The sequence below is a fragment of the Notamacropus eugenii genome, chromosome 3, assembly GCF_028372415.1.
Source record: "Notamacropus eugenii isolate mMacEug1 chromosome 3, mMacEug1.pri_v2, whole genome shotgun sequence".
NCBI classification, from domain to species: domain Eukaryota; kingdom Metazoa; phylum Chordata; class Mammalia; order Diprotodontia; family Macropodidae; genus Notamacropus; species Notamacropus eugenii.
Window position 1 is genome coordinate 175,386,218 of NC_092874.1, and position 521,742 is coordinate 175,907,959.

General features: G+C 37.9%; 4 protein-coding genes and 2 long non-coding RNA genes across 17 annotated transcripts; 3 read left to right on the top strand and 3 right to left on the bottom strand.

Moving 5' to 3' along the window:
* Window positions 1–51,462: 51,462 nt before the first annotated feature.
* On the top strand, window positions 51,463–58,459 carry LOC140531309 (uncharacterized). 2 transcript variants are annotated; one of them, XR_011976319.1, is made up of 3 exons: window positions 51,463–51,528; window positions 56,650–56,844; window positions 58,296–58,459. It is a non-coding gene; the product is annotated as an uncharacterized lncRNA (long non-coding RNA). The 2 variants fall into 2 exon arrangements; XR_011976318.1 differs by lacking the exon at window positions 58,296–58,459 and having other exon boundaries at window positions 56,650–57,321.
* Window positions 58,460–123,241: 64,782 nt separating this feature from the next.
* GATA3 (GATA binding protein 3) lies at window positions 123,242–157,315 on the bottom strand. 4 transcript variants are annotated; one of them, XM_072653399.1, is made up of 6 exons: window positions 157,146–157,315; window positions 145,730–146,336; window positions 142,448–142,984; window positions 136,720–136,865; window positions 131,596–131,721; window positions 123,242–125,948 (listed from the first exon to the last, which is right to left on the bottom strand). In XM_072653399.1, the coding sequence occupies exons 2-6, from the start codon at window positions 145,965–145,967 to the stop codon at window positions 125,664–125,666; spliced, it is 1,332 nt and encodes a 443-aa protein (XP_072509500.1). In that variant the 5' UTR covers window positions 145,968–146,336; window positions 157,146–157,315; the 3' UTR covers window positions 123,242–125,663. The 4 variants fall into 4 exon arrangements, with proteins under 4 accessions (XP_072509500.1, XP_072509502.1, XP_072509499.1 ...); XM_072653401.1 differs by lacking the exon at window positions 157,146–157,315 and adding an exon at window positions 146,878–148,186 and having other exon boundaries at window positions 136,720–136,862; XM_072653398.1 differs by lacking the exon at window positions 157,146–157,315 and adding an exon at window positions 146,878–148,186.
* LOC140533541 (uncharacterized) lies at window positions 149,492–155,246 on the top strand. Of its 5 annotated transcripts, none has more exons than XR_011976965.1 (4): window positions 149,492–149,700; window positions 150,279–150,550; window positions 151,965–152,052; window positions 153,746–155,246. It is a non-coding gene; the product is annotated as an uncharacterized lncRNA (long non-coding RNA). The 5 variants fall into 5 exon arrangements; XR_011976964.1 differs by lacking the exon at window positions 149,492–149,700 and adding an exon at window positions 149,776–150,003; XR_011976963.1 differs by lacking the exon at window positions 149,492–149,700 and having other exon boundaries at window positions 150,060–150,550; window positions 153,103–155,246.
* Window positions 157,316–182,637: 25,322 nt separating the features above from the next.
* On the bottom strand, window positions 182,638–434,709 carry TAF3 (TATA-box binding protein associated factor 3). Its single transcript, XM_072653403.1, has 7 exons — window positions 434,544–434,709; window positions 418,677–418,919; window positions 271,221–273,052; window positions 251,860–251,942; window positions 203,202–203,457; window positions 186,606–186,712; window positions 182,638–184,654 (listed from the first exon to the last, which is right to left on the bottom strand). The coding sequence occupies exons 1-7, from the start codon at window positions 434,707–434,709 to the stop codon at window positions 184,540–184,542; spliced, it is 2,802 nt and encodes a 933-aa protein (XP_072509504.1). The 3' UTR covers window positions 182,638–184,539.
* Window positions 434,710–449,229: 14,520 nt separating this feature from the next.
* Window positions 449,230–469,563, bottom strand: ATP5F1C (ATP synthase F1 subunit gamma). Of its 4 annotated transcripts, none has more exons than XM_072653409.1 (10): window positions 469,435–469,563; window positions 463,606–463,640; window positions 462,947–463,078; window positions 456,541–456,745; window positions 455,498–455,641; window positions 455,285–455,349; window positions 453,050–453,205; window positions 452,327–452,423; window positions 450,355–450,390; window positions 449,230–449,375 (listed from the first exon to the last, which is right to left on the bottom strand). In XM_072653409.1, the coding sequence occupies exons 2-9, from the start codon at window positions 463,622–463,624 to the stop codon at window positions 450,384–450,386; spliced, it is 825 nt and encodes a 274-aa protein (XP_072509510.1). In that variant the 5' UTR covers window positions 463,625–463,640; window positions 469,435–469,563; the 3' UTR covers window positions 449,230–449,375; window positions 450,355–450,383. The 4 variants fall into 4 exon arrangements, with proteins under 4 accessions (XP_072509510.1, XP_072509506.1, XP_072509507.1 ...); XM_072653405.1 differs by lacking the exon at window positions 469,435–469,563 and adding an exon at window positions 469,066–469,265; XM_072653406.1 differs by lacking the exons at window positions 450,355–450,390; window positions 469,435–469,563 and adding an exon at window positions 469,066–469,266.
* Window positions 469,298–511,289, top strand: KIN (Kin17 DNA and RNA binding protein). Its single transcript, XM_072653404.1, has 13 exons — window positions 469,298–469,525; window positions 472,808–472,902; window positions 478,901–478,944; window positions 479,033–479,155; window positions 481,145–481,326; window positions 483,511–483,559; window positions 483,777–483,831; window positions 487,744–487,873; window positions 490,669–490,719; window positions 496,900–496,968; window positions 500,217–500,316; window positions 507,347–507,447; window positions 509,898–511,289. Exons 1-13 carry the CDS (start codon window positions 469,412–469,414, stop codon window positions 509,958–509,960), a joined length of 1,176 nt encoding a protein of 391 aa, XP_072509505.1. The 5' UTR covers window positions 469,298–469,411; the 3' UTR covers window positions 509,961–511,289.
* The last annotated feature ends 10,453 nt before the right edge of the window (window positions 511,290–521,742 follow it).

A 521,742-nucleotide genomic window follows, 5' to 3' on the forward strand; every position in this document is an offset into this window, starting at 1 on the left:
AGTATAAAGGTGAAAAGATTTCCACTGTCATTAATGACTATAGTAGAATTATGGGAACGTGTGGCAACACTGGTTTCATCACTAATGGCCCAATTCCATAATCTCTTTCTTCTATCTAGCCCTACTGAATTCCAGGTGACTTCTCTTTCTGTGTAGGAAGGAATGAGAATTGAGTTGAAGGCATGGAAATGGAAAAAAAATTTCCTATGGTGGATCCTTGCAATCTCAGTTGATATATTCTCATATGTAATGGCAGTTAATTGCAAATGATTACCAGAATCTTGAATAAAAAGAAGTCCCAGAGTCAACCAACCAATCAACTACTAAGTATTTATTAAGCTTCTACTACATACCAGGCATTGTGTTAGAAGATGGAGATACAAAGATAACAATGAAACTGTCCCAACCAAAAGACCGAAAGAACTTACATTCTATTAAGAGAGAGACAACATGCACGCACACAAGTATTTGTAGGAAAAAAAAATTGTGTGCAGAATAAATACTAACATAATAATATGAGGCTGTTAGGAGACAAGCAGTTGAGGAAAACAGAAAATGGTGCATGTAGAAGGTAAGGATGAACTGTGAATGGGAGGAAATAAAAGATGGAGATAAGATTTGACCTTGGCAAATCAAGTTTTCACTTTTTAACCTTGAAGGTCTTCCCCATGCCCCTTTATTATCTACTGTTCAGTCATTCCTGAAAGAAATAACTCATAGGTTTTTTCTTGAAAATTTGGACTTATGACTATCCCAGTGTACAACTTGAGAGCTCTCTAGACATTATTCATTTTCTTCGATCTCCTGAATTCTGGGGATATATTAGCCCCAATAGAGCTAAGGTCACATTTCAACAGATATTATGCTCTCCTACTCCTCCTGGTCCCTGACCTCCAGAAAATAAGGGAACATGCTTCATTGAGACAGCCATTATGTATCTCCACTCATCAGAATCCCTGCACCAGGTGGCAAGGGTAGAGGATGACATGGAAACAATCCCATCTTTCATTTCACCAGCTTCTGTCACACACACCCCTTCAACCTGAAAACTGACCACAAAAAATGCAGTGAAGAAATGTTTGAAAGCTCTGAACCTAAGTGAGGAGCAACGAGAAAGTCCAACCATTGTTTTTCTGAAGGGAAAAGTATCCATGATGAATTGTAAAGGATTTGCCTGTTTCCTTTGCAGGACAAATGAAATAAATGAAATTGTGTTTTACTGTGCAAATGATTCCTCTTGACTCCTTAGGGCACTTTACCTATGATATTTATGTTTCCTTAAGCCTGGCCTACCTTTCTTTTCCTTCCTTCCTTCTTTCTTTCCTTTTTCTTTCTTTTTTTTTTTTAAGACATATCATTTCTATTCAATTAACAGTTTTACCCTCTGACTTTAAATCAAGGGCAGTGTCTATTCAATGTAATTACTTTCCACGTAGCTGATGAGCTAAACTAAGCAGCTGCTAAACTAATGGAGCATCTAACCAGAGCCATATGGCCCTATATAGAGTAAGAATTCAGTTTAAGGAGATCCGTTAAATATAAATTAAATCAAGATTGACAGTCCTTTGACCCACTCAAGATTTAGCAACCCGATTGAAAATAAAATGTTCAAGAGCATAAACAGGTATTTTTAAACAGGTAAAATGGGTATGTGGGGTCGTTGGAGGAAGAACCTAGCACAGTGCCCTGTACATAGTAGGTGCTTAATAAATATATATTGATTGATTCATTGATTGGAAGAAAAGTTTAAGAACTGTTGCCATGTTCATGCTCAAAAATTATAAATAGTGTCCTGATCTGATATTTAAAGTGCTGTTAGTTTTATGAGCAGAACTCTTTCATCTAAGGTCTTCCATTTTTTTTGCTAATGTTACAAACAACTGCCATTAGCATTGGTAAGCTAGAATTTCAGTTGTAAGGTTCTAGAAAATAGTTGCTTCCATCTTCTCTTTTCCTGGTTGCTCAGTTGTCAATCCTTTGCAACCTGGCTTCTTTCAAACTTAGCATTCAATTGAAATTGCTCTCTCCAAAGTTACCATCCATCTCTTCACTGCAGTCTGCTGTTGGCCCCCTCTTCCCCCTCAACTCCTCCTGGACACTTTCTCCTCTCTGAGTTTTTGTGAAACTGTTTTTTGGGGGTTTTTTTGGCTTTTCTCTTATCTTTTCTCCTATCTCTGTTCATTTCTGGGACCACATTTCAGGCAAGACATTGACAAGCTAGATCACAACCAATAGAAGTTATGATAAATGTTGAGAGAAAACCATGCCACAAAAGTGTTAGCCAATGAAACTCAAGATATTTAACCTGGGAAAGACTTTAAGGGGGATGAGAAAGAAAGGGGGTAGAAAGAGATGAGCAACAAGACTGCTATCTTCATATATCTATTGCTTTTAAATCATTTTTTCAGGTGCATGTGACTCTCCATGACAACATTTGGGGTTTTCTTGGCAGAGATACTGGAGTGCTTTGCCATTTCCTTCTCCAGCTCCTTTTTACAGATGAGTAAACTGAGGCAAATAAGATTCAGTGACTTGCCCAGGGTCACATAGCTAGTAAGTATCTGAAGTCAGACATGAACTCCAGAAGATGAGTCTTACTGACTCCAGGTCCAGCACTCTATCCACTGAACCACCTAGCTACCCCAATAGGAGAGGGATTAGATTTCTTTTACTAGCCTCCCAGGCTACGCTAGAAGCAAGATGTAGAAACAAAAAAAACAAACAGATTTAGACTTGATATAAGGAAAAGCTTCCTGAAGAGTTGAACCTTCTTGAATTGGAATAGGTGCCTTGTAAAGTTGTGAATTCCCCATCTCTGGAGGTCTTCAGGAGGAATATAGATGATTACCTGTCAAGAAAGGTTAACTTTTAAAGCTATATCCAGCTGGGTCCCAACCTATCTCCCCAGCGTTATAGACGTTACTCCCCTTCCCACACACTGCAATCCAGTCAAGTTGGTCTTCCCTCTGCTCCTCACAACACTCTTGTCCCCTTGTCTTCACACTTAGCATCCTCCAGGCCTGGGAGGCACCCCTACGTTCGCTCTGCCTCCTAGAATCCCTTTCGTGTCATTGATCCTTTCTGAAAAACAAAGGCCAAATAATTAGGACTATTTTCTACATAAAGACTTTCCTGCTCCTTCCAACTTGGAGTATCCTCTCTCCCAAATGACCATATGTTTAACAACCTTCTATATATTTGTATTTAGTTATTAAAAAAATTTTTATTCTATATGTATTTGTTGTCTGCCCCCATTAGAAGGTAAACTTCTTGAGAGTAGGGATTGCTTCATACTTTACTTCTCAGCACCCAGCACAGAGCCAAATATATTGTAGGCAATTAATAAATTGATTGATTGCTCGATATTATGGCAAGAATACCTACTGAGACGCAGGTTGGATCACATGGCATTGAAGGACCTTTCCAAGTGTAAGATTCTATAATCCTGTGATTCAGGGCTTATAATTTTTATAGGATGTGGAAAACTCATGCTTGCTACGGCTCAACCATAAAATGTCAGTTTAGTAAATGTGTCTTTTTAGTCTTAAAAGAGCATAAAGAAAAAGCTGTAGAAGTCCTATTCCGATGACTCATTGTGGTGCAGAGGTGACCCTCCCTAGTTAAGATGATTGCAGATCCTACTGAAAAGGCTTCAAGCAGAACTTCCTTATCAGCCAGAAAGGTCTGTTGTCTTGAGAGTCAGCCTAGCTAAATTCAAAGAGGTTATCACCAGATTGGTCACAAGGTGATAAATTTTTTTGGCCACAGCAACTCTCCAAAGACCATCTACTAATTGTGTGAAGGGTTGAAATCTGCCTTGGTGGAGGAAGTAACAGCATCGATGAAATCACACATCTCTGAAGCCTCAAGATATAGAAAAAGCATCCTATGTGTTATCTGGTCTTTCTTCACAATCCCCTCAGTAAAGTCGGAAGAGACACAGCCCTGATGTTTTCATCAAACCTATCTGGAAACAGCTGTAAGGAGAACTGAAGTTCTTAAGGTCACACTAACTATTATGCCACATAAGATTAATCAGAATAAATAACAGGTAAAGCGCTTTATAAATCCTGAAGTGCTGAGTTAATATCTACTAATTTTTGTTACCTCATGAAATTATTTCAGTTATAAGGACATAAATCAATTTTATTTTAGAACTCATTAAGGCATATGTTTTAAAATGAATTGTGTAAAATGTTAGTCCTTTAAAAAAAAAATTCTGACATAAGGTAAGATGTTTATGACTTAAAGCTCTGTTTTTAAAAAGACAGTTTTTACAAGTCATTGCTTATAAATAAAGTATTGATCAGAAGAGAGAGAGGGGAAAGCCTCAGGAAAGAAGTAATCTGTCAGAGAAACTGGATTGGAAAGAAATTGAGCCAATGAGTTTTAGAACATATTACAGGGAGAAGTTTCACTGGAAGTCCAAATATGTCTTACACGGCTATAATATCCATTTACTGCTTTGACTTAGAGAAAGAGAAAACTGTGGAGTTAATGTGAAGGCAAACAGACCTTCCTGACTGATAAAGAAACCAAGAAGGCAAGTGAAGGCCATCCCTCTTATTAACTAGAGCAGCCTAAACAGGAGAATAATCTGAATAACTGTGCCTTAAAAAGAGAAAAGCCACAAGTGGCCACAAATTTGAGAATAAACTGCCCGAGAAACTTTGTATGCCAAGTTAGCTTGAAATCTCATTGCCTCAGACAAGCCCTGGAGAAATATTATTTCAAGGTTAGAATTTCAAGTAGTTAAGAAAAGAAGGGGGGAAAGAGTCTAATAAAATCTTTGGATAACACATGAAGATGGACTAAGCTATGATTAATAATAGTTAAGGACTGGAGGGAAAGGTATCAAATTTTGACTTTTTTCCTTTTAATATAATCTTCAAACTGGGTGTCTTGAAATATTAAATTAACTTAAAATATTAAATATTAAATTCAATGGTTTTACAGAAGAGCTATAGCTCATTGCTAGGCATAGATCCCAAGAAGGTTAAAGATAGAAAGAAAAGTTCTGTATACGACAACATATTGATAACAGCACTTTTTGTATTAATTAGCAAAGAACCGGAAACAAAACCGATGTTTACTGCCTGGAGAATGGTTAAAGAAATTGTAATATATGAATGTAATGGATTTTTTCTGCACCAAAAGAAAATGTGCTTTTATGTTTGTCCTTTGCTCTCGAAGAGGATCATGACATCAAGACATGACTTGCAGTTGACTTTGATTTGAGTGAGGGAGGGCTGTGCAAAGTCATCAATGACAAATATGAAGAATGCAGATAAATATGTAGGTTTGTTTATAATATACACAATAAGTACACCAATATAAATGCAAAGAACAAGTCCCTCTCAAAAAATGAAATTGAACAGTGTCATAATTAATCTTGCCCCATAAAAGAGATGGAAAAAAATGCACCACCCTCCCTTCTTTGTAGAGGTGAGGGACTGTAGATATGAAATACTTGTCAGACTTGGTTGATGTCAGTTATTTTTACTAAACATTTTTTTCTCCTTTTTTATTCTTTGTTACAAGAAATGACTTTCTGGGTAGGGCAGAAGGGAGAAATATTTAGAAATGAAGGTGATAGAAAAATAATATATCAATAAATAAATTTTTTTACCAAATTAAATATATACAAAATGAAACGGACACAATGATTACAATCATGTAAAAGTATGTATTGACATTTTTGGCAGAAAAATTAGAGTAATGCAATGAATTCGATTTCAATGTTTAATTTTTAGGGGTACTGTTTAAGTCAATATTTTTTAAATTAATGTACTTTTAGAAGGCCTAGCAATTCACGACTTTAAATCCTGAGCATGAAACTAAAAGGAACTTTCCCCAAAGCATAAACCTGATTTTTGGAACAGTAAGACCAAAACACTCTCCTGTCTTCTTATAGCAACATGTCTTCAGTTCAAGTAATATGGTATAGTAGCAAATTTGGAGTGAAAAATTCCCAGGTCAATCATTTACTAGTTGTAAGATCATGAGCAAGTTATTTCTTAGTTTCTACATGTATGAAATGGAAATAATAATACCTGCTCTATCTACTTCACACCATACTACCTTTCTCATCCTTATAACCCAATATTTGTTTGCCTCCCTTGCAGACTTGATAAGAAAAGACTCTATAAAGGACCATATACAGGTCTTTATGAAAAAAAATAGCTTCCTGAATATGGAACTTTAATGTCTGTACTTGACGTAACCTGCTTTGCTATACCAACAAACATTGCCATGACCGATCAAGATGAAAGAAGGAACTTTAGGCTGCTAAAGCAATCTTCCCAGAAATCCACAGTCACTGTGATCTGGGGGATTCCAGGAAGTCTCCCACATCAGCAGGCAATCACTTCCTAAGTCCTGAGTTTTCATGGCAGCACCTACAGGATCAGCATATCAAGGTGACACTTACGAAAAGATAATGACAAATACCCTAACTGTTATTGGCACAATCATCAAGTAATTATTAAATATCATTAGTGGATCAATGTAGACACAGTAATTTTTTTTTCCAAGAGCAAGTTCAACCAGGATCAGACTCTATCCAAAAAGCAGGTCAAACAAAATTCTTGCAAAGTTAGACCGCCAGGCCTGGATCGCTTGCTACCAGTCTCCACTCCCCGACCCTTGTCTTTCAGCAAACAATACTTAGGACCTCGATTGATCGGTATAAGGGCCTGATGATAACATAATGCTACTCAGCCTAATGGGAAACAATCCTAGGCTAGAAGCATTCACAAGTTCAATACTGATTTCCACAGGAGATGCTTCATTTCTCACTCATTTTTCATGGTACTTCAAATCTCTATGACAGAATAATTACCACTGATGTGGGACTTTTACTCCTGACCTCCTCCCACGTCTTTTCTTTTTTCTTGGCTCCTAAATGTTGCTTCAGATGATGTGCCTAGTATATGAAATCAGTCCAATCCCTCCCAGGCTGTCTTCCTGGTTGCTCTTCAATAGATGGCATGATTATCAGTTTTAATCCTATCCCCAGGGCCATGACTTTGCGTTTACTAGCAATAACCTCACAAGTGACTCAATTTGCTTGTGCTCCCTATCAGAAGTTGTTCCTCCCCTCACCGCTGATTAGAACCTTCCTCTGACATCTGTAGCTACTCTTCAACTTAGAAACTTAGAGTCAGTTGTCTGAAGGACCCTAAGAAGTGAATGACTTGCCCAGAGTCACATGCACTCTGTGTTAGAGCCAGGTCTTCCTGACACCTAGATCAGCCTTCTATTATGCAATGTTTCCTCTCATACTGCGTACATAGAGGGTCTATAATATATGCAATATTAAAATGGAACTACAAATATTTCAATGGGTGACTTTGGGACTCTAGAAATAAAACTATTTTTTCTCTCTTTTTTCTTGAGGAAGTACAAGCTAGAGCACAAAAGGAGTTATTGTTATATTTTAAATTTCATCCGGTATAATTGGGAATACTTAAAGGAGTTGTTGGTTCAATACGTAGTTATGGTCTTCAAGATGAAATAACCATGAACAGATTTAGTCTCAGCAGAAAATGGAAAGGTCCAGGGTATGGTTATATTTCTCATCTACCATGATCTACCTATATTTCTCATCTACCATGAGGAAACCGCCAGTTTCCTCACCTTGAAGTTGTATGTGTGTCTTCACCACAGTCAACCCCACCTTCTTGCTTCCAGTCCAGATCAAGTAGGTTCATTTCAAAGGACTCAGGAAGTTCAAGGAAATCCTCAACTTTCCTCTGCTCTGAATGGCTATCTTTCATGGATACCTCCTGTTGGGTTGAGCTAGGAGAGACTGACTTTAAGCATTCCCTTGGGTGTCTTGGGTACCCAGGTGTTACAGATCCAGCATCACGTTGCTACTTTTGAAAACCGAAAACGAAGCCAAACACCAGTTTTCTCATGCTGTCCCTGTCCCAATTTTAGAAGCTTTTTGATGGATAGAATGTCAGTTTTTGATGGTTGCACATGACCTTTTCCAAGTTCACCCGTTTCCCATTTAAGCTTAATCATTTGTTCCACTACTCCTATATCAAATGTGGGTGATGATTTCTCCCCTGACTTCTTCTGTGGGTTATTTTTAGGATTCACTTGCTTTAAAAAATAAATTAAAAAAAAAAACCCTACAATGGGCTATGGATTCCATGAGAGGTAGCCATTATTATTTCTTTTTGGGAGGGGGGGGAATGGTAGAAGAAGCAAAGGAACAGAGCTGGATAATGCTACTCTTTGGCTCAAAGCAATAGAAACTGAAATCTAAAGGGAGATTTGGAACAGGAGCACTTGGGTTTGAATCAGCTCTGCCCCTCAGTAACCTTGGAAAAGTCAATTCCCTTATCTCCCTGGAGTTCACCTTCTTCATCTGTCAAATGAAAAGGTTAGATCCTATGACTTCTGAGGTCCCTTCAAGCTCCAAAAATTTGAACCTCCTCTTTGGAACTGATCAGTATCAATGTAAGCATCTTTACACCACCCTATCAACATACACACAGCTTCTGTCTCAGTTTCAGTGGGGTGAAAGAAAGAATAGTCGTCACTTGCATTCATCTTCTCTGGGCCACCTTTAGAAAAAGCAGCAAAATTGACCTATGGTGGGCTAAGTAAAAAGATAGCATCTCCAGAATTGCCTTGGCCACCCACAGTGACAGCCCACTCAGTCAAATTTCTTGCACGTGTCATTTCAAGGGACTAAGCTGCTTTTTCAAAGATCCATGGTATTTGAGATCATGGTAGATGAGAAATATAACCATACCCTGGACCTTTCCATTTTCTGCTGAGACTAAATCTGTTCATGGTTATTTCATCTTGAAGACCATAACTACGTATTGAACCAACAACTCTTTTAAGTATTCCCAATTATACCGGATGAAATTTAAAATATAACAATAACTCCTTTTGTGCTCTAGCTTGTACTTCCTCAAGAAAAAAAGAGAGAAAAAATAGTTTTATTTCTAGAGTCCCAAAGTCACCCATTGAAATATTTGTAGTTCCATTTTAATATTGCATATATTATAGACCCTCTATGTACGCAGTATGAGAGGAAACATTGCATAATAGAAGGCTGATCTAGGTGTCAGGAAGACCTGGCTCTAACACAGAGTGCATGTGACTCTGGGCAAGTCATTCACTTCTTAGGGTCCTTCAGACAACTGACTCTAAGTTTCTAAGTTGCAGAGTAGCTACAGATGTCAGAGGAAGGTTCTAAGAGGGTAGGCTGGATCCAGCTTCAATAGGTTTTGAAAGCTGACTGCCAAATTTTCAATGTGACCAACTATAACTCCAAAATCTTTAAATGGCTACAGATCAAGGTTTGATTTATCATTTTGTTAAATTACTAGACTTAAGAAAGTGTTAATAATTCAGGTCAAGCTTCAAAATATGTCTTTGTACATTTTTTTTTCTGGAGTGACTGGATTTTTCTGGAGTTTTTCAACATTTACCGGTATAGCTCTGAAAGTTCCTCGCTGGAAATTCCCAACACCAATGAAATTACAGGTAGAGAGGCCCTGCCTGAAATTCACAAAGAGCTGTTCTAGCCAGTTGTGAAAAGCCTTTAAATCTCCAAGTATGTAACCCCTGTGTGATTTGTACCAGAAAATTGTATTCTCTTTCACGCCCCGCCCTGGATAATGCTGAAGTATACAGTCAGTCACCCCTGTGCTAGGAGAAATCGAGGTGGGACAAAAGGCTGAGTTTTGTTTCAGTCTTCAAGGGCAATTTGATGGCTCCTGCCTTTCAAGCTATGCTCATGATTCTATTCCATGGACGATGAAGATCTGGGGTTGCTGCTGCATCGCAGCTTCCAGCAAGGCAGAGCCTGAGACAGCCCATAATTAGAGCTGGGAAGAAATTCTCACAGCAAGCCCTGAAACTGGCCCTGCTTTTTTCCCCTTCTTTCTTCTCTCTCTCTCTCTGTGTCTCCCTTTCTGTCTCTGTCTCTCTCTCTGTCTCTATCTCTTTCTCTGTCTCTCTGTCTCTCTCTCTCTGTATCTCTCTCTGTCTCTCTGTCTCTGTCTCTATCTCTGTCTCTTTCTGTGTCTCTCTCTGTCTCTCTGTCTCTCTCTGTCTCTCTCTGTGTCTCTGTGTCTCTCTCTCTCTCTCTCTCTCTCTCTCTCTCTCTCTCTCTCTCTCTCTCTCTCTCTCTCTCTCTCTCTCGTGTGTGTGTGTGTGTGTGTGTGTGTGTGTGGTGGAACAGAGAGGGAAAGGGACTGTTTCTTTAAAAATACCCCCATCCCAAAACATGGGACAAAACCTGGAGGTTTGGGAAAGGCACAGCAAGTTTAAGGATTTGAATCCAAATCTTCTTGGCTTTAGGTCTAGTTTTTTATCCATTAGGCTATACTATTTTTCTGTACTACTATACCATATTTCTGTAACTACTCACTCTCTACTGACGGATATTGCAACCCTCCAAGCATTAATAGGTGGTTTAGAGAGTTGTTTTGGCCAAAAATATTCATCCATTGCTTATCAATATTTTGGAAATGAGCTACCTGAGCTTAGCTAGGCTATTCAAGCATGCTGTCCATTAATAGACCCATTTTATTGTTGGCAAGTCATGTCTGACTCTCCATGACTCTATTTAGGGTTTTCTTGGCAGAGATACTGGAGTGGTTCACCATTTTCTTCTCCAGCTCATTTTACAGATGAGGAAACTGAGGCAAACAGGGTTAAGTGATTTGCCCAGGGTCATACAACTAGTGTCTAAAACCATATTGGGACTCAGGTTTTCCTGAGCCCAACACTCTAACCACTGAGCCACCTAGCTGCCCCAGGATATCTATACTCAAAGTCTTTCCTGCTTTGCTGATCCATGAGAGCTTGTGCCCTGCTTCTAAAACCCAGGGTCATTTCCATGCCTCAGTGAGACCACGGACCAGGATTTTTTTGAAGAAATAAGAATAATTTACATTAATACGGTAATTACTAAGGGCTTTGTATATGTTATCACAGAACCTTGCTATTATAGGGCTTCAGATATGCCACATATCAAAGCACTTCCCCTAGAAAGTAACTGGATATGATCCAAATCTACCCCATGCTATCCCCAAACATCAGTCTTGGAGTCATGCTCAACTCCCTCTTCTCTAGCTCTCAGCCCCACATCCAATCCCTTGCCAACTGTTCTACCCCTTCCCCTGCTTCCCACTTGCATGGCCACCACGTTACCTTCCAACCACCCTTCTCACCACTGCCAAAGGCAGATTCCTGAAGCACAAGGCTGACAACGTCACTTTCCTGCTCAAGGGCTGTCAGTGGTTCTTGTCTACCATTAGGATATCAAACAAACCACCCTGTCTGCCGTTTAAAAGCCCTTCACAGCTTGGCTCCAGTCTGCCTTTCCAGGTTTACTGTGCATTATTCTCTGTCATCCATGCTATGTTCCAGCCAAATTGTCCCACTTGCTGCTCATCATACTAGACATTCCATCTCCTGTCTCTGGATCTTTGCACAGGCCTGTCTTCCATGCCTGGAATGCATATCCCCCTCACTTCTACCTCATAGAATTCCTAGATTTCTCCAAGGCTCAGATCAAGTGCCACTTTCTTTTTTTCTTTTAGTTTTTAAAAATTTACTTAATTTTGTTTAAATTCTTTTATAATAATGCAATAATTAATATAATAAGTTCTTTTAAATTTATTTTTTTAGTTACATGAAAAGACAACTTTTAGTCTTTATTTTTTAAATAAAATGTTGAGTTCCTAATTTTCTCCCTCTCTTCCCTCCTCCCTAAGATGGTAAGCAATTTGATGTAGGTTATATATGTGCAGTCATGCAAAACATATTTCCATATCAGTTGTGTTGAAAAAAAAGAAACAGAAAAAAAAGGAAAAGACTACAGAAACAAAAAAACAAAGTGAAAATAACATGCTTCACTCTGTATTCAGACTCCATAGATCTTTCTCTTGATGTAGTTAGCATTTTCCATCACAAGTCATTCAGAATTTTCTTGAATTATAGTATTGCTGAGAAGAGCTAAGTCATTCATAGTTGATCATCTGACAATGTTGCTGTTACTGACTCGTACAATTTTCTCTTGGTTCTGCATCAATTCATGTAAGTCTTTCTAGGTTTTTCTAAAATTCACTTGCTTGTCATTTCTAAAAGCATGATCATATTCATGTACCATAACTTGTTCAGCCCTTCCCCAATTGATGGACATCCCCTCATTTTCCAATTCTTTGCTATCACAAAAAGGGCTGCTATGAATATTTTTGTACATGTATATCCTTTTCCCTCTTATATGACTTCTTTGGGATACAGACCTAATAATAGTGGTATTGCTGGATCAAAGGGTATTCACAGTTTCATTGCCCTTTGACCATCGTTCCAAACTGCTCTCCAGAATGGTTGGATCAGTTCACAACTCCACCAACAGTTCAAATGCCACTTTCTACACAAGGTCTACCCTGATTCCTCCAACTGCTAGTGCCCTACTCCACCCCCAGAAATCATTTTGTATATATTGTATATACTTATATGTATTCATTTTCTTTCCCCTGCCCCCAACCCCATTCCCCCCATAGAATGTAGACTCCTTGAGAACAAGGGCTGTTTTACTTTTGTATTTATATCTCTAGTGCTTAACACAGGGCATGCTATGGGTATTTAATAAATGATTGCTGATTCGTTGATTGATCATCCAACCCTAAAATACTATCATTAAAAATACCCACTACTTGAAGTAAAATTAGGGGGGGTGTCATTCAATTAATTCATCTAATAAACACTTATTAATTGCCTATTGTGTGCCAGCCACTGCGCTAAATGCTGAGGATTCTAAGCTAGGGAAAGAATGAAAATTAGACATGGGGTAATGATATGGACTTGGAATCAGAGGATCAGGAAACTAGAAAGGACATTGAAGCTCGTGGTGTTCAGCACCCTTATTTTTCAGCTGAGGAACTGAAGCCCAATTCAGTTCAATCCAACAAGTGTTATCAAAAATTAAACATATAAACAAGTTAAACAACTTGAAGGCTACAGTGTAGACACGCAAATAAGTAGACAAATTGAGAAAATAGAAACATTCATAATTGTAGAAATTCAGGAAGTCCCTGAAGAGTAGGTGGCAACCACATGGAGTCTTCAAGGAAGATAATGATTCTGAGAGTTGAAAATGAAGATGTGTATTCCCAGTATGGGGAGTACCTATGAAAATACACGAGGCAACTTGAAAAATCATCTTGCCTTAGCAACATATTAAGAGAGAGACAGAGACAGACAGAGAGACAGAGGGAAGGAGGAAGGGAGAGGAACAGGGAGAAGAGTAAGAAGGTGACAGAGAGTGAGGAGCCAAAGATCACACCTAGTTTGTGCCCCTGGGTGACTTGGGAATAGGTTCCAGGGAAGTTAGGAGGCAATGGATAAATCACTGGGCCTGGAGTCAGGAGGACTGGAGTTCAAATCTGGACTCAGAAGCTGAGCAGCTGTATGACCCTGGGCAAATCACTTAATCTCTGTTTGCCTCAATTTCCTCAGCTGTAAAATGAGAAAAATAGCAGCACTTACCTTGCAAGGTTGTTGGGAGAATAAAATGAGAAGTTTGTAAAATACTTGGCACAGTACCTGGCACATAGTAAGCATATGAAGAATATAAATGCTTATTTAAAAAAAAAAAAGAAAAAAGGGGAGGATTTGGTGGATGGAGAAATAATGAGTTCAGTTTTGACATGTTGAGTTTAAGACGTCTATAGGGCATACCTTTTGAAACATCCAATGGATAATTAGGTCAAACAAACCAACACATGGGCCAGATCTTACTAGGCAATCTCCAGAGATAGCTGGGTTAAAGGATGTGAACTGTTAAGTAATTTTTTGTGTGTAATTACAAATTGCTTACTAGGATATTAGAACCCATTCACAGTTCTGCCAAACAGTGAACCAGATGCCTATTTTTCCACAACCCCTCCACTATTTATCACTTTCCTTTTTTTTATTTTAATCTTTTCCATTCTGATAAGTGTGAGGCAAACTCTCAGAATTGCTTTGATTTGCATTTCTTTAATTAGTAGTGGTTTGGAGCTTTTTAAAAATATGTCTATAGAAAACCTGGGTTTCTTTTCTTAAGAACTGTCAATATCTTTAAGACATTTATCAATTAGAGGATGGCTCTTATTCTTATAAATTGTAATCAGTCTCTTGCATATTTTGGAAATGGCACCTTTATCAGAAAAACTTGCTGCAAACACTTTCTCAAGTTGTTTCCTTTTCACTTGCTCTTATTAGATTTATTTGTGGAAAACTTTTTAATTTTATGTAATCAAAATCATTCATTTTGTCTTCTATGATGCTCTCAATTCCTTATTTGGTCCTATCCAGAGACAGATTTTTTTTTCTCCTATCCATAGATAGATAATTTTTTTCCATGTTTCTTGAGTTTTTTCATGATGTGACTTTTTATAGCAGGGTCATCTAGCCATTTGGAACATACCTGGTGTGAGGTATTGGTATAAATTTAACTTCTTCCATGCAGCTGTCCAATTTTCCCATTATTTGTCAAATAATGAATTCCTATCCCGAAGATGGGGTCTTTGTGTTAATTGAATAATAGACTACCAGATAGATTTATTTCTGTATATTGTGTGCTTAATTTGTTTCACTGGTCTATTTTTTAAGAATTTATTTTATTTATTTATTCTAGTCCATTTTCAGAATTTCTGCTATTTAGTACATATAGCTTAAGATCTGGTACTGCTAGGCTCCCTTTGTCTCCGTTTCTTTTCATTATTTCTCTTGAGAATCTTAACCTTTTTTTTCTTCTATATAAATCTTATTATTTTTAGTTCTATAAAGTAATTCTTTGATGTTTTGATTGGTATGACATTAAGTATATAAATTAATTTAGATAATTTTTGTCATTTTTTATTATATCAACTTATCCTACCCACGAACAACTCATGTTTTTCCAGCTATTTAGCCTTTTTTTTTCTAAACAGTTGTTCACAGTTATAGCTCTTGCATGGACCTTGGAAGGTAAACTCTGAAATATCTATTATTTCCTGTAGTTATTTTAAAACGGAATTTTTCTTTCTTCCTGCTGAATTTTATTGGTAATACATAGAAATGCTGGTGATTTGTCTGGATTTGTTTTATTATCCTGTAGATTTATTAGAGTTACTAATGATTTCAATCAAATTTTAGTTGACTCTCTGTGGTTCTTTAAATCTTACATTGTGTTTGTCCTTTGTTGCCAAAGAAGACCATGCCATCAGAAAAATGATGGCATGACTTGTACATGACTTTGTTTTGAGTGAGGGATGGCTGTGCAAGGTCACCAGCCTCACTTTCTCCTCTTGAGCCAGCTGGATCCAGTGACCATATATATTCATCAGGATGACTGGAGATGACCCAGGATGCACTGAGAGACCTTGGGCCCTTTAGGCCAAGGTCTATGCAGGTACTCACTTAGGGTGAGGTAACATCCATTCATTGAATAGGCCTGTTTAAGAAGTAGGCAGGGCATGGCCTTTAACGAGGTCAAGAAAAAGAAAGATATCAGGCTGGGAGAGAAACAGCAACAGTTACTATTGATAATCACTCTAAAGCCAGGAGGGTCCAGAAGAGCCCTTAGGCAGGGGCCCATTGGTGTCCCATTTTCAGAGTGCAGTAGGTTTAAGGTTTTGGGAAAGGAAAAGATGGGAGAGGAAGGGAAGGGAAGGGAAGGGAAGGGAAGGGAAGGGAAGGGAAGGGAAGGGAAGGGAAGGGAAGGGAAGGGAAGGGAAGGGAAGGGAAGGGAAGGGAAGGGAAGGGAAGGGAAGGGAAAGAAGACTAGCCAGTAAAACCCAAGTCAACTGGGCATCTTTTGGCCGTCCAAATTTACCTTCCTTTGAAGAAGAGAAGGAAGGGGAGGGGGAGGCAGATAGGAGAGGAGTTGCTGAGTTACCCAGCTAGCTGGGTCCTCATTCAGTCAGCTGCATCTACTCACAGGATTGTGTTCATCCTTCATCGCCAAAGAAGACCATGCCATCAGAGGAAATCTGACATTATGTCATCTACAAAAGTGCTAATTTTATTTCTTCTTTACCTATAGTTATTCCTTCAGGATTTTTTTTCTTGTCATTGCTACAGCCAGCATTTCTAGAACTATGTCCAATAGTAGTGACAAAGGATATCTTGTTTCACCCCTGCATTTATTGAAAAGAATTCTATTTATCTCCATAATGATGATGTTGAGAAGCTAGCAGAAAATTAATTTAGTAGGTTTCCTGGGTTGTAAAGGCATTGGGATGTATCATATGTCACTATATTTATAGTGGGACACAGTTTGCCTTAAATTATAAATAAATCTATGGCATAGGGTGATAACATTTTTCACAAAAAGTTCTAAACTTTTAAAAATCAATTTCCAGTGTAACAAGAATTCCCCTATATGGAACATACACAGAGCTGTACTACCTGCTTCCAACTAACTAGGGATGCTGGCTCAGCACTAGAGGAGCTTTGGGATGATGGGGCAATCCTCTTATGTTCCCCTTAGCCCTGTAACACTCATGAGGGAGAGAATAGCTCAGTTTTAAAAGGAGAGACGGCTCCTGGCTCACTCTCTTGGCTTTCTGACTCTGGGACATGTGGCAAATAGTTTTCTCTCCCTGGGTTTTTGGGGAAGGGTCCTTTGGTACTGAGCCAGCACACATGGCCAGCTTGAAACAGGCAGAGGAGCTCCTTGGAGCAACATGGGTTATAAACCCCATTCTACAGGGATGAAGGAAGGTTTAACATATTTACAGGTAATGCAAAGGGAAGGGGTATAGTTAACAAATAGGATGACAGAATAGATTTCCAAAAAATCTCAATGGATTAAAAGAGGACAACTCTAAAACATTTAAATAGGGCCAAATAGAAAGTCTAACACTTAGATCAAAAATTAATTTCACACATAATAGGTTGGGAAATAATGATAAACAATAATTTGTATGAAAAAATTCTGGAGATTTTAGTGGAATGTAAGGTCAATATGAATCACCAATGTGACATAAAAAGCCCCCCCCCCCAAAAAAAGATAACACGATCTTGGGCTATAATAACATAAGCACACTGTCCAAACTGAAGGAAATGGAAATTCTCCTGCTCTGTGTACTAGTCAGAAAACATTTGGAAAAGATAAATAGGTGATAGATGAGGAGACTCAGAGAGACAGAGAGAGGCATTTATTTAGCATTTACTATGACCCTGCTAAACAGTAAGGATACGAGTACACCAAGCAAGATAGTCCACTCTGGGCTCAAGGAGCCCCTCCCTCATGGTGTGGAGACTTGGGACCCAATGATATGAGACAAAAGCTCCTTTATCACTGTTTCAGAGCTCAGGGATGCAATCTAGGTTGCCACTGAGGAGGAAATGGAGGTAATGGTCCAAGTAAGAGAAGAATATGCAGGAGATGATATGATCACTTCTAGCTGCCAAATTTTAGAAAGGGCATTGGTCAACCAAAGCAGGTTAACAAGAGTGATAAGACTGGAAGTCATCCCGTTTGAAAGCTGGTTGAAAGAAGTGGGAATGTTTAGTCCATAGAGAAGAACACTTAGGAGAAATGTGATCACTGTCTTAAAGGGACCTTAGGTGGAATGTTGATTCTTCCACTTACTGTGTGTGATTTATGGTCCCTTCCGGTTCTAGGAGCTTCAGTTACTTCAAGGGAAGTCATAGCAATGAGTAAGGGATTAGACTTTATCTGCTTAGCCCCAGAGAGTCTAGAACCAGTTGTAAAGAAGCTGATTTTGGCTCCGTGAAATGTAAGGAAAAACTTCCTAACCATCAGTGCTGACCCAAAGTGGAAGGAACGGGTTTTCTTTGAAGGCACTGAGTGCTTCTTCCCTTCCCCTCATTTTAAAATATTTTTATTCAAAGTTTTGTGTTCCAAATTCTGTCCTTCTCCCCTCCCTTCCCTGAGACAGTGAGCAATCAGATATAGGTCATACATACACGATTATGTAAAACATTTCCATATTAGTCATTTTGTACAAGAAAACTGAAAGAAAAGAAAAAGTTAAAGAAGGAAAGTGAAAATAGCATGCTTCAGTCCATATTCAGTCAATATCAGTTCTTTCTCTGTAGGCAGACAGTATGCGTCATCATTAGTCCTGCGGGATTATATTCTTGGACCATTGTATTACTTAGAATAGTTGTCATTTACAATTCTTCATCAACCAGTCTTCTTGTTACTGTGTATAATGTTCTCCTGGTTCTGTTCACTTCACTATGCATCAGTTCATGTAAGTCTTCCAGGTTTTTTTTTTTTTTGTTAAATCATCATACTTGCTGTTTCTTATAGAGCAATAATATTGCATTGTAATCATATGCCACAGCTTGTTTAGCCATTCCCCAATTGATGGGCATCCCTTTGATTTCCAATTCTTAGGCACCACAAAAAGAGCTACTATAAATATTTTTGTACAAATAGGTCCTTTCCCCTTTTTTTGAATGTCTTTGGGATATAGACCTCTCAGTGGTATTACTGGATCAAAAGGTATGTACAGTTTTATAACCCTTTGGGCATAGTTCCAAATTGCTCTCCAGAATGGTTGGATCAGTTCACAACTCCACCAACAGTGCATCAATGTCCCAGTTTTCTCACATCCCTGACTGAGTGCTTCTTAACTAGAGGTCTTCAATCTGAGACAAGTAACCACTTTTCAGGAATGCTAGGGGGAGGGGTGTCCACCCACATACATACCCATTGGATTAGATGGCCTCTGAGGTCCTTCCAACTCAGATTCCATGATTCTGGAGAATGGTGGTAAATTAATTTCATTTTGCCAAAGTTAACAGACATTCTTTTAAGATAGTTCATATTATCCCTTTAGGACATTGAAAATATATAACATTAGGATATAGGAAGGTGTCCAACTCAGGAAACAAGTACCCACATTGTCTCCTAAAGGCAACTCAGGTGTACAGTCTTTAAAGTTATGACCACATATTGTCTTCTGCCGTTTCATAAAAATGTGTCTGTTTATATTCATGTTGTGTTTAATACTGGGTTCTCAAATTGTATGATTAATGCTTAATTCCAGACAACAGCAGTGGTGTTGCTTTCCATGTGACTTTTAAGGATATTTTCAGAACAAATTCACCCTTCTAGAGTTTGGAACCTGATTTATCCATTTTATTTTTATTTAAAACTCCAATATTCCCATTCCAAATGACATAGACATTTTAAAATAAAGCTCATTGGCCCTTGGGAAAAGAGAAGGGAACAAGTATTTAATAAGCACCTACCATGTCCCAGGCATCATGCTAAGTACTTTATAGATTTTATCTCATTCGATCCTCACAATAATCTTATGAAGTAAGTGCTCTCCTGATCCCCATTTTACAGCTGATGAAACTGAAGCCAACAGAGGTTAAGTAACTTACCTAAGGTGACACAGATAGTGTCTGAGGTTGTTTTTGAACTCAAATCTTCCTGACTCCAGTCCCAGTAATTTATTTACTTTGTCATACAGCTGCCTTAAGTGCTTGTGGACTTGAAATTTAATCAGGTTCAGTATGCCAATCAATCAACAAATATTTATTAAGCACTTACTCTGTGCCAGTCCCTGAGCTAGAAACAGAATACAAAACACCTAGACTAGTGAAAGAATGCTACATGCAAGACTCCTGGCCAGAGGGCAGATATGAATACCCCCCCCCCCCAAAGTCTGGAGAAAGAAACAAAAATAGAAATCTTTTTGCAATTTAATGAATAAATGCTACAGTGATTGGCAAGGTGAGTTTTTCTGTTTCTGCTTGATGGTGATACATTGTCCTTCATGGAGGTTTTTGCCACTACAGCTCAGCAGGATTCCTCTAGAATCAGGATCATTGGTTTAGATCATGGGTATCAGACTCAAATGGAAACAAGGGCCATTAACTGTATGTAAGGATCCCTGTGAGCTGCATATTGACTTAGGTTTAAAATGTAATATTATCCATGTTTTATTGCATTTTTATTTATTTTGCCAACTATTTTCCAATTATAATTTAATCTGGTTCAGGGTGTATTTAGGAATGTTACAGATCACAAGGAACTTTAAATACCATCAAATACAACCCTCTGACTTTACAGATGAAGAAACTGAGGCACAGAGAAGCCTAGTCTAATGACTTGACCAGGGACACATAGCTAATGAGAATCTGAGATGGGATTTGAACTCACTTTTTTGTGACACCAAGTCCAGCGTCCTATCTACTGTATCATACTGCCTCTCTGGAAAGCAGCTTCAATGGCTTGTGCCATTTGGAAAGATCTTGTGAAAAATGCTCTGGTGCTTTCCAAATGTTCACTCTCCCCTACAAGTCCTCCTCACTCCCCTTCTCCCCATCCGCCAAATCCAATAAGCGATATAAACTAAGCCAATGCTTAATTTGAGCAAGCAGGAAAGAAAAACACCATTACCTTTAAGTGACCTTTTCTCTCAAAGCTGGATGCAAAATCTTTCAGTTGACATCAGGCACCAAATGACTTTCCTAAAGTTATTGGAAGACAGGGCTGATAAATAGCATTTAAGCCACTTTCCCTTCTCCTTCACGCAGAATTGGAGGATTTCAGGTGGGGGACTACTGAATGATTCATGGCACCTACTTCAGCACAAAGGTACATCATATAAATAAGAATTAACAATTCATATATATTAGCCTCTAGATGATATTCACTTAAAAAATCCATCCTATACACTACAAAGGGCTACAAAGGGCGTATATAGCTCTCCATTTAAAGCTAGTAAAAGAACACCAGCCCTGGCAAACTTGGTCACCAGATTTACCATTTAAATGCTCAGCTCTCCCTATCTGTACCACTTAGCACCCATTTTCCCTACACAAAAGACAACAAGATCTGTAACGGCTACATAGAAAAGGTCTTCTGGCTCATGCACAGGTTTCTCAGGATTTGATTCAATAAGCATTTATTAAATGCCTACTTTGTGCCCACCTACCTTGTGTTAGGTACTGAAGATACAAAAAAACTAGGACAAAACAAAAACAATTCTTGCCCTCAGGGAGTTTCCATTCTCTCAGGGTAAAAAACATGTATATAGATAAGATATATATGGATAAGATACATAAGTAATTGGAAAGTGAGGAGAATCAGAAAAGACCATATAAAGAACATTACACTTGGGCTGAGGCAGAGTTAAGAAGCAGAACAACCAAGGGATGAAGGACAGAGATGGAAGAAGCCATATGTGGGGAACAGCAAGGACTCTGGGAAAAAAGAAAAAGAGCTGGATCTTATAGATTCTTGAGAATAATAGAGAGCTCTTTAAAGACAAGAAAATCTTAAATAGAAAGTGCAAGAATCTTTTAATTCCAGAAACATTTTTTGCAAGATAAAAAAACTGAGAATCACAGACCTGAAGTAAGCCCATCTCTCTATTTCTTTTTCCAGTCACTGTCAACCCCAACCCCACTGCTTTCAAAGGAAAAGGTCAAAGTCAAAAATACATTTTTATTCAGGGAAAAATTAAGTCACTCAGGTAATAGTATCCTGCCCACACCCAGCAAGAAATCAAAGATAGAGCTTTCTAGCTTGGATGAAGCCAGATTTTTAAAGGGGTAGAACCACTGTCAGTGGCGGGGGGAAGGAGGGGAAGAAAAGAATCATTTATTAAGTGTCTGCTTAATAATCAAGTACTGAGCTTTACAAATATTATCTCATTTGATCCTCACAGAAACCCTGAGAGTTAGGTGCTATTATGATCTCTATTTTACAGGTGAAAACTGAGGCGGACAGAGGTTAAGTGACTTGCCCAGAGACACACGGTCAGGAAGTGACTGAGGCTGGATCTATATTCAGGTCATTTTGACTCCAGGTCCTTCTAGCTGGGCCTCAAGCTTGAGACATTTCCAATGTGCTCTGACCCTTTGCTAGAGGCAAAGGCAACCAGAGACTCACAATTTGTTCTCTGCTTAACAGAATTAAAAAGAAAAACTCTCTCTCTCTCTCTCTCTCTCTCTCCCTGTCTTTCTCTCTCTGTCTCTCTCTCCATCTTTCTCTCCCTGTCTCTCTCTCTGTCTATCTCTATCTCTCTCTCCCCCCCACCTCTTTTTTTTTTTTTTTTGCTTAAGACTCTGCCAGCTCCCTCTCAGACTTCTAACTGAAGCAAAAAGGGATCATTCTTCTTTTCTCCCTCTCAACTACAGATATGATTGCCGCACCCACATGCCAACAAGTATATGTATTAACTGGAGCCTGGATCTCAAGTCCCTGGCTGATAATTCTTTGTGTTTCTTTCCCTAAGCACAAGTGACAATAGCGATTCTGAGAAGAATATTTTAAACCTTGCCAGCTACCTCATGAGCATGAGAGGTCTGGAGTCATTGAGAGGTCAATGTGCTGGCTGTAAGAGATGCTTCCTGCATCTTGAAGGGGATAACCACTACAAGATGACCAAGTATGCTAACCACCAGACAGTGCAGATCTGAGGCAAAAGTGAAATACCTGCTCAGAAACTTTTCAAGGCTCCACAGAGTCTTTGCTATTTCCACAAAGAGTAAAATAGTCATTTTAAGTAACATTTTAAGTATTTGTCAATGCTCTCTCCTGAGGCTTTTGTGTTTTAACATTTCTGTAATGGTGGAAAATAAATAGCTGTCCTATTCCTGTTATCTACTACTTTGTGCGCTGAATATCTTTTCTAGAGGGGACTCTTGTCAATTTCTTTGGGGAAGACCCTATACATGAATGAAATCTAATCTTTGCTTAAAAGATTTTACCCAGAGTTTCATTCTAGGACGGGTAAGTGTAATGAACCAGAGTATGTGGGAAAATAATTGCTAGCATTAATATAGCACTTCATGATTTGCAAAGTGCTTTATAAATATTATCTCATCTTACCTTCACAAATACTCTGTGAGGAATGTGCTATTAATATCTTTATTTTACAGATGACATACCTGAGGCATGGAGAAGGGGGAAGCCCAACCCTATCACTTTAGAGGTCAGGAATTCCCAGAACTGAATCTGGAGCTGTATCTTTCATCACCCCAGAGTCACAGATTTTATAAGTATTTAACTGAAAGATCTTCTCTTGGGTTTTCCCTGACCTATTCAATTCTTCTCCTTTTGAATTCAGGATTTGTAACCATACATCCCTCAGACTCTTGGAGAAAAGTTAAACCCCTCTCTGCAACTTTTCCAAATTCTCTCTCAAATTGGACTGCCTCTTTTGGGTTAGGTTCAGCACTGCTGCCAGGTGGAGTGAGGTAGAAGGTCCAGTAACATCTAGGGAGACAAATCCTTAACCCAACAAGGGATAGAAGTAATCATGAAAATATAAAATAGGAAAAAATTATATTGTCTATTGGGGAGAAAATATTTGCTTTAAATATCTTCGAAAAAGGCCTATTATCCAAGATATATAGAGATAGGAATTGGATTGCGATTACATTGGTAGAGGGAATTTCTTTGCTCAGAAGTTCCCTATGGAGGTCAACATCTTCTATACAAGTCTGACAGAGTTGCCTAGGGTACCGGGAACTTAAGTGATTTGCTTAGGGGTCACATGGCCAGTATTTAACAGCAGAGAGGCTTGAAATCTGGTCTATCTAGCCAGCTTTCTATCCCCTATTCCATACTGCTCTTCATATATAAAGAATTTACCAAATATGTAAGGTCAGGTGTCATTCCCTGATAAACAGGTAGTCAACTGATATAAACAAATACTTTTGAACTAATAATAATCATAAGAAATATTGCTTTAAATCATTAGTAAAAATACAAAATCAAAATAACTCTCGGGTCTCACCTCACATCCAGAAAATTGGCATGGTTAACAAAAACATAAATTGTCACAATGGAAGGGCTGCAGGAAAACAGACACATATATTATTGATGGAACTGTAAATTAATCCAACTGTCATTGGGGAAAAAGTGAAATTATGAGAAAAAAGATGAATAAACTATTCTATACCCTTCTACCAGTAATCTTATTGCTGGATATATACCTCAAGGAGGTCAAAGACAGAAAGAAATTCCCACTGTTAGTGATCTTTTGGGATATATACCACAGGACTAGAGAAGACCCAATGTGCTGATTTTCACAAAGGGAAATATAATAGAGTCTGCAAAAATTATAGGCCAGTGATCTTGACTCAGTTCCTGGAAAACTACCATGCCATATTGTTAAAGGGATGATTTGTGAATATATATTTAAAAAAAAAAAAAGGGAAACAGGGATCACAAAGAGCTATCACCATGGCCTCATCAAGAACAAGTCATACTGGAAACAAAAGGGTGCCCATTAATTAGGGAATGCCTAAACTAATTTTGGCATATGACTAAGTGAATTTTAATACATTGTAAAAATAATGACCACAAAGAATGCAGAGATACATAGGAAGATTTTGAGGTAAATTTAAGCAGAAGCAGGAATTTATGCACAAAAGCAAAGTAATAAAAATGAAAATAGTTGTAGGAGACAGCAAAAATCAAATTGTAATGGCAAGTGTTGATCCACCTAACTCTTCTCAAAAGAGAGATGGGGTTGGGGGACTACAGGCGCAGAATGTGGCATAAACTTTCAGATTTAGTCACTGCTTAATCGTATCATAAGATTTTAGATTTCAAACTGGATAGGACCCTAAAGGTCACATAATCTAACCACCTACATTTCATAGATGAGGAAAGTAAAATCAAAAAAGATTGAGTGATTTCCCTAAGGTTACACAAATCATGGGATCACAGATAAATTTAGAGCCAGGGGGGAGGGTGAGAAGAGGGGGGAACCTTAGAGGCTATGTTACCCTACTCCCTCCTTGTTACAGATAAAGAAACCGAGGTCCAAAGAGATCAAATAACTCCCCCTGCATCAAATAAGCAAAAGCAGTTTTAACTGTTTCTCTTTGTTACAAAGGAGAGCGTGACAAGAAGTGGGAACATTGTGAGATGACCTTGCCATAAATATTTTTTTAAGTCACTGAAAGTTTCTTTTTAAGAAATGGTGGTGCTAGATTAATCTTTTTTGACAGAATAAGTAGACCAGTAGATTAAGGGAATGTTCATCTGAGATATGCTGGAGGCAGCTCCTACCTGCTGATAAGAGCTAATAACAATTAAAATTTCCGGTATATGCATTTACAACCTGAAAATCAGCTAACTGCAAATCAGGGCTTGATTTGCTTTATTGATAATCTAGACTGAACAAAATGATAGAGAAAACAACGCATGTTCAAAATACAGACTAAACGTAAAAGTGTGTCCTCGTTGTTAAACATTTACTAGCCCACCTCTGGATGTAGTTTACCAAGACTTAACAAAGTCTATGGCAAAGTCTCCCATGACATTCTTGTGGACAAGAAGAAAAGATAGGAACTAGACAATAGTGTAGTTTTGTGGATTTGCCGTTGGTTCAATGGATGGACTAAAAAGTAGTTATTGCTCAAGTCACCACCCAATCATGATGTCACTAGTATTCTTCAAAAATGAAGGACAAACAAGTAATTTATTAACATTAACTTGGAAGTCTCCAGTGGAGTACCCAAGGGATCTGTTTTTGAAGTTACATCTTTATCAATGACTAGGATAAAGGTTTAGATCAGTCAAACTAACAAAAAATATGTTGAGTACTTACTATGAACCAAGGGTAGTGCTAGGCATTGGGGATACAAAGACAAAATAGTTCCTGGCCTCAAGAAGATTACATTCTAACCGCAGAGACAACAAGTGCATATATAAGCACAAATAATACTTATTTATAAATAATTATATATTTATAATATATATTATATATAATTATTATATATGATATATAAATAATAAATATAATAACATTTAAAATATATAAAATATATATAAAGCAGATTCAAGGTAACATTAGATTTTCAGAATATACAAAGTTAGGAGGGATAACTAACACATTTAACAATAAAATTCAAAATATCTCCTCAATTTCTAATTATTAGCCAACAGAAAAAGAGCTGCTATAAATATTTTTGACCAAATAAGTTATTTTCCCCCTTTTGAAAAAAAATCTCTTTGGGATACAAACCTAGCAATGGTATTACTGGGATCAAAGGTTTGCACAATTTTTTATAACCCTTTAGACATGGTTCCAAATTGCTCTCCAGAGTTGTTGAATTAGTTCACAACTCCACCAACCACTGTGCATTAATGTCCCAGTTTTCCCACATCCCCTCCAACATTTATCATTTTCCCTTTTTTGTCATATTTGCCAATCTCTTAGGTGTGAGGTGGTACCTCAGAGTTGTTTTAATATGCATTTCTCTAATCAATAGTGATTTAGAGCATTTTTATATGACTCTTGATAGATTTGATTTCTTTGTCTGAAAGCTGCCTGTTCATATCCTTTGACCACTGATCAATTGGGGAATGATTTGTATTCTTACAAATTTGACTCATTTCTCTACATATTTGAGAAATGAGGCCTTTATCAGAGATATTTGCTGTAAAACCCTCACCCCCTAGTTTTCTGCTTTCCTTCTAATTTGAATTGCATTGGTTTTGTTTGTGCAAAAACTTTTTAATTTTATATAATCAAAATTATCCATAGTTACATGACTATATGTCTTGTTTCATCATAAATTCTTCCCTTATCCATGGATCTGATAGGTAAAATGTTCCATGTTCTCCTAATTTGCTTAGGGTGTGTCCCTTTACGTGTAAATTATATATCCATTTTGACCTTATCTTGGTGTATGGTATGAGATGTTGGTTTAGGGGTGGGCAACCTGTGGCCTCAGGGCCACATGTGGCCTTCTAGGTCCTAACCACAGCCCTTTGACTGAATCCAAATTTCATAGAACACATCCCCTGAATAAAAAGATTTGTTCTATAAAATTTGGACTCAGTCAAAAGGTTGCACCCAAGGAACTAGAAGGTCACATGTGGCCTCAAGGCCTCAGGTTTCCCACCCTTCTATACCTAGTTCTTGCCATACTGTTTTCCAGTTTTCCCAGTAGTTTTTGTCAAATAATGAGTTTTTGTCCCAAAAGCTTGAATCTTTGCATTTATCAAAAACTAGATTACTATGCCATTTATTACACAATACACAATGGCATGTTGTATACCTTACACAATACTATGATAACTGTGTCCTAAATCTGTTCCATTGACCCACCACTCTATTTCTTAGCCAGTACCAGATTGTTTGGGGTTACTTAAACTCTTAATTATCATGGTACTGATTTCTATGGTATCTAGTCTTCATAGTCAAGTACATACAATTGATGACAGAAAGAACTGGGCTTGAATTCTGCCTCTGACACTTACAAACTGTATGACTTTGGGCAAATCTTTGGGTTTCAGTTTCCTCATTCATAAAATAAGGGGATCAGTCTAGATGGCCTCTAAAATCTCTGCCAACTTGGAATCGAGGAAGTTACGCCCATGAATAAGTCTGTGATCCTCTCTGAGTATGCTTCCCTTTCTGCACAACAGGAATCTTAATACCTATTCTATTTCCTTCAGAGGGTTGTTGTGAGGATACCATATATAAAGTACTTTCCAAACATAAAGAGCTGCATAATGCTATTATTGTCATTATTGTATCAATAGAGATGTATTCCAATATCTGAGGTATATGGGTGTGTTCCAGAAGGACTGACATTTTCGGTGTGACAGTTTGCCGAGCCCTTTTCAGGGTTGTTCATTGGTGTCTACCTGATTCATCCCATTCTCACCTATGGTTCCAAGAAGCTGTAGCATGTGCAGTGGTCATACCCCAGTCAAACCATCTTGGTGGAAGAAAATAAACCAGGTTGAGGGGCACCCAGGAGTCTCAAACCCGTCAGTGAGTAAGGAGTGTGTTTACTGAAAATATATGAAGATTTCCCTCCTCCTTGTCCTCCCCACAGATGAGAACAATTTGTTCCAATGACCATGAAGGTGGCTGAAGCAGGTGCTGTGGAGAGAGTAGAGCTTGGTTAGACATTGAAGACATCAAGGTCATCTACCGCACCCAGGGCTATCACTTGCGTCTTTACTTTTGTCTTGCCTTCGGACTTTGATGACTTAAGAAGAGATGAGTCTTTGTACCTCTCTGACTCACTTAAATCCAATTTATATTCAAATCAAAAGACATGATTAAAGTATGTATATATGTCGGTGTGTAATGTATCCTCCTTGAGGACAGGGATTGTATTGCCATGGCTTAGCACGGTGCCTGAAACAAAGTAAGTGCTTAATAGATATTTGTTGACTTATTTGACTCATAATTGGGGTTGAATTTTAAATATCTGAAGCTGCTACAAGCCTTTGTGAGGGGAAAAAAAGAGCCTCAGTGTATGTATTAAGTAAAAATGCAAAACAAATGTAATATGCAAATAACATGCAGCACAATATCTAATCATAACATAAATAAATGAAAAAATGCAAATAAAATTGTTTTCGTAAATTACAAATCACACTATAAATTCAATGATTTCTGTATTTTGTCAGCTGGACGTTGTGGACTACCTTGACACAGTACTGTGATTGGTCAGTTTTTTGTCATCTGAATTTTTATGTATAAAAATTCAAGTTTCAACCTTTGCTCACTCTGTAGTATAGGCTCACTTATCCTGCCGGGCTGTGGTTCACCAGGGTTCCCTTCTATATATTCTGAACAGAGGCAACAAGTGGGATAGGAGCTAAGCACTGTTGTGCCATCACCACTGATCAAGATATAGCTGAGTATCAGTCAGTTTACCAATTTAAAACTTGGAGTAGGCAAATGGCCCATTGTGGAATATCCAACAAATGAGGAAATGAAGATACTGAAAGCTGAAGGACAAGTAATGGCATTCTTCATCATAATCTCTATTATCATTATCAGCAGTGTTCACTGAGTTATGATATCACAATAAGAATTTAATGTTGCAAAACCTAAAGGCTATAATACCTCAACCCAAGGAGTTTGTGATCTACTGGAGGCCAGGGAGATTCAATAGGTTAACTGAACTATTGACAATTTTTCTACAGAAAAAATTTCAGAATCTAAGCAGGTAAGATGTCTAAATTATAGTTATTTTTATTATTAATAGAATTTGTACAATGCTTTAAGGTTTGCTTTACTATTAGTAAATTACTACTATTAGTTTACTAATATCCTCTCATTTTATCCCAAAACAGTCCTGGTAGATAGGTGCTGTTTTTATAGTTGTTCAGACATGTCAGTGGTGTCCGACTCTCCATGATCCCATTTGGCGTTTTCTTGGCAAAGATGCTGAAGTGATTTGCCATTTCCTTCTCTAGTCCATTTTACAGATGAGAAACTGAGGCAAACAGGGTTAAGTGACTTGCCTATGGTCACAGAGTTAATCAGTATCTCAGGTCAGATTTGAACTCAAGAAGAAAAGCCTTCCTAATTCCAAGCCCAGAGCTCTATCTACTATGCCACCTAGCCGCCCCTTTAGACCACCTTTAAAGTCCCTTCCAATTAAAGAAGATTGATTTCCCCCACTCTTACATATTCAAGAGTTGAAGATCCATGCTTTTGTAGCCATAAATGCAAGTTGTTATTGTTACAACAAATAATCAGACCTTCACTGAACTCTAGAGTTCTCAGACCTGCCTTTTTTTTTTTTAAACAATTACTTCCAAGAGTCTGGCTGATGGGAAAGATGGAGGCAGTTAGAATTAAGGGAAGCCATGAGTTGGCTGCAACCTAAAACTTGCTCTGTAGCAAGGAAAGAGGAAAGACAAAAGCATCCAGCTTCCTACTGCCGGGTGAACAGCCCACATGGCTCCTGTCCCACTGTGCACTGGAGGAACTGTACACTTCTCACCGGTCTGTGGTTTGGCCACCCTTCAGTGTGAGACAAGGAGGCCAAAGCCAGATGACCTGCTTAAAGGGGCAGCCGGTTTCCTGAGCCAAGCTAGGACTTCATCCTGGTGCAAAGCAGCACCCACCCCTCAAGGACAGACCCTTTCTGCCACAGAATACATGATAAGTGGGAAGACTTTGAGAAGAGCAAAGGACTCAGGCATAACAAATGAACCTAAAGAAGCCAGCACAATATGGAAAGAATGTTATTGCACATTTGACAGAAACTGAAAGAGATTTCCAACATAAACAAGGAAATTTAATCTCTAATTTGCAAAAGCCTCCCCAGTGCTAATTTGTTAACTGCTCATATAGAAACACAGGAGCAAGTGTGTTTTTACTTGCACTTCTTTTCAGGCATTTTGCAAACCAAAGGGTATCAGTGATCTGTGCTGACCTACTCAGCCAGAGTGACCAGAATGGCCAAGCAGAATGTGCGCTTCTCTTGGGCTCGAAGCTGGAGCCCTTGTCTTGACTGGACTGATCGGTTCAGTTGGTCAGGAAATACGCATTATAAGAAAGAGACTTTGATTTACAGTCAAAGGACCTGAGTTCAAGTTCTAACACCAACTCTTTGTAGGACTTGGGACAAGTTTGGTCCCGTCCTCTGGACCTCAGTTTCCATATCAGTAAAATGAGGGGTTTGGATTAAATGATGACAGAGCACCCTTTCAGATCTGAACCCTGTGATGGTTGTTGATTAATCCATTAGTCAATCTAAAGGCATTTATTAAGCCTTACTATGTGTTGGGCACTGAGCTAGTTGCTAGGGATTGAAAGACAAAATGAAACAGTCCTTACTCTCAAGTTTACCAGGAAATCTACAAAGCCACAAGGGAATACACAAAATGAATACAAGACAATAGGGAGGTGTGGCATTAGAAGGTAACTAAACTGTGATAAGCTACAATCAAAAACTATGAAGGACCTTATAACCTAAGGTGAATTTAAATCTAATAGCGATCTGTTTTCTTGCCTGTTTATTTATTTATTCATTTTTCAGTCCTTCAGCTTGATTCTCCCTTATCTAGGTGAAAGGGACAATTGTCATAAACCCACAGGGGAAAACTGTCACCCAGCTTCTGCGGGGGCGGGACGGAAGGGGTAGGGGTGTTCCCCTTCCCTCCTGCTGAAGGAGAATGAAAAGGAGACTCTTGTCCTCTGCAGCCCCAGGGGGCCTGTCATCACATCCAGCTGAGTCAGAAGGAGAGGCTGGAGCTGAGTGTTCATATGAAAATAATAATTTTGATACCAAAGCTGGCCTAACACCAAATATGGCCTGCCTGCTGCACCACACAGGGTAGTAAGCTGAACCTCACAAGCAGTCTAAATACTTATTACCCAAACAAACAGGCCAGTGACGAAGAAAGACAAGTGGTCAAGTCACAGGTAGGAGGGGGACACCAGAAAGTTAACAGTCCCTTAGAATGTCTTTTTTTTCTTTAAGATTCCCCATATGGTGGCTTCCATTTTCAAGATCATCCCTTAAAGGCCTTAGGGCCCTTCAACTTCCCCAGCTTTGATTGGCCTGTAGCTCTTAGTAAACTCTCAGGGGAAAACTGATTAACAATGATAAACTAGGAGGCTGAGGGCCCCACACCAGTTGCTAGCTGAGGTCTTTAAGGAATTAAAATAGGCTCCTAGAGAGAAGTCAGTCTGTCTGGATGAAGGAGTTAAATTTGGTTGGGTCCACAGGCAAAAGGGGCCTCCATGGAGACTGGCTGAGCCTCAAAGAAATCAGGCAGCTAGCAAGTCAGGGTTTTCATTTAAAATATAACATACAGTCTACAGTCTTATGGCCTCTGTAGGCCCTCACAGTGCTAAAACAGATCCTGTAAACCTGCTCACTGAAGTGCTTTAAAGGAGGGTTACACAATTGATCTGAAAGACAATTTGGGGTGACTATAAAATAATGAAGCTGAAGGTTTTTCTCTTCTCATTTTTAAATCAAATGTGCTAGTAATTATATGTCAAAATCAGTGTTGTTTTTCAAGGCAGTCACTTGGCTTGTGGCTGGCTTATTGGATAAAAATATATTTCCAAATATGTCATATTTATCATTTTTATTTATTTACAAATCTAAAACTTTATGGATACAAACAATATTATACTCATTCCGTATTGTAGGTATAAACTAGAAATATATCATACTTATAACATTTGTAGATATAATTTATAAATATATCTTATTTACAAGATTTCTAGATATACATTATAAACCTATCCTATTTATAAGATTTATAGACATACATTATAAATGTATCCTATATATACAAGATTTATAGAAATTATAAATTTATCCTATTTATAAGACTTATAGATGTCATATTATATTATATATATTATAGATACAAATTATACATATATTTTACATATGCATTTTTATACATTTATACATCCCAATAAACTAGTCATAGTTCAAAACATTGTCAGTTTTAGGAGAAATACAAGAAAATCTCCCCCAAATAACATTATTTATCATATCCACTATATTCCATGCAATGGAATATTATTGTTCCATAGAGAATTCAGGGAAAGTTGAGAGGATTCATGAGAACTGATGCAGAACAAAATGGACAGAAACAAGCAAGAACTCCAGTAATGTGAAGTAAGACAACACTGAAACATCTGAGCTCTGATCCACACCATGACTGACTATAACTTCGGTAACAGACTCTCCCAAGAGGAAGGCTGAAGACAGAATGAGGCATACATTGCCAGACATTAGAACCATGATGACATTTCCTGATTGGATGTACTTCTCTGTCGTGAGAAAGGGTTCAATTTGGGGGAATGAGATTTGCTTTGGGAAGTGAAAGTGAGACAAAGAAAAAGCATCAATAAAGCATTAACGTTATTTTTTTTTTAAGTCCATCTATAAACATTTATTAAGCAGCTACTATGAAAGGCCTTTCTCTAAGTAGAAAAGTGGAGGACTACTGGTATAGAGTGTTGTATCCAATGTCAGATGAAGTTGCTAACTCAGTTGGTTTTACTTGAGTGTATCTTTGTGTTCTAAGGGAAGGGTCTGGAAGCCAGGTATATGATGTTAGCATGAGTCTTCATTCTTTGGCCATACTCTGGACTCTACAGACTTTCTCTAAGCTGAAGTCTCTTCACTCTGGAAGCTTACTTCAGTCCTGAACTACTTTTCACATTGGAAGTGCCCGCCCCATTTTGGCTTCTTTCTCTGATCAGCTGGTTCCTCCCAGAATCTCCATCTAAGGAGGGCACCCTGGCCTGCTGTGTCCCAATTCTCTCCAGGTTGCACTCTGGACTTTCCTGTGTACAACCCCTGCCCCATCACTCCCCATGAGTACCTTCATCACTTCCCAGCTTTTCAACTTCCTTTTATGTGTTATCTTCTGCCCCTAAAATGTAAGCTACTTAGGATCAGGGACTATCTAATTCTGATTCCTGGCACTGTCACATAGTAAACATTAATAAATGTTGATTTGATTCACTTGATAATGGTGGTTTTTTTATATATAAGGAATTAATAGAATTTTCCATATTAAACCAGAAGGTTCTTTGGTGACTCAATGGATAAAGCCTGGTCCTGAAGTGAGGAAGACCTTCATTCAAATCTCAGCCTCAGATACTTGCTAAGTGACCTTGGGCAAGTCATTTCACCTCTATTTGCCTCAATTTCCCCATCTGTAAAATGGGGATAATAAAAGCACCCACATGCTAGGGTGATTGCGGGGATCAAATAAGATAATATTTGTAAACACTGCCTGGCACACATAGTAGGAGCTATATGAATATTAGCTATTATTATTACCCTTTAAAATAAAGATTGAATAGCATGAAGATACTGAAAAGAATTTTCCACAGGCTCCAAGAGCAAATCCAAAAGAGGCTCTCCATACATGTTTTGAGCAAGGGTAGCCTCACTTGAGTAAGGATATTATAATACTACTAATGATAATGGCTAGCATTCATTTAGCATTTTAAGATTTACAAAGCACTTACATTTTATCTCATTAGCTTCCCTGGGTGAATATTTTGAAGATTCAAAATGTTATTGGGATACATAAGTACATTTGTGTTTTTTTTTTAAATCACATTTTATTAGGTAAGTCATTTAACATCATCATCACCATCCCTTCCCCTCACCTCAACTCCTGTCAATTCTTCACTTAGTTAAGGATGAGGTGACATTCACAATCCCTTCTAGCTCCCAAATGCTATGACTCTATTATATGCCACTTTATAATCACAGCACATGGTTTAAAGAATGTTATGGGCAGAGGGGAGAGAAGTTAAAAGAACATTTTTGTGGGACTAAGTAAGAATGCTACCAATGAGGTAACAGAAACTCTTAGAAATAAAAGCTGGAATACTGAGGTCCACAACGTAATGGAATAAGATCTTAGGAAATCAATCAACACAAATTCGTGAAGAACCAACTACATGGCAGGTGCTTTGGATACAAAGACAAAAGCGGAACAAGTCCCTGACTTCAAGAAGCTTATGTTCTGTTTGCAAAATTAATCTCCAAATAATGCTTAATAATTATCAGTCTTGTTACTATTTAACTTCAAAGGCATTAAAGCCAATCAGATGGACTCACATTTGAAGATCTTAGAGAACATAGGTTCTAGAAGTAGAAGGGACCTAAGAGGTCTTCTAGTTCAATCTTCATTTTACAGATAAGGAAACTGAGGACCAGAAAGGTTAAGTGATTTACCCTATGTCCGATTGTGTGGTTTGTCCTTCATTCTCAAAGAGGACCATGACATCAGGAAGACAATGACATGATTTGCAGTTGAATTGGATTTCAGTGAGGAAGGGCTGTGGAAGGTCATCAGCCTCACCTCCTCTGGAGCCATGTGGTTCCAGTGGCAAGATATAGATCAAGTTGACTGGAGATGACCCAGGATGCAGTGGGAGACCTTGGCCTTTTTATGCTAAGGTCTTTCTGAGTTCTCACTGTGAGTGAGGCAACACATTCAGGCCTGTTTAAGAAATGAGTCAAAGGATGGCCCCTTTAATAATAATAATAAAATCAAACTGGGAGGGGAAGACCCTCAGGGTTTTGGTTAAAAAAGAAACAATTACTATTTACATTCACTCTGAACCAGGAGGGACCAAAAAAATAACCATTAAGTGTCACCCAGGTGGTAAATGACAAGATTCAACCTCAATAGAGCAGATTCCAAATCTAGTACCTTCTCCAGCTATGAGACTCCCAGAATTCTCCTTAAGTCTACTAATATACAAGCAATGATGGCACTGAAAACTTGAGAACACATTATGATCAGGGCACTGTAAATAAAGAAATATACCCCTAGCTAGAGTGGGGGGCTATTTTTTATTAAGTGATTGGTGTTCTTTATTAAAATCCTTAGTAATCTGTAGTTATCAGAGGCAAGAGAAGAAATTCTTTGCTCCAGGAATTCAGATTGTATTCCTGCTTTAATCTGTCAAATGATTTTTGTATTGAGAGTCTGAGTCATCAAAGTTTCCCTCCCTCCCTCCCTCCTTCTCCATCTCTGTCAGTCTGTCTCTCCCTTTGTGTGTGTGTGTGTCTGTCTATCTGTCTCTCTATCTGTCTCCCTCTCTCTATGTCTTTCTCTGAGTCTCCTCATCTCCCTCCCTCCCTCTCCCTTTGTCTACTGTAGTGTTCAGATGGGAACTGTCCCTCAGCAATATGTTATGGTAGAAAGACTCTGGAAACTATGCCCCAGAAGCTACAAAACTGAACATGCCTTTTGATGCAGCAATATCACTACTAGGTCGATAACTCTAAAGAGATCAAAGAAAGAGGAAGGGGACCTATATGTACAAAAATACTTACAACAGCTTTTGTCATAGTGGCAAAAAAAAAAAAACAGGAAACTAAGGGGGTGTCCATCCATTGGGGAAAGGCTTAACAAATTGTGGCATATGAATGTGATAAAATATTGTGTTATGAGGGGAATAGAAGACTTGTACAAACTCTTGCAGAGTAAAGTGAGCAGAACCAGGAGAACAGTTTATGTAATAGCACAAATATTGTGAAGACAACAACTCTGATCAACGCAATGATCAGCCATGACCCCAGAGGGCCAGTGGTGAAGAATGCTACCTGTCAAGGAGGAAACGAACTCAACATGCAGAATCAGACACACATTTCTGGACTTAGTCAAGCTGGAAATTTGTTTTGTTTTACTAGGCATTTTCGGTTTGCTTCTCATCTTCCTCCCCACCCCCACCCCCACCCAGTGAAGAAGAGGAAAAATACTTATTAATTGAAAAAAGTTTAATTTTTTTTAAAAGACATTCCTTCCCCAACTCCTAGACTTGGCACTTAAAGGCCTTGGGTTTGAGTCTCAGTTATGCCACTTACCTAGTAGTGTGACCTTGGACTTAACCCCTCTGGGTTTCAGTTTCCTCAGCTGTACAACAGGTTGATGTTACATGCACTAAGAGGGTATCTATCTATTCATTACATAATTCCAGATGACATAGTGATATCATGCTCCACTCCCATATTATATTTTTAAACCATTCCCCAACTGATGAGTATCCACTTGGCTTCCAATTTTTTGCTATCACAAAAAGTGCAAGAGTTGTTTACAAAGAAAGCATGTTGTAAACTGCAGTGTACAAAAAAATCCATCTTAGTTATGGCTATTTTTTGTTCTTCCCTTTCTGCAGAGTTACATAAGGCTGGAAATTCAAAGTGGAAGAAACCAGAAACAGGTGCAGGATCTTCATGGCCCTATAAAATGTAAAGTTTTAAAGTCTCCTTGAGATCTGCTGCCCCCCTAACTTCTATGGTCATGTATGATAATTATAATAATAGTAACTTTTATATAGCATTTATTATGTGTCTGTACTAAGCATTTTACACTTATTATCTCTTTTGATTTTTACAACCACCCTAGGAGATAAGTGCTGTTATTACCTTATTTTAGGGATGAGGAAACTGAGTCAAACAGCTGTTAAGTGACTTACCCAAGGTCAAAGAGCCAGGATCAAAGTGAATAGACAGAATTGGAACTCAGGGCTTCCTGACTCACTGAACCACCTAGCTGCCTCAAGTATATGCTCTTTTCTCATATACAGGAAATATTTCTGGATCTGATTAACTTTGATTCTTTTATGCTTTTGAAACACCAAATATCAATATTATCAATAAATACCAAACATTACTTGGAAGTGAAAAGATAAATTAAAAGCAGAACATATGACCTTGCCTCCAAGGGTAAGGGCATACATCCAACGGTCTTCAAGAATCTAGGAAAACATCTGAATTTCAATCCCTAACTATAATCATTTAGTACAGAGGCAGTTAAGTGGTACAATGGATAGAATACCTGGCAGAGTTAAGGAAGACCTAACTTCAAGTCCAGCCTCAAACACTTGTTAAATATCTGACCCTGAGTAAGTCACTTAACCTCCATCTGCCTCAGTTTTCTCAACTGTGAAATAGGAATAATAATAACACTTTCCTCCCTGGGTTTTTGTAAGCTCAAATGAGATCATATTTGTAAAGTGCTTAGCAGAGTGCATGAGTGCAGTACGTTGTGAGTGTTATATAAAAGTTAACTTTATTACTGTTACTAGCTGAACAGTGAACCTTAGAACATGGTACACATGAGGACAAGTTTCCATGTTCAGTCTCCATATGAACTGGTGAGTTCTGCAAAAGAAGGGAAGAACTCAGTTTCACATTATAAACTATATCCCTAGATGTAGCCAGCAACAGGGCAAGTCCGTGTCCCACCATTCCCTGCCACTTGCCCTGATTATGGGCCTCCCCCCCCCCTTGAATTCCCAGAGTCCTTCTCATCTCTCATTTTGCAGTGAATGAAATGTGATCCCTTCTCTCACTTCTCCCACTGTGTGTCATCCCCTGATACCATCCAACTCCTGCATTGTCTTCTCATTCCGTCCGTAGGTTCTGATTCCCCAGCTGGACTGTAAGCTCCTTTCTGTCTACTTCTTCGGATCCTAGGCAATGCTTGATACCATACTATGCACATAATGGAAGTTCAATGAGTACTTGTAGAAGCAACAAACATGTTACTAGGTGGACAAAGGGAGAGAGAGAAAACAGTTCAATGAAAAGCTATCATCAGAACTGAAAAAAAATTCAAAAGGTTTGTTCTACAGATGGTAGTAGGCCAGTTTTATCAATGAATGTAGAGCAAAGAGATCATATTAAAAAAGGGTCTGTCATTCTCTGACTAGCCAGTCTTCAAAGACTTATCCCAAGTTCTGTCAAAGACCTTCCATGATGAGAGAAGCCATTCAGTACATCAATGTCTTCCATGTTACAAAGAGAGCAATAATCTTTCTATCTATCTATCTCACCCAGGTTCTGTAGGGAGTAATGAATCTTGTACTTACAAGTGCTTTGAGATCCTTGGATGAAAGGCATCTATAAAACCCTTATCTACTATAGACACAGCAGGACATAAATAGTAATCATAATAATAACCCAGGGTTTATTTATGATCCAAACTGGGGCTTTGGTTTTCTGCTTGTTTTCAGATAAGAAAATGGGAATAGCTAATGAATGAAAAGTGCCACCTCAGTACACAAAACGGAAACTTAATGTAGGAAAAATTCATTACAGAAAAAGATTTTGAGTCCACTCTGACTACTGCTGCCCAAGAAGCAACTATAATACCTCCCTATCATAGTGTGTTTGTTTTTATGTACTCTGCATTGACTTATGTGTAAATGTTTTTGCATCTTCCTAATACAATATAAATTGTTTGAGGATAGAGACTGTCTCACCTTTATATTGTATTCTCAGTGTCTAACATAATGCCTGGCACGTAGTAAGTGTTTGATAGATGCTTATTGATTGATTGGAGAAACTTTTGGAAAGGATTCAGATTCAACCCAAATGGACACAAGGTGAATTTTTTTTGAACAATTCCTTTCTGTATAGTGGAGTAAAAGATGGACTTCATGATTTCTCAAGATCCTTCCTGATCTAGGAGTTTAGAGTTTGCAGTATTTTCTCTACCCTAACTGGCCTCAAATATAAGAAGCAGTATTCCAAAAGTCTTAGAGCAGTTTTAACTCTTTCAAACTTTGGAGAAAGGTGGAGAAGTCTCTCTTCCCTTTTTGATCCCTTCAACTCTCTCCTTTCATTCCAGTGAAGTTCTATTAGTGACTAGAAAACTTCAAAAACATATATACACTAGTTAGCAGCACCTGAACTGTTGTCTAACTAAGTCTTTGCCTGTCCTATACATAGGTACCTGGGTTCAAAAACCAACTACACAAGTTCAAAATCATGATCAAAAGGTTAGAGAGCAATTTGTGCATGCGTGCACACACACACACGGAGGCTTATAGACTGTAGTGGATTTTCCGTTCAATGCGGGGAGGGGAAGCAGAAGGGGGAAGGGGATAGGGTGAGAGAGAAAGAGAGACACCTGCCATATGTATAACCTATATCTGATTGCTTGCCATCTCAGAGAGGGAGGAATAGAATTTGGAACTCAAAACTTCAAAATAAAAAGACAAATGTTTAAAAATTGTTTTAATATGTAACTGGGGAAAAAATGACATATATATATTAAAAACCCTAAAGTTGCATTAATCGATAGATGCATATAGTTATTACTGTTATTTATCTTTAGTTCTAGAAGAGGACCATGACATGGGGAAGATGATGCCGTGACTTACAAGTGAATAGGACTGAAGTGAGGCAGGGCTGTGCAAAGTCACCAGCCTCACTTTCTCCTCCAGAGCCATCTGGGTGCAGTGACAAGATATAGATCAGGAGGACTGGAGGTGGCCCCTAGATACATATATACCATAAAGAAGATAGTCCTATACTCTCTGCTAATCAGACTACATCTAGAGTATTGGGCACAGTTCTGGATACCATATTTTAGAAAGAAAGTTAACTAATTGAAGTGCAATAAAAACACAGAATGGTGAGCACCCTGGAAATCATGTCAAATAGAGTTGGGGATATTACTTAGGAAGGGAAATTACGAGTCTTCAAGTATCTGCAGATTGACTCTGTAGAAGACAAATACACCTATTCTCTCTGACCGTGGAAGAGCTAAGACTAACGAGTTCAAGTTAGGAATGACTTGCCAACAGGTAGCGCTATCCCAAGGTGAAAGGGACTCCTTCAGGAGAAATTAGATAATTGCTGAAGTTCAGTACAATTTTCAATGGTCAACTGCTGGGGCTATGATAGAGGAGAATGCATTCTTCAACTAAGAGTTTTGGTTATAGAAATGCTTGTTTTATTCCAAAGAGTTATTGTACATCATCCCTAAAGTCTTCTAATCCTAAGGTTATTTGATTCCATGACTTATAGACTGGGATAGTAATTCACAATAAGATAGTACTTTAATACTTATAAAGTTCTTTTTTTACAACAAACCTGTGCAGTAGATAGTTCAAAGTATTATTATTGTTATCTTTCAAATGAGGAAACTGAGAATCATCTGGGACACAGATCTCTCTCTTCGACTTGATATACGCCCAAACTTTGATATCTGGCTATCTCACTTAGAACCCTTATACATAGGGGTGATTGTAAGGGGTGGGGGGGAGAAACATGTTACTGATCAATTTAATCCTTGAAGTGGCTTCCAGGAGATGGTTCCACCATTAGGAATCTCTGATGGATACAACTGTTTTACTCTCACTGACCAACAGAAATCTCCGATTTTTGAAAGAATTTTTTTAAAAGTCTCTGGTTGATTTCACAGCTACTAAAATTAGTTGAAATGAGCTGAAGACTGAGATGTTCACCTGAGATTGCACTCCCTGAAAATTAGCCTTTCTTCAAATCATCCTAACTCAAGGAGAATAGTAGGTTCCAGAAAAAGTCCTGCTTTGCCTTTAGGAATTCTTTCGTAATCCCTTATCTTTTTTGCCAAGAAATTTCATGAAGGCTGAAGTCTTATCCCCCTGCAATGTCTCCATCTACTCCCCCACTTCCCACAAATAAAATTATTACAGATGCAAACTACTTCCTAATGGCAGGGTGACACTAGACTACATATTACTAAAGTTAGTTAGGGAATCCCTTGGAAATTTTTCTGCAGACTTAGTAAGAAATAGTTGCTCTGAGAAGTCAGTGGTGCTAAACCCAAACCTTTTGGACACTCATTAAATATATACATATATGTATATATATGTATGTATGTATACATATATACCCACATATATGTGTGTATGTATACATATGTATATATAATATATGTGTGTATATGTATGTGTGTATATATATATATAAAAGAGAAGGTAGGTTTTTGTTAAACTCACATCATATAAATACATATATATGAGAAGGTAGTTTTTATTAATTTCTTCAAAAAGAAAAAACTTTCAATGTGATTTATTTCAGACTCTGATATGAAAGCAGGTGAAAGTTCAAGGTTGGGGGGGTGGGAGTGGGGGAGAGCATTTTTTCTAAACTAGTTTGCCCATCCCTAGTTGCAACACCCATCTGCTTCTCCCTTAAAAACATTGCAACACTCCACCTCTGAAACTGACCTAGTTTGCCCCTGTTGCCAAAAGATAGCCTTGGTCTGGTCCAGGTACAACGAGAAAAGGGGGGAGGGGGAAGGTGGAGCAGGAGATCAGTGCCTACTCCCTGACCTCATAGCCCACAGACAGCAGCCAGACTGCTAACAGAACAAAGTGAAAACCTGGCACTTCTTTGCAAAGTCCCACAGGCAAATGAAAAGAATCTGCCTCCTTCCCAACTTCGTGTTGGCAGATGGTTTCCTGGGTCAGAGCTTTATCCTTTGGGGATGCTTCCATTCTTTTCTTCTCATCTGCACTAGAAGCAGCCTGTCCTCCCCTGTCCTCTGCTTTTTGGCTGGTTCCATCATCTGATACCAGCACAGTGGCATTTTATCTAATCAGTTTGGGCATAGTTACACTGTGTATGAGTGGGAAGGGTATAGTCACATCGTGCCATGGGTAGGAATAGACCGTTGTGTTTGGAGAGGTTTGTTTTTTTTTAAAGTCTCAAGTCTTCATTGAATTAGGCTTTTTATTTTTTATTTTGGCCTCTCCTTCTCCCTTTACCCCTCCTCAAATGCCCCTATGCTGCATCAGGAAGCTGTCAGAAGGCTTCATGGCACTAAGACCTAATACCTCATTAGCTCCAGTTTTCAATCTCACCTACCCTCACCCCTACCCCCACCCCTGGGGGCTTTTTTCCCATACTGTGCAGACTGAGGAACAACTAAGGCCCCACCCTTTTGTGGATTTTCTTTGCCAGCATCCCCTCCTCCCAGTACACACCTACAGCCTCCCACATCTCCTTTCTTGAAATGACCTGGTTACTCATACACCCCCTGTTTCTAAAGTGGGGACTCAGCTTTGACCACCCCTCCAAGAGCAAAGATCTCACTGCAACCACTTCCTCAAATCATAGCCTCTCCAAAAAAGCTACCCAGAGTCCCAGCAATAAATTCCACCACCCACCCACCCATCCCACCACTGCCTTTCCTCTCTTTGCCAGGCTGACACATGATTCCACTCAGTGTGCTTATCTAGGTTACATGATTGCCTGAGGCCCCAGCGTCTCTCTGAGTACAGCAAAAGGCATAATCCAGGGCCTTCCCAGCTCCCATAGGAGAAACTTTATGTTCCTTACATTACACACTAGAGCCCAGATTCCTGGGCAGTTTCCTACTGAAACAATTTTCCCCCTGGGGACACCATCACCGCCCTTCAGACCCCTTCCTCAAAGTCACTGCCAAGCAGTTGGCAGAATTTTCACTGGGGAGTGAATCTTGTTTGCCAAATCTCCCTAGGCACCTAAGGAACTACCAATAATCACATATTTATTTCAATACCTAAGCATTATCCAGCTCAAATGGGCCTAGTTGGCTATAAAACATTACATTCCAAACGGCCCAGAGATCAAAGAACCATGGGTGCTTCCTCTACCTGCTCCCAGTTCAACCCATTCCTTGTATTTGGCCAACCTGGAGTATTCTGAAAAAGTGTCAAGCAAGGTTTCTTAACCTAGGTGGATTTCAGGGAGCCATGAACTTGGATAGGGGAAAAAATTACAACTTTATTTCAATAAAATTGGTTTCCTATGTAGCTTATGTGTTTAAAAACATGATTCTGAGTAGGCTTCATCTGACTGAGAAAAGGATCCATGAAAAAAAACATTTTTAAAAAACTCTGCTTTAAAAGTAGAAGGGAGGAAGGTATCCGCTTCTCATAGGCAGATACTTTACCTTTCATTTTTTCTGTGACTCTAGCAGTAAGCACCCTGCCTTACACTTAGTAGGTCCTTCGTAATGATTTGTTGCTTCCCTGAAAGAAGGATTTGGGGAAATGTAGCATGGTGTCTGGCACTTGTAGAACTTCTTGGTCAATGCTTTTTCAATTCATTCATTCCAGTGGATATTGTAAGTGTTTGCTGTATGATCTTAAACAAATCCCCTAAAACCATCAGCATTCAGGCCCAGTGGGTGTGTCCTGGAAGGCTGGTACACCAGCTCACACTCTGACGTATGCCTGTTCTGGAGATCTTTCCAGTCATCCATTTCCAAATCATCAGAGTGGGGCTCACCTTACTATCACTAGAAGGAATTGATACTAGAAATGACTGTAAAGTCCTTTGCAAACACACACTCTGCTTTCCCCTGGTGACATTAAAGTCATTCTGCTAATTGGTAGATGTTCTGTCATTCCAGAACCACCTGCAGGCCAAGGCTTGGGATGTATCTTTGGAGCCGCTCAGGTTACTGATCCTTTCTAGTGAAGAAGGGAATCCTTCTCCAACCTGATTAAATCAGCTGTCAAGAGCTAAGTAAGAAAAAGAAAAAAAGCAACACTTTCCTCTCTAGTATCTCCAAATGCTTATTTTTCTTGGGTCTATGCCAAGGAATACTGGTGTCAGAGGAGGAATGGGCCTTGGTATGACTAAAGCACAAAAATTTATAACAAATGGAGAACAGTGAGTTATAAGGTCTTTTAAGCACAGAGTACTTCTGAGCAAAGAGAGTTGGGGCGGGGCATGGGGGAGAGGAGAAAGAATTCATTTTGGTGATGGCATAAAGCTAATGTAGGACAAACATTGTTCCGACCTGGGCAAGTCAACCCATTTCAGTTTAAATAACCTGGTTAAGTTAAGGTGGGGAGGAGATGTAGGTCACTTGTTTTTTTCCTGAATTAACCCACTGCTGAATGGACTGGTCAATCCAACATGATCCTACTGTTTGTCTATGTTTCAGAAAGGTTGTACTAAGACACTATAACTATGTAACAAGATGTTGATCCTATAGCAGATAGACAAGGAGTAGGGGACTGTGCTACTTTGAAACCTTAAGACACAATCTTATTCCCAGGCGTTAAATGGTGGTACCTCTCTTCCCTTCCTTTCGCCTGATTCCTAACCAAACCTGGATTACCTATCTGTGACAGGTGGGGAGGAGAAGACACACCACCCTCAGTGATGCCCTCTGCTTTCTCCTTCCCCCTTCAACTGGGCCACTTAGGTGCTCATATAACTTGCTTGAGATGAAAGTGCACCAATCCATTCCTTCCAATGAGATGAAGAGCCATCAGGCATCTATGCCGATGTCACCCCAGAACACCGTGATTTGACCTATTATTTATGCAACCTCAGGACCCCCGGGTTTTGTTACCACCTCACACCGCATCCAGCACCCTTAAGATTTTTGGACTTTTCCATCCACCCAGGGATGCTGAAATTTCCCTTATATGTTTTCTTCCCCCTAACCCTTTGAGAAAAGATTGCTTTTTCTGTTTGTATCCCTGGGGCTTTGCAGTGTTTGGCACATCATAAGTACTTAAAGAACTTTTTTTCTTTTGTGTAAAAGGTATAGAGATCATGAGATCAATAAATAAATCAACAAATGTGTTATTAAGCAACTACCATATACCACAGGCACTGTGCTAGGCACTGGAGATAAAAAGCCAAAGGGAATACCATCTCTATCCTTAAGAAGCTTGGATTTTACTGAGAGATACAGCATGTTCTCAAATAAATAAATATATCATGTATGCAAAATAAATACAATGTGACCAGGAGACGATCTCTTGAAGAAGGTAACTTCTGAAGGGCAGGGATTGTCTTTTACCTCTTTTAGTATCCCCTTCATTTAGCACAGTGCCAGGCACATAGCACAAGCTTAATAAATGCTGATTGATTGATTGACACGGCACCAAGAGATAAAGAAGCAGATTCCAGAGACTGAGGGGGAAGGGATTGGGAACAACTGGGTGGGAGATGTAGTATTGTGTACAAGGAACAAATAGTAAGTCGGCCAGTTTGGCAGGAACATAGGGGCATGGGAAGGGAAGGAATGTGTAATCAACCTGGAAGATGCAAGGAACTAGAATAAGGTCACAGCAGCTATTCCAGAAGAGAGAACAGGTTTAAAATTACACAGCCGATGTAGTTTACTTTGTCCTGATGAGGTACACAATCTCCAACAGTGGGTGAAATGTGTCCAATGAACCTTGAGCCGTAATCAATTATATTTTGCAGTTATCCAGAGCTCCACAATCTTACACGAGGAACAGACTTTTCATTCTCCCTGAAACCAGATCTTGTGAAGCCTATATTGACGATTCACTAGGTCTGGATCCATGAGGGAGAAGACACATTTACTGTCCCCCAGTTATCCTTTCACTTCTGTGAATTATTGGAAAGGGGATGGTATTTTGGCAAAGGAAAGCAAAGGGTGAGAAGAGTGTGTGTACGCGTGTGTGGGGGATTGAAAGGTGCATTGCTGTTTCAAACTAATATGACAAAGAAGGCCCAAAGCTCAGGTACCACTGCATGCCAACCTGCCAACACGCCATTCAATTAACTTATTGTTTACCCCTGAAACACCAGCACAGTGTGTCTGGAGGGGAAGGAAGTCCCCAGTGCCAAAGTGAGGGCCAGGAAACTCTGGGCAAAGATGAAGAGCCTAGTTGTTCGGTTTGAGGAATGTGGACTTTCTCTTCCTTTCTCACTTCTCTACTTGCTCATGCCTACTTCTTTCCTTGTCATCTCTTGGTCTTGCCAGGATGCAGACAAAGAGGCCAGGAAATGCGCCTGCTGAATTATGCTCCCCTGTCTCCAGTCATCCTTACAGGATGGACACTGGAGACAGAAATGGACTCTCTGCAGAAAACTAGTTGCTTCATTCAAAGCCAAGAAAGGAGGACAGCCATCTTCCCTGTCTGTGAATGCTTCCAAATTATTTCCCATCCTTCCCCACCATGACAGTGATTTTGCTTCACTTCTTCCCTCCCTACTACAAATCTTTCTCAGTTTCCTTCTCAGATAGTAAAATAGCCCCAAGGGTGGGGAGAATAAATTGAAGGGGTGGGGGGAATACATCTTTTCTGTCTTTTAAAATTTATTTTTAGTTTTCAACATTCACTTTTATAAGATTTTTGAGTTCAAATTTTCCCCCTCCCTCCCTTCCTCAAGAATGCATGCAATCTGATATAAGCTAAACATGTATAATCATATCAAACATATTTCCCTATTGTTGTGTTCATCCTTCGTTTTCGAAGAAGACCATGTCATCAGAGAAATGATGACAGGACTTGCACTTGACTTTGTTTTGAGTGAGGGAGGGCTGTGCAGGTCACCAGCCTCACTTCTCTTACAGAACCATCTGAATCCAGTGACCAGATATTCATCAGGATGACTCAAGATGACCCAAGATGCAATGGGAGACCTTGGCCCCTTTAGACCAAGGCCTATTCAGATACTCAGGGTAAGGTAACGCCCATTCAGTGAATAGGCCTTTTTAAGAAGTAGTCAGGGCATGGCCCCTTTAACGAGGCATAGAAAAAATAACTAAATCAAGCAGGGAGGCAAACAACAACAGTTACTATTGATCATCACTCTTAAAGCCAGGAGGGTCCAGAAAATAGCCCTTAAGTGGAGCTTAGGCAGGGGCCTGGTGTTGTCTAATCTATGGGCTTCAGAGTGCAGTAGGTTTAACATTAGTCATTTTGTGAAAGAAGAATCAGAACAAAAGGGAAAAACCAGGAGAAAGAGGGGGAAAAAAAGAAAGATGCTCCAATCTGCATTCAGACTCCATAGTTCTTTCTCTGGATGTGGATGGCATTTTCCATCATGAATCTTTTGGAATTGTCTTAGATCAATGGATTGCTGAGAAGAGCTAATTCTGTCAAAGGGGATCCTCCCACAATATTTGTTATTGTGTTCAATGTTCTCCTGGTTCTACTCACTTCACTCAGTATCAGTTCATGTAAGTTTTTCCAAGTTTTTCTGAAATCTGCCTGCTCATCGTTTCTAATAGAACAATAGTATTCCATTACATTCATTTACCATAACTTGTTTAGCCATTACCCAATTAATGGGTGTTCCCTCAATTTCCAGGTCTTTGCCACCACATAAAGAGCTGCTATAAATATTTTTGTACATGAGTCCTTTTCCCTTGGAAAAAAATACATCTTGCTCCAACCATAAAAGTTAAACATATTCAAAGACTAGCAAGTATTTCAAGTGTGGGGAAAACACATTCAGCCTGAACACTCTGGGATAACTAGGATGACAAATTATTGGAAATTTGAGACCTTATTTAAGTTATTAGCATTTGTGATGGTATATTTGTGGCCTGCATATTCTGGCAAACAAAGGGAGAGAAGGAAGAAGAGGAGAATGACAGTCCTTCAAGGGAAAACAGCTGTATAATAGACATAGATATAGTCCAAGTATTATGTCTAATTATGGCAAATGAATCACAACTGTAAGCATCTTAAACGTAGGCATAAAAAGAAATAATTAACTCTCAAACAGGAAGCTGCGTTGACTGATTGCATAGTCTGACAGCAAGGGAAAAGACAGCTTAGTGCTTTGCAAGCATGAGGAAGGCTCCTTCAGAAAGAGGTTGCAATGTTCTGTTCCTTTAGTAAAAACTTTGTGGGGACAGAGCACATGGTTAGGGTTATCACACTGTTTTACTCTACTGGGATGGTTTGAACTGATATTTTTTGAAAGAAGGTATGATTCAATACTTGATCTTACACTACAGTGAAGTGGGCTCGGTGGTCTTGGATCTATCAGCTAAGCAACTCATCTAACCTCCCTAAACCTCAGTATTTCCCTCTTTAAAATGGGGCTGATAACAAATAATATTTGCACTGCCTGCCTTACAGAATTGTTGATGAAGAAAGAGTTTCGCCAGCTCTAAAGTAGTGTTTAAATGTGAGTTATTTTTAATCAATCTTGGAATCCATTCAAAAATGATCAGTGAAGCGTTAAACAGCAATGGTAGGCACTTAATATAATTAATTGACTTGGATTGATATTAAATAATATTTTTAGTTTATAATGAGGCCTAAAACATAGATCCCATAGCAAGGGTCTACTATTTTAATTGATTATCAATCACCCCAAAAGTCGACCTGAAAACTTGCTATCTATAACTCCTCATCTTACTTTTCTACTTGTATCCCTAGGACTTAGGACAGTGCTTTGCACATAATAAGTGCTTAATAATTGCTTTTTTCATCCTATTTATTCATCCATTTCTTCCCCCTCCCCCCAAATAGCCATGTCATTTCAATCTGACCTAGAATGGAGGCTTCTAGAGCACTGGACCCAGAATCAGGAAGACCCCAGTTAAAATCTGTCCTCAGACACTAGCTAGCAGCAAGTCATTCAACCTCTCTTTGCCTCAGTTTCCTCAACTGTAAAAATGGGGATAATAATAGTATCTAATTCCAGGGGCTGTCATGAGGATAAAATAAAATAATACTTATAAAGTGCTTAGCACAGTGCCTGATACAAAGTAGACTCCATGTAAATGTTAGGTATTATCATCATTATCATCATCATCATCATCATCATCATCATTATATAACCACAAGGTACGTAACCGTAAGGTATATAACCCTAATAAGGTATTTATTGATGATGATGCATTACCGCTTAGTGGAAAATCAGTAACCTGAAAGTAAGACAGCCTAAGTTACAGGCCTGGCTCTGTCAATTACTAGTGATACAACCTTAGAAAAATAATTTAATCTCACTGAACTTCACTTTCCCTCTATTTATGAAGTGGGGAATACAAGACAATCCATATCTACTGTTTTAAGCGTCAAGTGAAATAACATAAGTGAAAGTGATTTGAAAACTGAAATATTCTTCAAATGTGGCTTTTATTATGATAACTAGCATTTTTAGAACACTTTAGAGCTGAAATATATGGAGAGTCAGCTGGTTTCAGAGCCAGAAAGTCTGGGGTTCAAGTTTCACTGTTGATATATATTGACTGTGTGACCCTGGGAGAATCACAGCCTCTCTGTGCCTCCCGTTCCCTCATCTGTAAAATGAGGGGAGCCCAGACATGATGGCTTCTAAGGTCCTTTCTAACACTGTCTATGATCCTATGAAGTTATTTAACTTTTTAGTGCTCCAGGCAACTGACTCTCTAAAATTGAAAGTTGTGGAGAAGGTGCCAACATTGGTAAAGGAAGACTCTTCATTCAGGAGTTCCTTTGGCTACCTTGGTGGCTGAACCAAACCAGGCTGAGGATCAGTGACGGGCATCAAATCCATCGATGAGTTACGAGGTGTCTGTCTACCAAAAGCATGTGAAGGTGTCCCCCAGCAGAATGGATAGATGAAAACAATTTGTTCCAACAACCATGAAGGTGGCTGAAGCAGTCACTGTGGAGCACTTAGAGCTTGGTCAGGCATCAAAGACTGCATCCTGGGCCATCACCAATTCTTTTGACTTTTGTCCTGACACTGGACTTCCAATGATTCTGGAAGAGAGAGTGAGGCTGACAACTTTGTGCAACTCTGCCTCACTTAAATCCAATTCATGCACAATTCAAGACATCTCCCCTTGAGGTCACTGGTCCTCTCCAAAAATGAAGGACAAACATCTCCAGAAGTTATCTCAGGTCTCTGAAGATCCATTTCATTTTCTGTAACCATCATACAGTGTCAATAGTCAACATCTGAGGATCACTGTATATCTAGCCATGCAAAAGAAGTCAAATCCATTTTCTTTGAGAAGATCCATTTCATTTTCTGTAACCATCATACACTGTCAGTAGTCAACATCTGAGGATCACTGTATATCTAGCCATGCAAAAGAAGTCAAATCCATTTTCTTTGATATTCCACTTTTGGGTTCTGCTGATTTTTTTGTATCATTGCCCATAGTTTGTGAATACATGTTCTCTCTTTTACCCCAGTAAGAGCATCTGGGACTTGAGTGTTTCATTCTATTTTCATGTAATTTTCCCTCTAGAGTTCCTTGGTCACTTCCCCTCTTTAAATGTTTCTTGGCACTTTGACAAACCCCAGTAGCCTAGTAACCTGTTGATTTCCTTCACATTTCAAACCCCATGTTCCCATTTAATTTTCTTTAGTAAATATGTACTTCTTAATTTTTTTTCTATGGCCTTTCTTCACAGAAAGACATTTTTATTTTTAATCAGAGCTGTGACTTCATTGGTACAGAGAAATTCCAGTGAGGAAATTCCCTCCACCAATACATATCTGTCCCCTACAACTCATTGTTTTTTAAAGTTGCCTCAGGCACTGAAATGACAAGCAATTTACCTACTGATCTCAAAACTAGTAATGTCAGAGATGGGACTTGAACCCAGGTTTTTCTCATTCTGAGACTGGCTCTCTATTCTTTATGCCACTTACCAGTCAGTAAATGCACTGTACTAAGCACCAAAAAAGTCAAAAGAGTGGTCTGTGCTGTCAAGAAGCCCCCATTCACATGGAGCAGACAATATGTGAACTATGTACAAACAAGTTGATACACAGCATTAATGGAAGGCAAGCCCTAGCAAGGGGACAGAGTGGAACAGAGGCCTCAAGTAAAGGTAGGATCTGACTGAAGCTTGAAGGAAGCCAGGGAAAGTGGAAGACCAAGGAGACGCAAGAAATCATTCCAGGCCTAGGGGGCAACCAGTGAAAAGATGCAGAAGAGGGATATGGAGTGTTGTTTGTGAGGAACAGAGAGTAGGGCTGTGCAGCTTATTGAAGGACATATGAAAAAATAAATCCAAGTTAAATTCATAGAATTCACTGTATAGAATCACAGAAATTTAGAATAGGTAGGGATTATATTAGAATTTTAGACCAGGAAGAGATGACTTTAATCATTTACAGGTGAGATATGTAACCTAATTTATATGGTTTTCAGGTGGAATAAGCCTGAAGTACAATAAAAAGGCAACCTTATACATGAAATGTTTCTAGTTTTTAAACAATCCTTTTGTCCCAATGTTAGTTTTACAAATTTTTACTCCCCAAATCAAAAAGTTATTCAACAACAAACCCTAAAGGAACCATTTCTTAGTGTTCACAGTTGTGACTTTTTTTCAGGGAAGTCTAATTTATAATTTTTGGATCATAAACAAATGATAGCCATGGGTGTCATTCTACCTGGACTGAAAATGTGTCTAAATTAACTTGTGTGAGATTACATGGGGTATGTGTACAAAAGTAGTCACAGCCTCTCTTTTTTTTTTTCTGTGGTGGCAAAGAAAGGAAAATGAAGAAGGCTTCTATTAATTAATTAAATAAATAATTAGCTGCACGGAATGTTGTACATGAATAGAATGAATACCATTATACTGTAAGAGGTGACAAAAGGGATGGTGTCAAAAGAATCTGGGAAGATTCATACAAAACAATTAGGAATAAAGTGAACAGAACAAGAGAAGCGATTTCTATGGCAACAATGTAGCAACAACTCTGAAAGACCTAAGAACTCTGATCAGTCATGATTTCAGAGGAGGATCCATGATGAAGTATGTTTTCCACCTCCTGACAGATGGACTCAAGGTACAGAATGAAGCAGACGGTTTTTGGATATGACCAGTGTGGGAATGTGTTTTGCTTTTTTCCCCAGTAGGACAAGGGAGGTGGAAGGGAAGAAAAAATATTTTGTTAATTGAAAAATACAGTAAATGTAAAAAAACATCTAATCAATTACATGAGGTAAATGGATTCACTATGCTTGTCCTGTCACAGTACATACATGTTCCTACATAATAACTCTGTACAGTTATCCCTTCCACATCATAGGGGTTAGAGGCATGGTGCCCCTGAGATCTGGAAAATCCAAGCAAAAATTTTTGGCTCTCCCTTTGTACCAGAAAAATCTAATTTTTTTTCTTTTTCCTTTATGGAGTATTTATAATGCCTTATTGTAAAATTTGGGTTAAGTATTTGGTCATAAGCTCTGTCTCATCTGCTAGACTTTCAGTGTAACCTGTGGCTTCTGCAAAACTCCCAAAAAATTCCCACTTAATTTCTTATGATGACCCAGAAGCTGAGATGGGAAAAGTCAAGATGTGAAAGGAATAACTGTATTTCTAATCTCATTTGTCCTTTGACAAATAAAAGAATTGGATCTGATGATGATAATGACACCAATAATAGTAAATTTGTAAACTGGGCAATCTAAGATGCTTTACAAGGCACAATAACTATCTAATGGACAGATAATCTTCTCTGGACATTGATGTCAAAACATAATTGTGCTCCAATGGGAAAATTGAGAAAAAAATTTTATAGTGGTGAGGCATCAATACTCTAAGATTCTGTACTTCAGGAACTCAATTGATCTAACTCATAACTAAGGTTAAATCTACATATTCAGTAGCACCAGGGACCCAAAGACCACTCCAACCCATAACAGTTTCAAACCAGGTGATATGGCCAACGGAGACCAATAAATTCTTTTCACACTGATTGAACTACTGGGTAGATGAATTCGTAATGGATTTAGCTGAAAGTCATGGTCAGTGTTTCTTGGAACTCTTAAGCCACTGTGAAAGTGTATTTGGCCTTAATACTCCCAGAGTGTTTCTAGATTGAGGTTACTGGAGTTTCCATTCGTGGTTTGCATGAGGACGGTCTGGTTATGTTTCACGTCTGCTTAGAGTTTGAAGTAAAAAGAAAAAAAGGAACTGGAATGTTTCTCACCTCATCAACCCTAACCACATCCCCTTTGCCAATCACCCTGTGGGAAAGAGAAAGAAAAAGAATAAATGATTGAGTAGAGAAGAGAAAGTTGGGGAAGAAACAGGAAAGAGAAAGGAAAGAGAAGGAGGTTAGGAAAATTAAGGAAGTCAGATCCAAAGAGGTTGATACCCAAGGTATCAAACCCTGGTAAATATTTAATAACCAGCTCTCTGAGGGAAGGAAAAAGTGTATACACAAAAACCTTTAAATTTAGTTGGTATCATTAACATTTCCCCCGTCTCTTTCTTAAGCTTAGACAATCAACAAAATAATAAATCAAGCCTTGATTTATCGTGGTTGCCAGTTCCCAAGATATAAGCCATCACACTGAAACTTTAACCATAGGCTCTTAAGAGCCAGTAAAAGCTGCTTCCAGTATGCCCCGTAACACCCCAAGTGGAAGGACATCCTTAAAACCTTGAAAAGTTTGGGAATAACATCCTCCCTAGCTTAAACAATGCTCTTGCTATAAAATTCAATTGTACATCATGTTACAGAGGGGAAGATGGATGCTTGGAGAGGCAAAGAGGCTGGCTCGCCCATGGATGCACAAGTAGTATGTAGAAAGAAGGTGGGAAGGCAGCCAGTTTGCTGAGTCCTAGTCCTCCACTCCTTCTGCCAGTCATTCTGCCTTCAAATGATGATTGACGTTTTGCTTCCTAATCGCACAATAAAACTCTATTAGATAGGTCACTTTTTACATAAAATGCATATTTTAATACTTCGCAATTTTAATGATAATTTCCATGACCCAGATGCAGGTGATTATTACGCTGGGGAGTGGCACGGGTAGGAAGAGAGAGTGAAAGAAGAGGAATGAATCATAAAGCAAAGAAAAAAAGGCAAAAAAGACTAGGACATTCACCTTCATGGCACTTAAAATTTCAGAGTATTTTGCCATATTCCCACATGACCAGCATGTATTATACTCATTCCATGCCATAAGTTCTCAGAATGATCTCTCTTATCCCAATCATTTATTTTCCTTTTTATTTCGGGAAACAACGGACACAGGAAAAAGTTGCAAAATTTGCCTAAGGCCACTCTAGTGGTTGAGTTAGATTTATAGTCCAAACTTCCTCATCTTTTATTCAGACCATTCGCCAATATCATCTTTTTTGGTGCCACATGAAGGTATTCAGCTTGAATCTCTATGGTATTGAAAGAACTAGTTCTAAAGGGAACAGTTCAGTTGATCAAACAATTATTTTATCTATATGAAACCACTGGTTCAACTGATTTTTAGCCTTGAATTGACTGATTTTTTTCAACTGAAGGAACTGAATAAAGCATTTATTTGTCATCATTTAGACAATAGCTATGGTGAGGTACTAGAGCACTGATCACAGAACAGCAATTCAAAATGGCAGGTGGCTAGCGCTGGACTCTTCTAAGTATTCATTGGTCATGAGTCTGGTTTCCTGTGGGGGTCATGACAAGAAGACAAGAAATGTAGCTCATGTATTATTTCAGCAACATGCCTCAGAAAGCGAGCAACAATATATGGCCAGATTTTCTGACACCAGAGACTGGAAATTCAGGAACATGGAGAACTCTGAGGTCAAGGATAATAAGAATAACCCAACAGAAATTACTCAGAACAGTGAATTCTCCTTCAGATCAAGAAGAAAGTACAACAAAAAAAGTATTTATTAAGTACCTGCCATGCTATGTGCAAAGTACTATGAGAGTGCTTTATAAATACTATCTCAGTTGATCTTCACAACAGCTCCAGGAGGTAGATGCTAGTATGAGCCCCAGATTACATTTAAGGAAACTAAAGCAGATAGTGGTTAAGGGTCTTGCCTAGAATTGCACAACTAGTAAGTATCTGGGGTCAAATTTGAACTCAGATCTTCTTGACTCCGGGCAGCTAGGTGGTACAGTGGATAGAGTGCTGGGCCTGAAGTCAGGAAGACTCCATCTGCCTGAATTCAAATCTGACATCAGACACTTACTAAGCTGTGTAACTAGACAAGTTATTTAACCCTGTTTGCCTCAGTTTCCTCATCTGCAAAACAAGCTAGAGAAGGAAATGGCAAACCACTCTATCCTTGCCAAGAAAATCCCAATTGGGGTCACAGAGAGTTAAACACTGATGAACAACATCAACAACTTCCTGATTCCAGGTTCAGTACTCTATTGACCACCTGACTCTGTGTGTGTGTGTGTGTGTGTGTATGTGTGTATGTGTGTGTTCGTCCTTCGTTGCCAAAGAAGACCATGCCATCAGAGAAATAATGACATGACTTGCACTTGACTTTGTTTTGAGTAAGGGAGGGTTGTGCAGATCACCAGTCTTACTACTCCTCCACAGCCATCTGAATCCAGTAACCAGATATTCATCAGGATGACTGGAGATGACCCAGGATGAGGCAATTGGGGTTAAATGACTTGCCCAAGGTCACACAGCTAGTGAGTGTCAAGTGTCTGAGGTGAGATTTGAACTCAGGTCCTCCTGACTCCTGTACTAGTGCTCTATCCACTGCACCGCCTAGATTCCCCATACCATCTGACTACAAGAATTGGGGAGGAAGAAGAGTTAAAGAGTTAAAATCATATGAAAGTTGCTTTCATAAGCCAGGCTTTCATTCAGAAATGGAGCCCATTTCTGAGTTTCACACATGCTATTCCTTTCCTGGGCACTGCTCTCTATTATTTCATCCTTTTCCTTTACTCCATTATAGTCCCAGACCTAGAGAATGAGATATAAGGGAAAGAAAATTGCAACTTACCTATGATTTGAGATAATAAGCTGACTTAAACCCACAAAAAAGAAGGCCTACATCCATAGGCTCATTTGAAGACAAGGAAATTCACCTCCTTTCCACTAAAGCAGTGAAAAATGCTGGGCTCTCTCTTGTAAATGGTTTTTGAGAATGCATTATCATATGCTCTAGACATAAAAGGAGAGAAATAGCCCTGAATATGCCTAGCCAGATCCATACAGCCCAATGAAACAGAGACTGCAAAATTATTTAGAGAGCAGTCCTGGAAACAATCCAAATCACGATTGCCCAAGTCCCAAAAGAACCAAAAAAACTCAAGTCTCACTTGGCACCCATGTGTGGACCACACCTTATACTGCACGTACCTAGGCCTCACCATACTTGCACAAGGGAGTTCCAAAATGTTTAATAAACCATTTCAAAATAAAATTCCTTAAGCTTTAAACATCATTTTAAAAGTCTCTTTAGCAAAACAGGTACTAAATTTCTCAAAAATAGTATAACTTTGCAGAAAATCAATAATCCAATGAGTGGAAATTCCTCCCCAAAGGAAATATTAAGCAGGTAGGTTTCCACAACATATTTTAGGTATAAGGTCTCTATCTCAAAAATTTTTGCCAGAAGAATGACTACTAATCAAAGAACTATAAAGCTACAAGGGATGCCAAGAGACGGAGCTTGTCCATCCTCCTGTCTCCAAAGTGAATCTCATGTTGTTCAAAGATCATTCTTTTCTGACATCATCTGAATCAAAATGGGTCACCAGCCCTCCCTCTATCATAACACATGCAAAGTCTTTGACCAATGTCATGAACATATTTTCTATTTTTCAGTGCAACCTATTCAAGTCTTAGAGATATTTATGTCCAAGTCCATGCTATAAGCAACTTAACTGGAAAACAAACGCTCACCTGAGGCAATGAGTCAAATCTTTTACTTTTTTAAAAAAAAGTGAGTACTGTCTAGTGGAAAAAGACAAGTGAAAAAAATGTTTTTTAGAAAAAAATCTCATTTGTGATTGCATCCTTAGCAAGATACTCCAAATGCCTCAATGGTTAAAACACTGAACTGAGTGAAATGTTTTTACTTCTCGATATATCACTTAGCTGCTGTGTGAAACTGAGCCAATCACTTAATAGCTTTGTGTATCCATTTCCTCATCTGTAAAAATAAGGATAATAATAGCTGTTCTCTATTTACCCCACAGAAAAGTCTGAAGAAATAGCAAGATAGTGTCTGTAAGATGCTTTGATCTCTTCTGAGATAAACGCCGTGTAAATTCACAGTGGAGTGTTATTACCAGCCTACAACACAAAACCTGAATGGGCATAGATCACAAAAATAACCGGCCAACACAAAGTGAATGCAAAAACCAGGGAGAGAGCCAAGAGATGGGATTAAGGTAATGGGAGAGACACAAAAACAAGATATTTTTCTTCCCACACTTTGCACTTCTGATAGTCTGATAATTCTGATAGTCTGATCAGAACAAGGTAATGAAGAAAAATCTGTATTATTTCAAGGGGAAAAGGGCAGAGCACAAACCAACAAACAAACAAAAACAGCAGCAAGTTTGCTCAATCCAGGCAATCTGAAGTCAAGATGCTAGTCATAGACTATCAGAGCTGATAGAGATCTTGGATAGAATCTTCTGGGATAGAAACCTTCTGGGAAAACTAAGGTCCTGAGAGGGGAAGTGTAATCCCTACACAACTAGGAAATGACAAAGTAATGACAAGAGCTCATCATATCTGCCATCTTCCAGTCCTATGCCCATTCTACTGCACCATGCATAAATCCACCCAGGTGAAGCTCTCAACATGTTTTTAAATAATAAAAATAAATGATATGTAGATAGGACATTAAGGCTTGAAAAACATTTTGCATATGGCATCTCTTTTGCTCTTTGCAACAAAAGTGAATTCAATTTCCCTGACCACAGCAGAGGGAAATGATGACTCCACCCCTCTATGTGGCTTTCTAAGCTACACTGTTACATCCCAGAGGCCTTAGTCTATGTCACACTTGACCCACTGCTCAGAACTAATCACCACTTTAAAACAAATAATAATGAGAAATGGATTTATGTGAAAGTAGGCACTAAAATCCCACCTTATCCAGGAAGCCTTCCTTGACTCATTAGCAGAGAAGTAATGCATTTCCCTTGGCCACACCTTATTTAATCACACAACTTCTATATTTCTTTCCCTTGTTCACCATTACACAACATGCACTTACTTATTTGCTTCTACATAATATAAATTATTTCCTAATGTATTTGTGTTAGATGCACTTGCCTACATTTGCCCTACTATATACATGCTTTCATGTCTAAGTCAACATTGACTATCTTTGATGATAAACTCTGTTGGGTGGAAATATTTAAATTCAATCTGTACAGTATCTGTTCCAGATAAGCTGATAACTACTTAGCAGGCATATCATTTTGGATGAGGATACAATTCTCTACACCTTTATAAAGTCAAAATATTACTTGTTCACTTGCCAATAAGAGAAAGTTCATCGTCTATGCAATATAACTAATGTGAAAATGTGTTTAATAAGAGTGTATGTGTAGAACCCATATATGATGGTATGCCATCTCGGGGAGGGTGAAGAGAGGGAGGAGGAGAAGATTTTAAGATTTATGAAAGTGATTGTTATAAAGGGAAAACAAATAAATTAAATTTAAAGAAAAAAGAGAAAGTCAGTCATACTAATTCCATGCCCATAAGACCACATCAAAATTGGATATCCTTAAAGTTTCAACAGTTACAATTCACCAGTGTTCCCTAAGATGACCCCATGACTAGCAGGATAGATGATCTAAAACTTCACCAACTATATTCCTAGGTTCATCATCAAAAGTTTATATTGATTTGGCCACCATAATTCCTGAAACCATCTACTAAGGTATGGAAGGGTCCTGATTTGCACAGGTAGAAGGATTATCCACATCCATGAAATGAAGAATCTTTTGAAATTTTGATGTAATAAGAAATAAATTTTAAAACACATTTATTTACCTTCTCAAAGAATTATACATAGCATATTTATCATGTTTGCAAATGACAGACATAAAGCTAAGAACAATGGCCGATACTTAAGATTCAAAAATTTCCTGACAAGTTAGAAGCTGGGGCAAATCTCATGTGATTAAATTTAATGGGGACAAATGTAAAGTCTTATACTGCTAAAAAGAAATAAATAAATCAGTCTCACAAGTACAAGATGGTGTTGGAGGGTGGGGGTGGCAGTGTAGCTAGTCAGCAATTAGTCTGAAAAATCTGGGGACTTTCAATATGAGTCAACAGTATAATATGGCAGCCAGAAAAGTGAATATAATTTTAGGCTACAATAAGAAACCTATAGCATACAAAGACTAAGGAAGTCTTTCTGTGTGCTGCACTGGCCAGACCGCAACTAGAGAGCTGTGTGGGTTTTCTGTCTTTGTATTGAATTATAGGATCTCTCAATCTCAGAGTTCGAAAGAACTCCAGTTGCAACCTAGTCGCTAGTCATATAGCTCCCAGTTCAGTTCTGGGTGCCACAATTTAGAAAGGACATGAATAAACTGGAGATGGGACAGTAGAAGCCAACCAGGATGGGGAAGAGTCTTGAAATCATGACATAAGAGGATCAGATGAAGAAATTGGGCACATCTAGCTTATATAAGAACAGACTCCAAGGAGACAAAACAACTGAATTCAAACATGTGAATCAAAAAGAAGACTTGTTCTTCTTGGCCCTGGAGATTCGAATTAAAACTAAAAGTTAGAATTAGGATCAGGGAGACAGATTTCAGCTTGATATAAGGGAAAACCTCTATGTCATCAGTGCTGATCATGAATGGAATGAGCTGCTTGGGAAATAGGGGTTCTAACTCACTGAAGGTCTTCAAATAGAAACTGGATGAGCACTGGCCAGGCTTGGAGTAGAGAGATTCTTGTTCCTGCTGAGATCACTTCTAGATGTGAAATTCTGTAGGTCATAGCAAAACAAAAGCAGAGCCCACTGGCCTGAAATATTCAGATAATGGAAACTGATGAGGTGCTTGTCTTAATTTTCTGTATGGTTGCTGCCTACTTCATGTTGTAAAAGGAAAAATATAACATCATACAGAAAGTAATGGAAACTAATGGCAAGTCCAGCTGCAAAAATTAGACAAAAGCCATAAGCCAAAAGAAAAAAAATTCCTCCCATCAGAGAATTAATACTGGGGAATATGATTGCAATGAATATGGAACAGCAGTCCACTAAAAGTCAAAGCTTGCTCCTGATCATGGAATTAATACTGGAGAGAAGACCCATAAGTCCAAAGGACAGCCTTGGACTAGAGCAGAAATTTCTTAGACAATTCTTTCTGAAACAAAACCTCATAAATGAATATGCTAAAACTGCCAGGAGTCATGTCTTTCTTTCTTTGAGGGAAAAAAAAGGGATTGTCAGAAACAAACAAAAAAAAATTATTGTGAATACATAAATCTTTTAAAATAGCCATGAGCTTTCAGAATATTTTCGGCTACACATACACAAACCTACTTATTCACACAATTCAAGTATATTTTTTTAATTTAAATGTTTATTGATGTTTTTAATTTTTTTACATCAACATTACTTCCCAATAACTATCCCAGAGAAAAGCTCCCCTCTTGTTCCAAAGAAATTCAGTAAAACAAATGGGCATATCTGACAGGGCAGGCCTCACTCCACACCTGTAGTGCACCACCTCTCTACCAATAGGAGAGGTCAGTTTTCTGGAGCCAAGACTCCTCATTACCTTGATCAGAATTCCTGGTATCTTTTAGTATTATTTTCTTTTACTTTATTGCAATCATTATGTGTGTTGCTCTCTTGGCTCTGTCTACTTCGTTTCACATCACTTCACATAAATCCACCTAGTTTTCCTGTGTTCCTTATATCCCTCATTGTTCAGAGCATAACAATACCCCATCATGTTAATAGATCACAATATACTTAGCCATTCCCCAAATCAATGGCACCCATTGACTACGAGGATGATGGTGATGATGAAAATAACTAGCATTTATATGGTGACTTCAGGTTTGCAAAGCACTTTATCAGCATTGTGTCATTTCCTCCTCACATCAATTCTGGAAGGTAAGTGCTATTGTAATCCCATTTATTGATGAAGGAATTGAAGCACACAGGGTTTTGTCCAGGGGATTTGTCTAGGTCATATAACTAGTAAATGTCTGAGACCAGATTTGAATGCAGGAATTCCTATCTCCCAACCTAGCACTCCAGTCACTAGCTGTCTCCAATTTTGTTTTTAGATCATTGTGGTTGAGATTGCAATCTGAAAGTAATATTTGAAAACTGCTACATGGCATTCCTTGACAAATGTGTCATAAAAATCAATTTTAATACTCTGATTTGTGTATGGGAACTCAAAAGGCAGCATCCTTTCTGTGTACCCACTCTTATGACCCTAGTACACTCTTAACACTGTGCTAAGTGGTCCACGTCCATATGTATTCAGCACAAGCAAATCAACAATTTTCAGATCAGTAACCAAGTAGGCAATTGTATCACATATGGTTGATTTCATCTGGCTATCAACACAAATGAAACTACAATTTACTGAACCAGATCAAGCACTGGCTGTTCAAACCCTGAAGGAATTCCAGATTGGCCCCCATGGTGTATGAATTAACCAGGTCAGATTTCAAGGATATAAATGGTCCATATACATATCACACTTCAGGGAAAGTACTTGTATCAGCTTAATCAACTTATAGCCTGGTTTTTAAGCAATTCACACAAATACCAAGTATGTGAAAGTTTTTCCTTTATTTTTGGTGAGACACAAAAGTTTAGATGATGCAAGTAGATAGAGAGTTGGGCCTAGAGTCAAAAAGACCTGAATTCAAATCCAGCCTCAAACACTTACTAGCTATGTGATCATGAACAAATCACTCATGCTGTTTTCCTCAGTTTCCTCAACTATAAAATGAAGGTCATAATAATATCACCTGCTTCCCAAGGTTGTTGTAAGGAACAAATAAGATAGTAGCGATAAAGCCCCTGGAACCTAGTAGGCATTGAATAAATTTTGTTGTTATTATTCAGTCCTATCTAACTCTTTGTAACTCCAAGGAGCCTACTGTCCATGGGGTTGGCAAAGATACTCCGGAGGATTAAGGCAAATATAGGCTAAGTGACTTGTCCAGGGTCACACAGCCAGTAAGTGTCTAAGGCCAGAATTGAACTCAGAATTGACTCTAGGCCCACTATTCTATCCATGAGCCACCTAGCTCCCTGTTTTCAAGCATAAAGGAAACGCTTTGTTTGAAATAATATTTGGATAAAAATGGTAGACGTAGTATTATCCCTATTTTCCAGATGAGGAAACTGACACTAAGAGTTTTAAGTGATTTGCCATTGTCCCACATAAGATAACAAGTGTCAGAGGGAATTCGAACTCAGGCCCTGTAACTCCAAAGTCAGCTTTCCTTCTACTACACCAAACTGCCTTTCAATCTTCTTTCTTCCCGGCTGAATATTTGGATATAAGTACAGCAACCATCATACCCCTTTGTGTTAAAATGCATTAGCTGAAGAAGGTGCCACTAAAAAATTCTCCTAAGCTACATCTGAGTATTAAGTGTACTCATATCTGTGGACATTTGAGAAAGTGCTGCATGATCTCCTAGTGAGTACCATTGATTTAAAAGCATTAGAGTGAAAGGATAGCCAATTTGAGTGTGCTAAGGATAGAAGCGGGAGCTGTGAGGGGGTTGGGAGACAGAGGAGGAGCATCAGTATTGGGGACACAACTTTAGCCAGAGTGGAAATACCATCAAAACAGTTGCTAATTTTGATTTAAAAAATTTTCGCACATATTGAAGAAGTTATTGGGGTTTTTTTTCCTTTACACAATTTAGGAATCTCAGTGACCACAAAAATATTACACGAACTAGAACAAGTTTTGGGTATGGGGAGGAAGAAATCTATTTTAGGACTGGAGTATACTCTCAATACAAGCATGAAACTACTATGGCTTAACCAAATAAGGAAATAATGCCTAGAAAGTTCCAAAGAGTAAAACATGGAGGATCTATGTTTTTGGCGTTATTATCATTTTTACATGAGATCACAGATTCCCTTGACTTAAGTCTTATCAGCAGGAATTTCTGAAGCTAAGCTCCACCAGTATGGAGCACTTAGAACAGACCTGAAACATATTAAACACATAATAGATGCTTGTTGGTAGATTGATTGATGGACTGATTAATACTATGACTGGAAAAAATGCTTTCACAGAAAAATCTTTGTCAACTTTGAAGGTGTGGAATGTTTCGGTTCCATGTTCACCAAGGCATAACATATGGAAATCAAGCTGAACAAATCCCTTTATGTTAGGTACACAGAAGAAATATCAACTATTAAGAGAGCACAAACCATGACATAAACTCTCTCAACCAAAAATTACATATGTCTGATTCAGCTGTACATGCCATACCCTAAAGAGTGATACTACGTGTCTCCGGGCTGCTTGTCTGACTCACAGTTCTGAACCCTTCTGAGAGGTTCCTCACCACTGCTTGCAATACCAAGGAATCCATCTGGTTCCACTATGCTCAATGTGCTGAATCTCCTTCCTTTTAATTGTCTCCAAGATGAGGTGGAAATCTTCAGACAAATGAGAGATTTGAGAAGAGAAGCTCATGGTACCTCCATTGCCTTCTGTGTGGGAATTTGAGGAGAGTGAATAAATGGACAAATAAATAAATAAAGCAAGCTGGAGATAAAAGATTTCATACAATCCCAGGATATAATTTCTGTTTGTTATTCTGAATGCCCCCACTGGAATATACTAAATAACCATTTATTGAGTTTGGGGAAGAATATAAGCAAGGTTTTAGTGATGGGATATTGAGACTTCTAGGGCGTGGAGGGTGGTCTGCTAATAAGGTTGCTGTTGCTGTTTCATTTTTCTTTTTATTATTTTGAACTTGACAATCACTAGCAAACCAACATTTCCTTACACAAAGAAAAACCAAAGAAGAGGACTGCACTTTGGACAGCTTGAGTTATTCTGTGGATTTCAAATTTAACATGGTAATTCCAATAATACCCTTCTTGTTTGTGTCCTCTTATGAACTTCCTGTCTGCTCTCTTCTATTTATTTTTTTAAATGATCCATTGATGATCTTTTTAAAATTTTTCTTTCTTTTTTTATGTATCACCATCACTTCTCCCCTATTCTTTTCTAACTCTACAATTATTTTTGAGTTTATTTCTTTGGACTGAAGCCAAAACAATCATTTAATTCAGTCACTCCACTTTTTAAAAAATTGCTCAAATCCACTCAGCGATATCTTGTAAACAAAAACAATCCAGCTTATTTTTTTTTTTTACTTGCGCTGTTTTAACATGCAATCAATCAGCAATCATTCTATAAGCATTTATGGAGTTCCTTCTGTGTACTGAGCTCTGTTGGCATAAAGACAAAAACAAAATGAACACTATCCTGTTACATTCTGTCTGGAGAGCCACATGAGATGTACAGGAAAATACAAAATAGATTCAAGGTACCTAGTCTGGAAAGACACTAGAATCTGGGGCAAGCCCCAAAAGCCTCATCTAGAATGACGTTTGACCTGAATCTTGAAGGAAACCAGGGATTCTAAGGGGCAGAACTGAGGAGAGAGCATATTTCAGACAATGGAGCATGAAAGAGAGTCAACACAGATACAGAGATGGGAGATGGGAGTCCTAAATACCCACCATCCTTCCTAACTTTGTGTCCCTCATTTCCAATAAACATATATTAAGCACCTACTATGTGCAGTGCTAGGTGCGATAAAGATAAAGATTGTAACAATCCCTAGAGCAAGGAGTATTTATTCAGCATGTGTGACAAACAGCAAAAAGGGGTGTTTGACTGGACTATACAGTACAAGGAGGAGAGGAATGAGGATAAGAGTGAAAAGGCAGGATAACGACAGCTTGTAAGAAGCTTTAAATGACTAACACTATGTACACAATTTCTCTTTTGTTTCCTTTATTCTGCCTTAGTGATGAGATTAAATACCTGAATGATGGAATTATTTTTGTTTTCATTTTTTACTGAGTTTTAACATCCTAGAGGCACTACCTCATAGAAAATCAGAAGTCTGTGCTTTCGAGGGCCAGAATAAGCATTAATATAGTTGTCAGAAGGATAATAGCTTGTCTTAGATGCTTCCTCAAATGTCTTCCCCACACAAAAGTCTCACAAAGGTAAGGAGCCAAAAAATCTGAATATCACACCTGGTATTACAAAAGGGAAAGGTACTGAACTCAATAGAAACTGACTTTTCAAATGTTAAGGAGTTATGTGGTAGAGTATAGAGTATATTGGTTCTAAAAGCAGAAGACCTGAGTTCAAATCCCATCCCTGATGTCTACTACTTATGGGACCTTTGACAAATAATTTAAACTTCCCTGGGCCTCAGTTTCCTCTTTTATAAAATGATGATTTTAGAGAGCACTTAGCACAGTACCTGGTTTATAGTAGAGCTTATTGACTGATTGACTAGACATTCCTTTAGGGGTCTTTCAGCCCTTTATCTATTTATTTTTCCTTTTAGGACCAGCTAGTGTAACATTTCCTTTCCGTATTTCTTCTCCTTCCATCTCTTAATTTTATGAAAATCCCTACTCTTTGAGACCAGTAGATCTGCATGAATGCTCCAAGCAGCAGGATGACAGAATGATATTGTTGATTCCTAAAAGAGCTAAGGTTTTTGTTTTCCCCCTTTTATGGAAATAAATGTATTTTAAAAGACATTGATTATCACAGAAGAGTACTTTAAAAATACCAGGTCTCCCCAACAATGCCGATAATTAAAGAATGATGGGATGCTACAAAAAGAATAGAATAATCTCCCTCCTATGAGCCTCATCCAATTCTGCCCATCAAGTCTCCAAAAGACTGAAGAGCCCTATGTCTAAGAAAAACTGTTGTGTAGGAAATGCATCCAAATAACCTAAAGTCTCTGATTCTGGAGATTCTGTCCAAGGTTAGGGTTTGGTCCCAGTTTGAGTGCTGCCCAGGTTATGGAAAGCCAACTTGTTGAGTAGAGAGCTGGGCAATGGCCCAGGAAGTCAAGAGGTAGAGGGAAAAAATGTTGGGGAGAAGAGATCATCCATCTATGTTTTAGCACTTTAAAAGACCCATGATTTCTTCCCTACTAATACTCCCTCTTTTCATCTGTTAGCTCACATTTATTCAAGGTTTGACATAATTATCTCATTTTATCTTTACAACTCTTTGAAGGACACATTGTCATCCCCATATTACAGATAAGGAAGAGATAGAGAGGTTACTGTCTTGCCAAGGTCTCACACCCAGTAAGTGAAAGAGATAGAATACAGCTCTTTTGACTCTTAAGTCTTGTCCTCATTCCACTATTCTACAACTATCTACATACTCAACAGCCTCAACCTTTTACCACGGTGGATTCATGAATTTCTATGGTCAAAAACGTAAGCCTTTCTGATCTTAACTAAGCTGATCCTCAGAAAACTTGGTTTGCCATTGGAATTGTCTGACTCAAAGCCTCTCTAGCTTTCCAAGACTTGTCAGAACTTGAAATCTGCTGACATAGCCACTGAAAACTCAAGGTCTTCAACTGCTCCAGAATTATGGGAAAAAAGGGATTAAATTCTCCATATTCTTTGAACCAGCAGCTCCAATATTGGGTAGTCTTAGGACATCAAAGATAGAAACGAAGGTCCAATACGTGTCCATTCATATTATTCATAGTATATTGTATATATATGTTAGAATATTACAATATTATTGCATTATTCTTTATATATACTGTATGTAATACACAGTCTCTCCATATTCATAGTAGTGTTCTTTGTGATAACAAAGAGCTGGAAACAAAGTGAGTACTCACTGATTGGGAAAAGACTAAAAAAAGTATAGTATATGAATACAAGGAAATATTTTTGCTTGGTAAGAAATTATGGATCCCATACCAATAAAACCGTGGAGGAAGGAAGGAAAGAAATAAGGAGAGAGGGAAAGAGGGAGGGAGAGAAGGAAAGAAGAAGGGAGAGAGGAAAAGAAGAAGGAAGGAAGAAATTATGCCTGTGAGAAAATATGAGAAACAAGAGACAATTTGTATAAACTGATATATACTGAAATTAGCAACACCTAAAAAATAATCTATATCATGATTACAAAAATGTAAGTGAAAAAATCACTTAAAGGAAATCAAACTCTGAGAAAATGAAAAAAAAAACAGTGATAGTCCTGGAAAATAGATGATGAAATAAACATCCCTTCTCATGACACAGAAGAAGTGGGGGCCATACGAGCAGAATATAATATACCTTGTTGGATGTGGTGATCAAATTGGGTAACTTTCCTCAACTATTTTTCCTTGTTATAAGGGAATCTGAAGTTTTTCTTCTATCCCAGAAATAATTGTGATGCAAAGACAAAAAGCATCAATAAAATATATTTCTAAAAAAAATTTTTTTTCCAAAACACTAAGTCACCTCCCTACCACAATGAGGTATCAGAACAAAACTTTAGTGGAGGACTTCTTTTAGCTAGCATAAAGAACTATTTTCATCTCTTACACATATAGTCAGCCCATTAATCTCAACCTTTCTCCATCTCCTGGCAAAGGGGTAGAGTTACCTTTTCCTTCCCCTTTCACACACTCCCCTCAAGCTACCCTTCTTTGATTTCTTTTCCTGTTCAAGCTTTCCTTGATATTTATTTTAACATTATTTCACCTCTCTATGCCCTGCTCCCCCATAGGGAGGGCTCTGACTTGCATTCAAGTGAAGGGGGATTTTAGTCTGGTTTGGAGAACATCTGATCCATAGCTTACAGTATAATGCAGACGGACCTTGAGTTGCTTAAAGAACCCAGGCAGTAAATACAAACTTTATCCTGACATAGTATTTTTTAAAATTAAAAATAAAGTAATGAACATATGTAGTAAAATATGCTCATGACAGTGAATACTTTGTTATTTGGCTTGCCTGGTAAGTTTGGTTGCTGGGCAGACCCAAATTCTGGTTAATTGTATGTTTATTTATATTACTTTCCATGTTCTCCCTCTTATTTCTTCTCTTATCCTTCTTCCTCTGACCTGTATGTGAAAAAAAAAAATCAACTGATTGACAAAACACAATCCCAGGGGGAAAACAGAATATTTCCCCCGGCCCCGAAACCAGCTTTTTCACTTAAACATTTAAAAACTCCATAATTATATCTGTCAATAAGCATTTATTAAGGGTCTATTAGTATAACATATATAACTTAGTAAATGGTTTCATGTAAAAGTTTGGAGGGGTTGAAAGTTTTGTGGATGGCCACCTATAGGTGAGGACTTCTAGAGTAGGAATTTCTTACATTGGTGATCAGTAATTTACAATTCTAAAGAGTTGCCTGGGGCACTGGGAGATTAAGTGACCAGCCCATAATAACAAAGTCATACGACTTGAACCCTGGTCTTCCTGGCTCTGTCTTCCACTATGCTCAAGGTCTTCATTCAACTCTTCTCTGCCCTCTGGTCCCCATCATCTCCCAACCAGACTTGCTTCTAACTCATCCCTTGCAGTCATTATCAAGAGAAATCAGGAAAGGCATATGCTCCCTCTTTTTGTTTCTCCTTCCTCCTCAGTTCACCACTTTAGGATCATTAGGCTCACCCATTTTCTGTCAAAATCAAACTCAAACTCTTAGATACAGTAAAAAGGTCTCAGATTTACTACTACTGCCACTGGGAAACTCTGGAGTCTGCCATTTTGGATGTCTCACAACACAAACATTCACTTTGGTAACTTGCAAAAGCTAAATGATCTGGAGTTGCTAGATTGTGATCAGAAAGTCAATGCCTTTATTATATAGGTACTTGTTGTCCACCTCACTAAAATGTAAGCTCCCTTAGAGTCAGCACTGCTCTGTTCTTTATATCCCCAGCATTTAGTATGGTGTCTGGCAAAGAGTAAGAAGGTAATAGATACTTGTTGATTAATTGACCTTGTTCTCCAGCTGATATGACTGATGCTGATATGACCTCCAGACTAGCACTATCCTGGCAAAACAGACTCAGGAAAGAGCTTTTCAAGGGTCATTTCAGCATCCATGAAATGCATATTTCAAGGGCTCACCCAACTGAGCAAGGAATGGTGATAGAAAGTCAACACATCACTCTCAGGCACAGAACAAGTGTCTTAGAAAATTCTTGCCATTCAAAGCTGCCCAAGCATCAACAAGTATTTATTAAGAATTTCCTATGATCTAGTCAGGTCAATTAAGCATTTATCAATCACCTACTATGTTTGAAGCACTGTACAAAAAGCTGGGTATACAAAGAAGAAGGGGAAAAAGGGTCCTTGGTCCAATGGCGCACAGTCCTTGGTGTGCAGAGTTGGTGATAAAAAGAAAGGCCTGCCATCAAAGATCTCACCTTGTGCCCATCAAATCATGAGAATAATGCTGCCAGATTGCTAGCCAGAGTGTTGTTCATAGTCAGAACTATAATGGTATCCAATTGTCTTCAAACCTTCAACTTTAATTCTTGATAACTAAAAACATTCTCAATACATGTTTTTGTTCTGGTCCAAATGGACTGCCATATTCTCATATTTTCTTCTTTAATGGATAAGGAGGACTGACCCTGGTCAATTTGTTTGGACTTGGCTACTTTTCATAAAACTGAGATGCTATATATTGGAATCAGAGAATTCTGGAACTGGAATACCATAAAACTGGAATACTGGTCCAGATGAGAGTACTGTTTTTGCCCTTTGACTTTGGTAGGTGGAGGTAGAGAGAGAGTAGAAGGGCTGTGAAGGTGAGCATTCCCAACACATCAAAGAGAAAAAAAGCATCCCTGTATATAAAATAAGGAGGCTGGGCCAAATGGTTTCTTTCAGTTCTAACATTCTAGAATTCAGTCCTACTCTTTCACGTATAGCAAGTAGCAATGGAAGGACTTGAGGTATTCCAGAGTGGACTGTGTGAGCACTAGAAAATATTGGCAGGCAATGATCAATCTTGCAGTGGCCAAGGGAGAATGGTCCAAATTACCTCAGAGGTCTTTTCTTTATGAGTCCAGGAAGGGATTACTACTCCTTAAGGACCTTAAAGGAGTAGAATGGAGCACAGTTCTGTTTATGTGGGGCCTGAAACTGAGCCACACCTGGCAAAAGGGAAGGAAAGGGAAAGACTGTAAAGCAGGCAAACCAAATAATGAAGAAAATTAATGCAGGAAGTGATATGGCCTGCCTTCCAAGCTGCTCATATCAATGACAGGGTAGAGGAGGGCTGTGTGGAGTAGAATGGAAAAAGAAAAAATAAAGGGGAAGGGAAGGGAAGAAAGGGAGGAGAAAAGGAAAAAAGAGAAGAGAGAAAAGAGAGGAGAGAAGAAGAAAGAGGAGGAGAGGAGAGGGGAGGAAAATGGAGGGAAGGGGAAAGGAAAGCATATGGTACCAAGAAGGCTTCTATTTTAGAGAAGCAGGGACACAATGTCTAATTTTTCTGTTGAGAAAGAAGAAAGAGATCAAGTAAAAAGAAATACAATTGTTTGCTGACTAGGACTAACTGAATGAATGGGAGAAAAAAAGTGAAAGTGTCCATTGCTAGTCAACACTAGATCTTCTATATCAGTCAATAAACATTTATTAAGCATCTACTATACACCCGGCACTGTGCTAAGTGCTAGTGATCTTATCTAAGTAATTTCATCTGAGCTTCAATTTCCCCATATGGGAAATGATTATATCAAATGATCTCTAAGGTCTCTTCCATTGTTAATATTTTATATATAATTCAGTTTTACTTTCCCAGAACTTGGCCTGCTACATCTTCTCCTCCTCACCCCACCAGGGATCCAGATGATAACTCTGAGGTGTTAGACTGTGTTTGTTTCTACTAAGTAGCTCAAGTCCCCACTAACTATCCTTCACCATTTGTTAGGGATCAGTTACTGGCACTCCTATTTCATTTAACCACTTAATAAGTTAGCTTTTACAAAGGGGTATTTCTTTTGAAGATATAACAAGAGCAAAGTACAAATACTTCCCCCAATTTCTTGGATCCTACTCTCCCCTACTCCACCTTCATCTCTGAGGGAGTAAGCTCAAAACTTAGTTCTTGCTGGTCCATCAAGTTCACATCCAAAGGTATCATCTCTTCCATTATGAATTCTTGTTATATGACTACCACTGGGCTGGGATCTCAAAGATCACTCTTCAAGGCTTCTCCTTTCTCCTTGGGGCCCGAATGCTGAAATGGCTGCAAACCCATCCCAGATTCGTAGCAGTCAATCTCCTGAGCTTTTGAAATTCTCAAGGTTGAAGACTCCATTTTTTTTTTCACCTAGAACAGAAAACAGCAAAGGACTGACACTTGTTTCTTGGAGCCACATAGCTTCAGAGAGATAAAAGGACTGAATCCCTCAAGAGCACATGAGGCTTTTTTGAATGTGTGGACAATTCCAGCTATGCAGTCAACTGAAAAAAGCCCCTCTCAACCACATGGAACTAGTTTCACAACCTCTACACAGTCTCTCCAAGGCATTTCTCTTATTCTTGAAGAATTCTCCTAGAAACCAACCCTCTAGTGTTCTCCTTGTAGAGAGGTCTCCTTAGTCTAGCAAGTTGATGCATCCACCATGAACCCATTAAAAATAGTTTTATACTAGACCAGAACCAGAGATTTGATATTTTTAAGGGTCTTTGTGTCCTCTGGGATACTTTTCACAAAAGACCTCTGGCTTGTCTGACCTGAGTGGAAGCATTTATATGCATTGAGTTTAAGTCATAAGGGCAGTCTTTGACTTCCACAAAGAAAATCAGAAAATTTTCAGGAATAGCTCCATGATACATTCATGTCTTCATTATCTGGCTTCAAGTCCATATTTACTTTAAATAGTGCTCTGAACTCCCATTCATCTGAATTCCTTCCACATGACCATCTACTATATGACATCACATTATCAGGGTGGAAAAGGACAGTTTAGTTAAATAGAAGCTTCAGAAACATCCTTGTTCAACCTATTCTTGCAGAGGCTGCCTGACTATGCTCCCTCTCCTGGAGCAATCTTATGGGGAATGAGACAGATCTTGTGAGAAGTTCTCCTTACATCTTTATGATACGAGGCCACTAGACAAGTGTCAAAGGTGGCTCCTGCCCCATTTCTAAAAGGACCAAAGGTATATCAGGTTCCTCCACAAACCACTGAGCAAGTACCTGCCACTTTTCTCAGCAGTATTGTCCTTCCTGGTAGTGTAAAGAGGACAACAGCATTGGTTACTGACAGATGAAACATGCTTTACATTTAATATGTATAATATGTGGTTGTTCCAACCAGGGTTTAATTCAGGAAAGAAATGGAGCAGATTCTCAAGGAGTTCAGAACTATCACTTTTTCTCCAAAACCCGTTTGCTTGCATGCCACCCAGAATGGTAGTCCAGTTTCCTACATCATTAGAGTCCTGAAAATAGACACTCACATTTTTCATGGTGAGCACAAGAGGAATCAAAGAGGACACATCTTAGCTTGACTTGGAATTAAGATCTTGCTGTTGCTCTGTTATTTTTCTGATTTTCTTATGTAATACCTGTTTCAAAAGCCTCTCCTGTAGAAGTCATCATTTCTATTACTGTTGCTTTAAGAGTCTACTGAAATTTGTAAATACTTGTTTTTAACTGTTAGTTTGGATAACCTGGTAAAGGTAGCATTTTGAGAGAAGCTAAAGATGTTTTGCTGTCATGGCAAGAGAAAAGCTAGTGAAGAGAGAGAAAACAAAGTCAGAGAACACATTTGTTTATAGAATCATTTTATCCCTTTTTTCTGTATACAGGATGAATTCTTTTTTTAAAAAAATTTCATTTTTTTCCAATTATATGTAAGAACAAATTTTAACATGTCTTAAAATTTTGGGTTCCAAATTCTCTCCCTCTCCCTACCCCTCTTCCTGAAAGAGTAAGCAATTTGATATGTTATACATGTGTAATCACGTAAAACATATTTCCATATTAGTCATATTGTGAAAGAAAACAGAAACAAAAAAACCACAAAACCACAAAAAAAAAGGAAAATTATGTTTTGATCTGCATTCAGATTCCAGCAGTTCTTTCTCTGGAGATGGATAGCATTTTTCATCATGAATCCTTTGGAATTGTCTTTCATCATTGTATTGCAGAGAATAGCTAAGTCATTCAGAGTTGATCATCATACTATATTGCTATTATAGTGTATAATGTTCTCCTGGTTCTGGTCACTTCCCCTTGCGTCAGTTCATATAAGTCTTTCCAGGTTTTTCTGAAATCACCCTACTCATTACTTCTTATAGCATAAGAGTATTCCATTATAACCATATGCTACAATTTGAAGATGAATTCTTATGATAAGACTTTATTGTCTTGAATGAAATAAATGGTTATGGAACTGTGTTCTCAGTAATGAAGTCATCTGCCATTACAGTGAGTCTTTGAGGTAACTCTACTTGTGATCATTCTCGCAAGTATATTATAAATATTATGTCACATATTACAAATGATTATTTTATGTATTATATCATAAATTATTATAAATAATTATGTCTATTTTATTCTCGATTGTTCAAATGTTGTATATTCAATAGCATTAATATTTATTTAATCCTAGGAAATTAATAGATTTATTATATAGAAAGATATGAGTAAGTACTATTTAGAAAGGAAATTTTTCCAGTTTTTCAAATAAATAATATTTGATGGACTAGTAGTAACTCTAAGCTTAGTTTATTCCTTCATGGCTAATATTTATATAGTGTTTGCAAAGCACTTCACATATATTATCATACTTTACCCCATAATAACCCTAGGTGGTGGATGCTATTATTATCCTTATTTTACAGAAGAGGAAACTGAGACAGATTGCAGGTAAGTGATTTGCCCAGCAACACACCCAGTAAACATGTGAGGATTAAGTGATAGGTTGAAATTTCATTAATGAAACATATAAAAATACCCCTAGATTATTTCAAGGTGATAAGATAATTGGGAACAAGTCAGGCAAGGGGTTGAATGGTAATCTACAGGTGAGGTCGGTGAATCCAAACCCTTTAAACTTTACTAAACTGCTCATCTAGCCCTTTTGTCCGTGGTTTCTTATTCACAATTTTGCCCAGTTTGTATAAGTAATAATTATATTATATGAGTAATAAATACAATATCATATAAGTAACAAATATACATAATCAGCACAAAGTGACCAGCATGTGCACAAACAACAAGCTAGCAAAACCATATCCCAAGTAGGGGAGAGAAAGTGATGATTGATTAGCAATGGACTTGTTCAGACCTTATGCCTTGTTGACATAGCCATTGGTAATCTTTCCCCTCCAGCTTTGAGGGACTTCTCCTTTTTTCTAAATAGGAAAGAAAACTCTTAAGAGCAAGCATTTTTTAAACTTCAATAGTCTATGTCATTATATATCATTAGAGGTAATTAATTAAAGGATCATATAATTAAGCTGGACAGAGCAGTCATCAGTTGGGACACATCGCATATTTTAAAAGGCTTACTTAGAACAAAAAGAACTCAGAGAAAGTAGCTTGGCAACCTTTGTTGCCTCGGTTTTACTGTAAATGCATGAATGCATTTCCCAACTCACGTTATGCTAGCTATTTCCCTCTCTTGATTATTTAAAATTTATCCTGTATGTAGCTTGTTTGTAAGTAGTTCTTTACATCCTATGCTATCTCTCCCATTAGATTGTGAGCGCCTTGAGGGCAGGCCCTATCTTTTGCCTTTCTTTGTATCCCCAGTGCTTAGCCCAGTGCTTGGCACATAGTAGGTACTTAAATGTTTATTGACCGTCTTTTTCTTCCATACATATATGGACCTGAATTTGCAAACTTTGGCCCTTACCCAAATATCTATGATCATATGTTTATGATATCATATGAACTCCTCCCCTAGTTCAAATCAGGCCTCAGATACTTACTAGCTGTGTGACCCTGGGCAAGTCACTTAATTCTGTTTGCCACAGTTTTGTCATCTGTAAAATGAGCTGGAGACGGAAATGGCAAATCACTCCAGTATCTTTGCCAAGAAAAACCCAAATGGGATCACAAATGATCAGGTACAACTGAACAACAGCACTGCTGCATACTGACTTAGAAAGCCAAACATTATCTATATTCTATTGCATCTGTTTATTTTGTTAAATATTCCCAATTACATTTTGATCTGGTTCAGGTGGCACCCAAGGGAAGAGTAGCTTTGACACCTCTGAGTAGTGGATGGCAGTGCTAGAGCAACATTAAGAAAATCTAGTTCCCCAGTTGATAAATGGTCAAAGGATATGAACAGGCAATTTTCAGAGGAAGAAATTAAAGATATCTATAATCATATGAAAAAATGCTCTAAATCACTATTGATTAGAGAGATGCAAATCAAAACAACTCTGAGGTACCACATCACACCTATAAGATTGGCAAACATGACAGAACAAGAAAATGATAAATGCTGGAGAGGATGTGGGAGAGTTGGAACACTAATTCATTGTTGGTGGAGCTGCGAGCGCATCCAACCATTCTGGAGAGCAATTTGGAACTGTGCCCAAAGGGCTACAAAAAATGTGCATACCCTTTGACCCAGCAATATCGCTACTAGGACTATATCCCCAAGAGATCATAAAAATGGGAAAGGGTCCCACATGTACAAAAATATTTATAGCAGCACTCTTTGTAGTTGCCAAAAACTGGAAGTCAAGGGGATGTCCATCAATTGGGGAATGGCTGAATAAATTATGGTATATGAATGTAATGGAGTACTATTGTGCCATAAGAAATGATGAACAAGAAGACTTCAGAGAGGCCTGGAAGGACTTATATGACCTGATGCTGAGTGAAAGGAGCAGAACCAGGAGAACTTTGTGCACAGCAACGACCACAGTGTGCGAGAGTTTTTTCTGGTAGACTTAGAATTTTGTAATAACGCAAAAACTTCTTTTAAAAAAAACAAAATCCCAAAGGTGGTTCTCAAGGCAAAATGCCTTCCACACTCAGAGAAAGAAATATGGAAGTCATTCGCAAAATGTAGCAGATCATGTTTGTGTATGTGTATGTGTTTGTGTATCATGTTCTGATTTGTTATATGATTTCTTTCATTTATTTTAGTCCGACTACATAGCATGACTATAGTGAAAATATACTCAATAGGAAAGTATATGTAGAACCTATACAGAATTGTATGCAGTCGTGGGGAGGGAGGGGGGTAGTGGGGGGTAGGTGGGGGGGATAAAATCACAATTGTATGGCAGTGATTGTTAAACATTAAAAAAGAATTTAAAAAAAAAAAAGAAAATCTAGGTTCCAATATTAGCCTACTTACTTACTAGCAGTATGAGCAAGTCATACAGCATCTCTGAATCTCGTTTTCTTTATCAGTAAAATGAGAATGATCATAACCCACCTCTCACCTGGCTTGAAGTACTATGCAAATGTGAACTGCTATTAAATTATCAGGAATTGTTTCCTTCCGTGTTCCTGAGTAGTGAACACTCATCCTCTTCTGAAGTTAATTCCCAAGGTTGGCTTTGTTCAAAACCTGAAGGCAGGACTTGGTACTGGGGTTCGAATCAATGCAAGCCCAGGAAGCTAAGAAACCACGGATATTTGTTCTTTTTTTAAATGCAACACCTTTGAGCCTTCTGAAATGGGTCTCCTGGAGCCTGGGAAGGAAATGAGCTCTGGGAAATGATGGTTTTAGAAAACAAAAGGGGATGAGGTTAGCTCTCTGGGGGATGGGGATGGGAAACTGAGGCTCTGGTAGAAGGGTAGTCTAGCAGAGCAGTGATCTGTTTCATAGAGAGATGGTGAAGGGGAGGAAAGTATTTAGAAGCACCGCAGCCCAGGTGGGATGCTAGGCCATCAGTTTCTTTATATGATGGGTTACCTCCTTTTCCCTGTTTCAAAAAACAGACGCCCAATGAAAGGAGCAAAGTTTAGTGGAAAGAGACTGTGCCTGAGATGACTACCCTACAACTGAGGATTCCCAATGTGTTCCTACAATATCAAGTGCGGTGTTTGGGCAAATATTCATTTCATTTGATCTTCGCAGTCATGCTGAAAAATTCCTAAGTGCAAGGTCTTAAAATATATTTGCTGTATTGAATGGTATTGAAATGAATTGGGAAAGGGACTCCCAGCTTGCTGCTGACTCAATATGTGTGACCCTTAGTGTTCTTGGGATAGCAGAATGACAATTTGAGTAGATGGTCTCTGAGCATCCTTCTTGTTCTAACACTATAATCTTATAATTTGGCTGCCATTTCAAGCAAATGAGCCGTAGAATTGCTCTACTTCACATTGTTCTGCACATACTCAACATGACTCCTGGAGGGAAAATGGCTTCTGATTTTCCTTGAACACTGGTCCAGCTGCTTCTGTTGCCCATACCTTAATTTCCTCATTTGTAAAAGAGGGGTAATGCCCCCAGGAAAGTTATATCTAAGATCACCAGGGGCCAATATCACCTTAAGATGCAAAAAGCAGAAGGAAATAAACCAAACTAATCATAACAAAACTTCTGTGGAAGTAAAAACTGGAAACAAAGGGAGTGTCTGTTGATTGGGGAATGGTAGAATAAATTGTGTTATATGAACATCAAGTAATATTATTTAGCTGTAAGGAATGATGAGTGAGGCAAGGGGAGGCAGATGGACAAGAATTTAATACTCCTCTATGTGCCAGGCACTGTGCTAAGCACTTTACAAATATTTGCTCTCAGAGAAACGTGAGACTTAATAACAATAACAGCTAACATTTACATAGCTTTTACCATGTGCTAGGCACTAGGCTAAGAGCTTTAGGGTTGTTATCTCATGCTTTCCTCACAACAACTCTGGGAGGGAGGTACTATGGTGATCCCCACTTTACAGATGAGGAAACTGAGGCAAACAGAAGTTAAGTGATTTGCCCAGGAACACATCACTAATAAGCGTCTGAGGCCATATTTGAACTCTGATGTTCCTAACTCCAAGTCCTGCATTCTATCCACTGCAGCACTTAATTGGGTGGGTGGGTGGGGGTTGGAAAGCAGAACTAAGAGAATAATACACACGATGAACACAACAATACAAAGGAAAATCATACAAATGGCATCAGAATTCACGCTGGTGAAATACGAACCTTGCTCCCAGACAATTGATAAAGGAATATCATTCCCTCCTCTAGATAGAGAGGTGGAGGACTATTGGTACAGAATGCTACACCTAACTTTTCTTCTTTGTTATAAGAAAACACTCCTGGGGCAACAGTAAGGGAGGAATAAGCAGTGGAGGGAGGGATAGAAGGGTAGTGATACTGGAAAGTGACAATAATGTTGAAAAAATCAATAAATATTTTTAATTAAAAAGTAAACAAAAGATGGACAAAAAAGCATAAGTTTTGATGGGTTTCATTAGATAGAACATACAAAGAGAGAAATCACCCTTCTTTTTGGGCCCCAAAGTCAGTCTGCACGGATGATTATAAAGTTAACACTAATGGACAAATATAAAGTGCTCTAGAAAAACTGGAAAGAACTCAGAGTGCCTTGGGGGGGGGGGGTAATCTATTTAGAAAAACTTGGTTTGAAAGAGATGGAGTATTATGCATATATTCTCTAATCTTCATAGTAGGAGATTCTGCTGAGGGCTGTGTAGTCATCCAAGACGAAGGGTGCATTTACTTTAGAAAATACATATGAAGCTTTTACTCATTTTTTTAATACACCTACTATAAATGATCACACATTATAGAGGTGTGCTGGTGAATATTTAATCAGATCTCTGAGGGAGAAATGTGCCTAGGACATATTTTTAAATTTAATCTGCAGTATTAATATTTTCTCCATCATTTTTTAAGTTTGGATAATCAATAAAACAATAAATCTAGTCTTGAGTTGGAGCATTTGCTGATCTTCTGAAGGGTAAATGCTCACACTGAAATTTTAACAATCAGTTCATGAGCCGATTTGAGCTGGCTCCAGAATACCTCTGTCCTGTCCAAGTAGTTAAGTGGTTTAATTTTTCTCCAAATCAGTAAGTATATGACAAGCACCTACTATGGGCCAAACACTGTGTCAAGCACAGGGGAAACAAAGACAAAAATGAAACACTTTGGGCTCAGAATGGTGCTAGGAGTTAGATACAAAGAAAGAAGGCACAGGACCCATGCTTAAGGAGTTTAAGTTCTGAAAGGGTAGAAAGAGTAAGTACGCCTAACAGAAACAAACAAATGAACAGAGCAATGATCTTATATAGATTCTGGAAAAGTCTTTTAAAACATCTTGCTACCCACACAGCTGTTTGGAGATATTAATATAAATGTTAAGCATTTTAAAATGGCGAAGTAAGAAGTAAAAGCATTCTCTAAAAAGAAAAATTTGAAAGAGGAAAGAGAAATGGAAGAGAAGGGTGGAGGGGTATTCCAAACAATAGAAATGTTACATGGGAGATGTCAGGAGGCAAGGGATATGTAAAGGACATGGAGTCTATAACGTGCCTTGTGTTCGTCCTTCATTACTGAAGAAGACCAGGCCATCAGAGAAATGATGACATGACTTGCACTTGACTTTGTTCTGAGTGAGGGAGGGCTGTGCAGGTCACCAGCCTCACTTCTCCTCCAGAGCCATCTGAATCCAGTGACCAGATATTCATCAGGAGATGGCCCAGGATGCACTGGGAGACCTTGGCCCCTTTAGGTCAAGGTCTATTCAGGTACTCACTTGGGGTAAGCCAACGACCATTCATTGAATAGGCCTGTTTAAGTATCCAGGGGATGGCCCCTTTAAGGAAGCCAAGAAAAAGAAAGACATCTGGCTGGGTGGGAAACAGCAACAGATACTATTGATAATCACTCTAAAGCCAAGAGGGTCCAGAAGAGCCCTTAGGCAGGGGCCCAGTGGCCTCCCAGCTTCAGAGTGCAGTAGGTTTAAGGTTTGGGGAAAGGAGAAGACAGAAAAGCAAAGGAAAGAAAAGGAAGGAAAGGGATGGGGAGGGAAGGGGGAGAGGAGCCAAGGTCTCCGAGTGCATCCTGGGTCATCTCCAGTCATCCTGAGGAATATTAGGTCACTGGATTCAGATGACTCTGGAGGAGAAGTGAGCCTGGTAACCTTGCACAGCCCTCCCTCACTCAAAATAACATGCCTAGGATAGAATGGAAAGCATGATCCCTACATCTTTATCTCATCTCCTCCCAGCATTTGAAAATGAATACATGATAATTATGGTGACCTGCCCCCAAAATAATTCAGGAAAATGCCCAGAATGGCATGACTTCCAAAGGATAGCCAGCAATAACTACTCCCTACTCTACCTGCTTTCTCTAAGTTTACTAGGTCCAGGTTGTCTCCACCTTCCATTTGGGAGTTTGTGGTCATCTAGGATAGTTAAACCTTCTCAGAAAAGACTATAGAGTCATAGATTTAGAGTCAAAGGGGACCTTGGAGATCATCATTACCAAATCCAGCCTCAGACATTTACTAGCTGTGTGACTCTGGCAAGTCATTAACTCCTATTTAACTCAGTTTTCTTGTCTGCAAAATGGGAATTAAAGCAGCACCTACATCCCAGGGGTGCTGTGAGAATAAATCAGATAATATTTGTAAAGTACTTTGCAAAGTTTAAAGTACTATTTGGAATAGTAATGTAGTAGCAGTAGTAGTGTTGTAGTAGCAGCTGTAGTAGTAGTAGCAGTAGTAGTAGTAGTAGTAGTAGTGGTGGTGGTGGTGATATTAACAGTATCTAGTCTAAATCCTGTCATTTTGCAGATGAGGAAACTGAGGGATGAATTGACTCAGACAGGTAGTGATCAGCAGTCAGATTCAAACCTTTGTGCTCTAACTCCAAATCCATGTTCTTTTTTCTACTATATGGGGAGTGGTTCAGAGCAAGGGAAGGCTAGAGATCGGTTAGCAAAGAAGTTTTCACCATGTGAATCATGGGTTAGGGAAGATCTACCACTTTAGAATTAGAAAGGAAGTAACCCCAGGATTTAACATCTATAGCTTTCCAAGCTCACATTCTTTCTTTCCCAGATTCCCCAACTGTTTAATCAGAACCAAGTATTCATATTATATATATAAATATTATTTATTTATTTTTTAGTTCTTAACATTCACTTCCACAAGAATTTGAATTCAAAATTTTCTCCCCATCTTTCCCCATCCCCCACTAACATGAGAACAGTATGAGAACCAATTATTCTTTAAGTAGTAAATGAAATCCTCGAATCAGTGTCACCTATTAGAAAAGAGGACAAAGAAGAGGAAAGCTTCTCCTTATATTCCAACCTCATCCACCTTTGTGTCATTACTGGCCTCTCTGCCAGGTCCTGAAGCCTCAGGGCCCTCCAGCATTCCTGGAGAATCAAAGTGGGTAGGAAAGGCAAGGCAGATTGAGATTCCCTGCTTCCCCATCAAAGATGAGAGGTCTCCAGGAAACCTGTGAAAACCTATTTTCCTTGGGGAGGTTCACACCAACAACCCTTGATGTTTGTTTTCATCCCTAATGCCCTTGAACTTGACTTAACTTAGGTGCTATTTTTCATCATTCTTGGAAAAAAAATGAGCTACATCTTGTCAGTTTTTAACATTCATGGCTATCATGTGTCACTCTTTCCCAGGGCCTTCAGCCCTTCGAAAAAGTTTTTTGGAGCCCTACCTCTGTAAATTAAAAAATAAAATAAAAATCCATTGTCATCCTCTTCTGGGGTGACAGCCTGGTGTTGTGGTCAATTTCACAATAATAATTAACACTTTAACAGCTGCTTTTACGAGGCTCATCAAAGGCCTTTATGATCATTAACTAATTAAATCACATCCCCACCTTGGTGACTGCTGTTATTATTTCCCACTTTATAGATGGGGAAACTGAGGCATGAGTTAAGTGATTCTCCCCAGGGCACAGACAGAGTCACTCTTTAAGCCAGGATGAGGAGTTGCAGGTGCCAGATTCTGGGTGCTGGGTCCCTAAGCCCCACATTCATCTTCTTTCTAAATAAATGGTTTCTAGGTAGGTGGGTGTATTTCACAACTGTTAGAGGTACCTGCTCTTTTGAGGGGTGAGTGACTCCAGTTCTCTCATCAGATCCAGCCTGTACTTCCTGGATAGGCTGCTGACCACAGCTGAGGTGAGCTTGGAGTCCAAAAGGAATGATTAGCACCAAAGAATAGGACAGAAAATGGATATTTTCCATGAATTTTGCTTCCTAAAGAACAGTTCTTCCCAGATGTGATAGTTCTTTCCTCATGTGATAGGACCAGCATTTCCATGTGATAGAACTTCTTATCCATCACCTTGAGAGGCTTTACCTACAAGAAGACCATGCTACCTTCAGGACCAGGTTAGCCTGTTCAGTGAAGGGAATCTTCCACTTCCAGGCCACGTGTAGGCCTCTAGATAAATCAAAGGACAAAAACTGAGGACTTAGAGGGCCACATGTAGCCTCTATGCCACAAGTTTCTGACCCCTGATTGGTCCTGTTTTCCCTAATCTAGCTTCCTTTCTCCCCACAACCTGCCAGCTACCCTGGAGCCTTGATTGTTTTCATCTCCTTCTCTGCCACATCTCTTGCTCATCTAAGGGGATAAAAAGTTCCAGAAACCCGGGGTCTGGGCCCTTGGACGTGGTGAATTTCTGAAGCCCATACACATAACTTTCCCTGCCCTGCTGACCAGGCACATTTGCATATGAAGACAAGAGAGGCCACAGAGAAGCTGATGAACTATTGAATCCTTGTATATTTTTGCTGTATTAGGGCAAAGTAAACCTCCTTGTGTTAAATGTTCAATGGCTTTGAAAGTGTCTCATTTTTGTCTCAATATAGAACCTTATCTGAGAAGGGGCTGATTTTAGAGGCACACCTGTGACACCTTAGAACCCAACATTTTTGTAGCCAAGAAAATGCCGTTTCCACTTCTGTACCTTTCTCATCCCTGCTTCTGAATACATACTCTCCCCATTCTAAGGCACAGCAACTGAATGACACACAAAGATACCTGCAACTGGTCATGCCCGTGGTGTAGTAAAATTATAAAGGAGTGAAACTGCTAAATAACATTTTGGGCATAACTTTTAATCAGAACAACCAGTGCTGCTCCTCACGGTAATGTCCTCATGAGAACAGACACTTTGGGATCTCTGTTGACCATGTAGCAATATAGCAAATCATTGCAAATTGGTTCGGCAGGAGGTACCAGAATGTGTTATGAGAGGTCAAATGACTTGTCCAGTCAAGAACGGAAACCAGCCCAGTAATCACTTCACACAGAGCCCATGTAATAATGCATAGTAAGACTATCCTTGGCAGTCAACATGGCATGTTTCTGTTTACTCAAGCAGAAGTGGTGAACATCTGGAAAGTATTTGATTTATATATCTATGGCTCTTTTGTAGTATTTTATTCATCCAATTGGCTTTGTAGACTAGATGGCCTCTAAGGTCTAAACTCACTTCCAGATCTATTACCTAAAAGTAAACATTAAGTGCCTACTGTGTGCATGGATTGGATGATGAGTAGGACTGGATGTGTGATTTTTTTTACAGGGAGGGCAGCTAAGTGTCAGAGTAGATAGAGCACTGGGTTTGGAATCAAGAAAACTCATCTTTCTGAGTTCAAATCTGGTCTCAGATACTTACTAGCTATGCGACACTGGGCAAGTCATTTAACCCTGTTTGCCTCAGTTTCTTCATTGCAGAATGAGCTGGAGAAGGAAATGGCAAATTACTCTAGGATCTTCTCCAAGAAGACCCCAAATAAGGCTATGAAGAGTCAGACACAACTGAAAAGACTGAACAACAATGTTATAGAGAACTCTCAATGTAGAAAGTCCCTCTACCAATACAGGTGGCATCTTCTAGACTGGGGACATTAAGAGATTAAGTGACTAGTTTAGGGTCATACAGCCAGTATGTATCATTGACATGACTTGAATCCCAGTCTTTTCCACTGTGAGATAAGAATGTTTATCCATTACTTTATTCATATTCGGTGGATTTCAATCTAATGGAAGATGATCAACTCCAAATTAAAATTACTATGGCTATCAAGGAGTGAGAACTCTCAGGGAATTCTTATGATTTTTTATGTGACTGAAAGCAAGTGTAGGAATTCAACCAATAGGACAAGAGAGGACAATTCAAACCTGGGAAACAGCATGAGCAAAGATGAAGGCAAAAAGAAACAGGACATGGGGATGAGTAAGGAGCCATGACTGAAACAAAAGCAACAATGTGAACCTCTTGATTCAACATTTAGCTCTCATTTTGTGGGGAGAGCTCTCATTTAAGAGGCAACTGTAATATAAGAGATATGGAATAATGTAAGTGATACGGAATGAGGAAAACATGTTTTCATGTCTTGTCTCTGGTGCTTGTGAGTTGTGTGACCCTAGGCAAGTCACTACACCACTTGGATAACCCCCTAAGACTGTTATCATTGGATCATAGGAATAAGGCTAGCAGGGACTTTAGAGGTCATCGAATTCAACACTTTCATTTTATAGATGAGGAATTGGATCATTCAGTTGGCTAACCATTTCATCATGTTGCTTCTTACACATTAATGTTCTTCTCCTCTAAAGTCTTACTTAGATGTCTCATTGTGGTAGCAAGGTAGCCCTAGGCTCTCAAAGGCTTTGCCAATGGAGCCCAGTGCCTGGCACATTATTGTTCATTCATTCAGTGTGTCCAACAGTTTGTGACTCTATGGCCCGTACCATACATGGGATTTTCTTGGCAAAAATACTGAAGTTGTTTTCCATTTCCTTCTCCAGTGGATAAAGGCAAACAGAAATTAAGTGACTTGCCCTGGGTCACGCAGTTTGTAAGTGTCTGAGGCCAGATTTGAACTCAGGTCTTCCTGACTCCAAGTCCAGCACTGAGCTACCTAACTATTTCTCCTGGCAAATAACAGGCATTTAGTAAATGTGGTTTGAACTGAATTCATAGATTTTACCAAGCTGGAAAAGCTCTGAGTACAGCAGACCTGGTCACAGTGTTAGGAAAGGTTCATTACCTGATGTTGGTCAACAAAAGATGCTTTTTTTTTCCTGCCATGACAACTAATGAAGCATCTACTAAGGTATGGAGGGGATGTAATCTGTTTCAGAGGATATTTGAAATTATAGCTATTTGAAGTTTAGCAACCTACTCACAGTCAAAAGATGAATACTTCTATTTACATCTCCCCCAGAGGATAAAGTAAAAAAATTAAATTAGATGTTCAGCAACAGGGTTACTGCCATCTCAGAGAAGAGGAAAAGCTCTGCAGCAAAGTTAGTGTTATTCTGTTGGGTTAGAGTTTAACTTTTTTCCTGAGATGAATCCCAAGAGGAAATAAAGCAATATTATTATACTGCCAATCCAATTCTCTTGTTGAGTGGAGGTGAAAGAGGACCATACTTGAGCAAGGAGTTAAGCTTAGCCTTCTCATAAAGTCAGACACAAGGAATGAAATAATAAATGTCTTTAGATTAAGAAGTCTAGTCATTTTGAAGAACTCTTTTCAATGCATTCTCTAACCATGATTCCAGAGGACTGATGATGAAGAATGTCAGCTACCTCCTACTAGAGAAGTGATACACTCAGAGTGCAAAATGAGACAAGCATCTTTAGACACAGCCAATGTGGACATTTTATTTTTGCTTGGCTATACATATTTGTCAAAAGGAAGAAAAAAGAAGAGAGAAGGGAAGGCAAAGGAAGGAAAGGGAAGGGGAGGGAAGCCAGGGAAAAGTTAGACCACCAGACTTGGACCTATTCCCAGTCCTCTCACTTCACACTCAACAATCTCAGCCATTTTCTGATCTATATCTTGTTAGGGTACCTCTGGTTCAATACAGCCCTCCCACCTGCTAGGGTAGTCTAGAGTGGCTCTAAGGGGCATGACTGATGCCAAAAAGAAGCAGAAATCAGGCATGATGCTGAGTAGGCATCCAAGGTCCAACCCAAACTACAACTCATAGATCCATAATCACTCTTGGGCATCAGATTTAGGCTATAAGAGAGAGTCAGTGAGTATTCGCCTCAAAACTTATGGTACATAAGTTTTGCCACCTGTATTGGTAGAGGGACTTTCTACATTGAGTACCATAAGTATTGGTACATTGCATGCTTTATGCTTTTAAGACGTATATGTAGTTGGTCTTGTAAAGAAAAATGTTAACTGTTATTCTTCTACCCCAAAAACACATACACATATACACACCCCTCTCCTATGACTATTTCAGTGACGATCAAACTTAGATCTGTTAGTGTCTCTCATCTCTGAAAACACCACAAGCGGCCCATTCCAACCTTCCCCCACCCAACAATGACAAAATTTCAATTCACCTTCAGGAAGAATGTAGGAGAAAAAGGTTATATCATATTAGAGCAATTCCCTCACCTTGAGATCTGAGCATCCTACTCCAAAAGGAAGCCTATAACTTTGGATAATTTATGGGTTTGAATGTCTCTAGTCCCCCACCAAGACTGTAGCTTGGCCAGTACAAATTCATTGTGCCTAAAAAGAAATTGAGCACTGTAACAAAGACAGATTCTATCTAGTCACATCAACTTGGTATGTTCTGAGATCTATGGGAAGAGTCCACACAAAAATACCTTAAACAGCTTGATTTAGCTTAATGACCTAGAGTCACAACAGCTTGTCTGATACATTTTCAGACAGCTAATGTGGAAATTTATTTTGCTTGACTGTGCATATTTGTTGCAGGATTTGGGTTTTTTTTTCTTCCAGTGCTATGAGGGGTGAAAGGGAGAAAAAAATGATTTGTTCATTTAGAAGACAATTTAATTTTAAAAAAGCAAGTCAGTCTATTTTCCAAGGTCCTACACCTAGATAGGAAGACAGGAGTCTTCCAGTCTCCAAGTATATCACTCTATCTACTACATCATACCCTCTCAAAGGAGAGCTATCCTTCCAAAAGGTCTATCATTGTGAACATTGGTAGAAAGATGGTTAATGGGGCCTAATGACCCGTGAGAGAATCTTAAACCATAAAGCCCCACCACAGAGCCTCAATGAGACCCAGAGCTTAGATGCCCCACACAAAAAGTCTACACATACCATCCCTAGGTGACATTGTTGCACCTCTATGGTTTTCTACCCAACAAAGAGTATGTCATCCTGGTCATCTCCATTGCCTCAGAACTCCCATTACCCTTCAATGCCAGAAGGAGAGAAAAGGGTAGGAAGTGTAGGAATACGTTGGCTGTATTTTTTTTCATGTCTGTAGTACTCCAGAAAACAAGCCTAGGGCATCCAAAAATATTGATATTGAGATGCTCACACTCCAATGCTGCCACTCAAACCAACACCTCTTGTCTTAACTTTGATTCCTTTCAAGCCCCACCTCAATATGAAGGACTCATTATCTCACCCAGATCAGAGTTTTAGGGAATTATCAACATTTTGCTTCCTTCCCCTTTGTGGGCTCAGATGGCAGGGTACACGAGAGAGAACCTTATTATTATTGCTGCTGTTATACTGAAATCATGAAGATTACTATTTGTAGAGAGCCCAACTGCATGATCAGCATGAGCTTCAAACACACAGGAAGACATAGTGTCTACCCCAAGGTCATTCTCAGGGAGTTCCAACTTGGCCTCCTCTTCTGGAACATCAGATATGGTAGTTAAGATAAATGCTGGCTGCCCCTGGCTGCTACCTCTTCCCATATTTGATCCACGTTTAAAAGATCTGATTCCCTTCTAATATGGGTTCTCTTTGATGTCTCAGATCCCATTGGGATAAGGATGAGTCCTTGAACATTAGTAGTTTCTATTTTGCTCTGAGCATCTAGCAAATAGAGCCTCAAACATCTTTTAGCTTTCCTAGGTTCCTCAGACTACCTTTGACCAGATTCTTTGGGTGACCTGAGGCTCTCCTTCCCTCTATCTCATCCAGGCTTTAAGTTCCAGAACTTCCCAGAACAAGTTCAGTGATTACTATCTTTTAATAAAACTCAATAACTCATTTCTCCTACCTTCTGTGTGTGTGTGTGTGTGTGTGTGTGTGTGTGTGTGTGGAGAGATAGAGAGAGAGAGAGAGAGAGAGAGAGAGAGAGAGAGAGAGAGAGAGAGAGAGAGAGAGAGAGAGAAGAGAGAGAGAGAGAGAGAGAGAGAATTAATTAAATCTTCCTTCAGTTGTTGGCTCATTTTGCTAAGCTGTTTTTTTCTTTTTCACTTTTAATTACAAGAAATGGATAACTCACTAGATAAGGAATGGAGGAGGGTTATATTTGGAAATGGAGGTGATATAAAAATAAGGTGTCGATAAAAAATTGAAAACTAAAAGGAGGACCAAATCTGATACTGCAAAATCTCAGCACTGGTAGATCTGTGAGATCTCTCGTTCCTTCCTCTCTTGTCCACCTTCCCTTCCCTGCTCCACATGCCTCTTTTTCAAAGTGGTCTCTAAATCATTTTGCATCTCCTTTCACTCTCACATTAGGTTTGAATAAGAACAACAGACTTTAGGCAGGATCAGAGGGTTCTTTGTGTTTGATTTTAAGGAGCAAAGATTGGAAGCAGGTTTATAGGAGCAAGGGTTGGATGTTCTGTTTCGGGGCTTGGTGTGTAATAGTTAATATTCGGTATTTGATATTTGTAAGGTAACTAGCTTGGATGTCTGGATTTTCCCCTTTCAAAGTAACTAACTTTAGCTAAAGGTTCTCCAGCAGTTGATCTCACAGCGTAAGCCTATGCTGTAACTAGAACCACAAGTCAGACTCCTGACCATCAGTTTACTCACTAAGCTCCTAACAGGGACTGAGTACGGTGGAAAGAGAACTGATCTGGACACAGGAAGCCTGGGCACAACTTCCCACCCCAACTCCATGTCTGTCACTTACTAGCTTCATGACCTTGGACAGGTCACTTTGCCTCTGGACCTCCCCTGGACTAGAGGGCCTTTAAGGTCCAGTTATATGCTAGAAGGAGGGAACAGCATTCTGGAAAAGAATCTCTGCCCTGCCCTTCAAGGTCTCTGACCCTCCAAATTAAAGGCAGCCTTAAAGTCCTGGGAAATCCTGGCGAACAGCCTCGAAGGAACCTTCTTTTTCTCCCCTACCTTCCCCCGCCCCATCCGCCCCAATAAAGACCTGCTCCTTAAAACCTTCAAAAGCAACTCCCAGCAAGCAGCCCATGGCAGCTTCCCCTCCACCTCCACATCTCCTTGTTCCCCTAGGGCAGGTAGCAAGCTGGAGATGTCAACTCCGGTCCCTCTTCCCAGGGAAGGGAGGGCGGCTACCGCGGCAACAGGTGTCTCTACCTCACCCTTTCTCCCGGGGGCAGGAGGCAGAAGGCAGGTGCCTCCTGCCCCTCCCTCCTTCCTCCGAGTGGGAGGCTAGGGAGGTGTCTCAGCCCCTCCCTTTAGCCCCAGGGCTAGTGGCAATGGGAAGTACCTCAGATTCCAACTCTTTTTTCTCGGAGCGAGAATATGAAGCAGATATCCCTAACCACACCCTTCTCTTTCCCTCCTCTCCCTTCCAAATGGGGTCATCGTTCACCTTCTCCAAAGATCCTTTAAAGATGTCCCTGGAGTGGGCAAATTATCCTCAACAACAAATACTTAGGCAGCATCTATTAAGAATAAAGCATATAAATAGCCATTCTAGACAATGACCAGCTAGGGGAAATCCTGAAAATACTTAGAAGCCAATAAATAAACCTTAAAAAAGATTTAGGTCCAGAGTTGGAGATACAGGAATAGCGAAGTCTGATTTCAGGCTTCTTTTTTCTGCACCCATTTTATTCTTAAATGCATTTCTTCATTCAAAACCTGCTTGACCAGCGATTAACTTAGTACATGGCACATAGTAGGTGCATAATAAATGCTACCCGGCTGACAGACTGTTCACCTCCTGGCATTGTGCTAGACTAGACATATTCTCTGCCCTGGAGGAGTTTGCAAATATAACTGAAAACCTTATGCTCCGCTTGAAAACTGTATGGTGGAATGCATGCTGGACCTGAGTCCAAGGACCTGATTTCTAAGCTCCAGTTCTGTACTTGCTGTGGAATCTTGGACAAATCATTTCACTAAAACTGTTCCCTTATTTGTAATTCAGGGATAATAATACCAACCTCAGAGCTATTTTGAGGAAAACACTTTGTAAAGCATGTGAGCTGTTATTGTTACTGGTAGATTTCCAACCTACCTTAGTGTTGATAACATCTAGAAATCCAGTGACACAACAAGACCTTGCAAAGACGCACCGCTCTCCTGTCAGTTGCTCCAGTGGGAGAAATAAAAGAAAGGGACAAGGGAATGCAATTTTCCTAGGATATGAGGGTTGCTATATTGAGGACAGAAATCAGCTATTCTCCATTAATGCTAAAGACAAGGCAGGTGGTTAGCTTTAAGACTATGACAGATATAATTAGAAAGGGGTAGTCCAAATAACAACAAAGCGCATAAAATATTGGGGGATCACATCTACCGAAGCACACCAAATATTTGTGTAAAATTTTTTAAAAAGACTAAAGAAGCTGGAAGGATATTCAGTGTTCATGGCTAGGCTGGGCCCATATAACAAATATGATAATATTATCAAAGTTGATTTACTCATTTAAAGCTATAACAATAAAATTATCAAAGAGATACTTTATAGAATTCGATGAAACAATAACAAAATGTATTTGGAAATATGACAGATCTAGAATATCGAGGGAAATTATAAAAAGAGATAGGGGAAAGAGTGCTTCTAGACCTCAAACTATATTATAAAGTAACAGTCATCAAAACTATCTGATATTGGTTAAAAAATAAAGAAGTAGATCAATGAAACAGACTGGGTAGTAGCGAATATGAAACAATGGGATTCAAACTGGAAAACATAAATTACCCAGGAAAGAACTCCCTATTTTATGAAAACAGCTAGAAAAACTGGAAAGCCATCTGGAATTAAATTTAAATTTTAAAATTAAATTTTAAATTAAATTAAATTTAGATGAATACCCTATAGTATATTTCACAATGCATTTTAAATGAACATATGACTTTAGTATTAAAGATCATACTATTAAAAAATTAGAAGAGAAACAGATCATATACTTCTTACAGCTTGGGTAAGAAATGTATTCTTAACCAAATAAGAGATATAGGGAATTACAGAAGGAAAGACAGATAATTTTGATTATATGAAACTGAAAAGTTTTTGTACAAACAAAATTAATGTACGTAGAATAAGAATGGAAGTAAAGTGCGGAGGAGGAAATCTTTGTATTAAATTTCTCTGATAAAAGTTTTGTATCTAAGATATATAAACAATTAATACTTGTGTGTGTATATATATATGTATATATGTAAATTTATGTGACCAAAAGCTACTCCTCAATAGATAACGATATGAACAGTTTTTGCATGAATAAAAAATGTGAACAAATATTTATTAAAGAGAAATACCAACCAAAACAACCCCAAAGTTTCACCTCACACCTAGAAAATTGTATAAGACAACAAAAAAGGAAATAGTCAATGTTGAAAGGGTTGTGGGAAGATAGGCACATGGATGCATTGTTGACAGAGCTGTAAATCAGTACCACCATTGTGGAAAGCTATTTCTAATGATACAAATAAAGTGACTAAAGTGTCCGTATCCATGGACCCAAAGATTCTATTTCTAAACTTGTATCCCAAGGAGGATACTGATTAGAAGAAAGTCCCCATATACACAAAAAATATTTAGAACATCACTTTTTGTGATAGCAGGGAGTTGGAAACAAAGTAGATGCTCATCATTTGGGGAATAACTAAAAAAATTATGATACATGAATGAAATTGTTGTACTATAAGAAATGACATATGTGATGAATGCAGGAAATTATGGAAAGCTCTACTTGAATTGATGCAAGGTAACATACACAAAACCAAGAAAACTATATACAGCATAACTACAGTAATATAAATTAAAAAAGCAAAAGTCAATTTTCAAAGTTATAAAGGAGAAGTATGACTCAGAGGAAGAAATATGAAGAGAAAATTCCACCCTGATGCTTTGAAGAGGTGGTAGGTCTACAATTATTGCACAGTGCTCATATTTTGTATTGATCAGTTATGCTGATATATTGATTGTATGTGTTGTACGTATGATGTATTGTATTGATGTATTGACCAGTTATGCTGATTTTTTCTGACATTTTTATTTTGTCTTTAAAACTTCTTGCCTTAAAAACTCCTATTTGTTATATGGGATGGCTCTCTAGGAGGGTAAGAAAGATACTGGGGGAAATTATGGTGATTTAAAAATAGACATGAATCAAAACTTTTTTTAAGAATGGAATAGATACTTATGTCTCCAGAATGGCTTCATTTTTTCAGATATCTTGTATAGTCTTTTCTTAGAAAGAAGACTGGAGTAAATGATCTGTGGATGCTTCTCAGATCTCCATGATTCTAAAAGACACATTAAGGATTGTCCTTGTTCCCTAGAAGTGGCTGCAGTTTACAACTGGCTTCATGTCTCAGTTAATTCCACCTAGAAGAATGCAAAATGGATTGAGACAATGATTGGTCCATGAAAACATTCATTTATAATTCCACCTGTGAAAGGACCAGTCCCTCATATCATAATGACTCCTTGTTTTCAAGACTGGAAAACAAAAAACAATAAAGATGGCAAGTCAGGTAATTAATGTTCTAGAACAGTTTTTAGCTTGGGGTCTGAGAAATTTTTTAAAATTTTTGATAAATGTATCTTAATATAATTTTTCCCTTTGTAATGCTATATATCTTTTGTATTTAAAAGTATCATTCTGAAAAATTATCCATAGGCTTCACTAGGTTACCAAAGAGATTTGGCACAAAAAAAAGTTTCAAAGTTTCAAAAAAGGACTCCAGGAAGTCAATTCTGTGGGAAAGAAATATATTCATTGCACCTTCAGGAGAAACCCTAGAAGGGAAAGAGTATGAGAGGTGTCCCAGTCCAACAAAGCAGTAATTCCCCTTAACATCTCTGCTAGTCAGCTGGGTGGTACAGTGGATACAGTGTTTGGGTTGGGATCTGGAAGATCTGAGTCCGAATGCACCTCAGACCCCAATTTGTGTGTGATCCCAGGCAAGTTACTTAATGTCTTTCTTCAACTGTAAAATGGGGGTAATAATAGTACCTACCTCCTGGGCTGTTGTAAGAATCAAATATTTGTAAACTGCTTGGTAAGCAAGAGCTATATAAATGCTATCCATGCTACCTATTACAAGCGTAATCACTGGAACAATATGGATGGGAAAACAAGCAAACAAAAAAACCATTGAACACTGTTTAATTATAATGACCAAGCCCCAAAGAATCAATGAAACACTACATTTTCCTCCCTTCTTTGCAGAGGTGGGAGTCTGGAAGTGTGGAGCATCACATATACTCGCAGGTCAGATATGGTTTATTTATTAAACTTTGCTAAATCTTTTTCCCTTTTTATTTTTAAGTTAAGGATTATGTTCAAGTGAGATAGATGCGTCCACATGAGTTGCCTTCATGTAAAGACTTGGCTTGTGGGTGGCATGAATAGATGTGATCTGAGGTCTGACCCTCCTTTGTGAAGAGGAGGAAAGCCAAGGACACAGTCCATACCATCAGTACTCTAGCTGAAAGAGAAGAGGAAGGTAAGCCTCAGGAGCAGTCTGCTTTTCTCTAGTCTCCAAAAAGGTTGTTGGGCTAGAATGGTACGTACCTGCCACATCACAAATATTTGTCTGGTCTGGGAGTACAAGTCTGGTTCAGAAGTACAGTCACATCTCTGGGTGATTTTTAAAAATTTATTTATTTTTCATTTTATGAAATAAAGTAGGCATTTCCATAACAATGCATAATAAAAAAGATAATTGCTCATGAAACTGCAACTCTATTATGTACAACTTGCCATTCTTGTTAAATATATAATAAAGTTATGTACATTTATTTTCTAGTTTTTTCTTCCCTCCCCTCCCCCACCCTAGAGATAGCTACCGTTAGATACAAGTATGTATGTATATAGAGAGAGACATATATATGTGTATGTATGTATGTAAAATCATTCTCTATGTATTTCTACTTATCAATTCTTTCTCTGGATGCAGACGGTATTTTCCCTCACATATCCTTTGTAGTTAATTTGGGATTGATCTTAAGGGGAAGGGTAGCCCTTAGCTCATATTCAACAGCTTAGCTACTTCACACCAAACTGGTTACACAAAAGACCATTACAAATAGTGAACAGGGAGGAAACCTATTTGTCTAAGCAAACAACAGTCAGAAAACAGAAGAGAGCAGAATATACCGGAAAATAAATGAGAGAATCAGCTCTGCAACTAGGAGCAAGAAAATATCTCTGCTTAAACCAAGGCAGAAAGAACACTCTCTCAGCAAAGACGTCCATCCTAGCAGTCTCTAGGATTTCAAGCAGACTCAGAGACATGATAATGCTGGCTTGCCCTGCTGGTGTGCTACTTCCAAGTCTTTCTCTCCACCTCCCTGAAGGGTGCTCTATCTCTGTGTCTCTTCATTCAGGTCGCTGGAAGCTCCTTCCTGCAGGTAGGCATACTGCCTCATAGAGAGAATTGCATTGCCTTCTACAAATACCCCAGGCTTCAATAGAAGCCCAGTTACATTTGTTACAGGGCATCACTTTCTAGGGAGGTGAGGCAGGGAGGGTCTACATAAAAATGAAGGTAATATTAAAAACAAAAGGTATCAATAGCAATCTAAAAAATGAAGTGACCAGGCAGAAGTTTGAGTCTCCTCATCCTTTATTTTAGTCTGTGTAACTCAGGAGCCTCAGGAGCCCAGGAAATGCTAATATCTCATCCTTCCTCACAAATCCCTTGAGAGGTCAGTTGGAGATAAACTAAGTCCCATTTACTAGAAATAAAAGTTGAGGGAAGAATTTAAAAAGTATCAAACAGTATATTGGGGGTCTACTTACAGGTCTATTTATAGAATCACTGGGCTGGAAATTAAAGATCATCTAGTCTAGAACAAATGTCCTTAACTTGGGGTAATTGTGGATAGATTCCTGAGGTCTATGAACTTAAAAAAAAAAAAAAAAGACCATCAAGAACAAGTGTCAGAGTCATCCTATCCTCACCAACTAGCCTGGACATAAAACCCTTAAATTGAATTATATTCGTCAATGGCAGCTCCATATTCTCTTTAAGTGAAAAGGATGCTAGAAGGATGGAAATGCCTTTAATTTTACAGCTCCCACGTTGGATCATTCAAGGATAAAACCTTCAAAACTGAATTCCATAGCTGACTCTCCTTAAAGAATCACAATAAAATTGTTCTGTCTTTTTTTTCCCCAAGTATTATGCTTTTGCTTCTCTACTTTCCCCATAGAGGTCCTTAGACTAGATCTCACTGACTAGGATGATATCAGTGTCCCAATTTTCTCTCTAAGACTCCCCTGAGCTCTCTCGTTTTCTCTCTGCACATCTGGACATGATCAGTTGCCAGTCACTGAACACTGTGTTAGTCACAGTACCGAAGACAGCTAGGAGCCTTGTCTCCTTCACTCACACCCCACTAGTCTGCACCATTGGACCCTGTCAGCAATATCATCTTTAGGTGGAAAAAACATCAACCCTGAAAGGTCCTCAGCAAATGGGCCTGATCTTGGAGAACAACACCCTGTCCAAACTCCACCTGACCCTCCCTTCTTCATCCTGGGTGAGACATCCTGGGTGAGGATGGGCTACTCCACCTACTGACAAGTAGGAAAGCCTCACCCTGGGTCATTAGCTACATCTAAACAGTTCTTTCCATTAGGAGGTAAAAAGGACTGGAGGTGAGTCCAAGAGAGGAATTTTCCAGTGCCCTAGGAGTCATCATCTGACTCTTGGTCAGGAAGAACCAACATAGGGAAGACAGAGCTGAAGTATCACAGGCCTACCTCAGCTCTACCCCCACTCCTGACACTCACTAACTGTGTGACCTTGGGCAAGTCACTTAACCCCAACTGCCTCATCTTGGGTCATCTCCAGTCATCCTGATGAATATCTGGTCACTAGATTCAGGTGACTCTGGAGGAGAAGTGAGGCTGGTGACCTGCACAGCCCTCCCTCATGCAAAGCAAAGTCAAGTGCAAGTCATGTCATTGTGTCTCTGATGTCATGGTCTTCTTTGGCAAAGAAGGATGAACACACACCTCAGCTCCAGACTCACCTGCAGCAGTTTTTTTGAATCATGAGGATAAAATCCTCCCTTCCTCATTGTATGAATTCAAATGTGTGACCATTCTGTGCATAGTTTTGTGAAAAGAAAAATGATCCTAACAATCATTCACACTTATATGGTGCTTCAAAGATTTGCAGAGAACTTTCCTTACAACTTTGTGACGTAGGTAGCAATACCTAGTATCTAATATATAATGAAGACAGCAGGCAGTAAGGAACAGGGAAGGCACCCTATCAAAGAAATATCACTACCTTTTCAGTATCAGAAATTCATCCATTCAGGATTCATTCCTTTAGATTGAACACTAACTTCTCCTTGTATCTCTTTTTAAAAATATTCCCAGAGGAGTAATAAAATCAATAGCTAGCATTTAAAAAAAAGCTTTCCAAGTATTCTATAACCATTATCTTGTTTAATCGTCACTACAGGCCAGTGAATTAGGCAGGGCAGGTATAATGGGCCCCATTTTACAGATGGGGAGATTGAGGCAGAAAGAAGCCATGTGACTTCCACAGGAATATACAATTTAGAGGATTTGAACCCAGATCTTCTGACATGACAGTCTGTATCATGTCCACCATAGACGAGGAATTTTCCAACTGTTTTCCTTAGTGATAAAAGGAACTGACAATATGAGGATACCAGACACCTGTCCGTGAATATGGGGGTGGGGGGATGATGGAGAGTAGAAACAGGGGTTAGGGAAACTTTGCTTACTTCATAATTTTCCTTAGGGCCAGCCCTAATAGTTGGCAGTGTGTATAATTGGGATTTGCATAAGCAGGAGATGTCCTTATCTTTTTGAAGACATAAATTTAATCTGATGACTCCTCTACAGAGAAAATAAAGGATGAAGGGCTGAACGTATGGCTGACTCTCTCCTCCTCCCTCTCCCCCCAAATGAAAAGAGAACAAAAAGAAAACCACAAGGAAATCACAAGGAGGACAGCTTTGAAAGTTACACCTGGAATTTATTGCATATTTTAAAAGAAAAGAAACTCTATATAAAAGAGAGTCACAGGTTAATATTCACATCTGTTCTACTTACACAGAAGGATGTGCTCATTTTATTTGGGATTTGTTCAGAATTTTTATAAAAGAAGAAACAACTGAATTGGAAGGGATCGTTAGTTCAGATGTGATATAGATACTAAGAGGAGGGGAAGGAAAAAAGCATTTGCTGAGCACCTACTATGTGCCAACCCATGTGCCATTCACTCTATAAATATTACCTCATTTTATCCTCACGACAACCTTGGGAAGTAGGTACTATTATTATCTCCATTTTACAGCTGAAGAAACTGAGGCAAATAGGGATTTGCCCATTGGTCACATAGTGTCTGAGGTCACATTTAAACTCGGGTCTTCCTGACACCAGGCCCAGTGACTTATCCAGTGTACCACCTAACTTCCCCTAAAAGGCTAGTTTAAGTGACCAAGGAAGAAAGTTAGTCTTAAAGTCAATGGAAAGGGAAAATATAGATTGGGCATGGAGTTAGATAAATGGATTCTGGACCAAAAATAGACTCAACCTGGAAGTTTGGGAAGAGGTATACAGATTAGCAAAAATCTTGATGATGGTTTCCAAAATTGGACAAGATTGTGCTTATCTTATATTCATGAGACGATTATATTTCTAAGCAGACAGTACCCATCTCAATCCTGGTGCCTTAGGAAAGTATTACACTGAAGACAGGTTTAGTGTGTTACTTGTGCCAAGAACCTGGGAAACCTTGGAAAAATCCTTTAATCTCTCTGCTTCTCAGTCTAAATACTCATCTGTAAAATGAGGGGGTTGAATTGAATGGCCTCTGAGCGGGGTGCTCTGAGATCATAGGCCCAAAATAGAGATGGAATCCTCATCGAGGCCAATCTGCTACTAAACTTTGACCCCTAGTTGAATCCTGACACCCACCCTAGCAATAGACTTAGCTTGTGATAAAGTCCATTACTTACTGCCCCTTCGGCACTGTCCAGGAAAAAACCCAGGTGGGGGAGAGAAGGGGGGAGCCGTGGAATTATCTTCTCTGTTAGCATGAAATTGCAGAAGGAACACTGTATTTGGAATGAGAGAAACTGGGTTTGAATCCCAGCTCTGTCACTTAACTTTTCTGGGATTGATTTTCCTCCTTCTGTAACATGAAAGAATTGGAACAGATCATCTCTCAGGTGCCTTCCATCTTACATCGTACAATCACAAAGGCCTCTTGGAAAAGATGGGAGGGAGGGGGGAAATGTGGGAGATAGTGTAAGTGAGTTCTTCACACTCAGGAATAAAAGGGCTCTGCAGCGGAGCTCTCCGGGGCTCCTTTTTAAATACCCAAGGACAGAGCTGACATCCAAGAAGGTTGTTCTCTCGGGACTCAGCCTGCCCCAGAGTCCACCTGATTAGCATGGGGCCTTTCTGAGAAATGTGAGTCGAGAGAGGAAGTGGAAAAGGAGGCCAGCGTTCTACAGTTGGGGCTGAACACACCTAGACGGAGCTCAACCTGAGGGAGGGCTGGGTACTGGCAGCGTGGGAGGACTTCCACTGAGCACCCTGGGCAAATTCCCCTAATACCAAGCCATTAGTCAGAGTTTCCAGGGCAAAAGACCACTTCTGCTCCCTCCCCCATCTCCAAAAGGCCCAAGAGGGCAGCTTTTATCCCAGGACATTAGGTAAATGCACAGTTATCTTCTGAGATTGGTGGGACCCAGGGCACTGAATAGAAAGCCCAGGATTAGGTCATCTTTGTGCATTTACCCATTAAGTCATTTGCCAAGCTGATACAGAGGAATATCCACTCATTGTTTTTCTTTCCTTCTTTCTTCTTTTCTTTCTTTTTTCCTTTCTTTTAAGTAGCGAGTACAGGTGATTTTTCACAATAGGACTGTAGGCATGGACCTAGTGGGGGGAAAAATACTATACTTGAAGTCAGAGACACAAGTTCCAATCCTGACTCAAACACTGCATCACCCTGAACGATTTGCTTAAGTTTTCTTGGCCTCAGTTTCCTAATTTGTAAAACAGGCATAATAATATTTATATTAGCCAGCTCACAGACTTCTGAAGAAAGCATTTTGCAAACTGTAAAGTGCTACATGAATCAGAGCTATTATTAAATCCTATATTGAGTATTTTATTATATTGTACATCACAGCAAAGCCATAAAATACATTTGGCCTCTCCTCTTGCAGAAAGCAGTCCTTCATTCCTAGGCTGATTAAACATCACCTATTAAAGGAACCATAAAGAACTCAGACAGCCTGCTCTGAAATACAGGAAAGAGAAAAACAAACAATGGGTCAGATTTTCCTCGGTCTCTTGGGAGCCCCACTCTCTCATCTTTCAGAGAAAAAAATTTCATGGAATAAGAACTTGGCACAGCCCTTCAAGTGAGGGGCTATAGGCAGTCAGGAAAAGTGGTTGGAGGAAAAAGATATGTCTAGATTATAACTCAGGCCTGTAATTTGTCTACTCCAACCCCCACAATAAGCAAGGAAGAAATGCAAATCAATTCCTTTACTTCTAAACTCCTGTAATAATTATTACCTATGCCATTCATTTGGCATGGCACCATTCCTTTCCTGCCATACTTCATCAGAATGCTTCTCCCTTTTGACCTGCTGCAATGCAAGTACGAGTCGGGTTTTTACAACCAAGGTATAGAGTATTGCTGGAGAAAGTTACAAAAATGGGTCCACCTTAAGAACTCTGAGCAATGCAGTGACTAACCATGATTCCATAGGACCAATGAGGAAGCATGCTGCCCACCTCCTGTCAGAGAGATGCAGTATGGACATTGTCAATGTGTGAATTTGTTTTGCTTGACTCTTCTTATTTGATCTAATGGTTTGGTTTGGTTTTTCCTTTGCCAATGGGGAGGGATAGGAAGGAAAGAAAATAAATGCTTGTTAATTGAAAATAAAATAAATTTTAAGTAGATTCATCATCAAGTCATGCTAACGGTCAGCTGTGCCCGTTATGCTGCTACTAGTCTTTTTACTTATCTCTAATTGACTTTCTTCTATTTATCCCTAGTTGACACAATTTCAAAACTTTTCTACGTTCCCCAAACCCCTAACCCTCTCTCTGTTTGAATCTTCTTAGAGTTCTTTCAACTTCGCTTCTCTCCATTTCAAAGTATTTTGATCAGCACACCCTCCTCCTACCTTAAAATTGATCTGATTTCACGCATTCTCTCCTCCTGTCTTCCTGTTTCAGAGGGAGAGGGGGGTCATCATCCTGGCCAAGATTTATACCTCTCCCTGTGTCCTTAATCTCATCCCCTTCCACCTCCTCCAGGAGCTTGTTCCAGCAATCATCCCTGCTTTCTCTTGTACTTTCAATCTCTCTCCCTGGGTTTCTACACCTTTGTCTACAAACACACTCAGCTTTCCTTCTTCCTCAAAAACATTCTTTTGATGCAATCTAGCTATCATCCTATCTCTCTCTCCTTCCTTTCACCAATAAATTCAAAAAAAAATTAGTCTCTATGTCTTCACTAGCCATTCATTTGCACATTATAGTCTCATAATCTAGCTTCCATTAGCACCACTGATGGAATCCTACTAAAGCTGCCCACACCCCCAATGTTCTAACTTCTTTAAAGACCACTGCCCCTACCTAGCCCCCCCTACACACACACACACACACACACACACACACACACACACACACACACACACACATTTAATATCCTAACTTCTCACTGCTCACTAGAACAATAGATGTATCCATAAACTCAAAAATAGCAGTTATGGCCATGTGATGGGATCCCAGTTACTGCCTCTAGCTAGCCACTGCCCCTAGACTCATTCCTCATATTTCCCACAGAAATAGCAGGTGTGTCCATGCATTTAAACCACAACCACTTCCATCTAGTCTCAGATAGGACCACAATATCCAGCCAATAAGAAAGCAGCATCACCAGGATCCCCCAGCAGGATGTGGACCCCAAAACAATAAAAGGGACTTTCCCCAAGTAGGCACCTGTACAGTAATAGTAAAGAACTGACCTAGAGTGAATTTACGGTATAGAGAGGCTTATTATAATATCATTATCATCCATACATACATATCCTTCCAAAAGAGTTTTTCTGCAGTCATTATGGGTAATCACATGGGGGTTCCACTGAGTCTGGGACTCCTTCCCTACTTAATCCCTTAAACAATCCCCTCCTGCCTTTTTAATTTTTATAATCTCTGTTATGTAATTTCATCTTTACCCTATAAAAATCCTTCTTGCTTTCTCTGAAGTTGCTGGTTCTTCTTGGAACTTAGCCCACTTCACAAGAGACATCAATCTCAATAAATGCCCAAACTTGTATCAGAGGTGGTCTGACTGAATTTGTTGAAAGAATTCTATAACAGCACATCATGAAATTGCCACAGTTTTTGGTGTTCCTGGGTGGACAATACCACTAGCTGAAACTGTTCTTTCATGGTTACCAATGGCCTCCTACTGACCAGATCCAAAGGCCATTTTTCTTTTTAGCCCTTATCACCAATAACTTTCTGTAACATTTAATACTGTTGACCACTCCCTCCCTCTTTCTCAGAACAACTTTCCTTCCCTGTTTTTCATGACAGAGCATTATTCTGACGCTACCCCAACCTCTTGGCTCTACTTCTTTACCTCCTTTAGTGACTCCTTCTCATTCTGTACCGGTTATTGTCCTTTGTTCTCGAAGAGGACCAAAATGACATCACTACGCTAGAGTCAAGTTTCAATGTGTCCAACTGTGGCTCATCAGACCAATAGGAGCTCAGAATGTTCTACTACAGGTCAAGCACAAATGGTCCATATGAACCTCTGGGGTGGATACTCTAAATTTGTGCATCTTGTGTTTCCTTTGTGTGTTTCAATTCTGCTTTGCTCATAGAGCACAGCACCTTCTCGATGTGGGCACTCCATGCTGGGCAGTCTTGTGCCAGTGTCTCTTATGCCACACAATCAATTCCAAAGTTCTTGAGAGAAATCTTGAGAGTGTCCTTGTATCACTTCTCCTGCCCACCATTTGAGTGCTTGCCCTGTGTGAGTTCTCTATAAAAGAGCCTTTTTGGCAAGCATACATTTTGCATTCAAACAACATGGCCAGCCCTTCAGAGTTGTGCTCTCTGAAGCAGAATTTGAATGCTTGGCAGTTTAGTTCAAGCAAGGACCTCAGTGTCTGGTACCTTATCCTGCCAGGTGATCTTCAGAATCTTCCTAAGACAATTCAAATGGAAGCGATTCAGGTTCTTGGCATGGCGCTGGTATACTATCTAGGTTTCATAGGCATACAACAATGAGGTCAGCACAACAGCTCTGTTGACCTTCAGTTTGGTAGTCAGTCTAATACCTCTTTTCTCCCATATGTTCCTTTGGAGCCTCCCAAACACTGAGCTAGCTCTGGCAATGTGTGCATCAAACTCATTACCAATGGGTACATCCTGGAAATTACACTGTCAAGGTAAGTAAACTTATCCATAGCATTCAAAACTTCTCCATTTGCTGTAACCAGTGGTTCCACATAGGAATGATGTGGTGGAGGCTGGTGGAGCACCTATGTTTTCTTGGTGTTACTTGTTAGGCCAAAATGAGCGTAAGCAGCAGAGAATTGAGCCATACTTTGTTGCATCTCAGTTTCAGAGAGCTTGCACTGAGTGCACAGTCATCCACAGACAGAAAATCATGTACCAACACTCTCTTCACTTTGGTGTTGGCTTGTAGCCTTTTCAAGTTAAAAAATTCTATACTACAGATCTGACCTATAACCAAAGCACTGTTCTCAGTCTTCTCTTTTTTCTCATCACACTTACTTTTGGCAGACATTCACTTCTATAACTATAATGATCACCTCTTTGTGTGTCATTCCCATGTCTCTATCTCCTGCAACAAGCTTTCTCCAAAACCCTAAATTCCATCTTTCCAAATACCTAATGAACATTTCCAACTGGACAAATCTCTCAGACTCAACAATCTAAAATTAAACTCATTATCTTCACCTCTGCTCTTTCTGTTAATGGTACCTCCATTTTCCAATCATTCAGATTCAAAACCGATTCCATCGTTATCTTCTTTCTACTTCTTGCCCTATCCATACCTAGTTTTCATCGGGCATGATCTCCAGTCCTCTCCCTATCCAAGTTGCCCTCATCTGGAAACTCCAGATTTTTTATATCCTCAAAGTGTAATACCCAGAACTGAACATAATATTACAGAGGTGGTCTGAACATAGCACAGTACAGAAAGACTATCATCTGCATAGTTCTTGGCACCATACCTCTTCTAATGCAGTATAGAATTTAATGGCACAATGTTACACATGTAAACTGGACATGAAATTCAATTAAAAAACAGATCTCTTTTCAAGAAAATATCTCTTTTCTTCTGTCATGAAGTTATTTTCTTTAACCCAAATATACAACTTCACACTTATCCTCATTGGATTTCATCTAATTATATTTAGACCATAATTATACAGCCATAATTTTGGATCCTGACTTTGTCACCCACCATATTAGGTATTCCTCTGAGCTTCCTTCCATTTGCATATTTTATAAGTGTATCATCTATGACTTAATCAGAGTCATTGATTAAAAAGCACAGGGTCAAAGACATACTATGGGCACTCTTTGCTACTTGATCTTAGTCTCAAAAAGCCATGAAATGATAACAGCACTCATCTTCAAGTTAGCATCAATCCATTCATTAATGACTATATTTTTAATCCAGTCATTCATCCATTTCCAAATCTACCCATGTGTAGCATTCCCTTACCTACATCTCTCTATTTTACCCACAAGGACATCATGGGATACTTTTTTCAAAAGGTTTGCAGGAACCCAGGGATGCTTGTGTCCACAGCATTCCCCAGACTTACCAGCCTAAACTAACCCTGTCCATAAAGAAAATGAAGCTATTCTGACATGACCTGTTCTTCAGGAAGCCATGGTTGTTCTTAGTGATCACTGCTTCCCTTTCTAAAGGTTCACACATTATCCTGTTAATAAAATATTCTAGAACTTTTGCCAGAAATGGAAGTCAAGCTCATTAACCTAATTTGTAGAATCTACCCCCTTCCCTTTTTTTTTGGAAAATTGAGAAGACATTTGCTCTTCTCCGTTGATGTAGAATCTTGTGGGTATCACTGACAAGAACTCATACCTGCCATATCTACAGTCATATGTGCCAATTCTTTCACTAACCCTGGGAGTAATTCATCTGGGCCTGCCAACTTGAATGCAGGACAATGAATTGCCCTCTCACCATCTCCTCTGTGATCTTGGGTTTCAATTCCCTTTTAACCATTTTTCTTTTAGCCTTCTAAGTCCAAGGAATGAGGAAATAAAAACAAAATGAGTCGATTCTGTTTTTCCTCTGTTATCCTTTTTTGTTGGCTCATTCACTCTATACTTTTTTTTTAATTTCTTCTTTCACCCAAATTATGGAGGGGGAGGATAGGACCCTTTTTTGTTATTTTTAGCATTCATTGAGAGTCTCAGCTTTAGCATTCCCGGTACTGTTCTTATACTACTCTTTTCTATTTATCCTCAATTAATTCACTTTCATTTTCTTTACGTCTTTTTAAAATCTAAGCTGATTGATGAGTTCCCTCTGTATCCACACTGGTCTCATTAGACAGCTTCCCCTTCTATTCCTCATAAGAATCTTTTCTATTTGTGTCTCCTGAATTCCATTCTGGAGAGCTTAAGAATAAACAGGAAATTTTTCTGTGGGATTTTAGGGCATGGTATGCTATCTACCCTTTCTCTGAACCCATTGAAATCTGTTCTTTCAAAATCTAGGTGGGGAGGGGTGTTGAACCACAGCCAGCTTTCCTCTCTTTCTTTGCCATTTGTTTCTAAGATAAATGCATCACTTCCTTCCAAGGTTCTTATCATTCCTACTTCAGCAACAAGGCCCTTTAGGAACTACAGAAGTAGCAAGGTGCCCTGAAGGAGAGGTGAAAAGTAGCATGTGCCAACTGGGCACCACCTTAAACACCATCTTTCCTCAGACCCAGATGGAGATACCCCAGTACCTTAAGCCCAAGAGCCTTGGGAACAGCAGCAACCAGTCAGTCTCTCAGACATCATCTGAGGAAGCAACTCCTGTGTAGGAGAGGTTAGGCATCCGCACCAAGTGCCATGCACAGTGTAAGAAGGGCAGTCTAGATGAGATGCCAGAACACCTTGAGAGAGAGACAGGAGGCAACATAAAGCCAAGCGAGTTGAACCACCACCTCCTTCTTGACTACTATCTCCCCTGAGTCCCAAGGAAGAAAGCCTAGGACTCTGAACCTAAGAATCTTTGGAATAGTAATGGGATAGATAGCTAAGTGGTACAGTGGCTAGCATCCTAGGGCTGGAATTAGGAAGACCTGAGTTCAAATTCAATCTTGAACATTTACTAGCTATGTGACCCTGGACAAGTCACTCAACTTCTGCTTATAGTTTACTTACTACAAAATGGGGGTGGCACCTACCTCCCAGGATTGTTGTGAAGATCAAATGAGATAAAAATTGTATAGTGCCTAGCATATAGTAGGTATTTAATAAATGCCTGCTTCTTTCCTCCCAGTTCATTGTCCATAGCTATCATCCTAGGGAGACATATCCTGTCAACTGCTCCTGTAGGTGCTATAGCCATATCCATTGAAGGCTCAAGAAAGTCCTTAACACCAAAGACCTTGGTATTGTCGAATGATCCAACATTAGAAACTCATAAGATTTTTAGCAATGGAAGTGACGGTAAATAAGAGGCATGAATATCTGTTTTGTTGCTGCCCTTTAACCACCATGGGACCTTTTCATCAGACTTGCAACTAAAACCTTCCAAAGAATGTGTTGTCTCCTCTGATTCAACCTCCTTGAGAGAGCATGGACTCTCTTTTCTATTTGAATCACCAACACTTAGCACAGTGTTTGCACATAGTAAATGATCACTGCTTTATTCATTCATCTGTTCCTCATCTGTTAGAATCAAATCCAAAATAATGTCTCCCTTTTGTTGTTTCTTCTGCCTTTTGAAGAATGAAATTATCATAAAGATAAGAAGGTATCTAAGAATCAGCAGGAAGAGGAGAAGAGTTATATCATGTAATAAAGCCTTGCTGGTAATCAGACCCTCACACAAAGACCAAGCAGGAACGGTTTCTGTTTGCATTAAAACTTGTCAGGAATCTGCTAAATGCCAATTAAATTGGACAGCCCATCATAAATCAATTAAACCTGGCTCAGAAACCTTTAGCAGCTGAGCCTTTTAGAGTAAGGATAGACATAGTAATTCGCTCTAGTTGTTAGCCTTTAGTGTTGGCCAAAGGAGCTACCAATAAGAATGTCCAAAGTCTGAGAATCTTTCTTCCATCAAGTCAATAAGCATTTTTTAAGTACCTACTGTGTGCCAGGCACTGTGCTAAACAGTGGAGAAACAAAGAAATTTAAAAATATTCCCTGCCTCCAAGGAGCCAACGTACAAATTAATATGTACAAGATATATACAAGATAAATTGGAGAAAATCAACAAGAATAAGGGCAAGGCAAATTTTTTGGTGACCTGCAATACTCTGTATGTTCCTTCCTGCACTGACTCAGAAAATTAAATTTGTTGAACGTTTAAGATGCTTCACATAAGCAAAGTTAACCTTCTTCATAAAGACCAGGTAGACATCTCTGATAGAGATGGTCTTCTTTTTACCCAATCAATTCTAGTATCTTTACCAATGGAGGAGATGAGACACAGGTAATATAAAAAAAAAGTACAAAAATCTCTTACATTTGTCTTTGTAATACAATAAAAAATAATCCTGAAGTGTAAAAAGCACATTCCCTCAGCCACACACATTCCTACAAATACCATGCAAACAACTAACCCCATTTCTGTCTCTAGCTTCAATCTATTTTTGATTTGGTGCTACTTTTGGAGGACCAAGGAGGGGCTGAACCCAGATATTCATCAGAGTGGGACAGTACTATACCTCCATACCATGACCTTCCTAAGCACCATGATCCATCTGGGCAGTGGAGAAAAGAAGGTCCAGTCATCATAGACAGTTCACATTGCCAATACACAGTTATCCCTTCACATCTCATGAGAAAGAAGCGTGGTGCCCCCCAAGATCTGGAAACTCTGTGTAAAAATTTTTGGCCCTCCCTTCATACCAGAAAAGAAGTCTGATTTTTTTCGTTTCCTTTTATGGGGTGTTTACAGTACCTTAATGTAAAATTTGGATTAAGTATTCAGTCATAGACTTTGTGTCATCTGCTGGCTTTTGAGTGTCCTCTGTGGATTCTGAAAAACTCCCAGAAAATTCCCACTTAATTTCTTATGCCAACCCATGATATATTGAAACCTCGATGAGGAAAGTCGAAAAAGGTAGAAAGGAAAACTGTACACATTATGCTGCATAATGTTTCCTCAACTAATATTGCCAGTGCATTATAACCAATCCTTAAATTGATGCTTTGACATTCTACTGTCAATTGAAATCTAATGAGATAATATTTGCAAAGCACTTAACACAATGCCTGGCACAGAACAGCTACCTAATAAATGCTTATTCCCTTCCCTTAAGCTGCTCATCTGACTGCCCAAGACTCAATTTGGATTCTAATACTTGTACTCCAGACACTTTAACTCCCCTATTCTGTTTCCTATAGACATATGAGGTACTATGTGTGCATTCTTTTTATGGAACTAAAAATCATTAATATCAATATGACATATTGATATCAATATAATATAATAATTTTAGTTGGTAAAGTGTTTTAGTACTTTGTCCCATTTGAGCCTTCCAACTTTATGAGGTAGGTGTTATTATAATTCTTGTTTTACAAATGAAGAAACTGAGACCTTTACTTCTCTTACGAGTAAAGTAACTTCCCCAGGGTCCAACACCAATGTGTGTCACAGGCAGGGTTTAAACTCAGATCTTCAGGGTCCACAGCCTCCTCTCTATCCACTGTGCCGCAGCCACCTCTCACCATATGAGTTATTTATTTTTCCCTTCTCACTGAAGGTCTTGGGCCCTTCCTTTCTAACCCTGTCAGTCAAAAAGTTCTGGGCATCCCTCCCAGGATCCTGTGCTGCTCCCTGGGAAAAGGAGGTTGAGGTTAACGAAGTTTAGGTGGTTTAATTTTGCAGCCAGTTATTAGTGGGTAGGTGGTTCCACATTCCTACTTTGTGACAACGGTGGATATTACAATACAGTTAGCAACTACACTGCTCCATTTGCAGTCACTATTTAGAGACCAGCAACCTTCTTCTCCCAGAAGCAGTTGTTTTGATTTCCATTTAGTTTTGGTTTCTTGTGAATTAAGTTCCACCCTCCTCTGATGAGTATCATGTGTAGGACTGTTAGGGATCTACCCATTTGATGCAACTTGTCATTGTTAAAGGGGCTCAAGAGTATCTATGGTAATTCCCAGGAATGAATCAAAATACCCGCCTTCGCCTTGAGCTTCACTGCCAGTAAGTAATTAGTTTACCAGTTCTGGGAAGGGTAGAATTTAGGATGAAAGACACCTAGTTTGGTCTATACCTTCCTAGATCTAGATATACTTTATTGCCCTTTCCCTCCTGACACTATAAACTTATCCCAGGCATTCCCTAAGAGGTGGTATGGTGCAGGCAGAAACAATGTTGAATTTGGCATCAGAAGGCTAGCTTCAAATCCCAGTCTACTGTGGGAACTCGACCAGTGTTAGGATACAAAAAATTGTTTGTGTTGATAATAGTTCAAAAGTAAGGCATTCAAAACAGATGATTTTAATTTCTATTCCTGAGTATGGTTTCGGGATAGGTGGAAGAATGAAATGGACATGAAGCTGGAGTGGTTGGGAAATATGTGAGAAGAAAGTGGATTCAGATGAAAATGTTGGGAAAGAAAGGAAGGGGGGATGGAGAGGTGTGCTGGCAGCTTTCTTTCGTCTCTGCTTCTTTTATGATTTTGAGTGGGAAAGGAGCTGAAAAAGTCATCTAGGGGACCTCCTCATTGTACAAATGAGGATACCGGGGTTGCCCAAGGTCATGCAGGCAATAAGTGTCACAGTTCAAATAATCACAGATGATTTTGAGTGCAATGACTAGACCTCAACAAAATTGAAAGTGCTTTGGAAACTTGAAGATGTCATATAAATGGGCTATTGTTATCATCATCATTATTATAAAAGGTAAAAAGTTTGCATTTGATGCCTTCCTCTATCAAAATATCCCTTTCTTTTCTCCTAGAATTCCTCTGGGTACCTGTCCATTCTTGCCCTCAACTGGCTGTCAATTAATGCCTAGCTAATGCCTTAACTAATAATTAGAATATCAGTTAATAAAGTCCTAAATATATACAACTTCCAGAAGTATGTACATGATAAAGGAGGAAAGAAGTTGGGGAAATCTTCAATATTCAGACAAACAAAATCATATTGATGGGGATGACAACACATTTAACATGATTAAATTATCTGTTCCTTTAGTGGGGCATGAACGCCCAAGAGAAAACTTTGTTATTGTTTAGTCATTTTTCAGGAGCACCAGACTTATTTGGGGTTTTCTTGGAAAGATGCTGGAGTAGTTTACCATTTCCTTCTCCAGCTCATTTTACAGATGAGGAAACTGAGGTAAACAGAGCTAAGTGACTTGACCAGGGTCACTCAGCTAGTAAGTGTCTAAAGCCAGATTTGAACACAGGAAGAGGAGTTTTCCTGACTCCAGGCCTGGCACTCAATCCATTGTACCACCTTAGCCAAGGTCAAAGAGGAAATGCCAACTCCACCTTTGATTGTAACTCTGACTCTAACCCTAACCCTAACCCAAAAGAACACACCCATAGAGGAGGTCTCCTGAGTCCAGAGTAGTCTACTGTCCTTTCCTCTCTTAGGTTTCTGCTAGTTCTCTCAAACCTGACATTTTCTCCACTGTCAAGGATTCATATCTCAGGAAGTTATCCCATGATTTCTTGGAGAAAACTGCCTCCAAGCCACAGTAGCTTTTGAGGGAAGCATAGTTACCTATAAGGAGTAAACAACCCTCTCCTCTAACCCTCACATAAAATAACACACACATACACACACGTACCCTACTAACAGAAAATGACTAAATGTGGTCTTGGCATTCTCTGAATGATTGCCTCCACTATTCTATGTCATACTTAGTTTGATTCCATTTTCCAGTCTACGCTACTGGCAGTATTATCAGTGATGGTGAGTAATTGATCAACTGTCCATTTCAACCACTAGAGCCGTCTCACTTCACAGGTGAACTCCCAACTCTAGTGTGATTACCTCCCAACGCATGGGTGGGTCAAAAATATCTACTTAAGTTGGGTTTTCTATCTATATTAAGCACATAGTAGGTGCTTAATAAATGCTTGTTGATTCATTAGAATATAGGAAATTTCTGTAGTGTAATGGAAAGAGTCCTGAATTTTTGTACAATTTTATTTATTGCTAGTATTGAGAAATGTGTTTTTATTTTAATATTTGTATTTTGAGAGGACCTGGTTCAAAGTCCATATCTACCACTTAATAACCTGTGAGAAAGTCACTTAAACTTTCAATGCCTCCGTTTCCTCACCTATAAAATGGAATCAATGGTAAAATTGTGAGGACAGAATGATTAGGGAGCTGTATACATAACAGCTCTTGCTATTTCTGGTCTTCCTTCCCCAAAGAAATAATTTTCTCATTTATTCTACCAACCCCTCAAAAGGGAAGGAATTAGTTATTTTCATGCATCTGTGAAGGCAGAGGTGACAGGACTGAGTCCTGGTATCAGAGGAAGTCAGTCATGGAGAAGACTAGAATTCCTGAGAGTCAGGAATTCCAGGGTTAGGCACTTACTCCTTGGAAAGACTGCTTGAAAATTCACCCTTTGGGCTGAAATCCTGCAGACCTTGAATTCCCATCTTCATTAGGAACAAGCCCCTGAGCACCTCTGCAAAAAAGGACGAACTTCCATTTTGAAGGTTTCTACTCCCAGGCGTTCTGATTTTCTCCATGCCGAGACCGAGGAAGAGCCATGTTAATTAGCATTTGCCCATCACCCACAGATCTATGATGAAAGGCAGAAGGCTGAATATAAAGTGCCACTATTAATATTATGATTATTACAATAATTACGTTTTATGGCAGTTCCTCTCACCTCTACTACTCAGCACTGGTTAATTTCTCCATTGTAAAAGTGGGTTCCTTTATTAGACAGAGTGTTCTGCGATTAGTCCAGTGGAGTTTTACCAGCCTAGACGTAATTAAGGGAAGCAGGTCTCCAAGTGGTGCCTGTGCAACAGATACCTTATTCGGGGGATTGACAAGCAAGTGATTTGGAAGAGAATGACCATCCACCTAAGGGTGCCACAGGTAGATTTCTAATCCTATCATTCCCAGCTTCAAGGTGAGATTCTAAAATGAAAGCTTTCTTGCTAAGGCTCACCATGAGCATCTGAAGTTAACCAAGGACCATCAAGCAGGGAATCTCAAACACAATCTACCTCTCTCCAGGAATATTTTCCCAAGAAACATTCAGTTCTAAGTATGAGTTCTCAACTCTCTTGTAGGAGAGTGGGCAAGTAACAATTTTCTAGGCCTTATCAGGAGGGTAAAAGAATTCATAATGGTAAAGGAACCATATTTAAAGAGCTTTTCAGTACTATTGCCAGCACAAAAGTTTTGTTTTGTTTAAATCAGAAGGTAATATCCTTTCTTTCACTCTTCCTTTTGTGATCAAAGATAATCTTACAAAGCAAACGATGTATTAACTGATGCAGAGTGAAACAAACAAAACCAAGAGAATACTTGATACAAGCGATATCATAGAGACAAACAACTTTGAAAGACAAGAATTCTGATCAGTACAATGATCAGGCAAGATTCCAAGGAACCAGTGATGAAACATGCTATCCATATCCTAATTTAGAAGTGATGGAGAATGAGACAGAATAACACACATTTTTGAATATGGCCAATATGGAAATTTTTTTGCTTATCTATGCAAAATTGTTACCAAAACCTTTTTTTCTTTTGTTGTTGTTGCTTCAACTAGGAAGCAGGAGAACAAAAATAAAGTCTTGTTCGTTAAAAAAATAAAGAAAATTTTAAATTAAAAAAAAGGAATGGTCATGAAGAGTCCCATTTACTAGGAAATTATTTTCAATTTGGTCTTGCCCCATTGCCTAAAACTGCCCCATTGCTCACTCCTCTGAGTCAAGGAATTCTTCAATGCCTCTGTTAAAATGCAAATATTATCTAACAAGGCTAATATTAAACTATTATCGACAACTAACACTGCTGCTCAAATTCATTTATCGCATCAGCCCTGGCCAATATCAGGACCTGATTGTATGATACAGGATAAATGTAAGATGGTAGACTTAAAGCTAGAAGAGATCTTAGAAGGTCATCTGTTCCAACCCACTGATCTGACAAATAAGAAAACCAAAGCTGAAAGTCATACATGCAGTAAATGAAAGGTAGGAGTTGAACCCAAGTTTTCTCATGCCTATCCACTGGAAGGTCAAATACTGAAGTTGAAGCTTAAATTCTTTGGCCACATAAGGGGAAGACGGGACTCGTTGGAAAATACCCTGATGTTGGGAAAGACTGAAGGCAGAAGGAGAAGGGGATGGCAGAGGATGAGATAGTGGTGAGAACGATGAACATGAACTTGGATGGACATTGAAAGAGAGTGGTGGATAGAAGGGCCTGGTGTCTGTGGTCCAAGGGGTCATGAAGAATCTGACATGACTAAACTTCTGAACAACAACCTCTGTTGCCAAATCCAGACTCATTATTTTTCATCTAGCTGATTTTAATTTTAAAAAAAAATCTAGTGCTCAAGATCCACTAAAGGATTAAGAACCAATCAGACCCAGTAGAACACTATAATGAAAGATGGGGATGTGAAGGGAAATAGAGAGGAGGCATTATCTCTTAATGAGCATCCAGAGGAAGAAGACCTGGTTTGAGTCTCCCATCTGCCACTTTAGTAGCTGTGTGACCTTGGCAAGTCATTTAAATATTTTATTATTTATAAAATAGGTTTTAGGGTCAGAAGAAACCTTAAGGGTCATCTAATCCACCTCCTTCATTTGACAGATGTGGAAACTGAGATACAACAAAGTTAAGTGACTTGCCCATAGTCACACAAGTTGTAAGCACCAGATATATTCAAAATCAAGTCTTCAAATCCCAAATTCAGTGCTTTCCCCACTACACTATGTAATTAACAATAATTCCACTGGTTATCTCTTAAAGCTACTGTTGGCAGAATTTTTACTAAGAATTCTGATGCCTGAGGTGAGTTCCAGTGGTGGTGGGAGGAGGGAGTGGCAAGTCTGGAGGGAGACTTAAGCATAAAGATGAAGGATCCAAAGGAAGAAAGGTCCCAGGGCACTGCCCTGGGCCAAGGGGAAAAATTCCAGATCTGCCCCTATGAACAGAAGTCCTGAACACCACTCCTGGGGAGAGAGAGGGAGCAGGGTGAGCCCAAGAAAGGTCATCTAGGATGTGCAAAGACCTCAGAATTCAGCTGTCACTACAGGACAACGTCCCAGAATGTTTGCTGATCCTGGGTGTCTCCTCACCCATCAAAAAGTTCGGACTGAGTCACGAGCCAGTGCAGAGAGAACCGTCCTCTTGGTTGTTCAATTGCATTAGGAAAAGGGATAATAGCATGTCCCCTAGAAAGTTCTGACAGTGACCCTGACCTCAAGTCTCCCTTCTCCCAACCTCAGAAAGAGCTAAGGGTAATAGGTAGGGGAAGACGAACTTTAGGAAAGGGATAACCTAAACATTCACGTGGAAAAGGACTCTGAAGTGAAGGGCTAGTGGGCCCTGGGACAAATCCACAGTTGCCCCATATTAGCTATGGTTTTGGTTGTGATAATCAAAAGGGATGACGTATATAAAACACTTTGTAAACTGGAATGCATTACATAAGTACAAACTGTTATTGTCACCTCAAAGGCCAAAGAGAAGGATTACATCAAGAGAATATAGGAGAATTAAGGGTTTAGTTTAGCTTCCCTAACTCACAGTTTACCACAGAGACTTCCAAAAAATTATTTAATGACCTACAACTCTTGTCCTCAAAACCCCCTGATGACTCCTTTGCAAATTCCAAGGCGAGTCCTGATTTCTGAAAAACAAGCCTCGGTGTAGATTGCAGATGTATTGGGCAGGGGTCAGGCCCTTTCTGGTGTTGGATAGAAGCATCCAACAAGTTTCTAAAACTTAAGCAATGTTAATGATAGGGCAAGAAGGTTGAGCTGGAGGGTGGATATGGCCTGTGTCTTAGGCATTCCATATTTCATGTGGACTAGCTTGATCCATTAAGCCTTGAAAACACCCAGAGGGTAAATTGTCAGCACAGCGCACAAGAATTTTGCCCTGAACAGAATGACCTCTGAGTTCTTAACTGGTTTCATATTTTTCAGGGCTGCACATACATCTTTTTCAACAGTCACTGCCTAGCACCTTAAATGTATTTGATGGAGTTTGACCTCTCTGGCTCTCTGTTGCCGATTAACATCTAGCCCGAAAAACGTGTAGAAATGAAATCCTGGAAAAATGGGAGAAACTCAGAGCAATCCAGCAAATAGTAACTGTTTGTGAATTTTAGTCCCTCCTTCTCCCTCACCAAATTATAATTATTATCAGAGGGTAAAAATACTTCTTAAGTATTCAAGCAGAACAAGCTCATGCAGGAATGTCTTCTCTTATCATCACATAGTAAAGTGAATGCCCACTGGACACATGGCAATGTCCTAGGAAATTTGTGCCATCTTTCCCTCTCCCTCACCTTTCATATTCAATTAGTTACTAAATCCCATTCCTCTATTACCATTAGCATTACTCCAGTCCAGGCTCTTGTTAGCTTCCCTGTTGTTGTTGTTCAGTCATTTTCAGTTGTGTCCAACTCTTCATCAACCCATCTGGGGTTTTCTTGGCAGAAATACTGGAGTGATTTGCTACATCCTTCTCTAGCTCATTTGAAAGATGAGGAAACTAAGGTAAACAGGGTTACGTGACTTGCCCTGGGTCACATCGTGTCTAAGGGTAGATTTAAACTCAGGTCTTTCCACCTCCAGGCCCAGTGCTCCATCCATTGTACCACTTAGCTGCCCCTACAACCTCTGTAGATTGTCCCAATGATCCAACATGTCTTACTTTCTCCATTTTCTCCCGCCTTCAAATTATCCATCATTCCATCACCAAGACAAATCGTCCTTAAGTGTAGATCTGGTCATGTCACTCCTCTACTCAAAAACCTCCAGTGGTTGTTTTCTTCTTAGTGAGTAAAATTCAGACTACTGTCTAACATTCACATCCCACCATGACCTGGTGTCACTCTACCTTTTCAAGTTCTTCTCATATAACTCTCCCCTGTGAACTCCACATAAACTGGACTACTCTGACATCTCATTCCATCCCACTCCACCCCAAAATGAAAAGTGGCACAGTGCTCAGAGCGCTGGGCCTCAAGGCAGGAAGACCTGAGCTCAAATCTAGCCTCAGACATGTACTAGCTGTGTGACTCTGGGTAAGTCACTTAACTTTTGTCTGTTTCCTAAACCATAAAATGGGAATAATAACAGCACCTGCCTTGCTGGGTTTGTAAAGTGCTTAGCACAGTGCCTGATTATAGTAGATGCTATATAAATGCTGATTCCCTTCCCTTTTCTTTCTACTCCTCCCTATGCCTAGAATACTCCCTATCCTTGCTTTGTTGACTACCTGACTCCTTTTAAGCCTAACTCACATGCTACCTCATAGCCTTCCTGATTCCTCCAATCCCCCTAAGACTTCATAGAGCATTTTGTTTTGTGATGTTCTAATGTATGTCTTTTTGGGGCCCAAACCTGAAAGTTCATTAGTATAGAGAACTCCCTGTAAGGAAATTCCTTCTCTCAATGCAGATCACCAACTGCTCTGCACTGTGGAACTGAGCCCTGCCCAAGCATCATGCAATCTCTATGGTCAGCTCTCACCCACTACCTCACACTGCCTCTCCAAATGCAATTCCTAGTTACTAAACTGTGCATTCCTGCTGGCCCAGCAATACCACTGCTAGGCTCATAGCCCAAAAAGATCAAAGAAAGAGGTACAAGGTCTATATGTGCTAAAATTTTATAGAACCCTTTTTATCATGGCAAAGAATTGAAACTAAGAGGATGCCCATCAATTGGGGGAAAATTTTAAGAGATGGAATGCAATGGAATGTTATTGTGCTATAAGAAGTGATAGTTCCAGAAGAGACAGTTCCAGAAATACATGGGAAGACATACGCAGAGTGAAGTGAGTAAAATCAGGAGAACACTTTGGACAATAACAGTATTGCATAGACATTTTGAAAGACTTAAGATCTGATAAATGTAATGGCTAAGCATGATTCAAGAAGGCCAGTGAAAGAACCTACTACCTTCTCTTGACACAGAGTGGTGATGTAGGAGACATACAGTTTTTGGATGTGGTCAATGTTGCTAATTTGTTTTGTTTGACTAAACATACTTGTTACAAAGATTTTGTTTTTCTTTTTTCCTGATGGGAGGGAGGTGGAAATGAGAAAAAAAATAAAAATTCAAACTACAATTACCATGAAATAGTATGTCCTTATAACTTTCTGTGTTGACTTCACATTCATCTCCTATACTGTAAGCTCCTTAAAGGCAGGCGCTATATTGAACCTAAATTTTGTATCTTCCCAGCATCTAGTATATAGTCTTCTGCATGCAATAGGCTCTTAATAATCATTTGTTGTATTGTATTGCATGGCACTGCATTGTATTGTATTGTATCGCATTGTGTTGTGTTGTGTTGCATTAGAAATGGTCAATTTGAAATAACTTCACACAGACAACATCTCTATATAAGCCTTATTTCCTATGTTTAAGCAGGGCAGCAAAAGAGTCCTGGAGTATGTTCTCAGTTCTTTGGGGGATACGTGTTCTGTGAGTCCTGGGGCAACTCAGCTTCTCTGTGTTTCAGTTTCCTAAGGTGTAACAGAGAGAAAACCCAAGTAATCAGCCTAAACACTAGTACATGGTGATAGGAGAAGCTGATTGATGTATCTGCCTTTCCTTCCTCCTCTCCTTTCACCTTTAGCCAGCCAGCTGGCTACAAGGAGAGACATTCAGTTCACTATCTCCTATCTGCGGTAATGGAGACCAAAGATACCTAATCTGCAAACTTCATTTTAGCCATGGGTATAGTTTAAAAAGCTCACCAGAAGACTGACTTGAAAGTAACTTCCTTTGTTATTGTGGTTTTTGTCTTTGAGAGGTAAATGGACTTTGAGGTGTGAGCCATGAGTTGGAATCCTAGCTCTTTTATTTGCTCCATGACCTTCCTCTTTGTAGGAGCACAGATCCAGACGGAGATGGGGCCTAGAAGTCATCTAGGACAACCCCTTATTTTATCATTTATCATTGAGCCCACAGAGCTTACGAGACTTGCTCATGGTCACATGGTTAGGAAATGGAGGTGCTGACATTTTAATTCATATTCTTTGATTCCAAATCTGGCATTCTTTTCGCTATATTCCTTCTCCTTTATTGAAAACAAAACTCAGGGTGTGACTAAATGACAATGAATCAGTAGTAGAAGCTGGGCAGCTAGGTTGTACAGTGGATAGAGCACTGAGCCTGGAATCAAGAAGACTTTGAGTTCAAATCCACCCTCCCACACTACTAGCTGTGTGAACCAAGGCAAGTCACCGAACCCTGTTTGCCTCAGTTTCTTCATCTATAAAATGAGCTGGAGAAAGAAATGGCAAACCACTCCAGTATCTTTGCCAAGAAAACCCCAAATGGTGTCATGAAGAGTCAGACACAGGTGAAATTGGTTTACTGAAGGCAGAGAACTTGCCTTACTTATTACTGTTGCAATAGTACCTAGTACAGGAAATTGCATATAATAGACTTTTAATAATTGCTTGATGAATGAATGGACATCTTAGGTAATGGACAGGTAGTATTATTGGTAATGTCAAGGAAAGTTTCATCTCTATATGTGAGCCCACAGCTAATGTGCAAATCTGGTCTATAGTCCTACACTATCTCCCACTCTTTTTGTGAGCATAGATTTGTCCTTTCTGTATCTTACATTCCCCTCCTGTAAAATAGAGATAATAACTCCTGCTCCCAACTTACCCCCACAGAGATGCTGTCAGATTGAAGGCAATCATTACTAATTGATGTTTTCTGTCTCCTCTGAGGAAGGGACCTATACATCTTCAAGTTGCAAAGATTATCTTATTAGGTATACACGTAAAGATTACATGTGATATAGGGTTTTTCTTATTATTTCCTGTGGACAGCATAAAGAAAACCCTCCAGACCAGTGGTTTAACCCAATTTATTCCATAATCCTGTAGTTGGACCCTTAGGAATAGATAGAATAAACACAGGTTTCTCTGTCCTTCTTTGATATATCTATTGTCCCAAACAGCTTCTTAGTGTTAGGGTACCATTTGTTGTGAACACTTCCATCTTCAGGGGGTGATCCCACTTATCCACTGGGACCTTTGGAAACCCTCAGAGAGAGACTCTTCTTGGTTCGGTCACTTCTGGTATATCTGCTACAATGTGGGGGTGCTGCAAATTTTCACACATAACCCCAACTTTATAACAAATCTTTGATGAGCACTTGCCTAGGAGGGAAAGGTGCCTTTAGATGCTGGAGTTATGACGGGTTTGCTGACACATTGGTGAGCAAAAAGAGGACTTCAGGTTCAAGACTGGAAGGCAGTCATGTCAGAGAAGTACAAGGAACTACCCCGGGGTCAGTGAGTGGGTCTCATGCCTAAGGCTGTCCACATATTGCACATCAAATTCAGTTTATTGCTAGTGTTGTTGCTCTAAATCCTGTTGTGATACTTCATTGTAGTGTAGAGGTGATCTTGGATTCTCAAAAGTTATTCCAGGGAAATGGAAGTTCTCACAGATGCTACCAATCTGAAAAGGCTTCAAGAACAGATTCTATGTCTATCATCTAAGCGCCACGTTCAAGCTACCATGTTCTTGTACTCCAGCCTCCACCTATGATCCAGAGCTCCACCCTCCCACCCTGAGAACCTAGGCTTCTGATTAGTGAGAATTCAAAATTTCCAGGCCAATCTCATATCCCCTATGTTACCTCCTGGCCATTTTCATGCCAATTTACCCTTCTCTACACTGTCCACCTACCCCATTGATTTCCAACTCCAACTCTGAGATCAGTAATCAGCCAAACATTACCATTCCTGGAAAGGGGATATCAGTCAATCACCTTATGACTATAATTACTATCCCTGTGACTTACCTACACAAAACACTTCTGCCTGGCTACTACTCCCCTATAAATGTTGCCTTTTCCTGTTCAAATATAAGCTTCTTGAGGACAGGGACTGTTTTTCTTGATTATATTTATATCAGCATGGCTTCACACAATGTCTGGCATATAACAAGTACTTAATAAAGGTTTTTTTCATCCATTCATTCATCACCAGGAAGGTTAACACCAAGTGATGCATGACCACACCGCCCAGAAACTATATATAAAGGTATGGCAGAATTTCCAACATCAAAGGATGATTGGATCATATATTTAGAGCTACAAGGGAATTTAGAGGTCAGCCAGCCATAAGATCATGGGATCATAGAACTAGAGTTGGAAGTGACCATCCCCTTCATTCTGTAAATGAAGAAATTGATGCCCAGAGAATTTTGGTAACTTGTTCAAGACTGCACAAATAATAATGTAAAGACATAGGATTTGAACTCAGATTCTCTGGCTCCACATATTACTGGGACCTTCATCAGTGTAAAGCATATTCACAGATAAAATCATAGATTCTTAAAGTATTACTACTCCCATTAGAAGGTAAGCTCCTTGAGAATAGGGATCATTTCACTGAAAGTTATATCCCCAGCACCTGGGACAGTACCTGGCACATAGTAGATGTTTAATAAATATTTGCTAATTGATTAATGGTAAGAGTCATTGGCCTAACCCTGACAATTAGTCAGGAGCCAATTAGCTTCTTATTTCATTTCTTCTTTGCTCTAAATCACATCTTAGTAGCTATACTAAGAGACAGCAAGAGACCCTCTGACCAACAAGATTGTGGCAACTAGCCAAAAATAGTCAAATTCCTCCACTATAACTTTCAAAATAAATTGGCCCACAACTGTTGGAGTAGGTTAATCAAAAATTAGCCAAGTATCCTCTGGATATTGAATGTGTACATAAACTCACATCTAGTTTGTCTGACTTTTTGATCCAACTATCCAAGTATTTTGCCCTAAGCCTTTCTACAAAGCGCCCCCTCTCAGAGAGTCCCAGTGTACAGTCACATTACAATGAATGGAGCTTGATTTTGAAAATTACTCCCCAACTATCCTTTATATTCCCACCCACTATGTTTCTAAGGTGCCTAATTCTAGGCCCCAAACTACTCCCAGAGGAACACATTCCCTCTATCTCCCAGTGTCCTCACAGAAAACCAGGTACCTAGAATGAGAGCAGTATAGTGGGATATATTACAATGCATGCCTTTTGTTTAGTTTAAGACCAGTAGGAGAGGCCTGGGCTCAGTCTCCAAATCCTCACTCCAGTGTGTAGTCTGCCAAACTGTGCACACAGACATGACAGGGGATTTTGAAAATGCACCAGAGACAATGTGGCTAATGTACCAGGGGTTCCCTGGTGAGGAAATCTGGGTAGAGATAGGAAGAGACTACAGATCTCTGAATCTGAACAGAACACTGTGGGAGGGAGCACTTCACTGAGTGGGAATCTACTTCCTTTCTTTTTTTCCCTTCTTCCCAGAAAAAGGAGTAGGAGGAGAAAAAGGAAGAAGAGGAAGAAGGAAGAGGAAGGAGGAAGAGAAAAAGGAGGATAAGAAGAGGAAGCAAGGAATGAAAGAAAGAAAGAAAGAAAGAGAAAGAAACAAAGAAAGAAATAGAAAGAAAAGAAAGAAATAGAAAGAAAGAAAGAAACAAAGAAATAGAAAGAAAGAAAGAAAGAAAAAAAGGAAGAAAGAAAGGAAGAAAGAAAGAAAGAAAGAAAGAAAGAAAGAAAGAAAGAAAGAAAGAAAGAAAGAAAAAGACAGGAAGGAAGGAAGAAAGGAAGGAAGGAAGGATGGAAGGAAGGGAGGGAGGAAGGGCGGGAGGGAGGGAGGAAGGGAAAGAAAGAATTTGTGGACTCTGGCTCTATCCCTAGAAAAGCCAGTAAGCAATTCAGGCAGTATTTCTCTACACGATGGATAAGTGAAATACAGACCATGGTGCCCAAATTAGCAAGACGAGCAAGTGATGTGCATTCATCTCAGAAGAAGCCTGGATATCTTTCAGAAAGAAAAGGGGCTCTAAAAACAGAGACACCAGCTCCCATTCTGGGATGACAGTCATAAAATACAAGTTAATTTGTGTTTCACAAGGTGTTAAGGACAGATGTTCATGGAATTTACCCTTGACCCAATTATGAGCCTGTGAACTACCATCACTCTAGGCATTTAACAGTGTCCTGGTCAACATCCTGACAGAGAAGTCCTTCTCTAACAAGGGTTGGACTCTCCTCCCAACCCCCAGCAAAAAATATCCAATAGAATCATGCATTTCTTAGACTTCGAAAGCCCCTTAAAAGGTTATCTAGGCTACCCTTTTATTAACAGATCTCCAAGGTACTGAGTGAATTACCTAAGACCCTAGAATCAGAACTAGAATCTGCGACCCCTGGCTCCCAGGTCAGTGTTCTTTGTTCTGTTTCACATGAAAGTGCCCCAGAAATTGAAGTTTGAAAACCTAAGTTCCTGTATCTGCCAGGATGTATGATCCTGGGTAAGTCAAAGGCTGAATCCTAGCTTCCTCATCTCTAACATGAGGATCATGACATACATGCTGATTAGTGACTAGAGTTGTTCTGAGGATCAGTGAAATAATGTAAATCACAAAATGGTAAATAGATTTTAGTCATTAAGTCAATTAAGATTTTCTGTATTCTTCATTTCTCTTTGTCAAGAAGAGAGTTAAATCGAATTCCATGATCTATCCAGGCTCTTTTCTACCACTACCCAAAAGGAAACTCTTATTTGATCATACCAATTCAGAAATGTAAGAAAGACGTGGTCTTGGAAACAAGATACTGGTCTCATCATATACTTCCATTTTAAGGTCATTTTTACTCTTACAAAATATGCTTCAAGAGAAAATTATAAATAAACGGGTTGCTTTAGAATACACCATAGTTCAAATGTCTTCCCTCTTTTTTTTTTTTTTTAAAGATGAGGTATCCTATCTCCCGCAGTCAATCATTGACTGAGTCACTGCTGACCAGCAGAGAAGCTTTAACCTTCTTCATTTTCAGCCTGGACCAGCTTGCTCCTCCTCAGGCAGCCTGGTGGACCATCCCATCCCCCGACATAATCGCCCTCCTGGTACCAATATGGTACCAGACAGTGCAGACACCTGATCATATTATATATGAGAAATCCCGAGCTCAAGCAATTCACCAGCCACAGCCTCCCCAGTACAAAAGACTCCAGGCAGGCCCTACTACACCCAGGGCCTCCTAATATTTAACCTTTTTATTATTCTTTCTTAGCAATGAAATTGTGAGAGAAATATTTAGGAAAAATAATTAAATAAGAAACTCTAAGATCCATCTAAAACAAAACCCAGTATTTAAATTTGGTTTGTTGTTTATTTTTGTTGGCTTTTATGGAAGACAGGGAGGATGGAGTAAGATTTAGGGTGACATTTTCATGTCTTAGGGGAAGCAGCACAGTGTAGTGGTGAAAACAGACTTGGAGTAAGGATGATCTGGGTTCGAATCCCTCCTCAGACAATTACTAGTTCCATGACCCTGGGCAAGTCACTTATCCTCTCTAACCTTAGTTTACTCATCTGTAAAATAGGGATAATATTAGCATCTACCTCAAAGGGCTGTTTTAAGGCTCAAATGGGATAATATATGTAAACACTGAAGTGATATAAATGTAAAATATTGTTGTCTTGAAAGTTATCCTTTTCAAAGAAATTTCAATAGTGTAGGGAAAACACAGTTTTGTTCATGGCATGTCAGAATTCAGGTGTTTCACCGCAAACCTCCTGGTCTGTCAAGCCTCAACATATTAAAGAGCAGTCCTTGTTCTCAGTTTCAGGCTCATGAAAGACCAGCTGATGATGAGAAGCAAGTTAAACTGAAACCAATCCAAAACTTTGGGATCTTTTCCAAGAGGCTGATTGATTTGGGGATGTAGGTTCTGGGAGTTCCTACTTCCTCTCATCAAGTTTATCCAACTGCTAGCTACTTTTCTGAAGGTGGAATCTTATCTTTATCAAAATTCTTAAAACCATTTTTAAAAATGCAAAATGCCAATAAGACTCAAGGTCCATTGATTTCTCCATTTCTTATTCAGCTAGAAAAATGTGTTAGAAGGGTCATCCGAGAAATACACGCTAAAGTAAAAATCCTGAGTATATGAATTCATTATTAGAAGAGTTCAGAAATCTCAATTACTCTACAGTAATTCACCCATGTGTTTTTCCTATGGTTTGGGCTTTTAAAGCAAAAAATAAATAAGAAACAATCCATCCCCAGTTACACTTTTTGCTTCTCAGGTTATTTCCCCTGAATGTGAACTAATTTAACCGATATTTCAAAAATGAGACAAGACAGACAGAAAATTAATTAGGGATACAGTTTACTCAGAAACATTGTAGCAATACATTGGTCGACAGCACTTAGTCTGGCTTTTTTCTAGATTAAACCCTCTGTAGTATTGCTCTCTGAGGTGCTTTAGCGAAAACAGAAAAACTGAAAATGTAAGATAATACTCTAATGAATAAGCTGACTCATCGTCACCATGAACTTTATATATTAAAAAAAAAAACCCCTTTGCATCATCTAGAAACACCTTAGTATGTTAACACAATATACAGAATGACGAAATGACATTTCTCTGAGGAAGGAATATGGTCAAATGTGTCAATACAGCTACACTATTTAAGACTCAAAGTTGTTGGGGTGTTGCTGTGTTGGGTTATTTTTTTTTTCAAAGAATGTAAAGAATTTGAACTCCCTGTTCTCAAGGTGAAAGGGCATTTACTCAAATCTACTCATGAAGAAAGAGGTGGCAAGTCCTGAGACATCATGACTGTGACAAAATTTACCAAGTTTAATATGGCAAAAGGTGAGATTATTCCTTTGGTGCTTTAAAAGTAATTGAAAACAACATTGTAGATGGTTAATTAGGAGCCAGTAAGATCTCCTTTTGCATCTCAGCAGATCTCTACTCCTTTATTTCAACATTGAGTTTTAGGTTTAAAATATTTAAGAAAGCAGAGAGGTGATTAACATAGATTTTTCAATGTGCACCATAGTTACACATTCTGTCAACAGAGTAAAAGGGAAATATACAGCGTTACAAAATGCTTATTTCATGTCTTGCAAACATTCCAATAAATCCTTCACTGCGGTGTTATTCCATTCAACAGTAGAAAAGCAAAACAGAAATGAAACCCAAGAGCCAGCCCAGTTCATTTACATCTTGAACATTACCACAAGGAATCCATCTGCAGCAGAGTCCCATCCTGTGGGTTACAGGAAGGGAAAGGTCCCATTTTCTCCTGTGGGAACTTTGCCTACCCAGGTCCCACAGGGATTTTAAAAAAAAAAAAAAAAAAAGGCAAGTCAAGGGAACTCAAGTTTGGTGGGTACAATCGCCACGAGAGTTGCCTCAACCACAAAATAAACTCTTCTGGGACAAAGTCAGACCCCCAAGTATACCCAAACAATTCCCCTTAGGAATAGATCATGAATGTGGAGGGTTAAAATTACCTCCTTGTGGATACGACTTACATGACTTTTTTCAAAAAGCTTCATATATTTAAATAAGCTACAACTACCACATTCTATGAGAGCTTGGTCATCACTTTGATGACATGTTATCTTGCAGTTTTTTTCAAACGTTGCAGCTTTTTTCCCCCTAACAGACTGTATTAAGGCAGTGACAACTAGCACAGAACACAAAGGGACCTAATAAATCAGCCAGGCTGCTGCTCTCAGAAGGACTTGGGCCAGTGAAGGCTTCGGTTGCTAACATGCATGTTGGTAGCTCATACACTGCTACCCACATTAGCACAGGCCGCAAGAGGAGTGAGTAAAAAGACAGATGCCGATGTACCCGTGGAAGCTATTTAATAAATACCAACAAAAAAACAAAATGGAAAATAAACCCTCTATAGCACAACCACCTTAGGTCAACTGAATGTAATCTAGTTTATTCAACCAAAAAATATATAGAGAAAAAAATATTAAAACAAAAAAAGCAGTTCTTAACACTAGCAGTAAATAAATTTATACAATTCAGTCTGTATAATATGATGAAATAAATCTACATCTTTTCTTATTTTGGTACTTTGAATTATACATACAAACAACAATTACAGGGACTTGTTCACAACGCATATAGGTCTGGAGAATGGCTATCTGAAAACCCTCAGTGGCAACATCGGAATGTTAACACTGATTGCCTGGAATTGATTGTTTCTTCCCATGCGGAGGCCCACAGCATCGAATGAATGATCTACCTACGACTTTTTTCCTTCTTTTTTTTTCAAATGTACCAAACAGCTGTGGCCAGGGGAAGAAAACACAAGTGGCAGCTTGTCCATGTGGGTATTAGACCTAGTTTCTTCTTACTTCCGTATTTTTTTCTCCCCATATTCTTTAATTTCTCGGTGTCCTTCATGCCCTTCTTAGAGCTACCCAGATGCAATAAAGTCTTCCTCAAATGTACAGTATTTCTTACAATATAAGTTATATGCAAAGTTCAGCATTTTTTTCACAGCACTAGAGACCCTGTTAAATAGGGAATATGAGTCTGAATGGCTTATTCACAAATGGGATCCAGATTCAGTGGTTGAGAACATAGACACCACAGTGAGCTCCTTTTAAAAAGTGGCAAACATCACTTTTCTTTCTGCCTTCAAATAACATATTTCCATCATTTTTAGGCTTCATGATACTGCTCCTGCAAAAATGCAAGTATAAAGGGGAGGGGGGGGAAATCTCACTTTGAGACCTTTAAACATCGAACAGGGAAGTCTAACCCATGGCAGTGACCATGCTGGAAGGATGGTGAGGTCCGAAAGAGAGGCTGGATGGTGGATGCATCGGTGTTGGAGTAGTCAGAATGTGACTGGAATGGCTAAAAGGTGAAATATGACTGAGAGAAGACATATGTCTGGAGAGGGCGGCCGGATTAAAGGAACTGCTCTTGGGGAAGTCCTCCAGGCTGTCGTGAACCTTTTTGCATTTTTTGGATTTGCTAGACATTTTTCGGTTTCTCGTCTGGATGCCTTCCTTCTTCATAGTCAGGGGTCTGTTAATCTAAACAAAGATTAATTATATATTTTTTTTTGCTTTCATGCTGGCTTCAAAATGGCCAAAGGCTCTCATATATCATCATGCTACTGCCATCAGAGTGTGCATCATGCTGTAGCTCGCTCTGTGTTTTGGTCTTTCCCTCCTTCCTTCCCACCTCTCACCCTCCCCCTGGGAGCCAAGACTCTTTCCAATGGAAACTTTTGGGGTATAGGATTTGCTTCTCATTTTCAGAGACCAAGAATTACAAGTTACTCTACATGAACTAGAATTTATCAATCAGTTTTGTCAGTATTAGTTTAAAGAAATTTCTTCGGGGAACTCTGTCATTCCAAAAGACCTCACTTTAGAGACCTAGTCAGGATGGATTCATTTCTACAGAAGTCGTTTTTCTTTCATTCTTCTTTCAGACATTTCACCTAATGCCATTTTGCTTGTATGCTGATGAAAACAGAAACATAATTTATAATTTCAAAAGATAAATCCAATCTCACTCACTCTGAGCTGGCCTGGGCAAGTACTGATCAAGAAAGAGTATCTGCCTTAGAAACTGTGCTACCAAACCACTCAAGTAATTTTTGGTTCCTGACCTTTTCAGGATGAGTCTTACAGTAAAATGTTCCTTTGGAATGCTTATCTTCCTCATTACAGGTTGTTTTCAGTTCTACAGCCCTTTCAGAAAGGAACTGCCTCCCTCATACTCTCTACCAAATCTAAAACCCTCATGATCTGTTAACTTGGCCCTGTTGTAATCACTTGTTTTAGAGTAAGGATCAGCCTATCCCACTAATCAGTCAACAATCAATCAGTCTATCAGCAAATAATAAATGCTTCAAATGAAACTTTGCCAGATACTGAAATAATCTCAACCTAGGAAGGAAAGGTCAAGCATGGGCAGGTGCTGAAAGTCCAGAGCAAAACAAGGTAAATCTCAGTTACTGCTCCCACACTATCCTGCCCTGAGAATCAAGCTACATTTTAGCCTCAGAGACTTTCATCTCTTCTGAATTCATCTCACTTCTTCTTTAAAAGAGATTTACCTGGGGTGGGGAGGGGTATAGTGCCAGGAGGGAAATATTATTGTGTGACTATTATTCCGAAATCTGGTAAGATGAACACAAATGACGGTCAAGCATATATCAGTTACCTTGTAGGGCCTGACCTTGGACAAGTCACTTAAAATCTGTGGCTCTATTCATTTTGTATTGGATAGCAAAGAGGAGTAAGCTAATGCTAGGGTCTGAACTTGAAGTGGTGGGAAACTCTGGTATCCCAAGAACCTGCTCAATCTGCCTAATGTACCTTGGGGCAGAAACAACCCTTTCCAGCCCTGCTTCCTGTGTGAGAAGAGATGATATCTTCCAGAGCTTAAGGATATACCCAACTGCTTATAAAACTAAAAACTGGACACTGGGGAAAATAACAACCAAATACAAACAGGTTCCTAGAGACAGTATTATGTCAGCTAGTAGCAGCAAGGACAAAAATTCCAAAAAGGAGTCCTGAGCTAAGATGTGAGAGATGGACAGGAATCTGGATGTACCCGCTAAAGCCCAGGAGATGGCATGATCTCCATGGTCAAGGACATAAGGCTTATTTCCTCATTGCATTGGGATGACTAGGAGAGTTGTAGCAGCATAAATAAAAAGGCCACTCCCCAAATTAAATATCAGCACTTTCTTTCATCAGTTTTCATATCATGGTCTACCCTGAGGCCTACAGAGATGACAGCTCCCTCTTATCACTTCTACCATCTCTAGCCAGGTTAGAATCTAGATGTACAGCTATACCCATAGAGTAAGATCTAAAAAGGCATGGCTCCATATGCTGATATCTTGATATACAGGTAACAGTACATAGCCAGAATCTAAGTACAATATCAAGATCCCTAGATAACACAAACCCAGATAACACACTACAATGTCATCTGGATCCAGTGATGTAGATATGCAGATAGCTGAACACCTAGATAACTAGTAAGAAACTCACGGCATCTCTGCAGATATCTAGATGGACCAGAGAAATATCAAGACCATGAAAAAGAGAACTGATTCTTTTTTCTAATTGCTAAGTAAACAAAACGCATATACCAACAGTTATCTCAGTATGGATTCTTACTGTCACTACACAAAGTGAGAAGGTTATTCTTGGTCATAAACTCCACAGTGGCTAACCTTTCACCTGTAAGAGGATTCCTTTGTTAGGAATGCAGTAGAATGAGGAGAGGAGTTCCTTGAGAACTGTCAAAAGTGGCCAGACTTTTTTCAAACCTAAAAGCACTATTTTAACATCTACTACTACTACTACTACTACTACTACTACTACTACTACTACTACTACTACTACTACTACTACTACTACCACCACCACTACTACTACTACTACTGCCACTACTACTACTACTACAAACTACTACTACTACTACATGTTACCTTTGTGACCCTGGGCAAGTCACAACCTATTTGGTTCTATTTCTTCATCTATAAAATGAGGGGATTAGGCTAGAGAGTCTCAGATCCCTTTTAGTTCTAAATCTATGACCATATGATTCTTACATTCACTCTACAAGAAAGTTACTTTAATCAGCTGAAAATTGTGTAGTTAAAATAATTCTTAACCCCTAGATCCCTATAGGAAAGAAACAGATCTACATATATGAAATACCAGACTTGGGAGAAAAGACCTAATCCAAGCTTTCCATTAAGTCTGAAGAATTTAGTGACTTGACCAAGGTTATATTACCTAGTGAGAGAGCCAGAGCTGGAACCCAAGTCTAACCTTCTAACTTTCCCACTTTTCTGAGCTACCTTTGAAAAAATTAAATAACTTTTTTTTTAAAAAAGGAAGCATATGATTTCCCCCTATGTCTCCTACTTGTCTTGATCCCACTAACTACAGACAAGAGCCTTCTAGAGCTCTGAGTCCAAATCAGTAGGAAGCCAGATCATATAGCAACTGACAAGTGACATCATTGAGTCAAACGGGGAACAAGAGCAAAACCTACTTCCCGTGTGTGTCTGAGACAGATGTGCCCCTCTTACCAATACTCCGGCCACCTGATTTGGGGAGGAGTGTCAATTCATATTTGACAATTGTTTTTGTCAGATTGTTCTCTTAACTCATATATGGCAGAATGAAAATGTGCACACACATACCCAGAGACAAATATTTTTGTCCTCTGAATAACTCTTGGGAGGGGGGAATGTCTGAAAACTCACTCTTATTGAACCCAAGGTTGCCAAGAGGCCCCAAGATGACATCATCAACCCATCAAATGGGGCTCCCAGGCCTAAAGCCCTGTCCCCAAGGCAACATTTTCCCCAACTGAATTCCATAGAAACCAGTGTTTTATATAATGTGAACAGAAGTTTCAAGAGAAAAATTTTGATTTTATTGATTCTTTCCCACCTGCAATATTACGTATAAAATCATATATGTAAACAAAACACTATGCTTAGAATTTTCAAAATGAAAGGAATTAATTTCCTCTCTTTTGCTTAAAAATTTCCCAGGTTCTTTTTACTCCTGGGAGCATTCTATAACCCCAGATTCCACTGAACAGCATTTAAAGGTTCCATCAATTTATTTCAAGCCCAAAAGTGTCTCATAGCCAATCAGTTTAGGAAACGCTGCCCTGGGCAAAATACCAAAGCGATGGGTTTAGCATTCCTCACAGAATATTCTGTATGTCTTAGTCGTCATCTTTTTGCTTACATTAGGCAGGGATTAGTCCAGTGGCAAATTCTGAAATAACTTCTCATAGAACCTGGAGAACTGGGAGAACAGAGACCATCTCCAAAGCTCTATCCGAGGACACTTAAAGCCACCACTAGTCTTGCCTTTGCCTGTCATCCTTTTCCCCTTTTCTATCTTTATTCCAAGTAAATCCCCAACATAAATGCATACCCCAGCTCTGCCAACCCCTGAAGGAGGGAGCTCTTATCAGTGGTGTCAAAGATAAAGAAAGTAATAAATCTACAGAAGGTGAAACTCCCACCTTTAGCTCCCCCTCCACCCAGCAGGCAACAGAATTCCCCTGAAGTACGAAATGGAGCTTCCTCTAGATGACTTCAAAACAAGCAGCCATCCACATTGGAGTGCAACAGCAAATGGGAATCATATGAAGAGGACCAAAATGGTAGATTTTACAAAGGGAGCCTGAAAATTCATGAGATTCCTTCCCAAAGGGAAAGTATTTCTAGTGTACCCGGTCAGCAGAGGGAAGGCCCATAGAGGCTGAGGTGCTTTAATCATCCCTGGGCAATGCCAGCAGGACCCAAGAAATTCTGCTGAAAAAGCTAACAAGAAGGAGCTTCCTCTCCAAATCCCAGGTATTCTTGTTGAGGTGGAGATGTTGCCAGAAGAGCCCGTGGGCAATTAAAAAAAAAACTTAGGCTTTTTTCCCTTCCCACCAGACTTAGCCAAGGTCAAAATGGTCAAGAATCTTGAGGGGGGAGAAATGAAAGAGGGATAAATGGCAGCTCTTTAGACCAAAGCCTCTTTTTACTGGTCCATATATATATATATATATATGGTACTAATGTGAGTATCATGGGCCTGAGAAAAAGTGACAGAGGTATAAAAAAAAAGAAGGGGAGAGGGGGACAATGGCAAATAGAGAGGGAGTCCATGGCAAAAGACTGAAATTTAAAACGGCCAACCCCAGACAGAAAAATAAAGGTTGTAATTACGAGTGTTAGGAATATTATTATTAGTGATTATTATTCTGTCAATAAGATATAAGAGAAAGCACGTGAGCCTTTGTGTTGCTGGGCACAGGTATTTTCTTATGGCTGCTTTCCTCAGGGTTGCTATGCATGCACAAGCTAGTCAGGACAAAGACATCAGATGAAATTTCTGAAACATTTCATTTCACCTCTCATAGAAGGAGTCCATTTAAAAATCCAAGCCCAGGGTTAGCCACATCTTTTAGCAACACCTCCCCACCACTACCTCTGACCCCTTTACTCCTCAGTCACAGAATTTGTCCTCTTGGTTTTAGTAATCGAAACCTGTACATTATAATTTTATTTTTCTTTTTCCCCTTCAGCTTCCCCCAAAAAAAGAAAAACAAGGAAAAACAAGGAAACATCAAAAATATAATTGCTGGCTTCTTTTTTGTTTTCCAAGGAGAAATATTTTTTTCTTGAAAAACCAGACCAGGCACACTAAGTATATCACATTGCGATATTGTGTGTTGGGTTTTCCAAAGCAGGTTAAGTGGATAATGTTGCTCTGTGTGTCTAAACTCCTCCCAACTTATCACTTATATGGCTAAACTATATTGTTACTGACACAATGTCCTTTTTTTAATACTAAAAAAGTATTGCTCCAAAGTGGGTCCTGATACATTCATTATATCTTTTAATATTTGAAACATCTATGTCACTCACACGGGAACCCCCACTGCTACAGCTCATGGCCCTTCTGCCCCCTCGTAGATGGTATTCATGAGTTACTGTGGCCTCCTCAAAAATCATTTCCCAGTGACCACCCTTCTCTGAACATTAATTTTAACTGAACAGAAGTGATCTGGGGCCAATACCCTTACTCAACAGTTCCATTAAAAGGGAAGTCAGAAAGGAAATGGGAAAGCTTAAAATATAGAGTTACTGCTGCTCACTAGGCTCTTTGAGGCTACATTTCCACTTACATTGTGCAGCTTATAGTAGAGCCCACAGGCATTACACACGGGATCTCCATTGGCATTTCTCCTCCACAGGGTAGTAGTGGTGGTCTGACAGTTTGCACAGGACGTACCTGCTCTTCTGGCTGCAGACTGGGGGTGGAGAGTGGGTAGAGGAACGAGAGGGAAGAGGGTAAAATACGTTAAGACATTAAAAAAAAAGAAGAAGAAATCGTCATTGAAATCAAAACTAGCAAGTGGCCCACATGAAAGTGATGAAGATACCCAAAATCGGCATAGACAAACCTAAGCAGAGCCAGTTTATACACATTAGAGGACATGGGTCTGACTATTTTGACTTTAACCTCATATTTGGTCTGAGGTAAGTGGGTGGTAGTTGGGGGGGAGGGGTAACCTTACAACCTGTCCTTGGCGCTTGCGGGATAACCATTGTGCTCCGGACACCCCAAGAATGCACTAGGAAATTACTTTTCAGGGGCCTACAGGCCACAGCATGAAGTTTCATATTCCCCCAGGCTAGAAGTCCCACTTCTTAGGTCCTGGCCTATAGAGCGGCTTCCACAGCAAAGTTTCCAGTTAAAATCAATATAAACAAGGGCTTCTAAGCAAATGGGCACGATGACAATGGGGGAAACCTAAGGTCACAATTCTATCCAGCTTGAGACATGTAACGGGAACGTAAAAAAGCCCACGTAACCAAAAGGAGAGTTAAAAAAAAAACAAAAACCAGACAAACAAAAAGAAGCGGCAAGGAGAATAGGGGAGGGTATTGCTATATCTGGATGAAAGTAGCATATCTCCTATAACTCAGGAAACTCTGAGTCAGGCATCCTTCAGCTACTTGTCAATAAGACTGCATAATATTTTGAGTTCACTCTTGCAATCACATGTGGCCTGTGCTTTCAAACTAGACTCCTAATGACAACCAACCTTCTTACCCTTCAATTCATTTCAAGTCAATGACACTAACCAAAAACAAGGAAATTTGTTACTCAATAAAAATATGAAGTCTTCTTCAGCCAAATAACCTAAATCTCTTTCCTCTTCCTCCCCCTCTTTCCACATTTCTTCCCTTTTCCCCTTCCTCCCCAGCCCTACCACCCTGCCCAAATACCCTGACTTATGCCCAGGTGTGCCAATACATTTAGTAAATCAATTGAGCCATGCTACACAGAGCAGAAAGTACAGTATCAGAGGCAATGCCCATGCTATCTATTTGTCTGTATCAAATGAGATTTTTGTAATACAAGTAGCACAGTTCCGAACTTAACAAATATCTATTCCCTTCCCTGAATTCCCTGGTTATGTCATTACATTTATTTCCCTCAGGAAGACTCCTCTTCCTGAGTTCAAATCTGGTCTTAGACACTTCCTAGCTGTGTGCCCTGGGGGTCAATTCACTTAACTCTGTTGGCCTCAGTTTCCTCATCAGTAAAAGGAGCTGGAGAAGGAAACAGCAAAGCACCCTAGTATCTTTGCCAAGAAAACCCCAAATGGGATCATGAAGCGTCGAAAACAACTGAAAAAGTAACTGAACAACAACAAAAGAATTCTTTTTTCAACTATTTTTTTAAGTTCCTAAAACTATTTAACTATTTTATTTTTCATTTCTAACTCCTTAGTTTGTTAGTACCAGAAAACGGCCATTTTCTATCTGTAGTGAAGAAATTTTATTTTTTTAAAGTTTTCATCACTTTCTTCACCTTTAAAAGAAGTTGTGGGGGAGGGGAGGGATTAAGTTATACACTTGAAAAAATCTACTATATTCAATATTTGTCTCTCCCCTAAGATCCTCCCCCCCACCCCCCAAAAAAGGCATGGACCCTATTGGTTAATCAAGTGAACTGTGTTCCAGGAAAATCAAGCAACAGAAAGTGAAGCTAGATCAGTCCTGCTCAACATTACATCAAGGGAAAAGTTAGATCAAAAATATGAAATTGTCAAAAAAAATAGCTATTTTGACTTAACATTCATGCTGCTCTTTCTTTCAAAGTCATTAAATTGTTCTGTATGTGAACACTTTATTCCTTAATTCTTAAATACCAGTCACATAATTTTTAGAAATGAGTTTGCTCCCTAGACAATCCTAATCTAGAAATTAAGCCTCAAAAAATATCATCTCTGAGAAACTTTAGTGATACGTTGCTAGTCAAGTTGTGTGGACTGTTCTCCCCATCCCAAGAGCACCAACCCTTAGTTCTACAGTATACCTTGGAGTCTTTTAAAATTGTCCCCTTACGAGGGACCAAGTGTTACTAGTGAAATCTCAAGAAGTCGTTTCATATATACACTCTTAAAAAGAAAGTTACAAACAAATTAAAAGGATTATTTTTCATAATTATTATGAACTTCCCTTGATTACTTTAAAATAATTCTCAGAAGTTATTAGTGCATTTATGGTCCCTGACTTTTCTAGACCAAAAGTTTGATTATTACATATTATTATATGGATGTAAATATTATATTTTGCAAATATATAATGCGAGCTCAAAAAACCCAAGAATTCGGTTATTATATTGTTATTATAAGGATGTTAATATTATATTTTACAAACACGTAATGCTAGCTCAAAAAACCCAAATAGTTTGATTACTATATATTATTATATAAATGCAGATATTGTATTTTACAAATGTATAATTTCAGCTCAAAAAACAAACAGAAAATGAACTTCAAGCCCAAACCAAGGGTAATACGGATAATAGTGTGACTATAAACAGACAGCAAAAATGCTTTCTGTCTTGAAGGTTTTACACTAACTTATGTAGAATTTCTTATAAAAGTTAAACTCTTCAGCCTATTAACAGGAGGCAAGCTGCATTAATATTGCAAGTAGTTCAACTGCTTTCTGGTTGTGAGAAATTCTGAAAACCCTAGTAGCACTGAGAAAAAGGGGAAAAAAAAACCTATCGTTCTCCCTTAAGGGATTTACTTATGGGTCTTGTATCAGTTTATTTAATAGTAGATATGTATCTTTCAGAAGTACTCCATTATAAACTTGGGCATATTTTGCCAAATTTTAATGGTCCAGGGGAGAGGGTGGAGAATAACAAGATAGGAACGCTAGCTTGATAGGAGAAAGGGCTATGGAAGGGAAGAGAACAAAACAGAGGTTCGGTAGGTCTAGCAGTTAAAATGTCATTCGAGGATAAGCAAAGTCTGAACAGGTTTCAAGTATATTTCATTTCTAAGGAACTAAAGACATAAATTTCTCCAGAAAGGATGATTAAGAAAGCAATGACAGATAAAAACTTCATAGCAACTGAACTTTAAAATGAAAATCAGTTATTACTCAGAGTTCCAGTGCTTTCTTGGGGAAGCTGAGTCAAGACAGAATGATAAAAAAAAAAATGTCTTCCCAACCTGCAGTCTACACACATAAGTCAGAGAAAAACAGCAAAGTTGCAGGTAGCCCTGGCATGTGTGTATGTGAACACACATATGTTATACACACGCACATACACACACATCTTGCTTTCTTCTTTTTTTCTCACTTTCTGCACTTGAAGGTTATTAACACATTTTAGGACAAGAGGGTTTTTTTTTCAACCAGGACCAGGTTTTGAGTGATTCAGAACATTCTTTTGTGGTGCGATCACCCTCATTTTACACTAACACCTCCAGCTGTTTTTTTCAAATCCTAGTTCTGATCCTTTCAAACATCTTAATGTTTGGGTTGGGGAAACAGAGCTGTTGTTTATGAGTTATCTCCAGTGCTCAGATATCCGGCAGCTTTTTCCTAGGAAGTTAGCTTTGCACATAAGAGAAAGGAGAAAAAAAAACCCCTGCATGTAGGGGGTTGAGAGAGAGAGTTGAAGGGAGGACTGACAGAGAAAAAAAGTATGAAGATCTATGACTTGCCAAAAAATCAAAGTCTTATGAGCACTTCCATCCCTAGAAAGTTTTTCCTTCTTCTAGGGAGGATGTGAAAGGTGTTGGTTGATGGGAAGAACAACTACTTCTTTAAAAAAAAAACACTACAGAGACCATTTTTTTCCCTTAGATTTTGGTGGATGCTAATTCTTCCATTGATCTGCAAGGGGAAATTCCTCCTCCTCCCTTTCTGAGTCTTCAGCACTCATTGAATGTCATCATCACCACACACACACCAAAATGATCCCTTGTCTAGCTACGTTTCTGTGGCTGAAGTTTATCATTTGCTAAGCATACTTGTCTTTCCACACTGATCTATTCAATCTTGTCGATAGATCCAAAGTCAAGAGTACAAATAAACTTTCCTTAGTCACTGCCTGAGTCATGTGTCCCATTTCCAATCCTTACAAATGGTGATTACGGACAAATTACTTAACCTATATGATCCTCTGTCTCCTTAGAGGAAAGTGTGTTTTAAACCTGAAAAGGTTATAGAGATGAAAACTGATATTATTAATTAGAGGTGGGAAGGATATTGGCATAGATTTACTTTTTCTGGAGTACTCCTAAGGAGCAAGTCAAAAAAAAAAACATGAGTTAATGGTATGTCGAACAAAAAAAGAACCAAAATATTAATGATCTAAATTTCTTTATTTTTTCTGGTTATGAAAATTAGGGAAAAAGCAATAAAACTTCTCCCAGAGGAATTTCCGTAGCTAAGAATCCTCAATTCTTAATCCTAAAGAGGAAGGAAAAGATCATTTGGGCTAGATGGCTGGTTGATTATTTATAATCCAACAAGTAGAAATATAGATTTTGAATTCATATTACATTATGGCTATGATTAAGTACTTACTGTCTTTAGGATTCTTGTCTTGGAACTACATGCTATTCCTTCAGTAACTAAAGCCCTTTGGAAGAGGCTCACTTTATAATGAATTCTTCCCTATCGGGTAAAGTGTTATACTGAGCTTCTAGTTGATTTTTAAATCACCCATTATGGTCCTGTGAAAAGCAATCGTCCTAATAAGGCACAGACCCAAGGCAGACACATTCTTAATACATCTGATATGGGCACTGAGAAAGAGGAGAGACCCCTCTCCTGAGCAATCTGACATGATTTTAGGATGTCCTGCCAATTTCCTGCAAAAAAACAAAACGAAACAAAACAAAACAAAAACACCTCCCTCTTCCTGAAGGGAGGAAATTAAAAACATAATAAGGTTAGTGAGTGGATCAGTGCTCTCAAGAACTTACCAGCCTTCGCTTGGGCTTAATGAGGGGTCGGTTCTGTCCATTCATTTTGTGGTAGAGTCCACAAGCATTACACAGGTAGTGACCAGTACCGTCTCTCCTCCACAAAGGGGTTGAGGTCGCCCCACAGTTTACACACTCCCTGCCTTCTGGAAACAAGATCACACATAAGTCACTTATGGAAAACACACATGAAGGCTGAGTAAACTAGGGTGTAGGCTGCGAAGAGAAAATTGGAAAAAAGAAAGGAGCTTTTTCCCCCTTTTTGGAAGGGAATTTCCCCAAAATATTGATTATCTGTTCCTTCCTTGTATAACTCCTGTTTCACTCACACAGCTAAATAGCAATAGAACTTTGCCTTTTTTGGGGTGGGAGGGTTTGAAGGTATTAGGGAACCTGATGGGAAAGACTGAATCTCAACAAAGAGGAAAGCAGATTTCAACTTAAACAATATCTTTGAGAAAATTCTAAATCCAAGGAAAATTTAAAAGTTCAGCTGCAATGTCTCAAAATAAAAGGAAGAGAAAATAAGGTGACCTATTTTCATTTCTCATTTTCAGATCAGTGTATATGTTTATTCATATTAATTAGACAGCACATATTACATAGGAAAATATAAAAATGGATGCATAGATAAATGGATAATAGATTGACCAACTGAAGGAGTAATTGAGAGAAGCTAAATAGACCTTTGGATTCACATTCCAATTAAACTGCAAACCCCACTGGATAGATGGCAGTAAATTAAGAGACTATCCCAGCACTAGTGGGCTAGACATACTAGTGTTAAGGTTTCCACTGGTCACTTAGTTGAACTCAGAAATAACTAAACTTTAATTTAAAGTCTGATAGGAAAAGGTTACACTTTGATTAAGGGGGGACAGAGAAATTTCAAAACAGGGTTGATGAAAAAGAAAAAAGTCAAGGGGGAAAAGGGGTGCTGAGAGGGAAATCCAGAAAGGAAGAAGATGAGAACCAAAGGAGAACTGTTAGAGCAAATTACTGAAGGGGAAGGACCACAGATGGGGGTAACCAGTTAATTTTAGGCTGAACGGGCAAAGGCTTCTTTGTTGTTGTTTGTGGAAAGTCGTATATTCATTGTTGACTCAGAGAGGCCAAGAGGGACACAAGAACATGGAGGTATGTGTGAAAGAAGAGTTTATGGCCAGATTTCTTTCCAGCTAAGATGCAACATGACATTTTAAATTATTTTACTAGGGTGACTGTAGCACTTTGCTCTCTTGGTGACTTTGGTAGATTTTGCCGCCAGTTTTTCTTACTCCTTCTTGTTGATCTCTCTGACCCTATTCTTACCCTTGCCTTGGGTTCTTTTTCCCTTTGGGTACCTGACCCTGGTAGCCAGTCCCTTATAGGATTGAGGACTAATATCAGTGATCCCAAGTGTCCTCAAAAGGTCAAGATGATTAAATTTGAATTATATGAGAGAAAGGGAACTAGGGAGAACCTCTGAGGGTCAAAAGCAGGGGTGGGGAACCTTTGACCTCAAGGCTACATACAGCCCTTTGACTAAATCCAAACTTCACAGAACAAATCCCCTTAATAAAAGGATTTGATCTGTAAAACTTGGACTCAGTCAAAAGACCGAACCCAAGGATCTAGAAGGCCACATGTTCCCCACCTCTGATCAAAAGATTTTGCTTCAATAAAGAAAAAACAAATACAAGGGGGAAAAAATCACTAGGAAAATATGAAGTAAAGAGTCAAAGGGAAATTTAAGAAAACCGGAGCCCTGAAAGGGGAAAAAGGATGATTTGGCATCTGCTTTTTGGAATCAGCAGACTTGGGGGAAAGAGAGAATGTACCTGTGGATATTTCTATTTCATTCACTTTCAATTCCAATTCCAAATTGATGGGAGAAGGGATAAACATCTAGAAAACTAGAAACCACTAGTCCATTTTTAATCAGCCTGAAAGGATTTTATTGCTGTTTTATTGTTTGCTTGTCTTTGTGCTTTTTTGTTTTGTCCTATTTAAGAGGGATTGGATCGTAGGAGGTTGTTGAGTTTGTTAAGGACTTTATCTCTAAGTTTTTTCTAGATCTAAAATTCTACACTCATAAATGGGGAGGGGGTTGTTCCCTTAGGGTATTAGATCTTAAGATTTATAAAGCATGCATTAAATTAAATTCATAGGCATTTTATTTTGGGTCTTAAATCTAAAGGGACTGGGTGTGTATGAAAAAAGAAGGGATGGAAAGAGGTGGGGTAAAGTGACTGTCTCAACAGCCCTTGGGGAGGTAAGGGACCTTTTGGAGCCCACAACACAGCCTTGGGCTTTTTCTTGGGTCCCTCTCTGTACCATAAAGTCTCTAGCCACAGAAGTGACATGATACAAGTATCTGTGTCTGCAGACTATCTCTCCACAACTCAGCTTACTCAGGTGGTCGTCAAGAACATGACTGTTGAAAAGGCACACTTAATTTCTGGTCCTGTGATAGAAATCAAAAGGCTATGCCTGACCTATCACCTCCTCACAACTCCAAGTTTGAGCCCTCTCCCATCTCAGTCCCAATAGGAGTGGGTGATCTCTGAATATTCAAGAGTTTACTAGCAGAATGGGTACTTTAAAGGAATCTCTGACATTTTTTGTCTGATTTACTTTATTTCAGGGGAGAGGAAGGATGACAGTTTCCTTTACAGGGGGAAGTGCTGAGTTCAAGCAGTACCACATTAAGCCTGGGTCTTGGCAGTAGTGGGCAATTCATTCTCAATTCATTAGGGGTATGGGGTTTGTTGGGGTTTTTCTGGTTGCAGTTGCTTATTTCAAGTCTGTGGCTTCTTGCAAGTTACCATTTTTTTTTAATAGATGATGATACTCTCTTGGGCCTTCTCTTTCTTTTTTTTTTTCCTCTTTCTCTATTTCTTTTTTTTTTCCTGTGCTTTGGGTGAACAGCTTACAACAACACCTCCCTTTAGGTGTCAGAACCACAGAGCTGTGAGGCCTCTTGACATTCAACAGCCAGTTTTAAACACCAGTTGATTTCTGGTTTGGTTGCTTGGAAGACTCAGAGGCCATGGAACCAAAATCAGAGAGGGCTGGGAATGGGGGTGGGGGTGGGGCTGGAGATTGAGGGAACAGCAGGCTGGTTAGCCCAGGGAGGGGAGAATAGAAATGACCCACACAAAATAGTTTAGTCTTTTTCCCCCAAAGGTGTATTTGAGTACAAACAACCAGGCGTTTAAAAAAAAGTCATAGCCACCCTAACCACAACTTCAACTGTTCTTCCAAAATGCTGCAGCCCCTCTTTCTTTTCTCCTCCTTTAGTAACTGCATTGTCTTTGTGGAGATGTTTTATTTTTTTAACAACACTAAAACTAAGTCAATCCCCTCCCCTCAAATTCCCCACCTGCTTTAGAGGGTCTTCTCACCAAGTGATCTTTTGAAACAACTTTTCTCTCCAACATTGTCCCCTAACACCCAGATGCCTAGGGGTCCTACTTTGGGTTTTTGTGACTGGAAATGGGAGAAGAGGGGAGGGAGTAAAAGTAAGGAGTAAAAAAAAAATCAGGTTGAAATTGAACCAGGATACCAAAAAAAAGTAGGTGTTCCTAGTTTTGGTTTATGTTAACCACAGCCTTCTTTTCTAGATAATCAGATAGTCCTTAGAGAGGCCTGCACAAAAATGGGGTGGGGGTGGGGAATAAAACAAGGGAGAGGAGACCAGGAAGGAAAAGAGTGCTTTTGGGAAATATGGGTCTCTCCCCAACCCCTTCCTGCAACTAGAAGCACCAGCAAGGTAGGCTGGAGCATTGACTATCTACAATTATCTATCCTTCTTTCCCCACCCAGAGTGGGGACTTCCATACTATCCCCCAAAATACAGGAAACTGTCGGTGTTAAAAATCAGCCCCCAAACTCCACTCCTCTCCCTCAGGATTTCTAGTATCCCAAGATAAGATTCCTCCAACAACCTGACCTCAAAAAGGGCCCTTTTTCAAAGCACAACAGGTCACTCTAGGACCGGCTGAGTTCATGCTCTCTCTCTCTCTCTCTCTCTCTCTCTCTCTCTCTCTCTCTCTCTCTCTCTCTCTGTCTCTCTGTCTGTCTGTCTGTCTCTCTCTCTCCCCTTCTCCCTCTCCTTCTCCCTCTGTCTCTCTCTCCTCCTTTCTCTTGCTTTTTTGTCTGTCTCCTCCATCTAGCCTCCCTCCCTTTTTCTCCCTCTCATCTACTTTCATGTACAGAACATGCAGGTCTGAGTTTTTTTGTCAGCCTAACCGCATCCGGACTCTATTAAAGTTCCTGGCGCGGGATAAACAATGCAACTGTCGCGTGCAGCAGTCTGAAAATAATTGGATTAGCTAAAACATATCAACTAAATAGAGACAGTCCTGCTCAGACAGTCGGAGTAAATGTCACCCTGGAAAAAGCCCTGAAAACTGATCTCATGGTTCCTGGGCTCCCAAGCCCCTAGTAGGGGGGGAAACCACCAGAGGCCTTGGAAACTCTGGTTTGAGGGTGCTCTTCTCACCCACACTAAGCAGTGGGATTTCACTTTTTCTTTTTTACAACCCACTCAGGTTGCAGAGTCAAGACATTTGGGCTGTTCTGAAAAAGAACCCAGCCTTAAACAGCAGAATCCACACGATTCACAAAGTCCACCAATAAATAAAGAAAATTTGAAAACTCTTTTCTCCAGATTTCCTTTCTCTGACTCCAATTGCTCTGATGGCAGACAAAAATTGGTGAGGCTTTTATTTTATTACTTTGAGGCAAGAATCCCAGCTCAATTGTTTATTTTTACTTTTTCTAATTTTGGCTTTTGTTCAATTAGGTGGCTGCACCAATAAAATAAATATGCTTTATTTCCGGATTAGACTTGATATGTGTAAGAGAATGAGAAAATGTGTGAGACAGGGTCACACCTGAAAAACCTTTCCATATTCTTTTCTGTTCTCTATGGCTTACATGTCAAATCCACAGCATTTCCCCCTTACTAGGTTGAGGGGACAAGGAGAGAAAAGGCACAGGAAGAGAGTAAGAGATTAATAATAAGATACGGCTTTTGATTTCAAATTCAGCACTGTCTTCCCCTTGCTACCCTGATCACCCCTCTTTTTTCTCTCACTTGGAGCCCTGCCAGGTAAAGTTCTTTCTCCTACTTTAAGATTTTATTGAGTATTTTCATTAGAGTGTTCCACCGCACCCCCCCCAAAAGTTAAGGTTCTCCTGACATTGTCTCAGCTTATTTTTTTTTTAACTGGGATGGAGGCAGGAAAACAAACACTGAACAGATAATACCAGAGGTTACAGGATAATTCGTGTTTTACGTTGGAGAGGTTTAATTTTCATATTAGACACTAAGGATTTTTCTCTTGGACTTTCGTTTTGTCTTGGAAAGTGATTAAAGGTCATTTTCAGCACATAAAAATTCTGGTTTTTGAAGGACAGAAGCATTATTTCTGCTTTGGCTTTCTCTTTTCCCCATTCACTAGTTCATTGCAAGAGCCTTACACTGAATCTGCTTTTCCTTAGATTCTGAAGACCAGAGGGATAAGATCCGACATGTCTCAAAACTAGTCCCTGATTTGGAAGAACGGGGAGAATCAAAGCAGCAATACTTGGGGGCAGGAAAAAAAATCTTCTTCTGTCTTTCCCATGCAAGGTAGTGAGCCCTCTAATCACCTCCCCGAACTAAGGGAAAAGACGGGAAGGTTAGGTCTCAGGGTGGAGGAGAGAAGACAGTCGGACAGAGAGGGAAGACAGATCCTACCTGTGCTGGATCTTGCTTTTGGCCTCGACTTACATCCGAACCCTGTGGGCGATCCCCCCAGCAGGCTACTAGGAGGGAAGAGTCCAGAGCTATATTCGGGGACGTAGGGAGGGTAGGTGGTGATGGGATGGTGGGCAGATGACGAGGCTCCCCCAAGTGTAGCCATACTGCCTCGGGAGTGAGATGACTCCAGCTTCATGGTGTCGGGAAGGGACACCTGGTATTTAATGCACTCCTTCTCATCCTGCCGAGCTGAACCGGCTGAGCCTGATGTGGAAAGGGACGGATCCGGGGAAACATCCTTAGGAGGGGTAGGTGGGAAGGTGAAGAGGTGCGGGCTAGAGTGACCGCCCGATAGTGAAGAGGATGAGGCCGGCGGGTAGACCGAGAGGGGTCCCGGGGAACCGTGGTGAATGGAGGTCTTGGAAAAGGGACTGAGGTTCCAGGGCGAAGCACTGTGGTGACTCCCCAAGGCCTTGCCACCATCCAGCCAGGGCAGGGATCCGTGAAGAAGAGGAGGACGGCAAACTTGACTCCCTGCAGTGAAGGGGTTGGGGGTGGGGGGGACAGATGAAGAAAGAAAGGGGCAAAAAAAGAAGGGGATTTGAAATCACACTGCTGCAATACAGGGGTTCCCAGAAGCTTCCTCCACCTCTCTACAAAGAGCGGCACAATCTAGGCTAACAAGTGTCAAAGCAAGGTGGGATTTCTTCCCACTCTTTGTATGGAACCTGAGGAATGGATCCTAACCCCAAGAGTCTTTTTTTTAGAGAAAGTGAAAGAAATCCTTCCCTTTGCTCCCCAATCTTGATTAGTCAATATTTGGGCCTATAGTTTGCTGGGTAGGCAGGATCCTATACCTTACTTAACCTCTCCCAGCATACTTTCTAAATCACATCCCTATCTTTTCCCTAAAATCTGGTTTGTTTCTCCTCAATAGACTTCTCCACCAGCCCCAGATTCCTCAATACCCCTCCTCTACCACTCTGATCCCCATGGTTGATGAGGGGGTGAATGCTGGAAACCAACCAAGTCATATTGTGATCTGAGTTTCCCTTCAACTCTTTCCCTCTCTTCTCTTTCCTTCCTTCCTTCTTTCCTTCTGTCCTTCCTTTTTTCCTTCCTTCCTTTCCATCCTTTCTTTCATTTTAAAATGGAAGTATTTCCAGCATATTTAACACCACCCTCACACCCCTCTGCCCCATATAGAAGCCCCTGGCTGAGAACTGCAGAAACAGGAAAGGAAAAAATTGGTTTTGGAAAATGGATAGGGGAAATTTGAGGGTTATTTCCGGGCTAACTGAATGAAACACTTGCTGATGGCAGCCTGGTTACTTCCAAAAGGACTTGGATGGCTTTTGCCAAAAGCTTTCAAATGCTCTGTCAGAGAAAATGTCCAAGGCTATAAGCTGGGGACAGGAGCCTCTCTCTGCTTTGCTCCCCCTTTCCAAGACAGATCATGGATGAAAATAAAATGAGTCCCAGATGGGTTCTCAAAACAAAGATTGAATTGTAACTAGGAATATATATTACCTATTTATCACCTAAGATGACTTTGTGGAAAGACACATATCTCACTTTTAATACACATAAACCTGAGCTAGATATAGCTGAACTCACACTAAAAGTGCACATTAGAATTGTACCTACAGATCCACACACCTATTAATCCTTTAATCCAACATTCACATTAATGTTTACTATTCTATTAACTATTAAAAACAATACTGAAACTAAAATCTGAGAGAGGAAGGGGAGGGGATGTGGAAAGGGAGTTCTTTGAACATAAAGGGTCAAGATTCACTATTATCCAGGAAGTAGTATAGTAAATAACATTAAGTCTGCATCGATTGTATTTCCACTTAACTGCTGATATGCACTGAGTAAGGGCAAAGAGCGCCCCATCGGCAGAAACAATTGTTTTAAAATCTAGTAACAGCAGACCCCTGAAGTCTGGTACTCAGGAATTCTGTCAACAACGCATAGAGGGAATCTAGGGGGGAAAGTCATTCTTGGAATAGGAACCCCACGTTTTGTCCTGCCTCACTTTTTTGCTTCTCTTTCTTTTACAGGAATCATTTTATGTTTTAAAATCTTAGAGTTTTTGTTTGGAAAGTATGTCCAGGTTGGGGGGTTGGTTTTTTGTTTGTTTGTTTTTTTAATTTCATCCCTTTCCCAAACTTCTTAAAAGAAGAAAAAATAATATAGTAACTTGAATCTTCCCCTTAATTAAAAAAATGGAAATTAAGTCCTTAATCTTTAAAAGGATTTCAGGAAATAATAATAGTGGGCCTTAAAGAGAAAACTAGTAAGGTATATCTTCAGAGAAAGATTGAGAGTGAAAGCGATCCCCTGGAATTCAGCAAAGCTGGACAGGAAAATTCTGTGGAGCCGGGAATCTAAAAGGCTTGAATCCTTAAAATTAATACCCAGTCTTTCTATAAAATGTCTTGCTTGTTTTCCAGTCTACAGGTCTGAATTACTTTTTCCTAACACCAAGGAAGCAAGAAACTAGGGATTTGAACATACTGTCTTTTAGGCAAAGGCCAGAGGAGTCATACATATAAATCAATCTTAGATTGCTGAAAGTTTGCCTGAAGTTACAAATGCAGAGAGACTTGGATGAACCAGTCGCCCCAATGCAGAAAGAGTTTCCAAAATATAAAAGCGCCAGAAAAAGTTTTCTTAGGTAGTTCCCTCTCTTTCAATTCTCACCCACATGCTTGAAATACAAGCTGTCTGGGATACTCTCCACAGAGGCATTCACAGTTGGGGGTGTCATATCTTAGCTAAAGCACACTAGGTGGTCCCCCTAAATCCCTGCTCCCTTCTCTACTCTGAGCCTCCAAGCTCCCAAACCTGGAACACAACCTGAAGAAAGGCAATTCTGGCCAGGGAGAGGGCTGGCTAGCCTCGGAGTGTGGGTTCCTTGCAGAGCCTGCACCTTTGGATCAGAGGACCACTCATTGCAAAGCCTAAGCCTTTGGATCAGAGGGCAAATCATTAGCCCTTTTTATCTGTTAATTCACATCACTCAGATGAACAGTTAAAAAAAATTGATGGTCTTTGTTATTTCTGTTCAAAACAGAAACCCCAAACCAGAATGAGGAAAAGAAATCAAGTTTACTTATACTCCCCAACTCCTCCAATATCCCCATGTCTCCTTCATGTGAAATTGTCTCTTCATTGAGTCTTAGAAGAGGTAGGCAGAATAGGCAGGGGTGTCTAGAAATTTGGGCCCAAGTAAAGAAAAGAGATAAGAAGGAAATCAAATCTACTCACCATGATGGGTCGGAGGATATCTCTGTACCGCCCTAACAGAGTTTCCGTAGTAAGGTGGGACGTGGTTGCCTTGTCCATCGATGTTAAAAAGTACATCCACTTCCTCTGGCAGAGGGTACTGTGAGGGGTCCATGTAAGAGTGGCTGAGCCCCGGGTGGTGAGTGTCTGGATGCTGGCCATTCAGAACTGCCGGGTGATGGTGACTGACCCAGCGGGATTGGTCCGTAGTCACCTCCATCTCCTCGATCACGCTCTTGCGCGCGGTCTTCCCCGGAAAGACAGCTCAGAATTCTGGAGGTGTTCGGTTTTTGCTTCGGGGCTGGATCTTTTTTTTTTCCAGTTACTGTGGTTGATGGTGGGGTTTTTTGTCTTGTGTTTCAGCGAGGAAATAGTTTGGAATAGGGAGAATGGGAAAGATGAAGAAGGAAATTGGTTTTTATCTTTTAGAAGTGTTTCAAAGGAGGGAGAAAGGGAGAAATAATAAATTCCAAATAAATGGGGGGGAAAGGGAGGAAGGTTTTTTTATGATGATGATTTAAATTTTTAGAAATGAGATTCCCCACGGATTTTCCTCAGCTCTTCCAAGATGAGTCTCTTCTCGGGTCACCTGTAATGGAAAGAGGGGGGTAAACTGGATGAGCACTTAAGTACTTTAGCACCTGAGTTTTATGAACTGGCACCACCTCCCATACAGACAGAACACAAGCATGCATACACACGAGCATATACATACAACAGAGGCTTCTATAGCCTACAGAACTCGGCACAGATACACACGCACAACATCCAAGACATTAGCTGCAAGCTATACCAACAATGGTTTTTCTTTCCTTTTAACGCACACACACCCCCCTGCCCCCCTCCGCCAAGTGCTGTAGATTCTTGCTTCAGAAAAAAAAAAAAAACTTTTTTTTTTTTTTTTAAAGGCTCAAAGGGACTAAAATCTACCTCAGGCTGTATCCCAAGAGCCCTTGGTCTGTGCAACTCTAACCCAGCACTGTAAATTTTCGAGCCTGTAAAAATCCAGAAACCTTCAACAGAGGACGAACGGAGAAAGGAGAAAAGGAGACGAGAAATGAGATCCTTCAACATGTAGAAAAATAGAGATTAAAAAAAAAAGAAAAAAGAAATGCAGATACAGTACCAACCTCGGTAGTGGGGAGCAGAAAGTGTGTGACCCGAGAGAGAAGCAGAAACTGCTTGATCAGATTCTCTCTCTCTCTCTCTCTCTCTCTCTCTCTCTCTCTCTCTCTCTCTCTCTCTCTCTCTCTCTCTCTCTCTCCCTCTCTCTCCCCTTTCTTTCTTTCTTTCTTTTTTTTTTTTTTTACAGGGAATGCATTCTTTCTGAAAGTATCTGGACGGCGCCAGGCAGCTCAGTGTTCTCAGACAGCTGTGGCGCGACGCAACTTAAGGAGGTTCTAGTGTCATCAGCGCTGGAGGGGAGGAGCCTGTCATTGGATAAGGAGGGGACAGGATACCGAATACAAGGAAACTGCAACCCAAACCTACTCCTTTACTTTGCCACCATCCCCTCCCCCCACCACCCCCGCACTACCCTTCTCCAAAATTCCCCCTCCCCCCTCCGGTGACCGGAAAGTATAGCCTGAATAGAGTCCACAAACTGAAAGTACTCGGGAAAGAGTTTTTAAACTACGTTAACGTTTTAGGGGCGAGAGTCGAGTAAAAGAATTAGTGCTCTGGTCCTTTAAATGAGTGGCATCGGATCCTGCAAATTCAAAATAGGGTTGTTAGTTTTATTAGTACCGGTGAAACCTACCTATCCCATTCATAAAGCTAACTTATTCGGGAAAGGGCGAGATACACAAGAAATTTGGAGTGATTCGCTTCTGTGAACGTATGTGCACGTAAAACTGTTGAGAAAACGAAAAATATCAAAGTCTGTTTGCAATGTCCTAAAATATCCAGATATTATCAAATTAAGAAATTTACGTTTCTACTTCTATTTTCTTAATTTCCGTGTTATAAAAGATATCTTTTCATTTTCAGTAAGAAACCCCTGAAATTAGCCCCGGTTCAGCTGTTACAGATGTACTCGCCGAATCTAGTATTGATAATAAATGTTTTAGTTTGCCTTGCTTAACAGTATGCCTGGATGAAAACGGTGCAGTAGGAGAAACATCTCATTTATTCAACAGGATTGTGCGTGTGTGTTTGTGTGTGTGTGGGCGCGCGCGCGCAAAACAGCAGAGGGAATGTGGTTCCTTACACTAGTTACAGAACTTTTCCCACTTTTCATAGGGCTGTTTGTCTGTCCCTAACCTGCTCCTCATGCTTGCATATCTAACCAAAACTAGGAAGAGAGAAGAGAGAGACCTCCCCCAAACAAATAATACTCCGCAACTTAATCCTCCAGCTGTAAGGCTGTCAGTGAAGTGAAGACCGGTCAGCAACACAGCGCAGCAAACTTTGAAGGCTTTACCTACTGGTCTAAGAGCTCGAGCGAGAGAGACTCGGGTGGGACTGGATTAGGAGCTGGGGGGTGGGGCGAGGAGAAGAGCAGAGGGCAGGGGCGGGGTGTAAGGGAGAGAGTCGCCCGGGCCAATAGAGAATGTGCAGGCTGAGGGGACTAGCGATAGATTCCAGTGATTGGCTGGAAGGGAGAGTTCGAACCACCTTTGCCTCTACTCAGTCCATTGAGCCACTGCATCCCCTAGCGGTGCTAAAACACCAGCCCAGAGCTCAAATTGAATAAAATGATGCTTAAATTTAAAAGCGGGAGGGGGGGCGGGAGAAGAAGGGGGAAGTAGTATAAAAAAAAAGTAAAAGAAAAATAGTTTCCTAGTCTTCTTACCTCCGACAAAGATGTTGGTGAAAAATATAAACTCTAAATACACAATACACAAAAAAATTATGTTTGAGAATTAAGGGGGAGGGGGGAAATGATGCCACACTGCATATAAATGGAAATAGATGAGGGTGAAAGTAAATTCAGAAAGAACTGCTTTCTGCTAGACTACAGACAGGTCTACCTGGGACAGGGAAACACCAATATTCAGTTTTGAGAGGTTCTATATTATGTTTTAAACCCTCCGGTAGTTTTCTGGGGAGGGAAGTTGAAGAGCGGGTCGGACAGACACAGAGATTTGGTGTTTCTTTGCCTTAAATCTATGATTCTGCAATCAAATTCCTGTTTAAAACTGGGATTCTATTTAAACCGAACACAGAAGAATGTCTTTTAAATTAAATTAGCAAACGTAAAAATCCACCAGGTTTCTCCTGAGTCCAGTTGCCCCCTCTGTTTTATAACATTGGCCCAGTGAAAGAACATCGATTTTCCTGCCACTCTGACTATCTTTCTCTCTAGGGCCAGTCAAGTTGCCAGTATCTTCTACTCAGTGCGTTCTCCAAAGCGTTTAATTATTTAGTATATGTCTAACATACACAGGAAATTATTCCATAAACAAGAGGAGGAATATAGCTCCACATCCATTCCGTTAGTATTTAAAATTAGAAATGTAGAGGGGAGAAAAAAAGTTTCAAAAAACAGTTCCTGGACATAAATTCACTGGAGGTGGGGTGGAGAATGCGGGGGATACTAGTGTCTCATTCTAGCATAAAACCACTCAAAAAAACAAAACAAAACCCAAAAGCCAGGCATAAAAATTCTGTCCCCTTTAGAGAGAATTCGCATCTCAAAGAGAGTCCAGGAGATTGCTTATGGGAAGAAAAGCACTGACTCACGGATTTTAAAAATGTTTAATCGTAATATGGGACATAACAGAAATTTTCATTCAGGTGACGGTGAGGGAGAACCTGGCTAACAAGACAAACCAGAGTATCCGGAAGTTTCTCCGCGTCCCCCCACCCCCAACCTTGACAAGGGGAAAAGGGAGAAAATGCATGTTTCAGTCCATTCGGTGTGCTTTAATGGTATGCTGGGTATCTGGTCGTATTCAGATAGGATACCCAACCCACGACATGTGGCCCTAAGTCTCCCGCTTTACATCCAGGTAGATGGGCTACAAATTGGTTGGGGCGACTGGAGTAGTGGGGGAGGTGGGAGGTAGATGCTCTCCGTAATGGAGCCAGCCTGTAGGGGGTATTTTACATAGAATTCCCAGCCTGTCCGCCCCCCGTTCCCGGACTGACAGTGGGTAATTGGGGAAAAGGACGTTGCTCTTTTGATGGCCCGCGCCGGCCAGTCTAGCCGACGCCACACTGGGTTTGACGTCACAGGCCCAGCCCCAGAGCCAGGAGCAAGGGGCAGGGTGGGAAGTGGAGAAGCTGGGTGGATAAAGAGAAGGAAGGCCGAGGTCTGGGACGGGTCGAGGAGGTGGGGGTTGGAAAAGGGGAGGGGGGAAGGGAGGTAATGAGCAGGGGCCAAAGAGGATTGCAGAGCGTGGCCTGAGGCTGGGAGCTGGCTTGGGGGGGTCTGGGCCACGCCAGGCGCCGGCCCGGCACGCTTCAGCTGCTGCAGCAGGCCCTGGCTTCCTTAAGGGAGGGAGTGAAAGACAGAGGAGAAGGAGGGAGGAGGAATCCAGAGGACGAAGGGTGGTCTCAGCTTTTTTTATAATTTTTTTTCTACCAGGTTCAATTTCTAGAACTTGCAGATATACGCGCGCCCCCACCCACCTCAAAAGGTTGATACTTCGCTGCGTTGTGTGCTCTGCCCCCTCTCACTCAGGCCAGGCGCCCCCACCTCCTACCCGCCCCCCTCCTCCCTGCCACCCAGGCTGTCTCAGGCTAGTCTCGCCTGTCTTCCCCAGCAGCAGCCTGCATGTCTCTCAGCACCGGGGAAGGAGGATGCTACTGCTGCTGCCGCTTTGCCTCGGCTGTTGGGAACCAGGCCTCTCAGCTAGGGTAAGGGGGCTTTGCAGTGGGAGCGAGATTCATTGGACGCTTTGCCTAAGCACACATCGGAAACGCAGTGTTCCAGAGGGAGGGAGCTTCACGTTGTCTTTGCTAGAAGTACAGTGTGAGGATCTGGACATCTGACAACCAGGAGAAATTGGGTGTACACCTCTTAAAGTATATTTGAAAGGGCCGAGCCTGTCCTTACGGGGAAAGGAGTTGAATAATTGTAACGAAGACCAACTTACTTTTCTGGGTGGAGTGAAGAGAAATGCCGCCGCCCCCCCCCCCCCCCCCCCCGCCACTACTCTCCCTCCCCAACTCCGGACCCAAAATCAGGGGACGGAGAAAGGGCGGGAGGGATGTGGGGGCTTTGCAAAGAAACCCGACCTGAGGAGGAGGAGGAGGGGGAGAAAAACATCTCTATTCAGGAAGCTGGACCGGGAAAGAGGAGATAAACACTGCCGGAGTTGCATGGTCCGAATGGTCCGAATAGTCCGAATAGATTGATCAAACTTCGACTAGGTGCAGAACACAGGGGGAAAGGGTTAAGGGAAGGGCCGGGTGAGGGGAATCGGAAAACTAGTCTCCCAGCTGAAAATCAAAAAGTTACTCATCAGAAAAAGGGGAGTTATAGTGGCCTCAGACTGCGTAGGGCGATCACTGAAAGGTGTTTACCCAAGAACTCTGGAAGGGAAGAAAGCACGACAAATAGTTCGATTTTTTTCAAAACAACAAAAATGCAAGTGAGGGAAAGAAACTAAACCAAGCAAATTGGTTTTTGTGTCACTCCTATCTCTCCACTCGTACCCTCACCATCAGCGCCTGGCGGGCATTCTTTTAAAAGGAAAATAAAACAAGGTTGGAAGCAATCCCCAAAGAGAGCTTGAATGGAGGAAAATCAATAACTAGAAATCGGGGGAGGGGGCTAAAGGAGGAGGCAAAAATGAGTCTGAGGAGAGAAGCCGAGAAAATAGGGGAAGTCCCTTTCTGGGTTTAAATCAATCATCATTTGCTATTGCCCATCAATAAAAATGGTGTGAACTGTCCGCTGTGGTTGTTTGTCTTGGAAAGAAACAGAATTAGCCAGTGTCTAGCGCCCTGGCCTGACCCGATTTGGCCACGTTCGGTTCTTATTCTCTCCCTTCTACTCCTTTGGCCCCTTCTTCTGCTCCTTATGCGGGCCTGAGTCTAGCCTCTTCGGCTTCTAATTGAGCATCTAGGGTTTTAATAGAGGCCATTGTTGGAGCAATTAGCTAGAGACAATAGCCAGAGAAGAGCGTTTAATTCGATTTTAAGGCCGGCTGTGGCCTCTGCTTCTACCAGGGTTGTAGGGGAGTTAGTTGAGCAAACCGCAGTAAATAAATGGAAAGAGGGATAGGGGCGTTAGAAAAACGTACTTTTTTTTTTTTTACTTCCTTAGACTCTCAACAATTCCTGGGTTAGCCGAAGGCCTTTTCCACTGATTTCAGACCTCTTTCCCTCATCTTTTTTCATTGGGAGTCCAGGAGGTAAGGGAGTAGAACAACTTTGGGGGATTTGGAGGAAGGGGGGGAAAGGAAAACTGGAAAGACAAACTTTGGGAGAAGGGGAAAATCGGTCCCAGTAGGGAATGCGATGGGATACTGTAGTTCAGGGAACCATTCTGTCCTGCTTGGAAACGGGCTTGAGACCTTGTAGCAGAAGTGATTTACAATTACTCCAGTTGGAGGGGGAGGAGATGGATACTGCTGTCCCGGAGAGCTCCATGTTACTAGGATGGTCACCCGCACCTGGTCTGAATTTCGTTCGGTCTCGAGGGGTTGAGAAGAGAAACCCCTTTCTGGCACACACCCCTACTCTCCGTTCCAAGCCTTAACTCCCTACCCCCATCCTCAACGAGCAGATTAGGTTACGGTTGCCCGGCTGGGATTTTTTACAGGGTACGAGAATAGTACAGGTAAAGCTGTATAAACAGCCTCCAGGCTGTCGAGCGGGAGGGTTATACAGGGGACACGGCCCAGGGCACGGGCGGCCGGGGATTCTGCAGCGTCGGGCGCGAGCCCACCAAACCAATACGCGCCTGGAGGAAGAGCGACCGCCCAGTCAAACTCGAAGGGGACAAGGGAGGGAGTCCAAATTTTTGAGGCGTCTTTTCCCCCTTTCCCTTTCCTGGTTAACCAGCAAGCCCCTGACTGGCGAAGTTAAATCAAGGGGACACGCTCTCTGCGTACGGGTGGGTAACGCTGGTTTGGATATTTGAAATAGAGGTGGTCGGCTTTGTTAGTTTTACCCGAGGGTGTCGCGGAGATGACTAAAAATTCTCTGGAAAATGGAAGATGATCTCGTGTGTCTGCGTGTGTGTGTGTGTGTGTGCGTGCGCGCACGTGAGGCAAGTGGAATCTTCAAGAACTGAGGCTAAGAGGAGAAAGAATTTATCAAGTACATTGGTTTCTGCTTCCCCACTCGTACCCTTCCTTGCACTGAAATTAGCTATTGGTTTGGGGTGGTATGTGGTTTTATTTGCTTTTTTTTTTTTTTTTTTTTTGCTTATTCATCTATTGCTGTTTGAAACTCGGAAGGAAACCCACCAGTGTAAGGAGGGGCGGCAAGAGGCGGGGAGACTCAAAGAGAAGATGCGCCTCGTGATTACTTTCCTCACCACCCACCAGCACCTACCTCCTCCCTCCCCTCACCCCAGCTAGCTCCTAGGGATATCATTCTAGGGAGAAGGCTGGAGAGCCTTCCCTCCTCGACCAAGAAAGCCCATCGTGTTAAGGAGATAAATATGAAGTCGGGGTGAAGCAGAAAGGGAGGGTGTTCTGTTTTAGGTTTAATGATGCACATTGGAAGGGGGAGAAAAGAAACGAATCAGAACAGGGAATTGGGGCTGGACGGAAAGAGAATTTCCCCTTGTGAAGGTTAGCAGGAGACAGCCGAACATTCCCGCATAACTATCTAGAAAAAAATTAACCCCCTAACCTTGTGCCTTAGTGGAGGTAGCCAGGGAGAAGTAGGAGGAGGTGAGAAAGAGAGACTGTAGGGAGTGGCAGAGTTGGATTTCGCCCAGAGCAAGCCCTAGGTCTGTGGGTAGGGGGTCATTCTCCTTTGGTTAACTGCTGCAGCAACGCTTGGAATTACCAGATTGGTGTAGAGAAAGGGAAAGTCCGGGAAGGTGTATCTCCCCAGCTTCTTCATCCTCTTTCTTCTTCGTCCTCTTTCTAGTGGGAGCTTCAGTACCAAAAGGGACCTCCAGAACAATCGATTGACAGAGAAGGGACTCATCTGAGTGCTTTATTATTAATTACACTCAAAAAATAACAGCTATATCACTGCTTCACTCATTCTCCAACGCTCCCTTCCTCTCCGCACTACCAAGCCTGGGTATTTGGAGATAATCAGGGAAAGACAAGGACTCGAAAGCTCAACTCTTTTGTGACCCCTGCCTTTCTCCCTATATCCCACCTCCACCCCCCCAAAAAATTTTACAAACCCAGCGGTCTCCTGACTGTGAAGTCAGAGAACTCTTCTACCCTGCTCCCTAACACAACAACCTGTCTTGTTTCTCCTCCATTCCACCCCCATCTCCAGTCCTGCTCTAGGGAAAGGCTAGCCGAATTAAGCGGCCATATGACAGCACATCTCTGGGATCACTGGTGGGTTGGGGTTAAGTGGGGAGGGGGGGACGAAAAAGGTGAGGCCTTATTTCTTTGGGGTAATTAAGGAGAAAAATGTTCTTATCAGGACGGTGAAAAGTCAAATAGCTTTCAAACACAAAGATTTCAGTTTGGATTTTTTTTTTTAAGTTTAACTTTCAGCATGCATAGATATTCCCTTCCTGGAATCCTCTGCGTGGGTTTGTGTGTATATGCACGTGTAGCCAAATATAAACCCATCTGTCTAAATGACACGGGTGACCAAGCTAAGAGCATACGACCACCAAGTGCCTCTTCTTCTTCCCCCCCCTCCCCCCCGCCCCCCATTGCTGCCTGACACCATTCGGCTGTGTGGGCAGCTCTCACAGCCAGGGGCTGAAGGTTCTGAGACAGTGGCTAATCTGTGAGCCTTCCGCTACCACCTCAGAATAATGGATATCCCCCACCCCAGCAATTTGTTTTTAAAAACCTTCGGCTCTTCTCGGGAACGCCAGCCAGGACTTCAGCCCACCAACCAAACGAAGCCCAATTTTCTTCTTTTCGCATAGCTCTCCAAAAATCCCACCAAACTCAGACCACCTCTAATCCATAGTCTCCATCACAGAAGCTCCTGGCAGGAGACCAGACGGAGAGAGCAAACCACACTATGTGGTCAAGACAGAAATCATCCGCAGGGAAGAAAAAGGAGAACTGAAATTACCTTCGTTTTAAGTCGCCTTTGCTTGCTCTCAGCACAATGGTTGACCTTGAGACTATTCAAACTATTTTGTTAAAGAAAACCATTTCGACAATGCGTACTTCGTGAAATAAGCATTTCTAGAACAATATTGGACTAATCGGTATGTATGCGAATTTGACCGGGGGAAAGAATACTCTGGAGCAGAGTTTAGGTCTGTGCCATTTTGCAGTCACCTGAGTATTGGCTCTACCCTTCCCACTTATATCTAACCAACTGGCCTATGGGTCTCTACATCTCAGAGGTCAATGTCCTGACCTGGGCTGGATTCTTGTTTTGTATTATTTTCTCTTGAGATTTTCCATTAAAGAGCACCTGAGGAGTTTAATAGTTCTCACATAATCTCCCCTACTTCTTTGCTTCCCCTAACTGTTCCCTATATCCTCAATATCCCATACTTCAGGAGGATACATAGCTTGGATGGCCTTAATACAGATCCATCCTGGTTGTCAGAGTTAATAACTGGCTGTGCTAAGATTAGAAAAAGAGGAAAAGGCTTGTGTATGGAAGGGAGAGCTAGGAAGGATGTGCTTCTGTCACAGGCTTTCCAGACTCCTTCAATGAATATGAGACCTCTCTCACTGCCCTTTAGTTTTGAAGTTTAAATCTCAACAAGATCCAGTTCTATACACAGACGTTAACGAAGAAAACGCAATGCCTAAGTCCTCATTCAATTCACCTCCATTTGTCTTTGCTCATGCCTGATTCGGCATGAGTAACACTAACCGGCCCTATCCTTCATAGACATACTCACGTCCACAATCCTATTCACAACTTCTGATACTAAGAACCACACCCAATATGAGTCCTCAACCATTCATTCCCTCCCTAGTCCAGCAGAGATACATACATAATATAAGGTGCCAATGAATACACCTTGAAATTGAACCCAGGGAGCAGAGTGCTAGGTCACACCCCTTTTTGGTTATGCCCCTCTTCACTCCCCATCCCCCAAAGTGCTTCATCTATAAAGTGGCCCAAACTCCTACCCTCAAGCTGACCAGCTGCTGTCCATCAGTAAGTTGACAGAGCTAGAGGGTGGGGATAGGTAATTGTCCCGTTAAATGTTTATAACCTGGAGCCAACAAACCAGGCTCCCTGGAGGTGGTGTGTGTGTGTGTGTGTGTGTGTGTGTGTGTGTGTGTGTGTGTGTGTGTTGGAAAGGGGTGGATTAGGAGGGATCCTATTTCTGTGCCAAGTTGAGGGGAAACTAGTCATGTATTTTACTGGCAGAGTTTTGTCTTTTGAGCTGTCATCCAGTTCTCAAAGGTAATCAGTTTTGGGGGTAGGAGTTTTGTGTGAGAGTATGTAGAAAATAATGCCATCCTCATATAAACTGGAATTAGATTAAATTTCTTAAAATCACCTACACTCCTCTAGAAAAATTGCCCTGGTGTCACTTCACGTTCCTCCGGATCAGCTCAAGCCACCTTCCATCTCAGGAGAAAGAAACTAGAACCTTTGAGCCCTTCTTTCCTCAATGCTCTAACCTTTCTACACATTCTCCCAAAAGCTGGTTTTTGCTTATTTGTGGTTGTTTAACCTTCGGTTTGTATTTGGCAACTTGTGCCTCAAAGCCTTCTTAATGCCCTTTTACCAGATATATTAGAATACAGATGCTGACACATCTGTGGGTCAAACATTTTCTATTTCTTGACTCATATACCAAGAAAATGTACCTAAACTTACCCCATACACGAGTAACATAGAGCACCAAAGCAAAAACACGCACAGAAAAATACATGTGCTGACAGTTGTTCCATGGTTTTACAACAAGCAAAATTTTAGAAGCTCTTTCAGCTCTAGACTTAGAATAAGAAAGCTGCAATACTGCATACTTACGATTTCCTTTCTCTTCTCCCCCCACACCCGTCTTCCCCATTCTCCCCAGCTAATTCCTTCTACTCGGAAGGTACATACGTAGAGGAAAAATTCCAGTCCCAAAGCAACAATGCATCCCTGGATCTAGCTCAGGAGTTTAACCCTGTCTTCTTTCCACCGAGAGAGAGAGAGAGAGAGAGGAGAGAGAGAGAGAGAGAGAGAGAGAGAGAGTCACTGTAGAAAGTCGGAGATCCAGAGTGTTTGAAAAGAACAATAAGAATTAGGAGTGGGGTAGAGTTTCCATCAGCGACAGCTGCCCCTTTGAATCCAGAATCCCCTTCTAATACTCTCCACGTGGAGAAGGGAAAGAGAACGCGATAGTAGAGAGAGGGAGATTGCGTTATTCACTGACCTGGACAGCTTGCTCAGACTGGCCAGCTGCTTTTTATTTTTTTTTTCTTGATTTACTGGAGACTTGAAGGTAGAAATGACAGATTTCTCTGCTGCTGCTGCCGTTGCCGCCGCCGCCACCACCTCCTCTATTGACACTGCAGCTCACGGCATCTCACCAGGGCTCCCAGTGAAAAGTAAAACCTCGGTGATCTGCATCCTTCCTAGCAACCTACTCTCCTCCTCTTTCTCCTCCTCCTCCTCCTCCTCCTCCTCCTCCTCCTCCTCCTCCTCCTCCTCCTCCTCCTCCTCCTCCTCCTCCTCCTCCTCACTGTAGAGATCAGAGTTCTTCCGGGTTGAAAAATGGGAGAGATAGAGAGAGAGAGAGAGAGAGAGAGAGAGAGAGAGAGAGAGAGAGAGAGAGAGAGAGAGAGAGAGAGAGAGAGAGAGAGTCATTTAATTACACCCCTCCTCATGCAAACCACAGGACGTGAGAGGAGTGTGAAACTGACAGCGACCGGGGAACGAAAGACAGTACTGTAATGTGACCTAATCCACACCACATGCTTAAAGAGTTTGTAATTTTTATAGTAGGACTGGAATTAGAACTAGACGTATTGTCATTTTTGTTAACGAGGTTATTACGAATGCATTTCCCTCGTGTCAGAGAGAAGTGAGCACCAAGTTGAAGCCTTCCAGCTGTGCCCCACAATGTCAATTCCAGTTCTGCCAAGCTATTTCTTACTTTTCTTCTGTTTATCCTCTCTCACCTCTGTCTGTCTGTCTCTCTCTCCTACACATGCACGCACATATATCCTTCCATGGGGCTTTCCCTCTTTTTTCCTGCTATACTTTTGTTTGTGATTTATGTTGAGTATTAAAAAGTACCAGTATATTTGATTCATTTTTATTCAGCTAAAGCAGGAGGACGAAAAAGTTGTGAGAAGCTGATGATATTCAATTCGATGTGTTGGCTGTCAAGCTCCTGGCACATTTCATAGTTGGAATCAAATCTTTGGAGGTACATACATTAGAAGCTCCTTTGAATATGGAAAACATTGGACTCAGCAACCGTGGACAAGGGCTACTGGGAGAGGATAACTAAGGAAAAAGTTGCTTTCAAAGGATGCGTTCTGAAGATATAAATGTCTACAAAGGAAAAAAGAAAAGAAAAAAAGAGAAAAGGTTTCCTTCTCCCTTTCCCACTTCTTTAATTTTTCCCCTTCCTTCTTTCCCCAGATGTAGAAAAGCTCAAAAATAATTCTAGTGAGAGGATCTCGAATAAATTTCTGCAAAAGTAAATCTAAACTTTGTAAATACTCGGATGGAAAGGCCAGAGTCCCCTTATTTTGACAAGGAGGGGTCCCCTCCCCACAATATTTTTACAACAAAAATATGGTAACAGGCTACTTTAAAAATAGTCTGGGGGCGGAGATAAGAAAATGCATTTCATGTCAGGAAGTGAAATACCTCTAAGAGTATTTCTAACAACTTGTGGAGTAAAATAAGGATAAAGCGCTCCACCATCCAGTCCATTCAAACTGGAAAGATCATGGTTGTCTATGCCAAGGTCATTGTGATTTGAAGAAAAAAGAGTATTGATGAGTGGCGGGGAGGGGGGACCCTGAGAGAGCAAGTGCTTGGTTTATTTATGAACAAGCCCAAAGGCTTTCATGGACCGAATAGACTGTGTTTTCAGTTATCAACTTAAAAGACGTAAGCCTATAACTCCGAGTTCTATTACTATATGATACATAAACTATCTAAAATTGCCTAAGGAAAAGCCTTCTACATAGATTTGATTTTCCTCCTCAAGTCCTATCTACCTTTCCAATATTTTAAGCCATTCTTTTTTCGTCCCCAAATATTTAACCCTGAACTCAACCCTGTCTCAAACATTTGCCTATCATCCCTTTCCACGTTTGGAGTTTGGACATTGGTTCAGATCGATTGTTCTCATCTTTGAAAGGGACCTACCTAGAGGTCGCACTTCGCTCTCTCGCCCACTTCCAGAAACTCACACTGTCTTCCTATGTGTCTCTTTCTCCAGTCCATTTTAGACCTCACTGAAGCTGAGAAGTTCCTTTGGAGTTAGAGGCTAGTTTCTGAAGAAGTTAAGTTGAGAGAGATTTTTTGGAAGGACGGGGGTTTAAAGATCAGTCAGTTCATAGGGTTCACCCTGTTGACCTAATACTGCTCTAATTACTTCTCTGATGCCCTGGACTCTGGACATTACATTTTAGCTACCTTCCTCTCTCAAGGGCCAAGAAAACAACAGTGGTCTCCAATCCTCCCCTGAGGGGAGAGCAGGTTAGCCTTCCTTGTGGCCAGGGCTCAGGAGCTGTGCCAGTGCAACCTAGTTCTTGGTAGTTCGACAGCCACCTTGGTGCTGGCGACTTAGGCCAGTGGATTATCTAGAGAAACTCATAGATCCCACTTCTAATCTTTTATCCTGATGCATAAATGTGAGGTTAGTTGCTCCTTCTGTCTTCTCTATTTCTCCCTACCATCTTACTTCTCAACCTTTTCTCTCTCTCCTATATCGATATTAGACATTAAATTCATTCTCCTTCAGGAGTCAATGTTATTTCACCTGTGTCACATCGAAAGAAGGAATATTTCCATTTGTTTAGTCACTTTTCTCTTGCCCTTCGTACCCTCTATTCCTACTGCTTTAGCAGAGTTCTTGCAGGCTACCCTCTGGTTCTGGCGAGTCTTTCTTCCTTCCTTCCTTTTCTCCTGACTGGGAAGTTCAGATATCTCCAGGTTTAGTATGACTTCCTGGTGAAGTGATGGAGAAATCTAATCTTTCATTCTTCCTTCTTCCTTCCATCACCTCAAATTTTTTCTTTAGCAAACAAAGCCAGTTGAGATAGGAAGGAAACTCACCTACCATAGAGATTCTGAACTTTTTTTTTTTTAAAGAAAACTCTCACATAAATAAATGAAAACCTAGTTACTTTCATGGCAAGCCAGATCAAAGACTTTACTCAAACGGAATGTAGGTTCTATTTCTTGCAACCTCTCTGGCCTTTAGGGCTTAGAAAGCTGCTACTCTGAGACAAATAAAAGAGTAGAAATAGTCCCAGGTTATTCGGCTCTCTAGATTTATTTGGCAGTCCAGAGAAGCCAATATGGGATGGAGTGAAAGGAGAAAGTTTATAAGGGATAAGCAAAAGGAGATGGGTGATAAGAAGTAGAAACAACGAAGTTAGCCACACTTTCCTAGGGAAACTGTAGAAATACAGAAGGGTTATTCCTGATCGGTGCACATGCGGGCAAACGCACCCAGCGTCTTAAATATGAACTTAATGAAGCCACAAGTCATTCTGTGAATGTTAAAAAGCCTTCTATCTCACTCTGACTCGAAGTTCTGGTCAAGTTGCTTACCTGCGTATGGCAGGCATTTGAGACAAAAGAGACAGAAACAAAAGTAGAGAGGGAAAGTGATGGGCATGGGAGGAAAGAATATGCAACACTCCGTTATTTGGGGCCGACCTTCATATATATTTCCTGAAACAACCTTATACCCAGATGGCTAAAGCCCACTTTGCCCTATCTGTGGGAAGACCTTCACTTGTAAGGTTTGCGGAACAACTTTCAAGGATGCTGACCACACACATACATACTACACACAACCTCAAACGAATTATTCTCTTACGCCTTCTCACAATTACTGCTCGTGGTGGACCCTGACTTGTCCATATCACTGAATGGATGTGGTTTCCTCTATTAACCTCGGGGATAGCTGATATTAGGATTGGGGATCCCGCTGTTTAATAAGTGGTAACTAATGTGGTCTTAAATGGGATGAGGTGTTGGAGGGCCCTTCCAATTGGGATTGTACTGGGAGAGGAGTATATTGTCTGAACCTCACCGTGGTTGCTTGCTTATATTCTTTAACACATTTAGCAAATTTTCAGCACCTACCACCCTCTGAAATAAGACAGATTGAGTTAAAAAAAAACAACCCACCTTTGTGTTTGTGTTTGTGTGCGTGTGTGTGTTTTTAAGAAAGGGGATAGATTGATGGAAGAATGATAGTTAAATCGTATCTGGATGTCTTTTATTTCTGCATGGATATGAAATTCATGTGCTGCAGAGAGCCAAAAAGAGAACATATAGCTAGAAATGATCACTTTCAGAATTTTAATCTAATCTACCTATGACTATAACAGGGTTGGGAGAGCATATACTTATTCACGGTTGTTTACAACTTCTGTGTTTCTCTTTCACCTAGACGCAAACTGAAATTTCCCAAGTTTTTTGTTGTTGTTGTTGTTGTTGTTGTGTTTTGGTTTTTGCTTTTTTTTTTTTTTTTAGGAAAAAAAGGGCTCCACTGGGCAGACGAGCACATTTAATTGGACTCTTATAATGTAAGAGTTCTAATCTTCAGGTCAGATTCAGTGAGCGTTATTTTATTGAGCGAGGAGAAGAAGGTATGTGTATTTGGGGAAACCTATTCCACCACTAATCTCCCCTCCCCCATTTAAAAAAAAGCAGAACATTTCTATTAAATTCAACTTTTAGGTCAGTGATTTCAACTACGTATCACTGACAAAGCTACAAGGATGAAGGGGGGTAGTGATGAGCGGGTGAGCATCTCAGATGAAGGTTTCGAAAATCAACAACTCGAAATGAAAAATACAGACGGACCTATTCCACCCGGGCGCCCTAAACAAATAGCCCCGTTTGCAAATTCCTATCAATTATTACGTGATGGGAAAAAACCTTATATGAAAATAAAGCACGTGAACGGGGAGAATTTTAATTAAATCTTACTGTGGATATAATAACATGGAAGCGATTTTTCATTCGGCGCTTGCCTGCTCACCAGTGTTTTATGGCGTTTTCTTGCCTCTGACTTTATTTTAAAATATTAGACGAGGTGGAGAATTATAAACGACTCCCTCCTTATCTGTGCTGCTCACATATCCAGGATCAGAGGAGCTGATTAAGAAAGAAGTCAGAGGCAACGTTGGATTCATAATGATTTGGAATAATGAATCCTTATCTCTGCTTTCCAGATTATCTGCCTTTCAGCTCCCAATGTTTTGTTACATGGGATAATTTATTGCATCTAATACATCACAATGAATCTGATGGTAGAAAGTGATGGCCGACGTTGTGAAAAGGGGGCCCTTATTTTTTATCCCGGGGCAATGAAACTGCTTTTTGCAGTTTTTAATTGGGAAAATATAAGGTAGATCTGATAATAAAAAAAAAAAAAAAGAGGGGGGGTATAATCTTGCCTGCTCGTGCTTTACCACGCTGCTCTTTAATTAGTGTGTCAATTTCAGGCTGAAATTAACAAGATCGACCTGAAACCGGTGCTTATTTTCTCCAAAGCTCCGAGATCCTAATTTTTAACATGATTTATTTTTATGAAAAAGGAGATAATTAATCATAAACACTGACTAAAGCACAGAGCGAAGTTAAGATAAAATGCCATTTGCATCTTTATATAAAAAGATTAAAATAATGTTAATTTTCTCTGCAGCCTCCTCCCTCTCTCCTCATTTTTTCCCCTCCTGTGGATCCTCCTCTCCAATCCCACTCACTCTCTTTCCAAACAAACTGGAAAGAAATCAGTTCGATGTTATTAGTACCATATTCTCTCTCTCTCTCTCTCTCTCTCTCTCTCTCTCTCTCTCTCTCTCTCTCTCTCTCTCTCTCTCTCTCTCTCTCTCTGTCTCTCTCTCTTTCTCTCTCTCTCATCGCTCTCTCTCTGTTTCTGTCTGTGTCTCAAGAGACGTTTATCATTTACTGTATTGGAGAAATTGTATTGATGCCTTTGTTTGAACATGCATGACTTTAATATGCTTTCTTCTCTCCAAGGATAGCTTCCCTAGTCTAGAACCCCAGCTCCATCTCCCTCTCGAACTTCACCTTGTCCCCTGCGCAGTGATTTCAGTATTTGACTGAGAAGTAGCTATGAGAGTTGGGGAAAGTGGGAGAATCTGGTTTAGGTGCTTAATGAGCTACAAATAATCGTTTTCAGTAGTGAGAGGCCATGATAGCAAACTCTCATTGGAGGGAGGAAGAGTTGGGTTCAAATTCTGTCTCTTACCCTAACCCATTATTTAACCTCTCAGTGCCTGTAGACAATTGTCTAAAACTATTCATATCAGAACAGCATTGGTAAAGGGAGTTTCCTCGCCTGGAGTTACCTACACCAATAAAGTTACAGGTTTAGAACTACCACACAGAAAATCTCCTGGAACTGTTTATTTCTAAGAAAATTTTCCATTCTAAAGGCAGTAGATGTCACTTAGAGCTGCTTTCAATCTTGATTTTTCTGGATTCTGGAAGCAGAAATCTGCAAATCTTTGGTCTCTGTTGATCGGTTGCATTCTGCTTTCTAAGTGATCAATGCAACTCTCTCTCTCTCTCTCTCTCTCTCTCTCTCTCTCTCTCTCTCCCCTCTGTCCCCCTCCTTCCTTTTCTCCTCCCTTCCTCCCTTTCTCTTCCCCCATCTTCCTTCCCTTCCTCTCTCTCTCCCTCCCTCCCCCTTGTTCATCCTGACGTCAGTTCATAATTTCCTGTTAATTGGCTGGGTCTCATCAAAATCATCAGAAATTCTCTCCTCCCCCTCCCCCCACACCTTTTTTTTAGGTTGCAATTGAATTTGGACTTTGAAAAGGATGTTTTGTTTTCTTCTCCCTTTTCTGTTCTAGGTGCCTGTCCAATGCCTCTACTTCTGTACACATTTGAACATTTCTTCAGGGGTAGGAGGGTATGAGACTTATTTTAGAGGAAAATTCCCACCTTTTGATAATCTCTTGGAGGATACTGGAGTGGTGATGTGGTTATAGTTATGATATGAACAAAGAAGGACCCAACTGGGAGGGGGTTGGGAAAGTAGCCTACTGGACCATTTCTACCTCACTCTCACTCCCAGGAAACAAAATTGTAGGCTGTATTCCTCTCTCCAGATCTACATCTCCTTCCTCATCATGTAATCTTTGGAGAGTGGGTCAGGAGTCATCCCTCTACATCTTGAGATCCCAATTTCAGGCCAATCCAGGAAGTGCAAACAATAAAGCAAATAATTACAAAGGAAAATTAAAGACTCTTGCCTCAGTTATGAACGCATGCCATATTAGGTTTATCTCCCAGTAGGTGCTCAATAAATTTCAGGTGACTGGAGAAAGGGTTGGGGGTGGTGATGGAACAAATAATCTGGATAAATTTCCTGACCATTTCACCTTACTTTTGGCATTCAATTCATGGTCTCAAGGGTCCTGGTTCCATTCATGTGATTTCATTCTTTTCCCAATCTTTCTTTTCCTCTCTCTCTCTCTCTCTCTCTCTCTCTCTCTCTCTCTCTCTCTCTCTCTCCCTCTCCCTTCCTCCCTCCCTCCTTCTCTCTCTTCCTCCTTCCTTGCACCAGCTTCCCTCTCTTTATGACACACTGCTCTAAGAATTTCAAGTATCAATTATAACTAATATTAATTTCCCAGCCCCCAAAGAGTGAAGTACAGATGATCTGATAGGAATATAAAAACGGTGCTTCCCTAGATGAAACAGACCAGTGGAGCTTATTGGGCCGTTTCCCATGCCCAGATGAACATTCAATTTTCCGGCATTATCTCCATACTTAAACTCGCTTTCTCCATTCCGGTGCCAAGATAAATTTGCATAATATTTGCAGCTGTAATTAGCTGATGAGCATCTCCCAGACTCCCCCTTTTGTTTCTTCATGCATTTGGTCTTTCATTGATGCCATTTTTGATCTTTAATATTACAGGATTCCCGATAGAGAATTTTACATCTTATCTGTCCTTCTCCAAAAATCTGTTAGAAATAGAGAGGGAGGGAGGAGGGAGGGAAAAGAAAGGGGAGAAAAGGAAGGGTGGGGGAGAGAGGGGGACGGGATGGAGAGGCAGAGGCAAGGAGGGATAGGGAAGAATGAAGCTTCACTAAGCAGAGTTTGAAAAGGTTACATTGGAAGCAGGAATCTGTAGTGACAGAGCAAATAAGATAAATGAGAAATTTTGAGAAAGATGGTTATTATTATGGACCACAATGAAGGACAATATTTCCATTTATTATAGGAATGGGAGTTGGGGAGGGGAGATCATGAAAAAGTTAGTGGGGGGAACAGATGTAGACACCAACATTACACCTTCTCCTTTTTCTCCCCCTCTTCTCCTCCTCCTTCTCCTTCTCCCCCTCTTCTCCTCCTCCTCCTCCTCCTCCTTCTCCTCCTCCTCTTCCTTCTCCTCTTCCTCTTCCTTCGGTTGTGGGGGAGAATGGTTGGTAATTACAGCTATTCTGAGTGACGCATATTTGTCCATCAGGGTCCCCTAAGCGGAAGCTGTAACTTTTTAAACCAGGTGACTCCTCTGTGAATCTATTTGTTTCTGGTTAATAGGGGGCATCGCTTCCCTGCATCTTGAAAACGCCGCATTTCTCATTCCTTTCAGTCGTCATTGAGAGACAGAGACAGAGAGAAAGAGTTAGAGAGACAGAGAGATAAGGACAAGGACGGAGACAGACAGACGGAGACAGAGAGACTTAGAAGATCACTTTCGGCGAGAGACTGAGCAAAACAAGGAAAAGTTTTCGTCCCTGGGTTCGTCGACTCCGTTATTATTGTAATTTCTTTCGAAATCAGGTGTTTGATGATTTCAGATAGAAAAGAAAGTGTTAGAAAATGTTCCACCTGAAGGAATATTTGTGGGAATCTGGAGAACTAAGAAAGAGGGAGAGGGGAAGGCGGGGGTTGGGAGAATGAGGGGAGAGAGACGAGAAAGACTCGATTTTCATGCCAATCACTGGAACAAATAGCTAACATTGAACGTTTACACCCTAACTGGCGGCGCCCTGGCGCTCCAAGGACTCGTGAGCCGGGCTAAAATGTCCAGAAAGCCTTTGGAGAAAGCGAGTTTCCAGCTATCAGGTTCTCCTGATCTCCCCCCCTTTCATAGGGCTTCGGTTTCAGGCTGGACTTGGCCAATGTCTGCTTTACTGCTGTGAGCTCCTAAATGAGTGTCAAGGAGGCAAATATCAAATAGCACTGAGGTCAAGGCGATTTGGTTAAACCATTCGGGACGCTTAGGATTTTAAACCTGTGTGGGACTGGGGCACTGGAAAGGGGGGTGACGAAGTGGAGGAGGAAGCAGAGGATGAATGAAGTCCGGCTGGGGAACGATGAAAACCACTCCAAAGCCCGACACCGAGCCTGGGAGAGACTCAAACCCGCCCCACCCCCACATATAACCAGAAGCAGGGGGTGGGGTTGATTTTAAGGTTCCTAGATCCAGAATAAAAGTTCCTGAAAAACTTAAAATGGAGCCAGTTTCCTAGACCCATGTGCAGATGAATCTTGGGGAACCTCCTGGAGACTTGAGGGGATGGGAAACGGGGTTTGAGGATGATTCATTAATGAACCTTTCCATTACACACTCCATATTCCCCAAGTCCAGGTGCTGAGGCCCAGCAGACTCTTGGAACAGATGCGAAAAGATTCCTTCACCACCAAACCCTACGAAACGAGAAATCATTTATGTCACATTTGATGAACCAATAGTCCTGCGACCCACTTGGTGGAGAGGGTGCGTAGGTAATCTGAGGTAAATGCCCTGATTTCTTATTTAAGTGAGATTATCTCCTGCTAGATAGTCAGAGGACAACTCCCAAACTTCTCCTAGACTCCTTAGCTTTCCCTCTTCTGGGTCACTATCCTTCATCCACCCAAACATTCAGTCATTCATCTATCTAGCTATCCATTCATTAACTCATTTATTAAAGCAAAGTGACTTTCTTCCAGGCCTTATCTTTTAAAGACTCCCAAGGAATACAACAGCAAAGAGAGGTAGCCTTTTTAGAACTAGGGTATTAGTTAAAGATAGGGAAGAGATTGAAATCAGTTAATAAAACTTAATGCATTAGGACATTAAAAAAAAATTTTTTTTTTTAAGTTCAAGAGTAGGCACATGTATAACAACTCATCCCAAGTTGGCTTGCTTCTTCCTGTATGAGTCTATGTGAGTGACTTGTGTATGTGACCAGGTATCCCTTCGTGTATATACAAAGGGTGTGTACATATACATGGATTACTAGGTTTACTTTCTCCAAATTGGTTTAAGAACAGGATCAAGCCAGGAAACCACGTGGTTCTGAACAGAAAAAAAAATTCTGGGTTTTTTTTCCAGTCCATCTCTTGTCTTCCTTTTAAGTGTTTGGACCCATTTTCTCATTTGTCCCATCCCAAGAGCAGCCAGTTCTCAGGGTGAACTGACTTCAAGTTAAAATGAAACCTCACCTTTTCCTGCTCTAGAATCTGGTACCTGAGGAGCTTAGGGGTCAGCATAGACTCTAGTGGCAGAAAGAGGGGAGAAGGAAGGGGTCCCCCAAAGACCAAGGGACTAAGTGACTGGAAAGGAGAGACTGTGCAGGCTGTGTGTGTTCTTAAATAAATGCCTCTAATGTGATTCCTTCCACCCCATGGTGCTCTTCTCAATCATAGTGGAAAAGAATAATCATGATGTGACTTTATTTTTTCTTTCCCTCTCAAATTAAAAAAATAGAGGGGAGGGAACCACCCAAACCCCAGCACCGTTTGGTTTCCGGAGAAATTCTCAAATAGAGCAGTGTAATTTCTCAGTTGATTTTGATTGACATACTGTCCCTGGGATCATGTGTTAATCCCTTCTTCACTCAAGCCTTTTCATAACTCATTTCTCTCTTGCTAGATGGGGACTCTGATGGTTACCGAGGCAACGATGATAGCACTAAGCTATTTCCCTCTCTGCAAGGAGACCATTATTCCGCATGCATAGGCCATTTGCAACAAAGGTCGTCACAAAGTCATCCACAACACAGCACACGTTTATTAAACTTTTATTCTTCTTCTTTCTTTCTCTTTTCTTTTCTTTTCTCCCTTTCTTTTCTTTCTTTCTTTTTTCTTTTTTTTTTATTTTTTCCCCACTTAACACAAAATCTGGTTCATACTTGTAGCAGAGGTACCATTGTCCTGTACTGATTTATAACTCTGCTGCAGAGCATTGTCCACATATACCCACCACCTGAGAGCTTCTCGTCAAGTGAGACTGTTTCCCCATTTTATTCCATCTTTGGGATAAATGGTTTATTCATCCCCATCTTCCATTGGTCTTTTGGGCTCTTCAATGACTTGGTCAGAGGTGTAACTGATTGCTTTGGAAAAGAGGAGGCCATGGTAGCAAAGAGAGAGAATTCTACTGAGGTGGATTGTGGAGGACTCACTACTAGTCATATCTCTGCCAATGGGGGCTTTTTAACAGACCCATCTTCTTCAAGTGCCCTTAGAAATAAAATATTCCCCCACCTTTGTCCCAACACTCCTGGACTTCTCCCTTCTTCAGTAACCTATTTCTTCTCTCAGTCTTCTGTCCCACCCCTCTACCTCCATCCTGTGCTTCTACCTCCCTCTCCAAGATTTGCCCCCACCAGGTTACCTCCTTATACAGGTCCAAGATATACCCCATCCTTCTCTTCCTCCTCTCTTGTCAATTGCAGTAGAACCATAGTGCCTTCAGACTTGGGGACCCAGAATAAATTATCAAACACACAAAGTTTTTGCAAGTTAATATAATTCCTTCCTCCAACCTCCACCTGCACCTACCCACCCAAGTTGTCCAGGACCACTCTAGAAAGAGTCTATTTTTAAACAGTCTGTGTGATTGTCTGTATTTGCCATCAATCATCAATTATCATCATAGCTTCAAAGTGAACTGGATCCTGTGTCCAACCTTGCATGGAAACTATTCCCCATATTTAAAAATCCCTTGAAGAAACTGATTTTCCCAGTCTCTAACTCCATCAAAAGAAATGATCAAGCTGATGGAATCCGATAATCCATCCTCTAGACTTGGCCCTACTTGACTTGCTTTTTTATGATGAAGGAGAAAATTTTCCATCTACTTTGGCTGCTGGGTGACCAGGCCTTTCATGGGAACTTCTGGATTGCTCCTGGTTGGGTATATCATGAAAGGAACTAAACCTTGGGCAATAAGAGACTAGGGAAGAGTCAAGGGAAAAGACTAGGGAAGAGCAACCCAAGAAGTGTTGGGTTGCCTCTGCACAACTCCCATCCTTTGCTTTGCCTGAACAAAGTATACAGTTAATTCTCCTTTCTCTGCCTCTTACTACTTGTATGACCTTGAGCAAGTCACAACCTCCCCAGGCCTCAGTTTCTTTTTCTGTAAGATGAGAGGGGCTGGACTAGGTTGCCTCTAGGATAAAATATTAACTCCACTGCTTAGCTTTCCCTAACCTATCTTTCCAGACTAATTGGCCATTATTTCTCCCTCCTGAATTCTGCACTGCTAACAAACTGGTCTCCTTTTCTCCACACAAGACACTCTAGCTCCTGTCTCTATATTTTTTGTAATGGTCAACTCCCATGCCTGGACAGTACCTCTTCTTTACCTCCCCTCATAGAGTTCTTCTATTCCTATAGTATTCAGCACAGGCACCATCTTCTACTTCTATCAAGCCTTTTCTGATCCCCCAAACCATTAATTATCTCCCTCTCAATCTCCCTGGTATATATTTGTATTATATTTTACATAGAATGTGATATATCATCTTATATTTATGTTGGATATATATTTTATATATATTTGTCTCCTCCATTAGAATTTCATTCTTCATACTTGTCTTCCTTGCCCCTAGCATAAAACTAGGCAGCACAGCAGATACAATGCCAGGCCTTGAGTCAGAAAGTTCAAATCTGGCCTCAAACACTTACTAGCTGTGTGACCCTGGGCAAGTCACTTAACCCTGTTTGCCTTAATTTCCTCATCTGTAAAATGAGCTGGAGAAGGAAATGGTAGATCACTACAAGATCTTTGCCAAGAAAACTCCAAAAGGGGTCACTGAAATGATTGAACAACAAAAGTAAAAAGCCTAGTGTGGAGTACGTACTTAAAAAAATGCTTTTTGATTGATTGATCAAGTGGCCTCTCAGGTCACTGTCAGTTCTAAATCTATTATGCGATAACATTCCCCTCCCAGGTATTCTGATATTCAAATTTCAGACTGATGAAATGGTGAGAAGGGGAAGTAAGTAAAATGGCTCCCATTTATCTTTCAGGTTTTTAAAGCACTTTCCCTATACTTAATCTAAGAATTATTGCAAGGATTTTTACCCCAGTTTTGCTCAAAGAGGTGATATGAATTGCTTGTTTCACCACTGAAACACATCAAAACTAGACTTGACTCCTACTTTCCTGTCTACAAGTCCAGTGATACCAAGTTCAGTTAGGCATGGGCACAAAGTGACTCACAGTTCCTTGTCATTCACTGGTTACTGGAGCACCCTGCTTTAAAACCATCCTTCCTGGAGCTAGGCTAGTCAGAGTGTGTAATGACAAATTCCCAAGTTTTTCAAGAAGGACACTTTTAAAGATAATCTTGTTCAAAGGCACCTACTAAGCTAATCCACTCTAGGAAGCTGCCACTTTTTTTCCTAATAAGGGAAGAGTCTTTTCAGATGGGGTTGGGGGTTGGGGGTGGATGGAGAAGAGAAAATGAGAAGCTGGAAAGGGATAGAGGAGGGGGTGGTGGTATTAAAAGAATAAGTTTTCAGGTCAGCAGGTGTACTATGGCCTAGAGAGAGCTCTCAGGCTAAAACATTCCCTCCCTGATAATGGGCACCCGGCTCCAGGAGAAGAGCAATCTAAACCCTGGGATCATCTGTCAGCACTGGGTAGTAATGGCGCCCTTAGGGAGCACTGGAGGCCACTAAGGACTGGTTTGTCACTTGCAGATTCCAATTTCCCCCATCTCTGGTCCCAGTGAGACAGTCGGAGGGCTCTTTGTTCAACTGCTGAGTCAGCAGCTTCTGTCTAAATTGGAGCACCACATACGCTGGGCAACCAGCAGCAGCAGCACTGGCCTTCATGATTTAAGAGATTCCAATGGGTGATCCCAGTGTGGGGCATAGCCAGAGAGGAATATAGACCCCCACAACTCAGGAGCATAATATAATGTCCTTAGGATGAGAAAAGAGAAATCCTTCTTGAAGAAATCAGCCAGTGCTTTGCTCACAACTTTTTTACTACCCAGTTTTTTCCTAGACTTGATGCAACCTGGGATAAGACTGGAATAATAGGAAAAGGAGGGACAGAGAAGGAAGGAGAATGATTAATTTTTTTTTCCATCTTTTTAGTACCTAGTAAACTACAGGCAGTTTTTCCCTTGATAAAAGGAAGAGGCTGAGGCAGAGGGGAGGGATGGGGGGGGTAAAGGGGGAGAGGCAAGAGTAACAAGAATAGTAGCAATTAATATTTACATAGAACACAGCCATTTTGTTGTAGAAAATATTATTTTTCCCACAATGATGCTGAGGTAGATGGTGCTGGTGTTACTGTCTTTATTTCACAGATAAGAAAAACTGAGTCTCAGAAGGGGTCACACTAGTGATGTCAAGAATGGGGGTTTGAGTGCGAATCTTGTAACGCTAATTCCTAGGCTTTTCTCAGTTTGTGGTAGTGCTAGGGTGAACCTGTCAGAAGCCTGGTTCTAGACATTCATGTGCAGTGGCCCCAGAAGTGGTACCCCTCCTGGTTTTCAAAGCTCAAGAAATGGAGAGAAAGTAAAATAGAAAAATAAATGGAGGGAGGCGATGGGAGTGGGCAGGTGTCAAAGTATAGAGGAAGGAATGGATAAATGTGGATTTATAAACATTTTTAGCTTTTATTAACATCTTTAGGGTTTTATTTTTTGGTCTCATCTAAATTTCTCCCAGTATCTCCCCCCCACCCCAGACCACCTCATATAGCAAAGAATATTTTTTAAACAAAAAAAAGGAAGAGAAAAATCAGCAAAATCAATCAATACATTGGAAAAATATTAAATATGTGCAATGTTCCACATTCATAGACCTCCTACCTTGCAAAGGAGTGAGTGGGAGGGGTGAGCCAGGAGAACATCTCAAATCTCTTTTTTGGGGCCCCGTGGTTCTTTGTAATTCTGCAGCATTCATTTTCAATTGTTTTGTGGTTATACTTTCAAATGCGTTTTGTTTTTCTTCAAGAAGAGAGACTGACCCTACCTAAATTAATGGGGCACACTGGCATTGCCCAAGGAAAAGGAAGGAATAAGTAGCAGTGTTCTCATTTCTTCAGAGTAGTTATTGTAGGTGGTCAGATTCTCAGGAACAGGGAGCAGGTCTAGACTATGTTACTTCTCTGCACTCAGTGGCTAACTCCTAAGCCTCTTTCCTGACTGATCCTTTTTCCCAAACACTCAAGGAGATTCTCCTTCAGCAGAGGCAAGGATATGTAATGGAAAGTTCTAGAAAAATCAAGAAGAGAAGGAAGAGAGTTTCTATTGAGGTCCTGATCCTCTCAAGATCCTTAATGCTTAAGGGAATCTAAGAAAAGGGAAAGTCTCTGGCTATAAATGTTGGTCATTTTATAAGGCAGGATAGGGAAGCCTTAGAGCCTTCAGAAGCTGGGGAATTTCAAAAGCATATTCAGCTTGGGAGGGTATTAGAGTCTCATTTGGGATAAGGGGGACTGACAGGTGAATGTGTCTGAATGGTTTGTAGTGAAATGGAGAAAGGATCCAGTAAAGGAAGAGTTGGGGAAAGGTTCTGACATAGGATCAAAAATTTAGACCTGGAAGGAACCATAGAGATCATCTAATCCAAGTCTTTACAAAAGACTAAATTGAGGCCCAGAGAGATAAAGTGACTCTCCTAAATCCACATAGATAGAAGCAGAGTTCTTGAGATATCAATCCATGTCCTGCTTCATTACATATCCAGTGTTCTTTTCTCTCCCCTCTTTAGAGGCTTATTGTGCTAGATGGGGCATCTAGGTGTCTTAGTGGATAGAATGCTGGAGTTAGAGTTCAGATGACCTGAGTTCAAAATAAGCCTCATATGTTTGTTAGCTTTGAGACCCCTGGGCAAGTCACTTAACCTCAGTTTCCTTCATCTGTAAAATGGGCATAATATAAGCATCTACCTCCCAGGGTTGTTGGGAGGATCAAATGAAATTTTATTTGTAAAACATACTTAGCACAGTACCTGGCACATAGTAGGTACTAAATCATATCTATTATCATTATTAAATGGCTTGTCTATCTCTGGAAGTATTTGGATGGCCCTGTGGCACTTTGTAGGCTTGGACACTTTCTAGTCTGGGTCACTTTTAGTTCTGAAGTATTAGACATTCAGAGACCATAGGATGTATACCGTAGGTTCCTTTCAGTTAGGGTTGTATTGGTAAATATTTAACAACCAGATCTCTTAGGGAAAAAAATGTACACAGGACACACTTTTAAGTTTAATCTACATTATTAACATTTTCTGTATCTCATATCTAAAGATAATCAATAAAAGAATAAATTGAGCCCTGATTTGTAGTTTTTGCTGACTTCAGAGGTATAAAGGCTCACTTTGAAAATTTAGCAATCAACTTGGTACAAGTCAGCTTCAGGACATCTTCAATCACCTTGTGGAGTTCCGAAATAGGTTGGGGGGGGGGGTGGCAGGGTGAGACAAATCACATAGACCCTAATAACTTGTATTACAGTATCTACTACTAAGATGTCCTAGAAAGAAGAAAAGAAATGAAGGGATCAATGGGGGAAACTCTGGATTCTAAATCTTATTTGGCTTTATGACTCCAACCAATGTGTTTGCCTTAGTTTCTACCCACAAAATGGGCAAATAATACTGTTGACTTATAGGTGCTTAATTGAAAAGCACTATTGTACCAATGTTCTGTTTAGGCATTTGATTAGGCATACAAGCATTTACTTTGACAATTCCTTCAAACCACAAAAGCCCTGAATTTTAGTGTTTCTGTATGAGATCTTAATTTGATATATTTTGGTAGGGAATGCTAAACCTCCCCTTCCCCAAAGAAAACAACCCAAGAAAACAAAGAACAGCTTGACTCAAAGTCAGAGCTTTGCTTGTCTAGAATTTACTTTACTGTATTCTGGTGTAGAAATGAACGAAATCCAGACATGCAGTGATGCTTCTTAAAAAAAAGTAAAATCGAAATGGTTTTGTAACTTGAAAGAGAAAGAACATTCCTCTATAAATGACTATATGGCAGGTATTACACTAATTGATGGACTCTCTATATATCACCCTAGATAAAGAGCCCAGAGTAGTAGATGCTGATATTTAGAACATCCTGATAATGCTTTGTTAACAAGAAGATAACAAAAGAGCAAGATACGCTTGTTTAGCTGCCTATAGATAAACCCAATAGGTCTTTGTTAACTTTTCTTGACTGATGGCAACCACTAACCATGATAAATAATACTGGAGCCCAGAACTTTACTTTCAGTTTGAGGAGTGGAAATGAATTACAATTTTCACTTTATGAAAAGGAATGGAATATCTTTGGAGTGTGATCATATTTTTAAAATCTTAAAAACCAAGGCATATTATGCCAGCAATGCCTGGTCTATAAACATTTTAAATCATCAGCCAAATCTCTGAAACAACCTAACTTTTTCTGCATTTTTGAGAGGGTATTGTGTCCTCTAATCATGACACCTGAGTAAGTCTAAATTCTGGAGCCTTCACAAAAATCTGACAAATATCTTGATAGATCAATACAAATTGACTAGTAGCTGGAAACCAGGAAAAACTGTATCCTCTAATATCCAATAAAGTGTATGTGGCTGCCAAGGGAATCAGTTAACATTCAGGCACATTTTTCACTCTTTTTCTCCCATCTCCTTAGCCTCTTCCTGATCTGCCCTCTTCCACTGCATGGTAGTAGTTGTAAAGCCAATTTCAGGATGATTAGAATTGTTGTTAAATGTGAATTTGCTTTTAAAAGACAAATAGGTGATGACTATACTGTTTTAAAATGTATTTGCTGATTGTGTATGTGAATGTGTGCAGATCAATTCTGCGCACTTCATTATTCTAAATATATGGGGAAAAGAACACATGAAACTATAAAAGCAATAAGTGGGGCTATGTCCTAAACCTATGCAAATTAAAGAGTACAGAGTAACTCACTGAAGGCACTCAATTCAGTTAGAGACTAACCCCTTATGTTGTTAAAAGAAAATTTCATTACAGTGTTATCTTTAATGCAATCTTTTAAAATAAAGCAGTCATTTTTACTGAAAACATCATTTGAATTTTTATCATGCTGGAGGGTAAGACTAGAGAAGAGTTTGACCTGATCATGCAGCCTTTACTAACCTCCAGACTAATCAATTTCGATAGAAAAAATGGTATTGGGTCTGTGAAGCTAACCAGATTTTCCAACAGTAATGGAGGTCCTGGGTAAAGTGATATTTGAGTTAATTTTTTAAAATATAAAATATTAATGCAGAAAAATTATTTTTTTCATAAGTCTCAGTTTAAATATGTCTTAATAGGGAAGTGTTAGTTTTTTTTAAAGATAAGACAAAAATAAGGAGCTACTGTATGTATTTCAGTTCTTTTTGGTTCTAAGAAAAAACACTTTAGTTCTTATAGATGATAAGCTTAGTACCGAATTCATCCAATTTGGTTACATGGATTCCTTGGAACCAAAAGTTCTCATTCCCAAGAGGCTTTCCCTAGACTTAAGAGAGCACAAATATTTCCAATGAGCACAAATATTTCCAATGACAGGAGGAGTTTATTCTAGCAATGGGTTCATCTCCTGATGTCTATTAGCATTTAAGTGTCTTAAGAGATACTTGAACACTAATTGCTGAATAGTTCATTTATGGGTTTCTGATAGATTGCTTAAAGAGATTTCACTTACATAAAATCATTATGTGGTTTCTATTAGATTAGATAGGAAAGATTTGGGGAATTTGATATGTTTACCTTCATGTTAGTATTACTCATCACCTGTCACTTGGACTGTTGCAATAGACTTCTAGTAAGGCTTCCTGACTCTCCCCACTCCTTACAACTGCCAAATGGCTTATTTTCTTTCTTTTTTTCCTCTCCAGTTAGTTTTTCTTTGAAGCACAGGTCTAACCACATCACTCCCTACTCAACAGATTTCAGCACTGCTCTGTTGCCAATTTAAAGTCCTGTTGGGCATTTAAGGCCCTTCACAGCCCAGTCTCAACCAACCATTTCAAACTTATTGCACATTACTTTTCTTCATACACCAAATGAAACATACTGTCTCTTCTTCCCTTCTCCTTCATTTCCCCATTCCCTGTCTCTTAGAATTCCTATTTTCTTTCAAAACTTAGCTCACATTGTCAGTCTACATGTAACTGCTCCTGATCACCACCCCTAGCTGCTAGTGCCTGCCCCCTTTCCTCCCTCCCAACTGTCTCCTATCTATGTGTATATGTACATGTTGTTTCTCCCAACCAGATTAATAATCCACAGGCAAAACCTTTCACCTGTTTTAGCATCCCCAGCGTCTAGCACAGACTAGCACCTAGTAGCCACCGCATCAATGGCTTGGTGATTGATTTAGTCCCCACACCAAGACAAAACAGGTTGGATTTGCTACACTGTTGATGAATCGGGCTTTTCTTCTTCTTTGGTATCTCAGACTTCATTTGTTTGAGGAAACTCCTGGTGAAGAAATTCTCTTTTCCCTAGGCAGATCGGCTATTGTTATGCAACTTGAGTTTTAGAGAATTGCTTAGGGAAGCGAGAATTAAATGACTTGCCCAGGGGCACACAAGCAGGCAAAGGCTGATTTTAAAACCAAATCTTCTGGATCCTTGGGTGAGTTCTCAATCTTCCATTCATGCTGTCTCTCAATATCAGCTGAAATATATATAGTCACACGCACATATACACACATATGAATGATATAAACACACACATATATCTTAGATAGCAGATGTCAGAAAACTAGATAAAAAAAGTCGTCATTGAAATACTAGATATACTTTTAAAATCTTCCCCACTCTATATATGGTGAACTGTTTCTTGAGGCTTTACGCACACACACACACGCACACACACGCACACACATACACACATACAATATCTGATATTTCTCCATTTAATATGAAGGACCGGCTTCTCTTGTAATGAAAAAAGATTAGACAATGGCAGCTGAGACAAGGAAACCTTTGTGTTGGGGTTTGTTTACTTTAATGACATGGGCTGTCATCATACCTAAACAGAATCTGAAAGGGGAGGGAAGACAGGGAAGGTAGGGAAAGGAAGGATGTCTTCCCATTGTTCCAAAGCTTTTTATTTCTCTCCTGGTCTATGAGACTTACTGGATAACATTTAACAACTTAAGGCAAATAAAAAAAAAATTGTAGTCTTTGAGTCCTGATATTTTCTTGTATATAGCATATAGGAAAATCAGTCATTTCATGTTGTTTTGGTCTTCTGCAAATTACAGAAATGCAGATTGTATATAAGTATACGATCATATACGAACAAACATGAAGGTGTGGGGAAGAGTTTGTATAAACTACATGATGTGTTTAATGTCTATTTGAATCAAAGATCACTTCTGAAAAAAAGTGGCAACTGTTAAAACGGTTATACTATATGATTTATTGGGAAGGAAAGGTAAATAACTTCCTAGAGCATAAATGCTCTTCCCCCATAAAAGATGATTGCATTAAATTAGAACACTGTGATTACTAATGGAAAGAAATATTAGTGGGGGACAAACATTTTGGATTACTAAACTGGTTGTTTGAAGCACTCAAGTAGATTTCTGCAATGTGTAATCTATAAGCATACCTTTCATAATTTTTCTTTTTGCCAAACTGTTTAAAGAGCTAAGTAGTGATGATTTGTGTGCAGTCCTTCCCGCCCTCCCTGCTCCGCCCCGCCCCCCCCCCCCCCCCCTCCAGCATCAGTTGCATTCCAGTTACTAGTGTTTCCACCAAAGGGTATTTCTTTCTCTGTGAGTGTAATAGAGTCCCTTTGTGGCAGCTAGGTGGTGCAGTGGATAGAGCAGCAGTGCAGGAGTCAGGAGGACCTGAGTTCAAATCTCACCTCAGACACTTGACACTCACTAGCTGTGTGAACTTGGGTAAGTCACTTAACCCCAACTGCCTCATCCTGGATCATCTCCAGTCATCCCGATAAATATTTGGTTATTGGGTTCAGAAGGCTCTGGAGGAGAAGTGAGGCTGATGACCTGCACAGCCTTCCCTCACTCAAAACAAAGTCAAGTGCAAGTCATGTTATCATTTCTCTGATGGCATGGTCTTCTTCGGCAACGGACAAACACACACACAACAGATTCCCTTTAGCAGAATGTAAGTTCCTTGAGGTTAAGAACTGTATCACTTTGATATTTGTATCTTGAGTGCTTAGCACAGTGATAGAAGGTGCTTACTAAAAGTTTATTGATCAACTGATAGTAACATATAGAATGATAAATGAGGAATCTAATTTAGAAAAGATATTTTAAAAAGTAACTATCTTGTTTTGGTTTATTTATATATATAATTTATATATACACACTCTATATGCATGTATATAGACTGCTGCCATTTTATTACAAGAAACTAAATAACATCTTTCCGATTACTACTAAGTATGATTTGTGATCAAAGAGTTTCCCTCTTCCTTCCGCTAACTTGGTAACAAGTGAGAATTGGAAGGAACCTTTGTGATCCACTAGTTTGACCCTCTCATTTTACATATGAGTTAACTTAGGCTACAAGGTGAAGTGACTTGTAGCTAGTCAATGGCAGCACCACAGCTAGAACTGTTACAAAATCTCTTACACTTTACTTCCACAGAAATGTGGAAGTTGCTTTCACATTCCAATGGGAAAGTATATGTAAATATGTCACTAGCTATAGAGATGAGGTCTGGAAAGACAAACTATAATGGTAAAAAGACAAACACCAAAACCAAAAACAAATGTTTGACTCCGAAGACCTGAGTTTGAGCTCTAGCACTGATGCTATATAACCATGAACAAGACCCTTCACCTTGAAGAACCTTGTTTTCTCACTTCTTGTTTAGTCATTTTTCAGTCATTTCCAACTCTTTGTGACCCCTTTGGGGTTTTCTTGACTAAGTTACTGGAGTGGTTTGCCATTTCCTCCTCTAGCTCATTTTACAGATGAGGAAATTGAGAAAAATAGGGTCAAATGTCTGAGGCCAGATTTGAACTCAAGTAGAGTTTTCCTGACTCCAGGTCCAGCTCTCTACCCACTGTACCACTTAGCTGACCCTTCTTCACCTGCAAGGTCCCTTTTAGTTTTTAACATTTTCTGATTCTCTGTGGTTACTGTCAACTCTAGGATTCTTGAATTTCCACTAGGGGATGCTCTATAGCAGTAAGTCAACTCATCCCTACAGCAAAGAGCTCTCCTAGGAAAGGCATGAGCTCTGATACCATTATATCAGTGTGCATATTTTTTTCATTTATGCAAATAATAACTCTTCCATGTTACATGTGAGCTGCTATGGCTAAAAAAATCAATACCTAGTAACCAACCCTATGGAATGCGCTTTGGGTAGGTTGCTTCTTATTCACATTTATATCATCGTTATCATCATAATCACCACCACCATTTCATATTTACGTAGCACTTTAAGTTTTCCAAAACATTTTCCCCATAACAACCCTGTGAGCTGGAAAGTGCAAGGGCGTCCTAATTTTGCAGATAAGAAAACTGAAACCCAGAGACGTTTGGTGACTTATTTAGGATTGCACAACTAGGAAGTCTGGGACCTTGCCTTCTAAGAACTGTCCTAGCTCTGTTATACCAAAGCTGTGCCAGTCATATAAGACATAACAGGACTTGTGCCCCCACTGGCATGACCTTTTAGAAGTCATAATTACTTTCAAGACATATTGAAGCATCAGGGTATATCTGGTCAATATAAACTGTCAATATCTTTAGTAAGTGGCAGATTTTTTAGCGATATCCTGACTAAAAAACAAAAAGTTCTTAACTCAAGTATATTACTCATTCATTATTATTATCAACAATATCTGTTATGCATACAACTTACATGGTAATTTCTATAACCTCTTACCAGGGAAATGCCATCAAAGTATATCTCATATAATTAGCTGAACCTTAGCTGAAAGTTATTTCCCTTAAACCATCTGTCTTGACAATAGTTAACTTACTAAGGGCAATAATCTTAGCAGTGCCATTTCATTAGCTCTCAAGATGTTCCCAGTAGAACCTTTTTTTCTTTTGCTAATAAAACATTTTTAAAAGACTAATGTCGACTGGGATTCCAGGTTATAGCAGTAAATTATTGCCTAAAGCTGAGGCAGTTTCTAAGATTATGCTTTTGTTGAAACCCAACTATTTTAACTATTGAGTAAGCCGTAGCAACTATCCTTAATAATTTACATGCTCATAAGGTGACTATCATGGGTTAGTGGAAACACTTTAATCTAGTGCATGATTCAATGTTGTTATAAACAAGCATTTCAAGTCACAAAGTCACTGTAAAACCACTGCAATGAGGTCATCAGAGACTGTTTTAAAGTCAAAGAAGGAAGAACTATGTGTGTGAAACAGACACTGACTGAGGCTAAATGTTCTTCATATATTCATTTTAAGAAAAGATTCATAACGCTAGGATTTATAAGGCAAATTATATGAGAAAGATTAATGTCCAGGAACTCTCAGAGATCAGAAGGTCATCATGAAAATTTGCCTAAAAACCATGTTCCAAAGACTGGATTACAATATCTGGGTTGTTCATAGTGAAGAGAGTCTAAAAGTTGCTCATAATACTTCATATTTAAACTCCTATGCTTAGATCAAATTGGGAACAAGCAGGTCAGCTGTTCCTCTAACTCTCATGTTATGCTTTCTCTTGGACTACACACACGGATTAATAGTTGCTTTATGCTTTTTAGGTTACAACTGGTCCGAGATTCCCAATGAAATAGATAGTTTCCTAACAGAATGCCTGATACAATTGTGGAGAGACTTTATTCAGAACACTATCTAATTCATTCTACAGGCAAGGAAACTCATCTACTTTTAGACTTAAACTTCTAAAGAAAATTGCTATGATCTAAAGAGATTGGCCATAAAACTATTTGTATTGAAAACTTAGCCAGCATGCCTTTAGTGAACTTCATTCATTAGCATTCTTGCTGGCAAGGTTTCCATATCTCAGTGTTCATTTTATACTTTAATTTGGTTAGTAGGTCTTTGTTTAATCGTCCTATTGAAAGGAGAACAAAGGCGGTTTAGGTGATACAGTGGAGTAAAGCACTATATTTTATCTCTGAAAAAGCCAGACAAAGTCAGAATACTCGCATACCCTCTGATTTTTTTTTTTTTTAGGACATCTGGAATCACAAATCATTTGGAGGATAAAGATCCTCGCTGTGCTCAACTGCAGACACCTTCAGATGAGAAACACCTTGTCAACCATAGAAATTATTCTTTGTGAATTACACATGGTTCTGAAGGCAGATTATCTCACTAAAAGAGCTTCTCAGTTACCTGTGTGGGCATCTCTCTGAATTCCTTAAATCCCCTCCAATAAGATCACCAGCCAGGACATTTCCCCCCATCCCCCTTCCTTCTCATACTGGCTTCTCCTTAAGGTCTTGCTGCTAAGGTCATTTCCTGAGTGTAGAAACCACTGAAACAGTTTATAGTTCATGATTTTTTTTGCTTTACCTGGAAAACTATTAACCACCTGTGGATGGTGGGGGGAAGGGAGGAACGGGTTGGGACAGGGGTGGGGAGAGTTATTTTCATTTCAAACCCTGCAGAAACATCTATCATTACATAATAAGCAATTGACCAGACCCAACATTTTCACTGGGACTTCAATTGCTGTGGTTCCCCCAAATACTCTCTATTCCCACTTCCCTTCAAAAGCCAACAATGTTCCTTTGCTTTACAGACATTTCTGGTCTGAACCCAGTAAAGTTTCCCCAAATTAGTGCATCTGTGTTTTTTTTTTTAATGTAACATAAGCTTTCCTTTTCTTGTTTTGTTCACAAAATAAGGTAAATTAACACATACTCTGTAGCATCTTTTATAGTTTCTACATTACTATTTTTTTTTAGCAGTCTTAAGAAAGCTAGAGATGTCCAATTTTTCCAACTTAGCCTTATAGAGGAGAGGTAGTGCTTCATCTTCTTATGCCCATTTTTCCTTGCATTTTCCAGAACTTTCCCTGGTTAGTGACATAGACAGTTGTCCACTGGAGACTGAGACTGAACTCGTTTCACACAGGCCACTGCCCTGCATAGGATGGTAACGGCTTCTGGTCTCTAGTGACCTGGGCTGGATTCAACTCAGTGACCTAGAGGTGAAAGGCTCCGTATTCCATTACTAATCCCTTGAGCTATCCAGCCCCCTGAAAATGATTCTTTGGTTTTATTAGTGCAAAGACCATTTATAAAATCATGAACTGGATTTAGGAAAGCAACCATGAAATAGCAAGGGACAACAAACTGATTGAAATTCCTTAAATGTAGTAATGTAGTATGGACTGAAGTCTCCCAGTGTGATTGGTGAAAAAAAAAGTTATATAGATATTTCTTTTCTTACTTCACTAGCATGATCTGCTCCCTTAAATATGGCAATTTTGGGTCCACTATCCATGTCTCAGGGAACAAACTTCTAAAGGAAATAGAAAAGCAAACTATGAAACAGCCAACAATCTTTATTTGACCTCCCTCCCCCAAACATACTGGAAAAAAAGACCTAATAAGTAGACTTGCATGTGTGTGAAAATGTTACAAAAAGAAGTAACAAAACATAGAATGATCCCAAATTAATACAAAACAAAACACATTCTCAGTGAATAAGATTAATTGGGTGTTTGCAGGGATGGAACAATCTTTAGGGGTAGCATTAAACAAAGAGAGAAATGCAATATTGTATTCTCAATAAACTCTACCTCCACTGATTTGCAATTTAACAGGCATGAGAGAAAAACTTTATTTCCCTATGCAGACTATATGTTTTCGAAATAAATTCATACATTAACTTGTCCTTTAAAAGATTTGTTAGATTTGTGTAACAGGTTGAAATCCCATATGCTAGAATTCAAGATATTTATCACTTCACAGCCCAAGAATTATTTCAAAATTAAGTAACAAAGCCTGACTTTATTCCAAAGTCCTTGAAATAGAAATGTTCAAATGAAGTTCAACGTTCTACATCAGAATAAATTATTTGCTTTACTGCCAAGACACTCAAATACCACCCCATGATCAATGCTAAAATAAAATTTTTTGACATCCTGCAATTTGATTTTCTTCTTTAAAAATATTCACAGCATACTTTATTTTAGTCTCAAATTATAAAAGCAGTTAACAGGTTTGGAGAAATAAACATTATAAACACAAACTGCTAAAGCATTGCTTTTCTGATGTTTAATGAGAATCTACATGTCCTTTTTAATAAAATTAAGCAAAAAACAATGGACAGAAACAAAAGTTCACAAATGAAACAATTTTAAAGCATATGCTAGAGACTCACATCTCCTTGTTATCTGACTGCTAGGGCCCTTCTTCCTTCACAATGCTATACGGTGGCTGCTCAGTTACTTCTTAACCTAAATTCTTTCGAAAAATAGTTCTTTCCCCTTCTGGTTCATGGAAAACAGTAATTAGAGACATGGCTGAAATCACAGTGGATTTCAAAGACAGCTAAAATTAAACACGATAAAAAAATTTAAAAATAAGTACTTCATAAATATTCAATATTTACATTAAGGGAAATCTTTTAATTTGAAGTATTTTTATACAAATTGGTGAAATGTACAAGCAATGAGAAGAGACACCAGCAGCTTAAAGATCAACAAAATTATGAAACAACCAAAATACAAAATATATTACAATTAACATAAAACAATCTGCACAAAAGAAAACTGGTCACAATAGAAACCTTTCTTTAAAAAAATAAGATATTTCACAAAAAGCATGAACATGTTTACATGTAAGTACTAAAAATTGTGGTGTTTGTGTGTGAGGGGGAAATCATATATTCTTATCACAAAAATATTTACCAGCATCCCAACTGGAATTTTCTTTCATGTTATTACGATTATTTGACTAAGCAGAGAAAAAAGCAGAAAACTATATTCAGACTAATGAAATCACTCCTTAAATTACAGTCAAAGCCATTTACACATTATCCTCTCATCTAACCCCTTAATTAAAAGGCTCTAGAGAGAAAGAAAATCAAACAGGAAGAAAGATGATTTTTTATTTACAATGCTTGTCACTGCTACTGTAGACATGGAAGAGTGGAAGATGGGTCATCAGCTCAATCAGCCCTCAGGCCGCTCCGTCTGAGTTTACCTCCAGGAGATGAAAACTTTCCATCGCACGAAAAATGTATCCCACGGGGGCCAAACGTGTTCAGAAGATGACCGTCCAAGGTGGACTGTTTCTTCTTGTCACTGAATCACTCAAGATTCATAATCTTTCTACGGTAAAGGCGGCTCATTTGGAAGAACTGCTGCACACTGTCCTGCTGGAGACGTCAGAGAAGCCCGAAGACGCCGCTGAGCAGCACAGACACGCCCCCATGGGACCTCAGTGTGCCCGGTGCTTCCTCTTCTTATGTTTTTTGTCCTTCTTTTTGTTGGCGCACATGGGACAGAACCACTGCATTTCTTCTGGGGGTGCAGCCATTATTCCCACGCAGGGCCTACACAGTTTTACAGACAACCCACAAAATCTTAGTTAGACAATTCACTGCTAAGTTAAATTCCCTTTTCTACATTCTTCAGATTGATTTCTTTCTAGATTGTAACACATCGTATAAAAATTTTAAAAAGTCAAATAGTTGTTTATATATAACTTTATAACCAAGAACATTTATTTCTCACCAATTGCTAATAATCAAATTGCAGCTGTTTAGAAAGAACTTCTTAGTATACACAGGAAATAACCGACAGCAAATGTTTTTCCTTAACAAATAATCTTTATTTTAAACTTAAGGATTTTTTTTGAGATGATACACTAACATATATTTGGAATATAAATGCTTCAAAGTCTCATCTTATATTTGTTTTAAGACCTTTAAATACATCCCCTTCAAGGATAATGAGATATATTTTAGCAGGATTTGAAATTATATTTGCAGCACAATATTAATAATTTATAGCATTTGCTAAATTGGTTATAAGACATTTAATTATCATTTAGTAAAAGGCCACAATTGTCAGGAGACAGTTTTCCTATGAAACACAATAGTAATAAGTTTTTATTCCAGTAATTCTCTCTACCCTTTTTTGTGAAGACATGTAAAAGAAAATGTGAGGATTCTTTTGGTAAATTGTACCAAGCTGAACTCTGGATGGTGGGACTCAGAAGTTCTTCTTCAGTAGTCTTGATAACATCAAAAAAACATGTGAACAGCGGAACAGTGGTTAGTCTTTTTTTTTTTTTTAAAGCAAACAAAGTCACTCAAACACCTTCAACTGCTTTAAAAATTAAATTTTCTTTCTTCAGCTGCTCTCATTAAAATTTTATCTCATATTGTGCAAAGTTGCTGAGAAAAAAATTTATTCTTTGTATGGATGAGGGGGGTTTAGGATGGGGAGGAGTGTTTGGGGAAGAAATAATAGAAAAAACTATATATTTCCTCCTTTAAAAACCATTTTGATAAAAAGAATATGTCATAAGCTATTCAAGAAATATCTGTTAACAATCCAAAGTCCCATTTCTGACACTTCCAGCGTGACTTTTAGTAAGTCATGCCATCCCCTCTCCATTCGTCCCTCCCCCCGGGGTCTCAACTTTTTCATCTGTAAAATGAGGTGACTGGACAAGAAGGCTTCTGAATTTCCTTCCAGCTCTACCTCTGAGATTTCTGTAATTCAGGAGAGGGATAACAGTAATACTGTACTTATACATCACCTTCATTTACTAAGCTCCAGGAGGTACTTTGAAATAATATTAGCAACTGTAATTTCTAAGGAGCTTTAAGTTTTATGAAGGGCTCTCCATACATGATACTATCTGAAAGTAAGTCTCACCTCGATGTTATAGCTGGGGATTCTGACGTTCAGGTTTATATATGACTCGGTAGGAGAGATGGGAACAAATGCATGCCTGCTAATTCCTGTGTCTGTGAGGGGATCTATAGACAACACTTTTGGTTTTAGTATGGTATTATGGTAATCATTTTAGGCAGTTCTTTTCTGTGACAGGATGATAATATTTGTTACTGTGGGGTTTCAATGGTGATAGGCATATCTGATGAAAAAATTCTCTGTTCAGTGTAGATCAGCATCTACTATATAACTTGTATTCTTTTTAAAAAAATTCTTTTAAGCTTTTAACATTCATTTTTTAAAACTCTGAGTTCCAAATGCTCTACCTCCTGCTCCTCCTCCACCCCTTGAGAACATAGTTTATATTCTTCAAGAGTTTTCTGAGTACTGAAAGATTAAATCCCATGCCATGTACTCTGTGCCAAAGGTGGGACTGGAACCCATGCCCTCTAGACTGAGAGGCCGACTCTAAAGTCACTATATCATAATGCCTCTTAAGTAAGCACTGATAGTCAATATTTTTTCAATGTGAAGGGGATGTTATAATGAGTTTTCTTTTTCTCTTAAAAAATGTGAAGGGGAAAATTCTGACCAACTTACCAATGGTACCAGTCATCACAGTCATCACAGCCAATCATTGGACTGCCGTCATCTGGTTTGTTACACCCAGGACAGATCCATATCTGATTGCCCCATTCATCTCTGATCTGTTGTTTTTTCCAATAAGGCGGAGTGAGGGAAGGGGACAAAAGTACAAAAAGGAACAAAGAAAATAATATTATTTTATATCTTAAATCCAAAGAAGACAAAAACAAAACCAAAAACTGAAAATAAGACATTTCTAATTAAAGACATGACCACTGTCACTATTCTTGAGCTACGGAGAAAATAAGTAATAACTACTTAAACGCTATTACCATTCAAAATGAATCCTAACTTTCTAAATTGCTTGACTTAAGGCATAAAACAACGTTTAGCACGGTATTTGGCACTTAATAAATGTTTGTTGCTTCTCTCTCTCTGTAGTGTGTGTGAGTGTGTGTGTGTGTGTGTGTGTGTGTGTATGTATACCTGTGAGCAATAACATCTGTAACTGCCTTCTAATCCTAGACAGCATTCTAACATATATATTAGGCCTTTGGATAGTAACCTGTACAGCAGTTACAGCTAACAAAGCTATGTAGCTCCACTATATATAGTTTTCTGCATGAGATACATGGATTTAATATACACAGAGAAACACGCACGTATTACTTTATTACTTATTAGCCAAACCCTTCTCCTGAACTAGCTGATAAGATCAAGGATATAAAAGAGTTGTTACTAAGTAACTTTCCATTCCCATTATGACATTTACAGTACAGTACAATCTACTAAAGGGCAAATGAAAAAATGCTAAGGGAACCAAACATTTACCCATTCAAACACTGGTTTGCTGTATCTACCATATCCTCTCTATTTTAATCGACTTAGCAGTTCTAAACAGTATACTTATATAGGAATTTCTTCAGAACTCTGTAGAACAAGACCAATTTTAGTAAATAGCTCTATAGTTGATTTTAAAAAGACACATAGTAGCAAGAGAAAAGATTAAGAATTCTTATAATGGGATAACTTATCATTTTATTTAGTTAATTTTGCATGAATTTATCTATTTCTCCAACAACATTTTACTTTTATGGGAGCTTCACATATCAAAGGGGAAAGTCCTTTTCATTTTTTCATCCTGCTGACGTGCTTTTCACATAAGGCTTGTTTAAAACTCACCAGTTTTGAAGGACTGAAAGCTGTTTTCATTGTACAGTATACAAAGGCACACTGTGCTGGCATTAAAGATCTTTGTAGGCTATTCTATGATTTTCCCTCACTTAGTAATTTCAAGGGAAGTCTTGTAAAGTGGAGTTAGAATTGCCAATCTCTGAAGCAGTAGTATGTTTAGTCCTTGCTGCCTAGCTATCATGAAGTTCCTGAGCACATCTCACTGTAAGTTAACTTTTCTATTGATCTGTTCCCAAATGCATCTATAATAAAATATTCTGAATTTTAGTTTTGTGTTTGTATTTTATTTTTTTACTATAGTAAGCCCTGTAAGGGCAGGGATTGACACTGAACTATTTCTAGTTCTTTGTGATCTGCAAAAAGTGCTGTTATAAATATTTTGGTATACTTGGAGCTTTTCTTTTTGTCACTGACCTTCTTACAGTATAAACCTAGCACTGGAATCTCTTGGTCCAGAGTTATCAAAACATTAGTCACTTTACTGGCATAATATCAAATTGCTTTCCAGCATGGTTGTGTCATTCCATAGCTCTACCAACAATGGATTACCATCCCTATTTTTCATGACCCCTGCCAAATGAACTATTTTCATCTTTGTCAATTTGCTTCAAAGTTTAAAAAAAAAAAATCACTTCTTTTATTATTAGTGATTTAAACATTTCATCATATGGCTGCTAGTTTGCAGGTCTGAAAGCTGCTTATTCAAACCTTTTGCTCATTTACTCAGAGGCAGCTGGTGGTGCAGGGGAAAGAGCACTAGGCCTGGAGCCCGGAAGACCTGGGTTCAAATCCACCAACTATGGAACCTGGGGAAGTCAGTCTGTTTATCGCAGTTTCCTCAAATGGGGATCATAACAGCACTTACCTCACAGGACCGTTGTGAGGACCAAATGAGACAATATTCATAAAAGTGCTTAGTACAGTGACTGGTACATACTATGTACTACGTCATGCATATTCCCTTCATTTCCCTTTGTTTACTGGGGAGTGGCTTTCTCCCCTATATTTGTGCATATTAGATCCTCATCAGAGATATCTGATACCAGGATTCTTTTTCCCTGTTGAATGCTTTTCTTATTGTCCTAGATGCATTAATTTTGTCTGTGTAAAAGTTTTTCAAATTCATTATATACTTTATTTTTTGTAATGTCTTCTGTTTCTTGTTTGGTTAAGAAATCATCCCCTATCCATAGTTGTGAAAGGCATATAACCTACTTCACTTCTAATTTTTTAATGGTATGATTTTTAACATTCAGATCATTTCTACTTTAAATGTAAGGAATATATTAGATGTTGCAGTAAACATATTTTCTCAAAACATGCTTGGATAGCTAAGTAACAGTTTTTAGAGGGCACATTTCCATTTAGGATGCAGGTACTCTTACTCTGAAACTTGGCCATTGGAGTCAAATCAAATCAAGTAGCACTGTTAAGTGCTTACTGTGTGGCAGGCACTATGCTAAGCTCTGCGGATGCAAAGATTGGCAAAAACCGTTCTTGAACTCAAGGAACTCACATTCGAATGGGGGAAAATATGCAAGCAGTTATGCAATGCAATAGATATGTTCATAAAAAACATATGATGTGTGCATATACACTATGTGTGCACACAGAGAGAATTTATTTATTCATTCATTTATGGGTCCCGTGAAGCTTGCATTCAATGATCATTCCTGCACTCTAGGATGAAGCACTGATGAACAAATGCTTGCTTAGTGACTTCACTAATAAGCTGGTGGCCAAAAATCTACTGGTGAAAGAAAATCATCAACCATAGTAACAAAACCAGAAACAAACCCTGCCTTGAAACCATAAAGAAAGGTATCAGTGTGAACACAAAGAATCATTTAGACTTGTAAAAGTCAGTATCAGGGCATGTGGAAAGCACCTAAACCAAGTCTTTAAAGACCTGATATCCCACGTCTTGTTCCAACTGGACCAGATTGCTTTTTGACTTTTTGTTTGTTTTTTCTCTGCAGAAAAATCACCATTTAGAGGCTTTTACAATAATGGCATAGACCCCCCAACATCCCACAAATCCCAATTATGGCCATTAAATACCAGAAATGTAGTTAGCTTTTAATAATTTTTTCAGGGATACAGTGATAGGTGTTTGTTTCTATCTCCTCAGGTTTTATTCTTACTCTTTGCTGTGTCCTTGGCAAAGGACACTTGGCAAAGGTTTGGCATAACAGGCATTTGTCAATCAATAGCTTTCTACCAATAATTTCCAGCTTATCTAATACCTTCAGTAATTTCTTCTTCCGTTCTTCCAATGTCTTCCTCTAAATACAGTGAAATCACTTAGGTAAACCAACAGTTCTAAGTAATTCATGCCACTAACTATGAGCAGGTAAAAACTAGGAGGGTGTTCAACAAAACCCTTTTGTGATGTTTAATTTGGTAGATTCATACTAGACAGAAAACTTTATATTATTTAAGCTTTATTAGCTTAGAACTGCATTAAGACTTTTGAGACACCCTGCATAGGATATGACTAAGCTGTCCATACCTTTTTCTCTAGTGATCCCAATATTGTATAAATACTTCAAAAGTCAAAAAAAGTTAAAGAGAAATAAAGATCAAAAGTAGCAAAATATTCAAAGCAACACTACAGTAGCAAAATACCTATAACAAAACTGTCTTCTGTAAAGAAATCAAATGTCATCAACTGATGAATGGCAGAAAAAAACCTATGTCATGCAGAATAATGGGATATTGTTGTGCACTAAGATATGACAAACATGAACAATTCAGATACATAGGGGAAAATTAGAATGAACCGAGACAGAGCAAAATAAACACACCAAGCAAACAATATGGGACCTGGAGAATAGATTATGACATGTTCTTCTCCTATAAGACATGGAGATAAGGAACGAGTAGGACAGAAGTATTGCATGTGCTGTCACAAGAGGTCCCTGCATCGGATGTTTTTATTTCATTGTCCTTCTTTGTCACAAAGCAGGGTTCAGAGATGGGAGGGGAAATGACTGTAACATAACAATATAAAGTTTTGATGAAACGTTTAGAATTTGATATCTATACTTCCTCTTTGTCTTTCTCAGAACTGCTTCTTCTTTCTTCAGAATTTCATTCTTGAAAGTCACCTGTTGTAAAATATGACCAATGCACTTCTTTTGTTTTTAAACTATAAATCTTTCTTATAATGGAGGACTCTGTGGGAGAGGAGTTGAAGGATCACTGGGGAGTTATCATGGTATTTTTTAAAAACCAGCACATACATACATACACACAGACACACACAGGCTGTCCCAAAAGTCTTGAGTGTGGTTTTAAGGTATAAAAGCTTAAATATTTACCAAAGCATCTGTTCAAATTTTAACAAAGCATTTGGCCTTCATCCTATTCTTGTACAATGGAGGTGCAGGCTAGATGATGATAAAATTAGGTAAATTGAGAACCTGCCTTGTCAGAACCAAACAATCATTAATGTTCATTTCTGACTTGGATAAAGGAACAAAGAGCATGCTTAGCAAATTTTCAGGGGACACAAATTTGTGGGGAAGAGAGCTATTGTTATTTTTTTCTAGCTCTACGAAGAAGCTCTTTGTTAGTCTAATTGGCATGGCACTGATTAACTAATTTAATCCCTTCATTTTTATCATGTTGGTATCGGTCAAACAAGAACATTTATTAACACTCCAATTATTCTGACAACTGATAGAGAGCATTCAGAGTTCATCAGTTCTCTCTCTGAAGGTGGAGAACATTTTTCACATGGGAGTTTTAGAGTAGTCTTGGGTCACTGCCTTGATCAAAATAGCTAAATCTACATCAAGCTACAGCCCATCATCCTTACAATATTGCTGTTACTATGTTCAACATTCTCCTGCTTTTACTTACTTCATTTTGCATCAGTTCATATAAGTCTTCCCAAATTTTTCTGAAATCATCCTTCTTGTTCTTCCCTATACCACAACAGTATTCCACCAATATCATATACCATAACCTGTTCAGCTATTGCTCAGCTGATAGGTATCCTTTCAATTTTCAATTTTTTGCCACCACAAAAAGCTGCTATGAATATCTGTATAAAAACTTTCTTTGATCCCTTTGGGATACAGACCTAGTAGTGGTATTGCTGGGTCAAAAGATACACACAGTTTGATAGTTCCTTGGGTATAGTTGCTAATAGTTCTCCAGATTGATTGTAGTGGTTCACAACTCTATGGACTATGCAGTAGATGTCCTCATTCTCCACATTCCCTCCAGTATTTATCTTTACCTCTTCTGTCATGTTAACCAATCTGATAGGTATAAATATGGTGGTGGCTCAGAGTTGTTTTAATTTGCATTTCTCTAACGAGTGGTGATTTTGAGCATTTTTTCATGTGACTATTCATAGCTTTGATTTCTTTTAAAAACTGCACATTCATATCCTTTGACCATATATTAACTGGGGAATAACTCCCTGTAAATTTGAGAAATGAGGTTTTTGTGAGAGAAACTTGTTCTAAAATTCTCTCCCCCCAGATATTTTCCTGTTTTCCTTCTCATTTTTGCCAATTACATTAGTTTCATTTGTATAGAATCTTTTAATTTCATGTAATCAAAATTATCTATTTTACTTCTCATGATCCTCTCTATCTCCTACTTGGTCATAAACTCTTCCCTTATCCATAAGCCTCATAGTTACATTTTTCCACACTTCCCTAATTTACTTATTGATAACATCACCTTTTATGTCAAAACCATTCATTCTTTTCATTTAATTTATTATTTATTTGTTTATTTTGACCTTATCTTGGTATATCGGTGTGAGATACTGGACTATGCCTAGTTTCTACCAAATTGCTTTCAGGTTTCCCAGTAATTTTTGTCTAATGTTGAGTTCTTACCCCAAAAGCTTGAATCTTGGGGTTTACTAAACACTAGACTATTATGGAAATGTACTACTGTGTATTGTATACTTAACCTATTCCATTTACACACCACTCTATCTCTTAGCAGGCAAAATTACCATTTTGTAATATAGTTTGAAATCTGGAACTGCTAGGCTGCCTTCCTTAACAATTTTTTTCATTGATTCCCTTGATATTCTCGACCTTTTTGTTCTAACTAGATAAATTTTGATACTATTTTTTCTAGCTCTATAAAATAATTTTTGATAGTTTGATTAGTATGGTATTGGATAAATTAACTTAGGTAAAACTGTCATTTTTATTATATTGGCTCAGCCTACCTACAAACAGTTATTTTTCCAGTTGTTTAGATCAGTCTTTATTTGTGCAAAAAGTATTGGATAATTGTGTTCACATAACCTCTGGGGTTTTTTTGGTGGGCAGATTGCCAAGTATTTTATATAGTCTGCAATTATTTTAAAGAGAAATCTATCTCTTGTTGCTGGGTTTTGCTAGTAGTACATAGAAATGCCGATGATATATATGGGGTTATTCTATATATCCCGCAATTTTGCTGAAGTGAATTGTTTCAACTAGTTTTTTAGTTGATTCTCTAGGGCTCTCTAAGTATGTCATCATCTGAAAAAGTGATAGTCTTGTTTCCTCATTGCCTATTTTCATTCCTTCAGGTTTTTTTTTCATGTCTTACTGCTATAGTTAGCATTCCTAGTACAATATTAAATAATGGTGGTGATAATGGACATCCTTACTTCACTCCTGATCTTACTGGGAACGCTTCAAGTTTATTCTTGTTATAGATAATGCCTGCTTTCAGATAGATACTACTTATTTTAAGAAAGGCTCCCATTATTCCTATGCTTTCTAGTATTTTTAATAGGAATGGTTGTTATATTTTGCCAAAGGCCTTTTCTGCATCTATTGATATGATCACATGCTTTTTTTTTTTTAATTGATATGGGCAATCAGGTGATAGTTTTCCTAATACTGAACCAGCCCGGTATTTCTGTTATAAAACCCACCTGATCCTGGTACATGATCTTTGTGACATATTGCTGTAACTTCCTTGCTAGTATTTTATTTAAAATTTTTGCACGGATATTAAGGAAATTGATCCTAAGTTTTCTTTCTGTTTTTGCTCTCCCTGATTTAGGTATCAAACCTATTTGGTAGGATTCCTTCTTTATGTATTTTTTCAAATAGTTTATATTGTATTGGGATTAATTGTTCCTTAAATATTTGGTAGAATTCACTTGTAAATTCTCATCTGGTTCTGATGATTTTTTCTTAAGAGAGCTCATTGATGGTTTGTTCAATTTCTTTTTCTAAAATAGGGTTATTTTAAGTATTCTGTTTCCTCTTCTGTTAATCTGAACAGTTTATATTTTTGTAAGCATTCATTACTTTCACTAAGATTGTAAGGCATTGTAAGGCCAGTAAGGCATGTAACTGGGTAAAATAACTTAATAATTGCTTTAATTTTTTCTTTCCTGGTGGTGCATTCACTCTTTTAATTTTTGTTATCAGTAATTTGGTTTTCTTTTTATTAAATCAAAGTAACCAATGATTTGTCCTTTTTTTCATAAAACCAGACCAAGTTTTACTTATTAGTTCATTTTTTTATTTTCAATTTTATTAATCTCTTTTGATTTTCAGAATTCCATGCTGGTGTTTAATTGGGGATTTTTAATTTGTTCTTTTTTTTTCAGTTGCATACCCAACTCACCGATCTGTTCTTTCTCCCTTTCACTGATGTATGAATTTAGAGATATAAAATTTCCCCTACATACTACTTTGGCTGCATCTCACAAATGTTGGAACATTGTCATTTTCTTTAATTAAATTACTGATCGTTTCTATAATTTGCTCTTTGACCCACTCATTCTTTAGGATTAGATTAGTTTCCAATGAACTTTTAATGTATGCTTCCATGGCTTTTTATTAAATGCATTTTTTATTGTATTATGGTCTGAAAAGGCTACATTTAATATTCCTGCTTTTCTGACTTTGGTTGTGAGGTGAAATTGTGACCTTATGCATGGTCAATTTTTGTAAAAGTGCCATGTATAGCTGAGAAAAAGGTGGGCTCCTTCCTGTTGCCATTCACTTTTTTCCAAAGAGCCAGCATATCTAACTTTTCTAAGATTCCATTCATCTCCTTAACTTCTTATTTAGCTTTATGGTTAGATTTATCTAGCTCTGCGAGGGGAAAGTTGAGCCTCTCTCCATCAATTAGTATAATTTTATAACATTTTCTTCCATAATTCATTTAACTTTTCCTTTGAGAATCTGGATGCTATGCTATTTGTTGCATATATGTTTAATGCTGATATTACTTTATTGTCTATGGTCCCTTTTAGCAAGCTGTAGTTTCCCTCATTATCTCTTAATTAGGTCTATTTTAGCTTTTGCTTTGTTTGAAATCATGATTGCTACCCCTGTCTTTGTTATTTCAGCTGATGCATAACAGATTCCATGCCAATCCCTCTGTGTGTCTCTCTCTTTCAAGTGTGTTTTGTGTTAACAATATAATGTTGGATTCTGGTTTCTAACCTATTTTACTTTCCACTTCCATTTTATAAGTGAGTTCATCCCACTGACATTCATCATTATGATTAATAACCGTGCACTTCCCTCTATCCTATTTTTTCCTGCTGATCCTTTTCTCTCTCTTTATCCCATCCCTACTCTAAACATAAAACCCTACTGTTTAACTTCTGAGCACTTCCTTCTTTTATTTGCCCTTCCTTTTCTCTTATCCCTTTCCTCTCCTACTTATCTGTTGGATTAGATTTCCATTACCAATTGAGCATACATACACATATATGTATTTCTTTCTGAACCAATTTAGATGTGAGGTTCAAGTGTTGTCCACCTCCCCACCCTCATCTTCCCCTCCACTATAAAAGCTCTTCCTTGCCTCTTTTATGTGAGATAATTTCCCCCATTCTTCCTCTTTCTTTCCTCTTCTCCCAGGCCATCCCTTTTTTTCACCTATCCATTTTAGTTTTATATCATCTCAACATAATTGACTTCACTCCTGAACCCTTTATGTAGAATCCTTCTAACTGCCTTATTACTGATAAAGTTCTTAGAAGGTACATGTATCATCTTCCCATATAGAAAGGTAAACAATTTAATATTAGAGTCTTTTATGATTTCTCTTTCATGTTTACCATTTTATGCTTCTCAAGTCTTGTATTTGAAAGCAAAATTTTCTATTTTGTTCTTTATCTTTTCATCAGAAATACTCTATTTCATTAAATGTCTATTTTTTCCCTTGAAGGATTATACTTAGTTTTGCTGGGTAGGTTATTCTTGGTTGTAATCCCAGTTCTTTCACCTTCATATTCCAAGTCCTCTTCTCCTTTAACATGGTTGCCACTAAATTTTGTGTGATCCTTACTGGTTTCATGGTATTTGAATGACTGATTTCTGGCTGCTTGAAGCATTTTCTCTTTGACCTGGGAGCTCTGGAATTTGGCTATTACATTCCTGGCAGTTTTCACTTTGGATTTCCTTCAGGGGTGATTGGTACATTCTTTTAATGTCTATTTTACCCTCTGCTTCAAGGATATTGAGACAGTTTTCCTTTTTTTGCCATAATTTTTTTTAATTTTAAAAAAAATTTTAAAAGAAAGAAAAAAAACATTGCCATGCACACAGCAGACCATAGGAGAGGATTCAATATAAAACAAGCATTTCCATTTAAAGAAAACCTACATAATAAATACTACACATTGTTTTCAAAGCTTTCCAGCTTTTTTTTTTCCTTCCTGGTTGGTTTTCTTTTGTTCTCTGCTGTGCTCTTTTTATTTACTTTTCTCCCTTACCTTACCACCTCTACCCTAAAGAAGGTACAATTAAGCATGGATATATATACATATACACAGGTATCTATAAACATATACATTCATACACATACATGTAAGAGCATACAATGCTTATTTCCAATCATCTGTTTTTCTGAATAGCATCTTCCTTCATAAGTCCAAGTCTTCTCATATTTTTTTAAATCAATCAGCTTATCATGTCCTACACCACAGGGATATTCCAACCCAATCACATTGTATCTGAGAGATTATCTATGAAAGTTTTTTCTTCCCAGTTTTTTGCATTCCTTCTGTTCTTGGCTACATAGGCTTTATTTATACAAGAAAATTTTAATTTAAAATAATAAAAATTATCCTTTTTACACTTCAACAATGCTCTTGCCTTATAATGTAGTTAAATTATGATACTGATGAATCTACTTCCTTCACATCTTTTTCCTCTGGTTTCTTTGAAGTTCCTTACCTTTTGCTCTTCCAAATGAATTGGTTTTTTTTTCTAACTCAGTAAAATAATTTTTAAGTAATTTAACTGAGATAATATTGGATAGATTAGTTAAGTAAAACTGTCATTTAAAAAATTATATTGGCTTTCACTGCCTATGAACAATAAATACTACTTCAATTATTTAGATCTGAATTTATTTGTATAAAAAGTATTTTATATTTATGTTCATATAATTCCTACGTCTGTTCTGGCAGATATATGCTCAGATATTTTATGTTATCTAGGTATTTTAATGGTCTAAAACAATATTGAATAATATTGCTGACATATAGTATCGTTTTCTATTTTTCATTTTTGATGAAATCTATTTTAACTTTAACTTTGTCTGAGATCATGATTACAATCTCTGCTTTTTTATATAATAAATTCTACTTCTGCCCTTTATTTTATCTTTGTGTGTATCTCTCATTTTTATATTTCCTGAAAGTAACATATTGTTGAATTCAAATTTTTAATCTGTTATTCATTTCTGTTTTAGGGGTAAATTTCTTCCATTCACATTCTAAGCTTCAATTACTTGTGTATTTTCCTTCTTCCTATTTTTCCTCACTATCCTTCTCACCCTATTTACCCTATTCCCCCTCACTCCTCAGTTTTACTTCTTCCTGCTACCTTGCCCTCCTTACTCCTTAACCTACAATCTCCTCAGAGTCCCTCCCTTATCCTCTCCCCCATTCTATCCCCTGAATTTAGAAGACTGTTATACCCTTTTAGATATATATGTTGTTCCCTCTTTAACCCATTTCCAATGAGAGTAAGGTTCCTGTAATACTCACCCTTTCCCCAACTTGCTTCTTTTCCAACAAGTGTTGCTTTGATGCCTCATTTGTGTGAGAAAGTTCCTTCTTTTTAATCTATCACTACAGTTCTATTCTTTTAGAATCATTCCATCATACTCAGCTCAGCCCATGCTTTTCTTTCAAACTACCCAAATAATGGTGACAGTCATGAGTACTGCTAACATTGTAACATATATAAAACAAAACAATTTGACCTTACCAAGTCCTTTATAATTGGTCTTTAATGTTTAGCATATATTTCTTCTGAATGTTATATTTCAAATTTTCCCTTAAATTCTGGAGTTTTTTTCATAGAAACCTGAAAGTCTTTGAGTTCATTAAATGTATTTTTTTTTCATTCAGGATTATACTTAACTTTGTTGGGTAAGTTATCCTTAGGCATAACCCCAGCTCTTTTGCTCTACAGAATATAGTATTCCAAGACCTACAGTCCTTCAAAGTAGTAACTGCTAGGTTTTGTGTAATCCTTATTGTAGCTCCACATTTTTTTCTTGTTGTTTCCAATATTTCCTCCTTAACCTGGGAGCTTTGAAACATGGGTATGATATTCCTGTAAGTTTTCCTCCTGGGATCTTTCTCAGGTGGTGATTGGTGGATTTTTTCTATTTCTACTTTGCCTTCTTGTTCTAAAACTTCAGGGCAATTTTCCTTGATAATTTCTTGTAGTATTGTATTAAGAATCTTTTTTAATTGTAATTTTCAGGTAGTCTTACTATTCTTATATTATTTCTTCTTGATCCGTTCTCCAAATCAGTTGTTTTTCTAATGAGATGTTTCACTTTCTCTTCTATTTTTTTCATTCTTTTAAGTTTGTTTTATTTCTTGGTGTCTTAGATCATCATTAGCTTCCCTTTGCCCAATTCTAGTTTTCAAAGAATTACTTTCTTCCTTAAGTTTTTGATTCTCTCTTTATAGTTAGTTGACTTTCATGATTTTCTTCAATTGCTTTTATTTCTTTTCTAATTTTTCCTTGATCTTTTGTATTTGGTTTTTAAAAAAGTCCTTTTTAAGTTCTTTCACAAACTCTTTTTGTGACTGAGACCACTGGACATTTTTCATTGAAAAAGGAATGACTTTTTTAGCTCATTATCTTTCTCTGAATGTGAACCCAGATCTTCTCTATCCCCATAGTAACTATCTGGTTGGGTTCTTTCTCCTTTGCTTACTCATTTTTACTTTGTTTGTTTGTTTGTTTGTTTTTTTTATCAGCTATTAGTGTAATCAAGTTGTAGTCCTGAGGTATGGGGAATGATGCCCCAAGCCTCAGGTCCTTCTTACAGTTATTTTCTGATGTCTATCTCAAGGTCCAACTTTGGGCTCTGCTCCCACTCCCAAGCCACAGTTAGGACCCTCAGCTACACTGTCCCACACATGATCTTGCTCCCTGTGGTCCCTCTGGTGGCTGCAAACTTCAGCTGTCCTCTCTGTCCTGGAACTAAGACGAGGGACTCTGCTCTCCTGCAAGTGTCCACAGTCAACAGGGTCCCTGCCCTTCACTACTGTACTCACCAGGTGTGCTACCTTCTTCTCCCTGCAGCCACAGTCTGGAATGCATCTGGTCTACACAGCTGTGCTTAGCATCCCTCCACAGTGGAAGGTCCTTTAATCTTCTACTAAGCCCTCAGATCCCAACAAAATCTTAGAAATGAAAATTTCTAAGGCTGAGACTATCTCTCAACCCACCTGCCCCCACGGTTTTTTGTTTGTTGATTCTGCAGAGTAGGCCTGGAGGTGTTTGCCTTTCCCTTAGGCCAGGGAGGTTGTGGAGGCTGACTATTTCCTGGGGTCTTCTCAAATTGTCTTAGGAGGTCAAATGTTTTTATCCTGTGTTTATTTCTGTGGCTCTGAGGTGATATTCTTTTGTTGTGGAGGAAATGGGGAGAGCTGAAACTTTTATGACCTACTCAGTCCTCTTCCCAGAATCCTCTCCTGATAATTTCGTGAAATATGATATCTAGACTTTCTTTGATCGTGGTTTTTAGGTAATCCAGTAATTCTTAAATAGCTCTCCTTGATCTATTTTCCAGGGTCAGTTGTTTTTCTGAGGAAATATTTCATATTTTCTTCTATTTTTTTCCCATTCTTTTGGTTTTGCTTTATTGTTCCCTGATGTCTCATGGGGTCATTAACTTTCACTTGCCCAATTCTAATTTTTAAGGAATTATTTTCTTTAGTGAGCTTTTGTGCCTTTTTTTTTTCATTTGGCCAATTCTGCTTTTTAAGGAGTTATTTTCATCACTAAATTTATGTACCTCTTTTTCCATTTGGCCAATTTTATTTTTTAAGGTGTTATTTTCTTCAGTATTGTTGTGACTTGCTGTTAACTGCCTTTTCATAATTTTCTTCCTTTGCTTTTATTTCTTTACCCATTTTTCCCTTTATTACTCTTATTTAATTTTGAAAATCAAGTTTTTAGCTGTTGCAGGAATTTCTGTTGGATTTGTATCCAATTCACCTTTTTTTCTTTTGAGGCTTTGCTTATAACTGGTTTTAATTTCATTTCTTCTTCTGAATTTGTGTCTTGATCCTCCCCTGTCATCAAAATGGCTTTTAATGGTCATGTTCTTTTTGTGTTACTTGTTCTTTTTTCTCATCCTATTTCTTTATTTGGAACTTTGTGTTAATGTTGGATTCTGTTCCCACTGTGAGGGATGAAGGGGCACTGTCTCAAGTTTCAGACTTCTCCACACTGCTGTTTTCAGAAATAGTTCTAAAGGATTAGAAGTTTTTGAAGGTGGTGTGATCTGAGAAGAGTTGTGGTCATTGTTTTCCTGTTTTGCATTCTAGTTCTTAAGCAGGAAAGGCCCCTGATTCTTTGGGACTGGTAGTGACTGCCCCAAGGGCTTCTATTCCCTCTAGACTGAAAGTGTTCCACTCTGCTCTTGAATTATTACTAAGAAGTGGGCATATGCCCACTTCCAGAAGTTGCCACACAGTGGTAAATACTAATGCTAGCACAAGGGTCTCTTATAATCTTTTTCTGACCATTTGCCAGATCTCATTACTACCTCTGGTTTGAGCACTCCCAAAGCTACTGCTGCTTCTGTCACTACCACCTAGACCCCATTACTGGTGTTTCAAGTAGGCTCCAGATCAGCCTCCTAACCCATGTCACTTTCTGACCTACACTGTCTTAGGCTGGAAGAACGTCTCACTCTTCGCTTTTGTCAGCTCTGCTACTCCAAAATTTGATTTGAAGTGTTATTTTAAAGTTGTTTAAAGGAGAATGAATGTTAGGAGAATTCAGTCCAGAGCTTTCTCTACATTGCCATTTTGGCTCTGCCCCTAGAAGTCCTTCAGCAAATTCTTTTCATCCATGTATGGACAATCAATCCTCCTTCACTGACTCAGATGAAGGTGCTGCTCTCACCCTTTCCTCCAGTTTTCTTTACTCTTCTTCTTGTGCATACCAATTGTGAGAAACACTAAGTCCCACCCCCTTCTTCCCTAGCACATTTCTTTGTTCTTCTTTTGTAAGCTGTTTTAGGATAATCAAAATAGAACTAAACCTGATGATGATGATGATAACTACAACAACATTTATACAAAACCTACTACGTGCCAAGGTGCTGTTCAAGTGCTTTACAATTATCATCATGTTTGATTCTCACAACAACCCTGGGAGGTAGGTGCTATTATCCCCATTTTACAGTTGAGGAAACTGAGGCAAAGAGAAGTTAAGTGACTTGTCCAGGGTCACATAGCTAGCATCTGAGGCCAGATTTGAACTCATGTCTTCTTGACTCCAGGCCCAGTGCTTTATTGCACCACCTAGCTGCCCCAAATTCATAGACTGAATTTCCTCAGCAGGGAGTTTCCTTACATGGATGAAATCATATGTCTGAGGAAAAAGAAAAACTGTAAAGCATTTGCTGGGGACACAAAGACAAAAATGGAAGTGGCTTCATCCTCAATAAGCTTACATTCTACTGAGAGGAAGCATGTATAGGTAACAAAGACAGGTAAGCATAAAATACAATAGAAGTAAACATATTTTGGTATAGGACTAACAGTAAAATTTGAGATATAGGAAAAGCCTCATGAAAGGGCTGACATGAGCTAGTCCAGGAATGGACCTCAAGAGCTTAGATAGGTTGTGATTTATACCACTGGAATAACTACCTAAATCAATGAGATCACAAATCTATTTAAGCACTCAAGTATAACTGAAAACCATGTTTGGAATTTTAGATTTTGGTTTTGTTATACCATCAAGGAGTGAAGACCTCCACATTCATATGCCCACTAATCTGAAATGGCAACAAAAAGCCTATATATCTTCTACCCTTCACACATGTCACAAGTTGCATCTATTTGTACAACACAGTTCTACCCAAGGATTCTTATGTTCCTAAAAACAGAGGCTAGAAATAAAAGTATAGTGTGACACACAAGAAAGAACATCAGACTTAAGAGTCCCAGAACCTGATCTGAATTCTAGCTCTGCCACTGACTTCTTCTGTGATCCAAGTCAGGTCACCTTTCTAGAACTGCTTTTTGATTTATCAAATGAGGGAGATGGACTATATTCCCCCTCCCAACATCACTTCTAGCTCTAAATGTATGATCTTATGATCAGTCACTATACAAATTACATTTGAAATATAATAACTCTTATTCAAAATTGTCACTGTAATAAGGTAAGCTAAAGCTTAATAATTTATAACAATTTATCTTAAAATAAAATAACATTCAAATAAATGTTAGAGGTCAAGCCAATCTGCAAAGAAATTTGGAACTATGTCCAAAAAGCTATTAAACTATGTATATCCTTTGACTCAGTAATATCTCTACTACGTCTACCTCCAAAGATATCAGAGAGGAAAAAGATTCATCTATACAAAAATATTTATAGAAGCTCTTTTCATGGTGGTAAAGAATTGGGAACTGAGGGAGTGTTCATTAATTGAGGAATGGCTGAACAAATTATTATTTGAAGGTGATGGAACACTACTGCATTATTAGAAATGATGAAGGGGATTGGCTTCAGAAAAACCTAGGAAGACTTTTAGGAACTAATAGAAAGTGAAATCAGCAGCACCAGGAGAACAATTTATATACTAATATAATTAGTATGAAGAATTCTAGAAGACTAAGAAACTTTGACCAACACAATGAGCAGCCATAATTCTAAAGGACTCATAATTAAATGTTTTCTATTGACCTTCAGAAAGAAAGGATTCAGAGTGCAGACTGAAATATATACGTACATATATGTATATGCATATGTATGTATTTTAGACATGACTAATTTGGGAATTTGTTTTGCTTGACCATGCAAATATGTAACAAGTTTTATTTTTCTTGTCTTCTCAATGGGTAGGGATGAAGGAAGAAGAGAATATGGAACTGTAAATAAAATTAAAAAAGAATTAAAAAAGGCAAATGTTACATACCACATAGTTACTGACTGTTTCTGTCACAACACTACGAACAGGTGCTTTGGAGCCTCCTGGTGCCACAACTGCAGGAGAAGGTGGAGGAATCATAGCAGGTGATACAGAGGCTTGTGGAGGAGGTGGGACAGGCACTGGAGGAGGAGTCATGTGAACAGGTGCAGGTGCTGGGGATGGTGCAGGTGGTGGTGATTTGGGTCTAGTAACAGAGGGAGATGGTTTAGCCTCTGGCGCTGGAACCACCTTGCTGATGACACTGTTAACACAAAGGAAGAAAATTAACTTACATGTAAGAATAAAACTGAATATTTAATTCAACAAAATTTATTAAGTACCTACAATGTTCAAAGGACTGTATACTAGATGTTAATTATACAAAGATCAAAAGAAAACAGTTTTTGCCATCAAAAAGTTTATGTTCCACTGGAAGGATACAATATATAAAAAAAAAAAATAAGCCAATACAAAGAATTTCAAGAGGCAGAGAGCAATGACACCTGAAAGAATCAATGAAGGAGGGGGTACCTAAACTGGGCCTTAAAAGGTGATAAGGACTGTAAGAGGTGGAAGCAAGGAAAACACATTTTCTGGCATGTAATATAGCGAATTCATTTTACTCATCTTTTAACAAGTGTTTTTTATTTTTGATTTACAGAAGGGAAGAAAAGCCTTAAATTCAAAGGCCTACATTAGTTGCTATTACCATCTAACCAAGATTATTTTTTATTGTTCTCCAAAAGAGCACATTATAACAGAATCAATATCTACTAGGGTTCTTCCCCCAAAACCCTCAGTCCCATATATGTTAAGCTGCTTCTTTTTCTAAAAGGCTAGGAAGTTGTCCACAAGATTAACTGGCCCAGAGGACTATGGTTCAAGCCAAGTTTCTATGACTTGGCTTCCTGGGCACTTAAGAGACATGGAATTTGATGGAATCTCAGAACTTTAGACTTGTAAAATGTTCTAAGAACATGTAAGTTAACACAACCTGCCCCTGAGTCACCACTCCTTGACCTGCTGACCAAAAATGTTTTCCTTGTAGAATTAAAAGCAAGAGTTCAGTCCTCATTAAGAATCCTTTCTAGCTATAGGTAAATAAACTTTCTTTAAAAAAAATACTGAACTTAAGAAATAAAACAAGTATTTCTATAACAAAGCAAAATAGAAAAAAAAGATTGCACACGAAACTGCAAATCTATTATATACAACTTGTTTTTTCTTTTAAATATATAAAAGTTATCATGTAACTTTCTTTTATCTCTCTCCCTTTCCCCATCCTCCACTGTAGAGATGGCTATCAATAAACACAAATATGCATGTGTGTTTGTGTGTATTTGTGTCTGTGTAAAACCATACTACACATATTTCTTTTTACCAATTTGTTCTCTGGATGCAAATTGCATCTTCCTTCATAGGTCCTTGTAGTTAATCTGGGTATTTATAATAGTCAAAATGACTTATTCACTCAAAGTTGTTCTTCAAACAACATGTTTGAACTGTCTTAGGAAGACTCTGAGGATCACCTGGAAGGATAAGGTACCAGACACTTAAGTCCTTGCTTGAACTGAACTGCCAAGTATTCAAACTATGCTTCAGAGAGTACAACTCTGATGGGTTGGACACGCTGTTTGAATGCAAAATGTACACTTGTCAAAAAGACTATTTTATGGACAACTTGCATGGGGCAGGTGATCACATGGTGGCCAGAAGAAGTGATACAAGGACACTCTCAAGGTCTTTCTCAAGAATTTTGGATCTGACTGTGCAACATGGGGGAGACTGGCACAGGACCACTCAGCACGGTGTGCCCACATAAGAAAAGGTGCTGTGCTCTTTGAGCAAAGCAGAATTGAGACAGCACAAAGTAAACACAGGATGTGCAAATTTGGGATATCCACCCCAAATATTCACACAGACTGCGTCCAACCTGTGGCAGAGCATTCCGAGTTTATGTTGGTTTGATCAGCCACAGTACGACACACTGAAATTTCACTTTATCACGGTGATGTCACTTTGGTCCTCTTCAAAGAGGAAGGACAACAACCATACAACGTTCTCTTGGTTCTGCTTATTTCACTCTTCATTATTTCATGCAAGTCTTCCCATGATTTTGTAAAATCATTGAGCTCATCATTTGTCATAGCATAGCAGTATTCTATCATGATCATATACCACAACTTGTTTAGCCATTCCCCAACTGATGCACATCACTCCCATTTCCATCTTTGATGTAGCAAAGAGTACTGCTATAAAATTTTTAGAACATATAGGTTCTTTTCCTCTTTCCCTAATCATCTTGGAAACCAGACCTAATAGTAGTATAGTTATGTAAAAAGGTATAGTCAGTTTTACAACTCTTTGGGCATAATTCAAAATTGTTCTCCAAAATGAATGGATTAGTACACTGTTCCACCAATAGTGAATTAATGTCCCAATTTTTCCACATCTTCCCCAACATGTGTTGCTTTCTCCTATCATTTTAGCCAATCTGAAAGGTATAAAATGTTATCTCATGGTTTTTTTAATTTGCATTTCTCTAATCAACAATGATTTAGAGTATTTTTCGTATGACTACAAATTTTTATTTCTTCATTGGAAAACTATCTGTTCAGACTCTTTGACCATTTATTAACTGGTAAATGACTCATATTCTTATAGATTTGACAACACTTTTGATATATTTCCTCTTCTGTTAATGTAAGCAGTCTATATTTTTGTAAATATTCTTCTATTCCACTTAAATTCTTAAATTTATTGGCATATAACTGGGCAAAACAGCTCCTTATAATTACTTTGATTTCATCTTTGCTAGTGGTATATTTACTCTTTTCATTTTTAATCAGTGATTTTTTCTCTTTTTTAAAAAAATCATTAACCAATAGTTTGTCTGTTTTTTTCATAAACCAACTCCTAGTTTTGCTTATTAATTCAATGGTTTTTTAATACTAAATTTGAATTAATCTCACCTTTAATTTTTAGGATTTTCAATTTAGTGTTTGGGGATTTTGTTTTTCTTTTCTAGCTTTTAAAAATTGCATACCCAATTCAATTCAGGTTTGCTCTTTCACTATTTTATTGATGTAAACATTTAGAGATATGAATTTTTCTCTGAACACTGCTTTTGCTGTATCCCATTGGTTTTGATATGTTGTCTGTTATTCTCTTCAATGAAACTGATTTGTTTCTATGTTTTGTTCTTTAACCCATTCATTCGTTAATATTAAGTTGGTTAGCCTCCAATTAGTTTTCATTCTATGCTTCCATGGTACCTTATTAAATATAATTGTCATTGCATTGTGATCTGAAAAGATACATTTAATATTTCTGCTATTAATTGTAAAATTTTTATGCTCTAATATATGGACAATTTTTTAAAGGTACCATGTACTGCTGAGAAAAAGATGTATTCCTTTCTATTCCCATTCAATTGTCTCTAGATATCTATCATATCTAGCTTTTTTAAAATTCTATTCACTTCCTTGACTTCTGCCTTATTTTAGGGTTAGATTTATTCTAGTTCTGAGAGGGGAAGACTAAAGTTCCCCAATATTACAGTACTACTGTCAATTTCCATCTATAATTCATATAACTTTTTTAAAAATTTAGATCTACAGCATTTGTTGTATATAGGTTTAGTACTGAAATTGCTTTTTTGTCTATGGTACCTTTTTATCATAATGTAGTTTCCCTGTTTATCTCTTTTAATTAAATCTATTTTAGCTTTATTTTTGTCTGAGATCATGATTGCTACCCTTGTTTTTTTTTTTTAACATCAGCTGAAGCATAATAAATTCTACTCTAGTTCTGTGTAACTCTGTTTTAAGTATGTTTCTTATAAACAAGTCAGATTCTGATTTTTAAGTCATTCTGCTATTCATTTCTGTTTTACAGATGAATTCATCCCATTCACGAAGTTATCATTACTATTTGTATATTTCGCTCCATCTTATTTTCCTTCACTATTAACTTTAACCTCTCTTTTCACCTGATCCTTCTTTACAGGTCTAGTTTACTATTATTATTTACCATTACCTCCCTAATCCACACTCTTTTAAACACTTCTTTATCTTTTCCCCTTATCCTTCGGTTCCTTATTCTACCCACCCCTGTAAGAGTCCCTCCCTTATCCTCCCTACACTCCTAAATCTTAATCTATACACACTTCTAAAAGTCTAACCCTTATCCTTATTTCTTTATACATTTTGAAGACTTTTATGTCCTTCTAGATGTATGTTATTCCCCTTTTAACCCAGATCCAAATGAGAGTAAGGTATCAGCACTACCAGTCTTCTACCCCCTACCTGCTTCCTCTGTATCAGTTCTTCCTTTTATGCTTTATTTGTATGAGACAACTACTCATTTTACCCTTTTCCTACCCAAATTTGTTTTTTAGAAGTATCCCATCATACTACCCAAGTAATAGTGACAGTGTGAATACAGATAACATTTTCACATACAAGAAGTAAATAGTTTGACCTCATTGAGTCCCTTTAAAGTTTACCTTATATTTCTCCTGGAACTTATGTTGAATTTTCCATTGAGTTCTGGTCTTTTTGTCACAAATATTCCAAAGTCTTTCAGTTTGTTAAATGTCCATGGGAGTGGGGGGAAGGGGGGTGTTTCAGGATTATACTCAACTTTGTTGGGCAAGTTATTTTTGGTTGCAACTCCTGCTCTTTTGCTCTTCAATCTTCTAAGATGTATGGTGCTTTAGTGTGGAAGCTACCAGGTCTTATATAATCCTGATTGTGACTCCACAGTATTTAAGTTGTTTTTTTTCTTGTTGCTTATAATATTTTTTCCTTAACTTGGGAGATTTGAAACTTGGCTATGATAGTCCTATAAGTTTTCACCCTAAGATCTGTTTCAGGTAGTGATTGGTGGATTTTTTTTTCTATTTCTACTTTAGCCTCTTGTTCTAGAACTTCAGGGCAATTTTCCTTAATAATTTCTTATAATATTGTATCAAGGTTCTTTTTTTGATTGTAATTTTCAGGTAGTCCAAAAAATCTTTTGTTGCTTCTCTTCGATTTGCTCTCCAGATCAGTAGTTTTTCTGAGATATTTCACATTGTCTTCTATTTTTTCATTCTACTGATTTTGCTTTATTATTTCTTGGTGTCTTATGTTCACTTCCCCTTGTCCATCTCTAGTTTTCAAGGAGTTATTTCTTCTTTAATTTCTTGGAACTATTTTTCCAATTAGATGACTCCCTTTTTTCTAATTTTCTTGATTTTTCTTGGACTGCTATTATTGTCCCTAATTTTTCCTGACTCTCTCTTACTTGATGTTTGAACTTTGAAGTTCTTCTGAACTTCTGAAGTTCTTCCAAATACACTTTTTGGGGTTTGTGACCATTTGATGCTTCTCTTTGAAATAGGAGTGTTTTTCTTTTCTTTTCTTTTCTTTTTTTTTAAACTTCATTATCTTCCTCTGAATACGAACCTAGACCTTTTCTATCCCCATAGTAGCCGCCTATGGTTGGGTGCTTTCTCCTTTGCTTATTCATTTTTATTTTATTTTTAGCAGCTTACTTATTGTAATCAGGTTCTAATACTTAAGTGGGGTAATGGTGTCCAAGGCCTCAAATCATTCTTGTTATTATTTTCTGAACTCTGTCTAGGGGCCCAAATTTGGGCACTCCTCTCCACCCCTAAGTCACGCTATCCTGCAAATGCTTTTATTCCCTTCTGAGGCTATAAACTTCAGCTCTCCCCTCTGTCCTGGAACTGAAATGAAGGACTCCACTCTCCTGCAAGTGCCCACAGCCAGCAGAGCTCCTGCCTCTTTGCTATGCATTCACTGGATGTGTTCTCACTCCTCACCCCACAGCCACAGCCTAGGACAATATATAGTCAACACTCCCGTTCTGGAGTTGAGACAACAAAGGTTCTTTCAATCTTTCCCTAATCAGCCATCAGACCCCGACACTGTCCTGAGGTGCAAGCTCCTGAGGTTGCAGTTCCCACCAGCTGCTCTCAGGGCCTGCTGTTTGTTGATTCAGGGGAGTCAGCCTGGAGGTGTTGCACTTCAATTAGGCCAAACCATCACCCCTGGAAGAGTCTTTCCTGAGGTTCTCTGAAATTGTCTTAGAAATATAATTACTTTACCCCTACTTTTGTTTATTTTTGCCACTTTGAGGTGATGTTCTATTTGGCTGGTGGAGGAAATTTGGAGAGTCTAGAATTTTCTGACCTAATACACCATCTTCCCCTCGTCTTTTTTTTAATAACTTTCTCTTGTTAACTTTTGAGTGACCAACAGTGTCTCAATCCCTTCTAATATCTGACCTAAACAACCAGAAGAATTAGCTTGAGTCAGGTTGAGTCCACCACAACCATCTATCTACATTATCACCTAACATAGTAATATTAGCCATTCTTTAATTAACCGTTACATTAGCACTATCTGATTAAATTAAAATAAATTTTAGTATTTCCTTCTACCTTTAAACACCATTGTTTCACATTTCCAAAATCACGCATGATTCTTGAAAAAAAAAAATGTCCTAGACCAGGCTGGTTTTTTTGCTAAGCCTAAGCAAGGCAATGTCATTAGAGATATTGGGCCCAGAAAACAAAGATGGAAGTGTGAGAAGCAATGGGGAATTATGTATGATATTGAGGTCACACTGGTGTACCCTCAGATCCTTCCATGAAGATATAACTAATACTTAAGGGCAGCTGGGTGGTATAGTGGATAGAGTACCAGTGCAGGAGTCAGGAGGGCCTGAGTTCAAATCTCACCTCAGACACTTGACATTCACTAGCTATGTGACTTTGGGCAAGTCACAACCTCAACTGCCTCAACCTGGGTCATCTCTAGTCATCCTGATGAATATCTGGTCACTGGATTTAGATGGTTCTGGAGAAGAAGTGAGGCTGGTGACCTGCACAGCCCTCCCTCACTCAAAACAAGGTCAAGTGCAAGTTGTGTCATTATTTCTCTGATGGCATGGTCTCCTTTGGCAACGAAGGACAAACACACAACTAATACTTAAAAAATGCTGCCTCTATTTCAAACTCTTGCTATAGAAATAGCAAAAGAAACTTACAAAGTGCTTTATCAACTGGCCCCACAACTCTGTAATCTAATTTTTCCTTATAATTCTTCAAAATGACCCCTTGGGGAGACTGAATCACATCTGTGGCAGTTTCTAGACCCCAAAACACTGAGGACAAATTGGAACATCAGTGGAAAAAGCCTGTGGGACCAGTGAGGGAGAGTGGAGTGGTCTGACCCCAGGCCCAGGGCGGTAGAGGGGGAAGGGGGTGGAGGAACCTGCAGCAGGGACAGAGATAGCTACTGTTTCTGCAGATCTAGGCCCACAGATAGTGGGGGAATCCAGTGGTTAACAGTATACCCCCCACCCCTGCTGGAAGCAGAAATTTACCTTGACAAAGAGCTCAAAAGTCAAGTAAATGGCTGGGGAAATGGGCAAAAACCGAAAAAAGAATCAGACTATAGAACCTTACTTTGGTGACAAGGAAGATCAAAACATGCAAAAAGAAGACAACAAAGTCAAAGCTCCTCCATCCAAAATCTCCAAGAAAAATATGAATTGGTCTCAGGCCACAGAAGAGCTCAAAAAGGATTCTGAAACTCAAGTAAGAGAAGTGGAACAAAACTTGGGAAGAGAAATGAGAGTAATGTAAGAAAATTATGAAAAACAAGTCAACTGTTTGCTAAAGGAGACCCAAAAAAATGCTGAAGGAAATCACACTGTAAAAAAAAGACTAACTCAAATGACAAAAGAGATCCAAAAAAGTCAATGAAGAGAAGAATGCCCTAAAAAGCAGAATTGGCCAGATGGAAAAGGAAGTCTAAAAGCTCTCTGAAGAAAATAATTCCTTAAAGACTGGAATGGAGCACATGGAAGCTAATGACTTTATGAACAATCAAGGAATTATAAAACAAAACCAAAGGAATGAAAAAATAGCAGATAATGTGAAGTATCTCATTGAAAAAAACAACTGACCTGGAAAATAGATCCAGGGGAGATAATTTAAAAATTATGGGACTACCTGAAAGCCATGATCAAAAAAAAGAGGCTAAGCATCATCTTTCAAGAAATTATCAAGAAAAACTGCCCTGATATTCTAGAACCAGAGGGTAAAATATTGAAAGAATCCACTGATCTCCTCCTTAAAGAGATCCCAAAAGAAAAACTCCTAGGAATATTGTAGCTAAATTCCAGAGCTCCTAGGTCAAGGAGAAAATATTGCAAGCAGCTAGAAAGAAACAATTCAAGTATTTTGGAAATACAATCAGGATAGCACAAGATTTAGCAGCTTCTACTTTAAGGGATCACAGGGCTTGGAATATGATATTCCAGAAGTCAAACGAACTAGGATTAAAACTAAGAATCACCTACTCAGCAAAAATGAGTACAATACTTCACGGGAAGAAATGGTCATTCAATGAAATACAAGCATTCTTGTTGAAAAGACCAGAGCTGAATAGAAAATCTGATTTTCAAACACAAGATTCAAGAGAAGCATGAAAAGGTAAACAGGAAAGAGAAATCATAAGGGACTTACTAAAGTTGAACTGTTTACACTCCTACATGGAAAGATAAGATTTATAATTTATAATTCTTGAGACTTTTCTCAGTACTAGGATAGTTGGAGGGATTATATACATATAAACAGAAGGCACAGAGTGAGCTGAATAGGAAGGGATGATATCTAAAAGAATAAAATTAAGGGATGAGAGAGGAATATATTGGAAGGAGAAAGGGAAAAATAGAATGAAACTCTTTCAATGGAAGGGAACAGAGGGGATGTGAGAGGGAAAAAAGTGAACCTTACTCTCATCACATTTGGTTTAATGAGGGAATAATATGCATACTCCATCTGCTGTGAAACTCTATCTTACATTACAGGATAGTAGGGGAGAAAGGGATAAGTGTCGGGGGGGGGATAATAGAAGGGAGGGCAAATGGGAGGAGGGTTTAGTTAGAAATAAATACTTTTGAGGAGGGATAGGGTCAGAAAGAAAATAAAAGGGGGGCAGGATAGGATGGAGGGAAATATAGTTAGTCTTCCACAACATAACTTTTATGAAAGTCTTCTACATAACTACACATGTATAACCTATATTGAATTGCTTGTCTTCTCAGTGGGGATGAGTGGGGAGGGAGGAAGAGAGAGAAGTTGGAACCCAAAGTTTTAAAAACAAATGTTAAAAATTTTTACATGCAACTGGGAAATAAGATATACAGGCAATGGGGTATAGAAATCTATCTTGTCCTCCATGAAAATAGAGGGGATAGGGATAAAAGAAGGGAGGCCAAATTGGGGGAAGGGACAATCAGAATGCATGCTGTCTTGGGGTATGGGAGGGGAGAGATGAGAAGAAAATTTGGAACTCAAACTCCTGCAGAAATGAATGTTGAAAACTAAAAAAAACAAAACAAAACAAAACATCTTTAACATCCCTGGGATAACTTAAGACATTCTAGGCTATCCAGGACTGAGAATTATTAAGTAGAAGGTATAGATTTTGTTTGTTAAAGTACATAATTCTCTTGATAACACTTAGAGGTAGTCTGTTGCAGTAGAAAAAACTATGGTCTTGGAGCAGAAGAAAAGGATTTCAAGTATGGCTCTATTAGTTATGTGATTTAGGGCAAATTAACTAGCCAAGGGTGGGTAACCTGTGGCCTCGAGGGCACATCTGGCCCTCTAGGTCCTCAAGTATGTCCCTTTGACTGAATCCAAACTTCACAGAACAAATCCCCTTAATAAAAGGATTTGTTCTGTAAAACTTATCCTCACTCAAAAGGCCATACCCAAGAATCTAGAAGGCCTTGAAGCCATAGGTTCCCCACTACTGATCTACTCTGTATTAATCAAGCAAGTAAACATTTATTAAATGTCTATGTGCCAAACCCTAGACTAGGTACTGGGGATACAAAGAAAAACAAGATAATTCTGCTTTCAAGAAGCTTATATTCTTCTCTAGGGAAATGTGTACACATGTAAATAAAAACAAAATATATACAATATATAATAAAGACATTGGCTCTGTGACCCTGGCTGAGTTACTTCTCAGTGCTCTCAGCAACAATTTAGTGCCATAAGTGGTATGGGAAGCAGACCAGGAAGTCAATTCTTTGCATTAAAGCACATTATCAGAAAAACATTCTGAGTTCTTAAGAATGCACGTGTATGTGTGTATATGTATTTAGATATACACGTGTGTATCTAAATACATATTCATACATATGTGTGTACACAAACATAAATATGGCATTGCTATATGGTTATAAAATAAGTAATATAATTAAGATTTAAAATACACTGATTACCATTAAATATTTTAATTAAATATACTGATTAAATATATTGATATTGCTATTAAAAGGCATATAAAATTCTAATTTTTAATAAATCACTTATAACAGATAACTAATTCACATACAGAGTCTAAGAGATTCTGCAGTTTTGCAATTTCAAATCATTCTGATATTTCACAAATTTAAAGGTGGGTAAGGATTTTGGAGTTAATTCTTTGGCAATACTACTGTCTGCTGTGTAGCCCTGCCTTTCCCTTCTTATATTTTTATTTGTGAATTTCTTTTTTTGAACTAAGGCTTTACACTTTTTCAGTCATTTCAGTCCTGTCTGACTCTTTGTGACCCCTTCTGGGTTTTCTTGGCAAAGTTATTGGAGTGGTTTTCCATTTCCTTCTCCAACTCATTTTGTAGATGAGAAAAGTGAGGCAAACAGGTTAAAATGACTTGCTTCAGGTCAGACAATTAGTAAGTATCTGAGATAAAATCTGAACTCAGGGAGATGCTGTCCAAGATGGCAGAGTGAGAGCAACTACTCACCTAAGTTCTAAGACAAACTCCTTCAGATACCTCTAAAAAGAGAATCTGAACAAATTTTAGAGTGGCAGAATTCAATAGAAGACAGACTGGGGCAGATTTCCAACCAAGGACACACTAGAAAGTCAATAGGAAGGATCTACTGCACAGAGCTGGAGGAGTGCACAGTGCGCAGCCCACAGGCTGTATCAGCGCAGACCCTGCCATAGTAAAGCCGAGAGGGAAGCCTTCGGCATTGTGAAGCAGCAGCTACACTGCAGAATCTCAAACATATCAGCTTAGGATGGGAGTCCACTGGAACTAAGTGAGAAAGGACCACAGGCAACTGCAGCAGTCACTCCTAAAACTATCAGCCTACAGATTAAATATCGGTAAGTCATCTACTTGAACTTCTAGGAACCAAGATGGAGGAGTGATCGGTAAATACTCTATCCCTTCCTTTGCTGACCTTGAAAAACCCACAGAATATTTTCCCAGGAAAAATCCTGTAACAGTGGGTTCAAATGAAGGGGCAAACAGTCTCTTAGCCATGAGGCTAGAAAAATCGCAAAAGGCGGGGGGGGGGGAAGCCCTCTTGCTGTGGTTGAAAGGGACCAATGCAGGATTGGAGCTGTCCCAGATAGCCCCATCTCAGTGAACCAGGAGGAGATCCTGAACCCCAGAGGAGTGGATCCAGCAATTGTCAATACCAGGACCCCAGGTGTACCTCAGCACAGCTGGGGAATAGGGAAGACACTAGTGCAAACACTAGTTCACCAACCACTGAGCCTGCTTGTGTTCAAGAGAGACCTCCTGTGACAAGACCACCCCTCCCCCACACTTAATGCAGCTAGCTCCAGGGTAACTCCAGGGAAACCCAGAAAGACTTCGCCTGCTCTCTGCTTTGGCACATCAGCCAGCTCAGCACCAGGTAAGGTACAGCATTCTAGCTTTTAGCTGAAAGAACCAGAGGTCACAATACACGAAGTCTTAAGTTCTAAGCACAAGAACGGTGGGACAAATCCCCCTGCACCCCAGAAGCAGAGATACACTTTAAAAGCCAGGAAAACGGTGATCATCATGAGCAAGAAGCAAACCAGAAAAGATAAGACCATAGAATCTTTCTATGGAGACAAGCACTAAAACATGAATATCAAAGAGGGCAGCATTGAGACTGTACTCCCACCTGAAACTTCAGAAGGGAATATGAACTGTTCTCAAGCCTAAAGAGCATTCTTGGAAGAGCTCAAGAAGGATTTTAAAAGTGAAATGAGGGAAGTAGAGGAAAAACTGACCAACGATTTTAAAAATATGAAAAACGAAATCATGGAAGAATTTAAAAGGAAAATTGGACTAATAGAAAAGGAAGCACATAACCTAACTAGGAAAACTGGACAAATGGAAAAGGAAGTACAAAAACTAACTAGAGACAATAACTCCTTAAAAGGAATAATTGGACACATGGAAGAAAAGGAGATGCAAAAGTTATCTGAAGAAAACAATTTGACAAAAATTAGAATTGGGGAAGCAGAAGCTAATAACTCTATGAGACATCAAAAATCAGTCAAACAGAATATAAATAATGAAGATTAAAGAAAATCTAAAATATCTAAAATTAGAAAAACAACTGACCTAGAAAATAGATCCAGGAGAAATAATCTAAGAATTATTGGTCTACTGGAAAGTCATGATGAAAAAAAGAGCCTGGCCAATATCTTCCAAGAAATCATCAAGAAAAACTGCTTAGATGTCCTAGACCCAAAGTGCAAAATAGTTATCGTAAGTATTCACTGTTCACCTCCTGAAAGGGATCCCAAACTAAAAACATCAAGGAACATCATTGCCAAATTCCAGAACTATCAAGGGAAGGATAAAATATGACAGGCATCCAGAAAGAAACAATTCAAGCATCGAGGAGCTACAGTCAAGATCACACAGGACCTGGCAGCTTCTACATTAAAAGGGATTGGAACAGGATATTCTGTAAGGCAAAGGAGCTGGGACTACAAACAAGGATCAATTACCCAGCAAAATTGAGCATAATATTTCAGGCAAGGAGATGGACACTCAATGAAATAAGGGATTTCCAGACCTTCCTGATGAAAAGGCCAGAGCTCAATAGAAAATTCGATCTTCAAATGCAGGTCTCAAGAGAGGCATAAAAAGGTAAATAGGGGGGGAAAAACTTGTTATTCAATATGGGCAAACTGTTTACATCCCTATAAAGGAAGATGATACTTGTTAATCTTGAGAACTGTATATTTATTATGATATATAAAAGGGATATACATAGATAGAGGGAGAGGTATAAAGTAAATGATGTCATGATAAAAATGTGATTTAAGAATGCAAAGGCATTGTAATGGAAGATGTGAAAAGGAGGAGTCAGAAAAAGGTAAATTACATCACAGTAAAAGGCAAAAAATTTATTACAGTGGAGGGAAAAAGGGAAGGGAGATGAGCATTGTTTGAGAGTTACTCTCATCTGATTGGGTTCAAGGAGGGAACAACAAACTCAGCTAAGTATAGAAATACAACTAGCTCTATAGGCAGTAGGAGGGGAAGGGAGAAACAAAAGGGAGGGAAGAAGTAGCAAGGGAAAAGGGGATTAAAAGGGAGGGGAGCTGAAAGAATGGAGGGAAGACTGAGGGAAGCAGTGGTCAAAAATTAAAACTCTATTGTGGAGGGGAAGGGAGAATTAAAAGCATAAATGGGGGGAAAGAGGATGGAGGGAAAGACACAGATAGTAATCATAACTGTGAATGTGAATGGGATGAACTCTCCCACAAAACAGAGACGGATAGCAGAATGGATTAAAAACCATAATCCAACAATACATTGTTTACAAGAAACACATTTCAAACGGGGGGATACACACCGGGTAAAGGTAAAAGGTTGGAGCAGAACATACTGTGCTTCAGCTGATGTAAAAAAAAAACAAGGGGTAGCACTCCTAATCTCAAACAAAGCAAAAGCAGAAATAGATCTAATCAAAAGAGATAAGGAAGGAAACTATGTCCTGCTAAAAGGCATCATAGACAATTAAGCAATTTCATTACTAAACATATATGCTCTAAGTGGTACAAGCATTCAAATTCTTAGAAAATTCAATCTTCAAACACAAATTTCAAGAGAGCCATAAAATGGTAAATGCGGGAAAAAAACTTCTTATTCAATATGGGCAAATTGTTTACATCGTTATAAGGGAAGGTGATACTTGTTAATCTTGAGAACTGTATATTTATTATGATATATAAAAGGGATATACATAGACAGAGGGAGTGGCATAAAGTAAATAATGTCAAGATAAAAATGTGACCTAAGGGTCTGAAGGGACTGTAATGGGAGATGTGAAAAGGAGTCTGAAAAAGGTAAACTACATTACAGGAAGAGGCACAAAAATATATTACAGAAGAGGGAAAGAGGGGAGGGAGATGAGCACTGTTTGAGATTTACTCTCATCTGCTTTGGTTCAAGGACAGAACAACAAACTCAGGTATCGAAATCTAACTAGCTCTATAGGCAGTAAGAGGGCAAACGGGAAAGAAAAGGGAGGGGAGGCTAAAAGGGATGGAAGAAGCTGTAAGGGAAAAAGGAAGTAAAAGGGGTGGGCTGAAAGAAGGAAGAGAAGACTAAGGGAGGCAGTGGTGAAAAACTAAAATTATTGTGGAGGGGAAAGGAGAAGGGAGAACTAAAAGCATAAATGGGGGGAAAGAGGAAGGAAGGAAAGACATAGATAGTAATCATAACTATGAATATGAATGGGATGAACTCTCCCACAAAACAGAGATGGATAGCAGAAGGGATTACAAGCCATAATCCATTAATATGTTGTTTACAAGAAACACGTTTGAAATGGGGGCATAAACACATTTACACACAAGGTAAAAGACTGGAGCAGAATATATTGTACTTCAACTGATGCAAAAAATAGCAGGGGTAGCAATCCTAATCTCAGACAAAGCAAAAGTAGAAATAGATCTCATCAAAAGAGATAAGGAAGGAAACTATATCCTGCTAAAAGGCATCACAGTCAACAAAGCAATATCATCATTAAACATATATGCTCCAAGTGGTATAAAATTTGAACTCAGGTCTTCTTGACTACAGGTCTAGAACTCTATTCATTGTGCCACCTAGCTGTTCATGGGCTTTACATTAATATCTTGATTAAATTTATCTTTCTACATTCAGGCCAAAATATCTAATCTATGAAGATATGTTTGAATCCTGATTGTTACTAAATTCTTCCCAGTTTTATATCATCTACAAATCTGATAATCATACCATTTATGCTGTTCTATATGTCACTGATAAAAAGGTTAAATAGCACAGTATCTCAATTTTTAGGACATTCCATCAGGAATTTTCCAAGCTGACTAGGAATCAAATTCAGCCAGTTTTGAAATGATTTACCTGAACTATTAAAATCTAAACAAAATTATCTAAAGCATTTCTCTGACCTAACAGTCCTATCAAAAAGGAAATGAGGTTAAAAACATGCTAATTTTTTGATTACTGTTTTTTTTTTAAAGTAACTATCTTGTCATTCCCCAAATGATAAATGGTCAAAAGATATGAACAGGCAATTTTCAAAGGAAGAAATTAAAGATATCTATAGTCATATGAAAGAATGCTCTAAATCACTACTGATTAGAGAGATGCAAATCAAAACAACTCTGAGGTACCACATCACACCTATCAGACTGGCAAACATGACAGAACAGGAAGATGATAACTGCTGGAGAGGATATGGGAGAGTTGGAACACTAATTCATTGTTGGTGGAGCTGTGAGCTGATCCAACCATTCTGGAGAGCAATTTGGAACTATGCTCAAAGGGCTACAAAAATGTGCATACCCTTTGACCCAGCAATATCGCTTCTAGGACTGTATCCCCAAGACATCATAAAAATGGGAAAGGGTCCCATATGTACAAAAATATTTATAGCAGCACTCTTTGTGGTGGCCAAAAACTGGAAATCAAGGGGATGCTCATCAATTGGGGAATGGCTGAATAAATTATGGTATATGAATGTAATGGAATACTACTGTGCTATAAGAAATGATGAACAAGAAGACTTCAGAGAGGCTTGGAAAGATTTATATGATCTGATGTTGAGTGAAAGGAGCAGAACCAGAAGAACTTTGTACACAGCAACAACCACAGTGTGACAGAAATTTCTTCTGGTAGACTTAGAACTTCACTGCAATTCAAGGACTTAAAAAAATCCCCAATGGTCTTTTAAGGCAAAATGCCTTCCACATCCAGAGAAAGAACTATGGAATTCAACTGCAGAATGTAACAGATCATTTTCTTTTGTATTATGTTTTGGTTTGTTACATGATTTCTCCCATTCATTTTAATTCTTCTACACAGCATAACTATAGTGAAAATGTATTTAATAGGAATGTATGGAAGAACCTATATAAAATTGTATGCCGTCTCAGGAAGGGAGAGGGAAGGGAGGGGGGAAGGAGGGGGAAAAAATCTAAGTATTATGGCAGTGACTGTAGAACACTGAAAATAAAATTAATAAAAAATAACAAAAAGTAACCATCTTGGTTAAAATATGTTTTATGATTTTGTTAGGAATCAAAGTCAGGCTCAGTAGCCTAGAGTTTGAATATTCTACTCTCCTTTAAAAAAAAACCAAAAGGAAATTTGTTTTTCTCAGAATTCAAAGATCAATGACAGTAGCTCAGAATCATGCCTTCCAATTCTTTCAGTATCCTAGGATGAAGTTTTCCTGGGCCTGGTGACATGAACAGATAGACAGATGGCTAGACAGATAGAAAAAACATTAAGTGCTTACTATGTGTCAGGCACTTCAATTAATACTGGGGTATAAATATAAGCAAAGACAATCTCTGTCCTAAAGGAATTTACATTCTAATGGGAGAAAACAAAGCATAAAAAGGAAATTGAAAGGGTGGATGGGGTGGTGTACATGGAATAGCACAGTGGAGAGGACAGTAAAGTGGCTTCCTTGCATACAGGTCTGGGTCCCTGCAAGATTATAAGGCAAAAACAGACTTATCAGTGTACAGGGAAGAGGTGGAGGTGATGGTCTGAAGAGAGGCAGCAGGAAGGATGGAAGTCATTGAGAATACCTGCTAGGTTCTCTCTTACAAGCTCCCTACTTACTTTGGGTTTCACCTCTCTATTAGCTATTTTTGGTCTGTCTTTTCCAATTCAAATTCTCCTTGTCAGAGGGAACAGAAGCAAAATAAAAACAGCTTTGCCTTACCTCCATTCTATCCATTGTCTCTTAACATTGTCCTTTCAATTGGGAATTGTGGCCCTAGCCCTCCTTAGATATTTTTGTTTTCTACACTATGACTAAAACCTTCCTATTTTGTTGTCCTTAGATTTCCTTACCAGCCTCAAATCAATGTGGTTTAGAAATCCTCATATTCTTCTTACAGGATCCCACATCTCTATATGCTACTTACACTTGCTTTTACCTTGTATACTTAAAAAAAAATCTAAGTTGGTTGATGAATTCCATACATATTCACATAAATCTTCTTAAGACAACTCCCTATTCTTTCTTATCACAATTGTTTTCTTTTTGTCCTGTATTGTTCTTGAGAATTTCCAATAGATTCTTTTAGTTCATGAGATCTTATATTTTCTCTGAGCTCAGTGAAAAATCTTCTTCAAAAATCTAGGGGACATGTTGAACCATGACCAGCTTTTCCCTCTTCTCTACCACTCCCCTGCCTCCATTAGCCTCCAATTCACTCTATTCTCCACTCTGTCTGTCAATATCCTTTTCTTCCCACAAGGTCCAACTCAAGAGCCATCTGCTCCATGAATCTATTACTGCTTTAGACAGCTGAAAGTGATCATTCAGAACAACCAAATTCAGTTTGAAGGGACCCAGTCAAATCTAAGACACATCCAAATGAAATTTCCATATATTCCCTGACAGGTTGTCAATGCAGTTTAAAAGTCATCAACTCCAAGGCGGCACATTCCATTTCTGTAAAGCTCTAATTGTTGAGTTCTTCCTTGCATCAATTTTCGTAAATTTTCTTCCTTACAACTGCTACCCATTGCTCTTTTTTTTAAAATGTGTGTTGACTGTCTGTTAAGCAACTCATATGTGATAGAATGAAAACAATGAAAATGAACAGGTTCGTTAAATCTAGGTTCTTCATGCTAAGCATAGGCACATCTGTTTCATGGAAAGGAACATAATCAGAATCTTTAGTTCAACTCCAGTTGGCCCATTAGAGAGCCTCTATCACAAGAAGCAGTTTAGTGACAGGGAGAAGTGTCAAAGATGCAATTATTCCTCTCTATCTCAGGACACTAGACCCCAGATCTTTAGGCAATGTGCTGCTCCCTATGGGAGCAATCAAGGACATCTAGAGAATGCATCAGCCTACAGGGTTTGCCCCCTATCAGTTAAGATAGAATTCGCTCCCCCAGCCAGTGCTGGAGACAATGATTCTCAGTTCTCTATTTGAGTTCTGAATAACTGTAATGGCAATTTAAATGGGAAGAACTTTCCCATTCATTAATAGGCCCATGTAACATGCTTAAATCATATGGAAGCCTAAATAACATGTAGTGGGAGGGGCTTGCTGAACAGGTAGAACAGGAAGGGTGGAGGAGAATTGGGAGGAAGTTGGTTAGAGCAGTTAGGGAGGAGGGAAGAGAGGACACAGGCAGGCAGACAGCTAGGATTGTTAAGTGTTTGTTTGTGGGAAGGTTCCAGCAGCGGGGAAGGCTTGGGAATGGCTTTGTCCCCTGCAGTGCTAATGTGTATTGACTTCTTGGTTACTATGATGGATTTGGCTTTCTGGTGTTAGGATTTGGTTTTCTGGTGTCTGAATAAATGTTTTTCTTCTGCCCTCTATAAGGAGAGTCTGTTATACTTTGCTATTCAGCATTATGCTGGCATATTCATAGTCACCCTCAGTACTGTGAATATTGCCTTGATGATACAATAACTCAAATTTTTTTTTTTAAATCATGAGTCATTCTCTGTTTTAGGGAGAAAGTCTCTATTAGGTAGGCAAAATTTTTTATCTTTTCAGCTCTGTGCTTTTTGGTGATCTCCTGTAGAGAAGTTATGTATCAATCTACCATAATTTCCAAGGAATTAATTCTGCCCTCCGCAGCCAAGCAGAATAAGACTATTCTCTGTTCCACATGACAATTTTTAAAATACTTGAAGACAGTCAACCTATTCTCCCTGAGTCTTGTCTTGTGCAGGTTAAACATTCCCAGTTCAATCAATCTACAAGCATTTATTATGAATCAGGCATTGGATTAGGGATATAAATATGTAAATGAGATAGCCCCTACCAGAAACTTACATTTTCTTGGTTCTCATTTGTAAATGATCACACCCTATAATCCAAATCAACTAGCCTTTTCTCTGTTCCTCATACATGCACACCATAGCCTGTCTCTATATCTTCACTTCCAATTCATAAAATCTCTCTTCATTCAAGATGAAGTTTAAGTATCTTCTTTTTTATGCAAAGGGATTCCTGATTCCCGCCAACTGCTAGTGCTCTCCCTTGTAGTTAGCTACTTTGTATTTATATTCTAGTTTATCAATGTCCTTCTTAAACTGTGATATCCAGAAGGAAACGCAACACTCGAAATGTGGTCTGATCAGGGTAGAGTACAGAGAGGCTATTACCTCTGATAACCCAGAGAGATTGTGGGCACTATGTCTCTCAAAGCCATCTAAGACTGAAACAGTTGTTTCAGGCTGCCATATCATACTAATGACTCATATGTGGCTTATAACTGACAAACTTATTTAACCAAGAGGATGATATCCCCTCATCTATTCCTGTGGAATAGATGCTTTTTTGAACCCATGTATAAAGATTTCCATTTATCCTTCTTGGATTTCATTCTATTAAATTCATCTCAATATTAAGATCTTTTCTGAATCCTGATTTTGTCATCTAGCATGTTAACCCTCCCAGCTTTATTGATATCTTCAAATATGATTTTCAAAAAAGTGAAACAGCATAAGACCAAGCACAGATCACTAGGCCATTCCACTAGAGATCTCCTGACAAGCCTACTCTTTGAGTCTAGTTATTCAACTGTTTCTAAATCCATTCAACTGTATTATCAAATAATCCATACCTATCTTAGCTTTTCCAGAAGAACAACATGAGATTCTTTATCAAATGTCTTGCTGAACAACCCAGGTGAACTATATGTATACACACACACACACAGTATTCTCAATCTCCTGATGTAGTAATCCTGTCCAAAAAGAAGGAAATGAGGTTAGTCTGGCATGACCTTTTCTTGACAAAGCTGTGCTGCCTCCAGTAATCACTATTTCCTTTTCTTGATGCAATAACTATCTCTTTAATGATTCATTCCAGAATTTTCCAAGGAATTGAAGTCAAGTTAACTGGCTTATACACTTGCAGACTCTATTCTGTTCTTTTTGAAAATCAGGGCAGTTACCTTTGTTCAGTCATGCACTAGTTCTCCTTTTTAAATAATTTTCCAAATAATTGCTGACAGTGTTCCAGCAATCATATTCATCAGATCTTTTAGCACCCATAAATGTAGTTTATATAAGCCAGGTGACTTGAGTTCATTAAGGGAAATTACATCTCTTAATTTATCTTGGGTACCAACTCAGTCATTTTTGTGTGGTTCTTTCTTGTACAGATAAAACAAAACAAAAATAAAAATTGAACAATTCTTTCTTCTCTCTGTTGTCAGGTATCCTATTCCTTCTTTGATCTTCCTCTCTTCTTGATTATAGTTTACAAGACCATTTTTGATGTCTTGATCTTCTCTCACCAATCTCGGCCAATTCTGATCCCTAACACTACAGAATTTATCTTTATAGGGTTGTATTTATACACACATACACACACACACACACACACACACACACACACACACGTGTGTATGCATATTTTACGTTCACCTTTCTTGCCAGCCCTTGTGTCTAATGTCTGTGGACAGAATCACAGATTTGCATCTGGAAGAGACCCAAGAGACAATCTAGTCCAAACCCCTTTACACAAAAGAAAAACTAAAGGCTGGAGAGATTAAGTGATTGCCCAAGTTCACGCAGGTAAGTAAGCCCCAGAGGTAGGCTTTTGAGCCAGGTCCTTTGACCCCAAAGCTAGAGCTGTTTTCGCTGTATCATTCTGCTTTTTAAAAGTCTAAGTTTCTTGGTGAGTTTCATGTCCACCAACAGCAATGCGTTAAGAAAATTCCCATTTTTTCTCTTTAATATTAATTAATTAAATTAATATTTAACATACCTTTAAAGTTTGCAAGGCCCTTTAAATATGCTAACTCATTTGATCCTCACAACAACCCTGGGAGGTAGATGCCATTATTATTTTCATTTTATAGATAAGGAAGCTGAGGCATAGAGAGGTTAAGGGATACAGCTAGTAAGGCTCTGGGATGGGATTTGAATGCTTCAAGTCTGACACTATCTACTGTGCTGCTGAATTCTAAGACTATTTCCATGTGTGTTTTGAGAATTTAATTCTTAAATTTCTCACTGCTCCTGAGTTGACTTCTACAGAAAAAGAGTTCATACAATCTTAATCTCCTTCCTCTGAACCCCTTGAAACCATGTACTTCCCAAATCTAGGGTGTGTATCAGATCATTCCTGGCTTTCCTCTCCTTCATCAAAACCTTTAGGACTGTAATATCCCCAGTGTTCCTACCATTTTCATCCCAAGTAGCCCCCTTGTTACTGAGAGTCACATCTAATATAAAATCTGATTTACCATTCCCTTTGCCTTGATGACATTCTGCATTGTATTGTACTTATTTACATACAGGTAACACCTTTCATTGTATGCTCCTTGAATATTTGATTGTGCACTCCTTGAGATGAGGGGCTGTCATTTTTCGTCTTTGTAACACAATTCCTCACTGTGCCTGGCACATAACAGAAGCCTCAATAAATGACTACTGAATTAACACACTGATTTTTTTGACCTCTTTGGGACTTGTAGTGGTATCACTAGGTCAAACAGTATGCAAAGTTTAGTAACTTTTTGGGCATGGTTCCAAATTGCTTCCCAGAATGTGTGGGCCAATTCTCAGCTTTACCAACAATGCATCAATATGCCTGTTTCCCTGCAGTTCTTCCAACATTTGTCACTTTCCATTTTTATCAGTTTTGCTAATCTGATAGGTATAAGATAGAAACCATGACTTTTGTAGTGAAAGACAGTTAGGTTTTTTGTTTTCTGGCTCTCACATCACATTATTGACTCATTTTGAGTTTGGACACTATCCTCCTCTTCTCTCTTTTGAGTTTGGAAACTACCTTCTCAATTTCTGCCAAGCATCCTTCACATGAACTGTTGTTTAGCTACAGCTTCATCATTCTGCTTTTCTGAAATTGATTATTTAAACCCAAGAACAGAATTTTATATTACATGCCCACTGAACTATTTCCCCAATTTAAAGCCATACTTACAAGTTGGTAATATAGCTCATGAACCCCTGTAGAAAGCTTCTTACTAACAATCAGCCAATAATAGACTAAATACACCCTATTTTTATTAAAAGTTCTAGTTGTTCCTGTAAATCATATTTTATGAATTTGCATTGACACCTAAGGCCTTGCATCTTTTTTCTTGGATAGAATCTCCTGTGAATTTCTGGTCCTCTCTTCTGCTGTTATTTCTGTTTTGTACTCTTTATGACATCCAGTTGGCAGATTCTTTCTTTCCCTTTTCCTCTCCCTCTCAGTCTCTCTCCCCTTCCCCTAACTGTATTAGGATATGTTAGGTATACTGTCCTCCTGACTGACAGCCCACCATCCCCATATCATAAACAATATCCCCCAAATCCAACTGTTCATTTCCCAAATCTATCCCACTATTTTGTTCTTTGTTCTATTGGCAACTCTGAAGGTTAACTGCTACACCTGGCTGGATAAAAATTTGTGAGGCTGGTGACTCCTGGTTAAGGAGGTTTACAGTATCTATGATGACTTTCCTACTTACCTCTTCTCATATGACTGTTGCTTGGACCAGCAATTAGTATTTTTATTATTAATGAGTCCTAATGGAAATAGGAACTGTTACATTTTTAAATGGAAATTTAATTATTAGTCTATCAATTATGTCACCTGGGGCTGAGGCAAGTCCCAAAAAGAGACCTTAGGCTCATACGGACTCATACGTGGGGAGCTATATCCCACGGTCAGTTTTCTCTTTCTGGCTCTGTGTACGCCCTGTAGTAACTCCAAGGAAATCACTAAAATAAAGCTGATGTCTCATATCTGGGTTCACTGCAAAAGTGTAAAGCAGGGTTCTCTTCTACAAAGGTACAAAATGATTACCAGGTGAAGAATAACATTTTTATTCCACCATAGAAATTGCACAAGACATAAAGGAGTCAAAAGAACATATGAACAAATAGAGAAAACATCTAACACTTGAAAATCCATCATACTCATATACCTTCTCCTGAAAGGTAATGACTACATGGGACTGTTGACCAAATATTTCACATTTACCTCAGACCTGCTTTGTCTATGCAGCTTGCAAGGTCCACCTCTCCTCCTCTGCCACAGCATGGCTTTATTTCTTCAACTACCAGACCCTCCTCTTGGTGGTCCTTTTCTCTAAAAAGTTCTTTGTTAGAAAAACCTTTCTCAGGGAGGCCAATGTCCAACTCTGAAATTAGGAGTTATGGAATTCTGAGTTACATGTTAGGTAACCCACAAGGATGTAAATGTCTCTCTTAGGATAACTAGTTGCTGACCTGTGTCCCGAACAGAAAATCAAAAGGTAGCTAGGGACTTGAAGTATAGTCTCTAGCTTGTTTTGGCAGACATATGTCGCCATGTCAACTGTCGTGTGCTTCTGCTACAAGTCAATATTGCTGGTGGGGGTTCGGGAAGAAATTCTTTCCCCTCCATCCTTTGCTGGAAGTTCAAGGAGAAGAAAGATTGTGATAAGGGATAAAGGTTCAAGACAGAAGAAAGAAATGATTTCCACAGCTATAGAGGGGGAGAAGTTCTTTTGACTCGCAGTTACCAGTTTTCTTTGGGGTTGCCTGTCAGTCACTGGGAACGTATTAAGAGTTCCCTATGTAATCCCAGAAAATTATGTGTCTCTTAAGGGCTAGTGCTCTAATATATATCTCCATGGGACCCTACTTTCTGACAAAGATCCTCATCCAGCAATGCTATCAAAATGCACTGAGGAATGTGGAATTAAGGAGAGGTTTTCTTGATCATTCTTACTACAATTTAATCTAATTATGCTCTTCACTGGCCCTTGCTGCCTCAGCTCAGGTACTTCTTATACTTTTCTGGCCACTACAGTCTGTATCAAAGAAAAAAATTCCTAATAGACCATAAGGAAACTGCTGACTCTGTTTACAAGAAAACAAAACACATGGATGATCAGATCAATTTGGTGAAAACAAAACGCTTCCTAATACATTTCCCATTTCCAAAATAAGGCTAGCTACTTGGTTGTATGTATTTAAATGGTGACTTAAAAACTTGAAATTTTCAAACAACTGAACTAGTGCTATGTGATTTGAACTGGGACAGTCTCTTAAAGGTTCATCTCTCCCTTGCTTCTGATTTTATTTCAGCATTTGTTGAAGCCTGCCTCCATCATATACTAGTTGTATAACTGTAGACAAATTATTTCATTTTTCAGAGCTCTAGGACACTCTTTAAAAACTATAAATAACAGAGATTGTGCCAACTTACACTAGCAGAAGGAGTTTCCATCACCTGGGACTTCGCTATGCCAATAAAATCTAGTCTAGTTTCTATTTTTATTGACTAAAGAATATGCCATGTGCAAGGCAACCTGCTGGGGGTAGTTAGGTTATAGTGCACAAAATGCCTAGCCTGGAGTCAGGGATGCCTGAGTTCAAATTGGGCCTCAGATACTTCCTAGCCATGTGATTCTGGGCAAGTCACTTAACCTCTGTTTGCCTCAGTTTCCTCTTTTGTAAAATGGAGCTAATAATAGCACCTACCTCCCAAGATTGTGAGGATCAACAGAGGTAATTGTAAAGCACTCAGTATAGTGTCTAGCACATAGAAAGTGCTATATAATGTTAGTTATGATTATTATTAGAGTCAAAAAGGTGAAAACAACATGGTCCCTCCCTAGTTTATAATCTAGGAAGTTTATAATCTGGTAGATTTCCAAGATTATTCCAATCCTGAATTTCTACATTATTTTTGTTTATGACGACTAAGTATGGTATTACAAATGCTGTTAAAACTGTTCTCTACTAATTTCCTCTAATTTGCAACATTTTACAGAGTAACATTTTACATATAGTATACAAAGTAATCATTGTAATTATTAAGTTCATCTCCTGAAGTCTTACAAAGTAATTTAGATTCTTATTAGTGCTCAAGTGAACAACCAATGTATCCTTTGTTTATATTTTCCCAAATAGACATTGGGCTTCTACATTTTTCTCCTCAAAGTATCAATTTTTCCCTCCTACTTCAGTTCATAGTAAGTTTTTCTCCACAGCTTTCTGGTGAATAAGCAGCATCTCACAAAGTAAGAAAACTACCAAAAGCTGTGCCCCACAATTGCTCCACACTGCTTGGATGACATTTTTTTGCAGATTTTGTCATGGTGTCCTAGGCTGCTACAAACACTTATGTTCTTCATTAAAAATGTGCAGAAGGAGGATTTTTCAGCAGGATTCCTTTACCTGTTTCCACACCACAAAACAGTGAAATAAACAGAATAGGTCCTGAACTGTTTGGCCTATAATGCAAATTCATGGCTTCACAAGTCAATAAAAGGTCAATTCTCCCTTCCCTAGCAACACATAAGAGAGCCAAGGTTAGAAGCAAACAAAAGTTGGGAATACCCATAGGGGAGTTTAATAATCCTTATTATTTGATCATTGTGTGCAGATAATATGAAGTCAGTAATCTAAATTATCAAAGTCTGAATAAATGGCTACTAAACTGCACACAGAGTTCAAAGCTCCTTCAACCACTAAAGGCAAAAAGTCATTAAAAAATGATAACACAACCAAGACAAATGTAAAAATTACCAAAAGCTTATATAAATGAATGTTGTTGTTCAGTCTGATTCTTCATGACATCTGAAGTCTTCTTGGTAAGGCTATTAGAATAGTTTGCCATTTCCTTCTCCAACTCATTTTACAGATGAGGAAACTGGAGCAAACGGGGTTAAGTGACTTGCCACCAGCATCACATAGCTAATTAGTGTCTGGAGACAGATTTGAACTCAGGAAGATGAGTCTTCCTGGCTCCACGCACTCTACATTGAGTCATTTAGATGCCCTTATAAATGAACACACACACGTGAATGTATATATACATATATGCACACATGTATAATTAACTTCAGAAAAATGAAGTTTTAAAATATTACGCTAATTTGGTTAAGAATATATTGCTCAATTCAGACTTAAGTGGATCACTACTCCCCCTTCCCCAAGGAAAACAAATATAAGAAATGAAATTTTCCTATAATAATGAAATATTCAACCTATGTATGACAGAATAACAGAATTTAAGAATAGAGAGAAACCTCAGAAGTCACATAGTCTGATTCATACTCAAAATGAATCTTCATTATAATATACATACAATGCTCATCCACTCTTTGCTAAAAAAAAGTCCTCTGAGAAGGAGAAACCCGCCACACCTGAAGGCAATTGATTACACTTTTAGGCAGTTCTCACTTTTGGCAAGTTTTTTTCTGGCATCAAGTTTAAATTCCTCTTTACAACTTTTACCCACTGCTTTTGGTTCTATCTTGAGACCAAACAAGACATATTTAATAACTTTTCCACAACTAAGTCTTTTCTTCTCTATGCTAAAAATATTCAGTTCCTTTAACAGAATCCTCATAACATGAGCTCAATACTCTTCACCATCCTTGTTTGGTTTGATTTTAGGTGGAACTTGAAGGAAGACAAGAGAAGTTAGGAGACAGAGATGAGTAGGGAAAAAAATGCCAGGCATAGGCAATAGCTAGTGAAAAACATTAAGCTGGGAAATGGAGTGTACTGCTCAAGGAAGGGCAAGGAGGCCAGTATCACTGGACTGCAGAGAATGTTGTGGGGAATAACGTATAAAAGGGCTGGAAAGGTAGGAGTGAGCCAGATTATGAAGGATTTGAAGACCAAAGGATATTATACTTGATCCTAGAAGTTAGGGAGTCACTTAAATTTATTGAATTGGGGTTGGTAGGGGCTCATATAGTCAGACTTGAACTTTAGGAAGATCAGTTTGAAGGCTGAGTGGAGGAGAGGCTTGTGGAAGAAAGACTAACCAAAAGGTTATTACAATAGTTAGAACATGAGGTGATGAGGGTCTGCATCATGGTGGTAGCAGTTTTAGAGGAAAGACGAGGACTACTGCAGGAGATGTTGTCAAGGTAGATTCAATAGGCCTTGGCAACAGAATGAATGAGTGGAGGGGCGAGATGATGACCCCTACGTTATAAACCGAGGGGAGTGGGAAGATGGTGGTGCTCTCTTGACAGTAACAGGAAAGTGTGGAAGGGAACAGGGGTAGGTATTGGGGGAAAGATAATGAGCAAGTGTTCTGATGCCTTGTTATGGGATACTATGACTAGTGGATCTGACCAGTAGACACTGCCTTATAAAGCAGTGTGATTTTGTATCAAAAAAACTGGTGAATGAGCCAGAAAAGAGGTGACCCCTTAGTAGGCTAGGTAAGGAAGTGAAGAGAAAAAACTTTTCCCTATTACTTTGAGCATGCTGCTTGGGACTCTATCACTTCTTCCTTAGACTTCAAATTGAGGGTAGGGTTGGGGATTTCTCTAACTCCTTCTCCCCAGAAGTAGCTATGGTGACAAAAACTCCATGGCTGAAAGAAAATGTTCATGCCTACTTAGGTGAACCTAAGACTGGATCTTAAGTCCCTGGATGCCTCTCCTATTTTGTGTCTTTCTTTGACGACAAATCATTGAAGAGCAAATCTCAGAGATAAATGTTTCCAGCTTCAGAAGCTACTTAATGAATTCAAGAGTTCCACAGTCTTTGAAATTTTTAGTGGTTGTCCTGTGTGAGATGTTTCCATCAAGTACACCCTTCTCTGAGGAGAAGGGCAATACTAAAAGGATGAAACCATGAGTTGACTCACCATTAGACCTGTACCTTGGGCTGTTCTATACTTAAACCATAAAGACTAATGTGAAAGAGAAATCTATTCAACAATCTCACAATTCTCTCAGGAGCCCTTACACTTTCTCAAAACAGCATAATAGGAGTTGTGGGTTACTGTTTCATGCTTTAAGTATTTCTTTGATGAAACAGGAAAGAAATAGCAGTCCTATCTCTAATATGACTACTACGTACCATTGGAGATGAGACCCTCAAGCTCCACTACAGAAAGCACAACTCTGATGAGCTGGCCTCACTATTCAAATGCAAAATGTACACTTGCCAAAAAGACTATTTTATGAAGAACTCACACAGGGCAAGTGCTCACATGGTGATCAGAAAAAGCAATACAAGGACACTGTCAAGGTCTCTCTTAAGAATTTTGGAACTGATTGTGTGGCATGGGAGACACTAGAATAGCATAGTGTACCCTTCATCAGAGAATGTGCTGTGCTCTATGAATAAAGCAGAAGTGAAGTTGCTCGAAAGAAAATCTAGACACACAAATTTAGAGAATTCACCCCAAATGTTCGCATGGACTATCTGTGCTCGACCTGTGGTAGAGCATTCTGAGCTCATATTGGTCTGGTCAGTCACAGTAGGACACACTGTAACTTGACTCTAACATAGTGATGTCATTTTGGTCCTCTTTGAGAATGAAGAACAACCACTACCACAACCAGATAGGCCCCTCAATCTTTTTTAGGGGAGATGCTACACAAGTCATACATAAGCTTTATTTAAAAGATCACTGCTCCCCCCACCCCCTCCATTCTACCCTGGGGTGGGGAAGTAATATGCCATAAAAGGTGAGAAAACACTTGAATCCTTCTCTTTGAGATTCTGCAGGATGGATGTCACTCTTTTTGAGTCAAAAGTCATATCTCCCTTTGCTGTAAAAGACTCTATTGGGTCAAATTACATTTATATATTAAAATTTACAATGAGTTTTTATACACATAGTCTCAATTGGTCCTTAAAACCTTTAAGGTGCATTATTAAGATTTCCTTAAAGGTGAGAAAAATGAAGTACAGAGAGGTTAAGAGGTTTACTGAAAATCCCATAAATACTGGAGGTGGAAATCAAATATAGATCTTTAATAACTCCAAGTCTGGCACTCTTTTCACTGTACCACACTGCCTCTTAATTTTCAAGACAGTCCTCTCAATTTTGTGAAAGGCATATTCTTTTTCTTTTAATGTGAGTACTCTTTTAAATACTCTAGACTGACAATTTCCCCCTCTAAACAACCTTTTTTGCTATCACTGTTGCTGAATGGTAAAAGGACATTTTTCTAAAACTACCAAAAAATATTTTTCTTGGGTCATTTTGGCTAATAATTAATTAGCTCTACACTTGGGCTGTGAAAGAATGAGATAAATATTAGATGAATGTTTAATATCTAGTATAGACATGGTCTGCTTGAAAAATGAAATCAACTGGATAAAGCAGGGTCAAAATTATGTTGAAAAGATAAAAAAAATGAAAAGATAAAAGTGCCTTTTACCAAAATTTCACTAGCAAGGTAGACAGGAGCTAAAATTGAATTTCTGATTTTGGCAAAGTTAAATATTCAAATTATGAAAATCCTTAAAAGGGTTACAACTCTGAGGTAATTCATTATATGAGCGTTTTTTTTTTTAAATCTCCAGACTGGATCAAGCCAAAACAGGGGAGAATTCTAAAAAAAGTGGAAGTTATACTATTTCAACAGTATCTCTATTCAACATTTACTAAGCACCTAGGAGGAACAAGGCTATTAATTTTTATTTTGCTGTGTTATTTTTAATATAAAATTACTAAATAAAATTGTACTAATATAAACTTCATGTGGCCAACCTTAATGCTTACCCCCAGGCAGTGGTAACAGTTTCTGGCCCTTAGAATTAAGTGAAGGTTTAATAAGAACTTCTGAAAGGATCTTGTGGCTTTCTGAAAGGCATTTGCTGTTATTATTTATGGAAATGATAGAGGAAGCTTTTGGAAAAGAAAAAACTAACATAACTCTTTGAAATGAATGGATATATATTTTCAATACCTTCAAAAAAGTGTACATAGAGATTCTACAGAGAAAGAAAAACAATCATTTGGTAATGTGAAAGCTAATTACAACAGCAAAATTTATTTATGGGGTTAAATACCATCCCAAAGTTTACTGGATAATATCAAACTCAATATTATGAAAAAAGGTCAATATCCAGTAGGCTTAAATAATGAATTAGACTATGCTTAAAATTTTGGACCTTACTGTTGTTTAAGTCATGATTAAAAACACTCTCATATGGATACCATAAAATATTGGAACAACAAAATCAGCTAGTTTGTTTTCATCACAGGAATTATCAGGCACTATTAATTAAATTCTCATTTTCTTTCTGATAGATTCAAATAAAGAACTTCCATCTCTGTGAACTGAATATGTGAGGAAAAATAGTTCTTTGGGCACTGGCGGTGTAATTTTTTAAAAATTTCCATTTGCTTTAATATCTTTACTAGGAAAATTTTTTTTCTTTACTCAGACTGGTAGAGTAAGACCATAGCACTTTGTTTGGCATACTACTTGCATAAATGTTAAATCTAAAGCTCTAACCATTTAAAAGGATGTGTTTTTTTTTTACCATATATGGAAGCTCAGTTGTTGAATAATCTTTTTAAAAATGAACCTTGCTCTTTTTTATACTTATACTTTTAATACTACTAATTGATTATAAAAAAAAAACCTCCCACATTGAAGAAACTACATAACAATTCTGCAGCAATAAAGTTAGAAACACAGGAATAGAAAGAAATTATGAGAATTTCATCTTCCAAAACCAAATAGGTAGATTCTAAACTGATATGATTTAAAGATAAAGAAAGCTAATATCAATGAAAAGGTTGAGACAGTCTCTTAAGATCATGCCAGAATCTAAAAAGAAAGTCCAAAAGAAAAGTCAGATTTGATAAAACAGACAAGGAACAAAAGGAAGTGTACACACACACACACATCACAGAAAAAGGTTGAAAATTCAGAACTGACATTCTTTGAGCATTATGGATTAGCTTTCCTTTGCCCAACAATTATTAAAGGCAGATTATAAAATTTTAAAACAGTACTCTTGGGTTTTTTTTTTTATTTTTCAACATTATTTTTATCAGATTTTGAGTTCCAAATTTTTTCCCCTCCCTCCTCCCCAAGACAGCATGCAATCTGATATAGACTACACACGTACAATCAAATTAAACCTATTCCCACATTAGTCATGTTGTGAAAGAAGAATCAAAACAAAAGGGGAAAACTATGAGAAAAACAAAACAGGAAATAGTGTGCTTCAATCTGCACTCAGACTCTATATTTTTTTCTTTGGATGTGGATATTCCATCTTGGGTCTTTTGGAACTGTCTTAAATCACTGTATTGCTAAGAAGAGGTAAGCCTATCAGAGTTGGTCATCAAATAGTAAAACAATACTTTTGAAGAAAATCTCAATCTCTCCCTCCCTCCCATTCCTAATCTTTTCTGGAAAAACATTTTCAGTCCTTTTTGTGGGTTCTGAATAACATGACAGCTAAGACTTCTATTTTCCTTCAAAATTGGGGGTTCTTAATCCTTTTTGTGTCATAGATTCTTCCCCCCCCCCCCCATCTTGGCAGTCTGGTGAAACCTATGGACCTTTTCTAAGAGAATGTTTATTGCATATATTCATACTTGAAAGAAATGCTAAATTTCAGTTAGATATTAGTGAAAACAAATACGTATTTTTTCACAGATAACTCCCTTCCCCAGAAATCCATCCAAGGACCTCTTAAAAGTCGTTAGGTCCCAGGTTAAGAACCCTTGCCCTAAGGATTCAAAAACTTCATCAGATATTACATTCTTTCCAAAATAATGCGACTCAACGCACAACTGCAACGTACAATACATTTATTAAACACTACACTGTGCTAAATCCTGGGGACACAAAAAAGAAAAAAGAAAAGGAAAGAAAAAGAAAGGCAGTCAGTGCCTTCAAGGAACTTTACAATCTAACAAAGGAAGAAGACACTCAAAAGAAAGCTGAAAAGGGGAAAGGGCAGTTTCTTCATCTGTAAAATTAACTGGGGAAGGAAATGCAAAACCATTCTAGTATCTTTGCCAAGAAAACCCCAAATGGGGCCATGAAGTCAGATGGAACAGAACAACAAATGTTCTTTAGGGAAACTAAGTGTCACAGTGGCCTGGAGTCAGGAAGACTCATCTTCCCAAGTTCAAATCTGGCCTCAGACACTTATTAGCCATGTGACCCTGAGGGCAAGCCACTTAACCTTGTTTACCTCAGTTTTCTCACCTGTAACATGAAGTAGAGAAGGACATGGCAAACACTTGCCAAGAAAATCCCAAATGGGGCCATGAAGAGCTGGATACAACTGAACAACAAAATTTTTTTTTACACTAGTCACTTAACTTTCCCCCCTACCAAACCCTTACTTGTAACAAAGAAAAACATTCAAACAAAGCCAACAAACAAAGTCTCACTCTTTCCAGGCTTATTAAATCCGGCCAAACTGGCTTTATTGCAGACCCCCACATGTGACATTAACATGCATTTTTCATTCATCTTCACCTCTAAGAATCTATAGCTTCCTTCAAAGCTCATTTCAAATACCCCTCCTACATGAACTCTTTCCTGGTCCTCCTAGGCTGCTAATTCCCTATCTCCTCAAATCACCTACATTCAGGGGTGTACGGAAGCCATCTTACCAGCTTCCCAGAGTTAATTGTTAAATTTCAGTGTACGCCTTTGTACCTGGGTAAATCAGGAAATTCTACAAATCAGAGCTTGACTGTCTTTTGTTGACTGTCTAGATTTGAGAAAGTGATGGAGAAAAAGTTAATAATACAGATTAAACTTAAACTGTATCAGGTACTTTTTCCCCCTAGAGAGTTTGTTGTTAAACATTTAGTAATACACGCCTGATTATCTTGTGTGTTCGTCTTTCGTTGCCGAAGAAGACCATGCCGTCAGAGAAATAATGACATGACTTGCACTTGACTTTGTTTTGAGTGAGGGAGGGCTGTACAGGTCACCAGCCTCACTTCTCCTCCAGAGCCATCTGAATCCAGTGACCAGATATTCATCCAGATATTCAGGATGACTGGAGATGACCCAGGATGAGGCAATTGGGGTTAAGTGACTTGCCCAAGGTCACACAGCTAGTGAGTGTCAAGTGTCTAAGGTGAGATTTGAACTCAGGTCCTCCTGATTCCTGCACTGCTGCTCTATCCACTGCACCACCCAGCTTGTATTTATTCTGTATATGCTTATGTGTACATGTTATCTTCCCACAGAGTATTTGCTGCTTGAAATAGCAAAAGCTGTTTTATACATCAGTGCATGGAGCATAGCAGGCATTCCCATTCTTAATGGAATGAAGTAGGTTTTCAAACTGATTAAAACTAGGGCGATCTATTTAAATGTTTACCAACTACATTTGATTAAAAAATCCATTCATACACACAGGTCTTAATTGTGTTTCACAGTATTACGAAGTACCTAAAAATATATGTAAAGCCAATTTAATAAAAGTCTTATCAGAGTCCAATATGAGTCAACATTAAGCTATGGTCCTTTGCTTATTTGTAATATACTAAGCTATTCTCTGTTAAAGGAAGTAGGGAACCTGACACTTTAATAAACATATTTCAAACAGAGTTTGATATTAAATACTGATTAGTCAATTTATAAAATAACTAAAAATAGGCACTATGTACAATATTTAAACTGTGGTGACAAGTTTTTATCTGGGCACTCATCTAAAATTAAATGTCTAATTCAGCAGGATTCAGCAATACAGTGAAAGCTATGATTAATATCACCTTCTAAATGGAATATGAAAAATCCAAATTACTGAACGAAAACTGTTTATGTAATAATCCTGATTTGCCAGTAACAAATGCAGTTATACTGCCTTAAAAAAGTTCCAAAAAACATTTCAGGTAGGCTGTAATTTTCACCAGGTCCCTTTTTAAAGTTAATGTGTCACAGCACTCCATATAAACAAGGAGAAAAATAACTATTTACTTGTTATCAATGGCTATTGTAGAACACCAAAAGTTATTTGTTTTTTTAAAGAATATCTGAGATAAGGGAAAATCCTTGAGAGTTTTATATTTCGGAAAATCTTTGAGAAGAATACAAGTGGACAGGTTTACTCTGAGAAAAAAGGAAGCCTCCCAAATCCAACAGGTAGAACCTAATTAACTTGAGTCAGACAACAAGCATTTATTTAATGCTTATTAAGTCAGGCACTGTGCTAAGTACTGAATATACAAAGAAGGACCTCAAGGGGGCTCACATTCTAACTTCTAACATGTGAACAATCATGTACACAGCAGATTGTTGCTGTTTGTCCTTCATTCTTGAAGAGGGCCAATGACACCAAGAAGCTGATGGTCTTCTCTAAATTAGCTCTAACACCACCTCCTATATAAGGACTTTCCTGGTCCTCCCAGCCGCTAGTGTCTCCCTCTTCAAATTACCTTGTACTAACTTTGTATATATAGTGTATAAACTTATATTTATCTATCTATATTGCCTTCCCCTTCACAATATAAGCTCCTTGAAAACACAAACTATTTCATTATTTTCCTTGTATCTATAATCTCTTGCAGAGTACTTGGCACATAATAAATAGATACTTAGTAAATGTTTGCTAGTTGACTGAAAAAGATAGGTCAGTCAAGCAGTGAAAGTAAGAGAAGTTAAAAAGATGACAAAACATGTCAAGGGTCAAATTTGGAGGGGGTGTGGAAAGACAGGCACACTAATATATTGTTGGTGGAGCTGCAAAATGTTACAAATATTTTGGAAACAATTTGGAATATGCAAATAAGGTAAATAAACAAATAAATAAAACGGCTATACCTCTTGAATCAGAGACTATACTCACACACTAACAAAGCCACTTGTTAATAAATAAGTCCTTATATATACCAAAATATTTATAGCAGCACTTTTTGTGATACCAAAGAATTGGAAACAAAGTAGATTCCCCTCAATTGGAGAATGGTTAAATAAATTATGGTACATGAATGTAATAGAATATTACTGTACTGTAAGGATGTATGTGATGAATAGAAAGAAGCATGAAAAGATCTATACGAACTGAGGCAGAGTGAAGTAAGCAGAGTTAAGAAAACAATATTATACAATTACAACAATGTAAATGGAAAGAATAGCCACACACAAAAAATAAAAAATGAATGTGACAAAATTATAAAGATCAAATAGGACTCAAATGAAGACATATGAAAGATATCTCCAACCGACTCCTTTGTGCAGGTAGAAAGCCCACAGGTGTTACATACACAACTACATGTTTTCTGGACTTTTAAAGATATATTAATCAGCTGTGCTGACCTTTTTTTAAAAAAACTTTTGAAAACACACTCTTCTTACACGAGATAACCATGATGATTAAGGAAACAGAAGACAACAATAAAAACAAATATAAAAAAGTAAGATAACCAATGAATATTCCATTGATGTTTCTGCAATGTCAACAGAATTCCAAGATGATTCCTAGAATGTAATGAAGACACTTCCTCATACTCTCCCTCTACCAAATTTATACGAGGACAAGGTTTAGATTCACACAAAATGGGCAGGCATGGAAACAGTGTGATCTGCACTGTTAGAAAGATCACTGATCCACTGTACTATTACTCCCAAATGTAGTGATTCTGCTTGTTTCACTTTAAGCAGACTACCTTAGGTGGCTAGTTGTGCTTTAAATCATTTAAGGAATTAAGTATTACATTTATAATTGGGGGGGGGGTTAGGTAGCGGCAGCAATCATGTTGAATAACTCTCCCCCTCCAAATCATCTCCTGCTTTATTTTGGGATCAAAAGGTTAACTTCCACAATCCCTCTTCTTAGTAAACACAAAGAACTACTTTCAAATTAACCAAAATCTACTCTATTTTGTTATTATTACAGACTTATAAAAGCTTCTAGCATGAAGATCATCTAATTTAAAGTATGATTCAAAGGAACCCTTTCTCCTCCAGAGTCAAAATGAACACACTTATGTTCACATACTGTTCAGACAGTTTATGGGGTTAGACCTAAACATTCACCCAATGATGTGAAATCCCCTTCAAGATGCTTGTGGAGAACTGAGTGATTGAAATAAGAGGACCAATACAGCAAAGTGGAAAAATACTAAAACGCCACAAAGCATCCACTTTATAAGCAAAATGCCTTAAGAAAAACAATCAATTGTCTAATGCTCCAAAAACCTTTCTGGAAATACTGTTAATTAATCTTAAGTATCAAGTGTTATCAGGAATGAAAAGAATGCAATTTAAAGTTTCTATGTCAGTTGTAGTAATAAAAAGAACACTTAAATGTTTTCATCAATAGGTAAGTATTCTTTTTAAACACTGAAAGTGAGAGTAGTTGGATCAATTGGGAGGAGGGAAGGAGGGCAATAACCAGAGAATAATCTAAAGGCCACAGCAATATCGCTAAATTATCTATCACAGGTTAAAGGACATTAAAATTCAGGAAGTCTACATCAGCTTCCTCTAGATAACGAATCTTAAGTACTTTCCCATAGTCACTCAATTAGTGATTCTGTGCCGTGATAAAACAGAAGAGAAAAACTTTCTAACTATCATTCAAATCATATCTAAAAAGGTGGTCATAAATATTTTAAAACCTAAGTGAACTAATAAGACTTAGACCCATTAAGGATAAGATCTTTTACAACAAATTAAATAAAACAATTTATTGAAGCCGGGACTAAAGATAAGCTAGATTTACTAGGTGACCTTTTATTCATTTAAAGAACAAAATTAGCTCTAATTGCATTAGAATGGAATCCAGTAAATTTTCCCAAGTCTTCTAATGTGGCATCCATGCAAGAACTGCTGTAATTGTTTACAACTAAGATGGAAAAGCCTTGATTATAATCTTTCCACTTGTTTTTACTAACAGCACTAAAAGTACTAATAGCACTCCCAAAAACCTAAAGCTAGTTTAACTGACATTTTCTTTCTGAAAATACTGCATCTTTTAAAATCATTTATTATGTCATAATATCAAACATATAAACTGCATAATGTCAGGAATAACTACAAAATTTAAAGATTTCATCAGAATTTGAGTACAGTAATATAATGACATAATGAATACCGCAACTGGAAATATCAGTACAATGGTTGAGATCTCTGAAAGAAATGAGAAAATTCTGTATTCTATGAAGTTAAGAATTGGGCCTGTTTAATTTGTACAAGAAATATTAAGGTACAAGGTAATATGAAGAACTTGCAAAATTACAATATGAGGTGGATCAGCTTAATGGCTAAAGGGAATTTTAGTTGGTATATCTATAATATTAGTACATTCCACCAGCATGAAACAAGTAGTTTCCCATGTCTCTTGAAAATACATGAACTCTTGCACTTCTGATAGCAATAAGGACTGAACCTCTGGTTTCACTAACATAGGGAACTTCCTCATGAAAAAACTCTACTCATTCAAGTTGGTATCTTCTATTTGAGTTCTAGTCTTGGGGAATAACCTAGAGCATTTAGAGATTAAGGGACTTGACCAGGGTTGCACAGAATCAGAGGTACTACCTGAGCTTACATCTTCATGGCTCCAAAGCCAGCTCTTGACTCATTGTGTCATGCTATTTCTCCCCCTAGAACTTTTTATGAATTTAGGGGGAAGAAAAAAATTATGGAATCTTAGGATTAAAAAGGACCTGAAAAATCATTTAGTCTAATTCCTTTACCTGAAATGGGAAATTCCTCCACAGGAAGACAGTTTATGGTACAGTGAGAACAGCACTGAATTGGAACCAAAAGACCTGGGTTAAGATTCCGGGTCTGACGCTCACCATTTGTGTGGCCTTAGGTCACTTAATATCTTTGGATTTCTGCATTTCTAAAACCAAGGGAAATGAATTCTTTAAGGTTCCTTCTATCTACAATTCTATGAATGTAAAAACTACATATACTTGAGTAAGCTGTGGATCACAGATTACTAGCTAGAAGGTTCTGTAGAGGCCTGACTACCTCATCTTGTAGATAAGAAAACTGAGGCCCAGGGAGGTAAAGTGACTTGCTTAAAGATATACAAGTGATAAGTGGCAGGGCTAGAATCTCAACTCAGATCTTCTGACTCCAAATGCAGTGCTTTTTTCCCAGTGTACCATGATTTCTCCCCATTCTCAGATGACACCTTAGCCTTTGCTCAAAAGACCTTCTATGGGCAATCTCACTGCCATATAAGGCAACCTACTACTATGATGCTTTTAAGTCAAAGACGAAGACTACCAAGGCAACTTGTCACTTACATGACAGGCAAGCTAGCGAGAAATCAAACCAAACTCTACTCTTTCCATTTTGAATAAACAGGTAATCTTAATATAGGATAATCTACAAAGAAAAAGGTCTTCAGGGTTAGACTGATTAATACTCAATCATATTTAAAGTCTACTTCTTTGCAATTAGTTAGTTATAGCATAGCAGATACAGCTTGTTCATCTGCAAAATACCTCAAAACATTGTTAAGGATCAAATGAGATAATAAAACGTAAAGTTCTCTGTGAACCTTAAAGAGCTATATAAATATTCTTATTATTACTAACCCAAATAAGTTCACCTCAATGATGTCATTTAGTTGAAAAATACTTTTATTATGAGCTAGTCTTTTAATTACCAATTCAACATAATTTCATAAAAATATAAAATAATCTTGTTATATGATAACCAGTACCCATGGTAAAATCTAAAACTTTGTTGCAACTCTATTTTTGAAACCTGTGGCCCATTTATAATATGGATTATTTAACTAGAGGTCCTTACTTCACCTAAGATCATTTTCAAGAATTCAACAAGTGACACTAGTTGAGGGTATATTTGTATACCATTTCTAAAAATGACCAGATCTTTTCATCATTAAATGGAAGATATATGGAGAGGTGAATCTTGGGGGAAAATAAGTGAATGACAATCTTAATTTTTTGACTTGGAGGTAATCTAGTTTACGTATTCATTGATGTAGTTAAATTCAATAAGTATTTATTAAAGCACCTACTTTGTAGGCCCTGTGCTATACAATGAGGATAAAAGGACAAAGATGAAAGCATCTGTCTGAAGAATCAATTTCCCTCCATAATATGACAACCTCAGCTTGAGAACCTTAATACCTCACAAAGAAGCCCAAGACATTTTTGGACAGCTCTTACTGAGAAAAAATTCTTTATATTATATAATCTAAATTTGCCTACCTATAACTTCTCCCTGTTATTCTTCCACATGACATATCTGTTGAATTGAATTAAAAAATCTGAGGAAAAGTTCTGTTCCTGCTAATGCCTTTCTTTTTTAAGCACAATATACCCTGTCCCTTCAACTGAATCTCACATTAACAGTTTTGAATTCTCAAGCCTAGAACACCAAGAACACAAAAGCACAAGTACTTTGCTCTTTTTGTCTCTTTGGTGTCTTTCCATAAAGCCACAAAAATATGACGCACCCCAAGTCTTGGTCAATTGTATACATACGCTAAAATGAAGAAAGGCATGGTTGCTCTGACAAGGTAGGGGAGAAAATGCAGGCAGCCAGATCAATACTACCTGGTTGTTGCTTGCCTATAGTAATTTATTGCTAATATTTACCGCAATACAAGCATCATTCTATAAAATATTAATGCTACAACATAAAAAGATAATGTGCACTAAAATGTGACAATTATTTAGGTTCTTTACTTATTTTTCTGTTTTTATTTGCCTAGTCCAAATACTTTAGCTGGGAAAGGAAGGGATAAACATTTATATAATGACTGCTATGTGCCAGACACTGGTCTAAATGCTTTACAAATATCTCATTTGGTTCTCACGCCAACAGTGGGAGGTAGATGTTAGGATGTCCATTTTATAGTTGAGGAAACTGAGACAGGTAGAGTTTAAGTGACTTGTCCAGGGTCACACAAGTTAGTAAGTGCCTGAGGTCAAATCTGAATTCAGATCTACTCTACTCTAGGCTCAGTGCTCTATCCACTGTACTACTAGCTGCTCTTAAGAGCAAGAAGCCTTGAAATTATACAAAGACATCAAGTGATGTCTCTGGATACTTATATACATTAAAACTTCCCCTGTGCTTTTGTTTTATTTTAAATTAAAAACCAATGTTCTAGCTTACATTCTTCAAAATATATACAAGTGAACAAGAAAGTGTAACTGATCAAAAAGTCACTTACTAGGCTCAAGCCCTCAACGCTAAACACTGAAAGTTAATACAGAAAACTGAATGATTTCTGTGAAAACAGTAACATTTTAAAATACCAGAAGGCACTGAAACCTATTTTGGAATTATTTGTAAATTAAAAAAAAAATTCAAATTGGAGAAAAGAGTACAAATAATGAGAAGTGAAAAATGAAATTTAGAAATCATTGATATGAGAGCATTATTTTTATAGCTATTATAAGTAACTAGAGTCAATTTGAGCAATTTTAGTAGCTATGTGACCCTGGGCAAGTCATTTAACCTCTCTCAGCTTTAGCTTCCTCATCTTTAAAATGAGGGATTGGATTTGATGGTCTGATGATTTGATGCTCTGCCTCTACCCAGCAAAATTAAATCTAGAATTCTATGATTCTAGTATTAGATATTATTTATCATTTAGGAACAATGACTATTATTAATTTCTCAAAGAATAACCTTGAAGTTATCTTAATACACAATATATAAAAATATCTTTAATTGATGACAAGTATCTATAATATAGAAATGATTCTCAAAATAATAGTTCCAACCTAAGTAACAAAGTAAAAAGGATCGTGAAAATACACTGAGAATGTCTAGAACTCTGATATTAAAATTGTCTGTCTTACTCTCCATGCCATTCCAATTACAGAAATAGCAATTCCTGGGACAAAACAAACAATGATACAAGTTCTAGTCAGGAGTACCTGAGACAGTTTTTGTTGGAAGAGTTCTAGACATTTTCAGTATATTCTCATCATTCTTTTTGCTTTGTTACTTAGGTTAGAACTATTATTTTGAGAATTGTTATTAATAGAACTATTTTCTTATTTTTTCACTTGTTCCGTGTCCCATCACTTTACCTAGTTAACTAAGCTAACTAGTTCCTGAATAAACTCTTACTGATATAGAATTGGTAATTAATAATTTATTAAGTTATTCCTCCCCAAAAGAATGAACTAATGGTGAAATTTTTAGGTAGCCACTGTAGACTAACAGAGATAGAGTGGGAAAGCAAAAAGGATGCCTTACTGGATCCAACCCTTTGAGATCACCTAATTTAAGTGAGGGATCCAAGAGGTGAAATGCCTTGGTCATCATGTAAGTAGTAACAGAGTTGGGACTTTCAATATACCCTAACTCCAAAGAGTGTTCTTTCCATTATGTAATGAATCTGTCAATATAGATCTAAAACCCAGACTGGTATCATTCCCAAAATTTTGGAGATCCTATCCTCCTCAGTCTATCCCACATTAAGAAATTATTTCCTTCCCTAAGTCTCATTGCAGTTATCTATATAAGGTTATAACCTCCTCTGCAAGTTAACCTTCCTAAAATCCATTCTAATAGCCAGTATCTTTGATTGAGGACAAGATTCAATGGGAAGTGAGCTCTGGGTTAATCACTAATAAAGCAATTATATTGTACATATTACAAATTTGGTTTCTGCCTAACTTCTTATATAATGTATAATTCACTACGTAGAAGATACTAAAAGAATGAAAAACCATGGGCTATACTAATATTTTTTCAAAAAAAAAAAAAAAAAGCAAAACGAGAACTATAGAAAAACGTATGATTACATTTCCATCTTTTGAAAAGTCTTATTAAATTTGATCCATACATGTATCTATAGTATCCTTGACAGAAATATGAAAAGAGAACAGACAGGCTTCTATAAATGATATTCTACAGGAGACATAAGCAAGGTTTCTATCAGGAAGACATAGTTAGCAAAGGTAGTCACTACTGTGATGCAAGATGCTTTATTTAAGATCCTAAAGAAACCAGGAACCTCTAAATATGGTGAGTAGGGTACTCTTGGTGCTCCTATCTGCAGGATATAACACTTTTATTACATTGAGCCCCAGAACATTAGAGTGTCTCTTCAATAAGATCCATAATTAATTAAAACAATCCATATAGGAAACATAGTAAACATTTAAATGTTTGTTGAATTTAATCAAATGGATGTAAAATATCTATAGTCCCATTTATGACAAGTAGTTGGATGCACACTGTCAACTATACAATAATAAATTTGTATATCTGAGATAGGCCCTGCAGATTGGCAAGGAGTTGAGTCTAGAATGGCATAAAAAGTGGTAAACAGACTGGATTACATCTGGTAAATTGCAGGTTTCAATGATCATCAGTTCTCCTACTTATTTGACCTTGGGCACCTTGCTGGGTCTCAGTTTTCTTATCTCTAAAATGAGGTGGCTGTATGTCTCAAGGTTCTTTCTCTATAATTCAAAATACCCATTGCTTAACCATAAAGTTTCTCCCAGTTATACAATATCATTGCAAATCTCAGAATATCACCCTCTCATGAGAAGGTACCCATAAGGAATGAGTCATATATGGGAAATTACTTCATAGCAGTATGAGGCTACTTCAGTAATGAATTCATGATATCAGTGGTGAATATTCTCTTTCTAATAAAGCACTGGATTCTGTCTGTCTTGTAGAATGTCTGTCCATAGAGTTCTAATGTGCTATGAGCTTTCCTTTAGATTTGAGGCCATAGCATGGGCACCACAAGAGAATTTGGACTAATCACTAGATACATACTGCTCTTGCTACTTAACCAGCCTATTCTTTTGTCCTAGTGAATAATGGGGGTGGTGAATCACTGAATCAATCTATTAAAAAGCATCTATTAAGTGCTTACTATATACCAGGCACTGCACTAACATACTGATGCAAAGAAAATTTAAAATATAGTCTCTTCACTCAAGGGATGCTCCTTTTAATGGGAAAAACAATATGCAAATGATGCAGGTGTTCCCCAAAGCTCTAACCTGAGCCCTCTTTTCTTCTCCCTATACTAGTTTGCTTAGTGATGTCATTAGCTTCCAAGGATTCATTTATCAAATCTATGCCAACTCATTTTTGCCTTTCTTTGTATCCCCAGTGCAGTGCATGGCACATAGTAGGAACTGAAGAAGTTCCTACTGACTGGCTGGCTAACATATAATACATGTACTATGTAAATGGGAGGTGATCCCTTTGGGAAGGATTCGGAATGGGAAAGCCGAGATTTTTGAGCTGAGTTTTGAAGGAAGTCAGGAGGCAGAGATGACGAGGAAGAGAACTTCAGGCAAGAGAACAGCCAAGAAGGAACAACTAGAAGGGAATTGTTGCTGGACTGTGAAGTACAAGGAAGGAGGCAAAGTTTTAAGAAGGCTGGAAAGGTAGAAAGGAGTCAGGTTGCCATGGGCTTTAAAAACCAAACAGAAGATTTTATATTTGATCCTAAAGCTCAAAGGGAACCACTGGTGTTTACTGAGTAGGAGAGGGTGACTTGGTCAGCTCTGTGCTTTAAGATTGCTTTGGGAGCTGAGCGCAGGATGGACTGAAGCAGGGAGAGGCTTGATGCAGGATGAATGACTAGCTAGAAGGCTCTGGGTTATTTTAGTTGAGACAAGGGAAATGTATAGAAGAGATGTGAAAGCAGAAATGATAACACGACTTGGCAACATATTGGATAGGAGGAGTAAACGTGGAAGAGGAATCACAGATGATCCCAAGGTTGTGAGTCAAAGGGACTAGACTGACAGGACATGAACAAAAGGACAAGCAGGAAAAGCAAATCAAAGGTGAAGGATAATACACTGTTGGATTAATTAATGATTAGATCAAAACTGTTAAGGAAAGACTATTAAGTTGGAACATGGGAGATGGATTGACAGAAAAGGAAAGGATATAGGGACTAGATGAATATGTTGAGGATATTATGTTTTGGTTTGGTTTTTCTCATGGTTTCTCCCATTCATTTTAATTCTTCTATGCAACATGACCAATGTGAAAATGTGTTTAATAAGAATGTACGTGTAGAACCCTTGTAAGACTGCAGGCCATCTCAGGGAGGGACGGGGGATGGAGGGGGTGAAAATCTAAGACTAAGTGATTGTAGAAAACTGAAAACAAATAAGTTAGTAACAATAATAATAATAAAAGGGGAAAAAAGCAAATATTTCAGGAGCGAAGCAGACATAAAGATGAAAAAACATGAGATTATAGAGAAGGAATTTTCAGCATTCAAAATCATTGAGGTAAACAGTTACGAGTGATGGTAAGATCAAAGGAATAACTCTCCCTGTAGAAAACTAAGGCAGACCTGAGTGGTCGGTTAGAGAATTGAAGAGTGATGACCAACAGGGTCTGGGTACATAAAGGCACACCAATTTACATACTGAAATCCCCAAGTACGAGGGTATAGGTTGGCAGAGCCACTGCCCATTGAAATCTTTGTAGTTTACCAGACGTAATCCAACCCATTGGTTTTCTATTTTTCGATATTGGAACCTAATTTTCCATCTAGATGTTTATCCCAGATATATGAAGTTACTAGACTCCTTGAAAAAGAAAGGAGAAACTGGTATATCACAGCAACAAATATTTCAACTAAATAATATAAATGTATGGAAAGAGGAGAGGCTGCTGAATGATAGGGGCAGAAGGGGGATCTGGAAGTGGCAATGGGAATAAGCCAACTCTTTTCTTGTGTAGTGAGTTAGCAGGATTAGAAAAGAAACAATGAGACTTCACGAGAGTAGCCAGGGATTTAATGTCTTCCACAGAAAACTAGGTTTCCTCAAATATGAAAAGACAGAAGAAGTATAAAAAGAAGATGAAGGGAAACTTGTTAATGATTAATAAATTTAGAGGGCAAAGGGCAGAAGAAGAAAGGAAATGAGGAACAGTAGGCTTAAATCAGATGAAGAGAGAGAGCAAAGAGATAAAAATTATGAGGATCGGGGGGAGTTGAAGGAGTAAATTTGCTAGCCATAGGATAGAGGACATACCAATTGGTTGGAGACTCTTATTTCAAAGGTGAATTTGGGTGTGGGTGTTTCTGCTCCAAATATCAGAAACGTGGAAGTGGTAATATTAAAGGGTTTGGGCAAGCAATCTTTGTATGGAAGAACCATTTATATTTTGTGCCAGTTACATTTCAAGAATGATGGACCCTGAGGTAATTAAATAAAAAGTTTCCCAAAGAAGGAGCAAGCAAGCATTTCACTCTACCTTAGGGCTGATGTCCATGGTCCTAGACATTCTGGAATTCAGTCTGGTCCCTGCAGTCTTAGTTGGGTGGCCTTTTCTGAGATTCTAATCTTTCTGAATCCAAAGATGACATGAGACCCTGGGTGGGTGGCTCTGGAAAACTGTTTTAATTCTGCCTCTCTACTCTTTGCAGAAATAAAAACAGAGCTAAATAATTGGAGAAATGTTAACTGCTTATGAGTAGGCTTAGCCAAAAATATTACATAAATTAACTTACATATATAGTGTCATACCAAAATACCAAGGATTATTTTATATCTAGAAAAAAATGAAATTAATAGGGAGATACAAAAGAATAAGAATTTCAAGGTAACAATGAAGACAACTGGCAAGGCAGAGGAATCTAATACTACCAGAGCTCTAACTATACTACAAACTAATAATTATTTAAATTATTTGGAACCAATTAAAAATGAGTTTATCAATCTTTCAGATTAAGTATACAACACACAGAGGCTAGAGAATGCAGCCTAATTATGTAAATATGTAAGTTACACAAATATGTAAGTAATTGGGGCAGGGTCTATGAATTTAGCAGAAAGTAGATACATACAAATATCACATGCCATATACCAAGATAAACTCCAAATAAATACATGACTGGAACATAAAAGGTGACATAACTAGCAAATTAGAAGAGAAAGTAAGAAATTTTCTTTCAGATCTATGAAGAGGTAAAGGGTTTGTGATATAGGTTCAAGAAATAAAGAGAATCACAGAAAATAAAATGGCCAATTTTGATTATATAAAATTGAAAATGTTTTGTACAAACAAATTTAATGCAGTTAAAAATTAGAAAGGAAATATGTGACTAGGGAAAAAAATCTTTGCAGTACGTTTCTCTGATAAATGTCTCCTATCTAACATAAGGAATCTTTTCCAATTTATAAGACTAAGAAGCATTCCTCAATAGATAAAATGGTCAAAGGAAATAAACAGAAGAAGAAATCGCAAAAGAAGAAATCTAAGCTAACAATAACCATATAAAAGTGCTTCAAATCACTAATAATCAGAGGCAAAGATGACAAAAGAGGAAAATGAAAACTACTGGAGGGGCTTTGGAAAAATGGGTACACTAATGCACTGTTAGTAGAGTTCTGAATTGGCCCAGCTATTCGGGAAAGCAATTTGGAACTGAACTCAGAAAGCTTTATTTCCAATCCTAGAAGACTGTGTCCTTTTTACAAAGAGATTTTGCCTCTACAATTCATAAATGGTAAAAAAATATCAATAGGTAATTTTCAAAAAAAGAAATCCAAGCTACCAATAAGCAGTTAATGAAAAAAAAAAAGGCTCCAAATCATCAAGTCAGTGAAATGTAAACTAAATGAGCTCTGAATACCATCTCATATTTCCCAGACTGGCAAAATTGACAAAGAAGGAAAATGACAAATGTTAGAAGGGCTACAGAAAAACCAATACATCAATACTCTATTGGTAGAATTTTAAATCGTTCCAGTCATTCTGCAAATCAATTTGGAACTACACATAAAAAATTACTATACAATATCTACTCTTTGATCTAGCAATATCACTAAAAGTCCTACACTCCAAAAAGATCAATAAAAGAAGAAAAAGACTCATATGTACAAAACATTAATAGCAGCTCTTTTTGTGGTGACAAAGAACTGGAAACTACTACGGTTTCCATTCTGTTGGGAATGGCTGAACAAATGGCTGAATATAGCACAGTATTACTGGACTATAAGAAATGATGAAAAGGACGGTTTCAGAGAAATGTGGAAGACCTTGAACAGGACAAGAACTATTTACACAGTAACCACTGGAAAAACAAATAATTTTGGAAGTCTAAGAATTGGACTTAATTCTGACCAACCACAATTCCAGCAGACCAATGTTGAAATATGTTATCTGAATGAGACATCTATGTTTTGTACATGGACAATGCAGAAATTGGTTTGGATTGCCTATGCATATTTGTTAAAAAAAAAATTTTTTTCCTTTCCTTCCTTCCTTTCAATGGGAGAAAGAAAGGATTCTTGTTGAAAAAATTTGAAAAAAACGTTTTTAAACAAAAAAAGGGTCTTTGCCCTATATGGCTACACTGTAGTACTTTGATGTACATTGCTGGGAAATGGCAGATGAAGTAGTAGAAGACTATAGAATGCCTCTTTGATGAAATGAACCACTGAGAACATGAGAAGCCCAATTAAATTCTTAGGCCCAAATCAGGGACACTACAAATTTTTATGGCTATAAACTGAATGGTGCTTGAATGCCTTGGGAATCTTCCCTTTACCAAACTTTGGTTGTTTACAGTTTAACCTATTCTGGTTTAAGATTTTGTCTAAGGGACAGAAATGGAGACATATGTTTACATATATTAGACTCTAATATGTGGAATTCTACTGAAAGATATTTGATGTGACACCAAGATAATGAGACTGATTTTCCTTTGTTGCTTATAGTAACAACTAACATTTATATAATGGGTAAGTTTACAAAATACATTTCTGACATTAACCATGTGAAGGTTTTATTCTTTCATAAATACATCATGTATGAATTTTCAATACTAAAAACACACAAAAAAATATGAAATACAAATCTCCAATTCCTTAATTTGAAATAAGGGCTGGTTGATCCAGTGACTTACTATGTAAATCATTCAGGATAATTTAAAAACCTGGATTCACATTTCCAACTTTGTTTTGTTTCTTAAATAGTCATTGAGGGCTTCAGTTATTATTTTTCACATAATATCTCTAATCAAGCCTTTGAAGGACTTTTGATTTATTTACTACAAAAGCAAAAACATTTACTACTTGAACTAGAAAAGAATATTCTTTTTCTGTTGTGATGTTAGAAAATAAATACTTGAGAAGATATGACATTATACCCAGAAATTCATTAATTTTATGGCATTTTATTCTCTAGTTCAAGGATTCCTAACCTTTTTTGTATCATGAATCTCTTTTGGCCATCTGAAGAAGTTTATAAACCCCTTCTCAGAATAAGATTTTTTACTTACGTAAAATACAAAAGATTACAAAAGAAACCAAAGGTCAGTGAAAATAAGAATGTAAAATTTTTCCCATCAGAGTTTATGGATTCCTTAAAAATCTATCACACCAGATTTTATTTTATGCTCTATTTTAAAAGTGTCCTACACCAGTCTTGAAATAACAACTAAGAATCTGTAAGATCAAAATTAGCAAAAGTAGCTATATATGAAGAAGCATATAAAAGAATCTAGAATTTTTAAAAATGAAATATACTAAATAAAATATACCAAAAAAGGATTTTGTGATTGCAAATCCAAAGGTTTCATGTAACTTTAGATAAAATGTAGAAAAGGGTTAAATTTAAGAAAATTAAGAGAGAATTATTTTTCCCTCTTTGATTCAAAGCTCTTTGTACTTACATTTTGTCTTGGCCAGCACCTACTCTTAGTGTCAGTCGAGGAATAACTGGTGATGGGGCTGGAACAACTGGTTCTACTTTTATCTGTTCAAGAGAGTACATTAGAAAATTAAACATAGTTTTCAATAAAATATTCCATCCCTCTCTCTCCATCCCACCTCTTAAAAACTAGATAAACAAGTTCAAGTCTCAACTATGACTAAATTAGGGAGGAAGGGAAAAAAACATTAATATGGTACCTACTATGTGCCAGGTACTGTGCTAAGTGATTTACAAATCACTTTGTGATTTTATTATTTTATATTATAAATATGACAATCTATATTATATTACAATAAAGTACAGCATCCTAAGAGCTGCTGAGAAATTCAGAGCAAAGTAATCGTTCCAACTACATTCTTAAGTAAATGCATTCTTAAGTAAAAGGTACACAGTCACTTTGAGAAATCTAAAATTCATTATCACAATGTAAATAATCAAGTGAAATTATTTCTGCCTTTGATTTTGCCAATTTAGGTTAATTTCTTGAACTTGGAGAGAACTGTCAAATATTAAATAACTGTACCACATAAGAGCAGCTAGGTGGTACAGTGGGTAGAGCATGAAACCTGAAATCAGAAAGACTGATTCAAATTTTGCCTCAGACACTTACTAGCTGTGTGACCCTGAGCAAATCACTTAATTTCTGTAGCCTCAGTTTCTTCAACTATAAACTGGAGATAAAAACAGCACTAACCTCCCCAGGTCCTTGTGAGTTTCAAATGAGATAATATTTATAAAGCACTTAGCATAGTGTCTGGCACATAGTAAGTGCTTAATAGATGCTTGTTTCCAGCCTTCTTTTCTTTCTTATCTAAATCCACTGAATGATTCATTCCCCTTGGGTGATTTTTTTTTAACAGGACTTACTCTTCCAGTCTAAGCCTGGACTGCATTTGCTCTAGAGTGCTTGAGATAAATTTCAATAAGGCTTGATATGAAGTTCTAGCTTGGATAGGCAACAGCTATACTGATTAACGACAATTAGGTGCTTGTTAAAGGTTATTTAGTCCCAACTCTTTTTTTTTTTTTTTTTGCCATTTCAGTGTTCAGAGTAGCTTCTGTCAGGCAATGCTTATAGTCCATTACAGAAAAATATGTAAACATGCATATGTACTGTCTGGGATATAATGAGATAAATTTCCAATGCAATGGCTTCTGTGCTATATTAAGAACAGGAGTAGGGAAGATAGAGGGGTGTCCACTGAGAAATGAAACAGATTTTACCACAGTTCTAGTATCACTCTGGATAATGGGTAAATTACTGATAAGGAGGGAAATTCCAGGAGGATTACATTTTGTCTTGATCAAACAGACCACATCTGCAGTACTATCTATATATAGATCAGGGCACCATATTTTAGGGACAAGGAGAAGGTGAAGTACATCCAAAGGCATGACCAGGAGGACCTGAGATCATGCTATTCAAGGACTTGATGAAGGAGTGGGGCAGTTCATCTTTGAGAAGAGTCAGGGACTCAGTGCTATGTTATCTGTCTTCAAGTACTTGTAGAGTTCTGAAAAACAGGAGAGGTACTACAGTTCTTCTGCTCAGCTCCAACCAGTGATCCCATGAATACTGGGTAGGGGTTGCTAGAAAGAGATCTCAGCTTAACAGAGAAAAAACTTCTGACAATTGTGTTGTCTAAAAGGGGAACGTGTTGCTGCTGGAAGAAGTGGATGGCTTATGACTGGAGATATTCAAACAAAGCCTAAATGATTATTTGTCAGACTTGTTCCACAAGAGGTTACTGTTCAGGTATGGATTGGCCTAGATAGTCTCTGAAGGTCCTTTCTAACCCCAGAGATTCTGCGAAATCTGTGAAATAAGGTAAGTGTGCAGTAGGCAGCAATGAAATGTCCAGCACATACAGTATACTTCATCTGAATAATTCTTTTTTCTCTAAAGTGAGTGATTAAACAATAATCAATTAGCCTTTGGCAGGTACAGTGTGTAAGGACTTCATATATAATTCCATTTGTAGTGCAGTTTGACACAGTAGAATACTCAAGGGACCCCCAAGTAAAGAACAGCTTGTCAGCCTGGTCAGTAAAGGAGTTCATTGTGGTTCTGATTCTCTCTAATCTTCCAAAAACTGAATCCCAACAGTTAGTTACTTATGTTTATACACACTTGATCCCATCCTGTAAAATAATTCATCCTTGATCCCATCCTGTAAAATAATGTTCTTGAGGCACAGATATAACCACATCACTCTCATCCTCAAAAAACTTCAGTAGTTCCCATTCCTCTAGGTTAAAATACAAAATCCTCAGCCTGTAATTCAACACCTTCCAAAATCTGGCTCCAACCTGTCCTTCCACTTGAGCTCCAATTTGGCCTCACATACTTACTAGATGTACAATCCTGGGCATGTCACTTAACTTCTGTTTGCCCTAGTTTTCTCAGCTGTAAAATAGGGATAATACCCCCTCTACCTTGCAGGGTTGTTGTGAGTAACAAAAGCAATTCTCTTCGTAAAGTACTTACCAAAATATTTGGCACACAGTGGGTACTTAATAAATGTTCATTCCCTACTCCCCCTGCCTCCTTATTTCTTTCTCATTAATTTCCTTCACAAACTCTATGTTAGAGCCAAACTAGACTATTAGGTATTTTTCAGACTTGCTACTCTACCACTTACACTGATGCATTTATACAAGCTGTACCCAATATCTAAAATATGCTCCCTCTTCTTCTCTATCTCCCCAAACAGAAACAAAGAGTTGCTTCAGTAAAGGAGCAGAATATATTAACCCACAAAAATTAATAGCCATTCTATACATTATTTTAAAAAATTCTAGTAGAATGATATAGAATATAAAATTCCATTCACAATTACTATTGAATTCTTAAGCTATCTGGGAATCTACTTACCAAGACATAACATCATAATTGTAAAACTACACCTATAAAGCAACATTTACAGCAATAAAGGAAGATTTCAAAAATTGGAGATGAATTAATTACTCATGGTTGGGTCATTAGCATAATAAAAATCACAATACTACCTAATAAATTTACAGATGCAGTGCCATACCAATCATAAAACCAAAGGATTACTTTATAAAACTAGAAAAAGTTCACATGGAGTAATTATCAAGGCAAATCATGAATAATATAAGAAATAAATAAGAATTGGTTTGTAGTACTGGATATCAAAATCTAAAACTAAGCAGTAGTAATTAAAATAATTTAGTAATATTTTTTAAAATAGACATGTTGATCAGAGTAGGTACACGTGATCCAGAAGGATGTGAACAAAGTAGAAGGGTGTTTTGCAAAGTCAAGGACACAAATTACCAAGTTGAGGACTTGGTACTGCAAAAAGCTGCTAGGGAAAATGGAAAAGAGCCTCAAAAAAATTAGGTTTAGATAAATACCTCATATCATATGCTACTACAAGCTCCAAATGGACACATGCCCTAAATATAAAAGGTCATATTACAAAGAAACTAGAAATAGGAAGGAAATAAGGGTTTCTCAATTATGGAGAGGGAAAGAGTTCTTCACCAAACAGGGGATAAAAGGGAAAACAGGAGATAAAATGGGCAACTCTGAATACATAAAAAACTGAAAATGTTCTGAACAAAGGCAACATAGTTAGAATAAGAGGAGAAAAAAGTGAATTGAGAAAAAATACTTGTAGTAATTGTCACTGATAAAAGTCTGAAATAATGTATAAAAAAATAAGAGGAGACATTATTTTTCTGGCAATGGACAGAAGAGTTTTTGACCAAAAAGGAAATAAAAAATAGCAAAGGAGATAAAACTGCTCATTTTGATTACATAAAACTAAAAAGGCTCCGCACAAAGGCATTGCAATTAGAAAAAGAAGAGGAAAAAGTGAACTGTGAAAAAAAATATTTGCAGTGAGTTTCACCGATAAAAGCCTGAAACAGAAACTATTATATAGAGGATTCATTAAAAATTAAGTGATTAAAGAATATAAATAGGAAGCTCTGAAAAAAAGAAAGCCAAGTTATCAACAGTCAAATGTTCCAAATCCTATCAGATTTTCAAAAATGACAAATAAGGAAAAAGACAATTATCAGAAGAATTGAGGGAGGACAGGCAAACTAATGTATTACTGTGGCACTGTGAACTGATCCAGTCATTCTAAAAAGCAATTTGGAAATGTGCCCCCAAAGTACCTACACTGTGCCACTCCTTTGACCTAGCAAAGCCACTTGTAGGCATATAGTCCAAAATAGATCAAAGAAAGAAGGAAAGGACACTTATGTACAAAAATACATATAACGGCACTCATTATAGCAAGGAATTGGGGGGAAAAAAGGAAGAATCCAGCAACTGGGAAATAGCTGAACAAATTGTGCTATATGAATGTAATAGAATATCATATTCCATCAATCAGAAATGAGTAAATAGTTCAGAAAGGCCTATTAAGAGATAGAACCAAGATTCGCCTTAACTTTCTCCAAAACCCCTCCAAAACTTCTAATTACACCGCGAAACAAATTCTGGAGTGGTAGATCCCACAAAAGGACAGAGTAAAACAAGTGGAAGGTAATGATTTTATGAGACATCAAGAAACAATAAAGCAGATTCAAAAAAAAAGAGAGAGAGAGAAGAAAATAGAAGAAAATGGGAAATATCTCATTGGAAAAACGACTGACCTAGAAAATAGCTCTGGGAAAGAATTATTGGACTACCTGAAGACCACGATTTAAAAAAAAAAGAGCCTAGACATCATAGCTCAAGAAATTATCAAGGAAAACTGCCCTAATATTCTAGAATCAGAAGGTAAAATAGAAATGGAAAGAATTCATTGATCATCTCCCGTAAGAGCTCCCTGAATGAAAACTCCCAGGAATATTATAGCCAAACTCCAGCACTTCCAGGTCAAGGGGAAAATACTGCAAGTAGCCAAAAAGAAACAATTCAAATATGATGGAGCCAGAGTCAGGATAACACTTTCTACATTAAAAGTACTGGAGGGATTGGAATATGATATTCCAGAGTTAGGATCATGACCAAGAATCAACTACCTAGCAAAACAGATTCAGAGAGGAAAAAATGGACATTTGATGAAACAGAAGACTTTCAAACATTCCTGATTAAAAGACCAATGCTGAATAGAAAATTCAACTTTCAAACATAAGATTCAAGAAAAGTATAAAAAGGTGAACAGAAAGAGAAATCATAAGAGATTCAACAAAGTTAAATTGTTTACATTCCTATATGGCAAAATGATATTTGTAACACCTAAAAACTTTCTCATTATCAAGGCCTTAGAAAGAGTATAAATAGACAGAGGGTACAGATGTGACTTGAGTATGATGCAACAAATAGCGGGTCAAAAATAGGAATGCAGGGGGAGGAGCCAAGATGGTGGCATAGAAAGACATACATACGCTAGCTCCCAACCCACAGCCCATAAAATACCTGTAAAGAAGAACTCCCAACAAAATCTGGAGCAGCAGAAGCCACAGAGCAATGGAGCGGATGAGATTTCTGTTCCAGAGGGACCTGAAAAACCGATGCCAAAAGTCGCGCACCAGACCCGGAGGAGCAGAGCCCAGCCCTGCCCTGGCTGCACGGCACCGAGAGCAGCCGATCCAAGCAGGCTTCAGGGACTGAATCTCCAGCGGCTGAGCAGGTCCCTCCACCCAGAGACGCCAAAGGTCGGTGAGAGAGTCATTTTGGCTCGCAGAGAGGAGAGTGGGGTTTTCCCATAACTCAGGCCCCCTGGGGAGGCAGCAGCAGACAGGGGCTCCCAAAATAGGCAGGAGCTTGGATCCATTGTTGAAGGTCTCTGCATAAACCCCCTGAGGGAACCGAGCCCCTAGTGGGGGCCCTGCCCCCACCTGAGCTCCTGAACTTAATTTCACACTGAATAGCTGCCCTGCCCCTGCCGAAAGCCCTGAGGCTGGGAAGCAACATTGGAATCTCAGCCCCTAAGCTCTAGCTGGGCGGATGTGGAGGCAAGGTGGGTGTGGAAAGGAAACTCAGAAGTCAAGTCACTGGCTGGGAAAATGCCCAGAAAAGGGAAAAAAAAATAAGACCATAGAAGGTTACTTTCTTGGTGAACAGATATCTCCTCCCTTCCTTTCTGATAAGGAAGAACAATGCTTACCATCAGGGAAAGACATAAAAGTCAAGGCTTCTGTATCCCAAACATCCAAAATTAATATTCAATGGGCTCAGGCCATGGAAGAGCTCAAAAAGGATTTGGAAAATCAAGTTAGAGAGGTGGAGGAAAAACTGGGAAGAGAAATGAGAGAGATGCAAGAAAAGCATGAAAAGCAGGTCAATACCTTGCTAAAGGAAACCCCAAAAAAATGCTGAAGAAAATAACACCTTGAAAAAGAGGCTAACTCAATTGGCAAAAGAGGTTCAAAAAGCCAATGAGGAGAAGAATGCTTTCAAAAGCAGAATTAGCCAAAAGAAAAAGGAGGTTCAAAAGCTCACTGAAGAAAATAGTTCTTTAAAAATTAGAATGGAAGAGATGGAGGCTAATGACTTTATGAGAAACCAAGAAATCACAAAACAAAACCAAAAGAATGAAAAAATGGAAGATAATGTGAACTATCTCATTGGAAAAACAACTGACCTGGAAAATAGATCCAGGAGAGACAATTTAAAAATTATGGGACTGCCTGAAAGCCATGATCAAAAAAAGAGCCCAGACATCATCTTTCACGAAATTATCAAGGAAAACTGCCCTGATATTCTAGAACCAGAGGGCAAAATAAATACTGAAAGAATCCAATCCACCAATCCCCTCCTGAAAGAGATCCAAAAAGAGAAAACTCCTAGGAACATTGTGGCCAAATTCCAGAGTTCCCAGGTCAAGGAGAAAATATTGCAAGCAGCTAGAAAGAAACAATTCAAGTATTGTGGAAATACAATCAGGATAACACAAGATCCAGAAGCTTCTACATTAAGGGATCGAAGGGCATGGAATATGATATTCCAGAAGTCAAAGGAACTAGGACTAAAACCAAGACTCACCTACCCAGCAAAACTGAGTATAATACTTCAGGGGAAAAGATGGTCTTTCAATGAAATAGAGGACTTTCAAGCATTCCTGATGAAAAGACCAGAGCTGAAAAGAAAATTTGATCTTCAAACACAAGAATGAAGAGAAGCATGAAAAGGTAAACAGCAAAGAGAAGTCATAAGGGACTTACTAAAGTTGAACTGTTTACATTCCTACATGGAAAGACAATATTTGTAACTCTTGAAACTTTTCAGAATCTGGGTAGTTGGTGGGATTACACACACACACACACAGACAGAGCACAGAGTGAATTGAATAGGATGGTATCATATCTTAAAAAATGAAATTAAGGGGTGAGAGAGAAATATATTGGGAGGAGAAAGGGAGAAATGGAATGGGGCAAATTATCTCTCATAAAAGAGGCAAGCAAAAGACTTTTTAATGGAGGGAAAAAGAGGGGAGGTGAGAGAAAAACATGAAGTTTACTCTCATCACATTCAACTAAAGGAAGGAATAAAATGCACACTCATTCTGGTATGAAAACCTATCTTACAATACAGGAAAGTGGGGGAGAAGGGGATAAGCAGGGTGGGGGGGATGATGGAAGGGAGGGCAGTGGAAGGAGGGAGCAATTTGAAGTCAACACTCTTGGGGAGGGACAGGATCAAAAGAGAGAATAGAAGCAATGGGGGGCAGGATAGGATGGAGGGAAATATAGTTAGTCTTACACAACACGACTATTATGGAAGTCATTTGCAAAACTACACAGATATGGCCTATATTGAATTGCTTGCCTTTCCAAAGGGAATGGGTGGGGAGGGAGGGAGGAAGAGAAGTTGGAACTCAAAGTTTTAGGAACAACTGTTGAATACTGTTCTTACTACTAGGAAATAAGAAATACAGGTAATGGAGCATAGAAAGTTATCTAGCCCTACAGGACAAAAGAAAAGATGGAGACGAGGGAAGGGAGGGATGATAGAAGAGAGGGCAGATTGGTGACAGGGGCAATTAGAATGCTCGGTGTTTTGGGGTGGGGGGAGGGGACAAATGGGGAAAAAATTTGGAACCCAAAATTTTGTGAAAATGAGTGTTAAAAGTTAAATAAATAAATTAAAATAAAACAAAATAAAAGAAATAGGAATGCACTGGGAGAAGGGGAAAGGGAGAAGTAAAATGGGCTAAATTATCTGATGTGAAAGAGCTTTTACAGCAGAAGGGAGGATGAAGGAGGTGGGGAGGAGCATGTGAACCTTATTCTCATTGGAACTGGCTCAAAGAGGGAAAAACATAAACCGGGAAAGAATAAACCGTACCATATAGGAAAGTAGGAAAGGAAGGGGATTAGAGAAGGCAGGGCTTACTGAGAAAGGAAAATGGATTGGGGGACGTAAAAGTCAGCAGAAACAAAACACTTTCAAGAAGGGACAGGGTGAAAGGGGAGAGAGAGAGAGTAGGACAAAAAGGAGGAAAACAGGATGGAGGGAAATACATAGTAATCATGACTGTGAAAAAAATTTTACAGAATGAGTTTTTTTGATAAAGACCTCATTTCTCAAGTACATAGAGAACTGAGTCAAATTTATAGAAATAAGAGCCGCTCCTCAAAGCTATCTCTATTCATATTTTAAAAAAAGCTCTAAATCACTATTGATTAGAGAAATGAAAATTAAAACAACTCTGACCAACCACCCCATACCTATCAGATTGGCTAATATGACCAAAAAAAAAAAATGACAAATATTAGAGAGGATGTGGGAAAATTGAAATAATAATACTCTGATGATGAAGTGGTATACTGACTCAACCATTCTGTAGAGCAATTTGGAACTATGTCCAAAGGGCCATAAAACCATGCATACCCTCTGATCAAGCAATACCATTAACAGGTTTTCATCCCAGAGATAAAAAACAAAAAGGAAAAGGACCTATATGTACAAAAATATTTATAGCAACTGTTTTATGGCAAAGAATAGGAAATTGAGAGGATGTCCACCAATTGGGGAATGCCTGAACAAGCTGTTGTACATGATTGTGACAGAATACTACTGTTCTATAAAAGACGAAGAGCAACATGCTCTCAGAAAAATCCGGAAAGACTTACATGAACTTATATGCAACATGCAGAACCAGAACATTGTATACAGTAAAAGCAATAATGCAAAATGATCAACTGTGACTGACTTAGCTATTCTCAGCAATACAGTGATCTAAGATAGTTCTTAAGGATTTATGATGAAAAAATGCTATTCATCTTCAGAGAAAGAACTGATGGAGTCTGGATGCATATCAGTGGATACTTTTTCTTTATTTTTCTTGGGGTATTTTTTGTCTGTTTTCCTTTACAACATGACAAACATCGAAATATGCTTTGTGTGACTGCACATGTATAACCTATGTCAAAACGCTTGCCTTCTCATTGAGGAGAGGTGGGGAAGAGAATTCAGAATTCAAAAATTTTTTAATATGAATATTAAAAATTGTTTTTACATGTAACTTGGGAAAATACATATATGTATGTATGTATGTATACACACGTGGGGGGGTATCATATGAAATTTACATGAACTGACTCAGAGTGAAGTGAGCATAACAAGGAATATTATTTATACAAAAACTATCAAAAACATCCTTAAAAGACTTAAGTATTCTATCGAGAACAATGACCAATAATGGTTTCAAAAGACTAACATAGGATGTCACTTGTCGTTTGCGTAAGAAGATTCTAGATGCAGAAGGAGGTATAAATTTCCAGCCACAATTCATTACACCACAAATGTTTGCTTGCCTATACTTCTGTAAGAAGGGATGGCTTTTATTTTTGCATCTTAGTGATAGCGTTTTTGTTTTTTTCAGAAGAGAAGAGAGGAAGGAAAAAGGGAAATATCTGAAAAATACTCAGAAATGACTGGGGTTTATAGTGGCTATTGAGGAGCAAGGCCATAATGACACTACTGCACTAAATTTAAAGAATACTAAAAAGAAAAGCTGTAGATTGGATTATTTGCAGTTTGAAGTAAAATCCTTTTCTAGTCTTCCCTATGTACAGAAATGTTTAAGTTTTATATTATTTTCTAGTTCATAATAATTTTTTTTAAAAAATGAACAAAAGGATAATTAAGTTTGGAGTTACAGTAAAGCCCTACATCATGTTACTGTGCTGTTAATTAGTACTTGAACTACAAATAATAAAATGTCTTCTAAGTACAAGGCATTGTGCAGGGTGCAGGGATACAAAGAAACAGTTCTTGCACTCACACAGCTTACATTCTAGGATAGGGAACACAATAATACACAGATATCTTTAATACAATGTAGGGAGTGAAGGGGCCTAGGAAAATATTAAGAGAAAGAATTTTTAAGAAAATAAGAAGATGGAAAGGGTATTTAAAACTGGAGATTAGGAAAAGCTTCATAAAGGAAGTAGCACCTGAGGTGAATCAAAGTAACAATAGGATGCTAAATTATAGCAATAAAGAGGGAATGCATTCCAGGTATAAAAAATGTACACAGGTAAGAGACAGAAGGTAGGTTAAAGGAATAGATAATATTCCAGTTGTATCAGGGTGACTTAAGGTCTTACATTATACAGGCTGTCCCAAAAGTCTTAGTGTAATACTAAGTTTTAATACCCTATATATCTGCATGATTCATTTATAGGTGTTGGGTGCTTTCATGTGAAGCATTATACCTTTGAGTTTACATATTAAAGTTCAGAAATTAGTTTTTAAGAACCAGTGGCTAAAGGCACTGTGCTGATTTAAAAAAAGACAGGATCTGTTAGTAGGCCACTCTACTAAGATCTTATATCTGTAGCTGGTTACTGCTGTGTGTAATGTTCATAATAATGAGTCCCCTTCCCCTCATTTAGTATAGTGTTTATATGAATCACCCCCTTTGTCTATGCGAAGCATAAGAAGTAATTATATACACTCACATATAAATAATGTAAACCCCACTGCTTGCTAGATTTTGTGTCCTGTCTTGATTTGACATTTTTTTTTCAAAAACTTTTTGGCAGATGGGACCTAGCACAGAGGAGAGATAGTCCTTTCTCCAACATACTACTTCTATTAGTTCCTACTCAAACTAAAAGTATGAGACATCATTGTCAGCTAATGTATAATTATGTACTTTCCTTTCCTAAAAGACTACCCTATTAAAAACATATACTTATTGGTGAATATAGAAGTATTTCAATCCCCCTCCCTACTTCCCCTTTAAGTATTCAGATCAATGCCCTCCCCTCCCTTCCAAAAAACCTTTATGATTTAAGTTATTTTCTTAGCAAGGCAAACAAAAACCCTGGCCTTCAGAAAGGAAAATTATTTTTACACTTTCACAAATAAAATAAAGACACCAGAGCTTGACATCTTTTATGAAATACCTCACAATTTCCATTTTTTCAATCTTCTGGCTTTGTTTTAATATTTCTTGCTGCCTCATGGAGTCAAGTTTTCATGTTTTTCTTCTGTAACTCATTTCTTTTTCAGTTTTTTCTTCTAGCACTCTCATTTTTAAAAATCATTTTAACTCTTTTAAAAAATCATCATTTCTTCCAGGAATTCTACTTGAACTTGCGTCCAAGTTGTGTTTCTCTTTGAGGTGCCAATTATAGATATTTTGGACTAAATTTTTTCTCCTGGAGTTTATGTCTTAGACATTCACATCACCATAATTCCTCTTTATGACAGGGCTCTTCTTTGTTTCCTCACTCTTCCAGACTTACTTCTGACTTGAGATTTTATATTAAGGACAGGCTCTGTGTTCTTTTGGAGAAAACGTCTAGGCTGCGCTTGGTTCTGTTTTGCATCCTTTTAGGTCCTGCTGTTGCTGTCTCTGGGTGATAGAGAGTGCTGTGCTATTCTAGGATCTCAGGTTAGAGATCTGAATTGCTTTCAGTGCATTCAAAGCAGTCTGTCTGATCCTGGGCGAAGAGTGATCATTTCCCTCATCTCAGCTCTACAAACTCCTGACGTCAGTTTGGGTCTGAGAAGCATGACTGTTGGCTGTTCCCTAATTGCAGCTTCAGCAGACTGCTGCTGGACAGTGCCACAATCAGCTAGTTGTAAAGTTCTGCAGGTTTACAGTCACAGAACTTCAGCCTTTCCTTTGATTTGAATTCTCAGGCGTGATTATTTCACTAAAGGCTTTTGATGGGCTAGGGGTAGGATCTGAGACTCTAACTCTCAGAATTAGAGCTACACAGATAGCTGATAATCTCTTTTGTTCCTGATCCTTGCCTTGTATTCAGCCTCAGGCCTAGGTTCACTGGTGACCATCATCTGGGATAAGATAGTCTTGCTATCTGCCCTCCTTACAATAATAATCAAATATTACAATTGCTACTGCAAAGGATATGACAAATTACTGCCCTATGGATCCACTCCAAATTCCTAGGATTTAAAGTTGAAGGCTACTTGGATATCTTCCTTAGCTTAACTTAACTACCTTCTGTGTCATATAATTACTTCAGCCTTGTTCATGCTTTGTCCCTATCCTACTCTACCTTCCCCTTGTATTTAAATTTTTATGTGCATATTGCTTCCTTAGAAAAGAGTTTAAGATCTTTGATAGCAAGGATTATTTCACCTCCAACACTAAACACAAAGTAGGTGTATAATAAATTTTCGCTGAATGAGTGAATTTCCTGATCCCCCTAAAATACTGTATCTGTTCTCTTCTCAAATGCTTTAGGATTAATTTGTCTAACATCTCCTTTACTTCAATAATTCCCTGACCTGTATCATACTCCTCTGTTTATCCTCTCCAGTCTGATATAAATTCCTCAAGGCTGGGGTCAATGTTTTATTTTTGGCTTATACTCCCAGAACCTAATACAGTGTCTTGCACACAATGGGTGTTCATTTGAATAAAACTGAAGAGACTAGGTAACTGACTGGGTGTTCAGGAGGGGATAGGAGTATGGCTAGCAGTACGCTAGCATCACTGTCAGAGATAGTCATCAAAAAGAGGAGTAGGTTTATGGAAAAAGAAAATCAGTCAGCTTTATGCATCGTCAGAGTGAGGCACCAATGGAACATCTAAATGAAATGTCCAACGGGCAAGACAGAAATTCAAGAAAGGTCAGAGTTTTAGTTGAAAATTTTGAGTTGTTCAAACAAAGGTGAAGTAGATGAGATGTCTAAAGAAAAAGCAGAGAGAAGAATGCCAAGGACAGAGTGTTGGAAGCCTATCCACATTAAACAGATGGAAAGAAGAAAAACTAGCAAAGGGATAAGAATTAATTACTTTGAAATTACCAATAACAGATAATTGTTAGAATATGACATGCCAATTTATAAATAAATATTGACATACTCATGTTTATGCTATACTCATCCTAGTAGCAATTAAAATGTCATCTCTTAGAAATGTAACTTTTCTCGCATACATACCTTATTATTTCTGAGATAAATGAACAAAATCTAAAATGTTAAATCAAGCAATCAATCACAAATAACAGTCATGGACTGACTGCATCCTTTGCAGACACAAGAAGAAATATTTACCAGGAAATTGTGCTTGTAGGGGTTAAAATAAAAGAGCAGAACTCTGGAGTAATACTAAGAATTGGGGCCAGCAGAAGAGCATTTACAGTGGATTACTAAGCTTCCCAAATCACCAAAGAGGTAAAGTCCAGCAATATAAGACTCCTTTGTAGCTAACTAAAAATACATTGTCAGTGGATTTGTCCAGTTTTATGTATAAGCAATACTTCTTTCACCTGAACTAATACTAGTAGTCATATAAGCCCCTTATTGCCATGTGCTGCATTTTTTTTGCTAATCTTCAAGGATTTAGCTTCTTTTCCACATACCTCAGGGCACCAACTGATAAAGCTCTAACTCTCCATTTTTCCAGGACACCAGCAGTGCGGCCTTGCAAAAAATGAAAATCGCTCAGGAGATTTAAGGGGGAAATTTATTTTTAAAATCCTGACTTGCAGCAAAGAGGTGGATTTAAAAAAAGCTTATCTATCAGGAATCAGTTTAAATTTTAATTCTATCTGGGAACTCTTTCATGCATTCTAGCTTTAAAGTTTATCTTTTGACAGGGACTTTTTACCAAGGTAATGGGCAGCTTTGTCAACATAATCTGTCCAAGTTTGTTTTTTTTTTTTTTTATTAATGCTAAACTCCTTTCCTTATAAATGAACATACACACACATACACACACACAAACACACACACACACACACAGACAGGAGGGAGGCAACAAATTCTTGATAGATCCAACTGCTTTCTATGCAACTATCTAAAAATATAATTGAATTAACAGAAAAAACATTTCATAATTTGTTATTCTGAATTATGTAATGTGAACAAGAAATTATTCTGTTACCATTCATCAGGTATCTGAATAACTAGACATTATTTTCAATTAGCAACATTCTCAGATCACATAAAATATTTCAAATAAGAAAAAAAGTCAATTATATCATTACATTGTAACAGCACAACTCTCACTCAATATAGATACAAGACTAGCTTCTATTATATCTGACAAGTAATTCTTACACTAGAATACAAACTCCTAGAAAACAATTTTTTTTATTATTGAAGGCAAAATAAAAGCTTTAGTTGATTACCTCTTTGAAGAGACTTGACAAGACCCCCTCAAAAAAAAATTACACACACACAGAAGAGAAAAAAATAAACAAATCTACTTTGGAAAGAGAAGCATGCCAATATGTACAACATAGAGTGAAATGTTAACAGGAATACTTTCTTATTCTTTTTATTTTTCATTTTTGGTTATTCTGAATTCCTCCATTTCAACAGTTGATTACTATTCAAAGGAAGGCTAGATAGAAGGTACTAACAGTTTAAACTCAGTCTAAGAATGATTTTATGACCATGGGCAAATCAACTCCATACTGAAAAGCTTTCCTTGCTCTGTCTTCTGGAGACCTTAGAGCAAATGGCAAAACCATGCCTCTGAAATGCTCACATAATTGATGGTAAATCAAAGACTTACATGAAATGATACAATGTGCACTGTTCAGAATCAGAAGAACAACGTACACAGTAACAGCAACACTGTAATGATAATCAAATGTGAAAGACTTAGCCATTCTGATTAATACAATGGTCTGTGACTATTTCAGCAGACTCATTGATGAAAAATGCTATCCATCTCCAAAAAGAAAACTGATGGACTCTGGGTGTACACTGAAGTATATTTTTCTCTTTTTCTTATTCTTTTTCCTCCCACAATATAGAAATGCTTTCATATGTACAATGGGCATCATATTTTTGTGCTTTCTCAATGGGTGGGAGAGGGATGACGGGAAGGAGAGAATTTGGAAACAAAAAAATGTTCTTGGTCATAAGACTTTGAAAATATGTTGATGGAACAACACATATCTGTCATCATTATCTCAAAATAGCTCAAAGAATGTACTCTTAATGAAGGGATAGTGTCATTATCTTTGCTGATGAAGAACAGCTTTACTGTCATTGATAAATTTGATTAGAGCTAATAGAAATGTTAGGTAAACAGTTTTATAAGCTAGCTTTTAAAATATGCCCTCTTGATAATTCAAGACAATGTCTGAGCCACTGAATGTTTATGGGCTCCTATGAGTAGATTAGGATGGTGGCACTTTTGCTCCCATGATTATGTACATTAAATACAATTTAGATAGGACCATTCTCTAATTTATCCAAAGTGCTTTAGTATTGGATTTATTAGAGTCTCTGAAAGCCATCTTCCCATGTTTCTGGCTCTAGAGCAGTGGCCTCTCCAAATATTTTTGATCACTATCCCTAATATATGTATACTTTACTTATTAATAAATTATATACATATATTATTTTGTTAAAAATTATATACATTATAAAACTTACACAAAAATACAAATTAAAGAACAAAATATAGATAAAATAGCATTTGCTCCTAGAGTCATTTGGGAGCTGGTACAGTTGAGTAGTATGGTAACATGCTCAGATTTGCATTTTGGGAATGTCAATTTGGTAGCTGTGTGTAAAACAAGCTGAAGTAGGAACAGAGGATTGAGGCAGAGACACCACTCAGGAGGCTATTTCAGTAGTCTAAGAAAGAGGTGATGAGAATGGCAGTCCTAGAAGTGGAAAGAATGCAATAGGTAGGAGACATATTGATGAGGTAGAAACAATGAGACTTGGAAAATGACTATATATAGTGTGAGGGAGAACAAAGAGTTATAATGGGGTTAAGATATACATTAGCAGAGGGAATATGCACATCAACAAAATTACTACTGCTTGAAGTGGGAGGTAAATGTTATTTAAGGGAAAGTCGGGGGATACAGGAAATGGGGAAAGAGTTGTATTTCTTCTCGCCTGAGGTATTATCTCATTTAGACCACTGTTTTCCAAAGTGAGAATCACAGAATGACCCCAAGGGGTTTATGGTCAACTATTTGGAGGGTGGGAAGATGGGTTATAGCCAACCCTCTCCCCACAACAGCTCATGTGATCTTATCTCCAACACTTCTGCCTCATAACCCTTTACAAAAGACTTTACAGTTACATTCTACCCCCTACAACCTTTGGTCATTTGGTTGTAGGTACCTCAGAGTTAGTGTAACCTAGAGGGATGTATAATCTAACTGAATAGGCATCTGAAATAAATGCTCTAACAACATTCCTGTTCCCCAGATCACTTTATCAGTTCAGAGTTGGGTCCTATTGCTCAGGGCAATGGTTAGTGAGTAAGAGCACCTTTCTTCCCTCTTTGTTTTGTGTAAGAAAGTGAGTCGTATAGGGTGAGCTGATCTCTTACATTATCTTTCTTTCCCCAAATCTACCCTTCATCTGAACTTCCTTATTTCTATTGAAGAAATCACCATCTTTTCAGTCGCCCAGTTTTATAACTTATGATCACAGGTTTCTAAAATCATCAATTTAGAACTGAAAAGGATCTGAGAGGTTATTAAGTCTAACCCCCTTACCCCACTCCCCCATTCTGCATATGAGGTGAAGTCCAAGGAAGTTAAGTGACTTGTCAGGGTCACTTAACTAGTCAGTGTTGGTGGCAGGACTTGAATACATGTTTTCCTAACTCTAACTCCAGCATTCTATCAATTGTTTCACATAGCCCTGAGATAGTCTACTATTCCATGTACCTCTTACCTTAGACAATATATACACTCCATCATTGGGTCTATACTCAGACTTTTCAAACTTTGGCATTTTCAGAAAAGTCAAAGCTCCACTTCCTTAAGGCCCAGGCTAACCTCCACACTATGATGAGACATTTACGTAGACCTGGAGGTAAATGGTACTGACAGGAGGATAAATAAGGTTGGGAAAAAAAAAAAGAATAGAAACCATAACACTACTCCAAATTAATGCTCTCTATATTATCTCTTAAAGGGTATTAACAAATTTTCCACATATCCTACTTGAGTTTGGTCCTTTTGTGTAATGGCTAGGATGTTATAGATGGCAAAGCAGAAAGTAAGATTAATAGACAAATTTAAAAACACAGCTGGTTTATATTACCACACCAGACAGAGACTAACTGGGGAAAATGTACATGTTTCTATAGAATCTGAAGTTGTTAATATGAGAACCAAACTGATAAGAAGTAGCAAGTTATAAGTCAGGGCTACTATTTCTGCAAATTTCATCAATTTTTCCAATTCTTGGGGTGGGTGAGTGGAGAGAAAGAGGAGAATAAAACATTAGAAAATATTCATTAAAATTCATGAATATTTGGCAATATTCTGAAATCTGTCCTAAAATGTCACTTGTATCTCATTTATGCCTTCCAGATCTGATCTATATTTAAAAGTATTGTGTGAAGGCTATGGGATGAGCATGATGATGACAGAATAATAATTCAAATTTATATAGCACTTTATAGCTTACAAAGCATTTTTCTTACTGTATGTTGAAAAAAAGCAGAGAGAGGAAAGACTGAATCCCATTTAGGGACTAATATCAAAACTATATTCTAAACCGCTAATCATAATCCTTAACATAAAGCAAAGATGGCAGCAGAAGTATGAGTACCCAGCTTGATACCCCATGAGTTTAGTGGCCAGAGAAGAAGCCATGTGACTAGCAAGAGACCAAGAAATTTCATCCAAGGTAACTGGTAACCAAGATACTTATGTAAAGTATAGTCAAACTGAACAGAAGTAAAAGGTAAAATTCTAAAATGTTAACTGGGCAATTAACTTAAAATGAAACCAACTGCATTAGCTACCAAGTCAAGAGATTTTTTTTCCATCAAAGTTCTTCACCTTCAACAAGTTTGGTACTAATGTTCACTATGAAAAAATCTGCTTTATTAACACCCTGATGTTAATACCAGAATCTAAGATTCTATCTGGTTTCAGAGGCATCTGATATGATAATGCAGATAGGCAGGAGGAGTGATATAAAATGTACATAAATAAGTTATAAATTAATTTACGGATTAATGGAGTACTAACAACTAGAGATCTCAGGAAAAGCTTCAAGGAAGAGGTGACACCTGAACTGAGTCTTGAAGAAAGGATTTTGACATATGACAAAGAGGGAATATATTCCAGGCATGAGTCTTCATAAATGAATGGAGGCAGGACATGGACTAATGAGTTTTGGAAACAATTGACAGACCAATTTGGTTAGAATGTAGAGTTCAGGAAGGGGAACAGTATGGAATAGGATTGGAAAAGTAGCCAGAAGCCAGCTAGTAGAGGGTCTGAAATGTCAGACTAAGGCTTTTTTATTTAACCTAGAAACAAGTGATTAATGTAGATAAGAGTTGGCTATTACTTCTATAATGTTGTTCTATTTGGGTTATGAATTTTAATATATTTTCAGTGTTTAGAAAGTCTAATCACAAATGAAGAAAATCACAAAATAGTGTGTGTAGAGTGAAAGGAACCTCAGAACCTTCATTCTGAAGAAGAGGAAAGTGAAGCACAGGAAGGTTAAATGACTTGTCCAAGGACACACAGGTAGTAATAACAGGATACTGTTTTCAAATGTTAAGTAAGTCAACCTAAAAATAAAATTGTGAACTGATTTTTCCCCCCCTATTTTAAAACTAACCTTTCTAGTAAGGATGGCTAGTTTACACACAAAGTAAATGTGTGTGTGCATTTCTTTTTCTTAAATATTTACTTTTTTATATTTTACATATATTTACGTATATAAACTTATATAAACACACACAAATACCCAAGTATGTATGTGCATATCAATATGCACATACTATATATATGTATATATATACGTATATATATATATATACATATATATATACGTATATATATACATATATATAGGGGTGTGTGTGTAAAACTGTCATGACTTTGTTTATCTGTAGTTTTCAAAAGGCTTTTATTCAGATAATGTATAAGATGATAAGAATGACTTACCTTTTCATGTTTGTGTTTTTCCTTTTCCTTTTCTTTTTTCTCCTTTTCCTTTTTCTCTTTTTCTTTCTCTTTCTTCTCCTTTTCCTTTTCCTTCTCCTTCTCCTTCTTTTTCTTCTTCTCCTTTTTATCTTTCTTCTTATCTTTCTCTTTAGGCTTTTCTTTTTCCTCAAACAACTTTTCAGGAAGAATTGGAGACAAGGAAGGCAGCATTGATGGAAGCCTCATTGCTGCTGCAGGACTGAACATGGGTAAAGCCATTTCTTTAGGAGGTAATACAAGTGGAGTTGAAGGAGCTTTTATCTTATCTTCTTTTCCTTTATCTTTCATTTTCTCTTTCTCCTTCTTTTCTTTCTCTTTTTTGCCTTTTTCTTTTTCTTTCTTTTTATCTTTGTGCTTCTCTTTCTCCCTCTTCATGATGCCATCCTTCAACCTTACTTTTGCATCAACATCATCAAAGTCTTTTATTTTGAATTTGTAGGGATCTGAGTCTTCATCTTTAATAAGGTCCTTCCAAGGAAATTTTGTTTCCCGGTTGACTTCTTTCTCTTTCTCCTTGATTTTTTCTTTCTCTTTGCTTTTCTCCCTACTCTTTTCTTTCTCCTTCTCTTTCTCCCTGTCTCTCTCTTTCTGTTTCTCTTTCTTTCTCATTTTTGTCCTAAGCTCCTTTTTCAATTTTTTTTTCACTTCCACTGATGAAGTCATTTTGGTTTTCTCTTCATATACTTTGAGAAGAGGTTCTGGAGTAGGGGGAGAAGCAGAAGGAGAAGAGAAATATGGAAAACTGGTGGGGATATTGGAAGGAGTTCCCATGTTTGCTTTCCGAATAACCTCATCAATGGAATCATCCATTGTCCATGAAATATCTGAGCTTGAAGTTCCCCCTGAAGGAGGGATAGGGGTGGATCCAGCCTTATTGAAATTGTTGGAAGATACTGAGGCTTTGGGAGTGGCAGTCTCTGAAACAGAAATCCTCTTAGGGCTAGTAAAAATTTCTCCTTCTGATTCTGAGCCTGAGGAAAATTCAAAGGGATCTGGTTCACGTTCAGCACAAGCTCGTGCAATCACAGCATCAATGGAATCATCAATAGTTTTGTCAGTTACAACAACCTTTTTGGATTGGTTCTCACTGTTCAGTTTCCCAGAATCGGGTGGTGTTGGAATTTGTTTTACCTGGATATTCTCTTTGCCAATTTTGTCACTTAATGCAGCCAAAGGAGTTCTGTTTGGTGTTTCAGCTTTGACTGGAGTTTGAGAAGTATGAATTACAGCTTTGGGACTCTTGGGACTCTTGGGGCTCTTAGCACGTCCAGGAGATTTTTTCTCTTTGGATACAGTTTTTGGTGAACGGATAGGACTTCCAACCATTGCTGGTGATTGAGAGGTTTTAGGTGACTTTGTCTTTTGTCCAGGAGAGCTAGTTTTGGCCTTGGTTTTGGGTGTTAATGTTTTTGTTTCTAATGTTTTAGGAGTTGGCACCTGTGATTTTGCAACTGGAGCCAACATTGGTGGTTCTGGTGAGGGAGGGGCTAAGTCTGTACTGTCCTGTACATGAACTGGAGAAAGCATTGGTGGAACCTTTTGAGTATTTATTGAACTAAGTGGTTCTCGTGGTTCCAATACTACATCAAGGGTGTCCCCTTTGGTACTTGCCAGCCGCGGTCGTTTCATGGCAGGCATTTCTTCAGCTTCAGGACTATCTAATGGTCTCTTGCTCAAGAAATTCTCATCATTAATGGTCTCATCCTCCTCCATCTCTCCTTCTTCTTCCAAAGGAACCTGCATGGCTTCTGCTGATGTGCCCCCATCAGTAGGCACCTGCTCCTCTTCTTCCTCTGTTATAAAGCAGAAAAACAAAAATTGCTTTTGGAGTTTGCCTAATGCATAATAACAGTGCCTCAAAGTTGGATTACTAATAGACATATTACTTATATAATAGGTAAGGTAATATAGTAGAACTCAAAAGTCTCTCCAAACTGTAAAACCCAAACAGTGTTAACACTGAGAGAGAGAAAAATAGTGAATACGTAAATATAAGGAATAATATAAAAGTAATAAAATTCTATCATCAACTAATAGTGTTATTACTGGATGTTTTAGAGGCTGTTAAGAAAGCAGCTGTAAAATTCTCTGTAGATATAAATGTGTCAAAATAAAGACCTCATAACTTTTAGGATAACTATAAAATGCACACAAATAAGGTAGTAATAAACACCTTCCATTGATACAGTAAGTTAAAGTAGAAGTGATCTTGACAATAGTTTATTAAAATGTTTTCCTTCACATATCTACATGTATAATAATCATTAGGTGATACTTATTGCAGGAAAAGGACATACCATTATATGTTCTGTTTCTACCTTTTCCATAAACGTAGCCTCCAGAACTTTTAATCTAGTACTTTTCAAGATCACAGAAATGTATTATAAAGCAATTAGCACAAGGTAAGATCATAAATTTATCACATTCAGATGAGATTCTCCAAAAAGCTAGGTATGTGGACAGATTTCAGGAGGTTTATTAAAAAAAAATACAAGTGTTATTTTCACTAACCTCTAATTGAAATTCAGCATTTCCTTCAATCATGAATGTAGGCAACAAGATATTATTCTGAGAAGGGTCCCTGGGTTTTAAGAAACTGCCAAGAGTCTATAACATACAAAAAATTTGGAACCCCTATTCAAAGGAATCAGCAAATCTAATTATCCTAAGACTTATACAGTATTCATTAAATTATTGAAAAATATAAATTCAATTATTCAAAAATAGAGTAGGATGAAGTAATGTAAATGAATAACTGGGGGAAGCAGAGTTGAAAATATACACAAAATGAATGTAAACTTATAAGACAAAAATCCCTGTAACTTAACAGCCTTTTCTTCCACATAATATTTTACTCTTGTTACTGAGAAGTTCAGTAGCAACTCAATTGCAGAAGTAGAGCTGTGAGAGTTGTGCTCCTATAATTTAAGTTTGATGGAGAGGCATCCTAGCAAAATGAATGCAATGTTAGATGTGGGAGCCAGGAAATGTGAGTTAGTCTCCTAGCTCAGATGCTTAATAATACTTTGATTGTGGGCAAGTAACATGTAAGAACCTCAGTTTCCTCATATCTGTAAATGACAATAAAACTGACAATTCTGCCTTCACAGGATGGACTGCTGTAAGAAAAGTGCTTGACTAAATTTAAAAAATTATATAAATATGAGCTATGCACTAAAGTGAACCACACCCTGCTTTTCTACCCTAAAGGAATGATCTGGTCCTGGATCAGTTCTCTGGGTGAGAATCCTACAAAGCTGGGACTTATCTAGAAATTCTGTGGGAAAAAAAGGGAAAATACTTGCTGTGAAGTAGAAAAGGTTTTACCTATGGAATCTGAGGTATACTAAAATTCCACCTCTGAAATCTGTGTGACCTTGGGCAAGTCATTTCCCTTCTTTGGGCCTCAGTTTACTCATCTGTAAAATGAGGGACATAGATTAGATGGCTTCAGAGGTCTCTTCTAGATGTGAATCTATGATCTATGAACCTTCTGAATGAGCTGAGCTAGAGATTCTGAGTGAGATTAAACTAGTTCCAAGATAGAATCTGAGTCTAGGTCATTTCTAGAAAGGGCATGGGCTGGCTTCAGATCAAACCAGATTTCCCTCTGCAAATGTCTAAAAGCTATATTTTAGTGAGGCAATTCTAAATATGTTGTTTCATTTTATTAGCTTAATTTCTTTACCAATCGTCTTTATGCATAATTATCATCTCAGTTTCAAAAACAAACCAGAAGATCTGAATTGAATGGCATGAAATTTAGGTGGTTTTTTTTTTAACCTCTTTTAACCTAAGTAGGGTCTGCTTTATCACTGAAGAAGATGAAAACAAAAAAAAGCAACAATAGGCAATTAACATGCAAGAGCCTCAGTTTTCTCATCTGTAAATAACAATAAAACTGACACTTCCAAACTCATATGATGGACTGTTGTAAGAAAAGTGCTTGACAAATTCAAAGAATCATATAAATGTGAGCTACACATTCAAGTGAACTGTTAACACCCTGCTTTTCGACCCTAGAGGTTGATCTGGTCCCTGCATCATTATACGAAACTCACAATGCTGTTATGTGAATAATTACTGAGTAATAATTATTGAGCATCATTCTCTTTTCCTAAGTATCTTTCTAATTTGCTACATTTCTTTTAAAGTTTTATTGCTCTAATCTTTCTCCTAACCTCCTGACTCCTATCTCCAACTGCCTACTGAACATCCCATAGACATGATAAACTGAACATGCCAAAAACTGAACTTATTATCTCTACTACCACTTCCTCCAAAGCCCTCCTCTCTTCTAAATTTCCTTATCATTTTCAAGGGCACCACAACTATTCCAGTCACCCAGGTTAAAAATCCAGGTCTCATCCCTGACTCCTTACTCTCTTTCTTGCCCATATTCATTCTGTTGCCGAGGCCTAACGATTTTACCTTCATAACATCTCTCTTATATGCTCCTTTCTCTCCTCTTCCACCATCCTGGTACAGCCCCCTCATCAGCTCAGGTTCACTCACCTTCACCTCAGGTATACAATTATTTGCCAAATTTTGTTTCTATCTCCACAATATTTCTTACACCTCTTATTTAGATGGCCAACATCCCCTTTTCAGGCCCTCATCACCTCTTGCCTAGATAACTGCAAAAATCTCATTGTTTCCCCAGCCTCAAGGCTCTCTGCTTTCCAATGCATATAGATGCTCAAATGAGTTTTCCGAAAGTTCAAATCTGACCATGACAATCCTCTACTCAATAAACTTCAATGGTTCTCAGCTGCCTTCTCAGATCAAATATTTATTTATTATTCCCTTTCCCACATATTACAGTCTATTCAAACTGGCTTATTTTCAATTCTTCACACATAACACTACACCTGTGTGTCATTGCACTGCTTCTCCCTCATGCCTGGAATGCACTCTCATCTCACTTTCAACTCTTAGAATAAATACCTTGTTTCTTTTCAAAACTCTGCTCGAGTGCCCCCTTCTACATGAAGCTTTTCCTGATGTCAACAGATACTAATGCCCTTGTCTCCTTCCCCGTCCCCCAAAATCACATTATTCTTGTTTTGTACGTATTTGTTTACGTATACCCTGTTCCCTGATATGAAGTTAAGCTCCCTGAGGACAAGTTCTATGTCACTCTTGTGTCTCCATACCCTAACACAATTCTTGGCATATATTAGGTGCTTGCTAACCCAAGCACACAAAAACCTTCCTTGCTGGAATGAGTAAATGCAAACAGTTTGTTCCAATGGTCAAAAGGCGACTAAAGCAGGTGCTGCAAAGTGCTGAGACCTTGGTCAAACATCAAAGACACCAAGGTCATCCATTGCATCCTTGGCCATTGCCAATAATCTTGACTTTTCTCCTTTGTTGGTTGACTAATCATTGGGGGACAAAACAGTCTTCCATGACAACTGAAAAGGACTCTCAACTTTGCTGATTCTATGAATTGTAGTTTATTTTGTAATATTAAGGCAGGAGACTATAAAATAGAAAAATTAAGTTTATCTAATCTGCATCTGGTGGAAAAAGAAATTGTGTTGATGCACATGCAAAGAACTGGAGAATTAGTTTTAATCTATAAAAAATCTTGAACCTGTGCTCTAGGGTAGGAAAACAAATATGAACTGAATATTTGATAGTTATTGCTTATTGCTTTAATAACTTCTTTATTCCCAGCAATATGCCCATTTAAATTTGATTTTTTTTGACAATAACATAAAACTTACATAGCTATGGTTGAACAATATTTTAATATTGAAAAACATTTGATGTTGCCATGCTGGGCAAGAAAGAGAATGAAAAACAGGGTATGCAAGGCTCATTTCTGAGTCACTGGGACTTTTTACACAAATACCATGACAAGTCTGTATGACTGATAGTCAAAAAGGATCATGCTACAAATGTTAAGTTCATAAGATTACAACTCAATTGAAGTGTTTTTAAAACTATTCAATGCTGAAGTAATCATATTTATTTGTCTTCGAAAATGCCAATATTTTGAGACAGTAAGACAATTGATTTTGGTATCCCCTTTCACTGAAAATATCAAATGGCTTCATACCACCTTCTGACCACTTGGAACTCTTCTCTCCTTTCCTCCCCCCCAATATCCCACCTGAAGTTCACATTTCAGAATTCAGACCTATCCACACTCTCCCATCAAAATACAAATATTTGATATGGTTGACTTTCTCAACATTCTAGCTTTTCTTTTAGGTGACAAAGTCATAGTTTTATGTAAATATATCATGTAAATCTGTTAACATTTACCTCCCCCAAGTAACCCATATTTTAACAAGGACTTATGAACTCATGACCTTAATAAATAAAATAGATTTTAGAAAATTTCAGATACCTATAGGTCAATGAGTGAAAGACTTTGGAATAGAAATAGCTTTTTTCTGCTCTTCAGACTGTCCCAAGTATATACAACAATTTAGATTACCTAAACAAACAGAAAACAAATAAGAGGGAAAAGTGAACTATTTGTTGTTAGATTTTTAAGCAACTAACTAAACTTCTTGGAGGTCAAATTCTTTATCTACAATTAACCACACTCAATAAATTTGAAATATATTCATACAAGCAGCAGGTGGAGTAGGTTTCACTTGAACTCCATTTTCATCTAAATTGTTCAAGAGGATGGACACACACACAGAGTGTGGTGTAGGAATACAGTCAAATTCAACAGGGATACAGAGAGGAAGAGGGAGCATATGAGAAAGGATAGATTGAGGGGAGAATCAGTCAAAAACCCAAACTCTAAGCTTGAATAGTGAATAGGAGGTTAAAAGGAAAAAAATAAAAGGTAACAACTTATAATAAAGAGAGAGCAAGTTATATACAGAAAAGAAAAAGTAAAAGTGAATAGGAAGGAAATATACAATCAACTATTATAACTGTGAATGTGAATGGGATAAACAATTAATCAACAATTATTTATTAAGAGGCTACTTTGTGGCATGCACTATGCTAGGCGCTGTAGGTACAGGTACAAAAAAATGAAAAAAATCCCTACTTGGAATAAATTTACAGTCTGATGGAGGAGGTAAAAATCTAAAAAATGCATGCAGCATAAAGTTAATAAATATACCTATGTACAAAATAATTAAATACAAGGTAATCTGGGAGAGAGGGCATTAGCAATTGGGAGGGTTTCAAAAAAGGATTCCTTTAGAACATAGTGCCTGGACTACATCTTAAAGGAAGAGGACTCTGTGAAGTGGAGGTAAAGAAGGCCTACATTACATTCCAGGCATGAAGAATGGCCAATGCTAAGGCACAGACATGGAGAATGGAATGCCATGAAAACAAAAAAGGGAAAAGTACAGTTTTTCTGGATCAAAGAATGTGGAAAGGAGAACAATGTCCAATGAAGCTGAAAAGATAGGTTAGGGCTAGGCCTTTTAAAAGCTAAGCAGTTAAGGCAATGGGAAACCACTGGAGTTATCTGAGAGGGGCAAACATATGATTAGGTTTGTGCTTAAAGAAAGATTACTTTGGCAGGAGTGTGTAGTATAGACTGGAGTACTGAGAGACTTGAGACAAGAAGACTGATTGGGAAGCTGTTGTAATAATACAGATGAAAGGAGATTAGGGCTTGAAATAAGGTGGGAATTATGCAAGTGGAGAAAAGGTACAAGATGTGAGAGATGGTATGAAGGTAGAGACAGAAAGACTTAACAACTGACAGATATATGAGAGGAGAGAAAGAAAGGAATCCATGATAACGCTAAGATTGCAAACTTGAAATCTGGAACAATAGTGGTACCTTCAACAGAAATAGGAAAGTCTGAGGGAGGGAAGAGTTTATGGGCAAAGATAATGAGTTCAGTTCTAGACATGCTAAGTTTCAGATATCTCTAGGATATTCAAGGTGAAATGTCCCAAAGGCAACTAGTAGTAATACAGGGCCAAAGTTCAGGGGAGAAAATGGGGCTTGGATATGTAGATCTGGAGGTCATATGCACAGAGACGATAGTTAAGCAGAGAGCAGATGATGATGTTATGGAGAAAGAGAGTGAGAAAAGGCCTAGGCCAGGTTCTTGAGAGTCACCCATAGCTAGTGGGCATATTGTGGCTTTTGGGTCAGGAAAGGAACATGAAGAGGAGCAGTCAGATATGTAGCAGGTGAACCAAGAGAAAGTAATACAATGAAAATCCACAAAGAGAGTATCCAAGAGGAGAAAGTAGTTATAATGTCAAATAGAGATGACAGGTTAAGAAAGATTAAAACTAAGAAAAAGCCACCAGATTTGGCAATTAAAAGATCAATGGTAACTTTAGAGAAAACAGAGATGATCAAACGGGATCACAGATAAGAGGGGAGGTGACCTTGGAAGTACAGGAGAACAGCAGGGGCCAGCAACCAGCACAGTGCCCAGATCAGAAAGTACAGGTATCCTGGACTCTGAGGTTCCTAACACTCTTTTTTGAGAAACCAGAAAGGGACTTGAACATCCTATAATCCCTGAAGCACTATGAACTTCAAAGACCCAGGGTAAGTCAAAGCAAGGCTGACTGTCTAAGCCAAAGCCAAGAATAGGAGGGGCCTAGTCCAAACACAAAGATCTAATTCAGCAACTAAAGGTAGAAAGATGAGTAATCAAAGAAAAAAGCAATCAGTATCAAAAATTATTGCAAGTCAAAACCTACTAATTTCAAGCAGAGAATTAAAAGGAAAAAAATGGATTAAAACAATTTTGGGGGAGAGACTGAGTTTCTATCTTGCCTAGGCTAGAAGTAAAAGGGTCACTCCACAGCCTGACCCCACTGCTGATCATCATAGAAGCTCTGACCTATGATGGCTCATCCATTCCTTCTTCGACTGCCTGGTGAGCTCCCAGGCACCCACTAGATTGGCAAGAGACCGAATGCAAACAGGCAGTAGTATTACTGAAGCTCACAACTCTCAAACTCAAGTGATCCACTAGTCTCAGTCTCCTCGGAGCATGGACTACATGTGCGCTGCTATGCTTAGCCAGAAAAATAGCTATTTCCATAAGAACTACATAGGTACCTGGAAGAAATGAAGTAAAAGCTCAAGGAAAGAACTGGAAGGACATTAAGTGACTTTGTAAGAGAAATGGTAAAGCTTACACAAGAAATGGAAAACTATAGCAGAACAAATTGAAATCCAAATAGACTCTATGAGATATCAAGAAATATTAGAACAAAATTAAAAGAGAAAAAAATGTAAGATATAAAATATAAAAAACAACTACCCTGGACAGGCCACAAAGATAGATATCAATTTAAGAGTCATTCTGGATGCTGTATTTCAAGAAATAATAATTGAAAACTGCCCAGATATATTAAACCAGAGGGTAAAGTCAAGAGAGAAAGAATCCACTGATTACCTCCTAAAAGAACGTCAAGAAAAAAAAAAGTCCCAGGGTGGCAGAGCCAAAATCCAAGGTAACAAAGATCCACAGCCAAAAGGAACAACAGTCAGGATTACAGTTCTCCCTTCCATATCATGGGGGTTAAGGGCACAGCACCCCCAAGATATGGAAAATCCCTGCAAAATTTTTTGGCCCTCCCTTCAGGCCAGAGAAAAAGTCTGAATTTTTTATTTTTCTTTTATGGGATGTTTCCAGTACCTTATTTTAAAATTTGGATTAAGTATTTGGTCTTAAGTATTAAGTATAGGCTCTGTGTCACCTGCTGGCCTTCACACGTCATCAGTGGCTTCCACAAAATTTCCCCAAAATTCCCATTTAATTTCTTATGTTGAACCACAATATCCTGAAATCGTGATAGGGAAAGTTACAATATGAAGAGATAACTGTACCTAAAACCTAATACCTGAGGACATCTTAGAATGTGATATTCCAAAAGACAAAAACTATTGGCCCACAATCAAGAATACCTTACCCTACAAAACTGAATATTACCCTGGGTAGAGTAATAAAAGACTTTCAAACATTTCTGATAAAAAGACCAGAGCTGCACAGGAAATTCTGAAATATAAACACAAGAGTACAGAGAAATCTAGAAAGGTAAAATTAGTTGAACTGGACAGAGTTATATGATGATGTAGGTGCTAACATTCTAATAAGGGGAGAGGAAATAAGAGTCTCTTCAAAAGAACAGAGTTCCTGGGGAGTAGGTGGAGACTGGTTCTGTTCCAACAGTTTTAAGATAGGGAAGGTAAGGACGTAAAGGGAGAAATAAACTAGTGCAGATAGGAGGAATAAGAGGTGGAATTAGATACTTCTCATAATTGGGATGTATGAGAACAGTATAACAAACATGAAGGAGAGAATAGAGAGGGTGGTTATCAAGTGAACTTCATTCTTATCTGAAACAGGCAAACACATACACATGCAGCTTGGTAAAGAAATACATCAAACTCAACGAGGAGACGAGTGGGAATGGGGGAGGGGGTTAAGAGGCAAGATCATATCAGAGAGGGACCAGTCACAAGAAAAACAAACTTACTATCCTTAAAGGAAGATACTTGGGGGGCTAGAAGGAGGGAGGGGGAAAGAACTAGAATTGAATGGAGTGCCTTAGATTGTCTCTTAGGCAACTGGGGAATGGCTGGACATGTGCTATAAAATCATAATGGAATATTACGATGCTATAAGAAATGACAAAAGAGATGATTTCAGAATATCCTGGAAAGTATGAAATGATAAAGAGTAAAAGCAAAGGACCAGAATAATTTCTATAAGGACAATACTGTAAAGTAAACCCAAGATAAAAGAAAGTCTTAAAAAGCCTAAATTCAAGTATTTACAATGTCTCTAGAGGATCTGTGATGAAGCCTGTTACCCATCCCCAGACAGAAAGGTAGTGAACACATGTGCAGACAAGTGCATTTTTTGATATGGCCACAGTATGAATTGCTTTTGTTTGACTATGTTTATTTGTTACACAAAAGTTCTTCCCCCTTTTTTATTTCCAGTTCCATGGCAGGGCAGGGGGAGTGCAATATAGAAGGGCAAACAATAATTATGCCAAAAAAGGGTGCCCCAAGTCAAGTGTGTATAATATACATGGAGGAGGAGAGAAAGAAGTTCAGAAAAAAGCACAGACAAGACAGACTGAAAGTAATATGTAGAGATTATTTTGTACATTTTTTTAAAAAGAGAGAGTCATGGTTTCACAAGATCCTTTTTGTGTTGTATGGAGGGAAATGCATCCTTTGTTGATGTGTATGTTCAGAATTTTTTTTAACTCTCAAACAACCATTTTTACAATATGTTCCCTTTAGCTGCAGTAGCTGCCCTTGTACTTTCAAATGGAAAAAAAAAAATCCCAACAAATCTCACTTATAAAGTGAAAGAAAAATCAGTTTGAGAAACATACCATCTTTTGTTTTCTAAAAAAATATTCTTTACTATACACAACATAGAACACTTATATGGACCAATTAAATTTGCTTTGCAACTATTTACATTTAGGACAATAACATTCAATCCACAAAATTCTACAGCAACTTTTCAGTCACTACCACCACACTTCCATCAAGATTCTTATACAATATTTTTAAATTTATTGACAAACACTGTACTTAATGTTTTTGATGGGGTTTTTTTTTGGGGGGGTGGCAAATTGGCAGTCTTGGACTTGAATCTATCCACAATTTTTGCTTATTTGGTTCCTTCAAATGAAGGAAGGTTATATTCCCTGCAAGAACAATGTACATACTCACAAATAAGTGTTTAATTTCATTATTTAAGCCATATTACTAATAAAACCAAAATCGTGGATTTACTTTCCCAAAAGCCAGCTCGCTTCATGGAACTGACAATGTGTAAAAAGATTATATACCTAACTCTGGCTTTCCATTTCCCACTTATGCTTCTCAACTGATGACAGAATGTGGATGGTTCATCGCAGATCCATTGCCACAATTAGAAATATAATAAAATGAAAAGTTCTTCTGAGGGTAGATCAGTAACATCAGTATATGATGATTATATTAAATTTGTACCAAAGAAAAAAATCTACTTTTTAATTAGAGTGGTACCTTTGGAGTCAAAAGATCTGGGTTTAAATTATACTCCTGACATTTACTACCTTTATGATATTGGGCTGAAGTCACTTCAACTCTTTGGGTCTCAGTTTCTTCATCTGTAAAATGAAGAGATTGTACTAGGCTGCCTCTGAGGTCTCTTCCAGCTCGACATTTATGATCCTACTTTGTAAAAGAAAAATCATAATATGGAGACATCTTCTATATGCTCCACTGACTATTCCATCTTCAATTTCTAAAATGATATTCAAATTCTGTGCATCACATATATCTACATATACGCAATACATGTATGTGCACATACATATATATCTACATACACATACCTATATACGTATAAACTCTACAATTCCACAAACAACAAAACAGTGAAAATGAAAAAACAAAGATGAAGTAAAGCATAAAAAGTGTCAACTTCAAGAAGTAGCTTGAGGGTTAAGTTCTAACCTAGTGTAAATATTGACTTAGAACAAAATACTTTCTTAACCAAAACTCTAAATGTACTTAAAGCAACACTATAATCTAAAAAGCTTCTGGACATGAAAAAGGGAAATTGTTTTCATATGGCATGAAAGCTTTTTATCTCCTTAACTACACAGATGCAAGCAACTTTCAAAAGCAATGGCATTTCCCCAAAATAAACAGAAAAAGTACATGCAAATCCAATCCTAACTTGTATCCCTAAAGCCTAAACATACAGGAAAAAATATGCTATTTACCCATATTTATCAGAATCAAATGTAGTGGTATTTCTTTCTCATGACTTTAAAATTGCACATTAAACCTTTCAAAACTGAAATTCCAAATCACAAGTCCTTCATTCATATAAATAGTGTTTATTATTGGCCAATGGTGACAAAAAATATTTTGTGCTATTAGTGGAAGTCCACCTTAAGTTTATGCTTTATATTACCTTTATGCTATGTATTCTTTTTGTATATGAAAAAGCTTATATTTCAAAAGTCAAAACCAAATATATTTGCAGTATCTTAACTCAGTTCTTTCAAGTGACTTTGTCTAGCTAATACTGTGACGAAGTGTCATCAGAATGCTATTATAATTAACCACAATTTGGTGCTACAGAAAGAACACCAGATAGGTTCTAGATAGTGTGAATTCAAAGTCCATTAGGCCACTAACTTACTTTATAATTTTGAGCAATTTACCTGAGTATTTGTTTCTTCTTTTGTAAAAAGGAGCTATGAAGTCATAGGTCAAGATCAAAAGGATGGTGAAATTGGTGAAATTAGATGATCCCAAGTCTCTTCCAAGGATATAGGATGATGAATTGTTTACATTAGAATAGGAGAGAAGAAACAAGTGTCCTCTGAGAAACCTAATGTCTTCAAGGGTCAGAGAGAAAAGCAAATAAACCATTTGGAAGGCCTGGGGGTGATTTTATTTATCTATTTTATTACAGGAAGAAGGAAATTAGAGGAAAATAATACAATGGGAAGAAAAGGGAAGAGGAAGGAGGTGAATTTACTATAATAAGGATATGTTGAGATTTACAATATATAAACATAGGAGCAACAGGAAGGCATAGCGACGTAGGAAGAACAGGTATATCCCATGAACTTCAGTTTCATACGAACCAGACTAAGAACTGAATATAGTCAGGTACTAAAGTTCCTTCTAGTTCTAACAGTCTATCTACATTCAAAGAAAAGATAGCAAAGACAATCATGTGGTATGACCTGAAGGGCAGAGAACTTCTGAAAGTTCTATTAAACTGACTTATCCTGTTTCCAGAGGGCCCCAGTAAGGATTCTGAGAGGAGAATTGTTAAGAAATTAGCAATTACAAATTACAAAGGAGAAACAGTGGTACAGTGAAAGAAGACTAGCTCTGGAGTAAGAGTGTTGTTCAGTCATTTCAATCCTGTCTGACTCTTCATGACCCTATTTGGGCTTTTTTTGGCAAAGATACTGGAGTAGTTTGCCATTTCCCTCTCCAGCTCATTTGACAGATGAGGAAACAAAGGCAAACAGGGTTAAAGTGACTTGCCCAAGGTCACACAGCTAGTGTCTGAGGCCAGATATGAACTCAGGAAGATCAGTCTTCTGAATGACTCCAGACCTGGTGCTCTATCCACTGCTAGGTTCAAACCCAGCTTTGTCTGCTGACAAGCATATGTGAATTTGGGCAAAACACTTCACTTCTGGAGCTTGAGCTTCCTCATCTAAGAATGGATGAAGCAGCTAAGAAGTCCTTTCAGCTACAGCTCTATGATCTGATGATCCTGTGAACACTTATGAATGTCACTTAAACTGAACAGAGAAGTTCTCAAATGGAAGTCAAGGTAGGTAAATTTTAATAAGAAAGCAAAGAGTTCTGAAAGTTTGGGGAGGAGGGGGAAGTGGGGAAATGCTGTTTCAATACTTTGTCTAGGGCTACTTTTCAAACAGGGGAAAAGGTGAGGTATCAATTACGATGCAATTTTTCAAGCTTTTTACAAAATATTTTTAATCTGTCATATTAATATTGTATCAAATTAACAGATCAAGCATTCAACAGGCATTTATTAAGTGGCTACTATGTGCCAGAACCCTACCAGGCACCAGGGATACAAGAACAAATAAGATATTTACATACAAAGACAAATTAGACACTTAGCACTCTATGAGCAGGTTACATTTTTTTCAAATGAACCTATTTGACTTTTAAAAATGAAATTATTGGCAAAGACAAGATAATTAGGCAATGACAATTTATACAATACAACCAATCAATAACACAGTATGTTAAGAATAGTGACAAAAGTATGAAGATGATGCTGTGTTATAAATAGCTACATATATATTGACCTGTAAAAAATGCACTGTTTCCCTAACATTCTGCACAATGAAAAACTAAAATGCTATATAAGCAAGCCAACCTGAAATGACACCTAGTATTATAAATGGCCTAATCTATATGTTAATACTGTTGTATCACATAACTGCAGCAATACTAAGATAACAATATGACTTTGGGGTTTCTATGGCTACATCCTGGGCTAGCGTGCCTGAAAGGGTTTAGCTGCTGACACCACACACACATTCTGAGTGCTTCTCTTTCGTTATTTATGATATGATTTATGATAACGACAACATCTCCTATTTTCTCTCCTCGTCAGATACAATAAATTGCTATCGTTAATCACGCTTCTTGGTTCAGCTATGATTACAATAATATAATAGGACCTACCTATGGGTAATATCATGTATTAATTTTTTTAAAAGAAATACACAAAAGTAGACTTCTTTGGACATTGTCAATGAATTATTTTTAAAATCTTCCTTTAATTACTTTTGAATAAATTCTATTAATTGAGTCTATGCCTAAGATTCTATGCAGTTATAAATTCTCTAAACAGATTAAATTCATGATCAAATGCTATAAATCTCTATTTCACACTTTCTTAAATTTATGATAGCTACATTTTTCCTTTGAATTTTTAAAAAAGGCAAAATTTTCTATATTGCCTTGATACAATTAAATCTCATTGCCAAATCTTTTCACATACATGCAAAGATCCAAATTTCTATAGAAAAATCATTTTATATACAACTGTTTTAAAATAAAAATCACAGGGATAATTTCCAGGACTTGATTGTTTAAAGAACACAAAATGTATAGTTCATAGGAAAAAAAGTGACATTAAGAACTCTACTGTCAAAGCTCATTTTCATAAATCAAACTGGATATATTTTACTTAAGAATCAACAGACTTGTTATTTACAATATTATTTTAATAACTTTTGAATTGCTTAAATTTTCATGTTTTCATTTTTGATATTTTCTTAGCTACCAACAAATTTTATAGCTTTAAAATTTAGTCACTACTGTCACTTCAGCTACACTAAAAAAAAAAAAAAACCTTAGATTGTTGGTCAAGCTATGAACTGTAGTTTCAGTGCAGAATGCTTTTAATTAAAATTAGTAACTAAAGGTCTAATCACTAAACTGTAAGAATGAAGAAAGGGGGCTTTTTGAACTGTATGAAATAATTAAAACTAAAATATGGCTAACAAGGGAAAATCTCAGCTGCTACTACTGTAAATCACTTTTATGCCTCTCTACATTCTTGAGCTTCATTTTTTCTTCTTGTTTCATTTTGGTATCAATATAGAAAAGACTGTTCATCAAGTAATGGCTTTTGTATTTTTAATGCTTTTTTCCCCAGTATATCTTGCCACTTTGTCACTGAATTTGGAAAAACAGGAATAAAGTTTTTAATTTTAAGCCTTTCCATAAAATTATACTATTAGTAGTACTTCTCATTTCCTATTATTGCTCTTGTTTGTGTTTTCATTTCCCTAAATTATCTGTGCTTACTTAAAAGGCAAGGCAGTGGGGTTGGCACAGCAGATAGAATGGAGGGCCTGGAGTCAGAAAGACTCATCTTCCTGAGTTGAAATCTGGTCAGACACTTACTAGCTATGTGACTCTGGGCAAGTCACTTAACCCTGTGTATCTCAGTTTCCTCATCTGTAAAATGAGCTGGAGAAGGAAATGGCAAACCATTTCAGCATCTTTGACAAGAAAACCTAAATGGGGTCACAAGGAGTCAGATAAGACTAAAAAACAACTAAACCAGCACAACAACAAATTCATAAGGCCATCCTACAAAAATGGAGGAAAAAGAAAACTTAACTTGATGTGATCACCTAAACTTAAGTAAAACTCATTTGGAAGAAGATCTATTTTAGAATGACAATAGTCTAAAGTACTAAAACATACTGCACAAGTATGTATGTACAATATGCCTTCCCATGCAGAATTTCTATAATAATTAAACGTTGTATATAGAAGTACACAAACAACTGAGCAGGTTATAAGGGGGAAAATAGAATTTTAAGCCTCTGTTCTTAAGTGTAAATACTTCTATGCTATGCTCCAAATTCTTGAACTTATAATCCTCAGGAGATGGTCTATAAAATATGCTTTTTTTCCGGGGAGGTAGATGGGGAAGAGCCAAGATTGGGGAATAGAAACACAGACCTGCTTGAGCTCTCCCCCAAAGTCCTTAAAATACCTGTAAAAAAAAAAAATGAATCTTGGGGCAGAGCCAAGATGGCAGACACACTTATGCAGGGTCTCCCCCCACAACCCATAAAATACCTGTAGAGAGGGATTCTCAACAAATTTTGGAGCAGCAGAAGTGGAGAACAACAGAGTGGAGGACATTTCCAGCCCACGGTGACCTGAAAGGCCCACGGAAAAGTCGGTTGCACCGGACGTGGAGTAGAGCCCAGCCCAGCCTTGGACATGTGGAGACTCCATAAGGAGAACACCTCGGGGGCGGAATCTCCAGTCCCAGCAGCGGGTCCTCAGATCCCTCAACCCACAGGCGCCAAAGGTCAGTGACAGGGTTTTATCAGCTGGCCAGGAAGGGAGAAGGGTCTTCCCACAGCTCTGGCAGCAGGCAGCGGCCACAGAGGCTGGACAGCAGCCCATACTGAAGCTCCACGGTTGGAGCATAAAAACCCCTGGGGGTACTGAAAAGCTGAGTCTTACCTCAGCCTTGGGTGAAGGCCCTGGCTGAGCTGGTCTTTGTCTCACACTGAATGGCATCCTTGTCCATCCAGCTTATCTGAAAATCAGCCCCCAGTGCTGACTTGGTGGAACTGGAGGACAGGTGGCTATGGAGAGGTAAATGCTAAGATTCTGGGCATAAAAATCTCTCTCTGCTTCCAGACTAGTACACACTTGATCATGCCACCTTGGAGGAACTGAGATCTCACAGATTCCCAGAGTATATCCTACTCTTGACAAAGGACCTAAAAGTCAAGTAACTGGTTGGGAAAATGCCCAAAAAAGGGAAAAAAAATAAGACCATAGAAGGTTACTTTCTAGGTGAACAGATATCTCCTCCCATCCTTTCTGATGAGGAAGAACAATGCTTACCATCAGGGAAAGACATAAAAGTCAAGGCTTCTTTATCCCAAACACCCAAAATAAATATTCAGTGGGCTCAGGCCATGGAAGAGCTCAGAAAGGATTTTAAAAATCAAGTTAGAGAGGTGGAGGAAAAAATGGGAAGAGAAATGAGAGAGATGAAAGAAAAGCATGACAAGCAGGTCAACACCTTGCTAAAGGAGACCCAAAAAAATGCTGAAGAAAATAACACCTTGAAAAATAGGCTAACTCAATTGGCAAAAGAGGGTCAAAAAGCCAACGAGGAGAAATGCTTTAAAAAGCAGAATTAGCCAAAAGGAAAAGGAGGTTCAAAAGCTCACTGAAGAAAATAGTTCTTTAAAAATTAGGATGTAACAGATGGAAGCTAATGACTTTATGAGAAACCAAGAAATCACAAAACAAAACCAAAAGAATGAAAAAATGGAAGATAATGTGAAATATCTCATTGGAAAAACAACTGACCTGGAAAACAGATCCAGGAGAGACAATTTAAAAATTATGGGACTACCTGAAAGCCATGATCAAAAAAAGAGCCTAGACATCATCTTTCATGAAATTATCAAGGAAAACTGCCCTGATATTCCAGAACCAGAGGGCAAAATAAATACTAAAAGAATCCACCGATCCCCTCCTGAAAGAGATCCAAAAAGAGAAAACTCCTAGTGTTGGGGGTGTAAGCTCAGTTCCATGTGGACAGTCTCAGGCAGGTAAAGGTGAGGACTTCTAAACCTTAGAGTTCTCATGAGGCCCCCCAGGGAACAGCTGGGAATTGAGGTGTGAGACCCAGGCTGTCTCATGCATTTCCGCCTCTTCCCTGTGGGAAACTTGCTGGGGAGAGCATCCCCGCCCTCGAGATTAATCCATGGTCTGAGCACCTATTGTTGTCTAAGGGCTGAGAACAGGCACGGTATTCAGGTGCAAACTATGCGGCGGGAGAGCTTAAGCAGGGTCAGGAAAGCCTGAAGGCGCTCTTAGTGCTGAGGGGCTCTTAGAGGACAGAAGGCCCCTCTTCCCTCTTCCCTCTCCCCTCTTCTCTCTCCCCTCTCCCACTCCCACTTCCATTCTCTTACTGTAAGATCTTTGCCTCCTTGGGGAGAGGATTCCTCTCTCCTGAGGAAGAATTCCCCCTCCACATGTAACCAAGACCCTGAATAAAGCCTAACCCTTGTTCGACTCTGGAAAGTCTCTTCTCTGATACATTTATCCAGTTTGGCCAGCCGAAGACCTGCAACAGGTAAGGAAAGACTCGGGTAGCCCTTAGGCCTCTAGGCCTGACATCCTAGGAACATTGTGGCCAAATTCCAGAGTTCCCAGGTCAAGGAGAAAACACTGCAAGCAGCTAGAAAGAAACAATTCAAGTACTGTGGAAATACAATCAGGATAACACAAGATCTAGCAGCTTCTACATTAAGGGTTTGAAGGGTGTGGAATATGATATTCCAGAAGTCAAAGGAACTAGGACTAAAACCAAGAATCACCTACCCAGCAAAACTGAGTATAATACTTCAGGAGAAAAAATGGTCTTTCAATGAAATAGAGGACTTTCAAGCTTTCCTGATGAAAAGACCAGAGCTGAAAAGAAAATTTGATCTTTAAACACAAGAATGAAGAGAAGCATGAAAAGGTAAACAGCAAAGAGAAGTCATAAGGGACTTACTAGAGTTGAACTGTTTACATTTCTACATGAAAAGACAATATTTGTAACTCTTGAAACTTTTCAGAATCTGGGTAGTTGGTGGGATTTTACACACACACACACACACACACACACACATACACACACACACACACACTGGTGAGAGAAAATGATGAAGCTTACTCTCATCACATTCAACTAAAGGAAGGAATAAAATGCACACTCATTTTGGTATGAAAACCTATCTTAAAATACAGGAAAGTGGGGGAGAAGGGGATAAGCAGGGTGGGGGGGATGATGGAAGGGAGGGCAGTGGGAGGAGGGAGCAATTTGAAGTCAACACTCTCGGGAAGGGACAGGATCAAAAGAGAGAATAGAAGCAATGGGGGGCAGGATAGGATGGAGGGAAATATAGTTAGTCTTACAAAACACAACTATTATGGAAGTCATTTGCAATACTACACAGATATGGCCTATATTGAATTGCTTGCCTTCTCAAAGGGAATGGGTGGGGAGGGAGGGATGAAGAGGAGTTGAATCTCAAAGTTTTAGGAACAACTGTTGAATACTGTTCTTGCTACTAGGAAATAAGAAATACAGGTAAAGGGGTATAGAAAGTTATCTGGCCCTACAGGACAAAAGAGAAGATGGGGACAAGGGAAGGGAGGAATATTAGAAGACAGAGCAGACTGGTGACAGGGGCAATTAGAATGCTTGGCATTCTGAGGTGGGGGGAGGGAAGAAATGGGGAAAAATTTGGAACCCAAAATTTTGTGAAAATGAATGTTAAAAGTTAAATAAATAAATTTTAAAAAAATACCAATGGATTCGAGGCAAAATGCCTTCCAAATCCAGAGAAAGAACTATGGAATTGGATAGCAGATAGAAACAGATCATTTTCTTTTGTATTATATTTTGTTTCATTTTATTTTATGGTTTCTCCCATTCATTTTAATTCTTCTATGCAACATGTATTTAATAGAAAAGTATGTGTAGGACTTACATATAAGATTGTATGCAGCCTCAGGTAGGGAGTAGGGAGGGAGGGAGAAAAAATGCAAGATATATGAAAGTGACTGTTGAACAGTGAAAACAAATAAAATAATTTAATTTTTAAAAAAATGACAACAAATAATAGAGTGAAACAGATTTCCAGCCCAAGACAGCCTGGAAGGCTAACAGGAAGGGTCCATCACACCAGGCTTGGAGCTGAACAGAGCCCAGCATGGGCAGTGCACGCAGATGGGATTAGAGCAGGCTTGAAGGCACTGAATCATGAGGAGCTGCTGTGGTTTCCAGATTTCTCAACCCACAAATGCCAAAGACAGCTTTCAAAGATCAGCGAGAAAAATCTTTCACCTGGGTGGGAAGTGGGGAACGGAGGTGGGGGTGGGGGACGGAGCGGTGGAGGAGATCAGGCCACAAGGCAGCAGCAGTCACTGTTACATCGACAGCTGCTTCTGGAGCTCTCAGCCAGCAGATGGTGGTAGGGGACTCAAGCGGCTGATCTGGGTCTCAGTCCTGAGATCAGAATGAGCACTGGCAGAGCTGGTGGCAGCTGTAGAGAAGGAATTCTACTTGCAGTTCCAGGGCAGAAAAAGAGTGCTTATAGTTGTTCACAGACCAGAGCTTGGGCCAGGACAGGAGTAAACACCTCTCCCTTGATTATGCCATTTTGGAGGAACTGAGAACTTACAGGTCTTGAGATAACTAGGAAAATAGCTGCATAAAACCTCTTGAGCCTGGGGTAGTATACTCTCCACTTGAGGGGCAGCTAGGTGGTGCAGTGGATAGAGCACCAGTGCAGGAGTCAGGAGTCAGGAGGACCGGAGTTCAAATCTCACCTCAGACACTTGACACTCACTAGCTGTGTGACCTTGGGCACTTAACCCCAAATGCCTCATCCTGGGTCATCTCCAGTCATCCTGATGAATATCTGGTCACTGGATTCAGATGGCTCTGGAAGAGAAGTGAGGCTGGTGACCTGCACAGCCCTCCCTCACTCAAAGCAAAGTCAAGCACAAGTCATGTCATCATTTCTCTGATAGCATGGTGTTCCTCGGGAACAAAGGACAAACACAAACCCTCCACTTGACAAAGGACTCAAAAGTTAAGTAATTGGCTAGGGAAATACCCAAAAAGGGAAAAAAAAATAAAGACTACAGAAGGTTACTTTCTTCCATCCTTTTGAGTACGGAAGAGCAAAGCATATAATCATATGAAGACCAAAGCATGCAAAGTAGGAAGACAGCAAGGTCAAGGCTCTTATATCCACAATAAAAAAATATATGAAATGGTCTCAAGTCACGGAAGAGCTCAAAAAGGATTTTGAAAGTCAAGTAAGAGAGATGGAGGAAAAATTGGGAAGAGAAATGAGAGTGATGCAAGAAAAGCATGAAAAGTGAGTCAACAGCTTGCTAAACAAGACCCAAAAAAATGCTGAAGAAAGTAATACCTCTAAAAATAGACTAATTTAAATGGCAAAAGAGGTCCAAAAAGCCAATGAGGAGAAGAATGCCTTAAAAAGCAGAATTGGCCAAATGGAAAAGGAGGTTCAAAAGCTCACTGAAGAAAATAGTTCTTTAAAAATTACAATGGAGTAGACGTAGTATTTAATGACTTTATGAGAAATCAATTAATTATAAAACAAAACTAAAAAACTGAAAAAATAGAAGACAATGTGAACTATCTCACTGGAAAAACAACTGACCGGCAAAATAGATCCAGGAGAAATACTTTAAAAATTATTGGTCTACCTGGAAACCATGATCAAAAAAGAGCTGAGACATCATATAGATTATCCAGAAATTATCAAGGCAATTATCAAGGTAAACTGCCTTGATATTCTAGAACCAAAGGTTAAAATAGAAATGGAAAGAATTCACTGATCACCTCCTAAAAGAGACCCCAAAAGGAAAATTCCTAGGAATATTGTAGCCAAATTCCAGAGTTCCCAGGTCAAAGAGAAAATTTTACAAGCAGTCAGAAAGAAACAATTCAAGTACTGTGGAAATACAATAAGATAACACAAGATCTAGCAATTTCTATATTAAGGGATCGCAGAGCTTGGAATATGATATTTCAGAAGTCAAAGGAACTAGAATTAAAACCAAGAATCACCTACCCAGCAAAACTGAGTATAATACTTCAGGGGAAAAAATGGTCATTCAATGAAATAGAGGACTTTCAAGCATTCTTGATAAAGAGACCAAAAATGAATAGAAAATTTGACTTTCAAACACAAGAATCAAGAGAAACATGAAAAAAGATCTCCCTGCTGGAATGTAATGCCCTTCAGAGAAATCTGGTACAAGGTAAAACTTCTTACCTGCCCCTTCTGTCCTGAGTAGGAAGAAGAGGAAAGACTGGAGAAGAAACAGCATTGAAAAAGCAGTGTCTAAAGTCTTCACTTTTTGAATGGCTTCCCTGACCGGACAAACCCACAGTACATTTTTCACTTGTATTTAACTTCTTTTTTTTTTTCACTGCCCCACCCCAACCTCTGTCATTACTGTAGATGATTTGCTTTTGAAGATTTATTAGGGTGAGGCCTCTTTGAAAAACATCTTTCCAGTTCTTTTTCTATATTAGATGTCCTTCACTCTGTGTGTGTGTGTGTGTGTGTGTGTGTGTGTGTGTGTGTGTGACACAAATTCCCCCTGGGCAGTATGGTAAAGTCTTTATTAGAAACTCCTTCTCAGAATATTTCAAATGTATAAAACAAAATGAAATGGAGTAGCAAGGAAGTTAATTATATTATGATACAATTATCTTAATTAAAAAAAAAAAACAAAACTATTTCATAGATCCCCTCCTCCTCGCCCAGATAAGAACCCTTGTTAAAATGGGCTTCCTATTTCATCTCCAAGTAAGAAACTAGTCACTACATTGCTCCTGTGTTACTGACTGAGGAGAGAGATTAGCATAAAAAGGGAGAGAAACCAGAAAGAGACTAAGGACACATACAATGAACAACTCAGTGAGGAGGGGGCAGATGTTGTTTTCCTAATATAGATCATAAAGCTCCCAAATACATAAAAAACATTCATTTAATAAAACTGATGTCTGTAGACATCTGAAACTCAGCATGTCCAAAAATGAACCCATTAAGCCTTCCTCCCCCAAAGCCACTCTCTCCTCCCTTCCCTATTACTGTAGAGGACAGCAACATCCTCCCAGTCCCCAAGGCTCCCAAACATCATTGACTCCTCACTACCTCTCATGCCCCGTATCCAAGCTCTTTCCAAGGTCTGCCAATATCACCCCTGCAACATCTCTTAATAACATCCCTTTTTCTCCTCTGACACTGTCACCATTCTGGTACCTCATCACTTCATAGCTAGACTACTGAAATAACCTGCTGGTGTGATGGCCTGCCATAAGTCTTCCCCTACTCCAAACCATCCTCTATTCAGTCAAAGTAATTTTCCTAAAGCATAGGTACGACATCATGCCACCTTCCCTCCCTCACCCCACTACCCAGTGGCTTAACTCCAGTGTCTCCTTATCATCTTCACGATCAAATGCTCTGAAAGGACTGCTAGGTGGCACAACGTGTAGAGTACCAGGCCTGGAGTCAGGAAGACGTAAGTTCAAAACTAGCCTGAAACATTTACTAACAACTCTGTGACTGTGCAAATCACTTAACATTTGCCTGTCTTAGTTTCCTCATGTTTAAAATGTAGAAAATAACAGCCCCTACCTCCCAGTATTGTAGTGGATATCAAATGAAATAATTATAAAGCCCTTAGCACAGTGCTGACACGTAGCAAGTAATAAATATTAAGGACTATTGTTATTTTTTAAATTTCTTTAATAATAACATTATTAGTTATTATCATTAAATAAAATTTTCTTTGGGACAGCTAGGTGGTGCAATGAATAGAGCACTGGGCTTGGAATCAAGAACACTCATCTTCCTGAGTTCAAATCTGGCCCCAGACACTTACTAGCTGTACGACCTTGGGCAAGTCACTTAACCCTAATTGCCTCAGTTTCCTCATCTGTAAAATGAGCTAGAGAAGGAAATGGCAAACATCTCTGCCAAGAAAACCCCAAACAGGGTCACAAACAGTTGGACATAACTGAAATGACCAAACAACAACAAAATTTTCTTTGGCATTCAGTGTCTTTCATAACCTGAACCCACATTCAGTCTTTTTATATCTTAAACTTCCCACCACATGTTCTTTGACACAGGTCTTCTTGCTGCTCCTCAAGACACTTCCAATTCTGGAAATTTTCATGGGCTGTGCCTTATTCATGGAATGCTCTCACTCTTCATCTCTGCCTCCTGGATTCCTTCAAGCCCCAAATAAAATCTATCTTCTACAGGAAGCCTTTCACAATCCCTCTTAATTCTAGTGTCTTCCCTCTGTTGATTAATCACTATTTATCCTGTCTGTAGCTTGTTTGATTTGTATAATGTTGTTTGTACATTTTATCCTCCATAAAATGATGAATTCCTTGCAGGGGATGGCCTTTTGCCTTTCTTTGTATCCCCAGCACTCATTACAGTGCCTGGCACAGAGAAGGCACTTAATAAATGTTTGGTGACTATTTTGCCATTATGTGCAAACCACTGTGCTAGCCCCTGACATATACACAGATGAATATGGCACACTCCCTGATCTTTAGGATGAATCTCAGAAACAGAAAATCACATCACCTTACTTAAATATTCTTAAGCAGTCAAACAGATCCATGATCTCATTGATGTAGTTGTTCAATTGTTTCAGACTTGTCTGACTCTGCATGACCTCATTTGAGATTTTCTTGGCAAAGATATTGGAGTACTTTGCCATTTCCTTCTCCAGCTCTTTTTACAGATGAGGAAAGTGAGGCAAACAGGGTTAAGTGACTTGCCCAGAGTCACAAAGCTAGTAAGTGTCTGAGGCTGGATTTGAATTCAGGTCTTCCTGACTCCAGGCCTGGTCTTCTATCCACTGTACAACCTCAATGGCCCTCAATGATGTAGGCATTCCTGCAGTTGATTCAGATGATAACCTATCCATACTTGCTCATTGTGTGCAACTTGTCCATGTTCTCCCAAAAGAGATGGTGTGGTATAGTGGAAAGATCTGGAATCTAACCCTGGCTCTGCAACTCACAAGTGGTGTCACCTTAGACAAGTCATTAACAACCTCTCCGCTTCTGTTTCTTTATCTGTAAAATGAAGAACTTGACTAGATAATCTCATAGATCCCATCTAGCTCTTGATCTATGGTTATAAGTTCATTACACTGGATCCATAAAACTGGAAGGGGGAGGGGAGCTGTAACAGGTGGGCCTGATAAAGGATAAGGAAAGAATAGGAATCCATTAGTTGAGGTTCGAAGTTATAATAAGACACTTTGTAAAATATTCAACAATTATCAAAAACCTTAACAATGAAAGGATATATGATAAGAATAGAGTAGCACTTAGCGCTGGCAGACCTGGTCCTCTTCCTCTCCTTATGGAACCAGCAGGGTACACCTACATCTAAATGGTCTCACCAACTTGTGGGTAGATCTTTTATACCCTTAAGCAACCAGGAAGCCACCAGGGTCAATCTGGCCAGATGAACCTGCATTGGTAGCTATTCTACTTAAGCCTATGGGGGCACTAGGTGGTGCAGTGGATAGAGCACCAGTGCAGGAGTCAGGAGGACCTGAGTTCAAATCTCACCTCAGACACTCAACTCTCACTAGCTGTATGATCTTGGGCAAGCCACTTAACCCCAAATGCCTCATCCTGGGTCATCTCCAGTCATCCTGATGAATATCTGGTCACTGGATTCAGATGGCTCTGGAGAAGAAGTGAGGCTGGTGACCTGCACAGCCCTCCCTCACTCAAAAAAAAGGCATGTCAACATTTCTCATGGCATGGTTTTCAGCAACAAAGGACAAACACACACTTAAGCCTATGACAATCAAGTCCCAGCATTAGCTTTGTTATCTTTTAAGGGGAAAAAAATAGCCTAACCCACATTAGGGAGTGAGGGAACCTTGGTAGATGGAGATCCTAGAGGAGCCTTCTTCACTTTCTCTATGACTTGGATTTCTTCTTTGCAATCACTAGCACCTAATGCTGTAAGTGCTTAATGAATGTTTGTTCATTCAGTCACTATAAGCTTAGAAAGCAATAAAGCTTCCAAACTCTTCAATGTTTACCTCTCTTATCATATGAACAACTTTTTTTTGATCATGCATTTCTTTCATGCTATCCTTTATATGTCACCTTAGAATATGTATTAACCATATAAGAAAATAACAAGTATAGTGAGACATGTAAACACTTAACTTTTAAGAAAAAATTCAAAATGTTTAGAAAAAAACAACTGAAGTGACCAATGAGGCTGTACAGGGATCTTACTGATAAGTTAAAACCTAGGAATTTTCAAGTGGCATTTGATAAGATTCTGTCCTTGCTCCTGGATGGTTATTGATTTTTACCAATTACTTAGATAAAGACATTGATGGGAATGATCAAATTTTTGAATGCTGCACAACTATGCAGAATAGATTATGTGATGGATGATGGAATTTGAATCCAAAAATATCCTAAAAGGCTGGCATTACAAAAAAGAAATTTGATAAGAAGAAATATTAACTTCTATGGCTAGGTTGCGAAAAATATTCAAAGGCACAAGTATAAAATGGATGGAAGAGATCTGACTAAACAGGAATTAAAAAGAAAAAGACCTGGGAGTTTTTGTTAACCATAAATTCTGCAGAAAAGACAACATCATGTAATGGTTAGAAAGCTGATCTTGGGATCTTGAAGACCTGGTTCAAGTTTTGACTAATACACATGGGCTTTGTAACCCTGGAAAAGTTGCTTAAGCCCTTAGCGCCCCAGGCTATATTCTAATAATAAAAGACTATTAACTGGCAGTTCAACCACAAACCAGCATAGAAGAGGCTACCACTGTCAAATGTTCCCAACACCAATGAAATCACCAATGCAGAACATCTCCCCCTCTCAACACACACCCACATACACCCACACCCACACGCACACACACCCTTAAGTAAACATCAATAACATGGTGTGAGTTCTTTAACAGATTAACATAATTACAGAATCAAGAACAAAGGAGGTAAGAGTTCCACTGATCATACTCTGGAATGTGTTCAATTCTAGGTTCCACATTTTTGGCAGGGTATTTATGAACTGGTATATATCCAGAGAAAAGCAGGGGTCTGAAAATAATATTCAACAATTATCAAAAACCTTAACACTGAAAGGATATATGATAAGAATAGAGCAGCACTTAGTGCTGGTAGACCTGGTCCTCCTCCTCTCCTAAAGGAACCAGCAGAGTACACCTACATCTAAATGGTTGAAGGAATTGAGAAAAGAAGCCCGAAAGAAGAAAACAAGGGGAAAATATGACAACCAAAAACATCATAAGGGTTTTTGTCATATAGAGGAGTGCATAGGCTGTTTGTTCTAGCAGGCAGATCTAGAACCAATGAGTAAAAGTTACAGATAGATTCTGACTCAACACATGGAAAAATTTTCTTACGGTTAGGCAACTGAAAAACAGAATTGGTTTACTTGGGAGTAGTCAGCTTTAGTTCCCTGTCAAAAATGTCCACAGAAAAGGCGTTGAGCATGTCAGGAACATTAAAGAAGTGATTTTTGCCCTGGATTGGAGAAAGAATTGTATAGTAGAAAGAATACTGGACTTGCAGTCAGAAAAGAACTTTGTTCTAGTTCCAGTTTGTTCATCTATAAAACAAGGGAATTAGAATAAAGATCTTTAAAATTACTTCCAGTCCTAAAACTGAACTGAATGTCATTCTCTTCTATTCTATGCCAGAAAATTTGGCTTCTAAAATCCTTTTCTAATTCTTTCATTCATTAAAAAATTATGTAAAATAGTTTCCATGATACTAACTACAAGTTTTGACAGGCTTCAAACTAATTTCTGAATAAGCTCAACTAATTTTACAAACGTTGAGATGCATGGTCATATAGTGGCAGAATAAGAAAAAACAGTGTTACATATATCCCCAAATTGTTATGAAAAAGAAAACACCTAAGAAATGGTGAAAAAAACAACTGTCATTCTACCAATGCAAAAAATTTACATAACAAAAGGAAGCTTAAAGTAACAATAAAATAATCACCATTGAAATAGTCAAGATTTTTAAAAAGATCTTCAATACAGGATTGATAGATCCTACAGCAGAAAAGTAAATCAACTGTTACATAAAATATTACCCAAATAAAATACAGTAAACATGCATGACCAACACCACTATCCAACAGTTGCATGGTAAATACTAAACTACAAAACTTCCAAACCATTCCTCTAATGCTGTATAAAAAGCCTGAGGCCATGCAAACTAAGGAATTTAGATCCAGATAATTTGTTTATCTTTGAGAAAATATTCCTATTCTGTTCTGCACAAGTCTCACTATCATGAAAATGAATATAAAATGAAGAATTGACAAATATGGTTATGATGTTTGATGCCACATTATCATACTGCACTTTCTCTTAGGCACCTACTAATACTTACTTTTACCCAAATCTCTTCATTCCAATGCAAAATTTCCCTAGTGTTATGAATGACCTTGACAAAATTCTAGAAAAAGTACCTCAGGACCTGCTGCTGTAAAGCTACTTTAGAATTAGCTCTGAATAATTGTCCCACAATATGAGTTTCTTGATTAATTGCTTAAGATAAGGTCTCATTTTCCTTGCTGGCCTCCAGTGGCTCCCCCGACTTCCTATAATCACTTTTGTCTCATTCTTCAGTACACTGGAAGACTAAGAGAAAAATCTGAGATAGGCAATTCCATTACTTGAGGATTAGCTAAGAGATAACCCTTTGTATTCCATTACTGACCATTATTTGAGTAATTATTCAATCAAGTTTTATACATTTGAAAGATGCACTAATTGTTTTTTAAAGCTCAGTCTATCTGTATAACAACCTAAAAAAAAGTATATCCTTTAACACTGTAAAACTACTTTTAGGTTACAAAAGAAATACAAGCAGTAATTTTTTATTTAGTTCTACATTACTTTTTTTCATTTAAGACAAAAACTAAAAACCAAACTATGCATGATTAGATAGATTGCTGAAGGTCTCACTGCCTAACTAGAAAGGTGGGACTCTATTTTGACTAGATATATGCCTTATGAGGATCTTATTTTTGCTTAATATACACAGAAAACTGGCAAAAAAACAGCACAAAATTACTATTCAAACACATGAATTTTGGCAAAATTCCAGGATGTATATCCAGGAAGCAAGAAGTAGACTGAAAGAGGAAAACTGGCAACTATGCCTAAACAAATTAATTTTCACAGTTTTTAAAAACAAAAAAAATCAAAACGTTGAACATTTAAAAGCCCCAAATATTTAAATGAACAATTATGTAATGTCTTATTTCCCCCTTATAGGATCAAAGATCAAGAGCTACAAAGGGGCTGAGAGATCATCCAATCCAATCCCTTCATTTTAAAGATGGGGAAACTGAGGTCTAGAGAGGTTAAATGATTTGTCTTAGCCCATACATATAGTAAGCCGTAGGGAAAGGATCTGTGACTCCAATTTTAGCACTCTGCTAGAGATAGTACCAAACTCATTAGGTGTTGCTTTGAAGTGTATTACGGAAGACTAAAAACTGATATGACTACAGTCTTCAACATTCAAAAACCTTTTCAGTTCTACTCCACTCAAAAGACATTTTCAAGTACCTATCATGATCAAAGTACTACATCACCTGGTGATACAAACAGAAACAAAACAGTTCTTGTCCTCAAGTAGTTACATTCCATTTAACCTGTATACAGATTAATAAATGGAAAGGAGAGAAGGAAAGGGAAAGGCAGTTAACACACTGTAAATTTAGAGGGGAGATGGCTTACATTAGAAGGCTCTAATTTTAATCCCTTCATTTTCCAAGTGAGGAAATTGAGGTCCAGAAAGGTAAGTGATCTGCCCAAGAAGTATATATGGAAGGGAGAAAGAAGGAAAGCAATGTGGATCTTCATCCCTCCTCCCTAAAAAAGTAGGGACAAAAATGTGGTGCTGCTTTAGGATAAAATCTTGACCCAGGTGAAAAAACTGATGAAAATTCCAAAATTGTATTATGTTATTTGAGCCTAAGTCTACCACTACATATGTTTTTACAACAGACTTATCTAATTACATTTTATTTAAGGTAAAAAACCAACCAAACAAAAATCAACCTATGTTGTAATCTTAGCAGCTCAATTACTGAGCAGGACAGGCCCACAAAAAACTAACTGGGTACACGCCAGTATGGAATTATAGTTCAGTAACATAATGAATTTGATGAAAGTAACTGTACCAACCTCACTCCTTTTAGGTATATAGTCAATAAATATTTAAGTGCCTACTACATGCCAGGCACATAGGGTAAGCTCTAAGGATAGAAAGAGAACCAAAAGGCAGTCTCTGATCTCAAGGAGGTTACAATTTAATGGGGGAGACAACATGCAAACAAATATGCACAAACTATATACAGGATAAATAGAAATTAACAGAGGGGAGGACACTGGAATTAAGAGGGGCTGGGAAAAGTTTCCTGAAGAAGATGAGATTTTAGTTGGCACTTGAAGGAAGCTAGGGAAGCCATGAGGCAGAGATTAGGAGGGAGAACATTTCAGGCACAGAAACAGCCAAAGAAAAGGCCTGGGGCAGAGAGAGTGTATCATTCATGGAACAGCCAGGAGGCCAGTGTCACTGCACTGTAGAATACATGGCAGGGTGTAAGAAGACTGAAGGGGAGGAGAAGAGAGAGGAATAAGTTAGTAAGGGCTTTGAATGCCAGAGTATTTTGTATTGATCCTGGAGGCAACAAGGAGCCACTGAAGTTTATTGTATAGGAGGATGATATGGTTGGACCTGTGATTTAAGAAATTCACTTTAGAAGATGAATGGAAGATGGATTGGAGTGGGGAGACACTTGAGGAAGGCAGACTTCCCGAGTAGTCTACTGCAGTAATCTAGGTGTGAGGTGATGAAGCCTGCTTGCACCACAGCGTTACTGCCACTTAGCAGAAGAATGGGGTATGTATATTTAAGAGATGTTGCAAAGGTGAAAAATGACACATGTGCATACATTCAATTTTTCCTTCCACATATGGCTTATGGAATCAGTCTGACAGTCACATTTAGAGAATGAGGTGTGTGTGTGTGTATTTATCAGTGATCAATGGGAATGTCACTCTCTGCTTTCCTATCCCTCTTCATCCCACTCCTTATTATATATAACTGCAGGAACCATAATTCCATATTTTTATATGCTATCCCTACTGTAACAAAATATGGCCTTTATAATTAATATATAGAAAGAAATGGAAATTATCTTGCCCAGTTCTCTCAACCAAAAGCTATGTTCTGCAGTACAATTATTAATACATTTAATTTAAAAGTACCAGGAAGTGATGTCTCCATTCATTTTAATCCTTAAAACACAACAGACTGTACCCACAAGTAAACTATGACTCAAAAATCCTGATACTGCTGGATGTTATATTTAAAATATTTTCTTGGCCAAATAACAGTAAAAATTTCATCCTAACTTAGAAGAGGTAATCATAAAAATGAAGGTCAACAACAATTTTCAACAAATTTTCCAGCTACTTAGCTCCCTGTATTTTTGTATTATTTTAATGTCATTGCATTCAATTTGCCTAGTAAGCATACAAGACAGGGACAGTGTCTGTTTTAAGTGTTTCTTGGTATTCAATACATTTTAAACTATAGGTAAGATTCCATTGCTAAATATATTACTAGTTGCATGTATCAAGTTAAACATTTCAGATGGCAAATCAAATTGTCAAAGAGAATTTTGTCATTTTTCACATATAATATTTCTATTCATTAAAAGTTATTTCTAAATTATTTCCTAATTAAAATAAAATATCATAAATACTAATGTATAACAAAATATTTGTAGCTAAATTCTTTGTGAAAACAAAGAACTGAAATCAAAGTAGGTGACCACTGAATACTAAAGCAGGGGAAACCTTTGGACTCAATCATTAGTTTCATATTTGGTTCTAACTGCTGCCTCTTGTCCAACATACAGGTTTCTCAGAAGTAAAGTAAGGTGATCTGATACTCCTATCTCTTTGAAGACAACATTATCTTATGATCCACACAGTCAAAAGCTTTAGTATATAGTCAAAGAAACACAATTAAATGTTTTTCTGGAACTCCCTTGCTTTCTCCATAATCCAGTGAATGCTGGCAATTTGGTCTCTAGTTCCTCTGCCTCTGAAAACCAATCTGTTCTTCTAGTAATTATTGGTTCACATACTGCTGAAGCCTCATTTGCAAAATATTAAGCATAACCTTGCTGGCATATGAAATCTGTGCAACTGATGGGTAATTTGAACATTCCTTGGTGAGAAAGTACAGAAAAAAAAAAGAGGGTCCAGGACAAAGGGCTGGAGATACCCATAGTTATCAGATGTAATATGGATGAAAAACCAGCAAAATAGACAGAAAAGAAGCGGTCAGATGGGAAAAAGGAAAAGTGTAAGACAATGAATGAAAAAAGTAAAAGACAGTTAATGAAAACCCAGGAAGACTGAAGTGTTCAGGAGGTAATCATAAGTTACAATAGCATTATGTACAATAAAGAAATAATGGAAACTTTCCAAGTAAGGTCAACAATGAAGCAAGGATTCCCACTGTAACCACTGCTTCTTGACACAAAAAAACCATAAGCTGGGAGTTAACCTAGCAAGACATACAAAGGATTTACATAAATATGATTATAAAACAATTTTCTCAGAAATAAAGGAAAACATGAATAAAGGTTCTGTGTTTATGGATAAATTCAACCTACCTAAGAAAAATTATGATACTTCCCTATTTAATCTATGATTTATGACTATATAGTAATCAATTTAGTAAGCAGATATTTCATAAAAGTATTACTAAGCTTTGTGGCATAATTAATATGAAAAATTCAGAGAAACATGGAAAGATAATTCAAAGTGAAGCAAGCACAGCAAAAACAATATTTACAATGACTACATCACTATAAAAAAAAGTCAATAATAAGAGTCAATCAGTTACTCAACTAGCATTTATTAAGCACCAATTATGTACCAGACACTGGGGATACAATGAAAGGCAAAAAAAAGTCTCTGCCCTCAAGTAGTTTATATTCACTTGGGGGACACAACATGCATACAGTGAAATAAATATAAATAAATAAATGAGTAAATATAAAGTGAAGGGGAAGAAAGCTAGCTAACACTTGGAGGAAACTAGCAGAGGTCTAAGAAGCACTTTTTAAAATGGGTTGAGACCCCATGCAGTTGTGAAAAATTTGGCAACCGTAAAAGGTTTATGAATGCTCAATAACCAAAAATTAATTAAAAATTAAATGTGCAATGAATCCAAAGTGTTTCTAGCAGCACTTTTCCTATGTTGCATCAGGCAACTTCAATGCTGCCTTGGTTCTGAACACAAAGCATGCACACTCTGCACTACACATGCTCTCAGGCTACACAATGCCAACAAACACTGCTACAACATGAAAAGGGGTCAAAAGTAGAAAAAGTTTAAGAAGCCCTGTATTAAAAAGAGACAGTACCTCAACTGAGCCTTGACCTGAACTAGGCCTTCCAAGAAGCAGAGATGAGCAGAAAAAGTATTCCAGACAGAAAATGCAAAGACACTGAGGAAGGAGATGGAATGTTGCTTATGGGGAACAGCAAGTAGACTAGTTCGGCTGGTCTGTAAGGGAACCATGGGCAATCAAACTGAAAGAGAGGCTAGAGGTAGACTAAATGCCAAACAGAGAGGTTTGTATTTTACCCTAAAACAACAGGAAGCAAATAAAGCTTCTTGAGAAGGGAAGTAACATGGTTAGAACAGTGATTTAGAAATATAAATCTGGCAAGTTTGTGGAGGATGGTAAGGAGAAACTAAGAAGCTGAAGAAGGCCAATCAGAAAGTTATTTCAGGAGTCCAAGAGAGTGGTGATGATAGCCTGGGCTAGCATGACTCCTCTCTTCTCCTCTCCTCCCCTCCCCATCCCTCCTCTTTTCTCCTCTCCTCCTCTCCCCTCCTGATTTAGTTATTTTTCTTTGCCTCATTAAAGAAGTCATCCCTGACTACTTCTTAAACAGGTCTATCCATCGAATGGGCGTTACCTCACCCTAAGTGAGTACCTGAATAGGCCTTGGCCCCTTTAGCCCAAGGCCTCCCAGTGTATCCTAGGCCATCTTCAGTCATTCTCATGAATATCTGGTCACTGGATTCAGATGGCTCAAGAGGAAAGTGAGGCTGGTAACCTTGCACAGCCTCCCTCACTAAAAACAAAGTCAAGTGCAAGTCATGTCATCATTTCTCTGATGGCATGGTCTTCTTCAGCAACAAAGGATGAACACAACAACACTACCTATACAAATCTTGACAAGTTCTAAACGCTCAACTTAAGTCTGGCCTCTTCCTAATCTCATTATTCCACTACAGTCTATTCTATTCATTGTTTCCATAAACCTAAGTGTTCTCTATGCTCTACAAGCCTTTGCTGGCCTAAGTGTCCCTTTTCTTTTAGGAATCCTAGCAGCACTTATTGTCTTTATCACTATATTAGCACTTAATCAAATGGTTTATACAAATGCAATCAGTTCTGCTATAACCTCACACATACATTCCTAAAAATCACCATGCTATGCAACATCATGTATTCAAATGGGGAAAATAGGATTGGGATATGTAATACTTAAAAATGTCATTAGTGACGCATGAAAAAAGACAGGGAACATAATAAAAATAGTAGCACAATTTTTATGTTAAATGGTTAAGAGATATATAAATACTACAATAAATAGTGTCAATGTCTGCAGCCTTGGGCTGCTGCTCAGCCTTCACCACGGTTCCCAAGGTCTCAGCCTCATCAAGTTAGAGCCCTGAGGCCAGGGCAGAAGGTGGTAGTTTCAACCCTCTTCCATCCACAACTCCTACTGTACCAGAAAATATACAGCAAATATGGCGTTTTACTTTGAGAAAGACATGAAGTTTGCTTGTGGAAGTGAGCATAGGAAAGGCTGCAGCTTGTGAGTTATTGTGAAATAGTGCAGTTTTCTGTGTAAGGAAATTGTGAATGAGAATTTCCATCATGCTCAAATTGTCCCCTAATACATCAATTGTATTGGAACAAATCTGCATTTTTCAAAATGTGGTATAGTGGAACTGACTTTATTCAACTTTTCATTAATGTAGTTCTTGTTTCTCCAAATATGGTACAAGTTCAAGGGCAGGAACTATTAGGTACATAGGTGTTTAATAAAAATATGCTGAATTAATTAATTAATCTCAATTAAGGAGTCTGCACTGTCCTCATAAAAATATTGCCACTTTCAGATTTTGTTTCTCATAATTCTCTGAAATAATTTAAACTATCTACCACAACATATTAGATATCATCTAACCTTTCTAGAATATCAATTTATTGTCTTTTTACTATAGTTGCAGTAAGACGGAAAATATAACTTCTCTTCAAGTTAATATATCATCTAATAAACTACTGGCATTAAGTACATGTTATGTAGTTGTATTACAACCACAAAAACCACACAATGACTTTTTATTTTTAAGGCACTGAAGAAGCATAATATCCATTGAATGAATGTTTTCTTTATTGCAGATACTGGTGCAAAAGCCATGATGGGAGACAGAGTATTTTAGCTACGTCTATTTATTTATATGTGATCTCTTTTCTTTGTACTGTTGAGGATTACAGCAGTAAGAATCATCATCTTTGAAGATTCATGAAAGATAGCATTGATTTAGGAGTAAGAATGCTGAAGAAGTGGGTTTTTTTTTAATTTTCACTTCATCTTTATGAATGACATAATATTTTTCTTTTTTTCCCTGAGAGGAAACCTAGCATAGACATTCTCCTTGAAGATGTTATCAGTATCAGAAAAGTTACTTTCTGGTAGAGAAAACAGTATGATAAGTACTCCTTTCAAATGTGACGCTGTATCACAACTAGCAATACAACATTTGGCTCTATACTGAATATTTTCATTCCCTGGATGGGTTCAAGAGGACTGCTTCTTTGAAAAAAAAATCGTAATGTAGGGATGAAGTTATGCAGTCTTTCCATTCTATACTTACATCATGGAATTTATTTTATTCAATAATTTGTATATTCAGATTTACTGACACTTTACATAACATGAAAGGCTACTGTCCAAAAATGCAAAATCTTAGTTCTTAAATGCAATTCACGTTTTACTTTTAAAAGTACACTGATTTTGTTTGCTTTGATATCACTTTGTTTTCTGAATGTATTTGTCTTCCTCTATTCCCCACAGAACCATCCCTTGTAATAAAGAATAAGAGAGAAAAAAGCAGTTCAGTAAAAACTAACCAAAGTATCAACTAAATCTGAATAAGCAGTGTTCCACACCTATAATCCCCCATTTCGTCAAATAAAGGTTCTCATCTTTAGAGTCAAATGTGGTCATTATAAACAAAGTACAAGTTTGCACCACCCCCAAAAAAAAGTGAAAGACATTTCAAAGAGACAAATACATTGTCTTATTTGTTCAAAGTAACAATTTTATACCATTCAGCAACTTAATTTTCAAGTTCAAACTATCTTCCTTTTAAGTGAAACACAGGTTTCCTTCGAAATCTAACTTACACAGCAATTAATCAGAGCCTAAGACCATAATGAAATGAGTTCTAAGAATTTACTAGTTAGTTGTCCCTGGGGAAGTCACTTAACCTCTGTTTGCTTAAGTTCCCTCAAATGGAAAATGAGGATAATAGCACCTAACGTGAAGAGTTGTTGTGAGGATCAAATGAGATAATATATACAAAGTGCTCAGTATAGTGCCTGACACACTGCATGCACTACATTTTAAATACTTATTCCTTTCCTTCTCTTATTGTCTATTTTTATTTTAATTTATTTTTTATTTAACTTTTAACATTCATTTTCACAAAATTTTGGATTACAAATTTTCTCCCCTTTTGTCCCCTCCCCCCACCCCAAAATGCCTAGCATTCTAATTGCCCCTATCACCAATCTGCTCTCTCTTCTATCATCCCTCTCTGCCCTTGTCTCCATCTTCTCTTTTGTCCTGTAGGGCCAAATAACTTTCTATACCCCTTTACCTGTATTTCTTGTTTCCTAGTAGCAAGAACAGTACTTGACAGTTGTTCCTAAAACTTTGAGTTCCAACTTCTCTTCCTCCCTCCCTCCCCACTCCTTCCCTTTGGAAGGCAAGCAATTCAATATAGGCCATATCTGTGTGGTTTTGCAAATGACTTCCATAATAGTCATGTTGTATAAGACTAACTATATTTCCCTCCATCCTATCCTGTCCCCCATTACTTCTATTCTCTCTTTTGATCCTGTCCCTCCCCATGAGTGTTGACCTCAAATTGCTCCCTCCTCCCCATGCCCTCCCTTCCATCATCCCCCCCACCCTGCTTATCCCCTTATCCCCCACTTTCCTGTATTGTAAGATAGGTTTTCATACCAAAATGAGTGTGCATTTTATTCCTTCCTTTAGTGGAATGTGATGAGAGTAAACTTCATGTTTTTCTCTCACCTCCCCTCTTTTTCCCTCCACTAAAAAGTCTTTTGCTTGCCTCTTTTATGAGAGATAATTTGCCCCATTCCATTTCGCCCTTTCTCCTCCCAATATATTTCTCCCTCATTGCTTGATTTCATTTTTTTAAGATATGATCCCATCCTCTTCAATTCACTCTGTGCACTCTGTCTCTATGTGTGTGTGCATGTGCGTGTGTGTGTGTGTAATCCCACCCAGTACCCAGATACTGAAAAGTTTCAAGAGTTACAAATATTGTCTTTCCATGTAGGAATGTAAACAGTTCAACTCTAGTAAGTCCCTTATGACTTCTCTTTGCTGTTTACCTTTTCATGCTTCTCTTCATTCTTGTGTTTGAAAGTCAGATTTTCTTTTCAGCTCTGGTCTTTTCATCAAGAATGCTTGAAAGTCCTCTATTTCACTGAAAGACCAATTTTTCCCCTGAAGTATCATACTTAGTTTTGCTGGATAGGTGATTCTTGGTTTTAGTCCTAGTTCTTTTGACTTCTGGAATATCATATTCCACACCCTTCAATCCCTTAATGTAGAAGCTGCTAGATCTTGTGTTATCCTGATTGTATTTCCACAATACTTGAATTGTTTCTTTCTAGTTGCTTGCGGTATTTTCTCCTTGACCAGGGAACTCTGAAATTTGGCCACAATGTTCCTAGGAGTTTTCTCTTTTTGGATCTCTTTCAGGCAGTGATCTGTGGATTCCTTGAATACTTATTTTGCCCTCTGGTTCTAAAATCTCAGGGCAGATTTCCTTGATAATTTCATGAAAGATGATGTCTAGGCTCTTTTTTTGATCATGGCTTTCAGGTAGGCCCATAATTTTTAAATTTAAATTTTTAAATTGGAAAATAGATCCAGGTCAGTTGTTTTTCCAATGAGATATTTCACATTATCTTCCATTTTTTCATTCTTTTGGTTTTGTTTTGTGATTTCTTGGTTTCTCATAAAGTCATTGGCCTCCATCTATTCCATTCTAATTTTTAAAGAACTATTTTCTTCAGTGAGCTTTTGAATCTCCTTCCATTTGGCTAATTCTGCTTTTTAAAGCATTCTTCTCCTCGTTGGCTTTTTGAACCTCTTTTGCCAGTTGAGTTAGCCTATTTTTCAAGGTCTTATTTTCTTCAGCATTTTTTTGGGTCTCCTTTAGCAGGGTGTGGACCTGCTTTTCATGCTTTTCTTTCATCTCTCTCATTTCTCTTCCCAGTTTTTCCTCCACCTCTCTAACTTGATTTTCAAAATCCTTTTTGAGCTCTTCCATGGCCTGAGCCCATTGGGTGGGCTGGCATACAGAAGCCTTGACTGCTGTGTCTTTCTCTGATGGTAAGCATTGTTCTTCCTCATCAGAAAGTAAGGGAGGAAATACCTGTTTACCAAGAAAGTAACCTTCTGTAGTCTTATTCTTTTTCCCTTTTCTGGGCATTTTCCCAGCCAGTGACTTGACTTCTGAGTATTCTCTTCACACCCACTTTGCCTCCAGATCCACCCAGCCAGCACTTAGGGTCTGAGATTCAAATGCTGCTTCCCAGCCTCAGGGCTTTTGGTGGGGGCAGGGCTGCTATTCAGTGTGAGATTAAGTTCAGGTGCTCAGGTCAGGGCAGGGCCACCTCACGGGGCTCAGTTCCCTCAGGGGGTTTGGAGACTTTCAACAATGGAGCTTGGGGAGCCCCTGTCTGCTCCTGCCTCTGCTGCTGCCTCCCGAGGGGGCCTGAGTTATGGGAGGACCCCACTCCCCTCTCGGGAAGCCGAGAAGACCCTCTCACCAACCTTTGGGGCCCGTGGGTGGAGGGACCTGCGCGGCCGCTGGAGATTCTGTCCCTGAAGCCCACTGGGATCAGCTCCTCTCGGGGCCACGTGGCAAAGGCAGGGCTAGGCTCGGCTCCAGGTACGCAGCGAGACGGACCTTTGGTGTGTGTTTTCAGGTCTCTCTGGAACAGAAATCTCCTCCACTCTGTTGTTCTGTGGCTTCTGCTGCTCCAGAATTTGTTGGGAGTTCTTCTTTACAGATATTTTATGGGCTGTGGGTTCGGAGCTAGCATATGTGTGTCTTTCTACTCCGCCATCTTGGCTCCGCCCTCTTATTGTCTTTTAGTACAAAGAGTAGAATTAATACTCAAAACCCTCCTTTATTTTAAGATTACTCCGGACTTAGATTTAACTGTAAAGTATACTTTTAAAAAAAAGCTTTCCTTATTTTGGTAATAAAGTAACTCATTCTTGGTTCTATTTTGTATATTTATATGAATCCTTTCGTCTGTGAGCTCCTTGAGAGCAGGGATTGTCTTCTACCTATTTGGAATCCCTACCCGTTAGCACAGTGCCTGGCAAATAGTAAGTGCTTAATAAATGTTTTATTGACTGGCTGAGTCCATGAAAAATTCTCCTTCCTTTTTCGTTCTCATGTGCAGATGCATTTTCTACTGAAACTTAGCAATTAAAGACTATATAAAAAAAATCAAACTACATACCTTTAGAAAAAGGTTGTCTATACTGTTTTTGAAGGCCAATCTGAAGTTTGTAATTTAATGTTTCTGTATCCTGAAATATATCTCAGTAAATCCAAGAACTCATCAATTTAAGTTAAGTGTTCCTTCCTTTGGTGCTGATCATAACTCATGTATGCCTTGTTATTCTCTGCAATTCTTATCAATATAATCTGAAAGATTCTCAGTAAATGTTATAGGCCTTCCTGAAGATCTTTCCTAGACATTTTATGGAAACTGGTTTTGTACTCAGTCAAACTTAGTTTGATTTTTCACTGTTAGATATATCTGTACTACCATTTTCCCACTCACATTTCCTAGATATCTTTTGATAATCTGAATTGAACATGTAAAATATGATCAAATTTTCAAAGTTTACTCTATCATCATCAGAAACTCTAGAGTAATTTACCCATATAATTTCTCCTTATTTCCTTATTTTGTGTAAACTATCTATAAAGATTTCTATCTTTACCTTCTACCTCCTATTGCACTTGTTTATTCTACATTCACACTGTTCTAGAGACTAAATTATTCTCTTGTTTCTTTATAGATGTCTTACCTGCGCAGCTAGACTATAAATGCCTTCAGGACAGAGAAAATGTCTTGCCACCTTACAGACATGCCTTATATAGTCTGCTTGTATCCATCAAAGTACACAGAAAATTTTGTGTACCTAACCAGTCATCAAATATGTCATGATTGATCAAAAATAATTCTCTTTAATAAACATTTATTAAGCCCTTACCATGTACAGAGAGTATAGTAGGAAAAGATTTAATCCCACACATCATCTATTCATGACCTACTAAGATATAACACAAAAATTCTTATAACACAAAAATGTTTATATTTTTAAAAATGTAAGCTCTTTGGGAGTAGAGATTGTTTCATTCTTTGCACCTGTGTAAAAAGGACCTATCAGTGCCTGGCTCATAGTAAGGACTTAATAAATGCTTGATATTTGATAAAATTAATAAGTATTTGATATAATTAATGTTAATACAAAATAGTTGAAAAACTATTTTAAGAAAAATGTAAAATGCTATGAACAATGAAGAACTCTTACAGTTAATGTATATGTGTAATACTATAACATCAGTTAAAATTCTGGGAATATGCACTTCTTATTCAACAATTCATCTTAAGTCTTCATGTTTTGTAATGGTAATTTAAAATGGAGAGATCTTTCATATTCATTAATAGGCTCAGGTGGCCTGCCTGGGTGACATGGAGGGTCACATGGAAGTCTGAGTAGCCTGTGGTGGGAGGAGTTTGCCAAATGAGTGGAACAACAAGAGGCAGAGCTAGAGAAGAGCTGAGAAAGTTAGTCTTGAGAGCTGTCAGAGCTAGAAAGGATGCAGGCTGCTGGCTAGTATGAGTAAAAGAAAGAGCTTGTTAGTGATTTTGTTTAACAGAGCCTGCTTGTGATTTGCTTAATGGAGGTGGTTTGTAGGAAACCTAGCACGGGGAAGGCTTGGAAATGATGTGGTCCTCCCCACTGTTATGGTGTACAGATTTTTGTTGCTGTGATGGATATGGCTTTCTGGTATCTGAATAAATGTTTTGGTTCTACCTTCCATGCGGAGAATCTGTGGTATTTCACGATTCAGAATTGCCTGGGTATATTCATGGCTGCGGTAGGCACTGTGAATATTGCAATGGCACTACAAGTTTATTATTCTATTAATCTTCATACTAAGGTTCAGCACTGCACGGTGGATAGAGATCTAGCACTAGGGCTAGTGGAAGACATGGTTTTGAGTCTTACCTCTCATATATACTGGGGCTCTGAAACAGTGGGCAAGTCACTTACTTAAACTGGAAGCACTCTCGGCAAGTTTCTAAGACTGTAAGTTGCAGAAAAGGTGCTGTTTCATTAGTGGGAGGAAATTCCTCCGTAAGAATTTCCTATACTAATGAAATCAAAAGTCCTTCCCTTCCTCTACCATCAGGATGTTTGCATCACATTTCCCACAGTTACTATTCCAAACTTTCTCTTCTTTTCTCCAGCCATCTACAACATCCACACACTGTTATCTCTGTGCAGAGGATATTACATCATATTTCACTTAAAATATTGAGGCTATCCATTTCAAGTTTCTTCTCTTCAATACCTCCCTTAACATCACCCTATTATTCCCTCTTCCTTTGCTCTAGTTTCACAGAAAGAAATGACCCTTTTCTTATATATCATCTACCCCTCTACTTCTGTCCTTGTCATCTTCTTTGGTAGTCTGAACCTTTTATTATTATTTCCCTATTCCTAATTTTCAGTCTCTCTTTAAAACTGGTTTTATGCCTAGTTCATACAAAAGTGCCCAGATATGCTCAAAACAAAACAAACAAAAAATCTTTCATTAGAACATATCAATCCTGTATCACTACACCCTTCAAAATCAAATTCATAGAAGTAAACAGTTGTCACTATTTGTCACCTCCACTTTCTCAGCTCCCACTTTTTTCTCAATCCCTTTCAATCTGACTTCTCTCTTCACCTCCTGATTGAAAGAATTATCTCTAAGGCTCTACCTGGGATGCCTTCTCTTTTCTCTAATCTATGTCATTTGGGGATTTCATCAGCTTCCACGGTTTCAATTATCAACATTATGCAGATGATTCTCATTTATTTGTACAGTCCTAACTTCTATTCTGACTTCCAGTCTCACATCTCCAAATACCTTTTAAATATCTTGAACTGGATGTCCTATAGACATTTTAACTCAACTATCTCTCCCCCCAAAATCCTCCCCTCTTCCTAATTTCCCTATTACTGTCAAGAGAACCACCATTCTCCTAATCAAAGTTTGCAACCAAACCGTTAATTTCAACTTCTTACTTTCTCTCATCCCTCCACATCCAATCTGTTCAAAGTCTTGTGATTGATTTCTACCTTTAAAGCATCTTTCTTACACATCCCCTTCCCTCCTCTGACATTTCCCACCACCCTGATGCAGATCTTCCTCACCTCACACATGGACTATTGCAATAGGATGCTTGTTTGGTCTCTCTGCCACAAATCTCTCTCCACTACAATCTATCCAGCTGTCAAATGGATCTTCCCTAAAGCACAGGTCCATGACCCACCCCCCACCCCCCACCCCCCCACACACATCCCTTTACTAATAAATAAACTCAGTGACTCAGTACAACCTCTAACTCCATAAAAAGTCACTCAGAATGAAAATAGGGGGTTGGTATAAATCTATTGTGATACAGTTTAACACAAAAAAACAGGGGTAGTAATTATCATCCCCCCCAAAGAAAGAACTATAAAAACAGACTTGATTAAAAGAGAAAAACAAGGGAACTACATTGTACTTAAAGGCACCACAGATAATGAATTAATATCAATACTCATATACATATATATGTGTATATATATATATATATATATATATATATATATATATATATATATATATATATATATATATATACACACACACACACATATGAGCTTAATGGTATACCATTCAAAATACTTAAAGAGAAAATTAAATACATTAGAGAGAGAAATAAATACTGTGGGGCAACAATGTTCCCCTCAATCTATACCAATTGAGGGAGGGAGGGAAGGAGGGAGGAAGAAAAGGAGGGAAAAAGGGAAGGATTTAAACAAAATTTTAGGAGTAGTGGTCACAACAAAGACAGTAACCTAACTTTGACCAGAAATAAATTTTGTGCTGAGAGATTAACACATTCATATTAAAATGTATAAATGACTTACAAACTTGAATTCTATTTTTGTTACTGTTTGATGGGCTGAGTGTGTCACATTTAACAAGCAAAACTTACATGGACTCCAAACCATTACAAAATAAACAAGGACATAGTTGGCTTCATTACAAGCCAGTGATGCATGCAACTTAGAAAAATTAGCTATATACAGAAGCCCTACGGAGAAAAGCCCTAATTAGTTGGAAGTGGCTTAAAAATTTTTTTAAATATAACAAAGAAACATTAACTCCCTCAGTACTACATATGTAGCAAAATACATTCTAACTAATTTGGTCCAAAACAAACAGATCTGGTGCACTTCTCTAAAAATGTTTGGATTCCTGTTTCCTCGATACATTCTCTCAAACACTGTGGTACCAAACAGAGAATGGTGATGAATGAACACTTGTCAATGATTGCTACCTTCAGATTTATACACATCTTGGGTTCTTTCTCTTATATTTTATGACAATTATTGCTCAAGAGGCATTTTGTTTTTATGAAATTACTTCCTTGAATCTGCCAAGCTTTTTAAGTAGTTATACTGTACTACTTTCTAATGCCTACCAAATGTAACAAAGTCCAAGAAACACACTTTGGACTTTTGAGTAATTGGATCTTTGCTATCAGTCAAAATGAAAACTATTTCATTTTTACTTTGTATCAAATCTTAGTTCTATTCAGATACGTAACTGTAGTTACCTATATAAAAAGTCAATTATGCGTGCAAAAATTCAGTATTTCTCCCAATTATTCAAATACAATGGAATACTGCCTATACTGTATCTTAAAATATTCTTTTTATATTCCTTTCTGTTTATATTTAAAGCAACTGAATATACTTTATTTTTAAAATAATACTTATCACACATGGGCCACTGTGACTAATGATGAAAATCAATAAGTACAGAGAAAAACAAATACTCTGCTGACCAAGAACCATAACACCACTACATGAAGTGGAAAAATAAGTACCTTTGTCCAATCTGAAATATTTAAAAATATGAAAGCGTGGCCAATACTGGGGCATCTTAATAAACTATTTTTAACATAAGAAAAACCAATGCACTTATAAATGTTTATCAAAAGAATGGAAAAACTCTACCAAATAGTTGATTTTAATATCATTGAAAAAACCCAAATCAGAAAAGTATTAAACCTAAAAATATATATTACTGCCTAAATAAGCTAAGCAACTAAAAATTATGGCAATATTCTTTCCTTATAATATTCCTGTGTAGTTTTGGTCATATGCCATGGATTAAGAAGAGCTTCAACCTTCAATTTGAATAGAATTTTAGATTTCTGTCTTAACTATAAGAGGACTTGGAAGTAATTGCTCATGTTTCAGTGGATTCTGTTAAGAAAAGCCTTAGAAAGCAATTTGTGTATAGAAATAACAGAATAGGTTGTATACATTTTTATATGCATTAAAAGAGCCAAGCACTTAGTACATAAAAATGTAAAGGTTAGACCACACACATATGCTACCAAGGTTATTATTTATTTGAAAAACAAATGAATTGATCAAATATTGTATATTCACTTTCACTGACATAGGACTAATGATAAAATGAGTAGTACTTTGCTTTGAATGGCTATTTAATGTCACAACTTTATTAATGTCTATAACTGAAACCAGAATGCCATTTACAAAATTAGCATATGGTAATTATAACACATACTAAAGTTTTTATAACCGAAATAAACATACCCAAGTAGTTTATTTAATCTACCTGTAGGAACTATTACTTAAGGGGCAGGGTAAGTCTACTATTTTCTAAATAATAAAATCTGAATTTCATGGAAGTGAAAGTTAAAGTACTTTGCATCTCTATTAAAAAATTAAATTTTATTAACCAGCATACTTTAATGCACAGTATCTTAGGATCTTAAATGATATCTATTGCATTTCCTTTTCACCGTATGTGTACTTATTATCTCTAGACTTTTTCTAACCTCTGTTTTAGAGATGAAGAAATAGAAATCTAGAGGTATAACATTAGATATGATAGGCCTGAAAAACAGCATAAAGGAAAAATTTCAAAGTTTCCAAAGGTCAATTTATAACCTACATAATTTTAGAGTAACTACTAATAGAGTTATTTACTATATATAGAACCCAAGGGCAAAGGCTTTCCAAAGTACTTTACCAATTAATAATGTCCCCAATTTAAATTAGTCAAAATACAATCAAAATGAAAAGGATGAGGGAAGAAGGAAAGAAAAGCTAACATCTAAAGAACAGATAGATCAATTAGGAGAAATCTTTAGAAATGGATTATTTTACAAGGATTAAATATAATTTTTAAAATTATATTAATTATATAATATATATTTATTTAATAATATATTTAATATATAATTAAATTATAAATATAATTTTTCAACATTCTGAGAATTTCTGTCTGAATCCCTCTGTGCATTTAAGAGAAGTAACAGTATCATGATAATTTTAAAGGAAAAGACACACTCAGATTTATTACTAATGCTCATAAAAGAATGATAGAGGGTGGAACCAAGATGGAAGAATAGAGGCAGCAGCCCAGCTGAACTCTCTAATAAATGTTTCAGTCATTAGCTTCCATTTGCCCTCCAAACAACTGTAAAATAAAGCCTCAAATAGAATTCTGGAGCAGCAGAGCCAAGAAAAGGCCAGCGTAAGATATTATTCCAGTGCAAGACAACTTGAGAGGTCTGTGATACAAACATGGGGACTGGCCTGGAGTGCAGCAGCAGCACCAGCAGGGGGCCTTGAAGATGGCTGTGATAGTGCCAGTAGCAGCTTCAGGAGCTCTCAGCCAGAGACGGCAAGGGGAAATGCATAATTCATCAGAGAGTGATTACAGGGGCCCATGAGTCGGCACTGGACACAGGACCCTGCTGCATTGTCATATGCAGTTCCAGGTCCCAGTTCCAAGGAAGAGTGCTCATAGTGGGCCACAAAGGAGCAGGGGCTCTGGTTGCAGTTGCAGGGCCAAACAGAGTAGCGGCAGCAGGGGTCATTCTTCTGTCAAGACCACAGTACAGATAAGGAGAGCAATGACCATACCTCTCCCCAAATCATACAACCTCCGAAGTACCAAAGACTTCTGAACCTAAGAGCTAACAGCAGCACAAAAAAGTCTGAGGCTTGGGCCAGTTCCTCCCCACCTACAGGTGAGTAGAATTCAACTTTAACACAAACTTTAAAGTCAAGAAATAAGCTGGGAAAATGAACAAACAGAAGAACTTGACCATAAAACACTACTAAGGATGGCAAGGAAGATCAAGACACAAACTCAGAAGAAGATAACAATTTGGAAATAGCTAATAACTATAGCTTCAAAGAAAAAAAGTGAACTGAAGATAAGCCTAACAAGAATTCTTGGAAAGCTAAAGAAAGAGATGAATACTAGAGGGGAAACTGGGAAAATAAATGAGAGTAATGCAAGACAATTAAGAAAAGACAATTGGTTGATTGGTTGGTGGTTGTTGTCCTTCATTTTTGAAGAGGACCAAAATGATATCATCATGATAAAGTGAAGTTTCAGTGTGTCTGACTGTGACTGATCAGATGAATACAAGCTCAGAACGCTCTACCACAGATTTGGCACATGTAGTCCACATGAACATATGGGATGTACTCTCCAAATCTGCACATCTTACATTTCCTTTGTGGTGTTTCAATTCTGCTCTGCTCATAGAGCACAGCACCATTTCTGATGTGGGTGGGCAAACCATGCTGAGTGGTCCCGTGCCAGTGTCTCCCATTTTGCATAGTCAAATCCAAAGTTCTTGAAAGAGACCCTGAGAGTATTCTTGCAATGCTTCTTCTGATCACCATGTGATTGCCTGCCCCATGCAAATTCTCCATAACATAGTCTTTTCAGCAAGTGTACATTTTGCATTAGAACAACATGGCCAGCCCATTGGAGTGCCACTCTCTGAAGTATAGTTTGAATGCTTGGCAGTTCAGCTTGATCAAGGACTTCAGTGTCTAGTACCTGCCAGGTGGTCCTCAGAAATTTCCTAAGACAGTTCAAATGCAAGCAATTCAGTTTCCTGCAAGGCGCTGATACACTGTCCATGTTTCACAGGCATACAACAATAAGGTCAGCACAACAGCTCTGTAGACCTTCAGTCTGATAGTCAGTTTACTACCTCTTCTCTCCCAAACAGTTTCTTCAATTTCTTCTACTCCCAAACACTGAGCTAGCTCTGGCAATGTGTGCATCAACCTCATTGTCAATGTATACATTCCTGGAAAGTACACTACCAAGGTAAGTAAACTTATCCACAGCATTCAAAACTCCTCTATTTGCTGTAACCAACGATTCCCATATGGATGATGTGATGGTGGTGGCTGATGGAACACCTGCGTTTTCTTGGTGTTAATTGTTAGGCCAAAACTAGCATAGGCAGGAGAGAATTGATCCATACCTTGGTGGATCTCAGAGGCTGCATTGAGTGCACAATCATCTTCAAACAGAAAATCTATGCACCAACACTCCCTCCACTTTGGTCTTGGCTTGGAGCCTTTTCAAATGGAAGAACTTACTATCAGTATGAGAATTGACCTTGATGTCGTATTAATCCTCACTGAAAGCATTTCACAACATGACTGAAAACATTATGCTAAGAAGCATAGGAGCAAGCACTAGTCCTTTTTCACTCCACTGGTGATTTGGAAGGCATGAGAGCACTGTCCCAAGAAAAGATAATTAACAGCTTGGTAAAAGAGGCACAAAAATACTAAAGAAAATAACACTTTAAAAACACAGAACTGGTAAAAGAGGCACAAAAATTCACTGAAGAAAAGAACTCCATAAAAAAGCAGGCTAGGCCAAATAGAAAAAGAGGTAAAAAAGCTCACTGAAGAAAATAATTCCTTAAAAATTAGAATGGAGGCAAGTAGAACTAATGACTCTGGGAGACATCATGAAACAATAAAACAAAGTAAAAAAGGATGAAAAAATGGAATAAAATCTTAACTATCTCTTCAGAAAAACAACTGACTTACAAAATAGATGAAAGAGGTATCATTTAAGAATTATAGGACTATCTGAAAGTCATCACTTAAAAATGAGACTAGAGAAGGAATAGAACCACTACCACCACCACCACCACCACCACCACCACCAAAAAAAAAAAAAAATCATCTTATTTGAGTCATGAGAGGACTTCCGGGAGCCAAGATGGTGGAGTGATCAGGAATTGCCATCTCCCTTCCCTTGCTGACCTTGAAGAGCCCAGAGAATATCTCCCCAGGAAAAATCTCGGAACAGTGGGAGCAGCATTAGGATTAAACAGTCTCTTAACCCATGAGGCTAGGAAAATTGTTAAGGAGGTTGCCTCTCGCTGGGGCTGAAGAGGACTGGTGCAGGACCAGAACTATCCCAGGTCCACAGTAAACTAGGAGAAGATCCTGAGCCCCAGGGGGTTGGAGCCTGCAACTGCCAACACCAGAACCTCAGGCACGCTTTAGCACCCCAAGGGAATCGGGAAGACACTAGTACAGCCAGGTTCACCAACCACTCAGTTTGCCTGTGCTCTAACTCAGCAGAGGAGACTTCCTGTGGCCAGACCACCCCTCCCCTACACTTAACACAGTTAGCTCCAGGGTAACTCCAGAGAAACCCAGAAAGACTTCACCTGGCCTCTGCTTTCCAACACCAGCCAGTTCAGAGCCTGGTAAGTTGCAGCATTTTAGCTTCTAGCTGAAAGAACCAGAGGACACAACACACAAAGCCTCAAGTTCTAGGCACAAGAACTGTGAGACAGAGCCCCTGGGCCCCAGAAGCAGAGATCTACTTTAAAAGTCAGGAAAAGGGTGATCATCATGAGTAAGAAGCAAACCAGAAAAGAAAAGACCACAGAATCTTTCTATGGGGACAAGGACCAAAACACGAATACCAAACAGGTAACACTGAGACTGTACTCCCATTTGAAACTTCAGAAGGGAATATGAACTGGTTTGAAGCACAAAGAGCAGTCTTGGAAGAGCTCAGGAAGGATTTTAAAAGCCAAATTAGAGAAATAGAAAACTGACCAATGATTTTAAAAATATGAAAAAAGAAATCACAGAAGAATTTGAAAGGACAATTGGACAAATGCAAAAGGAAGTATAAAACCGGCCGCCGGGACTGGGAGCTGAGTGCAGCCCTGCCGCGGCTGCAGCACCGAGAGGAAAAGATCCGAGCGGGCTTCAGGGATGGGATCTCCAGCAGCCACGCAGGTCCCTCCACCCACAGAGCAACTTGCAAACCTCTCGCAAAAGGTCCATCGCGCTGCAGACGCGGAGCCCAGCCCAGACCTGCAGCGGCCGCGGCCGCGGCACTGAGAGAAACAGATCCGAGCAGGCTTCAGGGACAGGATCTCCAGCGGCCGCACAAGTCTCTCCACCCACAGGTGACGGGGATCAGTGAGAGAGTCTCTTTGGCGGGTCGAGAGGGGAGTGGGGTGCCCCCATAACTCAGGCCCCGCCGGGAGGTAGAAGCTGAGAGGCAGCTGCAGACCAGGGCTCCCCAAGGAGGCAGGAGCCTGGATCCATTGTGGAAGGTCTGTGCATAAACCCCCTGAGGGAACTGAGCCTGAGAGGCGGCCCTGCCCTGACCTCAGCACCTGAACTTAATCTCACACTGAATAGCAGCCCTGCCCCCCCAAAAGCCCTAAGGCTGGAAGCAGCATTTGAATCTCAGACCCCAAACGCTGGCTGGGAGGATCAGGAGGCGAGGTGGGTGTGAGGAGAATATTCAGAGGTCAAGTCACTGGCTGGGAAAATGCCCAGAAAAGGGAAAAGAAATAAGACTATAGAAGGTTACTTTCTTGGTGGACAGGCATTTCCTCCCTTCCTTTCTGATGAGGAAGAACAATGCTTACCATCAGGCAAAGACACAGAAATCAAGGCTTCTGTATGCCAGCCCACCCAATGGGCTCAGGCCATGGAAGAGCTCAAAAAGAATTTTGAAAATCAAGTTAGAGAGGTAGAGGAAAAGCTGGGAAGAGAAATGAGACACATGAAGTCAAAGCATGAACAGCAGATCAGCTCCCTGCTAAAGGAGAACCAAAAAAATGTTGAAGAAAATAACACCTTGAAAACTAGCCTAACTCAATTGGCAAAAGAGGTTCAAAAAGCCAATGAGGAGAAGAATGCTTTCAAAAGCAGAATTAGCCAAATGGAAAAGGAGATTCAAAAGCTCACTGAAGAAAATAGTTCTTTCAAAATTAGAATGGCACAGATGGAGGCTAAGGACTTTATGAGAAAGCAAGAAATCACAGAACAAAGCCAGAAGAATGGAAAAATGGAAGATAATGTGAAATATCTCAATGGAAAAACAACTGACCTGGAAAATAGATCCAGGAGAGACAATTTAAAAATTATGGGACTACCTGAAAGCCATGATCAAAAGAAGAGCCTAGACATCACCTTTCATGAAATTATCAAGGAAAACTGCCCTGAGATTCTAGAACCAGAGGGCAAAATAAATATTCAAGGAATCCACAGAACACCGCCTGAAAGAGATCCAAAAAGAGAAACTCCTAGGAACATTGTGGCCAAATTCCAGAGTTTCCAGGTCAAGGAGAAAATATTGCAAGCAGCTAGAAAGAAACAATTCAAGTATTGTGGAAATACAATCAGGATAACACAAGATCTAGCAGCCTCTACATTAAGGGATCGAATGGCATGGGATAGGATATTCCAGAAGTCAAAGGAACTAGGACTAAAACCAAGAATCACCTACCCAGCAAAACTGAGTATAATACTTCAGGGGAAAAATTGGTCTTTCAATGAAATAGAGGATTTTCAAGCATTCTTGATGAAAAGACCAGAGCTGAAAAGAAAATTTGACTTTCAAACACAAGAATGAAGAGAACCATGAAAAGGTGAACAGCAAAGAGAAGTCATAAGGGACTTACTAAAGTTGAACTGTTTACATTCCTACATGGAAAGACAATATTTGTAACTCTTGAAACATTTTAGTATCTGGGTACTGGGTGGGATTACATACACACACATATGCACACACGCACACATACATAGAGACAGAGTGCACAGAGTGAATTGAAGAGGATGGGATCACATCTTAAAAAAAAAATGAAATCAAGCAGTGAGAGAGAAATATATTGGGAGGAGAAAGGGAGAAATTGAATGGGGCAAATTATCTCTCATAAAAGAGGCAAGCAAAAGACTCATTAGTGGAGGGATAAAGAGGGGAGGTGAGAGAAAAACATGAAGTCTACTCTCATTACATTCCACTAAAGGAAAGAATAAAATGCACACTCATTTTGGCAGGAAAACCTATCTCACAATACAGGAAAGTGGGGGATAAGGGGACAAGCAGGGTGGGGGGGATGATGGAAGGGAGGGCATGGGGAAGAGAATGCAATTCGAGGTCGACACTCATGGGGAGGGATAGGATCAAAAGAGAATAGAAGTAATGGAGGACAGGATAGGATGGAGGGAAATATAGTTAGTCCTATACAACACAACTATTATGGAAGTCATTTGCAAAACTACACAGATTTGGCCTATGTTGAAATGCTTGCCTTCCAAAGGGAAGGGGTGGAGAGGGAGGGAGGTAAAGAAGTTGGAACTCAAAGTGTTAGGATCAACTGTCGAGTAATGTTCTTGCCACTAGGAAATAAGAAATACAGGTAAAGGGGTATAGAAAGCTATCTGGCCCTACAGGACAAAAGAGAAGATGGAGACAAGGGCAGAGAGGGATGATAGAAGAGAGAGCAGATTGGTCATAGGGGCAATTAGAATGCTTGGTGTTTTGGGGGGGGGGGGGGATAAAAGGGGAGAAAATTTGTAACCCAAAATTTTGTGAAAATGAATGTTAAAAGTTAAATAAATAAATTTAATTATAAAAAAAAAGAAAACAATTTGATAAAAATTAGAATCAAGCAAGTAAAAGCTAATGACTCTATGAGACATCAAGAATCAGTCAAACAGAATCTAAAGAATGAAAAGATAGAAGAAAATGTAAAATATTTAACTAGAAAAACAACTGACCTGGAAAATAGATCCAGGAGAGATAATCTAAAAATTATTGGTCTAACAGAAAGTCATGATGAAAAAAAGAGCCTGGACAGTATCTTCCAAGAAATCATCAAGTAAAATTGCCCAGAAGTCCAAGATACAGAGGGTAAAATAGTCTTTGAAAGAATCCACCATTCATCTCCTGAAAGGGATCGCAAACTAAAAACACCAAGGAATATCATTGCCAAATTCCAGAACTATCAAGTGAAGGAGAAAATACTGAAGGCAGCAAGAATTCAAGTATCAAGGAGCTACAGTCAGGATCACACAGTACCAGGCAGCTTCTACATTAAAAGACTGAAGGGATTGGAATAGGATATTCTGTAAGGCAAAGAGCTGGGACTACAAACAAGGATCAATTACCCAGCAAAGTTGAGCATAATATTTTAGGCAAGGAGATGGATATTCAGTGAAGTAAGGGATTTCAAGACCTTCCAGATGAAAAGGCCACAGCTCAACAGAAAATCTTTAAACACAGATCTCAGGAGAGGAATAAAAAGGTAAATGGGAAAAAAAAAACTTGCTATTCAAAATGGGCAAACTGTTTACATCCCTATAAGGAAGATGATACTTGTTAATCTTGAGAATTGTATATTTATTATGATCTATAAAAGGGATATACATAGATAGTGAGAGTGCTATAAAGTAAATGATGTCATGATAAAAATATGATTTAAGAATGCAAAGGGATTGTAATGGGACATGTCAAAAGGAGGAGTCAGAAAAAGGTAAATTACTTCACAGGAAGAGACACAAAAATACATTACAGTAGAGGGAAAGAGGGGAGGGAGATGAGCATTGTTTGAGATTTACTCTCATCTGATTGGGTTCAAGGAGGGAACAACAAACTCAGTTAAGTACAGAAATCTAACTAGCTCTACAGGCAGTAGGAGGGGAAGGGGGAAAGAAAAGGGAGGGGAGGCTAAAAGGGATGGAAGAAGTTGTAGGAGAAAAGGGGAGTAAAAGGGAGGGGGACTGAAAGGAGGGAGGGAACACTGAGGGAGGTAGTGGTCAAAAATTAAAACTCTATTTTGAAGGGAAAGGGAGAAGGGAGAACTAAAAGCATGAACAGTGCGGGGCGGGGAGGGGAAAGGGATGGATGGAAAGACACATATAGTAATCATGAATGTGAATGGGATGAACTGTCCCATAAAATGAGACAGATAGCAGAATGAATCAAAAACCATAATCCAATGGAACGTTGTTTACAAGAAACACAATTGAAATGGGGGGGAGGGGTACACACAGAGTAAAGTTAAAAGGTTGGAGCAGAATATATTGTGCTTCAGTTGATGTAAAAAAAAAAAAAAAAAAAAGCAGGGGTAGCAATCCTAATCTCAGACAAAGCAAAAGCAGAAATAGATCTAATCAAAAGAAATAAGGAAGGAAACTAGATCCTGCTAAAAGGCGCCATTAGACGATGAAGCAATTTCATTACTAAACATATATGCTCCAAGCAGTATAGCATCCAAATTCTTAGAGGAGAAGTTAAGGGAGATTTGGGTCTCATTTGTCCTAAAAGAGCAATACACTCTTCAGTGGTGTGGGGAAGGAATTTCCAAAAGAAGTGGCAGTGAGACATGAATTACAAGAGGATGACATTGTAACAGCATTCTTTATTTTTAAAAACCATGAACAAATTAAGAAGGTAAGAGAAAGATGGGAAGACTATTACAATTCGATGTTTATTCCCTTAATTTTTTTTTACTTCAAAGCTAATTATGTTTTACTAACTACATTTTCAAGAGACATAGAAAATATTACCAACAAAATCAAAGATTAATTTTAAAACTAACAAAAATAAAGGGATTTCTAAGGCTATTTAAGTTTTATGTAAGGAACTCTTGAGAATTATCCAGGGAGCCAAACTTCCCTTAAATGGAGCACTACTAATAATCTCCAGATTTGTTAGCCCTGCCTGGAACCATCTAGTGAAAATGTTTATGTTAAAACTGGGTTCAAATGGAAGGTCACCTAACTTAGACTGAGAAAACAGCAGTGACTTTTTAAACTGTAATATCAAATATATCCTGTAGAAAAGAAATAATTAATTCTGTATACCAGTGAACACTAATCTCATCACATTTTCACAACACTAGGTTCCTGTTTCCCCTCCCAAACATCTTTTGATAAAATATCAACATTTCCAAAAAGGTACTACCTACCTATCAAAAAGCCTTTCAGGTTCTCTCACTTTTTTCCTGTAAAATTGTATTGAAAATAATAGACACATTCCTACACAATTAGCTGTGATCTTTATCCCCTTTCTGACTTTGAAACTGAACATGTGTATCAAGTGAACAAGATAAGGCATTTATATTACACAAATTAATACACTACTCTTTAAAAATTGCCTCTGTGACCAACACAGACTAGACAACAGGAGATTATTTCCTATTTCATTATATACCACACAAAAATCAATACAAGTTCATTTTATTTGGACAATACTGTTAGATACACATTTTATCATTTATATCTTGGGACTAAAAGGACAACACTAAAAGTATAATGTTTTATATAAAGATTGAGATCATGTAATTCATCTAATCACACTGCAAAGAAACACCTAAAGAACAGGAAGCACATGATACAGAAAATACCAAAAAGAATTCTCAAGGAAAGACAAAAATTAAGTTACTTGGTTGATTAACATCACTTTCACAAGTTAGTTACAGAGCAGAAAAAAAAAGGGGCAACATAGGAATCAAAGCTATACGAAACATACTTTTTGAATGCAGATCACTATATGAATAGGTAGGTCCTAATTTAATAAGACAATTTCATTCTGTCAGTCAACCATTCACAAATCACTTACTAAACACCTACATGCAAAGTATTTTAGGTGCTTAATTTTAAATCTATGCTAATGAAATATTTATTTGTGCAGCTTAAATATGTTTAAGAACAAGAATTCATAATCTGCTTGTTACTTTAAAAGTATTAAATTCATTAACATAATAGAACAAATGAAAAAATTATGAACAAATTGTTAGCTTTAGTTTTTAATCCTGAAAGATAAACACCTTGTAGATCTAAACAAAACTTTCCAACTGAATTTTTTAAGTTGTACAGAAACAATTTAAAGTCTTTATATTTTTGCTGCAAGGGAAGGAGTAAGACCAATTAGCCTACTAACAAAGACCTTTTTTAGTCATATATAAGCCAAGAAAACAAACTTCATTGAGAGTTAAAAAAAGAAAAACAATACAGCCTCCTAAAAGGAATGCACCATAATGTATTTTATAACATAGAAAACACATACACAGATACACTTTTTTTTTTATTATTACAGTTAATTGTTGTAAAGAACATTAAACTTAGTCAGAAGACTTGGGTTTTATTGGTTCTGATATTTAGTACCTATGAGGACTTGGGCAAGTGTTGTGTTTGTCCTTCATTCTCGAAGAGGACCATGACATCAAGATGATGACATGACTTCTAGTTGACTTTGATTTGAGTGAGGGAGGGCTGTGCAAGGTCATCAATCTCACTTTGTCCTCCAGAGCCATCTGGGTCCAGTGGCCTGGTATTCATCAGGATGACTGGAGATGGCTCAGGATGCAATGTGAGACCCTTGCCATTTTAGGCTAAGGTAATAGCCCTCTTCAAGTAGTTACTCAAGGGATGGCCCCTTTTAATAAAAAAAAAAAAATCCAACTGGGAGGGGAAGACCCTCAGGGTTCCTGAGCATAAGAGAAACAATTACTATTTAGTACTGGGTAAGTGTAACAACGTCTCTTAGATGCTGTTTCTTCATCAACTCACAGTATTGTGCTGAGAATACAAAGACAAAACAAAATAGACCCTGTCTTCAAGAAGCATACATCACAAAGTGGAAACAATATGTATCCTTGACCACTCTGCAGCATTTGACAACTGTGGACCCCCTGGATACTTCCTTCTCTCTTTGAGATCTTTCCTATTTGCCTAGCTGTTCCTTCTCAGCTTTTCTTGCTATAATATCATCCATGTAACACTATGGAGGTAACACAAGGCTCTGTTCTGAACCCTCTTCTCTTTTTTTCCTAAATTTGTTGACCTTGTTAGGTCCTGGTGATCAAAATGATCACCTCTAGGCAAATAACTCCCAGATCTGTATTTCCAGTCCCTAGACTCTCTACTGTCTGACATCAACAACTATCTACTGGAAACTTCAAATGAATGTATTATCAGCATTTGAAACTCAGCTTCTACAAAACATAACTCATTATCTTTGCCCCAAGACTGACTCCTCTTAAAAACTTCACTATTTCTTTAGAGGGAACCATCATCCTTCCAATCACCCAATCTCAGTGTCATAGTCCACTCCTCATTCTCACTCATCTCATATATAAAAGTCTGTAAATTATGTCTATTATACCTTCACATCATCTCTCAAAAATATCTCATCTCCAAGACTCATGCAGCAACTTCCCTAGTTCAGACCATAATCACCTCTTGCGTGAACTAGTGCAATACCCTCCTAATTTGTCTCCCCTGTCTTTAAAGCTGCAAAAGTAATACTCCTAAAGCACAGTTCTGACCATATCAAAAGTCTGACTGAACAAACAGTAGTGGCTTTCTATCGCTTATGGGATTAAATATAAACTCCTCATTTGGTATTTAAAGTTCTTCACAAACATCCCAAGATACCTTTCTAGCCTTATCACATGACTCCTCTTTACACACTTTATTCAGCTCAGCCACATGAATCTTATTTCTTTTTATACATGAGATCCCATTTCTTGCCTCCATACCTTTGCACTGGCTATTCTCCAAGCCTATAATGAATTCTTACTTCATCTCTACCTCTTAGAATCCCAAGATTCCTTTAAGACTATGTCCAAGCATCATTTTCTACATGAAGAAGGTATGTGGGGTGTTCAAGGAGAACTAGTACCTCTGGTGTGAGGGTAGCTCATGAATCTTCAGTGTCCATCTTTCAATCCAACTCTCACCTGTAGCTCCAAGAAGCTGTAGCTTGTGCAGCAACCACACATGGGTAAAACTGTCTTAGCAGACAGGCTAAACCAAGCTGAGGGCAGCCAACAGGCTTCAAACTCATTGATGAATTAGGGAGAAGTCTCTGGCAACCCCAAGCATGTGAAGACACCCCAATCAGAATAGGCAGATGAGAACAATTTGTTCCAAAGGCCATGAAGGCAGTTGAAGCAAGCACTGGTGGAGTGCTTAGAGCTTAGTAAGACATCAAAGATGCCAAAGTCATCACTGCATCCCAGGCCATCATTAGTGGTCTTCACTTTTGTCCTGCCACCAGACTTCAATGACTCTGGAAAAGAGTGAAGCTGTCAACCTTGCACAATTCTGCCTCACTTAAATCCAATTCAGGTACAAGTCAAGACATCACTCATGATATCATTGGTCCTCTTTGAAAATAAAAGACCACCACCACCAAGACCAACAACTACATGAAGACCTTCCTGATTCTCCCAACAATTTACGCCTTTCCCATCAAAATTATCTAGTATCTATTCTAGATACACCACTTAGGTACATGTTATCTCTATTAGAATGTAAAATCCTTGAGATTTAAAGCCAAGACAGCTGCCTGAACAGAGACAGATTGTCCAGCTTACACATACTTATTCCAACAGGAACCTGAAATTTGTATTGGCCTAATGATAAAGAAGTCCAAAGAAAATGCACAAGAAGTCACCCTGAAGGACAAAGGCAATTGCAAAGAGGGCTGACAGTAAAATGATCAAAAGCACAGGAAAATAGAGCACCAGAAGAAGAATGTGACCAGAGATGGTCCAGAAACACCTAAAGCCTGCAAGGTTCTGTGTCCAGAGACACTGAGAGCAAAGGGCTTTCATTAGAAAGTCCAAGGGGGAGTAAAAATGCAACCTTTGGTACCCTGGAAGCTCAAGAGAGTGGCAGCAACCAGTGCAACATAGCAGTGCTCACACATGGGCAGCTTGGAGCTTTGGGGCTCCAAGGTCCTAGCACTCTGTCCTGAGGTGCCACAAAAGAGCATATATTCTGAAATATTCTGAATCTCAAAGATCCACGGGTCATAACCCCCTATAATGGAGGGCAGAAGAGAAACCCAGGTTATGCAGGGTAAGATCAAGCACAAGTAATACAGCACTATAAGCGCAGCAAGGGCTAAAGCTTCCCTGGCATGAAGTTCAAATTCACAGTCTAAAGACGGAAATAAATCAAAGAAGACACTGACCAGTATCAAAAATTATTGCAGATCTAGAGCTCTCCCAAAATCCAGTGAAGGAGAAAATAATTCCATAACAACTGCAAAAATAGACTCAAGGAAAAGAATAAATAAATACCTGGAAGAAATGAAGCATGTGGTAAAAACAAAATAAAAATAAAAACTCTGGACAAAAAAAAAAAATAGAATAAATGGCTTAGAACAGAAAGCAATAAATCTTACCCAGGTAGTAAAAGTCTTGAAAATCAGAATAGGTCAAACAGAAATCAGTGATCCTATGAGACAGCAAAAGATTTGAACAAAATGAAAAAAAATGAATTAGATACCTCACATCAAAAACAACTGACCTGAAAATAAGCAGAGTGAAAATGAAAGAATTATTTGGACTCCTTGAAAAACCATGATCTTAAAGAAAAGGCCTAGACACTACAATTGCAGATAATGATAAAACCAGTCCACATCTATTAGAGCCAGTGTGCAAAGTCAAGATGGAAAGAATTCAATGGTCATTATCCCCCAAAAGTAAAAGTCCTAAGAATGTCATAACAAAAATATCAGCACTTCCAAATCCAGAAAAAAATTCTAGAAGCACCCCTAATAGAAGGAGGTCAAATAGCAAGGAATAACAGTAAGGATCATACAAAATTTAACAATCTTTTACAATCTTTCAGAGATAATAAAACATCCCAAAAGCCAAGAGACAGGCTTATAACCACAAATAAATACTCTGAAAAACTGAGTATAATCCCACAACAGACGTTCTTAAACTGGAATCCACAGACCTTCTCCCCCAATCCTCAAGAGTCCACAGTTAAGACTTTAAGGTTTACAAACTAGGACAGGAAAAAAAAATACAATTTTGTTTCAATATAACTGGGTTTAACCAGATTGCTAAAAGGGTCCATGACAAAAAAAAAAAAAGATAAGAACTCCTGTACTACAGGGGGGAAAATAAGCCCTTAATAGGATAAAAAGCTTCAAGCATTTCTGACACAAACACAAAAGTCCAGAGAAAACTAGAAAGATACATTTCAGCATTTGGAAGGGGTTATATGATGACAAAAGTGTTAACATTCTAATAGGAAGAGAAGAAATAAGTATCCCTTCTGAACTTTTAGTTTACAAAGAGAGTTAAATAAGAAAAACAGAATTGGGGTGGGGGAAAGGGAGATGGAATGTTCTGTTCTAAGAAAGAAGAGTGTGACTTACTATTTCTCATTACTGAGATGTATAAGAAGATTACACACAGGAGAAGTGATGAGGGGAACAAGCATCACATGAATCTTATCAGAAATGGACAAAGGCTGAACACATATACATAAATATTTGGCATATAAATACATGAAGATGACTAGACAAAAAGGAAAAATATTTTAAAATGTTTTGAAATATTAATAGCAACTCTCTTTGGGGTGGCAAAGAACTGGAAATTGCAAAGTTGCCAGTCAAATGGGGAACGGCTGAACAAGTTGTGGTACGATTGTGATAAAATACTCCTGTGCTACAAGAAATGATGAGCTTGATGATCTTGGAAAAACAGATGGACTTACATGAAATAATAAAGAGCAAAGTGAGCAGAATCAAGAGAAAGCTGTATACAGTAACAACAATACTGTTTTAAGAACAACTTTGAGTGACTAAGTCATTTTGACTACTATAAATACCCAAATCGACTACAAAGGACCTATGAAGGAAAGTACTATCTGAAAACAGAAACTAACTGAGAAAGAGAAGTGTTGATGCAATGGTTTTACACACACATACATATACTCATTTGTGTCTAATGGCAGCCATTTCTAGGGTGAGTGGGAGTGAAAAATAGAAAAAAAGGAAAAAGTTACATGATAATTTTATTATATATTTAAAAGGAATAGCAAGATGCGCATAATAGAGTGGCAGTTGCATGTACAATCATCTTTTTTTTTCTATTCTGTTATGGAATTACTTGTTTTATTTAAGTTCAGAAAAAAATAAATAAAATTAAAGTATCAGTTTTGGGGAAAAAAGAATACATCAAACTCAGAGGGAAATATAATAAGGGAAAAAATAAGTGGGTGGTGGTGGTGAGTTTTAAGAGGAAGGATAATACTGGGGAGGGAATAGACACAACCAAATTTCCTGATTTTTGAGGAGGAAGATTGAAAGGGAAAGGACATGGACAAGGACTAGAATTTAAGGGGATGTCTATCAATTTGTAGATAGTTAAGTGACACAGAGGATAGAGTGGTGGGCCTAGTGTCAGGAAGATTCAACTTCATAAAAGTTCAAATCTGTCCTCACACACTTAGCAAGCTGTGTGACCCTGGGCAAGTCACTTAACCCTGTCTGCCTCAGTTCCTCATCTGTAAAATGAGCTGGAGAAGGAAATGGCAAACCACTCCAGTATTTTAGCCAAGAAAACTCTAAATGTGGTCACAAGTCAGACATAACTGAAATAACACAATAACTATCAATTCTGTAGGATGACTGAACAAATTGTTGTACGTGAACATTAAATGCATTATTATTGTGCCATAATAAATAACAAAAGATGAATTTACAGAATCTTAAATACTATGAACTGATGTAGAGTGAAATAAGCACAATCAGGAGAAAAATTTATGCAATAATGATAACACTAAAAACACAAACAGCTTTGAGAGAAATAAGAATTGTGATCAAGGTAATGGTCAACCAGGCACCAGAAGACTTGTGATGAAACGTGTTACCAACCTCCTGACAGAAAGGTGATGGACTTAAAGTACACAAAGAGAAATAAATACATTTTGGGAGCATGGTCACAGTGTGGATTCATTTGCCTTGAACATTTATGAACATTTTTTTTTTTAATAGGGGGAAGGTTAGCTACAGTGATTTTTAAAAAGTGGACCACTGAAACATTTTTTTAAATTCACAAATGAGAAAGCAGAAACAAATAAGGCAGTGTTAAAAATAATATACAGAATATTTACTATATACTTTTTTTATAATGTAAACAGTATAAAACAGATATTTATGGTTTCATTTGATCCTCTTTGTGTTCTACTTTGTATAAGGAAATATTTAATTTTTTAGTGTTTAAGTTCAGAATAAAATATTTTTAAAAGAAAATATTGGGTAAGCTTCTTGAAAGCAGAGTCTGTTTCATTGTCTTTGTGTCCTCAAGGCATATATAGCACAGAGCCTAGAACACAGAAAAGGCTTTAAAAATATTTCTTGAATGAATGAATAAGGGATACAAGAAAAATCCATATATATGTAAAAGGGAAAATCAGAAAATCAGAAAAGATCTTAGGTAGGAGGGGGGAGTTGATTTGAACTTTGAAAGAAACTAGGGATTCTAAATGGTAATGTGAGAAAGGAGTGGTAATGGAATCCCAGTAATGGGAAGCATCCTGTGCAAAGACATGGAGACAGGAGATGGACTGTCATGTACAAGTAACAACAAATAGACTAGTTTGACAACAACAGAGATTGCACAGAGGGAAATAACATGCAGTAGTTCTGGAAAGATAGCCTGGAGGCAGACTGTGAAATGTTTTAAATGCCAAACTTATGAGTTTACATTTTGTCACAGAAGAAAGAGGGAGCCACTGGAACTTTTTGAGCAGAGGAGTGAAATGGTTAGACCAATACTTGAGGAATTTCACTTTGGCAGCTGTGGGGAAGGCAGACTGCAGAGGCAAAACATACAATAACAGGAGGGCAATTACCAAGCAACTGCAGCAGTCCAGAAAATGGTGATGAGAAACATGAATCAAGGTGTTGGTTGTTAGAGCAGAGAAAAGGCGAAGGATGAGAAGAGTCAGAGACAATATTTGCCAATATTTAGAGATTGACTGGACATAGAAATATTGTCATTATTTTATGTGGGACATTCTGTGTGACTTCTTAAAAGCAGTAATTCAGCAAAACCTTATATGCTTACTTTTATCACAATATTTTATATTAAATTTATTTTATGAACTGTTAAATATAAATAACATCTTTATGAAATAACTTACAACTCTGAAGATGTTTAGCATAATGTAATAATTATATGCACTTAACTTCAATGTTGGACTATTTTATTTGATTGAGAGTTTGCAATATTTGACTTCATACCAGACACAGTCTTAAATCTAGTTTCACATCAAGATGATTTCCCTATTTTGATTTAAAATAAGAATTAAATGAAAATAGTCAATTACCAACTTTCATAGTGGTAACATTCCTAGAAAACAGCACAAAAATATCAAACACAAATGTTGATACATTGAATGTAAGAGAAATAGAAGGTTAAGTTCTCACGACCACCCAAAACCATAATTTTTGCTGAACATTGTGGAAAATACATTTTTCTGCATGCAATTCTTTATAACAAAACATTATTTTTTATAATATGCATTTTTCCTAACACAGTAACCATGAAATAGCCCATAACATGCAGTACACAAAATAAAATTGGTAACATGCAAAACATCTTTTCTTACTAGTAATTCCTTAAAATTGTGATCTTTTGTGCTAACATCTCAATTTCTTAAAAAAAGTTGATTTCAGTCAATATCCACTTTTCATAATACATGAAACCTACATTACCATAAATACAAATTGTAGAACTGTGTATTATACTATTGTAAACCTCTCTACCTTTGGCTACCCTCTGAAAATCAGGGAAGAGATTATTGGGATTTAATTGCTGCTGAAGGAAGAAGCCAAGACTGGCAAGGTTTCAACATCACCTCCAACACTCTGTCCTTCATGGCTAGTGGATGGCACTGGAAATTGAAAAAAGGTGCACTAGCTTGAAATAATCCATCAGTGGCATCATTTAAGATCCTTAAAGCTCTTCCAGCTGACACAACTGCAGATATTCTAGGCATGAAATTTATCTATCACCTTTATTTTTTTTTTACTAAGCCACATCACCAGCCATGCTAATAACTTTCCTTTCACATTCCAGACTGAAAAATTTGTGACTGTGTTCTCAGGTTTGATCTATTGCCTATAAATCATTGCAGAAAGAAACAGTTCTGAGTTGCAACATGACAACTTTATAATCTTCAAGCAACTGTCTTTCAAATGACAAATAAAGAAGCTGTTGCATAGAACTAGGGTACTATAGACTCGTGGTAGAAACAACATATCAGCATCTTAATTCAACCTTATCATCTAAAAGGGTCAGCTAGCCAAATGTTGAGTATACTCAGAGGTTCATTTCAGAAAACAAAAACCTCTTACCATCTGGAATGGTAAGAATAAGGAGTAAGAAACAGAATATATCATGTCACATCCCTTTGTTACCCCTGAATACTAGACTGGATCCCAAGAAGACCCCCTTCCTATAGGTTCTGATTAACACCATCAAGCTTTCCAGAGGTACAACTGAATTCTTGAATGATGTGAAGCTGATTGAACCTGGAGACAAAGTGGGTGCCACAATACTGAAGGAATGAGTAAGCACTTACTAAGTGTTTTCTATGTTCCAAGTACTGTGTTCCAAGTGCTGGGGATACAAATATAAAAACCAGATAGCAACTGTCCTTGAAGAACTTAATGGAAAACTGCATAAAGGAGTGGGGACCATATGAAGGGAGCTCGGGCTAGGAAGTCATGGGATAACTTCAGCAACAGGTAGTCACATAACATACTCTTTTCCAGAGGCAACCAGAAATCTTGATTTGATTACAATTCTCATTATGAGAGGTAAAAGGAGAAGGGAGAAATTATATGCACAAAATCAAGACAGAAAAAAGCAAGGATAAAGAGGCCCATCAGTGCATTAGTTCTTCCTATAAGCAAGGGCTCTGGAAGACATTCTTTAAAGCAGAGGCATCAAAATATAGGACAGCCACACTGCTGCTTTGTGACTCCAACACTCCCAAGTGCAGCTGAACCACGTTAAATGTAACTTTATACTTAGCAAAATAAATAAATATACAGTAGAACATGGATGCTGTAAATATGTGGTTCTTTAAGTCAATATGCAGCCCACTGAGAATTTCTATTTGAGTTTGCTATCCCTGCTCTAGAAGTAAGGAGAAATTAAGTAAGGTTTCAGGCATAATGGATAAACCCTCTGTGGAAAGCTAATGATTAGAAAGTTGCATAAGATGGACAGGCATAAATGGGATGCTACTTGCCTCACTGGATAGAATCATCAAACTGAGATCATAGATCTCTTTAAGTATTTGAACATACATTCATCCATCCATCCATGCATACATACAGATACAAACTTACATGACATGATTTTTAGTGCCAAAATAAAATATTTGCTTTACTGAGTTTGGTTGGTATTTGCTACATGCAAAGATGCTAATTATTTATTAGCCATGTTCAGCATGGTGTAGCAGAAAGATAAAAGGATATGGAGTCAGATGATCCAAGTTTGAAGCTTGGTTCTGTTTCTAATTATCTGTGTGAGTTTGGACAAGTCACTTTTGGAAAAATGAAGGGGTTGGTCTAGATCAGGAATCAGCTTGAGAGCAAGCAGGCTTCAAAGTGCCAACAAAACTTCTGAGTGTGGAGAACCAGATTAAAACGTAATTGGGATACTTGAACTTCTGGGAGTCAAGATGGTGGAGTGATCAGTAAATGCTCTCACCCTACCCTTCCTGACCTCAAAAGATCCATAAAATATTTCCCCAGGAAAAATCCTGGAACAGTGAGATCTGCTGAAAGGGTAAATAGTCTCTTACTCCGTGAAGCTAGAAAAATCACCAAGGTGGGGGGTCCCTCCTGGTGTACTTGAAGGGGATCAGTGCAGACCCAGAGCAGTCCCAGACAACCCCACCTCAGCAAACCTGGAGGAGACCCAGAGCCCCAGAGGGGGTGAAACCTGCAACCACCAACACCAGGACACCAGGCATGCCTCAGCACCCCAGGGGAATCGGGAAGACACTAGTGCAGCCAGGTTTGCCTATGCTCTAGCTTAGCAGAGGAAACCTCCTGTGGCCAGACTACCTCTCCCCCACACTTAACACAGTTAACTCCAGTGTAACTCTAGGGAAACCCAGAAAGACTTTACCTGGCCTCTGCTTTCCAACACCAGCCAACTCAGCAGCAGGTAAGTTGCAGCATTTTAGCTTCTAGCTGAAAGAACCAGAGGACACAACACACAAAGCCTCAAGTTCTAGGCACAAAAACTGTGAGACAGAACCCCTGGGCCCCAGAAACAGAGATCTACTTTAAAAGTCAGGAAAAGGGTGATCATCATGAGTAAGAAGCAAACCAGAAAAGAAAAGACCATAGAACCTTTCTATGGGGACAAGGACCCAAACATATATCAAAGAGGTCAGCATTGAAATTGTACTCCCATCTGAAACTTTGGAAGGGAACATGAACTGGTTTCAATCTCAATTCCCATTCTTGAAAGAGCTCAGGAAGGATTTTAAAAGCCAAATTAGAGAAATGGAAGAAAAATTGGCTGATGATTTTAAAAATAGGAAAATAGAATTCACTGAAGAGAACAGCTCCTTAAAAATGTAAATCTGACAAATGGAAAAGGAAGCACAAAACTTAACTGGGAAAACTGGACAAATGGAAAAGGAAGGACAAAAATTAATTGGAGAAAATAACACCTTAAAAGGAACAACTGGACAGATGGAAAAGGAGATGCAAAAGTTAACTGAAGAAATCAATTTAATAATAATTAGAATCAGGCAAGTAAAAGCTAATGACTCTATGAGACATTAACAATCAGTCAAGCAGAATCTAAAGAATGAAAAGATAGAAGAAAATGTAAAATATCTAATTGGAAAAACAACTGACCTGGAAAACAGATCCAGGAGAGATAATCTAAAAATTATTGGTCTACCAGAAAGCCATGATGAAAAAAAGAGCCTGGACAGTATCTTCCAAGAAATCATCAAGGAAAACTGCCCAGAATTCCAAGATACAGAGGGTGAAAGTCTTTGAAAGAATCCACTGTTCACCTTCTGAAAGAGATCCCAAACTAAAAACACCAAGGCATATCATTGCCAAATTCCAGAACTATCAAGTGAAGGAGAAAATACTGAAGGCAGCAAGAAAGCAACAATTCAAATATCAAGGAGCTACAGTCATGATCACACAGGACCTGGCAGTTTCTACATTAAAAGATTGGAGGGACTGGAATAGGATAGTCTGTAAGGCAAAGGAGCTGGGACTACAAAAAAGGATCAATTACCCAGCAAAAGTGAGCATAATATTTCAGGCAAGGAGATGAACATTCAACGAAATAAGGGATTTCAAGACCTTCCTGATGAAAAAGCCAGAGCTCAATAGAAAATTCAATCTTCAAACACAAGTCTCAAGAGAGGCATAAAAAGGTAAACAGGGGGAAAAAAATTTCTTATTCCATATGGGCAAACTGTTTACCTCCCTATAAGAGAAGATGATACTTGTTAATCCTGAGAATTGTATATTTATTATGATACATAAAAGGGATATACAGGGAGAGAGGGAGACATATAAAGTAGATGTCATGATAAAAATGTGATCTAAGGGTGCGAAGGGGAAAAGTGAAAAGGAGGCAGAAAAAGGTAAGTTACAGCACAGTAAGAGGCACAAAAATATATTAAAGGAAAGAGGGGAGGGAGATGAGCATTGTTTGAAATTTACTCTCATCTGATTGGGTTCAAGGAGAGAAAAAAAATTAAGTACAGAAATTTAACTAGCTCTATAGGCAGTATGAGGGGAAGAGGGAAACAAAAGGGAGGAAAAGCTAAAAGGGAGGGAAGAAGTAGTAAGGCAAAAGGGGATTAAAAGGGAGGGGGGCTGAAAGAAGGGAGGGAAGACTGAGGGAGGCTGTCATCAAAAATTAAAACTATTGTGGAGGGGAAAGGAGAAGGGAGAATTAAAAGCATAAACAGTGGGGGGGGAGGGGATGGAGGGGAAGACACAGATAGTAATCATAACTGTGAATGTGAATGGGATGAACTCTCCCATAAAACGGAGACGGATAGCAGAATGGATGAAAAACCACAATCCAACAATATGTTGTTTACAAGAACACATTTGAAACGGGGGGATATACACCGGGTAAAGGCAAAAGGTTGGAGCAGAATATATTGTACTTCAGCTGATATAAAAAAAAGCAGGAGTAGCAATCCTAATCTCAGACAAAGCAAAAGAAGAAATAGATCTAATCAAAAGAGATAAAGAAGAAAACTATATCCTGCTAAAAGGCACCATAGACAATAAAGTAGTATCATTACTAAACATGTATACTCCAAGTGGTATATCATCCCAGTTCTTAGACGGTAAGTTAAGGAAGTTACAGGAAGAAATAGACAGCAAAACAATACTAGTGGGGGACCTCAACTTCCCCCTCTCTGAACTTGATAAATCTAATCTCAAAATAAACAAGAAAGAAGTTAAGGAGGTGAATAAAACTCTGGAGAAGGTAGATATGATAGATCTCTGGAGAAAACTGAATGGGGATAGAAAGAAATAAATCTTTTTCTCAGTGGTACACGGCACATATACAAAAATTGACCATCTACTAGGGCATGAAAACCTCACAATTCAGTGCAGAGAGGCAGAGATAGTCAATGCATCCTTCACAGATCATAATGCAATAAAAATTATATGTAATCAAAGACCACGGAAAGATAAACCAAAAATTCATTGGAAACTAAATAATCGAATCCTAAAGAATGAGTGGGTTAAACAACAAATCACAGAAACAATCAACAACTTCATTCAAGAGAATGACAATAATAAAACAACCTACCAAATCTTATGGGATACTGCAAAAACAGTTCTTAGGGGAAGTTTTATATCTTTCAATGCCTACATGAATAAAATAGAGAAGGAGGAAATCGATGAATTGGGCATGCAGCTGAAAAAGCTAGAAAAAGAACAAACTGAAAATCCCCAAGTCAATATCAAATTAGAAATACTGAAAACCAAAGGAGACATTAATAAAATTGAAATTAAGAAAGCTATTAAACTAATGAATAAAACTAAGAGTTGCTTTTACGAAAAAAATCAATAAAATTGATAAACTCTTGGTCAATTCGATAAAAAAAGAAGAAAACCAAATTACCAATATCAAAAATGAAAAGGGTGAACTCATCTCCAAGAGAAAGAAATTAAAACAATAATTAGAAATTATTTTGCCCTACTATATGCCCATAAATTCGACAATCTAAATGAGATGAATGAATATTTTAAAAAAATATAAATTGCCCAGATTAACAGAAGAGGAAGTTGAATATTTAAATAACCTCATCTCAGAAAAAAAAAATTGAACAAACCATCAATGAACTCCTTAGGAAAAAATCTCTAGGACCAGATGGATTTACAAGCGAATTCTATCAAACATTTAAAGAACAGTTAATTCCAATACTATGTAGACTATTTAGGAAAATTGGGGAAGAAGGAATCCTACCAAATTCTTTTTATAATACAAATATGGTTCTGATACCTAAACCAGGAAGAACCAAAACAGAGAAAGAAAATTATAGACCAATTTCTCTAATGAATATAGATGCAAAAATTTTAAGTACGATATTAGCAAAAAGACATACACTTTAAGGTTAATCTAGGATTACTGTTGTTTAGTTTTAAATTTCTTTTTAATTTATTTAAGTTTTCAACATTCATTTCCAAAAAATTTTTGGGTTCAAAATTTTCTCCCCATTTCTCCCCTCCCCCCACCCCAAAAGGCTGAGCATTCTAATTACCCCTATCACCAATCTGCCCTCCCTTCCTTTATCCCCATCTTCTCTTTTGTCCTGTAGGGCAAGATAAATTTCTATACCCAACTACCTGTATTTCTTATTTCCTAGTTGCAAGAATAATACTCAACACTTGTTCCTAAAACTTTGAGTTCCAACTTCTCTTCATCCCTCCCTCACCACCCATTCCCTTTGGGAAGGCAAGCAATTCAATATAGGTCATATCTGTGTAGTTTTGCAAATGACTTCCATAATAGTCGTGTTGTATAAGACTAACTATATTTCTCTCCATCTTGTCCTGCCCCCCATTTATTCTATTCTCTCTTTTGATCCTATCTCTCCCCAAGAGTGCTGACTTCTAATTGCTCCCTCCCTCCCATTGCCCTCCCTTCCATCATCCTCCCCACCCTACTTATCCCCTTCTCCCCTACTTTCCTGTATTGTAAGATAAATTTTCATACCAAAATGAGTGTGCATTTTATTCCTTCCTTTAGTCGAATGTGATGAGAGTGAGCTTCATGTTTTTTCTCTCACCTCCCTATTTTGTCCCTCCTCTGAAAAGTCATTTGCTTGCCTCTTTTATGAGATAATTTGCCTCCTTCCATTTCTCCCTTTCTCCTCCTAATATATTTCTCTCTCACCGTTTAATTTTATTTTTTTTAAGATGTGATCCCATCCTATTCTATTCACCCTATACTCTTTCTCTCTCTCTCTCTATGTGTATGTGTATATGTATATGTGTGTGTGTGTGTGTGTGTGTGTGTGTGTGTGTGTGTAATCCCACCAACTACCCAGATACTGAAAAAAGTTTTCAAGAGTTACAAATATTGTCTTTCCATGTAGGAATGTAAATAGTTCAACTTTAGTAAGTCCCTTATGACTTCTCTTTGCTGTTTACCTTTTCATGCTTCTCTTGATTCTTGTGTTTGAAAGTCAAATTTTCTTTTCAGCTCTGGTCTTTTCATCTAGAATGCTTGAAAGTTCTCTATTTCATTGAAAGACCATTTTTTCCCCTGAAGTATTATACTCAGTTTTGCTGGGTAGGTGAGTCTTGGTTTTAGTCCTAGTTCCTTTGATTTCTGGAATATCATATTCCATGCCCTTTGATCCCTTAATGTGGAAGCTGCTAGATCTTGTGTTATCCTGATTGTATTTCCACAGTACTTAAATTGTTTCTTTCTGGCTGCTTGAAATATTTTCTTCTTGACCTGGGAACTCTGGAATTTGGCCACAATGTTCCTAGGAGTTTCTCTTTTTGGATCTCTTTCAGGAGAGGATCGGTGGATTGGATTCTTTCAATACTTATTTTGTCCCCTGGTTCTAGAATATCAGGGCAGTTTTCCTTGATAATTTCATGAAAGATGATGTCTAGGCTCTTTTTTTTATCATGGCTTTCAGGCAGTCCCATAATTTTTAAATTGTCTCTCCTGGATCTATTCTCCAGGTCAGTTGTTTTTCCAATGAAATATTTCACATTATCTTCCATTTTTTCATTCTTTTGGTTTTGTTTTGTGATTTCTTGGTTTCTCATAAAGTCATTAGCCTCCATCTGTTCCATTCTAATTTTGAAAGAACTATTTTCTTCAGTGAGCTTTTGAACCTCCTTTTCCATTTGGCTAATTCTGCTTTTGAAAGCATTCTTCTCCTCGTTGGCTTTTTGAACCTCTTTTGCCAGTTGAGTTAGTCTACTTTTCAAAGTGTTATTTTCTTCAGCATTTTTTTGGGTCTCCTTTAGCAAGGTGTTGACCTGCTTTTCATGCTTTTCTTGCATCTCTCTCATTTCTCTTCCTAGTTTCTCCTCCACCTCTTACTTGATTTTCAAAATCCTTTTTGAGCTCTTCAATGGCCTGAGACCACTGAATATTTATTCTGGATGTCTGGGATACAGAAGCCTTGACTTTTATGTCTTTCCCTGATGGTAAGCATTGTTCTTCCTCATCAGAAAGGATGGGAGGAGATATCTGTTCACCAAGAAAGTAACCTTCTATAGTCTTATTTTTTTCCCTTTTTTGGGCATTTTCCCAACCAGTTATTGAACTTTTGGGTCCTTTGTCAAGAGTAGGGTATACTCTAGGAATCTGTAATATCTCAGTTCCTCCAAGGTGGCACAATCCAGTGTGTACACTGATTTGGAAGCAGGGAGATTTTTGCGTCCAGAATCTTAGCAGTTACCTCTGCACAGCCACCTGGCCTCCAGTTCCACCAAGTCAGCACTGGGGGCTGATTTTCAGATAAGCTGGATGGGCAGAGCCGCCATTTAGTGTGAGACAAAGACCAGCTCTCTCAGGGCCTTTACAAAGGGCTCAAGTAAGAGTCAACTGCTCAGTGCCCCCAGGGGTTTTACGATCCAACAATGTATGCGAGCTGATGTAGGGACTGCCCTGAGAACTGCTGCCACCTGCCCAATGTGGCCTCTGTGACCAATGCTTAAGGCCGGAGCTATGGGAAGGCCCTTCTCTCTTCCTGGCCAGCTGAAAAAAAACCCTGTCACTTACCTTTGGCGCCTGTGGGTTGAGGAATCTGAGGACCTGCTGCTGCGACTAGAGAGTCCGCCCCCAAGGTGTCCTCCTCCCAGAGTCTCCTCTTGGCCAAGGCTGGGCTCAGCTCCACTCCACATCCAGTGCAACCGACAGTCTTTCAGGTCACCCTGGGCTGGAAATCTCCTCCACTCTGTTGTTCCAGAATTTGTTGAGAGTCCCTCTCTACAGGGTTGTGGGGGGAGACCCTGAGTATGTGTGTCTTTCTACTCTACCATCTTGGCTCCACCCCCTGTTCTTTAGTTTTTTAAAAGCAAAGTAATATCTTAGAAAATAACCCATTAACTCCTGTTCCCAACCAACTTCCCTGGCCATACAAAGATTGCCAGGGAAAGAGGAAGAAGTCCTAGAACGATCTAGGCTGCTGGAGCTAACATCCCTGAAGAGATTTTTAGAGTTAACCTTCTGAAACAGAATAGCAAGCTTACCTACTTGTTACTAAGAGTAAGGGTAAACATAAAACTTTTCCTTTTACTTACATATTAATCAAAAGACCAAATTACTATATAACTAGTAATAGACACATATGCATTTCAGTACTATTGAGGAGATGGCAAATTAAACCAATGATAACTAAGCTAACATTAAATAGCCATATCTTTAAAATTAGAAATGGAAATATCAGCTGGTTATGTAATTTGGATACTCAGGTTCTGTGTTATTTAGATCAATAGTTTAAGACAATATATATATGTTCGTCTTTGAATTAAACTGACTTAAGACCTAGTTAGTTGTTTTCATCCATAAAGAACAGGGATTTGCTACGTGATTTCACTTGGTATAGAGAACTTCTGGATGAGTCAACTCCATCTGCCAAAGAATGTCAGTACCTTTACTGAAATTTATAGTGGTAGAGAGTTGACTCGAGCAGTAGAATCAAAATCAAACAGAAACAGAGCCACTAAACCAAACATAAGGAAGGGAGAAGAGGGAGGATATTGATTTAGAAAACTACATATTCGTATTTCCATCCTGTTGTATTTTTATTTATTTTTCTCCACATTTCCCAATTACATTAATCTAGTACTGGTGCAGAGTGTTGCCCTGACTTATGCTTGACACCACTGGCCTAAAGCACTCAAAGATTAAATGATTTGCCTAGGGTCACACTACTGGTATGCATCAGAGGCAAGAAATGAACCCAGGTCTTCCTGGCTTTGGCTTAGATAGAGATTCTCTAAGCTATGTCATTCCATCATAGTGGGGAACTGGGGAACTGGTAGTCAGGTGGCACAGTGGATAGAGTACCAGGCCTGGAGTCAGAAAGACTAACCTTCTCAAGTTCAAATCTGGCCTCAGACACTAATTGTGTGACCCTTGGGTAAGTCACTTAACCCTGTTTGCCTCAGTTTCCTCACCTGTCAAATGAGCTGGAGAAGGAAATGACAAACTACTCCAGTATCTTTGCCAAGAAAATCCCAAATGGGGTCATGAAGAGTCAGATACTCCTGAAGTGAATGAACAAAGTAGCCCAGCATGGTAAGATCTACAAGTTTGTGGAGGAGAGTAATGTGTAAGAAGTCTTAGAAAGATAAGAACAGTTTAGAGGTTAAAAACTTCAAAAGACAATACAGAATAATATAAGTAGGAAGCTACTAGAGTTTATTGACAAAGAGTGTGAAGGGCAACATGGGCAGACTTCTGCTTCAGGAAAATCACTTTAACAGCTGAGTGGAAAATGGATGGGATTTGGAAGATATGATGCAAGAGAAACCAATAAGAAAACTGCTGAAGCAGTAAGGCAGCTTAAGGGGGGGAGAAAGGAGGCAGCATATTTCAGACAAGTCAAACCACCACCACCTTGACCCACAACCCGCCTCAGACAACTGATGTCCCTGATGGAGACAACTCAGGACCCTGAATTTTTGCAGTAGCAAAGCTTCCAATTCATTGCCTATAGCCATCATCATGGGAAGCAACTCCTTTGGAGATGTAGCCTTGCAATTGTGCCTGCAGGTACTATAGCCACATTTATTGAGGATTCAGAATACAAAGTTCTAACTACTGTCAAATGGTTCAGTACTGGAAAATGATATGATTTTATCAGTGTAAATTACATTAAAAAATATATTTACACCTGTTTTGTCACTGAACCCTAAGGACCATAGGAATTTTTCCATCTGATATATAGCTGAAACCTCCCATATGTCTTGTCTCCCCCAACAGAATGAGCTCCTTGAGAACAGGGACTGTCTTAGTCTTCTATTTACATACTCAGCACTTAGCACAGACCTTTGCACATAATGAATGCTTAATAAATGTTTCATTCATTCATGTAAAACATCTACTGGGTCCTCCAATTAAACAGTTCCAAATAATTCCAAAACCAGCTTAATTTGCTACGATGATGCTTAATATTAAGTGCATAACTGTTAATTTTTTTAAAGAATAGAAAGCTTGGAAGGAAAGGGATTTGTTTTTGCAAACTTTTCTTAAGGTAATATTAATAGAGTAACTAGGAAAAGTGATTGGGAATGAATGAGCAAAGAATCTCAATAGAGATTTGGCATCTGTCTAAATCTCTGTAGCTTTGAAGTCAAGAAAACTTGAGTTCAAATCCTACTTCTGGTATATATCAGTTGTGTGAATATATGCTTAACCTTTTAAAATTCACCCAGGCAATTCTCTGATACCATAAGGTACAGATGAGTTGCCATCCTCCACCAGTGGAAAGGGTTTCCACATTAGGGTTTACCTATGCCAATGGAATCAAAGATCCAGACTACTATTACTCCTCAACTCACCAAAAAGAAACCCAAAAAAGCAACCACCTTCACTGTGGTATCCAAACACTCAACTCCTTCTAAATCATCCAATTCATTAATTCCCTTCTGGCTACATCTGACTTGCTACCCAACTGGAATTTTGGGTCAGCCAACTGCTATTTTTCTTACTAACATTCCAGCCAACTTAGACTCCATTAGCCTTCTGATGAAGCAATATCCTTTGGATCATCCTCACCACCTCCTTTTTCCTTCCTGACAGTAAATTAGAGATCCTAAACAAAGACACAGGATCAGACCGATGTGTTAAATTCATATGGACACTCACTATTGCCTAGAAACCTTTACAAAAAATATTAAGCTCTTATTAATTACCTACAACTACAAGCCTTTCCTACTCTCAAGGCCTCTGCCATCCCCCAACACCTACATTTTTGACAAGTAATGATGCCTTCTATTTTATTACTGAAGCAATCATCTTCTCTTCACCTCAAAATATTTGACTCTGCATCCATACTCTTATCTCAGTGGAGGTAGTCTTTCTTCCCAAAGCTAACTGCTCCATCTGTACACTTAAATCTATTTCCTTAGACCTATGTGAACTAAGATAGAGTGAAGTAAGCAGAAATAAAACCAATCATACAATAACAATAACTTTGAAAGATCTGATAACTCTAATCAATGCAATGACAAACCATATTCTAGAGCTCCTATGAAGAAGTCTGCTATGAGCCTTAATGACAGACAGGCTCCTGACTCAAGATGCAAAATAAGACGTAGTTTTAGATATGGCCAATGCAGGAATTTGTTTTGCTTGACTAAAAGCAGTTGTTAAAAGAGTTCTTTCTCCTTTCTTCCTTTTTTATTCACTGGGGAGAGGAAGGAGAGAAAATAAATGTTTGATAATTCACAAAAATAAAATTAAAATGTAAAATAAAAATTTGTTCCCTCTTTTCTGAACTTGCCTAAAAATTATCCCATTTCCATCAATAGTGCCTCTTTAAGTAGGTCTTTAAGTATGCAAAGATTTTGGAAAAAAAAAGATACCTGACCTGCTCCATCTTGATAATATTAAACTTCTTAAACCAGTGTTCCACTCCCATTTCTTCTTCTTTATCAACAATGTCCCTGAAAACACCAACAATTTGTCTCCCACCCTGACAATTTTATTGAACATAGTTACAAATTTTAATATCCCTTCCTTACTGTTCATTCTCTGAAACCTCCATGCACCATGTGATAAGAGTTGACCATTCTTCTTGAGTCTCTGGCTTTCTGTAACACCACACTAATCCAAGGTTCTCTTCCTAAATCCCTAGGCTCTTTTCTTGTGCTGTAATCATAGACTTTAAGATTCAGTTACTGCTCCCTAATTCTATACTTTATCCTTTGGAGAGTTAATATAGTCACAGATCCAATTACTATTTCTACGTGGATAATTCTCAGATCTATCTCGTCTTGACTTCAGACCTTTATACCTGGATATCCTCCCAAAACCTCAGACTTAACTCACTACTTTTCCTGCAAAAGTGGTTCTCCCTTCAGACTTCCCCCTATTTTGTTAAAAGGTACTAAAACTCCCATAAATCATCTAGATCTGACATCTGAGAATGACCATTCACTCCTATTTCTGCAATATTCCATTCACCACTTCCAAAAGATCTCAGTCAGGAAGCCCTGTCTATCTCTTAGAGCAAAATAAGTAAAAAGGCACTAAGTGCTAAAAAAATTAAGTTAGGGTAAGGTGTGGTTAGGGAAGGCAAGAAAAAGGACGTGGAGTTTGAAGTGGACCTTTCAATTGGGACAAGGGGACTGAGAGAATGCCCATCAATTGGGGAAGGGTTGAATATATGATTGTGATGAAATAATACTACATTATAAGAAACGATGAGGGATATGGGTTCAGAAAACCTGGGGGCAATTTATATGGACTGATGTAATGTGAAGTGAGCAAAACTAGAAGAACATGTAGACAGAAACAGCAATATTAAAACACTCTAATCAATTGTGAAAGGCTTAGCTACTCTTAATGATCCATGACAACTCCAAAAGGACTCATGATGAAAAAGGTTATCTACATCCAGAGAAAGAACTGATGAAGTCTGAGGGCAGCTTGAAGCATTCTTTTCACTCTACTTTTTCTTGCCTTTTCTTCCTTAAAGGACAAGGTTAACATTGTTGGAAATGTTTTGCATGTCTTCATATTTATAACAGGTATCATACTGCATGCCTTCTCAATCAGTTGGAGAAAATTTGGAACTGAAGTGTTTTTTAATTAATGTTTTCAAAAAATCTATGAACTAAAAAAAAAAAAGAACTGGACAGAAAGTTGGGAAGGGCATATCAGGTGTAAGGAATGACAATAGGGCAAAGGTCAGACAGAATTGAACAGGCAATCCAGCTACCACATATCTACTCTAGCAAAATGCTAGAATTCACACCAGACAAAATAATGTTTAAGAAATACAAAGAGTAACAATTGTTGTGACTTTGTCCATCCCAGAACTGCAAAAATGTCAGCAACAAGCTTTGAGCTCCAGGCAATCAATAGTGCAATCAGAGGGACATAGGTAGCCTGAAAAGTTCTGTGTCTGAAGGCAGCAGGAGAGGACTCCCTGAGAAAGTCCCAGGGTGATTAAAAAAAAAAATCCTGGTCCTCCCAGGAAGGGCCCTTTGGAAGTCCTGGGGGAAGACAAAGCTAGTAAACCACCTTAGTACCAGCATGGTACCAACCAGCATGGTGGCCATAGCAAGTCATATCAGAACAGATGCAGAACTCTGAACTTCCAAGATACACAGGGACTGAATCCCAGGAGGTACCCAAACTAAGGGACCCAGGATGACACCAAGCAGGGACACCATCAACCCAAAACTCAGCAGGGCACAATTCCTAGCCCTGGCACAAAGACCTAATTCAAGAACTAAAGCTGTAAAGATGAGTAAACATAGGAAAACATAAACTGGCATCAAAAATTAATACAAATCTAGGCATCCCCAAATAGGAGAGTAACTCATTAACAATTGCAAAGGATATTCAAAAGAAAAAAAATGGATTTCCCACATGATTATGACCTTCTTTGTAAACACCAAGAAGAAGTGACACAAGATTTTTTTCAATAAGATAAAATCTCTGGAGAAAAAAGAATTAATTGAAAACAGAATAAATAGCTTAGAAGAGAAAAATGGCAAATGCAACAAGAAATGGGCTTGAAAACTACATTAGACAAACACAAATCAATGATTCCATGTGAGAACAAGAAATATTAGAACAAAATCAAAATGGGGGGGAGGGAGAATGTATCTCATATTTTTTTTAAAAAACTCATCTAAAAAACAAGCAAAGGAACATATAATTTAGTAATCATTTGAACTTCTTGATAACCATAATTAAAAAAAAACAAAACCTGGACACTATGTTACCGCAAATCACAAACAAAAACTACTCAGACCTATTACAACTAGTGGGCAAAGTACATTGACCAATATAACAAAAATGACAAAACCTACTAAATTAATTTGTTCACTGCTGTACAAATCAAACAAAACAGGAAGGAAGTCAATCAGTACCAGATCTCAGACTGTACTACATGGCAACAATCATTCAAACAATTTGGCTTTCTTTTAAAAAAAAAAAAAAAGAGAGGACAATTAGTGGAACATTAGAGAAAGCCCTAGGGGGTAAAAACATAGAGAAGCAAACAAACACAGAAGCATAACTGTTCAGTAAACACAAAGCCTCAGTTCCTGGAGGAAGGACTCACTATCTGACAAAACTGATGGAAAAACCGTACAGCAATGTGGCAGAAATTAGTTTTACAACACTTCAAATCATATACCAATACAGCATCTAAATGGATACTTGACATAAGAAGGTCACTTCAAAAATTAGAATGGCAAGGAAGAAATTATCTTTTGACCTACAGATAAGGGAATAGTTCTTGATTTAACAATTATTGATAGAGAAGATGACAAAATGAAACAGATAATTTTGACTGTAAAAAAGTTTTCCCACAAACAAAGCTAACGTAAAAATTAAAAAGAAAATGGGTAACTAAAACATATTTGCAGTAAATTTTTCTAACAAGATCTCTCATAACCAATTATTCAAATTTATAAAACTAAGAACCATTTTACAATTCATAAATGGTTAAAGGATATGAAGAAGACATGCAAAGAAAAAAATACAAGCTACTAACATTTATATGAAAAACATGTTCCAATCACTAATAATTAGAGAAACTCAAAATAAAGCAGCCCATAAGTTCTAATTCACACCTATCAGTGTCAAAGATGACAAAAAAGGAATAGAGAAAATGTTGTTGGGCTGTGGTAAAACAAGTATACCAGTAAAGTGTTAGTGGAGTTGTGAATTAGTCTGACCATTCTGGAAAACAATTTGGAACTAAACCCAGAGAGTTATACTCAGCTATACCATGTCCTTTTAGAGAATGGCTAACAAATTGTGATGCATGAATACAAAAAAAGATGAAATATATATTTTAAGAAGAAACTAGGAAGATCTCCATGAATTGATGCAGAATAAAATAAGAAGAAAAAGGAGTACATATTACACAGTGATAACAACATTATAGAGAAAACTAACTTTGGTGGACTTTTAGAACTCTGATTAACGCAATCACAAACCATGAGACTAAAAGAAGGAAGATAAAACAAGTCACTTCCTTACAGGTGATAAAGTTAAAAAGCACAAAAAGACGAGCATTTCTGACTAGGATGATATGCAATTTTTGTTTTGTTTTGTTTTTGCAAATCTATGCAACTATTTATTAGGGGTTTAATTTGTCAAGATTTGTTTTAAAAAAAGTCATTGTGGGGAGAAGGAATGAGAGGAACAGTTTAATTTTTAAAATGCTTGCTAATAAAAAAATAAACTTTTTAAAACAGTGATGTTAAAGGGGGCTACTGTAGCATTTTTTAAAAGGCACAAAAAGAACAAAATGAAATTCAGAAGGAATTTCTAGCTAACTCTATTTTTCATCTACTGCTCTGATTGGTTTGAACGAATGCCCCACTCAGGATAAGGGGACCACCTGAAATCTCATTGTGCTGATTAACTCAGCCTTGGGTATACTAAACACCTCAACTCCCTCAGTCTCCTCTCCCCTATGATTGCAAAGCTGGAGATAAAGCATTCATCTCCTACCAAAGCTTTTCTTTAAAGACAGCTGTGATCTGGACCTTCCAAGTTAAATCTTCACTTTCTACCCACATCTCTACTTGATCTGAACTCCATGGAATATGAAGTCCTCATGCCAGGCACCACCTAATGTCCTTTCCTCTTTCCAGTGTCTTTTTGTGTGTCATCTTCCCCATTAGATTGTAAGCTTCTTGAGGGTAGGAACTATTTTTCTTTTTCTTATTTGTATCCCCAGAGATTAGCACAGTGCCCAGTCCATAGCTGGTACTTAATAAATATTTACTGACAGTTTTAAAAGTAACATGTAGAATGTATCAATTACTTTTATTTAGAAGGGGATGTGAAATGGACATTCATAGTTTTATAAAGAATCCTCTTTGTATGTTCTGCGGTGTATATGGAAGTGTTCTTTCTTCAGTGTCAGTCAATAAAAATTTCTTAAGCATCTACTTTCTTAAGCACTGTGCTAAATGCTGGGATCCAAAGAAGGGTAAAAGACAATAGCTGCCTTCAAGGAGCTCACAACCTAACTGGGGAGACAACATATAAAGAATTATGTACAAACAAGCAATTGTACAGGGGGAAAGCATTAGAATTAAGTGGGACTGGCAAAGGCTTCCTGTAGAAGGTAGGGTCTTGAAGGAAGCCAGGAAAACCTGGAGTTGGAAATGAGGAAAGAAGCATTTCAGGCATGGGGGACAGCTAGAGAAAATATATGGAGTTGGGAGATGAGGTGTCTTACTAGAGGAACAGCAAGGAGACCAAGTGTCACTGGATCCCAGAATACATTGTGAGATATGGAAGGGAAGAAGGAGGCACAAGAAGACTGGAAGGGAGTATGGGGGAGCAGGTTATGAAGGGCTTTGAACACTAAAGAGAGGATTTATATTTGATATTGGAGGTTTTAAGGAACCACTGGATTTTGCTGAGAAGGGTGGGCTGGGTTGACATGGTCAGAACTGTGTTTGACAGCTCAGTGAAGGACAGACAGGAACTGGCAGGGTCATGGCAGGCAGACCAACCAATATTAGTCCCAGTTGAGGTGATGAGGGCCTGCACCTCACCTGTTTAAATTCAAAATAAAAAAACTTTAAAAAAAAGATTTGCTTGGATGAATAAGTAAACAGGTAAAAATCTTATGTGATAAATCTGCAAGCAGATAATAGGCAGTGAGGTATAGTGGACTAAGAGTTGGAGCTCTGACTGACATTACCTAGCTGTGTGAAAACGTGCTATTTCTTGAATCTCTCTTGGCTTCAGTTTTTTAATCTATAAAATCAGGGTATTATATTGGAGACTTTCTACTGTCCTGCTCTACTGTAAGGATTTCTAATACTTGCTCTTAAGTCCTGGTGTACTCTAGGCAAAGTTAGACTCATATGGACTGAGATCTGAGCTTTGTTCTCAAAACTCCACGAGGGGCTTATTATAACACAGAACCAGAATTTTATGTTATAAACTGAGACTCAGATGACTTTGTATCCCCATTAACATAGGCTTTTGGTTGACTGATTGATTGGGAAGGGTAAATAAATTGATCCCAAGCAACCACAAGTCACACACATCAATGTTTATCTAGTAAGTAGAACTCAAATTTCAAGTACAACAGTCCTTAAGAAGTAAACAGTTTTGGAAGGATGAACCTGGCAAAACAAAACCAAATGTATTAAGTCACAGCAAATGCCACATACTGAAGAGGCCTTAAGGTATCAAAACTAGGGACACTTAAGGAACTTTTTGTCAGGGGTCTGCTGGTTTTCTTAATTTTAAAAAGTGGAAATGAAGTTATGAGAAACCTTTAAAGTTACGTAAAACAGAGCATTTACAACTAGCTCTAAATTTGTACATTTAAATAATTCAAGTAAGCCAAGAATCTTAATGAAGTCATATCATATGCTGTTACCATGCACAGACCCCTAGATAAAAATTATACAACTGCCATCAGTTGTTCAACTACTTTATCTCTACATGAAAGAAAACAGTGGCACACTGAATGCAATTAACCCATCTCAGTTCTTTTGAGTTTAAGTAGTAGCCATTTGACTTTGCTATGTTACCTGTTATTTTGCTGATAAGGTAGTCATGTCACTAACTGAGCAGAATGCCATCTTTCAAAACTCAAATTAAAGACATTATGTTATAAAACAATAACCACTGCCAAAATAAAAGAAGAATAGGGAAGTTGTTGAACAGGAAACAGGAATTACAAAAGGGAGGAAAAAACATCACAGACAATATTGCTAAAGCAGCCACTCAAATGACTTAAAAGAAAAATTATCATCATATTTTTAGGAGCACCTTTAATCATTCTTAATGCCATTTTATTAAACTAAATTCTATTTAATTTCTCTACATCCAACTAAACAATGCAATGACTATTAACCAGCCACTTTCTAGTCCTCTCCAACTTTTTCTAATAACTCTCCCTCCCAAGAATTTTTCCATATATGTATCAGAGCATTTCCAAAAAAGCACCTGCTCTATGACACAGAACATTGAACTCAACAAGTGTATTCAGCAGAGCAAACTTGTCATTTTGCACTTTAATAATTTTGTTTCCAAGAGATCAGTAGATAAGCCTTTGCAGCCTTATTAAAAAATACTCTCAGTTCCTGCTATTTACATTTGGAGAGTTTTAAAATATTCAAGCTGATTATGGTTTCCTCAACCTAACATCTTAATTTCAGAACAATTTTGAAATACAGCACTTGACGAGATACAAAATATTTAATGATTTCTCTGGCATTTTGAAGGAGGTAGTGGAATCAGGCTCAGACCTGGACTGAATTCCTATGTCTGTCATCTCTTAGTGGTAAGACACTGGACAAGTGACTAACTTCTCTCTATGCCTTACTTTCCTAATCTACAAAATTGTGGTAATAATGATAACTGACTTACTATCTCACAGAGCTCTTGTAAGAAAGCTCTTTTATCAAATTAAAATGCTATATAAATTTGAACTATCATCATCTGAAGGAAATATAATAGCATTTTAATGCCATATATTTGATGGATAATTGTGAGACAAAGCATCATAAAAATGTTGATTTTGATAAAATTATAAATTATTTCTATAATTACAGTTGTATGGTGAAATCTAATTTTGAAAAAAAGGTATAAAATTAGCAGCTCCCACATGTGAGCTCTGCATCACCAAACTGATTCAGTCAACATGCATTTACTAAGCACTTTCTGGTATCCTTACAATCCATGTACTGAAATCATTATTATTTACAGATGGGACACTATTACTAAAAACAAATATAAAAGTTGCATCTACTTGCAAAGTGAAGTCATAAAATGTGCTTTATTTATAAAAAAGGGGAATTTGGAAATTACTTCCTTTTATGTTTAAAAAAAAAAGTGAACAAATGAGGAAAAACTTGAGAAATCAAATAAAATGCAAACAGGAGCAATTTACATAGGAAAAATATTTTGAGGGTGATTGGTCTTTCTCCCTCCCTCAGTTAATCAGATATGGAAGTTCATGGTATTATGTTTTTGCAATGTCTTCACATAGAATCATTGATTTAAAACTATTCAGTCTGTCAATAAAAAATTACTAAGGCTAATTCTGCTCTATGTAAAATGTCCATAAATTAGCCATCCCAAATAAACTACATCTTACACTAAGTATAAAATATAATTAGCTACTGAACTCAAAGATCATGGGAAAAATGTTGATGGCCAACAGTAACTGACCATCCAAACAGATTCAATACAATAAATACTGTTCCACTTAAGACCAATTTCAAAGGAAAGTAATTTTCAATGGTTGGCTGGTCAAACACAACATTAAATAGCAAGCACTAAAAAGTTAATTGAATGTTTGCCAGGAGAAGTATGACCCATTTTTATACTGGATAATTAATTTCTTTGTTTTTATAAGAATTTTAAAGAGTGACCAACATGCACCCTAAGGGTAATTAGCTTCATTCAAGGGAGACTCCTGACTTTCCTCCTTTATGTTGGAAATACTCCAAGAATAAATTCACATGAGCATTTGTTTTTATCAATTTACACCTTGTAATATCTATTTTATCTTGAGTTATCTTAAGGAATACATTATTGTGATGTAGTCTTTACACTGGATTATCATTTTATAAATCATCTGCAAATTATTCCTGTCAGACCCATGTAAAACATACAAGGATAAAGATGAATATATTTTAAAATACTATCCTTGAGGAAAAAGGACATTATAAATTAAATGCATTCAAAAGAAACAATACTGCCCAACCCACAACATAATGGTTTATTTTATGCTACTGATATACTCTTAGAAAATGATAGAAGGGAGGTAGGCCGGCTGAAGCTGGTAGACTGCTTGAGTTCAAAAGTTCTGAGCTTCAGTAGGGTTAAAACTGATTAGGTCACTGCATTAAATCTGGCACTACTATGGTGAGCCTTAGGAGCTATACACCACCAGGCTGCCCAACTGTCCAAGTCAGAAAAACAGAGCAGGTTTAAGCTTCTTTGCTGATCAGCATTGGGTTCAGTCTCTGAATGGCTGCCTCACTTCCTGGGACAAGAGAGGAAGACCAAGTAAAAGGGGGAAAAACTATAGAGACCACTATTTTAAAGAATGCTATGATAAATCTCTTTATAAATATAAAGCAATAAGCTGTGATATAAAAATTCACCACCTAATATTCTGGTTTGACCATCTGAATGTTTATATTTAAGCAAGGTTTTCTTATACAGTATTCACAGGATCACAAATTGGGAACTGAAAGGGAAGCTACAGTCCAACTAGTCCCTCATTTTACAAATGAGGAACTGAGGGCCAGAGGTGAAATCACTAGAACAATGTAACACAGACAGTGACAGAGGCAGGATTTGAAGCCAGATCTCTAACTGCAAAGCCAGTGCTTTTCTCCCCAACTAACCAGGCGCCTCTCTCAATATAACAACATTATACTCCTAACAAAGTATCATTTGGATGGTTTCAAAAAATATGAATTGTGTTTAAGAGTGTTTTAAAACTGTCCATTTAAAGTGAATGTCAAAACATGGATATGGTATTTGCTACCCTAATAATTCCAGGAGAAATGCCAGGAGCAGAACAGAGGTTTGTTGATCCGACCAAGGCCTTTGATAATGTCAGCTGTATCACAGAGAATGTGGAAAATTATGGCAAAATTTGGTTGCCCAGAGAAGTTTATCAATATTGTATGTTAGTTTGATGACAGAGTGCTTGCATGGATTCTAGATAATGGATGATATTCTTGAGCTTTCCCAGGCACCAATGGAATGAAGTAGGGCTGTGTACTTGCTCCTGTGAATTTTTAGAACAATGTTGTCAGAAATGTTGTCTGATGCCTTCCACGAGGACAAAAACAGCATCAAGGTCAGCAATCACACTAACAGTAAATTATTTAACTTGAAATGAGTAAAACTAGAGTAGAGGGAAAACTGGTGCATGATTTTTTTGCTTACAAATAATTATGCACTCTGTGCAGCCTCTGAGGCTGAGACACAACAAAGTATGGATTGACCCTCTGCTGCTTGTGCTAATTTCGGTCTAACAATTAACAAGAAGAAAACACTGGTTCTCCACCAGCCAGCATCACACCATCCATAAGTGGAACTACTGGTACAGCAAATGGAGAAATTTTGGAAACTGTGGACAAGTTCACATGTACACATAGATAGGTGATGAGGTTGGAGCATGCATTGCCAAAGCTAACCCAGTTTTGAACGCTCCGAAGGAAAGTGTGGGAGAGAAAAGGTGTTAGACTGTCTACCAAACTGAAAGTCAACAGAGTCATTGTGCTGACCTCATTTGTGGTATACTTATGAAACCTGGACAGTCAACTATCAACATGCCGAAAATAAATTACTTCCATTTGAATTGTCTTAGGAAGATTCTGCAGGTCACCTGGCAAGATAAAGTACCAGACACTGAGGTCCTTTCTCAAGCTAAACTGAATGTCTGGTAGAATTCACTTGTGAATCCATTTAGTCCTGGGGTAAACTGCCAGCTTTTCAAACTCTACTGCAGAGAGTGCAACTCCACTGGATTGGTCATGTTGTTTGAATGCCCAAGTCATTTTGCCTAAGACTATTTTATGGAGAACTCACACGCAGCAAGTGTTCACACATGGATGTAAGAAAAAGTGATGCAAGGACACTTTCAAGGTCTCTCTAAAGAACGTTAGAATCAATTGAATGATATGGGAAACATGGCAAAGGACTACCCAGCATGGTATACCTGCATCAAAGAAGGTGTAGTGCTCTATATACGTGAAACAGTATTGCAGTAGCTCAAAATAAACATGAGATGAACAAATATAGAGACATCTCTATTCCAAATGTTCATATGGACTATTTGTGCCCAACCTGTGGTAGAGCTTTCTAGGTTTGTGTTGGTCTGATCAGCCACAGTCAGACATACTGAATTTGACTCCAATATGGTGATGTCATTTTGGTCTTCTTTGAGAACAAAGGGCAATTACCACCACCATAAGACAATCACAGATTTAGAGCATCTGTGCATTTTATTTTCAACTATGAGACACTAAAAGGTTACCTGAGAAATGCTAAAATATTATTTTTCTCTTTAACACTCAAAATAATTTAAAGCCAAAGATGATTACTAAAAGCATAATTTGTCAGTAGTCATTATTTAAGGATTTTTTTTAAAAAGTGATTTATAAAATACAGCAATTCTTACTTAACAATAAGAAATGACATGAAAAGAAGTATATGATGTTACTGAGCTATGAAATACTAGACCTAAGGGAAAGGTAAAAAACAACAAGGAAAAACGTTGCTGTCCTTAGTGTCTTTTGCTCACCAAATGGCCAGCCGTGAGGGTTAAGCCTTAGCTAGTACTGCCTTCTGGAAGTTGAAATATATAGTAAGTCATTCTAGAATTTCAGTGTTGAGAGAAGTCTTAAAGATCATTTGCTCCAAATGGATCTTAACAGCTCTGGCAATAAAAAGGGCACAGTTTAAAATTACTCATTCTTAAAAATGAAATTCCAATTAGTGTCTACAGCTTTAAAGTATTTTTTTAAAAAAATCAAACCTAACTCAAATTTTTTATTTAGTACACAAGATTCAAAAAAGGTTTATTACACCAATAATACAATGCCTACTATGTGCCTGGAGCTCCCAGGGATTTAAAAAAAGAAATCAGTCTTTCCCCAAGAGCTTACATTCTATTAGAAACCAAACATACACAGTCAAAATATAATCTGTAACATACTTGATATTTATGAGTGTTTGACAGAAAAATTTTCAGATGTCAACCAGAACAAAAAAAGAAGGGCATTGTTGGTGACTGTATAATTCAAATGACAACAGTGGCATTTTCTCATTTTATTTTTACTAATGGCCCAACGAAAAGATTTCACTAAAACCAATCTCTTTCAAAGTAAAAATAAGAACATATTTAAAAGGAGTTAAATCAATAGTTAGATTAGCACACTATTTCACTTTTTGATGGTGACCTGGTATTACTGCCTTGTCATTATTTAATGTTAAAAGCTACAGTATTGAGAATTTAAAACAATTTGTTACTGGGACAAGAGCAGAAAATCTGGCAATTGTTTTCTTCCAATAAATAATGATAGCTCTCATAAATTTCTAAGGGACCTACTCTCTGACTAAATCTGTTAAACTAAACAGATTTCATTTTTTTCAAGTGGTTACCCTCAGGCATAGTTTCTGTTTTAATGGTCTATAACTTGCTTATATTTTCTATTTATTTGCTAGAGGGACATTAAAGTATAATAGAATACTAGACTAAGAATTCAGAGATTTGTTATTAACTCAACTCTGTCACTACACTAGCACATAGCCTCAGTCAAGCCACTTCATCTCCTGAGTTTTACATTTTCTCCTATAGGAAGGGAGGGAGTTGGAGAAAATGATCTTTAAGAATTCTCCCAACTCTGCAATTCTAGAATGACTTAGTATACATCTCAGCTTCCTGAAGCCAATTCCAGCTTTGGCTTAACTTTCCCCAACTGGCCATTTGGTGATGAATTTCTTGACCATGACAACCCCTGGAAACAAAAATACAAAGTATCTTTCAGTCCCAAGCACCCCTCTTCCACATGTGTAGTTATTATGGCAGAGGGACAGAAAGGGAGTAATGGAATAGGTGCTTCAGAAGCAACAGTATTTAAACCACTTATAAATGTTAAACTTAACTGTATTCTCAGCATAAGACCCTGTTAGTAGAGCATGTAAACTAATAGAGGTATTGGATCATATGAATGAGTCAGTCAGTAGGACAACAAGCATATTACTTATTAATTACTTATTATATGCTAGGCACTGTGCTGGAAATAGAACGAAAGGCAACAACATAGTTCCTGCTTTCAAGGAGTTCACATGCTAACAAGGGAGACAATGCAAACAACTACATACGTATAAACAGTGTAAATGGAAGGTAATCTCAGAAGGCATTAGCAGGACGGAAGAAAGGAAAAGGCTGGACTAAAAAATGTGGGATCTTAGTTGGGTCTGAGGAAGCCAGAAGGCAGAAATAAAAAGGAAAAGTACTTCATTACAGGTATGGGCAGCAGCCAATGAAAAAAGCAGAGTTGGAACATGCAGTGCCACGTGCAAGAAATAGCAAACAGTTCACTGAAGTTAGGTGACAGAGTACATGGGAGGAAGCAAAGTGTAAGAAGACTAGAAGACAGGAAGGTGCTAAGGTGTAAAGGTATTATAATGCCAAGCAGAGCATTTTATATCTGATCCTGGAGGTAATAGGGAGCATTAGAATTTATTGAGTAAGGGGTATGACCTGGTCGGTCCTGTACCTAAGATTATCACTTTGGCATAAGACTGGAGGATGGATTAGAGTGGGGAAAGACTTGAAACAGAGACCAACCAGATGGTTATTGTAATATTCCAATTGTAAGGTGATGAGAGCATGCACTAAGGTGGCAACTATGTGAATAGAGAGAAGGGGACACATACTGGTGATACTGTGAAGGTAGAAACAAGAAGACTTGACAAAAGATTGGATATGTGGGGTGATGGTGAGGCTTTAAGGATGGCACCAAAGCTGCCAACCTAGGTGACTGGGAGGATGCTGATACACTCAATAGTAACAGGGTAGTTCAAAAGCAAAAAGGGATTTGGAGGAAAGAATGATTTTTGCTTCAGTCATGTGTACTTTGAGATTCCTACATGTATCTATGTCTAAAAGGCAGTTGGTAATATGAGAAGAGAATTGATGACAGTGACTTGGGTTAGATATATGGGAATGGGAATGATCTGCATAAAAATAACTAAATCTATGAGAAGTGATGAGATCACCAATCAAGTATGAGGAAAAAAAGAAGAGCACCAAGAACACGGTCTTGGAGAACACTCACTGGCTGTCTGGGCATGACCTAAAAATCCAGTTAAGGAGATTGAGAAGGAGTAGTCAAAGGTGAGAAACAGGAGCAAGAGTCTAGGACAAGAGGGTAATTAACAGTATCAAAGGCTGCAGAAAGATCAAGAAGAATATTAGAATTCATATTTTTGTTGTAAATTAAAAAAAGTAAAAGCTACACTAAAATGAAAAGATGGTTTATAGACTCTCCTTTGCAGTGCTCATTATAAGCATTTTTAAAAGATCACCATGAATATAATTGCTGAGTATACACAAACAACAGTCATACAAGATGAGGGGATAGAATACGAATATCCTCTTTAATCTTCCTCATGCCTAAATATCATGAATTTTTTCTTTGGAAAGATTACTGGGAAGCACCAGATATAGCAAGCATCAAAAGTCACCTTTCCAAAATGAAAACGACTCAGACAAGAGGCAACTAGTTAGGGATATGGAAGTCATTTTCAAATCAATTATACAAGTAGAGTTGGGGCATCAACTGGTTAGACAAAGGCCAAAATCGACACCATAAGAGATGAAAGATTCAAAATGAAAAAAAAAACTGGCATGGAAGACGAGGCAACTCCAATCTGACCTATTTCTTTTTCTCTAATTAGCAGAAAACTATTTTCTGTCTCATGCTTCCCTCACCTTACTGCGAAAAAAAAAGAAAAATCAATTTCTTGTAACAAACATACAAAGCCAAGCAAAACAACTCACCTAATTGAGCTTGTTCAAAAAATAAGTGTCTTTACATCCTGAATCCATCACCTCTCTTAAGAAAGTAGAAAGCATGCTTCATCATTAGTCCTCTTGAATCATTGATGACCATTCACAGTTTTCAAAATTGTTTATTTTGTTGATCGTCAGGTATTATATAAATCATCCTCCTGGCTTTGCACATTTTATTCTTCAGCAGTTTATACAAGTATTCAAAACTATTCATTTTAAAATATTCACGTTACAGTGTAAGTCAGTGTCCTGGTTCTGCTCACTTCACTCTGCATCAGTTCACATAAGCCTTTCCCTGTCTCTATGAAGTCATCTAACTCTTCATTTCTCATAGCTCCAGAACATGACATTTATATATCACAATTTGTTAAGCCATTCCCCAAATGATGGGCATTCCCTTAGTTTCCAGTTTTTGCCTCCACAAAAAAGAGCTGCTGTTAATACTGTTGTACATGAGACATTTTCTGTTTTCTTTAATTTCTTCTGGATACAGGATTAGCAATTATATAGCTGGATCAAAGCACATGCACAGTTCAGTAATATTTTGGGTGTATAATTCCAAATAGCTTTCTGGAGTGTTTGGACACATTCACATATCCACCAACAGAGCATTAATGTACCTGTGACCTTGAGCAAATCACTGCATTTCTCTTGGCTTGTTTCTCCCATTTGTAAAGTGAAGGGGTTGGACTATAACCTCTAATGTACTATTTAGCTCTAAAACTATAATCACTATAGTGACAGTACAAAGCTGGAAACTTTAAGGTATAGCATAACATGAAGTCTGGCCATGTCACAAGGAATGCTTTCTCATCTTGAAAATTGATATGTCTCCATAATACCAAATTCAATCCAATAAACGTGTTAAATACCAACTATGTGAAGAGTATTGTATTAGATCTGAGAAATGGAAAGCTCCCCATTCCAAAACCAGTCCCTCTCTGGCCTCAAAGAACTTTTATTCTAATAGGGAATATAACATGCACAAAAATGAATAAATGCAAAACTTAATCTAAGGAGTGAAAGAACACTAATATTTAGTCAGGAGCTAAAGGGTGGGGGTGAGGGGAAGGTAAAACAGGGAAAGCTTTAGAGAGGCATTTATAGTAAGGAAAAAGTACATTCCAGGCACAGGAGACTGAGTGATCTTATAGAGATAGTAGATCAGTCCATCTGACTAGAATGGAAACTGTGAGAAAACCATAAAGTAAAATAATAGAAAGGTAGGTTGGAGACAGATAATTCAGGGCCTTAAAGGCCAAGCAAAGAAAAAGTCTATTTTATTCTAAAGGCAATGGGGAGTCACTGACATAAACATTTTAAAAGCTCTTGGGCTCAGCTGTCTCCATCAGGGTTTTCTCATCAATGGTGCTTAAAGTGGTGGTAGTGGTAATATAATTTTCCCGGAAATCTCCCATCTCTCACTCATGTTGTCTTACTGCTTCAGCTAAGCTGGTTGGTCTGCCCTGTGCATGGCAATTGATTGGGATAGCTGACCCCTTCAGGAGAGAAGCCACTTCCCCAAATGACTGAGATCTAGTGGGGTGCTGTCAATCCCAAGGCTCCTGTGCCCATCTGCCTGAATCTCCACTAAATAAAAACACAACTTTACTTCAGATGGAGAAATAAAGAATGAATGATGGAGAGAGAATGAAGAATGGATTTAGAGGGAGAAAGGCAGGACAGAAGACAAAAGGCTAGGAGATTATGATCAGAAAAGGGAAATTTAATTTTCAAGATCACCAAGACTGGTATAGTAATGAATGAGAGAGTACTTATTATTATTACTGACAATAATAATAATAATAATAATATAGACAGCATTTATAAAGAGTGCTGGGCCTAGAGTCAGAAAGACCTGAGTTCAAATCCAGCTTCGGATACATACTAGCTACATGACCCTGGGCAAGTCACTTAACCTGTTTGCCTCAGTTTACTCAACTACATAATAGGGTTGAGTGGAATAGATTCAGTGAAGACTTCTCAGATTGTAATTCTTCTCCCAGAGGTAAAGGAGACCAAGAGGCTCAGGTTACAATGCCTTCAGAGTGGAATAATTCCCATATAAGGATATACACTATGTAATGCATTAGGGTCTCAATGATTGGATAAAACTTACATAACTTTTCAATGCCTTCATTTCAAAGGGGATTGGCTAGATTTCGTGTCTACAATGTAAGATCATATTTTTCAGCTAATGAGAATAACGGTCAGTGGTGGGAGGAGGGTTTTGCTTTAGGGTCTATATATATCACTGCTTTGCCTTTGTCTTCGGGTTTCCCTGCTCCAGACCACCTGGTGAAGGGATTGCCCCACTTCTGAGAGAATCGAATAAACTTTCTGTCACCACTTTGAGAGGCCTCTGAGTAGTCAATATGAGTAGGGGATCTTGCCATCCCATACAGGGTTAACGAGCACCTACCTCCCAGAGTTGTTGTGTGGATGAAATGAGATAACATTTGTAAAGTGCTTAACAGTACCTGTCACATAGAAGATGTCATACAAATGCTTACTTCCTTTCTTTCTTTCTCTCCCCTTACAAATATTAATTTGCCCAGGGTCACAGAGCTAGTAAATATTGAGGGTCAAAACTGGACTCAAATTCTCTGGACTGAAGGTCTAGCACTTCAACAAATATGCCACTCAGTTGCATGTAACCACATCTTTAGGTGACTGAGGTAGAAGATGAGAATCATGGGAGTTGAGAAGGTAAATGAATATCTACCTCTATTTCTTGAGTTTGACTTTTGTTTTGCTGGTTGCATGTAGTTAGTTATGAGATGCTGAAGAGTAATTAAGTAGAATTTTTTAAAAAAATGTTTATTTTTTGACTGGGAAGAGAGAGTGTTGGGAAACTGTGGTAGAGTGATCAGTAAGTTCAGTGTTGGGGGTAAGATATACTCTCTTGCGCTTACCAACACCTACCTATTTCCAGATGGACACCATCCTCTTCAGTGTTTATATTCCTTCTCTCATTACCTGATACACCATGCCAAGAGGAATATTTGGAGTGATTTAACTCTATTACACAACAGATGAAACATATACAAATAGTTGTTCAAGATTTTCTTATCTTCTTTCTGTATACTTCCACTGCCCCCTTTTTTTATTCAGCACCCCCCCCAACAGCACCTGAGGCTACTACTACTGCCCTGGATCATTCCAGCACCCCCCTCCCCGGGGAAGTACTGCCCACTTTGGGAATCTCTGTATATTGAACAATTATCAGCAATGCTATACAAATTATTATGAAAAACTGAAAGAAATCACTCTACTAGGTTCCTTCTGTGATATAAATATAGTCTTAATACCTAAAACAAAGTTAAAGCAAAAAAAAAACTACAGATCAATCCCACTGATGAATTTTTAATGAAAAATTTTAAATAATATCATGTCAAGTAGACTTCAGCAATTCATCCAAAAAATCATTCATTATGACCAAGTTTGTTTGATAACAAGGATGAAAGGGATAGACCAAAATTCAAAAACAACCAAGATAATCATATTAAAACTAAAAATACCCCAAACCACAAATATTCTCAATAAGAAGGTAGAAAGAGATTTTTACAAAGTAAAACATTTATTCATGTTCAAAGAAATGAATGAAAGGATGAATAAACAGACCTACAAAATAGAGACATAGAGGGACTTTTTTAAACTATCATAAAAATCAAAAGCATCTAAAGCCAAAAGCAAGTATCATAAGCAATGGAGATACATCACAAGTCTTTCAAGTAAATACAGATGTAAAAGCAAGGACACTTAGTCTCTCTACTATTATTTGATATATTTCTTAAGCTAACAACAGTAATAAGACAAGAGAAAGAAATTAAAAGCATAAACATAGGCAAAGAGTAGATAAAATTATCAAAATTTGCGAAATAAACCATAGTATATTTAGAAAATCTAGGAAATCAGCAAAGACAATGAAACAATAGTTTCAGCAAAGGTTGTAAGTAACAAAACAAAACATTTCTATATAACAGAATTTCTATATAGTTGAGTGGGATAGACTTAGTGAAGATTCCTCAGATTGTAATTTTTCTCCCAGGGGTGAGGTAAGGCCTAAAGGCTCAAGGTTACAATATTTTTAGAATAGAATAGTTCCATATAAGGATATAAAACTGTATAGTGTATTAGGGTCTCAATGATTGGATAAAACTTACATAATTCCTCGATGTCTTCATTTCAAAAGGGATTGGTTAGATTTCATGTCTAGAATGGAAGACCATATTCTCAGCTAATGAGGATAATGGTCAGTGGGGGGAGGAGGGACTTGCGTTAGGGTCTATATAAATCACTGTCCTGTTCTTTGTCTTCGGCTTTCCTACTCCTACAGGTGAGCCCCGCTTCTCGAGAATCGAATAAATCACTTTTCTGTCATCACTTTGAGAGGCCTCTGAGTAATTGATTTATGTAGGGACCTGAGCCATCCCACACATAGTTAAATTCTGTAGTCAATAACTGAAAAGTAAATTTCATTAAACAAAACAAAATACAGATTGAAAAAAACTTTGGAGATGAATCCACAAAAGGACATAAACTACTTGTATAGACTCAAATGCAAAGTGATCCTTAAAAAAAATAAAGAATTTAAATAGCAGGAAGAAAATTCAGTGCTCATGACCAGCTATGCCAATAATAAATAAATAATAAAGAATGAAAATTACAATAAAATTATAAAATAAACCAATAAAACTATCAAAGGATACTTTACAAAATTCAATAAAATAACAATATTAACCTGGAGAAACAAAAAAAAGGCTAGAGTATTTGGTAAAATAATTTTTAAAAATGAAGGGTGAATATAGCATATCCAGACTTCAAACTATATTACAAAGCAGTTTTCTTCAATACTATGTATGTAGTACATGCATACATAGATTTTAAAAAATTGAATGGAACAGACCAGACAACAGAGAATCAGAATGAACAGAACTCAATAACCTAGTTCAATAAACCAGAAAATATAAAATACCTAGGAAAGAACTCCCTATTGAATAAATACTACAAGGAAATGGAAAAACCATATGGCATAAACTGAGCTTAGACCAGGATCTTACACAATATTCCACAATAAATTCAAAAAAGATTTTCCTTAGCATTAAAGATCATATATAAATAAATTATAAAAGAAAAAAATCTTCTATCTTTCACAGCTATGCATGCAACAGAATATCATTATGTTGAGAGAAACCATGAATGTAATGAACATAGAGAAAATGTAAAGAGTTACACTATCTGATGCACAGAGAAGTAAACAGAGCCAAGAAAATACATACAATGACGACAGCAATGCAAATGGAAAGAACAATAATAAACTAATCAAAACTGAAAACTACAAAACTGCAAAACACGAGCATGGAAATGAAGATAGGATACCAGGAGACACCATCACCTACTCCAATGCAGAGATGAAAAGTACACCAACATGGTGCCCCACATATATTTTTAGACTTATTCAATGCAGTGACTGTTTTTGCAGGCTTTTTCTTCTTCCTCTTTTCATTTTTTTCTTTAAAAATATTATTTGCCCTTGGAGGTGACTGCCACAGCAACAGCAGCTGCAGCAGCTTTAGGACCTCCCAGCCCAGAGACAGTAGGAAAACTGAGCAGAAAGAGATTCAGAGGACCCTTAGCTAGCACTGAGTGCAGCTGGCATAGACTGGCAACTCAATTGCCCATAAGCACTTCTGGGTCATAGTTCTAGGGCAACAAGGAGCACTTATGGTTGTTCACAAGGGAGACAGCACTAAATATTTGTGGCTGCAGCAGAGTGGAAACCTGGTCAGAGTTTCAGAGTTAAGAGGCATACTAGTACTTGCAGCAACATATGGGCATGGGCCCTTCCTGGGTAAAGACCAGAGTACAGACCAGAAGGGCAGCGACTACACCTCCCCCCACATTACACGACCTTGGAATAACCAAAAACTTGTAGACCATCAGAACCAGATCTGAAAACAGCAGCACAAAAAAATCCTGAAGCTTCCAGCAGTGCCTCTCCACCCACAAGTGAGCAGAGCCCAACATTAACATAAACTTCAAAATGAAGAAATATGTTTGAAAATGAGCTAACAATTAAAAAAAAAAAAACAACCTGACTATAAAAAGCTACTATGAGTAGCAGGGATTGACCAAAACACAAACTTACAAGACAACAGTATTACAGCTTACAAGCAAAGCCTCAGAGAAAAATGCTAATTGGACCCCAGCCCAACAAGAACTCATGGAAGAGATTAAGAAAGAGATAATCATAGCAGAGGTAAAATTGAGAAAACAAATGAGGGTGATAGAAGAAAATTATGAAAAGAGAATGAATAACTTGGTGAAAAGGGGGGGGCACAAAATTTCACTGAAGATAAGAACCCCTTAAAAATTAGAAAAAGGTCAAATAGAAAAAGAACGAAAGCGCACTGAAGAAAATAACTCCTTAAAAATTAGAATTGGAAAAATGGAAGCTGATGATTCCAAGAGACATCATGAAATAATAACACAAAGTCAAAAAGAATAAAAAAATAGAAGAAAATGGGAAATATCAGAAAAAATTAATCTGCAAAACAGATCAATGAGACATAATTTAAGAATTATCAGAATTCCTGAAAGTGCTGACTTAATTATATTTCAAGAAATTATAGAGAAAAACTGCCCCAATATATTACATGCAAACGGTAAAACAGAAATTGAAAGAATCCACTGATAACGCCCTGAAAGAAATTTCAAAATGAAACTTCTCAGGAATATTATAGCCAAATTCCAGAGATCCCAGGTCAAGGAGAAAATATTGCAAGCAGCCAGAAAGAAACAATTCAAATATCATGGAACCACAGTCAGGATCACATAAAATTTAGCAGCTTCCATATTAAAGAAACAAAGGGTTTGGAACATGATATTGCAGAAGGCAAAAGGAACTGGGATTGAACAAAGAATCAATCAGCTACCAAGCAAAACTGAGTACAATCTTTCAGGGGCAAAAATGAACGTTTAATAAAATAAGAGGGTTTTCAAGCATTCTTGATGAAAAGAGGAGAGCTGAATAGAAAATTAAACATTTAAACACAAGACTCAAGAGGCATAAAAATTGAGAATAAGAATTCCTCATAAAACTGAGAAATCAAAATCATAAGGATTCAATAAGGTTAAACTGTTTCCATTTCTATATGAGATGATACAGATCACTCCTAAGAACTTTATCATTATTAGAGCAATTAGAAGGATCTACATAGAAAGAGGGTATGCGTATCCATTACATTGGGATAATTCAAAAAAAAAAAAAATGGGAGATGGCAGAGTAGAAAGACACACATACAGAGGCTGCCCCCACACAGCCCATAAAACACCTCTAGAGAGGGACTCTCAATAAATTTTGGAGGAGCAGAAGTGGAGGACAACAGAGTGGAGGAGATTTCCAGCCCAGGGTGACATGAAAGACCCACAGGAAGCATCAGTTGCACCAGACACGAGGGAGCCCAGCCTCGGCTGTGTGTACATGGCTTGTGAACAGCCCTACGGGGCGGAATCTCCAGGCGCGGAATCTCTAGTCCCAGAAGCAGAGGGTCCGCAGATCCCTCAAACCACAGGTGCCAAAGGTCAGTGACGGGGTTTATTCAGCTGGCCAGGAAGGGAGAAGGGCCTTCATATCCGGCAGGAGGCAGGAGTTCTCAGGGCAGCCCCTACAGCAGCCTGAGACCATAGCTGGATCATAAAAACCACTGGGGGCACTGAAGAGCTGAGTCTTACCTCAGCCCTGTGTAGATGCCCTGAGGCAGCTGGTCTTTGTCTCACACTGAATGGAGGCCCTGCCCCCGCAGCTTGACTGAATCCTACCCCCCCAGTGCTAGCTTGGCGGAACTGGAGGTCAGGTGCCTGTGGAGAGGAAAGGCTGCTAAGATTCTGGGCACAAAAATCCTTCCCTGCACCCAGACCAGCACACACTTGATTGTGCCACCTTGGAGGAACTGATATCTTATAGGTCCCACCAGAGTATACCCTACTCTTGACAAAGGACCCAAAAGTCAAGTAACTGGTTGGGAAAATGCCCAATAAAAGGAAAAAAAATAAGACTATAGAAGGTTACTTTCTTGGTGAACAAATATCTCCTCCCATCCTTTCTGATGAGGAAGAACAATGCTTACCATCAGGGAAAGACATAAAAGTCAAGGTTTCTGTATCCCAAACACCCAAAATAAATATTTAATAGGCCCAGGCCATGGAAGAGCTCAAAAAGTATTTTGAAAACCAAGTTAGAGAGGTGGAGGAAAAACTGGGAAGAGAAATGAGAGAGACACAAGAAAAGCATGAAAAGTGGGTCAGCACCTTGCTAAAGGAGACCCAAAAAAATGCTGAAGAAAATAACACCTTGAAAAATAGGCTAATTCAATTGGCAAAAGAGATTCAAAAAGCCAATGAGGAGAAGAATGCTTTCAAAAGCAGAATTAGCCAAATGGAAAAGGAGGTTCAAAATCTCACTGAAGAAAATAGTTCTTTCAAAATTAGAATGGAATAGATGGAGGCTAATGACTTTATGAGAAACCAAGAAATCACAAAACAAAACCAAAAGAATGAAAAAATGGAAGATAATGTGAACTATCTCATTGGAAAAACAACTGACCTGGAAAATAGATCCAGGAGAGACAATTTAAAAGTTATGGGACTGCCTGAAAGCCATGATCAAAAAAAGAGCCCAGACATCATCTTTCATGAAATTATCAAGGAAAACTGCCCTGATATTCTAGAACCAGAGGGCAAAATAAATACTGAAAGAATCCAATCCACCAATCCCCTCCTGAAAGAGATCCAAAAAGAGAAAACTCCTAGGAACATTGTGGCCAAATTCCAGAGTTCCCAGGTCAAGGAGAAAATATTGCAAGCAGCTAGAAAGAAACAATTCAAGTATTGTGGAAATACAATCAGGATAACACAAGATCCAGAAGCTTCTACATTAAGGGATCGAAGGGCATGGAATATGATATTCCAGAAGTCAAAGGAACTAGGACTAAAACCAAGACTCACCTACCCAGCAAAATTGAGTATAATACTTCAGGGGAAAAAATGGTCTTTCAATGAAATCAAGGACTTTCAAGCATTCTTGACAAAAAGACCAGAGCTGAAAAGAAAATTTGACCTTCAAACACAAGAATCAAGAGAAGCATGAAAGGGTAAACAGCAAAGAGAAATCATAAGGGACTTACTAAAGTTGAACTGTTTACATTCCTACATGGAAAGACAATATTTGTAACTCTTGAAACTTCTTTCAGTATCTGGGTAGTTGGTGGGATTACACACACACACACACACAGAGAGAAAGAGAGAGAGAGAGAGAAACAGAGAGCACAGGGTGAATTGAATAGGATGGGACCATATCTTAAAAAAATGAAATTAAGCGGTGAGAGAGAAATACACTGGGAGGAGAAAGGGAGAAATGGAATGGGGCAGGTTATCTCTCAGAAAAGAGGCAAATAAAAGACTCTTCAGTAGAGGGGAAAAAGAGGGGAGGTGAGAGAAAAAACATGAAGCTTACTCTCATCATATTCGACTAAAGGAAGGAATAAAATGCACACTCATTCTGGTATGAAAACCTATACTTACAATACAGGAAAGTGGGAGAGAAGGGGATCAGTAGAGTGTGGGGGATGATAGAAAGGAGGGCAGTGGGAGGAGGGAGCAATTTGAAGTCAACACTCTTGGGGAGGGACAGGATCAAAAGAGAGAATAGAAGCAATGGGGGGCAGGACAGGATGGAGGGAAATATAGTTAGTCTTATACAACACAACTATTATGGAAGTCATTTGCAAAACTACACAGATATGACCTATATTGAATTGCTTGCCTTCCCAAAGGGAATGGGTGGGGAGGGAGGGATGGGGAGAAGTTGGAACTCAAAGTTTTAGGAACAACTGTTGAGTATTGTTCTTGCAACTAGGAAACAGAAATACGATAATGGGGTATAGAAAGTTATCTGGCCCTACAGGACAAAAGAGAAGATGGGGATAAGGGAAGGGAGGGATGTTAGAAGAGAGGGCAGATTGGTGATAGGGGCAATTAGAATGCTCGGTGTTTTGGGGTGGGGGGAGGGTAGAAATGGGGAGAAAATTTGGAACCCAAAATTTTGTGGAAATGAATGTTGAAAAGTTAAATAAATTTTAAAAAAATGAAGGGTGAGAAAGAGCAATGTACAGGAAGAAGTGGGAAGGGAGAGATAAAATTATCTCACGTATAAAAGGTTCCCAAGGAAGTTCTTTTATAGTAGAAGGGGAAATGGGTGGGGCAGGCAATACCTGAATCTCACTCTCAGTGGAATTTGTTCAGATAGGGAAGACTATATACACACACTCAACTGGGCATGATACACACACTCAATTGGGCATGGAGATTGTTTACTCAATAGAGAAATGGAAGGGAAATACAAGATAAGAGATATGGGGAAGGGGGTAAGGATGATAAAAGGGAGAACAGAGTAAGAGACTCAGTGATTAGAAGCAAAACAGACTTTTGAGGGACAGGATAACAAAGACAATGGAACAAAAGAGGATGGAAGGGAATACATAGTAGTCATAACTGAATATGAATGGGACAAGCTGAACTAAAATGGAAATAGCAGAATGGATTAGAAACCACAATTCAACAATATGTTGTTTACAAGACATGCACTTAAAACAGAAAGACGCAAGTAGAGTTAAAATAAAGGGCTGAAGAAGAATCAATTATGCTTCAGCTGAAGTAAAAAAAGGCAGGGTTAGCAATCATCATCTCAGACAAAACAAAAGCAAAACTAGAGCTAATTAAAAGAGATAATCAGCAAAACTACATTTTGCTAAAAGGTACCCATAGACAATAAAATAATATCAAAAAAATTTGACAGCAAGTTTTTCTGATAAAGGCCTCACTTCTCAAATTATATAAGGAACTAAGTCAATTTTTTTATTATTATATTATATATTTTATTTGTTTTCAGTGTTCTACAATCACTTCAATATATCTTAGATTTTTCCCCTCCCTCCTCCGCTTATCCCCTACTTCTCCATTCCCTCCCTACACATACATTTCTATTAAATACATTTTCACCTTAGTCATGCTGCATAGAAAAATTAAAATGAATGGGAGAAATCATAAAAGAAATCAAAACATAATACAAAAGAAAATGGTCTGCTTCATTCTGCAATCAAATTCCATAGTTCTTTCCCTGAACGTGGAAGGCATTTTGCCTTAAGAGACCATTGGGAATTATTTAAGTCCATGGATTGCAATGAAGTACTAAGTCTACCAGAAAAATTCCTCGCACACTGTGGTTGTTGCTGTGTACAAAGTTCTCCTGGTCCTGCTCCTTTCACTCAGCATCAGTTCATATAAGTCTTTCCAGGACTCTCTGAAGTCTTCCTGTTCTTAATTTCTTATAGCACAACAGTATTCCATTACATATACCACAATTTATTCAGCCATTCTCCAATTGTAAGTCAATTTTTTTTTTAAAGAACTATTCCCCAATTGATAATAGTCAAAGGATATGAACAGGCAATTTTCAGAAGAAATGAAGGCTATCTATAGCTATAGGAAAAAAATGCTCTAAATCATTATTGATTAGAGAAATGCAAATTAAAACCATCTCACACTTAGCAGAAATGACAAATGCTGAAGATTAGGAAAAATAGGTACACTAATAAACTATTGGCAGAGCTGTGAATTGGTCCAATAATTCTGGAGACCAGCCTGAAACCAGGACCAAAGCGCTATAAAACTGTGTATACCCTTTCACCCAATAATACTGTCGCTAGGTCTGTGCCCCAAAAAGATCAAAGAAAAAGAAAAAATAGTTACAGCAGTTCGCTTTATGTTGGCAAAGAACTGGAAATTGAGGGGAAGCTCATCAATTAAAGAATGGCTGAATAAGTTGTGGCATATGATTACATGGGGGTGGTTTCAGAAAAAAAATAGCAAGAACTACATGAACAGATGAAAAGTGAAGTGAGAAGAACCAGAAGATCATTGGACAAAAAAAGAGCAATGTTGTAATGATGATCAACCGTGAAAGACTTGGCCATTCTGATCAATACAATGACCCAAGACAATTCCAAAGAACTCACAATGAAAAAATGCTATCCATTGACAGACAGACAAGGGTGGGGGAGAGAGGGGGAAAGAAAGGGGAGGAGAAAGAGAGAATGAGAGAACTGATGAACTCCGAGTATAAAATGAAGTATAATTTTCTTACTTTTTTTGCTATATATTATATGGAAACATGCTTTGCATGATTTCACATATATAATTGATATTATTTTTCTTGCCTTCTCAGTGGGTGGGGGACTGGTGGAAGAGAAGAAAAGAATTTGGAATTCAAAATATAAAAAGAAAAGAATGTCAAAAAATATATAAATTTACTTTCAAAATAAATACATATATATAGGATGTCTTTCTAGGAGGACAGATATCAGCAGGAAGTCCAGTGATATAAATAAAAAAAGATATCAATAAATTTTTTTTAAAAGAATCTCTTCACTACACCTTTCCATCTACTAGAGCTATTGCCCTATACTGATTGTCCATTTATCATCCAAACTCCTTGAAAAAGTTATCTCATTATCTCCATTTCATCTCTTCTCACTGCTCAACATTTTATAGTATGGTTTCCAACCTCATCACTCAAATGAAACTGCTTTCTCCAAATTTTCCAACAATAACCAAACTGAAAGCTCTTTTCTCAGTTCTAATTGTCCTTAGCCTATCTGCTAATTTGACACTAGTGACCACCCTTCTCCCACGGTTACTCTTTCCTCTCTGGGTTTCTGTGAACCTACCTTCTCCTGGTTCCCCTTCCTTAATGTCTGACCATTCCTCAGCTTTCTTTTCAGGCTCAAAATCCATACCACACCCAAAATGTAAGTGCTTTTCTCTTCCTTCTATATTCTCTTTCTCGTTAACAGCATCAACTCTCATGGATTTAACTACTATCTCTATGCAAATAATTCCTAAATCTACATACACAGCCTCAATCTATCCTGAGCTTTAGTGTTATATCACCAGTTGCTTACTGGATATTTCAAATTAGATATCCCAGAGACATCTTAAACTCAACATGGTTAAACAGAATGCTTTATCTTTCCTCCAAAACCTTCCCCTCTCTCCAAAATTCCCAGTTCTATGAAAGACACCACCATTCCTCTGGTATCTTAGATTTGTAACCTGAGAATTATTCTGGAATTCTCACTCTCCCTCACCCCACGTGCCCAATGAGTGGCCAAATTTCTTGTTTCTATCTTCACAATATTTCTCAAATCTGGCCCTTCCCTTTGTCACATTCTACAATCCAGTCAGTCAATTAATAAACACTTATTAGGTACCTGCTATAAACTATGTAGGCATTATTATAAATGCTGGAGAAACAAAGAAAGGCAAAAAGTAGCTGCTATTCTCAAAAACCTCACATTCTAATGAGAGACAATATGCAAACAACTATGTCCAAATAAAATAAAACACAGGATGAGGCAGAGATAACGAACAAAGGCAAGGTAATAGCAACTGGACGAATCAGTAAAGTCTCTTAGTGTGAGGGCAGGAGTTGGGAAGAAGAGAAAGACTGAGTCAGGCACTGAACACATCGAGAAAAGAAGCAGAATCACCTGAAGGTCCATAGAATTGTGACTGGGTGGTAAATATGGATTGAGTAAAACTTAAAGGAGGAGAGATTATTGAGTGAAGTAGTAGAAGCTGAGCCTGGAAATGACAAAGGAAATCAAGGGGCTTTCCAACTCCCCTATGTTGATAGAGCCGCAGCCTAGCACCCCTATGGGACATGAGTATAACCAGTGCTAGAAACAGTGACCAAAGAAGTTGTGTCTTCAGAAGGAAGTCAGGTCTCAGTGAAAACCAGAAGATGAAAGGAGTGGGAAAGGAAAATATATAAGATGAAAGAAAATTTGTTACCTATGGAGCAAGCATTCCAGAGAGCACAGTTTAAAGTAGGGCATTTGAGGAAAGACAGGAACAAGATGATAGAGAATCAGATTTGAATAATAACAGCCTGGGGTTCAGAATCACAGAGATGGGGAGCAAAGGTTAATCAATGACAAATGAGTTTCACTGACAAATGAGTTCAAGTGGGCTATTAACATAATTAGGGGCTTAAGGCAGGGTAGCATATTCTCAAGGTGTAAGACAGCACTGATGAGGGGACCAGTGGGAGGAACCAATGGAATGGTTCCCTGAAGGCAGGCCTGGCCAAACTAGATTAGGAGATAAGACAAAGCAGAATGGAATGGTATCTCTGCTCCCACAGGAAGAGTACCCAGCAAGTGGGAAGAGGTCAATCTAGGAGATCAGTTGGTGAGAGAAGGTCAAATGGGCTGTCTCTGTTCTTCATATATAACATTCTATCTTCTATGTTTGTGCCTTTGTACTGGCTGTCCCACATGACTAGAATTCGTTCCTTCCTTAATAACTTCTACCTCACAGTGCTTCTCTTCCCTAGAGTTCAGTCACCTTCCTTCTTCTGAATGAAGTCTTTCCTTATCCCCTTACCTATTAGTGATCTCCCTCCTGTACTATCTTGTATATACTTTGAATATATTTGTATTTATTAAATTTAAATATATATATATGTGTACATATACATATGTTTTATATACACTTGTCTCTTATTAGAATGTAAACTCACTGGGATTGCTTCATTCTGTGTTCTTATATCCATAGCCCCTAGCACAGTGCCAAGTGCACAGAAGTCATTTAATAAATACCTTTTGATTAAGAATATGATTAATTACCAAATTATAGAGACAATAATTATTGGTTGGCCTAATACATAGAGGAAATAGAATTAAATCTATGCCTCAGAATCAGTGTTGGAAGAGATCTTAAAGAACTTAACCTCAATCAATCAAAAAGCATTTATTAAGCATCTACTATGCCAAGAACTATAATAGGCACTGGAGATATAAACACTAAGAACAAAACAACCCCTACCACAAAGCCCTTATAATAGAGGAGGTAGCAAGTACATTTCTAAGCCTCTGTAGTTTAAATATAAAGTGAATAAAGTAAAATGCAAAGTAGTTAAATACAAGGCCATTTGGGAGGAAGGGCACGAGTGGATGGGATCAGGAAAGATTTCATGTAGAACATGGGATTTGAGCTACATATTAATGGAAGAGAGGGACTTTCTATAGCAGAGGTAAGAAGAGAGTGCATTCCAAGCATGGGAGACAGCCAGAACAATTCAATTCAATAAACATTTATTAAGCACCTACTAGGTGCCAAACACTGTGATAAGAACTCCCAAAGCACAGAGACAGGAAATGGAGAGTTGTATGTGCCAGGCATGGGAAGATGGCCAGTGCAAAAACATAGGGAAAGGACAAGAAGAACTGCATGTGAGAAACAGAGAGAAGGCCAATCTGGCCGGATTAAAGAGTGCAATAATTTATAAATGAACAAACTAATTTTAGCTGAGTTTTTTTAATGGGTAAAACTTGAATAGTTAGTGTATAAGGATGAGTGTTCCAGTGAAACTAAAGCATATTAGTAAAAATGACACAGCACAAACACCATGTGATAGAACTCCTCTTTGATGAGGACTATTCTCTATCATCTTTGGGAAAGAGGCAAAAAAAAGATCTTTCTGAATAGCAAAATATACCAGGATTTACTGGGGAAGTAGCCTGAAAGAGCTGGCTTAGACCTTCAAATACTTAAGTACTTAAGAAGATATATAGAGAAACCCTGATGCAGCTGCACCTAACCAAGAAAAAAAACTTGTATTTGAGGTGATAATACTTTTGAAAACAGTTAACAATTTTCAACAACAATAATAAATGGCAAGTATTTATATAACACTTGAAGGTTTGCAAAGTGTTTTCCAAATACTACTTCATTTTATCCTCACAACAACCATGGGATAGAGGTGCTATTATTACTCCAGTGTTGCAAATGAAAAAACCAAGACAAATAAGAGGTTAAGTGAGGTGCCCAGGATCACACAGCTAGTAAGTGCATAAGCTAGTAAAGATCTGGACCTTAACTCAGGTCTTTGTGATTCCAGATCTAGCATTCTACATTTAGCCACCAATGAGAGGAAAATAAAAATGGAAAAAATCATTGGCAGTATTATTACTCATGGAAAGGTTACTGAGACATCAACAAATATTTACCACTATGACCTTCATTCTAAATTCTATGAAGTCTATATAAGAATGGTCAGTGCATATACTGAGCACCACCTTCATGAATATATGAGAAATGAACCAAGTAGGTTTTCAAATACTATTTCTCTTTAGCAAATGTCCTCACATTCAAGTCAATTAAAATGACTAATAAGTACCAATTATACATCATACATGGTGGGGCACTGAGGATACAAAGACCAAACAAAACAAGTCTAATTAACAAGAACTTACTAACAAAACTTGCTGAAAAGTAAAAAGAATACAAGATACTCCTGTGTGAATTGTTTATTGATTTTTTTTTAAAAAGCATTTGAGTCAGTCAAAAGCAAGTTTAAAGTTCTCCCAGGTATTTCCCATAATTTTTTAAAGATCACAAAATGTCCTTATAGACTCAATGGGGGAAACTTTGTTCAATGATTGTATGACCATTTATAGGAAGAAAAATATAAAAAGATACAAGGCTGTTGAATGTGTTCATCATATTCATGAAGAATATCCTTCAAAGCATCCAAAGGGAAGAGAGATTCCCTATAGATGATGTGATCCTCTAGAGTTTCTGTTTGCACATAAGACAGACCTACACAACTTGACAGTAGGTAGGGGTCAAAATTAAAATAGGTTAAACTTCTTGAGTGTCTGACACTGGGGAGAGAGCCAGATACGCATGTGATTTGGAGGGCAGACACGTAGTTGTAGCATTAATAGAATATTAAGATCTTCCCCATCCATTAACAGGGCTATGTGAACACACATGTTCCCTTTTTCCCTGGAACAAGAGCTGTGTTCCCAGTTCTAAAGATATACAGGTGTTCCAACCATGGATGTCCCACTGCTCTGAACTCAGTTTAAAGCTGCTCAGTTCACAGCTGTGATACATTCTGAGTCATATAGAGCCCTGGCAGGTTCTGAGCCAATTAGGCACTAAGCACATGGGCTTTAAAGCTTTTCGGCCAATCAGGGGCAGAGTCTTTGTTATACACTCTGGGGGGCTGACATTTTGTTTTGGGGCTCACTCAAGGGAAGAAAGTTTCTTTGTGATTTGGCCAGATGAGATTCTGGGTAGCCATTATTAAGGAGTCCTCCCCTCCCCCCACTTTTTTGAACCCAGATGTTGGTGCTCCCTGGTCTGGTAATGTAAATTGTTCTGTTACTTTGTTTAGACAGTTAGAGCCCTGTCTATTAAATTCTTTCTTGGATATTCACTTCTTTCTACTTGTCCGTCTTTCCTTTAGACAAGCAGTTCAAAGAACGTGTGCTAGCAACTCACCCTGTGTGCTAGTGTGGTTCCTAATACAGCAGTGAGGGAGAGGAAGAAGCCCTGGCAGTGTTGCTGCTCACTACATAGCAGGAGTCAGTTGCATTGATTGGTGTGTGGCTCCACTGGTTGGTTGCTGAGGGTCATGTGACAAACAGGAGAGAGTGCACAGTGGCAACCCACCAGTCAAATTATACGAGGAACACAATAATACTAGTGGAAGGCAGGTTAAATGAGGCACTGATAAAGCACTCATTACATCTTTACTTTCTTTAACATCCTCTGCATTTTTTGTGGGCCACTTGAAATCTTCTGGCAGGCCACAAGTGGCCCACAGGCCAAATGTTGTGCAGGCCTGACACAGGAACTACATAACCTCCTCAATGAACTCCAAAATAAATACGACTAGAAATTCACATTGGAAAAGAAATGCAAAATAAGTAATGCCCAGATCATGAGTATAAAACTGGATGATCACTCCAATAAATTAGTCCATCAGTACATATCTATTGAGCAAGCCTTGGAGATAAACAACTATTTGGGCCCAAAAGTGAACAAGAAGAAAAGAATTTAGAACTAGAATTGAGAATATTTACTTTACATATATTTACTATATGGACCCTTGTAGCAGCTAGCACTGTAGCATACCAGGATGGCCTGCTAGCACAGGTTCTTTGATCTGTCTTTCTTAAAGAAAAGCAACTTTTAAGGGGTCAACAATCTTCTTTAATTACATTCACTAGTTCAGGGGAAAAGTCAGCACCCTAAATGTCAGAAAAAATACAAGCAGGGAAAATACAGAGAAATTAGCATAAAGACCAACAGACAGGGTTCTGACTGCCTGAATCAAAGCAATATTGCTATACACTTTACATATACCACTGGATCAAGAAAGTCTTTACATCTGAGTGGGGGGAGAGCAACAGGGGGACGGTCTGAACATATAGCTACTCAGAGTCTCGACATCGGAATCACAAGATCCTTCTTATAAGCAAGACCCCAAAGCAAAATACCGACTGAGAGTGTATATGTACTTCTCAGAGTCAGAAGGCATCACATTCCTTGTGACTCAGTGTCCTAATCAGAAATTAGTAAAAGGTGTGAAAGCCCTTCTACAAGCAAGCCTCCCCTAAGCAAGCTTCCCTTAGGCAAGTCCCTCCCTCAATGGGCTCCACTTGACCCTATTAATGGGCAGGGAAGAGCTTAAAACCCATTAACATTATCAACCTGTAGAAGGAAATATACTAAAATTACAGTAGTAGACACAAAAGAAAAGTTTGATAAAAAGTATTAATACATAGACTGAAACATGGCACTGGATCAGGGAATTCAAAAAGAAGAAAACCACAACAAAGGGCAAGATTACTAGGCAAAAGAGATGGAGATAAAAATGGATAAAGTACTATCTTTGACAAGATGAAAAATAACTCATTAAGCAAAAGACTGAATAAGGGTCACAATGGAGAGAGATGAACTTCTGACAACTTCTGAGTCTGGTAGGATACAAGAAATTCGCTACTCAGGTAAGAATATGATGGACTGGGGGGGGAAAGCACTTTTTTGGGAAGTCAGAATAGCTGAGTTTGAGTTCTGGTTCCTATTAGACTTTCTGACACTGCACAGGTCATTCAATCAGTCTGTGCCTCAGTAAAAATGGGGTTTACGCTTGAATTACTTAGCATCACAGGGGTTCAGTAAGAAAAATATTTGGTAAACCTTAAATCATATTATGATATACAATGGATATTGTATTGATATTCAATGGATATTGAAAGAGCTTTTTACAAGATATAACACCTATTCCTACTAAAAGCACTAGAACATATAGAAATAAACAGATCTTTCCTTAATGTAAGTAGTATCTATCTAAAACCAAGAGCCAGCATTATATATAATGTAGACAAACTAGACAACTTTCCAACAAGATGAAGAATAATGAAAGGAATTCCATTATCACCATTACTACTTGATATAGTTCTAAAAATGCTGGTTACAGTGATAAGACAAGAGAAACTAATTGGGGGAATAGGCACAGGCAAAGAAAAAATAAAATTTTCCTTTTTGACAGATAATATGGTGATTTACTTAGAGAACCCAAAAAGTCAATAAAAATTAACTGAAATATTAAAAACTTCAGCAAAATGGCAGTATATAAGTTAAACCCTTATAAATCATAAACATTTCTATATATTACCAACAAAACCCAATAGGGAGAGAAAAAGAAATTTCATTTAAAATATGCACAAAAAACATAAAATATTTGAGAGTTTATCTGTTAACACAAACCCACATGCTCACACATGCATGCACACAAAGTTTCTCTGATAAAGGTGTCTTTTCTAAGGTATATGGAAAACTAATTCAAATTTACAAGAATAAGAGCCATTCCCTAAATGATAAAGGATCAAAGCATATGAACAAGGAGTTTCCAGAGGAAGAAATCTAAGCTATCAATAGCCATATGGAAAAAAGTGCTCTAAATCACTAGTTAGAAAAAAGAAAATTTGATATACAAATATGATGGAATATTATCATCTCTAAGAACTGATGGAGAAGACAATTTGAGAGAAGACTAGAAAGCTAATGAGTCAAATTAGAACCAAGAAAATAATATATAAATAAATATACTGTAAAGGCAAACAACTTTAAAAAGACTCTGATTAGTGCAATGACCAACCATGATTCCAGAGAAGTCATGAGGAAACATGCTATTCATATCCTGTCAGAAAAATGATGAACCCAGAGTGCTGATTGAGACATAATTTTTTTAAATGAAGATATTTGTTTTGCTTGACTATAGCATTTATTACAAGAGTTTTGCTTTTCTTCCTTTTTCAGTCTGTGGAGATGGAAAGGAAAGCAGACTGTCATTACCTGAAAGAAATTTATTTTTAAAAATAAAATAATAAATCCTTAAAGTACAATATAAGTTAGTATTAATACTAGCACAGCAGGAGTTCCTGCATGTCTCAACAGAAAATTTTAGCAAAAGAAAACTGAAATTTTTATAGTTCTTGAATTCATCCTCATCTTTTCCAAAAATAAAATGCAAATAGAATGACCTGAAAAAAATTTTTTTTAAGCAGCAAAATATCTTTGGGAGGTTAAATACCTTGAACATAGCAAGAACCTATATTTGCAGAATTTAAATAAGTTGTTTTGTTGAACTCCTTTTCTTTTCCTTATTTACTGTATACCTATATGATTCCTGATATTTATATAGTGAGGGTTTTTTTTTTACTAGATATATAAGAAGCAATTTTTTAAAAAATCAAATGTGTCTAAAATGTCAACAAATTATATAATTAAACTTTACTAAGATAAGGCTACAAATACTGCTACAACCAAGGGAAAAAAGCTATGCACACTATTTATGCATATGTGTACAAAATAGCTACTCAATAAATTTTTATGGAATAATTAAATGCTTAAAATTAAAATTTGATGAAGGAGAAAAATTTGGTTTTTTAAATGTAGGAGATCACAAAATATAAAATTCACACTTTGCTATGAGTAACCCTCAATAAATACACATATAATGACATGTAATGCAACTGTACTAAATTAACAAAGCAGATATTCTATTTATATTGGCAATACTCCACACACAACAAAGCCAAGTCCAGTAGATGCAACATTTTAGAAATGCATGTAAACTATTTAGATGAATTCTTTCTACTGACAATCCCAAGGGAGAGAAGAGAAAATGAAGTGCTTTACCCTCAGAGCTCAACATTCTCTTGGGAAGTAATTCAATTGAAATTTTACATTCAGTCTAGCCAGGCAGTGATAAACAGATGCTTAAATTAGCTGTATTACACCATAATCAAATATCTTTAAAAAAAAGTTTCCAATAAACAAACACCAATGGAAAAGAGGAAGGAGAAAAGGCTTGCTTTTTGATATTTTTGAAGAAATAGTTTTCACATCTTCTTTCAGAAATATACATGACTAACACCTACTTCTTAAAATATATACTTTATTTGAAGGGTGACTGATTCATTTCTAAAGTGTCATTACTTTAGTAACATGGCAATTAACCGCCCTCCCCAAATTCCATCATTTGCTAGTAAAATTTTATGATAACCTCTTTCTTTTTAAAATAATATACTTGAATTCTACCATCTTTTTAAAATGACTGTACATAAAACATGAAAATTTCATTTTAGATGGCTGACCTGAGGAGAAAAAAGATTACTTCATACTAGTTGTATGTAAGATGAAATATTTGAAAAGTTTCTCTCACTGTGGATAGTGTTTCTTAAATTGGCGTTATTTGTTGTCCAATGTACAGTAGGCTGAAAAATGATTATTTGGGATAAATAAATTTCTCAATTTCTTTCAGCAGGAAGCTATATATAATGTTGCCAAAAACTTATTTAGGGAAGACTGTTTTATGTTATGGCAAAAAATTTTTTTAAAGAAGAGGCTAGGGGCGGAGCCAAGATGGCGGAGTAGAAAGACGCACATACACATAGCTCTGAACCCACAACCCATAGAATGGCTACAGGGAAGTAACTCACGGCGAATTCCGCACCCAGAGGCCACGGAACATTGGAGCGAGGGAGATTTCTGTTCCAGAGAGACCTGCAAACCTCTCGCGGGGGGTCCTTCGCGCTGCGGACTGGGCGCCGGGACTGGGAGCTGAGTGCAGCCCTGCCGCGGCCGCGGCACCAAGAGGAAAAGATCCGAGCAGGCCTCACAGACAGGATCTCCAGCGGCCACGCGGGTCCCTCCACCCACAGAGGGATCTGCAAACCTCTCGCAAAAGGTCCATCGCGCTGCAGACACAAAGCCCAGCCCAGACCTGCTGCGGCCACGGCTGCGGCACCGAGAGAAACAGATCCGAGCAGGCTTCAGGGACGGGATCTCCAGCGGCCGCACAAGTCCCTCCACCCACAGGTGACAGGGGTGGGTGAGAGAGTCTCTTTGGCGGGTCGAGAGGGGAGTGGGGTGCCCCCATAATTCAGGCCCCCCCCCCCCCCCGGGAGGTAGAAGCTGAGAGGCGGCTGCAGACAGGGGCTCCCCAAGCGGGCGGGAGCCTGAATCCATTGCGGAAGGTCTGTGCATAAACCCCCTGAGGGAACTGAGCCTGAGAGGTGGCCCTGCCCCGACCTCAGCACCAGAACATAATCTCATACTGAATAGCAGCCCTGCCCCCGCCAAAAGCCCTGAGGCTGGAAGCAGCATTTGAATCTCAGACCACAAACACGGGCTGGGAGGATCAGGAGGTGAGGTGGGTGTGAGGAAAATATTCAGAGGTCAAGTCACTGGCTGGGAAAATGCCCAGAAAAGGGAAAAGAAATAAGACTATAGAAGGTTACTTTCTTGGCGAACAGGCATTTCCTCCCTTCCTTTCTGATGAGGAAGAACAATGCTTACCATCAGGCAAAGACACAGAAATCAAGGCTTCTGTGTCCCAGCCCACCCAATGGGCTCAGGCCATGGAAGAGCTCAAAAAGAATTTTGAAAATCAAGTTAGAGAGGTGGAGGAAAAGCTGGGAAGAGAAATGAGAGACATGAAGTCAAAGCATGAACAGCAGATCAGCTCCCTGCTAAGGGAGACCCAAAAAAATGTTGAAGAAAATAACACCTTGAAAACTAGCCTAACTCAATTGGCAAAAGAGGTGCAAAAAGCCAATGAGGAGAAGAATGCTTTCAAAAGCAGAATTAGCCAAATGGAAAAGGAGATTCAAAAGCTCACTGAAGAAAATAGTTCTTTCAAAATTAGAATGGCACAGATGGAGGCTAATGACTTTATGCAAAACCAAGAAATCACAGAACAAAGAGAGAAGAATGGAAAAATGGAAGATAATGTGAAATATCTCATTGGAAAAACAACAGACCTGGAAAATAGATCCAGGAGAGACAATTTAAAAATTATGGGACTACCTGAAAGCCATGATCAAAAGAAGAGCCTAGACATCATCTTTCATGAAATTATCAAGGAAAACTGCCCTGAGATTCTAGAACCAGAGGGCAAAATAAATATTCAAGGAATCCACAGAACACCGCCTGAAAGAGATCCAAAAAGAGAAACTCCTAGGAACATTGTGGCCAAATTCCAGAGTTCCCAGGTCAAGGAGAAAATACTGCAGGCAGCTAGAAAGAAACAATTCAAGTATTGTGGAAATACAATCAGGATAACACAAGATCTAGCAGCCTCTACATTAAGGGATCGAAGGGCATGGAACAGTATATTCCAGAAGTCAAAGGAACTAGGACTAAAACCAAGAATCACCTACCCAGCAAAACTGACTATAATACTTCAGGGGAAAAAATGGTCTTTCAATGAAATAGAGGATTTTCAAGTATTCTTGATGAAAAGACCAGAGCTGAAAAGAAAATTTGACTTTCAAACACAAGAATGAAGAGAACCATGAGAAGGTGAACAGCAAAGTGAAGTCATAAGGGACTTACTAAAGCTGAACTGTTTACATTCTTACATGGAAAGACAATATTTGTAACTCTTGAAACATTTCAGTATCTGGGTACTGGGTGGGATTACACATGCACACACGCTCACTTACATAGAGACAGAGTGCACAGAGTGAATTGAATAGGATGGGATCATATCTTTAAAACAAAATGAAATCAAGCAGTGAGAGAGAAATATATTGGGAAGAGAAAGGAAGAAATTGAATGGGGCAAATTATCTCTCATAAAAGAGGCAATCAAAAGACTCATTAGTGGAGGGATAAAGAGGGGAGGTGAGAGAAAAACATGAAGTCTACTCTCATCACATTCCACTAAAGAAAAGAATAAAGTGCACACTCATTTTGGTAGGAAAACCTATCTCACAATACAGGAAAGTGGGGGACAAGGGGACAAGCAGGGTGGGGGGGATGATAGAAGGGAGGGCATGAGGAGGAGAGTGCAATTCGAGGTCGACACTCACGGGGAGGGATAGGATCAAAAGAGATTAGAAGTAATGGGGGACAGGATAGGATGGAGGGAAATACAGTTAGTCCTATACAACACAACTATTATGGAAGTCATTTGCAAAACTACACAGATATGGCCTATATTGAATTGCTTGCCTTCCAAAGGGAAGGGGTGGGGAGGGAGGGAGGAAGAGAAGTTGGAACTCAAAGTGTTAGGATCAACTGTCGAGTAATGTTCTTGCCACTAGGAAATAAGAAAAACAGGTAAAGGGGTATAGAAAGCTATCTGCCCCTACAGGACAAAAGAGAAGATGGAGACAAGGGCAGAGAGGGATGATAGAAGAGAGAGCAGATTGGTCATAGGGGCAATTAGAATGCTTGGTGTTTGGGGGGGGAGGGGATAAAAGGGGAGAAAATTTGTAACCCAAAATTTTGTTAAAATGAATGTTAAAAGTTAAATAAATAAATTTAATAATAAAAAAAAAAAAGAAGAGGCTAAGTACAATTTTTCTTAAGTCAACCTCATTATGAATTATGTGTAGAGATAGAAAATATTTACCAGGAAGATCTGTTAATGCAGTGTGAAAATTATTTTCACTATAAGCAGCAAGTCTATAATACAGAATGTAAAACTCCAATCTATTTTTACGAGTCATTTTCCCCAGAGTATCTTCCTCAATTTTTCCCATTACAGATTATCACCTAATAACAAAGTAGAATCCTATTAAGTATCCTTTCAATTAGTCATTCAACAAGCATTTATTAAGTGATTACTATGTTCAAGGTATTGTACAAAGTGCAAAGGATATAAAGAAAGGCAAAAAAACAATTGTTCTTGCCTTCAAGAAGCTCACATTCTACATGTAACTGGGGAGACAATATACAAATAACTTTGTATACATAAGATAGATACAGAAGGGGTGGTACTGTTGGGGGAGGCGGGGAAGAAAAGGTCACCTGCTTCTAAAACAATTCATTAATTACAGAATTCATCAATTCATCATAAAAACAGAAACTTAGAAAATCTGGGGCTTCCTATCATCAGCTCTTCTCCATTTGGCTCCTTCTTCCCCTTCCAGCACACATTCTACAGTTTAGTCACACTGTCCTTCCTTGCCTATGACATTCCATTTCCCATCTCTGTGCCTTTGCACCAGCTGTTGCCTAGGCCTTGCACCTTCTCCCAAACTCCAACTCTTAGCATCCCTAGCTTCCTTCAAAACCCTCATGCCCCTTCTCCAGAAGTCCTTTCCTGGTCCTCCTAGCCCCTCTAAAGTTACCTTCCACCTACTTTGTGTTTATCTTGTATGATTAATATACTGGCCTGATTTTGCTTTTTATTTTTCTTTGCTTTTCTGATTTGCAGAATGTCTGACACATAGTAGAGTTTAATAAATGCTAGTTGTCTGATGGACAATCTTACACTCAACACTTTTCTTCCCCTGCTCTTACCATCTGGAATTATCTAGATCTCTGACTTTTATATTCTTACTAAATTTTTGCAACCCTCTAACCAATAACAAATCAGTAAATTTATCAAATAGAAATACTTCCTAAATCCCTGTTTTGTGCAAAACAATGTATCACGTTGAGAAAAATGAGAAATAGACTTTATGGTTCAGTAGGAGAACGGAAAATAAGAACAAATGCATCTATGAGCACACCAACACAATGTGAATGCTATCTGAATAGTGCTATGAAGTAAGAGAACTTCCTGGAAGAACTAATACTTGAGTTGGGCTTTTAAGGATGGACAAGAATTCCAACTGTGAATATCAGGGAGTGAATGGGAAAGAGAGAGAGAGAGAATCCCAATAAGTGTAGCAAAGCAAAACATATTATCATATTGGTCACACTGAAAAATGCATTTCTTATTCTGCATATGAGCTTATTATTTCTTTCATGAAGTGCACAGAATTCTTTTTTTCAATCAGTCCTCTGGAATCTGATTTATCATTTAGTTGGCTAGAGTTCTTAAATCTTTCAAAATTGTTCATTTAAAAAAATACTGATATATATGTACATATATAATTTTAATATTTTACATTAAATGTATTATATATTTTAAAATATATTTTAAGTTTCTGAATTATGATTATCTAGACTTATTTTTTAGCTATGAGTTTCTAACAGTATAGTGTTTCTTAGATAATTTCTCTCTCATTTGTTTTCTACATCAGTTGTTTTTTGATAGCACATACTCAATATATATGTATATATGATCACTTTGATCACCGAATGGAGGATGGACTGGAATGGGGAGAAACTTGACTTAAAGTGACCAACCATCAAACTACCTGCAATAGTCTAGCCATGAGGTGATCAGGAACAGGACCAGAGAGGTGGCAGTTTGAGAAAACAAAAAGGGACATATATGAGAAATATTATAAAGTAAAATCAATAGGCCTTAACAACAGAATTGATATAGGGAGAGGTGAAAGAGGAAGGAATTAAAGATGACACCTAGGCTGCAAGCTTAGGTGGCCTGAAAGGTGATGTCCTCAACAGCAGTAGGGAACATTAGGAGGGGAGAAGCTTAGTGAGAAAAACAGTGAGCTCAGTTTTGGATGTATTGAATCTAAAATATCTACAGAACATCCATTTTGAGATGTCCAACAGGCAGTTAGAGATGCAAGAAAGGAGATCAGCAGAGAGGTTAGGACTGAAGAAGGAGATTTGAGAATCTTCAGCTCAGAGATGCTAACTGAATCCTTAAGAGCAGAGGGGATCATCAAATGAAGCAGTTACAGAGCATAAAGAGAACAGGATCCAGGACAGAGTACTGGGAAAAACCATGGTTAGTTGGAGTGATCTGGATAAAGATTCAACAAAGACGACTAAGAAAAAGGAGGAAAACCAGAAGACAATAGTGTGACAAAAACCTATAGAGAAGGAAGCATCAAGAGGAGGATGATCAATACTGTCAAAGGCTGCAGATGCAGCAAAAAGGAGATAAAAGGAAAGGTCCTTAGACTCGGCAATTAAGAGATCATTAGTTACTTTGGAGAGGGCAGTTTCACTTGAAGGATGAGCATGGAAGTCACCCTGTAGAGAATTAAGAAGAGAATGAGAGAAAGTGGATGAACTGATTGGAGGTGCCCTTCAAAGAGTTCACTCACAGAAGGGAGGAGAAATATCTGAGAATTAGCAGGGATGGATGAATTAAATTAGGATTTAGTGAAGATGGGGGAATATGTTTGTAGGCACTAGGGAGGCGGCCAGTAGATAGCAAGAGATAGAAGATGGATGATAGAGGAGACAATCTACTTGAAAAGACAGGATGAAATAGGAACACTTGTACATGTACAGTGGTTAACCTTTGGCAAGGCGAAGGGTCAACTCTTCAAATGATAAAGGTGAAGGAAAAGATAGTGGCAGAATTGATCTGAGTTTTATGAGATGAGGAAGGGAGAAGAGGGAACTTGATGAATTTTTGTTTTGTTTTGTTTTAGTAAAGGTGAGGCAAGGTTCTCAGCTGAGAGAGGAGAGTGAAGAGGAGTCACACGTGGTTTGAGAGGGGGGATTAAAGGGAGAGAAGGAAACACTTATTAAGCATCTACTAAGTGCCAAGTACTTTACAAATATTATCTTATTTAAACCTCACAACCCCAGGAGGTAGATGATATTGCTATTATCCCCATTTTTCCAAATGAGGAAACTGAGGCAGGTGATAGTTAAGTTACTTGCCCAGGATCACATAACTAGTAAGTGTATGAGGCAGGACTTGAACTAGATCTTCTTGACTTCAGGATGAGCACTCTATCCACTGTGCCATCTAGCTAGGAATGGAAGAACCACTGTAATGAGTTGGATAGTCAGGTGATTAGGAAAGTGTAAGAGTATTACCTTGTAACAGTGAGGGTCCAGTTGACGTCATGTAATATAAGTTTGAACTGGATCTAGTCAATACAGTTTTGTGATTTTTTCTAAAGCTTCATTCAGCAACACATGAATAGGAGTAAAGGCAACAGGTGGTGAAAGTAATACATTGCTGAGCCCTTACAGGACAAGAATATTGACAGGATGAAGGAGCAAGGGACTTCAGAGACTTCAGTAGAGCTGAAATGGCTCACCAAGTAGTTAGGATGGTGAGAAGAGAATGGCTGGTGAAGGGGTGGTGTTGAAAAGAACTGAAGGGTTAAGGGACTGGAAGTCCCTCAAAGTGAGGACAAAGAATAGAGTTTGGGGCTGCAAGCTAGAGGAAAAGGTAGAATGACAAACAGATAAGAAAAAGTCAGTTCATGAACATGGTAGTGATGCATGTGGTTGAAAACAAGATCAAGGGTTTGACCATCTCTGTGCATAGCTGAGGTAGACTAGACAAGTAGGTCATGTGAAATAAGTAAGATGAGGAACTATGATATTAGGGTATTTGAGGGAATATCAATATGTACGTTAAAGTCCCCTAGTATAAGGGCAGGAGTTAAGGGCAGGAGTTAAAGTGGAGAAAAAGACTAGGAATCAGGCACTGAACTCACTGAGGAATGAAGGAGAATGTCCTAGAGGTCAGAAGTCAACAGCTATCAGAACTATAATTGGGAAGTAGTTATAGACTGACCAAACCTCAAAGAAGTGAAGTTACTGAGGAGAACCTGAAAATGACAATGGCAAGCACAGTCTATTCAAACTACCTTATCTCAACCAGTTAATGGAGGGGTAGAGGGAGGAAATGATGGAAACAGCAGTCGGTGCTGGAAAGGAAGGCCCAGGAAACTGAATCAAGAGTGAGCCAGTGAACTAGAACCAGAAGATGGAGGGAGTAGGCAAGGAAAGGATTTAAACTGAAGACAAGTCTATCACCTCTAAGGCAAGCATTCCAGAAGGCATAGTGAAAGGGGTAGTGACAGAGGTTCATCACCTCACTCCTAGACGAGGTTGGCTCAAGCATCTCCCCACTCCAACCTATCCTTTACTCAGCTGTCACAGTGACATTTCTAAAGTGCACATTTGACCATGTCACTGAACAAACTGCAATGACTCCCTAGGTGTCTCCACGATCAAATATAAAGTTCTGTATCTGATTCATCACATATGCATAACTTGCCCCCTTCCTACTTTTTCAGGCTTCTTATACCTTACCCCCCTGTATATACCAGTGACATTGGCCTCCTTACTGTTGTTCCTTGAATATGACACTCCAGTTCCCAATTCCAGGTTTTTCTGTTAGCTGGTTCTCTCCTTCCTTATCTCCTCCAAGCATCCCTGGCTTCAAGGCACAGCTAAAATTGCAACTTCAACAAGAAGCTTTTCTCAGTATTCCTTAATCTTAGTACCTTCCCTCCAAGATTATCAATTTACAGACACATCTTGTTTATACATAGTTGTTTACATGTTGTGTCGCCCCATTAGACTGTGAGCTCCCCAAAGAGCAGAGTTTGTTTTTAAATTTTACCTCTCCTTGTGTTACTAGTTCTAGCACTGTGCCTAGAACATTAGAAGCACTTAAAATAGTGGTAGCTGACTTTCAGGAAGCTCAATTCTTGGATAAGGTTTGTCACTGTCTACTTTAAACTATTAATTTTCCTTGCTATTCTATCCTCTCTAGCAGTCATTTCATTTGGCGTTACACTGTGCATCTTCTACTTCATCTTTTCCCAGTTTCTCTTTGAAGTCAGGGCATTTTTCCCCGCTCTGAAGCTCCACTTGGACTTGTATTAGAGCTATCTATATCTTCTAGTTTTACTTCTTAGGCTTTTCTTACTCTAGAGGTACTATTAGGTACTTAGCCCAGAGAGCATTCAGCCCTTCAACTCCCAAATGTGGTCCAAAACAGATTAAAATGTAATTTGAAAATATTTAACAAAATAAATAAAAATACAATACAACATAGAAAATGTTAATTGTGGTTTCTAAGTTAATAATCCCCAGGGATCCTTCTGTGTGATTTAGAGGTCCAGTATGATCTACCATCTTAGTCCATGGTATTTCTATGCCACATATAGCAATTTCTTGTATTTACTCATATCACCAGCCTTAGGTTCTGAATTGGTGTTCTACTGGTGATCAATCTATTATTTCTCCTACACTTTTGAACACTGTATGTAGGGGTCCTGCTTGAGCCCAAATATGGTGGCGAAAGCTAAGGCCTGATCTTCTAAAAGAATTCCTGAGTTTTGACCCAGTCTCTCTGCTCTTTATCTGTCTCTTTCTCATTTCACAGTCCCAACCTCAGAAAGGGCTCCATTCCTTACTGTGATCCTGACTGGCACCAACCAAACCAAATGTTAACTGTGCTTATTGGTAGCATCCCCTGCAAAACCTCAGGCGCTGCCCTGCCTTTTCTCCTGCTATGGTTTAAATGAGGACTGCCTAAATTCTGTCTAGAGTACAGGCTGACGGCTTCCTGGAGATCTGGTCTGACCTTGTTCTCTTCAGATGGACTGCCCATGGGCTTCCCAGGCCTTTATACTGCTCTGTCCCAATATTCTACTGGGGGGCAGGGCTGCCTGAGCATTTTGCTCTCTATCTACCCTGAACTTCCAAAGGATCATGGCAGCCTTTAAGCAGTCTGAACCGGAGTGAGGCACCTGTAGCTGTTTCTTTTGGAGTTTTCTTTATCACTGTCCCTTCTGGTGTATTTTGGAGCTTTATTAGAATGTCTTTGGAGGATCTGGATTTTTCCGAGTGCTGAGTTTTCTTACCATTTATTCATTCACAAACATTGCAATTTCCTCTCCATAACAATCCTGTGAGGTAGGCAAGAGGAAGCACTATTCCATACATGAGAAAGGGCACAGAGAGTCAGGTCTACACTACAACAATCTGCTTAGTTGTACAGGATTGGAAGAAAATGATTTGGTTAAAGTAGAGGATGAGCAATGTAGAGGAAAGTGATCGTGGACTGGCCTCCATGCTTTGAGGATGCCTCTAGAGATGGTGGATGGTAAACACGAAGTTCTCCTTCCTCAGGAAGATTACCTATAAATGACCAATCAGCAAGGAGATAACAACGTGAATATTCACTAAGTCCTTTAAAAATGTACCCTGAGAAAACCAGAACAAACTGGGATTGAATTTGTATAATTTTTTGTAATTAGGAGGAATAGTGGTCTCTAGGCCCACTTATAAGTCTAGGCGTGGGTCAGGGCCTACTTCCCAAACCCCAAATGTCATTTTGGAATAGTCTGAAAAACCATACATAAAGAAATGCTTGGGACTTTTTGCACAGCATCTGGTAGGCCACTGGGAACTGTGCCATGTGAACTCTGTTCAAAGGCACTTGAAAAGAAATTGCCTGATTCTCCCCGCAAAAGGATACAGACCCCTTTCTGGAATTGGGGATACAGACAAATGTGCCAGATGCACCCAAAATGATTTGCTAAAGACAGGAAGAGATGCATCAGAGACAGTTTCTCACTCTCACTTTCTTCCCCCAAACTGGCAGAAATTGCTACTGTTTACACATGACAGACTAGCTACTCCTTTGGCCTAGAGGAGTCACTGGATTTTATTTTGTTGGGGGAGGGGGACAATTAGAGAAGGGAGTTGCTTTGTTTGTTTTAGCTTGTATCTCTATCTCAGTGTAGGGGGCGGTCAGGCCCCTAAATACCATTTAACCACTATTTGAAGTTAAATTAAATTTGAGAAAACTCAGTTTCCTCAACTATGAAATAGGGATAATAACAATACCTACCTCGAAGGATTGTTGTGAGGGTAAAATGAGATAATATTACCATGGTACCTGGCACATAATAGATGCTATATAAACGCTTTTTCCTCTCATCCCCCCACCCCGTCTTTTCATTCCATTTTCTGCAAAGTTGCCAAAATAATCTTCCTAAGGCACAGTGCTGACCATGTCACTCTCCTGTTCCAAAATCTCAAGTGTCTACCTATTAACTACAGAAAAAATGTGAATTCTTTAGTCTTGAGATTTAAGGACCTTCATAATCTGGCACCAATATACTTTTCAATCTTCATGCCATAATGCTTACTTTCAAGATGCTACATTACAGCTACTGGATTATTGGATTACTAGTTGCTTGCTAAAATGCACCACTCCATCTTCTGCTTCTTTACATTCCCAGAAGATATTGCCACGTCTAGAATGTATTTTTCCTCATCTCCCTCTCTCAGAATCCCTACGTCCTTCAAAGGTCAGTTCAGAAATCATTTCCTCAGTGAAAAAATTTCTGATCTCTCCCCACCAAACCCTACCACCTGCCAAGGATGTCTTCCTCATCTCTATTTCTTAAGCAGGATGGCAGGAGGCTGAGGGAGGACAAAGGACTATTTTATTTTTGGCTTATCTCTAAGGCACCCAAGAAAGTATCCTGAATGTGGCAAGAAATTAATAAGTGATCACTAAATGGAAAACAAACACAGAGATGCTTTTTCTAGGTATCTGGAGGAACGGGACAAAACCCAAGATAACAATGCTAAATAAAAACAGCAGACATCTTTAGCAAGTTCCAAAATTACAACAGAAAATAAAGTAGACCAAATATTCACACAAATACTAGAACCGTAATATAGTTTCTTTCATATCCCAAAGAGTTTAGAATTAAATGGCAAAGTGCCCCAGTATAATTTTTCTATTTGCACTAGGGAACAGGAATACAACTTTAAAAAAAAGTTCTTTTATATTTATAGTCTCACAAAAAATTATGATGAAATATATGTTTACTTCTTCAACTCAAGAGTTTTAAGTACAGTCATTTTGTAAAAACAGTGACAGAAACAATTTAACAGTTTTACAGGTAGGAAAGTCCTTGGATATGTCCCCCACAAACTTCTAATAGCTTTCAAAAGTTGGCTCTTCCAGTACCCCATTGATTTCTTAAAAAGTAAAGCAACATTACAGGTATACATAAAATTATATATGGATATATACAAAAGAAAAGCAACATTACCAAGCCAAAATTGAAAATTTTTAACTTACTTCACTTATCTGCTTCCCTTCAAGTCTATTCATAACTAAGAGATGCCTAGATTATTCTATAAAACTCACCATGATTATGCCTGTAGGTGGGGAGAAGGGTGAGGTTAAAAAAAAAGAAGAAAACTGAAAAGCTTGTGAGAAAAGATTTAATATATAGGGAAAAAGATAGGTAGAGAACCAAGAAAGAGGGATACTCTAGATTTTAATACACAGATTTTTTTTTTTTGAAGCTTGAAAATATTAATTTTATTAATACCTAATAATAAAGTAGAAACCAATGTACCCAGGGTTATTATTTCAATAGAAGATAGTATAAGAATTCATGTTTTTGATATGGCCAAGTACATACCTTGATGTTTTGAAATACAATGAATACACAGATTTTTTAAAAGTATATAGTAAAGTATAATTTAGATAAAAGAATTATAAAAACATGATTAGAAAATGAGCTGTTTTATTTAAGTGAATGAGAAAGAAAATGATAAAGGAAACAAATCATATTACAATGGTCAAAAAGAAGACTAAGGGTAAATTCTGAATCTCTTAAGATGAAGATGAATAATAGATTTGACCATGTTCCAAAGTTAATGTTAAAGATAAGGTCACCTCCATGAATATGCAAAATATATTTTCATTTCATTTGATGAGAATGAACATATAAATTAAATACAGTGAACAATTATTTCTTTCTCTTATTTGGATTAATTACCCACTTATATAACTGTCAAGTAATTACTGCTGTAAGTAAATCAGTTGCTTTCAGACTAACTCCAAAAGCAATCTTCTGACCAGGGTAAGGAAATAAGGATGTAGGGAATCCATTCCCTGTTGATCTGTATAGATCAAGTGCTCCTGCTTAACTTATACTTATGATACAGTTGCCTGAGGCACTGAATGGTTAAAGGACCTGTTCCGGTTCACAAGACCTGACTCCACTGTTTGTCCTACATCCACTAAACTTAACTGTCACACAAACCAAAAATTAGTATAAAAACTTTCAGCAAAAGAGTACTTATTTTAACATGTTTGCAAAATAGTATATTTCTCCTCTTGTAAGACAAAATATCACCACCTACCAGGCTAAGGTTCAATTCAGACACTGAAATACTAATGTAATAGAATAAAATACCTTCGAGGGCAGGTCCTGCTTTGCTTTTACGTTTGTATGCTCAGCACTAGCACAGCGCACAAGACACAAAGTCGGCACTTCAATTGAAATGAAGTCTGAAATGAGAAAACTACCTTCCACTTTTGTAACCTTAAAATGAAGCCTCTTCTCTAGGTAAGAAGAAAACATTTATTAAAACAAGATGAACACATGACCCTCATTTAGGAAAATCAAGAGTATATAAATGCAGTGTTACTTCGCTATAACATCTTTTTGATGATTTTATGTGCTTGAAATTTTTTTTCCTATGTCTATTTTAGGCAGGGATATAACAAAAATCTATATGAAGAGAACATAATACAAGATTATTTGATAATTTAATTAAATATAAACATTTTCATTTTACTATTGGAAGCAACTGCCACTTGTCTACTTTTGAAAGGCTATGAAGGGTGACAATTAGTAGGATGGTTTTTTAAAAAAAAGTATAGGTTTCATTATACTATAAATTAAAAAGCTAAGGCTTTAACCAGCATAAGATTCTTTTCACCTCTGGAGGCAGTTTTGAATGATTGAATTCAGTCTTATGAGCAGTATATTTTTATTTGTTTCCTTTTGAAAGCCAAGTACTTTCATTGGCTTGATGATTAAAGTATAATGAATTAAAAACTTCTCCAAGTAAAAAGGTAAAAACTTGTTACTTCTTTTTGCCCTATACTTTTTCCTTTAATAAGAGCTTTCCCCCTCTTTCCTTCCCTTTTCATTTTTAAGTCAGACACCAGATACTTTGGGGGAGGAGGGTTTTACAAAGAGGGGGAGAGCAAATTAACTAAACTAGTAACATTTTTAAAAGGACCATTGTTCTATTTTTAAAGGTCTAATTTTCTGAATATTGGATTAGGACTGCCTTACAAAGATAACCTTTGAAAATAGTCAGCCAATTTTTATTTCACATTACTTTTCAACTAGATTCCAGCAAGCCTTCCATGGCTACTCCAGGAAAAACTTACATAGTAGCTGCCCCCCAGTGTGATATACCCCACCCTTTATTTGTTTTATTCTCCCCACCTAACTCCCAAATAAAAATGAATAAAAAGTAATCTAGTACTAAAGGGAACTTTCATTCTTTTGTAGAAGGAGAAATGGATAAACTAAAATGCAGACACCCTTGTACTATATGCATTTAAGTGTGATACAATGCATGAAATACAAAAGAAATTTAAGATTCAGCATAAAACTTATTGAAAAAATTTGATGGTTTCTGGAAAAAGTGCTAGATGTTTGAATTAGTTTCAATTTCATCTGTTAAATAAGAAATCTGAACAAAAACTATGAAGAGAAAAATTGTGGAAAGGAAGAATTATGAAATCCACCAGTGTGAGATACAGTATTCATCTACCACATTAAATGAAACAAAAGGAGGGAGTACCACCTTCTTGATTCAGTGAAAAGCTTCAGGAATCAAACTTCAATGTAATTAGAAGAAAACATATAAAACAAATATCTAAGGGTTCACACTGTTTCTGAGAATCAAATAACATAAAAGTCTGCAGATGTAGAAAAATTTGAGCCTCTTTCTATATTAGTTAAATTTTTATAGTCTTACCATTTAAAAAGTTGCAGTATTAGATAAAGAATAAAATCTGGGACAAATTGCATAAATTGTAGACATTTATTACAAAAAATCATTATTCTGTGGGAACTAGTCTCAAGAGATATTTCTTTATAATCTAAAGCTAGAGAGCAAAGAAATTTAAATCAACAAACAAGCTAACATTTTTGTATGTTATGTTCCCCACTTTAAATTGAGGGGGGAAAACATAGAGAAAACAGAAAAACAGAGAACTAAAAATGTTTTCTTTGTACAATGCATATATATATATATAGATATATTTATGTATGTAGATATCTACACAAACACACACACACACTCTTTCTCTCTCTCTTACAACATAACCACGAAGGCTGTATCCTATTATTCTACCAATAAAAAAATTGATGAAAAGTTTTTAAAAACATCAATCAATTCTAAATACGTAAATAAAGAATAGGTTTATATTCAAACTGTAACAAGTTTGAAAATGTTTTTTAAAAAACACTATAAAAATACACCAATAAAATTGTTAAGAATATTAGCTTTAAATTACATCTCAGCATATTTAGTCCATTTTGGCAAAAGAGGAAAAATGACATACAGAAAAAGACATACATGCTACAGTAACTATAGCTGCTAAATACAAAGTGCAGTGATCTTAGCTTGCAAGTACAGAAAACCATCACTACATTTGCAAAAAATTAAATATTCCTTTACTATTTAACTACGTATTAGCAGTGCTCACTTGTATTTTGTGTGTTCCGCTTAGGTACCTCATTTTTCTTTTGAAAATGTGAGATCTAATATTATGTCAGTTTGTGTTTAAATCTACAGACACTTATCTACTTTACAATTAGGGGTTTACAAAATGTTGTTTTAATACAATTCCAGATTTTTTCAACATTCCTATAAAACTAAAAGCACTCATGGTTGTCTCTAACATATAAATACAGAATTCTACACATTTTATTTAACAATCACATAACCATTAAAAATTCATGTAGAGTTGGGTAATAAATATTGTCAATATACTTTAGTGGAACCTATTGATCCTAACGCATTTGACTTATCTGTAGTGATAAAATATATCTTGACCTTGTTGGATACAAATAGCCTGAACTAAAAACCAGTGATAGCCTCTGGAGGATAAACCATGGTGATAACAGAGAGATGATATAAGAACAGTAGTAGTTAGTTATTAATGCCTCACACAAAATGGAAATTTGTTTCAATAATACTTTAAGAATTAGAAAGAACAATAACATCTATGCCCAAAATATTTTAAAATGTTTACAATGACTTTAATAAATTCAAAGAATTAGTCAAAACCTCTTGCATGTTCCTCATTCTTCATAAAATGTGTCACCACAGTACTAATAAGTGGGAAAAACACTATATAGCTTAATTTTGAGATGAGACAATTACATTAGCACAGTCAGATCATCAACAAAATACAAGCAACTTAGCCTTTTCTGAGTTACATTAAAAACATCAGAATTTCTCATTTCAAGTGGCACTAAATATCATTTCATAATAATCATTTTGTAATAAAACTACCAAAGACTCTAACATAGATGCTGCTATAAAAAAAGAATATTTCTTTCTACATGTGTCTCAGAGTATTCAATGATAGGACTTTCACTCCATGGTTTTTCTCTGGTGCTACAAAGTACTTGCCATTGACATTCCTGTTTTATAAGGAAAAAGTTATATAAATGTAATAATCATTTTCCACTTTCACAGGTCTAAGAAATATAATGAGTCCAGCTGAGTACCTCTCTATGTATAAAATAAAGTTGGTATGAGGTAAAAACAAACACACTATTATGAGAGCTGCCTTAACTTTTAGATAGGAGAAACTTAGTTCTAAAAGAAAAATGATAGTTTAATTTTTAGACTTAATTCCAAATGTAAGGAAAATAATTAAAGAATAATTAGACAAAACTACTAATATGCCTAACTCCCAAAAATGTTACATAGGAAATAATTTTTAAGTAGAATGAAATCTATTTAGAAATGATTATTTGGAAGGATAAAGAAATATTTTGTGCTCAGTGACAACAAAATTCTACTAAAATGAGTTGTTTGTACACGTATATACACAATATCTGGATATACTGATAAATCATATATATGTATATGACCATATACATATTCCATATATATTATAAAATGATTTCTTAACTTAAGATTCAATGGCTTAATTCTTTCCATCCCAAATTCCTCAATGACAAGAGACAAAAGGGGAGGAAAGTAACATTAACTTCAATTTAAAGTTACAATTACACCCTGTTTAAAGGAATGAGTATAATTTTAATCAGTTCTTATATTCCATTTTTCAGCGACTAAATATTAGAATGAATACCATATGATTTTTGAAAGCACACAGAAGAAATTATATAGAGAAATTTACTAAGAAAAATGAATAGGTTTCTCAACCAGAGCATTAGAGTAGGTTTTGTTTTTTTTCCCCAAACAATCTGGAAGAATTAGTTGTTCTCTATTATTATTCAGGGCACCTGAACACAAGATATTATTACTATGGCACATTAACTCTGCTATTTCTCAGTCAGAACTCAGAATTTTAAACATTCTCTATCAAACAATTTGCTCAGAGCAACTAAGTGAAACAGACTGCGATTTTATATATTTCTATCTACAAATATTAATAAGCTTTGATAAACAGCAATATAACTTGCTATATTCTAATAGGCAATAGTCTTTGGGCTTAACTATAGGCAAGTACAGACTGAAAAATAATGCTATCCACAAACTGTGCCACAAAGAATAGGGCTCCATTGCTAATTATACAGGGAACTGAATTTAATTACATGGAGAACATTACTTTTAAAAACACTTTCCAAACTGCAAAAAAAAAAAAAAAAAATTTGCAAAAGAACTCTTCTTTCATGTTACAACAGTGCCCTCTACTGACAAAGTACACTAATGTGTAGCTACAGTAATGTATTTGGTTGAGGAAAAAGGACATAAGAATGTACTTTAGTCACTGAAATTTCATTAGTTTCTTTAAGATGAATAATGTGTTGTATTGTTATTGCGTCTTTTGAAACGAGTAATATTTAAAATTTTTTAAACTTCTCAATGTAGCATGTGGTTTTAAAACAATTGTAAAATTCAAGATACATGGTTTTCAAATAACTTTCTAGTTAAGTAACTATATAATTTATGAAAGCCTATTGACCCAAATGTAGCTAAACCTAATGACTATTTTAATATGTGACCTTTGCAATAGAGGAATACATTTAAGATACTTTTTATTCCTTAATATAAAATATACATAGCAAAATGAAAATATCTATGATATTCTTCAAATATTTGTTAATTCTTAACCCTATACTGGCATATCAATTTCCAAATAATAACGAGCTATGGTTAATATAAATTTACAGAAAATTTTGGAAACTACTTTTTTCGCACACATATATGCACCACTAACATTACTACCTATAAGAAGCTGTGGAATGAGCTGTCCCAGGAAATAATTAATGGGTTTCCTTCCATTAGAGCTCTTCAAGCAAAGGCAGAATGACCACATTTTAGAGGAAATTTTTTTTCTGGTGATCCTATAACTGATTTCTTCTTTGCCATACAGTGACAACCACAAGTGCACTTAGTACACTGCTTTTCAGACCAAAATAATATTACATGTATTGGTAACATGTCACTAGCCTTTCTTTTAAGTAAACACAGTACACTAAGTGAAGTATAAATCTTACAAGAATTGCCAGTGACAGGTCCCTGTGTACTTTTTCATAACTCTAACTGCATTATGGACATAATTTATAAATAGAATTCTAAAATAAATTTATTCAAATTTAAGGCATCTGTAACTCACAACTGTAGTAGCAGAGACAGTAATGGATTTGATCTAAGAGGATCTAAGTTATTTCTCACTTTTTGTCTACTTTCTTGGGCAATTTACAATATCTTTGTGCCTCAGTTTTCTCATATGTAAAGCGAGGGGGCTTAACTATATGACTCTAAAAGTCATTTCCAGATCTAAAAACATGATTCCATTACCTTATGAGTTCACTCAGACACACACACACACACACACACACACACACACACACACACATGAACTTTGTCCTATGGTTGGTAAATTTAACTGTGGGAAAGAAATTCCATCTGCTTTTATCATGTTATGGACTATTTCCAGTACTCAGACAACACAAGTTATGAATATTTAAAAATTTAAACTGTACAAGGACTTTATGAAAACATACTATGAGGAACCTATTTGTTTTACATATGTTGAAGTCTGCAAGTTAAACTATTTTAAGCCTAAGTATATACTATGTTACTATTATGAACTACTGTCACTCATAATAGCACAGCCTAGCTAGAAAGGCTTTTTGTTCATGGGCTTGGGGTATTAGACTATTGTCAGTCTAAGTTGTAAAAAACTCATTGCCAAAAATCTGGCTATGATTAATAACAAAAGTTTTGACCATAGCAATACATATAACCATCTGCTAAGATACAGTGGAATGGTGAGGGATTTATGAATATACAGAGAGTACCCACATTGATGAAATTACAATTCTTCTACAGTATTAAAGTACTGTATCAACGATTTATAACATTATACGACAGTCCAGAGCAAGTAGACACAAATGTGGAGTGAAGTCAGAAAGTTTGACGGAGAGGTAAATTTCTACTTTTCTTTAGCTTCTTGGAAAAAAGAAAAGAAGCAGAACTTAGGAAAGAAACAGCAGGCAAACAAAACTCTGCTAATTAAACAGAGCCAAATTCTGCTAAAAAGAAAAATCTATTGGGGGGGGGTGTTATGTGTTTAAAATCCCTAAACTGTGAGGTGATTCTCATGCTCCATAATACCCAACTTTTTATTGCAATGGTCACGATCTGAGCTTCTTTCTGCTTTTCCTAAGTTTTCCCAACTTGTCTTTTACCACTCTCCCCACCCCTAAAAGTTAATTTACAAGTTTATAATAACAATTGTAGCCAATGAGAAATTTGTTAACTGATATTCACTTTAAATTATGATATTCAAACTGGTAACTGACTGGTCATTAAGAAAAGGATAGGCTGAAATCAAAGTAATTCAAAAAGCAGGAGAAAACTTTGCCCAAAGTAAGCATGGAGGAAAACCTAACCTGACAGATTTGCCAATTGTTTAAGACCAAAGGAAATTCCCAGGATGAAAGGACAAAATAAATGATCTTGAGGGCTTTTTTTTTCCTTTTCCACTTATAAAAGTGGATACACATCTCTTTTTCCAAACAGCATACAGTGGTAAAGAAGAAAACAGGTTAAATTATAAAAGTAGATATTGGTTAATTGGCATCATATTTGTCCCCAATGACCTGGCTCTTGAGATTAACTAGAATACTCTTTTGGAGATCTTTAAATGTAAAATCAGGGTAAATGCAACCATGTGGTTTCCCACAAAGAACTTTTCTTTCTAAACTGTTTGTTACCTGGGTCTAATAAAGCTTATGTACCAGGCTTCAGGACATAATATATGCTTAAATCTTTGGGATAATGAACAACTGGCGAGTGGAATAAGCAAAGAGCACTAGAAAAAGGGATGGTGATTTTATGTAACTCTCACTAATGTGAATAAACTCACAAACCAAAATATTTTTATTTAAGTTCCCCAATATAATAAGATTCAACCTCCTACCTTTGGCTAACTAGGACAAGAGGGAGGACAAATGAACAAATTCTCTCTTCATCCTAAAGCTGTAAAAGAAAAACAACTCTTACACTTAAAGACTACTTAGCTGTCTCTTCTCCACTCTATTTATACTCTATAAGGATGGAGTATCTACCTTCTCTATATTCTGTACAATATCTAGCATACTTCAGGATGTAAAGTTGAACTATAATAAATAATTTTCACTGAAGAAAAGAAAGTTCAGCAGGAAAAAGAGACAAGCAGGACATATTTGAAAAAAGTCTATTACGTACTTTAAAGATAATAAAGCTATATATAATACATATTTAAAGTTTTAAGTAAAATCTGCTTTTTCTGTTCTACTTTTTGTGAATGGTAATATTCACCTTTTTATGAAGTTCAGAATAAGAAAAAATTATTTTAAAAAGCAATGTATGTGGCTACAAATCACGAGTCACCATAATCTCCAAAGAATAAAAATTATAGATAACTCAACAAAAGAGAGATATCTATGTCAGTCGTAAGTAGGCTGCATCATGTTACCAAAGATGACCTGTGAGCCAGGGGAATAAAAAATATCACCCTGGAAATCTATAATCAGAAAAGACATAAGATCAGTAATAGAATATGAAGAATGAATAACAGCTAGTCAGCCAAGTGCTACATTGGTACCAAGTAAAGGTGAAGTCATCCAGTGCTTCGAGCAGGTTCTCCATGTGGTTTTTATGGAGAGAGATGCATAATAAAGGCCCAGGAGGAAAAGATGTGACCTAGGAGTTCTCATGCAATGATATCACAAATTCATGAAGAAATGCAATTAACTATTTACATTAGCATTACCCTTTGAGGAAATTCCTTCTAAGTTATTAGAAAAAATCCAATGTTTCCTAATCTGTAAAATGGAGATGATAACAAATGAATAGTTGTAAGGCATTCCAGGCCATGTAAGCAACAAAACAGAGAAAAAGACATTTTCTCTGATCCTACAACCTCTCAAACTTCTTCAAAACAGAAATTGTGTGCCAAAGATAAAACAACTTTAGCTGTCTCCATGGTGTAGTATACCCAGAATCCAAAAGAAGGTTAAAAACAAATACCCATAAAATGATGCTCATTGACCCTGAGGCTCACTCAGTACTCCTCTAATTATCTCCAACTCTACTAGCTGCCCTAGCAGATGCAAGAAACTGACACATGGTTCAGGACTTGCAACCCTGGTCATTCCCTTCCCCCTTAACAGTGCCACGCAAAGGCACTGGAGCCTGGCTCCAGGCTGCTGAAATTTGCTTGGGCAGTGATAGCCAATGTGGCAGGAAGCAACCTTTCAGGGACAAAAAGCCTGCTGAGGGTCCACAATCCTGTAGCATGAACTGTCAGCACCAAGGTGGACAACCTCCAAAGCACCAGGGTAATAATCCTGCTGGTGTGGTGACAGACAACCCTGTAGCACCAGTGCTGCAAAACTCTGAGCTACAGACTCCAAAGCATCTCTATGAACTGCCCAGAAGAAGTAGGAAAGGACAGGATAGGAGGGAAGGGGACAAAGGGAACCAAGTAGCACTGTACTAACCCTGAGGGAAGAGCACAGCATCCAGCTGCGGCCAGTTCTAACCACCCAAAAGTCACTTAGGGCAGAGACCTAGGCTAGTGAGTCATAAATTGCCCGGCATAGGAACTGAGGTTGACACATTTTCAGATCCAGCTTCTAAGGAAATCAGCGTTAGAAGGGAAAGAGTCAGAAAACTTAAATGGAAAAATCAAAAGGGCTTTTTTTTTTTTTAAAGACTGAAATTACCAAAGGTTTCAAGAAGAAGAAACTAAAAGATCTGTAACGTATGCAGATAAATCAACAGGGAAAACATTAACAACAGAAGGAAAAAACAGCCTTCAGGTCTAAGAAATAAGTTTAGGCACCTATGATTAAATACTACAAAACAAAGAAAAATGATCTAACACTTGATGAGGCAGAGGATCCTACAGAAAATGAGAACATGGAACCACAACACACTGTGCCTGAGTGACTTAAAAGAGAAATTAGAATTATGAGAGCAGAATTTACAGCCTGAAAGGCAAATATAATTTGCAGAATAGAAAAACTGAAATCTGAGATGGCAAGTCTCACCAAATAAACAAAAGAGATAACAACAAAAGACTGGGAAAGCAAATATACAGAAGTGAAAGACAATCTACAAGAAGCAAAAGAAAAAGTAATAACATGAAATATGGTCACTATACAAGCAAAATATACTGATTTCAAAGACAGGATGCAGAGACAACCTAGTGATCACAGACCTCCCAGGAAATCACAATAGGACAAAAAACTCCTTAACATCATAATGCAAGAAATAATGGAAGACAACTGCCCAGAACTTCTGAACATAGAAAATGAAACATCAATTGAAAAAATTCACAGAGACCACCTCCAGAAAAAGAAAAAAAAACCTCAAGGCAGCAAACTCCAAGACACAGAAGGGTTAAATTTAACAAATCAATCAGAAACTTAGGACTCCACCTCATTACTACCCCCTGTCTTCTCTCTAATTGGAGGGTAAAGTCATGAACTTCAAACTTTCTTTTAAGGAAAGAGGTCAGCTCAGACGTCTCCTAATTTTTCACCTAGCTGCACCTGCCTTGGAGACTTCTGTGACTGACTCTCTACCATGCCCCAACGTGCCATCCTTTCCTCTCCCCACTTTCTTTATGTTTGCAGTCTTTCCCCATTAGATTGTAAGTTCCTTAAGGGGAGGGACTGTCCTTTTTTTTTCATATTTGTATCCCTAGCACTTATCATAGTGCCTGGAACATTATAGGAGTTTAAAAAATGTTTACTGATTAATAACTCAACACTAAGTGATCAAGAGAAAGACTTTCAAATACAAAGGAAAAGAAATTCAAATGACAAAACTATTCCGAACCCAATTAGAAAAAAAAAGAGGAAATGGAATAATGTATTCTGAAGAGCAATGGAACATTTGAAACATTATTCAAAAAAAATCATGACTGAAGAATACTCCAAACAGAAATGCAGAAGTGAATGAATGCAGCATTCAAGGACAGCAATAACAACTGACTGACAGCAGTGAGACCATGAAAGAAATTTCTTTCTAAAAGTACACAAACAGATAGAGGTGAAGGCAGAAATCTAGTAGAGATAATAGTAAGAGGCAGACCTAGGGCATTATGGGAAAGAACTGCTGCCTACAGGTGAATGAATGCTATTTGTTTTTTATAGGACTACGTTGCAATGTTAGAGGTTACATGAAAGTGGGGAGGGGACCAGGGTGATAGAGAGGAATGTATGATGTAAAGGGGTCAAATCTAGGGACAGTAATGGAAGGAAGATGAGTCTTATTTTCTCATAAATAAAAGAGCGTACAAGAAAATAAGGAAGCAGTAGGGACTAAAAAAGGAAGGAAAGGAAAGAGACGTTGCTTTGATGGTGAGAGGGGGTTCAATTGATGAATACTCCCATAAAAGAAGAGAGTTATTCTGGGAAGGGAGACAGGGACCTTGCTCTAGGTGCAGTAGGGTAATTTGGTGCTTGAAGTCTACTCATCTTGCCTGGGGAAGGGTGGAGGGGAGAGATGTGAAGGGAGCTGGAACTCCTGGGAACAACTAACAACTGAGGAAGTGGGAGAGCAGAGTCAGGAAAGAGATTTTCAAGGCAAATGGAGAAGAAAAAGATACCTATAGGAGTGTATTTAGATCAGTGATGGGCTGCATAATGAAGTTATGTGTTGAAATAACTACCTTTCTTCTCTGGGTGACATGACACACAACGGAAAAAAAGAGAATCTGCAAGGCAATAGCAGAAATTGCCTAGAGGAGAAAGACTAGAACGGATACCTGGAAAGCTTTGATTACATGGAAAATACAGAGATGAGAGACAGAGTAGATAATTACAGAGTTTATAAATCAAAGAATAAAGGTCTAGAGTAAACAGAGAGGATGAATAATAGAGTAGGAAAATTTCGTTTTGAAAAGGTGTGCAAAGAAATAAAAATTTAAAAACTAATAAATAGGACTACTTGAAGGCGAGGAAAGGAGATGGGAAATCTATTTCACTGAGAGGAAAAAAAGAAGAGAGAAAAATTATATAACCAGATAAAATCAGGAAAGAAAAAGAAACAAATAAGCAAAACTCCAAAGGGAAATGGGTAACAAATGAGAAGAGGGGATGAGGGAAAAAGAGTCAATGGGAACAGGACTAGCTTAAAAAAAGAAGGTAAAGTAACTGAAGGAACACAGGACTATGTTTACAACAAAAGGAAAAAAATCATAACCTAAATAAAACAATATTAGAGACAGATTGAGGAAAATATGAACCTAACTCTTATAACTGTAAATGTGAATAGATTAAATAACTGAATAAAACAAAAAAGAGAAACAGGTTGGATGAAAAACCCAAAAAACCTATTATCTGCTCCTTACAAGAAATACATTTAGAGAATACAAGACATATACAAAATGAAACCAAGAAGATATATTTACATGTTTACTATGTATCAAGTGAATCAAAACCAGCAAGAATTGCAATTATGCTATCTGACAAGGTAAAAACATTCAAAAAATAAAAATAAATAAGCAAGGAAACAATATTATATTGAAAAAAACTACAGACCATAAACCAATTTCAGTAATAAACTTAAATTCTCCAAGTACCTCAGCATTCAAATTCATTAAGGAAACGCAGGGTTATAAGAAAACATATTTACACAATAGTGACAGGAGACTTCAACATCCCTCTCTCAGTTTTAGACAAATATAACAATAACAGAAAGATAAACAAAAGGGAAAATACAGAACTGAACAAAATCCTGGAGAAACTAGCATTAAAAGGCTTATAGTATCTAAAAGGGACAGCAAAAAATATATATGTAATACGTAATGTGTATATATATATATTTTTTACATATATATTATTGCAAACAAATGTAAAAATGCAAATATAATTCATACATCCTTTATAGATCATAATAAAAACAGTCATTAATTCAGGGACCACAAACAAAAGATACATATATAAATCAGGACAGATACAAATGGAGACTTAACAATGAAACTCTAATTAAGTGGGTCAAAGAACAAATAATAGAAACAATTAATAACTGTAAAAATATGATCATGACAATATACTAAAATTTCTGGGTGCAGCTCAAGCAGTCCCCAAAGGGAAAATCATATCCTTATTAACACACATTATTAACAAAACAGAAAAAGAGAGAATTTAATGAACTGAATATGCATTTTTAAAGAATTAGAAAGCCAAAAAAAAAGTAAAATAAGCATAAAACGAAGGGATATTAAAAATTAGAGGGGAAATAAATAGAAGCCAAAGAACCACAGAGATGATAAATAAAATTTAAAAATGGTTCTCTGAAAAGACTAATAAAATTGATAAACCCTTAATTAATCTGATTAAAAAGAAGAGTGAAGAAAGTCAAATCAAAATAACAAAGGATCAAAGTGAAATCACAACAAAACCCAAAGAAATAAAAAAGAATAATCAGACTATATTATGAACAATTATATGCTAACAAAACTAAGAACACAAAAAGAAAGGAATACTTTCAAAAATATAAAATAACCAAACTATAAGACCAGTTAGAAATACTGAATATGAATAACCCAATCTCAGAAAAGGAAACAGATATAGCTGTAAAGGAACTACCAAAGGAAAAACCTCCTGTTTCTAATGTATGGATTCACAAGAGAATTCTATCAATCTGGAGATGCTATCTATTTCAGAGAATGGTTAGTATCCATACTTCACAGAGGATCCTCAAAAAACTGAGAAAGCACCCTACAAGAATGCTCTTATGAGACAAATACAGACCTAATACCTAAACCAGGTAAAGATAAAACAAGAAAATTACAGGCCCCTATTATTAATGAACACTGGTTCAAAAATTTTAAACAAAATACTGTCAAACAGAATACAGCAATTTAATCAAGACACCATTCATTACAATCAAGTGAGATTTATACCAGGAATGCAAGGATGGTCCAGTGTTATGAAAACAATCAACATAATTAATCATATTAAAAACCAAAATATCCAAAACTACATGATAATTAACCTCAACAGACGCAGGAAAAGGCTTTGATAAAGCACAACATTCTTTTATGCTAAAAACCCTATAAAGTAATATAAAGCATCTATCTAAAATTAAAACTAAGCAATGAGGATACATACACTAGAACCTTTTCCAATAAATACAGGAGCAAAGTAAGAATGCCCATTCTCCTCCTCACAATTATCTACTACAGTTCTGGAGATGCTAGCAATAGCAGTAAGATAAGAAAAACAAATGAAAAGCATAGGTACTTCCATAGGAATTCTACATTTAAAGCAAGTTTTCTAGTTTTAAAAGAAGTCTATCTCAGCAATACAATGACAGCACAATTCTGAAGAACTCATGATGAAAAATGCTGTCTACCTCCAGAGAAAGAACAGATGGAATGTAAATGCAGATTAAAGCATGCTATTTTTAACTTTATGTTTTTGTGGGGGGGGTGGGGTTGTTCTGTTTTTGCTTTCACAACATGACTAATTTGGAAATATATTTTACATGATCGAACATGTATAACCTATATCAAATTGCTTGGCCTCTCACGGAGGAGGGTGGGGAAGGAAGAATAGGAATTTGGAAATCAAAATTTAAAAAAAAATGTTAAAAAATGTTTTTACATGTAACTGGGGAAAAAAATAAAATATTTTTTTAAAAAAATAAAAATAAACAAAAGGAATCTAAATCATTTGTGTAATTTTACACTTGAAAACTATACTATGCAGAAAACTCTGAATTATGCTCACGCTCCAAGTCTGTAAATGAAGTTACAACGTGGGAGTGGATGAAAACCAGACACTTACTTCCCTCTCTTCTTAGTTACCAGTTCCTTGTGATGCTTTAGCATAGGCTCTTCTTTTGCCAAGAAAATAGTGGCTCCTAATTCTTCCGCTCATTATAGGCAGAATGGAAGAAAACCATTTGTGTAGGTAGTGGTTAGGAGTTGTAGCAGGAACAAGCAGGGATAAATAAAAGAGATAAGTGACTGGTACTCATCCTACAGCTCTGCTGTAAACTCAAAACATGGACAGAGAAGTCTTACTGAGATAGGAGTGTGAACTATTTCTTCTGACTGAAATCAGGTCTTCTCAATTAGTTAATGTATGGAGATGACTATAGGTCAAAGTCTGTGGCAAAAAATCCCAAAGGATTACCTAAATAATTGGTTTATACTGGCATTTTATGGCATCCTCATGTTTAAAATAAGTGGCACACTGGCTTCAAGGGTGGGGACCCTACAGCCTCAAGGTTACATGTGGTGTCAAGGCTACAGATTGCCCTTCCTAGGCTAGATCTTGGCAATTTTTGGTCAGGGCAATTGAGTCAAAAAAGAGGGAAAGGGAGTAAGTAATGCTTCTTCTCTTGTATAAGTAGTAGTAGCTTAAATGAGTTTAAGATATGTGAAGATATCCCTTATTTCAAACATCTTTTCCTTAAAAGTAAGCTTGTTTCAGAGATGTTACAAACATTTAAGCACCACTGGCAGCTACCTGTACTGATGAAAGATCACTTCAGAGATTCCTAAATATCCCTGGAATGGATAAGTGTATCTGAATGTTAATAAAGGATGAGTCATTAAGGGTGAAATGAAATAGATGAAACAAATGAAATAGAGATTAAAATACATTCCAAACCATACAACCAGAAGACAATCTAGTAGTTAATTTTGTATTATCTGACTACCAGTTCAGTGACCTTGTCAACACTAGTAGTGTAACAGAAAGGTGTATAATAAATGTTTGTTAAATAGAAACGAATCTTAGCTATAACTTAAGAATGCAGGAAAAATCAACTGAAATTAAATCTATATCAAGAAAGCTACATCCAAGAACAAAATGAACTTGCCAATGATTTATTCTGTCATCTAGAGGTTCTAAAAACCTGTATTAAAGTTATGTCATGAAGACTAAGAATTAGAATTCTAATACTAATTATAAAAAGCAATTTGCTTTCCTAAAAGGTGCTTATCAAATCACTCCTTTATTTGAAGACCTGTGAAGTGAAATGTAACATTTTGTAATAGATATATAAGTTTCACTAATCTACCTTTAACACTCTAGGGCCAGTGAATATACAGAAAGGACAAAGTAGTTTTGTTCGGTTACTCTGAAATTTAAGGGAAAGTTCAGTATGTGAGATGACTTGGAGTTGTCAGTAATAAAATAGAACATTAGGAATATCCCAAGGTTAATTTTATGGTAAGATCATTCAAATCTATTGTGAACAATGCAACCTCTCAACCTACCTTCCTGCTTCCCACCCATCCCACCCCAAACAATTAAAATGACAAATAATTATTTGGGCAAAAGTTTGGGGAAGTCCCAAAAGGACAATGTTTTAAAAAGTAGACCACATATGTAATGAAGATAGGTATACAATATCATAAACAACTAGAACTTTATCCAATGCAATAATACCTTCATAACTTCTCTAATTTTCTCTTACTTCTCTTTTTTAAAACTCCTTAACAAATCATCAAGTAAGATACTGAAGTAAACAACCATGATTAAAAGCAAGGAGAAACTAAGAGGCTTTGCTAGAATGACATTTATACCTGTGTGAAAGGAAAAACTCATTATTTCCCTCAAATAAAAATACAATTACCTTTTCATCAAATAATGTACGAATAGGATGAAGAATTCAAGCAACATAAAATTGAAATGTCTTTTTAAACTTAGAACAGGGCTGAGTAGAGTCTGTGACATTTTACCAAATAATCCACTATCCAGTGTCTACTTTAATACTCCAAGGACTCTCAGGCATCAACATTCCTGCATCTTAAGAGTAGCTACTGCTATGAAGCTGGCACAATGCCAAATTCTCTAATTCCACACAATTTACTTCTAGGCTAGCTTGTGAGAGACTGATGGTGATAACCAGCTCTAATTTGCAAAATGGGACAATCACTTAACAAATTACAGGAAAGAGGAGGTTTCAAAAAAAAGCAAGTATGAAGCCAATCCAACAGATCCTGCAGTTAAATCCAGTTATTATTTGCTCATCCCTCTCCACCTACCCCTTTTATAATAATTCACATCAGGTACTACTGTGACTAGAAAGATAGGTCACATCAGAAACAAAAGTGAGCTCAAAAGGCTATTCAAAGTAGAAAGAGTGAACAGATCTGATTCTATGATGTCAAAGTATACTGAGAAGAAATTTCAGAACTTTAGTTATAAAAATTCAGATTTCAGGGTGTTCTTTTTGTAAATTAAGAGACTCCAATATTCTTACCATAGTGTTACTGGTTACAAAGTGTCCTCTATCTTTTCTCTGGTGAATTAATAATTACTTAAAGACACTTTTTTTTTAGTTTTGTATTCTCATTCTCTATTCTGAAGATAAAGATTTAGGAATCATGTGAATATAGATAATAGCTGAAGTCATGGGAGTGGATGAATTCACTCACAGAATAGGAATAGAGTAAGTGCATAAGGCTAAAGACTAAACGACAGAGCTTTCGGGGAAAGGAGATCAGGGATCTACAACTAAGAGATTGGGAAGAGAAAGTTGGGAAGTTGAATCAATACACTGCAAAAGAATGAACAATCAGGAAATTCTATATGCTTTTCCTAGCCATCTGTTCAGACAAGAATAGTTAGGAATATAGAGGAGAACTAGGAAAGTACATCACCTGGAGAAAAAGGGGGAGACAAGGAGAAAAGAATTAAGCAGTGGGTGAATACAGGTATTGTAAAGTATCACAGAGAAGTCATGAAGGATTGGCATTCAGGCAAACCATAAGTATTAATCCTTCTTTAGTTATGTGCCAAACTGGGAAGATGTAATTAATAAATTACACATACTCAAATTTTAAGACTTTTCTAGAGGAAGAATTCCTTTTAAAAAAATTACAGGATATACTCCAAATCAGATTAAGATTGCTCCTGAAAATATCCAAGTTCTCCCCCAAAATTGCAAAATCCTAAAGCAATGTCAGTCAGCCTATCACCTATTTATAACATTATTCCTAGATGTAAAATATCATTACATCTAACTAGATTTTTACAGAATTGAATTAAATTGATTAAATGTGGTAAATCTATATAAGAAATAACACTAACCCTCAATTTCTACAGAAAACAAAACTAAACCCTCCCTAAACAACAAAGAACAAAGTTTTGAGGAATGTAATTTGTAACCCTGTCACTATCTAAATGTTACTGATACAGTTACTATATTATTCAATAAACAATTTTTACACGGGAGAAGGGAATAAGCATTCATTGAACACCTACTATGTGCTAAGCCATTTACAAATATCTCATTTGATCATCGCCAACAACCTTGTGAGTTAATTCCTATTATTATCCCCATTTTACAGAGATAAGGAAAGGGAGGATGAGGTGAGCTTAGAGATAGTGTTTCAGACTAAACTAAATCACAAAGCCATGCATATCAATATCAACAAATAAAATCTAAAATTATATTTTAAAAGATAATTTATAGACTATAAGTCATAAAGATATTTAATTACAAGCAATACTAATATAGTCTAGAAACAAAAGTTTCATTTATAATAAAACTGGTTACAATGTATGTTCATCATATAATTTTTCTATACTAAATAATTATTCCAGGAAGCAGAGATTTTTAAAAATGAAAAATTACAGTCTTCAACCTCAAGAAACTAAAAATCTGACAAAGGAACAAGATGTGCACAAATGACTATAACAAATGGTGGAATGTGATTAATACCTAGGAGAGATTAAACAAAGCAGGATAAATGAATGAGGGATTATTTCAGGGGAAGGAGGAAAAAAGAGGATCAAAAAAAGTTTCAAGGAAAAGAGCATCTGAGCTAGGTCTTGAAGGAAGAGAATGATTTCAATAGGTTATGGATGGAAACTGTTCAAGGCATGGGGATAAAAGATCCATGCAAATTAGGAAGGCCAGAGAAAGTAAAACAAAGTTAGATTTGGTAAATTTGGTAGCACATTTTGTTTGGAAATGAGAGTACAAAAAAAAAAGGTGGCGTGACACCAAGCAAAAAAGGAAGGAATTGGGAAAGGGTAGGTTAGCAACCATGAAGACAAAAAAAAAAGACAGGGCCATCATAACATTTTTAAAAATACACAGAGAACAAAAGGAAGTTTAGAAGGAAGCAAACAGAATAGTTTTTAAAGTAATGCAAAAACAAAATTTATTATGTTTTATTTTTTAAAAGGAAGGCACATAAAATGGAGATTCATAGTTTTGTATAGAATCTTTTAGTGTTCTGCTACATATACAGAAATTCTCTATTTTTTGGTTTTTAAGTTCAGAATAAAAAAGAATCTATCTACTCCTCAAACAAAGCACTTTATGATATTAAAGTAGAAAAAGAGATCCACAGAACATACCTAATGATCAAAATAAGAATTATTAAACTCAATAATGTTTGATAAACCCAAGAATATAACATACTTGGGGAAGAATTCATCATTTGATTTTTTTTTTAATCCAAGAAAACTAGGAAGTAGTTTAAAAGAAAATAGCTTTAGACCAGCTACTTATACCAATTACCACAATAGGTACCAAATGAATGCATGACCAAACTATAAGAGTCACACCATTTTTTTAAAAGAGAGGGGCGGAAAAGAGAAATGAATGGAGATACTTTTCAAAACTAAGGGTAGGAGGAAATTTCTTTATCCCACAAGAGATACTGTAGAGATCACTGGTGTTGAACTCAAATAGCCTCAGATCCCTATGGGCCCCATATTAACTTAGAAAACCACAAATTAACATTATCTATGGTGCATGACTGCATGAAATTAACAAGCTTGGGCAGCTCCGTGGTACAGTGTTAGGCCTAGAATCAGGAAGATCTGTGTTTAAATATGACCTCAGACACTTAGAAACTATGTAGAAACTGTGCAACCCTGGCACATCACTTAACCTCCCTACCTCTGTTACCTCAACTGTAAGATGGAGATAATAAAAGCACCTACCTCACAGGGCCTGACACCTAACAAGTGATTAATACTTTCTTCCCTCCTTTTTTAAAAACAAAATCACTGTAGCTAGAGTAAGAAGGGAAATATTCAATAGAAAAAATCTTTATATCCAGTATCTCTGATAAAGGTATTTTTTTTTTTTGCATTGATGAACTTTAGGGCCCTAATATCTTTTTTTTTAAGTATTCTACTTTTCCCCTGTTACATGTAAAAACAATTTTTAACATTCACTTTTAAAACTTTAAGTTCTAAATTCTCTTCCTCTCCTCCCTTCCCACACTCCTCCCCACCATGGAGAAAACAAGCAATACCATATGGGTTATTCATGCGTAGTCATGTAAAACATTTCCATAATAATATTGTTAGGAAAGAAAACATAGACCAAAAAAATCCCCAAACCTCAAGCAAAATAAAGAAAATTTTTAAAAAGTATGCTTCAATCTACATTCAGATACCATCACTGCTTTTTCTGGGGATGGACAGCACTTTTCATCATTTGTCCTTCAGAATTGTCTTGGATCACTGTACTGCTGAGAATAGCTAAGTCATTCACAGTTGAACAGCCTACAGTATTGTTGTTACTTTGTACACCGTACATTTCCCGTACAAATCTTTCCAGGTTTCTCTGAGAACATCCTCCTCATCATTTCGTATAGTACAATAGTATTCCATCATAATCACATACTACAATTTGTTCAGTCATTCTCCAATTAACAAGCATCCCCTTAATTTCTAATTCTTGGCCACCACAAAAAAAGAGCTGTTACACATTAAGAAATACAATTAGCCACGTGGAAAAAAAGGACACTGAAGAAAACTCCTTAAAAAGTAGAATTGGCTAAATAGAAAAGGAGGTACAAAAGTTAACTGAAGAAAACAGTTCATTAAAAATTAAGAATTGAGCAGGTGGCAGCTAATGACTATGAGACTCATCAATCTACAAGATATCTCAGGGGCTCTGATTATTCTTATCCACTAGTTTTGCAAGTAAACAAACTGTGAAAAAGGAAAGTTAATTGGATCACAGAATGAAGCAGGCCATTTTCTTTTGTATTATGTTTTGTTTTGTTTTATGGTTTCTCCCATTCCTTTTAATTCTTCTATTCAACATGACTACAGTGAAAATGTATTAAATAGGAATGTATGTGTAGAATCTATATAAGATTGCATGCTGTCTGAGGGAGAGAGGGGAGAAGGAGGGGGTAAGCAGGGGGAGGGAGGGGAAAAATCCTAAAATATATGGAAGTGATTATAGAACACTGAAAGCAAATTAAAATAATTTTTAAAAAAATAAAAAGGAAAGTTAAAAAAAAATGTAAACATAGACCTAATCCATGAAAGCAACTTGTCTTTCATGAAATTCTATAAAACAGAAAGAGGGACTGTAGGATAAAGACGATTTAAGACACTTATAACGTTGTACTTAATTCATTTAGTACTAAAAGCAAACTCAATAACATTTGTAAAAAACAATTTTTAAAAACTGTAATATTGGCTAAACATTTGAAGATCTGAATTTTCAAACCATAACCAGTAATTCAGGTTAATATGAGTGCTTGTAAGTTTTTGTATAGACTAGTAGAGAGAGACAGATGTCTCTTTTCCCAGGTACTTCATTTTCATCCCCAACTAACACCATGTCTTATGACAACCCAATATATTATGTAACTGAAGCAAATGAAATATTATTAACAAAATTTAACTTGGGAAATGTTATTGTTAACTGATTACCAGTTAGATGTTAGTTAATGATTTCAAAAGAAAAAAGTTTTTTAAAAAATTGAAACAATTCATTACCATCAATTCCCAATTACCCATGTATGTTACTGGCACATTTCATCTAAGAAATAATATGCAAATGCATGCATTTAATGTAAACACGTTATTTTTTTTCTGCTTCAGGTAGATGGTTCTAATTGATGATTGTTCTCATAAACCGTTCTTGTAAAACTCTGTACACTTTGAAAGAATCGAGAATTCTGATCAACACAATCAATCACAATTCCAAAGGACTCATGATGACATATGCTATCTACCTCAAGACAGAGTGCAGAAAATGCCTTCCACACTCAGAGAGAGAAATATGGAAGTCACTTACATAACGTAGCAGATCATGTTTGTGTATGTGTATCTGTTTGTGTATCATGTTCTGATTTGTTATATGGATTCTTTCATTTATCTTAGTCTGACTACATAGCATGACTATAGTGAAAATATACTCAATAGGAAAGTATATGTAGAATCTATACAGAATTGTATGCAGTCGTGGGGAGGGAGGGAGGTAGTGGGGGGTGGGTGGGGAGGGATAAAATCGCAATTGTATGGCAGTGATTGTTAAACATTAAAAAAATAAAAAATTAATAAAAAAAAAAAAAGATAGAGTGCAGACTGAAAAATATTTTCTTTCTTTCTTTTTTTTTTTGACATAGTTAATACAGGAATTTGTTTTATTTAACGATACAAATATGTAATGTTTTCTTTCCTTCTCAGTGAGCAGGGAAGGAGGAGTAGGGAAGGAGAAAATTCAGAACTAAAAATAAAGTTAAACTAAAAAAGAAACTACATGCCTGAACAACAATCACTGCACCTATCAACCATTACATAAAACCCTGAATAATTTGAATGAATAAACTAGCTGAAAGTAATAGGGTTTAATTTATACTAATACAAATGACAAGGGGAAAGGTAGTTTTTGTTCATCTTTATGTTTCAAGTTTTCTTGCCAGATTATTCTGCAGTCTATTCTTACATGATAAATTTATTAAAAAGATATTTTTCTTTCACTACATTTTGTTCTCCTTCAACTATTGATATCAAAGTAAATAAATGCCTCAATAGGAAAAACTCTGGTCATAAAAATGCCAATAAGCAGTTTGCATTCAGTTTCAGATATGTGGTCACTGGTATGATTAATAACATTAAAAGGTGCTATCTGCGTTTCTAAACTTTGCTTTTCAGCAAAGCACTTGAAGACTATTATGTAACGCTTAAGAAGTTATATGGTATGGGGGCAGCTAGGTGGCACAGTGCATAGATGGGTAGCCCTAATCAGCAGAACCTGAATTCAAATCTGGCCTCAGACACTTATTAGCTGTGTGACCCTGGGTAAGTCACTTAACTCCAACTGCCTCCCCTCCTCTCAAAAAAAAAAAAAGTTATGATACACACTGAGTTTTGATATGCACAAGTTTAAGCTTGTACAAATAAGAATACAGAGCAAAGACCAAAAAATTACATACCTTCCTGAGAAGAGACAATAGGTGGCATATAATCAGGAATATATTCTTTCCTTTCTTCTGCATCTTTACTCCCAGGTTGAGGAAACTGCAGTACATTGTTCTTGCTGACAGGAAATGAAGGTATTTGATGTGGAAAAGTGACAGGTTCAATATTGTGAATATAATCTTCTAATTCATGAAGATTGACTCCCATAAGTTGGAAAGCTTCACTAACATCATCCAAAATTGGATCTGTCCGGCCATCTGGAAAAAAAGAAAGTCAAATCAAATGCACCGTCACATACTTCCATAGTACTGAGTACACAGATTAGAATCACACCAACTAAGAGGACTGGACATAGAATCAACAACCATATGTTGAAGAACAGCTCCATTACTCATTATCTGTACGATCCACATGTGGATTAACACACAAATTTGTGATGTGGTCTTTATTTCTGCAATCTTTTCCTCTTCAAAGTACTATGTATTACAATTATTTGTGTACATGGTCTAATCTTTCTGTAGAATGGAAGCTCTTTGAGGGCAGGGTTGGTTTCACTTTTTGTTCTGATATCTCCAGTGACTAGCACAAACAAAGTTCTGCATACAGCTATGAACTATGAATGCAAAAAATGTGTTGTACTGACTATAAAAGTGCTATGATTATTTGATGTATCCAGACCTTGTCTTATATTTTTTACATCTTTGGAGTATATGCCTAGTAGTAACATCTTTGGGTCAAAGGATATGAACGTTTGGACCACTTTGTAAACATAATAACAGGCAACTAGGTGGTACAGTGGATAGAGCACTGGGCTTGGAATCTGTAAGATCCATCTTTGTAAGTTCAAATCCAGTCTCAGGTATTTACTAGCTGTGTGACCCTAAGCAAGTCACTTAACCCTGTTTGCCTCAGTTCCTTATCTATAAAATGATCTGGAGAAGGAAATGGCAAACTACTCCAGTATCTTTGCCAAAAAAAAAAACCCAAAAGGGGTCACAAAGTGTTGGACGAGACTGAAACAACTCAACAACATAGTTCCAAATTGTTTTCCAGAAAGGTTAGAACAATTCACAGGTTCTCTGACAGCGTATTAGTATGCTATCTTCCCTCAGCTTCACCCATAGTGACTGAACCCATCTTTTGTCATTACTGCCCAATTACTGAGTATGCGGATTGTCTTAATTTGCATTTCTCTTATTATTATTGTGGTGCAACCTATCATATGATTATTAATAATTTGTAATCTTCTTTGACTATCTATTGGGGAATGGTTCATGGTCTTATATATTTCTCTTAATTCCCTATGTTAAAATGAGATCACGAAGAGTCAGATACAACTGAAATGACTACATAACAACAAATTAAATCCCTAAATATCTTTGATAGTAACCCCTTACCAGAATTTTGGCTTGGGGCTGAGGGGGTCAAGATGGTGAAAAGGAAACATTTTTACCTAGCTTACCTGGCACACAACACCTCCACAACAACCCAGAAAACATGCCACACCCAAATTCTGAGTGGGAAAGCCAATAAAAAGACACAGGCAGCTTAGGAAAACAGAGAGGTCTACAGACACTAGGATGGGGGCTGGCCAGGAATGCAACATGGGGCAGTGGAAACAGGGAGTATTCCAGCACCCAGGGATAAAAAGGAAGCAGAGATAGAGCACCATGGCAGGAATCACCAGGGCAGAAAGAAATACTAAAGGAATCCTGAACTATTACTGAGAGCAAAAGCAGATACTATGTAGAAGCTCTATCACTCATTATCCAGTTCCAGGTCACAGTTTGAGGGCAAAGAGGAGTGGTCCCAAGTGGGCACTTGGAAACCTACCTGTGTACTGAGCAAAGAATAAGTTCCAGAAACTTAATTTAAGTGGCCCTATATGTCCAACAACAGAGCAGTGACCCAGTTTTAACCTGTAGCCCAGCACATAAGTGGAATAACCAGGGCAGAAGACCAAAACCAAAAGAGAGCCAGCAGTTCAGCTGCTCTGAACCTACAGAACTTCCTAGTGGGCTAACAGTGCTTGAGTTCAGCAGCAGTCTATGGAAACTCAGTCCCACATAAGCCAAAAGAGTCAAACTGGATCAGGAACTTGCAGAGCTCAGACCTCTCCCTAAATCACACCTCATCAGAAGCACTGAAAATCTGCAGGGTTCCCAGGAGGAGCTGTGAAAGCAGCAGGACATAAAAGATGGAACATCAAACCAGACATCCCCCCACCCCTAGAAGTAAACAGAGCCCAACACTAACCTAAAGTTCAAAGTCAAATAGTAGACTGGAAAAATGAGCATAAAGAGCTACCATGGTGACAGGGAAGCTCAAGACAAACACAGACAACATTAAAAAGGAACTGAGGGCTTGGAATGATATTCCAGAAGATAAAGGATCTAAGATTACAACTTAGAATAACCTATCCTGCAATACTGTATATAATCCAACAGGGGGAAAGTGAAATAAAATATTTTCAAGCATTCCTGATCAGAGCCGAATAGAAAATCTGACATTCAAAAACAGGACCCAAGAGAAGTACAAAAAAAAAAAGTAAACAAGAATGAAAAATCATAAAGGACTAAACAAGATTCAAGTGTTTTCATTCCTATATGGGAAGATGATATATGTAATGCCCCCGGAACTTTAACATCACTAGGGGTCTGAGAGGGAGTCTAACTAGAAAGACAGTATGGGTGCAATTCTATTGTATTTGCATGACCTCAAAAGAAGAACGGAAGAGTGAGCAAAAGGAATGCACTGGGAGAAGGAAGAAGGAGAGGAAGAATGGGGAAAAATCATATAAATGGCGAGCACAAAGAAAAGTTTATATAATGGAGCAGGGTATGGGTGAGAGCAACATTTGAACCTCATTCTCATCTGAACTGGTACAAGGAGAAAAGAATACATATATGCACACAGCTGAGTACAGAAATTCATCTTATCCAATAGAAAAGTCAGAGGGAAAAGGGTTAAGAGAATGAGAGAGAGGAGAATAAAAGAAAGGGTAGATTAAAACAGGTTCAAACAGGGAGAAAGTAAAAAAAGAGGGTAAGTATAAGAGAATAGGATGGAGGGAAACACAGTTAGCCATCATATCTGTGAATGGGAATGAGATAAACTCACCCATAAAACAGAAATGGAAATAAGAATGGATTAGAAACCAGAACACAACAATATGTTATTTTACAAGAAACATACTTGAAAGAGAACGATACAGATAGAGTTAAAATAAGACCTGGAACTGGCTGAAAAAAAAAACCCTCAAAAGTAGTAATCATGATCTAAGACAAAATAACAACAAAAATAAACCTAGTTATAAAAGAAATAAACTGAGAAACTACATTTTGCTGAAAGATAACCATATACAGTGAATTACAATCAATACTGAACGTACACACACCAAATAGTATAGCATTTACATTCATAAAGGAAATGTTAAATGAGTTACAGGAGAAAACTGAAAGTAAAACTATAATAGTGGGGGACCTCATCTTATCTCTCATACTTAGATAAACATAATTACAAAAGAAATAAGAAAAATTAAGGAAATGAATAGAATTTTTGAAAATTTAAATATGATAGCCCTCTAGAGAATACTGAATGGGAATAGAAAGGGGCATACCTCCTTTCTCAGCTATGACACCTTTACAAAAACTGATCATGGCCAAAAAAAATATCCTCACAAACAAATGTAGAAAGAAATATCCAATGCATCTTTTTCTGATGGTAATGCAAGAAAAATTACATTCAATAAAGGGCCTTTGGAACACAGATTAAAAATTAATTGGAAATTAATCTGAAAAAATAAGTGGGTAAAAGAACAAACCATAGAAACAATCAGTTTTCTTAAAGATACAGAAAACAATAAGACAGCATACCAAAATTTGTGGTATGCACCTAAAGCAGTTCCTAAGGGGAAATGTATAGCTCTTTAACACTTGCATCAAGAAAAGAGAGAAAGAACAGATCAATGAACTGGGCATGCAACTAAAAATTCCTCAAAAAACCAACAATTTTAAATCCCCAATTAAATATCAAACTAGAAATCATGAAATCGAAGAAGAGAATAAAATTGAAAGTATAAGAGCCATTGAAATAGTAAATAAAAGTAGGAGTATTAAAAAAAATTTTTTTTTAAATTAGTCATTGGCTAATTTGATTTTTTTAAAAAGACAACTAAATTACCAGTATCAAAAATGAAAAAAAGTAAATTCACAACAAATGAAGAAATAAAAGCAATTATTGGGAATTATTTTTCCCAACTATATGCCAATAAAACTGACTATCTAAATTAAGTAGATGAATATTTATGAAAGTATAAATTTTCCAGATTAACAGAACAGGAAGTAGAATAAATAACCCTCTCTTAGAAAAAAGAAATTGAACAAGCCATAAATGAACTCCCTAAGAAGAAAATTCCAGGAACAGATGGATTTACAAGTGATTACTATCAAACATTTAAAGAACAATTAATTCTAACACTACATAGCAAGACACAGAGAGGATTACAGATGGTAAAATGAACAATTTTGATTATATAAAAATATAAAGTTATTGTATAAATAAAACAAAAACAGCTAAAATTAGAAGAAGGCAAATGGGGAGAGAGGAATCTTTGCAATTAGTTTCTCTGATAAAGGTCTCATTTCTAAGACATATAGGGAACTAATTCAAATGTATAAGAATAAAAGCCATTCCTAAAATGAAAAATGGTGAAAGGACATGATTAGGCAATTTTCAGAACAATAAATTCAAGCTATCAATAAGCATATGAAAAAATTTTTTCTAAATCACTAATTAGAATAAAGCAAATTAAAATAACTGAGGTCTCATTTCATACCCATTAAACTGGCAAGACTGACAAATAGGGAAATGACAAATACTGGAGAGGCTGTGGGAACACAGGTACAGTAATACACTGTTAGAGGAGTTGTCAACTGGAAAGCAATTTGGAACTATGCCTCCAAAGTTATCAAAATTGTACATACCTTTTGACCTAGCAATACCATTTCTAGGTCTATACAAAAAAAAAAATCAAAGAAAGAAGAAAAAGACACATGTACAAAAACAGGAATCATGCTTCTTTTCATAGTGGCAAAGAATTGGAAACTGAGGAGATATCCATTAATTGGGGAATGGCTAAACAAGTTATAACACACACACGTCTGTGTGTATGTAATGGAATGCTATTATGCTGTAAGAAGTAACAAAGGAGATAGTTTCAGAGAAACATGGAAAGACTTGTACAAAATGATGCTGAGCAAAATGAGCAGAGCCAATTTAAGCAGTAATATCAACATTGTAAAGACAAACAACTTTGAAAGATTTAGGAACTCTGGTGAACACAATAACCAACCACAATTCCAGAGGGCACAAGATGAAATATGCTACCCGTTTCCTGAAAAAAAGGGGATGGACTCATAGTACAAAGAGAGACAAGTTTTGGATATGGTCAATAGAGGAATTTGTTTTGCTTGACTATAATGTTTATGACAGGAGTTGTGTTTTTCTCATTTTCTCAATTGTGGAGGCATTAGGGAGAGAATGCTGACCTGAAAATAAAATGAAAATGAAATTTTTCAAGTGTATAGCAAAAAAACAAATGCACAAAATTGTTTTAACATATAATTTGGGAAAAAATAAATTATTATTTTAATTAAAGTGTCAGAAACAATCAGAATTAAAGTACTGACAGCCAATATCTAATATCACAATATACAACAAAACTGATTTTTGACACCTGGCCTAATAATACAGCTTATACCATATTATGTCAACAATACAGAATAATCATGAGCTAAATACTAATTTATGTTGATTTTGCACAGCATTTTCCATATTATTTAAGAATCTGAAACCATAAGCAAAATATAAGTGAAACAGATCTCCTGATTGTTTATTCCTATCTTCCTGGGTCAAATGAGATATAATTCATTTTTCTTTTCTACATTTCACTTAGGATTCTGGATATAACAAAAATTAAATTAATTTAAACCTACTGTTAGAAATACTCAATGCCCACTGCAAGAAACCAAATATAATTACGTAGAGCCTGGCATTAAAGGGCCAGAAGAGCCATGACTTTATATATTTCTGAATAGCTTAAATAGTAGCTAGAATGCTACAGATAAATAACTACAAACATAGCACCAAATTATTTTTTAAATGTCATAATAAACAATAAATGAAGATTCCTATGAAGAAACAGGAAAAACCATCTTTCCACAAATTCATGTTTTATCAGAAAACACTGACAGTCTTGATAAAAAATGTTATGATATTTTTTTAAAGGGAAACTTTTTCTACCTTTAACGGATGCTGGGATTTGAAAACCTCAAGGTTCTATATCACCAACCATAACTTGTCACTTTGCCTCCAGTCCTATATTGCCAACTGCCTAAAGAACATTTTTACTTGGATATTTGATCATCATCTTAAAATCAACCTGTTTTAACCTGATCTCTTTCTGCCCTCACATCAAACTGCCTACCCTTTTGAATTTGTCTTTGTTACCAGCACAATTATTCCAATCCAGAAAAGGTGGGCTCATCTTTAAATCATTTCTCTTTTGTCCTCATACCCAATCTGTCAGCACATCCTGTTTGAAATGTCTTTCAGATGTATTCTTTTCTCTCCATTCCTAGGGATACAACCGAGGATTTCCCTTCTTGAATATGTTTTCATACTGTCACTGGTTAATTTTCCCAAAATACACAACACATTATTCCTTTGCTCTAGATCGATAGGCTACAACACTTCACATTGATGACGACTTTGAGTTTAAAGTATGCCTTTAAAAGCCCTCCAAAATTTGACTACTGTATTTGCTAAACCTTACTCCCTACCATAAACCCTCCACAAGACTCAAAATAGATTCATTCCAAGTCTCCATCACCTACCTTTCCAGATTTACAAGATGTTATTCCATTTAAATACATTTTAGCCAAACTTAAGTATTAATGGTATCTCATTCTTGCCTACCCACTTTCACAGCTTCACATTCTTGATTCATAGTCCCCCATTCCCAGAATGGTCCTTCCTTTCCCAGCTTCTTTATCTGTACCTGCTGAAATTCTGTCATTCCTTAAAAGTCCAACTTAAAAAGTCCAATTTAAATCACCTCTTCCATGAAGTCTTCCCCAATCACCTCACATCAATGGAACTTTTAACCCTCTTCAAAATTCATATAAAACTCTTTTAAGATCTTTCTTTTGCCCTTTTCATAGTTTGCCCTACATTCTAGCTCTGTATACATGTCTTATTAGACTATAACTTCCCCTACAAATTGGTTGAACTATTCCAGAAAACAACTTGGAATTATGCTTAAAAGGGACCAAAATGTCCTTTGATTCTGAGGTTCCACTGGTAGGCATATAGAAAGATCCCATATTCATTAAAATATCTCAAGTAGTATTTTTTGTAATAGCAAAGAATTAGAAGCAACGTCAAAGTCCATTAACTAGGTAATGAGAAAGGTAAATGTGAAGGAATATTACTACTGCACTACAAAAAACAATGACTATGAAGCAAACAATCCTGGGATCTTATACGAACTGATGTAAAGTAAAGGAAGCAAAACCAGAAAGAAAAAACCATACATACATCCACACTGATTTCTTTTGCTTAATATCCATGTTACAAGGGAGGACTTCTATTCAGGAAGGAGGGGGAAGAAGGTGGTAGGTTAATAAGTAGAGACAGACATCAAAAAAAAAGGTCACCAATAAAACTTTTTAATTCATAAAAGACAAAAAGTTTCACAGAGAAGTTTTGTTACTGTCCTCTTATATTTAGTAACTTTTCTGTTAAGACAGATAAATTTTATTTTATTTTCAGTTCCAAATTCTCTACCTCTCCCTCCCACTGTCTCACTCATTAAGAAAGCAAGAAAAACAAATCCATTACAAATCCACAGTCATATAAAACAAAATTTCCTCATTAGTCATGTTCAAAAAAAAAAATCAAAAAAAAGAAATCAGAGAAAAAAATTTTAAATTGCACTCTGAGTCCATTAGCACTCTATCTGGAGAGAGTCCTTTTCTTCATCTTGGAATTGTGGTTGGTCATTCTAATCAGTTACTGCATTTCAAAGTTGATAATCTTTACAATATTGCTATTACTATACCAACTGTTCCTCTGGTTTTGCTCACTTCACATTGCATTAGGTCATATAAATCTTGCCAGGTTTTTCTAAAACCATCCCCTTCTTCACTTCTAGCATAATAGTATTCAATCAATTCATATACCATAACTAGTGCAACCATTTATAATTGATGGGCATCCCCTTAATTTCTAATTCTTTGCCAAGACAAACAGAGCTGCTACAAATATTTTTGTATATATGGATCTTTTCCTAGTTCCGTGATCTCTTTGGGGTATAAAACAAATAACTAGTATTACTGTTATAGGATATGCACAACTTAGTAGCTTTTGGGACATAGTTCCAAATGTTATCCAGATTGGTTAGATTAGTTCTAAGCTCTACCCAAAGTTCATTAGTATACCTATTTTGCTGCATTCCCTCCAGCATTTGTCATGTTCCTTTTCTCTGTATATTGTATATTTAATATGTTTCACTGATCAACCTCTAAAACCAGGAGCAAGCATTATCTGTATTTGGGATATGCTAGAAGACTTTCTAATACAACCAGGAAAGATGACTAAAGCCAGATTGCAGAGAGCGGTTAAATGCTGAACACAGGTGTTTTTTATTATCTTGATGGTAACACAGAGCCAGTGAAGCTTCTAGAGCAATCAATCAATAAACCTTTAGAAAGCACTTTCAATTAGTCACTAGACAAGAAGCACCTTGAGAGCAAGGAGTGTTTTTTGCCTTGCTTTACATCCCCAGCATTTAGCACAGTACCTGAAACATGGAAGGCACATACTAATGTTTACTAACTGACAATAAAGGGCCAAATATTGCACTACAATACAAAAAAAAGATACAAAGGAAAAAAAGTGCTTGCCCTCAAGGAACTTACATTTTAGATATGTACATAAGTATAAACAGAAATAATACAAAGTAATTTTGGAAGAGAAGCCATTGGAAACTGAGGGATCGGTAAAGGTTCCATGTAGAACGTAGACTGCTTGAGCTGAGTATGAAGAAAAACAAGGATTCTGAGAGAGGAGGAGGGAGTGATGCTAGGCATTTGGGACAAGAAGTGCAAAGGCACAAGAGTTAGAGATGAAGTGTCTTCTGAGAAAAATAGAGAGAATCCTATTTGGCTAGACTGTAGAATATGGGAAAGAGAATTATGTATAAAAAATAGGGAAAGAAAAACTAGAGCCAGGTTGTGTGAAGCACCTTAAAATGCAAAGCAAAGGAATTTAGATCTTATCCTAGAAGTGACAGAGTGGTTAGGAAAATCACTTTGGTGGCTAAATGGAGGATAGATTAGAGAATGGAGAGACTTTGGATTTGCGACAGGCTGACCACCAGCATGAAGTGAAGAAGGCCTACTGCAGGGTAGTAGCAATATCAGAGGGGAGAAAAAGGTATGTTGCAGAAATCTTGCAGAGGTGAAATTGACAGACATTAGGCAACAGACTGGGTATTGGGGGTGAGAGATACAGTGAAAGGCAAGATGACTCCTTGTCATCTTGTAATAAAGATGTTGTAAACCTGAAAAACTATGGAGAAAGCGTTGCCCTCAATAGTAACAGGGAAGTTAGGGGATTGGGGGGAAGGTTTAGGGGAAAAGATGAGTTCAATTTTGGACATACTGAGTTTAAGATGTCTTATCAGGCATCTGATCTGAGACATCTGAAAGACAGTTTGAGATACTAGACTGGAAGTCAGCAGAGAGGCAAAGGCAAAATATGTAGAGTTGAGAATCATCAGCAAAAAGGAATAGTTAAACCCATGAGATGATGAGATCACCAAGTAGTACAAAGGGAGAAGAGAAGAGGGCCCAGGCAGAACCACGTGAGAAACTCACAATTAGAGGATGTGATCTGAAGGAGGATCCAACAAAGGAGACAGAGTCAGACAGGTAGGTGAGGAATCAGAAGAGAGGAGTATCCTGAAAAGCTAGAAAGAAGAAAGTATCAAGAAAAGGGTGATCAACAGTGTCAAAGGCTGCAAAGAAATCAAGGAGAACAAGGAATGAGAAAAGATCGTTGGATTTAGCAAATAAAACAAGTCCATTCCACTTACAGTTAACTATGTCAGGAAGCTGTGCCTAATATCAAGCCTAAATTTGTCTCTTTACAATGTCCATCTATTGTTTCCAATTCTGTTCTCTACAGTCAAACAGAACAAATCTAATCTCTCCTCCAGGTGACCATTTTTTAAATACTTGGAAAAGAGATACTATGTCCTGCTTAGTCTTCTCTTCTACGAGCTGAACACTCCCAGTTTCTTCAATTGATATTCATATGACATTTACTCAAGGTGTGTCTTCACCATCATCACTACTCTTCAGCTATCAATATCCTTTATAAATTATGGTGCCCAGAAAAGAATATAACACGGTCTGATGAATACTTTGACCACTTAACTGTGAGGGGATGGTTTTGATTCTTACATATTTCTGTTCTTAGCCTGATTTTCTTGATAATGATGTAGACAGAGGCTATCTTTACATATTTGTGTCTGTGTACCCTAAGCTTCAGTGAACATCGAGAAAAGATGAAAGAATGAAGCCAGAATACCTTCATCAAAAACAGTTCATGACAAACTAACCTTACTTCCAGCAGTAGAAATATGACAGAAGCTGTTAATTGGAGAGGAAAAAAATCTTTGACATAAAAATGTCTGCTAAAAGTCTGATATGCAAAATACACAGCAAATTAATAGAAATATTTAAGAACCAAGGCCATTCCCTAATATTTAAATGGTCAAAGTATAAGAACAGGGTTCTTGAAAGAAAAAAATTCCAAGTATCACCAACCATATGAAAGAAGGCTCCAAATTACCAATGACACGACAAATGCCAACAACTCTGAAGTTCCATATCACATCCTCAGCAAATAAAGAAACTAACAATTGCTAAAGGGGCTTGGTAAGATAGGCTATGGAGCTACGAACTTGTCCAGCCATTTTGGAAAACAATTTGTAACTATACCTCAAAGAAACTAAATTGTACATACCTTTTGATCCAAAGACACATATACTCCAAAAACATACAGGACCCACACATACAAAAATAGTGATGGCAGTGCCTCATATTGTAACACAGAACTAAAAGTGGTAGTCCATCAAATGGGGAATAGCAGAACAAATTGAAGCTTGTGAATGTAATGGAATATTATGACACTGTAAGAAATGACAGAGAAAAGATTCAAAGAAAATTTGAGAGATCTGTAATGAACTGAAACAAAGTAAAATGAGAACAATGTATGCAATTACAATAATGAAAAGGAAAACCGTTTTAAGAGTACAGAACTCAGATAATGAAACTAGAAATCGTGACTTCATGGAAAAGTGGAAAGGAACAAGTATATTAAGCACCTACTATGTACTGGGCATTGAGTTAAATGCTTTACAAATATTATCTCATTTTATTTCATTTGACTTCAGAAAACCAATGATGAAGTTTGCCTCTCTCCTCTTAGCTGAGAGGTGATGAATTAGAGATGAACATGTCCAAACATGACCAATGTGCTGATGAATTTTGCTTGATTATCTTAATTTGTTATAAGCTTATGAACACTTGAACTTGGAAATGGAAAAATAACTGGCTCTGAACTCAAAGGACCAGGATTCATATCCCAGCTCATGCTGACTGCCTGTATGATCTCATGCAAATCGCTTAACCACCCTGAGCCTCAGTTTCCTCTTTCATAAAATGGGAGATTCAGACTAGGTATCATCTGAAGTCTTTTCCATCTTTATAGTTATGATTCAATAATCAGTCTATGATGAAGATGTAAAAAAATTTTAAAAATCAATAAAACACTCAAAAATAAACAGGAAGAAAAAGTTCATAACAGTACCAATTGCAAAATTTCGTTGCGACCTCATTAAATTTAATATATTTTTTAAAAAACCACATAACAGAAGCTTAGTTTTATATAGAATCCTCTTTTTGTTCTTTTATATTGAAACATTTGTTTCTATCTATGATTAGATTCATAATAAAAAAGAAAAATTTTTTAAATGACATAAAAAGTCTCAGTGAAGGAATATACCACAGGCTCAGTTTGATATAAAAGACTGCCAAGTATGATGGAGAGTAAGGGTCAAAGGTTACTGCTTAACAAAAATGAAATGAGTACTTAAATACTTAACAAAAAATGAGCAATTTGTCAAATTTAATTGAACTAGGAGATCCACATGAATACATGCATGCATAAATATGTATATATCTAGGTAAACCACATATACATGATAGATACGTGTGTCTATACATAAGTAATAACCTTTCTGAGTCTCAATTTCCTCATCTGTAAAATGTGAGAACTTCACCACACAGTCTCTGAGGTCCTTACCTAACCTGCCCTTTCACTAACCTCATGCCTTTCACTCTCTGGTCCAGGCAGGGGAGTTGGAATGCTCCTTACTTCCCAGTGCCACTACCATGTTCTTCCTCTACCATCCATTATTCAATAACCTTTCCTCCTTTGAGCATGACCAATCTACATTTATCACCCTGTAGCTGTTATCTACCAACCTCCACTGCATTCTCTTCTTCTCTACAATTTCAGTGCCTGGCTCACAATCTTTCTCACCTCCCCAATTCTTGCCCTTATACAAAGGGACTTCAACATACATACTGATACTTCCTCAAATACCTAAACCTACCAGAGTTCCTCAACTCACTCATTTCCCATGACCTACTCCCTCCACCACACCCCTCAATTACACACAGATGGTTATACCCTTGATGTTACCATTACCCACAAGTATTCTTCTTACACATTCCCCATCTGATCAGTCTATTGTTATTCTTCTTGTCCTGTGGCCTTAAAACCCCAAACTCCATTCTTCATCCTTACCATGGCATCCAATCCTTCAACCCTTTAGTTATTTACCAGGCCACCACTGCTGCACTAGCAACACTCAGGAGAGTTCCCTTCCCAATGATGAGTCCTTGGTGAACCAGTTCAACTCTATTCGAAAGTCTCTAAAGTCCCTTATCCTCTTGTCACCATCAATCTTGCGCTGCTAACCCTCAGCCTAGATTACTCCTACCATCCACTGTCTTTGTTCCTATTCACATGCTGCACAATGAAGCCACACAAAAAATCACGAAACCATGCTGACTGGGTCCACTACAGATCTGTTACATAATCTCAATTGGGCCCTGACTCTGGCAAAGAAATCCATTCATACCTCCCTAAACCATTCATTATCCCACAGCACTTTTTCCAAACCTTTATATCCTTCTTAAAACTTCCCAAGGCTCCCCCAGTCCCACCCTCTCCAGAGAACTTTGCCTCACATTTCACTGAAAAAACTGAGGCCCTTTACTAAGTGCTCCCTCTTCTCCCCTCTTCCTCATCTCACATCATTCACATGCTTTTCTGACAAAATTTACTCCTTTTCATTGACTCACATGAAGAGGCAGTCCTCCCTGCCAAGGCAAACCTCTCTATATCCACAGGTGATCCCCCTGCATCCTTTCTTCTCCTGCGGAGTATCCTCTCTATCATACCTATATTCTCACTAATCTTCAGTCTCTCCTTGTCTACTGACTACATCCCTACTAACAATAAATAAGCCCATACCTCCCCTAACCTCAAAAAACCCTCACTGGAGCCGTCGATCCCCACTAGCTAATGTCCCATATCTCTCTTCCGTTTTGAGGTTAAACTCCTTGAAAAGGTCATCTACAATAGTTGCTTCCATTTCCTTTCTCCCCACTCTCTTCTCACCTTTCTAAAAGTCTGGCTCAAGTCTGTTTTCCAACATCATAATTCAACTGAATCCGCTCTCTCCAAAGTTAGCAATCATTTCTTAATTAGCAAATCTAAAGGTCTTCTCTTAATCCTCATTCTTCTTGAAGGCTCTACAGTCGCTGACATTGTCTATCACAGTCTTCTTGACATTTTCTTACCTCTAGGTTTTCATGACAATCATCTGTCCTGATTCTCCTCCAACCTTTCTGAGCTTCTTAGTCTCCTTTTGCTACATCTATGACCAGTTCACACCTGCCAACTCTGTGTCCCCCCACCCCAATACTCTGTCTTGATCCCTCTTTTTTTCTTTCTACACAATTCAGTTTGATGATCTCATCCATCCCCATGGATTCAAGAATCATCTCTGATCAGATCAACTTATTCAGTCTTAAGTTCTTTCCAAACTTTAACTCTCCAATCTCTAAAGTGTCCAGCTGTCTTAATGGATATATCAAAGTGGATATCTTGTATACATATTAAACATAATATGTCCAAAACTGAACTCATTATTTTCTTCTCCCCCAAGAGCTACTCTCTTCTTAACTTCCCTGTTGTTGCCAAGGACACACACAGACACAGACACACACACAGATGCAGACACGCAGACACACACACACACACACACACACACACACACACACACACACTGCTGCAATACACTACTGGTCAATCTCTTTGCTTCAGGTTTTTCTCTACTCCAATCCATGCTTAACTCAGCTGTCAAATTGATCTTCCTTTTAAAAACACAGCTCTGATCACATTATCCCTTCTCCTATTCAATAAACTCTAAAGGCTCCCTACTGCCTTCAGGTTGAAATAATAAAAAACTGTTTGTCTTACATAACCTGACTCCTTCTACCTTTCTAACACCATCTTTGATTCTGTGACACTGGCCTCCTGGCTCTGCCCTGGATACTACTCATCTCTCAATTCCAAACATTTTCACTGGCTGCCCCCTCCCACCCCCCAAGGCCTGCAACTTCTCCCTCTTTATCTCACTGGTTTCTTTCAAGTCTCTTTCCCAGTCTTAGGGCCTTTCCTCAGAAGTTACCCCCAATTTATCCTGTATATAATTTGTTTGTATATACTTCTTTTCACGTTGTCTCTCTCGTTAGACTGTGAGTTTCTGAGAGCAGGGATGATCTAATGTACTTGGCATAGCAGTCATCTTATATAAATCCAAGCTGACTAACTAAAGTACCTGAGTACCTGGCCACCGTAATGACTTAGTAATTGCTAGTTGACTGACGAAAGTAACATCAAAAGTTATAGTAGTGAGTTGTCAGGAGTTTAAGGTGCCACAAAAAGCTATTTCTCAGTATTTTTTCAGGCTAATTTTGACAGCAAAAGGCCCCGTAGCACGTATTTAATAACAATTGTTAACTTATGCCAGAAACAAAAGACTAGAGTTAGATATGAACTTAATGACAACACTTGAAGAATGAGCTGCACCATACTTTGGAGGCCCCTGATAAACTTACCTTGATCTACACCCTAAGAACCACCAGAAGAAAGGAAGGTAAAAAAACCCTCCTCGTTGGATGAAGATAAACACGTCAGACAGAGGCTAAGGCATGGAGGGAGAGGGGCAAGCTCCACAGACCTAGCGTGCACGCAGCAACGTGTCCGTGAAAGGAGGAGAAAAGGGAAGGAAGTGGCAGTGCTGGTCAAGACCCTGCCCAACAGCCCGTCCGCAGACGGGGCGCCGGGGACAAGCGCCGGTCCGGGGGCAAAGGGCTCGCCCGAGGGGCGGCCTTGGAAGGGTCGGGGCGCCGAGGAAGGTCAGGAAAGAACACTAAGGGGCGCATCTGCGGCGGGCAGCGGGCGGTCGGGACGTCCGGGGGATGCCGGCGGAAAGTCGGCAAGCTAAGAGGGATGCCCCCTCCCCTGAGCCGAAGAAATGTTCCGGGGGAACAGGCCGGGAAGAGCGCGGGGGATGAGATTCAGGGGTCGGAGGTCAGCCCGGGAGAAGAGCGGAGTCGTGGGCAGAGGGCAAGGGTCAGCGGCCACCCTCCCGCCCCGGCCCCTCGACTCACACAGCTCCGAGTAGCGGTGGCAGCCCCGGCCCAGCTGCTGCAGGTACCGCTGTAGGACGTCCGTGAGGAGGTGGCAGGCGCTGAGCTGCACCGAGTCCCAGCCCAGCGCCTGGCAGATCTGCGCCACCGACACCCGCAGCAGCGACCGCGAGTAGCTCTCGCACATCCCGCTCCACGGACTCCCGCGCCGCCTCCGTCCTCGCCCGCCGCCCTCCTCCCCGTCGTGCTTCCGGCTTCAGCGGGCCTCCTGGGCCATCGTCCGGGACTCCCCTCCACAGCCACCACGCAGGGGAAACCGTTTCCCGGACTCCCGGCGTCTAGTTCAGAGCCTCCGCTCCGCCGGGCGCGCCAGCCTGAGAGCAGCCATTTTGGATTCGCCCCGCCTCCGTTTGGGGGCGGTCTCTCCGACGAGGCAGCACTAAACTGTTGCCGAAAGCATCGATAAGTAGCAGTTCCCACCCCGCCCTCGGCCCCATGGATGATTCCGGCGGTCGCCCTGGTCCCATGGCCTGCCGGGGCGGACACTCACATGGACTTGGAGCTTCGCGATTCGTCCGGCTCTTCCCTCCGCGCTGCCGCCCTGCTGGGGGCCACAATAAAGTCTCTCCTGGCCATTTTCTAACCTCGGATCCCCACCCACGCTTTCTGTTGGGGCAAATGCAGGGGAGGGGAGGGAAGGGACTTTGCGCTCGGCCAGAGAACCCACGTAAGGACGCGGCTGCCCGGGAGGTCCGAGGCTGCCTCCGAGGCTCGGGTCCGAGCATCCCTCCCAGCAGTTACGGGACGGAGATGGTGGTGTGCGCCCTCGGCGTGTCAGATAAGCGTGTGTTTATGAAGCTGCTGTTCGGGGCAGTTAGTTTTCTCCAGTTAGCAAACATCTCACGCGCACACGTGCCCTCCAACCTTCCCGGTCTTCGTTACACCATAGCCTCCAGTAACGCAGGTCTCCCGGCTCCATCTCCAGGGTCTGAGCGTTGTTTTTCCGGCTGTCGCCCGTGCCTGGAAAGCTCTTTTCCCTTCCTCCTCTCTGCCAGCTGGCTTCTGGCTTTTAGGTCCCCTTGCCGCAGGAATCCTTCCCCAGCTCCTCCTAATTCCAGCGCCTGCCCTCTTTCAGTGACAGGCATGCCTCGCGTTATGGAGCTTTGCTTCATTGAACTTCGCTGGGTACTACGTTTTTGACAAAGTGAAGGTCTATGACAACCTTTCCTCTCTCAGCACCAGGGTTTTCAACAGCGCCCGCTCCTATGTATTATCTGTGTGTTACATTTTGGTAACTTCATTACTGTTATTATGATACCTGTTAGGGTGATCTGCGATCAGTAATCTTTGGTGTTACTCTTGTAATTGTTTGGATACACCACGAATACTGGATGGATAAATGTTGCCTGTGCTCTGACCGCCCTCTCTCTCTTTTCTGGGGCCTCCATTCCCGGAGATACTACAGTACTGAAGAATATTACATAAACGTAGCTGATAAAGCAGCTGAGGATTGGCTACAATTTTGAAAGAAGTTCTACTGTGGATAAAATGCTATCAAACAAGCATCATGTGCTATCGAGAAACCGTTGGGGAAAGAATCAACTGGTGTAGCCAACTTCATCATTGTCTTATTTTAAGAAATTGCCACCCCAGTCTTCAACAACCACCACTCGGATCAGTCAGCATCCATCTACAGGAAAAAGATTAAGACTCACTGAAGGCTCAAGTGATGGTTAGGATTTTGCAGCAATGAAGTATTTTTAATTAAGGTGTGTACATTTTTTACACATAATACTATTGCACAATTAATAGACTACAGTAAAGTGTAAACATGACTTTTTATTGTGATGGTCTGGTACCAAACCGTCAATATCTCTCAGAGATATGCCTGTATTTCCTATTTATCCTGTATATAGCCCCTTACATACATGTTTTACATGTTATCTTCCCCCATTAGATTGTAAACTTCTTGAAGGGAGTCTCTGCTTGGTGCCCCAAGACAAATTTCCAAGACCATACATTACAAATGAGTTATGGATCTACATTAAGGTGATGAAATCACCAATCTGAACAATTCCATACTCAACTCACAATCACTCAGTCCTACAAGCATTTATTTTAGCACTTACTTTGTGACTGGTCATTTAGTTCAGTGCTGGGAATTTAAATATAAGCAAAAATAAAGACCCTCTTCTCAAAGAGTTAACATTCTAATGGAGGTAGGGTAGGCTACACATAAAACCAAGCTGAAAACTTGAAAAAAATGTGGAAGGGGAGCCAAATTGAGCCAGGCTTGGGCAGCCTCCTTCCACAGAGATTCTGGGAAGAGCCAAGCAATCTGAAGGTGAGGCCCACAGGGACTGAGGACACTTAGGAGGTGTAAATTCCAGGGCTGAAATGAAGAAGGGTTTGCAGCCACTTTAGAAATGGAGGTGTAAAAACATCCCTCTTTCATTAAGACTGGCAAATTTTCAGGATGTTAGGGGCAAGTAACAAAGACAGATTTAAGGGTCCATTCAGATTGCATTTACACCTAGTAAAAGATGAGCTCCTTCCAGCTGGGAGTGAATCATTTTGTACCTTATAAGTATGTAAAGCTTGGAGTTAGGTTTAGGCATATCTAGTAAAACCAGTGAGGCTTTGAGTAGATAATTTGCATATGAAAAGGTCAGTAAAGCAGATGAGCAAGACCATAGGACTGCCAGTTTCTTTTTCTTATCTACTCATTTGCATGGACCAATAAGAGAGATATAGAGGTTTAAAAAACTGAGGACCCCTGAACCTCAGAGTTCCTTGGTGATTATTGGACAAATGGACATTGTCTGTTTATGCCCTGGCTTTTAGAGATGAAGATTTGGAAAATATACTGAATCTATCTGCTGCCTTTGACACTGTTGACCCCCCCTCTCCTGACGGTTCCCTCCTCTGGATTTTCGAAGCACTGCTCTTTTTGTTTCCCCCCTTCTCACTAGCCTTTGCTGGTTCATTATCTGCCCTCAGCCATCTTCTCTATATTCTCTCTATATAATCAGTCATTATCATCTCTGCAGATGACTCACAGATCTATACTGTATATCTAGTCCTGGTCTTTCCCCTGAACTTGAGTCCTGCATCATTAATTGCCCATGAGACATTTCAAACCAGATATCCCAGAGACATCTTAAACTCAACATGCAAACCTAGACTCATTATCTTTCCTAAAAAACCTCCACCCTTCTTTCAAATTTCCTAATTTCTGTAAAAATTACGACCATCCTTCCAGTCTCACACATTTGAAATCTTGAAATTATCCTGGATTCCTATCATTTCCTTGCCCTACATATCCAATTCATTGCCAGATCTACTGTTGATTAATCCAATCCCTTCTCTTCATTCACACAAGAACTTTAATTCTGGCCTTCATCACTTCTCCAAGATTATTGCAAAAGCTTCCTAATGTGTCTCCCTGCCTCAAGTGTCTTACCACTCCTGTACATCCTACAAACCGCTGCCAAAGTAATTTTCCTAAGTGCATATCTGACCATGTCATTCCCTTATTCAGTCAAGTGATCAATCAGTGACTTCTTATTGCCTATAGGATAAAATGTAAACTCTTCTCTTTAGCTTTTAAAGACTTTATACCTCCTAGTCCCAGCCTGTCTTTATGATCTCACTGGACATTGCTGCCCTTACTATACAGTTTGATTCAGCCAAAGTCGGCTTCTTTCTCTTACAAATGACACTCCATCTCCCATCTGGGATTATTTACACTGGATACATACAGCATGCCTGGAATTTCACTTCTTCCCCTTCACCTCCTAGAATGCTTCTCATCCTTTTCAATGTAGCTCAAGTACCATCTTCTGATTGAAGCCTTTCCTGATTACCCCAACTGTGAGTACCCTTCCTTATAAACTATCTTATGTAGGAATATGTGTGCTGCCCATGTAGGTTATATGTATTCCACATGGATTTTTTTAAACGCTCCTTGCAGGGAGCTGTGAAGACCTATCTCTGGACTCTCAACCACCTCTCTTCAAAGGAAACTTTGATTCTTATCTGGAGGAGAGCAGAAAATTGGTGGCACGTTCATGACTCACTCTGCTCTTCTCAGAGAGGGGATTGAAGTAGACTTATCTAACTGCCTTCCTAAATATTACTTTTGTTGTTCAGTTGTGTCTAATTCTTCATGACCCCATTTGAGATTTTTCTTGACAAAGTGGTTTGCGATGTCCTTCTCCAGATCATTTTACAAATAGTGAAACTGGTACAAACAGGGTTAAGTGACTTGCCCAGGGCCAGTAAGTGTCTGAGACCAGATTCAAACTCAGGGACATGAGTCTTCCTAACTCAAGGTCCAGCATTCTGTATACTGTGCCACCTAGCTACCTCAAATATTGTTAGTCTAGAGGAAATGATTGTTCAAGTAACTCTTCTAATAGATATCCCTTAATGGGAAAGGAATGCTCCAAACTATGTCTAAAAGCTTGACTCCCTTTCCACCAAATGATAAACAGTGGCCATCATGATAGTATGTGGCAAATAGAACCCATTTGTCAAAGCCAATAGCAAACAGAAATCAGAGAAGTCATATAGGTTAGAATATCCTGGACAATATGCAGATTATATATCCTTTCCCACTGAGAGTGGTATCTGCACTGAGAGAGAGTCCCCAATCTCATCCAAGAGGAAACTCTCCAAAGGCTGTAGCATAGGAAACTGGGAATCTAGGGCATATGGAGGCACCAGCTTTTCTACACGTTGCCTTCTTCCCAAAGTCTTTCCCTTCAAGGTCCTCTCCCAGAAAAGAGCCTGGACTAGACAACCTTTAAGATCCCTAGCTATGCAGAGGCAGCTGGGTAGTGCAATGGATAGAGTGCTGGGCCTGAAATCAGAAAGAATTGAGTTTAAATCCAGTCTCAGACACTAGCTGTATTACCCTGGGCAAGTCACTTTGCCTCTATCTGTTTCCTCACTTGTAATATGGGGATAATAATAATGGAACCTACCTCCCACAGGTGTTGTGAGGGCCAAATGAGACAATATTTGTAAGGTGATTAGCACAGTGCCTGGCTAATAGATGCTTGTTTCCTGTTTCCTTCCTTTAAGGTCTAAACTTGTCATTTTAAATCATCCCTTCTTTAGGAAGTTATTTATGCTCACTTTCACAAACTGAGAAGCCAAGAGATCTGAGGAAGAGTTTGATAAGAGCAAAGTCACAGTGCTTCAGCTATTAAGCTTCCTTTGCTAAGACATTAATTATAAAACACAGTGACTTATGAGAGATCTGATGAATGATGCTTTCACAAGCACCTAATTATAAATTTATCATCTATAATAACAATGTTCAAATTCTTCAATCCACAGACCATATAAGGCAGTTTAGTTGAAGGGTTTGGAGTGAAGACATCTGGATTTGCTTCCCAGTGTGGTATAGTTAAAACAGACTTGGATTTGCAATCAGAAGACTTACTACTTTCTTATGTGAGAAAATCATCCCACCCTTTTAATACTCAGTTTACTCATCTGTAAGGTGGGAAGACTGGATTAGATTATCTCTATGGCATATTCTAGCTTTGGCATTCTAACTAGGGCAAATCTTCCATGTGAGATCACACACTTTGACCCTCATTTTGTGCCGCAGAAGAGAGAAGAGGAAGCAGTGTAGAGGCTGGGGAAAGGGAAAGAAGAAGGAATAAAATTAATAGAACCTCTGTCAGTATAAATTCTTTCAATTGAAATTTTCTTTTTAAAACTTTTACATAAAAATCTTTTGTTTTTCTATCACTTTCATGTCCAAATATAACCTTCACTCCCCTCTCCCCAGGTAGTCATTCTCTGTAATAAAGAGTTTGAAATGAAAGAGGAAAACAAGCAGTTCAGCAAAATAAATCAACAAGCATTTATTAAGTACCAGCTGTAACTTCTTTCCCATCCTCTAGCTTCACATTTCCAACTAACCTTTAGACATCTTAAACTCAATATGTCCAAAACTGAATTCATGGTCTTACCTTACAAACCTCCTTTTCCTGACTTCCTTTTACGTCAAAGATACTACCACCATTCTCCCAGTTACCTAAACTTGGGACCCATTTCCACCTTTGTAATATCTCTTGGATGCCCCCTTTTCTCCCCTAACACCACCACCATCCTAATTAAAGTCCCCCTGCTTCAAGTTTCTCCCCACCACAATCCATCCTCCATTGAGCTCTCAAATTTATCTTCCTAAAAACACAAATCTGACAAATCTGGAGTAGACTCCAGTAGCTCCCTATCATTCCTGTATCAAAAATAATTTCCTCTGTTTGGCCGTCATAATCCCTTCCTAACCTGATCCCTCTCTACCATTCCAGTCTTCATACACTTTACTCCCCTCCATGTATTCTTTGATCATGTGACACTGGCCTCCTTGCTCTTCCTGGAACATGACACCCCATCTCCAAAATCCAGGCGTTTTTACTGGCTGTTCCCAAAGGCTTAGAACACTGTACCTCTTCATCTCTGAGTCTTGGTTCCCTTCAAGTCTCAGCTAAGGTCCTACCTTCTATAAGAAGTCTTTCCAAGGACTCCTTCATATTAGTTTCTTCCCTCTGATGGTCTTCTTGGACAAGGAAGAATGAACACACACACACCTTCCCTCTGAGGTTATCTCCAATTTATCATGTATATAACTTGTTTCTACATAGTCATTTGCATAAAGTCTTCCCCAGGGGTGGGGAACCTGTGGCCTCTAGGCCACACATGGATTTGTTCTAAGAAGTTTGAGTTCAGTCAAAGGGCCACACTTGAGGACCTAGAGGGCCACATATGGCCTTGAGGTGTCAGGTTCCCTACCCCTGGTCTTCCCCATTAGACTCTAACTCTTTGAGAACATGGGCTGTTTTTTCTGCCTTTGAGTCTTCAGTATGTTGATCAGTGGCTGACAATTTAGTGGGTGCTTAATAAGTGCTAATTGACTGAGTGGGCTGGGTTCTGGGGATACAAAGACAAAAGATAAAATCATTCTTATCTCAAATAGTTTACATCCTCTTAGGAGAGACATGTACTTATGTAAGCATATGCATACAGCAAATATTTCTGTGAACTGCCATCGCAGAGTCACAGTGCACTATCACTCTCTCAGGCTGCTACCTCACCTCCTAAGGATTCTAGAAGTACTTCTGAGGGATTTGGATGTTGCTTCTCTAATGCTATCAGTTTGAATTCCCCCACTGTTAGCTACTAGCATGTTGGTCTTAAATGGAGAGGAGTCCAGAAGGAATTTAAAGCCTTCTGTCCTTATAGTCAGCTGAAGAGGCAAAGTCAAATAAAGAGAGGCCAACCAAGAGAGAGCTGTCAAGGATGACTCAGGCCTTTTGAAAGTGCCTTTCATACCTATTCCATAACTACAGACATCTAAGACACTGATGTCCACCACATGATTAGGAGAATGGAGCCCACACCAGAGTGTGTCTATATGCTCCAATGTTTCTCTGAGGCTATTCCATTATTTGCCGACATGACTTTCAGCCCCTAAACATGCTGATACACTATGACCAGGCTTATAAAGACTGGGCTTATTGTCCAACCCCCCAGTTGTACACAGAATATATATTCAAAACAAGTACAAATGAGTGAAGGTACTAGCATTTGGAGAATCAAGAAAGAATTTTAACAGAATGCAGGGCTTCTTAAACTTTTTCCACTCGCAACCTTTTCACAGCACCTCTAAAACCCCAATTGGACTGGAATAGATGATATGCTTGAACTGAATCTTGAAGGAAACAAGATTCTAGGAGGTAGGGTTTAGATGGAAGTACATTCCAGGCATGGCAGGCAACCCATACAAAGACACAGAAAATGGAGTGTCATACGTAGATTGGTTGGATCTTAGATTTCAAAAGAGAAGGAAAATTAATAAAGCTGGAAAAGTAAATTGAGACCAGGATGTGAAGGGTTAAAAAAGCATGAGGAGCTTATATTTTATCCTAGGAACATAGGAAGTCACAAGAATGTATTAAGTAGGCTACTAATATGGTCAGATATCTGCTTAAAGAAAATCATTTTGGCAAGTATGTAGAAGATGTGGAAGGAGGAGGTAAACCAGAAAGAGACCATTGCAATATTCTAGGTGACAGCTGATAAGGGTCTGAATTAAGGTGGTGATTATATGAATAGTGAGAAGGTTACAGATATGATAGACATAGTAGAGGAAGAAATGGTAGAATTTAGGAACTGGCTGAATATGTAGATTGAAAGAAAGTGAGAAGTTGAGGGATAAACAGAAAGATGACCATGTCCTTGACAGAAATAGTTCAGTAGAAGGTTTGGGTAGAAAGATGGTGAATTCTCTTTTGGAAATGTTGAGTTTGAAATGTCTAAGGGACCATTACTTTGAAACATCCAATTGGTAGTGGACTCAGGAAAAAGACTAGGACAAGATATACACATCTGTGTAGCTAACGGGATGATGAGGTCACCAAGAAAATGTTAGTGAAAAGAGCACATAGAACAGAGCCTTGGGGCTATATGACAGTTAAGAAAGAGTTTCAGAAATATGGGTGTCAGAAACTCAAATGATGTATTTTATTTCTGAGCTTCTTGGCAGGTAGGGCAAAAAAAGAAAAGTAAAAGTGCTGGGCTATGTAGATATCACCTGATCAAAGAAAACATAGAAGTTCATCTGGGGGCACACTTTCCTGTTACTAAATTCTAGGTGTAATTCATCACATAGATTCTTATGTAAGGGATAATAAGTAACACTGTAAGTATTTACAACAACTGTTTTCAAATGACATCAAGTAGATGTTTCTCGTATCGATCCTCTACAAAAGCTCAGGGCATAACATTAAATCTTAACTCAGCAAAGCAATTTCTTCAGGGAACTTAGACAATATAGGGCAGGTAGATAGCTTTCGAGTGATCTTGAACTTGAGAAACCTAGAGGAATGGAGTTAACATGTTCATTTTGGTTTTCTTCTGAAGTACAAAATATTTCAAAGATATTGGCAAGTGCTAGATTAGTCAATTCATGGTTTATTTCTTGGTCAAGTGCATTTATTCTCAGTTGTTGGTTAGAGAGATGTCCATGTGCCTTCTTTAAAAGAAAAAAAAAGCATCATTCTGAACTAGAAAAACAACAAACATGAACATTTCCATATAAAAAAATCAAAAGAGAGGGGAGGGGGTCCCTTTAACTCCAGGATTGAAGAGAGTAGTCTAGGAGAAATGGGATTATGACATAGTTGTTCAGTTTTGGAATGTTAAAAGGCTAAGATGTCTTCTCGTTGTTCAAAATTCCTGTAAATGTTACTTGAAATTGTCTGGGAGCAGAAAGTCATGTTGGAAAACATGGGATCTATGCTAATTTGGACCTCCTTCTCTCCTAGCTAGAAATGTCTTAGAAATGGATTCATTTTAAATAGAAGTGTTTCTGGCAGCCTCAAGCCCAGGCACAGAATACAGTATTAGTATTAATTTTTTTCCTTTGACAATAGTAACATTTAAAGAATATCTAAATGACATAAAGTCCTCTAAAAGGCCATAGGATTTTATTACCAAGGGGTGTGGTGTGATAGAAGCAACATCTCTTAGGATCCCTGTCATATAGGTTAGCTTTTTTTTTCTCTCTCTAAAAGGAAAGAAACCTTTTCATAAGACTTCATTGGTTCAAGGGGCTTAGACTTGAGCCATTTATATGATTTCCTAGGCATAAAAAAGATGGTTAACAAGGAGTCAGTGCTCCCCTCAGATGTGGTAGATGACCCTCTGCCAAGGAAGTACTATGAAAATAATCAAACTCATCTCACCCAATATACGCTGCTAACTAAAGAAACAGGGGCCTATGTTTACCTGAACCAGAGCCGTACCCTTGCTGAGTGTCCTTTCCATATTATTTTTAAATGTTGGAAGGTGTATGTGTATTTAATTTGATTACAATTCTAAGTCTGAACCACTGGCCTGGTGTCCCCAAACAGACAGATATAAGGAAGTTTGGAGGAGGAATAGCTTTGGAAGAAATTGGGAGTTCCACTTTGGATGTGTTGACTTTGAGATGTCTATGAGACATTCAGAAGTCAAAAAGGCAGTTGGTCATGTGTGACAATAGTTCAGGGAAGAGGTTAAAGGTGGATATGCAGATATAGGAGTCTTCACATAGAACTTAAACTGAACCTATAGGAACTGAGAGATCATCAATGAAGAGTGTTGAGGAACAAGTAATGAACTTTTGAAATACTTCTGCAAGAAACCTTCGATTCTATCCCAAACTCACAGAACTACCTCATTCATGCTTCTCCACTGGAGTCGTAGCTTCTGTGGGAATGAGTGAATTGAATGGAAAAACATTTATTATTTACTCTATGCTAAGTACTGTGCTAAGTTCTAGAAATAAGAATAGAAAAGCAAGACATTTTTTGCACTCAAAGGGTTCTTACTGTAGGAGACAAAATATATAGGAAAGTTCAGCTTCAAGATGGGTGGGAAGGCCTGGTAGTCCTTGAAAGTCTGAGTCCATAGGGTACAGGGCATCTTAACCAGAAGCATTGTGATAATCATGGTAATAGCAACAACAAACATTTATATAGCATTTACTAATTGTCAAGCACTATGCAAAGCACTTTGCAATTACGATCTCATTTGATCCTCACAATGCTGGCTGGGAGGTAGATGCTGTTATCCCCATTTTACAGATGAGCAAACTGAGGCAAATGAAGATTAAGTGACTTGCCCAAGGTCTCACACACACACACAGAACTAATATCTGAGGCCAGATTTGAACTTGTCTTCCTGGCTCTGGGCCTACCACTTTATCTATTGTGCCATTTAGCTGCCTTCTAATGTAATTTATGAAGTCATATCTGTCCCACGTCTAGGGCCCTAGGCCTACAACTATTGGGGTGATTCTGAAGGGATGTGACTGGGTGGCATTGGGGAAAGGCTCTGGGCAGATGAAAATAGGTTAGGGCCATTAGGGAAAGGAGTCAGACACCTATCTGGTCAGCCCCGCACTCCAGAGCCCAGTGGTATACCTCACTTTACACTGTTATATCCGCTTTACACTTTGTTCAGGCAGGCCTCAGACATTTTGTCATCTTTATTCCTCTTCAGGCTGCACTGCTGACTCATCTCCATTGGTCTTTCCCTACCATACTATGAAATCTCTTCACTCTGAAAGCTCAGTCCCCATCTGGACTGCTTCTTAACTGGGAAGTACTTTCCACCCCCGTGAACTTGTTAACTTGGCTCGTTCCTCCAGAACCTTAGGCTGTACTATTGATTCATCTCCAGGGGACTTTCTACTACTATGCCCCAGCAACATGTATTTGCTTCTTCCTCCCTCCCTGTTTTTAGCTCCCTTTTATGTGTAAGTTTCTTGAGGACAGGGAACTTCCTTCTTTCTCTTTGTATTCCCAGTCCTGGCATGTGATAAGTGCTTAATAAATGCTTGTGGACTAACTGATCAGTGGAGATAACAAGGAAATAGGAGAAATGTATAAGTCAGTCCACTGAGAAGCCAAGGGCTTTTCCTTGCCACAACTAACCTTGCCTTAATTTTGTATTCTTGATTCTATTAGCCATAGTAAGACAAACCAGGAGCATCCTGTCTGTTTTATTATATTGATAAGGCAGAAATGTGGAATACTGCAGAATGAAGTATTGGGCAGGGCACGACTGGTTATAAGACAAAGGGTCAAGAAGTCCAATGCTACCTTATATTTTCTGCTTGAATTGGTCAATATCAGGTCAAAATTGGAGGAAGAGAAGTGAGGCCAGAGCAGGAGTGATGGGTCACTAGGAAAACATGTAGGAGTGATGACCTGAAAGCCACAGTGAGGATAAAAGACAGACTTAGGAGTGAGGCAGAGATGAAAGGAGGTACAAAGATGTTTTAGAATTCTGAATTATGAAGGTATAGGTTTTATTTGATGGTCAAATCAAGAATGTGAGCATCCCTGTGTATGGATGAAATGAAGATGGAGGTCATAGAAGTTCAAGTTGGAAGGCAGTGTTTTCACTGTATAAAGACGTCCCCAAGAAGATAGCAGAGGCTGAGGATGGAGAATACATACAGTTAAGTTTTGAACTAGAGACATGAGAGAATGACTTAAACGTTAGCAGATGACTGAGACAAGGACCTGGACTGCTTGCTAAAAGCAGGATAGAATGAATCTCAAAGGGGATGTTGATTAGTGATGATGGCAAAGAGGAGGATCAGAGAGTGGGAATTATGGAGCAAAAATACACTTTTTGGTTCAACGCTTCTGGAGGCATGATGCATGAGAGGAGTATCCGTTACTAGAGAGATCAAAATGAGGTGTTACTTGTGTGTGTATGTGTGTATACTTGTATACATATATACATATATGTATATATCTTTGCAAACTTAAGCTTTAAACAACAATTGTTATTAGGTGGTGTCTTCAGGTTTCCATTTGCCACAAAAAGGATAAAGAGAGTAATAAAGAGTAATTTGTCAACAATAGGGCAGGCCTTCCATGGAGGGCTGAGATATAAACTGGGCAGGGCTGAAGTGGGTAAGGATGACAGCTTGAGGAAAGAAGGATGGGGGATTTTTGCTAGTGACATTAACCCAATATCAGGACTTAGCAATCTGCCCTGTTAACATGGAGAATAACCAGTTCATTAACAAAGTCAGGCATTGTTACACTAAGAAAACTAAACAATTTTCTGCACTCAAAACGCTTACATTCTATTGAGAGGTGATTGGGCTCCTATCTTCTGTCTTTCCATGACTGAGAAGTCAGAGCAGGCCTAGGATATCTCTTACAATTCTGATACTCCTGGAGTAGAGGAAGTACAACATGTTGATTGGGTCCCTGGGCTGAATTGGGATTCTGGGCTGAATTGAAGCTCTATATCTTTCTTAAAGCCTTATCCCAAGGTGGTTAGAAATGAGTCACACAAAGAAAAACCCTGTACATAGTACAGGAACGCTGTCCAATGGTCTAAAAAATTGGTAATATTAATTTACAGTTCTCAAAAGACATACAACCTTGAGTCAAAAAGTGACCCATACTTGTAATGCTCCTTCCAGCTTTCCACTTCCTGGAATCCCTTCAAGTCTGAGCTCAAGTGCCACCTACTTTCTTGGGAATTGGAGGCTTCCCCTCCTAGTTACTTTGTATTTGATTTGTATGTCCCACCATTTATATGCACACACCATCTTCATGAATAGGTATAAGTTCTTTGAAAGCAGTGACTTTCCCTTTTCTATCTTCGACACAACAGTCCTCAAGTGCTTTTGACTGTTAGATTAAGAATGCACTTATTTTTACCATTTTGTAGACATATGCTGTACCCAAATATTGAAATACACTATATAAATTTCAGATACAATTGCTAACCAATTGCCAATAGGCAGACAGGCTCAGGAACCCTGAGGGCGGCACCCACCCAGACCAATGGTCCTGCTTTCTTCCTTACCCTCCTTACCCTTACCCATCCTCATCCAGGGAAGCAACTCTATTGATGGGGCCAGCTATCCCCAACTGCCTCTACACACAGGGAAGCTAAACCAGGTTAGCTGAAACAGCAAGGCACCCTGGGGGAGAGAGGCTACATGTGCAAACTATGTCTGTCTACCACCTCACATCGTGATGGAGTAGGCCCAGGATCCCAAGCCTCAAAATCTTGGGAATACCAGTATTTCCAGACCAGTGCCCACTACCATCTTGGAAACTAAACCCTGTCAGGATGAATGCTGGCACCTGCTCCTTCAGGTGCTACAGCCACAGCTACCAAAGGCCCAGAAAACAAAGTTCTTGCCACCAAAGACTTTGGCACTGTCAAATAGTTCAATATCAGAAGGTAGTATGATTTTCATAGATGTAATGACATTAAAGAGACATGACCATTCATCCATTCCCTTTGATACCAGTAAGAAGTGTCCAGGAGGAGGTTTTGTACTCTGATTAGTTTCACTCTTACTATCACTCTTTATTCTCAAATCACTAAACTAGAAGCTACAGAGGATTTTTTAAAAAAGGGATGATATTACAGAAGGATAAAAGGGGATTTTATCATGAATATGATTTTTCCTTCTGCAAACTATTTGCTATGACATGCAGTTTAGTTGATACATAGACAGTTTTATCCTTCCATCTTTTTCCAATCAAAGTATTTTCTATTAGATATGTAGACAGCAGGCAAACACTTATTTTTTTCTTTTACAAAGAGTTATGAACAGCTATGGCATTCTGGTAAGGCCAGTGGAACTATTTTCAGAATCACATTTTTTAAAATGCAGAAAATAAAATACTTAGATTATGAAGGAAAACAATTATATTGAAAAATGATTTACTGAAATATTAATTTAAAAAAAGCTCACAGATCTCAGGTTAAGAACCTCTGGCCTGTTATACTTTGATCATCCTTGTAATTCACCAATGGGACCTATCTTTCAGATAGACATCATTTTAACTATCACCAGAGTCTTTAAGTACTCATGTTAAGACAGCTTTAGAACACAATATTTATGAACTAATGTTAATAGCTTCCGACAGGCTCTGTGCAAGGGCTACTCATGAAGGGAAAAATCATATTCATCTTACGACTAATAAATCACATTTAAAAGTTCAAAAAATACTCTTCTCAATGTTTCCTTTCATAACATTATACTCTGAATACAGTATTTGTACAATAGCAGCCTACTATATTAACTATTTTTAAAGTAAAAAAAGAAAGCTTAAATTTTGCATCACTGTAATGAGACAACAAAGAAATGACATGGTTTTCACATAATTTGTTTATTGTAAGATAATTTACAAATATTTTGTCTTCCATGTACACAACAGACCATGTACACAATGGAGTTCTTCTGATAGACAAAAGTAGGCTAAACTATTTAGCTTGCTTCATATTTCATATCTTTACCTGAAAAAATAAAAATAAATTGAACAACATTAATTTGGAAGATAAAATATCCTAGAGGTAATAGAATATACCCCTAGTGCTTTTGAAGGATACTACACTATTGTTGTAGGGGACCTAGGTGGCCAAGTGAATGGAATACCAGGCCTGGAGTCAAGGAAGACTCATCTTCCTGGGGTCAAATTTGGCCTCAGACACTAATTGTGTGACCCTTGGGTATGTCACTTAACCCCATTTGTCTCAGTTTCTCATTCATAAAAATGAGCTGGAGAAGGAAATGATAAACCAGTATCTTTGCCAAGAAAAATCCAAATGGAATCAAGAAGAAGTAGATACTACTGAAATGACTGAGCAACAAAATACTATTGTTACAAGTTGTCCTAATGAATATTTAACAAAAGAATAAGATTTTATGATGTTTTCACATCTGACAAAAATACTGATGGCATCTCTCTTTTCCTAAAAAGAGATCTCCTATACTGTTTACCTATTTCAGTAATTAAAGGATCTATCATTTTTTTGTATAGGTACTATATATATCTCCTGTCTCTCAAGCTGGTGATGAATATCTCCATTTTTATTAGCTAGGCTACTTAATGCATAACAGATACAGAGCCTACATAAGCCCTCCCATTTTGGTAGGAACTGCCAGGGCTTGTGCTCTGCAGATACAGCCTAGTAGAACCTAGAATTACTACAGTCAGACTTCTGCAAAGATCTTGTCTAACTCACTTCTTCCAATGATTAGGACATTTTGGGAATTTAGTTTTAGAAAAGGCACAAAAAAAAGCCCTCAAACACATGGCATCTTCTATTAGGCTATACTTTATAGTTAAATAAAGCCACATCACATTAAATCTATATATAAAAATATTGCCCTTGTTACTTTTAAAATACCTGTAGTTTGTTTAATTAAACTCCTATTTATTTTCTTTCAGGGGTTTAGAGGGGATGGAAGGTAGGTGAATTGTCACCACTTTACCTCTTGAATTTGGATAAAACTTGGATCCGTTAGTTCCTGGTTATTGTGTTAGAGAAAAAAAAACAAAATAAGCAGATCAAGAAGCATTTCATGCAAGTCAACCAATCACAAAAGAAAAACAACTCTTTACCTGTAAAGTTAAATATATCAAAAAAATTCAAACATTCCTACATATCAATCATTTACACACATATAAATCATAAATTTCACTTTGGTTAGAAACTATAAGCTTTCTCCATGCAAACTATGCATAGCACACAACCAATAAAAATTTTGTACCCATGGGCAGCACTCAGAATCAATAAATCCTGCATTTTATTCATGTTTAGTTGATAAAGACAGAAACACACATTGGCAATAAAAATTAAATGCTCTATTCAGAATCAAGGTATTTCCTAGTTCCTGTGCAAGCTAATCTGTCATGTTCACAACCTACCTTTAACTGCACAAATCATACTTTTATAGAAACAAAGTGTATATTCACAAAAAAGAAAAATTTTCAACTTGCTAACTTCTTAGATTATTTTCTAATTATCTGGATATCGCTATCCATGTTTTAAAGGTACACCAGCACAAAAAATTTGTTTCACAGATGTTCTCACATCTGAGGAATTAAGACCTTTAGCAGCCACAAAGTGCTTGTACAGTATGTAGAACAGACTTAGAAGCAACAAAAGCTAATCAGAAGCCACGAATAAGAAACAAGAGAAAAGGCAAGGCAGCAAGAGAGTGGGGCACAGTCAACTGATAGGGTGATTATCTTTTAGAATAGTCTCTGAAGCTTTCAGGTTTGCCTGAAGTATTCTAGGTCTTGTGGAAGTACAGAACCGAGTAAGTTCTATGTTCTCCTCTGTACCTTTGGTAATGGAGTTTCTTTGGTTTAGGACACCCTTCTCTACCCCACCACTACTCCATGAGTTGCAATCCCACGTTTCTATTAACATTCAGCTCAAATACCACCTCTTTCATGAAGCATTCACATATCTCTCTGAGCAGGTATGTTATGGAAGTGATGATACCTGTCTGTTAGAGCACTTATCAAATTCTGCCTTATATTTATTTCTACCTATTATCTCCCCTATGGGACTGGTAGGAGTTTCCTTTCCTACAGTGTGTAATGAAGGGGTTGGTCCTTTTTGCAAAGGCTAATCTCTCCATTAGGCATCTTGACCTCATCCCTTCCCCTCCTATTTCAGACAAGGGACATGCTCCCTCTAACATTTGAACTTTTTCTTGTCTAGTGTTTCTTTATCCACTGGTGCTATCCCACTGTCTTCAAGCATGACCATACACCTTCTATCCTTAAAAAAAATCCTTCACTTGATCTGGATACCCCTAAAACTATCACCTTATATCTGCTTCATTTCAGCCACATTCCTAGAAAGTGCCATCTATAGTCTTCCTACATATCCTTTTTAAAGGTTGGGTGTTTCACTCTCTTACTCAGGCTGGAAATGCAAGGGCTACTTATGAACTCAGTTGGATTGGTGATGGGCAAATAAGCTGGTGACAGGTAAATAAACTTTCACTTGCTCCATTCCTACTTGAGCTAATTAGCTCCTCTGTAGGCAGTCTCTGATCTTAATCACACTGATACCAGGCACACGTAGCTGTAAATACACAGGCAGCTTTCAGCACTTTTTCCATTATTTTATCAGATAGGGATAGCTTGCTGGGGACTGTTTGCAGTAGCTTCATCTTCCCAAAGACCAACAATTTCCTATTAATTTGATAATGGCAAATACGACAACATAGTCATTTATAAAAGTATTTGAACCTTGCTATTCAGTCATGTTAGCCAGAACACACTGGAGAAAAACTCATCTTCACCAGTTCTCTTATGATGGCAGAGCAAGGCAAAGAACAATCAGGTAATTTTTGTTATCCTCAAATTTTAGTACCCAAATACTAAAACCAGCAGAAAAGGGGGATGCAGGAACTAAATCCATATAAAGTCTAAACAAATACTTACAGAGCCGCAGCACCAGAGATAATTTCAATCAACTCCTTTGTGATGACAGCTTGACGAGTACGGTTAAATGTCAAAGTCAACTTATCAATCATCTCAGCTACAAAAAAACAGTAACAAAACAAAAAACCATTCAACATATATGTATGCACGCGTGCGTGTGCGCATACACATACTTTTGACAAAGAATCAAACACCAAGGCATTCATTAACCTAGCTCTGAAAATTAGGTTGCCTAAGACAGGGCCTAAAAGTAGGATGAGTTACTAGTACTACAGCACTAGTTATCTTCTTAAATGATTAAGTATAAAGCCTCTGTCCTTATTCAGGGTGACCACTTCCAGCATCCCAAAGTATATCAATACCACTTAAACAAGATAGGTAATACTGCTGTAATAAAAAACTTCCAATTACATAGTACCTTTCTAAAGTACTTTCACATTTATAATTTCATTCCTTATGAGTCAGTCAGAGAGGTACATAAGCCAGGTGATATTAATATCACTGTATAAATTTGAAAGAATTTGGGCAGAATTACTCCAGGACTATATTATAAAACAATGACAACAGAGAAGACTAAATTACTACCCTTGTTACTGACTGAGATGTTGTCACATGTCATCACGTAATTGTAATGTTGTTACCACCTAAATATTACAAGTATGGAATTTTAATAACGTCTTTATGTTTCTAGGCTACTGAATTTACTCAATATAGTATTCTTACAGGCATTCTTGCTAGCATTGTCCATAGCTGTCATTCTTGCACTCTGTTCACTGGTGGTGGACTCCTTTAGAGTGTAGTAGATGATGTTTGCCAGGCTATACTCTTGATAGTTTTGCAACACATCAGCATCAATGTCATCATAGATACTCATACTCTCTGTTAAGACAAGTTAGTTTTAAAACAATAATATTGAGTACTGACATAATGAAAGCTCATTTTTATGATCAAAGTTGATAATATGGCAGGTCAGAATGGTTTTGTTCCAACATTTTCACTTCTAATAGTCACACTGAACACATCTCTAGAACAATATATTATTAAAGTTCCAGTGGATTACAACATGCAAACAGTATACTTTATATCCTTCCAGAGCTTTCTATTTAACTTAAAGACTGATACCTCAAAGAACCCAATTAAAAGAGTAATGCTAAAATAAAATCTCTTGGGAACAAAGTCTTTTGGCTTTGTGATCTGTTATTAGTTATAAACATTTATAGATCACTCCCGCTTTGTTGAGTTTTCTTGTAACAGTACAATAGTTAAGTAAAACTAGTAATAGTGTCCTCATCTGAAAGTACATGTGACATTTCACATCTACAGCAATCCCTCAGCACTTGTTTTTTTTAAGACTAAGTTTTATTCATGTCTTCTGTTTCTTACATCATCAGTTACTTATGCCCAGTATACTTCCTCTTCCTCCTCCCAAAGAGCCATTCCATGTAACAAGTAGTATTTTTTAAAGAGAAGAAAGAAATCAGCATCCAACTCTATTAAAAAAAAAAAAATCAAATCTATCTTCTTCCTCTCAGCCCATGCCACACTGGGGGGGTTGGGAGGAAGGAAAAAATTCTTGTAACAAATATGCATAGTTAAAACAAATTTCTTCAAAATTCTTCAATGCTGTATATAAAAACGTTTCATTCTATACTCTGATCAATCACTTCTCTGTTATCAGTTGAAAGAATTATCTACTGAAATACTTTCAAATAAGAGAATTTGCATTTTTGAGAAATATGAAAATGCTGCTCCAAAGAATGAGAAAACTTGAGGCACTCATAACAGAATGAAAGAACTAGAAACTGCTTTGAAATTTATTGTGTTAGCTTCAAAACTGACTTATGGGATCAGGAATCATGAGACTACCAATAAAGAAAAACAAAATCCATATCACCAGGAATTATCGTACATTTCACTTCTAAACACTTAGTTTAGACTAAGACTAACACTTGGAAGTGTTTAGACTAAGACTAAGTATTAATAGTAAGTTAGTAATTAAAGTACTCCTAGAAACAAAGGTCCAGCTTCAATACTAGACTGTTGGAAGTGATTGTATAATAGTCTGTCAGGGAACGCTACAGTCTCCAAAGAAGTGAAATGCGTATCACTCAAAGGGAAAGAGATGTCATTTAAAGGTAATGACTGAAGAATTTAAAGGTGGGTATATACAGGCCACAGACTATGTATATAAACATGATTTATAAAGGTCTGAGTATTTGAACAAAAAAAGATGCTGGTCACTTGGCAAGAGCAAGGGATAACCTGTGGACAATTTATGTGATTTACTGGTATTCTCATGATGTCAGGAGAAAGCAAGTCAGGCTCCTCAAAGGAGTAGACTCCTTGTGAACATATGGGAGGTCATGGACAAGAATTCCATTGACATAGATGATCTGTAATCTGTCTTACTGGAAGGAATATCCATCCATCTTGATGAGATCACATATCCATCTGAGTATTCAGATAAGTAAAACAATAATGTTATAAATGTTGGTGGTCACAGCAATTAGGAATCAATCAAGATGGATTCAGATTTTTACTGAGACGAATTTCTCCCAAAATTAAGAAATTCCTACAAAAGGGCTTTGTTGTTAGTACTGAAATCAAGCTTTCATATTCATTCTGTTACATCTTTTAGGATCTTTTTCTCCTCTTGCCATCTCATTAAACTCTCCTTTTTTATAAGAAAAATAATTTAACAAAAACATTCAATATAGTGACCACACTGTATGATGTATGCAGTATTCTTCCTCAGTAGTTCTTTACCTCTGCCATGAGAAAGGAGAGTTCTTTTAATGTTGGATTCCTAATATTTAACACAAATCTTTACCTACGACCTGTAGGGCAAGGACCATATCTTATTTATCTGTCTCCCTTAATGCTAGGCATGTAATGACTAATATTTTGTGACACTCTGAAAATATGCTCTTAAATAGGTTTTTAAATTTTAATACTTACCAGCATTTGCAACGGTACTTAGGGAAAAGATGGGTTTTTCTTCGGTCTTATAGGAGATAACAGACCTAAAGAAGATGAAAGTAAATATAATTTTCAAAATAATTTGTTTATAAAACATGACCCCTTGTATTTGTGATGTACTTATGTTAAATGAAATAATTCTGTTCATTTTAATACATTTTCTAAGTCTTTCATCTAAAAAAGTTATCTTACCTGAATTTATTAAAGATAATAGATCCTTCATCAAACTCATATCCAGAATTTAGTAGTTCAAGAGCAATGACTGAAGCATCTCCAAAAGTAGGGGGTCTCCTCCCTACTTCCTTAAATGTCACCAAGAAGTGGTCAGAGTGAGTCCTAAAACAAAATCATGTCTCTATTAAAGCCACTGTAATTAGTTTAACAAAACAATACAGATCAACAGGGACAATGTGGAAAATATCCCAAGGAGCTCTCTGTAGGTTTTCCTGAAGTCCACCAGCTATTCTGAACATGTTTTTCCTCCTATTCTTCTTGACAATTGTAAATGGCTAATATGGTAGCAGTAAAGCAATATTTCTTAACCTTTTTTTGTGTTATGAACAGCTTTGGCATTCTGGTAAGGCCAGGGGAACTATTCTCAGAATCACATTTTTTAAAATGCATAAAATAAAATACTTAGATTATAAAGGAAAAAAATTATATTGAAATATGATTTACTGAAATATTAATTTAAAAAAAAGCTCACACATCTCAGGTTAAGAACCTCTGGCCTGTTATACTTTGATCATCCTTGTAATTCACCAATGGGACCTATCTTTCAGATAGACATCATTTTAACTATCACCAGAGTCTTTAAGTACTCATGTTAAGACAGCTTCAGAACACAATATTTATGAACTAATGTTAATAGCTTCTGACAGGCTCTATATTATTTAATGAATGGTGATATGGAAGAAGGAAAGAATCAGAAAGTAAGGTTAAAAAAGTCACATTATGGAAAACAATGAACATAAAACCCCACCTAAAATAACTGCCAATTTATAAAGCACTTTCTTTATAAAAGCTCTTTGAATTGGATAGTACAAGGATCATATCTTATAATGAAGAACTCAGTCTCAGAGAGTATGGGTAACCTGCCAATCATCAAGTATCTACCAGGCAACAGTCATAACTTAAACTCAGGTCTTCTTACTCCAGTTTCATTATTTGGAGTCCAATTATTTCAAAGAAATTCTGTTTTCTAGTTTTTACCAAAGTCTGCAATAAACACTTACCTATGAAGTATGCCTCTGATTTTGTCACCAACTCCAACAATCATAACTTCCTTCCCAGCTGCCGTGAGGGTAGCAACCTCGTTTTTCATCTGTTTAGCAACTGAAGAATGGATAGCACCACAAAGACCTCGATCTGAGGACACACCAATAATGAGGTGTTTCTTCATGTCTTCTGGAGCCTTTATATCAGCTTTTTCATAAAGAGCTTAAAAAAAAGAAATCAATTTAATTGTGAATAGCAGTAGTTTAAGAAAGGAAGAATTGACTTTTAAAAAAAAACTTAATTTAAAAATATCCATCAAAATTCAAGTAATTTCAATAACAATTAAAAAAAATGCTTGCATTTCAATCCTTCTTACAATATGGGTCATGTTCTGTAACAAAAACTTCACATAATAATTCCAAGCTCTCATCCAAAAGGTCTTCTATTCTCAAAGAATACTCAACAGAACTAAAGTCTAGTAAATAAAAAAGTTTGAACAGTCTCATTTGTCAATCTGATTAACAACAGAGGGGTCCTGTTGTCTTCCAGGGGGAATGTATCTTAAGACATAACAGAGAATAACATCCCAAATCTGTCAAAATACTACTCCCCATTTACAGTAATTCACAGAGGCACAAATGATGCAAGAGGGAAGCATAGCTGGTATTGTCTTCATCATTGTTGTTCACTAATGGCAGGAAGTATAGAAGAAAAAAGAATTGGGAACCGTATACATAATTGATTAAGAAGATGTAGTACTGAATGACAGGCTCCTCCAGGCCAGGGAGAGAACATAGCTAACAAACTTTTGTAAGAATGTATTTGCCTACATACAGGACACACACAAGCAGATAGAAATTTGCAATCCTGCAGTTTATTCTCACTAGACCTGCAATAGCAGCCTTATTTAGGCACAACTAGACCTGAGTTCCAGCTTTCTGTACTCTGAAGTGTGCTGCGGACCCTACTAAATGGTGACAAGGACATACTGCTTTCGATGTGAAACCGGTGGGTTTACTGCCATGTAGAAAGCATGCTAAGTTAGTTAGTCTCCTCTTCCCAGAGATGTGCTATATAGGTATATAGATGTGCCCCAAGATATTGGGGGAAATGTTTGTATATTTATTTTTGCTATATCTTTGAAGTAAATAACTCTTCGTAAAAGAAAAAATGAGCATTTTCCTGCTGTCTTACATATCTAATAGAAAGTACTTTGATTGGAAAAAGATGGAAGGATAAAACTATCTATGTATCTTCAGTAAACTGCATATCATAGCAAATAGTTTGCAGAAGGAAAAAAAATCCAAGAAATAAGACAGTATTAAAACCACTGACCTCAAATGTCCATATACAAGAATCCAAAGTTCAAGAAATAAGCAAGATAAAATAGAGGTCCTAACCCAAGGATGCAAATTTGATTCCACTAGGAGACTTGGAGGGCCTAAAATTTATGATGGGAAATCCATAACTCTGGATAGGTAACTTTTTTCAAAATAAAGATAGGTCAAAAGGAAAGGGTAGAGTTATTAATATTTATTAATAAGATATGCTCATGTGAAAAAAAATCCAGAGTTCAGAGGACAGAAGTATGATGGAGAGAACATGGGTGAAGGGGAAAAATAGCAGTGATTTTATAAGAGTATAGTACACTACACACTATGTGAGGCCACAAAGTATTGTGTATAGAGACCTACCCTCAAAGTCTGGAACATATAAGCTTATGTTCTGCCTCGGACACATTTGGCTTTGTCACTGCTTTAACCTCTCAGGATTTTAGACACCTCTCAAAGACTCTTAAATTTCATCAATTTGCATAGATAGAAGGGATTACTTTGCTCTAGGCTTCCCCATACAAATGAAATCACAGGTCCCCTTCTCATCCCCTATCCTAAAGACTACCTTCCCAGAAAGAACAGGTAAGAAGTACAATCAATCATACAAGCCTGCGCAGACGCATAATATAGTGTGATGGGAAACCTCAATTATTCAGATATCTGCTAGAGTGGTCTCTGACAAAAGAAGAGAAGCTAACTTTGTAACATGCTTTAATTAAAATATTTTTAAAAGGTGAAATTTAATTCTGGATCTGATTCTTGCCAACAGGGAAACTTTGGCTGTAGGAACAGAAATGATAGAAACCTTAAATAGAATTACTATTTCCTCTCAGCATTTATGATGGAAGAGAGAAAAGTAGGGAACAGTCAAACATGAACCTGTGAGATTGGAAAAGCAAATTTTTAAAGACTCCAAGGAAGGATAAAAGTCTAATGGATTAAAATTCTACAAGAAAGAGCCTAGGGAAAACAACAACAGAATAGGAACTGTATATAAATGATAAAATTTTAAATTCAATAGCATAAAAATTCTCTAAAACATGTATTCATTTCAAGCAGTGGTGGTATGATCAAAGGTGGTTTACAGGAAGTCTGGTAATTAAAACGGCAATGATGAATAAAATCCAAACCGGGGCAACAGAATCAATTATAATGCCCTAGTAACAAGTCCCCTTCAAGGGTCAAGATCATCTACAGTAAAGTAGTTAAGAGGTCACAAAACTCTTATATACAATGTATCCCTAGTTTCTTCATCTGATTTTCATGCATGTACTTAAGGCCCTTTATCACAGTGGTTGTCCTCCCAAGGATGCTCTCCAATTTATCAAAGGTAGGTGCTTTGCTAATAACATGAGGAAAGTGAAATTCTTTTCACTTGAAAGGAAGGAGAGGGGAGAAAAGGGAGAAAATGTATCATTTTAATTTTAGTAGTGGACATTGGGCTTTCCTTTCATCATAAACTAAGCTACTGAGATTTTAAAAAATATTTTTTTTCCTTCTAAAGCATGACCCTCCTCCTGCATTGCCCCTTTCCTACAGTCTTAATTCATACTGAAATCCAGTAATTAATATTTTAAAAATCACCATCATCATTCAGGAAAACAACTGTGAGGTAGCAAAATATTCCTGAAATAAATTCAAAATTTCTGTCTTACTACAGCTAAACTTCAGAGACCATGACCAAGGACTAAACATAAGAGGTTTAACGCAATGATAAAAATCCTGGAAAAGTGTTAAACTCAAAGTCCCCAAGCTACCCTGCAGAACTCCCCCATTGGTTTGAACCAGATCAAAATGGAATTGGGAAATGTTTAAAATAATAATAAATGTTTAAAATAAACATACAACACAGATAATTCTAATTAGTGGTTTCCTAATCAGTTTCTATTTGATTTTGACACCACTGTTCTAGAGGCTCAGAGAAAGAGTATCAGGCATGATTTATCAAATGCTAAATTTTGCAGTATAGGACACTGATAGCAAGGAAATAGTAGAAAAAGCACCAGCCTGGCATCTCGAACATTCAAGGTTCTAGGTCAAACTAGTACCTTAACCATAGTTAAGTTACTTAACCTTTGTACTTTAGTGTTAAACCATCCATCAAATGAGAGGGAATGGACTAATTAGGTAGAGCAGAGAGGAAAACTTGAGCCAGACATGAAATCACTGATACTTAAACAGTTGGTAGATACATAACAACCACCAGGATTTGTATTAAGTTTTATATCAGAAAAGGGTAAGTCTGGGAATGGCAATAGAAAGTAAGAAGTATTTGAAGTCTTCCACTGAGATCAGTGAGCTAGGAGGTATGAGGTAAAGTGCAACCAGCAATGGAGAAGACTGGCCCCCTATATATTGTCATTCAGGGAAGCCCCATCTCAGCAAGTGACAGAAGACAGAAGGAACTGACATGAACATGTAACTACAAAGCCATTACTTAATAAGCAGGCCAAAAAGCCCCCCAAAATCCTCCCCAAATGGAAACTATACATGACCACATAAAAACATGCACCAAAACATAAATAGTAAAAGAAATACAAAAACAACTGTTATTTCACCTCATATCATGCAAATTGGCAAAGACAAAAGTAAATGGGACCAGCCAGTGTTGGAGGGGCTCTGGGAACAGACTACCTAATAAACTACTGGTTGAGCTGAGAAGTGGTCCAGCTGTTCCAAGTTATCAATTTGGAATTATCTAAGAAAAATTAGTAACTACCCACACCCTTTGACTTGGTGATCCAATACAGAGACTAACCCAAGGGAAATCAGAGAAAGAAATAAAGGGTATACCAAAGTATTCATAGCAATACTTTTTTGTAGTAACAAAGAAATGGAAACAAAGCAGATGTCTACCAATAGGAGAAGTGAATAACTAAGGTATATGAATATAATATTATCATGCAATAAGAAATACAGGATATGAAGAATTAAGAGAAACTTGGGAAGATTTGTATGAAGTGACTTGGGAGTGAAATCAACTGAAACAAGAGAACACTATACACAGCGACTACAACAATACAAATGACAAGGTCATTAAAGATGAATTGGGAGTAGTAGAAAAACCAATGAGGGTCCTGGAACATAGATTATTCTTCCTTATAGGAGAAAGGCAGAGAATTACTAGGCCAGACAACTGCATACACTGTAAGATGTGGTCAATATATTTGATATTGCTGCATAAATTTTTCTGACCACAAGGGAGGGTTCAATCTCGAATGTGTTGGCAAAATGACTGTGATATAAAGAAAAAGGAATCAATAGGATGCATTTTCTTTCAAAAACGACATTTCACAACGGAAAAGTCAAAAGTGTTTATTGTACAGACTATATGACATGCAACCGAATGGATAGTACATTACCCATCAGTCCATCTCAAAAGATGTATTTGGGGTAAATACACAGAGCAAAAGATCAATGTTTTTGAAAACCAATATTCTCCAAATGCTCTTGTGTGGTTATGGAATATGAAACACTACAATCTTTGGAATCAAAATCACCTGTGACCTATGGGGCAAGGTGGGCACAAGAAGGTTGCAACATCTACCAAGGATGAGAACATATTTGCAAGAAGAGGCCTGAGGGACATCTTCCAGTAAACATTTAATTAGAAAAGTAGCTATTCTTGCATGGAAAACAAGATAACAGAAAGAGAGCTGCATAAGTAGCCTTGACATATACAGAGCTAAAGTCCCCCATCATACTAAGTACATTCTCTGTGGAGGATTTTTGGAAGACATGGAAAAGAATGGCACAGGATATGAAGACATGGATGGATTGTGATCCCAAGGGATCATTATTAATGAGATCATCGATCTGTTGGTATAAGTATAGAAGAAAAATGAACCTTAAAATGAACAGAGGAAAAGTAAACAGAGGCTGAAAGGACAGTGTTACTTAGGCTTTTGGTAGGAAGCTGTTGCTAATTACCAACCAAAGTAGTTGGGCAGGCTAGCCCCACTTCATGAGAAAATTTTGTATTATTTCTTTTTATTTGAAGTAAATAAAACAGCTTAGGAGTCTCTATGAACATATTAGAGTCAGTCAGCAGTTTCCTTCAAGAAGTAGCCCCAGGAACTACCAAAGAGACTGAGAATCTGGTTTCATTAAGAATGAAAGACAGGAAATTTTTCAGTGACCCAATAGAGTTCATGATGTTTGAATGTCATGGCCTAATGACTGTTTGACAGAAAGTGTAGACTATTTTCTCTTCTCAAGGGGAACTGTCTCCTCTACTGAGATTATCAAGGAGGATGATTTAAAAAAAAAACCAAAAAAAACATGTTTTACAATTAAAGAAAAAGAAAAAAAGGATATGAGGTGGCAGATCCTAACTTCTTTTACAATGTTAAAGGACACAAGAATATGACCCAAAGAAGAAAGAGAAAAGGACCAACAAATACTTGCAGACAAATAAAAGATATGAGGCTTTTCTGTAAAGGGATAAAATGGATCCTCTGAGGAAGAGGCTTTTGCCTACAATATAAGTAATGATTTTGTGAACTAATAGGTGACAGTAAGAATGAGATCATCCAATAATGGTCAGAGGAATACTGGGTGAGTAGTAGTAGTAGTAGTTACCTACTGAGAGGTATTGAAGACAGATTTGTGATCTGTTTTTTAAATTAATCTACTTTTTTTTTCTGTCTTGTGTGATCAGTTGTATATTCCTATAACAGTATCACTTCTGTTTCTCTTTGTTGAGCTTTACCACGTCCCCCTTTTATTATTTTTTTTTGTATTTTCTAACATGACTATAGCTTATTTATGAGACGCTATCTGACAGACTTTCCATTTATCTAGTTTTTTCTTTAAAGGACAATTAAATAAAGGTGTTGTTTAGAAATCAGTTAGTTCAACCTCTCACTTTGACAGATGAAGAAAGTGAAGTCTAGATGTTAAGTGACTTTCCAAAGAAGGTTACTTGGGTCCTAGGCAGTATGTAGAAGAGACAGAATTGAAATGCCTGACTCCAAGTTTAGTGTTTTTCTGCAGTATTCCTAAAGAATGTTTTTTAATAGGTTAATGAAGCTATTTCTCTTTAAAGTAGTCTTTTCTGTCTAAGTATCAATGGTGATTTTTCTCTTACCCAAAGATCCAACTCCATATACTCTGGCTGGCTTCAGCTCTCTCTCAGCTCGGGCATACTTTGCAGCTGCCACCATTTTCATAGACTTGGTAATTTTTTGGATGTTTTTGATTGACTTCAATCTCCTGGTAACTGAAGATATCCAGAAGTTAGAGCAATTAAAATTCTCCAATACATAATTAGTTGTGTAGGAGTATACTGGAAACCCCACACATTTCTTACCCTCAGTTAAGGCACAAGAAACACACGATTTTAGACCCAGAAAGGATTACACACATAATTTAGTCCAATCCCTCATTTCAAAATTAAGGAAAATGAGGTACATAAAGTTTAAATGACTTGCCAAAAGTGGCACAGCTGGGACTAGAAACGAAATTTTTGCTGAACATGCTGTCTCCTATGCAGTCACCTTATTTTATTAAATCAGTTCAGAAATATCATGGGTTAAAGTACTAAGTTTAAAAGGAATGAATTACAGAACTGGAGTTGGAAGGGATTTCCGAGGCAATCTATCCTAGCCCCTTTATCTAATAGATTAGTAAATGGAAACCACAAGAGGCAAAGTGACTTGCCCAAGGACACAAAGGAATGATTAAAATAATCTTTTGGAAATCAACGTTTCTCCTTAAAATATAAACCGAGACACACAAAATACTTACTATCTTTTAGGGTTGCCATATTTCTGACTTGGATCCTAAAAATAAAGAGAAAGCTTTAAACAATATTTCACCTCCATTTGAACAGGTTCCAAATTATAGCCTCCCCTCCATCCCCCCTCCATTTCTATAAGCTGCAGAATCATGATTCTTGAAGTATATTTTGATTTCACTGATCTATTCATACCAACCCCTTGACAATGTCTCATCCTTTGTGAATCTTCTGCACATCTTTTCTTTTAAGCCCCCTAGAGGGAAATCTATCGAACACAGTGGACTACTCTGTCAATATACTATTGAAAATAAACTTCAACTCCTGATATATCTGATATTAAACTATCATTTAAGTTTCTCCATCAAATAGCCCTATTTTACCTGTCTTAGTACTCCACAAGATGAAACCACTGTTTGACAAGACTGGCTTTCACATTTGTCACGTTCATCCCATCTCAGAGCCTTTGTCATGCTGTTGCCCTCTTTTAGAGAGGATGGCCTCCCAATTTTCACATGTATGCTTCCTTTAAGACTTTGATCAAATACCACTATCATTACAAAGTCTCAGTTTTAAAACAATCATTTCTGCCCTCTAACAAATTTCATTCCATTAACAATTATACTCCCTAATATAATTATTATTTTTCTAGTTGTGACAAAATCACACATTTTCAAAAACTGACAGAGAATCAAGGAAAAGAACTCTTGTGCCTTATATTCTTAACCTAAAGAATATCTAGTACAATACTTGCTGGTGTATGTATGCATATATGTATCCCTAAATAAAATTACTTTACTATGGAAATGACACACTTTCTTCAATAATCCAAAAATGCTCTGTTCTAATCATAAAATGAACCACTAACCAAGCCAACCACCTTTACTAACTTAAATCACAATTTAGACCACCAATGATAAAGATTTGATTTAATTTAATTTCACTTTTGCAACCACAATTTTAAAGCAGTGATTTACTTTCCAACTATTTTGATTTTGTAGCTACATAAAAAAAGAATGAATGGTAATTCACTAAGGCTAAAGGATATCAATACTTGGTTACATCTGTTAAAAAAGGTGACATCCAGGATATATAAAGAATTGATAAAAAAAATACATATATATAAATAAAAGCTATAGCATAAAAGGACATAAACAAGCACTTCTTATACGTAGAAAAGACTATCAACTGTTGTAAGTGGAATTTAATAAAAGGGTAAATTGAGGCACATTACCTTGTCAATAAAGGGGTCACTGGTTTGCCTTTACTTATGCCAAAGATTCCAAGCAGAAAGACAATTCCCCTTAAATAGGTTTTGGGGAGTACAGAACAAAGAACAAAACAGGGTAGATGACACCATGAGATTAAGAACAACAAGATTGGTTACAAAACTGAGGCACAGGGACCAACATGGCTGGTTGGAAGGTTAGTAATGAGGACTAGCAACAACAGTTTCTCATGAGACTAAGACTGAGTGTGAGTGAGAGACAGCAGCCCAGACTTTTGGACAGCAAACCAGACATCCTTGAAGGATATTTTGGAGTAAAGCTATCAGGCTGGACTCCCTTTCCTTCAAACATTCCCCAAGATTGAGGCAAGAAGAGGTGAATTTCTAAACTTAACTCACTACAGGCCAGCTGAACCTAGCACTTTTTGTTATAGCAGAGAACTGGAAACTCAACAGGTGCCTATCAATGAGGGAATGGCTGAACAAACTGTGGCATATAAATGTAAAGAGATATTACTGTGCTATAAGAAATGGCAAATACCAACAAGCATTGATTATATGTCTAACATGATGTAACAGATTTAGAGATGTGGGAAGATTTCCATGAACTGATACAGAATGAAATAAGAAACACCAGGAAACAATTATGCAATGATCATAATTTGAGGAAAAACAATTTTTTAAAGAGGTGATAGACCAGAAGTACAGAATGAGATATGCATTCTTACACACATCTGAAGTGTTCATTTTTTTGCTCAACCACATCTATTTGTTATAAAGAAGGTTGGGTTTGTGGGTAGTGAAAGATATACAAAAAATTAAAAAGCACAAAAAAAACTTTAAAAAATATGACAAAAAGGGTGCAAGATATTGAAATTTTGTTGCTACCTTGTTACACTTAAATATATCCATCTATACGTATTTCTTTTTTAAAAAGCTGTACAAAATATTGGCTTAAGTGACTCCTTTTTACTTCTGAAATGAAACACCTAGCACTTGAAAGTGGCCCCAACTTACTTTTCCAGATTTATCTCCATATACAACATTTCATGTCCCATTTGTGACAGAATGGTCTCCTTTTGTATGTTAATTTATGTCCCCTCCATATAAATTATGTTTTACAAACGATCAGAAACAAGTTTTTGCAAATTACCAAAACATATCTTTATGTTTTGATACCCCCTTTTTCAATATCACTATCACTTGCTATAGTGATTCCCTTAACAACTAGTAAGTCTTGTGTTTTACGTAACACCCAGGCCTAAACAAAGCTCCTTGAAGGCAGGAATTGCTTTGTGTTTTTGTGTCAAAGAATAAAAAAATGTTTAACATAAAATTAAATGTTTACCATATCTAAAGCACTGAGTATACAAAAAGAAAAGGCAGAGGTAGCAAATGCTCTTAACTATGCAAACCCAACATCTATAAAATACCTTGTACAGAGCAAGGGCTTAAAAAATATCTGCTGAACTGAATTATATTCAGGCTTACCCTTTTGGTAGTTGTAAGCATAAAAGCAAAAGGGATGGAAAAGTAAGGAGTGAGATCTTGGAGAGTTGAACTTGAGAAGGCACAAGATGACATTTTCCAAAAAGCCTCACTTGATAATGTTTGTTACCAACTCATTGATTCACTTACTGAACTATCTGGGTTACACACCATCACACTTCACAAAGATACTCAATCACTTCAAATGAACGATTTTTGTCTTTTCTCTAAAATTTTTTTTAAAAAGACATCAAGGATTGACAAAATGAAGTTCTTAAAATGTGGTGTAGTAGAAGTAGCAATGGGACCTAACATGTTTGCAAATTGGGATACCTGCAATATCTCCTTTACATGGGTTATTATGATGACCAAATGTGTCACATGCAATATATATGCTTTGCAAGACTAAAAGTTATGTTTTAATTTGGCATTATCACTCATTAACAGCCATAAACAGCAAATTGCTATTATTTAGTGAACAGCAACCATTTAATAGGATAATTTTGTTTGTGTATCACAACTGTCTTTCAAGAAAAAAAAACAATGATAAAATCTTTAAAAATTAAAAAGTGCCCACAATAGCCAATATCAAAAAAGATAATTTAAAATGAAATTCAATTTGTAATTATATAAATGAGATCTAAGTAAACATCACTTCATTTTTCTGTTAGTAGGTGCTCTTATTTTTTCCAACACAGTCAGTCTACCTGAAGTGTGCATCCAGACACACATTTTTCAAGTTTTAGATCCAGAAAGCAGCCTAACTATTAACAAGAAAGAACAACAAATTAGCAAAGATAAATGAAAACAACTGTGGTGGGAAAAGAGCTGAAACAAATATGACTATGGAAAGATGAGCTCTGTGTAACAGTGGTGCTCAGTGAGCTCACAACCTGCAGACCTCACATCATGTTAAAGAGGCCACTGAGGATGGGCCTCCAGACTTTGAGGTTCCGGGATAATCACCAGAATAATCTTAAAGTCCTGGGTTTGGAGTCAGAACTTGGGTTTGAATCCCAGCTCTGCCACTTACTTCCTTTGTGAGTCTGAGTAAATCATTTAACTTCTCTGGGCCTGTTTCCTTACCTGTTAAATGAAGGTATTAGAGAAGATAGTTTCAAAGGTTTCCTAAGTCTGTAATTCTATGGTCTAGTTGGGTCTCCAAATGAAGGTCCTAGTTTAAATCAGACTTTACAAAACATTCCCTTGGCTAGTTAAAGTTCAGGTCAAGGATTCCATGTGAATACATTTTGACCTTGGTTTCAGAAGATCTTTCACTTCAGTTTAACTATGGTAACCACTTAAATAAGTTCCATATAAATTTTAACAGGTGATATTAACACAACAAAATGAATACAATATTTTTCTTAAGAACTATTTCGTTATGTACATCTCCAAACAGACTGACCTACACTGACCTCTGAAGCCTACACTGTTAATATTTTATTAAAATATTTTCTAGGTTGTAAAACTACTTCTCAAATCTCAAGATAAATCAAACAAAATCTACAAATCTATACAGCTTTAAGGATTTAACTGCTCCAGCTGTTCTGACATCTCATCCCTGCAATTTCTGCTTCACATAGCCAATAGTGCAACACTCCTTATTCTCCTAAAAAATACCATAAAACGAGTCTTTCTTTCACTGTAAAGCTTGAAACTTTCTATGGAAAGGTCGGTAATTTCTTCCTTTCCAAGCTAAATCCTTCCAGATTTTGCATAATTCCCAGTTGCCAGCATTCTAGTACCTCTGTCTTTATTTCTGCCTCCAAACAGTTTGCCCAAGAACTACACAAATTCATGAACATACACACCTTCAAATCTCCTAACAGCCCTAATCTGTGTGGCAGCAAACAATGGCACACATCCTTTCTGCTCCCAGAACCTAGGACATAATGATGGCCTTGGTACTTTGTGACCTTCCTAAGGAAGTATTCTACATAATGTTCTTTTCCAGCGCCCAAACTACAGGCCCAATCTCTCTCACACAAGAATCCTTAACAACCTCAATATTTCTCCCTCTTTGGGTACCTACCTTAATCCAAGGAGCATGTATCTCAACCACTCTGTCTTACACAAGAACCTTTAGAAGCCACAGCTTTTCTCCCCTTTTGCACTTCCTCTTATATAGCAATCTTTAAAACACAGTATTTTCCCCCATTTGGATATCTAACTCTTAGTTCAATCAGCATAAACCCTTACACAAGAATCCTTAAAAACCACAATGTGTCGCCCCCTTCGGACCCTTCCTTACAGAAGAATCTTTAGTATGTCTCTATTTTTGGATACCTAACCTTTAATTCAGTGAGCATATAGTAAAGCTCCTACTACGTGCAAAGCACGAGGTCGTGGGGCCCCCTTCGGCTCTCTGGGTGACCCTTCCGGGCTCCAGGCATCGCGCCGGGGCCGCCCCACGTACGCTGCCCTTAAAGCCGGAGGTTCAGGGTCACTCCCTTCCCCCACCCACCTGAGTAGACGCTCCGACGCTGAGCCGATTTCGGGTCCGCGCCACCAGGGTCACGGGCCCCTAGGGTGACCTTCCCCGCCCTCCTGCCCATCCTGCAGACCAGGGCTTCCCCGGGGCCTCCTCGTCTCGGAGGCAGAGGCCTAGCCCGGGCCCCACGACCCTCTTCCACCCTCACCCTGCCACGTCCTCAGAGCTCTACCGCCCCGGCGTCCAATCCTATTCCGTTAATCCCCCACCCACCCCCTCGACCACTCAACCTCCGTCCTGCTAAGCACGGGGCTCACGTACCATTGTGGCTGCAGAGCCCAGGCGGAGGAGCCTGCGATAGCAGCTCGGCAGAACATGGTGGCGGCCCTGCTGAAGGTCGGGCAGACGGACCTCACTGCGCCTGCACCGACTGCTCCTCCCGCCCCTTTTCTCAGGCTTTTTCCTCTTTCAAAACCTCGCGATATTTCTATTCGGTTCTTCACACCACCACCCCCCCTTCTCTCTCCCTTTTTTTTTTCTCTCTGTCACTCGCAACCCCTCGCTCCACGCCCCCTGCTCTGCTTCCGGTTGGCACTACTTCCGGTTTCTATAGGGGTGGGCACAGAGAGCAGAAGAGGGTCGTCCGGGGTCGCTCCCGCTTCCTACCATGGGGAAATCCGATTTCCTCACCCCTAAGGCCATCGCCAACAGGATCAAATCCAAGGGGCTGCAGAAGCTACGATGGTATTGCCAGATGTGCCAGAAGCAGTGCCGGGATGAGGTGAGTGTGTACCAGCCTTTCAGTCGATGTGCTGCGCGATGCCCTCCTCGCCCCCGGAGGGGCCTTTGGGACCCTGGAGCGCGCGGCCCCACGCTGCAGGTCCCGGGTCAGAGAGAGCGCCACCTGCGGAGCGCCGTGACCCTTGTTTTGGGAGCGCGGGAGCGCTTCAGTCCGTGTGGAAGCGTTGGCTGAGCGCCTGCTGTGTGCCAGGCACCGGGCAAGCGACAGCGCCTTCCCCCAAGGAGCGTACGGTCTAGGGGGAGGTACCAAGCGGGTTATACCGAGGACCAGTAGGGAGTAACTACCTGAAGGAAGGCGCTAGCATCAGCAGGGACTGAGGAAGGCTGCCTGGAGAAGGCGCCACGTTAGTTGACTTGAAACGAGAGAGACCAGGAGCGGAGGAGAGCCTTCCAGGCTTGGGGGCAGCGGGAGAAGAGACTTGCCGTGGAGAGATGGAGACCACTTCAGATTAAAGACTATTCCTTCTCTCCTCTCCCCAGTTCTTTTTTATTCTGAACTCCACAAACATCTACGTACCTGAGCACTGCTATGTATACAGAGCAGCACAGACGCGAATCTTTACTAAGTAGAGCCTTACTTGCTTTTTAATTATATAGCACATTCAACACGTAAAAGCTGTTCTGCTCGTCTGTGTTCGTTGCTGTGAATGATCATCCTTTTTCTATTTGGCCACTCTATCCCCAGCTCTCTTCTCTACCAAATGGAGAAGAAAGAAAAACAAAACTTTCTAACATATGCATAGGGAAGCCAAACAAAATCTCACATTGACTGTCAGAAAATTTATGCCTTATTCTGCAATTTGACTCCGTCCTCTCTCCATCAGGAGGTGGCTAGCATGCTTCATCATTGACTTCTGGAGTCAAGGTTACAGACTAAATCTTTTTTTCTAGTTCTACCTCAATCAAGAAACCAAACCAAACAATATTCTGTATAATATATGTATAACAATATTCTGTATAAGATACTACTGTGTTATAGGGGAAAGATTGCAGCGTTTGGAGTCATAGAAACTTGGTTCAAATCTCAGCTCAAATTTTTCAACTAATTGATTAATGGTTTTTCTGCCTCAGAGGTCTGAAATAGTCTGAGGGGAAAAAGTGATATAATCTTCTAACTTTTCTATATATGCCTCTACCATGTAAATAGTACATTTTCCTCTGCAGAGAGTCTCAAATTTTTAGACTTAACAAGTTTTATAGTTTAAAGACCTTTAGAGGTCTAGCTTTCATTTCTCCTAACTTCCTTCCTTTCTTCCCTCCCTCCTTCCTTCCTTCCCTTTTTTCTTCCTTTCTTTCCCCTTTTCCATTTGAGGAATATTGTTCTTATGACATTTTCAGTGTTTTGAAAGAAGTTGGGATTTCAGGACAAATCCCAAGAAGCATGGTGCTGTGGAACAACTGTTGAGATGAGAGGGGCAGGTTTTGAACAGTAAGTCTACTGTATACCTCTGTGATATTGAGTAGGTTTTTTTTTTAACTTAGCCTCAGTTTTCTTATCTGTAAAATGAAGGAGTTAAACTAGATGAACTCTGAGGTCTCTCTTTCCACGCTAAATCTTTTATAATGCAAGACCTCACCAAGAATAAGTGTAAGATGGGGGAGATGAACCTAGATAATGCTTCTTTTGAAAAAGGATTGAGGATTTTAGTGGAAGGAAAGCTCAGTGTAAGTCATCAGTATTACCTGGAAGTCAAATAAAAAAGAATATTATTTTAGGCTGTTTAAAAGAAGCATAATATCCAGATTGGAGGCCCCTTTCTACTCCATTGTCAGTCTGTGTCAGTCAGTTGATCATTTATTAAATGCCTGCTATGTGTTAGGCACTATGTATTGGGGATCCAAAGTAAGCAAAAAAGAGTCCCATCCTTCAACAGAGATTTTAATGGGGGAGATTTTGTGTGTGTGTGTGTATGATAGATATGTCTACAGTCTTAGTTTCTTCAACTCTAAAGTGAAGCCAATAAAGCACCTATCTCCTAGAATTGTTGTGAGGATTAAGTGAGATAATATTTGTAAATCTCTTAGTACTGTTCTTGATACATAGCAGATACTTAATACATGCTTGTTCCATTCCCCTATCCCACCCTGTATTGGATTCTGGGTTCAGTATTTTAGGATGGACGTTAATAAGCTGGAATGTGTGCAGAGGATGACTATCCAGCTGATGAGAGAACTGAAGACCATATTATAGAAATGTCTAGAATGGGATAGATAGTCTTGGGATGTACATTGAAGGTTTTCAGATAGAGGCTCAATAATCACTTGTTGGATACATTCTAGAAAGGATTCTTGTTTGTTGAATTAGAATGTCTACTTAGATTCCTCTCAACTATGTGATGCTGTTTGCAGGAGGGAGTCATAGATTAGGTTCCCCTTCCCTTCTTACAAGAGAAAAGCCTGCGGTCTTCATTTCCCTTTATCTTCTCATCTCTCACTCTGAATCTTTAGCTCAGTTGTGGCTCAGCCCTGGTCCTTCCCTGATCCACCTAGTTGTTTGTATTCTCCATCTTAGGATTTCTGTGCATATTGAACTCTATAGAAGAATGTAAATTCCTTGAGGGCAGAGACTTTTTCTGTTTTGATCTTTTTATCCCTGCCACCCAAAACATTCTATGCATAGCAGTAGCTTAATATTTTTAATTGAAATGAAAAATTATGGACAGAAGCAAGTTTGGGGACAATTTTTGACATATTGAATTTGGAGTACTTAACAGAATAACCAAATATAGCTTCCCAGTAGAGAAGATTTATGTGTGTAAAAAGTAAGGCTAGAGTTACACATTTTGGGATCAGCTGCTTACAGGCGATGAAGTTATGGGCATGGGTAATATTACTTTGTCACAGATGCTTAGGAATAGCCAGTTTTCTGAAAAGTAATATGGGTCACAGCAGGAATTATTCAACTAGAACAAATTTAGAGGGCAAGCTAGAGAATTGAGCTAGCCTTTAAGTGTAAAGGAGTAGAGACGTATAAAAAGGACCTCCCTAAAGTAGGGAACACAAGAAACAGATAGTACCTCAACCATATTGAAGTGTCTAGGAAAAATATTTTTTGCCTTCCATCTTTTCCAGTATGAAGATGGAAATATAGTGGTATAAAAGGGAGAGGGAATAAATAAAGCCAGGATTTAAATACATAGCCTTGGAAAAGAGAGAACTTCTATTCTGAATCAGGTAGGAATGTAGGTCAGATATTAAGAAATCTGTATGATGAATTACAAAAGTTAAAAGAAAATTAACCATCATCTTTTCTGCTTTGTAGAATGGTTTTAAGTGCCATTGCATGTCGGAGTCTCATCAGAGACAACTCCTTCTGGCTTCAGAAGATCCTCAGCAATTTATGGATTATTTTTCAGAGTGAGTATCTCAAGAATATAGTTAAGAAACGGCTAGGTGGCACAGTGGATGGAGAGCTATGCCTAGAGTCAGAAAGACCCAAGTTCAAAATCAGCCTCAGATTCTTATTAACTGGGTAACCCTGAACAAGTCACTTAAGTATATGTCTTAGTTTCCTCATCTGTAAAATGAATTGGAGAAGGAAATGGCAAACCACTCTAGTATTTTTGCCAAGTAAACCCTAAATAGGGTCACAGAGTCCCACACGACTCAATAACATTCAATTGAACTTTAAAAAAAAAATCAGTTTTTATTGATGTTCTTTTTTTTAACATTACCAGTTTCCCCTAGAATTCCTCCATTTCCCAGAGAACCATCTCATATAACAAATAGTGTTTCTTAAGATTCATCTTAAAACATTTTTAAAAAATCAGCATAATTGATCAGTCCATCAAAAAAAATCTGAAAATATTGCAGTGTACAATACTTATAAACCTTTATGAAAGGGTGGGCTGGAAATGGCTTCATATCTTTTTTGGAGCCTTACTTGTTCTTTATGATTTTGCACCATTGGCAATTTTTATTTTTGGTGATTGTAGTTTAATTTGCATTTACATTGTTGTTATCATTGTGTCTGTTGTATCTTGGCTGTGCTTATTTCACTATATCCAAGTTCATGTAGATTTTTCCATGTTTCTGTGTATTCATGACATTTGTAATTCCTTAAAGCATAGGAACACTTCATTGAATTCATGTATCATGACTTGTTTAGCCATTTCCCCAATTGATGGGCATCTACTTTGTTTCTAGTTAGTTGAACATTGTAACTAATGATTGCTTTTGAAAAATAGAGAGCAGTTGCTCATGGTTTATTAGGGCAGATTGTTTTTACATACAGCTGTTCAAACTTAACACTGTGCCAAGACTTTTGGGACCCCTTTTATCATAGCATTTAGGAGCTGGAAGGGACCTTAGTGATCATCTAGACCAGAACCCTCATTTTACAGATGTGGATACTGAGGGTAAGTGACTTGTGCAGAGTTACATAATAAGTGGTGATGTAAGTACTTGTATATTTTTTTTTTTTGGCAGCGTGAAATTCTGTGTCTGTTCTTTTTATTTGTCTTATAAAGCATATTTTAAGAAAACATGTTGAGTTACTTCAATGTATATCATAGATTGTTGTGATGTTATTTGGTCATTGCCAAATAGTCCTTTTTATATCTAGCTCTTCTTTCCTTTTTTCCTTCTTTTCTTCTTTCCTTCCTTCTCTCCCTTTTCCTCTTCCCTCCCCTTTCCTCTTCCCTCCCTCCTTTTCTTTCTTCTTTTCTTCTCAACTTTTACTGAATCCCTACCCAACAACCCCACAAAACTCAATAAACATTTATTAAATACCTGCGATGTGTCAAGCAGTTTGCTGAGTGCTGAGATAGAAAGAAAGGTAAAAGACCTTGCCCTCAAGGAGTTCACAGTCTAATGGGAGATAGAACAATAACAAATTAAAACAAAATATATACATACACACAGACAAATTATATGCAGGATACAACATAGTAAGTAATTAACGGAAGACAGTAGAATTTAGAGGGGTTGAGAAAGGCTTCTTTAGAAGATTGAATTTTAGTTGGAACTTAAAGGAAGCCTGGGAAGGAGTTGATAACCTCCAATCTTCCAGGGATGGGGGACAGCTTAAAAACACTGAATAAAAAAAATAACACAACCCTTGCTATAAATTTTCATCATCAAGCAAAAGAAATTTCCACATTGACCACTTCTGAAAATGCATGTCTTATTCTGCATCTTGAATTTGGGTAGCATATTACACCTTATTCCTCATCAGTCTTCTAAAATCATGGTTGATCATCACATTGATCCATATTATATGGTGCTTTTGTTGAGGTGAGATATAGAGATGTGGACAAGATCATAATACAGTCTCATGGATTCAGAACCGGTAGGATGGTCATATTTGTAAGAGCAGTTGTTAATGATTCGATGCCAGTGTGACATGACAACTCTTGGGGAATACCTCCTGGATCTTTTGTTAAATACTGTGCTGTTTAACATTTTTATTAATGATTTGATAATGCCATAGATAATATACTCATCAAAATTGCATATGACACAAAGGTAGGATTAACTAATAGTAGATGGCAGTCAGGATTTAAAAGGTTGTTTGGCTCTCTTAATCACACTCTCTCCTCGCTAGGTTTTCTGGGCTCTGTCTCTTGATTCTTGTCATTCCTGTCCGACTGCCTTTTCTCAGTGTCCTTTGCTAGATGCTCATCCAGATCACACTTTCTAACACTGGGTACCCCTCAAGGTTCTATCTTGGGCCCTCTTCTCTTCTCCTTCTACTACTTCACTTGAGTCATCAACTCCCATGGATTTAATTACCGTCTTTAAGCTGATGATTCTCAAATCTAACTTTCCTGCCCCAGTCTCTTTGCTGACCTCAATCTTGGATTCCAGTTGCCTTACAGATATCTCAAACAGAATGTACAGTGCACATTTTAAACAAAAAATGTCCAAAACAACTCACTGTCTTTTCCCCCCAAAACCTTCCCCTACTCCTACTTTGTCTCTTTTTTTTAGCATTTGTTTTTAAAACTTTGGCTTCCAACTTCTTTCCCTTCCTTCCTCCCTATCCACCCCCATTGAGAAGTCAAGCAGTTTGATATAGGTTATACATGTGTAGTCATGAAAAATGCTTCCATAAGTCATGTTTTTCCCTCCATCCTATCCTATATTTATATAGGAAATAAATATATCCTATTTATAGGATTTCTGTAAATATATATATCCATCTTATATTTCCCTCCATCCAATCCTGCCCCCCATTTATTCTCTTCCCTCTTTTGACCCTGTCCCTTCTCAAAAGTGTTTGTTTCTAATTATCCCCTCCTCCCATTTGCCCCCCCCCTTCTATCATCACCCCCCCAACTACCTGCTTAACCCTTTACCCCCTACTTTCCTATAAGGTAAGATAGATTTTCATACCAAATTGTGTGCATGTTATTCCCCACTTAAGCCAGATCTGATGACAGTAAGGCTAACTCTTTCCCTTTCACCTCCCCCCCTCTTCCTCCATTGAAAAAGCTTTTTCTTACCCCTTTTATGTGAGAGATAATTTATCCCATTCTATATCTCCCTTTTTCCTCCCAATAATATAAATATATTACTCTCATCCCTTAATTTAACTTTTTTAGATATCATCCCTTTATATTCAACTTACCTTGTGCACTCTATCTACATATAATCCCTCCAACTATCTTTATACTGAGAAAAGTCTCAAGAGTTACAAATATAATCGTTCCATGTAGGAATGTAAACATTTCAACTTTAGTAAGGCCCTTATGACTTCTCTTTCCTGTTTACCTTTTCATGCTTCTCTGTTTCATTTAATGGCCAATTTTTCCCCTGAAGTATTCTACTCAGTTTTGCTGGGTAGGTGATTCTTGGTTTTAATCCTAGCTCCTTTGATCTCTGGAATGTTATATTCCAAGCCCTCCAATCCTTTAAAGTAGAACCTTCTGGATGTTATGTTATCCTGATTGGGTTTCCACAGTACTTGAATTGTTTCTTTCTGGCTGCTTGCAATATTTTCTCCTTGACCTGGGAACTCTGGATTTTGGCTTCAATATTCCTAGGAGTTTTCCTTTGAGGATCTCTGAGGAAGCGATCAGTGGATTCTTTCAGTATCTATTTTACCCTCTGGTTCTAGTATATCAGGACAGTTTTCCTTGATAATTTCTTGAAAGATGATGTCTAGGCTCTTTTTTTATCATGGCTTCCAGGCAGTCCAATAACTTTTAAATTTTCTCTCCTAGATCTGTCTTCCAGGTCAGTTGTTTTTTTCAGTGAAATATTTCACATTGTCTGCTATTTTTTTATTCCTTTGTTTTGTAATTTCTTGATTTTTCATAAAGTCATTAGCTTCTATCTGTTTCATTCTAATCTTTAAAGAACTATTTTCTTCAGTGAGCTTTTGGACCTCCTTTTCCATCTGGCCAGTTCTGTTTTTTAAGGCACTCTTCTCATTGGCTTTTTGGATCACTTGCCGTTTGGGTTAGTGTATTTTTAAGATGTTATTTTCTTCAGTATTTTGGAGGGTTCCCTTTAGCAAGCAGTTGACTTGTTTTTTGTGATTTTCTTGCACCACTCTCATTTCTTTTCGCAATTTTTCCTCTACTTCTCTTATTTGATTTTCAAAATCCCTTTTGAGCTCTTCTATGGCCTGAGACCAATTCATATTTTTCTTGGAGGCTTTGGATGTGGGAGCTTTGACTTTGTTGTCTTTTTCTGTTTGTATATTTTGGTCTTCCTTGTTACCAAAGTAAGATTCTATAGTCTGATTCTTTTTCCAGCTTTTGCTCATTTACTCAGCCGTTTATTTGACTTTTGAGTCCTTTGTTAAGGTAATTCTCTGCTTCCAGTGGTGGTGATGGGAGGGGGGGGTGTACTGTCACCCACTGGATCCCCCACAATCCGTGGGCCTAGAGCTCCAGAAATAGCAGCTGCTGCTGCCCCTGTTGCTGTTGCTGCAGGCTCCTCTTCCCTTTCCGCCACCTGGGGCTGGGGCCCAACCACTCTCCTTTCTCACACAGATCCAACAGGTGTTTTCCACTGACTTTCCAATTTGGCCTTAGTGTTTTGGGTCGTGAAGTCTGGAAACCACCACAGGTACCAGAGATTCAGTCCTGCCTATTAGGCCTGCTCAGGTCCTGTCTATGCTGGTGTGGCCCATGCTGGACTATGCTCTGCTCCTGGCGTGGCATGATAGATACTTCTTTTAGACCTTCCAGGATGTCTTGGGATGGAGATTTGCTTCACTCCATCATTCTGTGGGTTCTTCCCACAGATCTTTCCCCAGTCCAATCCATTCTCCTGTTACTAAAATTATTTTCCTAAAGCTTAGGTTGACTATGCCATCCCCTTACTCAGTAAACCATAGTGGCTTCCTGTGACCTCTGGAAGCAAATACAAAATGATCTTTGTGTTATGCAGAGCCCTTCATTATCTATCCCCCTCCTGCCTTTCCAGTCTTACACCTTATTCTCTGACACATCCATCCCCTTTGGTCCAGTGACACTGGCGTCCTGGTTATCTACAACCCAGGCATTTCCAGTCTTTTTATACCTTACTCCTCAACATGTATTCTGGTCCAGTGACACTGGCTGGAACAGCTAGGAGCAAGACATTCAATTTCTTGGCTTTGGGCATTCTCTCTGACTGTCTTCCATTCCTGGAATGCTCTCCGACTTGCCTCTGCCGACTGACTTCCCTGGTTTCCTTTAAGTCACAGCTAAAATTCCATGGAATATAGACATGGGCTTTCTCCGTAGTTTGGAAACCTCTAGTCTTTCTCATTTCTTATTCCTGGGTGAAATATGAAGTGTGAAATTCACACCATTCGTATATAAGAATAACTCTGAAAACTGACAATAAAAAGGTATCTAGGTGTTATATCTTTTTGAGCAGAAAGAAACTAATTTTTGGGTGGCAACTCTGTATACTTTAAAAGGTTATTTTTAAAAGGTAACATTTAATTGTAGGCTTAAAGATGCTGTCAAAACAGATTTATTAATTGGCTAAGAAGGATAGTTTAGGTATAGTGAGACCTCAAAGATGGATGGGATTGACCAATTTCTACATTTTTTTGAACTTTTTCATCTCACTAAGCTTTTTTTTTCTCGCCCCACTGCCAGGATGCATTATAACCTTTTGATGTAGGTACAGATCCATGTTGTTAATTTGTTACTTCACCTTAAATATTTTGAGTGGTCTTGCCTAAAGATTGCAATCTCATAGGATTTTTTCCCTGCCTAAATTCTATGATTTGACCACTGCATTTTACAGTAATTATTGACACCTTTTACATAGTATATTTTATAGTGTATCAGATAGTTTAATGGGGTTTATTTAATTTTTTTTCTTTTCAGTTTCAGGAAGGCATCATGTATTATACATATGAATCTTACCTTATTTACCTAAATATTTTCTTTTATTTTTCCCTAAGGGAGTTCCGAAATGACTTTTTAGAACTGCTCAGAAGACGATTTGGTAGGCAACTTACGTTATTCAAGTTACCTTCTCATTATAATTTCATAATCTTCTCCACCTCTAACTGCTCTGTGTTTTTTGTTTTTAGGCACAAAGAGAGTTCACAACAACATTGTATATAATGAGTATATCAGCCATCGAGAGCATATCCATATGAATGCTACCCAATGGGAAACGCTAACTGATTTTACCAAGTGGTTAGGGAGAGAAGGTAACTTTTAAAGAGTAAGAAGTATAATTGTTATATGTCTTTCTTAGAAAGGACAACTGGCATAATTTACTAGCTTATTTATGAAATTAGTAGGTGAATCAGGCAACAGAACAACTGAGGCAAATTTTCAAGGAGAAACTTGGACTATAATGGAGCAAAAAATTTTCTGTTGAATGCTCTTGAAAGGGCATTTTTTTCCTTTAAACCACTCTCTCTTAGTGTTTCTTACCACTGTTATGTCTAATTCTTTTCTTCTCATTGTTCTTGTTCAGATGTCTTCAGTCTTATCCCACCTACGTAGGTTTTGTATTTGCTTTCTCCTTTTTACTTTTATCTTTGAAGGATCAGATACTGGGGTGGGGAACCTGCCAGCCTGGAGGCTGACTTGGCCTTCTAAGTCCTTGGCTGCAGCCTTTTGACTTGAGTCCAAGTTTTACAGACCAGTCCTTTTATTAAGGGGATTTGTTCTGTAAAGTTTGGATTCAGTCAAAGGGCTGTGCTTAAGGACCTAGAGGGCCACATGTGACCTTAAGGCCTCAGATTCCCCACCCTTGAATTAGAATGTGACTTTCTTGAGAGCAGTGACTATCTTAATTTTGTATTAGCACAGTGCTTTGTACTGAGGGCTTCATAAATGTTTCACCAGTTGGGGCAAGATTGAAAGGGAAGAAATCTCATGTTTTTTGAGTCATGAACTCATAGAGTATTAGTGCTGGAAGGGACCTAAGATATAGCATCAGGTTTTTATTGTACTGATCTAGAAACTGAGACCCAGGCAGTTGAAATCAGTTACTTTTCTAATGTTACATAGCTAGTTGTTTGCAGAGCCAAGATCAGAACGTATGATTTTTTAACAAGATTCAATGCTCATTCTGTGTCTCACCATTTTCCACTTAAGTGAGTAACTACTTAAAGAACATTTCCCCCAATATCTAGTCCATTATATTCACTAATCTTCTGCTGGGTGTGGTCTTGTAAGTAAGCTTGTGATCACAGGAGTGATAAAAAGTTAGCTTTGACTTAGTGATTTACTTAGACTGCTCTGACCTTTACTGTTGGCTGAGCTTACTTACCAGTCATGATACAGTACTTGTAAAGCACTTAGTACAGTGCCCGGGTCATGGTAGCTACCATACAAATGCTTATTCTCTTCCTTTTCCTTCTCTGCCCTCTGCATTCTACTGTCCCCCAACTCCCCTCTCCTCAACTTTTCACATCTTGAAAATTATAAAACATTTTTGTTAAATCTTAACACTATTGTAGCTTTCTTTAGAATGGCAAGATGCTGTAGTGGACAGAGCTCTGAACCTGGAATGACTTGTTGTAAAGAAAGTGCTTTGTAAGTGGTAAAATACTCTGTAAATATAGGTTGTTGTCATTATTAATTCAGTATTTCAAGGATCTATGATTTCAGTTTGTGGATTCTTCCTTTAATGAGACAGTTCTCAGCCTCTCCCAGGTTTAGTCAACAATGATTTCTTGAGTCACTATAGCTAAAAAGTTTATAACTCACTGGCCAACCCCCTGGAATGAGCTTCTCTGAAGTTAGGGAGGCCTCTCTTTGGGAGACTGACAAAATTCTTACGCAGAGACTAGAATGTTGGACTTACCAGAAGTTGTTCCTCAGTAACCTAGCTTTTAGAGAATTCACAGTTATTTCTATGCCACAGTGAGGTATCAGTTGAATTTTGTATGATTATCGTGTTTATATTAATTATAAATTATGTTATATATTAATTATAAATACATATTCCATGTCCTGCCTCTTAACTTAAGTGAGTACATATTACAGCAGTTCTGCATTAGGCTGCATCTTCTTCAAAAGCAGATTTTTTTTTTTCATATTTACATTTCCACTGTCTAACATAATACCCTATGTTAGGCATTTTATTAAATGTTTGAATTGAATTGCTAATCAGCTTTCATCTCCATTTATATTTTAATTTGATGGCAAAGTTTGATTATATATTTGTGGATTTATTTTTTAAGGTTTATGCAAAGTGGATGAGACACCCAAAGGTTGGTATATTCAGTACATTGATAGAGACCCAGAAACTATCCGTCGACAACAAGAACAGGAGAAAAAAAAGAAGCAGGACCTTGATGATGAAGAAAAAACTGCCAAATTTATCGAAGAACAAGTAAGAAGAGGTCTAGAAGGAAAAGAACAGGTAAGAAAATACTTTTCTCAAAATACTCTTCCCATTTGCTTTTTGATAATGCTGCCAGAAAACTTCCTTTGTAAATTTATATTTGAGTAAATTAATTTTCATACATTAAAATGTCATAACAACTTTCACTCATTCCAGGTCTCTATTAGGATTCTTTGTTCATTCATTCCCATTTACTTTTCTCCATGTGGATCTAGCTATTTCTGCTTTTTAGCTTTGCATTACTTCATAAAAGGCTTTTCTGAATTTCTTTATATTCTTTGTGCTTATCTATTTTAATTATGTTATAGTATTCTGATACATTAATGTAACAGTTTATGGAATTATCCCTTTTTGTTGGATATTTAGGTTGTTTCCAGTATTTTGTAATTAGAAATAATGCTCTCCCTCCTCTCCATGGCTTCTCTTGAATTGATTACTGGCCAGTAGCTAAAAGCAGTGAGTTTCCCAACTTTGCCTACCATAAAGCCTCTAGAGAATCCCCTTTGCTCCACCCTCATCCCCCTAGCAGTGAGGAAACACCCTGTTCCTTCACTTTTTCCCCTACCCCCTAAAAAAACCCTCACCTCACAGAACTTGACTTCTTTCCTCTTTCATGTGGACCACAATAGGTTACTGATTTCTGCTCCCACCCCTGAGCCTCATCCAAGCCTCCCACTTGAAGCACTACTCTGGAACCTCCTCTCACACTGAGCCCTCATTTGCTAAAGACTGTTTCTTCTAGAACTCCCATATTCAAACTCAAAAAAGAATTCTCTTGAGGGCTATTTCATTGCTTATTTATAGGGTGAAAGCTATCTTATATAGCAAAGACCTTCCAGTCACCTTATTAGTAGTAATTATTCCAATCACTCTTTATCAAGCTAAACATCTCTGCTGTCTGTAAGTGATCTTTCTGTGACCTGACAGGGTTGACTTCGGAGGTCCCTTCTAGCTCTACTTCTGTGATCCTAAATCCTTTGCTATCTTCCTTTCCCTCTTTTGGACAGTTTTTAAAGCTATGTTACTTGTCTGCAGCTATGGGCATAAATAGTTTCTCTGGACATTTGTCCCAGAGACCAGATGCAGCTGAACAAAAGGCTGAATCTGACTCATTGGCTCATGTCTATTTCTAGTTAAAACATTAGATGAGAAAAACTCAGATTCCTTTAGATATTATACAGTAACTTCTTTTGAAACTTCAGTCTGTTATGTAGAAAAGTTATTTTTTTTAATGACTGAGAATCTATAATTTCCAAAGGTAATTATTGTTTTATTGTATCTTTTAAGAATCTTACTTTAGGGTTGATTTAATTAGCCACATTGGGATGTTGTTAAAGTATATTTCATTCATGTGTAGGGAACTTGATGAGGAAAACTCCTTCAACCTCTGTAGATCCACAACTGTTGAGCAGTTTTTTTAGTCATAGAGAGTTGCCTGAGGCATCGAGGGATTAGGTAACTTGCACTGGATCATGTAACCTCTGTGTGTCAGAGGTAGGACTTGTACCCAGATTTTCTGAAGTCTTCGGTGTCAGTAGGCATTCACAGCTTCACAAAACTTTTGTGGAAGCTAGGTTTTTTACAAGAGAAATGAACATGTATGTGGAACCCCAAGAGTTCACAATCCCTTAGAAGTCTGCATATTTATGACAGCAAGACAAAGGAAGAAAGAGGAAACACAAATCTCCGCCTAAAGGAGTTTGGCCTGGGAGGAGGAAGAGTGCAGAAGGACCAAACCCTTCCTGTGGGGGAGGAGCCAGGCAAAGGCAAAAGCTGTTTTCTTTTCCCTTGGGAACTGCCAGACAATGAAGATAGGAGGGTCTGCTTATCTGCAAGGGACCCAGCTACAGGAGCAAATTTTCCAGCCTGGCATAGACTGACTGGTGCCTATCATGACTCCTAAGAAACACAGAGAGTCCGGTTTGGGATGCAGACAGCAAATTATATCAACTGAGGGGTAGGGTGGATAGGCAGGGTTCGTCCTTGACATATTCAGGACCTCCTCCATGCTCTGGTTCCAGTATTACTGGAAAATATGGCAATTCAAAAAGACAAATTGAGGGGAACTCTTAATATGAGTCGTCTCTACCATGACACACCTCCTCTGATATTAAAATAAAGGACTAATTTGAGGCATTTTCATATTCGGAATAAACCAAATGGTGAACCTAAAATCTTGGAATTCTTAACTTTTCTTTCCAGGAATGTCCAGTTTTCACTGAATTAAGCAGGGAAAATGATGAAGAGAAAGGTAAGGGATATTTTTTTTTAAACGTAGATGCTTTCAATTCCTGTAGAATGAGTTAGTCAATAGAAGCATTTTAGTTCTTAATTTTTAAAATTTCTACCTGAATATTTTTAATTTCTTGATATGTTTGCAATTTATTAAAAAAAAACCCTTTTATTGTCACCTTGAAACATATTTTGATTTTCTTTTTTCTTTTTTTCGGGGGTGGGGGTATTTCTAGTTGCATTCAATTTGAATAAAGGAGCAAGTACTTCAGGAGCTTCTTCCAAATCAAGGTGAGTAACATTTACAATTATTTAATTAAGAATATGGAAAGTTTTTGTGAAATATATCTAGAAGAGAAAGTTCTTATTCTTTAATAATTTACATTGTACTTGATAATTGAAAAAGCACTTTATCTACATTGTCTCTTTACAGCAGATCTATAAGTGGAAAGATATTTTGTGAATCATCTTAACTCTAATTTGGCTTAGCATGTTTTTTTCTTCTTTTATAACTGGGATTTAAATTTTTTCATCTTTAAAGTTAGAGGATTGAATTAGATGACCTCTGTTGTCCTTTCTGGCTCTATAAATCTGATTATGGCTTGTTTGGCACTTGCTTGTATAAGATATTATCTTTTCAGAAAAAGATATTTTGACACTTTGTTGTACTTTCTTCCTTCACTTTCAGGGGAGTGGTCTATCTAGTTCAGTTTTAATGATTTATATTGTTAAATCACGAAGGCTATGCAATTTTCTCATTTCACTGCTATGTAATATGAATTAATATCATTAACCCAGGTAAATATAGTTCCACTATAATGGGTAATGTTTACAATTTTCATTGAAATTTTACTTGTCTATATTTGATTTCGATTCTATTTACTAGTTTTTGTTAGATTTTTAGAATTTTTAACTTCCTTAAATTCTGAGCTGTGGTCCTATTCCATGTATGATAGGATACCCCCTAGTTGTTTGTGTCCTCTATCTCTTGAAATAAGTTTTAAAAATTTGTCTATTTATATGTTGAATTATCCGCAAGAATGTGATTCCTTGAGGATAAGAATAATCATTATTTTTGCTTCTATAGTTCTATTGGGCAATTTCATTTCTGATTTGTTGTGAGTGGTCAGGACTTTTATTTCTTTCTCAAATCAAGGGTTGCCAGGAGCCCCATGAGTTTTAAATTAATCTCTTCTTGAACTGTTTTGCAGGATGGTTGTTTTTGATATTACATATGCTATATTTTCAGTGTTTTGATTTTATTCTTATGTATTTTCCTGAATCATGAAATCAATTGATTCTCTATGGCCTATTCTACTTTTTGGAGAGTCTGTTATTTGGGTAAGGTTTACCACTTTTTCTGTTATTTATTCTGTTTCTAGTTCTTTCCTAAATGGTTTTTATTTCTTTTTTTATCTCTTGCTTCATTTCTTCTGGTATTCATATCATTGTTGTAGAAAATCCATTTTCTCTTTTTGAGTCTTTGCTTGACATTATTATGATAGCGTTACTCTGGGTTGGATTTGGGGCATCTCTAGATCTAGGATGAGATCTTTATCCTGGTTAGTATGTTCTGTGATTACACATCTCTTCAGCTTTAGTTCCTGAACTGGGCGTTTCTGCCAGGGCCAGGGGCTGCCCTCTACTATACTTTTTGGTTGGGTGTTCTTACCCTTGTTCTTGACTTGAGTTTCCTGGGTTTTTGTGCTGATTTCTGTCTCCAGGAGAGTATTTACAGTTGGAATGCTGGGTTTTAGACCTTTCTTGGGTCTGTGAGGGTCAGTGTGCCCTGTATGGTGTCTCAGGGCAGAACACTATGGACCATGGAGTTCTAGGGTTTCCTAGTCCTAGGTGCTGATGCATCCAACTTGATTACTGCTGTTCCAGGTGGCTTCTGGTTTATTTTGTGGATTTCTGATCACTCTCAGGCTTTGTCACAGTAACTCTTCACTTTTGCTTCTTCCACATACACAGCCTTCTAGTCTACCCATGTCTTTAGCCTGACTTTGGTCATTGAGAAACTTTTATTTTCTTTATCCATGCTGGCACTAGCTTTTGGGGGGCTTCTCTTTGCTTTGTCTTCTGGCTGATTTTTTTTTTACGCCATTCTAGAAAGAATAAAATGAAAACTATAGTTTCTCATTTGATTTCTTGATCATTATTTGGTTCAGTACTGTTTCTTCTTTTTTTGTTTTTGTTTTTTCTGCTGTGTATGGGAGCTGTGTTACTTTTTCTCGTCAAGCAGCCATCTTGGCCAGGAATCTATTAATGACTTGATGTGAACTTGGAAGGAGGACCCCTGCTAAGGAGTTATATTCTTCACCGTGGGGTACTTAACATTTTTATCAAAGACTTGGATAGGTATAGGTAGTACACTGCTCAAATTTCTTGATGACACAAAGTTTGGAGAACTAACATAAGGCTGGGTGACAGATGTAGATTTTTCTGGGGTCCAAAAAAAACCTCAGCTGTCTGAAGCATTGCTGTCAAACCCAAATAGAAATGGGGCTATTAAACTGTATATAAGGATTCCTGCAGGCCCCATATTGACTCAGAAAACACATACTAACTTTATGTATTTTCTGTTATATTTTAAATTTATTTTGTTAAATGCTTCCCAATTACATTTTAATCTGGTGCAGGTCTGAGTATTGTGGCTTCATATTTGACACATGGAGCAAAATCTGTTGAAATGAAATTTAATGGGGATAAATGTTAAATTTTATATTTGAATTTAAGAAATCATCTTTATAAGTATGAGATAAAGATGGAATGTCAAGATAGTAATTCATCTGGAAAAGATCTTGGCACTCTAATAACAGAACTATAAACATTACATGAGTCAGCAGTATGAGGTGATAACCTGTTGGGGTCCCCTAGACCATTTACGGGAACCCCTGACCCCGACCCAAGGCTCTTGTCCGGCAAGAGGCCTTGATCTCGTGAGTAAAGAAATGGGGCGGGAGACAAAGGTGGTGAAGACTCCATTTATTTCATCTAAATCACATGCATATATAGTCTTGACTACGTAAAACATTCCTAAGCCTTACATAGGACCTATCACCTATCACCTTTCACATTGAACCTATCACCTATCACCTTTCCTTATATGGGTGTCTTCTCCACTGGACATCCGGAGCCAGGACAAAGAACTGCCACGTTGCAAACAAAGACGAGACCCTTCCTCCTGAAATCCATCTAGTTCCATCCCTACTGACAAGCCCCTAGGTTATCTAGGCAGGCTCTCAGTGTGGCGTTCTGAAATGGATAGGGGTTGGCTCTAACTCGTCCCGTTACAATAAGCAGAAGGTTACCATGAGATATAAACCCCTCTTACATTTGAGAGAGGCATAATGTGCAGGACTAGGGAGACAATAATCTTGTTTTATTTTGTCCTGGTCAGATCTGGGTGCTACATTTTAGGAATGACATTGATAAGCTGGAGAGTATCCAAAGGAGGGCAACCAAGGTGGTGAAAAACTTCAAGATCATACCATAAGAGGATCTCTGGAAGGAATTAGAGATGTTTAAACTGGAAAAAAAAATTTACTGGGGACATGATAGCTGTCTTCAAGAATCTGAAAGGCTATTGTGTGGATCAGGGATCAGACTTGTTCTACTTGGACCCCAAAGTGCATAACTAGGATCATTAGGTGGAAGTTGCCGAGTCAGATTTTGACTGGAACTATGGAAGAATTTCCTAACAATTAAAACTACCCCAAAGTGGAATGAACTGCCTCATGAAGGGAAACCCACTGTCTCTTACTCTTCAGTTCTTCAAAGAAAGGCTGAATGACTGCTTGGATTCTTAATTAGGTATGGGTTGGACCAGATGGTTTCTGTGTTTTTATTGTCAATTTCTGAGATTCTGTGAAAATTTATTCAGTGCCTCTACAGTGCCTAGGACCTTGTGAGCCCGTGTCCAAATTTGTTATTTTCTACACCATGGTACCTTCTTTGTTCTTTTGATTGATTTTAATTCTTATAAATCAGTGGTGCTATCAAATACAATGATTCTCTTGTTAATCTTTCTTTATTATAAAACATTTATTTGCAAATGGCATTTGCTAGGTCAGCCAGCAAGCATTTATTAGGTAACCATTACTCTGTTTTAGACATTGTGCTAAGTGCTGGGAAGAAAGGTAAAAGAGAGTCCCTGATTTCATGTCACAGTTAACTGACCTGGTCTTTATTCCCCATCAGTTCTCTGGGTCCAAGTGCATTGAAAATGGTGGGTACTGCGGCATCAGTGAAACGGAAAGAGTCATCCCACAGCTCATCTCAATCAAAAGAAAAGAAGAAGAAGAAATCTGCACTTGATGAAATAATGGAGGTATAGTTAAGAGAGAGTATCTTATAAAATGTTAATTGATTCTTAAAAGGGGATTAAGTATGTATTTCAAAGCTAATGAAAACCCAATGAATGAATGTTGCTTAATGCTTAATGGATGTTGCAGTATAGTATACAAATATATGTCCATCTTGGACTGGACAAGTTTATGCATGCTGTTTAGAGAAGTGATTTAGCTGTATCCATCTGTGAAGTTATCTATTTAGAAAACCAGAATAAATACCACACTTTCTTTCCTGAAGAGTTGTCATTAAAAATCACTATACAGTTTGGGTATAGAATTAGAAAGGTCAGCAATACCAAATTATCAATCAGAGCTTTATATCCAAAGGGTTATTAAAGCCAGAACAGTTATTTTTCCCCTTAGTGTCCTGAATTTTTTTCCTCTTTGGAAATACACATTCTCAATAATCAGACCTTAATTTCAGACCAATATCCTTATGCTCTCCTGTTGCTTCCAACCATTGCACATCCTGACAAAGGATTGAAGATGTCCAGATGAGGTATTTTAATTTTTTGGTCAAGCTCATAACGATGAATCTTCAGTTAAAGTACTTTGTATAGTTGAAAGCATTTAGCTGATGATGGTCAAATTTGTGGCTCTGAAACTAATTGGGATCTTGTATATATTCTAGTGGATATTTGTCTCTGCAACCGTATAGTGCCAATGCAATACCCACAGTAGCAACTATGGATATGCATGTGTATTTCCAGGGTAGATTCACAAGATATAAACTCTCTTCCTCAAAGATGAAACCAAGACATTTATTCAAATAGTAGACAGCCAAATCCATCATAGTAACAAAGAAATCTATACACATTATCAATGCAGGGGAGCATGGCCATCCCCAAGCCTTCCCCCCATGGGGCCTTCCCACAAACAAGCTTCCTTAGGCAAAATCACTCCTCTCACTCACTCTAGATGCTCTGCTAGAGTGAGTGCTACACTCACTTGGCAAGCTCCTCCTACCATGGGCTTCCTTGACTCAAGCTGTGGGCTGGGCCAAACCTCAATGCAGGTCACATGAGCCTATTAAGGGGCAGGGAAGATCTTCAAATTTTCTTACCATTACAAACTCCCAGACTGTAGCTTTACCCTACCTAGAAAAGGAGAGGAAGGACTGGATGGAAACTTAATACTTCTGTTCTTAAAATGGTTAAAACAGTTGCTGTGTTTTTCCCTTTCCCTGACCAAAGAAATTTCTACCTTTTTCTAGCCATTAAAAGATTGACAAGTTATTTTTGAGGGCATTGAATGTGATCACTTTTGGTGTATGCACTACTATGTTATACCTGCCTTTGTCTTTCAGGGATGCATTTTTATCTATGGAATTAAAAATTTCATCCCATAAAAAACTAATTTAGGTAGTACTGATAAAGTAAAATCTCTAGTGCTTTTATCTGTTGTTTTTTTTCCTACTATTCATTCTCCTCTGATGCTGAAAATTCACCCTGTAGAGGACAAACTGAAAGGCTTAAGTATGATATAAAAGCAGCAAACTAAGTAGCTGTTTAAATGGCATAATCTGCAGATTAATTTCTTTCCATTGTAACCTTGAATATCTTGGTTACCCTTCATTCATATGAAAAGTTGGAGACTCTAGAATTAGGTTTCATTTGGAGGTAAAATATTCTCATTTATTCCCAAGAAAAGATTGAAAATCATATTGGTGTGTGACAGAGTTCTGTCATCTATTTATCTGTTCCCCCCTCTGGTTGTTTGTATTTTTTATTTCTCTCTTCCTCTGGCTTTATTACCATATTAAAATAATTTCAAATGCCATTAGTTACTTGTGCTTGAACTTGCTCTGATAGTGGAGTGTAATCCCTGCTCTTACTTTGTATAAACATCATTTCTAATCTTTAACTTTGGGAAAGAAGGACAAACTAGTTTCAGCAGCTGAGGGTAGTTGCAGTTGTTGCATTCATCTTTAAAAGTGAATGAGATGAGAAATTTTAGGAATCCTGCTTTTTAACAATTAACGTTCTATAGCTTATAGTCAGCCAGTCAATGGGCATTCAAGTGTTTACTCTGTGCCAGGCATTCTGCTAATCACTGGGTATATAGAGAAAAGCCAAACCAGATTTTACTCTTAAGGACTTCACAGTCTAGTGCAGAGACAAGATACACAATGAGAAAGCACTAGCAATTGGAGGGGATCAGTGAAGGCCTCTTGCAGAAGGTAGGATTTGAGCTGAGAAGAAGGTAGAGAAACTAAGAGGCAGAAGTGATGGAGGAGAGTGTTCCAGGAATGGTGCAAAGGCTCTGAGGTGAGAGATAGAGTGTCTTCTGTGAGAAGTCCAGTATAACTACATAAAGCCTGTGGAGAGAAGTAAGGCTAAAGAGACTAGAAAGGTTGGAAGGGCTGACACTGGAGATGAATCAGTGGAGGAAATTCTTACCCTGGGATTTTTCACACTTATGACATACCCTGAGTCTTTGGTGTTCACCTTCTTGACCATAATTTTTTCCCATTTTTCTCCTTCTACCTTGTCTTTGCCAATCCAGGTTATGCCTGTCTTTTGGAATATATTTTCCAGAATTTTCAGTGAATTGTTTTTCTCTTCTTTTTCTTTTTTTTAATTATAAGCTAGACAAACTTCACCAAGCAGGAATATTTCCTTATACAAAAAAGGCCAAAAAGAGAATCATATGTAAAACCAAGAATTGTTATATTTTTTTTTTCATAGTATCTTCTTGGTAATTAAAAAAGTTATTTACAACTTGTTAAAGACTTTTTAGGAACAGTATTATGAATAGCTTATTTGTTTTGTAGCTTGAAGAACAAAAGAAAAAAAGTGCTCGAACAGATTATTGGCTGCACCCTGTAAGTACAATTTTTTAAGTACTAGTTTTTTGTTTTTTTTAAACTAAAATGATTATATATAAAATCATAAATTGCAATATTTACAATTTACTTGACAAGATAATAAGAACATTCTGTTTGATTTTTTCTTTTGTGTACTTTTTTCTTTGCATACTTTTCTTTATTTTTTTATTTTTTAATGTTTATTTATTTATTTATAGTTTTAAACATTCATTTCCACAAAATTTTGAGTTCCGAATTTTCTCCCCATCTCTCCCCTTCCCCCACTCCAAAATGCCTTGCATTCTGATTACCCCTTCCCTCAATATGCCCTCCCTTCTATCTCACCCCTCTCTTCCCTTATCCCCATCTTCTCTCTTTTCTTGTAGGGCAAGATAGTTTTCTGTATTTCTTATTTCCCAGTTATATTCAAAAACGGTTCTCAACATTCATTCATTCCTAAAACTTTGAGTTCCAACTTTTCTCCCTTCCTTCCTTACCACCCATTCTCACTGAGAAGGCGAGCAATTCAATGTAGGCTATATGTGTGTAGTTTTGCTAAAGACTTCCATAATAGTCATGTTGTGAAAGACTAACTTATACTTCCCTCCATCCTACGCTGCCTCCCATTTATTCTATTCTTTCTTTTGACCTTGTCCCTCTCCAAAAGTGTTTACTTCTAATTACTTCCTTCTCCCATTTGCCCTTCCTTCTATCGTCCCCCACGCCCCACTTGTCCCCTTCTCCCCTACTTTCCTGTAGTGTAAGATAGATTTTCATACCAAATTGAGTGTGCATGTTATTTCCTCCGTAAGCCAAATGTGATGAGATTAAGCTTCACTTTTTCCCTCTCACCTCCTCCCTTTTCTCCTCCATTGAAAAAGCTTTTTCTTGGCTCTTTTATGAGAGATAATTTGCCCCATTCTCCCTTTCTTCTCCCAATATATTCCTCTCTCACCCCTTAATTTTATTTTTTTAGATATCATCCCTTTTTATTCAACTCACCTTGTGCTCTCTATCTATATATTTTTATATTATGTGTGTGTGTGTGTGTGTGTGTGTGTGTGTGTGTGTGTGTGTATGTGTGTATAATCTCTCCAACTACCCAAATACTGAGAAAATCTCAAAAGTTACCAATATTATCTTTCCATGTAGGAATATAAACAGTTCAACTTTAGAAATTCCTTTATGATTTCTCTTTCCTGTTTACTTTTTCATACTTCTCTTGATTCTTGTGTTTGAAAGTCAATTTTCTATTCAGTTCTGGTCTTTTCATCAAGAATGCTTGCAAGTCCTCTATTTCATTGAATGACTGTTTTTTTCCCCTGAAGAATTATACTGTTTTTTTTTATTAATTTTATTTATTTTCAGTGTTCTACAATCACTACCATATAACTTAGATTTTTTTCCCCCGTCCCTCTCCTCTACTTTCCCCCTTCCTCCCAGAGACGGCATACAATTTTATATAGGTTCTACACATAGATTCCTGTTAAATACTTTTTCACTATAGTCATGCTGTGTAGAAGAATTAAAATGAATGGGAGAAATCATATAACAAACCAAAATGTAATACAAAAGAAAATGATCTGTTACATTCTGCGATTGAATTCCATAGTTCTTTCTCTGGATGAGGTTGGCAATTTTCCTTAAAAGACGATTGGGGATATTTTTAAGTCCTTGCATTGCAATAAAGCTCTATACTCAGTTTTGCTGGGTAAGTGATTCTTGGGTTTAATCCTAGTTCCTTTGACTTCTGGAATATCATTTTCCAGGCCCTTCTATCCCTTAATGTAGAAGCTGCTAGATCTTGTGTTATCCTGGTTGTATTTCCACAGTACTCAAATTGTTTCTTTCTAGCTGCTTGCAATATTTTCTCCTTGACCTGAGAACTCTGGAATTTGGCTGCAATATTCCTAGAAGTTTCTCTTTTCATATCTCTTTCAGGAGGTGATCGGTGGATTCTTTCAATATTTATTTTGCCTTCTGGTTCTAGAATATCAGGGCAGTTTTCCTTGCTAATTTCATGAAAGGTGATGTTTAGGCCCTTTTTTTGATCATAGCTTTCAGGTGGTCCCATAATTTTTAAATTATCTCTTCTGGATCTATTTTCCAGGCCAGTTATTTTTCCAGTGAGATATTTCACATTATCTTCTATTTTTTCATTCTTTTGGTTTTGTTTTGTGATTACTTGGTTTCTCATAAAGTCATTAGCTTCCATCTGTTCCATTCTAATTTTGAAAGAACTATTTTCTTCAGTGAGCTTTTGAACCTTCTTTTCCATTTGGTAATTCTGCTTTTAAAAGCATTCTTCTCCTCATTGGCTTTTTGGACCTCTTTTGCTAATTGAGTTAGCCTATTTTAAAGGTGTTATTTTCTTCAGCATTTTTTTTGGGTCTCCTTTAGCAAGCTGTTGACTCACTTTTCATGATTTTCTTGCATCGCTCTTATTTCTCTTCCCAATTTTTCCTTCACCTCTCTTACTTGATTTTCAAAATCCTTTTTGGGCTCTTCCAAGGCCTGTGACCACTGCATATTTATTTTGGAGATTTTGGATGCAGAAGCCTTGACTTCCTTTGATGGTATGCATTATTCTTCCTCATCTGAAAGGATGGAAGAAAATACCTGTTCACCAAGAAAGTAACTTTCTGTAGTCTTATTTTTTTCCCCCTTTTTTGTGCATTTTCCCAGCCAGTTACTTGACTTTTGAGTCATTTGTCAAGGGGAGGGTGTACTCTGGGGACCTGTAAGTTCTTAGTTCCTCCAAGGGGGCACAATCAAAAGAGAGGAGTTTACTGTGCACTGGTCTGGGAGCAACTTCTGCCCAGAATATGTGAGTAGAATTCCTTCTCCACTACCACCTCCAGCTCCACCACACCAGTGCTTCTCCACACCCCAGGGCCTGCTCAGGGCTCCCAGGTCTCCCAGGGCTGAGATTCAGATTGGCCACTCAGTTCCCTCAGGAGCTGTAGGCAGAGGGCTTCAAAAATGTTCCTTGCTGCTACAGTGGCTGCTGCCGGAGGTCCAGACCAAGTTCCCCTGTCCTGGATGAAGGAGCCCTCCCACTGACCTTTGAAGTTGTCTGTGGTGTTTGTGGGTTGAGTAGTCTGGGAACTGTTGCTGCCAGTGGTTCCCTGAAACCTGTTCCGCCTCACAGCCCAAGCTGGGCTGCACTCTTCTCCACGCCCGGTGTGATAGACCCTTCCTGACGGCCTTGCAGGCTGTCCTGGGCTTGAAATGTCCTTCACTTTGTCGTTTTGTGGCTTCTGCTGCTCTAGAATTTGTTTAGTCATTTTTTGCAGGTATTGTATGGACGGCGTGGGGGAGCTTCTACAGGTCTGTCACTCTCCTCTGCCATCTTGGCTCCGCTTCCCCCAGAGCACTAGTTTTTAAGGTCCAGATTTATCACTGTATGAAATTTTTTTCTGTTCTTATTTACCACAAATATCTAATTTTCCAAATACAAATTCTTTTTCATGAGTTTTGTGCAATATATTTAGTAATTTTCATAAAAAGACTTGCTTTTGTAGCTAGTGATTGCAGATCTTTCAGTTAGGATGCAATATATTTCAAAACATTCCTTTATACTTCAAGAAAGAAATAACTGTTTTTCAAGGAAATGCTAAATCTAGCAACAGATAGATTTTCATATCTGAGATTGAAGATAATTTTAACTAAGAAACATTAAAATGTTCCTGGATTATAGAAGAAATCTGATTTGAATCTGGCAGGCCAAGGAAAAGCATTTGTATTTATTGAGGCATCTGTTCTAAACTTAGTAAGCTGGAAAGTTTTCACGAAACTTTTTTTTCCTTTGAAGTGGCACTCAGTTTTCTAAGGAAGCAAATCTTAGAAAGAAAGAAATGTGCCAATTACAAAATGAAAGTGTATTAATGTAGGAGATGAGAAGTCTGATCCACTGTCTTTGAAAATCAGTTGCATCTTTATTTTTACCTTTATATTGTCTTTTTTTACCATTGTAAAATGGAGATAATTCTTACTAGTGGTAGCAATGAGGATTAATTCAGAAAGTCAGTGTTACTAAAAAGAAAATGCTTCCTCTTGTAATGTAAGAAATTAATGCAATTTGTAAAACCATTCTATCTAACTATACCTGATTAATTTAGGAATATGACAATTGAATCATATTTATATATTTAATTTGTGGGTTGAAGTTTAAGGTCTTTGTAAACCTTTTGAAGGCAATGTCTGAGTCTATGTGAAAATGAGGGTTTATTTTTCCTTTCTCTCTTATAAAAGCAGAGATTTTCTTCCCTACCTACCCAGTGGAGAATGTTATTGCACCCTGTAGGAGGGAGAAATCTACCTAGTTGTTTTAGAAATACTTTTTTCCCCCTTAGGATAGGTGTTTTTTGAAAATTGGTAGATTTTATGTTTTCTTTAGAGAATTTTGTCCTCCAGAATTTTATATACTGAAAACTGTAATGAGAGTAAAACCTGAATCAATCAGATTAATTTCATAGGTTTATAGATTTGTTGTTGAAAGGGATCTTAAAGTCATCTAGAACAACCTATCCATTTTATAGATGAGGGAAATGAGGCTCAGAATAAGTGATTTGCTTCGGGCCACCCAGGGAGGAAGTGGCAGAGACAGAATTGAATTCAGGGCCTTTGGTCAGGCACTCTTTTAATCCAGGACTCTTTCTACTGTGCCACTACATCCTGTTGGCAGTTCAGTGATTTTTAGCTTAGTAAATAATTGTAGTTCTCTGAAGTGTTGGTTGTTTTTGTGGAATAACTGTTTTTCCAAGAATATGATACCCAGTTGTAATTTACCAACAGCTTTACATGGCTTACATATATGCAGTTAAAATAAGTATGTTAATGCTGTTGTTCAGCATTTTCATGTAGGGAGGTATAGCGTATTGAGATATTTTAAGCTATTTCAATAATTGTTTTGATTAATTTTCTATTTTATTTTAACCCTGAAACAGTTTATCCAAATGTATTTTTCGAAACTCTAGAAATGAACTTAAGTGGGTAAAAATTGTAATTGCTTAATGAATCATCATTTCTCTTCAGGTTATCTCATTTTACAGCCTTTGGTAAACTCATCTTATTTCCTTATGGCATACAATAATACCTGAGTCAAAGAAACTGCCTGCCCTGGCATTAATTAGTTTCTTTTCAGAGCTATCAGGATAGACGTGAATAAAGATGATTCAAGCATTCTCTTAGATACTAGAAAGAGTTCTAGTATTAAAAGACTGTCTTCTCTGCTGCCTTACATCCCTTCTCCCCTCCCCCATACCAGGCTTCTTGAAAACTTTTTAAAAATTCAGTATTTAACGTGCCTTAATGTAGGACTGATATGTAACTGTTCTCTTTTTAAAAATAAACATTTGAAATAACAAATACAAAATCATTGCACTGAATATAGCAGTACATGGAACAATTAAATTTTCATTGCTAATCTTTGAAAAGCTTATAAGAATCAGGAAGACAGAAAGAAGAAAAAAGCCCAACTTCTCTTTATGTGAAATATATGTAATCTTAATTTTTTTTATCATTTGAACATTAGGTTCTCAAAAGAACAAGAAGAGTTAATCTGAAAATTTTTAGTAAGTCAAAAATTGAAAGTCATAAAGTGAGAAGCTTTTGAACTAATTTGACTACAATACATGAGCTTAAAGGTTTCTTGATATTTTTCCAGGAACCTTTGCTAATCCCTGTATCTGTCAAGATTGAACACTGGTTTACTTTGTGTTTTAAAAGTTTCTTAAACTTTAACTGTAAATTGTGAAACTTTGCACTTTTTCTTTGCAGTCTTTTTTGTTGCGTATTAGAATATTTGAATATGTTTGGTTAATAAGTTACTTTATTTTTTTAAAAAGAATGAAATCAACAAAATAATACACTGTACATGGAAGACATGAATTAATTGGGTAAAATTCAAGAGATAAAGGTTCTTGGGTGTTGAGATATTTTCACCATGTAGTAAAGAGTCTTCTTATCTTGATTCTTTTTTGGTAGTAGTGATCTGAACAAAAAATGAGAGATTCTTAAAGGGATGTTTTGCTCATAGGTTAGCCAGTAGTGGCCATGCTTGGAAATCTGTGCTTTTCTATTTACTGTTGCACAGCAGTAACAACTAACTTAGGAAAAGCTCTTCCATAAACATTAACTTAAATTGAAACCTTTTTCTAAAATAACTTCATTTTTTTTGTTTTTTTTTTTTTAAAGGAAATTATTGTGAAAATTATAACCAAAAAACTTGGAGAGAAATATCATAAGAAAAAGGGAGTTGTCCAGGTAAGCCTATAAAGCTGTTGTCGGCCAGAATATTTGGAGAAATTGAGTAAATTGTTTGTTTCTGTAGTGGAGCCCCAGTATTTCGACCACTTATATCTTGATAGTTTAATGCTGTTTTGGGAGCCAAAGTACTCTATTTGAATTCTCAAAGAGTAAGAAACATTTTAAAAAAGTAATTTCTTGCATTTCCTATATCTCTCTGTATTTATCTGTTTACTAAGTTCTCTCAATTCTGTTTCCACAATAAGTTTCAAAGCTATTGCCTTCTTTCTGTTCTCACTGCTTCCATTGTAGTATATAATACATCTTATTTGGACTGCTGTAACAACCTAACTGGTTTTCCTGTCTCTAGTCCTACAGCTTTCTGAAGTATCTTTCTGGTGCACTGCTTTTATAACATTTACATGCCCTTGCCCTCACTCCCTTTCACCTACAATCTCAGCCCACTTGGACTGTCTATTGGTTCCCAATTTCTTCCTGTCTGTTTTTGCTTCTGTGCTCTTGTTCATCTCATTCCCCATGCCCATCTCTAGCCATGTATTAAAGTCTTTCCTATTTTTAAGGCTTAACTTAAATTCCTCATCCTTCCTGAAGCCTTCCTGGATCCTTTCCCGTTTTTCCTTCTTTGCCTTCTCAACTTCTTGCCTTGCAGATGGAAGCAATATCGTCTTCAATTCTCAGTCTCTTTGTACTTTGCTGGGATTTTGCCTTTATATTTAAAAAGAAATTATAAAATTGATACCTTTTCCTTGTAACAGAAATTTTTAAAAATTATTTTCAAGTTTAACAAAACCAACCAATATGTATCTATGCCTGACAACATATGAAATAATCCACATCCTTAGTTCCCCATCTCTTCGTTGAAGGTAGTGATGGTGATAATGATGATGGTGATGGTGGTGATTGTGATGATGAAGATAGCTAGGATTTATGTAACACTGTAAAATAGGGAGGTACATTTTTTCATCTCTTTTCCAGGACCACTGTTCATGATGATGCAGCATTTACATGGTGCTTTAAAGTTGGCAAAGCACTTTACTGCATTATCTCATTTGCTTCTCACAATAAACTGTGAAATCAGTCAATAAACATTGATTAAGTGCCTGCTATGTGCTACGCACTGTCCTAAGCTCTGAGCATACAAATATAAATAAGAAGGGCAGTCCCTGGCTTCTATCTAATGGGGGAAGATAGGTGCTATTATTATCCCATTTTTACAGATGAAAAAACTGAGACTGCAAAAGTCTGTAAGATGTTGTAAGTCCACACAATCAGTAATTATTTGAAACAGGATTTGAACCTGGGTCTTCTGGGCTCCAAGTTCAACACTGCCACTGTGCCACCTAGCTACCTATTTACAACCTTTATACTTAATGCCTTCTAATTTGTATTAATTATCTATATGCATGTCATCTCTTCTACTTTTATAAACTGCTTTCAAGCAGGGATCATGTCTTCATTTTATTTTTATACTTCCCTGTACCAAACATAGAACATTGTACTTAATGATCTCTTCTTAATATATGTCAAATTGAGTCTAAAGTGACTTACTATCTCAAAGTTTTGGTGATCTTCACAAAGGGAACTGATCTAGTCAGTGTTAATAACTCAGGGCAACCCATCACTATCTCTCAAAATCAAATAAAAATACAAACTCTTAATGGTGGATCAATAGCATACATTCATCTTCATATGCAAAGGATGTTATACTCTTTTTAAAAAAATTTTATTTATTTTGAACTTAAATACATAAAGACAAAAACAATTTTCATGTATACAGCACAACATAAAAAGAGGATTCAATATAAAACTGAATTTTCATTCACTGTTTATTTTTTTAAAAATTATGTAATAGATACTATACATTGTTTTTAAAGCTATTTTGCTTTTTTGTGCTTCTCTCTAAGTTTTATTTTGGTCTCTGGTGTACACTTTTTATTTTTTTCTCTTTCCCTCCCCATCCCACCTTAGAGAAGGCTACTATTAGACACACATACACACACACACACACACACACACACAATATGTATATATGTGTAAAGCCATGTTATGTATACTTCTATTTATTATTTCTTTCTCTGGAGGCAGATAGCATCTTCCTTCATAGGTCCTTTGTAGTTGATTTGAGTATTTACAATACTTAAATTGACTTTGTTGTTCAAAGTTGTTCTTAGAACAATCTTGCTGTATATAACGTTCTCTTGGGTCTGCTTATTTCACTCTTTATTATTTCATAAAAGTCCTTCCATGTTCTAAAATCACCAATCTCGTCATTTCTGATAGCATAGTAATATTCCATCACCGTCATATACCACGACTTATTTAGCTCTTTCCCAGTTGAGCTGTATCCCCGTAATTTACAGTTCTTTGTTACCACAAAGAGAGCTGCTCCAAATATCTTAGAGCATATTCAGTTCACTTGCATGTCATGGCATCACGTCTCTGATGTCATGTTCCTTTTTGAGAATAAAGGGCAAATAGCCACCTCTGTGAGTAGAGAAGAGGCTGCCTACTAGGGACCAGGCTTCCAATTGGACAACATGACTTGCTCGCTTTGTTTCTCCCTCCCCTTTCTTCCCCTCCATATTGTTCTCCAAAATGAATCAGTTCACAGTTCCACTAATGCTGTATTAATGTTCCAGTTTTTCTACATCCCCTTCAACATTTCCCCTTCTATCATTCTAATAGGTGTAAAATGATATCTCAAAGTTGTTTTCTTTTGCATTTCTCCAATCAATAATAATTTAGAGCATTTTTTCATATGACTATATATAGTTTTGATTTCTTCATCAAAAAACTACTTCTTCATATCCTTTGACCTATTTACCAATTGGGGAATGAGAAAGCACAAAGATTTTTTTACTTTAGTGGGACTCTGGAGTATTATTAACATTCTGATGGAGTACTTACACAAACTATATTCTCTAATTTTTTTTAAACTAACTATATAGTAACACTCTGCCTCATGTATATCTTCAAATTGGGCACAGTTAGCCCTTATACTTCATTCTTAAAAATTGCCTTGAATTTTCCCAACCTCTCTCTTAGGTAAGCATTGATCTAGGTTTAGTTTTGGAAACTTTAGATTTGAAGCCATTTTGGGACCTTGGAAAACTTTGGACCTTGGAAAACCTTTAGACCTTGAAGTTTGTAGAGTGATTTTATTGTTCCTTTGATAAAGCTGTAATTTTTATCTTCTGTCTGGGTTTTTCAAAATTTCTTTGCTAAAATGTTAATTTTATGCACAGGAAGTAATTGACAAATACACAGCAGTGGTAAAGATGATCGATTCTGGAGACAAGCTAAAACTTGACCAGACCCATTTAGAGACAGTAATACCAGCACCAGGTAAATCTCTTTGCAAATCTGTAATTTCTATGCCATCAAAATGATTCATTTCATTCTTAGATTCATGTTGTACCTTCATTTAAGGGTCATGGATAAGATTTTCTTTTTAGATTTTTTTTTGTCAGTTTCTAAAGGGGAATACAGTGTCATAAATGAATGGAATTTGAATAGATTCATGGATCTTCTCTGCATACTCATTCTTTACCTAAGAGAGTTATTTACATAATGTTACAGCATTGGTCTTCTAATTTTCTCCAGTATTTTTTCTCTTCTTGTAAAGTTGAATGCTGCCACTACTGTGCTAGGGCATTTAAACTTATTTTTCCTCTTTTAACTTGAGTTCCTGGTACAAGTTTTTTTGCATAAGGTGCAAAGAAAATTTGAAAGTTTTTTTTATGTACTAGAAATGACATGTAATTTGTCCATGAAGGATGCTTCTAATGTGGAGCTTCCCTTCACTATTGCATATTGATAGTTCATTTGTAATTTATAATCTGATACCTGGGGTGCTGATAGGTTAAGTGATTTGTCTGTGGTCACACAATATTTTTCAGAGGCCAATTGTGAAATTAGGTCTTAATTGAGTCTAAGGTTGACCCTATGTGTCCTACTGAACATATACTGCTTTTCTGATAATAATGATGCTAATTATAATACTACTTCCCAAATTTTGACTTCTTAAAATATTTTTTGTTTTTACTTTTCTCTCACCCCGCCTTGTATAATTATTTTTTATTTTACATAAAAGTCCTATTTTATTCATTCTAATAATAAAAAATTTTCCACTGGAAACTGAACAGGGAAAGATTTTTTGGCTCTTGGGAGCATAATGAAAAGTGATTTGATTCATTGTTTTTAAAATATAATTAAATAAATGATGCCTATAAATTTCATCTTAGAAGGAATCTTAAAGGTCATCCAGGCCAGTGGTCTTCAAAGTGCTGGCCTTGCCAGTCAAAAGATAGGTATTGTCCCTTCCTCACTATAATAATTAATCAGTAGCCCCATTAATCATGTGACTTATCTCCAGCCACTTTTATCCTCTAAGACTCTTCCATCTGTTGTGCTGACTTCTGTTTTCCTTTTTTTTAGTTAGGCATCAGCTCCTTATTTCACTTATAGCCTTAACTATTCACTACCCACTATTCACTACCCACTGTACCTGTTCAGGTGCTGTTGGAAAAGTTCCATCTTCTTTCTCTTTCCTCCAGATCACCTGAACTTCAGCAGGTATCCCTCAGAGGGCCATCTGTGCAGCAGCTAGTGGTTAAGTCTTGTCTCACTGTTTTCATTTTAAGTGAGACAAAGGATGAGCAGGCATGGATGAAAGGAAATTACAGATATCATTTTTTTTTCCTCCAAACTCATTTTTAAAACTTCCCTGTTACTGTTTAGGCCACCCATTTCCCAGGTTTTTACTACCTTGGGATCTTTTTCAGCTCTTCACATTCCCTCATCCTACATCCATGTTTCCAATCAGTTGCCAAATCTTATCAGTTTGACTTCCATATTTCTTCCATGTGTCTTCTTTGTCCTCATACAGCCACCACCCTATTTTGGGTTCCTGTTACCTCTGACTGGGTTACTGCAGTAGTCTCGATTGTCACCTCACCTCAGGTGTCTCTGAACCTCAGTATATCCCTCACACAGCTGCAACATTGATTTTTCTGAAGTGCAGGCCCTCAAAAGCAATCAATTGTTTATTTATTTTTAGCATTAATTATAAAAAGTTTTTTGAGGCCCTAGTTCTCTCCATCCCTCCAGCCCTTTCTCCACCCATTGAGGAGGCAAGCAGTGTATCAATTATGTGAAATTAATGCAAAACATATTTCCATAGTAGCCATGTTGCAAAAATAAAAGGAAAGAAGTGAAAAAGATAGTGAAAAAATTATACTTCACTTCTCTGTCTGGATTTGGATAGCATTTTTCATTATGGGTCCTTCAGAACTGTCCTCAGTCATTATATTGATCAGAGTAGCCACAGTTGATCGTCCTTATAATACTGCTGCTACTATGTATAATGTTCTAGTTCTGTTCACTTCACTTTGCATGAGTTCATGTAGGACTTCCCATGTTTTTCTGGAACCATTCTTCTCATCATTTCTTATAGCACAATGGTATCCATCACAATCATATACTGCAGCTTTTTCAGCCATTCCCCAATTAATGGGTATCCCCTCAATTTCCAATTCTTTGTTGCCACAAAAGAAGCTTCTATAAATATTTTGTAAACATAGGTCCTTTTCTTTCTTCTTTGATCTTTTGGGATACAGACCTAGTGGGTAGTACTGGTGGTTCAGAGGGTATTCATAGTTTGATGGGCCTTTGGTATATTTCCAAATTGTTCTCCAGAATGATTGGATGTTTACAACTCCATCAATAGTGAATTAGTTTTCTTGTTTTTCCATATCACCTCCAGCATTTGTCATTTCCTTTTCTGTCATGTTAGCCAATATGTAGGTGTGTGATGGTACCTCAAGGGTTGTTTTAATTTACACTGCTCTGATTATTAGTGATTTAGAGAATTTTTTTCATGTGACTATTGATAGATTTTGATTTTTCATTGGAAAACTGCCTGTTCATATCCTTTGATCATTTGTCAATTGGGGAATAATTCTTATTTTTGTAGATTTGGCTCAGTTCCCTGTGTATTTGAGAAATGAGACTTTTATCAGAGACTTACTAGAAATCCTCCCTCTCCCCAGACTTTTGCATTCCTCATAATTTTGGCCACATTGGTTTTGTTTATGCAAAACCTTTTCAGTTTCATGTAATCAAAATTGTCCATTCTGCTTCTTGTGATCCTCTTTATTTTTTGTTTGATCATAAACTCTTATCCATAGATCTTACAGGCAAATTTTCCATTGTCACCTAGAATGCTTATGATGTCACTCTCTAAATCACATACTCATTTTGAGCTTATTATATAGTATGAGATGTTGGTGTATGCCTACTTTCTGCTACCAATTTTCCCAGTAGTTTTTGTCAGATAGTGATTTCTTGTCCCCAAAGCTTGGATCCTTGGGTTTATCAAATACTAAATTACTGTTATCATTTACTACTGTGTATTGTGACCCTAAACTATTCCACTGATCCACCACTCTATTTCTTAGCCAATACCAAATGGTTTTGATGATTATCTCTTTTTAATATAGTTTGAAATCTGATGCTGCTAGACTGCCTTCCTTCACATCTTTTTGTCATTGATTCCCATGATATTCTTGACCTTTTCATCTTCCACATACATTTTGTTATTATTTTTTCTACATCTGTAAAATAATTCTTTGGGAGGGGCGGAGCCAAGATGGCGGAGTAGAAAGACGCACATACACATAGCTCCGAACCCACAACCCACAGAACGGCTAGAGGGGACCAGCTCAACATGAATTCTGCACCCAGAGGCCATGGAATATTGGAGCGAGGGAGATTTCTGTTCCAGAGAGACCTGCAAACCTCTCGCAAAAGGTCCATCGCGCTGCAGACGCGGAGCCCAGCCCAGACCTGCTGCTGCCGCGGCTTCAAGAGGTACAGATCTGAGCAGGCTTCAGGGAAGGGACCTCCAGCGGCGGCACAAGCCCCCCCACCCACAGGTGACGAGGGTCGGTGAGAGAGTCTCTTTGGCGGGTCGAGAGGGGAGTGGGGTACCCCCATGGCTCGGGCCCCCCCGGGAGATAGAAGCTGAGAGGCGGCTGCAGACAGGGGCTCCCCAAGCGGGTGGGAGCCTGGATCCATTGTGGAAGGTCTGTGCATAAACCCCCTGAGGGAACAGAGCCTGAGAGGCGGCCCTGCCCTGACCTGACCATCTGAACTTAATTCTCACACTGAATAGCAGCCCTGCCCCCCCAAAAGCCCTAAGGCGGGAAGCAGCATTTGAATCTCAGTCCCCAAACGCTGGCTGGGAGGACCAGGAGGTGAGGTGGGTGTGAGGAGAATATTCAGAGGTCAAGCCACTGGCTGGGGAGAATGCCCAGAAAAGGGAAAAGAAATAAAACTATTGAAGGGTACTTTCTCGGAGAAAAGACACTTCCTCCCTTCCTTTCTGATGGGGAGGAACAATGCTTACCATCAGGCAAAGACACAGAAATCAAGGATTCTGTGTCCCAGCCCACCCAATGGGCTCAGGCCATGGAAGAGCTCAAAAAGAATTTTGAAAATCAAGTTAGAGAGGTGGAGGAAAAACTGGGAAGAGAAATGAGAGACATGAAGTCAAAGCATGAAAAGCAGATCAGCTCCCTGCTAAAGGAGAACCAAAAAAATGTTGAAGAAATTAACACCTTGAAAACTAGCCTAACTCAATTAGCAAAAGAGGTTCAAAAGGCCAATGAGGAGAAGAATGCTTTCAAAAGCAGAATTAGCCAAATGGAAAAGGAGATTCAAAAGCTCACTGAAGAAAATAGATCTTTCAAAACTGGAATGGTACAGATGGACGCTAGGGACTTTATGAGAAAGACAGATATCACAGAACATAGTGAGAAGATTAGAAAAATGGAAGATAATGTGAAATATCTTACTGGAAAAACAATTGACCTGGAAAATAGATTCAGGAGAGACAATGTAAAAATTCTGGGACTACCTGAAAACCATGATCAAAAGAAGAGCCTAGACATCATCTTCCATGAAATTATCAAGGAAAACTGCCCTGAGATTCTAGAACCAGAGGGCAAAATAAATATTCAAGGAATCCGCAGAACACCGCATGAAAGAGATCCAAAAAGAGAAACTCCTAGGAGCATTGTGGCCAAATTCCAGAATTCCCAGGTGAAAGAGAAAATATTGCAAGCAGCTAGAAAGAAACAATTCAAGTATTGTGGAAATACAATCAGGATAACACAAGATCTAGCACCCTCTACATTAAGGGATCGAAGGGAATGGAATAGGATATTCCAGAAGTCAAAGGAACTAGGACTAAAACCAAGAATCACCTACCCAGCAAAACTGAGTATAGTACTTCAGGAGAAAAAATGGTCTTTCAATGAAATAGAGGATTTTCAAATTTTCTTGATGAAAAGACCAGAGCTGAAAAGAAAATTTGACTTTCTAACACAAGAATGAAGAGAACCATGAAAAGGTGAACAGCAAAGAGAAGTCATAAGGGACTTACTAAAGTTGAACTGTTTACATTCCTACATGGAAAGACAATATTTGTAACTCTTGAAACATTTCAGTATCTGGGTACTGGGTGGGAGTACACACACACACACATGCACACACGCACACATACATAGAGACAGTGCACAGAGTGAATTGAAGAGGATGGGATCATATCTTTAAAAAAAAAATGAAATCAAGCAGTGAGAGAGAAATATTGGGAGGAGAAAGGGAGAAGTTGAATGGGGCAAATTATCTCTCATAAAAGAGGCAAGCAAAAGACTTATTAGTGGAGGGATAAAGAGGGGAGGCAAGAGAACAACATGAGGTCTACTCTCATCACATTCCACTAAAGGAAAGAATAAAATGCACACTCATTTTGATAGGAAAACCTGTCTCATAATACAGGAGAGGGGGGGACAGGGGCACAAGCAGGGTGGGGGGGAGGATGGAGGGGAGGGCATGGGGAGGAGAATGCAATCCGAGGTCGACTCATGGGGAGGGAAAGGATCATAAGAGAATAGAAGTAATGGGGGACAGGATAGGATGGAGGGAAATATAGTTAGTCCTATACAACACAACTAGTATGGAAATCATTTGCAAAACTACACAGATTTGGCCTATATTGAATTGCTTGTCTTCCAAGGGGAAGGGGTGGAGAGGGAGGGAGCTAAAGATGTTGGAACTTAAAGTGTTAGGATCAAATGTAATGTTCTTACCACTGGGAAATAAGAAATACAGGTTAAGGGGTCAAGAATGCTATCTGGCCCTACAGGACAAAAGAGAAGACGGAGACAAGGGCAGGGAGGGAGGATAGAGGGGAGAGCAGATTGGTCACAGGGGCAATTAGAAAGCTTGGGTTTGGGGGGGAGGAGGGGATAAAAGGGGAGAAAATTTGTAACCCTTGTTAAAAGTTAAATAAAAAAAATAATAATAATTCTTTGGGGGTCTGATTGGTATGGCACTGAATACATTAATTTAGGTGGAATTTTCAGTTGACTTAGCCTATCCATGAACAGTTAATATTTCGCTAGTTGTTTAACTCTGTGTTTATTTGTGTGAAAAGTGTTTTGTAATTGTGCTCATAAAGACCTTGCATATGTCTTGGCAGGTAGACTCCCAAGTATTTTATATTGTCAGCAGTTATTTTAAATGGAATTTCTCTTAATCTCTTCTTGCTGCATTTTGTTGGTATATTTGCTTATGTTTTATGTGGTAAAGTGCAAGTCTTGACATGGGTCACTCAGTTAACTGCCATGGCACCTGAGCCACTGAGATTAATTATTATTTTGTCTTTTCTAAACTTCTGGTTTTTTGTGTGTTTTATAATTATTAGTATAGTAGGACATATATATTATTTATAAATAAATAAACACATTGCGGGGGGGGGGGTGTTAAAGACTTTTTTTCCAATGAGTTTTGTGTTAAACATTTTTTACTGATAGGCATACATAATTGAAAAAAGTTTGGAGAGAGATGATCTAGGTAAGTTCCCTAGGTGAGGGCCAGGGAGGCCTAAAGAAGTTAAATAATCTACTATCCTTTCTGTACAGGGGACTTGAACTGAGGTCCTTGGATCCAAATCCGGCATTTTTTCTACTATATTACATTCTACCTCTTATATTCTGTTGTTGGCTTTTGTAAGAAAAATGTTTCTTTCCACAAATTACATTTTAAGCTATTTCAGTGTTTGAGGAAACCAGCCATTTTTATTTAAAGATAAGGTTATTATTATTATTATTATTAGCCCTTGGCTAGGAATTGGGGTATGTGACCTCAGTTAAATCACTGTATATTTTTGGGCATCAGTTTCTACATGTGTAATAAATGACTTCTTAAATACTGTGATCTTCCTGATGAAATTATATTTTCCTCTCATATATATAATATAAAAGTGGATATTTTCTTTGTGAGAAGTTTCCCATTTCTTTTTTTTTCTTAGGAAAAAGAGTTTTGGTTTTGAATGGAGGCTACAGGGGAAATGAAGCAACCCTAGAATCTATCAGTGAGAAGACTTTTTCTGCTACTGTCATGATTGAAACTGTAAGTGTGTATTACCTAGAAACAACCATTTTAAAATGTTCAAAAATATGAATTCTTTAATTTACAACTTTTTATACATCCTATAAATAATCCAAAATGAAGATCTTTACAAATGTAACAAAACAACAAACTATAATGTAGATTTTAAAGACAACAATTTAGATAATAAAGAAGTAAGATTGAAATGTTTGTAGAGTGGTAAAATGAGAGGAATTAACTCCTTTCAAAATCCTTCATATGTTTAATATGAAGACATTTGATTCGTTTGACAGAAGAAAACTAATAGGGCAGGGGTGTCTGGTACTCAGTTCTCTATGTATTCTAAAATGAAGCCTTTATCAAAAGAGCTTGCTATAAAAATGTTTTTCCAGTTTCCTGCTTTACTTCCATTCTTGGCTGTATTTGATTTGTTTGTGCAAAACCTTTTTAATTAATGATATCAAAATTATCAATTTTAAATCTCATAATACTCTCTTGTTTTGTCATAAATTCTTCCCTTATCCATAGATCATACAGGTAAACTATTCCATGCTCCCAAATTTGCTTATTTAAAACTACTTATGTTTAAATCATGTACCTATTTTGATCATATCTTGGTATATGGTTTGAGAAGTTGATCCATACCTAGTTTCTGCCAAATTGCTTTCCAGTTTTTCCCCAGCAGTTTTTGTCATATAGTGACTTCTTGTCCCAAAAGCTTGGATCTTAGGGTTTATCAAACACTAGATTACTGTGGTCATTTAATACTGTATATTGTGTGTCTAATTGATTCCACTAATCCAACAGTCTATTTCTTAGCCAATAATTTGAGATCTGGTGTGACTAGGCCATCATCTTTTGCATTTTTTTCATTAATTCCCTTGATATTCCTGACCTTTTGTTCTTCCAGATAAATTTTGTTTTGTTTTTTCTAGCTCTATAAAATAATTTTTTGGCAGTTTGATTGACATGGCACTGAATAAGTAGATTAATTTAGGTAGAATTGTTATTTTTATTACGTGGGGTCAGCCTACCCACGAACAATTAATATTTCTCTAGTTGTTTAGATCTGACTTGTGTGAAAAGTGTTTTGTAATTGTGTTCATATAGTTCCTGTGTTTGTCTTGACAGATAGATTCCCATGTATCTTATATTGTCTACAGTTATTTTAAGTGGAGTTTCTTTGTTGGTAATATGTAGAAATGCTGATGATTTATGTGGGTTTATACCCTACAACTTTACTAAAGTTATTTCAGCAAGTTTTTTGTTTATTCTCTGAGTTTCTCCAAATATACCATCATATCATCTGTGAAGAGTGATAGTTTTGTTTTCTCATTGTCTATTCTAATTCCTTAAATTGCATTTTCTTCTCTTTTTGCTATAGCTAGCATTTCTAGTGTCATACTGAATAATGGTGGTGGTAATGGGCATCCTTGCTTTAGCCCTGATTGTTTTGGGAAGGCTTCTAGCCTATCCCCACTATGTATAATGCTTGCTGGTATTTTTAAATAATTATTACTTATCATTTTAAGATTAGCTCCATTTATTCCTGTGCTCTCCAAATGCTTTTAATAAAAATATTTTGTCAAAGGCTTTTTTCTGCATTTATTGAAATGCTCATGATTTTTATTGATTTAGGATTAGTGCTGGTAGTTTTCCTAATATTGAACTACCCTTGCTTTACTGGTATAAATCTCACCTGGTCATGGTGTGTGATATTTGTGATATAATTCTGTAATCTCCTTGCCAATATTTTATTTAAATTTTTGCATCAATATTCATTAGGGAAATTGGTTGTTTTCTTTTTCAGTTTTTGCCCTTCCTGGTTTGGGCCCCTGGCCTGTATTTGTATCATAAAAGGAATTAGTTCAGACTCCTTTTTGCCCATTTTTTCCAAATACTTTATATAGTATTATAATTAATTGTTCTTTAAATGTTTGGTAAAATTCACTTGTCCTTTATAACCTGACCCTTTTTTACCTTTTTAATCTTCTTACATTTTATTAAACCCCAACAAGTACTTTGTGATACGGGGATATTAGTGGTGTCTTGTTGGTCCTTGAACGTGAAACTTTATTTCCTAAAAAGGGAGCCCTTTGTACTCGCTACCGTCCATGCCTGGAATGCTTTCCCTCCTCATTCTGTTTGTTGCCTTCCTTCAGAACTCAGTTCGAAACCCACCTTCACAAGGCTATTGCCTTCCTTTCCCTTCTGCTCTCCCCCTTACTGCCTTCCCTCTGTGATTAGCTTGTATACACATAAGCATGTTGTCTTTCTTTACATGCTCGGCACTTAGGAGAGTGCTGGCATATAGTAAGTACTTAGTAGTTTTTTTTTTTACTGAGGGAGTTTTAGGTACTACATATTTTAAGGCAGTTGTAGAAGAAAGGAGCTGGACTTGCTCTCTTTTTGCTGTCATTTTCTTGTTCTTTCTTCCATGTGTACTTACACTTTTTGTTTTTAATTTTTAGGGTCCTCTAAAGGGACGTCGAGTTGAAGGTATTCAATATGAGGATATCTCTAAACTTGCCTGAGGATGGAAATTGGTAAAAAGCCCTTAAAAATCTTCAAAGCATCAAATTGGTGTTCTCTAGAACAACGTATGACTCTACCATGTTAGGGTGTTTCTTTTGTATAAGACAAAAGAATATTTAAATACTGCTGTATATCTTAAAATATATTTGGAATTCATCCAGATTTATTAATATCTTAAGTTGTACAATTTTTAAATTTTGTCTTTGTTTTTATTTCCTTTTGTAATATGTCTTGGAACGTTGTACCTTTTATTAAAAGAATGATATTCTAAAATGTTTTCTATAAGGCAGTTGATAGTTTTTTCTTCAGGAACTTTATTCAGCATTGTAGGAGAGTGTTCTCCAGGCTCAGGAGAGCTTATAGGTCATCTGGAACAACTTTCTCATTTTTACACACAAGGAAACAGTGGCTTCAGGAGATGAGATGTATTTGTGAAGGTCACACTGCGGTCACCATCAGACTCACAGTGAGTCCCTCTCATTCCCTAGTCTCTCTATCCACGGTGCTGTGTGCAGGGAGAACAAAAGAAAGAGGAATAGTCGTCTATAATGACAGTAGTCTTACGAATTATTTTCTTCCATGATGTTATGGTGCATTTGAAAATGTTACTTGTTTTGTTTAGTGATGTTTGCACTTTTACAGAGTACTAAACTTATTGGTACATTTGCATAATTCATCTTTCTTCTAGAGTGTGGATATGAGTGTTTCCTAGCAGCAAATTCATTATGGAGACAGACTCTCCCCAGTTTTAACGGTAACTTCTTAATTGGCATATTTCTTCCCAAAAACCTTTACCATGATGCAGTGGAAAGAACACAAGTTAGAGTCAGGAGACTCCTCTTGGAGTTCCAGCCTCAGGATCAGTTGTGAAACCTCTCTGACTTTGTTTCCCTATCTGTAAAATGAGGGCAGTTATTCAACTCAGTTAAAATCTGTGAAGCCTCTACTATGCTAAGCATTGTGAATACAAAAGTGAAAGCAGTGCTTACAGTTTACTGGAGGATACAGTGTGTACAGATAAATTCAAAACATTTTCAAGAGAAAAATATCTAAAATAGGGGAGAGGATCAGAAAAGTTTTCAAACAGTGGTGACACTGGGCTGTCCTTTGAAGAAAGTTAGGGATTTTGTGAGGGAAAGGGGAGAGGAGGAAAGAATTCCTGATGTGGGGGCCCAGACATGTAAGTGCCCAGAGGAAGGAAAGGAAATATTATGTATGAGGATGCTTAAGAAGACTTTCAATTCCTACTTCCCGTCAAATATGACAATGTAAAACACTTTGTAAAATGCTCTGTTAAAAAAAACATAAAAATATTTTCCTTGGATATACCCTTTGTGACTTTTCCTCTTATTTTTTCTGGCATTTAAAAGAAAACAAAAACATTATTTTGTTCCTCAGGCCTGTAAATGATGCAGCTCTCACACTTTTAACCCTAATTGAATGGAATGTATGTAACTATGAGGACAATTATTTTCTTAATCACAATAACTTATATAAGACTTCACTTTTCCTCAAACTTCTCCCTGCAGCCCCTTGTATCCAATCAGTTGCCAGACTTGGTGAGTTGACTTCGATGATGTAGCTAACGTTTGTCCCTTTCTCTTCACTCACTTGGCCATCTACCTGAAAGTCTTCACATTGTGACTCCTGCCTACCTTTCAACATGTTTTTCATTCTTCCTCTTCATGCACTCCATTGTCTAGCCAAATTGACCCCGCCTCTGTCACATCTACTCGAGACACTGTTTCCCATCTCCATGGTTTTACACAGGCTATCTCCAACTCTGAAAATTACTCCTGCTCCTCAACGTCACTTAAGCTCCGGTACTGTTAAGGCTCCAGTAATTAGTGCCTCCCAGCACTGAAAGTACTTTCTGTATATTCATATATTTTGTATAAATATTATGTGTTATTTTTAGATAAAATGTAAGTTCTTAGATGGCAGGTACAGTTTCATTTTCATCTTTTTGTTCTGAAGGCAGGCACAGTGGCTGGCATATAGGACCTAAGAAATCTTTGTTGATCAGTTAATGCAGATACCTGAAGACAAATACTGTAATCACTGGTGTACCAAAAAGCATTGCAAAATGTTCTCTTCCACCTGAATTAGTGACTTCCTCTAGGATATATGTCATGTTACTTATATTGCTAGACTAAAAGACCTAAATATCATAAGATTTTAAAATTTAATTTTTTATGCTAAATTTAAGTCAAAAAGATCATTTTCATATGTACAAAACACAGATGATTGTGTATGAAATTGTGAATTTCAGTTTCATAACTGCATTTTAGAAAGTATTTATTAAATTCTACTTTATTTTTAACCTTTCCTGCTTGTCTTTTTATCCTTCTGAACTTCTTTCTGTTTATTTCTGTACACTTAAAAATGTTTCAAAGGCTCTCTTATTTTGGCATTACTACATCATCCACTCCTTTCAAACATCCGTCCCCCCAAATTAAAAACAAGGAGGAAAAGAAAAATCAGTATAGCAAAAATTTGGCAGTAGTCAAATTCACAGATATATGTCTCTTTCTGCACGTTGAATCTGTTGATCTCTGTCATGAAGTGGGTGATGTACTTCATCATTGATGCTCTGAAGAGATGGTCATTGCATTGTTTTAGAATACTGAAGTCTCTAAAAGCAGTTTTCCTTTACAATGTTGCTGTTTTTGTATGAATCTCGTATAAATTGTTCTTGTTTGGCATACTTCATGCAGCATTAATTATTTGTTCAGCCATTCCCCAGTTGATGGGAGCTCCCTTTGATTATAGTTTTTTTCCCCCTTTTACTCACTCCCATTAGGATCTGGGTGATTATTTTGCTTATTACTCTTTTCTCCCCCTTAACTCTTCTTTTTTATTCCTGCTCATTTTCCTTGAATTTGAAGTATTTCTTTGCCAAATGGTATATTTGTATGATTTCAACCTTGCTTTGTCTATTTCAGCTAAGTGAGACTTATCTGATTTTTTACTCCTCCTACTCCCTTTCTCTGTGTTTGTATATTCTCCCTTACTTACCCCGATTACGAGAAGTATCAAATTCTACTCCCTCTATTCTCTTTCCCTTTCCAAAACCCTTAAAACAAAACCAATCCATCCCTAGGTCCTTTGTTTTTCTCAAGTAGTTCCCTCAATACCTTTTGAAAACATTAAGGTTCTTAAGGGACAGCTGTTTCTTCTCCACCAATGAGAATATTACTATGACATCATTGTATAGCCCCTTCCAATTCCTGAAGTAGGTTTATTTTTCTAGGTTTTTCTTATCTCATGTTTGTATTTCAAAGTTCCTACTCAGCTCTGGTCTTTTCATCAGAAATACTTGCAAGTCCTCTATTCCATTAATACTAGAAGAACCAGAATTCAAGAATATCTTAAAAGAATCAGATCAACCTGTATCAGTTGATAACAGTGCGCTTTTTTAAATTCATAAGGCAAAGAAAGTAGAGGTAGTAAGATGAAAATTTTAATTTCAAAGTAAAATTACAGTATTTTTTGCATCAGTCAATACACCCTGGTTCTTCTAGTGTTAAAAGTCTATTTTTTTCCTCTGTAATATTATACTCAGCTTTGCAAGGTAAATTATTGATTGTAAACCTACATATTTTCCTGTTTGGAATAGTTTCTCTACGTCTTGTCTCAACCTGGTCATTTTTATAGATCTTTAAAAGCATCACACTTTTTACCATGCCTCAAGAGGGAAGGAGTAAATATATCACTCTTTCTACTGTACCATGAGATGGTAGGAGTAATCCAGGTTTGGGGTTTGCAAGGATTTAAGCAATGACAAGAAAAGAGGTGAAGGGTTTGGCTGATGGTGACTAAGATATGGAATGAGAAATACAGATTATGCAGGTTGGGGAGGTTGATGAATTCTAAGGCCAGGGCTTTGAAAGAGACAGTGAATATTGAAGTCACTAATTATGAGGGCAGAAATTAGGACTAAAATGAAAATGTGAACTAGGTATTGAGTTTCAGAAAGAAGTGAGTGACTGAGAGCTTAGTAGGTGATGTGTAGTTGTCTTTCATTGCCGAAGACCAGGCCTTCAGAGAAATGATGACATGACTTGCACTTGACTTTGTGTTGAGTGAGGGAGGGCTATGCAGGTCACCAGCCTCACTTCTCCTTCAGAGCCATCTGAATCCAGTGACCAGATATTCATCAGGATGACGGGAGATGACCCAAGATGCACTGGGAGACCTTGGCCCCTTTAAACCAAGGTCTTTGCAGGTGAGGTAATGGCTCATTCATTGAATGGGCCTGTTTAAGTGGTAGCCAGTGAGGCTAACAAAAAGAAAGACACCAGGTTGGGAGGGAAACAGCAACAGTTACTGCTGATAATCACTCTAAAGCCAGAAGGGTCCAGAAGAGCCCTTAGGTAGGGGCCCTTTAGCATCCCAGCTTCAGAGTGCAGTAGGTTTAAGGTTTGGGAAAGGAGAGGAGAGAGTAGATGATGTATTGATAGATAGAGTGAATATCAAAGGAGAAAAGATTGCCGAGTGATGACAGGAAAGATCTAGAAATAGCAGTAGGGTCTAAGGGGTATCTGACTCTTCTGGATTGTGTCAGGAAACATGAGGGAAAAAAGAGTCAACACTAGGGTGTTTTTAAGGAATGAAATATCAGGAAAAGAGAGATGGGTTATTGTGAGCACCAAAGAATGGAAGGATTGTGAGAAGAAAAGATGAAGGGGAATTTCAACTCAACCAACATTTTTAAGGAGACAAGGCACTACTAAGGAAGCAGCGGCAACAAAACTTCACCAGGCTTTTTCAGTTTAGAGAAGGGAATAGATTTGAGAGATGTTGGCTGTGGGGACAGAGGGGGTAAGAAAAGGGAAGAATGCAAGATAACTCCAAGGTCCTCAGCCTAAGTGGCTGGAAGGATGACGGTGCTGTCAAGAGAAAGGGGATTTGGGAGGAACAATAACTCTTCTTTCTCCCTCACAGCTATTAATATCCTTAATATCTCTGATGTTGTGGGTATTCCAAAAACTTAGAAGTCACCCATATTTAGAAATTGCACCATTCCCACATGGTAATAAAGGCTAGAAGAGACTTGATGGGTCCAGGGATTAGGGTTCCATCCTTTGATAGGACTTTCAAGTCATTTAGGACCTGGAAAGGACAGCCTCAGATTTGACAGATATCCACTGCATATGAGTCAGTACATCCTTCTGATCCAAAAAGCCCTTCTGGTTATACTGATTTCTGTATGGAGATGGTGGGACTGTGTCTATTTAAACAAATGCTGTATCCCTGCTGAGTATCCTTTCCATGCTAAAAGTAAAGTAAAAAGTAAGCTTTTTGTTAGGATAAAATGAGACGGTATTTATAAAGTGCTTACCATGGTGCCTGACACATAGTAGGTGCTATATAAATGCTTTTCTCCTTAAGTGTTAGATGGTCTGGAAATGTCCCATTCCAGTCTGCACCACCAGACTGGCCTGAGTAAGATTTGACCTAGAACAACCTACTTTTAGAGAGCTTCCAGGGGTAGGATCTATTGTTTACACAAACAAACAAACAAACAACTTGGAACTTTTGGAAACTGATGGTTTCTAAGTAGAGAAAGAGAAAGGCCTTTAAACTTTGGAAGAAATGTAATGGTTTGGACATGTAGATGGAGCTGTCTGATGTCAGTAATTCACATCTAGAGTTCAGAAAAGGAATGAAGGCTGGATATATTGTTTGCACAAAGTTTGTGAAACTTAGACTTGGAATTCCAGGGAGGACTATGGAAGGAGAAGACAGAAAAGGGTAGGAATTGGGGACGGATTGCCTGATCCAATGAGAATGATAGTGTAATGCAGGGGAAAGAATTTTAATCCTGTCAGGAAGAAATTCTGAATTTTAGGATTAAGATTAGCATAGGTTGGGGGTTTGTCATCTTAGGATAGGGAGAGGTAAGTCAGGCCAAGCATGGCACAAGAGAAAATACTCTGGATTTGCTGTCAGAAGGCCAGGATTCAAATACTGAGCCTGCTACTTACTATCTGTGTGATAATGACCAAGTCATTTAATCTCTTTGTGTCTCTGTCTTCTCATCTCCCAAATGAAATGGATGGCCACTAAATTCCTTTCTAACTCTCATCCTTTGGTCTGATACTCAGTTAATGGAGCAGGGAGCTTGAATGGAGTTGTTAATCATAGGGGCCAGAGATGTCTGGTGTCGAAGGAGTCTACCAACTCTAGGCAGCCAGAGTGGTCCTCAGGTTCCTCACCTATAAGGTGATGACCTTGGAATAGGTAACCTCTAAGGTCTCTCTCAGCTCTGAATCTATCCTACTCTAGCTCTCTCATTTTGAATTGCTCTTATTCTCAGTCTAAAGAGGAAGCTGGGCCAAAATGTCAGTAATGAAATTTTGTAAGATAAAGGTAGGTCCTGGAGGTGAAGATTTTCATTAGATCTCTTTTCCTTCGAGCTTATATGTAAGCTGCTAAAAATCAGATGGTACTTAGAAAAATGTTGAAGATAGGAGATAAATGCAGAAGACTACTTATGTTTATTACAAGGAGTGACAACAATGCCCAGTTTGGCATTAAACATTATGTGTGTGTGTATTTGTGTGTGTATGTATGTGTTTATAAAACCAGATTTCTGAAAACATTCTAGATTTTTACAAAGCACATGTGTATATTTGTGTGTGTGTATGTGTTTATAAAACCAGGTTTGTGAAAACATTCTAGATTTTTTACAAAGTTGTTTTATGTAAATTGTTTAAATCAAAGACTGATCAAGCAGCTTTTGACCAATACATTGACCTTAGTTTATTTCTTTAATTAATGACTCTTTACTTTTTCTTTTCCTTTGTTTAAAACTTCCAATTGGTCATTCCTACAGTGAGCGTGAACTTGGCCTCATGGGGACACCTACAGGCAAAAGGACAGATTGCACTCTTCTCTTTGCTTACAGTTACTATCCCTTTTCTCAGGCTAAAAATTCATAGATCTAATAAGTGACAACCATAAATAAAAGTATTTATGGAGTCTAGACCAATGTTGTCAAAGTCAAATAGAAACAAAGGCCACTGATATATGCATAAGGATCCCTGCCGGCTGCATATTGAATTAGTTTTAAAATGTAATGTTAACTCTATTTTATTGTTTTTATTTTGTTAAATAATTTTCCAGTTAAATTTTCATCTGGTTTGGACACACTTGAGAGAGTTGTGGGCCCCATATGCGGATTCCTGGAGCATGTGTAACACCTCTAGTCTAGACTGTTCAGGTTTTTGTTTTTAAGATTGGAGTCAGGAAGACCTGAGTTCAAATCTTACTTATTTAACTGTATGACCCTGGCTAGGTCACTTGAACTCTCTCAGCTTCAGTTTCCTCATCTGTAAAATAGGAATAATAATTGTACCTACCTCCCAGGTTTGTTGTGAGGATCAAATAAGGTAAATAAGGCACTTTGCAAACATCCAAGTGCTATATAAATGTTTATTATTTTTATTCAGTTTGCTCCCACTGATTGAACATGTAGAAGAAGAAGAAGAGTGGGGAAGGAAGTCCAACTCATCCCCATGGCTCGTTTATGGTCTTAGATATCAGTCAGTCAAAAAGTATTTTGTTACATGCCGACTATGTTCCAGATAATGTGCTGGGTATTAGGGATGCAAGTACAAAGAGTAAAATAACCCTTACTCTCAAAGAATTTATATTCTAATAGAGGAAATAACAGGTGCATGTATATATATATATATATACATACATGTATAAACACATGTATATACATGTGCATTTATATACACACATATATAGGTTATACATAAATATGAAGTTAATAAATACAAATGTACACAAAATAATTAAATATAAAGTAATTTGGGAGAAAAGGCACCAATAATTGGGGGATCAGGAAAGGCTCTGTGCAGAGAAGACAGTACTTCAGCCCCTTTGAGGGGAGTTAGGGAAGGAGCACATTTGAGACATATGGTGTGACTAGTTCAAAACATTAATAAATGTTAGGAGAGAAGAACAGAGGAGCATTTAGGATGGCTCAGAGAGTGCAGGGTGGGGAGCAGTGTCCAATGAAGCTAATAGAATGATTATGGTCAGGTTGTGTAGACTTCAGAAGCTAAGCAAAGGAGTTTATATTGTATCCTGGAAGCAGGAAGAAGCCACTTGAATTGATTGAATAGGGGAGTTACGTGGCTAGATCTTTGTTTAAAGAAAATTACTCTAGCAGCAATGTGGGATGGACTGAAGTGGTGAGAGACAAGAGAGGGAAAAAAATCAGGAGATTGTTACAATAATCTAGATGACAGGTGATGAGTGCAAGACATAGCTGTGTGGTTAAAAAGAAGGGGTTAGATGTAAGGGATGTGAGGGTAGAAGCAGGAGGATTTGGCAACAGATTAGTTATGTTGAGTGAGGAAGAATAAAGAGTCCGGAATAATGTTAGAGTTAGAAACCAGAGAGGCTGAAAAGACAGTAATACCTTTGACAAAAATAGGAAAGTTTAGAAGAGGGGAAGGTTTGGAGGGGAAAGATAAGATCAGTTTTGGACTTGCTGAGTGTAACAAGGTTCTGGGATGTCCACTGTGAAATGTCCAAAGACTATTGGTGATGCAGGACTGAAGGCCAGGGGAGAGACTGTGCTGCATGTATATATAGATCTGAGTCTTCTGCACAGAGATGATAGTTAAACTAATGGAAGTTGATGCGGTCACCAAGAGAGAGAATATATAGGGAGAAGAGATGAGGGCCTTGGACAGAACTTTGACAGTGACATTGATGATGAGCCAGTTAAGGAGTCTGAGGAGTGCTCAAACGAGTGGGAGAAAAACCAAGGGAAAATGTCCAGGGTAGAGAGGGTGGTCAAGAAAAGATTATGACAAAAAAGCAAATTTTGTCATTAAGAGATCAGTTTTCAGTTTCAACAATCATCTCTTTGCATGATTCTCAACTGGGCCATCACCAGTCATCTTGATTTTTGTCCTCAGATGATACTGGGGGAATGAGACTGACATCACCCTCTTGATGCCATTGGTCCTCTTGGAGAATAAAAGACGGACAACATATGATCCTCAAATCTACTTATCCAACCCTAACCTCTGAGAATTGCATTTCCATCTGCCTATTGGACGTTTGGAACTCAATGTTCCACATTAGATTGTGAACTCTTTAAGAGCAGGGATGATCTTTTACCTTTGTATCCTCAATACTTAGCACATACCTGACATGTAGTAGGCTCTTAATAAATGTTTATTGATTGACCAGATGGATGCCTGAGGTCTTAAACTCAAATATCCAAAACAGAATTTATTATCTTTTCCCCCATATTCTCCCCTCATGCTTATCCCTCCTTCTCCAATCCAATCAGTTACCTTCATAACATCTCTCATATGCCCTCTTCTCTTCACTTCGGTAAATCCTCCAATCACCTCATACTTATTGAAATAGCCTGCTGGTTGGTCTCTATGCCTCAACTTTTTCTCCACTCCAGTTAGTCCTCCACTCAGCTATTAAAATGATCTTTCTAAAGGACAAATTTGACCATGGTACACTCCTCTCCCCCCCACCTCCCCCTTCCCACCCCCACCTCAGCCAACCCCAATGGCTCCATGTTGCTTCTAGGATCAAATATAAAATACCCTGACTTTTAAGGCCTTCCATAATTTTGCCCCTTCCTACCTTTCAAGTCTTCTTAATCCTTATATCCTCCTCCCTCCATGTGCTCTACAATTCAGTAACACTGGGTCATGGTATATTAGAGATGTTATGCTTATCCCTAGACTCAGAATAGGATCTTAGTGCTGTCCCTCTGACTCCAGAGTAGGCTCAAAGACTCATTGCCAGTCTCAGAACAGGGTTAGTGCTGGCAGTGACTGTTATTTCTCTGACTCCAGAGAGAATCCTGAACTAGACTTAGCTTATAGTTCAGGACAAGGGTAAGAGGAGTACACTGTAGCTCTAAACTTTCAGAAACTCCCAGCGAGCTGACGGAGTTTGAGACCAGCAACTGTCTACAGACTCTCCATCCAGGAGCTAGTCTGCAACTGTTTTGTTTATCCTAGACCTAATTCATTGCTATAGTCCTGAAATCCTAATAGGACAGTGATCAGACTGTGCTCTTGATCAGATGACAGAGTCTGCTGAATGTTTGCAGCTCTCTGGCCCAAGGTGTCCCTGTGATCTCCCCACCCCCCACTTAATTGTATTTTATTTTTTCCAATTACATGTAAAGACAGTTTCCAACATTCACTTTTATAATATTTTGAGTTCCAAATTTTTTTCCCTCCCTTTTCTCCCCTCTCCCCAAAACAGCATGCAATCTGATATAAGCTATACATGTACAATTCTATCATATTTCTACATTAGTCATGTTGTGAAGGAAGAATCAGATCAAAGGGAAAAACCACAAGAAAGGGGGAAAAAAGAAAATAGTATGCTTTTATCTGTATTCAGACTCCGTAGTGCTTTGTCTGAATGTGGGTAGTATTTTCCATTGTGAGTCATTTGGAATTGTCTTAGATCATTGTATTGCTGAGAAGAGATAATTCTATCAAAGTTGGTCACTGCAGTATTGCAGTTACTGTGTGCAATGTTCTCTTGGTTCTGCTTACTTCACTCAGCATCAGTTCTTCTAAGTCTTTCCAGGTTTTTCTGAAATCTGCCTGCTTGTCATTCCTTATAGTACAGTAGTTTTCCATTACGTTCATATACCACAATTTGTTCAGCCATTCCCCAACTGATGGGCATCCCCTCAAGTTTCCAATTCTTGGCTACTACAAAAAGAGCTGCTATAAATATTTTTGCACATGTGGGTCCTTGTCCCTATTTTATTGTCTCTGTGAACCTTAAAAGACACAGCACACAATGCCTGGAGAATATGGTGCTAAGATCACAAATAAGACAGGCCAGGACCATCCAAAGGCATGGCAGTAACTTTATAAGTGTGCTGGGGCTGGTCTTAACACAAAGTCCCAAAGCTGGAAGTAAGGTTGGAAGAATAAGAAAACACAAAAAGTTATGATGCCAAGGATCCCCAAAATACAAGCCTAGAAGGGAGTAACTAAAACTCCTACAAGCAAAGCCTCAAAGAAGAAACACAACTTGACCACAAGATCATCTAGAATTTCTAGAAGAAACAAAGCAAGAATTTTAAAAAGTTTAAAACAATATTATAAATGAAATGAAAGCACTAGAAGGAGAAAATTGGTTTAAAAAATGAGAACAATGGAGGAAAAACTTGGAAAGAGAATTTAATAGCTTAGTACAAGAGGTATAAAACCTTATTTAAGTAATAGACTCCCTGAAACTTAGCATGGACCAAGTATAAATTAATGACTGCATGAAATGGTGAGAAATATTTTTTAAGAGTCACAAGATTACAAAAAAATGAAAGAAAATGTAAGGTATTCCATACACAAAGTTACCTGAAAAACAGATCTAGGAGAGAGAATTTAAGAATCATTGGACTATTATAAAGCCATGACTTACCCCACTCTCCCCTCAAAAAGAAAAATTCCTCCCACAAAACACCTGCATATCATATTTTAAGAAATTATGAAGGTAAATTGCCTAGACTTTTTTAGAACAAGACGTAAATAAGAAAGAATCACTGAGTCACCTTTTGGAAGAAACTGCAAAATGAAAACCCCAGGTGGTAACATCAAAGTCAAAATTCAGAGTTTATGGGTTAAAGAAAGAATATAAGTAATGAGGAGCCAAAGTGAAGATCACATAAGACTTAGCAATTGCCTCTGCAAAGGAGCAGAGAACATGGAACCTAATAAAACCCTATCTGGCAAAAATAAGTACAATCTGCCATGTATG

Excerpts from the sequence above, each read along its gene's own strand:
- TAF3 (XM_072653403.1), bottom strand. The coding sequence starts at position 434,709 with ATGTGCGAGAGCTACTCGCGGTCGCTGCTGCGGGTGTCGGTGGCGCAG. Across the intron at positions 418,920-434,543 it reads CCACCGCTACTCGGAGCTGT|ATGGCCGGACAGATCCAATT; the intron begins GTGAGTCGAGGG and ends CTTTTTTTCCAG. Across the intron at positions 203,458-251,859 it reads GGTGCTGGCCAAGACAAAAT|TGTCATCAGCAAGGTGGTTC; the intron begins GTAAGTACAAAG and ends TTGTGTTAACAG.
- GATA3 (XM_072653399.1), bottom strand. The coding sequence starts at position 145,967 with ATGGAGGTGACTACGGACCAATCCCGCTGGGTCAGTCACCATCACCCG. Across the intron at positions 131,722-136,719 it reads TTAAGCCCAAGCGAAGGCTG|TCTGCAGCCAGAAGAGCAGG; the intron begins GTAAGTTCTTGA and ends CTCCACCCCCAG. Across the intron at positions 125,949-131,595 it reads TCTACTATAAGCTGCACAAT|ATTAACAGACCCCTGACTAT; the intron begins GTAAGTGGAAAT and ends ATCTTTGTTTAG.
- ATP5F1C (XM_072653405.1), bottom strand. The coding sequence starts at position 469,121 with ATGTTCTGCCGAGCTGCTATCGCAGGCTCCTCCGCCTGGGCTCTGCAG. Across the intron at positions 455,642-456,540 it reads ATCAGAGGCATACTTCATAG|GACTCACTCTGACCACTTCT; the intron begins GTAAGTGTTTAT and ends ATTTTGTTTTAG. Across the intron at positions 452,424-453,049 it reads CAATGCTAGCAAGAATGCCT|CTGAGATGATTGATAAGTTG; the intron begins GTAAGAATACTA and ends GTTTTTTTGTAG.
- KIN (XM_072653404.1), top strand. The coding sequence starts at position 469,412 with ATGGGGAAATCCGATTTCCTCACCCCTAAGGCCATCGCCAACAGGATC. Across the intron at positions 479,156-481,144 it reads CAAGTGGTTAGGGAGAGAAG|GTTTATGCAAAGTGGATGAG; the intron begins GTAACTTTTAAA and ends TTATTTTTTAAG. Across the intron at positions 500,317-507,346 it reads GACAGTAATACCAGCACCAG|GAAAAAGAGTTTTGGTTTTG; the intron begins GTAAATCTCTTT and ends TTTTTTTCTTAG.